This window comes from Aythya ferina, assembly GCF_964211825.1.
Source record: "Aythya ferina genome assembly, chromosome: 24".
Classification (NCBI taxonomy): Eukaryota; Metazoa; Chordata; class Aves; order Anseriformes; family Anatidae; genus Aythya; species Aythya ferina.
In genome coordinates, this window is record NC_140322.1 from 5,612,086 (window position 1) to 6,181,669 (window position 569,584).

General features: G+C 48.0%; 8 protein-coding genes and 4 long non-coding RNA genes across 25 annotated transcripts; 6 read left to right on the forward strand and 6 right to left on the reverse strand.

Annotated features, from left to right (window-relative positions):
• Window positions 1-5,434: 5,434 nt before the first annotated feature.
• On the reverse strand, window positions 5,435-33,926 carry NKAIN1 (sodium/potassium transporting ATPase interacting 1). Of its 2 annotated transcripts, none has more exons than XM_084496822.1 (8): window positions 33,792-33,926; window positions 33,405-33,653; window positions 13,119-13,256; window positions 12,934-13,014; window positions 11,413-11,610; window positions 10,694-10,754; window positions 8,385-8,466; window positions 5,435-6,604 (listed from the first exon to the last, which is right to left on the reverse strand). In XM_084496822.1, the coding sequence occupies exons 2-8, from the start codon at window positions 33,456-33,458 to the stop codon at window positions 6,595-6,597; spliced, it is 624 nt and encodes a 207-aa protein (XP_084352948.1). In that variant the 5' UTR covers window positions 33,459-33,653; window positions 33,792-33,926; the 3' UTR covers window positions 5,435-6,594. The 2 variants fall into 2 exon arrangements, with proteins under 2 accessions (XP_084352948.1, XP_084352949.1); XM_084496823.1 differs by lacking the exons at window positions 33,405-33,653; window positions 33,792-33,926 and adding exons at window positions 14,166-14,229; window positions 15,761-15,822.
• Window positions 33,927-34,109: 183 nt separating this feature from the next.
• On the forward strand, window positions 34,110-35,761 carry LOC311423406. The gene is made up of 3 exons (XR_014685702.1): window positions 34,110-34,230; window positions 34,350-34,618; window positions 34,695-35,761. It is a non-coding gene; the product is annotated as an uncharacterized lncRNA (long non-coding RNA).
• A 7,083-nt stretch (window positions 35,762-42,844) lies between these two features.
• SNRNP40 (small nuclear ribonucleoprotein U5 subunit 40) lies at window positions 42,845-55,779 on the reverse strand. The gene is made up of 10 exons (XM_084497423.1): window positions 55,564-55,779; window positions 54,552-54,681; window positions 53,407-53,500; window positions 51,592-51,757; window positions 50,967-51,089; window positions 49,788-49,908; window positions 48,957-49,039; window positions 48,466-48,527; window positions 45,080-45,183; window positions 42,845-43,297 (listed from the first exon to the last, which is right to left on the reverse strand). The coding sequence occupies exons 1-10, from the start codon at window positions 55,762-55,764 to the stop codon at window positions 43,248-43,250; spliced, it is 1,134 nt and encodes a 377-aa protein (XP_084353549.1). The 5' UTR covers window positions 55,765-55,779; the 3' UTR covers window positions 42,845-43,247.
• Window positions 55,780-55,899: 120 nt separating this feature from the next.
• ZCCHC17 (zinc finger CCHC-type containing 17) lies at window positions 55,900-71,534 on the forward strand. Of its 3 annotated transcripts, none has more exons than XM_084497426.1 (8): window positions 55,900-56,042; window positions 56,180-56,265; window positions 56,979-57,036; window positions 58,079-58,179; window positions 59,852-59,943; window positions 60,356-60,456; window positions 61,604-61,752; window positions 70,633-71,534. In XM_084497426.1, exons 2-8 carry the CDS (start codon window positions 56,224-56,226, stop codon window positions 70,807-70,809), a joined length of 720 nt encoding a protein of 239 aa, XP_084353552.1. In that variant the 5' UTR covers window positions 55,900-56,042; window positions 56,180-56,223; the 3' UTR covers window positions 70,810-71,534. The 3 variants fall into 3 exon arrangements, with proteins under 3 accessions (XP_084353552.1, XP_084353551.1, XP_084353550.1); XM_084497425.1 differs by having other exon boundaries at window positions 55,903-55,998; XM_084497424.1 differs by lacking the exon at window positions 55,900-56,042 and adding an exon at window positions 56,051-56,086.
• LOC311423446 lies at window positions 61,759-311,316 on the reverse strand. The gene is made up of 3 exons (XR_014685713.1): window positions 311,307-311,316; window positions 62,423-71,540; window positions 61,759-62,347 (listed from the first exon to the last, which is right to left on the reverse strand). It is a non-coding gene; the product is annotated as an uncharacterized lncRNA (long non-coding RNA).
• Window positions 72,707-76,095, reverse strand: FABP3 (fatty acid binding protein 3). The gene is made up of 4 exons (XM_084497394.1): window positions 75,937-76,095; window positions 75,049-75,221; window positions 73,105-73,206; window positions 72,707-73,003 (listed from the first exon to the last, which is right to left on the reverse strand). The coding sequence occupies exons 1-4, from the start codon at window positions 76,007-76,009 to the stop codon at window positions 72,950-72,952; spliced, it is 402 nt and encodes a 133-aa protein (XP_084353520.1). The 5' UTR covers window positions 76,010-76,095; the 3' UTR covers window positions 72,707-72,949.
• On the reverse strand, window positions 78,185-87,249 carry LOC311423419 (cAMP-dependent protein kinase inhibitor beta-like). Its single transcript, XM_084497355.1, has 5 exons — window positions 86,877-87,249; window positions 80,009-80,099; window positions 79,163-79,290; window positions 78,805-78,956; window positions 78,185-78,726 (listed from the first exon to the last, which is right to left on the reverse strand). Exons 4-5 carry the CDS (start codon window positions 78,947-78,949, stop codon window positions 78,644-78,646), a joined length of 228 nt encoding a protein of 75 aa, XP_084353481.1. The 5' UTR covers window positions 78,950-78,956; window positions 79,163-79,290; window positions 80,009-80,099; window positions 86,877-87,249; the 3' UTR covers window positions 78,185-78,643.
• Window positions 95,778-103,922, forward strand: SERINC2 (serine incorporator 2). The gene is made up of 10 exons (XM_084496959.1): window positions 95,778-95,865; window positions 99,982-100,143; window positions 100,591-100,778; window positions 101,231-101,310; window positions 101,480-101,617; window positions 101,740-101,909; window positions 101,999-102,089; window positions 102,182-102,317; window positions 102,624-102,839; window positions 103,256-103,922. The coding sequence occupies exons 1-10, from the start codon at window positions 95,827-95,829 to the stop codon at window positions 103,392-103,394; spliced, it is 1,359 nt and encodes a 452-aa protein (XP_084353085.1). The 5' UTR covers window positions 95,778-95,826; the 3' UTR covers window positions 103,395-103,922.
• Window positions 178,406-476,667, forward strand: HIVEP3 (HIVEP zinc finger 3). Of its 11 annotated transcripts, XM_084497409.1 has the most exons (12): window positions 178,406-178,701; window positions 180,027-180,834; window positions 215,687-215,795; window positions 336,341-336,420; window positions 378,688-378,782; window positions 402,651-402,715; window positions 407,489-413,146; window positions 417,268-417,413; window positions 450,556-450,731; window positions 459,522-459,620; window positions 466,694-467,754; window positions 470,333-476,667. In XM_084497409.1, exons 7-12 carry the CDS (start codon window positions 408,032-408,034, stop codon window positions 471,224-471,226), a joined length of 7,491 nt encoding a protein of 2,496 aa, XP_084353535.1. In that variant the 5' UTR covers window positions 178,406-178,701; window positions 180,027-180,834; window positions 215,687-215,795; window positions 336,341-336,420; window positions 378,688-378,782; window positions 402,651-402,715; window positions 407,489-408,031; the 3' UTR covers window positions 471,227-476,667. The 11 variants fall into 11 exon arrangements, with proteins under 11 accessions (XP_084353535.1, XP_084353539.1, XP_084353540.1 ...); XM_084497413.1 differs by lacking the exons at window positions 178,406-178,701; window positions 180,027-180,834 and adding an exon at window positions 212,944-212,971; XM_084497414.1 differs by lacking the exons at window positions 178,406-178,701; window positions 180,027-180,834 and adding an exon at window positions 214,568-214,583.
• A 36,868-nt stretch (window positions 476,668-513,535) lies between these two features.
• Window positions 513,536-517,342, forward strand: EDN2 (endothelin 2). Its single transcript, XM_084496824.1, has 5 exons — window positions 513,536-513,759; window positions 514,007-514,151; window positions 515,322-515,441; window positions 516,184-516,288; window positions 517,035-517,342. The coding sequence occupies exons 1-5, from the start codon at window positions 513,696-513,698 to the stop codon at window positions 517,144-517,146; spliced, it is 546 nt and encodes a 181-aa protein (XP_084352950.1). The 5' UTR covers window positions 513,536-513,695; the 3' UTR covers window positions 517,147-517,342.
• A 21,356-nt stretch (window positions 517,343-538,698) lies between these two features.
• Window positions 538,699-540,485, reverse strand: LOC311423410. The gene is made up of 3 exons (XR_014685705.1): window positions 540,390-540,485; window positions 539,028-539,143; window positions 538,699-538,923 (listed from the first exon to the last, which is right to left on the reverse strand). It is a non-coding gene; the product is annotated as an uncharacterized lncRNA (long non-coding RNA).
• A 21,558-nt stretch (window positions 540,486-562,043) lies between these two features.
• LOC311423466 lies at window positions 562,044-566,992 on the forward strand. The gene is made up of 4 exons (XR_014685724.1): window positions 562,044-562,221; window positions 564,762-565,019; window positions 566,004-566,210; window positions 566,500-566,992. It is a non-coding gene; the product is annotated as an uncharacterized lncRNA (long non-coding RNA).
• The last annotated feature ends 2,592 nt before the right edge of the window (window positions 566,993-569,584 follow it).

A 569,584-nucleotide genomic window follows, 5' to 3' on the forward strand; every position in this document is an offset into this window, starting at 1 on the left:
TGTGCCACTGCTTTAAGGCAAACACGGGGCTGTTTTTTTGTTTGTTTGTTCATTTTGTTTTGTTTTGTTTTCTTGGGAAAGGCAGAAATAGGCTCAGTGTTTGACCATAAGTTTCACAAGGGCAGTTGTTTGCAAACGCAGCACCCCAGCAATGGGGTAGGTGCGCTGGTGGTGGCACCCGGGCGATCCCCAGCCTGGGGTGAGTCACAGGGGAATTGCTGGGATGGGGATTGCAGGAGGGGTTTTCGGGCCAGCATCTCCTCCCACGCTGCCCAAGGACCACCGGTGCCAGGCCGGGGCTTGGGGGCCTGGCACCAGGTCTGGGTGCTGCAGGGCTGGGAACAGCAGGAATGATCCTGTTTGCTCAGCGTGGCTCTTTACTTGCAAATAAATAAATAAATAAATAAAAATTAAAAATAAAAAAATAATTAAAAAAAAGGATTGGTTGGGAAATGCACCCCACTGCACTGAAATGCACGCAGAAAAGCAGTGATTCCCACCCATTTTGCACGGGATGCCCAGGGCTGGATTTGGCAGAGCAGGAATGTGGGTGGGGGACGGAAGCACAAGCTCTGCTTCCACACCTGACCACAGCCTCCCAGGTGCCTTTCAGCTCTGAGACGTTCAGGATCCCTCTCATTTCCCCACATTCCCCTTTCTCTTGAACCCCTCCCAGAGAGCCGATAGCTGCTCAGGGGCTGCGGCTCCCAGCGATGGATGCCGAACCCACTTGTTCCAGCTCCGAGCAGCCGCAATGCTCACCTGCACCCCGAGACAAAGCCTGAGCATCCCCAGGGACCCACACCAGGATCCCCGTCAGGGTTTCCCACCCCCCAAGGTCCATATCAACGGGATGTACCAGAAAATATCCAGATGCCTGCAGCAATGCTTGGATATCACACTCAGCTTAGAGCAACGCCCTCTTCAGTGCCAATTTTCCTGCACTTCAGCCTCTTTTATTTCCCCTGGAAATGCAATGGAGATGTGATTGAAAACCTTTCTGTGTTGGCTGAGCATTCCCAGCGAGCTGGGAGCTGTGCCATCACCCCAGCTGAGCAGCTTGCTTGGCCCAGCACACAGCAGGGTGATGCACACCTCAAACAGCGCTGGGGGAAAAGCACCTGCAAGGGGAACAGAAGGGCGTGAGCTGGCCAGGAATGGGTCCAGGGTGGAAATCAGGAAGGTTTTGGCACTGACAGGTGGCCAAGATCAGATCTGGCAGGGTGATAACATCCTCACCCTCTGAGGCTGGGGATGGGGACGGTGCTGAACATCCCAGAGGGACCCCATGGAGCTGCTGTCACTGGCTGTGCCTCTGGGATGTGCTGCAGAGGGGCTGCAAGAAGAGAAACCAAATTTTTATTTTGTTTGTTTGTTTGTTTCAAAATTAGGGGAAAGGTGCCACGGGGGTCACCTCAATGCTGCTGCGCCAGCCTGGCTGCTGTTGTGCTGGGGGGAGCGGTGTGGATCCCTGTGTTGGCACCCAAGGTGCCCATCTCTGGACCCAAAATGCCCCTGCAGGTCCCAGCCCTTGCCCCATTGTGGGGGGATCAGTCGGTGCTGGTGGGGTTTGTGGTTTGTGGGGGATTCGTGTGGCTTCCTGGGGACCCATCACAGTGTCCGAGGGGCCCTTGTGCTACGGGGAATTGGAGCCCTCGAATGCTGCAGCCCAAATGTCAGAGCACAGCTGAAGGTTTCCTATTGCTTTCCCTTTACATGAATTTTTGCAGATCAATATTAAGCTAAATCTTGTTTTCATGTCTCCATATCTCTTTGCCTCGGAGGCAGGCGGACAGACCTTCCTCCAAATTTCCAGCTGTGAACAAATGCAATTTATTACCTGTAAAGCAAATTTCACTCCTTGCTTCCCCCTGAAATGTCCTGCTGGCCGAAAGCAAGGAGCAAATGGCCCAAAGCTGCTTGCAAAACTCATTTTCCTGAGCACCCAGGTTGTGAAAATGTTTTAGAAGAGACCTTTCCTAGCTGGGAGTTTTATTTAAAAAGGCTTCTTTGTTAGCAGACATAAAATCTGACTTGTTATAACTCCTGAAAACCCCAGCGCAGTGTTATCCTTTGTCTACAGCCGCAGTTTTTCACTTTCCTCTTTATTACCTTATTTACTATTTTCCACGTAGTGTCAAAAATAACCCCCTAAGACAAAGCAGAGCCCAGGCTGGTGGAACCCTCCCTGTGGCCGTGGCACTGCCAAGAGCCCCTGGAGCTGCCAAAAAGCCGGCGCCTCGGTGCCGCCACCACCGCCTCCCGCTCGCTGCCGAGCCAGCAAAACCATCATCATCCTCACTTGGTGATGGGAGAATTTACCGAGGGGCAGTGCTCAGCCATCCCTGCCTCCGTATTTATTGCGTGCTGGGGAGCGCCAGACCCCAGAGATACAGCTCTGCCCCCAGCCAGCCCGGTCTGGGTGATTTTAAAGCAGCCTTCCAGGAATTGTATTTCTTCTTTTCTGCACTGCAGGGAGGGCTTGGAGCTGCCTGCGGGTGCCAGGAGGCATCTTCCCTGCTGGCCGTGGTGGCCTCTGGGGCTGGCGGCTGCTGTCAATAATCCCCTGCATGGCCCTGGGTCGTGTTAGACTGCAATGAAATAACCCCCATCAAGGCTCCCCATGTTTCCCAGTCCCACCAGGGCCATTAGTTCTCCCCAGCTCCCAGCATGAGGTCCCAGCATGAGGCACCCATGTGGATAAAAGCACACGTGGCTGAGGGTGCCCAAACAAGTTCCTGCAGGAAAATGCACCTAAAGCTGTTAAATTGCAAAGAAATGGCTTAGCTGGGGGGGACGGGGCTGGGGACGCTACTCCAGCCCAGGCCACCCCCAGGCTGCTGCTGCCAGCCAAGGGAAGGAGTCCCAGTTTTTAAAGGGCAAAGGGGACACTGAGGCTCTCAGAGTGGGTTTCGGAACCGATTCCCTCCCTTCTGCCCTGCACGGATGCTCGGGGAACCGAGGTTGTGGGACCAGGGAGTGCAGGGATGCTGACCCACAGCCACCAGGGCTGATGTCTGCTGTCAAATAGGCAGGTCTCATCTTTCTACCCCCTCCACCCCCCCCAAATACCTCCCTTCCCACCTTGCTATCTGCAAGCCTTGGCACAGCTCGTGTTTAATCAGGCTGCACCAAAACACGCATTGTTACCCTAATTATGCCCACCCCAGCCACCTGGTGCTGCATCATGCAGGTGCATTCCTCCACCCTCCTGGGTGACCCCAGAAACCACCTTTTGGGGACCATCATCCTCATCCCCATCCCTCCTTGCAGCCCTGCGTAGCACAGTCTGCTGCACTTCCCCATCCACCCCACCAGCAGCTTCCCCAAAACCCATCCGTTCACAGCAGGGAGGACGAGGTGTCCCTCTGGGCCCCCCAGGTCCCCCAAAGCACCCCAGCTTTTTATCCCCTGCCAGGTTCAGGCTCAGTGTGTGTGTTCCCACTTCTCCACCGCTCAAACCATCCCACCGTGTCGGTCATCCTTGCTGGGAGAGCTGGTGCCTGAGTGTTCAGGTAGCACGGGCAGGAGATGCTCTTGGAGAAGCGTTGCCAAAAAGGAGTTATTTTTTCACAGGTTCAGCTTTGGATGCCCTAGCCAAAGCCCTCTGATAGCAGGACAAGTGGGTGACCCGGTGACACACCTGGAACAGGGACACCCAGGGCCATCGGGGACCAAACCACGGTGGTCCAGCCTGTCCCCACATCAGGGACAGGGCAGGACAAAGGGTCAGTGCCCAGCATTAATCCAATTGCTTTGCTCCCTTCCTTCTCCCATTTTATGGGAAGAGGTGGAAAAGGGGAGAAAATTCAAATGAAGTCTGAACAGAAAATGATAACGATGTCTTTGATTTAAAATTAAAAAAAAAAAAAAAAAAAAGGCTTGGGATATTTTGCATGAAAATATGCTCTGAAGGGAGCTGGTGGGAGAGCTGCCCGCTGCTTCTGGGTTTTGTCATTTGCTTCAAGCCTGGTATTTAATCAAGTTCAAATTGGTACTTCAGTGATGGAGAAGGGATATTCAAGCAAAGAGGAACTCTTCTCTTCTCCCAGGCTGTGATGGGGATGGGAGCTTGTTAAAGTTTCTTATTAACAGGAAGAGTAAATTCTTATTAAGTTCTAAGTATATAGAAAGGAGGAGAAGGAGAAGGAGAAGGAGAAGGAGAAGGAGAAGGAGAAGGAGAAGGAGAAGGAGAAGGAGAAGGAGAAGGAGAAGGAGAAGGAGAAGGAGAAGGAGAAGGAGAAGGAGAAGGAGAAGGAGAAGGAGAAGGAGAAGGAGAAGGAGAAGGAGAAGGAGAAGGAGAAGGAGAAGGAGAAGGAGAAGGAGAAGGAGAAGGAGAAGGAGAAGGAGAAGGAGAAGGAGAAGGAGGAGACAACCCCTGGCCTCCCCATGCACGGGCCCAGGTGGTGGTGCGCCACTGACACGTCCCATCGCTTGACAAGCAGCAGCGTCAGCACCGGGTGCTGCTTTGCTGCTGTTTTTCCACACTCAGGTGTTGGGCACCTAAAAGCTGGGGAAGAGAGCCCATGCTTAGCTCAGAAGCAAGTTGGCAGCATTTTCTAAAGGGGAGAAAAAAAATATGTGAAAACCCCACCGATTTTAATCAATTCAACTGCACAAAATGGAAACACAAAACCAGAGCAGCCTTCGGGTGAAACTCCTTCAACTTTTATAATTACAGAATAGAAAAGAAATCCTCAGTTCACGTTACAAAGACAGTCTTATAAAAAAACAAGCCAACGGAAAGAAGACCGTGGAGCACCGGTGGTGCTGGGTGGGGACCGTCCCCGCCGGGGCTGCTGCTGTCCCCTGGGGTCACCAGCGCTGGGACGTGGCTCTGGGGACAGGTGGCTGGGGCCAGAGGTGGGCTCCAATGCCTGGAAAGTGTTTTTTTTTTTGTCTTGGAGGTGGGGGAAAGGGCTCGGAGTTATTGCCTGCGGAGCTCCCACCCTGGCTGGGGCGAGGTGACAGGGATGGCCGGGATGCGCCCACCCTGAGGATTCAGGCTCAGGCAGCATTTCCCTTCTGCACTTCGTCCTTTGGCACTTTGTGGCTGTTTATATACTTTTTTTTTTGGAAAGGAAAAACTGCTCTGGGGCACAGAAAGAGCTCAGGCCTGTAGGAGAAGCCCTGGGGAGGAAGAAATGGCACAGTCCCATGGCCCCTGCTTGTACCCAAAGGTGCCCGGGCAGTTTGGGGAAAAACCCAGGGGATCTGGGACTGACCTTAACTCACCTCCATGTCACAGGGTAGGAAAAGGAGAGAGAAACCGGAGTGCATTGGTGACCCACAGCATCTTCTTCAACTGAATGTTGTTTGCAGGGTATGCCAGGATTTTTTATTCCCAGCTCTTCTTAATCCTCAATGGAGATGCAACTGCCCCCCTGGAGCCCACACCTTGCCTCCCCCCCAGATCATTCCCCCCCCTCCCAAATCATCTCTCCCCATTTTTTTGCTGCTAAAACAAAAGGTCCCTTTTGGGACAATGCCAGAAAGGACAGATTTGCCCCCAAAAGCCCGACCTGCCAGGGCGGGGGGCAAAGGAGCAGCCGAGGATCCGAGGGGGGCAGTGGGTGCTGCCAGCCTTCGCTGAAGGCACAACGTGGCCTCGGGCTGCGAGGAGGAGGAGGAGGAAGGCGTGAGTATGCTGGGACACGGGTGGTGCTCAACGAAAGTGTACTCAGGCACTTCAAATTAAAAAAAGAAAAAAAAAAACATTCATCTTATTCATTAAAACAGCCTGAAAGGGCCGTGTCGAGAGCAGCGTCGGTATTGCCAAATTCAAGCGTTCGAGTAGCGGGGGCAGGAACCCCGACACGTGGCAGTGTCCGGACGGGCAGGAGGTGGTGGCTGGTGGCAGGGCGCGATGTCCCCCCAGGTCCCAGGGGTGGTGGCACTGCGGGCAGCCCGGCCCCAGCCCCTTGGTGCAGCTACAGGTGCCTTTTGGGAACGAGACCCCAGGTCTGTGCCATCCCAACTCCAAATCCAGTGTTTTAGGAAGTTCTCCATGGGACAAGTGACGGAGCAGCCTCGCTCGTGCCACGCTGCCACCACGCTGCAGTTATCCCCCGCGGGTCCGAGCTGCCCCAAACAGACTGGGTTTTGCCCCAAATCCCCTGTGCTTCGTTCCTGCCCAGCACGCAGGAAGAGGACGCGTTGCTCAAATTAAAAACCAGGTCTGAGAAACAGAAGAAAATGGTGTCCGCTGACCGAGCCCACATCCCCGCTGTGTCCCCATGTCCCCGCCACGTCCCCACCATGCTGGGCCCATCCAGGGGGCTCGGGCACAGCACGAGCTGGGTGCTGCAGCACCGGGGGCTTCCTCGGGTCTTTTGTGGGCGACCCGGAGATGTTGTGGCCTTGCAGACGTCTGCTTGGGGAGCCGACCCGGCGGTGGAGCCCTTGGACATGCTCAAGCCCCCGCTCGGCTCCAGTTTTGGGGTGCGGGGCCCCCCTGGCAGCAGGAGGAGGGCTGGGGGAAGCGGCTCAGTGTGGTCCCCGTCCTCCGGGGCGGTGGTGGTGGCATCGGGCTGGGGACAGGTGGCTCCCAGGGGTCCTGTCCCACGCCGGCCGGGGTGGATTCAGGGCATGGGGTTACCCAGATCTGGGGAGCAAAGGGGAGAGGCGGCGTGAGGGCTGGTGCTCGTGTGTCCCCACGCGTCCCCGTATGGCACTGAGCGAGGGGACACGGAGTCATGGCCACCAGCACCCACCCGTTGCCCATTCCTGAGAACAGAGACCTGCTGGGGTGGCCAATGGCGGTCCTCACCCTTGTTTCACCAGGACCCCCAGCCCCAGCGGTGCAGGGCAAGCACACGATGGGGACATGGTGCCACCGCTGCAGCTCCACAAGACCCGGGATGTGGTGTGGGACATGCACATGCACATCCTCCTTCTTCCTCTGGGTGGAAACCCTCCCACACGGCCGGCTTTAATCCAATTACAGCTAATTGGGAGCTGCCTGAGAGGCTTTAATTTCACAGGCTGTAGGCAGAATGGATTCATCCTGCCTCGAGTGCCCATGGGGACACAAGGGACAGCAGCCTGCAGGTATGGCTCCAGGCACGGGCTGACCCAGAAACAGCATGTTTGTCCCCAAAAAGAAGCACTGTGGGGTCAGATGGTGGAAACCCCCAAAATATCCAGCTCCTGTAGCAAACTTCCAGGCCCTGTGAGTGCTGGTGTCTCACTGGCACGAGCTGTAAGCAGCAGCCAAACATCCAAGCTGCCACCACAGCACTGGGGGCCCAGCTGTGCCCCCCCAGCCTCCCCTGCTCATCCCATTTAAAGCAAAGCCAGGAGGGTTTTGCAACCTTCATGCGAGCCCCTGTCCACGCCTGCAATGGATTTGGGATTCTCAGCCTCAACCCATGCTCATGTCCAGCAGGTCCAGGAGGAATTTGCTCCTTCCAGCTCACTTGTACATCCCTGGGAGGACTGACAGAGTGTGTGGCTGGTGCTGGGCAGGTGGGCACTGGGACCAAACCTTCCCAAACACCTTTCCAAAGCCCTGCCAGCTGCAGCACACTGGGATCATTGCCAGCACCTTCCCTTTTCCAGGGCCCTTCCCTGGTCCCAGCCCTTTCTTTTCCCCGAGTCCAGGTCACCCCAGCCCCGGTGTCAGTCTGCAGTGCTCAGGCCATCTTCTCTCCCCAGTTTCCCCCCAAACAAACCAGTCTGCAATGGAAACCCTATCAAGGTGCTATTTGCCCCACAAAGGCAGATCCAAAAGGTTCCCCCCATGGCAGTGACCGTCCAGGGGACACTGTGTCCCCAGGGGATGGGCTGACCAGGGCAGGGCACCCGAGGACACCCCGGGGTGGTGGGTGCTGGCACAGCTCCCGGTGAGAGCCCAGCGATATCCCAAATGCATTTGTTTCGCCGCAGTCCCCTCTTTGCATATATAATTGCCTGGCATGCCCTTGAATTTGCATATGAGACTTAAAATATAATTAATTGTTGGCAACCAGCAAAGCCCGAACGAGGCTAATCCCTGTAGATTTTGCAGCCTTATCTCATTTGAGCATTTATCTAGTTAAGCTTAATGGGCAGGGGAGAGGAAAGAAGTCGCTGAGTGCTTTGCCCCGGGGGGCCCAGCCTGGCAGAGCCCGCACCCGCTGTACCCCCACCCCAGAGCTCCCATCTGCCACCCAGAGAGGGGCACAAACCCCCCCAAACCATCCAGCCCCCAGCTGTGGCCTGGGCTGATGGAGCTCCCTGTCCAACCCACGACGAAGCAAAGCGGGGCGTGAGCCTTCCAAAATCCACTTTCCATTGCAGTGGAGCACACTGGTGGCCCCAAACCCTTTTTGGGTCACACAGGTGGCCCGAGGGGGCTCTCAGGTCCCCGAGCAGCCCCAAACCTGCCCCCGGTGCGCACTCACGTGTACAGCGGCTGTAGCTGTAGGTGCGACGTCTTCTGGGGCGCCTGGTAGCCGTAGGAGTCAAACCCGCCGATGAAGTCGACTGGGGAGAAGGGGGAGAGCAGCGGGGTGAGCCGGGCAGGGGGCGAGGGGCTCCCCACACCCCCTGGGGCCTCGCTGCACCCTGGGGATGCGCTGCGCCCCGGCCACGGTGCACGGCGCCGGACCAACCCCGGCACAGCAGCCTCGTGCCAAGGGCTGGACAAAGCGGGTGAAATTACCCTGTCATTGTCTGCAGAGTGGGCATTTAAGGGGAATTATGGAGGAATTATGTCTCGTTTAAAGCATGTAATTTAGGAGGATCGCAGACACCAAGACAGCAGCTCTCGTGCCCGCTGTGGTTGCATTGCCAGCCCACTGATTTAATCCTCCTCCAGCGCTGCAAGTGCAGAGGGCAGAGCTCAGGGCCTCACCGGAGGAGATGTGGCACCAAACGCCAGCCCTGGCTGTACGCAGGGCACCTGGGGCCTTCCCCATCCTCACCCCCACTGCTACCCTGGAGATGTAAGGTCCTTGCTGCTGCTGGATCCCACAGGATCATCGGGATCACCCCACAAGGCCGGGCACCGCGGGAGCTGCAGCGCGGCCGCTCGCCCAGGAGCCACCCCACAAATGCCCCCAGAGCAGAAATTCGCGTGTGGGTTCGCCCTCGAGGGAGGCCGCTTGCCCCTTATTTGTCTTTCTGACTTAATATTCAGCCAGCTCTCAATTTTAATGGCACCCATCCATTTCCAAATCTAATAAGATATTCCATTAAAAAGATACATTTGAATCTCGGCTACAGCGGCATTAATATTAAAAGTGTATCGAACGCCTGAGTTTGTTTGAGTGTCGCGCAGCCGCCTGGAATGCAAACAGGCTTCAAAGACAGCGGCGGCAGATAAGCCCCGTGCCAGATCCCCGGATCCATAAGCGAGTTATTACAACAGGCAGGGTCCAATTTCACACGGAGATTTTTTGCCTTTTCGCTACAGCGGTTACAGAGGCAGTGGCAGGGAGAGAGCACCCCGGGGATGCTGAGCCTCATCCTGGGGATGCTGAGCCTGGTCCCAGGCTTCCCACAGCTTCCCCAGGGTTTTTCCCAGTGCTATGATGGGACCCAACACCAGCAAAGGACCTCGCACCTCCATGGCACCCACATGGATGCATTCTTGCTAGGGCACAGGGGACGCCGGGTGCTTCTTGGAGGCTTTGCCGTGCTGGCAGCCGCAGCACACCGCTGCCTCCACCCGGCTGCTGGGGCTGCCAGCTGGCACAAATTAATTAATGGCAGATGAGCATTTAATGGGGCTGGATGGCCACGGCCGTAACTGCCTGTTTAATTGTTGTCAGGGTACTCAGCACTTCCGTACGGGTGGCTGCGGTGATTATTGTCGGAGCGAAATGCACAATGTAGATTATGGAAGAATTAGCCCACTTCTTGGCTTAAATTTCCCTTTCTGCCCCACTCAGAAGCACAACATATCCCACGGGGATGGTGGGGATGATTTGCTCCTGTCTGGCAGCTCTGGCCGTGAGTCTGTCCATGGGGACGCTCACCAGGAGGACACAATTTACCACATTTCCTGGTCCCTGTGTCCCACGGGGCTGTTGGAAGGAGGAGGCAGGGAGAGGCTGCAGCTGGGAGGTGTGAGGATGGCCTCGAACCCACTGCATCTGATGCTGATCTCCTGCACCCTGTGGTTTGGGCTGTGGCACGGTGACACCTTGGTGGGCCAGCGGCAGGATGCTGTGGGACCCCCTGGTGCCAAGTGCAAAGCAGCACCTCCCAAATGGGGCAGAAAACAGCAAAATGGGGATGCTGAAGACCTCTCATGGGGCTGGGCTCACTCTGAGGGAGGAGTTTTGCTGTGGATTTATCAGGGCTCAGAGGCTGCTGCGTGCAGCAGGGGCAACGGCTTGGTGATGCAGGTCCGGGGACCCTCGGGGGGATGCTCTGTCCCAGGGGGGTGGAACCCCACTCTGGGTGGCACTGGTCCCGTTCTGCACCCCAAGATGTGACCGCTGCCATCCCACAGCACCCACAGGAGATGCGGCAGCTCGGGGCTGTGACACAGAACTGGAAGGACTGCTGGTGCGAGGTGGTGGCATGGGTGGCACATCACACCCCAACACAGCACAGCTGACTCCTCAGGTGGGGAGAAAGGGGCAAAATCCCCTAAAACAATCCCTTCACCTGCCCCGAGCCAGAGCTGCCTGCCCCCCACACTATCGGGGATGTTTTTGCAGCGCTGCAGCTCGCCCCTGTGACTAATAGCAAAGGCACTCACAGCTGTCTTCTTCCTCCAGAAACACTTTGCTGACGTAGCAGGCGTAGACGAAGCCAAAGAGCTGCAAAACAAGAGCGGGCAGGGAGAAGCCGGTTATCGGGGCGAGCGGCACCGCGACGAGGGGGATGGTGGGGGGATGGATGGAGCTGCTCCTGGCACCGTGATGATGCTGGGGAGCACCCAGCTGGATGCTGGTTCGGGGCATAGAGGTGGGATGGCTCCGGACCCCAATTCCCTTGCAACCCCCGGAGCTCCCCAGGAGCTTTGCACCCACATAGGACCCCCTCCCCTCTGCCCTTTTGTCCCCAAGGTGAGAGTGCCTCCATTTCAGAAAGGGGGACCCTGTATTTCCAGCACACAGCACATCCCCATGGGCTCAGACTCCCAGCAACATTTTGTCACCGCTGTTCTCCAGCTCACAGCACCCGTGGGAGGCCAGGCGGGGAGAGGAGCAGCACCTTTGTGCCCGCAGTGCCACCAACACATCCCCTGCCTGCTGGTGATGGTCCTGCAGCACCCAGCCCACACCGTGCCGTGTTTTGGGGAATGCAGGCATGGACAGGGACCTCGCATGGGCCCTGTTTGCTCCTCTCTTCCCAAATGCAGCTGAGCCAAAGCCACCCATGAACTATAACTGGGACCGAGGTGTGGCAAGGTGCTGGGACATCTCGCCAGAGCCCAGCAGCTCAGAGCAGAGGAAGGTGCCGGCGGGCCCTTACCGCCAGGAAGATCTGCGCGGCGCTGCTGACCACCTCGATGTACTGGTAGTCCAGCAGGCAGCCGCTGACCGTGATGACGTGGTGGTCCTCGGGGGCCAGCTTGGAGTTCAGCACCGGCGTCACCAGGCAGCCCGGCCCGTTCTCCATCCACCACGAGCGGTGCAGTGAGGTATTGAAGGTCATGATGAAGTCCCGGTCCTGCGGGAGGGGAGCAGAGGCACCACCTTGGGCCCAGGGATCCCGCCTGGGCTCACAGTGGGGGTGGACAGAAAAAGGGCTTTTCCAACCCGAGGATGCTCCATGAGCAAAATCCCCGCTGTGAAGCTGCACGAAGCTCCTGCTGCTCGGAGCCCCCACCGAGGGCAGGTCAGCAACAGCAGATCTTTTAATGAAGTGCACCCAATTAACCTACTCCTCTCCCCATCCCAAGGCTGTCACTCCCAAGGTTTGCTGCCCCTGCTCCGGGTGTGCATGGCACTGAGCTGAAATTCGGTACCAGCAGGGGCTTGGGCTTGCTCCCGGGTTTCAGCTCCTAAAGCCGTGTGCTGCGCGTTCCTTCCATGCAGCCACCTCCACTGCGACGTGTGACGTCTCATCACGACATTAAGTTTTGCTCTTTTGATGTGAGAATTATACTTTAACATCCCAGACTCAGGCTCAGAGCATGCTGGTGGCTGCTGCCCTGCAGTATTTGCAGAAGCCCTGCAGTATTTTCCACCCTGTCCATCCATGTACATCCCTGGAGGTCGGGTTCTCCCTCTGCCCTTGTTGCTGGAGCCATGTGCAGACCCCAGAAACCCTCCCAGAGCCCCAGGAAACCCTGGAAAAGTGGCACCATGCGGCGCAGTGTGCACAGCAGGATGGAGACCCTTCTCTGCTCTACCTCCTCAGCACCACGTTTGGAAGTGGCATCACCCAATATACACCGCCCACAAAGCCAGGCACTGCTCAGAGCGGGCAGGTGATTAATGAGCTCTCTGAAGTTCCCAGCTCATCAGCCTCATTAACTCGATGCCCCCGAGGCCCCTCCTGCACCACGCCACCACATTGCTCTCCCACTGCCCCATTGGTGTCCCCAGCTCAGCCAATCCATCCATCTGTCCGTCCGTCTGTCCCACCAAACCCCCACGGTCAGCGCTGCACCCGGCAGCACCCATCCCCGCGAGGCTCCCCCAGCACTGGGGGTGCTGTGCCAGGGGCAGGGGGCACCCCAGGGGCTGGTCCCAGATGCCCCAAAAAGCAGAGCCAGAGGCATGGGGAGGGAGAGGTGGAAGGGGTGGGATGGGATGGGTTGGGGAGGGATGGGATGGGAAAATTGGGACAGAAGGAATGGGAAAGGAAGATTGGGATGGAAAAGATGGGACAGAAGGGATGGGATGGGAATGTAAGAGAAGGGACGGGATGGAAGGGATGGGAAGATTGGGACGGAAGGGATGGATTGGGACAGAAGGCAGGAGGAAGGTGAGAAGAGGAAGGCCGGGAGGCAGCAGCACCCGATACCACAGACGCCTTGGGGCTTACCTGCGACAAGTGCCCGACCTCCAGGTAGAAGCAGATGATGAAGGCGTTCCAGCCGACCCACAGCACCAGCCACACCGCGTACTGCCGGCACAGAGCAAGGCGGTCAGGGCACGATGCTGCATGGCACCGCGAGCAGCCCCCGCGCCCTCCCGCTGCCCGGCTCCCCCCTGTTGAACGGCACCCACCATGATGAGGTATTTGGATCTGTACTGGATGGTCCCGAAGATGCCCAGGATGACAGCCATGATGTGTAAGAAATTGGCCAGGATGGGCGCCCACTGGTAGCCCAGGAAATCAAAGATCTGCCGCTCCAGCGCCGCTATCTGGGGAAGAACAAAGGAGGGGACAGCGCGGGGAATCAGTCACCGGCGGCAGCTCCACGGACATTAAAGGCAAAGAGCATCGTGTAATTAATGAGAAATCCCATGGACAATTAGTTACAATAGACTGAAACGTCCGCATGATTCATTGGCCGGCGGCAGGCAAATACATCACGGCGGGCGAGGAGTTATTGGGAACGTTCCCCAGCGGGTGCTGGGGAAGGGGCAGGGGGGAGCCGTGAGCCTTCACCCCCCCTCCATAACACCCTGCGTGCCTCAGTTTCCCCACTGCTCAGCCTGTGCAGGGAGTAATTCCCATCGCATATAGGGCACAGCCTCCCCTGATATTTTACAGGACATTTTTCTCCCCTTCCTCGCCGCGTGCCTGCCCCACGTGCGCCGCCCTCCCCATTCAACGCCGCTCCATTTTTATCCCTGTTATCTTCTGTAAGCCACGAACACGGAGCCAGAGCAGCTGTAAATACCACGCAGCTGGCAAAATTAAGGACAGGCACTGCTGTACCCGCCTGTGAGCCCCTTGTTTATTTATGGCTGCGTTTGCCACCAGCTCGGGGTCTGTTACTCCTAATTACAGAATTAGCTTCTGGAGAGGTGGTAACAGAGGTGTGCTGGGAGCCCTGGGGCGTTTGCTGACTGTTTTAAGTTAAAAAGCAGAAATCTGAGCGGTGTGTTGCAGTGGGTTTTTAGGGGGCTTTGGGGTGCATACATCAGACACCCCCATCCTCCAGGAGACAGGGCCACAGCAACACATCTGCAGCAAGATGCATCTCCAGCAGCATTGCCAAAAAAAAACAAACACAAAACCTCTTTACATTTATCTTTCTGACAGCCTGGCCCCGGTTCTCTCAGAGATGCCCCAGATTTACCCAGCAAAGCCAGCGAGCTGCAGACCTGAGTACTCCCTGCAGCAGCCGCCCTCCGCACCGCTCCGTGCCTCAGTTTCTCCACCGTGAACCTGATGGGTGTGGGGGGAAGACACCACAGAGGAAGATTATTGCTAAAAAGGAGCAATTTGGACAAAAATCAACACAGAGCTGCGGCTGGCTTTGCTTGCAGAAGGGCTCTGGATGTTTGCTGGAGGTGCTGGGCTTTCCTGAAGTACCCCCAGGGGATTTACAGCTGGGGCTGCCCCAGGGCCACAGCACTCGCACCCCAAGAGACCCTGCCAGACCCTTCAGCCCCACTTAATCAGTCCTAATTACAGCAGAAATAGATGAGGTGGTGAAAATCCTTCCCGAAGTGCTTTGCCAGCATGAACCGCAGCAAACGCATCTCGTCCTGCCTGGCCACCAAGGTGCCCTCAGCTGTGCCTCAGTTTCCCATCCATGAAGCATCCCTTGTGTTAGTGCTCATTGATCTGGGTTAGTGAGAGCTCTAATTAAGGGACATCTCAGCCAGCAGAGGAAAGCCATCCTGGCTCTGTCACACCCAACACAAAGCTACCACGGAGCCCCCGCAGCCCCTGGGGCCGGGCTGTTTGCATTGAGGCTTAATTCACTCCCGCACTATTTAAACTCTCCGAGGAAACAGTCTTTGGAAATACTCACAACTGGGCTGTAAATCTTTTAAATCGAGGGATGTAAATAATAAATGATACAAGGAGCGTGGTGCTCGGTTTTATAGCCGTCCATCGATCTGGTGGCTGTTGATGAAGCTGCTTAGCGGGAGTGAGACCCAAAGCTGCAAGGTTTTGGGTACCAACAAGCCTCCTACCCAAGGGATGGGGCTGGGAAGAGCCCCCAGGAGCATCCTATGGAGCCAGGGGATGTCTCTGGTGCCACACAGCTCCCTAATCCCAGCCCATCAAGCTGGAACAGGCTGGAGGAGTGAGGATGAGCAGAGAAGAGCCTGATCGAGCCGCCCAGCCCAATACTTCTTCATTACACAGAGAGGCAAAATTAGCAGCAGACACCGTGGTCTCCCCGTGGCTGAGCGAGGGCTGCTAATTGCACTGACAAACGACGCCAGAGCTGCCCCAGCAGGTAAACGCTGCTCTGCGTGCACCCTTGTTTGAGCTCATTCCCTCAGCACTAAGAGCAAATCCTGCATCTTTCAGCCCTGGTGAGTCCTGCTTAAAGCAGAATAAAAGAAGGAGACAAAGAGGAAACGTGGAGATGTTGCAGTGAGCACTCAATGGGCTGCTCCAGCACCCAGAGCATCCTCTCCCCATCCTTCAGGAGCAAACTCCAAGACACCCAGTGCCACATCTCCAGGCAAAGAGGAAGATGTGGTTACACAATTTTGGACAATAATTCAAGAAAGGTGGCCCCAAGCAAGGCGAGGGCAATCAGGAAGCCCATCTGCAGGGCTCTGCATTGCCTTAAAGGCAGGGAGCAGCTCTGCCAGCCCTTGGTGTGCCCTGCGAGAAGCCTCTAAGGAACCTGAGCAGCCTCCAACCCCCAAAACTCAGCACAGCTTCCCCATACTGTCCTCCTTGGGTCCCAGGTACCAATTTCCATGCTAATAACACCCCATTAACCACCCACCCTCGTTAGCACCCTGATCCCCCCCTTATTGCTGCTCCCACATTGCAGGTGATGCTCTTGGGGCTGTGGGGCTGGGCAGCCCTACACTGGCCCACTGCTAATTAAGATAATCCTGCAGCTGATCAATGCAACGAGTTTTAGGGCTCCCTCTTAATTAAACACTCTCTAGTTCATCGATCGGCCCAAAAGTTCCCTTTGCAGCAAATCATACCAATTAGCTGGGCACAGGCGCACGCCAGAGTCCTGCTAATTGAAACGTGGTCCCCACAAAGATTTAATTGTAATCAAGGAGCCAAAGTGGCTGGGCTCGGTTAGAGCTTGGGGAGGTGCCCTGGGGACATTAAGGATAAGGCTTGGCCAGACACAGAGCCCAAGGAGCCAGAGCTGGAGCAAAATGTGATTTTTTAGTGGTCTGACACCAAATTCAAGAGGGAAGGAGCTTCCCATTGCTGCCCTCCCTATATCACCCCTTGGCTGTGGCACCATCGCTCCGCTGTGCCCTGTGACGATACCTGGATGAGTTTTCCCAGCCCTTTGCTCGCAGCCTGCACTAAGTAAACCATGAGGCAAGGGCTCAGAGATGAGCTTTGCTCTGGCAGCATGGGCAGGGCTGCGCGGACCCAACTCACCAAACAATTTGTGCGCACCCGCGCCAGATTTCACAGCCTGGAGGTTTCACAGCTGCAAATCCCCAAATCCCTCCTGCATCCGAGACCTCCCAAACCAGAAACCCTCCTGCCCTGCAGCTGCAATTTTTGTTCTCTTATTGCTTCCACCCCTGTGGGTTCAAGATAAAATAATAATGGCCCTGGTGACAGTGGCCGGGGGGCTGCAGGACTTTGGTGGCTTTTGCAGGGCTGTGGCAGGAGACGTGGGGCTCTTTTCTGCCCGGTGGCACAAGGACCAGGGGCAAATGGAGACGAGCATCGCCCACACATGGTCCTCTTTGAAACACCATGTCTACAGGGTGACAATAGAGCTGGGGGCTGCCCCTTGTCCTGGTGTCACCAGGAGCCACCACAGCCCCAACCCCCCTGCGCAGACCCTGCCTGGGGTTTATGGGGCTGGGGGCAGCAGGATGTGGCAGCCAACCCTCCCATCACAACTGTCACAGCTAATGGCTCTCAGAGCCCTGTCCAAAACCACTTAATTACCACCGAGAGAGGCAGTGGCCAGGGGACTTGGCCGTGGGTGGACACAACGACCCCAGGACCCGCGTGTAGTGAGGACCCCGCAGCGCCTGCCTTATTTCCCCTCGTCCTCCCCCGGGGACGCTGCGTGGCTGCAGACCCCCCCGCGCTCCATCCTCTCGCCTCAGCTGCGATGGGGCTGACACGTTTGCTGACACAGATGCATAAATATATTATCGCAGCCCCCAAAGCCTCAATAATTAACCAGTGGAGAGAGATGGGAGCAAGCTCCCGTGATGGAAAAAAACACGCTGAGGCTGGGGGAGGCTCCCCTCCACCTCCCCATAGCCACAGGGGAGCTGGGGGGGGAACAATCCCTCCAGTCCCTCCCTCCTGCTCGCTCCTGAGCATCCCCATGGGTCAGTGATAAGGATGAGGCCAGACACCCCAAAAATCACCGCAGTTGCTGCCTCTCCCTCGTCCCCCCACAAAGCTGTGGAGCTGTGTGTGGATGCTGGGCACACTGCGGGTGATGATTTCCCAGCCCGTTTTCCTGTGGTGGCTCCTCGGGGTCTGCACAGTGGGGACAGCCCTGACCAGGCCACCACACGTCCTTCCCTGCCCTGGGCTCATCCTGCTCACTCTTTCTTACGTGGGCAGTTTTGCTACAGAACAACAGTTTTAGGTGTTTTTCATAAGCAGAATGCTTTCTGGGGGGGGGGAAATGTCACCTTCCTGAACGAAAACTCTTTGTGTCTTTTCTTGCCCCCCTCTGGGAAATATCAGGCGGAAAACACTCCCTTCACCTGCCAGCATGGCTTTGTTGAAACCCTCTGAAGTGCGACGGGCAGGTTTCCTCCCGGCTCCAAATGTCAGCAGCAGAGCCCAGCAACTTCCCCAGGGAAGCAGCAGCAGGAAAATGGTGATTTTAGTGGTTGGGCAGGGGGAAATCCCCTTTTTTTCCCCATTTTTCCCAGTGTCTACTTCTGGCTGCCTGAATTCCACCCTGGCCCCTTGCAGCAGAGCTGCTTGGTTCTTCTGGAGGCTCCAAATCCCCAAATCTGGAGCAGGACAATGTACACTCGTGCACAGTGCTTGGAGTGGGAGCAACACCTCCCCGCTCCCTGGTCCCCAAATGTCCCCCACGCCTCGATGTCCGCAGTTCCCTTGTTGTGCCACAAATTTCTCATCAAAAGCTGAGCAAGCAGCAGGGGAAAAAGCAGCTGAGAAAGGCGGCCAGCACGGTCCTTCAGTATGGGACAGGACGAGCTGCTGTGGCCTCTGCCTTCAGCCACCTGCTTTTGGGCTGAGCACAGACTGGGAAGCAGCTGGACATCCCAGCATGGCATCCCAGTATGGCACCCAGTACAGCATCCTGGTATGGCATCCCAGTGCAGCGTCCTACTATGGAACCCATTACAGCATCCCAGCTCAGCATCCCAGTATGGCATCCTGTGCCAGCCAGGCACAGTGGGAGACTGGGGAGGGACATCACTGGTGCCTGCTGCTGGCATTTGTCCCCTACAGCACGGCAGCAGTGTCACCAGCCAGGTGATGGGGGCTCCAGCCCCAGTGCTGGGACTGCCAAGGGATGCTGAGCCCCTCCCAGGTGCTGGGCTCCGTGCACTGGCGTTGGACCCCTGGGGACAGCCCATGGGGACCCTCCAGGAGGGCTCAGGTCTGGGTGCTGCCCACGTCCCAGCTCGCCATCCCCAGAGGTCCTGGAGACCCACACAGCCCAGAGCCCATGGGGAGAAACAGGGCAGAGGATGAAACCCCAAACACGAGATGCTGCAGGGGGGATTTTTAACCCCAACTCAGCACCAAGGATCAACGATCCCAACACGATTCTTGGCAAGGCGACAACGTGCAGCTCAGCTGCCGGGGGCTGCAGCGAGGCCAGGGCAGGCAGGGGAGCAGGATGCGGCCCCCGGGCCTCCTGCCGTGCTCAGCGGCACCGAGCTCGATGTCAGCAGCAGCATCTGGGCGCCGGGGCACAAATCCCTGCCGAAAGCCCCGCGCACAATGCAGCGAGCTTAAATCCACCCATCCCGTCCCCGCGGCGTGGCAGGAGCGGAGCGCGGATTCATTGCCCCCCGACGGGCCATTATCCTTCAGCCGGGCTATTTCCTTCTGAACACCATATGCCGGGGGCTCACCAGGGATTTACTTTCATTTAGCTGCATTTGAATAGATTTTTTCCATCGCAGATTCCCTTCTGCCGCGGCCAAAGATGCTGCGAGCGCAGCTCCCTGCTGAGCCCGCGCCGGCCGCGGCTGCTCGCTGCCAGAAACGCCCCGTTTCTGGGAGGTTTTGCAAGAAATCCTGGGGCCCGGTGGGAACCCCTTTGGTCAGAGATGTGGGGCAGGATCCGACCTGGCAGTGGGGTGTCCTGCGGGAAGGGAGATTTGCTGGAGCCCCCGGGAAGGTGGTGGCACTGGGTGTCCCCAGGCGGGTGCTGAGCGGTGCTGGGGTGACCGGAGTGCGTGGGACCGACCCACGGATGGAGCCTGGGCCGGATCCTGCCCAGCACCCTGCGCTGGGCACCCCCAGCACCGCACCCACCCCCAGGAGCCGCACATCTCCACTTAGGGAAATTGGCTGCGATTTAAATTAATGGCAAGCGAGCGAATTGACTATTAACGAGGTGCAAACACCGCTGCGAACCCAGGGACTTCATTTAATGACTTGGAAACAAGTTCTTGACCTACTTCCAACTTGCAAAATCCTTCGTGAAATCGCAGGCGGCGGCGCAGATGAAAATAAATTAAAGGAGCCGGCGCCGGGCCCCCACGCAGCGGGCGGCGATGGGCTGGATGCGGCCCCAGGGCCGAGCTGCAGCCCCACCGCATCACGGGCACAAAGTGGGCACAAAGGGGGCGAAAAAGGTACAAATCGGGTCTTTTGCTGGTGGTTGTGCAGCGAGGTTGAAGAAAGTGGGGTTGTTTTTTTTTTTTTTTTTTTTTTTTTTCCAGACTCTGCAGGTGTTGTTACCCCAGCAAAGCCCCTGCTGGGACCTCTCTGCCCCTAAATCCCAGCACTGCTGGATTCGCATCCCCGATCAATGGGATGAGATAGTGGGGGGACAGGCAGAGCTTTGGGGTCCCCCCCGGGGCTCCCCATCACCTGCCGAGCCCCGGGCGGCCCTGGCTGTCTCTTGCCATTTTTTCCTCCCCGTTATTTCTTTAATTTTTCCGGCCGCCGCATCCGGCCGCGTTGCCATGGGAACGCAGCAGCAGCCCCGGCTGTCTAGACGCCGCGCCCCAGGAGCCCGGCACGTGGGCAGGATGCGACCCCGGCACCCATGGGTGCCCCCACCGCGAGCATCAACCCCGTCCCAGGGCACCCCCCGGCCCCGACCCCCCCGGCCCCTTCCCAAATCTGTCCCCAGCTCTAGCAGCCCGGGGGATGCAGCCCGGTGGCAGCTGGTGGTGCCAGCCCACGGGTGTCCCCCCAAAGTAGTCCAAAAGTCACCAAGTGCTGCACAAGGCAGCTTACAGCCAGCACCCTCCCATTTTTGGGGTTTGGCTCCAGTTTAGGGAAAGGAAACTGAGGCAGAGCATGGAGATGCCTGATGGGGGGACGAGCATCTCAAGCAGCTCACACCAGGGTCCCCAAATCCCTGCCCGGGCTGTGACACCACAGGCAATGGGCTTGGTTCCTCGGGGTAAGCCGAGGTGGGACCCACGGGGCAGGAGACCCCCCCAGGTCCCCAGACCTCCAAGCCAGCAGCACCCCAACAGCCCTGTGCGCCCCCAGACCCACCAGGCTCCTGCTGCCTCCACGCTCGGCGTGCGTCACCCCGCGTCCCCACAGCGGTCCCTGCCGTCACCCTGCCCTGCGCTGCGAGGAGCCCCAGGCGCTCCAGCAAGGGACAAGCAGGCTGAGCATCCTCTCTGCAACCCAAAATCAGGGTGATGGGGTCCCATCGTGTACCAGGGCTCTTCCCAAGCAGCCCCATCCCACCCACGAGGAGCTGTTTGAGCTCTTCTGGAAACCTCCGCGCATCCAATGGTGGCAGCCAGCTCATACGGAGGCTCAGAGCACATTCAAATACTACTTATACTGCGCACAGGCTGGAGATACAATATTGCATCTATTATTTTTACTGTTATATAAATGCTGAACCGGAGCGATAAGGCTGAGATGAGATTTTTTTTTTTTTTTTTTTACTGCCGCTGACAGAAAGACAAGGAAGTCAAAGTGATTCATTCCCACACTTCCCCACCAGAAGTTGCCTCCCAGCTGACACCCTCCTGCAGACAGGCTCCATCTGACAAAGCATTTCATGGGCTGCTTTAATTGTCCCCACAAATGGCTTCAGAATGGTCCCCAGGGTCCCTCCACTGAGGACGACAGGGGGGAAGGATGGGCACAGGGGATGGAGCAGGGACACAGGCAATGGGCCAGACCTGCCCTGGAGCTGCTGCTGTGCCTCAGTTTACCCACCTGGGAAATGGGTTGAGTCCTGCTCTGCTCAGCATCATGTCCAGAAGCATTTGCAGAGGGTGGCTGGGCTTTGCCAAGGAGCACAGTGACAAATGACAATGCCACCATCTCCTTGGGACAGGATGGATGTCCTCACAACCCCATGCCCTGGCCATGCCACTTTGCTCCGGTTGCTGTCCCTTTCTTGAGCCGTGGCAATTGAAGAGCTCCTTTCGTTAACATCCAGCTGATGGGAACAGCGAGCGATGTTTGGTGACAGAGCCTTTGGTGGAGCTGAGCAGCCAGGGCCACCAGCACCGCCAGGAGGGGCTGATTCGTCTCATCCTCACTGCCAGGCTAATGGGGAAACTGAGGCATGGGATGGCAGATGACCAGAAGCCTGGAGAAAGGCAGATACCAGGCTGAGAGCAGCTCCTGGCTGCAAACCCACAGAAGCACTGGGGGGGACGACTGGGTGGCCTGGGAAGGGACTTGGGCTGAACCTTTCTGAATTACTACTTGTAGCCTAAGTTAGATCAAGAGGAGAAATCAAGGGAAGAGAAGACCTGGGCAATGGCCATGGCCATGGCCATCCCACCCTACCCTACCCCGTCCCATCCCATCCCACAAACAAACCCCCCAGCCCCAGTCCAACACAGTTCCCCAGTCCCCAGCTCAGCCTTGGAGGTACCCACAGCTCCCCCAGCCCTGCAGAAGCCCCCAGGGAGATGTCCCCATGTCGCTGTCCCCGCCAGCAGGACACGTGGCAGTGACACCAGACCAAGGCACTGGCACCCAGCTGAGGGCGGCTGCTGGGCCAGGGCACGGAAACGTTGGCAAATGCCTTCCTGCAAATGCCAGCTCCAAACAAACACGCTTTCAGACAAATAAAACTGTGATTAATCAAGCACCTCAATTAGATACAATGAGCCACGGCTGATGATTAAACCGAAGACTCACAGCAGAAAGCACATTAGCAGCATGGACACTTGGAGGCTGAGAATTAATTAAAACATAGCAACACCCCCTAAAAAAAATCCCTAGTAAATGGGGGAGTGCGTGGAGGAGGGGGCTTTCCCCGTGGGTCTGGGGATGCCGAGTGGAGCCGTGTCCCTGTCCCAGCCCAGCTCCTCCATGTCCCCAGCGGTGACACCGGGGACGTGGGCACCTCCGCCAGAGCACGGCTGTCCCAGGGCAGCCCGAGGGATGCACCCTGCACCTGAAGGGCACAGGGGAGCCTGGCAGATTGTTTGTAGAATCAAAATGCTAAATTATATTACAGAATATAGAAAGTTGTGTTCTTGCATTAATGCAATATAGGGGACACCCACGAGGAGGTGACAGCGAGGTGGCTCTGGCCAGAGGTGCTGGTGGCCTCGGGGAGCTCCCGCAGCTTAAATCTGGGGGATGCATGGGGACAGCAAGCGAGGTGGGAAGATAGGAGAGAGACAGGGAACCCAAATCCCTAAATATTAAATTCTGGGGTGAGACCAACCTCCAAAAACTTGCAACCCCCCCGCTCCTGCCCCGGCAGGGACGGGAGGGCTCAGGGTGACGCAGCTCGAGAGCCAAGCCCGGGGCGAGGGCGAGATTTGCTGCTGGCTCCTGGCTCCCAATAAAAGGCACCGTTTGGACAAGGATTAAGCCGCAGGCAATTTCGATGCTAATTCTTCTGGTTAAGTTCTTTAGTCCAACATCTGCAAGAAGCAAGAGGTAATTTCCCCCGGATCTCGAACAGCGACTCAAAGACGCTGCTAATATAATCTGATAGAGGAGAGAGGGGCGAAAAGAGAAAGGGAAAAAAAATCCAATTTACTGACTTATTTAGTGACACCTTTCGTAATCAATTCTCCCAGGAAAGAAATACTGATTAAAGCCAACCGTATTGCTATGGAAACCGGCAGTCCCTCCTCCCACGACCTGCAGGCTGCAAAGAAAATCGGGCGAGGAATCTGCCTGGTAACAACTGCGCTAATGAACCGGGGAGCAAAAATAATCCCCCGGAGCATCGCCGCCGCCAAAGGAGCAGCCGGAGGCAGCCGCTGGGGAGGCGAAGCCGCGCGTGGCTCCCAAATATTGGTTTTAATGGCAGGGCAGAGCCGCCTGCCGGGGGGGATGCTCCCGGAGCCCTTTCCCACATCGGGGATGAGGGGCTGGAGGGATGCGCGGAGGTGGCACCCATGGGTGCGCTGGGTGGAGGGCCCACCCTGACCTAGAAACACTCCCCAAAACCCCATCCATCCTCACTGTCCCATCACGGACAGCACACAGGTGTCCCCCCAGCCCCTCCATCCACCAGCCCCATCCTTCAGCACCCACCCCAGCACCTTTAGGAGCTGCCCTCCCTCTCCTCCCACCTGCTGGGTGCCCAGCCACGCCTTGGCCGCTTGCCCTCGTTTTTCAAGCCTCTAATTCGAGCCACTTAGGACGGGGAGTGACAGCGGTTACGGGTTTCATATGCACATATTAAAGGCGAGTTATTGTCAGCCGGGGAGACGGATGGGCCCGGCAGGGAGACGCGGCGCTGGTGGCTCCATAAATCTTCCCAGGGGCGGAATGAGAAAGCAGCACGCGGTGGGAAGTGGCTGCGGACACGGCAACACGAGGACCAGAGCCAGAGCTCGGCTGCTGGGGGCTCCCCCAAGCAGCCACAAGGCTCTTTTGGGGTGCTTTAAGGAGCAACGGGCTGTGCAGGACATCATTAGCGCTGCCGTTACTATTTAGGAATTTAATAGCAATCCCATTTATTGAAAACCCAACAGCCCAAAACCCATCTTCCCGCGCCGGCAGGAATATCAGTGCTGGAGAGGCACAAAAGCTGGAAACAAATGGGCACGCATGTATGGATGTGCAGCCCTAATAGAACTGAAGCCCTTCATATTTCCAACAATTGCTGCACGTTAGCAAAATAACAATTGCAGTTAAGCATGCTGCCACCTTTCCCATTCATCACGGCGAGGATTTAATAAGGCGCCTTAGCAGAGCGCGCCGTGACCACCAGCACATTATTAAACACAGCGATTAGCAGCTGCAGTGGATGGGAGCTCATTAGAGACTTCTTAAACATCCATAAAAATTGCTTTTATTAATCGGTTATTCCTCTTTTCATGCCCACCGCATTAGGCTGGCACCGAGGTGCTGTGGGTGTTGGGGCTGAACCCGCCCCGAGCACCCCAAACAGCAAGACCTCAGCCACCCACGTCTGATGGGGATACGGGGCTGTCCTCCATGCCAGGCTGAATGCCACTTCAAGAGGCCACAGGGATGGCTTTTTTTTTTCTCCAAAAAAAGAGTTTCTTCCCCCCGAAGCCACCTGGGATGGAGTTGCCAGCTGGGACGTGCATGCTGCCCCAACTTCTGCACCCAAAGCGTGCCTCTGCCCTAAGCCATCGCCCTTTTGGTGCTTCCCCATGAGGATCTCCACGTACAAATTCAGGGGAAAACCCAGCAGGACAGCACAGATGGCCTGACAACAAGACTGGGGTCCCCACAAATGGGAAACGGGGCTGTCCCAGCTCAGCACCCAGCAGCACCCAGCTCCACCTCTTACTCCTTGGGGTCCCCAGCCCCATTAACGACAGCGCTAATTGCAGGGAGGATGCGGCCCATGGATAATTCATGGCGGGGAGGGGATGCGGGCGATGCCCATCGTTAGGGCTTGCTTTGCTTTGTCTGGCGAGTGCCGCCTCCCCAGGGTGCCCCAAGCTCGCCGCCTCTGCGCAGCCTTTTGTTCGGGTGCTCGAATTAAAAATAATTGGGGCCGGGAGCCAGCCAGGGCGGGTGCAAGAGACACAGCCCGAGGAGAGCCGATGGCCCTAGGGATGACGATGAGGGGACAAGGAGGGGATGGGGACGCGCTCCCTCAGGGCTGGAGGGGACCTCACCAGTGGTGAGCTTCAGGGGGAAAAAAAAGAAAAAAAAAAAAAAAAGAAAAAAAAAAAGCCTTTAATAATCAATTGGTATTTATTGAGCGGGCCGTAACAATAACAGCCTCCTGCTGCCAAATTAAATCCGTGTTTGGAGTCACCGAGTCAGGGACGTGCTGCGAATTCCCAGGCGGGTAAAAAGCCCCGGCGCTGATCCCAAACCAACCCCGCTGCTCCCAGGGTGCCCTCGGTCCCTGCCCCGGTGTGGGGGCTCGGTGCCATCCCCATCCCTGCAGCTGCCCTGGGGATGTGCCCCCCGCAGCACTCCCACTGCCCCCCGCTGCTCTGGGGGGGGGAAATTGAGCCAGAAACTGCAAAAATGGGTCAGGATGGACAAAAATGGGCTGGTATGGATAAAAATGGGCCAGGGTGGACAAAAATGGGATGGGAGGGATGGCATCACTGGGGGAGTCAGGTAGGCTGCTGGGGGGTTGGTAACTGCCCAGCAAGGGGCTGGGTGCAGTGGTTTTGGGGGGACAGGAGGGGACAGGAGCAGAGGGGGGTATGGAGACACAGATTGGATGCTGGTGAGCCCCCTCGGGCTGTGGGGAAGGGGTTGGGGCCAGGTTTTGGGCCTAAATGGGGAGAAAGGGAAGAAGGAAAAAGAAAAGGAAAAAAAAAAAAGGAAAAGGGAAGGGCCTTGGTGTCCCCGTGGGACCACAGGAGCGTGCCCAGGGGACGAGGTATCAGGCAGTGCCCCAGCCCCAGGGTGACATGTCCACAGCTCCCTGCAGCCCCCAGCCACAAAAGGGGACGGGGAGACCATGCCCCAGCCCCATCACTTCCCAAATCCCTTCCCCCAAAGCTTTTTGTGTTTCCTTCCCCAGCAGGAGACCAAACCACGGCACCGGCTCCTTTCGGTGTCCCCAGGCTGTGCTCCTGGCTCTGCCCTGCGCACGTGCAGCGGGGAAGGGATGCACTATTGATCGAAGAGACCAGACTGGCCCAGAGCACTAATTAGCCCTAATCAAGGCAATTAGCCTTGAGAGCCAAACAGGAGGTCAGCACTCCGACCTTGGTCCTTGCCCTGCCTCAGGTTGTGTCCCTTGTGCATGACAGTGACCTGGGCCAGGCACAGCGGCTGTGTGCTCTGCTTGGATGAGACACGGGGTGGGCAGTGAGGATGAGGAGGGTGCTGGGACACCGCCCAGTGACAGGAGAAATGGTGACAGAAACTGCCCGAAGCATCTCTGCACAGGAATGACCTTGTGTGGGGTCTCAGCCTGACACCCCTCAAATACCCCTCTGGTTCCTCGGGGCATCAGAGCACCTCTGGCATTCACCCCTCAAAATCCACCCTCCTTCAGCCCTCTCCTGAAGCTCCTGTTTGCTAAAACCCCCTCGGCACCACCGGGATGTGCTGCCCCTGTGTTGGGCACCCCGACACAGCCCCGCATCCCTTGGGGCTCCCAGCATTGGGTCCCTGGTGGAGCACAGGGAAACCTCACCCCAGCAAGATTTGCTGTGCCTGCAGCACCATGCGCCCGCTGGGAAAATATAATAATCCTGAATAATAAGGCAAATCGTGTGGTGTGGGATCCCAAGGGCACCCACAATCACCTAAAGCCGGGGGGCTTTGGGTATCTCTGCAGGGAGTGCTGCGTCCTGCACCGCAGCCTCTGCCCAGGTGCAGGCTGATGGGCAATTGGCCTTTTCTCCCCCAAATCTCCTTCTGCCACAGAGTGAAAAGCGAAAAATGTGTGAAATTTCCCAGCCAACCACATCCAAGTGGTTATTAATCTTATTAATAAAACACTTGGGGTTTAATGTCCTGTTTAAATATGATCGGGCTGCTCTGTGCCAACTTTTCCTTTCCATTTTTTCCAGGCTGTTACATACAGATTTTGAAAATTGAAATGAATAGTCACCTGCAGGACAGGGAGAGAAGATGCCAGCAGTCCCATCCCACACCGTCCTACCTCCAAGCATCCTGCCGGGTTGGGAGGTTTTGTCCCCAGACAACTCAGCCTCTTCCCAGGAGACGCTAAACCCCCGACACATCCCCTCCAGCCAAAACCCACCCCCAGCTCCGTGCTGTGATGGGGACAAGGGTGTCCCCGGCCACCCCAGGGGACAGGGGATGGGGATGCAGCCCATGTCACCAGGATGAGGCCGTCCCTGGTGCCTGCAGCGCTGCCTGGCCGGGCGCCGCAGCGATCAATACGCAATAACCTGCATCTGCCGGCCGGCGCTGGAGGAGCTATCAGACGTGCGGCCGGCACTGATGGGAACGTCACGCTTTTGTGCCTCTTTCCTCTCTGCTGCCTGTTTCTGGTGTTTTTCTCCCCTTTCCATCAAGATGTACCCAGCGATGGCTGCAGCACCCATGTGTGCCCAGCCCTACTCACTGGAGGGAGGCAATGCTGGCAGGATCCTGCTCCCAGGGGTGGCACGCGGTGCCTGTGGGGTCACAGAGCCCTTTTCCAGCCCTGTTTCCCACCATGGACCATTGGCACAAGGCTGGGAGGATGCTGGGTGCTGCTGCCCAAGCCCAGCATCCTCCCAGCGACCACAGCCCGCAGCTCGCTGCTGTGCCAGCACTTGGTGAGGCGGGATGGCAGTGCCATGGGCTCAGCACTGGCTCTGGGTCCTAAATAGGGACCTGAGCCATGGAATGGCCCATGGATAGGATGTGAGTTCACTGGTGGCCGTCCCCTAATTTCCCACTAAGACCCCACAGGCTGTTTTTTACCAGTAGCTTTCCCATCCCATGGTTATGGAGTGCTGGAATTTCATGGCAATGAGTTTTGAAGCGTCTGATCCCCAAATCCTTCTCAATTATTGAGCCCCCACAGTTCCTCCTGTGCAGCAATCCTCTGCTTGTCCGAGAAACCCATGCAGAGGAGCCCCTGCCTCCCTCCCAGGGGAAAACATTGGGGTGCAGCAGTGCCAGAGGGGCACAGGCTGGGGGAGGGAGTCCCCCCCTTCCCCACGGGGACATCGTCCCCCCTGCCCCCTCACCACCCCAACACCAGCCCACCCCACCACCAGGAAGCTTCACTCTCCTGAAACATCTCACCTGGGCAGGGCGAGGCCCCTCTCTGGCACACCAGCGTCTGCTGGAAAATAGGATTTCTAGCCCAAATTACACCAAGTAGGCCCAGACTGAGGTATTACTTCCCCACCCGGTGATTATCTCCCGGCCCGGAGCTCAGCCAGAGGCAGAGTTCAGAGCTTGCAAATAAACAAAGCAGCCAGGAGCCCGGCCAAGATGTTTATTGATCCGGGAGCCTCGGGCTCCCGCTTCGCTCCGTAGCCAGTGAAAGCCCCGGGCATGTGTCACCGCTTCCGCTTGTCACCGCGGGGACGTCCCAGCCAAAGCCACCAGGACAGGTGCACGGAGCCAAGTCCAGAGCAGCCCAATGGAGAGGGGCAGAGTCGCTGCCTCCTCCAGCAGTGCTTTTGTGCCTTCACCCATGGCACCGAAATGGGTGCTGAAGGGTCCCCAGCTCAGCACGCAGCCCCTCCAAGTCAAGCCCCAGCGCACGCTGATGCTTCCCCAGCTTCCATCCCCTGATCCCGGCTGCATTGATTTTTTATAGCGCTAATTTTTTTCTAACGGAAAGCCACGCGGGGCTAAATCAAATCGCTTATTGGCATCTAAGTACCATTATGTCAACGCCGTTACTTTTATCAGCCAAACTCATGAGCTCATTGAGAAACAAGAGCAAGTTTTGTTGGACAAGGCTCATTTTCCGAGACATCAATTACGCCACCGTCTTTTCGGCTTTGCTGATCACATCATGCATCAGCCTCTCCTTCCTGTGCTTTCGCAGGTCTTCACGTCAAGCCAGGCTGCCCACGGCTTTCTGGCTCACCCCAGTCATTTTTTCTCCACCCCAGCCCTCCAAGACATTTTTTTCCAGCCCTCTGAACGGTTCCCATTGCTCCCAGCTTTGTTGCGGATCAGCATTAATGATTTAGAGAGATCTTCCAGCGGTCCCTTTAATACTCTTGGGTGCACATTAGCTAGCCCTGCAAATTTAGACATACTGCGCTTTAATAGCGGTTTTAATTGAGAGCTGTAACACCATTCCTTCCCAAACGCACGCCAATAAACCTTTATAGCAGACTGTCAAGCACAGCTCTTTGTATGAATAATGCAGGCACACGTGTGCACAACAGAGGATGCTCATGCACGCGGACATCTCGCCATGCTGGGAAGCTTCTCCGTGGCCACCCGCACCCATGCTCCCTACCTCGGCTCCCGGGGTGGCTGCACAGGTTGGTGACAAGTTGGGTTGGGGTTTCTGCACCTGCCCGGACACACGCGGACCTCTGACACACGCACATGTCTTCGCCGGATCCCCTCGGTGCTGCCGACCCTGGAACATCCCCATCCCTCCCCTTCAGGTCCTGCTGCCCTGCAGCACCCCCGGCCCTCGCAGCATCCCCTGGGCACGCACCCACCATGCCCGGCCCGTGGTGAAGGGGCGCGGGGAGCCGTGGGGTCCTCCATCCGTGATGCCTCTGTCAGCCCCGAACCCAATTTCCATGGCAACCATGCAAATGTGAAAGCTTTCCATAATCATTAGGGAGCAGAGCTGAGCAGTATAAACAGTGACTGCAGTAGATTACATGCCTATTATGAACAGTCGCGGCTTCTGAGCACTGGTAATTATACCTAATTGTGCATTTAATTGTGTAATTGAAAACCCACATCCAGAGTTCAGCCCGGGCTCCGTTCCCCCCATCCCTGGTGGTGGGGGCAGCTCCAGTCCCGCCGCTCTCGTGCTGGCCCCAAGCACGGGCTCGGGCACGACGGCAACCACGCAAGGACAAAAGATGCCCGTGGCCATCGGAGGCTCTCAGCGGCGATGGAGCTGGTGCCAGCAGTGGGTGTGTGCCTGTGGGGTGCGCGGTGCAGTGGAGACAAGTGGGGACGACCCCACTGAGGGTTGGCTGCGGTGTCCCAAAGGGATGGAACAAGGCAGAGCGGGGGACTGCAGCGGATGGGACCATGAGCTGCCCTCACCCATCCTTCGTTAGGCCGATGCCCTGGGGTCACTCATTAGCTTCTCTCCCAGCTCCTCGTGCAGGCTCGGTTACTGTGGGTTGCATCCTGGAGGTTTGCACATAGGAAAACCCCTCAGTGGGATGGACAGGTGGGATGGGACAGACACGTCCCTGCTCTGCCTGCACCTCTGGCCCCAGGAGGCTGCAGGAGGAAGGAGGCCAGTGCTGGCATGGCACAGCACAGCACGGCATGGCACTGCATGGCACGGCACAGTATGGCACTGCTTGGCATGGCACGGCACGGCATGGCACGGCGTGGCACAGCACCGTCTGGGCAAGCTCCGGCAGGCTCAGCCCGGCGGGAGGCATCAACCGAGCTTTGCTTTCCCAGCCAATTAAAGGAAAAGGAGAGGAACAAAGAACAGAACAAAACACTTCGGAGCGACGCTGAGGGGTGGTGGGAGTGGGGCAAACAACGAGGCGTCCCCCTGCCTCCACACCCGCACCCAAGCAGCCCCGGGAGGAGGGCGACACAGCAGGGCTGCCACCTCCAGCCTCCACCGTTAGGCTTCGGAATGAACCAGAGGAGCAGCTCACAGCTCCCATGTGCTGGCGGTGGCGAAGGGCACGGCAGGTTTGTTTTTCATCTGGCCAGCTCAGCAGCTTTACTGCTCGCATAAAGAAAATATAAATTCCCCCGACAACATCGGGCGTCCCAGGGAACGGCTGGTTTCAGCAGCAGCCGAACCCCCAGCCCCCAGCCCAGCAGAGCCACTTCTGTGTGGCGAGCTGACCTGATGCTAGCAGCATTAAGTGGCCTCTTGTTCCTGGATAGTTGGCGTAAAAAGAGAGTTTTGATTTCATTTCATCTCATAATCATAAATATCTCCAGCCAGCCCCTCTTGAGGCTGAGTCGTTGCGTGTCTGGTAAATGACTCACTGGTTTCTTAGCCTTTTCCTTGGAAAATCGCAAATAGAGGCAAACTATGGCTGGCATTTCTTCTCTCCCAGGAGCGGAAACACCCGGCACTTGCAGCCCTGGCTCACCGTGTGCTTCGAGGCGGCGGTGAAGGAGCGTTTGCGCTATCTGGGTGATCACAGGGGCTGGGATGCACTGCCTGGGGTGCCGCAGCTCATGGCCACGGGGCTGGGCAGAAGCCTGTGGGCAGCAAACCAGTCCCCGGCCTGGTTCGGGTGCCACCACATGGGGCAGCCCACCCGGAGGAGCATCCTCTGCCATGCGTGGCCTCCAGGCTCCTCTCCTCCCCAGGAGACCAGGACTTGTGCCACCGCTGCAAGCCCCAACCCCACATAAACGTGGCCCCACCTTGCTGCCACCCCTCAGCACTGGGTGCTCGGGGGCACCTCCCCATGCCCAGCAGGGCTCAAGCTGCTGCCTTCTGGTAGCCCAGAGCAAGCAACGAGGCTGGCTGGGTGCTGTGGTGGTCACCACCACCTCAAGGAGCTTCAGCTGGAGCATGCACGTGGTCCGCAGCCTGCCCAGAGCCCTGAGCAGCAGCACGCATCCTGCACTGGTGCTGGGATGAGGCAGGGTGGCCTAGTCCCACAGCAGGATGGCGTTTCTGCCCAGGCTCCCTCCTGGAGAGCACTGTGCAGCCTGGGAGAGTTGGGAGAACCCAAGGGTGGAAGGGCCACCAAAAAGAGACAATTTTGGAGCCTGTCCTAGCCGCAGCAGCACTAGGACACACAGGGTGAGGATGGGGTGGAAAGCCCAGCCTCAGGCTGCATCACAAAGTTTCCCCGGTTGCGTGCGGGAGCTGCTCTCCCAGCCTAGGAGCTCGCACGGATTTGTTTCATTTCCGAAAATAAACACATCAAAATCTCCTCTCTTTACAGAGCTGGAGTATTTCCCTGCAGAATAAATGCCAACAAGACTCTTGTTGAGTTGAGCAGTGAAGGAAAAAGTGACCGAAAGCCAGGAAACTCCCGCACACAAGGAAACACCCATCATTTTTATCCTGAATAAGCGGGAACAGAAGCGAGGCGCAAAGCAAGACTTCACCGACCAAACCGCAGCAGCGGGGAAGTTTCAGGGCACGGAAGGCAATTCCTGCAGCATGATGCTCCACTCCCCCAGCACTAATTTGCTTTGAAGCATCCCTTAGCCCCAGGAAAAGCCGCTCCCCACCTTTTGCAAGGTCAGAACAACTCCACTGCCATGGCCTTCTGAAAGATAAAAAATGAATGGGAGCGACGCTGGGAAGAAACTGCCTGTCAGCAGGATGCCACCATCATCTCCAAAGCTCTCCGCAAGAGCAGACACTGAGCCCGTTTCTATCACACACATCACCGCCTCTATCCACAGCGCTCTGCCGCCTGGTCACCCCCCAGTCCATGGGGACATCGTGGGCTGGCCAGGCAACATTTCAGCAATTCCCTCCCTGTTTCCTTTGCAATGCTGAGCCCCCCAACAGTCGCTGAATGGTGACAATGTAATTCCACGGGTGCCACTTGACTACCAGGTTCAACAAACCACCTGCCTGGAAAAGCGCCTGGATAATTAATTGCAACCTCCGTGGTTGCTGGTTTTATCAGAAACCCCCCGAACGCCCCACATGCTCCCTTCGGCTGGCCCTCTGTCACCAGCCTGATGAAGATGGATTCGCGGGCGGTGGAAAGCACGACACACAATTATTGCAAATATCCCCGATCCCATTCAAATGAACCCTGTCTGTCCTCTCTTCCCCCAACGTGCGAGTGTCCCCAGCCCGCAGCAGACCGGTCCCACTCAAAAGCAGGAGTTTGCAAAGTGCCGGCTGTGGCTCCAAGTTTCACTATTGCCAAATCTCAGGCAAGGGACCCGCGCCCCAAGAACCATCCCTGGAGCTGCTGAGCACAGGATGGGAAGCCACCCGCAGCAGCTAACTCGGAGAGAAGAGATTGCAGCTGGAAACAAAGCTCACACCTGCTCAAGACACATCCCCAGGCACTGACAGCACTGGGAACTGTTTCAAATCCATCTCCTCTTCTGCAACTCCAGCAAGCACTGGATTGAAGCAGGGGAGGAGGGTCACATTTCTTTTCTCTTTGCCTTTTTTTTTTTTTTTTTGGGTCGCATTGAAGCATCCCCAAGCTGGTCCCACAGCAAGGTCACCGCCGAGACGGAGCGGGTAGCGGTGACAGCGAGCATTTCGCACAAAGCACAACCCGGCATGCTGATGAGCGCACGGCCCCTCGGCTTACCAGCTGCAGGCAGCAGAATCCAACCAGCGTACATCTCCCATTGCATCTCCCCATGGTTTCCCAGCCGGAGCCTCGGATTTCCCCCACCGTGGCTGCGCGTCGCCTTCCTCCAGCTTCTCACCAGCCTCCCCTTCGCCAGCAGAACCGCCACCCGGCGACCATCAGGGGGGCACCAGCAACATGTCCCGCTCTCCAGCCTCCGGCCAGCCCCGGCACTTTCTTCACAGCAGCCCTGCCGCCTCCCGCACCCTGCCAGGTTAGCACAGAGGCGGGCTGGGCTCAGCAAGGGGCATCGCCCCCCTTCCCCGCCTTCCTCCCCGGACCCCGCTCCCCGTTTCCCCGCTACAACCCCATCCCCCGGCGCAGGGGCCCGGGGGTCGCGCACACCTCGCCATCCATCCCCGGGGCGCGCAGTTTTGCGCGGAGCCCGCCCGGCCCCTCTATTGTCTCTCCCGCACAGCCGCGCTCCGCGCCCCGGGGGCGGGCGGGGAGGAGGCGGCGGCGGCGGCGGGTGGGGTCGTGGGGGGGCGGAGGGAGGGCGCGGCGGGCAGGGCTGGACGCGGCCACCGGAGCGAGGCCCCCCGCGCTCCCAGCGGGGCCCGGCGGGCGGCGCGGCCGGGCGGGGGGCGGTGCGGCCGGGCACGCCGCCCCCGCGCCGAGCCCTTCGCGGCTTCCGTGCGGCCGGGGGCGGTGGGAGCGCGGCCGCCTCCCCGCAGCCGGCGGCGGGCGCGGCTCCTGTTGGAGCCAGGCTGTCGTCAGCGGGCAGGAGTTTGGGGTTTTAATTGCGGGGTTTTGTTGTATTGGTTCCTCCGGGCGGAAGGTTGAGGTGTGTGTGGGGGGGGAGACCTGCAGGGTTAGATCCCGGTTTGGAAATGGAAAGGGATGGAGGATTGGTGATCCGCATCCCCCGGCTCTGCCTCAGCCTGTGTCCCTTGTGGTCTGCAGGGGGGTGGTGCCTGGACACGGAGCACAGGGACCCCACAGCCACCTCCTCTGGGGCCACGCTGGGGTGGCTGTGCCGGGGCAGCGCCTGGGCTTGCAGGGTTGACAGATGCGCAGCCCTGGGAGCAAAGCCCCCGTGAAACCCCCAGCAGAGCCTTGGTCACACATGGCTTCCCAGGGCTGGGAGCGACCTCTGCCTGGACAGACAGCAGCCATCTGGCTTTGTGCCTCTGCTCCCACAGGGCTCAAATCTGGAAGATTTGGGCAAGAAGGTGGGTGCAGGGAGAGCTTGCAGGGTATGGCCCCTAACAGCCATCCACCCTGCTCGTCTTTGTTCTTTCTCCACAGCACACCTTCTGGGGGAGCGGAGACTGCAAATCTGCCGAGAAAAAACTGGGATGGTGCTTTTCCAGCGTGTGAGAAACCTCCCCCAGACATGCCACCCAGCAGAAGGACTTAGGAACACTTCACTGCTTTTCAGTTCCATGCTTTTGTAAACCTCAGCCCTGATTTTTATAGCAAAGCATCTACTAAACCAGCCCTGAGCACGCTTAGACACCAGAGCAGCTCTGTGCTGGATCTGATGGGCCACAGCCTTGCAGGAGCATTTGTGTGTGTGTGTGTGTGTGTGTGTGTGTGTAGGTCTGACCATGGTCTAACCCAACCCATCCAAAGTTTGGAAGGGCCCAGCCAGAGCACGCATCCCCATGCACTGCTGCGACCAGCCTGCTTCTACTCCTGGAGCTTTTTGTCATCCTCTGTGGTGTGAATTTCTCTCTGCCCTGGTGCAGTGTGCTGGCACGTGCTTTCAGGAGCATTCTGGGAGGCTCATTTATGGCCAAAGGATGGGGTAGAAAACACTTGGCTTCTGTGAATGTAAAATACATACTACAAAAATTCGGTGGGCTCACAAAGCAATGCCCTTAGGCAGGGGGCCCAGGAGGGATGTCTGAAAGCAATCTGAGCGGGTGGGTGTTTGAAACACAGGAACTGCTCCTGGATTTAAGCAAAGGAGGAACCTGGGCAGAGGGACCTGTTTCACCCTGTGGATCAAAAATGATGAGGCCCCAACCACCTCGTAGCATCTCGCTGGCAATTGCCAGTCCAGTGTGCTCAGCTCAGCCCTCCCCGTCACTGCGAGGGTGCGAAGGCTCAAGTAAATAAGAGAGAAAGGCAAAACGCACTGATGTAAAATAATGAAAGCGATAAAACCAACACAATGGTGCTGAGATCCTGCCTGGCTCTCGACCAGGTGGAGTTTTGCGAAGAATCAATTTTAGATTAAAAAGGTCAATATACCATGTCAACCTGCTTCCCTAGAAGGCAAGCAGATAACTTAATTTGTGAGCAGTGGGGAAGGGCTCAACATTTTGTCACTTGCTCTGCTCACAACCCGCCACCCTGCCTCTGGACCTGCAGCCCTTTGCTTCTTTTTTTTTTTTTTTTTTTTTTTTTTTCATGGAAAGAAAGAAAACAGATGACACGCAAATTATGGAGGAAATATTAGGAGGAAATTAAATCAGGGTCACATTATTCATTCATGGAGATGGGAGGAAGCTGTGAAGATAAGTGCTTTGATGTACACAAGACACATTGTTCGTGGAAAGCCATTCTTTTTCAATATCGCTGGCTTTTTCAAATGGAAATGCGGCACTCGGGAGACGACAGCCTGCGCTCAGCTGCCCGCTCATTAGGGGCGCAGCAGCCCCACGCTAACGCAGCCCGGGTCTGCAGGCTCTTGGCTCTGCTGCAGGGGGTGCCCGGCCAGACCTGCACCGGCCGCTGGGTTTGCAGAAGGGCCTGGGAATGCACCCTTTGGGTTGCAAGGAGGGAATAAAGAGGTATTAGGAGGCTCTTGGGTAAACTTGGGCAGGACTGGGTGCTGGATTTGGGTTCCTGTTTACACCTGGAGGACACCAGGGTGCTTTAGCATCCCTGTGCCTGCTGGAGCCAGGCTTGCACTGATGCTGCCCGTGGCTCAGCCGGCAGCTCGTGCTGCTGCTTTTCTCCCTGTCCTTGCCCTCAAAGCTGGCTGCGGGGGTCCCAGCCCCACGTCACAGCCCTTTGGGATACCCAGTGCAGTGGTGGGGATCCAGCACGGGGGCTCCCTGCAGACCTCATGGGGTGCTCAGCTGCGGGATGCAATTGAGAACATGACTGAGAGGTGTGGAAATGGAAACCAGCAGCAGCAGCAGAACCACTACCCCAGGTGCTGTTTGTCTTTTCTTTATATTCTCCATTTATTATACAACCCCAACCTGCCTAAAGGACAGCTTATAACGCCAGTGCAGGGAAGAAAACATGAGCAGCTCTGCCCTGCCAGCACAGTCATTTCGAGGGTGACCAGGACCCCAAGACACCCACAGGGTCGTTGTCTCCTTCGGTGCATCCCTGTTGTGGCAGGAGCTGGCTGCGGGGCAGAATCCAGCCTGGCCAAGTTCTCCCTCCCCAGGCTATGAGGAGCCAGGTGGGATGAAATCCCACATGAAATCATGAAATCTTCGCCGTCAACCAAAGTGGGATGTTTTCAGTAAAAACCACCTGTATCCTCCGCAGCCCTTCTGCTAGAGAGAGATATATCTGCTAGGGATCTAAGCAGAGCACACAGAAATGTTAGATATTTAACTGGTATTTTTACTAAAAATTTCTATTTTTAGTTCAAGAAAACCAACAGAGGACGTGTTGGTTTTCTTTCTCCCAAAAAAAATCTGGAACAGAAAGAAACCACAACACTGGCAGCTTTTGCTTTCCTATCCCAGCTGGGATGCCGGTGCTGCAGCCAGGGCTGCTCGGTGGCTGCAGGAAATGCTGCGGGGAGCCTCAGGACCAGGATTTGAGGCAATCATGTCCAGCATGAGAGTTGTTCAATATTTCCAAGCTCAGCCAAAAAATAGCCCCTGGGAACAGAGGCAGCAGCACTTGCGGTCGAGCAGACCAGCAAATATTTAGGGGAAAAAAACATCAAATCCATGCCCAGGGCTTGGGATCGTCCCCAGGAGAGGGGCTGTGGCAGCCCCGAGGACCTGGCAGCTGAGCCAAAGGCGAGCGGTGCCCATGAGCATCTTTTAGCAACTTGGGCAGGAATTTACGGCGCCGAGCAGTCTCTGGGAACAAGCCGAAATGATCGTTTTGGTGTGTTTATTGGCAAACAAATCTTCCAAGAGGACCCATCTATCTGGGTTACGGTGACGGGGAGAGGATATTTATTTCCATCCATTATGCAAATCAGTGCAGGGTGAGCACGTGCAAATCTCTGTGCTGCTGCTGTGCAGGCAGAGGTCACACACAATTAAACAGGGTGGGTGACTGGGGCTCCCGCAGGCACCCCCCCTGCCTGGCTGCTCCCAGCAGAGCTGGACTGTGGGTCAGGGTTGGAGCCAGCGCGGGCAGTGATGGAACACCCCAAAACCACAATCTGGTGCCTTTAACAGGGGCTGCGTTTGCCCTTGCCACTTCGCTCAGGCTAAATCCCTCCCATGGCTGGTGGGCAGCTCAAATTTGGTGGAGCAGCCATGATACATACACTCAAGGGCTGAAGGTCTCCTGGATCCATGCTAATCAGCCCCTAATTAACCAGAGGATGGAGAGGCAGAGCAGCCCTGCAGGTGTGACACAGGTGGTGGCTTTGTGTGAAACTGGGTCCCAGATGGGTGCTGGGACAGAGCCAGGGATCGTGGATATTCCAGCCAAGGGGTCAGGGATGTTCCAGCCATGGGATTGGAGATGTTCCAGCCCCAGGATCAGGGATGTCCCAGTCGTGGGATGGATCAGGGATGCTCCAGCACCAGGGGCCGGGATGCTGCCTGTGTTGGAGAGCCCAAATCTGGGCATCGAGCTCAGGATGCTGCACCTCCAGCACAGATACCAGCACAGCAGCTGGCGTAGACCCTGAACCACTCCCTCTTCGTTTCACCCTGCCCCAAATCCCGATGTGGCGCCCCAGGGGACACCGGGCATTGGTGAAGAAGCACATCCCCCACCCTGCCTGGGGCAAAGGGAAGGGACAAGATGGGGCAAAGGGAAGGGACACGATGGGGCAAACCCAAGGGAAGCTCAGCACATGGGGCACTGCAGCTTCCCCAGCCTCCTCCAGGAGTAAACGCACATCTATTTAACCACTGTTTCCCCAGTTTTAACATAATTACCCGTCAGCCTGCCAGTCAACATCAGCTCCTGCAGATCACCATTAACGGATCATTGTTCAGCCGGCTGTTATTGAATCGATATAGAAATTAAAATGCATTCTTCCCATTCTTTCTCAGTTGTCATCTTATCTCAGTGTCTAGCTAAAAGCACGGCAGATTACAGAATCCATCATCATTTAGCCTTTGTAGCTTGCAATATTCATAATTAACAAAAAAATTCTATTCAGTTTCTCATGTAATTTAATTAGTTTTCCATTAAATAGAGACTAAATATCATCTAATCCCCCAACAGAGCAAATAATTGTTTTCCATTCTTTTAGAAATTATCACTTGCGTATTGTAACTATCAAAATTCATTATGAGCCTCTGAGCAGCAATGGGAAAAGGTGTGAAAAGCACTGGTGGAAAGACAGGGCGGCAATTAGTGAGGCAGGTGGGGATGGAGAGGGGGCGGCAGGCTCGGGGCTGCCCGCGGCTCCATGCCACTGCTGCTCCGGGACCTGCTGGGGGTGCCCAGGTCGTGCCCAATGCAGGGCTCAGCAGCACCCGGTGCAGGATCCGGCCCCGTGTCCCAATCTGGGACATGTTGTGGTGCTCCAGATGCCCCATCTGTCTCTGTCCAGGAGTGCCTGTGCAGGAGGACACGGGATGGGGACAGGGTTGGGGAGAGCCATGCCGTGCAAAGGCAGGCAGCAGGGCTCGCAGCCGTTTATCTGGATCATGGGACAGATTTAATTTATAGAGGAAATCTCTCAAGCAAATACGTCCCTCGGAGGAATAAACCTGTTTAAGAAAACAATTTTCTCCGTGCCCGGATTACGCCTTTAATGGCTTTCTGCTGTAGTGCCCCGCAGCTCATGATGCTCTGGTGTGGAGAAACCATCTGCGAGTGCCCGTATGTGTGTGCATGGGCATGCATGGCTGGGTGTGCACGCACATGTGTGCCTGCATGAGTGTGCATGCCTGCACACGCAGGGCTCAGCCAGCTGCAAGCCCTTTGCACGGGAGGGATTTGCCATGGTTGTGTCCCAGCCAGCCCCACGTGAAGTTCCAGCCCCATGGGTCCCCAGGGGCCAGCACCAAGCCTTGGGGCTGCACCTCCACGGAGGTGGCGCGGGGCCGTGGCTGTGCTCGCTGGTGCAGGGATTTGGCTCTGCAGAGTGTGAAAGCTGCTCGGCTCCAAGTGCCCCTCTGGGGGCTGTTAGCAGCGAGAACCCCCATTAACTCGCCACCCTTCCAACCCCCTCAGCAAATTAGATTAAATCCACAAATTGTTAGGACGGGGCCATAGTCATGGCTCGCTGAGCGTGTGTCCCATTACCAGCAGGTGGGTGCCGCTCCTAAATCAACTCTCAGCTCTCTCCGGGGGCCAGGGTATGGGCAAACGCTCCGATTCATCTCCCACCTCCCTGACGCAGGGAACTGGGCCCTAATTGCAGATGGTAATTGGCAGCAGTAATTCAGATCTGCGGCTGCCTGTGTCTCCCTCTTCACCCTCTGTTGGCGTCGGCTGTTTAGTTGACCAGCAAGGCCCCCAGCACTGCACAGATTTATCATGCAGCACTCGGATGGGCACAGGGACCCCCCAGGGGTTGCAGGAGAGGGGCACTCACTTGTGCAGTGAATTTGCTCGTGCTCAGGTGGCACCGCTGGGCTCTCCCGGTCTGTTTTTAGGAAAACAGATGCCCTAAGAGCAAACTGGCCCCACTGCAGAGCTTGCTCTGCCCTGGCTGCCCCCTTGGGGCAGGGGGATTAGTGTTAATCCAGATCATTTCCCTGATCTGGGTCACGGCTGCAGAGTGGATCCATCCACCATCAGCTGCTTTCCTCTTCCCTTTCCTCTCCTCAGGCAGAGCTGGAGCCAGCAGCGAGCCTTGGCAGCGTTGCTCATCCTGGAGGCCGAGGTGGGTGGAAGCAGCCGGCCGCATCCAGGCACGAGGTGGGCACGAGGCAGGGATGCGGGAGGAGGCGGCAGGGCTCCCCCTCCCAGCACAGCGTCACTGGGAGGCCCCACCAACACAACAAAACCAGGGACTTGGGGCAGGGGGAAAGAGATGCCCCCTCCTTGGCTTCACTGCAGGTTCCTGGGTTGCTAATTAGGAAAAAAAAAAAAAAAAAACAAAAAAAAAAACACAGCACTCCACTCTTCCTTTATTTTTTTTAAACAAACACGAGCCAGGAAAAAAAGCAGTTATTATCTTGTCACCACCAGCTAAGCCCCAAGAGTCTCTCTTCCCTCTGACACTTGGGCATACGTTCAAATAAAGCAAGAAACCCTCTGAGGATTGTAATAAGGTCTATTAAGCACTAACTGCCAGTGCCTGCACCTCCTGCCTGGGCAGCCCCAGCCAGGGGACGGAGGCGCGGTGTCGCTGCGGTGTCGCTGCCCGGGTGGCTCTGGGAAGGGCTGGCCTGAGCCCCCGCGCTCCCAGCTCGATCCCCAGCTCTCATTTACATGCGTTTCAGGGCATGTTATTTAATACTCCGCAGAGTTAAAAATAAATCTTCCCCTGCCTCCAGCTCTCTCCGCCTGGCTCTTCAGCTGGAGGGTGATTTGTTCGTGTTCACACGCAGTCACTCACCACCACCGGCGACAGGTCCTCCCCTGGCTGCACCGTCCCCTCCCCAGCCCTGGCCTCTGCCGGGTCCCCCCGCGGGGACAGACCGCGGTCGGGGCAGCAGCAGCTTTGCAAGGACACCCGCAGGGTCCTGGGGTGCAGCAGAGCCGGGTCCAGACCCGGGTCCTGTGGCCAGCAAGGTTTGGCCGGGCTGAGTCGTCCCTGCTGGGAGTCAGGGGAGCGTTGGGAGGTGGAGGCTGAAAACGGAGCAGGATCAGACCAATTCGGTCTTGGGAGGTGATGGGAAGTGAATCTGGAGTTCTGCTGAGTCTGGACCTGATGCTTGAATCCTTCAACCCAGCTGCAGAGAGGGCCACTGAAGGGGACACAGTCACAGATGGTTTCCTGTGTTCCCGAGGGCTGTGGGCAGCCGGCAGCAGCCAGCTGAAGGACACAACACCAGGACAGGAACTGCTCCAGGTGGTGGGGCTAGGGGAGTATCACACACCCAAACACCCCACAGCAGGGGACAGGCTCACCTTGCCTTCTGGGAGCTGCAGCCACGTTTCCAATCCTCCTTAAAAGTTGCTCCGTCCGTTCTGGCCCCAAGCATGCCAACCTCCAGCCTTTCTCCTCTCCCCACAGTGGGGAGAGTAGGGGCAAGAAATGCTCAGAACGTGTTTGCGGTTCTTCCCTTTTTGCTGTGCAAAACACACCAATTTTCCTCCTCCGAAATATCTGGTGGCTGCAAAAAAGGCCTCCTCCTGATCACACTGAGACTGCAGGGGCCAGTCCTACAGCTGGCATGGAAGCAGCATGTGTTCGCTCTTCCTCATCCCACCCGAACTGCAGCCCTCCCCTGGGACAAGGCAGAAAGCCAGTGAGATGTGAGCAACATCTGAGCCACGGCAGCACAAGGAGGAAAAATGAAGGGGGAAAAGGATGAGAAGTCTAACAGCTGGAAGCTGAGATGGACACGTGCAGAACAGGACGGCAGCATGTACTCAAGGCCAGTTAATTAACATCAGAAAACCCCCTGCAGCACGGGGAACCTCTCCCTGCTGGGAGTGCTCACAGAGACCCTGCGGCTGTGTTCAGTGGCACGAAGGGCAAGATGCGGCAGAGGCAGCCCCAAAAGCTCCTCTTGAGCTGATGCAAGCTGTGCTCAGCCCACATTGTCCCAGCAATCAGCCACGGGTATCAAGGCTGGAGATGTTTGTGCCTGTTATTGTGTGCCTGATATTGTGCAGGCCCTGCAGGTCCCTTCCAGGGAGGCTGAGCCTTTGGAAACGTGCAGACTACATGGGACACCCAGCTGACCACTGAAGGATGGGGACAAACCAGTGGGGAATGGACTTAAATTTCTGGAAGGGAAATTGTCTTCTCCCATAGCAAGTCCTGATGTCCACCATGGTAAATACGTAACATACATCAAACCTGCCTGAGGGCCTGCTACCGTCCCTGCTGCTCAGCCAGGGCAAAGAGAAAGGCGACCAGGCTGGTTCCTCCGCTGCTGAGCCCTGAATACACGGTGCGTGCCATAGAACTCCCTCCTTTTACGTTTATTTATAGCAGAAGGCTGGTTCTGCTCAAAACAAGAAAATAGGATTCAGCAGTAGCCTGATAATTATTTCCAGTGTGGTCATTTTTATTGCCATGAATAAAAAATAAAGCTGCTCTTCTGAAGTTAAAGTATATGGCTTCCCTGGGTTATATATGAGTGTGGGCCTTGATTTAGCACTGTACAATAGAAAAGTAAAACAGAACAATAAATACCATCCACACAGTTCTTGTAAAAAGCTGTCTATTTCAGTTTTGACCATATAAAAACAACCAAGAGAAACTGGACAGGGAATATACAAGCCACAGATGGAATTTAAACAAATTGTACAAATTTCAGGTGATCTGAGTAAGGTTTAGTAGTCTGTTGTACAGCCAAAATCAAAATCTCTTCAATTCTAAATTTTCCTGCTTCCCAAAGAAGGGAAAAAAAAAAACAAAAACAAAAGCCAACAAGCTGTACAGCAGGACCACGCAGACATCGCAGCCTGCAGAGAGGGCTGCTTGGCTCATCAAGCTGCTTCAACATTTTCCCATTACCGCAAGTGTGAGAGGGGGCTGGCACCGGTGAGAAGCAAGTCAATCCTACTTCTGTAAACCAAAGACTTCAAGGGCACGAATCACACCATTTCTCAGCTTCACTGGATCTCCCCCATATACAGCCGTTTGTCACTGGATGCAGAGAGTACTGCGAGAGAGAGGAGGAAGGGAAGAGACGAATACAAAAATTAAACAGAACAGCCTGAGAACTGCACTAATGGCACACCATTTGGATTTAACTACTCATTTCTCTCACTGTGAGCTATCTGTAAAGCCAAATTTCATTTGCTCCCCAAAAATGCTTCATTGGATTAGTACTCTGACACCTAACCACACGCTGCACGTTCTGGCTGCCGTTCCCCTCTCCCAAGACAGACATAAAGGCATGCCGCCTGTAATGTCTACGCATTAAAACAGTAAAGAGAGGCACATCAACACACTGTTAATGCTCTCAAATATCTTGCAGTGTTATTTTCTCTGCAAGGAGTGTTCAGATTGCGACTCAGGCGCGGCCAGCAGGACCACACGCCACTAGAGGGCACAGGCTCGCTGGGAAAGCTCGGTCGGGTTGCTATTATTTATCAGAAGGGCGGCAAACTGCAGTTGGCTCTCTGCTGTAACGAGACACTGAGCAGCCCTAATTCAGAAAAGGCTGTTGAGCAGATTCAACACCCAAGCGTCGAGGTAATGACAACGCCATCAGAGAAGTGCTGTTCTCGACACTGACAACTGTTTCATTCAAGTCCATGCAAGACCTGGGGGGGTTTGCGTGAAGCTCGCAGACTGGTGTCTGTAATCGTGCTCTCTGGGCGTCCTTCCACGCAGTTGAGTGTTGTGGGGTGGGTGGAGCGACTTACAGGATTAATGGCCCCAGATGTTAACAGGAATCAGCTGCTGAACTCGCGTGCAATGAGTGGATGGGTTTTTAATTTTTTACTTTAAGATGAGTGATTGATTCACAAAAAGGAGCTCAGTGGAATACAATTACAAACAATCCGCTCCAAACTGAAGAGCAGAGATTGCTCTGCTCTTCCAGCACCGTCTCTGATCTGAAGACAGAGCAATGAATAACCAAGGAACAAGCCCATAATTCACTGCCCTGAATCCCCACCCCCAGGCTGCTGCAGAGACTGTCATCCTCGGCACCACTGAGCTCTTGGCTTCGCTTCAGGGCTGACTTGTGTCAATTTTTGGCCGAAGCAGTGTGGTGACCTGGCGGATGGTGCAAGTGTTTCTATAGAAACAAACAGTGCCCCACGGTCCTGCCCAGGCCACAAACTGCGCTGAGGAACCGGTACCAAGGCTGGTCTCAGCTAATGCTCCGTGATTGAAAGAACTCCAAAAATGCCACTGAGAGCATCTCCTCATCCACCCGTGGTACGTAGTGCCACACCTTCACCCTGGAGCAGGATGTTTATGGAATGGCGATAAAAAGGGCTGCACAAAGAGCCTTGTTTGCTTCTTACACCTTCTGTGAAAGTTAGAGACCCTGGGCTGAACACATACTTCCAGGTTTCTATAACTGTCACGATGAGATCAGTAGATTTATGGTTATAACAAACCCTAGTACCAAAAGTATTTTTCCATGGCCTCTGCGAAGTCCTGGACTGTGGCAGTAGCTGATGTCACCCTCAGCTCATGAACAGGCCATACCACCACAGGCCAGAGCTGCACAGCTGCTCACCCAGGTCTCCATCTGGGCAGGACACACGGGTAGAGCCTCCTCACCCAGCCCAGGTCCCCAGGGCCCAGCTCCAATGGATGCCTGCAATGGATTCCCTTTGTAGCCCTGAGCTATGGATAACACCTTCCCCCAGGTCTGTCTCTGACACTCAGGGCTCTCAGCCAGTTTTTGAGCTGTTTTCTGGAGGACCAGTTCAGCCAGCCCTGGAACTATTTCCCCAGGTGACTTGATTTGGGAACGACTTACTGATAGGCTCCTCTGGATGGAAAGCCAGTTCGTTCACCGACCCAGCGTGGCCTGGCAGCTTGTACAAAATCCTCCTGGATGTGGTGTCCCACACGTAGACGAACCTACAAGAGAGTCATTATGAGAGCAGGCATTCGTAAAGGGAGAGCAGCCGCCTCCCACACCAACGGCTGCTTCCTGCAACGGTTCACCACCCAGGCTGTAATAACCACAGCTGTTAGCGTGGATAAACAAGGAGCCTGTCAGGAGCAAAACGCTGCACTGCTGAATTCAGAAGAGCAAAGGTCTGAGCAGGTAGGAGCTAACATGCCAGCTCTGTGCTAAAAGCCTCTGCTGTCACAGCACTGCGGCACCATCTTATCCATTGCGGCACGGAGATGGATGAGGCCACAGAGACCCTCGGCACCGCAGCCATAGAGCAGGCTAAGGGACAAAAAGAAGCATCAGGAGAGGGGAGGACACCTCTTACTCTTGCAAATACCTGCCTGCAAGCCCAGGGGTGCTCCCAGTTCAGGCAGACAAGTGCTTAGGAGGAGCCTGGGTGCTCCCCCCCAGTCCCCACTACAATGCGACCCCTCCCAGCCAACAACCTGTATATATGGATTTCTTCCTGCTGGGCCATTAAAGTCATAATTCACTTCCCAGCATTTATTAGGGGGCTGATCAGATTGCATCGAGCCCTTTGATTGATCTCCTCCGGGTCCCTGTGCCACACCGCAGCCGGGTGCTGCCCGCGTGCCTCACCTTGGCTGAAGGACAGCGCCGAGACACCGGCGCTCCTCACGCAGCGGGTCAGAAATAAACTGCTGGCACCAGGCACCACGCAGCTCTCAGACTGTTCTTATCAGTGGTCTCCGAGGGGGGAAAACAGCACCTTTCTGCTAGCCACAGAACACAGCCTGTCCCCCGTGGGTGTCCGTCACTGCCTGCATGGTGCAGCGGCCACCTGGCAGCCAGCACTCGTTCCACCAGGGAACAAAGCGATGCTCTGACCCATTATGGAGAGCTTCCGTAGGAGTGAGAGGCTTTTTTTATAAATCAGAATGGGAAGAGCTCTGAGAAATGCACTACAGCCAGGCGAGGTGACGCTGTATTCCACCCGCACAGCCTCCTTTCCAAACTTAACAGCTTCACCACACGAAATGTCATTTGTTACAAGGTTCACAGCTCTTCAGAAAAATCAGCGGCTTGGGAAAGCTGCCAGTGCGGGATTACACTCATACTGCCTTCTCGCTTTGCTCTTTAGGTAGGTGACTGGCATCTAAAACAAAACCTGTCAGGGGGCAGAAGAAGAGAGGGGCAGAGCAGTAATTGGCCGGCTCAGCGCTGTGAGCAGCTCTGCTGCCCTCACGCTCCAGAGGCATCGCTGTCCTCGCTTACAGGGGACACTGCAGAGGGTGAGGGCACAAGGGACAACCAGGCGAGAGTAAAACGTGTAAAAGCAATCTATAACGTTACATTTCCTTCAAAGGCAGGTTGCTGCAAACGCCACTGTGCATCACCACGCCTCTGCCGCCTGGATTCAAACGTGCTTGGGATCAGCGGCCCTCTACCGGCCCCGCACGTAACCCAAGCTCTGAGTGCCAAGCTGGGACCAGTGCCACCAGCAGGGAGTGCCTCCACTTCACCTCTCCCGCTCCTTCGCTTTGACAGGGCGTTGCAGATCTTACGAAGGACAAGATTTGTTTTTACAATTAGGCCTCTCTTCTGGTTGGAACAAAAGTCTGCTTCATCGCTGCCCAAAAACAGCACTGAATCCCTCACAGCACTTGCTGGTAAGGCAGAGAGGACACCGACAGCAACACAGAGCAGAGCCGCTTTGTTAGAGGCTTTCATTTTCAGGCTGGTGCTATTCTTTGGATTTTCTTGAAACATGTGAAAAGGAAAAATGAAACCACCCCACTTATGTCGTGAACATCATTTAAAGCAGCATTTCTGCAAGCACAACTATTTAATCTAGCAGGTAAGAGCTGTACTTGATGCCTTCTCAAAGCATTCTGCTCTAAGGTATTTTCTATGGTATGGCAGAGCAGGAAAGCACTTGAAGTAGCTGATTTTACAATAAACCTTCTGAATGGCTCAGAGAAAAAAAAAAATCAGATAATTGTCCCTCCAACACAAACACACGCACTCTGCAGAGAAACAGAGTAACTATTGGGGAATTACTTTTTACCCGGACACATGAAATGTTTAATCTTGCTTTGCCTTTCCAGCAGATGCTCCTCCAAGAAAAACTAAAAACTCGGAGATAGCAGAAAGATTTGGAGTGGCCTCATCTAACCTGCCCTGGGACCTGCCTGTGTGCTCTTCACAATGAAATTTCACAACAAAGTTGCTGTCAGACCACAGAGCTACAGCAGCATCTGCAGGACTAACCTAATGGCCCAATATTTCATGCCGCACTTCAGCGTGTCAGGTTGCCCGCCCTGGGACCTGCCACAGCATCGGCGCATTAACAAGCAGGTATTCATCACCACGTGCACTGCTGCTGCAGCCCAGCAGGACTGGAAAGAAGGGTCACATCTCAGCCACCCGCTGTGACAGCCGGCCCCACTATATCTGGACAGTAAGAACTCAAGTTCTTCCTATCCTCCATCAGAAACTCATTAATTTGCTGATTACTGCTGCTCCATGCCTTGGACTCTGGCCTGCAGGAATTCCTGTCTCGATGTCACTGAGAGTGCATCTGGATTTGCTCCAGTGGGGGTTGTATCCTTCACTGTGACCTTCAGTGTCTGGCACAGCCCCTGTTGGCTTCCTCCCTCTACCCAGTTTAATCCTTGGTAACCTCAGTTTACAGAATCTCTGATTTAAAAGTCCAATACATGCTAATTTAGCCAGATCTATTTCCTCACGCTTGTTAATTAAAGTAAGGATTACAAATGATCCTCGGAACACCACCGGTGCTCCCTGCTAGCTGCCACGCAGCACTCAGACTGGTATTTGCGGTCAGCACAACCCCAGCACCACGCACCACGTCTCTACACTCCTGCTTCTAGAAGAGTCTCACACGAGTTGGGTGGTACGACTGCAAGAGACCCCATCTCCTGCCAGCTCTGCTCCTGTCAGCTGCTTGTCCATCTGTTGGACGCAGAGACTGAACATAAGCAGTACTGGAGCTCTCTAGAAGGCTTCTGACAATAAGAAGAAGGATTTTACAACCATATAGCGCTCCTCCACTGACGCAAAGGCAGTACAAACACATCAGTACTACAATCGCTGCAGATAATGCTTGCAGAAGACTGCAGGGAGTTGTTTGGGTCTTCGCACCTCTCTGCGCAGTTCTGGCTCTTCATAGTAATTTTAGAGATGATCCAGCTCATTTCAGGTGTGATTGCAAAACAGTTTGGGACTGATGGTAACAGAGAAACACAGCGATAACTCACCTGTCAGCAGATCCCCCTGCTATTTTACTTCCATCTGGGGACCACGAGCACCTCAGAAGATTCTAAAATAAAAAAAATGTGCACAGATCCATTTCCAAAAGAAGGTTTAGCTTTTCCCTTCTGCTTGAAATAAAATCACCAAGAGACTTTAAATATCACGAGCACCTCTATAATGATCTCCCTTTGGAAGATAAGAAGGTAATTACAGATTTTATTTTATTGCTGAAAACATCCAGTGTCTTGTTATTTTACACAATGTAGATAGTAAAATGTAGAAAATACTTAATTTACAGCTAATTATAGCTGAACTGAGCTAAGAAATTGTGTTACTGCGGCTTTAATTAGAATCCAACTTTGTGCATTAATCTTTCTTTGAATCCCTATTAAAGTCTTTCTGGTTTAAACTTGAATTTAAAAACAATTTACAGAAAACTTAATAGGCAGGGGCAGCATTTTATAAACAATACTCTCTCAATCTGTAGTACACTCACCTTTTCAAAATTATGCACGTTCCCCTGGAAAATCTTCACACATCTCTCTTTAGGGGCAAATGGTCGCACATCCCAGATGCGAACTGCAACAGAGAGCTCACAGTAATTAGCTGGATGGCAGAGGGATGGGGGCAAGGTCAGCTTCTAATGATCAGAGACCCGGTCACATTCCTTGCTCTCTTCATAAATAGGTTTCCCCAGAAGCAAAAGGAAGGTAGCAGCTTTCCTCTTGCAGGAAGCTTTGATATGAGAGGTAAAATGCAGAAGTTTATAATGATATCAAGACCATTGCCAATGAGAAGGGAAAAATCCCCAACAACTATTACACAAATGAACCATCGTCTCCTTACACGAGCATTTGCTTTATGATAATATGCTTTGTGATCACAGTTCTAAGAGATCTGCTTCACTGAGCAGCCATACACAGGAGACAGTTTGGAAACAGCACCGCCATTCCCTGCTGCGAGGAAGCAGCCGAACCAACCTGACAAAACCAAGACCAAAATTACATTCAACTGCCTGTGCAAATAATTTGTGCCACAGCTCAAATTCTTCTTGCCCGTTGGAAGACATGACAAACCTCTGATACAGCTGCTCCCTCTCTGCAAAGGATGTAACTGTCATCACTGCAACAACAGGAATTCAAACTTCATCTGCGGAGCTCATCTCCCCTGAGCCATCCCCATGTCTGACTCTTTTATTCTTCTACACTGAACAATTCAAGCTGTTCCTTCCAAAATGCCATAAATGCGGCTATCCAAAGGCTAGCAGGAGAGGGCAGGGGCTGTCAGCTGTCTGCACAGCTGTGCTGTCACAGTCAGTAGGATGTACCTGTGTTGTCCATTGCGTTAGAGAGCAGGTAAGAGCCTTCTGAACTCAGACTGAGGCCTGTCACCGAGTCTGCGTGTCCTCTCATCGTGTACGTGAGCTTGTTCTGGCGAAGGTCCCACACCTTTCAGACAGCAGACACAAAATGTCAGCTCAAAAGGATAGCCAAGACCATCAGAAATACCGTTTCCAAACCATTTCATACGGTTTCCAAACCATTTCATACAAGTACTGATCAGTCATCTGATGAAATCACCTCTCAATTTCAGTTGGGTGGGGTCTCACTGGCTAAAACATACGGCTATAATTTTATGTGTTGTAGGAAAAAAAGGATTTGCCCTTTAGAAGGCTTTTTACTTAACATGTCCAACTGCGTTAGCAGCAAGGAGCTAAATTACAGCTGCCCCATGCACGCAGGAATCCCTTTCAATCTGGCTACAGCTCTCCCAGCTCCCAAATTTCACTGACCATGGCACAGCGCAGCAGTTGTCAAACCCCCAAAATTTCACGCTGTTCTTTCCCCAAGAGTTACTGCCGTTCATGGGGCAGTCAGAACAGATGTCCTTTCAGTGCTACACTTAGCGATGGCCCTCTGACAAGAACATGCTCCCCATGCCTAGGTAAGACTGGAGCCTGAGGCTAAGAAGACAGCAAGACTGACTGAGCTGTGCAGCTATCAGGAGAATCTCAGCTACCAAATGAATGAAACACTGAGCGTGCTCTTAAATAAGAACTTTCCACAGTAGCAGGTGACAAAGTAAATTACAACAGCATACTGGAGCAGAGGGCAGGGAGTTGGATGTGTCACCAGATTTTCTTTAGCCTACCTCATATATGGCTCTAGAGCTTCTGGGAGAGGCACCGACTGCCAGAAGAGCTCACATACCATGTCAGCTCCAGTGTGACAGCAGCGCTAAGATGTGTGGCCAGGAATGCCAGGGCTGCCCAGCCAGTCACATGGCAAACAACCCTGGAAGAACTCCCTTAGAGTTTCTTGGCCTTAGATCAAGAGAGGTTGGACGCAGGAGGCTGGCACAGTTCTTGTGACTGTAAAATCAACCAACGGCCTTCCACATTTGTCCTTGACCACCACGACATTTTGCACGCTGCTGCAAGCGATTTCTGATGGGATGGAAAAGGTGAGCACGGCTGGAAAGGCACAGGAGGACGCAAACATCATACCTTAATGTCGTTGTCAATGCCCCCTGATATGATCTGATCGCTGGTGTCATTGAAGGTTACAGCCAAGACCTGGTACGTGTTCTGAAACGTCTGGACAGCTGCTTTTTTCCTGATATCCCACAGCTAAAGAGACACGGTGGTTATAAAAATTATGTACAGATATTTAACAATAAAATTACAGAAAGTTGCACACATATGTATTTCGCAGAGACTCAAACGACTCTGCTAAAATTCACTTTTAGATCTCAAAAGATCTCTATAAAAAAAAACACAGTAGAAGGCTGGTGTGATTAAAGCATGTGACTTTCCTGATTTGAAGCAAGAATAGGAGGAAAGAAGGCGGTTGAATAAAAGATTTCAGTAACTGCTTGCCTTTCTCACGTTTTGTTAACACGATTTAGTAGAAAAAGTACCACTGAGTAGATCAATCTTGTTAATCCCCATCCAAAAAAATTACAGAAGGAACAAGCAAATTTCATTTTTAAATCAAAGTTTTTCGATCACAAAACTGTAAGAGCAACCAAAGTGTGAATTTAGCCAACTTAAACGGGAAGAATACGAACAACTCTTTCAGAGATCCCACCTAATTTTCACTCTAGACTATCTCCACGTACAACACACTGACCTTCACTGTCCCATCGTCACTGCCCGTACAGACAAGCTGGGGTCCTCGCCTTGCTGGGTAGCAGGAGTTAACGAACGAGGTATGGCCCTTCAGCCTCTTCACTCTCTCTCCAGTCTCGCTGTCCCACACAGCCACCGTCTTGTCTGTGGATGCTGAGAAGAGCATGCTGTGGAGAAGAATCCCCGTGAGCTTCAGTTTCAGAAGCATTTCTCCCATCCCAACTTTGTTACTCTCTAGTCCTGAGATCAAAGCTTGAGATACCAAGTGGGAATGCGTCGTTGAATTATAGAAACACTTAGGTTGGAAAAGATTTAAGATCAGCAAGTCCAACCATCACCTGACCAAGTCCATCACCAAACCACGTCCCTTAGTGCACACCCACACATCTCAAATACCTCCAAGGATGGGGACTCTGCCACCTCCCTGGGCAGCCTGTCCCAGTGCCTAACCACTCTTTCTGTGTAGAAATTCTTTCTGATATCCAAGCTAAAACTCTCCTGGAGCAACTTTAGACTGTTTCCTCATGTCCTAATACTTTCCACCTGAGAAAAGAGACCAACACCCTCCTTACAGCGACCTCCTTGATAGTTGTAGAGTGATGAAGTCTCCACTCCACTTCCTTCTCTCCAGCCTAAACCCCCCCAATTCTCCCAGCTACTCCTTGCACGTCTTTTCTAGTCCCTTCACCAGCTTCACTGCTCATCTCTGCAGTGAGGGACCACAACTGAACACGGTGCTTGAGGTGTGCTCCTACCAGCACCAAGGACAGAGGGACAACCACTTCCCTGGTCCTGCTGGCCCCGGGACTATTTCTGATGCGGGTCAGGGTGGCGTTGGCCTTCTTGGCCGCCTGGGCATGATGCTGGCACCCCCAGGTCCTTTTTGGATGGAAAACTTCCCAGCCACTCTTCTCTAAGCTTATACTGCTGCTGCGTGGGGTTCTGGTGACCCAAGTGCAGCACCTGGCACTTGGCCTTGTTGGACATGAGATCAGCCTCTGCCCATCAGCCCAGCCTGTCCAGCTCCCTCTGCAGAGCCTTCCCACCCCAAAACAGACCAACACTGCCACCCAACTGCTGTCTGCAAACTCACTGAGGGTGCACCTGATCCCCTCACCAAGACTGGTGATACAAACATTAAACGAAACTGGTCCCAAGACTACTGAAAAGTTCTAAGGAAGTAAAAGGAAAAGTTCTCAAAGTAAAAGGAAAGCTTGGCCATCTCTTTCTTCAGACGCAGTAGCAGAAGAGCCTTCCAAAGGACAAAACTGCCTTAAGCTGAGGCAGGGGAGGTTTAGGCTGGGCATCAGGAAGAGGTTCTTCACCGAGAGGGTGGTTGCACACTGGAACAAGCTCCCCAGGGACGTAGTCACTGCACTGAGCCTGTCTGAATTTAAGAAGCGTTTGGACTGTGCACTTAGTCACATGGTCTAAACTTTTGGGCAGACCTGTGCGGTGCCAGGAGTTGGACTTGATGATCCTTCTGGGTCCCTTCCAGCTCGGGATAATCGATGATTCTGAATTACTCAGGTGTTTTCCTTCCCTCCCCAAAGCACCGCTGTTTCCCACACAGCCAACACAAATATTCAAGTTTCTATGGACTGAGATCAATGGCACTCGTGTGTCGAAGGTGGTTGCAGGGCCTCTGCTCAGCCTCGAGCAGACACCACTCCTAACCCAGCAAAGCCACAGCATGAGCGTTTGCTGTGAGGGCAGTGCTGAGCAGAGGGGCTGTGAAGGGCTGCGGCCAGCAGAGAAAAACCTTCCCTCAGAAACAGCGGGGGCTGAGGCAGGAACGTGCTGGCGAGCCACCCACCTGCCGTCCGTGTTGTAGTGCAGCTCCATGACCGCCCCGCTGTGCCCCTTCAGGGTGGCGTAGTTATCGCAGTCCCCGTAGACGTTCCACAGCACTATGAGAAAAAGGAGAGGGCTCAGGGGGTTGGAACCGGATGGTTTTTAAGGCCTTTTCCAACCCAAACCATTCTATGAAAGTGCATGACGCGTGTAGACATGCACAGAGTGATTCTCCAGAGCTCCCACATGACCACAGCTGCCACCACCTCAAAGCCAGGGTGATGCACAGCAGTAGAGAAGCACCACTTGAGCCCCAGAAGAAGAGACTCCGCTTTGAGCTGACTTACAACTTTAGATCAACTTGACTTTACTAATAAGTCACCGGATCTTCACCTCAGCAAGCCAAAGCATCAATAACTGTGTCTGCAGGGTGCTGCTGTCCAGCACAGACCCACGGCGACCTCTGCGAGGGCCTTGGGAGGACTGCGGTGAGCTGGGCAGGTGAGGGATGCGATGAGTTCAGCAGGGTCCGCAGCACTGCCCCTGTACCCTTCGCACTCAGGACCCCAGCTGATGCCTGAAAGGAAGCCACCCGCAGGGCTGGAGAGGCCAGCCCCCCCACAAGCTGAAAGCCCCCGGGGCCTGGTCCAGTATCACAATCCCAGCATGACCAAGGTTGGCAGGGACCTCTGGAGATCAGCCAGTCCAGCCCCTCTGCTGAGCAGGATCACCCCGAGCACCTTGCACAGGATGGCATCCAGGTGGGCTTCGGGTATCTCCAGAGAAGGAGACTGCACAACCTCTCTGGGCAGCCTGTCCCAGGGCTCTGTCACCTCCCAGTAAAGAAATGTCCCCTCGCATTGAGCCAGAACCTCCTGGGCTTCAGTTTGTGCCTCTTATCCTGTCGTTAGGCACAACTGAAAGGAGACCGGCTCCATCCCCTCCACACCTCCCCTCAGACATTTACACACACTGATGAGCTCTCCCCTCTGCCTTCTCTTTCCCAGGCCAACCAGGCCCAGCTCCCAGCCCACCCCCCCACAACAGGAGCCCCAGTCCTCCCATCATCTCCGCAGCTCTCCTCTGGCCTGGCTCCAGCAGCCCCACATCCCTCTTGTTCCTGGGAGCCCCGGGCTGAGCACCGCACCCCGGACCTGCCGTACTCACGGATGAGCCTGTCGAAGCCGGCGGAGGCCAGGGTGTTGCCGCCGGGGTGGAACTTGCAGCAGTACACCTCCCCCTCGTGCCCCGACAGCAGCATGATGGGCGCCTGCAGCGAGGAGCAGCGCGGCGGGCCCTGCGGGGGGACAACAGCAATGCCTGAGGGGACAGCTCTGAGGAACAAGAGGCCCAGCACCCCCTGACCCCCCAATGCCCCCTGAGCTCCCCCGACCCCTCTAAGCCCCCCCAGCCCCCTTCTTTGACCCTGCTGAGCATCCCAGCCCTCCTTCCCCCGGTCCCCCCCGACCCCCTGGGCACCTCCAGCTGCTCTGATCCCTTCCCCAGTCCCCACCGCCACCCCGAGCCCCTCAGACCGCCCCGGCTGCCTTTCCTCCAGCCCTCCCAAGCCCCCTCAGCCCCTTTGATCCCCTCCCGCTCCCCCTTCCCCTTCCCCCCCGATCCCCCCAGCTCCCCTGATCCCTCCCATCCCCCTGTGCCCCCCTTCCCCTTGCTCCCCCCATTCCCCCTGACCTCCTGAGCACCCCCAGCTCCCCCCAACCCCTTCCCCAGCCCCCCCACCACCCCGATTCCCCCAGCCCCCCTTCCCCTGTACCCCCAGATCCCTCCAGCTCCCCGGATCCCTCCCAGCCCCCTGAGCCCCCCAACCCTCCCAACCCCCCCAGCTACCCCTGAACCCCCCCCATCCCCTTGAAACCCCTTCCCCCAGACCCCCCGGTCCCCCCCAGCCCCCTTTCCTCCAGCCCCCTCCAGCCCCCCCATCCCCTCTTCCCCTTCCCCTGTCCCCCCCGATCCCTCCCAGCCCCGAGCCCCCCCCACAGCCCCCAGAAGCCCCCCAACCCCCCCTCAGCTTCCCCTCAGCCCCTCCAGCCCCTTGAGCCCCCTTCCCCCAGCCCCCCCAGACCCCGATCTCCCTTCCTCCCCCCCCCCCCAGCCCCCCTCAGACTCCCCTCAGACCCCCCCAGGCCCCCCTCATCCCCTCCCCCCCCCCAGCCCGTACCGCCTGCAGCAGCGCCCCAGGGGCCGCCTGCCCGCCCCCCCCAGCGCCCCCCCCGGCGGCGGGCGCCTCATGGCGGGGCCGCTTGGCGGGGGCGGGGCCGGGCACGAGCGGGAGGTCGGGGCCGGGGCCGGGCCCGGGGCCGGGAGCGGGGCCCGGAGCGGGGCCTGGCGCGGGGCCCTTCCGCTTCTGCTGCTCCAGCATCGCCGCCCGCCGCGCGCGCCCGCCCGGCCCCCCATTGGCCAGCCCCGCCGCCTCCCGCGGCGCCCATTGGCCGAGAGCCGCGGGAAGGCCCGCCCTCCTCCTCCTGACGTCTCCTCCGGCGCGCGGCGGTGACGCCAAAGCGGCGCCGGGCCGCCCGGCGCTGTTTCTTTTTCGCGGATTGGTGGCGCTGCGGAAGACGGGTGGATCCCGTTGGGCAGCGCTCGGCGCCTGCTAGTATGGAGCTCAGCGATTGGCTGGGCGGAAGGGAGGGCCTGCGGGTGAGGGCGGAGCGGGGGCAGCGAAATGGCGGCGGGCGGGGGCGGTGAGCGGGGGGGGCGATCTCGCTCCTTAATTAATTAACGAGCCAGCTAATGAACTAACGAGCTCGTTAACTCATCACCTGCTTCTCTTCAAGGTGCTGCTGGCGTGCGGTGAGGCGAGGCTGCAGCGGGCGGAGGGATGGAGGCGCTGCCAGAGCTGTACGCAGTGCTGCAGGGAGAGGTGAGGGGCCCTGAGGGGGCCTTGGGGGGGGGGCCTTGGGGGGGGGCCTTGGGGGGGGGCCTTGGGGGGGGGCCGGGGTTAGGGGGAGCCTCGGGGGGCGGTTTGCATAACGCTTTACATCATTTTATTATAACCATTACAACGACCTTAAAGCTTAAAGGCAGGAAGGTAACAGAGCTTTTGTAAGTCAGGTTATTGTTGATGGAGGTTAAGTTATGCGTTACTGGGTTCAGGGCCGCTTTGCGGTTCCCGCTGTGTCTCATGTTTCGGCTTTATCGGCCTGAGCTGATGGTTGGGCAGTCACAGGGAGGTGTGGAGCTGGTGCCCAGCTCTTTGTTCGTTCCAGGAGGCTGCGTTACCTTGCCTGTAAAATTGTGAATTGTGCAAAAAATTGTGTAAATTGGGTCGCAGAGAAAATGTAAGTAGTGCTAAATTTTCTCTGAAATATTTCCTGCTTCTGTAGCTCACCTAACATCGCTAAGGTTAAAGAAAATCAACCCTCTTGTTTTAAAACGTATGTTCCTGTGTGTTTACACACACATAAAACACCTGCTGTGCTTTCCTGCCCTGGAGCTCCCAAGTGCTGCTCTCTAACCTCTGATGATTCAACTGAAGGAAGACTGGGAACCACTTGGGGTTTTTGTGCATGTGCTCTGAAAGGAGGTGTTTTGGGAAGGGCTTTCCTTTAAATGGGGCGTTGCTTTTCTCCACAGGTGGCGTCTGTGACAGAATATGGGGCATTTATAAAAATCCCAGGCTGCAGGAGGCAAGGTTTGTTTCTTTTATTCACACTTGGTTTCACATTGATGTGTGGAAGCCAAACAGTCAGCTTCAGAATTAAGACTTCTCATTTCCTAAAAAGCTCAGAAAAAGCGTATTTAAATAAGGAAGAAATTGAGGTTCTCAGAACTTGAGAATTTAGGTGGTATCCTTGCATGAAGAAGGAAATGACTCAGTGCTCTTTAAATGTGTTTTTTTGGTAACTTTGGTATACTTCAGAGAATCATTTCAAGGTCTTGGGATAGGCACTAGAGAATTTCTACAGCTTCATGGTTCGTACCACTTGTTTCCTTAATCGCCAATTTGAATGAGTTTAATGAAAACTAAAACAAAGCTCAAATGAGGCAGCTGTTCTGATTTATGTTTTAAAGCTCTGCTCATGCTTGTGGGAAACTTGCAGAGTAAAAGAAACTAATTTTACAGAAGGAGCAGCTTAAGCTTGGTGTTCTGTTATTTGCTGGAGGCCCACAAGTAGCCCCTTCCCTGCTGTCATCCTGACATGCCCAGTTACTTTTAGTGCCAGTTCTAATAAAAGGTTTTAGACAGAAGTGTGGCTGCTGGGGGAAGTTGCTTTGAGGTGCAGACAGGCCTTGAGTTATGAGCCAAAGCAGCAAGGTGCTTCCATATTTATCAATTTTTTGGTAACCCTGTGGCCCACGTGGGTTATTTGTGCAGATCAGAAATGAAGTGTTCTGGCTGTGTGACCTCGCAAGCACGACAGAAGATCAGGGCAGCCATGGTTTTTAATGCTTCTGACACTGCCAGCAGCGTTGTGTCGCTGGGGCGTGAAATGTCCTCTTTGTTCTGTTGATCGTGCACATCTAGCCATAAAAAAATTCTTGAGCGTGCACCCTCAACATACGTATGTTGACTTATAAATGATGTGTGTTGTATTACTCCTGTACATCATAAAATGTGAACAAAAGCAGAAATTCAGAGGAGATGAGCTGAAGATGAAATAAGCACTGTTACATTTTTATTTGTTAATGGTGCAAAAATTCATTCTTTTTTTTTCCTCCCAAATTCTGCCCAGGCCTAGTTCATAAGACTCACATGTCTTCCTGCCGGGTGGATAAGCCCTCGGAGATGGTGGATGTTGGAGACAAAGTGTGGGTAAAGGTTATTGGAAAAGAGGTAACATTAATTCCTGCTTCTTTGGTGCTGTGTAGATAAAATGCAAGAACAATAAACTATGAATGTCTGCGTGCAGTGGCCATGTGTTCTCGTCACTTTGTCAGGGTACAACGTACTGATTTTTACCAGGGGCTGAGTTCTGCCTTCATGTGTGGCTTTGGGAACTGGGTTTCTGTGACTCACAATAATGGAGTTCAGGAAGAGGGACTTCATAAAAGCTTTTGACTTGCAAGCAACAAAATTCTTCCCTTTCTGTCTCCATTCACCCATTCTCAGCCATCGCTGTGTGATTTGGTAGCTAAATGAGCAATTAGGGAGAATCCCAAGATAAAAGCTGGTAAACAGGGTTCAATAACTTCTGAGAGACAGGCCTGTTCTTAGAAGCTGCGACTTTTTTGTTGTTGTTCTTTTCAGGAGGGCATCACTGGCAATGGATTAGGCCCAAGAGGAGGGGATTTTGTCTTTTTTGAGAGACATTATTAAATACATATCTGTATGTGAATTTATTTCCTACAACCTTCACTGCATTTTATTACATAGATGTGACAATAGGCACGTCCTTTCTATTTAGAGCTTTCTATTTAGAGATTACTTGGAACAAAGACTAAAGTCTCTTGCTTTGGTGAGCTGTGAAAGCAAAGGAAGATGACTACTTAGGAGCATGGTGGAAGCATTCAGTTCAGAGCCACACAGCTCTTTGTGTCTTTGGAGTTTGTTTTTTTTTGTTTTTTTTTTTTTTTTTTTTTTGAAAGATGATGATGGGGTTGATGTACAAAACCAGTACCTAATTTTGTGTGAGGTAAGGGAAGAGCATTGAGAACATTTTAGTCTCCTTTACAGTAAAGAAGGGATGCATGAAAGGCTTTACAGATCCTTTGTAGCCATCTGCAGTGTACATTTCTTTTTAATGCTGTTTGTATAAATTTCTATCAAACAGCTGTTTTCTGTCTGAAACAGTTGTTGGGTTCCTGGCCTCTTTGTTGTAGAGGAAGAAGCATGTTGGAGAGGTGAACAACAGAAGAGTTTGTTGTTTGATTGCCTGCAAATAACTGCATAGAACTCACACATGAACAAAACAAAAACCTTTAATTGCAGTGTTGGTAAAAATGCAGGAAGTTGTGAGAGAAGCTTAAAATGTACACTTTGCACTTGCTTCTAAAGCAGTGCTGTAGTGATCAAGGGCATATTAAGATTCAGAAGATGCTAGCTTCTAAAACAGGTACTTAGAATGTTTCCCATCTCATAGATATGGGAAAAGGGATGGATATATGTATACACATACATAGCTTCACATATATAGCTTCATTTTTCAGGATGTGAGTCAGCCAGACTGCCAGATCCCTTGCAGCTGATTTATTTGAGAATTGTAGCAAAGCTTCCAAACTTGCACAGGTTTGGTTGTATGGAAAGCAGAATGTTAATCTGAAGGGATTTATAATTTGATTTTATCCCACTTATGACGCTGTTAATGAGACTACTCTGATGTTAATGTATCTATAGCATGAAAGAACAAAATCACTTTCATATAGTATCCTTTTTATATCCTAAAGAAATGTTATATATCTAGATGTCTTTCTATATCTGACAACTTCATTCCTTCTCTATAGGCCTCCAGATGGATTGTATTAATGAACATCATTGTCACTAACTCTTCTTGTTCCGTATCTTCCAGATGAAGGATGACAAACTGAAGCTTTCCCTCTCCATGAAGGTTGTTAACCAAGGCACAGGAAAAGACCTTGATCCGAACAATGTTGCCCTTGAGTAGGTAAATCTACTGAGTACAGGGTAGTGGGTCGGGCAGGTTGCTGCTACCTGCTTTTCCTGGCCTTCATTCCTGGCCCTCCTGCCATACTGAACTGCGTCCTCCCTTCCTGGGAGGGTGAGGGGGGTTGCTCCTGAGCCCCTGGGGGATGCCCTGGCTGGGAGGAGGGCTGTGTAAAGGAACCCCCTTGGTTGTGCTGCTTAGAGGCTGGCAGAGCTGCAGCAGATGACACTAACGTGCTCTTAATGATGTGGTTTATTCTAATGTATAGTTGGTTGGCTTCATTCTTTGATTTAGCTCAGAGGTGCTCTTACAGCAACATTGGGAGGGGGAAAAAGTCTTTAGAGTGTCTACATAAACACAGGACCAGGTGAGGATGGATTGCAATTGGAACTTTCCTTCTCTCTCCAGTCAGGATGAGAGGAAAAAACGCATGTTTAGAGACTACACTAGCCAGAAGATCACACTTGAAGCTGTCTTGAACACTGTGTGTAAGAAATGCGGCTGCAAAGGTATGTTTTTGTAGGGTTTTGTTCTTTTGTCTTGCCACATAAGGACTGAATTTTGCTTTGCAGTGCCTTTCTTAGAAGAGAGCTACATTTTCCATCACTTGTTATGCAAAGGAAAGAGCTAAAACTCCTTAAAGACTTCTGTTTCTTGAAGTTGTGTCCCTGGCATTTCTATAAGGAACAGTTCTGAGTACAGGCTGTTCTTCCTGTGTTAAAGCCTCTCGTCGCTGAGGCTCCATTCCAGTTGTGCATGTTAAGAAATACACGTATGCCTTCACCAGGCCATTTAACGATGGTAAAAAAGGTCAGTGGAAACAACTTTACATCGCGTTCCCAACTAACCAGCAAGCTTGTGAGCAGCTGTCTTAGGGCTCAAATTAAGCATTTTTACCAGATAAGTTCTGTATTTTGCCTCGTACAGGAATGAGAAGTTGACTTATGTGGTACTTCTACAAGTTGCTGGGGTGTAAGGCAGTCTCTTATACGTGGAGTTCTTGCTGCACCATACTTCTTATCATAAAGTGGTGGAGCTGGAGCTGATGCTATTTTGGTGGAGGTTTATAAGGGTGGTTGTTAAACACCAGTGTGGGGCTGTGCAGTGGTAGATAACTGTCTTTGAAGTACCATTTTAAAGAAACCCCAACACTTTAAGCTAGATTCTGCATATTTCTAGTTTGCTTTTTAATGATGTCTGCTCCGAACAGGCAGGCAGATGCTGGCTATCTGCGTTTTCTGCCACCACTATTTCAGCTTTGAAGTCTTGAGTAAAAAGTCCAGAACTAGAATGAGCTGACTTCTTTGGTGTTTGTGGCTTTCATCTCACCTGCTGGATGTCTGTCCCAGCAGCTGACTCCCTTCCCCGTGTGCTTTAGTGTTCTGCATAAGCCCTCACCCAGATTTCCCTGTTCAGACAAGTGCCTTAGCTTTGCCTGGTGAATCTCTCCAGAATTGTGTGTTGTACTTGCTCTCTTGTCTTGTTTAATTAGGGCATGTTAAAGTAGTGGAAACGCTTGGACAAAAGCTCTACAGTGTGGATTTCTTTAAGGTGACCAGTAATAAGGTGGTTGTTGGCACTTCAGGTGTCCGAAATGCAGCTGCACAAAAAAAGCATGTGGGAGGAGGGGTTGCAGCTTCAAATGCTGTTTTGCAGGTCACTTTGCCAAGGAGTGTTTCATGCAGCCTGGAGGAACCAAATATAGCCTGATTCCAGAAGAGGAGGAAGAGGAGGTGACAGCAGCAGCAGGTGAAAGACACAAAAAGAGCAGCTTGACTGATGATTCTTCAAAGAAAAGGAAAAAGGTACGAGGTGCCCTGCTGCTGACCTGCAACAGTGAGCTGGATTGTTCTGTTGAGATTCGCTGTGGTAAATCACAGATGTCACAGTTCGGAGCGGGCAGTTCTGGGCTGAGAAAGTGGCTCAGGTCTGTGCATGTGCAGTAGCAAAACAGGAACCTCTTCTACAGGCTCTAGTAGTAATTCCTACACATCCTCTTTTTATTCTTGTTAAACAGTCCCTAAGATGGCTTTGTGCTATTATACATGTATAATAATGCACAGCTTTCAAAAGAGTTTCTTTATAATGAGAGGGGAATTTTTTTCCTTGTGTTGGTGAGGCTCAATAGAACTTCTGTGGGTTTCCTGAATTTCTGTGATTCTTGTCAATAGCCCTCTCCTGTCTCTTTGCTCTTGTCCTATCAACTTCCTTGAGTCTGAACCAAGCACCCACTGCTGCCTTGCTGCAGCGCGTTCTGACCCAGGCTGTGTGCCATGAACTGGGCATGTGTGTGTGTGCTGGGCTAAAATCAGGGTTTGTGTTTGCCCAGGGAGCGTGCTCCATTTCCAGGCCATAAAGCTATAAAGTTCCAGGGTAAGAGAACTTTTCTGTTTTGCCTCTCTGAGGGTGTTTGAATTCTGGCTTCAGAGTGTGTTGGTTTTAATGTTTAAAAAAAGAAAGTAGGGGAGCCCTGACTCCCAAACAGGAGTGCCTGGTCTCTGTCTCATTATACAGAGGCGAGCATTCCAATTACAGACTCTCAGCCACTTTCACAGCTGGAGTCCTGCTCTCAATTACACTTCCAGAGCTTTTCAATTTTCTTTCCTTCCTCAGCTCTGTGGCCTGTCCCCTTTTCTGGAGAGGGGCAGCAGCCAGGAAAGGTGGTGGGATTTCCAACATTTAGAAACAGGTTAGGCTGAAGAAGGGGAAAACGGCAGAGGTAATGAAGTGTTGCATGCGTTCTACCAACAGAAGTAGTAGCTCCCTTTTCACAAGAGAGGCACAAGGACTGTGCCAGCAATTCCCTGGCAAGAATGAACGTCTGAGGGCTTATTTCTTACAGGCTTACTGTACTGGTGGGGGAGACTGCAAATGCTGCCTACAGGGAAAGGAGTCGTCAGTGTATTTTGATGGCAGCACTCGGATCGTGACTTCCAGTCATGTTTTTCACTGACCATTTGGTTTCTGGCACTTTAGTACACCCTTGAGAGAGGAGTAACCGGTACTGCTTGTGGGACTGTAAGTTGTGACCGCACCAGAACAGGAGCTGGGTGTGTGGTGGCTTTCCTTGCCTTAGCCTCTGGCCTTTGGCACACCTGCTTGTCCTAGAGTCAGTGCAAAACGAAGCTGGTGTTAATCTGGTGCTTACTCTGCAGCCCTTGATTGCCCAGTAGTGCTCTGAAGAGCTGATCTGGTCATGAATGGGGTCTCACTTGGTCGTGGCACCTGGTTCAATCCTGAGATGTTCTTTGTGTCCCTGGTGCGTAGGCTTTTACTCAGGAATGTCTCGGGCTTGTCTGTGGAGTGTTGTTGCTCTGCAATGTAGAGTACACGTTTTCCTTTCTGTTCTGATCTCAGAAGCAGGCAATTGAACTGAGCTGGCTCTCAGACCCCAACCTAACCGTGACCTTTTGGGACTCCGGGGGTTGGTTCTGTCCTGCCATGGTGTGGTGTAAGAGCAGGGTGCTGGTAACACCTCTGCAGGGCTGGCTTCTTCTGCCTCGGGTTCTTCTCCATCTAGGAATAATGATGGTTTATCTGGTATTGGCTCACTTTGCCTTGCAGTGTAACTGCTACTTAAATGGTACAGGGAAAAGCTGTGCTGGGAGGTGCACAAATAGTGCTTGATTGTATCAGTGTCTGTCCACCGGGGCAGGGATTCCCTGTGGATTCTTGCCCTACTGACACTACAGGATATGTGGGTCACTGTCCTAAACTTGTTACTATTTTTTTTTGTCTGTGGATTAACAGCCTTCCCTTAAATGTTGCTTCTTCCTTTGATCTTCTCCCTTCTCAAGGAGGAGATCAAACATTTTCAGATGTTTTCCAGCACTGGAAAACAAAACTTGTGAGCTTTCTGGAGGCAGGATGTGGGATCCTTGAAATGAATAGCTCCCTTGTTGTCTTGGCTGCCTGCTGTGATCTTGTCTGGGAGCCACCGTGTGCTTCCCTGCTTGTCTGGAGCACCAGGAGGGTTTGCACAGGACAGGAGTAGCTGAATCTACCTAGTGACAGCTGCCTTGCTGACCCCATCCCATCTGAGGTTGGTAACACAGATGTAGAAATTATATCTTTAAATGAGGAAACCACTATCTCCTATCTAACAAGGATCTGTTTAGTGTCATAATAACAGTACCAACACTTCTGGTAGTTCATTATCAGCATTTTCTGTGTCCTTGCAGTTCCTGGGTGCCCTCCCCTCTCCCCAGAGATCCCTCTCCTCATGGAGATGCTCTGTGGTCCTGGCTCTCCCTGTTCTGTCTGCTTGCCATCCCCATAGTCACCATCATTGGTAGCTTAAGCCTGGTCACTGTGTGGCTGCCCAGCGCTGGCATTGGACCGGTCCTGTCTGGAGACATCTGGTTTGCTGCTATGGACAGAGTTTGTAAGACTCCCAGGGAAATAATCTTTAAGACCCAAAGAGTTTTCGTACCAGTGGAATCTCTTCCATGCCACGATGGAGATGCAAAGTTCTTCAGTTCCCTGCTTTTCTCCTGTCTGGGCCTCTAAGGGACAGCTGGAACAGGCGCCTGGCACGACAGTGGGTGCAAATCCTTCTCCTTACAGGTGACCACGTTAGTGCTGGGCACGTGGGAGCGCTGTCCTGCCTCCAGTAGTCAGTGAGAAGGCAGGGGCTGGCAGCAGAAGCCGAGCTGCCGCTGTGACAGCGCTGTGCGGAAGTACAGAGAGCATCTGAGGAGCCTTTGACAGCTGTGCAGGCACGTTGCTGCGTCCCTTCCGCTTTTACTCCGTGGGTCACTGGGTGAAGGAGCTCCTATGGGAACGCGGCGGTGTGCCTGTGCTGGGCTTGCGTAGGAGGGAGGCGTGCTGAGAGAAAATAAATCCTTCGGATCCTGCTCTCCTGTCTTCTGAGAACAGGGCTGCTGCTTCAGCACCAGGAGTAGCGCCTCTTACTTGCCCCTTGCAGAAAGTGCCCTGTCTGCTCAGTGATTAAGCTGGCCCCGCTGTAGCTCTGGGATGGTCCTTGGAGTTGTGTGGTAAATGTGACCTGTGACAGCTTGTCTGCAGCCTCTGCTGCTCTTTCTCCCATGTGAAAGATTTCCATGAAATCTTGCATGTGTTTTTTTCCCCACTTAAAGCCACACCTCGTGGAGTGTTTGTTCAGTGACCTGTGGCTCATCCAGTCTTAATCCATCCTCCCCTGCAGCTAGTACTTGTTTTACTAGTTCTTCAGTGGCACTGGCTTAGGGCACGGCAGAGTCATGCTCATGCTCTTCACACAATATGCTCTTCCCTTTAATGTCCTTATCTGTCTCTGACCTTTGCTGCATTTATTTAATGGCCATAGCCTGGATTCTTCTCATCAGATTAATTCAAACTCAAATGGAATAATACAGTTGGGTTTACATAATTAATCTTTTTTGTTATTAAGCTGAGAGGTGGATTTTTTTGTTGCTGTTTTTATTGCTTGTTTTTTGAATGAACCTAGAAGGAATGCTGGCGTCTCTCTGGAGATGCAGGTGGACATGTATCTGGAAATTTATTCTCCTTTTTTACAAGGACAGATGTAAAGCCTCTAAATAAAACCATAACCCTGTGAAGTGCTAGTGGAAAATACTTCTTGGAGAGCTCTGGACACTCCCCTCTTATCTCAAAATCGAATACTTCTAGCATGAATGAGCTGCTGTAACATTCTTAGAATGCAGCCCTGAGCAACTTTCCTTACAAAGGGCAGGAAACAGCCTGCTGGGCTGATGTGGGCCCTCTTGGTAGGGGCTGCTTCAAAATACCTACAGCAGTAGGCAAGCGTTATCGGGCTGTAGCTCAGCTCTCAGCACAGCTCTGGTATCTGAGGGATCTCAGAATAGCTGGTGCTCTATTTTGGTAGAATTGTAGTTGTTAACCACACTGAGCAGGACCTGCAAAGAACTGTGATTGTCTTCGTGCTCGGTTTGTCCCCCTCTGAGTGTCACTTTTTTTTTTTTCTTTCCACTTGGAGTCTGCCTGGGCAGAACTCTCTCAGGATGTTCACACAGATGCAGTGTTTGCAGTGCTGGGGGAGTGGCTGGGTGTGCCTGAGAACTGAGCTGAGCCTGGCTCCGTCCCTCAGCACCAATCCCTCCTGGAGACCTGGCCCCAGCTCTGGGTGTGGGGAGGCTTTGCTGGTGCTGAAGGCAGAATTTGGGCTTGAACTTTGGCACTGAGGTAGAACCCAGAGAAGGGCTCCCACCTCCACACCAGTGTTTCCTGGAGAGCTGTGGCCGCCCAGCAGGTGCAGGAAGGCAGCTGATGCCTGCCCGGCGGTGCTGGGATGCCAGCACTTAGAGAAGCCTGTAGCCTAAGGTCTTTTCCTGTGTTGGTGGGAGTGTTTTGGCTGAAAAGCATCCCCAAAACATCCACGTGTGCACTGCTCCCTGTAGTCCTGAAGGGCCTGATGTGACATCCTGTCTTATCTTCAGCCTTCACATGCTGAGAAAGTTTCCCAAGCTCTGGAATGATGCTCTCTTAGCCTGAGGTCTGCTCAGACTTTCTCACCATGTGCACAGACTGCAAAAGCTTGAGAAAATTCTCCTTGCTGCATCCTTTTCCCTGGAAGGTTTAACTCTTCACAGTCTTTAGGAGATGATAGCAGTGCTTTGCTTCTAACCTTGCTGCATGGGCAGGGAACTTTGCAGTGAGCTTGCTTTTGTCCCACAGAAAAACTTCGTTGTTGTAACACTGTTGTGGGGCTGCAGAAACTGACACCTGCCCGAAGGCTGCCAGGTGTGTAGGCAGCTCAGCCTCTGCTCTCTTCCCTGGGCCCCAGAGGCTCAGTGCCCAGCTCCACGCCGTGCCTTGTCTTTGCTAGTCTGTCTCCCTGAAAGAGTCATTCTGCTCGATATTAAATAAGCCACCAGCTCTCCTCCTTCTTTGTCCTCGACTGGCAGCGTGTAGCTGGTGCTGCGCCACGCAGCCCATGTGAAATTGATGTCTTCAGCTGGGCTGCTTGTGTCCCGCTGTAATAGGAGAGCGTGTGGGTTTTAAATGAAACACATACAGACTTCTGTCTTCCTGTAAGCCAGTAAATTAATCTTCATATGGAAACTGCTCTTGCCTGGAAGTGGCTGAAGCTAATGGAAGAAATGTCTCATGGGGAGGAGGGGGAGAACCCTGCTTTCTCTGCGCTCTCTGCGTTGGGGCACTTTTTTCCCCAAGCAGCCATAAGATGACTTGTGTGTTGTGGTGTGGCACTGGAGGGCTACCAGCAACCGAGAGAAATACCCCATAAAAGCACCCCTAAATGCAGGGTGGGCTCGGCTCTGACCTCACCTGCCTTGGTGAGGTACCTTCAAGCCAGCAGCAGCTGCAGCAGGGTTGGGATGTAGAAATCATCGCAGGGGATTTGCTCCCCATCTTTGCCTCACTTTTTGTGCTGCGCTCAGCAGCTGCTCCTGGCAGCTGTTTCTGACGGGTGAGTGCTGGTTTGAGCTCGCAGCATGTGGGTGAGTGAGCACTCAGCGCCTTTCCCAGGCTTCCTCCAGTGAAGCAAGTTGTCTTTAGGTGAATGGTTTCCAGTTTTCAGCTGAGGTGGGTGTTTTCCCCTGGGTGGGGTGGGTATGTAGCAAGCCTTGGGCAGCGCTGCAGGCACCCGAGGGAGGTGCAGTGACTCAGGACGAGCACAGGACCGGTGTCAGTGCTGGGTTCAGCCCTTCAGTGCCCAGCTGGGTGCCTGGTTCTGTTGGAGCAGGTGGAAATGCCCGCCCATGTGAGTCACTCTGGCTTTGTACAAGTACCTGGGGCTGATTGCTGCTGTTCCCTTCACCTCACTGTGAATTCCTGCTCTCTCCCTTGGCTTTCTGCTGGGTTGGCTGGGGCTGTACGGTGCTGCTGGCTGAGGGGGAGGCCTCCCAGAGGACTCATTCTGCCTGTTGTCCTGGGGCTTGCACAACTGTGCCTTTGGGCTTGCTGCTGCTTTTGGTTTCCTCATGGAATGGCACAATCGGCCCTGCCAAGGCGGGGTGACTTACAGCAAGCCTCTTCCAGTAAAACTCTGCAAGCCCGAGGATGACCTTGAAGTCACTGGGAACACTTGGCAAAGAACAGCAGCAGAGCTGGTGGCTTAGGGGCTCCAGGCTTCTCCTGTTACCCTCCTTTCCCCAGCGGAATGTAAAACATGTTCTATATGACAAAGGCTGAGTGTGTTGTGTTTGGGGCTGTCTGACAGCTGTCCATCTCCCCAAAGCCTGGGCAGTGCTGTGCTCCCAAAACGGCATCGTTCAGCCTCTTTAAATTAGAGGTGGTGAGGGGGGAACACAGCTTATTGTCTGGCTCACCAAGGCTCCTTTTTCTGGTCCAGAAGTGAGGTGAGTGCCCTGGGCTTTTCCCACCTGCTGGCAGAGGCTCAGCACACTCGCTGCTGACAGCTCAGCCTTCCGGAGGCAGTGCCCAGCTCTGGCAGTGGCTCCTTGCTCACGCTCCGTGGTGAGGCTGTTTCCATGAGCTCACTTTCACTCCAGCTGTGTTTATACAAACCCACGCTGCAGCTCGGTACTTCCAGGGGAGGCCGTTCCTCAGGGGCCCAAGCGTGGAGAATACAGGACTTGTTAAATGAGGCAGTGACAGGAGTCTAAATAGCGTTCAGGGAGTAAAGGTAAAGTGTGAGTATAGAGACAGGAGCCAGAAAACATCCCGTACAGCTACGTGTGTCACTTGGACCTGGCTGCACAGCTATTGTAGCAGAGAACAGGGTGCTGGTTTGCAGCACGTTTGGGAAAACAGGGCCCAGACCTATGTGTGCAGGTCCAGAGCAGTTAGTGCACACACGTAGCTCACTGCAAGCAAAGCACCAGTGCACGGCGCAGAGCAGGAGCTTTGCTTGCTGGGCTGTGTTCCTTGCTGGTGTTGTCTAAGCCCATCGCAGCCACTTGCAGTGCTGTGGGTTGCTGCACTCGCCCTTCCCAGCTCCATGAAACCCTAGGTTGCTTCTTTCTTCGTGTCCTTTTTACGTCCTTGAACTATAATAATAATTCATTGTACCCATCTGCTGGGGAAGGCTTCTATTCACTGCTGATGTGGCTGTGGAAGAAATGAGTGGGTCCTTGCTGGAGGCCAGTATTGCTGGAACCTTTATGGCTCTTGGCAGACTCGCTGCACTTCCCAAAATGTTACATCATGGGCACGCTCCTCTGCGTGCTGCTTTAGTTTATTTCTCAGAATCAAGGGATGTTAGAGAAAACACCTTTATTTTTCAAGATGATCATGTATTTTTCAAACCATCTTCCTAAAATATGCCTGAAGACAACTTGCATCTTGCTCCAGGAGCTGGTTTACGTGCCAGTGTTGTGGCTATTCAGGGAAACAGAACGGTGAGTTGACCTGTGCTCAGTTCTGGATATTTGCTGGTCGATGCCCGAAGGCAGACTGTGCCAGCTGCTGCCTTCTGAGCAATTTGTTTCCCCATTTAATGCAACCTCCTGGAAATGGGTGTCCCTCCCTGTGCCAGGATGGGAGAGCTGATGTCTCCTGCTCAGGCCTGGTGTCACGCAGCACTCACAGCAGTGCCCCTGTGCTTCTCTGCTCCCCGCTGGTGCCGGGACCGTTTGGTTTCTGCTGGTGCCTGGGCTGTGTGTGTGCTCTGTGCAGCTGGATCAGGTCCCTCCCCTCAGTACTGCTGTCTAATTACACGGATATAAATTGCCATCCTGTGCTGTTAAAGTCTGTCTGCCTTGGTGAGATTTCAGGAGATGGCTGCAATACTGATTTCAGAGCAATCTGTGCCTGGTGGCATTGCAAGGTGCCTCAAAATTGAGAGTTGGGATCTGGATCCCTTTCAAAGCTCCGTACAAGGTTTATTCCAGCGCCACGTGTTCTTCTTGCACACATGGGTAGGTCTCTCCAGCTCTGTGCAGCTTTTGCTTCAGGGTTTCACAGAAACACAGCCTGGGCGTTTGGTGATGCCCCGACCCCTGCCCGCACGTGGATGCGTGCAACTTGTTTTGAGATTGTGCAAAGGGGCTGCTTGCTAAAGGGCACTTTCCTCATCCCAGCCTTCCTCTAGGGAGGGCTGAGGGAAACTGGGTGTTGGAAAAAGCAGTTTCATGCCCTGGGGGCGGGAGGGCTGGTGTCCATGGCTGCTCTCAGGCTGAGGGGCCCTGTGGAGCTGTCCCTGCCCTCTCTCAGAGGATCCCAGGTGTGAATGGGGTGGTTTAAGGTTTCCAGACCATTCCTCTTGGGTTTTCTGCTGTGCTTGGTCTTTGCAGTGAGAAGGCCGTGCTGTTAGTGCTCCAGAGCATTAGCACTGCACTTCCTGGCAGTCTGGGCTGCTGCTGCTGCTGTGGGGAAGCGGGGACAGCGCTCGCTTCCAGCTGGCTGGGTTAGAAACCTGGCAAAGGGCCTCACCCTGCCAGCCTCTATAAAAAGGAGCAGCCTTAAATAATGGAGGACGCCCTGACTCTGGAGGCAGAGTCAGACTGAAGGGCGCTCTCCTTGTGACTTGACCCTGCTGTGCTCAGGTTGGGGTTTGCATTTTGGGACCCCCACCCCTGCTGTGTGGTGCCTGCTGCAGCTGGGGGCTCCCACAGGTGCTTACGTCCAGGCCAGCCGGGGCAGAGGCTGCGGGCGTTGTCCTGTGTCAGAACAGGCTCAGCTCTGTCACAGCTTTTCAGGCTCTCATGAAGGCATTCATCTCGGTGAGCACAAGTGATGGTTTTCCCACGTGTAAGGCTTTGTTCTGCTTCGTTCCGTAGGAGAAGAAGAAGAAAAAGAAGCACAAGAGCAAGCAGTCCTCCGAGTCTGACTCGGACAGCTCTGACTCGGACAGCGATGGGGCTCAGCCAGCCAGCAAGAGGGCCAAGCACTCAGGGAAGACCAGCAAGGCTCAGAAGAAGAAGAAAAAGAAGCATAAGAAGAAGGCCAAGGAGTGACCGGGCAGACGGGCACTGGTAGTGTGAATCCCTGGAACGCGCTGTTGGGAGCAAGCGGGACTGAATCGGTGTGCTCCTCACACCAAGTCAAGGAGATTCCTTCTTCCCAAAGTCACTCAGCCTGTGCTGCTGAAGTTGTTGATGTTGCTGTAAGTTTTTCTGTTACCATAGACGTGGGCTGCCACTTCTCCCATCAAGGCCAGCGGCCATGCCTGCCCCAGGAGGCTGGCTGCACCCCTCCATCAGCAGCTCTCCTGTCCTGTAGCCTCCTGTCTGGCTGGGTGAGCTCCTTACACAGCGTCAGGCGGCTGCCCCGAGCCTGTGTGCCATCAGTCCCGATCCCACTGCCTGTATGAGGTGGAGCTGTGCTGCCTGGCTGTGCTCCCAGCCCTGCTGCACACGCGCTGCTGGCTCAGAGCAGTGCAGGGACCGATCGCAGCCCTGACCAACACCGTCCCTGCAGAGCAGCTCTGAGAAAGGGCCCTGCTATCTCTGCACTTGCCCCTTTCCCAGCTCGAGGTGTTGTTAACCCTGCTTGGAGGGGGTTGATTCATGATTTGGTTTTGGTACACAAACCCTCCCCCCGCCGCGTTCATTTTGTCTGTAAATATTGAGAGTGGGAGAGTAAGGAGCAAATTGGTGAGTGGAGATATTTTAAGTAAACATTAACTGTGGGGTATTTGCTGCCTTTGTAAAAGATGGAAAATAAATCTCTCAAATCTCCAGTTGTACTTTGTACTGTTTTTTTTCTCTTTTGTACACCCCACACTTCATCTTGAGCAGTAGATGAAAGGGCAGGCTCCAAGCTGAATGCTGCCTGCATCAGAGGGGACATGACTTGTGTTAAGAGGAGGTTAAGAGCCTGCAGAGGTTCCCTGGGGGTGCTGTGAGGATGTGATTTTCCCCCCCCAGGAAGCCTCATACAGAGGTGCTGGGGCTCATGGTGCCTTTTGGCTATGACCTGGAGGCGTGACCACGGTGTCAGCCTCGTAACTGGAGCTGCGGCTCAGGGGAAGGCAGCCCGGAGGGCTGGGCAGCCCCGCTGTGCTCTGCAGCCCCTCACTCCAGCCTGGTGACCTCAGAGGGAGCCCGGAGGGTGCAACTCATCCCTTCCTGGGGCGGGTGCTTGAAATTGAGAAGGGGGGTGGCTGAATCACTGGCCTCTGGCTCTGAGGGAAGTGAGAGTGGCACTGGGAGCGTGCCCTCGCACCCCTTAGCAGCAGCTAACGCAGTGCTAAGACAGCAGGAGGGCTCAGCCACACCACGTCCCTGTGCTCTGCTAAAACCAGGCCACTTCCAGTGCTGCTCGCCCAAATCCCCACGTGTCAGGACTGGGCTGGGTGTGGTGGTTTGGCCCCTGAACCCCCCCAGCCCAGCCTGCCTTGGGGCTGCTCCCGTCCCACACCAGGACCCGGTGTGCTCTTGACCTTGACTCCCTGGCTGCCCTGCGGTCAGGCACGGCACGTCAGCTGATGCTTTGGCAGACAGCACCCGGCCGGGTGAGTGCTGGAAAGATCACTCCTGTTGGCATGGCGTGTGCTCGTATCCTGAATGATTTATAGCAGAGCTGCCACGGGAGTTACCTAATGTTCCCCCAAAAAAGCCAGGCTGTGTGTCCATCTGGCACTGCTGCCGTGGTGGCAGAGACCCCAGGTGTGTAGCACAGCGGGGGCTGCAGTTCTCATCCCAAAGTGGGCTCGTGTGGGTCCTGTCTGTTGGGCAGTGGCTGACGCTGGGCTTTTCCCCCACGATGGTTGAGCTGTGGGTGAGGTGTTTGCAAGACCGATGGATGCCCTGGGAGAAGGCAGCACACGCTGCACAGGGGTAAAGGGGACAGCGATACGGGTTTGTGTGCCAAAAAGCCTTTTTTTTTTTTTCCCCAACTACACGGTCACAGTGCTGTAACAACGTTGTTTTTATTTTTCCACGTGTATTCTTCCATTAAAAAAAAAAAAAATAAATCCAAGAAACACAACACCCCAACCCCAACCAGCCCCGAGACCGCAGCATCGGGGCGACGCGGCCCCGAGGGGTTCGGAGGGCTCCGGCCCCGCGGCGAGCCGTGCGCCGCGCGGGGGGACAGAGGCAATTCGGTGATGGATCCGGCACCGGGTGACGGGCAGGGAGCTGGGCTTGGCGCCTATGTCGCCTTCTCGTAGGTGCGGGTGGAGACGACGCTGCCCATGGTGAGAGTCTGGGGGCAAAGACGGAGCGGGGAGATGAGCACTGGGGGCTGCACCACGTGCAGGGGGGGCTCGTGCAGCCCCGGGTCTAAAATCCTTTCTATTTCCTTACCAGAATCAACTTCCCGTCCTTCAGCTCCCGCACTAGCGATGTCTCCTTCCCCTCCCACTTCTGCACATGGACCAGTTTGCCTCCATCCAGCGTGACCACAGACTGCGGAGAGAGAGCAAAACCGCCGTGACCCTCGTGTCCGTGGCTCTGCCGCTCCCAGCTGCCCCATCCCTGCAGCCGGAGGAGTGCTGGGGTTCCTCTGGGCGCTGGCTGATAGCTCGGGGTCCTGATAGCCCTGGGTCCTGCCCTGGTGCTGGCACCCACCTGGTTTTGACAGCGCGGGCCGCATCCTGCCCTGGCCTCCAGCTGGGTCGTGGCCCCGGCTGCCCCCAGCGCAGCGGAGGGCACCAAGAGCCCCAGCACGGGCACCGAGCGGTGACCCTGCCCTCCCTGCCCTCCCTGCCCTCCCTGCCCAGGGCCACATCCTGCTCTGGATCTGGGGCACCAGGACCTGTTCCCAGCCACTCCCGCGCTGGTTCCGCTGCCGGAGGCGATCAAAGGGGCGGCGCAGGGACCCGTGCGGCTGTGGGTGCTTTGAACCGGAGCCCTGCCTCCCCCCCAGGCTGGCGAGGGCTTTTGGGGGGGGCCGAGCTGGCGAACAAGCCCCTGCTCATCCGGGCTGCTGTTTGCACAGCCGCTGCTGTTGACTCAGCCCCAAGAGCCCGGCCGGTGCCAAGGTTAGCGTGACAGCGGGCTCGGCTGTGCCACGGGGCAGCTCGGCACGGGCGGTGGCAGCGGCTGCCTGGCCCCGTCCCACCCTGTCCCCCTTCCCCGCGGTGCTGCCCCGGTGCTCGGTGGCACTGCGGGGCTTCTGGTGGCATTTCCCAGCTCCAGCCCAGGGGACTGCACGTCCCCAGCTGCCCCAGCCCCTGCAGCCTCTCGTTCCCTTGCGAACGCTATTGGGCGCCCAGGGACTGAGCTTGGCTTGTCCCATGGCTCGTGTCCCCATGCTGCACGGGGCCCCCTACACCTCGCTGTCCCCCATGGCTCGGGTCCCTGCAGCCCATGGCGTGGATTCTTACGTGGGTTGGGGCCCCAAGTACCTTGGGTAACCCCATGGTTCATCTCCCCGTGGTTTGGGTGACCCCACAGTTTGGGTCTCCCCATGGTTTGGGTGCCCCCACTGCATAGATGATCCAGTAGCTCGGGTGCCCCACAGCCCAGGTGTGCCCCACAGCCCCGCACCCCACACCTCTTGGGACCCCCCCAGCTTGGTTGCTCCTGGCCTCGGGGCACCCCACGGCACATCAGCTCCCTGCTCAGCTGCCCGGGGGCTGCCAGCCCCAGCCCCCCCCGCTATTGTTTGCCCTCTGGCCGCCGGCCGAGGGGCATCTGAAGGGCACGTCCCTGGCTGCTACACCCGTCCCTGCCACACAGCAGCAGCCAAAGTGCTTTTAGCATAGTTTCCACCAGCCCGAGCAGAGCGGCCGTACGCTCGCTGCGGAGCCGTCACGAGACGGAGCAGGTAGGGCGGTTGTAAACAGTCGAAGCCGTGCGTGGAAACAGCTCCCAGGGGCCAGACCTACACTCTGCTGCTGCCCTGGTCCCCCCCCAGGAGGGGCAGCCCTGGGGGGGCTGAGCGGAGCAGCAAGGCGGAGGGCAGGGGCGTGCAGCCGGCTGTCTGCCCGGCACTACCGCCTTGCTCGCACTCGCCCCATTTCACACCGTCCTCCCCCTGCACCCAGCCCTCGCGCCTTCCTCCCCGCGGCCCCCGGCTCAGGAAGGCGTTCTGCATCCAACGAGCCCCATGGGGGCCCCCGAATCTCTTTTGCAACACCGCCACCCGTCTTGGCAGCTCTGGGTGCCGGTTGCGGCATCGCCTTCCGCAAAAACCCCGGCTGCACGCGGGGCTGAGGGCAGGGCCCTGGGGGCCACGGCTCCAATGGGGAAAAAAAAGAGGGAGGGAAGGAGACCCCCGGGCTGGAGGCAGCGCGCAGCCCTCACCTTGACGTGCCTGTCGTCGGCTGTGGTCTCGTCAAACTCCTCGCCCAGCTTGAAGCTGATCTCCGTGTTCTTGAAGGTGCTCTGGGTCTTCACCGTCACCTTGTCGCCCGCCACCTCGATGATGGTGGTGGGTTTGGTCAGCCCGGCCATCTGCCTGGTGGCGAAGCCCACGCCTGGGGGGGGTAAATGATGCAAAAGGGGGGGTGAGGCGTTGGGGCAGGGTGCTGCCGTGTGAGCCCCAGAGCCCCAGAGCCTCTCTGGGCTGCTCGCTCCTGGGAGGGGGCACGGGGCTGCTGCCCACCGCACCCCCAGGGGGACCTGCTGGGGGGGAGGACAGGAGGGGGGGTTCTGGGGGTGCTGGCATCGCTCGGGGCCTCATCCTGCACCAGGAGCTGGCAACGCTGGTGCTGAGCAGGGCGGGGGGCAGCTGCTGTGTCCCCCCCCGGACCGCTCCGGGGCTGCGGGCTCACCCTGCCCGGGGCTGGGGGCACCCCCTGCACCCTCCGGGGACACCCCCTGCACCCCCGCTGGAGGATGGGGGCTGCCCGGGGGGGTCCTCACCCGCTCCCATCCCCCCTCCCCCGCGCGGCACCGGGCTGGGCTCTCCCATTTGTATTTTGATTTATTTTGATTTTATTTTTTTATTTCCCCCCATTACAGCCCTGCAGAAGGCAGCGAGCCCCTCGGCCACACCCCGGTGGGGAGGCTGGTGCAAGCGAGCAAAAAAATCGATAATAAAAAAAATAAAATAAAATAAAAAAGTGGGAAAAAAAAAAAAAAAAGAAAAAAAAAAGGGGGGGGGGGGGAAGGGGGAAAAAAGGGAAAAAAAGGGGGAAAAAAAAAAAAAAGCTATTTCCGGGCTGCCGAGCCGCGCAGCCCCCCACTCACCCAGCGCCTTCATGTACTCATCGAAATTGGCCGTGTCCACCAGCTTCCAGGTGCCCACGAAAGCCTCCACCATGGCGAGGTCGCGCGTGTCCCCGTGTCCCCGTGTCCCTGGCCCTGGCCCCGGCCCCGTCCGCGCCGCCGCGCCCGCAGCTGCCGCCCAGCGCCGCCGGCTCCTTAAATACCGTCCCCATCACATGATGGGGAAGAGGCCACGGGCTCCAGAAATACCCCGGCGGGGAAGGGCACCGCTGCCAGCCGCCACCCCTCGCACCCCCCCGGCCCCCCCCGGCCCCCCCCGGGCACGGCGCCCCCCTGCACGCTGCGGTCGCGAACGCGCGTGGGGCTGCGGGGGGCGCCGGGGTGCTGAGGGTGGTGGGAGCCCCCAGTGGGGAAACTGAGGCACGGGGAATGGGGCCGGGTGTCCGTGGGGGCACCGTGCCCCCGGCCCTGCTCTGTGCCCGCGTGGGGAGGATGCGGGTGATCGCCGCGGGGCTCTGTGGGGGGACACTGGGGATGAGAAGAGCCACGTCGCTTCCCCCCCACCTCCTATTTAACGCCTTTTGGACCCCCAAATCTGCCCCAGCCCCGATGGGGTCATGCCTATATTTCTACAGCCCCGTGGGTGCTGCCCCCCAGGACAGGGTCCCCACTCGTGCCTCGCTGTTCCCACGGGGCCGGTGACATCCGTGGCACGCCCCACCGCGCCCCCCTGCCTCAGGCTCCGGTTGCAGCGTGCCAGGGATCGCTGTGGCAGTGGGATTTTGTGTCCCCTGCCCCACTGGGCGCCCGGCCGAGCTCGGCTGTCACAGCTCACGGGGGGACGAGCCTCCTGTGCCACCCTGTCCCTGCCAGCGGTGCCCTGAGGTGACAGCCCCGGGGGTCCTGGGGTCAAAGTGTCCCCAGCCCAGAGCCAAACCCCTGCTGGGTCTCCCCACGTGGGGGTGGCTGACACCTCGGGGACACATCAAGGGTGAAGGCAGAGCCTGGGGGGGTCAGGCACCTCCTGCCCAATTTCTGCCCACGGGGTTTGGGGTCTGGGTGGGAGATGCTGGGTGTCCCCAAGCCCCTGCACTGCGCAGCGATGGGCATCAGGGGCAAAGCGACCAGGTCTGGGTGAGACCCAGGGACACTTGGTCCCTTTCCCCGGCCCCAAGGTGTCACTGCAGACACCCAAAAATAGCCGGGGGCTCAAGTTCAGCCTCCTCCCAAGGGCCCCGGGGAGGGCTGTGAATGGGAGCCCCTGCCCTCGGGAGCCCCTGTCCCCTGGGGAGGACAGACAGCAGCCCCCGTGGGGAGGGAGAACACACAGCACGTGGCTACAAGGGATAATGCGCACAGTTTATTACCCAAACCAGTCCTCGGGGAGTCGACCAGCCGCCCCCCATGGGGCTCAGCGCTCTCTGAACACCCCGCTCCTGGTGCCACAGGATGGGGACAGGCCTGGAGGGGACAAACAGAGCAGGGGGCTGTCCCTGCTCCACCCCTCTCAATGCTGTCCCTGGGCACCAGTGTGCCAAATCCGCACTGCCCTGGGCTCCTCATGTGCACCCAGCCTTCCCTCGAGGCAGTGGGATCGTGAGACGTGGATGTGCACACACGGGCAGCCACCCAGAGAGGCCCCCATGCCTTATTGCACACTGACACCCACGCCCATACCCACACCCACACATGGGTGCACAAAGGTGCCCACACACGCTGGTGCCCGTGCCCCCAGGCACCCACCCATGCCCACAGACACCCAGGGTGGCTCTGGGTGCCACCCACCCTGCACAACCCTTGCCCACCCTGGCTCTGGGCAGGTCTGGGCTTTGGGTTTTATTTGCTGGTCCCACAGCAACAGCTTTGGGTGCCTGTCCTGGCTGTGCCACCAGCCCTGGGGACAGGCTGCATGGCCCCTGTGCTGCGGGTGGCCCTGGCAGGAGGGACGGGGCGATGAGCGGGGCTGGGGATGCCCAAAACAGCATCACTGTGCTCACACCCTCCAAAATCACCCACATCCCATGGCAGGGGTGTCACCTTCCCAGAGCATGGCTTTGTGAGGGGCTCCCAGTGCCCGGGACTTGCGGAAGCAGCTGAGGAACCGAGGTCCCATCTCCCCCTGGGCAAGGAGCACCCTGGGGTGCCCAGCTCCACGGGGGACCCCTTGGCGAGGTGCTGGCTGCTGGGGGGCTGTGTTCTCCAGCCCATTGATGCCCCCCCTCTGTATCCTCAATTAAAAAAAGTAAAAAAACAAAAACAAAACAAAACAAAAAACAAACAAAAAACCAGATCTTGGATCACTGGAAAAAGGACAGGACATGGACGTGGTACCCAAAACATCACAGTGAACAACACACTCAGACAAACCCCCCCCGGGCTGCTCGTCACGCTCCTGGCGTAGCCCCCCTGGCACGGCTGCTGCCGAGAGGAGGAGAAAATCCCCCCCAGCGCAACCCCTCTGCGTGCTTCAGCACGTGCCATGGCAGAAAACTGTCCTCCCGCAGGGCAAACGTCCCCGTCCTCGCCCGGCGTGGGTGTGAAGCTTCCCTTGGTCCCCACAGGTCCCCGCGTGGCTCCTCTCCCGTGGGGCTCGGGCGATGCGGTGGCCGCATGGTGCCCAGGGAGGGCCACCAGGCTCCGGCCGTGCCAGGAAAGCTGGGCTGGTGCTCCAGGTGGTGCTCCACGGCCTCCCTTCTCCTGGCGGTCAGAAACGCGGCCCCGAGCGGGGTTAGGACGTGTCCTTCAGCTCGGGGCTTTGGGGCTGCGGCGGGGGCACCTCCGTGGAAGGTGACTGCATCTCCTGGGAGCTGCCTGCGGTGGGTGGAAGGAGGGCGGTGAGCGGCTCTGCTGCGTCCCCCCCACGTCACCCCCAGCCCTGCCGGCACCCACCTGCGCTCAGGGACATCTCGGCCAGCTTGAGGGGCAGGTCAGAGGGGCTGACGCCCACCGGCGAGCCCAGGATGTCGGGCAGGGCATTGCGCCGCCCGGTCCTCCCGGAGGATGCGAAGTCCAGCACTGGCTCCACCTCGGTCATGCTAGCCCTGGAGAGACACCGTCCCCTCCGCTCAGCGTCCCCGTGGGGTGGTGGGGACCCAGCGAGCCCTTCCCCATTGGGCTGCCCCATCCCCAGTGCCCAGCTGGCAGATTTGGGCACGGGAAGCCCCCCTGGTTGCAGCATCACGGGGGAAGGGGATGCTCAGGGGTCCGGGACCCTCCACCCCACCACGTCCCCATCCAGCATCCTCACCGGGCGCCCTCCAGCCTGGCCCGGCTGTGTCTCCGCGGTGCCCTGGGTGCTGCTCTGAGCCACGGCCTGCGGCTCCCAGGGGCTGCACAGGGATGGGGGCTGTGGGCTGGGTCCCCCCCTGCTCCAACCTGTGGGAGGCAGAGGAAAGGGTGAGCGAGAGCCCCTGGCTCGGGGGGGGAGGCTGTGTGGCACCCAGCACCCTCCTCTTGCAGGTCTCACAGGGACCAAAGCAAGATGGGGAGTAAAGGGCAGGGAGACCTCGGTGGCAGGCAGAGAGGTATGGAGGGAGGGAGGGAGGGAGGGATGGGGAACAGAGCTGGGGACAGGGAGGTGGCACCTGGCTGGGAGGTGCAACCACAATGGAGGCAGAGAGGGCACCGAGGGACCGGCTGCTCAGCCAGGAGCGAAGGGCGCGCTGTCCCCAGCCTGGTCACGCACAAAACGAACCCCCCAGTGTTCCCCGGGGAGCAGCTCTTGCTGCAGACAGCCCCTCTGAACCCCCCCGAGGTGGCTAGCTGGGGGACATCAGCTCTGGCCGGCCTGGCACACATCGCTGCCAGGCCCTCTGGGGAGGTTTGCTCAGCACCGAGGAGTATTTGGGGCTTTTGCACAAGGGTTTCTGCAGGCTGGGGCTGCAGACGAGCACTGGGGACAGGAGGTGACCTTGTGGGCATGGTCCCCCTCCCCGCAGCTCCTCCACCAGTCCATGTTCCCCTTGGGTGTTGCATCATGGGGTGAGTTCAGGATTTCCCTCCCCCTGGAATCAGTGTTGTGCCAGGGGGGAGCAGACGATGCCCAGGAGCCCTGCTGCTGTCCCCCAGCCCTGCTGCCCCGGGGAAAACTCACCGCTGTGCCCCTCAGAGCGGCTCTGGGGCGGGCGGCGAGTCACGGTCCCCTCGTCCGTGGGAGCAAGCGGGATGAGTGACCCCAGCTCGGGCTGCGGGCGAGGAGAAGGTGAATGATTAACCCGGGCTGTGAGTCACGGGGCAGGATCCAGCCCCGCGCTGCCTCAGGGACAGACGAGAAACCCCGGGCCCTTTCAAATGGGGAAACCGAGGCACGGGAGCAAGGTGCACGTGTGATAAAGGCAGGGGCTGGGGCTGCAAATGGGCACGACCGATGGCACCTTGTGGCTGCGTGTGTCTAAGTGTGTGTGTGTGTGTGTGTGTGTGCGCTCAGGCTGTGCTGCTGGATGTGAGTGCATGTATGTATGCATACACACGGATGTACACGTCCATATGGATCTGAGCTGGATCTCTGTACACATGGAACCCTCTGGCACATAAATGTGCATGCACAGAGCACTGTGCCACATGTATGTGCATGCCTGGCACACATGTGTGCATGAGTGGTGCCCCATGGACCACGTATGTGCATGCATGGTGCACCCTGGCACCCATGTGCACCCCTCCATCAGCACCAAGGCTGCTGCCAGAAGCTGTTAGCACCAGAGAAGTGTCACCTCTGGCTCACAGCACTTCTCATCCCACCACACGTGGCCAAATTCCCCTCTTTCACCCCACACCAAGCATCCCACAGCTCCGTGCCCTGCCTGGCAGGAGCCGCCAGCCCAGCAGCGCCCTGCTCCAGCCCCGGCACACGGCTGCAGCATCCGAGCTGGTGCAGGAGCATCCCTGGCAGTGCGGGAGCACCCGCTGTGTCGCCCTGGCAACCATTTGGGAACAGGGCCTGGCTGCTCACGTCCCGGCCAGCGGGGCGGTGTGAGCGTGAGGGTGTGCACAAGCATGCACACGCACGCACAAACGCATGCACACAAACGCAGTGCACACACGGAGATGTATGTACACCTGCACACCCATGCAGAGATGCATGCAGGCATGCACACCATGCAGAGATGCATGCACACACACGAGTGCACGTGCCCTCATGCTGCTCACACACACACACACACACACATGCACACGCAGCAGCTCTCTCTGCCCAGCCAGGCACATCCCATCAGACAGGAGCCCTGCAGGGCTGGATCAAAGCTGCTTCCCGGCAGCCCCCGCGGCTCTCGCTGGCTCCAGCGCTGCAGAAACGTGCCGTGACATCCCTCAGGACCCGGCTGGATCCTGCCCGGCCCTGTGCTGTGTCTCCTGCAGGAGCAAGGTCCAAGGTGCCAACGGCTGCCCCGTGCCCAAAGCTTCCCCCAGCCCCACAGGAAGGGAATTAACCCCACTGCAGGGCAAATAACGTTGCATAAACCCCAGCCTCCGCCCTGCAGTGGGATTTCCCCTCTGAGCAGGGATGTTTCTGTGAGGCTTAGTGTGGCCTCTATTTTAAAAGGCTTCGGGAGTCACATGGGAGGTCCTGGGGCTGCTGGTTCACGCTGTAATGCCCCTAATGGGATAGAGGAGGGTGGTGCAGAAATAGGTTTTAATCCCCCTGAGAGATGGGCTGCAACTGAGGATGCTTGGGTGGGGTGGAGGGAGGACACGGCACGGGGACACAACACCTTGAGCATCCCTGGCAGTGCTGGAGTTTTATGAGAAGCACCAAGGATCATAAAACTCACAGGGAAACAGAGAGGATGGGCAAATCCTATCCAGGCTGTGTCGCTGCCAAACACAACCCCCCCCCCCACAGGGCACACAAAATAAATGATCCGGGGTGTCCAGGGCATCACAGCCTTGGCTGTGGAGTTTTGCCCTTAAGAGGGATTCATTTAATCACAGGCATAAGGATTTTCCTTTTTAAGTTCTAAGTGGTTAACGGATCATTTACTAAGCTGGAAGTGTGGGTTTGGGCCATGTAAGGTTTTTGGGTTGCCTTTTGAGGAGGTTTTTTCACACTCTTTAGCTCCAAAGGAAAGGGTCAGCGTTGTGTCCTCTGGTGGACGGAAGGCTGGAAAAGCTGCAGCCCACCAGGAGCCTCCAAAAATCCACCACAACCCCACGATGTTGAGATTATTAGGAGATGATGAGCACAATTAAAAATGGGAAGGGTTCATTAACCATAACATTGAACACCAGTGAGGGCTGCAAGCTGAGAAGCACAGAGCTGCCCTGTATCAGAAGAGAACGGGAGCATCGGCCAGGAAAATCAGTGGGAGGCAAAACCCAACGGGGCTGATCTGAGCCCACCCAGCAGCCCCTGGAGCCTGGAACAGCAGCTGGCCATAATTAAACACTGGAGGCAATTTGGAGAGCTGGAGGTCTCCCACAGCAAGTTGGTCCCGGGGTTCTGGGGAGGTGATCTGGTGCCTTTGCCCCAGTGTGGCCCCAAAGCATCAAGCCACGGCCCCGTGAGCTTACCCCAACTGCTGCCCAGCCTGAGAATTAGAAAAATGAGAGAAATAGCTGCCCGGCTATTTTACACCCATCCTTGCAGCGTGACCCGTTCTCCTTTATCTCCAGGGCTCCTGCTTGTGCTTGAATTTGGGGGATTTGCCTCCCCCACCAGTTCTGGGCACGCCAAAGTGTCTCTGCTTCACCTGGGGGAACCCTCTCCTTCCTTCCCCCTCCCTTCCCGCAGGCAGGCAGGACCACATCTAGGGGATCTTCCTCTCCAGACCCCTTGCATGCTCCCTCCCATCCCTGCTAATTCAGCAGTCCTGAATTACTCCACCCCAACCACACTCTGGTTACGTGGGCATCTTCCACCTTCCTCCGCGTGCACCTGCCAGCTGGAGGCTGCTGGAGTATTGGCACCTGGAACCGGTACGGGGCCATCAGGGAGAATGAGGGGCCCCGAGATGGGAGGCTGATCATCCTGATCCTCTGCCACCCCTGGGTGCCACCCCGGAGGTGAGCACAGGCGGTGATGTGCTGCCGAAATCCACCGGGTCCCGCGGAGCAGCGAGCGCTGTGGTGCTGCTCCGTGGCTCCGTCCCAGGATCTGTGCTCGGGGCTGACAGCGAAGCTCGGCTCTATTTAATGCCCTCATTAAAGCCAGGAAAAATCCAACCTGAGTCTCTCCAGACAGGATTCCAGGCTGTTTGCATAAACTGTCACTTTTGCTTATAATGCTGAAAACACAAATCAGAGCAAGTCCTGCTCGAGGGGAACAGTGAGACCAGCTCGTGCGCTCGCCGACATCCCAACTCAAAGCTTCCCTGAGCATCTGAAGGGCAAACCCAGATGCTGCCAACATGAATCTGGGTGCCTTCATGAGACAGAGGCATCCCCCAGCCCTGCAGACCCCGATACGTTCATGTCTGTGCCCTACACTATGGGGCAGTACCACCCCCAAAGGCTGCAGAAATTCCCTGCAGACCCGGGCTGGACCAGGCTGGGGCAGGAAAAGTGCCTGGGGGGAACTCAGCAGCTTAATCCCAACAGAGCCCTGCTGAGCACCTGTGAGCCAGGATTTCCTAGAAGTTCATAAATTGATAAAATTGAGTCATCTCCCGCAGGAGCAGCAGCCCCTGCGAGATGAAGGGTGCCTGCGCTGGCCTGGAAACACCGGGGATCCCGAATGAGAGATGCTCCCTGGTTCCTCCTCAGAAGTGCTCTTCTTAATAATTTCTAACTATTGATAGGACAGGGCACGGCTCTGTCTGGGTGTGTCCCAGTCGGGCACCCAGGGATGCAGTCACAGAGGACGCACACACACACCCCAGCACGTGAGCCCCCGGCCCCATGGCACAAAGCAGAGCCCAGGACTCTGAGTGCTGTCCCCCACCAAGCCCCATCTCTCGGGAGCTGGGGATGGGGACCTCAAAAGGTTTTTGGCTCAGTGGGCTTATGCTGGCTGAAATCATTGCCCCCAGCCTCCAGGCACGATGCTGACCCCATCCCTTATCAGGACTGGCACCACATCCCTGCATCGATGAATTCTGATGGTGCCAAGTGGCCTCCTTGCCCCTGGGCATCATGTTTATTCATCAGACTGCAGCACCCCTGGTTCCCCCTGTCCTCTGCGGGTTCCCCCCCACCTGCACAAAAGCAGGAGGGCCAGGAGTGGCCATTCCCAAATCTCCTGGGCTCTGAAAGCATCTGGGGATGTCCTCACCCCAGGGAAGGATGGATGCTGCTCCCGGGACACCCTGGGCTTTGCCAGCCCCTGACGTCTTTCAGGGCTTGAGACCAGCCCTGCCTACACCCCCACCAGCTAATGACCTCTAATTGCTGGCACAGCCGTGTGTCTGGAGGAGGACAGAGCGTGAGGACAAGAATTTCTTCCTGTAGCTTCCCTTCCACCACGTCTCAGTTGCAAAGAAGGTGATCTAATGGGAGGTAATTACATTGATTGAGCCCTCAGTAATACAGCTCCCACTGTAACCTTTAGTTAGCTGCTCTGACGACGGTACAAACTATAATTTTACATAATAAACGTGTCACCCGCATCTAAATTGGTTTCATTCTTTAGCAGTTTCAGGCTCCCTCCTTGGCAAATGGCTCTTCAGCAGCTGCTCCTGCCAGAGCCAATGGACCCGATCCAAGGGGACGGGGACACACGGAGCCTCTCCCAGTGCAAACCCCCTTTCTCCATCCCCACTCCTGCAGCCCGATGCTGCTTTCACTCACAGCCTCTCCTCCTGGTTCCCATGCTCATTGTAACCCAGATGTTGGGTGCTTTGCAGCCTGGTTTTGTTCCCTGCCAGCACCCACTGGGCTGGCAGCTGCTGGGTCCTCCCCAGGGAGCTGTGCTGGACACCCCTGGCCACGGGCTGTGGTCACCAGGAGGGGACTGTGCTCCCAGTCCCGGAGCTGGGGACCATTCCCTGCTCCCTGCAGCCGGGTTGGGGTGAGCACACCCAGCAGTGATGCACCGTGCCTCCATCCCCAAGCACCACGCTGACACTTGCACCACATCCAGGGAGCACGTGGGGCTCCCCGCCTTGCTGCCTCCATCCCAGCCCCACACAGGTCTCCCCGCCCCGCAGGATCCCCTTCCTTCAGATCCCCAGATCTGCTGAATCCAGAGACACTTTTGGGGACCCTGCTTCCAAAAACACTCCAGCTCCCGGCCCAGCTGGGCTGATCACCCCATGGGGAGCCCCGCTCAGCCCACGGGTGCTGCTGCTCAGCTGGGTGCTTTGGGAACTGGGAGCGGGCTCCTCGGCTGTGCCAAAGCAGCAGAGCACGTGCAGGAGCCTGGATTTGGGGCACTTTGGGGAGCACAGCCAGCTGACGGCTTGTGGGGCCGCGGGCTGCAGCTGGGACCTGTGGCTTCCTGGGGACCCCATTGTGCGTGTCAGCCCTGTGGCTGTGCGCCCACCCGCTCCCCGGCAGCTGGCAGGATTTCTCCTTCCCAACACAACTCACCCAAGAAGGAAGGTAGAAACCATCCCAGGGGTCCTATGTGTCACGTTCCTGGGCAGCATCCCCTCGGGGGGACGGATTTGGCTTCTTTTGGGTGGGAAGGGAGAGGAAGACATCACACGGAGGTGGGCTGAGCCTGTGGATGCTTCCCCCTACGTGGGTGCAGGGAGCATCTCTGGGATTCCCCGCTGCATGAGCCATCCCCAGCGCTGCCTGCCCGGCCCCGGGAGCTGGCAGGGAAGGGATTGAAAGCCAGGGAGGGGAGAGATCTGGGATCAAAGGCATGGTTTGAAATCCTCAGCCCCATGCTGTCAGCGGTGATGGAGCGGAGCCGGAGCAGCTGTGACTTGGCTGAGCCCGAGCCACCTGCCTGAGGGACACGGGCACCAGGAGCCAAGGTCAGAGCGGGTGGTGGACCCTGTCCCCGTCCCAGTGACACCATGGGACGTCCTTCACCGTGTGTGTGGAGGCAGGGCAGCACCAAGGGCAGCACCCCACAGCCCAAAGTGCCCTGTCCTGCAGTGGTGGCTGCGGCCATGGGTACCAGGACATTGGGCTCCTGCAGCAGGGGATGTGCTGCCACCTCCCACCGCTCCCCTGAGCATCCCCGTGTCCCTGCCACCTCCCGAGGACCCCAAATTGGGGCAGGGAGGGCACCCCTGTGACAGCAAGGGCTGAGGTGTCGCTCAGCGGACAGCCCCAAGGTCACAGGCTGTGAGTCCTTGGTGGGGCAGGGGACAGCCAAAGCAGCCATCCTGCCCCTGCCGCCCCCTCGGTGGCACTGCCACCAGCCAAGGGACAGGAGCCAGCTCCGGGGGCCAAAGGGACCCGATCCAAGCAGTCACGGGGGCAACCTGCCAAAGTGCTGCCCTGAAGGCAGCAAGGAGGGGTTGTCCCTGGGGAAACCCCTCGGTCCCGAGGGGATGCCTTGATGGCCAGGGGAAGGTGTGGGATGAGCAGGGGAGCGGTGCTCAGCCCGTGCCTGCTGTCCCAGCACTCCCGCTGCCTGCGCTCCCCCAGCTCCCCATCCCCGAGGGGGGAACCTGCTCTCAGCCTGGGTGCAGGGGTGCTTGGAAGGGGCTTGGAGGTACCTGAGGTGAGGATGGAGCGGGGTGGAGGGGATGGCAGTGAGCCCGGGACCTGCCAAGGAGGAGGGAGCTGGGGGTGATGGGGCCACGATGGGCCCGAGGTGCTGCCCCGGGATGGATGAACCGTGCTCAGCGCCTGACCGTGGCTCACCCAGAGCCACCCCAGAGCCACCAGCCTCCGGGCAGGATGGGGGACACCACCGGACCCCTGAGTGACACCACCAAGCCCTGTTCAGCACCACAGCCTGCTGCCAACTTTCATCCCCCCAACCCCTAGAGCACCACCATGCCCTGAGCACCCCCCTCTCCTTCCTCTCAGGGCCCTGCTCTGCTGCCACGGAGGGGCCAGCACCCAGCCTGGGCTCGGGGCCTCCTTGCACCCACAGCACCCACACCCAGCACCCATCTGCTGCTCACCTGGGCCGTGCAGGATCCGGCAGCGGTGTCGGTACTGGTGTTGGGGTTGATACTGGTGGTGATGGTGATGCTGGTGCAGGTGGTGATACTGGTGCTGATGGTGATACTGGTGCTGATGGTGATACTGGTGCTGATGCTGGTGCTGCCGGTGATGCCGGTGTTAATACTGATGCTGATGGTGATGCCGGTGCTGATCTAGGTGCTGACGCCGGTGTCGATGCTGATGCTGGTACCGGTGTGGCTGCTGGTGCCGGTGCTGATGCTGCTGTCAGGACTGGTTCCGATGGCGGTGCCGGTACCGGTGTGGGTCCTGCTGCTTGGAGCTGCTCCCGGTGCTGCTCCCGGTGCTGGACACCGCTGCCGGTGCTGCTGCCGGTGCCGGTGCCGGTGCCGAGGGGCCGCCCCAGCCCCCCCGGGGCGCAGGGCGCGGAGCCGCCCGCACAATGCCGCGGGTCCCCGCCGCCGCCGCCGCCTCCCGCACGGCCCACGCGCGGCACGGGGGGGCCGCCACGCACCGGGCCCCCCCCGCCGCCCCGCCCTCCCCCCGCCGCCCCCCCCCCGCCTCCTCCCCGCGGCTGCCGCGGCCCCGCCGGGACCCCCCCGGCCTCGGGCAGGCTCGGAGGAGGGGTTGGAGGGGACGGGGCCCCCCCCCTCGAGCCGGGGCCCCCCCGAAGCCCACCCCCGGCTGGCCCCGCGCTTGGTCGCTGCCCTCCCGGGGATGCCGGCGCCGGCGCTGGGCGCATCCTGCTCTGCACCCCCGGGAAGGGAAGGGGTCGGGTGCCAGCCCCCCCTTGTCCCCCCCGGGCACCCCGCTGGGAAAAAAAGGGGTGAAAGCCCCATTATGCCTGAAGCGGGTGCTTGGCGGCAGCGCTGGGGACAAAAGAGGTCGCCTCGACCCCGGGTCAAGGCGGGGGGGGGGCAAGGAAGGCGCTGATGCCCCCGTCCCCTGCCTCTCGGTGCTTTCCTTTCAGCCCAGACCCGTTTCCAGGAGCAGAACCTTTGTGAGGACGGGCAGTGAGGCGGCTGCACCTCCCTGGGGTGTGGGGCCAGGTTTGGGGACAGTGGGTCCAGCCGCTGAACCCTCCTGGGGCACCCGCGTGGGGCTGGGGAGCAGCAGGGCTGCGGGGGGGGGCGGCGATGTGGGCTCCCCACCCGGCCCCCCCATCTGGGCCAGAGGGGTGAGGGAGGAGAGAGGGTTCAAAGAAATCCGCATTTGCAGGTAGGAGCAGCAAAACGCCTCCCCGGGCCCCAAATGTCCCCTCCGGGCTCTTGGGGAACCCCCAGAGCTGGGGAGCTCAGTCCTGAGCGGGGCTCACAACCCTGGGGCTCAGCAGGGCCCGGCTGCAGGAGCACGGGGTGCTCACCAGTGATGCTTTCCCAGGCTCTGCAGCCACCAGCAAGGCAAATTTGCTGTGCCCCGCGGTGCTGGGGTCGCCCAGGGACACCCTGCCCTGCCACTCGGGCACGGTGACGGGCGACGCACGGCTCCCGCGCTGCCAGCAGGGAGGGAGCCTTCGCCAGCCGCTGTTTTTAGCTATTTTTAGCTGCTCACGCTCTGCTTTCTCCTTGACTGTCTCCCCTTGCTGGAACAGTCTCGGGCCAGGCATCGGCGGGAGGCGATGTTTATCCTGGCACCTGATGGCTGTGACAGCGGCTGTCGCAGGGAGAGGGGGGCGGCTGCCACCCCCCTGCCCCGGGAAACCAGTCGGAGCGGGGAGGGGGCACTGAGGGGACTGGGAGGGGACACTGGGGGAAGCCTCCTATCTGGGGAGGGCTGGAAGGGAGCTGCGCTGGGGCGTGAGCAGGGGGATATGGTCCTGTCTCCCACTCCAGCTCTCTGCATGCTCAGGAACTCCTGTTTTGGAGAGGTTCGCAGGCCCCACTGGAGCACCCAAGGGTGGCTTTCCCTTCTGGGTGCCCCCAAGGGATGCTCTGCCCTGGAGCTGGGGGAGAGCTACAGCGCTGCCCCCATTTCCACCCCCCTGCCACTGCGGGCCCCTGAGGATGGCCAGGCCAAGGGATCTGGGTAAACTGAGGCAGTGCAGAGGTAAAGGGACAGCAGGGATAGAAGTGGGGTGAGGGCGCAGTTGGGTCCTGTGGTGAGCAGCAAGACCTCCAGCTCAGAGCCCTACAGGCAGGGTGAGCATCACTGGTGGGGGTACCTGAAACACAACACTGATGCCCCCGAGAGACCCTTCTTTGTCCATCAGGGGAGCGAAGCCAGCGAGGATGGGGTCAGACAGTTCCCCATCTGCCACCCACCCTAAATTATATTTGCTCCCAAGGAGAAAGGCCCAGAAGAGGGTGGAAATGGGCTCAGGAGTGTTTGATCTGAGCCATCACCCCTCTGCTGGTCCCCCCTGGGGAGGGATGGAGGTAACAAGGCAGAGGCAGGCAGGGAAGCAGTGGGTTTGTTTTCCTGCAGGTCTGATCTGGGCCAAAAGTCACCTCGGAGGGAGAGCAGCACTTTGCTATTCCTCTGTCAGACCTCTCCTCGTATTTTCCAGCCCTGTTTAGGCCCTGATTTCTTGCAGGGTACATGGGCGATGTAGAGGAAAGGTTATTCCTGAGCTGAGCTCACCCCTGGGCTGAGTCAGTCGCTCCGCTGAGGCTGCCCAGGTTTCGCTCTAGGAGGGCAGCCCAGGGCAGCAAGGAGAGTCTGGGGAAAAAAAAAAAAAAAAAGGTGTGCATGAGTTAACAGAGCATAAATGAAGCATCTGAAAAGATGTCTTAATGGGCAAAAAGAGCTAAAGTCTGTTGTTCGTGCTCTAGTAACTTCCAGTTACTGGAACTGCCAGGTCAGCAAACCGGCCGAAATCACCGGAATTGCCGAGCATGGGAACAGCGAGTGGCCATCGCGGAGTGCCACCTGTGTGGGGCATGGTGCTTCCTCCTCCTCCTCCTCTTCTTCCTCTTCCTCTCCTCCTCCTCCTCCTCTTCCCACTGCGGCAGGGATTTGTGCAAAGCTCCCAGAGCCCGGCTTGGGCTTTTTTTATCCCTGGCTGCTCTTCCATTGACATTCCTAGCTGTGCCACCGGCTTCAGCGCTGCTCGCTAACCCCTTTTACAGGGAGCTAAATATAGCCCAGGCAGCAAGGAAAATCTGCTCGGCTGGGCACGTGGGGCTCGGCAGCGCTTCTGCAGCCTCAGCTGGTGCCGGGAGTGTGCGGGGTCTGGGTGGTGGCAGTGCTCACCTTGTCTTCTTGTCCCCTGTCCCCATAAATGGTGAGCATCATGGCACTGCTTGCTTTGATGGATGTCGTGGGGTCTCACAGCTCTCCTTGTCCCAGCATCACCATTTCTGTCCTGCTCGGTGTCTCCTGGGGTACACCCATCAACACTGGGGCATTTTAGGATGGGGAGTGGCTGGAGTTTGTCATCAGCCCTGCTCCTGCCAGCAGAACCACAGCACAAAGCCCCAGCTCACTGCTGTGCTTAGAAAAAACCCCATGTGGCTCTGGGCATGCATGTGGGTGCTGTGCAAAACGCACGGTGCAGGCAGTGAAGCCAAGCTCTGTGGCACCCATGGGTTCGCTGATGTCCTGTGCCATGGAAAGAAGATGTGGGGATGTTGTGGGGCCTGCAGAGGGGTGGATGTGGGGTGGAGCAGCCCCTCAGCACCCTTGTGCGTGGGTGCAGCCTGGTTTCTGCCTCTGCTGCCAGACAGCTGCTTCCACCGGAGCCACGGACTCGTTAAGAAGACACTGATCTAATTGTCTCCACGTTGGTGCTGCTGTTTTTTTTTTTTTTTTTTCTTTTTTCTTTTTCCTTCTTCTTCCTTTAAACAGAAAGGAATGAGGCAAAATGCTGACTAGAGAAATCTAATTGGATCCCCATGGCTCATTAGACATTTCTCCAAAAGGAATAATCATTAAATCTGAAAATGAGCAGGGTAGGAAATAGCTCATGGCGTGCACAGCTTTTCACAGGCTTCTGCACACCCCCTGCATGCCCTGTCTGGGCCACGTTTGCTGGGACTCCTGGTGGCACTGGGGACACCCCATTGCCTGTGGGACCAGCCTGTCGTGGTGCACACAGCCCCATGTGCTGGGGTGGGAAATGCACATGGAGAGCTGGGGGGATCTGTTCCAGATTTTGGGAAGACATCCTGGGAAAGCAATGCTCGGACCTGGATGTGGGGTGAGCTGGGGCTGGCAGGAGCTGAAAATGTCTCAAAAATGGAGTTATAGCTGCAAAAAAAGAACCACGTCCTCCTGCCAGGTGGAGCACGGGCACCTCCAGGTTGCGCCCTCACCCCACTGCCTGCTCCCCCACCTCCCTGCCCCTCTACCTCTATCGATTTGGATCCTGGGGACTTGGAGATGCAATTTAGCTGATTGTGGAGCATAACTTCCCAAAATTTTCCACCCCGTGGGAGAGCCAGCAGTCGCTGTGACAGTGCAGAAGCTCCTACACGATGCTCCCATCCATCACCGGCCCCGCATCTGGCCACTGCAGTGAGGACAAACGGCCTCCGTCCCGACTTGGCAGGGAAATGCGAAGGAAGCTGGGAGCCCTGCCTGCGAGCACGAGCTGAATCAAGCCTCAAGGGCAGAGGGTGGCCAGAAACTCTTGGTTCTTTGCTTTCCTGGCTGGGAGAAGCTTTGGGGAGAGGATCGCAGCCCGTTGGATGATGAGCACTAGGCTTGGTGGTGGTCTGGGGCTTTTCTTATGGAAAGCAGCAGCCGTGGCAGCCCCGCTGGCCCTTATGGCATCCCAAATTGGCAGAAGGGCCTCAAGGAGGGTCCAGGCTGCTGAAGGTGTGCTTGGCTGCGGGTTTCTGTTGAGGGCTGTGGGCTGCAGGATGGGAGGGTCATGGTCAACACAAGAGAGAAAGCAGGAGCTCAGGTGCAGAAGGCTTTGCAGCTTGGCGGTGGCCACCCCAAAATCATTCCTGATGAGAGCCATCTCCCAGCAAACAGCCCCGCTGCCCAACCCTTCCTTTTTTATCCACTGGGTTTGAATCCCTGCTCCCGTGACGCTGAGCACGCTGCCTCTGCCCGTAATTAAAGGCCCTGCAATCACCCATCCCCAGTCCCGTGTCTGTTCATTACAGAAGAGCTTAGCACAAAACTAATTCCCCGATTCAACAGTGTCCTTAGGCAAGGGGGGAGATGCTTCAATCTCAGGACTTTGGCATTTATCCTTTCCCATCCCAGGCTGGCTTTGTGCTTGTCCCCTCCTGGAAGCCACCAAGAGGGGCAGCAGGAACGAGACACCTCACTGGGGGGGCAAGGGGCAGCCTCGTTCTTCTCCTCCTTGCCTGGCCCCAGGAAGGGCAGGGGGGATCTGGGAACCCCTTCACCTCCCCATGTGGATGAGCAGCACCCTGAGGTCTCGAGCACTTCCCTGAAACACCCAAACTATGAGGCTGTGATGTGCTTGGTGGTGACCTGAGGGGTCTGGGGAAGGGTTCTGGGTGCCCCAAAACCTCATCAAGGAGTGGGGCCAGCTCCCAGGGAGCCCCAGGGACATGGGCATCAACCCCTGTCTCCCCAAAATGACCCTGCTTGTGTCACACCTCTGCTAGACAATGCTCTGGAGGGAAGGTGTTTGATGGGTTGAGCTTTTTGTTCCAAATACGGACTCGATTATTAATTATTATTAATTACTGTAATGTAGGTTTATCCGTGAATAGCATCGCTCAGGCTCAGCAGGAACCCTTCTGGCTGCGCCCACGGCTAAGCTGGTATTGTCCCAGTTACTGTCACATGAGGACATTTGTTTTCCACCCGGGTCCCCCCCCCCGGAGGATATCCCTGGAGCAGAGCCCGGTCCCTCTGCGGCTGCTCTGGTGCCACCCCCAGCCCCTAAATCCCCCCGTGCAGGTGGAAAATCACCCCCTGAGCCTGGTGCCTCGAGTGCTGGGGAGGAAGGAGGGGAATTTGTTCGGGGCCAGGCTGCTCCCAGCCCTGCTGAGCACCGGGAGTGGTCTGGGGGTTTCTGGCACAGGGGGGCTGGCAGCACCCCAAGCATCCCTGGCAGCATCCCTGTCCCGTGGGACAAGAAGCAAGGGGGCCCTTTGGGGATGGGGACAGCAAGAGGCAGGTGGCACCGGGCTGGTGGCGGTGCCATGGGGAAGCCCCCTCGGTGCTGTGACACGCGTGGGGAGCGCTGCCTGTCCACGCAGCCGGGGGCTGAGACCTCCTGGTGCTGGGGGTGGTGGCAGGGACATGGGGACATTGGGGACATCCCCTCGGGGCCGGCGGGGCCGGGAGCTGAGCGCACCCAGCTCATCTCGGCACTGCCATCTGGCGGCACCGGCCGAGGGGACGGAGGGGACACTGGGGACAGTGGGGACAGTGGGGACAGTGGGGACAGGGACAGGGCACGGGTGGGATTTCTGCTGCACGCCGGCATCGCGCTGGCAGCTCCTGGGGACCCCGGGGGGCTCGGGCAAGCTCCGGCTGCGGGCAGAGGCCGAGCCCGAGCCCCGCAGCGCTGCCCGCAGGCTCCCGACGCCCTCCTCTTCCTCAAGGACACCGAGGGCACGGCGGGTGCCTGGCCCTGATCCTGCTGCAGGGAGGATCCTACCTCCGGCACTGCCTGAATTTGGGGCCTGGAAGTGGGCTGGTGCAGCCAGCTTGGTCCCAGCCTCTGAATTACGGATGCCAGGAGCAGCTCCCAAAGGGCATCGGCATCACCCCGGCTGCTGCTCCTGGTGTCCCGGCTCTGCCAAGCCCCTCACACCTCACCCCCAGCCCTTTGAGAAGCTCCTGCTCAGGTCACAGCCCTCTTTACAATGAATTTCGTCTTGAAAATTGAATTTCACCCCCCAGCCCTGTTGGCACGTCCACGTTTCCCAGCTCCCTGCACCTGGGCGCTGTTTCTGTCCCACTGAAGCTGGGAGGCAGGGGGAGAAGAGGGAGATGGGGAGTGGACAGCTCCTGCAGGACGGATTAGCGAGCATGCAGACTGATCCTCCTCTGAGCAGGGAAAGCAGGGAAAAGTGTGCTGGAGCTGGGGGCTGTGCTGGGGCTGGGACGTGTGATGGAGCAGCAGTTGCCGACCCCGTGTCTTCTATTGGCAGCTCGTGGCAGGGGCACATCTCACTGCACAGGAGACACCCCACAGTTAAAAATCACGGGGTGTCATTAATTTCCCTCCTGAAGCCATACATCAGGAAACCCCAGGCGCTCCCCGGCAGCACCAGCTGCTCCAGAGACAAGACGTGGGTGGGACCTGACTTGGAGCTTCCAGTGTGCCCCAATTCACAGCAAATAAACTCAAAATACCTCCTGGTTAGGGTATGCGTGGAGGAAAAGCTCCTGGTTCAGAGCTGTGTCTGAGGACCTGAGCCCTTCCCCATGAGCTGCATTACCCTGGGCCCTGGGGTGAGCACCATGATGTAAAAAGGATTTTAAGTTACCTGACCGTGTTCAGAGGAGGGCAACAAAGCTGGCTGGAGGGCTGGAGGGCATGTCCTGCGAGGAGAGGCTGAGGACACTGGGTAGGTCTGGTTTGGAGAGCTGGAGGTTGAGGGGTGCCCTCACTGCTCCCTACAGAGGGGAAGCAGCGAGGGGAGGCGCTCACCTTCCCCGGGGGATGCTCGGACCAGGCGGCAGTGTGGTGGTTTTACTGTGGTAGGCAGCTGAACACCACCACTATTGCACTCACTGCCCCTCCTCAGGAGAGGAGGGGAAGAAGAAAAGGAAAGAAACAACTCACAGGTTGAGATAAGGACAATTTAATTAAAGTAAAAATAATTATCAAGGGAAAAATATTATTAATTAAATAATTTAACGAAAGGGAAAAGGAAAGTGGAAAAAGGGGAAAAAAAGAAAGAAAAACAAAGGCCATGTGGAAACACAGAGGAAAGAAATTTCTCTGTTTCCCACCAACGACTGATGCTTGACCACATCCTCGAAGCAGGGCCCCAAGGCACGTAGCCGTTGTTCGGGAGGACAGATGTTTTCACAAGAGCCCTCCCCTCCCCTCTGCTTCCTTTTTCCACCTCTTACTGCTGAGTGTGACCCCACATGGTATGGAACATCCCTTTGGTGGGTTTAGGGCAGCTGTCCTGCTGATGTTCCTTCCTCCCCTCTTGCCCACCCCCAGCCTGCTGCCTCTGGGGGGTCGCAGGGCGTCCTGCTGCGGTGCCAGCACTGCTCAGCATCAGGCACAACACCGCTGTGATACCAGCGCTGCTCCAGCTACCCGTGCAGAGCACAGCGCTCGGGGGGCTGCTGCAGGGAAAGGTGACTGCATCCCAGCCAGACCCAGCACAGTTGGGGAAAACTTTCCTGGCTGTCAGACACAGGAACAGGCCTCCTAGAGAGGGGGCTGTGCTTCAGCTTCGGCAGTAGGCTGGCAGTGGGACTTGATCCCTTCCAACCAGAACTATTCTATTCTATTCTATTCTATTCTATTCTATTCTATTCTATTCTATTCTATTCTATTCTATTCTATTCTATTCTATTCTATTCTATTCTATTCTATTCTATTCTATTCTATTCTATTCTATTCTATTCTATTCTATCCTATCCTATCCTATCCTATCCTATCCTATCCTATCCTCTATTCTAATTCTACCCCACCCCACCCCACCCCACCCCACCCCACCCCACCCCACCCCACCCCATCCCACCCCATCCCATCCCATCCCATCCCATCCCATCCCATCCCGTCCCATCCCATCCCATCCCATCCCATCCCATCCCATCCCATCCCCACACTCCCCCCTCCACACCCCCATTCCCATCCCACCCCCGGGGCCGGGACCTCCTCCAGCAGCCCCATCTCCCCCACCCCTTACTCTCCAGCTCCCCCCCTGCACCCCCCACCCTACCGACCCGGGTTCCTCACTCCTCGCCGTGCCGGGGGGACCCTCCCGTTCCCCCCCCCGTTCCCTTGCCCCCCCCCCGGGCCCGCCCCGCCGCTGCCCCCGCCCCGCAGCCTCGGGCCCGCCCCGGGGAGGTGCCGCGCCGGGCCCGGGGAGCCGGGGGCGCACGATGGGGGCCTGCCTGGGGGTCTGCTCCCTGCTGAGCTGCGTGAGTGCCGGGGCAGCGGGTGGGCACCGCGGGGGGAACCGGAGCCGAACCGGTTCCGAGCCGCAGCAGCACCGGGTTCGGCTCCGGGACGGGACCGGAGGGGGCTCTGGGCGCACCCAGGGTGGGTCTGGGGGCACCCGGGGGAATCGCCCCGGTGCGGTTCTGGGGGGGACAGGGGCGAGCCGGGCCCGCTGCAGCCGGGGGGGGCGCAGGAGGCACCGGACGGGGGAGGGGAAGCGGGGGGGTGCGGCCCGGTGAAGCCGGGGGGGCGCAGGGGACCCCCGGGGGAATGCGCGGGACCCCCCCAGAGGGTGCCCCCCTCTGTACCCGGGGGGTCATAGGGGACCCCCGCGGGCTTGTAGGGGACACCCGCCTGGTGCGCCCCTCTGTACCCCGGGGGAGTCAGGGGACACCCATGGCAGGGGGGCTCACTGCACCCGGGGGTGTCCAAGGGAGCCCCGTGGGGTTCGCCCAAGGGAGATGTGGAGCTCATGAATGTCGTGCTCAGGGGGATCCCATAGCATCAGGGCACCCCCCGGGGGTGTGTCCCATGCACTTGGGGGGGCTGTGGGGAGCTGGGGCACTCTTCCTACAGCACTGAGGGAAAGCAGGGTCCTGCCTCCACCCAGCTCTGGGGAGGGCTTGGGGTATCCTGGGCTCCCAGGGCATCCCAGGAGGGGGGCTCACCCCCTGCCCCGATACACCGGGGGTGGAAGCAGGGGCTGACACTCCCCTGTGCCATCCCAGCATCCTGGCTGTGAACGAGGGGCTGGGAGGGGGGCTCTGTGTGGGTGCCGTGCCCGGTGCTGTGCCCGGTGACACAGATGGGTGCTGCCGGTGCCGTGCCCCATGACACGCACCCGGCGCTGCCTTCCTGGGCATGGGCTGGGGCAGGTCCCCGAAACCTCCCCACCTGGCTGGGAACGGGGACGGGAACAGGGATGGGGACGGGGCTGCTTTCGCAACTCAGCCTCAAAGTTCTGAGAGTTTCACTTGGACCCGTTGGCAGTATCGGAAATGCCAGGAGTTACTCCAGTGCAGGGCTGTGGAGGGTGTTGACACAATTCTGGATGGTTTCCCCCCCAGAAAACATTTTGGCCCATGATAGAGTCACTCACTTGTAGGTTCTGTGTAGGGTCAGGCCCCTGCATTTTGCCTGGCTGTGGGGCGATGCTGGGACCTGGTGCCCAGGGGTTCCCACCTCCCCAGCCTGCACTGACCTCGTTGCCTTTGGTACTGATTAATTTGCCAGCTCATTAGATGATGACTGGCTGCTTGGCATTGCTTTTGGTTGACTCAGTCTCTGCATCCTCGGGGGTGTGGGGGCGAGGGCAGCCTGCAGGAGGGGGTGGTGCTGGGTTTGGGCTGTGTAAACGGTGCCCGTCCTGCACGGACTGCTCCCCCAGCTGCAGTTCTGGCAGCGAGCTGTATTTTGTGAGGATGTTGATAGTGAAACTGGCGGGATTAAACTTTAATCTGCGGCAGCTGAAACCTGACGCTTCCTCGTCAGTCCACCACGTTTGTGGGTCACTTCCCTTCGTTTGTTTTTTCTGTCCTGCTGGATCCACCTTTGTACTCGTGGGCATTCCTGAAAGCCCACTGGGGAGGTGCAATGGGGCACTTCCAGTGCTGTATTCCTACAGAAGGCTTCTTTAGCCTTTTTTCCACTCACTTGTTCAAGAGAAACAAAGGAAAAAGCTGAAATCAAGAGCTGCCTCTTCCCTTGCAAAGGTGTTTGAGAAGGGCAGTTTGTAGGCAGGTCCCCAGTGACGAAGGGCCTGCTGGTGACGTGGGACTCTCAGGTTACTGCCCTACCCCATTATGCTGGGTGGTGCCTCCCTGTGCTTGCAGGAGGCCATAAAAACTGAAATGAGGCCACAGAGCTTGTCCTCGAAGAGCCTACCCTAAAGTCCAGCTCTGGTTGGACCTGATGATCTTAGAGGTCTTTTCCAAGTTCAATGGTTCTACAATTATGGAAAGCTCCAGGGGGACATGGGCTCCCCAAAACCTTGTACCTGCAGCATGGTGATGTACCTATCCCAGGGAAAATGGGGTGCCCGGGGTTGTGTCTCCTGCAGGGTTTTGCAGATGCTCGAGCGTGGGGTGCCGTGCAGGAGCATTCCCAAGTATAAGCACATCTCCTGGCCATGCTCAGCCCGTGCCTCTCTCCCTTTTGTCTGACTCTAACCAAGCCCTTGTTGCTTCATTTCTCTTTTAAACAGAAAGCTGTGGGTGCTGGGGACGAGGTTCTGCTCAGGCTGTGGGTTGTGCTGTGATGCCTTTGCACATCTTGCCATGCGTGCCGTGGTCACCCTGCAACCACAAAGCCTGAGCAGCCTCAACGGTGGGATGTGACAGCAGCAGAGGGCTGAACCCCCAAATTCAGCCACAAATGACAAACCTCACGATTTTTCAGGCTGTTTTCAGTGCCCTTTTTCTTTTCTTTTTCTTTTCTTTTTCTTTTCTTTTCTTTTCTTTTCTTTTCTGTTCTGTTCTGTTCTGTTCTGTTCTGTTCTGTTCTGTTCTTTTCTGTTCTGTTCTGTTCTGTTCTGTTCTTTTCTGTTCTTTTCTGTTCTTTTCTGTTCTTTTCTGTTCTTTTCTGTTCTTTTCTGTTCTTTTCTGTTCTTTTCTGTTCTTTTCTGTTCTGTTCTTTTCTTTTCTGTTCTTTTCATTTGAAGGTTACATATGGTAACACCAACACATTTTAAATGCATTCTTGTGCAAACAGTGCACTTAATGAGGAAGTAATCTTGAACTGAAGGCTGCTTTTTCATGTTCTCAAGTCAAAAGCATGAAGTGATGTCTCTTGAGTAGCTCCTTCATGGTCCCTGAGGAAAGGTGGGCTCCTCTTGCCTGCTCAGCACAGCCTCTGGCTGGGCTGGATGCTGTATACATCAGGGAGGAGCTGATTTTGCTTGAGCAGTGATGTGCTGAGGTTTCCAAAATAACTTCAAAGCTTCCTCTAGTGATTTTGGGGAGTCACAGTGAGTGCTGTGAACCTCCACACTCCTGCATCTGAGGAGGAAGCTGCACGTTTGATGTCCCTGCACAGCCACCTGAAAAGCTGCATTTCTTTTCTGCCATCTCCATTTCCCCCCCACTAATTTTAGGATAGAGGAATGTGCATTTTAGTTGATATGGACAGATATTTAATTACCATCGATTGCTGGGCATAATTAAGGAAGTGTGTAGCCTTTTCTGGGTAATAATGAACATACAACGTGCACATCCCCATTATGGGAGAGAGCTGAGCCCTTCCAGTGTCTGTGGGCCTGTGGCTGGCTGAGGCCCCTCAAGTGCAGGGCAGAAAAAGCTGCTTGAGGGGAAGAAGAAAAGCGTCAGAAGCAAAATAAATTGATGAAGTTACTTGCAGATAGAGGGAGAGCAGTTTGGTGAGGACCAGCAAGTGGGACACATATTTAACACGGGACCTTTTGCTCATATGACCTACGAGTGGGTTAAAAGTTCAGAAATGTTTCTTGAACCGTTTCTAACGTTGTTTATTCTCTAACTCTATGCCCTTCTGGGAAATGGGGGTTTTGGATGTGGCCCAATAGATGTGTGGGTCCATGGAGGTGATGAAGAGGCTGAAAATTGTCCCTGTCCTGCTCAGTCACATCCAGACCAGGACGTGGTGGCCAGGGCTGGCTGCTGGCCGTATCCTGCCCTCCTGCCCCCTAGCCAGCATTAAACCCGATTTCATGCAAAACCCCTCGGTTGTGCTTCCTTGAAGGGCAATGATTGTTGCTCAGGGTAATCCAAAACCTTGTAGGCGTTAAATAAGCAGGTGAATATCCAGTGGGAACAACATTTCAAGGAGCAGCAAAGTCAAACTTGTTGAAGGCCAACTGCAGGGATGCGAACAGCATCTCCCAAATGCTTCTGTCACCACGGTTTGTTGGAGCTGGGGATTTGGACCACCAGAAACCACCGTGGACTTCTGAGGATGCTGCGCCTCAGTTTTCCCACCTATAAAATGGGTTTAGCAGCACGGCCTGCAGGGAGAGCTGGCAGAACTAGCTGGCTTCCCCATGATGCTGGTATGGGTTTTTTCCCCATCCCCTACTAGGTCGAAAAGGTGATCCCCTTCCCACGCCCCCCCTGCTCTCATTGCAGGTGTCCTGCCTGTGCGGCCCCGCATCATGCCTGCTCTGCGGCTGCTGCCCCTCAGCCAGGAACTCCACCGTGTCCCGCCTCCTCTTCACCTTCTTCCTCTTCCTCTGCACCCTCGTCTCCATCATCATGATCATCCCCGGTGTGGAGAAGGAGCTGTACAAGGTGACTCCTGCTGCCCTCGCGGAGGTTGCCGGACTCGATCACGCTGGGGAAGAGGTTTAGCTTGGGATGGGTACATGAGGCTGTATTAAAAACGTGATTTTTTGGGGGCGTGATGTTGCTTCTGATGCTTTTTTTCAAGCATCTCGCCAGGAGAGGGTGTCATTGACCCTGGCTTTCCATGGAGATGACAATGCAGTGGGATAAATTCCTGCAATATCAGATATCAGTTTCTCCCAGCTGTCTATCCAAAAGGTTTCCTACATCCCATTTTGGGACCTTTTGGGAAATGCTGGTTTCAGCCCAGCTACCCAGTGCCCCGCAGGGTGGCTTTGGCTGGGTCACCCCACCGATGTCCCCAGTTGTGCCACCCTCTTGCAGGCCGGCTGAGAGTGCGGGGTGCTCGGGGAGCAGCCGGGGCACTCACTCCCCATCTTCTCACCCCTACAGCTCCCTGGCTTCTGCAAGGGCAGCGGCTCGGTGCTGGGGGTCCAAGTCCACGCTGACTGCAGCGGCTTCCTGGGCCACAAGGCCGTGTACCGCATGGGCTTCGCCGCGGCCTCCTTCTTCTTCCTCTTCGCCGTGATCATGGTGTGTGTGCGCAGCAGCAAGGACCCGCGAGCGGCTGTGCAGAACGGGTGAGCAAGACCCCACGCTTAGCTTGAAGCATGTTTGGGGGGAGCCCGTTTCCTTTTTTTTTTTTTTTTTTCTTCCCTTTTTGTCCCCATTCTGTTCACGGAGAACTGGGGGATAAAGCAGAAGAGCAGTTTGAGCCCACTCTCAAGTTTTGGGTTGAATGCAATACTTCTGGGGATGTCCAGCTTGTTGTACCCCCCAGTGCTGCACGTACCAGGTGGTGCAACATGCTGGGAAATTTGGGATCCCCCCAGCACCACTCCTGTCTGGGGGATGCCTGGACCCAGGCTCCTGAACAAGGAGCCGAGCAGCCCCTGAGCATGTTTCCCTGGGGACACTGGTTTGGGAGGGGGGCAGCAGAGCCCCTGCCCCAGTGTTTTGGGAGCCTTCGGGGGTTCACTCCCAGCGGCGATGGTTCCCGTTTGCTGACCCTGCCTCCTCTTCCCTCCTGCAGCTTCTGGTTCTTGAAGTTCTTGGTGCTGGTGGGGCTCACGGTGGGGGCCTTCTACATCCCTGACGGCTCCTTCACCTCAGGTGAGGGGCTGCAGGCGGGCAGTGGGGTGGCCACAGGGTTTGCAGCACGCCAGGGGCACCATCCTGCCCTGTGTGTCCGTGTGTCCTGGCGCTGGGTGCTGCCCCAATGCACCCAGCACTGTCACATTCCCATTGCTAACGGCTTCTTCTCTTCCTCCCACCACCCAAGTCTGGTTCTACTTCGGCGTGGTCGGCTCCTTCCTCTTCATCCTCATCCAGCTCATCCTCCTCATCGACTTTGCCCACTCCTGGAGCCAGCTGTGGCTGCGCAACGCGGGCGAGGGCAGTGCCAAGGGCTGGTACGCAGGTTGGTGTGGCTGTGCCTTGAGCCCTGCTGCCCCAGGAACCTCGTCCTGGGGCCGGGCACTGCCCTGCAGTGGTGCCCGGGGCTCTGCTCCAGCCCCCTTCCTTTTTTCCTTCCTCTCCCAGCCCTTTGCGCTGTCACCTTCATCTTCTACGCTGCCTCCATTGTGGCCATCGTGCTGCTCTATGTTTACTACACCAAGCCCCAGGGCTGCACGGAGGGCAAGGTCCTCATCAGCATCAACCTCATCCTCTGCGTCATCGTCTCGACCATGTCCATCCTGCCCAAAATCCAGGTGAGGTGGCGGGGGGACCGGGAGGCTGATGGCCCTGCCACCTCCCCCTGTGCCGGGATGAGCCCTGAGTGTCCCCGTTGTGTTTGCAGGATGCCCAGCCGCACTCGGGGCTGCTGCAGGCCTCCCTCATCACCCTCTACACTGTCTTCATCACCTGGTCCGCCCTGGCCAACGTCCCCAGTAAGCACAGCACATCCTCAGGCTCGCTGCCTGCTGCTCGGGGGGGGCGTGAGGCTGGGGACAGATGCTGACCCCACTGTGTGCCCCCCCAGACCAGGACTGTAACCCCACGCTGCTGCTCAGGAACAGCACGGGCTCAGCAGAGGCTGCCCAGCCGCTGACAACGTGGTGGGATGCCCCGAGCATCGTGGGGCTGGTGATCTTCATCCTCTGCACCCTCTTCATCAGGTGAGGATGTGGCGCGTGGCCCCTGGGACCGCATGGTCCCTCTGCTTGCCCAGAGGCACCAGGAGGATTTTAGGGGAATCGGTGCAGCAGCTTGTTCTGGGGTGTTGGCACCAAGTGCTGCCTGCAGAGCCATCCCGTCCCCAGGTCTGGGCACCCCGCGGGGTTCTGCTCACAGCTTTTAGAGTGTCAGGGGGTTTCAGCATGAGCCATGTCCCCCAGACTGCCCTGCCACCCTAGGGACACCCCTGTGGGGTGTCCCCATGCTGAGGCACAGTCACCCTGATCTGTCTGTCCGTCTGTCTGCAGCATCCGCTCCTCGGACCACGCGCAGGTCAACAAGATGATGCTGACAGAGGAGAGCGGGGCCGGGCCAAGCGCTGGGGATGCAGCGGCGGCAGAGAGCGGAGTGCACCACGCCTATGACAACGAGCAGGACGGCGTCACCTACAGCTACAGCTTCTTCCACCTCTGCCTCGTCCTCGCTGCCCTCTACATCATGATGACGCTCACCAACTGGTACAGGTGGGCAGCAACCCCGAGGGCATCCCCCTTCTCTGCTCCCCCCTTCTGTGGGGTCCTCCTTGTACTTGGGCTGGGCACGCCTGCTGGGGATGGATCCATGTGTGAGCAAACTTCACGGGCATCCCAATTAGGGTTGATTATTTGGGGGTGGCTGAGCGCCCTATGGATGTGCTCTGGGTGTGAGTTTGTTGGGTACCCACTTGCAGCACCCCCTCCCGGTCCTTGCAACATCCCCCCTATCCTTTCAGCATCCTCCCCGTCCTTGCAGCATCCTCCCCTGCACCCTGGGAACGTGGGGGAGCAGGGACCCAGCACCGGGGCTGCATCCCCCATTACGTGGCTGGGGACCTCAGGGCTGCAGGGTGCCACCGTGCCAGCATGGCGTGGTGACAAGTGCCCCCTTCGTGCCCTTTCAGGCCCGACGAGAGCCTTCGGGTGCTGAGCAGCCCCTGGACAGCCGTGTGGGTGAAGATCTGCTCCAGCTGGGCCGGGCTCCTGCTCTACGCCTGGACGCTGGTGGCTCCGCTGGTGCTGCCGGACCGGGACTTCAGCTGAGGTGGCCGCGGGCATCCCCCCATCAGGGGCAGCCCCAGCTCTTCCTTGGCCCCAGCCTCAAGTTTTGCACGTGGGTTGTGCCTTCTAGCAGGCTTTCAGTCTTAATTTACAAGGGATAAAGTGCCAAGCAGGGACAGTCAGCGAGAGGGCTGGGACTTCCCTAAGGACGTCTGTACCGCAGTTAACACTGCCCGTGCTTGCCTCTTGCCTTCAGCGGTGCCTCCAGCTGCCCTCCTCTTGGCCTTTGGAGGGTTGCATTTGCCCGAGTTGCTCTCCTCTTGCTTAGTGCCCCGGGACCGCAGTGCCTTCTGCAGGGCCTTTGGGGACCAGCTGTGACAAGGAGACAGGACCTGGCCACCAGTCTCTGCTGCTTCCCCAGCCAGCCTGGAGGGAAGCCAAGCTGGGGGCTGTGTGTCGCCTGTGACCCCTTCCAGCCTTGGAGGGTCGGCTGACTCCCCCAGGGCTCTCCCTTCCTCCTCAATAAAGTCTTGTTTGGAAAAAAAAAAAAGAAAAAAAAAAATAAAAAGGCATCTTTGTCCTTCTGGGGTCTTCTGTGGGGCTTTCTGGGGCATGTATGGTATGGACCTAGTGCTGGGGTGAGGGCACAGTGTGTGTGCAAGCAGGGGAGCAGTGTTTTGGGGCACGGTGACTTGTGGTAGGGAGGCCCAGCGAGCCCTGATCAGAGCACCTGACAGTGGGGGCACTCTGGGATGGGGTGGGCATGCTGCATGGTGTGGGGAGCAGTGGGGTGCAGCCTGCGTTGTGCTTCTATGTGCTACAGCCTTCATCCTGCACCCTGCACCCCATATCCTTCATCCTGCACCCTGCATCCTCTGGGAGACTGGGGCTTGGGGGGTGCGAGCAGATTTGGGGTGCACAGCAGGAGGGGGTTGCACCACGGTGGGGTGCACGCCGTGCCGGGGTTGCAGCACGATGGGGACCCTCGGTTCAGGGGTGCACCCGGGGGGGGCCGTGCCCCGCGGTGAGCGCACGCCGCGCAGGGGGGCCCTGGGGACGGGGGGTGGGGACCTGTGCCCCGGGGCCGCTCCCGGCTTCTTCCCTCGTCAGCTCCGGGGCCGAACCGGGCCGGGGGGGGGGCAGAGGGAGCGGTAGGGACCGGGGGGCTTTTGGGGAGGCGGGGGGGGGCCGGGCCGTGCGGCTCAGGCGGGCCCCGACGGCAGCCACGAGGTGGTGCTGGCGGCACGCGCTGCAGGGCGCGTCCTGCACAGCGCATCATGGCCTGGTGTGTGAGTCCTGCATCGTGTGTCCTCCTCCACCCTGCGTGCTGTGTCCCGAATCCTCTGTCCTGTGTGGTGTTGGTGTGTCCTGTCCTCTCCTGTCCTGTGTCCTGTGCCCTTCGTGGTGCATCCTGCATCGAGTGTCCTGTCCTGCGTGCTGTGTCCTGCATGGCGTATCCTGTCCTACACCGTGTGTCCTGCCTGGTGTGTCCTGCCCTGTGAGCTTTGCCCTTCTCCTTACACCCTGCGCCTCACAACCTGAGTCCTGTGCCTGCTCCTTTCACCCTGCATGCTGCAACCTAAGTCCTGCACGCTGCACCCTTCATTTTACATCCTGCATCGTGCACCCCGTACCATCCGTCTTACATCTTCATTCATCCTGCAACGTGCATCCTATACTCTATATCCCATGTCCTTTAACCTGCATCATGTCTTGTGCACGCTGCACCTTGCATCCTGCACCTTGCACCATGCACCCTGCACCCTTCAATCTGCATCCTGCATCCTGCACACCTCAGTCTGCATCATGTACCCTGCACCCTACATCATCCATCCTCCCTCCTGCACCCTGCACTTTGTCGTGCAGCCTTCACCCTCCACCACCATTCACTTTGCACCCTGTACCTTGCAGTCTGGACCCTGCAACCTTCCTGCAGCCCCCTCTGGGAGAGCTGGTGTGTGTCTGTGAACAGAGGAGCTCTGCAGCTGCAGCCAGGCTGTGCAGCACTGTGACTTGCCTTGGAGTGGCCAGCACCTGCCTAGGTCCCCAACACACCATAGGCAAGTGACACTTGCCCACACAACATGGTCCCCATGGCCTGCAGGGCCCTTCTCAGCCCTTTCCCATATGGGTTTGCTGCCTGCATCTCCCATCGTGCAGGAGAGCCAAACCCGCTGCAGCTGGAGGTGACGCAGGGACAGGCTGCCTGTGCCAGCCCCTGGCCAGCAGCACGTCTCCAGCTACAGCCAGAATGCCTCGTCCCTGGGATTTTCTCTGAAACAGGAAATCCTTGTTCGTTCGTTCTTTCTTTCTTTCTTTCTTTCTTTCTTTCTTTCTTTCTTTCTTTCTTTCTTTCTTTCTTTCTTTCTTTCTTTCTTTCTTTCTTTCTTTTCCCAGCTCTCCAACTGGATCCAAACAGCTCTAGTGTAAAGCTGCGGGAATAACCCGATGGTTTGTTGGTCATTCCCATGAATCCTCTTAGAAAGGTCTGAGCTGCACGAGGTGCTGCTGCGAGATTTGTTTCATTTCACCCCTATCCAGTATTGATCAGAATATGGATGGTTTCAGCTCCTTGATTTCTTTATGGGGTATTTCAGACCTGTAGCAAATGCTCCCCAGTGCAATTATCATTGCACACCCAAAACATCTGAGGACACTGGGGCAGGTGAGTAGGGGGCACAAGGGCACGAGCCCCAGCAGCACTGCAGGCTGCCTCCAGCATCCCAGCATCCTTCTCATTTATCATCTGGCTACAGGGCACCTTCAGAGGAAGGTCAGTCCATGGGGGAGCCTGGCTGTATAAGTTAATACAATACACACACACACACAAAAGACCCTGTAGCTCAGGACAGCCCAAATTATGCTTTGCTTCATGGCTCTGATGGAAAAGGGGTGCCCAGAGGAGAGCTTGCACACATGCAGTATGCACAGCCATGGTACAGAGGCAGTGATCTTCTAAAAAAGACTTTTTGTGGTGACTGTCACTTCCAAAGGGAAAGGTCCCAGCGCTGTGCACGTGCCCTGCATGCACTCCGCGAGCAGAGTGGCCGTTTGGCTCTTTACATTCAAATTTTCTGGGTGAATATTTTGAACAAGCATCTGCATCAACATATTTTTGAACAAACACCTGCCACCCTTCGCTCAGCAGAAAGTGCCCAGGTCAGGCCCCCCCATCCTACCCTGCTCTTGAGCCCCATGCTGAGCAGGATCAGGCCCTGCATCAGCCCATTGGGCTGGGACCGTCCCCAGCCCCCCAGCTGTTATTGCTCCAATTCACTCTCCTTGGGGGGGAATCGGGAGGGGGCGGGGGAAGGCGGGGAGAACTCAGAATTATGGATCTCGGGAGGAATTAGAGCAAAGTAGGAAATTGAGGAAAAGCTCAGCAGCTTGCTTTACAAAATGTAATTGTGGTGGCTGCCTTCCCAAATAAAATGGAATTAAATAAAACAGAGGTGGGTGTAGGCTAAATCCCACAGGGGATGTCACCCTTCTGGAGCCCTGTGGGACACTGAGGGGTCCAGGATCTTGGTGGCATCTCCTGCAGTCCTCAGGTGGCTGGCAGAGGGGAACACCAGGCCCAGGGCTGGGGGTCCCAAGCAGAGCCCCCCCACATCAGTTTATTCTCTTTAATGCACGCTCTCTCCTGTTTTTATTTTATTCATGGGATTAACACATCAGGCAGCAGCCGGACTGGCTTTTGCTCAGAAGAGGAGGGGAAAGCGTTTACATAATTCATTTAAATGAGGCACCCGGGGAAATCCAAATTGGACTTCCAGCGTGTTTACAGTGCCACGCAGAGCCCCATGATCCGCATCTGGAGCCATTAATGCCTCCCAGACGGACCACAGAGCATGTATAATTAATTGTGGAGCAGAGCCATTGCCCAGCCTCCTAACAAACGCTCTCCCTCCCACTCAGAGGCAGCTTCATCAGCCCTGCACCCCCAGGATGGGGATTTATTTCAGGGCATCTTTCCTGTCTCCCAAGGACCCCAACCAAACTGACCCAACCGAGCAGCCAGGGAAGTGTGGGGTGAAGGCAGCAGGAGGAGGGACCCAGGGAGTTGTTAAATCACAGCTCCTTTGGTGGCCTTGGGGATGAGAAGTGGTGGTGAGGATGATGGGGTTTGCATTCCATAGCAGAGCCCATTTTTTCTATGGCATCAGATTTTTTTTCCATGCAGAAAGCAGAGAGTTTGGACCCAACAGCAGCCCACGTGCTTCTGGGGCTGCTCAGGTTGCATTTGCCCCCAGACATCCCCGTGCTGCTGTCTCCACCTTCAGCACTGCTGAAGAGCGGAGGAGGGATGAGAAGGAAGACAGAGAGGGAAAAAAAAAATTGCGCTTGAACCCTGCTGCTAGAGAAACATCTATACCTATAAATACCCACGATGTGAGCGGGAGCAGGCTGTGTCTCCTGCAGCTCCCTAAGGCAGCAGAGCCACCTTGCCCCAGCTAACCTTGTTCCAGCACAGGCTCCTGTAATGCACACAAGTTGCTGCAGCTTTGCAGGTGATTTTGGAGGAAAAAGGGAAAAACAAAACAAAACAAACAAACAAACAAAAAACACCCCCCCAAAAAAATATCCCAAGCAACCAGAAAAGAAAAGAAATCATCAGGAGCCCCAAGGGACCCACTGGCATGTCCTGGCCACTTGCTGTTTCCAGCTCATGGTTTTCCAAAAGCTCCCAGGCTGGTGACACTGGGACACGATGTCCCTCTGCAGGCCCGCAGCCCATAGCCACCCCTTTCAGTGAGGCTGGGCTGAGCTTCTCCATCCCAGCAGCCTGTCTCACTGGTGCCTGGACAATCCCACACCAAGTGCTGTGCTTACACCCTGCTGGTGCCTTTGCTGGTGCTGGGGCTGCACTGGTGCAGACAATGCCAGGGTGAGGCTTTCCAGATCCCAAACTCAAATTAACTCCAGGTCTAGAGACATGCGGTCAGCCCTGGACGAACTCAAATCCCTTCTCAGACAGCACAGAAGCAGCAAGGGGGTGATGAGCTTGCTGGGACTCTGCAGCTCCTCATTGCCCATGCAGCAGTTGGGTGGGGGGGCACATATGGGACACCCTCCAGGTAGCACCCTGGAGTCACCCCACATTGCTCATCACACAGCACTCATCCTTCATCCCTTCTTGGTGGCAGGAGGCAGCAGAAACTAGCACTGCAAGAGCTAATAGGACATTTGCTTTCCCTGTCCCGGGGCTCCCTGTCTCTCTCCGATGCTCCTTTTGGGATTTCTTTCCTCCAAGCTGCACAGCACCACTGTTGTTCTTTTCTTTCTAGTATGATCTATGTTATCTGTGTTTGGATGGGGGCCACGAGCATCCCCTCCAGCCCGGGGCTGAGCACAGCATCATTTGGCTCAAGCAAGAGGGGCTGAGGCCCCCAGGCTCCAAAGATTCCAGTGGGGCTGAGCAATGAGTGGAAACATTTGCTCTGATAGACGCTTGCACCTTTGCCTCTATCTTTCAGCTGGGTCCCATTTGCAGGTTTTTTTTTTTTTCCTTCTTTCTTTTTGGCTTCCTGCCACCCAAAATGCCGTCGAGGCAAGGCGTCACGTCCCAGCCTAGCAAAGCCTGGGCTGGTTCCAGGCCCCGGAGAAAGCCCAGCCCTGGGAGCATCCCCTGCCGCCCGGCACGTAGGGCTGCTCCAGATGTCCGTGCTGGGAGCCCTGGGTGCTGCTGCACGTGTCCATGCTGACGGGAGCTGGGGAAGGACAGACAGACAGCCGACGTCACCCTCCTCCATGGGGTTTTCTTGGGTGCACTGGGGGAAGATTTGGGGCTTTTTTTTTTTTTTTTTTTTTTTTTAACTCCTTGTTACAAGCAGGGTTTTTTGGAAGCCATCTCCCTTCTCTTTTGCTCTCTGACTCATCCCCTTCTTCTCCTGTGCAGCTCCCCACATCCCCAGGGGCTCAACAGCCTCCCCAGGGCCACCCCCCAGTAACGCTGCAATCTCAGGGCCATTGGTGCTGTGGAGACAATGCCACAAAGCGAACGCTTTCCTCTCTTCTGCACTACTTATAGCAGTGAATTCTAATGTAAGACACAAGTTGTTCACCATGGTATTGAGCAAGCAACACTGCCCCCCCCCCACCCTGGCTGCTGAGGGGTCTCTAACAGCACCTTGGTGCAGCCGGGCGATGCGTCAGCACGAGCACCAGGAACCCTGCCCTGGGCTGCAGATTTTCTGCTCCACACTCCCTGGGAATTATCCCGTGACACCTGTAGCATCCCTACCGGGGTCCCACTGAAGGCTGGGGTAGGTGTTGGTTGCATTTTGGGGAGCCCAGCAGTCCCTGGGCTGTCGGTACCCACACGATGGAGATGCCATTTAGTGGGCGCAGCGGTGGGGATGCATTGAGCTGGCTCCCTGCTTCGAACACCCATGGGACCATCCCAGCACTTCAGCCTCATCCAGGCTTCCAAATGCAGGTGGGCCGCTAATAATCAGCACGATTTGGGTCAGTAATAAATAACCACCCAGCAGGGCTCTCGCTGGAGCACCCGCGGCCAACAGGCAGCACGCGGCGCGCTGGGAGAACATCTGCAGAGCCACTTCTGTGTGCTGCTGCAAACAGCTTTTGTGCTGGAAATCAGAGTCAAAGGGAATTGTTGCAGTTTCGCTGACTTGGAGGAAATCTGATTAAAACACAAACAAGCTGAAGGGAATTGCACTGTACACAGAGCTGCCTGCCAGCCCAGCCTCCCTCTGTCCTCGTGGATGGAGAGAAGGGACCGAGCGCAGGCTGGTCCCACCCCATCCCTCTGCTCTCCACCACCACATGGAGCAGGAGCCCCCCAGGCTGCTCAGTGCTGCTCACACTTGCAGTCAGACACAACCTGAGCACACACTTCTTTGGCACAATTCCCTGCTTGTGCTGAGCAAGGCAATGCTGCTAAGCCACGAGAAGGAGCAGCTGGGCACACACAGCCGCTTGCATCCGCCTTCTCCCAAAGCTCTCTGTGTCACCTGCAGGGCAAAACCCCAGGGATTTTGCAGTGGGGCTGCTCAAACAGAGGGAGATGGGCAGCTGCTGTGTGCTGGGGCTACTGGTGTGTGGTGGAGCTGGGTGGCTGCTGTGCGACAGCAGCATGCTAGGACCACGAGGAAGGGATGCCCAGAGGTGGGAACCAGTTTTTGCTCAGCTTTGTGTATTTTCTATGATTTGTGCAGTTTTCAGGAGGCTGGACAGGGGAATGTGCAGGAGTCAAAAGGGAGGAATTGAAATAAGTCGGTTTGGAGGCTTGCATAAAAGCACGGAGGTGTCCTAGTGCCAGGCAGTGACACTAAATGTGCTTTGGAGCTAACGTAGTAGGGTATTGCAGGAACCTTGCAGCTCAGTCCCTGCACATTTGTGCTAATAAATGGCTTAGTATGCACTGAAAAGTCTCTGCTGGTGCTCCGGAGAGGAGAAGCTTCAGGCTGTACTCTGGGGTCTGCAGTGGGGTCTGGCACACGGCAGTGCCCGCTCCTACAAGTCTGCAGCCTGGATTTGCAGAAGGATTTAAGGGCTTAGCTCCTGCTGCTCAGGCACCCAAGTGCCTTTGAGGGTCTGGGCAGGAGGATTTACGTGCAATTTGGCAGTGTCATTTTGTTGCTTCCAGTGGAAACAGCTGGGACGTGAGGACAGAGGAGGGTTCCCCTTGCAGCCATGCCCTGAGCTCTGCTCTCCAAACGTGCGCTGCAGCTGCAGTGATGCCTGTGGTCCTTCTGGATGCTGCAAGAGGACTCCAGACCTGGCTGCTGGTGGCTTTGCATTGCTCTTTCTTGGTGCCAGGTAGCTTTGACTTCTCTCTATATTCTTGGGGTGAGAGCAAAGTCCCTAAAGTCCAATAAACATACATTTGGGTTCTGGAGACCACAAAAGCCCCCAGATCTCTGCTGCAGGTGCCCAGCTGGCAGCATGGGGCTCTTCCTGGAGCTGTTGTCTGAGGAAATGATCAGCCAGGCTTGGGACAGCCCTGGGGACCTGAGCAGGGAAATCTGCAGAAAGAGCCTCCCCGCCGTGCCCCGGTGCCTGTCCCCACGTCTCCCCAGGGACAGCAGCTGCTTGGGCTGCCTCTCCCTTTCTCACAGTCTTGTGCCGTGCTCGTCACGAGGATATCAAAAATAAACGAGCGGCTCTGGCCCTTGCCTGGGGAGTTGTAGCCTCCAGGGCTGGATGCGGCTGCAGAGCTCCGGGCTGTATCTGTAAACCTGCATGAGCCCATGAAAACCCTAAATACATCATTCTCAACAGATGTTTCTTGATCTGTGCCTTAAATCATTGGAGAAAAGTTAAATCCCTGTGGGACGCATCCTGCTGCATCCCCTCCATGCAAACCCCTTGGGGCTGCCCAGGCTGGAGCCGTTCCCAACTCTCTGCTCTCTGCTCCTGTTCCCTCATCCCCACGCTGTTTTGGGGTGAGGTTGACTCATGCTGGGCTTGTGACCGGCTCTAAGCCCCGCTCACCTCCTTGCCCAGCTCCCACCAGCTGCTCGTCCCACCCTGAAGTTGTTTTGTGGAGCAGCTCAGCTTGCAGGGGCTTGTGCTTGCTCCTCTGGAAGGGATTTTTCACATCAGCCACACTGAATGTCTCACTGGCCTTCTGCTAGCAGGATGGTTTAGGTGCAAGTTGGAAAATGATGATTTTTGTTCTCCTCTCAGAGCCCGGCCTCACACAGGGATGCTGAGTGGCACCGCCAGGATCAGGTCCTGATGGCTTCAGAACCTGGCCTCTGTGCCTTGCTTATGACAGCAGCAACGTAGCCAGTGCCAAAAGCTTTGCTTAGCAGAGATATTGGACTTCTGCTGTATTTCCCTTGCCATTATTTACAGATGGAGATGCTGGGGCTCGATGAATTTCTGAAAGACATCAAGGAGGCCCACTTAGAGCAGAAAATAGGATTTTTGGCACCAGATTGCTGCTCTTCCCCTCTCGCGTGAGAGAGGTCCAGGGTGTGTGTTAGTTTTCATGAATTGAACAGCTTGATCTGTGCCGAATGGGAGCTTCTGGTTTTCCTAAGCAGGGCTCCTTGAAGAAAGGGTTTCACTGCCAATGTCAGGGAAAAAGACCATGAAGATCCCACTTAGAAAAACTTTGTGAAGGCCAAGTGCTGTTAAATGAGCTGAGGTGATGTAACAATCATCGCTTCTTACAAAAATAAAGGGGGTTTCCATCACCAGGGTGCAACTGAATGTACCAGGTTTCTTATTGGCAATTGAGAGGTCTAGCTCAGGTTTCAATTAAAAAAAAATCACTTTTTTTTTTTTTAATTCCTAGGAAATCTGTCTCAAAGTTCTCCTTTGTTCACAAAGTATTTTCATGTTCTAAAGCACTTTGAATGTAAAATTTGAGGGTGAATCATATTTTCGCTTTAAATAAAACTCCTTCCATACTTAAGAATGTGTTTGTCATCGATTGTGTGACTTGTGTGATTGAGCGGTGGTTAGAAGAAATAAGGCAGCCAATAATTATCCCGAGGCTTCACCAAGGTGTGCTTTATTGAGGAAGACATGATGAAAGAGGCAATGTTTGTGGGAAGAAAACAGATTTTTTTATTAGAGCAAATGATATAGCTGGAAGATAAGGACCAGCTTTTAACCACGGACAAGACAATGTCCATGGATAACAGCAAGTGTGTCCTTTTTTCCCTCCACATGCTATTTACCCTGCTGATGGCGGTGACTCACCCTGCAGACCTGCCTTGCTTCCATCCTCACGCAGGCAGAGCTGTCACCGCGCTGTTACACCAGGACAATAAAAGTCATGTTCTCATCTGCCAGGTGGATGAATTCGTTAAGGGATTTTTTGGAGCAGGTCTAGACACAGGGAAATGTTACATTTCCGTGCTGCAGGTCCCACCTTGCTCTGGTGGTTTTTCTGCTAACTGAGGAGCCCAGGGAGGTGCCGCTGGTCCTGGCAGCCAGCAGCTGCCTCGCACTTTGGTGGCCTTTCCTCTACTAAATGTCACAATACTTTTTTAAGTGACAAAGGCCACTTTGGAGAGCTGGCCATAGAAGCTGGACAGCCTCCTGCAGCGTTTGCCTGTCGGATGCAAGCTCAGCATTGCTCAGCCCAGTGAGAAGCAGCCACTGAGGACCACGTGCACAGGGGCCCCATCCACACAGTGCTGTGATGGGCAGAGCCCCGTTTTCTGTTCATCTTCCCATTTTATCTTATGTGCTCCCTTTTTTGAGGTGACCCACCTGCACTGGGGCCATGCCTGCCCTTTCTGCTCCATGGGTCTGTGGAGGAGGAGGAAAGCAGGCAGGGAAGGAGGGTTTTGGTGACACGGCTTGTGAGCAGTTTTGGGACATCCTCCTAGATGGGGGGGGGGGAGGGAGTCATGGTCCTCAGCAAAACCTGAGTCAGAAAGGGTTTAAAGCACTTTATAACCATGAAAGCCAATGTCTCTGCTCCTGACTCCCTGGCACCACGCACACTGGATCCACGGTTACTTCAGGCTCTGTGCTGGAAAGGAGAAAAGTGGAAAAAAAAAAAAAAAAAAGAAAATATGGAGAAATGGCCAAATGTGCCTTGCCATCCAGGGATGTTCCAACCCTAAGCTTCACGTCTCTCCCTGACTTCCATCTTCCACTGGCTGTTTCTGGGGCCATGGGTGCTGTGGGCAGCTGGGGACGTGCTGGGGACACGCAGCACCTGGCTCTCCTCCCAGCACTCGTTGCTGGCTGATGTGAGCCCTCCCAGGAACATGGATGCATCCTGCATCCCCTGCAAGCAGTTGGTCATGCAGAGCCCCATTGAGCCCAGGCACATCCGTGGTGCTCCACTTTGGGAAACTGAGGCACGCTCATGGGCATCCATTGCACCCTCATGCACCCAAACTGCACCCTGCAGACCTTGGCATCAGCCGGGTGGCTGGTGGGGCAAATATTGCAGCCCACCACAGCCTGAAGAGCTCTAAGACCTGGAGTAATTGAATAACTACCATGTCCTTTCCCTTACATCCTACAACACACCCCTAGTTTGCCCCTGCTGTGTTGAAGCTCAAGCCCAGAGGACGCACAGCCATGGATGTTTAGCAGAGCCAAGAAAATGACTGAAGTGTCTTTGAAAACTGACTGCAATATGAACCGAAATTGCAGCAACGTACGAGGTGTAAGCCTGGTGGTCAGCAGCCTTCAGAGAGCAGGGATTTACCATGGACACCTGCTGGGGAGCAGGGAAGGAGCAGCCCAGAGATCTCCCAGCATCTCGGATGGATGGACAGACAGAAGATGCTCTGCATGGGCCAGGCCCCCTTTGCATGACTGCCACTTGGGACAAGTTAAAAACAACCCCAAAGAAATCTGGGCTTGCAAAGTGAGGGAACACAGAGTTTGTATTGGAAACATCTGGAGCAGCAAACAATGTCTGCGCTCCCCAGGGGCAGGGGGTGGCAGACCAAATCCGTGCAAGTCTGTGCTATGTTCCTCAACAGGAGAGGTCATGGGGACCCTCTGGAGTCAGAGATCATCCCTGAAAAAAGAGAGCGACAGCAAACATTTGGGAGCCTGCTGAGGTTTGGCAGCTCCCCATTGTAGCTTATTTTGCCTCGTGAAGAGAAGGTCAAGGCAGGACCTAACAGCAGCCTCCAGCTCTTTGCAGGGCACATGGATGGATGGTGGGGCAGATGGGTCGTGGTGATGGCAGATGGGAAAACAAGGAGCAGGGGACACAGGCTGAGGTTTGGGAGGTCCTTCACAGGGATGCTGCAGCCCTGGGATGGACTGGTAGGAACAGCTCCATCCCTGGAGGTTTTCAAGGCTTGCCTTGGCAAAGCCATGGGAAACCTGCTCTAATGATGGTGACAGTGCTGCTCCACAGGGAGAAGGGGCTGGGGGTCTCCAAAGTCCCTCTCAACCAAGAATTGTGTGATGCTACTGGAGGGAAATGCAAGGACCTGAACATTACCAGCAGCAGTGCTGAAGAGACACTCTGGTGCCTCCTTCTGTGAGGCTTGGACACAAACTAGGGCAGAAGTTGCTTGAGTCATCCAATGTGAGCTAAGCCCATTAGAAGTGGGACACCTGGACCCAGGAGTAGGGGAGGACACTGACGCCTGGCACAGCAGGGGACGCCAGAGGGGCTGCAGGGACTGAGAAGGGCTGGAGGGGGCTGGAGGGAACACCCCAGGGATAAAGCTGTGCATGAGCCTTCCTCTGCTCTCCTGGAATGAGCTGCTCTGAGCTTTTCAAAGCAAAGATCGTAGGCTTGCATTTAAAGAAAAAAAAAGGTTTTTTTTTTTTTGTTTTTTTTGTTTTTTTTTTTTTTTTGGCAAGTTTAAAAGCCTTTCAGTCACTTTGGGGAGCTCTTGATAGGAAATGGTCTAGACAGTTCCCTTGTGAAGACTTCCCCTTCCCACTGTGGAGGAAGGGCTGGAAGGAGAGGGAAGGAAACGGCTCCCACCTGGGGGTGTCGCTGGGTGGCCGCAGGTCCCCAGCCTGGCTCCTGGCTTTCCTCTGGTCATGTGTGTTCAACGAGTGAGGGCTGCGCAAAGAAGGAAGTGTGAAGAGGGCTCTTTGGGCCACAGCCACCAAAAGCAGGGGGGAAGGAGGTGCAGGACCTCTGGGTACCCCATACCCTGGGGAGATGTTTGCTCCACCAGAGCTGGTGGAGCACAGGGAACTGCACAGCCCTGCGTTGTCTTCTGGGTGGGCAATGTCCATTTGAACCTTCTAAGATGTGGGCAGATCTTTTCCGGGCAGAAGGACGAGGAGCTGTGCCATGGGGAGCTGTGCAGCCACTGTACAAACACATTCCCCAAAACACATACACACAGCCCTTTATGTGAGCATACACATAGATGGGTATGTGTAGAGATGGATGCAAAGCAAATGGCACACTCAGCACATGCTTCATCAGGAGCTTTCTTCAGGCAGCCTCAAACCTGGAAACCCTCTGGGGCTGAGTGACCTGTCCCCATGTCCCCTCTCCAGCGGGGGTGATGGACTTTGGGAAGGACATGCAGGCGGGGAGGGGGCACAAGGAGATCTCCTTTTCACCCACCCCCCAATCCTCATGGCCCCCAGGTTCTCCAGACACCCCAGATCTCATGATTCCCTCGGCAGCTCGCCAGCTTTCTGGCCAGGGTGACACCCGGGTTGTTCCAGCCGTGGCACAGCTGGATCTGAGGACAGGACGAACAAACCCAGTGCTTGTCTACAAACCAGCAAAAATGAACCCATTGTTTCTCAAACAATTTTGGGAAGCAGTTCTGGAGTCGCCGCGGCTCTTCAGTGGTGGGAAAAGGCTTGGGATGCTCAGGGAAGGTGGGGGGCACAAGGCTGGAGATCGCCTGCAACCAGATGGAGAAGTCTTCTCTTCCCTGCTTGTCTCCAGGCTTGGGGAGAGAGCTTTTCCTGAGCAAAATCTTCCTGACCACAGAGGGGAGGTGTCCCCACTGCTGGTCCTGCTGGCTGTGCCTCCCATCGCAGTGTGACGCAGGTGTCCCCCCCGTGCCTCCCAGGAGGCTGCCGTGCCCCACGCGGTGCCTAATTACTCCCTGCAAATGGCATCCTAATTTCCCTCCAGTTTGCTCTGTTTTTTGTCACTGACATGTTTTCGAGCTATTAATGACTCCCATTTGGGGTTATTCTTGGCTCTTCTGGAGGAAGCTGGGCTGCCAGCGAGCGGCCAGACCTCAGAGGCAGCTGTGCCAGCACCACGCCATCGCCAGGGAGGAAATCAAGCAGAACCCACTGGTTTTAACAAGTTATTTGAAAAGCAGTTGCTTTTGCCCATAATACTCTTCTTCCTGCTTTTCCTGCCCTGTAAGACACCATTCTGTCTAGCTGTAGGGCAGCTGCCAGCCTGGGGAAGGCAGCGGCAGGACTGGGGACAGCCCAAGTCCCTCACCTCCCTGGCCATACCTGGGAACAAACACCTCACCCAGAAAAACCCTTTTTGCAGCAAGTTTTAAGTTACAGAGCCACCCAGTACCTCTGTAAGCACTTCATTTTTGCACCCCAAGGCAGGGAAAATCCTTCTAATTACGTATCGTTCTCCTGAGGTCAGCAGGAGAGCGTGGGTGGGTGGGAATGGCTCCTGCTGCTACGGCTCCAAGCTAAGAGCTCTCTGCCAGGCACTGCTTCTGGGGAGAAATAATGCATTTGAGTGACTTTCTAGACCTCTGCATTCCCTGTTACCAGCCCTACAATAGCAGCTTTCCATGTGGCAGAAAACACCCCGGGGGATGCATGGAACAGGAGGGGACTTTATATATATATAGATATAGATACAGTTCCTATGACATGATTTTGCTCTGGCACCTGTCACTCTGGTCTGAATTTACCCTTGAAGGGGACAGTGAAGAACATGCACAGCTGTTTTGCCAAAAGATGAACCAAAAGCAGGATGCATCCATCTCCACACATATCTTTTTCTCCCAAGACAGATCTACCCACATGCAATCTGCCACTCTGCAAGTTCTCTAGTCTTCCATGAAGTCCCCAGGGTGTTGGTGAGGAGCTGCTCTAGTTTATGAGCATGCCTAGAGTCTTTTCTATAGCTGGGTTAAAATCTTTGTTCTTTTTCCCTTCCCCATTCCCCACATTCTCCAGGGAGATTGGGGAACATTTCCAGCCAGTGAGGAATTTTCCACCTAAACACTTTTCTGACCTAAAATTACTTATCATTTCTGCAGAAAACACTTAGAAAACAACTGCTCACTCAACAAACAAAAACTGTGGTTTTGCAGCTTCCAAAGAAAAGGAACTTTATCCTGTTCGGTGGGCACCAATAAATATTTTTTAATCAAAAGCCTTTGCTGCAAATAAGCATCCCCATTATCTGTCCTGAGGGGCCCATCCCCAGAGTTTCCAGCCCCCCCCAGATGAGGGCTGCGAGCCAGCAGCACATCAGCTTCCTGCAGAGCTGCTCAACTTCTTAAAACCACCAACACTCGGAAGGAAAGCCAAGGAACCCATCAGGCCCAGCCAGCAGGACTTGGCTGCCAGAGATGGTTGAATGCTGAACGCACTTCTGACGATGCTGTTGGCAGCTGTGCTTCCCTGGGCTTTGTGGACCCATCCTTGGAAGTGCTGCTGCTGCTTAATAGCAAACACGTGGGCATCTCGGCCCCTTCCCCTTCCAGCACCAGGGTGTGGAGCGGAGGTAGAGGGCAGTGATGCTTCGTCTCTCCCCCTGGTGCAGCAGCTCATCCCAGCAGGCAGGACCTGCCTGAGCTCAGGGCTTGGCTGCAAATCCTGGGCTGGCCTCGGTGCTGAGCTGGCAGCTAAATGGGCTCCTCCAGGCCAGATGAAGGGAGGGTCAGCGTCTTGCTGCAGGGCTGAGGGCTGCCACCAGTGAGGGGATGAACCTCCTCAGCCTTCCGTTTGCTTTTTGTCCCCTGATTTACCCTCTTCAGATGCCTCCTGAGTTCTCGGCCACCTGGGGTCTCCTGGGGCTGGGAGCATCTGGAGGGGGTTCCCTGACAGCTGGACTTCTGCTCCTTCAGTGCTTGCATTGCTTCAGTGCTGCCCACAGTCACAAGGACTGGAAGATTTCCAGGAAGACTGCTCCCACCCCAAGTGGTTTCCATCAGGAACGTGATGAGCTGCAGCAGGGCTCACATGGTACCTGGAGCCATACAAGGCATGAAACCTGCCCACAGGTTTCACCACACAGGTTCTGGCTGCGTTCACAGGCTCCTTTTCTTGGGTGAGTCAGGGAAGTCCCCGTCACCAAAACTTTCTGTCGGGGCATGACAGCAAGGGTAGTTCCGAACACCTTTTGCCCTGTCCTTTCCCCTCCCTGTCCCCCACCTTGGCTGCTAAACCCCAGCACAGGCACAGCAATGCTGAGGCTGCACATTTCTGGGAGCCTTTTCAGGTCCTCCAGACCCAAACCCTGATGAGGTCTGTGACCTGCTGCCACCATCAGGGACAGCACGGGGATTTCTGCTCACTCTGGCAGGTTCTTCAAAGGTAATCTGAGCCCTCAGCCCTACATCCTTCCACACAAACCTTGCCATCTGTGGTTGTTCAGACTTCAGAAGTGCCTGCTCAGTTTCCTTCTCACCCGGGCAGCCTTCCTGTCCTAGCATACCACCTGCACTGCATGTACGTGATGGATGCATTTACCAGCAGTGTTTGAGGGAGCAAAGCTGTGGCCAAGTCCCAGAGATGAATTTGCAAAGAAGATTCTTAATTCAGGAATGGGGGAGACAAGTGCACCCCACAGATGGGTGTCTGGGTACATGGGTATCTGGGTATAAGGATATCTGGGTATAGGGGTATAAGGGTACGTGGGTACTTGGGTATATGGGTACATGGGTACATGGACACAAGCATGTCTCTGAGATGCATGCCAGCACATTGAGTCAGTCAGGAGAGGGACGTGGTGGCCGTGCTCCCTCTGTCAGTGTTGGCCTATCCCTGCCTCTGCCACGCTGGGGTGAGCTCAGCATGGAGACAAGGAGCTGCAGTCCCACTTCTGGAGAGGGACCTGAGCTTTCTCCAGTTCAGTTTTTACTCAGAAAGAAGCTTGGGCAAAAAGCAGAGGTGTCCCAAGCTCAGCTGGGAGCTGTAGTGGAGCAGGGAGTGCAGATCTTAGCCCTGCTGGCCAGCCAGCCTGTGCACCAGCTGCTCCTTGTGCCTTAGCTCTGCTCTGTGCAGGGCAAGGAGCTGGCAGAGGCTTTTCCAAGACAGAAATCCACATCTGAGAGCATTTGGAAAAAATGCCTGCTCTTAACTGCCCCATTCCATAGGAATTGAGCTCAGTTTCCACAGTATCACAACACTCAAATTCCTGGGTTATCCCTTTTCCCCAGGTAGTGCCTGGGAGGGGAATAAATCTGGGCTGGGAGTGCAGAACGACTGGGGCTTGGTGAAACACACAGAGTATGTAGCTTTGCTCCTGCAGGATGCAAAGAGGATGGGAAATTGCCAGCAGGCAGGCAGCAGGACAAAGCGCTACAAGGGGATGCGTCCCTGGGGTTCTGGGGAGGCGAGATGGACGGTGACCATCAGCAGGGCGAGCATGGGCATGGGGTTACAGGGACCTGAACAATGCCTGCGTGGAAGCACGAGGCTTCCCCCAAGCAGGAGGCTTTGGTGGCTTCCCTTTGTACACACAAACCACAGAAGGCCTTTTGGAGCACAATGAAGAATGTTGTTTCACAATAATTTATCTCCGCTGAGATACAAGGATTCTTGAGAGGGGTCTCAGCTCTCCTCTGAGCACTTGCAGGCACCTGGGGGGAGTCCCCTACCCACATCAGGGCGCATACCCTCATTCAGTGGCCCTGCAAAAAGAGCACCAGAAACCCCTCCTAGGACCACATCAGGTGCCTGAGGGCTCTTTGTCATTTCATCCTTAAAAACTTCCAGTGCAATGCATGAATGCGCTGCAGTCCTGGCATCCCAAGCTTGAATCACACCCTGGGACATGGGACAACAGTAATCCTATGATCACAGCAGTCTATATGTTAGCAAAGACAGCTATGCTCATGTTCAGAAACAGCTGTAGAACATGCTGACTATGCCTTATAGGAATATAATGTGGGATTGATTATTTGATTGGAAGCATAGAGATAATATATTTAAAGGGTTGTAAAATCCAACCCGAATTGCTTTTTGATTATTATTGTAAGCGGATTTAAGCTTGGAGTTGCTGATATAAAAACATAAGTAACATAATTAGCAACAAACATCCGTGTGGTGAGGTTTCTTTTATTACTTCATAATTTGAAACAGAAACTGTTTGTGGTATCTTCTGGGAAAAAAAAATGTACAGAACGTCTGCTCCAGACAGTTTGAGACGAATATGCTGGATTCAATGAAAATGAAGGAACAGACTCCAAGGCCTGAAATCTGTTGATTTCTCTGCTGCTGTTATTTCCAGTTAAAGTGTCATCTCACTTGAATTTTCTATCAAAACTTTTTAAGACAGATTTGGAAATGTGTGAACCTCAGTCCCATCAGGATGTGTCTCGCACAGCATGTTCCATGTAAGGTAGCAAAACCCAGCAGTGTGAGAGCTTGTCTCACAGCTTTTCCTGAGACAGCTGTTGGTGGTGGGGGTTTTTCACCATCTTTTTTACTGAGAAAGAGCCCACCAGCAACGCCACACTGTCCCAAACCCAATACTTGCTCCTCCAGATGACCCCCACCGTCTGCTGATCACATCTGGCTGGTCACTGCGCTGGGATTCATTTGAAACAATCCCAAATCCTTAAAGGAAGAACAGGGATTCCCATATGCCATGACATCTGCAGGGAGAGTCATTTGCCTGAATGCAGCATCTAAAAATTAGACTACCAAAGGTTAACCAGTCCCCTTGGCTTCCCTGAAGGCAGCGGAGCATCTCTTAAGGGCAATTCATCTCCTCGCGATGGGCTTCGCAGGCAGGGCAGATGACTCCCCATCTGGAGGTGCCTCTTGGTGTCTGCAGGCTACCAGGGAGCTTGAGGTGCCATTTAAAGCTTCAAGCTATGTCAGATAGCTCTTACTCCTAGAATTTATAAGTTACAGGTTTTAGAACAAGAGTTCTGTGTTATCCAGCCTCTGTTGTATCAGTGACCCAACAGAGGGGAGGAGGAGCAGGGAGCAGTCACTCGCCTGTCCTTGCCAGAGTGTCCTGAGAAACATCCATATCGGGGAGCAAAAACATCTCTAAAGAAGATACTGAAGCTGATGAGCTAATTGTTGGCTCTGTCAAAGGATATAGAAAATTTAGTGCCAGTGCCTCCACCACGGACAGATGTGGGGAGGATGTGAACAGCGGTTTCTTGGAGGACTTTTTTAAGGAGAGGCACAGGGGCTGTAAAGCTCACTGGGACCAGCCTGGCAGATGCTTCTGGAGAGCCAAGGGAATAAGGGCCTGTAATAGATATATAAAGATATATATCTATACCTATATATGTAATAGATATATAAAAAGTTCTCAGCCAGGCTGAATGTGTCTGGGATACTTCCCAGGGGTCAAACCAGTGAAGGAATTCATACCTGCACAAAGCCTGTGCAGCAGGAGGTAGCAGGGAGCTAACAGAGGGTGCAGCACAAGGGGGAGCCAGTGTTGGACAGAGTCATCAGAGCAAAACTCACCTGTGAAATTCCAGGAAATGAGTGTATTCCAGTAGTGAGAGCTGAAGATAGTCCCCATGAAGATGTGAAAGACCTTGGCCAACTGCTACAGGCAAAAGCTCCAAGAATTGGAGGTGGTGGGGACTGGATGCTGGAAACGGTCACCAGCAGGAGGAAACCTTTGTGGAGTTTTGAGCTCTGAACAGTTCTGCAACTTAGCAAAAGTACTCGGTATCTGCGAGTCACATCAGGACAGCAGCGAGGATTACAGATACAGATGTATCTGCAGGTCTAACAGGGCACTTTCACTTCGGTGATGTTGATTTCTCTGCTGCTCACCAGCACCCAGAGGACATAATGTGTCAAACTGGAGGTGTTTGCAGATGAGAGATAACAACTGTTGAAAAATTAAATTAAGTGTCTTTAGAAAGTGTGAGCTGAGGTGCAGAAAAAAAACAGCTGTAGCTGCAGCACCTGGGAAGCGGAGTGAGAGCTCGGGGAATGCAGGAGGGTGATAACATCTCGCTGTTTCACCCAGCAACAGGTCCTAGAGGTAAATTGTCACTGGGCCAGGGAGAGGGAAGCGGCCCTTGGAGCCATGAGAAAGCATGCGGGCAGGTTTCAAGAGGCGCATGTGGTCCTGCCAGTCCTTTTATCTGTGCTTTCAGTGCATGTGCTAACATTTATGTTCCCAGGGCCAGTTATGGCTTCATTTAACCCTTCTGTTTGACTCACGTGCTGGCAGCCTATCTGCCCGCTCAGGCAGGGAGAACACAATGGGGTGCTGGGGGGGGAAATCCTCTGTGCTTGGAGCAGCACTGCTGGCATCCCCTGGTCAGGTTGGGGGAAGCTGCCCTTCATACACAAGCAAACGTTTGCAAAAAATGCGTATCATTTCCCTGGAGTGCCTGGAGAACCGCAGGACACTCTGCTCTTACTTCTGAGCTCACAGCTGCCTGGAGGAAAGGAGGTGCAGTTTGGTGGCAGGGGATGCTGTGGTTGGCAAGTGCTGTGACTCAGGTCATGCTGTGTCCACACAGGGCCCAGACACAGGGGACAATGGGACATCTCTTGGTTACAGTGCCTCTGAGGACGTCCCAGGCCATAAAGCAAACACGTGGCTTGAACTGGGGCTGTGGCAGTGACTGGAGGGACAAACAGGTCAAGTGAGCAGAGCTCCTTCAGCAGTCCAGGGTTTACCCTCCCCAGTCACACTGCAGGTCTGCCCTCCTGCTGAAAACACCAGCAAATTTTCACCTCTCTGGTGCCAAATTCCTGCCTGTCCAAAGGCAACTGACACAGCAGACCCAGACAGGGTCATTTACCTTTTTCTCTCAAATGGAAGCAGAAGGACAAATGTTCTTTCACTTTTTCCAGGCAGCCCAAATCAGGCTGCTACAGCAATTTCAAGACAGCTTTCCTCCCAAGTGGTTCTCAGTCTCAGTCCTGGCCAAAGGGCCATAGCAACCTCTACCAACAGCAGATAAAGGTGCTGTTGAGGGAACTCGCACAAGCACAAAGTGCTGGTAGACAGAAAAACTAACAGCAGTTTTTAAATCTGTGTTAAACCTTCAGCTCCACAAGGAAACCTTATGGACTGCTTTGATAAACAGCAAAGAACAAACCTGCAAATATGGCATGTGAGGTCTGTGATGAAACCTCATGAGCAATACAAGGGTTTGCATGGATGAGAGAGCAGTGGTGGATCCTGTCTATAACTAGAGTCTTTCAAGCAATGTGAAGCTAGCCTTAGCTGAAATTCCAAAGCCTGCTATTGCTGGAGAAGTGGAGGCCCATGATGTCCCGGCTTGGGATGTCTAGTCCCAGCTTGCTCAAGTGTTATGAGATTGATGTAATAAATGTGAGTGTTGTTTGCAGAGCACAGAATTGGAAAGGAAATCTTGGAAAAGCTAAATCCAAGACTGTCAAGAGAGATGTGGTTTCCTTTCCCTTTTTCTATCCATCACACCTGCCAAACACTAAGGGCAACCCCAGGAGAACATCCCACTTTCACTAATGGAAAAAAGAGTTTCAGGTTTGTAAGGGCTCACCACTTGCTGCCAGAGGAAACAAAGCAAGAGAGCTTTCTACTTCACAGATGTACAAAAGGTAGGGCATGCTGCACCTTAAATCTGGCCAGGTCAGAGAGCTGTAACCAAAGGATATCTCAGGCTTCTACCATGCAGGTGCTGAGCACTGCGGGAAGCAGCCTGCTGCAGCCGCTGGACACTTCGAGAGCCAGCCCTGAGCTCTTGGAGATGGATGGACTGCAACTGGGCTGTGTCTCATGTGGTCCATGCAAAGAGCAGAAAACCAGCAGAATCCCAGTCTTCCATACCTCTGAGCATGCCCTGGCCCATTCCCAACTTCACACCTTTGTGCAGCTGTGCCCGTGTCTGCTTCTGTCGGTGGGCTGCCCTTGGTCCGTGCTTTGCTGTGCTGTGGCTTTCAGGGAAGTGAATTTCTCTTTTCCTCCTTCCACCCTTTGACTCTTGCCTACAGAGCCTGCAGGTCCACCAGGAGGGAGCACCTCTCACTGTGCCCACCGTACCCCATCAGGATGGAGCTGGGGCCTCAGGATGTTCTGGGGACTCGAGCAGCTCTTAAAACCAGGGAGCAGCGTGTGTTGGTGCCACGGCGCAGCGCTCCTGTGGGAGAGATATTTTATGGACAGTGTTTTCTGTCTGAGGCCACAAGAGATGAGCTTATGGTCCTCGCTGGCCCTGAATTCCCACCTCCAGGGTGGTGCCACGCACAGCATACAGCCCTGAACAAGTCTGGATGTGATCGTCCCGTGTTATGCATCTGGAGAAAAATGTTGCCTTTTCCTTAGCGTATAATCAGAGTGGGTAACACTGGACATTGCCTTGGCCAGCCCCTTCTAAATCAGTGGTGTTTCCACTGGTTTAAATCCCTGGTTTCCCCTGACAATGAATTTCAAAGGCTGAATCCATGCTGGGTGCAGAATTATTTCTGGAAATTTACTCAAACCCCACTGCCTGCCATTGCCAGAGAAGGGGATAAGGGAAGTAGGGAAGAGCTCTTCAAGGAAGATCCCTTTGCACTTAGTGTATAAATGCCCAAGCAGAGACCCCCCAGTGGACATCTGCCCCCAGGGTGGACACACAGAGCACCACTGCTCTCCAGACCCTGCCACCTGGCTTTATCTCTAAGAACCCAAATCAGCCCTACCAAAATCACCATTTTTGTGGGGTCACACTACGGTGAGGAAGGCATGGACCAGGTCCTGCATCAGCAGAAGTCAGTTCTTTACCTTTGCAACTCTACCCCTGCCATTCCCTCCTCCCTCCTTCCTCCTCCTCCCAGTTTACTCCTGGGACAACCCCACTGGCATCTTTCCCCCAGCAGCTCCTCCTGCCGAGGAGCAGAATCACCCCAAATGAATCAACCCTTGTGGCCCTACCACCAGCTCCCTGCCTCCAACATAAAACAGGCTGGGACGCTGGCACTTTCCATCTCATGAGCAAGAGGGAGAAACGAGCCCTTAGGTTTTGTAAACATGAATTTAACAGAAATATGTCTTTCCTTCAAATGTTTATTTGCATGACCTGGTCGGTCAATCGGCCTGCAAGTACAGAGATGTTTTCTCAGTAGGCTTCGATACGAAGCAGTCCAAGAATGCCGGGAATCTTCCACGGTGTCAAGTTCGATGTCTCGGGCCCGGGCTAACAATGCAGGACGCAGCTGAAGATCTGCGTGAAACATCCACCCTCCACATCTGTTTGGTTTTAATCGGAGATTTATTATGAACAAAGGCAGCTCTTGGAAGAGATACTCTTCTCTGACATGCCTGCCTGGCCTGCTGGACCAGATGGACAGAAATAGTTTTGCATATTAGTCAAATTCTGGACGGCTATTCACCATAAACTACAGGCAGGCATGAGCAGAATGGACATTATATTGTCATTGATTTATAGAAGACCACAGAAAATAAATTCTAGCCTTGTATGGGGATGTTAGCCACTTAAGTTTTGGTATTGATCTCAAAGCCAAGAGGCTGCAACTCCAGGTTTTTGTAGCCCCAAAGCCAGTAGCAGTAAAAGTTTATATTATCCCTGGTGAATTTGTTCTGCACATTGAATTGGAAAACTGATCTGAGAAGCAGAATAGCAAATTAAATTGTTACACTGAAAACCTGGGGACGTATTTCCTAGGCTGCAGTTCCAGAACCTTGCTTCTTACTACCTGCCTTGGAAAAATAAATATTTAACAAGGCGAACGTATCCTCCTGCACTTGTAATTAAGGGGAGATAAATTGCATTCCTAATTATTCCCAACAAAAGGAAAAGCAATTTCCTCCAAGATCAGTGAGAATTCCCATATCTCCTCAGTGAAATAAGAGTGTAATGAATTGGGTGAGGAGCTGATCGAAACCAAGAAAGGACGTTTCGCATCTGATGGGGAATGAAAGGCAGCGCACATCCCTGCTGCGTGGCCCTGGGTCCAAGGAAGGGCTCTCTGGGCTCTTGCTAATGGATATGGGAAAGTCCCTGTCCTGGGCCTCAGTCTCCCATTTCTAATGTGGGGGTAATATTGGCTAGCGCTCACAGGGATTTGGTTGCTGGAACATTTTTTTTCTTAATGCCAAGATACGAATTGCAACATCTCATGGAAAAATGCTTTTAAAGCATATTTGTTGTTGGAAAATATTCCTATTTGAGCTTAGAATTTTCAAATATTGCTTCATATTTTATGAGAATGTTTTCCCATGGTTATTTTTATTAATTTCAAGGGTTTTTCTTAACATGTCCCAACTGTTAACAAAGTGATTTATCATCATGCCATAGCTCATATCAAATAAAATAAAATGCAGCCTAAGAGATACACAGTCCCAGAGCCCCAGAAGGAGTGTTCAGAGGATGAATCCCAACAGCCCCATGATGGAGGAGCCCAGCACAAGGGAGGTGGGCAGGGACACACAGCCAGGAAAAGGTCTCCCTCTGCCACAGCATCTCACCCATTCATTTTATTAAACAAAACCACACCAAGCTGCTTTGCTGAACCAAGCCCTTGCTGCATTTTTTTTTTCTTCACACTGTTATAACCTGGACTTTCTAGGTAGCAACAAATTGCACAGTCTTAACCCCAAATGCACCCTGCGGCCACCTATTGCAACACTTGGGGAAGTCACTACTTTCTGAACAAAAAGTGGCCAGAATTAGCAGGCTGGGGAAAACAATGTTTTACTTTTGTTGTTGTTGTTGTTGTTGTTGTTGTTGTTTTGTGTTTTTTTTTTTTTTTTTTTTTTTTTTGCTTTCCTCCCTCTAACTTTGCTCTTAGAAACTGCTGAGTTGTTTTGGCTGAAGTTCACTCCCTTCCCTCCCCTTGCCCCTTAAAAAGAAAATCAGCCTGAGGTGGATGCTCCATTACAGAAAATTTCAGCACAAATGATTTAAATTAAAATTATAACTCCAAGCAGAGTCTTACAAGGGGAGTTTCAGACAGCCTTAATAGGCAATGATGCTATAGATGGGGCTAGTGAATCACTCCTTTTAACTGGATAATATTAATAGTCTCTTTGCACAATTATATCCAGAAACAGCAATTAAAATAAAAATCAGAGAGGGTATAAACTCTGGGCCAGATCCTCAGCCAGTGCTAATTGGTGCAGCACACAGAAACCAACTGACCTCAGCAGATTTGCACCGGTTTAGAACCTGCTCGCAGGAACTGGAGGTTTCCTGCCTCCCTCCTTGTACATGGATCTTTTTTTTCTCTATTACAGCCAAAGGCATGATTAATTTAACCCTAACACTGGAAAGAAAAGGAACCTCTTCCCAAAGAAAATGAAAAATAAGGCTGCTTAGGAATAATTGTTGATTACTTCCAGTCCGATAGGCTTTTTCTTTCGTCTTTTTTTTTTTTTTTTTTAATTGTATGTATATATATTTTAATTGTGAGGGTTAAATATAGCATCCTCCAGGACTTTTCTCTCCATTATATCATTTGATGAAGAGAAAGAGGGTAATATGGGACAGTTCTTTGTTTCAGCCTAAACGCAGGTGCAGTATCTGTTGCTCTGGGAACCAAAGGACTTAATTGGCTTTACCTGTAGAGAGAGGATTAATGCATGTGAGAAGTGTCCTGTTGAAAAAACAAGATTTCACTGTGTATTAGGGATGGTACCTGCTTATCTCCAAACCCTGAACACATACAAGCAGAGAGAAGAGAAAATCAAGCAGGTATGGATGGGTTTTCTCCTATTTTGCTTCCTCTTAGTTCAAAATCTACATCTGTATTTAATCTGTTTCCAGCAGACAAACAATTTGGGAATTTCACTTCTCTATCAAGGTTTTTTTTCTTATTTTATGCCACTTTTATAGAAGGTGGTAGATAACATCATGTCATTGGCAAATTTATATAGCATTCTTGGCAACTGAGAAGCTAAATGGCCCCCAAAGTACCTTAATATTTTTTTTTTCTATAAAAAATGGGATTACATAAAAAGAGCTTTTTTTTTTTTTTTTTTTCCCATCCTTTCAAAAAGGTAACAAACAGGAACTAGGGAAATGAAAAGGAAGGAAGTTTTAAAATACGTATGTTGAAGTCAACATCTGGATTTGGAGATCCAGGAGATGTCACCTTCGTCTAGCTACAGACCCCTGAGGAAAGCCTGTCTCACCCTGCACATGAAGACCAGCACCAGGAACAGCCCTGCTACATCTCGGAATCCAGGACAAGGCGCAGGAGGCATAGAAATGATGCTGAGATGCCTGGTGGGGTTTTCCTGCCTGCACTGCCTTGTAGCAGAGCTCATCACGTCCCTGTCTCCATTTGCAAATGGAGGGCTGGCCTCCCGAGGAGCCACCCGAGCTCACATGCTTTACCAAATTGTGAAACAGGCAGGAGGACACCATGGGGCCAAGGACCTGGATCCTCGTGGGACAGCTCTGGCTTGATGTCCCAGCCCAAATGGATCCTCTGCCCCTGCTCAGCGGGATGGCAGGGTGGGGAGATGTCAGAGCTCACGGGCCTGAAAATTGAGTTGAGCGGTAGGGAAGGTTGCCCTGGTGTCACCATCACTTGGGATATCTGCTCATGCTGGTCAGTGTGAGGGATTTTGGGTCTTCTCTGTAAAAGGCTGCTTTGTACCCGGGGTCCTGCCTCCTTTCTGCTCTAGCAAGGACTAAAGCAGCCCCTGCAAGAAGCTGTCAGGGAGGGAAGAAATCCACACGAGCCTCCTCGTCAAAGGAAAGGCAGTGAGAGACCCCCATCCACGCAGCCCCAGCCTTGACTATCCCCAGCTCATGCAGTGACGGTGCTGCCATCACCCAAGAAGCCACAGCCTGTGCCCCTGCTCCTCCTCACCCTGTGCAGGCTCTGCTGGGTCAATCCAACAGGCACAAGGCTGGGAGCAGAGCCCTGTGGGTGACAGATCCAGTTTGATCCCCCAGGCCCAATTAACGGGTGACCCATGATCACCGTGCCACAGAGGTGCCCAGGCACTGCCGCCTCCAGCCAGCACCAGTCGCTTCTGCCTGCTGGATGTCCGGATCCTCATTCAATGCACAGCTGGAAAGAAATGCCATGGAGAGGGATGGGCTTCATGGCTTTTATTTCCTTGTTGTATAAATGATTAAATACAAATTGAGACAGGGTTTCCACCTCCATTGCACTAGTTCCCAGCATGGAAAGGGACAACTGTGATGGGCAGGAGCGAGGATAACCACAAACCTTGCTGCTTTCTGCTAAGAGCAAGAGGTGAAAACAGCACAGGCTTCAAATCAGATGGAGAAAAGATTCAATCTCAGATTTTCCAGTCCCGCTGGGTTTGCTTTCCCCAGGGGGTGAACAGCTCAGCTCCGTCTACGCAGATGTTTTTTAGAAGGAATGCTCTGGTTTGGAAAGGGGCCACGTTTTCTGGACCAGCTGGGAGGACAGCATGGGTATGCCCCATTGCAGGACTTCTGCATGCATTTAGGACAGTGAGATGAGCTCCCCAGGAGCTGCTGATACCCACGTGGCCTGAAGGCACCCAAACTGGTGCTTTGTGAGCAGCAGCAGTGCCAATTACTGCATTTGATGCCCTCCAAGGTGCTGAAGTGCGTTGCTTGGAGCAGCCTTGGAGGAGTCACAAACGTGTGCAGGGTGCAATGAGCACAGTAAGGGCTCTGGGAAGTGGGCAGGCAATAGCAGCCTCCAGATCACTGCAGCCATCCTTAAACCAGTGCCTGGAAAAAGTACTTGGGCAAGCCCCAGGGTGCCTTTTCCTGCCCACACCATCTGGGTTTCAGGGTGTACTTTGATGGCCAACCTCCAGAGATGTGTGTGATCCAGGAAGCCTGCAGCCACCCAAGGCTGGGGGTGGCATCTCTGGTGTCCTGAAGACACCCATAAAAGCAGTGCAACAGGACAACAAGCCCTGCAGGGTGGGTTTGCTACAGGACAGCAGGGCCAGGGTCTGCTCCACGGCAAGGCTGGCAATCGCAAGCTGGGCATCATCACCTCCTTTTCCTCCCAGCACATGACATCCTCATGAAATACAATGCTTGGCTCTCCTGCTGTCTTTCTTAATGTCCTCTTCAAAGCTTCAAAGTATTTAACCCTGTAGTAAATTCGCACCAGGAGAGAAGCTATGAATATTATCTTCTTGCCTGTTTGAGGCAGAAGGAAGCAAAAAATCATTATTTTTTTATAATGCCAAAAATTCAGCAGTAATGAGCGAGGCACCCCTTCCTCCCTAAATATAGTAGGATCAAATTAAAAGTCAAGATCTTTGTTGCTGTTAAAAATAGCTAATGAAGTGACAGCATTTGCTCAGGAGCTGGCTCTCCCATGTGAGCACGCTGCCAGCCTCTGCCAAGCCGCAGATCATCAGCAAGTTTAGAAGTGACATGCACAATGGCAGCAACCAAGTTTTGTAAGCACAGTCTGGGGAGAAAACAGTGATTATGCAAGAAAATATGGCAAAAACAACCATCTGCTTTATTTTCTCCATTTGTTTGCCCATTGGGTTTTGAGTCTGTAGGGCTCAAGTTTTTTCTACGTTTTCTCCAAAACAAATAATTGGCTTTTTTTTTTTTTTTTTTTTTTTTTTTTTTTTTTTCCCAAGGAAGCCTGAGATTATCACATAATCACCTGCTGCCCAGAGGCGAGGTGGGGAGGCAATGCCATGATCCCCAGCAGGGCCAGAAAGCCCAGCAGGACTTGGGAGCGAGGTGTGCCTGGACACACGGACGGGAAGCAACACTCCGGCCTCCCGCTTCCAGAAGTGTGTGAGAACCAGTGAACCCTTCCCCTCTCCCCCGAGACTTGTGATTGCAGAGACTTGCCATATAGGCTTGTAATTAATGTAGCGGATCCAGAGAAATAAAAAGCCTCTGGAAAAAAAATAATAAAAAAAATAAAAAAAATAGTGTTTTCCCTTTGCATGCCAAAACATATGCCTTTCATTACACCTCTGGCTTGTGCGTCTCCCATGTGCTGCGGGAGGGGAAACAAACTCCAGTGATTTCACTGCTGCTCCCTGGTCATGCTCCTGTTCATATTTGAGGAGTTATCTCCCAACAGATAATGCTGGCTTGGAAAGCATCATCTATGCCTGAAAGCCGCATGGTGAGAAAGGGGGAAAAACCCCGGCCTTGCTGTTCGCTGGTAGTAAATCCTCCTTTCTGGGAGATGCCGGCATTCCTGGGTGCTGTCTGCCTTCGAGGCGAGGGTTTTGCTCCTTTCATCGCAGAGGTGCTGGGAGCAGCAAGCAGCAGGAGTCCCCTTTATCAGGCACAGCTGCAGGGAGATTCCTCGGCTTCATTTTCCTATAACTCATATTTAAAGACCAACAAATCATCCCGCACACATAAACACACACAGAGCGAATCAGAGAGTGGAAAAAGGAGCTGCATTAAGAAACACGCAGCTTGGGGCAGCTTTTGGAGATTCACCATTAAACAGATCCTGAGGACCCCAAAGATGGTTTTTTTACCCACTCCACAGAAGGGCAGTGAGCTGATGTGTGCCCAGAAATGTGGGTGTCCTTCTAGTGACACATCAGGCTATTCAGTCAAGTCTTCAGTGCTACAGGGCCGAAGCTTTCACCCAGCTATTTTTATTATGAGCCTAGTAAACTGCATTTAAAAGGGTCACCTTCGTGTAAGCCTGTTCTGAGGGAAGGGGTGGCACTGCACATCAGCCCCTGTCCTTGCATCAGCAGAGCAGGGGCTTGCCAGTAACTGAGTGCCCACATTGAAGCTGACCATGGGGCAGCTTCTTACCGGCATCCTTCCCCTGCAGGTGAGGGTGTGAGGAGGGGAGGCACAGGTGGTGACTGACCCCGAGTGAGCCATGTTTTAGCTACAAACCCAGCCCAACCTCTTCAGGTTGCTGCTGGCAGCCTGGGAGCCAGGGATGGTGGGGAATAGAGGTCTTGCGGATGAACCGATCCCATCCCTGCCCACTGCAGAGCCCCAAGCCTGTCAGCAGCCACTGAAAAGCAGAAGCAAGAGTCAAGATGTCAAGAAGATGACTAAATAAAGATTTAGCCTCACGTCTGCTACTGGTGTGAATCAGCCCAAGTCCGTGGACGTCAGCAGAGCTGAGCCCACCTGGGTGCCCAGCCTTCCCTGTCCTCACTGCCACCACTCCTCCGTGCCCTCTGCGTCATGTTTCTGTGCTCACAAAGCTGATGTGTCATGGTTGCAGATTAAATCAAGGGATGGAGCACGCGGGACAATGGCTGCATGCTCATGAGCACCAGTACCACGAGCGTGTTGATGTAATTAGCCCTGTGAAGCATGGCTAGGCCACCTGTGTCAGTGTCCCTCCCACCAGACAGTCGTGCTGTGATGGGACGTGAATGGTGACAGTGGAGGGTCTGCAGGCTGGTGGTCCCCAGCAGGACACCTCAGTGTCTGAGGTCCATTTCTGCAGAAGATGGGGGTGAGATCTGAGCACTGCCCACACCACCCCAGGTGGGTGCAACATGTCCCAAAGATGATGCAACATGTCCCAAAGATCTACAGCTGTGGGACCAGGGGCGTTGTGCAGAACACGGCACATGCCAAAGTTCAGCAGGTGCAGGCTGGCTCTACCCAGGGCCAGCCTCGAGCATGCATGAAGGTGTAAGAAGGGGCAATGGCATGGGAGGAAATCTGGGATGGGAACCAGGAGAGCCAAAGCTGTGACTGCTGCCCACTTCACTCCTTCAAAAGTGCATTTTCCAGCACAAAGAGCACCTGTGCGAGAGCTGAGACCCAGTCTGAGCCCCTCCACAATTGTCTGCATGGTGGAGACAGGGGAGAGAGACCCCAGGTTTTGGCACATTCACAGCCCTAGGGGTGCTGGGTGGAGGTGGGGAGGTGACAGTAGCAAGGCTCGTGTCCAAGCATTGTCCCATCTCTTTATTCAAGGAATGAAAAGGAGTTTAGGAGGCTACTCTAATTATTCCCCCCTCCCCCCCCCTAATTAAAATGTAGACTTTATTCCTTCTTCCACTGAGCCTCATGCAGAGAATTAAACACAAGATTAACGAGGTGTCTAATGGTTTGTGTGGTCCCACTCAGAAGTAAAGCAACTGTTTGCTCCATGTGCAACTGGGTGTCTGGGAGCAGCCAGTTTCCCTCCCGATGATGTGCACTGCTACCAATGACAACAGCAGAAGAATGTTGATGCTGCATGCCAAGCTGTTGGGAAAAGCACTGTCACAGATCTGAAAGCAAAGCACTCAAACTTGCTGCTTCGGATCAGGGATCTGAGGACAACAGCTCTGGGAAGGAGCAATACCCGGGGTTTGGGAGCACGGCGTGGCTGCACTCAGGACTGCTCGAGGTTGCTGTAATGGCAGGGTCACTGCCATCCTGCTGGGACACCAGCTCTTGTCCAGAGGTGGCACAAAGCTGCTGGTGGCTCAGCACATGGTGTCATCCAGAGCCACAGCCCCGTGGGTGGCCGTGAGAAGCAGCGTGAGCCCCGTGCAGGTCGGCCTGCATCCCTGGTGGGCCATGCAAGTGTCAGCTCTACACCCATGGCGTGTGCTGGAGGCCTTATCTCTTACTCGTCCTCCTTCTTTTCTCAAGGACCACCCAGCTGAAATTCTCACTTCCAAAATACTTGGCCTCTGTGCCAAAACCACATGGGCTCTGCTCTCCTGCTCCAGACACCCGGGCTTCTCCCTGCCATGACTGGGACCGAGAACAGCAGGCAGGGATCTGAAATGCCTCCTGTTCCAAGAGGCGCAGACTCGTGCCTCTACATCCACACGGAGCAGGAGCTCAGGGATCCAGGGTGGCCTGGTGTGTGCAGGCATCACTGCTGCGTTCACCACCCAGCTCTACCTTTGGAACCACAGGTTGAAGGGTTTTCCTTCCAGACCACAGAGCAGGAAGGACCCCAGGAGGCTGCGTGAGCCATCCCCTGCCAGATAGTGCCACCCCATGTCCCGGGTGGGCACCTGCCTGGCCAGACACCTAAACCACTGCTGAGACCCCAAACCTCTTCTGCAGCCAAACCAAGGACTTCTTCACTCTCCCATCAGGATGACATTCCCAAATCTCTCTTCCCTGGCACCAAGCAGCCCCCCGGCTGCCTGCCCTGCTCCCAGCAGCGGGGCGAGCATCGATTCCCTTCTATTTGCAGCAACCTCTCGCATAGCTGAGAGCTGTTATCACATCTCCCCTCCTTCTAGACTAAACAAGCGCTGTTCTCGCAGCCTCTCCCTGTAGGTCGTGTTTTCAGGACCGCTGATCACGTCCGCTGATCACTTCTGGACGCTGTCCCACTGGTCATCGTCCCTCTTTAAATGCGGTGCCCAATCTGGATGCGCTTCCCCGGCTCCATCCTTCCCAGTCACTGGCGGAGAACGAGGATTATCTCTCATTTCTTGTGGACAGCATTTGGATTTATACCTCCCAGGGGAGTGGAGAGGGGAGAAAGCCAACCCCTCCTTAACATCTCCACTAATCACCAATTTGTAACGCTGCCTCCCACTCAGGCTCTCGCTATCTAAATCACAACTCATGGTGCTTCAGGAACCCCTGACCTGACCCATCCTCACGTTCCCTGCACCTGGAAAGGGTGGAAGCTCATGATCTGCCCCAACACACCGTGCTGAGAGGTTACGAATGGGTAGACAATAGAGCTAGTCAGAAAAAAAATCCAGCTCCCAGCCCCAAGGGGAGGATCAGGAGAAGCTTAATGTTTTTCTCATAGAAAATCAAAATTCTGAGAATTCTGGGCTGAAAACCAATATTTGATTTTGTTTTTTCCTTTTTTTCCTTTTTTATTCCAGAAATGTCCTGCATTGTCTCGTGCATCTCTCTGGACCTTGGACTTAGTTCTCCGGCCAAGTCTCATCCCCCAGGACACTCCACTGCCTGCTTACCACTCAGTTACACTGTGGAGGAGTCTCCATCTACTCTGAGCCATCAGAGATGTCATTCTTTGGCAAAAGTCATCCTGTTTTAGATAGACAAAGCAATTAGTGCAATCCAAAAAACCCACAGTGTCCCAAAGGTGTCAACAAACCCAACGCAGAAGATGTCAGCACCAAATCGCTGGATGCGATGAGAACTTGCAGTAGGTCTCGCAGCGTTTTGCCGAGGGAAGGACATGCTGATCTCCTCGCTGAAAGCACCAGGAGGTCCTGGTTTTGCAAAGTGGGGAGCAGGGTGCTGCTCTCCAGCATCCCCATCCAGGCCCTTGTCCTCAGCAAACAGCGTGAGCTGGATGAGCTGCTGCTTGGCCCCAGGCTTGGGAACTTCAGATGATGCAAGAACTGGGGGGGCTCAGCTTTGGCTTTTGTAGAAAGAGATTTGGGAAAGGTAGGCAGGGCAGGACTGGGCACAAGCTTAGATGGAAACACATCTCCCAGTATGAACCAGCTTCCCGTCTGGTCCCTCCTCCCAAAGTGGAGCCGAACAGGACACGGGCTGGCCGAGCTCATGCTGTAAATCCACGAGACGCTGCATTTCCTAACCGAGGGGCTTTTACAGCCCTTACAGTAAGTAATAAAACTTCAGGAGGATTTTCCTGTGGTTAAACACTGAGGCCTGTTTTGGCCAGGCAAAGAGGGCTCTGCTCTGTCCTCCGGATGGAGTGGAGCAGGATTTATTGTTATTTATGTTTCAGTTTAAGCATTACTCAGAAGGTAGCATTAGTCATAAAGCTGATTCCCCGTGCGGCAACCCTTGTTTTCCTTGTGTTTCTCTTCCTGCCTTTAGCTGAATTCCCTTTGACACCAGCCATCAAACATTAAACTGGACATAGATCACATATTGTCAGGGGCTGGCAGGGTTTGGGGTTTGGCCTGTCTCCGCTCTACAGCTGTTTGGAGAGCTTGCTTTGCTGGAAGGAGGGTGGTCTGTGTCTTCTGCTCTTTGAAGTACAAGGAGCCCCCAGACACGTGCTCAGGCTCTGATGAGCTCTCAGCTCTTCCACATTCAAATGTCAGCTGCAGAACCATCTCAGACCTCCTGGGCTTGGGCGTCTAAAACCAAGAGCACACCGTGCTCCTCGCCACGTGTCTCCATCTCCTACACCCCCCCATCGTCCTGCCCATGGCTCCTACATGCGGACAACTGCACCTGGAATCGATGCAGTGCCGGGTTGTTCCTCTCCTGTTGTCGGCCTTGCTAACCTTCACCCTCCAATTCACTCTCTCACCACCGCCACACTCCCAGGTCCCCCCGTGTGAGTGTGACATCTCTCTTCTGGCACTGCCACCATCTCTCCTGGTGGATATGGCTTTGTCTCTTCATCAGCCACGGGTTTGCTACTGTGTGAAGGACAAGGCAGCATTGGTGGAGGAGATCCTGAGCTTTGCTCTGCAGGCCAAAAACGCTCCATCTGCTCTGCCCACCACTGCTCCCATCAGACACAGCCCCTGGGCAGGTCCATGAGGGCTGCAAGCCACAGACAGGGGATCCCATGGGGCCACCCAAGGTCTCCATCCCCAGCAACTCCCCCAGTCCTGGACCTCCTCAGAGCAGCTCTTGGTGCCCATGCCCACGTGCCCAGCCAATGCTCTCCGCTTTCCTCCCGCAGCCTCCACACTAGGCAGTGTCTCCAAACACATTTTCCAAAACAGATTAATATTTACTTACCCAAGGCAAAGGAAAATATTCAAACAACAGGCAGCCTCCTGCATCGTGCTTACCCAACCCCTGGCGTTTTCCTCTCCGGGTGCTGTAATTCAGGACGGGGAAGGCAGACAGCCTTGATGTGGTTTTCTCCTTCTCCCAGAGCTTCTCCAGCACAGTCATCCCCTCCTCCCCATGCCAAATAGCTGCTCGCCTTCTTCTCCCAGCCAGGGCTTAATCGTCCTCCAATATTAGGAAGTTAATGAAGAAAGAGTGTGCCCAACCACTTGGAGCTGGGGAAACAGACTTCTAATTAAGAGTCCCAAACATGTGCCCTGCCCGATAGACTGCTCTGTGCTTCACCATCACTGCTGGAGGTTTTGGAGGGGTTAAACCTGCAATTTGTTAGGGGCTTTTCACACAGCACCTGCAGCACTGCCCATGTCCTCAGGGTGTGTGTGATGGCAGTGAACTGCACGGGATCAGGAGGGAATCCTGCTTTACTATCTCATTCCCCAGCTAGCTAAAAGGCCTCATTCAAAATACCAGAGAAACCCCAGCCTATGCTATTATTAGTTTTCAATTTTAAGTTAGCAGATTACAGAATTCAATCTCCTTTTTTATAACAGGCCAGAGCAGTGCCCTGCCTCTACAGAGATGTTAATATGTGATCCAAGATGTGAGAGCAATGGGGTGAGTGCAGGGAAACACACAGGGAGAGACCATGGCCCATCGGGGGTTGCAGGGGTGGAGGTCATCATCTCTGGGTTTTCTGCTGAAAGCATTGGCTCCTTCGGCTCCGTCAGCAGGGGCAGGCGTCCATCTGGGGCTGAGGTCTCTCCGCCTCTCAGAGGGTCCCCATGCAAACCTCCTTGGCTCCTCTTCAGGAGGAGCAGGATCCATCGAGGCAGAGACTCTGCTTCAGACACCTGCTTGTGAGAGAAATGCAATTCTGTGTCCACCCACGGTTGTTATAATTGCTGATATCAACTATAAATAAGCACACCCCATAATTATTTTCATGGATTCTCCTCTTAGAATCACAGCAGACTTTTGGTTCAAAGCTTTGTGGAGAATAAATCAATCAGGGAAGGAGACTGGACAGGCTAAGGTCCATGCTCCTGTGGCTGAGCCCACAAAACCCCAGAGGTGGATGCTGAGAGGGACATTCCTCTCACTCACCCCTGCATGGGGCATCTTGCACCTTGCAGAACAAGCTGGATCTGGCCCATGGTTTCCCTGAGTCTTGCCCCAAAATGCAAGCAAGCCTCAGCAGATCCAGAAATAGTGTCCAAGCCATTAACAATCCTGGTGCAGCCTTTCTGCCCATTGCTGGGGCTCACCATGCGTGGCAGAGAGGATCAACGGGAACAGGGGATGTGGGGACATGGGGCTGGGTCCCAGCAGCTCCAGAGATTTGGTGCACGGGTTTAACACTCCCACAGCTGGGGCTCCAAAGCATTGGGAGCTGCTCCAAGACCTGTGCAGGGGATGTGAGGAGGGGGATTTCCCCTCTGCGTCTCATGGGGTCTGCTACCCTGAGGTAGGGCCGTGCCTTCAGGGATAATGGTCTTCCTTATTCTGTACCAGAGCTGGGAAGTTCCTGGAAGAGAGAGGTAGGGATGGCTTTTTAGTGCTGCTAATGCAGAACGATCCCTGCCTGACCCTCACATCGCATGAGTCTTGACATGGCAGTGCTGGCTGTGCTTTGCAGGGCAAAGCCTGTTAAGGGCTAAGAGGGGAGCCTGAAGTTTATTGCCCTGCTTGAATTCCACATACCTCCAGTTGAAAAACAAGCCACTTAAAATGATAAAGGGCCTGCTTTTTATTTACTGGAGTGGCAACAAAACTCTCCTGGATACATTTCGCTTGCAGGCTGCATTCATGCAGATGAGGTGCTGCCAGGCACCGACTGTCCTGACACCGCGCCACGGGCAGCTTGCAGGAAAGACACGAAGGGTGCTGCAGCGATGCCTGCCTGGGGCTGAGATTCCCCCTTCCTTGAGTCCTTCCCTGCCACCCGCCTGCCATGCCAGTGTCCCTGTGCTGTGCAGGAAGGAGGCTGGATGGGGGGGAAGGGGTGAAATCAGTGGTGGCTGTCCCAGAGGAGCAGCCAGGAGGGAGAGGGAAGGGGATAGGAAGTTTGGAAAGGGAGGCAAGGTGCACTGCAAAGAGTCAGACTGGTATCCTAAAGGGGTGGAGAGGGTCTGAGGAAGGGAATGACTCCAAAATATTGAGGAAGATGAAGGTAGAGAAGGGGAGGAAGGAATAGTGTGGACCTTTCTTGCAGAGGGGAGAAGAAGAATGTCAGGGAGTGGACACCAAAGCCACTGTGAAGGAGGAAAAGCCTCCTTCACCCCATTAGTGACAGTGGGACAGGAGACAGGGGCTGAAGCAGCTCCTGGGGCATGCATCATGAGGGCAAATGCTGCTAGCAGGGTTGAGCCAAACCGTGGTTTAAGAATTTAAGAAACCAGCTTGCCAAACATGAGACCCTGCTTCAGCTTTGTTGAGTTGCAAAGAGCCCCGTTTTTAACAGTTTTCCGGCTCCCAAATCCTCCAGATTTCAGTGCGTTGCAGACAGACTGTGACACCCGCAGTCCCCTGGGGACAAGGGGCTGCAGAAGCAGGAGGGGTGGCTTTGTCTGAGCAATCAGCACTTTGCCAGGCTGCTCACCCCCTGCCATCCCCGCACGTGTTGGCAGGATGCAGATGCAGATGTCTCTGTCTGCCCGTGCGCTCTCTACAGCATTACATCACTGCAGTGAAGCCGCACCAGGTAGCAATGCAGCATACTGCAATGTGAGGGCCGGGGCAGGCTCTTCTGCTTCTCCCTCCAAAATAAACCACGGAGGCTCTGGGTGGGGAACGGGGAAGCTTTTGAATGGCAAATGGTGCTCTGAGCAGCCCAGTCGCCCAGGTGCCTGTTGCATAGCTGTTGAAGGACAAGTCCAGCAGGTGAAGGTACCTGGGCAGACACACAGTAGGATGTGAGCCAGCAGTGATTTCTGCCACTGTGATTTAGAGGTTAAGGCAGAAAAAAAAAGGCTCCAGTCCACGTGCCACCCTTGGATGGAGAGGCTGTCACAGCAACCATGTCGGTGTCATCCCAGCTTCAGGATGCAGGGTCCGGAGCTCAGGGTGTCACCCATGGAGGTGGAGGGGCTGGGGGCTTGCACCCAGACCCCGGGCACAGGCTGTCCCCATCGGACGTGGCAGTGAGAGGATGCTCACCTCCAGGGCCTGCAAACGAAGGTGGCCACATAAGAGATTAATTGCACCCCATCCTTGTCCACATGTAAAGCATATGGGAGGGGACCTCTGGCTGGGCTGAAGCTTAGAGCAGGAGGAGTGACACTAGTGTCTGAATGGGAGAGATAGCCCTGGCGTTCGGGCCAGAGCTCTGAGCTGCAGCGTCTGTGCTGCTTCACAAACCACACTGCTTGTGGGTCTGTTTACAGACACTTCATTATCGAAGTGATGCCGATAAATTGGAGCGGGTGCCTCTGGGGATTTTTTGAGGCACAGCTTTGCAAAGGAGGCTAAAAGGGCTGAATGTGCTCAGGGTTTACAGAAGGTCTCTGCTGAATGACAGCATGCTGTCTGCTGGGTAGAAATGCTAACTGTTTTAAAAGGGGAACAACAGGTCGGATGCTTGCAGTGGTAGAACCTGGGATGAACCTAGGCAAATGAAAATTTAGGCAGAGTCTTGGGAAGTCTAAAAGGATGAATTAGAAAAAAAAAACTGCTTTTTTTTTTTTTTTTTTTCGTTTTGTTGTTGTGGAAATGGAGGATAAAAAAGTGACTCTTGAAGGCAATAAAAAGGCTGAGCTGTTTTTATATGAGTTATTTAGCTATCACCATATATTTTCTTTCTGTGATCCTTAAGGCAGCTATAGTTACTGATGTGCCGGATGAAGGGCTTGGCCATTATTCCAGATCATCATCACTGTTCCACGTGTATTTTTACCCCTATGAATTTTAGTCAGGCAAATAATCTGCTACGTGCAGCTTACTAGAGAATCAAAAGCCTTTTTTCCTGTTTCTGTACAGTGAACACAGAGCAGTTTGTGTGACTTTCTTCCCTCTTCCTGTGTTTGCTGAGTGTTTTGTGCAAACAAAACTTGGTTCTTGTGTCACCCGCAAAATTTTTCCGTGATTATTCACAAGGTGTGTGTCAGGCAAGGTGCATAACCGGTTTGCTAAACTCAATGACAGTTTCTGATTTTTGGCCAGCATCCCAAAAGTAGCTATACAGGCATTTTTAGCATGACAATCTGTCATGCTTACACAAGTATTTGCTTTTTGCAAGGGGCAGCCATAGCTCTACAAATAAAAAACCACAAAACTGCTTCCACGGATGCACACATACAATGAATCGCAAGTATCAGTGGGATCTTCAAAGAGAATTGACTTTAGAAATCGTTGAAAGATTTATGGCTCTGTACTGTTTGCCTGAGCATCTGCTTGCAACCTGGGAGCAGGAACGCTGCCATACTGTGCTCAAGACATGGTCCTTTCAAGTGTGTGATAGTATTACAGCTATGGGCCATGCTTGCTTGAACAGGTTAACGTGACCAGCATGACAGAGGAGCACGTTCACTGAGTCTTGGAGATGACACCCCCGGGAGAAACTGCAAGCATGCTGGAACATGGGATTTGGACTCAAAATGATCTTGGTAAATTGGAGGAATGGCCTGAAAAAACAGACCTCGATTCAGCAGGGATGGGTGCCAGGTTCTGTAGATACACAAATAAGGCATAGGAAGAGCAGTTTGGGCGGCAACAAGAAGAAGTGGGAGTTGGTGGATTGTAAGCTGGGTGTGAGTTATAACAGTGGCATATTCCTGCTAAACTTGGTGACTCTTTTGGGTATGTAACCATAGTTCCAGCTTTGCTAGAGCTAGCTGTCCAGGTCTAGGCAGTGTGGTTCAAGAGAAAACCAAAACAAACAGAGGAGGCGAATAATGGGAAGAAGCAGAAGTGCAGAGAACGTGAGCTGTGGGGAAGGGATGGGGGCTGCTGCTGCTCCAGTGCAGCCGGGGTACACAGCAGAATTTGGGCACATCAAGAGGCTGCTGAGGGTGTCGAAGCTGCAAGCAGGCAAAGCAGTTAGGAAAGGCAATGCACTCTCAGCTGCAGCAAATTCTTCCCTGGATAAATCCGGCAGCAGGCTCAGAGTTTCCACTGCTGGCTAATCCGTGCCCAGCCTGCTCTGGGTACAGCTGCCACTCTGAGATTAGCTCCAGGATCATGCCCTGACCTTTACATCTCCTCCGCAGCCATTTATGTGTTTGCTTGCTGAAATGCTTGAAAATATCTACACTTTTGAGGACCTTAATGCATGGAGAGTCCGTGAGTACCTGTTGAGTAGCACCCATAGCCATGACTGCAGCTGTGGCGATTGCATAAGCTGCCATCAATGGCTCAACAACCTCAACAGAAGGTGAAAACAGGTGTCCCCCTCAAAAAAAAATCTGCACTGCACAGGGCATGAGCCAGTCATGCTTGTCAAAATTTTCCTGTCTACTTGCAAGGTGTGAGTAATTTGTTTTGATAGGGCAGCAAATATTACATCTTGTCTTTATTTTCTATTTTTTTTTAAGAGTATAATTATGCTGATGAGCTCCTATTTCCCTTCATCAAGAGACACAATGCAGTTTTTTAGATGAGGTAAAAAGAAAAAAAAAAAAAAAAGACAGGAGCACACAGGGTTAAGCCTCTGGAAAAATGTGTGCAGCACCCTGGGAAAGCAGCTCACCGGCCTGACAAGGGACCTTTTTGGTTTTCATGTCCTGTGCCTTATTCTCAGGGGGAGAGGTGGTGTATGGTTCTCTCCAGAAAAGGATTACAGTCCATCTTAATACTGGTTTATTTTTTATTTCCTCCTGCTTGCCTTAAGTTGAGACTATTTCTGCTCTTTTTTTTTTTTTTCTTCTATTTTTTTTTTTTTTTCTTCTAAGAATGGCCTCAAATTGAAGCTTCATTTTTTTTTTTTTCAGGGAAAGCTTATAGTGTCCATAACTGCCTGCTAGCATCACTGGGAATATTTACCATTCCTTACCTCACAGTCTTCCCAGCTGGCTTCCCCACTCCCCTGCCCCATGGAAAGTTTGGGGATGAAATGCCCTGGGTGCTCAGGGATCATGGGCTCAGCATGCCCCAAATTTGGTGATGCAGTGACAAGGCCGTGACACTGACAAGGCGGTGACAGCAGCCATCACGCTCTCCTTGTGCAGAGAGAAGGCTTGGGGACGTTGTACTCATCAAGGCTTTTTGCTCCTGCAGCATGTCCAGTTGCTGAGTTTTCAGGGTTATTTCCAGCTTCCTTGAAGCTCTGTTATTCCCACCAACATCTGTGATCCTCCTCTTGTGGGACTGGGGAGGACCTGTGTTAGTGCACACAAGAAATACCAAGACCTCCCCTCCTTATCAGACATTATGAAGGTCAGTCAGGTAGTATAAGATAAATTTCTTAAATATTAGGACCTAAAAGCTTTTTGTGAATGAAGACAGAGAGATATCTACCCCTATATAAGTGCTACTCATCATTCACAAGCTTCAGGGCAACAGAGTGTGTTTGGAGCCCAAGCTGTCACATCTGCAGAGGGTTTTGCAAGCTGGAAGTTTACCCAACAAGTTCATTTTGAAAAACCACCTCTGGCATTTCAGCTTGCTGCTGCAAGTCCCGAACCTGGCTGGTGAGCACCCAGACCACGTGCCTGCACTGCCTGGCCAGGTGGGAGATCCTGCAGATCAATAGCATTTTCCTAGCAGGGTTTCCTAGTGGGTTTGTCCTTCCCTTGGGTCTCCTTAGCAGAGTAAAGTGACAGCTTCTGACCCCAAACTATGGCTGAATCTTAACAGGAAGACTAACGCTCTGTGCAAGAGCAAGCAGCAAGCCATGAATGTTCAAGCCTGCCTTACCTGGGAGCTTCCTAAACTCTCAAAGGTCTAATTTCTTCAGCCACACGAGTGGGTTTCTGGCTGTGCCAACTGGAACAGCTTCACAGCAGCAACTGCCCTGAAGTTGCTGCTTTTTCTTTCCCTTGCATTCCCCTTCAAGGAAGAAACAGCCGCTTCTCATGCAGCCAGAACTCTTTGTTCGCCTGGGCTTTCTGGCTCGGCAGCCCATCTGGTGGGCTCCAAGCAGGGTGCCTGTAGGCCAAGGGATTTCCCATTGTCCTGCAGTAACCACCAAGCTCTGCTGCAGGGCATCTTATCATTTTTCCACCCTCCCTCTTTGTTTCCCAGCTTGGATATACAATAAACACCCTAGCAATCAGGGCAGCACACTGTATTCATAAGGCAGGGTAGCAACTCCAGGCTCACTCTGTTGCAGAAGGGGGCAATACTAGGGGTATGGGCTGCACCAGAACCCTTGACACATGGTACTGCTGCCCTATTCTGTCACCAGTGCACACAAGTCACCGAAATGATGATTCAAGTGCTGCGATATATCCATGGTACCACTCTTGTTCCATACCCTGACCCACTGTGCTGGTCCAGCCAACACTGTTTTGTCCTGTTTGTCCCTATTACATCTTCCCCCTTGCCCCATTCCCAGATCAGGAGCTGGCAGGTATCACAGGAATGAGACCAGCACAGCCAGTGAGGGCAGGGCTGCAAGGGGAGAGAATGGGTGAGGAAGGATGCATCGAGAAGGACGGACTGGAGACATCACCTTTGTGATGCATGAAGGAGACCCCCTGTGCTGAAGCAACCCCCAGCCCCACTGGCATGGAAACACCAACCACATAGCACAGGGATCCTGCCTGGACTGGGAGGTGGCCCAGGTGGAGCAGCGAGGTGCTGAGCTGGGTCTCACCACCCCCAGGTTGTTTCCCTGCACCGTGCATCTTCCCACGCAGGCAGCGCCGGTGACACAGAGAGGTTGCAGCAGGGGCCAGCCTGCCCGGCGGGCCATGGTGTGACGTCCCTGTCCCCTTCACAGGACATATTTTCCAAGCGATCTGCAAGCGCCGTCTGCGGTGTTTCACATGCATAACGTCTGCAGGCAGGAGCACAGCGGAGCTGAATTTAGTCACACAGCTCTCCCCGCGTGTCACCACAGAAAGGTCACCGCGTCTCTCCTTACCCCGCTGGCACGGCGCCCAAGGGAGCAGGCAGCATTACATAACGTGGTCTACTCAGGCTCCCTCTGTGCTTTGCAGACGTACCTCCAGTTATTATTTCCTGCAGGCAAATCACCCCAAGTGCTTTGCAGTGTCCAGGAGCCTCAGAATCCCTCAGAGCTGCTACTCAGTTGCTCTCCGTCCTCTCCACAGCTTGGCTGCAACCATCATGCTCCTGCAAACCCAGCCCTGTGTGCTGCACGTTGCTCTTTTGAGAGCTGTTGGTATCAAACCTTGAACCTGGAGAGCTGTGAAAAGAGCAGTGTCCATGTGTGTTCCTCCAAAGCTCGTGGCCAGCAGCGCAGCCAGGGGAATAGCCTATGGAGGGGACTTGATGTGCTGAGCTGGGTGCCCAGTGCTCGCCCGGGTGACAGGGACAGAGGTGGGCGCAAGTCTTGCCATGGGATGTGGCTCTGTGTGATATGCTGCTATCCCACCAGGTGTGTTCATTGCAATGTCACACGTGCCTTCAGCCTCTTCTTGGTCTTCCCAAGCTCCCCGGGCTGATCTCACTGCCCACCTCATAGCAGAGTCTTTCCCCTCTAAGCTCCCAAAAAAGACACTTCTACCCAGCCCGTGAACAAAATCTGGGGGGGGCAGGGGCTGAATTTATGCCCGAAGTAATTTTGTTCATTTACACCGTTGAGGATTTTGCCCTAGAGGGATCTACTGGTTCCTTCCCATGAAAGCAGCAGAGCTCTTTGAGGGTCCAAACCCCAGATGAACTGGATAGGTTGGAGACTACGAATATTCCCAGAGGAACCAGAGCAAGCACGGCAGGGAAATGGGAACCATTTCAGACGTTCTCCATGGCTGGTCCTCAGCCCTGCCCTTCTCCCTCTGCCTCCAGCAGGACCTTGGCCACCGATGTTGAGCGTGGGCCAGGAGGGTCCAACCTGGGGTCCAGCTGCAAGCACTATCTGAGCCCGCGGTGTCCCTGGGCTCCCGTTTCCCATCTCAACTTGCCCAGTGATGCAACCACTGCAGGGACACTCCCGTTCCCAAAACCCCAAGTGTGAGACCAGACCTGCCCCTGGGGAGGAGAACGCCCGCTCAGTGCAAGCCCTCGGATCGCTTTGTTCAGAGCAAGAAAAACAAACATTTAACTTCTTAATTAACATCCTTCAACCCTCAAACAAGCCAAGCAATTATTCCTTCTATATGCCACTCACTCTAATGACTAGTTAATAATAAAAGCCATGCTGGTCTGCAGTCTTCAAAGCCAGGAAGCAGATTTTAGAGTTAATCTCCTTTCACAACAAGCTTCAAAACATGTCTGTGTTTATTCTGGGACAAAACCATTGGGAATGAATAAGCCTGAACAGGGCAAGCGATTTTTTTTTTTTCCTGTATGTGATGTTTTTAATATATTGTTATTAAGAAAAGGGAATAACAGAGGAAAGTGCTTTGAAAGGATGCCTGGAAGGCGGCAGCAGGTAGGCTTTGAGCAAGTGAGCCTGTGCTGTCTCAGAAGGCAAAAACCTTCCAGGTGCAAAGTGCTGGTGGAGGCAGTGCCACTGGGAACTGGCACGAGGCTCTCCTGCCACCATCACCCTTCCACCATCCCCTTGTTTTCTTTCAGACCAAGCTTCCAGCCCATCAGGCTTTCCCACAAAACGACCCTCATGCCAAAGCCTCCCTGAGCAGTGCTTGAGGTGGTTCCTCACTGTGCTGGGGTGGTTGGGCATGAGCAGCGCCGAGCTTCTGCCAGGCTCCCAGCTGTCTGCCTCACTGCTGTGCCCCCCAGGATGGGAGTCCTCCAAGCTACAGCCCTAAGCATGATCCTCGGGTGGGCTGAGCATCTCCTGGAGACCCGTCCCATCCTTTTCCCACATCTGGACAGCCCAGGCTGCCCGAGGCTGCAGCTCCTCCTGGCCCCGGGAGCTGCGGGAGGGGGGGCAAGGGGGACGTGTCCCAGTCCTGTCCTAGCAAGTGTGCAGGATGTGGGCAGCTGAGCATCCGGAGCCAGGAGCTGGGCAGCTGCCCGGTGTGGACAGCAGCAAGCATCAAAGTGCTCTGATTCACCCCGGGAGAGGCCTCTCTCCCATAATTGTGTTTTCTTTTTTCTTCTTTTTTCTTTCTTTTTTTTTTTTTTTCAAGGACTCCTACGTTCCTTTCCCAGATCTTTGCATCCTTATGCCTGAAGGAAGGCAACTCTTTCCCAGAAACCTAGCCCAAAGCACCAGAGGCATCAAAGTGAGGGAGCTCTGTAATTCACGATCTCTCTGCTGGTCTGGGGAGAACAAGAAAAATTCCTTGTCCAGAAAGATGTGGCAATGTGAGCAACAAGAGGGGAGGAGCAATTTGGAGAGACATGGGATACTTACTAAACATCTGCCATTCCAAGCGAGGAATCAGATGTTCAAAGACCGCAAATTGTTTGAAAAAGAGCAGGAAGTGACTAGAAAGCAAAAAAGAAGCAGTTTCACTGAGCAAGAGGTCAGGTCTGGACATGCTGCTGCTGAAAGCTGGGGGGAAGGATGGAGAAGCCCAAGCCAGCTGACGGGAGATGGTTTCCCACCACCTGGAGATGAGTCGAGGCTCCAGCCCTAGCCCAGGCTCCCTATGGAGGTGCCATACCTCTGGCTCTTTGTCACTTTAGTGTGTAAATCCATTCTTTTAAGCCTAAGAAGCCTTCTCAATTCGGCATTTAGTCTTCCTAGGTTTAGCATCTCTGCTAAGGATTTCTGCCTCCATCCCTTACGGGGGTGTTGAGGACGGAGACTTTCCACATTGGGATGTCTGAGTACTGTGCTGACAGCCTTACAGGGAGGGCTGCAAGAGGCTTAATGTCACTCCCAGGTGACAAATTTCCCATTTCTGAGACATGTCTGAGCTAGGGACAGCTTTCACCGTCTGCATGTGGAGCGGCTGCCAGGAGAACAAAAACGACCACGAAAATATCAGCGCAGGTGTCACTGTCTCTTGCGAGAAATGTGTCCCGCTTCTTAGACTTTTTTTTTTTTTCTTCAGGAATTAATTGAAAATAAATTTGTGGGTTTTGTTGTAACGGGAGTTGCCATGACAACTGCTACAGCTCCCAGGAAAAAAAATAGGAGGGGCTCACACTGTCACCGGGGCCATCTGTCCCTTCCACGGCGGGTCATTATAAAGCCATGTACAAACCTCCCTGAGCCAAGTCTTCATTTAAGCCCATGGTGATAAAAGTCCTTGGTACAATTTATCAAAAAGCTCCTCTCCTGAATCACTGTTTCTTTTCTCCACACTGACATGATAATTTCCTCTCTATCGGTGCAAATTAAATTCTAATGAGGAAGCTTCGCATTTCAATGTGATGGAGAGCTTTTCTTCCCTGAGATGCGCGGGGGCATCGTGCTCGCTGTGGAGGGAGGAGAAGGGCAAAGGGGGAGGCAAGCGGGTGCTTCCCTGCTGGGAAGCAGGGGCTGCCCTCTGAGTATTTTGGGGACGTGTGGCACTGCAGTCCTCACTGGCCCCGTGCCTCCAGGTCCCACAAGTCCCACCTCCATGGGTGCAATTTGATCTGGAGGATATTTTCATCTGTGCTTTCTCCGTGACACTGCAGAGAGGGCACCCCCGTGTCCCAGTAGCCTGGGTGGTCCTTTCAGCTCTCTCATCCCCATCCCACAAGGAGAAGAAAATCATGCTCCTCATGCATGGTGAGAAAATCATCTTCTCCTCATGCCCGTAATAGATAAACACGGGGGAACCTTGAGGGAGCCCCCAGCTGAAGATCAGCAGTGGGATGGCTTTTTGTTTGGGTGCCCTCTGGGGCAGGAGGACTTTGCTTGAGGCAAGACAGGCTGCGTGGCTCCAAACAGCTCCTTCCGGGGAGCACCACAAGCTTTTGGTGCCACAAATTCCCCATCAGAAAGGAAACAAAGTGGCCCAGGGCTTCACAAGCAGGCAGAAGGGGGAGTCAGGGAGGTTAAACCTCCAAACCCTTGCAGAGCCCATGCCCAGGGGTCATTGGGACCCTGCCCCCTGCCCAGTACGGTCTGCCTGAGTTTGACATTCAGCCTGAAGTCAGCAGCAGGCTGCACCAGCCCAGACCGCACTGGTATTAGCTTGACCCCTGTAACGTGAATCTGCTGTGCCTGCGTGACGCCGTGCATCAGAATAATCTGACATCTGCGGTGATCCAGGGCCAGCGCCACCCTCAGTGGAAACAGCAGGGCTTTATTTGACTCACTGGCCTTTCTTCCAGGGTTGCTTCCAGTCAGGGGAACACACGTTGCTGCCTCCACAGGGTGATTTACTGGATTCCTGTCTGTGGCTGTAGCGGCGCTTTTTTGGACGGTGACTTACAGCCAGGGCTTTGGAAGCTGCTTGTGCTCAGACTTCATGTCGAAACTCCAGCCAAAAGATATGGGGCAGAAAGGAAAAGGTTAGACGTCCTAGAAGAAGGAGGGAAATCACAGCTATTGTTGTTCTAGGACTGCTATTTCCAAGTAATCTCAACTGTAAACAAAGTTTGCAGCAATCACCAAATTTAAAAAAAAAGAAACAAAGAAAAAAGAAAAGCATGTAATTGAACTCTGTCCCTCCTTGTAGAAGTGCAGCTTCTGGGTTGTCCCTGCAATCTTTTACTGGAAGCAAATAGAGACTTGTTCTGGAGAAATTGCTTGGAAGACCTGGATCTGAGAGTACCTTGCCCTGGTGCTGGGCAGGGTGATGTGCCTGTGTCTGTGCAAGGAGCACCAGAGCCAGGGGGTGCGGAGCCCAGGCCCTTCTGTGTGCATATGTTGTGCTTGTCTCCGTACAGCAGGAACCGTCTGGCTTCTGTGAGACTAACCAGCCCTTCGTGCAGCCAGCATGGTGCACAAAACACCAGACTAAGTTTCTGGAGTGAGACAAAGTGGAGCTGTGCTGCTCCCTGTGTGCCCTACCTGCAGGGGCTGCAGGTGACGTGGGCATGGGACCACCCTGGGGTAATCCTGGGGGGCACAGAAAGCCAAATACCACTGAATTGAGGTGACATGGTTAGAATGAAGCAGGCAGGACAGGTCAATTTAAGAAGTACTGAGCTTCTGTATAATGTCCCCGATGAGGATCCAATTCACAGAAAAAACACTCAGACCAGTCCACGTGCCCAAAGAATGGGAATGGAGAAGGACATGATCAGGGGAACAGCAAGGAATGAAATCAGTGCATGTGCCCTTGGGCCCTGAAAGGAGCCTGAAGGGACTGGTGGAGGACACTTAGAGGACCCAATAAGAGTCAAGCCTGATTCTCTTTGGTTTATCTTTTGGGGTAAAGATCTCTCCCAGACTGCAAATAGATACTTGCTGGGGCATCAAGAGACATTTTTTTTTTTTTTTTTTTTTTTCCTGAAACCCAAACTTCTCTTCTGTTGGGTGCAGAGAGGTGGAAGGATTTCCCATTCACTTTCCCCCAGTGACTGTGATTCCCAGGGAAGAAAACAGAGTCAGGAGCTCCAGGTATGTTGGCTCTCATGTACATCATGGTGCAAATTCCCAGCACAAGAACATACAAAGAGCTACTTGTTTCTCCTGATGTGCTCAGTCCTAGGAGGGTATTTACCTGGCTGGGGAGATGCTGACATTTATCTGGGTCCCGACTTTCCCTGATTTTGGAACTGGGCAGACTAGGGATGTATTTTTTCACGCTCAACCTCTAACTTGGGAAAAGAAAATGTGCTTTGGCACTCCCCTTGGAAAAGCTTTGGACACATGCTTCAGGAACTGAGCTCTGCATAAACATGCTCCCTGTGTTCCCGGCGGCAAGCTGCACGTACCTGTGTGAGCGACCCTTGTAGGGGCAGAGAAACACACATACATATTTTTTATGTATTTTTTTTATTTTTATTTTGTTATTTATTTATTTATTTTTCACAGGAGGACTAAGTGAAGGTGCTGGGCTTGTTTCCTGTGACACGGACCCAAAGCAATACCTTGGCTGGATAAGGACTTTCCTTATGTGAGGCCAGACTCAGTGCTTGTGTAAAACAGAATAGCTCCTGTGAAGGGCTAGCATTTGTGAATATGCTGAGGGCTGTTGTAAGGAAAACTCTGGCTTTCCATATCCCTGGATCTGCAACAGAGCTTCATCCAACAGGATGAATGATTTATCTTCTAAAATAGAGAATGATGTAATTTTTATGCTTACCTTCCCCAAACAAGGACCTGAGCTGCTGGCTGCTTGATTCCTGACCTGTATTTGCTAGCAGCCTGTTTTGACAGAGTTTTGCAAAGCTGCTAAGTTAGCCTCTCAGGATAAATGAAAAAATTAAGCAAATGACCTTTTTAGAATCACTCTGCCCAGTGTGATCTGCCCAGAGCTTTGCCTCTTTTTGTCCTGGTCCATCAAAACTTTACTGCCTGGCCTGGTGAGTGTATAGAGAAACAGATCTACTGTCCCATTGCTGAACTAGGGAGACATGAATAAAATTAGAACAGTTGTCCATGTTAATGGGAATTAATGTTCCTGTTCCTTTTTTTTTTTTTTTTTTTTCTTTATTTCTTCTGTTGTTTACTTTTCTGATCTTGCCAGCACCATGCCTTATGTGTCCTACATTACCCTACATGTACGTTTGGGGTTTGACCACCTACATTAGGTGATCACCTGGGCTATAATTCATAAGTTGTGTATGTTAATTGAGTGTCCTTTAGGGCTTGCAGGACTTTGTCCCATCCCGTTCCCCTTCCTCTTCCTCATGTCCCTGTAGCTCCTTTCTCGCTGCTGTTTTGAGATCTTCCTCACATACAACCTTCACTGTATGGGTCAACCTCTCTCTGACTTTCCATCTCACTCACCAGTTTGCCTTTCTGAATCTCTGAAAAATTTCTTCCTTGCCGCACCTCTTAATTTATCTGCTGACATCGTAATCGGCAATTTAACTCTGAAAACCTGCCAGAGTGGTGGTTATGGGAAGGATTGGCTCAGGAAAGAGCCAGACACGAGGCAGTATATTCACTTGAGAGAAAGTACCTCTACGAGAACTTGGCTCTCCATCTCCTCTGCAGTTTTCCTGCAGTCCCTTAGAGATATTTTTAAGCCATGAATGTATTTGACTGAATTTAATATGGCAATGCTGAGGATGCAAGAAAGTTTCAAAATTCAGCTCTTTTCATTCTTAGGAATATGAGAGTTCAGAAAGCTGATCCCTATGATATTTTTCTAAGGATGATTTTTTTTTTGTTTTTCCAATATGAAGAAGAGCTGTGGAGACATGGATGCTTGACTACTAACTCTGTCCTCAGAGCCAGGAAATATCTGCCTGACATGCCCCAGACAGGCATACCTGCAGCAAATGAAAGATTGGGTTCCCAAGAAGATTGAACTCTAGTTCAGGCAAATGAAAAATTGTAAGATCTTAAATATGAGATTTGCAACTTGAATGTTATTGCTATGCTCGGTGAAGATCCCCAAGCCTTCAGTCACTAAAGCTAAATCTGCCTGCAGTGTCTTGTATGAATGATTCTAGGACATGAAAGAGAGCTTGACAGCTAGCACGGCAACATCTTCATGCTATCTATGACTGGTCTGAAAAAGACATTTACTAATGACATGTAAACTTCAGATTATCTGGAGACAATTAATGATACTGGGAATGTATGGAAATTTCAAGGTTATTGTCATCATTGTCCAACCTGTAAACAATCTGTGATGTATGTAAACCCAGTTCTGAACAATAGTTCAAGATGTCCGTGGCCAAAAGGCTGTCCTGTGAGAAGAAACCAGAGCTTCCAAACACCACACTGTTGGGTTGATGTGGATGGAGATTTAGTTTTACCAATATTTGCAGTGAATCCTCCGTCATGTAGGAAGAGTACTCAAAATGAGTGAACAAAGACTTCCTTTCTCATTACACTAGACCACAACTTTTGCATTTAAAGAAAAAAAAAAAAAAAAAAAGAAAAATCTTTGGGCAGTATTTTGACACTGAACCTCTGGAAGTGGAAATCAAGGATCGCCACCTCTATCCCCAATACGAAGCTTTCTAGTGTTACAACTCCTTTGAACTGCCAAGGAAAAGATGAATAAACACCCAACTTTCAAGGTCTTTTATGTTCATTTTATGCAAAGTCTTGGCAGAAATTCTTTGCCAACATGCCAAAAACTCAACATAGCTTCCTTTATGAAGGTTGCTTATTCAAATTAACATCTTCTGCTTACTGGTTTTAAATGGCCACCAGAAGTTTCTGGTAAGTATCTTACTTGCCTGAATACATGTATAAATAAATCCCATTAGGCAATAAATAAATAAATAAATAGATAAATAAATGGTGCAGTACAGCTTCACCGAGAATCAAACCAAACAAGTCCTTCCTACATAGATTAATTTTTTTAATTTGTGAAAAATTCTTGAGCTATGTGAATCATATAAACACCTATCCCAGGTAGGAACATAAAAAGAATTAGAGGATTTCAAAATGTTCATACTCTGATGATAAGAATGTATTTTTGGAACATTTACATTTCCAGATAAGGAAAATGCTAATAACAGAAATTTGTGAATTAGCTGCTGTTCTCCTAAAAAGAACAGAAAACTCTCTTTTGTCCATTTCTTTTTCAATCTCTTTGTTCCACAGGGGAAGCATAGCAATTAGCACTGATTGTATGACTGGTAAATTATCAACTACTAACTTTCAATCTACAACGTACTTGAAAGACAGCTTTGATTGTAGAGACTAAGATCATGATTCAGGATGTCTCGGGTCCAAGGGTCTGAACAAGGCCCCTCTGCACATGGACAAATCTCTAGCTTTCCGTGATATTTGCTAATTTTCTGGATAATAAACACTGTGTGATGTTACTGAAATTAAGTGTGTAGACATTAACCTTTGTTGTTGTGTTACTGCCAGTCTGGTAAGGAAGGATCGTCCTGAGATGTATGGTGAGTCACAGCTGTCATAAATTTGTTTAGATCATACAAAGCTGATCTAATTTCCTCTTCAACAGAGCAAGAGACAGTAAGGAGATAAGGTGGAACAGTTAAAAATAATTTGTCTTAATTATAGGAAGGCTTTTATATTGACTCATGGAATTTTCTTAAGTCAGCTGTGGAAATAAGGTCTAAAGATAAGTACTGAAAGGTGCAAAAATGGTTTGGAAAACTGTATTTGGAGAGAGAGATTCATGGTTTGCTGCCAGATTGGTATTACTGGCACTCTACATGCAGTAGCTCAACACTGTTGGCTGTATCCTGAGACTGGCAGTTAAATGTTAGGTAAAATATCCAATGGTATAGAGTTCTGGACATGAGGATTGCCTAGGGTGGTTTGTGGAATCCATTACCAAGGATTATGGAGGACAGCACGGACAAAGATCTTTCACAAACAAGTAGCTACAGACAAGCCCTCCTCTGACAGAGGGATGAAAGCAATGTCATTCTGAGATCTTCATCAGGCTTATTTTCTTTGGTCATCCGTTAATCTCTGCGTTTGGCAAAACTCAAAGAACATAGTTAATAATAGCACTGGAGAGAATTGTTTATTATTTTGCCTTATTTGGTGGATAACAGCAAACCTTTCCTTGTGACAAGAAAGAAACACTGTCTGGGAACACAAGGGAGTCAGGCCCTGGTTCTCCGTGTCCTCCATTTCATCCCCATGAGCCAGGGTATCTCTTGCTGTGCAAAGAGGGAGATCCACCAGCATGGATCTCACGTTGGAAATTCATATTTTTAAGAACATTGAGTAGCAGATGCTTTTTCACCCCCAAAAGCCCCCACACCTCCAGCAGCACATGCCAAACTTAGGACCTTGGGTTCAAAAAGCCTCAAAATGCAATTTACACAAAGAAGCAATCAAGAGTGACAAAAAAATGCTATCAGTGCCTAGATATTTCATCTATCTTCATTGGTGGAACAGATCCACAGGAGTGCTCTACAGCTTCAGGAAAGGCTATATATATAAAATTAAATTTCCAAGGCCTGATCAGAGTCTCAGTGATATCAGTGTAAATCAGGGCTATGGAGTTATAGAGGCATGAAATGAGATCAGAACGAGCCCTGGAGCTCTCTTCCATGCCCAAGACCTATCATTGGTTCCTTGTCAAACTCCAAGTGAGATCTTGCTTGCAGACCTTGCTCCCGTTGGCATAATGCCACCATTGGACTTTCTGCAGGAATCAGCCTTCCACTAAGTCATTACCTCCAAATCATCAAATTATTTTTCTCTAATACAATTAGTCACGTAAGTGCAGGACGATCCATTCTGCTTTTTCCTACTGGACATTTAAGCGGGCAGCTTTGTGTTCACTTCCTGCTGGCAGACAGCCTGCGTAGGTAAATGCAGGTGGACAGCAAGTCGTCGATGGCACGGGATGTTTCAGGGTCTGCCGCAACGTGCAGAGTGCTTAAGACTCAGCCATTTTTAGTCATTTCCATGCTTTCTCCATTTCTAAGTGTGATGGAAGGGCAGGGGGCACAGCGTGGGGGCTGCCCAGGGGTCAGGCAGGCTGCCGTGCTGCAGCAGCACCTCTGCCATGCCAGAAGTTTCTTGTTGTGCCTCGCAGCTGCTCCAGGGAGCTCCCACCTGAGATAAATCCCAGCACTGGAGGCGCAAAAGAGGCAGGAGAAGCTATGTTTTCCTCTATCTAAATTCTAATTTTGGACACTACACAGGGCTTTCTTGCCTCTCCCATCAGATCCCATGCGCAAGATCCAGATGTCTCCCCTTGCTAGTGGGTTTAGTGCTTTCTGTCTCATTTGTACCAGACACTTCTCATTTTACTGCCTCGTTCCCTCAGCAGCAGCTCAAAGAGGACCCTTCAGGTGATGGCAGCAGAGGGAATGGGCATGAACGGCTCCTGAGCAAGGAGCTCCTGGAACAGCTCCAAGCACAACTGGTATGCTGCGAGTGCTGGAAGCTTATGAGGTTCAGAAGGCAACTGGAAAATTTCACAAAAAGAAATGCATTTAGGGTTGCTAACCACAAAAAGTCCACCTCCAAGTCAGCAAACCCCAGAGGTGCAAAGTGGTGGGGAAAGCAATTAGGGAAACCATCTCCCCGCTCCTCCTGCTCACAACCCCCAGCTGCAGGGCTCCCTGCTCCGTCCCCACGTTGCTTTTCCTGTTCTCAGGGAGAGCTCTAACCATCACCGTTTTTAAGGAGCCAGAGCTGTTCTCAGTAGCTGCAAGGCTGGTGTATAACGAGCTTTCAGCTTGCTGTTACTAAGTGGGAAGGCACAATTACAACCCATTAGCCTCCACGATATCACTAGCTCTGAGGAAATGCTTGGTGTTGGGCAGGAAGGGGGCAGGATGGTCCCACCAGTATCTGCAACACCTGGGGAAATGCTGGGAGATTTCTATTCATGCAAAGAGGTCACCCTTTCCAACCTAACTCACTGTTTTTCACAAATTTGCTCTTTGGTTTACAGTGTTGCTCTGTCCGCAAGCTACCAGAGTGTTTTTGTTTGTTTGCTTGTTTGTTTGTTTTTTTACATTTCAGAGCTGTTGGGGTATTTAAGAGGTCTGAAATGATGCCTGCTGCCTGGGGCTGGGCTGGCATCACGGGGCAATGCCACAGCCCTCACAGGTGCAATGGGCACGTGCACGAGGCTCCTTTGCAGGAGCTGGGGGTTGCCATAAGAAACCACATGAGTTTGGGCTGATCCTTTTCACGGCTCCATGCCACTTTTTGAGTACATTTGCACCAAGGAGGTGCTCTCTTGGGTCACTAGGAGCTGCTGTCTTGGGTCACCAGGGTGTCCTTTATATTTCAAGCTGATTTTTTGCAGCTGTGAAAGTTTTCCCTCCCTCCCTCCCTCCCTCCCTCCCTCCCTCCCTCCCTCCCTCCCTCCCTCCCTCCCTCCCTCCCTCCCTCCCTCCCTCCCTTCCTTCCTTCCTTCCTTCCTTCCTTCCTTCCTTCCTTCCTTCCTTCCTTCCTTCCTTCCTTCCTTCCTTCCTTCCTTCCTTCCCAAGGAGAAGTTGGACCCCCCTGAGCAGCTCTGTCTCCTGCCTGCAGGGGAATGGCACAGAGGCAGGAGATTATCCTAGCAGCTGGGGAGGTTTTCTTCCCCACCATGGAAAGATGATACAAGTTTTACAATCCAGCAATGCTCTGGGCTGAGGACAGCAAGCCAAGCCCCGCATAAATCAAAAGGAGTTCCCTCTCATGTTCACAGGGGCCAGGATTTCACCCCACAAAGCCTTGCAGTTGCTTCCCTGCTGCGGATATAAAGGTTTATGGGTTTTCTTTAGACTCCCAGGAGATTTGCAGCTTACCCCGGGCTGAAAACAAGCTCTTCTCTCTGCCATTGAGTCTCTGGGCTCCGGAGGCACGTCTGCTCCCCAGGGCAGAAGTGCAGCAATTTTTTTGCAGCAAGAGAATAGCTGCTTGCCTGGGTCTCCTCCTGATGCACTCAGTGCAGGGCTGGAGATGTGACCCTGCCAGCTCTTGTTCCTAAAGTTAGTTAAGCATGTTGCCCTGCTTAAGTAATTAACTATACTCTCAGTTGCTAGAGGAGGGCCTCAGAAATGTTGTGTGGGGTTCCTAGTTCGTATGAGACAGTATGAACCTGCAGGAATTACATAGGTGGGAAGGAGATTGCACTGATCTCTAGGATGAGGAGTGTGGGATCCCTGATGAGTGTTTCTCTTCCTCTCCCCCCAGTGCTGTTGGCCACATGTGCCTCCCGCTGCGTGAGCGGAGCTGGTTGGTGTGACATGGGAGATGCCACCAGCCGAGCAGGGCAGAGGAATCTCATCCAGCCCTTCCCATGCCATCGGCTCCGGGCTGCGAAATGCCTCTTGCTCATGAAGAATTCCTAAGATCCCATTCATCACAGAGAAACTTTTCATTGTCAGCCTTCACAGAGCCATGTGGATTTTGCACAGGCAAATAGAGTTTGCCTGTGAAAAAAAAACTCCTCTAGTCTACATACAACCCTTCTTGCCATAGAGGCTGAGCCATGCACAGCAAACATGGAGACAGAGGATGCATTAAAACAAAATCTGTCCTGCTGCAAAGGGATCATTGCAATCCGAGATGTCATTTGCATTTATGGGAAGGCGTTCAGTGACTCTGGTATGAGTGAGTCTCTGTTGGGCCATGAAGACCATTCATCTTCAAAAGTAAAAAACAAACAAAACAAAACAAAAAATCCAACAAAACAAACTAGATTCCATAAAATCAAATTCTTACCATATGCATGAAGCACAAAATTAGAAAACCACACTTCTTGGAAAGCCGAAAGGAAGGTCAACTTTCCCCGGGAAAGGAATCCTGTTACACATGAGTGAAATCAGAAGGAAATGGAGTTATCTGATAGGAAAGCAAGCTCTGGAAAAGCAAAGGTTGTTAATAAGCGTGCAGGAACGGCGGGATGTTTGCCTCCCCAGCCCTGCTTTGGGTGACCTGGACATGCTGTTTCACTTTTCTCCTGCCTTTCAGCATCCTTGTATCTTGAATCACCCCTGAGGTGTGTTGGCCTCACATCTTCTGGGCTGGGGCCAGCTGTAGAACATATTGCACTGCATGCCCTGCAACACCCTGAGCCCAGGCACCTTCTGGCATTGGGCCTGACACCCTCATCTCCTTGGTGCCCCCCATGTAGCTGGCATTTCTTTGTACAAGCAGAGCTAAGACAAAGAAGCAGAGTAGGATGTGTGAGTGGAGGCCTGGAAGTAAAGTGGGGTGAGCCAACACAGATAAAAAATACACCCCTCAGTTAATGCATGCTTTAAATACAGCAAACATGTCCAAATCCCCTAACTGAGGACCTCTCACCAATATCCCAGTGGCCTCCTGTGGATCCTGCAGCCCTTCTTGCTGTGCTGGGGGTCCTACATCCTCCTGAGACCTTGGTTTTCAAGTGATACAAATATCCACTGAGCATCAGGCTGCTCAGATTCAAGGGCTATTTTGTATTAAGTCCTGCTTTTAACTGGGTTACAAGGAGTTAATGGCTAAAAGATGTTCTGACCACATTACAGACGTGTCTGTGTTGGACATGTTTTATATGCTCATCTAGGAACAGCATTAGAGAACCTTTATAGGGACTTTTTGCCCTGTTGGATTCTATCAGAAACACTAACAAATAATTATCCCTGTTTATTAACACTTTGTAAATTTATTAACACTTTGTAAAATGTCTATAAATGGAACCTTCACATATAACATGGCCAGGAGCAACCATCTAAATAAAAAAGCATTGAAAGCCCAGGCGCTGTGGGGCAGGCTGGCAGCAGTGCTTGCAGCCCGTGGCGTGGGGCCAGGCACTGTCAGGGCAGCTCTGGGGTTTCTCCCACGTGTAGCACGTGGCTTGATGAATGCTGCTTTCTTTCTGAATCTGAAAATATTTGGGTTTTGCCAGGAAGGGTTTGTAAACCTAGGTTTTCTTCTTCCATGCAGAAAGAAGAAGGTAAAATAGCAAAAGCTGCGTTTGCTCAAAGCCGCTGGGTTTGAATGCACGCGCTGTCTTTAATGCCTTAACTCGGGGCTTTGCCCCACACAGGGTAAATTCTCCTGCTGCTGACGCAGGAGCCCTGCCCAAGCTGTGGCCACAGGATTTAGCTCAAAGTTGATTACTGAAAATACGAGAGCCCTGTAAGAGCTCTGTAAGCCGAGCCCAAGTTATGCAACCCCTGAACCGCGCGTCAGCCTTCAGCTCTTGCAGTTGGCATTTCCTTCACGGCCAGGCTCAAGCTTGCAGTGGTCTGAGTGCAGGTTTTATGGAGCTGTGGCAATGAGCAGCTCTGTAGAGGCCCAATCCTTCATAATGAAATCCCAGCTGGGATCTTGTGTGAGTGGGCAGCACCTAGCCGAGCTGTGTGCGGCTCCATAGAGGCTGATCTCGTCCCAAACCACTGTGAATTTAAATGGCTGTTCCTCCATAAAAGGCTGATCCTCGTGAGGAGAAGGATCATCTCGTTGGCAAATGATGTGCCAGATGCTGATCTCTGAACAAGTTCAAACTCCTTTTGTTTTTCTTTGTCTTTCTTAGTTGAGTTTTGTCCATCTCCTGATAATTCAGCCTCACTATTTCCATGCATTCAGTGCTGGGTTTCCTTAAAAAAAAAAAGTCTAGGAGATTGATAAGATCAGACTACACACAGAAAAGCATCCAGTGATTATCTAAAGATACAGCATTTTCTTCTTCCAATGTGAAAAAGGGAATTGCTTCTATTTATAGAGAAAACAGTGCACTGAACAGTGTTTCGCAAATTTCCATTCTCATGGTGTCTCCTTTTCTGTAAGCATTTCACTTGTATACACCACTATAATTTAGAAACCCAGTGACCCTACACATTTTATTTTCCTTTGCCATCAGTTTGCCCTCTTGTTCCGAGAGAAGGAATTTCCTGCCAGCGCCTGCAGAGCAGAGCCAGCAACGAGCACTTGTGATTTTTTTTTTTTTAATTTTTTGCACAGAAACTGCCTTTTCAGAGCCCACTTCTCTCCTGATCTCAGCCATTTCCCGCATCCCTTCCTTACACAGCACGCACCGCTACATTAACAATTAATAACAGGGCAGCAGTAAGGAAGCAACCTGACAATAAATTTGCTTTAATTGGACAGGAATGTTGCCAGGTAACCTCCTTCCCATTTTTTATCTGAGCTCTTTGTTACTGGTGAGCCCCCGCCTCACTGAGGCAGCCCTGTTTCCATCAGCCTTTGCAGGGGCTCATCTTGGAGGCTCACTGCACCAAGGCTTTGGGTGTCACCTCCGCTTTGGCTCAAAGCTGAACCTGCACATGCACCTGACAAAGCTCTGGAGCACAGAAGTGAAGCACGGAGAAGGGTTTTATTATTATGGTAATGAAATAAATAAATAAATAAATTATTAAAAAAAAAAAAAAAAAGAAAGAAAAAGAAAAAGAAAAGCATCTGGAAACCTTGAAAGAAGCCCATAGCAGGCTATGGTTACTGTAGCAGGAAGCGTTATGGGCTGGGAACCAGCAGATGGTCCATCATCCTGACAGCAGCAGCTCTGCGGCCTGCAGCCGGAGAGCCCTGTAACCCTGCGAGATGCTGAAAGCTCCCTGAGCGAAGCAGAGCGTCCTGACTCCCCACTGGCTTCAGCAAGCAGTGCCGGGTCCATCCCTGAAAATGCTCCCTCTGTGATTTTCTGTGCAGGAGTTAGGTCACCACCTTCAGCATGACAGTTGGGCATGGCCGTGGTATATACAGTCTTATTCCAGGCATGACTGGAATCCAAATGTTCCAGCACTATATACACACAAAAAAATCCCATTTCATCAGTGGATACTGAAACAGAACCTCCACCGCCAACAATCTGTGTCCAAACCACTTGTGTTGCTTAAAAATTTCATCATGGAACTGGCTCCGACCGCCCAGGGCAATGGGATGTCAGCAAGGGGGTTAAACAGGGCAGGTTTGCTCCTCAGATCCTGCCCCTTCAGATCTGGCCCCTTCTTTTCTCACTTCAGTGATTCTGTCCCTGACGTAGGAGCAACTGAGCATAACTAGTGTGAGGTGGCAGTTGTGGTCACCAAGGCAATCATTAGCACTCGTTTTGGATGGGAATACAGCCTGAGCAGCTTCTAGAAACAAACTTCACCCATCTCCTGCCTGGTTCCTTTTCCCACATTTCATATGTCAGGTTATTGACATCAAAGGAACAGGGTAGTTATGCCCTGGGTACCTGGGCAAGGAGGAATTCAGCACCAAGCGACTCTGTGGGGCAACGGGCCAGAGCAAGGTGTTGAACAGCAAGTGGGTCATTAGGACTAGGCTTCATCAACTTCCCCTTTACACCCTGTTGTCAAAAAAGGACCCTTTTCTTCAATAGAAGGGAAAAGAAAAAATGTGGCTCCAGCAATGTAGCTCTCAGCAGTGAAAAAAGGGAGGAAGGAAAACAGAAGGCATTTCTTGGAAATCTCTTATTTTACTGATACCCATAATTGCCCACTGCAGAATTGCAGGGTTTTTCTTTCTAGCTAGGCATTTTCCCTGGGTTATAAATACGTCATAAAAGTGCAAGATCATAAAGTTTACAAGTTATGTGAGGGCTGACTTACTGTATAATTACCTTTTTTTGCTCTCAGGCTTTGCTGTCTTCAACTGTTATTCTGCAAGATCTAGCGGGCAGCAGGACCAGCCAGAAAAATAAAAATAAATGCAAGAAAGAGGAGCTGTCCTGGTATTCGGTGGCTCGGATCCGACATAAACACTGCTGGGATAAGGCAGACGTGCTGGAACGCTGCGGGATTCAGGGTCAGAGTGAAAATCCCCTGGTTTTCACATTCATACACCCCAAACCACAAAAGTACAAGTTTCCCATCTTCAACTTGAAACCTCAGAGCTCTTGTAGCCAAAAATGAGACAATTGACAAATAGGAACTCCAACCAAGAAGCACTGCAGAAAGATTGGCCAGGAAAGAAAAAGTGAAACATTTCCAAATACAGAAATGTGCAAAAGCTTTGCTGCTGAAGACAAGGATAATATTTGCTATGTTATCCTAACCAAATATGCCACTCAGCACTCTCTCCTTTATCGCAGTTATTTTAGCGGTGTTGAGCAGGGTCAAAACTAAGTCAAAATCCACAGTTTTGCTTTCCAGACAAGCCTGCTTTCCCAATGAAAATACAGACTTCACTAAATGTGTCCCAACTGCAGAGACATCATTAGACATAGCATTTGCTGCCCACTGTCTTCTTAGTAATTGCTGTGCATAATTAGCTCTTTTTAAATAAATAAATAAATGGAATCCCATCTCCCAGCACAAAATCCCATCGGACGTTTCAGGCAGAACAGCTATATTTTGGTGAAGCTATTACAGGCAGAGCTTCATGATGAGGAGCTCTGAGCAAGTTTAGCCGTGAGGATGCCACCGGCTGTTGCTAATAAATTGTGTGAGGCTGGGCTTTAGCACAGTGTTTCTGTGCAATGTGATGGGTTGTGCCTATAGGAAAAGCAGCACTGCACAGAGAAGCATAAGAGATCTCCACAGTGCTATTAAGTACCAAAATGACCATGAAATCAGAATCAAGCACAGCATGCCAGAGCCTGATGCAACACCTATTAAAACCAAGAGAAACTCTTAATTAAGGGGAGTGTTTGGGGACACTGATCGTGCAGCTCGGCTCAGCCACGCACTGAGGAACTGCTTAATTTTATGAACAGGTTTAAGTGCCGTTGGCTTCAGCGGGATGGTGGCATGTGTTTAAGTGTCTCTGCAGCCGACAAATGGATGTAAGCATGGGCTGAAGTCTTCTGCTAAGCTAGGGGCTTGGAATGATGTTTCGGGGAGAAAGAAGTATGTTGGTCTTGCAAAACAGCAGGATCCTTTTGATGTTTCTAAGTCCTCCAAAGGCACCCCATGGAGGAGAGCTCCTATTAGGTCTGACATGTTAGAGCTGTTATGGGGCTGAAGAAGCTTGGTTTTGGTCTTAATGAGACCTTTTAAATGAAAAGCAAATGCTCAGTTTCACATTTTATGTCACAGAACTGCTTGGAGGTTGGAAAGGGAACCATGAATCATAATTTTAAGTTGCAGAATAGGATTTCTTACATCCCAACTAGAGTTTTAGAGCTCTCCAGTGTAAGAAAATACCGCTATTTTTATTTACACTTTAAAATTATAGCGAGGCTTTTGGGAATGAAGACATTTTTCAATAACATTTTTAGAGCCCTCTTCGCAAATGCGCAGCTTCTATGAATAAATTTTGCAGCCTCCATCCTGCAGTGCAGATCCTAAAGGGAGGCACAAAAAGCGTCTCCTTTGATCCATGTTTGAACAAACATTACCAGAGATCTGGGGCCCTCCCCTAGCTCTGCTAACACATTTTGTGTCCGTAAACGTTTTAAGATCGTGGAAGCTCTTTCATTAGGCATTTTGGCTTTGCATCCCTCTTCTTCCTGATTTGGGCTGGTGTGTAAGGGAGGAATGGCACACGGAGTCCATCCAATTGCTGGGCTAAATAAAGCTCTCGTGGAGCTGCTGTGGTCCTAAACACGTAAGCAAGAACAGCAGAGAGGATTTGCACCGAACAGGAGGAGTCCTGCACGGACAAAACTGCCCCTCTGCAACCATGAGAAACAAGCACTGGTGTCTGGGCAAACTGGGAGCATGGACTTGGAGAACGCCCTTGAGCTGATTGCCAGGGGTTTTGTCGATTTGTCTTTTTCTGTTGGTTGGCCATTTAATTTTTCAGGCAGAAAAGCACCAAGAGGGCAATGATTGAGGGAACCGGAGGGGAGAGCATGGGTGTCTTCTGGATCTGGCTTCCTCCATTGAGCTGGCAGCACGTTTTCCAAGCAGGTCAAAGTCCTTGGAAGTGAAGGGCTGGGATTTGGGACAGGCCTTGGCAATGAGAAGCATGAAGGTAGAGGCCAGGATGGGGCATTGTCCCCTCAGCCATCACCTCAAGCTTCCTAGTGCCTCGAAAGCAACCTTTGGAGATACTGAGATGGCTTCTTCAGGAGGGAAATATAAAAAATGTTTGAATGCTTAGGTCAACCCAAACCAGAAAAGATTTCACTTAAGTTCCACAAGCAGAACAAAATAGGGCAGTATTCAAAATAACAAAGAGATTAAATAAATACCACGTAACCTATTAATATCTAAGTTATAGCCCTGCTGCTTCTTCACTTAACAACAAACACCTCGTTCTCTCCACCAGATGGATCCACAGAAACAAAGAAGTTGATTTATATTGTTCAGAATTGGACTTATGACTCTAACTGCTGCAGGATGCTGTAGGGAATAGTCTCTTGACTGTGTATGCATTTTCATCTAGGGGGAATAATAACCCAGTCTCTGGTAAATGTCCAAATGAATGGGAATTCTGCTAGAAGATTTAAGATGTTATAGGCTTTTTTTTTTTTTTTTTCAACTTGTAAATAGAGACATCTTAAAGTGCTCTTAAAGCTGCTTTATAACAATTAAGAAAGAGATTTTAAGAGACCACAGTTCCAGGATGTCAGCCTTAGCACTTTAAATAAAATTAATAAGTCTCACAATACAGATGTCTTCCTGCCTGAAAAGCAAGCGAGAGCCACTCATCATCCTGAAACCCATTAGCAGAGACGATTAAGGGCTTTTTCATCCCGGCTCAGCGGGGCAGCAGCACCCTAGTTCAGATATTTAAAGTTTACATCCTCGGTGGCTCTGCAGGATTATTCAGAGCTGCCCTCCCAATTAACTCTAGATGATCTTGATCAAGAACCGTGCTGATCTGCCAGTCTGTGTGTGTCCTTACAGGTCAAGGTACCGCTTCAGCCTGAAACATCCCTTGCATCATGTTAAAGGTACAAGATAGGGGAGTGAGGTTGGGGCTTCATGAGATGGGGCAGGGCTCACAAGCTGAGGAGAGGCAGGTTTGAGTTGAGGGAGCAGCCAGAGTGAGCTGAGAGACCCCAGAAACCCCATGAGGGTGATGGGGTCACCTCCACCTGGCACCAGAGGGCTCAGGCTGGGGGACTGAGACCTGTCACAGCTCGGGACACTGGTCATCCTGGGGCACATTGTCCAAAGGGTTCAGCCTCTGTCTCTGAGACCCTTGGGGAGGAAGTGAGACGTGAAATTACATGAAAGCTGTGTGTTCTGTAAAATTTTTGTAGGGAGGAAAGACCCTAAGTTCAGACTGAGAGATGTTTTTGTGCAGACTTTGACTTCTTTTGACTAACCTGAAATAGAAATAAACAGATTAATGGCTCAGATGACATCATTTCCCATCATATATGATCTGTTGTGGGTTAAAGTATTCATTAAATAGATAATTCAGGCACTCTGACAGTGCCATTTTAGGAGAAAAAACTTTTTGGTTCCTGTGTTGTTCATACTTACGCAAGTGAAATAAATGCAAAACTTCACATCATAAATTAATACCACAACATTTATGTCTGAATCTCTTCTTCCAAGAAGGTCGATGGATCACAAAACATACATTTTTAATACACTCCGTGGTTGTGTGTTTGCACAGCGTGCTTATAGTACAGGAGGGCAACTGTTATGAAGACGTACGCTTTCCCTCCCTCAACTCTACAGCTTACAATATTAAACTGTGATTGCATTCTATATAGGCTAAAAATATGGCAAAATTATTCTTATTAAAGATAATGCACTAGCTGGGAGGAGGCACAGCAAATGTACCTTAGAGAGATCTTGAAAACCTCCAGCGCAGAGGAGGCTGGGCACATCCTCATTGTGCTGAACACTTGGAGAGCACTTAGCAGGCTGAGCCACCAGCCCTCCCCGAGCCCAGCATGGACACAGCAGCAGGCCAAATTTTCAGGGAATAGCTCGGTTCTTCTCTCGCTTACATCCTCAGGTCACCAATAATCATGGGGGATTGCTATTGATTTTCAGCAGCGGGGAGGATTAGAGTTAGTCCTGTAAAAGCGAGATGGGAGGTGAGTGCTCTGCAGGGCAAGAACAGGATGCAAAGTGCTTAAGCTCATGGCTGAGTTGGGCTTGCTCAACCCTGGTGACTCCAGGGAGCTGGGCAAAGTTGCCTTAAAAAAAAATTAGGTTTATTCTGCACAATTGGAAAACATTTCCATTTAGTCATGCTAGTGTAAATGTGGCATTTCCTTTGGGAAATGATGTCTTCCTCCATTTCAGGGGCTCTGCAAATACAATCCAGCATGTAACTTCACAACACCAAGTGAATGCCAGCATGTAAAATAGCAGGGGAAATGTTTGTGTGTGCAATACTGGTTCCACAGATTTCCCCTCCACCCAGTGATTATCCCATAGCAAGGACTTTTGGCCTTGCAATATTTTGATGTAACAACACTGACCTTTCTTAATGTATGGATTATGTGTAAACCATATTCTAATCAGAGAAAATGCACGGCTGCCTAAAGGTGCACGTGGGATGCAGGAGCTTCCATGGCTTCAGAGCACCATGGAGAAGACTTGTGGTGGGAAGGGCTGCTGGGAGGTCCAAGGCAAAGCTTCAGGTGAATGATCCTGCTGCATGTGGGAGCTCCAGCCTGAATTCCCAGTGGCTCAGTGAGCCTTGCTTTCTTCCAGAGGAAGAGAATACCACAGGATGTGCTGCACAGTGGTAAGTCCCTGAGATTTTGGGGCCACGGTAGAGCAGTGAGGACAGATCCAGCAAAGATGAACCTTCAGTCCATGAAGGAGAAGGAAAGTGAATGAAGAAGAAATGTGACAATGGAGCCAGAGCCCATAGCCATGAGTTTGTCCCTTTGCCGAGTTTCGTGATAAGTACAATCAAATTTGGATGGCATCCCTGGGGCTTGAACCAGGTGGAGGATGTGAGGTCTGGACTAATATGTTAGAAATATTGTCTAACCAGATCAATTATTGCCATCTTAAAACTGAACTTTTTGTGGGGTATTTCCTAAAATACTTATCTTCCTACCTAACTTTTATGCTTGAACAAATATATGTTAACATATATGAGATGCCACTGGGATTTTGTGCAATCATCAGCTGTAACTGGAGAGGGGTGTGAAGCTGCAAACTTTAATGAAGGGAGCCACAGGGAATTCCCCTGCTTGCAATGAAACCTGCACTGAGGAAAAAAAGGAGGATCCCTGGGCTAGAGTCCGGCAGGGCTAACAAATGTGGAAGACATGAAATAGAAATGGCTGTTGTCCATTTTCTGCTCCTGCTCCCACAGACCTTGTCATAGTGACTCCTGGTGGTACCTTCCACACACAGTTTTGGGCAAGTATCTCTGCTGGGGCACTTCCTCAGGGTCAGTGGTGCTCTTTGAACAACAATGTGTTAGTGTAAAAGCAGCATGTGATAAAACCACTTCAAGGGTTGCATGCCAAGCCCAAGGAAGCAATGGCAAGGTGCTCCACCGAAAGCGAGAAAAGGCATGAGAAAAACTGCTGCAGCTGCTTGGCCAGGGTCTGATGAACCTGGAGGTTCTTCTCCTTCTGAGAATGGAGAAGGAGGGTTTCAGGTCAGCTTTGGATTTGCCTGGTCTCCCTCTATCCTTATACCTCAGCTCTTCCCCTGAAGGATCTCAGAGGATTTAGCCCAAAGTCTGTCCAGCCTTAGCCAGTGGTTATCTACGTCTGTCGCTCTCAGGGGAGCAGGAGCTCAGCCCACGCTCCCTGCACAGCCTCTTCCCACGAGATGGAGGAACGGGGTCATCCTCACTCCACCCAACCACCAAATCCTCAGGGCCGAGCCCTGGCAGATCTCCCGGCCGGTCCACGTGTGGCCAGGACAGCACAAACGCACAGCCACTGGCCGCGTCGCTCCGTTGCGACGTGGTGTTGCACACGATTGCTGCCATTTGCTCAACATCTGCTGGGGCAGGGGACGACAAGGGAAGACGGCTCCTTTAATGTTCAGGGTTACGTTGCAGTGGGTAATTGTTTGCGTTTAATAACTGTTTTTTAATTATTTGCCCCGTTTGCTGCTGAATAGATAGTATCCCTGACAAAAATTCAGTAAAACTTTGTAAGATTACATGTATTCCATAAACATAAAGAAACGCTATTTCATAAAATCTTGGCACGGCCCCTCAGAGGAGCATACCAAACCCATGTTTTGCAAAATCTGTGCACAGACTAATGAAATCCTGTTGCAGTGCACAACAAAATCGTATTTCATCTGCAGCATTAGCAGGAGTATGGGGTGACCCTGCCCTGGTGACTCCCAGGCCTAGTGCCTTGCAGCAGTTGCAAGAGTGCTTTCCCTCCCTGTCCCTAGTATTCCCCATGTCTCTTGAGAGTATAGCAGCTATTGTTATATTTTCGTTATTTACAATAATTATTGCAAAATAATTTTCTTTGGAAGTGATGTTCTAACAGAAATGCTCAAGACCTTTGCCTACAGATATTTATTGTGAGGGGTCTTTCACCTTATTTTATCACCTAGCAGTTGTTTCAAGGAATAAGACATCATTGCATCCATTCCTCTAAAAATGAAAAAAAAAAAAAAAATTTTTTTGCCTTTCTGTTCATCTTTGGTCTTGAGGATTTACTGTGGCATTTGCAACACCATCACGAATTTATAAGGCAGCCTAAAATTGTAAAATAATCCAGAATAAGTTCATCTTTGAATGGGTTTCAGACCACAAGAATTTTGAAGTCTCACTGTGCTAGCAGCTATCAGAGATTTTTTTAAAGCTTGCTCAAAATTAAAGGCATTTTTATGCCAATTTAAATAGGGACTTCAAGATAAAATTCCAGCCAAAATATGCTACGTCTCTGTACTCCCCAAAATAGGTTCATTATTCCAACTGAAAAGACTACGTGTTGAGCAAGATAGACTTGTATAGAGAATACATTTTCCCTGTCCCAGACTAAACATTTAAACGCAGGGAAGCCAGTTCTTTATAAATTCCTGGTAAAGACTAATGTTAAACGAAAAGTTAATCTTATTGTGCACGAGACGGTAAGATGCAATCTGAAGGTAACTGCTGCAAGGAAGAATGTATTGGGGTTATTATTTGGAGGTGTATCTTCATACAATGTTATTTTGTTTAAGAGACAATTTTCCAGAGCTATTGAAAAACTTACCAGGAGTTGCATCACTTCAGAATAATTGGACTAAAAGATCATTGAGGGTCCATTCTAAGTGAAATATTCTATATTTTATATTCCACATTCCATATTCCATATTCCATACTCTATTCTAAATACACGAGCCATGTGTTCAACAGAGTTCAATTAAGGATTTTTCCCCCTGATTTATATTCAGATAACAGCATTTGAGGAAATGGAGCAAATGAACACCTTGGAGAAAAGTTGCAGAGGTAGGGGAAACTGAAACACTTGTAGCTAAGTATGAAAAAAAAAAAAAGTAAATCTTATTGTTCTGGTTTTCTACATGGTCCTCTATGGGCTGTGGTCTGAATTGTGCCCATTGCTTTGGTTTGGGAGCAAACCCAGCCCAGTCCCAGTGTGAAGCAGGACCTACAAAACCCCGTGCCTTTGCTGGACAAGGGAGGAGGCATCTGCTGGGGCTGCCCCAGCTCCTGCAGCTCCTGCCCGGGGCCAAGGGGCCGTTTCAGGATGAGTCAGAGGAGCTATAAAAGCCGAGCGTGGGCTGCCGGGGCCGTAAGCAAATGCACAGGTGCTTCTCACTCCTGGGCTCTTCCTGGAAATGTGCAGTGCTTTGCTTTGCATCCTCACCCTCGGTAGGTGCTCACACCGATGTGGCTGTGCCTTTGGAACCCTCCTTGCCCAAACCTGGTCCCAGCAAGGAAAACCAGCCTTGTTCCCAGCGGGATGCTAAGAGGGAGGTGCTGCTGCCCATTGCTGCTGGCCGGGTGAGGAGGACTTTGCTGCTGTGCTCCTGTCTCAGCCTCTCCTGCTTTGCTTAGCCCTCTGCTCAAAGGTTCGGATGATGCCGAGAAGCTGGTGTAGACATGAGTTTGACCCCAGCGTTGCAGCTGAAAAGGCCTGGTGTTGTGGAGGTTGGGGATGCTTTGCAGTCTGGGCAGTGAGGGGGTCAGGGTCCCCTGCAGGAATGGCTTTGCTCTCGTCCTGCCTAGCTTCAGGTGTCCCAGTAATCCAAATGTTTGCATTTTCCTCTTGGACGAAATGTTGTGAGGGTGTTTCACAATGGCTATCTCTGAAAACTAGCTTTCGGTCTGTCCTCTCCCCTCAAGGGAGGTGTTCATCATGCAGCTGAGATGAGCTGAGGAGACCTTTCTGCGTGTCTTGTGAAGTCAGAGGTGTTTGCAAGGGTTCATCATGATCATTGTGGTTCTGGAGCTCTTGGAGCCAGGGGAGTGTTTTCTGCCAGCCAAACTTTTTTTTTTTTTCTTTTTCCTTTCTAAACAACATTCCCCCCATAAAATACATTAATAAACAAGCCAACTGTGGGGCGGGTCAAGATGCAGCTTTCAAGTGATATTTGTTCCTTGTTTTCCTCACACTCAGGAAAAAAATGGAGACTTTATATTTAGATTGTGGTACAAACACTGAGCTCCAACAGGAACAAAACTTTAACTCTTTTCAATGGGTTGATTCAAATGTTAACTCTTGTGAGGTTACCCTCTCTGTACAAGCACAAATAGGAAAGGGGATATTTCTAAAACAGTACAAACAATAATGAAACCTATTTGGCTGCTGTTGCCAATGTTAAAGGCTATTTGACAGTAGAGGACATGTTAAATATTTCTAATAATCAGTAGTGTTGTCTTAATCATGCTCTTTTTTAAATTACCTGATCTCACTTTTACCCAGTAGATATTACTTCAACTGAAAACCCTGCATGTGAAAAATGGGAAGCTACTTGTGTATGAAACACTTAGAGTTAATCAAGCTCAACTTTTGCACTTTTTGCCTTGTTACTATTCTTGTTATGTGACCTTAATGTTTCATTAACACTTATTCTTTGCATGTTGCCCTTTACAGCGGTTGTTAGGATGGAAGTGCAATGGAAGTGTTAAAACCTGATTCTTGGGAACACCGTGTGTTATTTCATTCCAGTAATACCACAAGCAGAAAGTGTTTTGGCAATGTGTGAGCCCAGGACTTCTCTGCCTGTTTAGAGCTGGGGTTCTCACATGTATTAAATCACACGTGCCCTTCTCTGGGTGCATGAGCGTGTGCTCCCCGACCCACCCGTGCCAGCCATGCCTCCTTCGTTGCCATCCTCCTTGGCTCCAAGCTCAGTCTTTCTGCTTCGGAGTAGTTGCAGAGGTTGGGAGGCAGCGGCTGTAGGAGGGTTTTCTTCTCCTGGGATTCAAGTTATGGTGTGTGCTCCCCATGCAAGCTGGAGGACTGGAGCCCAGATGTCTTGTGACGGGTTGGACACTGGAATTTGGTGACTTTAAATAAGGACTTCAACTCAGCAGCCATCACCAGACAAGAACACACAGTCTTTAACGGTTAAGAAGGATTTTGTCTCTAGAAAACAAGCACATGTGGTTTAGGACATCCTAATATCACCCTGAATTGCAGGTCTGCTGCTGCTGCAAGGGCACCTGGTCTTGTGAGATTCAGTCAGAGATTCAGAATCACCAGGGAGATCTTCTGCAGCTTCCTCTTCAGCCAGCCCCTTGTCTCCTTGCCCCACCCCAGCAGCCCAATACAATCCTGGCTGTGTCACAGCATCAGAGCTGTGGATGCATTTCTCGGGTGGGCACCAGATGATCAGGTATGGTGTGCTGCTCCCCGCGTGGCTTTGAGATGCCTTTTGGCCTGATTTGGTGCTTTCATGGCCCTGAGTTCCCTTTCCCTACCTGGTCAAGGCCATTTGCTTTTGAATATGCATCATATGTCATCCTGAACGAAGATATGAAGAACCTCAAGTAACTCTTAAAATGTCTCAGGACAAATGTCTTTATGGACATTGCTTCAGCCTGTCCCAGGGATGCAACAGGAATGTCCCAGGTTTGATTTAGGGATGTAGGAAGTGGTTTCACAGGGAGTGCAGCTGATGTCAGTGTTAAGATGGGAAGTGTTCCTGTGCCTGCTTGAAGCAGAAGAGCGTGGTGTTGGTGTGTCTGGCGACCTGGAGAGGTGCACAGTTTTTGCAGGGTTTCTTCCCATGCCATCCTGATCCTCCTGCACAGGAAGGGCAGCATTGCTCTATGCGGAGATGAGGGCTGAACCCCAGTGTCTGCAGCAGTGCTGGACTGGAGTCTTGCACTCAGTGGGGCATTACTGCAGCAGCCGTCGGGCTCTGCTTTGCTCCTGTGCCTGGGAATTTGCAAGATCCCTTCAAAGTCCCTTGCCCTCCGCCCATCACAAACTTGAGCTAAGGGAAGAGTGAAAACCACCTTTCTTGAGCACATGACTAAACTAAAAATACTTGCTAAAAATAAAATTCCTTTTCTCCATATGTCCCAAGATCTCCTCTTGTCATCACTCTTTACGTATAAGGGTAACTTTTTAATGCCATCGGTCGTGCTTTTTGCTTTCTGTTCATGTCTGTTTAAATTCGACTGAACTCATCTCTTATGAAGTCAAACAAGTTGACATGTGTTTATTCCTTCTCCTTCTCCCCTCCGACCCGTCCTCCTCCGTGGGATTGCAGTGCTTGGCTGGGAGCCACAGCCTCGTCCCATGGTGCTGGGAGGCTGAGACTGTTATCGCAATTCACTCTCTGCAATTCAGCTTTGCAAAGCTTTTTCCTTCATTCAGTGGAGTATGGCAGCTGCAAATGCACTTCCCTTTAGGTCACTGGCTACCATTTGAGGAGTAAATGCTGAGGAGTAAGGGTTGCTAAGTATTCAGCTCCTTTTTTTTTTTTTTTTCCTCCTATTGCAATATAAACTCAAATTACATTTTTCCTGCCATGAAATAATCTATTAATTTTAAAGGCTCTTTCATTCTTTTATCAAAATAGTAATTTTTGAGTAATCAGACTTCAACCATTTGATTCTTCAAGTTTCAGTGGGGGATGGCTAGCCCTGGATATTGAAATAATACATGACCATCAGAAGCAGCAATTTTGAGCTGCTTCTCCCTGATGCATTCCAGGCCTTAGCAGAAAATATCAATACCATCAAATAAAATGTCATTTTTTCATGACCCAACCACTTTTTTTCTGGTGAGCTTGCTGTGTGTTGGGGTGGAAAATAAACAGCTGTCATCCTGGCGGCCACGCAAGGGCATCAGACCTGCTTGCACCGCCCAGCAAACAGCATCTGTTGCAATGACTTTTAGTCACTGGGTCTGATGTGCCCTCAAACCTAGAAATGCAAGGCTCTTCAGCTAGTTCCCTAGGAGGTAGATCTTGCTTTTTCTCTATATTTATTGAATCTGTTCTCTGGCTGAGAAGCTGAATGAGTCTCTGGTTTTGTTTCACCACTTTGCAAATCTACAAGAGCTTGTGCTGAGCTGGACCAGCTGCCCAAGGGACACCAACTTTACCCAGGGAATACCAGGCTGTAATTTATCACTGTCTTTACATTAATCATGTTTTAGGAGGGTTCCCAGCAAAGATATTTCCTTTTGGTTCAAGCTTGCGCATACTTGGAAGAAGTCTTCCCCTGTAAAGAAACAGTGTGTGCCTCTAGGGAGAAGAGTGAACGTGCACAGTGGTATTCACTAGGCAAACAGAATATTACAGAGTAAAGATGTATTACAGAGTAAAAAATCCTGCTTCAGTGTGAGCTTATCCTCCTTCTCAAATAAAGGAGATCAGAAATGTTACAGGAGTGGGCAGCAGACTTCTTAATATACTCCTAGAAGCCAGCGAGGTGACAACACAGCATATGCCTAAGTATCGAAGCATGCTGTGGTTCAGATTTCATCATTTTCTCTGCAGAGATACAGAAGTTGCACATATCCCTTACCTCAAACGACCTTTGCAGGAGGCTGAATCATTTGCATTTTGATGCACTGGCATTTTCTAAGCCGAAGAGACATAAGAATTTTTATCACCTTCAACAACTGCGTTGCCAGGGGCAACGTGCATAAATCTGCTCACCAGCATCAGTCTCAGCATGCAGCAGAGGGCGGTGTTTGTGTGTGAAAAATGCATATTTATACCAAAATTATAAAATCTTGTTTGAACCTTGGGCAAAATTCAGGGTCTGAGTTTTGTTGCTTATTGCTAATAGCCATGGCAACGGTATCAATCCAAAGCACATGTGAATCTGTTTGTAAGTTCCATGGCATCTGACCATGTGTTACTGGGAAAATGCTGGGACTGTGTTTTAACTCATACTGGATAATCCCTGTCCCAAAGGACCGAGATTTAAAAATATACCTCCTGATGCATTGCTGCTGTCTTCCTCGATAACGCAGCCTTCCCCGGCCCAGTGAGGCCAGCGGGCATGGAGGCAACTCACTGGATGCTCCTCACCCAGACGCTGCCTCCAGCCTGGGGAGGCAGTCAGAAGCCAGACGATTCAGTGCTACGTGTCTGGATTTAGGAGGAAACTCTCTGACAAATCAGACAAGAAAATGACATGTTGCAAGAAATAGTGAAGCCGCTAGTAGGCTGATGGCGTCCCCATTTAACTTCTTAGCAGCTAGGCATAATTTTTTCTTTTTGGCTGGGCTTTTGTGAGAGGGAAAGGTGTTGTCCTACCTCTCTCAGGGGGGGCTGGCAGGAGGAAGCATCCCAAGCATCCTGCAGACCGATGCCCTGTGTGAAGCCCCTTGTCACACTGCCACGGCAGGCAGTGTTCTGGAGCCTTAATTGTATGGCATCTCGTACAGAGAAGAAAGGCTCAGCCTCCACCTGCTGTCTTGCTGTGCTTCAGTTGGGGAGCTGACACGACCAGTGCAGATAGTGTTTGTGGCATCATTTCGGCACAAATCCTGCCTCTGTTACAGACCTGGATTGATGCTGTGGATCTCTGAGCAACAGGACCAGAGCACAGAGAGAGAGGTTTTGCCTTGTGGCTACGTGCCGTAGGCTTGGTAGTTAGCTGTAGCTGACAAGAGCAAGGTGAGCTCACTATCTATTTTTTGTTGAGTAAACATCTTGAATAACTCCATTATGTTAAATAGGAAGCCTTACAGTTATGTGGTGTTTTGGTTTTAAATAAGCTTTCTTGAATGGAAGGGTGGGAGGTGGTAAGGCGATAAAAAGGCTGCCAGGAAAACCAAAACCTTCTTAGAATAAGGAGGGGAAAAACCATAACAGAGAAAGGAGAATAAAACCTGTAGCTAAAGCACTGAATGGACTATAAATGGCAATAAAGTCAGACTGGGGAGTCAAGCACCAAATGGACTTTCACTGCCTCTGACAATTAACCTCTTGCAGCATCCCTGGCTATGGTAGGAACTTCATGCTACCCCAAGCAAGCTCCTCTCCAGCTATAAATACATGCAGACCGACAGGCTGCAGTGTCCCAAACTGTGTGGTCTGGCCGTCTGGCCATCAGGTGCCAGTGCTGTTTACAAGGGAGATTCTGTGCTTTTTATTCTGGGACCATCTGGGCTCTGAAGAGGGGAGAGCTGTCGGTTCCACTGGCACCAGAGCCAGCAGATCTCAGCGGGTCTTGATTCAGCAAGAGCTGCTGGAATCAAAGGCAGACCCCTGAGTCTTTTTTTTTTTTTTTTTCCTCCCCAGAAAGGTCTGCAAATGTAGGTACATGACGAGAGGGTCTGGTTTTCATCCTGGACTGAATTTTATGTTGTTTTGTAGAGATAGAAATGCAATTCAGCTGCTTCTCTGAAGGAACAGATAATTCTGATTTAGATCCAGACTCTTGCACAGGGAAGCCAGTGTGCAAGGGACAACAAAAGAGTGAGACCCAAACTATTCTTGGTAATAAGAGCTCCTTTTTCACTGTGTAGCATCTGCTGTTACAACCCCTTGAAGGTGCTTGCTCAGAGACACTTCCTGGGCCTAGGCTCAGAGGTCCTTCCAGCATCAGACAGCCACGGGAAGCACCTGCTCTGCCCTACCACCCATCAGCACTGCAGCTAGAACAGACTTTGCACTTCGATATGCTTTTGTCACTTTTTTTTTTTTTTTTAATAACTGCACCTGCAAAGAAGTTATTTTACTCATTCAGCCCTGAGCTGCCATCAACTGCAGTGATTTACTCCCAGGGCACAGCGACTGCAGGATTGGGCCACTGGCTGTGTTCAGGTCTCGGCTGAAGGCTGGCGAGATGCGCTCTTTCCCTGATGTGTTCTCAGCTCCTCATGTTCAAAACATGACTTTTGGGACACCGCACCAATTGAAGGCAATAGTCCCTATAGGCCTGGCCCCAGAGGAGAGGTGTCTTTGACCTTTTCCCTATCACCTTTTCTTCTTTCAGGACACATCTGCCATGAAATGATCAAGGAGGCGCCAGCTGACATCAGTGAATTTTGGTGCTACATACCAGAGGTGCCTGTATTCCCTAAGGGGCCCTCATCTTCCTTGCCAGAAAAAAATAAAAACCAAAAATCCTGAGGGATTGTTGCTGTCTGTAACAACAAACCTGTGCTGAGTGCTCTTAAAGGAAGAGAAGCCCCATTCCCTCTCCCCTTTCCCCTCAGCCATGAAGCTCAGAATAGGGATGCAGGTGTGGGGGGTGACCTGATTCATAGCTGGCTATGAATGTCGCCACAATGCTCACAGGTGTTGGCTTGTCTCCTTCAATCGTTGACTTCTTCTTTCTAAAATGCTTTTGAATAATTGAGGAAGTGATAAATGCCGTTTTCATTTATTTTCTTACAGTGATGTAGACTTCCACTAAGGTACTGAAGTCCTCAAAGATTCTTTATTTTATTTTATTTTATTTTATTTTATTTTATTTTATTTTATTTTATTTTATTTTATTTTATTTTATTTTATTTTATTTTATTTTATTTTATTTTATTATGTTATTTTATGTTACTTTATGTTATTTTATTTCAAAGTGTAAATTCATTTTAGTTAACTGTAGCTACGTACAGAAACTTAGGGCAAAATCATATGACAGCATAGTGTGCGTATTGAAAAAGGATATGATGTGTTATTGGAAACTCCCAGGGAAAAAACCTGAGTTAATTTTACAAGTCACAGGTGGCGTATTTTAATAATGGATGTCATAATCTCTGAATAACTCATAGCAAATCTAAAACAATTGTTACACTTCACAGCTGCTTAGAGCACTGTTTATAATTTCTCCTTCCTTGCCAGCGTGTGATTAGGAAGGGGCATTTCAGAAACTACTGAACACTGTTGGTGCAAACCAGCTGAGGTTTTGGCGAGACTCTTCCACTATACATGCAGGGTCATCAGTTCATGTAAATCAAGCTGAAAATCATTTTGCACACATACTTTGGGCTTCTTTTTTTTCTTATTGAATGACCACAACAGAATAGTAACTTAATTTTCAGGCTGATCTTCCTGAAGCTTAGAGCAGAATCCCTCCTAAGAGGAGGGGCAGGCTGAGCAGGCTCTGTCCCATGAATAGTGAGCCGCTGGAGCAGGAAGCTCTGTTTCCTGTGATTTGCAGGAATATATTTCTAAACCACCTGACTTTTTAATGGACTCTAGCTGCTTTCGAATGCTTTGCTCCAAGAAAGCTCAGAAGAACGCAGAGCCCAGGGCTTGGCCACGCTGCCAGGTGAGCTGGGTCCTGCTGGAGGCACGGTGGAGGCAGTGCCTGGCTGCGTCCCACATGAACCTGGTGGGACACGAGCTCGCTCCTTTCTTGTACAAGGTCTGTCCCCAGGTCCTCACCTGTTTTGCGTTGGATGAGGAGGAACACAACCCCCTTTACCTCCCATCATCTTTTCTTGAGTCACTGGATGATGTAAATCTGCAAGGAGGGCAGGCAAACGACCAGGACAGCTCGTCCTGCCTCTGCATGCTGCTCCCCTAGGAAACATCTCCTGCCATGATGCTGAAATACGGCTAGCACACAAAAGTCACAGAGGTGCAAGGCAGAGATGATTTTAATGCTACTTTTATCACCAGTATGTAAGCCTTGTTTTTACTTATTTTTTTAAGAGGGGTTATAGTTAACTTTATCAGTTTAAGATGTGGTCTGTGTAAGAAGTGATATTTGCCCTAATATACATTACATAAAGATTATGTATATATATATATATGTATAAAATATGTTCTGACTGGCAGCCTCTGAAAGGGGCTCAGATGAGCACTGAGATGCGGTAAGAGAAGATATCTTGAGCTTTAGTTCATGTCACACCCTTACAAGTCAGTGAGGAACCTCTGATTTTATTACCAGTGGGATCAAATTGCCAAATGTTATCACTACAGTCACTTGACGTTCTTTTATTTTAAAATGTGCCACTGATTTATTGAATGCACATTACCTAAGGTCTTAGTAGTGCTTCAAAATCAAACATCTGCTAATTTGTTCCTGCTCTCTTGTAGATCTTGCTTACAAACTTGCCCCTTTCCTGTTCTTCTGGGTACCATTTTATTACCCTAGGTCAGCATCGCTGCAAGAAGTTAATAAATCTCTCTTAACAGGCACTAACGTCCTCCTGATTGATTTCTGAATGAAGCACTACATGCATATAGCATGTTAACCTTGAAGTCCAGCATTAACACCTCATTATTTTCAGCCTCTTGAACAGTTTTCAGGGGTTCCCTGTATCTGAAAAGCCTCACTATTTTGTTCTGAAAAGGAAAAATGTGAACCTGCTGAAGCTAATAAGTTAATTAATTAAAAGGGCAGGTAAAGAGAACGTTGTATGCTATTATAAATTAAAATAATAATAAATAATAATAACGATAAATAAAGACCTGAAGATTTTAATGCTCACTCCACAGTTTTGTGGTCTGTTTCATTATCTTGGAGGTCTTGGAGCTGGCTGTATGGAGATGTTTTTCTTTTTTTTAAATAACAAGGGTCAGAACATAATTCTAGTGCATTTTATTTTATTTTATTTTATTTTATTTTATTTTATTTTATTTTATTTTATTTTATTTTATTTTATTTTATTTTATTTTATTTTATTTTATTTATGTTATTTTATTTTATTTTATTTTTAATGAACTAATCCTGCAAACCATGAGGGCATGAAGGTGGCTTAGAAAACACACAACAAATTCAAACAAAAACATCTTTTACATGACCTTTGGGTTTTCAAGTGTCAGGGCTCACTATGAGTAGTCTTTTCCTAAAACTATATCCATGTCTTATTCCACTGCATAAGCAGGACAGAGGTGCACACGCATCCTTGTGGGGATGTGAAATCTAAGAAACTGGCTTCTGAAAACTAGGAAAGCCTTTTATCATTTCTATTATTTTTAATAGTGTTTTTTTTCACAGGTTATTCCAAAGGATAGGACTTCGAAAAATACACAAGACTTGGTTTTCCAAACCTTTCAATGAGAGTTGGTCACTGGGAGACTGAGCAGTGGAGATAGCGTGGTGCAGGAAACCTTCTGGTTCTCAGCACAGCTGGAAGGATTTGCATATTTTGGTGAACGGGCACTTGACTCTTTATAAACTGCTTTTTCTTGGGTGATGTTTTGTCTGCACCAATTCAGTCAGCTTGCTCTTCTTCAGCTGCTGCTGTACCAACCCCAGCATCACTTTTTTCCTGGGAGTTGATAAGAAGCAGGGTCTACTAACAAAACACAACTTGCTGTAGAAGTTACCTCCACACCAGGAACACATGGTCACCCTCTCAGTGTGGGAAACCAAACACGTTTTACTCTCTGGATTCCACATCTCCAAGACCAAGATGTGTGCTGCTAAACCTGCATCTTTTTGCATCCAAAGCAGTAAAGAATTATGACTGCAGTCCTTTGCACAGCTCACTGATTTCAGCTTCTCACCTGTGCCTTGGAAGATGATAACAAATAACTTCTGGAGGTTTGGGAACCTTTTCTGTAAACTTTGCCCAAATCTTTCAAGTGTGAGGGATACAGAGGGCGTCCCAGGTCATGACTGCATGACTGAAGATTTCATTCGTCCATTTTATTTATTTATTTATTTATTTTGTGATTTTGTCGAGCCCTGATCATTGCCATTGTTTTTTGGGTTCTTCAACTGCTCCAAGCCATCTTACATAAGAAACATGGAAAAACATCCTTTTACCAAAGGGCTCCAGCACCCAGTTAGATACCATCAGGTTTGTTTTACTGCCATGCAAGTAATGCTACCTGTGTTTCTTCTGGTCATGTTTTCTCTGGACGTTTGCGAAAGTTTTGAAAATGATTAAATGTGGAAGACTGCCACAAACTCTATTTGTTTTCAGCTAAAGTTGTATTAAATTAAAGCCAGGTCTAACTCTAAGAGGTCAAAAATCAACTTTGGGTAGGAAATTGGATTTATTTATTTTTTTAATTAAATATCATTAATGAGGTTGCAGAGTGATCATCTAAGAGAGGAGCAAGGGAAGGGAGAAGCCTATGGCTGCAGCTGTAGCTGCCTGGGATAGCAGTGTGAGACCTCCCAGCCCTGGAAAGTCCCCTCATGTTTGTAGTCAGAAAGAAACCATGCTCCTGAAAGGGAGGCTTTTCTTGGCAGCCTTGTAGAAGCAGTGAATGTATTGAGAAAATCCTGAGTGATTTATTTCTCTCATAGTACTATTACTCGCTGTTTGAATCAAGAGAACAGTCTTCCTGCTGCTTGAGCTGCAATCCAGCATCATTAATAAATAGCATTGGTAAGAAAGAGAAGTGGCTAAATTGTCAGCTTCCATTTGGAAGCTGCCCTGATTAGAATATCCATTAGTATAAATTGTATTTTTATGGTTAACCCACTGTGCTAAATATGAAACTGCATTAAGCTATTATACTCTTTGTAGCCACTAAATTGAATTACCTGGTGCATCTGTTTAGTAAACTGTAAAACCTGAAGAGTTTGGCAATCATTATTATTTATTTTGTGCATTTTAACTCTTTCTTTTGACTAATGTGTAGGCACTGTGGGGCTTTGGTTCACAGCAATACGCCCCTCTGCACTTAAACGTAGTTGCAGAGAGCTGAAAATTGGATTTTAAGAAAATTGCCTTTTTATCTTTTCCATGTACAGTGCCACATCATTTATTTATTTATTTGTTTTTACCCTGTATGCTCCAATGCCAGATGAATTGGAGCACTTTTTGTTTATATGAAAGCTGATACATTTAAAGTGACCAAAAAAACCCTGTTTCAAATCTTCCTGCCTGTTCAGATCAATGTTGACGGCTCAGCTTATGATGAATGATTGAATGCTTTCCTCCACCTGCTAACCAAGAGATGAGTTGACCCTAAAACACCTGTCCACACTGAAAAAGCCTCTTCTGGCTCAGTGGAAAGCAGGTTTCTCCCCACAGCAGGAGCTCTGTGCCTGCAGGAGGGCAGTGGGAGCTGCTTTTGCCTGCAGCTGCAGCCCTGGGAGTGTCATGCCCCTTGTTCTGTAGGTGCTGGGCAGTGTGTACTGTGTTCACGAGGTGTCTGGGCTCAGTGACTGTGCCTGATCCTAGCACCAAGGGACTGCGATCTGTCCTGTGCTTTCTGCCTCCTCTTGCTGTGTGCTCCTGCCTGCTTCCCAGGCACAGCACCAATCCTTGTGCCTCCTCTGAGACTTGTACACCTTGTGAAATTCCCAGCCCTGTGAGCATGTGAGTGCAGGGGCTGTCTGCTGGCAGAGAAGGTGCTTGGGTTTCCCCTCTGACCCTGAGGGGAAAAGGTTGTGACCTGGCATTGGTTACCCCCAGGGCTCAGGAGCTGAGGGAAAAGATGCAAGATGCTTTTAGGTCCTGTGTATCTGTGAACGTTTGGATCTGGCAGTGCCACAGCATCCTTCCTACCCTGGTCTCCTCTCTGTGCTTCTCCTTATGCTGTCCTTGCTCCCTTCCCAGCTCAGTGGAGTGTCCAAAGACCCATGAGGCTGGTGGGAGAGGGCATCCTCTTTTTCCCTGTTTTGTGCCATCTTTCACGTAGAACAGCAGTGAGCTTATAAGAATGGGTGGATTCTGTCTTAGATTGAGTGAATAATGCTGTCTGTGGGTTAGAGGATAGGGGACTGGGAGCAGCCAGAACGAGAGCCGGCGTCTTGCGTCTGACTGTGCTATAGCAGGAAGCAAAAACAGCAGCGTCGGCTCTGTCCCAGCCTGAAATCCCCAGATGCCAGCAACTTCTTGAGATACTCACAATTCCTAAACTTGCACCAAACACAAACAAAAATGCTGACAGAGCCTGCTGATTTCACTGCTTAAAGCACAGTTTTACTTTCTTTTTTTCCTCCCTTCTCCTAAAGAGCTAATGCTTGATGCAGAGAGCTGGATCTGTCTCCGCTCCTAATTCATCAGTAGTATTGTTGCCTACCCCAGCTGCAGGATGCCTTGCTGTTGATGATCCTGTGCCAGTTTATACCCTCCTCTTGGAGACTGGAATGGAGAGCAAGCAAGTCTTTTTACCCTGCAGATAGACAATTCTGCACAGTGTGTGAAGACTTGAATTCTTTCTGCTTTTAATTGGGCATCTCCTTGGAGCACAACCACACTTCAGCTTTCTGTTCAGCCTTTTTTGTTGTAGCTTTAGAGAAGGCAGGGGCAGGCTCACTTTCTGGTGCAGCTGAATGCTGTGAGAAGTCGGGGCGGACTGTGAGCAATGGCTGAGCTGGCTCCTCTGGGTGATGCTGAACACGTGGCGTAGTTCCGTGTCGCTTGGTGATGCTGCTTGTGTATGTCCTAAGTGTAGAAGTTATACAGGGCAGTAATTAGTACTTGAAGGTTCAAACTGAAACAGGTGAAGTCACTTTAAACCATAGGTCCAAGCCCTGCTGAGGCAAAGAACAAGAAAGTTGAGTGCAAACCTACTGGTGCGTAGAAAGCCCTTTGATGCATCTTCAAGAGCAGAGTGATGTTTTCTTCTGAGGAGGTTTTTTTAGCTATGTTTTGTGGAGTAGAAACGTTTAGTATCCCATGCTGGAGAGGCCTTCGTTCTCTCTTACTTGTTGATCTGCTGGGACACCGTACCTCAGATGGATAACCAACCCATGGCACAGGCACTGGAGGAGAAGAGTAGGAGAGCAGGCATGAGAGGTAACACGTGCTTAGGTGGCTGTGCTGTATTTAATAGGGGAAACAAGACAACAACAAAAATTTAACCAGTAAATATCAATTTTGTGCTGCATCTGCCTTTCCAGAAAAGGATCAGCTGTAGTCCAGTGACTACCACAATTAATAAAAATTACTGGAAGATACAGTATTTGGCTTGAATAGAGAACAAACAGTCTTGAGTACTAGATACATGTTTTCAGTTACCTGGTAGCTCAGTGCACTTAAATACAAAAAATGCAGCTCAAGCAATCTCACTTGCTGGTGGTTGTAGATGTGCTGTAGACAGTTGCTGGATACCAAGTTTTGCAGGCTGGGGAAAAGTGGTAGATGGGATGTACCAGGGGTTTTCAATTCTAATGTGGCTGCAGGTGCACGTGGGAATGTTGCAGAAGACAGCGTTCATAACTTAGTGTATCAAGAGAAAGCAATTACAAGATCGGTCTAAAGCTGATTAGACAGCCATATCTGTGGAATAATTATCATCTCCTGTCAAAGTGGAAGTGTGTATGGAGGGGGGCTCTATGAGGTGGTATCTACTATTTTAATTAATCGGAGCATGTTTATTAAATCTGCAGATGGCACAAAGCTGAGATGGGCTGTAAGGACATTAGAGGAAAGGATTAGAATTTAAAACAACAATGGCAAAATGGAAAAAATCAGGAAGTAATTCAATAAGGGCAAAAATAAACTTCTAAACTTAGGAACGGGCACCCGCAGGAAGGATGGCTGGGGTGCACCAGGGCCAGCAGCTGGGGTGCGGAGGCACTGGTGCTGGGCTGCGTGCATGGTGCAGCATGAGACTGTGAGATGCAGGGAGCTGATGTGCTCTGCTCATCATCAGGAGGAGGTTTTGATGCCTTGAACTTAGCAATATGAGGAGCAGGTGGAGAGAGCTTGGAAGAAAGATTGCAGACATGATTAGAGGGGTGGGAAACTGGACTTGCAAGGAAAGAAGGGGAATGTTTGATCTACTAAAAAAAAAAAAAAAAAGAAAAGACTTTTTTTGTACTTAACATCTTTCATGTAAGAAGATTGATGCCATTTTGAAGGGCAAGGATAAGCTAGGTATGATTTGACTCTTACAGCAGGTCTTGAGGTGATGGGAAATGGTGGCTAGGCATTGGGAATATAAAGTTTCAGTAACTCCTGTTGTAAAAATAAGGGCACCTAATATGAGAATTGGGTGTCAAAGAAGGAAAAGTAGTATCCTGCTTATTTCTATACTTATTTGATTTGGAGAACTTGATTTAAAAAACAGTCTTAGTGTAGTTCTGAAAGAATCACATAATGTGCTTTTCTGTTGGATGGGATTTCTGCTTCATCCTGGCTGTAACCTGCAGCTCTCCATGTGTTCCTTTGACCTCTTGCAAGCACACTGCAGTCTTGCACGTGTGAGAGATCTGCTGCTTCCTTCCAAATTGGTGAACAAATTCACTATTTAGTCTGTGGGCCAGCATTTCCCGTCTGGAAAATGGAGATGATAACAGAAGGAAAAGAACAGAAATCCATTAATATTTTATAAAGCATTCAAACGACTACAGCAATGAGTGCCATAGAAAAGCCTCTGAGGAAATAAACAGATTTCTGTCTTCAGAGCAGATGTTGAAATAATTATAGTAAATAAGGCACAAGGCCACACACTGAACAGCGAGAACAGAATGGGCTGCTGAATTGCTGCCTGTGCAGCAGTGCTTCTACACACCAAGGGAGGCAGAGGGCCCACGCAAAGCAGTGATCTCAGGAAAGGTTGCAGCAAAATTCATGGATATAACAAGGTTAAGTCTGGGCAGGAGAGTGTGTTTTTCATATTTCTGAACTTCAGAGTGCTTGACTTTGTGATCCTGGTAACCACGTAATGTACATCATAAAGTAAACTCCAGTACAGGGGAAAAACAGACTGTAAAGCTGGAGTGAAAAATCTGTTTTAAAGAAAATATCACCTTTAGAAAGCAAGATGAGATGCATTTTAACAAAGATGGTGTATATGTTCAGAATAGACTCTTAACTGATAGTAATTTTTGTGCCCTCTGTAGTCCTGCTAGAACGCTTACACCAATATTACGGTGCTCATAGGAAGTCTGGAGCATCAAGACAGCATAAAGTAATTGTTGAATGATAGAAGTTCATCTTCGTTATGTTTGTGACTCCAGGAACAGTTGTTCAAATATTGGATGTTTCTACCACTTCCTTGACCCGCCAAAACTTTGCACAAGCTCTGTCTTAATGCATAACAACTACGTGCCTGTGCTTTAGCAAAATTTCAAGGTCTATTCTGTAGTGAATCACTATCACTTCTGCATTCTAAATCTGAAGCTGAAAAAGGAAAGCAAACCTATATGAGTTTATTAATATCTTGCTTGTTTAAATACAATGGAAGCCATTTGATCTTTACATCTAAAGGCATTAGCAAATTATTTTCTTGAAGGTCTGGTGTGAAGTCACTTAGCCCAGTTCTGTGCAGTCCATATGAACACAGAATTCAGACATGGAAAATCCACGCTGAGCCTTGCTCAGCCAGAAGCTCAGTTTTTCAGCAGAAACACTTTAAAGTTTTAAGCTTACAATGTGGGGTCAGCAGCAAGTGTGGCATCAAAGACTGGTAGAGATGGCTATTTCAAATGGTGACTAAATTAATACTTTAGCAACTGAATTTCTAAGGAATAAATTGCAAACTCGTATATCAAAATTCACAGAGTTGCTTAAATTTCTCTCTTCCTTTTTCTTCCAATTTTTCCCCCCATCCTCAAGTAGTAATTCATGTTGTGGAGGTGCATCATGATTCTGGTGGGCTCACGAGAAAAGCTGAAGGTACAAGTTTCTGACATTGGTGGCCTTGCTCTGTGCTGCTTTTGTCACATGAAGGTTGTCCTGGAAATTGAGAGGCTTTGCTCTTCTAGGGGCAACAAACAGCCCAGATGAGGTGTGGTTTCCTATGGGTTTGCATCCTTTGGATGCTAAATAATTCACGATGTTCCTGTTGCAGTGGCCCTGGCTGTGTCCCTTGAGGTGCTATGTGCTGGGGTGACCTGCAGCCTCGCACTCAGTCTGTGTGGTTGGCTCGTGCTGATGGGCTCTGCTTGGTTGCCATCACTAGGCCAACGGCATCTTGCAGACTTCTTGCTGTGTGGAGGAATTTGTCTACCTACATCTACACTAAAACTGCTTTCCCCAGCTTTCATGGTTCACCTTCATAGGGTCACAATTCTGATGCTCATACTCATGCTTTGAATTTTGTTGCAATTAGAATGCACAGAAGCGGTTGCATAAACCTTGTTTCCACAGGAAACTTTGCTACAAAATATGTCAGTGCAGAGCAGTCTGAAAAGCCACCAGGAACACGAACCCACAGTTCAATTCTGCATTTCCCTGTTGTTGGAGGGACTCGCTCAGGTTCTGCAATGCACACCCACGTGTTGGGGCATGATCATGCCTTGGGCTCCCAGGTTCTGTAGTGCCAAGTAATAACGAATAGAAGAAATGCAAGGACTTTGAGATTTGCCTCCTGGGTACATATACTACATAAACAAAAATGCAGACAATAAAAAAAAAAAAAAAAAAAAAAAAGGCCAGAAGCTCTATAATTAAAATGGTACTAGTGCTTGCTTACCTCTTGGACTTGGACCTGGCTTTGTTTTGCTGCCATTAGGGATGTATATATGCATATGTATACTGCTAGCAGCTCTTTTTCCTTTTTCAGCACCTGTCTCCTTTCTGCTTCAGCCACCCCAGTGCAAGTGTGCTGCAGACATGCTCAGCTGGTGCACGGAAGGGACAAGGTTCTTGGTTCATGCCCCAGCTGTCCTTGTGTTAACCTCAGCAGCTTCTCATTATTCTGGTGTGCTGAACCAAAATGCAGTGTTACTTCCTTTTTCCACATGTGGACTTACTTTCCCTGTTAGTCTGGAAAAGAGCGGAGTGGGCTGAGGGCTGTCCCAGCTGCATACCACCTCCTCCTGTTTTAGACCTAGGCTGACACCACTGTGGTCAGGAAAACTTGTGGTTCAGCAATGCAAAGCCTTCCTCTGATCTCTGGAGTGTCTCGGGCTTTGGAAAATGTCTCCCCAGTTCTCTGGCTTTAGCTACATCAGCCTGCTCCCAATGCTGTCCCCAGCCTGGGGGTGGTTACACTTCCCTGCAGCCCCTCCACTAGTACTCAAAGGACCCTTCAGTAAGCTAATAGGCTGGCAGCACAGAACATGCAATATTTTTCCTGATAATTTATCCAATTCAGATTTCTCTATACTTAGGGGTATTGAATACAAGTACCCAGATTTTGAATATCATCATCCTCTATTTTAACTTCCAAAAAATGAACCTAATAAGAGTGATAGTAGCATTATTGAGATCTCTGGTATTACGTAGGGCTTTGTGCATTGTCTTTGTTAGATATAATTAGCACTTTGTGCACACATCAGATGGTGGTTGAATAGAAGTACTCGTTTAACCCTTCAGCTTCCACATCACATCTTTCTGCGTGCCTTGGAATGACAATATTGGAAACAGGCAGAGTTCCTGGTTTCAATCAAAAGCACCAAGTGCAGGCTCTGCTTTTGATGTGTAAAGTAGGCTGTAGTGAGGCTGATGCTTGCTTAATGGTTTTGTATTGATTCCAGCGCTGGGTCTAGTCTATCTCTTCTGTCTTTGTACTGCACCGAGCAACTATGCTGTGAGCTTAAACGTCCCCAGCAATACACAGAGTGCTTCAATTGAGTTTTTTAAAGTAGATCAGTTGGGGTATATGCAGGAAGATGGTACCTTGGAGAGAAGCTGACACTCTTCTGCAAAATGCAAGCTTGCTTTTTTTTCTTTTCTTTTCTTTTTTTTTTTTTTTAAAAAAAAAAAAAAAAAAAGTAGGAAAAGCCCTCCTGATGTTCCAGGCACTTTGTTTTCTCTTCAGAGAGGAGGATTTTAGGGTTGAGAATCAATCTATAAACATGAGCTTCAGACTGAGCAAAGCACAGTCTGAATGAGCAGGATGGGGCTGGGCATGGTACTACTCCTCCACCCCATCCATCATGATGTGCCCAGGTGAGATTTTGGCCATGAACATGTCTGGCATCCTTTGCTTACCTGAAGGGCTTTCCCAGAGGAAAACCCAGTGGAGTGGCAAAGCTGGGGTTGGAGAAACCAAAGAAGATGCTCAAACCTGAGCAACTTTTTGTTGGCTCATCCTTGCAATAGGCTTCTGAGAAAGTGTATTCAGTGCAGCAATAGTGGCAGCGATGCCAAGAGCTAGAACACTTCTGTTTCTTGTTCCTGCCTTGGCTTAGCCTCAGCACAGGGGCGCTTTGCTTCTCCTGGACCTACTGACAGCAGGAGAAAACCCTGCCTGGGTTGTGAAGGGCATGGTGTGCATCAGGCAGCTCTCTCATGCAGATGCACGATGTGCCTGGTGAGGTGAGCCAAGACTCGTGCTGTCCTTTCCAACAGGCTTATGACAAAATGGAAAGTGAAATTTTGTTTTCCTCCATTGCCTGGCTCAAATCTTAAAAGGGGTGTTTTTGTATGAAATTAAAAACCAATTTGCATACTTCATTTTCTTTACTCTCACAAGTCCAAACAGATCCTTCCCCCCCACCCTCTCTCTCTAGACATCTGTTACTGGATTTCTCCTTTTGTCCTTACTAAATCTTCAGCCTGCTGCATGAGTTTCTGCAGCCTGTGGGGTGTTCCCAGCAGAGCATGGGGATCCCAGGCATCCGGGTGCACGACCCCATCCCACCAGCATCTGCTCTGGCTGGGATCGCAGCCCTGCACCCTTCGAAGGGCCCTGACTTTCTGCTGCTCCTTTTGATCTCTGTTAATAATGGCTGAAAATAGCACCAAGGGGCCCTCCCCCTTCCTCCTGCTTTGTTCATCTCATTGCTATTAAAGAAAGTTGAGACTCTTATTGGAATATGTCACGGGTTTATCTTTTATTTATTCATTGCATGCATCTTTGCATAGGAGGAGGTGGCACTGTGCTTTTAAAAAAAGAAAGCAGGAGCTATGCATGCTCTGCCCCAGGTTTTATGCAAATATGTATATTTTTATGCCAATTTTCAGTCAACTGTCTGTCTTGCTAGAGAAAAGTGGCGAGCCTGGCTGTGAGCCAGTCCTTCTGCCTGCCGTGTGCATGGAAGGGGCTCCCATGGGTGCTGTGCCAGTGCTGGAGCATCGCTGGTGCAGGTGCTCAGGGTTGGGGCTGCTGGCCCATCAGATGGGAGGGTCGGTGAAGCCCCAGGCAGGGAATTATTTCCTCCTTGCATATTCCCCTCTGCCTGCTGCTGGGGTTTGTCTTGGCTCGATTGCTCTGCACCAAGATGTTCTGTGCTCGCGGCTTGGTTGCAATTCCATCCCCTGGCTGTCCCCAGCCCCAAAAGGCAGCAATAGCCGGAACAGAAGGGAGATGGGGATCTACCCCTTGCAGCCCCCCTCTAGTGCCAATTTCTCCCTTTATCAGCATTTTGTACCTCTGAGCCTTGCTAAAGCAATTGGTAAGAGGAGCCGCCAAGAAATCTGAGGCACGCGGGGCTGAGCTGCTGCAGGAAGCACTGAATTATGTGCGAGGCTGGAAGCCTTGCAGCTGTCCTCGACATGGGAAAAACTTTCCATAAACATTTCTGGATGTGTTGGGCTTTTAAAATGAGATTTATTTAAAAAAAAAAAAAAAAAAAAAAAAAAAAAAAAAAAGATAAATTAGAGCTGGGGGATGCCCATTTAACTGGAAATGCTGATAATCTGTGTCAAGTTATAGTTTACATCAAGTATTTAAAATAGCTACTGTGAAGAAATCTGAATGCGATGTCTTTTAGTTTTAAAACATTAAAAATATTTCTCAAGTGATAAGAGTTATCGTAAGTGTTGGAAGCCAGCTCAAGCTTACTGCATATGTACTTTCATATTTATTAAATCTGCGGTGCTGGGGGTTAACGTCTGCTAATGAGTACTGGGGGAAGTTCTGACGAGTTTTTTTTCAAATTCCGTGCTGCAAACCTTTCACTCTTGCCACTTTTGTTTTCAATTTAGCTTGAATACTTGGGAAGGTTTTCTGTTTTATTTGGATTTCTTCACGCAAAACTGAGCAAATGGCTAGGAATTACAAAAAACAAGCAAGTGCGTTCCAGTCCACAATTGAAAACACATAGGGAAGGATGCACAGCTACCTCCCCAGACGTTGAGTCAGGCTCTCAAAGTCCTTTTCTTGTCTAAAGGTCTTTGAAAATTTCCAAAAACACTTGTGCAGGCTGGGAATTTCAACTCCTTCTCAATTCAATGGAATTTCATTTCACTATTTATGTTTTTAGATACTTTTTTTTTTTTTTTTGAAACTCCTGGTAGGTGCTTTATGAGCATCTGAGGGCACATAAATATATTTGAAAATCATATATTAGCCTGGAAGTCCACTTACCAACTACTGTTAATCTTTACCTTGTAGAATTTGCTTGGTTTTGTATGCAAGATATTTGGATAATTCTTTCCAGCATATTTTAAATTTGATTTTAATTAAATGACAAGCAAATAATATTGTTTTTGTTTTCAACTGAATTCCAGTTTCAACTTAGTTTGACAAAAATTACTGAATTGTAAATATGTCATTCTGTATTTCCTAGAATAAAAAAGCATGCAAAAAATTAGGACTTTAAATATAGGTTCAGACTACAAGAATGTGGGCTATAATTATGTGACAATACTTAAAGAATATTTTGTGTTCCCTAGGTAGCAAAATACCAAATTAAACATGAAGGCTAAATTACTGTATTCTCATTGCTACGGCAGTCAACAGGCATCTGTCCATCTTCAGCAAAATAGTTAAAACCAGATAAAAATCAACTTTTAAAATTAAAGTTTCTTGTGGTTTTAAATTCTGTTTGAAATCGTTGTGTTAATTATGGCTACTCTGAGCTTGGTGTAAATTACAGGGCAGGAAAAGTGATTTGCCTGAATTCTGGAACTGTTACAAAATACTTGTGTTATGCTAACAAAGCACAACACTTGGGCAAGACCAGAGCATCAGGTAAACAAATGTAATGCGATGGCTGCTGTGGTGATGGAAGTTAATTTCTGCGTTTTGGAGGAGGCTTAACCTTGTCTGATGTCAGTCTGTGGGTAAAAGAGAAGCCCAGGGTTGAACATAACCGATGTGGGTAAGGGAAAATTTGCAGGAAGAAGTTCTGAAGTCAGTTGCAAGGCAGCAGCAGAAGTGCCCAGTGAGGATGCTGCTTCCAGCCTGCACACCTGCATTGCTTGCCAAGAGGAGTTGCAATATTACATGGTAACAATGAAGTTCGAGCTATTTTTCCATCTTTCTTTACACTTAATAATAGTAATAAAACCTAGGGTACTTCTTATGGACTTAGAGACAAGAAACTATTCGTTGAGACCCTTCAATATTCCTCTCAGACCCTTCAGTAACCTGTTCTCACCACCAAGAGCACTATTAGTCAAGAATGAAGACCGGCAGGACGTCAGTGCTGCTCTGCTGCATTGCAGCTACTTAGGGTGGGGTGGGTGAGCCATGAAACATTGCGTGATAAGCCTGCAGGCCCCAAGGTGCTGGCACCAGTGTGCTCTTCCAGCTCCAGTGATCGTGCTCTGGATCCAATGGGAACCGGGGGAAGCCCATGGAGGGAAATTCCTTCTCTGCAAGCAAACCCAACAGGATGCCACAGACAGAAAATCCCCAAGGCTGAAGAAACAGATGTCACAGCCAGTGTGACATCTCCTGACATGGTTAATGGTGGACTAGAGCTAGGTTAAAGGTTGGACTGGATGGTTTCAGAGGCCTTTTCCAACCTGAACAATTCTGTGATCTTCCAGCACAAGCAGTCCTTGCCGTGCTACATCCAACCTCTCCTCCAACCCAGGTGGGTGCAGAGCATCTCTGCCTGGTGCCTCCTGCGGGCAGGAAAGCCTCAGAGCCTCCTTGCTGCTCTTCTGGCTGGCAGCAGCTGGTTCCTCTCTGCTCCGGTGATATCTTCCCTCCAGCCACTACAGAGCTTTGGAAAGTGGAGGTCAGGAGATGCTAGGTTGCTTTTATTTATTTAGGGGTTTAAATTAAATGCAGGTTTTGTCCTTTTCTGTGCCTTGCACAGAAAGGAAAATTACATTTCTTTGCCTTCGTCTAAATCCTGCCCTGTTGAAAATTGCCTTTTAGGCATGGCTAGAATACAGTTTTCTGTGAATATTTGGATGTACTGCAGAGATGGGCTCAGAAGCTGACTAGTCTACATTAAAATAAAGCCACCCACCAGGAACCTTGCACTTTTGCCAGACACTTGGATTGGTCCACGCAGGACAACTTTGGGATGATATTTCTGCATGTTATAAAACCTTGTTAATGCTGACATTGAACTATCCCTTCCTCTTATTATTTCTGAGTATTTCACTTGTATTAAAGGTTATGTGAATGTGATATGGAGGGGGAAAAAAATCCAGTGGGGAAAAGGAGGAAACCGACTCGCATCCTGCCTGGGCTGTAAGTGAAAATTAAACTAACGTTTCCCCAGGTGAAAGGCCAGCAGGGTGCCTGCACAGCTGAGCATGGCTGGGCTCTTTTCCTCATAACACAGCTGCTACCTGAGGTCAGGGCAAGGAAGGAGAACTGGAGTTTCCTTTTTTGTAGGTACACCCATGTCTGCCTAGATGTTTTTATTGCTGTTTTGGTGTTGACTAACTGCTGGAGTATGAATAAGACTTGGATGGTTGGTGCAAGGAAGGGAAAAGGAAAAAATCAGACAGTAGCTGTAATGTTCATAAAACTCCAGTGTTATTTTAAATGCTGGTAAAGGTATCAGGTGGGCAGCAAAGTCCTGTGTGTACCCTCCAATGAACGTGCCTCAACTCTGCTTTGGAAGAGCATGTGTGTCTCAGAGAGGTCTCATCCGGCAGAAACCCTTGGGTTTGCCCCATACCTGGTCTGTGTGGGGCATTTAGCAGCAGTCCTGGCTCCTGAGACTACTGAGGACCACAAATCACTGGTCAAGCTGGCAGCCACCAGAAGTATAACCCTCCTGCAAGAAATCAGCCCAAGCTGTAGACATTGATTGAGGTTTTCTGGGCTGCCTTTCTAACTGCAAGCACAGTTGAACACAATGTAGAAATATTTCTGGAGCTCATTAATAAAACAGTGGAGAGATCATTAATAGGATCTCCTCTAAGAAAGGTGCTTTAATTTTGGGGACATAGCATACAGAGGGTATGCTGTGTTTCTTCCTTCACACCTCCTGGTAAATTAATATTTCAGAGCCCTGCAGACTTCATGGCTTCTGGGAGCAAAAACAAGCTAAAATTGTTGTTTCAGGTTAGGAGAAATGCTGTATGTTGGAAATTAAAATACTTCCTCTGTGGTTTGCATATAATATATAGCTTGTTTCTTCCTGACATCCATGAAAACAAAGGCTCTAGTCACTATATTTAAATAGCATTATTTAACTGAATTAGATGGACAGCTCATTTCTCTTGGAAAGTGCCAGATCGATAGCAGTCTTCAGTGGCTTTGGACCTCCCTGGGCAGGTTCTGTACCTCTTGCGTTGCTTTGGGAGATCTTGCCCTTGTTTTGGGGTCTGAGGAAGCAGTGCTTCAGACCCATGCCCATGGCACTGTTCTTCAGCTTAGGAACTGTAGATAAGCTTTTTTTGTCATCACACATTGAACTGTGCCCGGTGCTCTTCACATGTGTATTTTTAAAGGAGTTGAGGATTTCTTCTAGGATACTAGTAGTATATCTATTAATGGTTGGTTATTCTGTAAATGTCTGCCCTCCACCTAATCCTCCTGCACAAGCTTCTCTATTTCAGCATTTTCCAAACACTTGATAAATCATTTAACTACCATGCCAGAATGCACAACTCAGAGAAGGATCACTACTGAAATCACACATACAGAAGTTTGCTTAAAAAAATAATAAACATATTAAAAAATTAAATAATAAATAAACACTGTCTGTTAGTACAATGGATTAGGTACTAAACTACGTTTCTGGAGGCTTTGCTTTGTCTGACTTGAAGCATTCTCTGTGGTAAGGAGCCATCACATCTGTGTGGAGAAAGAGGGCGGGTAGCAAGACATGATGAACCAAGCTATTGATCCTGGTTTCTCTTCTGGCCTGAGAAGGGGTGAGCAGGGCTCAGCAACCCATCTGCAGGTACCCCAGGCCCAACCCTTCTTAAATCTGTTAGGTACTGGTGTTGCACAAAGGGGTGTCACTGGGTGATGGCCAGCCCAAGGTTTGGTACCAAAGCCCATCTCAGATCTGGGTGCTGTAGCCTGAGTGTCTTGGCAAGGCTGGGCCTGAAGCTGTAACACATTGCATAATGTATTTATAACATGTGCATTGACAGCTATGAACAGCCTGCTATTTCTCACTTTCTTGTGGCACACTCATTTCAGCCTGGATCAGATACCTGATCAATACAGAGCACTTGTGGGAGAGCAAACAGACTTCTTCCCTTCCCTTTTTTCTACGGTACATTGTTATCTGTTATGAGTGAGATTTCAGTTGGCAAAATGTTTGCAATGATGACACCCTGGAGAATAGATGTATCAAAGAAAAGAAAGTTCAGGAATAATCTTCCTGTTCCAGACTGGTCTGCAACACCGAGAAGTTAACGAAACCAAACTTGGGAATTGCTAATTCCACATTTTCTGTGGAATTAGTGAGGAAGAAGCCCAAGAGGTCAATTGAGTAGAAATGCGAGTTAAGACAAAACAGCTCTAAATTAGTAGCTGTCAGGAGAGAGCTAGTTTGGCAGAAAATGTTAAACTGGAAGGAGTCTTAGCCAAGAAAGACTTGCTAGTAGTCTTATTAGCACATGAGGAGAGGTTTTCATTACAGGCATTTTTTAACAAGGGGAAGGGTTAATAATCTGTTCTCAAATTGAGGAGTTTCAGGGTCAGATTTCTGTCCCAGACTAGGGGACATCTCAAAACTCAAATGAAACACAAAAAAATCATGTGGAACATCCATAAATGAGTGGTTTTGGAGGCTGAGGTTTAAAAAAGAAGCCAAGATGGGTAAAGTTGTGCTTTAAATGACTGCAGAAGAATATACAGAATTGGAGCATAGTCATCAGATCTACTCTCCAGAATACCTGACTCCTTTTGGAGTCTGCATTAATATTCATTGGCAGCACCTTTAATTGCAATAGGAAATCAGGTTAGTGATGATATTGCTGGGAGACACAGCGGGCTTCTTGTCTTGACTTGCACACATGCTGCCAGTCATAACTTTTGCAAAATGGGTGCAAAATGCAATTTACGAGCATATCAGTGTTCTCATTCACTTCTTGCATACTCGGGTGCTGTCCAAGTATGTGAAGAAGAGGGCCTGTGAGGAGAAACAAGGTTTTTCAGGGGAGCTAGGGCCAGACCACAAATTCTTGTGGTGCCTGGTAGTGAAGGCAAGGAGGTGCGTGCTGGGGAACTGAGAGATCGTGGAGTGAGAGATTGAGTACCAAGGCTTCATTGAGGCCATTAAATCTTCCAGTCTGATGTCCAGTGGATGACAGGCTGTTATGGGGCACTTGAATGCTTTGCCTCTAGGTCAAAGACTTTAATTTCACAGAAGGTGATACAGCTGTCTTCTGTCCTCCTGTTCCCTGAGCTGTAGTGCTGTCAACTATCGATGCTTGTACAGGAACAGCCACACAAGAACTTGCTTCCATGAGATGTTTTTGCAAAAAAAACCTTTTCCCCCCTCAGCTTAGTAGCCACATTACAAACCGATGCTACCCCCAAGAAGAAGCCCCTTGCATGGCCAGGGTAGGGAGCGAGGCTGCCCTGCCCAGTTCAGATGTGCAGACATAAATCAGTTCAGACCGGTTGGGATGCTGCAGCCTCAGATGCATGTCACTTGATGAGGTGACAAATAGCTGGCTTATCCCAGCAAAGGCCAGCCAGGCTATGTGTGCTCATGGTCAGATGGGCTGCAAAAGTATATATTTGTTTCACATGGTCTTGAAAATATACGTCTGAGAAGCCCAAAAGGCAAATCAAGGCAAGTGAAGCTTGGCATCCATATGAGACTGTTGCTTCTGGGTATGGTGGCATGTGGGGTTGGGAGCAGCAAGCCTACTGCAATGGCCTCCTGCTTTGAGCTTTTTTACTGAAAAGCTCGAGTTACATATATGAGTGTGTCTATATATACATACTTGAGTGTGCATGTAGGACTGCCTGTGCTGAAAACCATGTTGTAATGAAACAACTGTTGAGGGGCTATATGTTGAAGAAGCAGTGGGGGCATCATAGGGACATATCAGGCAGTGCCCAGGCTGCTCTTGTGAGCAGCAGCTGAAGGACCAGCAGCAGCTGAAGGAGAAAGAAACTCAAATTTCTGCCACCCAAGGATGGCCTGAGGTGGAGAACGGCATCTTTTTTTTTTTTGTACTGAGTGTCCATGCGGTGTTTGTGAAAATGTGCCAAAGCTCTCCTGGGAGAGAAGTGGCTGAAAGAGGAGTGGGAGCAGACCTGGCCTGTGCAGATGGAGACAGAAATAAATTAAAAACTTTTGAATGGGTGTGTTGCTAGAGTAAAGTGGCATTTTAATCATTTAAGTCGACATTTTTCCTTGTATCAGACAGATGCAACCATTGGTTTTTTGCTAGTGGACCAGGAGTAGAAGGAGAGGAGTGAGGCATGCTTCTGAAGTTTGTGTCTAAAATGTCATTTGGTGTGATGTTTTGGTCATTTCTATTTGGGGTTGGTGGCATTCCCCAGGAGGCAATGCTGGCAGCATCAGGCTGCTCCCTGGAACAAATGGAGTGTCCTCAGTTGCCTCCTGGGAGCAGCAGCAGGTCTGGGTTTTGTATGAGGATGTTTGTGCAGCAGGTGCTGGAGCAAGATGTTGAGATTATTGGAATCTTGAGGTTGTAACGGATTTCCCTCTGTGATAGATGTTCATCACATAATAGGAAGCATTTATTATATATTGTATTATTGTATATTAGGGAATTGGATGTAGATGTTTTAAAAACATCCATATCTTAAATATCCATACATACGATGTGCTGAGGGTGCACTGCACTTTTAATCTGCTTTGAGATTCCCTTTCTTGCAGAGCACAGAAACTCTCTGAAGCACCTTAAAAAATCAGGAGGAGATGTTTTCCAATTTCACTGCTCCAGACTGCTGGAGAATGGCTCATGAGCTGCTCTGGGAGGGATTACAGGGGCACAGGAGGGGAAAGGTGGGTGCTGCCCTGCTGATGGCTCTGGTGGGCACAGATCTCAGCTTAAAATACCATCTGCAGAGTACAGAGTAAAACTGTTCTGGGAATATAAGATGCAAGATGCAACCCCTTTTCCTGGGGTTGGCTGTGACTCTGTGCTGTGGTTTTAGTAAAGCACCACTTTTTGCAAGATTATGGTTAAAATTTGAAGCTGTGTATCTGTTGGTATGTTCAGATGGCTTCCCACCCTTTGTCATGTCCACACTTAGGCTGACGCTGATTTAGTTGCCGAAAGCACATAAGCCTCTAGCGTTGTGATTTTTCTGTGGGGATGGACATTTTGAAAAATATATCTAACTGATCTTTGACTCCTTTCTGCTTTGTGAGTTAAGAAAAATCTTAAATGTGTATGTGATAGCAACAGTTTCCTGCTTTAGGAGATGGGCTTGTCTTTAGCTGTTCAAGCAAAAAAAAAATTAAAAAAAAATAAAAAAAAACAACGAGGTGCAGCTGAAGATAACGATCCATCAGTGCGATCTGGGCTTACTGCCCCAAGCCAAACTTCATGTGTTAACACACTGCTTGCAGTAATGGTGTTTTGAGGGTCTCCTCATCTGCCTCTAGCAGAGGATGACAAAGCAAAGTTGATTTCTGATTTCTTTACTGTTTCAAGTAACAAACTTTTTTGGGGGAGATGCTTTGAAAATACATTCTCAAACTGGGGCTTTACCAACTTTTTTCCCCATAAATGGTGGAAGTTTTTGCAATGGGGTAGGTGGGACATGGGTAGCTGACACCCTCATAGTATAAACTGAGTAACGCAGAGTTGGTGCAGATTTTAGCTGGAGGGAGAGGTGTGAAACCTTTCATCTTGTAATGAATTTTTCTCTCATCCCACCCCACCACCCACCAGCAGAAAGTTTTGGGTCTTGCCACTGGTATAAAATGATTGGGGGGGGGGTTCAAACAAAAAATCTGTATTTTTCAAGTTTGAATATTATGCTTGCTTTCACACGTGAAGAAGAGGTGAGTAGTTTCACCTCTGGAAGGAGAGCTTCCTCCAGCCTCTGCAGGACCCAGCATTTGGGCACGGTGTCAGGGCTCTGCCCTCAGGCTGGTTGAAGGCCCCCAGCCAGCCTCAGCCTGGCTTTTTCCCATCTCCACATCATAGACAGACGTACTCCTGCTGGAAAGAGACATGGACATCTACCAGCACATGGAGACCCCCAGGTGGAGGACACAGATCAGCTGCAAGGCTCCAGTTATCAATAACTTCAGGTTGCTATTAATACACCTGGGGTGGCAGCAAGCCATATTATGGCTACATGTGACACCACACAAAATTTAAGCAGCTTAAATTAATTGCAACATTCAGAAGTAACTCGGATTCAATGATGCCATTAAAAAACAGGGAGACCCGTGAGGGCAGCACCCCAGGGGGTGCTGCCAGGCCTCCTCCAGCCCCTCTTCCTCCCAGTTGCTGTTCCCATCTCATGGAGGCAAAGAGCTTCGCTTCCCAAAGCCAAACATGCAGCTTCAGGTGCTCAGAGCCCAGAGCTGCTGCCTAATTAAAGGTTTCTGGTGTGTGTGAGTGGTATTTGGAGAGCAGCAAACCACCACTGCGGCTGTGCAAGCAGTAGAAAGGATGAAAATCGAAGAGCGGAGAAAAAATGAGTATTTTAATGTGTGCACTGGAGCCTGTGCACAGGGAGTCAGGCTTTGAAGTGCCTTGTCACCGAGCTCTTGTGACTTTAAAGCTTGTTTATATTTTGTTTGCCAGTGGCGGATCTACAGCAAAGTGGTTTGAGCTGGGGAGGGGGATGGCATCTGAACACCCTGTGCACAGGACCCTCGATGTGCAGATGTGAGGGTGCTGTAACAGGTAGTTTAAAGAGCTGTCTGTCAGGCTGTCCTGTGGGCTGGCTTTCACCCAGTCATACAGAAACCAGAATTGAACCCCCTGAAGCTAGTGCGTATTGCAAAACCTATTTTTCATGTTTCTGGATCCAATTTACTTTGATAAAATGCACAAGATACCTGTCAAACCGTTGCCTCTGTTTTTTTACACTCACTTGTCACTTGCTAACAGGCATTTACATGGGGAAGTGTATTGATGAGATAAATGGCATGGCAGCACCCAACCCCTTCCCTTGTTTTATTTAGGGAACTGTTAAAAGTTTCCTTTCTATTAAAAAAAAAAAAAAAAAAAAAAAAGGCAATAAAAAACAACCAAACAAAAACCCAACACTCCCCGAGGTGTTTTTCCCTTTTTGCAGAAGGTCACTAAATGCAATTCAGTTTCTCTTGTATTGATGATGCTCTAGGGAAGTTTATGCAATTAAAAAGAAAAGCTAAACACTATTGTTACTAGCGTTGAGAAAGGAAAGGTGTGACAGTAACCTGCAGGGACTTGCATTTCAAGCTGGGCAAAGTCTTGTTTTATCCTTATTACTTGGGGAGATCCATTGCATCACTGGGTGTTATTTCGCTGGGATTGCCTCTGCCAAGCCCATCTGTGGCTGCATGCAGGCTGCTGTCTTGAAACCTTCTCATTCTCAGGACTCAATATTGCAAATCATTGTGCGAGTTAGTTCTTTCGGAAATCCTGCTGAGATGCCTCGTCCAGCAGCTGTGAGGCTGGCTTGGGTGTTTGCACGCCTGAGTTTCAGTTTCCAATTCTCCTGGCTGTCAGTGTAAAACTGCTTCCTCTGTCTCCAGCCTTTTGGGATGTTCTAGGGTTATTTGCAGGCTGGACCAGCACAGAGACAGGTTTCTGGTGGGAAATGACCACTGAAACCTTGGTGTTAGAGCAGCAGGGGGGCTGACATGAGGCTCTTTGCTGGAGGTAAAGATTACTGGAGGTAATTATCCATTGCTTCTTGTTACTCTTTACCATTTAACAGTGGATCTGGAATTAAGAACCCTCAGTTCTCACTCCAGAGAAATTTGACTTCCAGATTCAGTTGTGCTTTTATTTTTTTAATTAATCCAAGCTGGGAAAGATAGGATGACAAATATGTGCAGAGACTGCACGGGAGAATTTAAATTTATTCTTGGAGAGAGCCTCCCCTTTCAAGAGGGCTTAGTCCTAACCTAAAGCATCTGCTCCTGAACTTTCAGAAGGGAGCAAAATGAATGAAAACCTCCTGCCTTGGAAGGTCAGAGGCTAGGGTAGATGGTGTCAGTGCACTTTCATTGACTACAAGTTTCCTTGGCTGCTCTCTCCTTGGATTTTAGAGTCAGAATATGGTCAATAGAAAAACATCTATGGGAATCTCCAATACAAGATAGACAAATTTAATGAGAGACAATACAAACAAGTGGCTAGTTATGACTTTAAATGCAAAGGAGTGGATAGGGTGGAACTTGTACAGTCATATTGCAAAGAAAAATAATTAAAAAATATGAAATCTGATTACTAAATCATGACAGTGCACCAAATGCTGCATACAGAGATAGCACTTGTAGGCTCCATGAGCAGCTTTCCTGCTGACCGTGGCTGTCTGTGCAGCTGATTGCAGCTCAGCTGAGGCTTCCAGTTCAAATGACCCTATGCAACTAGATTTTTCAGACTGCTTCTTCATTGATATATATGCACGGTTAGATAAAACTGTGATGATATGTGAGGAGCCTTTAGTTTCCCCAGCTGTTGGAGGGAGAGTGGTGGTGAGTGGGGGCACACAGCTGGAGGCACCGACCTGTGAGGTCCAGCTGGAGCAGGACTTTCTCCTAAGCCTTGGCTCCACAGTACCTCTGCCTAAATGATATCCCCTCAGAAAAAAACACAAGGGTCTTCTCCTGCTTTGATGATTGGCTTCCTTTTCTTGTTTTAGTGGGCTTCCTTTTCCTTTTCTTCTTCTGAAGTAGAGGGATCCAAAGCACCAGTCTGAATGTCTCTCTTTAACTGATTTGAGCTCTTCTCTGACGAACAGCATTGTATAAATATTACTTGGCAAATGAACCAAAAAAAATGGTCTATGTTTTAAGAGTGGTTTACAGAAAGGACTCTTACAAAGTCCGTATCTATATACAGTGTATTTCAAAATGACACACAAAGGATTGCTGCAGGCAAGAGTGCTTCTGTGGAGATGTGCACAGGGAGAGCACAAAGTGCTGCAGCCCCCAGCACCTCTGCAAAGCGACACAGCCCCTGGACAAGCAGTAGGGCCACAGTTCCTCATGTGAGAGGTAGGCACCAGGCTGCAACCTCTCTGCTTCTCCTTTTCCGCTCTTCTAAATGACCCTGACCTGTAGGAAGTTCTCTTCAAGTGTGCAAATGTCATAGAAGAAACAGGAACATTTTTACATCTTAGTTACAGTAATAGCATTAGCTTGATTTCCCCCTTCCCAACGCCCCCCCCCAACACACACACTTTCCCCCTGTAATAACCCTTCCTAAGGATTATTACAGAAACCCAAGAAAGAGTTCAGATTTTGTTGGCTCTCTCCTGTTCATGTTCTTTCTCATGTTCTCAAGTTTTGTTGGCTTTCTCATCACAGAAATGTCCATTATTTTGACAGCAATTTACTCAGCAGAGAGGACCCAAGCTGTGACCCTGAACATTTACTTTCTAAGAGATGCAAAAGTTTTCTTTATAGACATGTGAATTATATCCACAAATCATGTTTGTTGGACTATTTTTGTCAGTAAATCTCAATTCTGTCAGAGGTACTTGGATAAGTTTTATAGCTGGATACATTTGAAAATACTTAACACTTTTATTCCTAACACTGCTTTATGGCTAAGAGAGGATTGTTTTCCTCTCATTTCAAATGTAATTCTTGTAAATATCCCATGCAAACGAAATGGAATGAATACAGCATTCACGAGTAAAACTCTCCTGCCAAAACTGAGGTTATGGTGCAGTCTGCAAATTCATTTTCATGCACGAGTTGCAATAGGACTCTTGCTGCAGAAATTACACAGGACAGTTGGCTGGCTAGTTTCTCTGTATTTTATCTTATTCGTTGTTTATACCCCCTTGTCATCACCCATCATTTGTTGTTTATTGTTCAAAACCCATTCTGACAGAAGGATTATTAATTTATTTATAAACTTCTCTAGGGCTGAGGATCAGCAATGCGTTAGTCCAGGGATCTGAGATAGCATTGCTGTTGCTGTTGCCCTGAGTTGATAAAATTGAGCGAAGAGCAATGTCAATAACAAATGCCCAGCCTGTGGGGATTTTTTATGACCTGGTGCTTTAGAGAAGAAGCAAACACAGCTGCCATGCACTTCAGCCAGAGCCTGCACTTGGGCAAAGGCATTTTAGCCTGGGACCTCAGAAATTAGAGAGCACTCTTGGAGGGCCAGAAGTGAAAAACTTGGCTTCAGCAACTTCTAATTCTGAATTCAGGCCTTCAGGGTGAAATCCAATTCCCAACCTCATAAAATAGCTTTTTTTTTTTTTTTTTTTTTTTTTCCTTTTGTCTCCGAAATTATACTGCTAGCTCCACCCCTAATAGGACTAGTGCAACACTTGCAAGCTAATATTTAATTTTCCATCAGCCACAGCTGGGCTCACCTGGATTAGGGTCAACAGGAGGAAGCATAGATTTTCCATGCTGTGATGTTATTTTTGACTCTCAGATGTGCTTTGCTGTAACAGCAGGAAATGTCATACTCTGTTCAAGCCACATGCACCCAGCCTGTTCTGGGGCAGATCCCTGTTTGAAGGGGCTGTGCTGGTTTGCTAGCCTATGGGCTGGGGCTGCTGGCCATCAGATTCAATTAAAGTGACTTTCACAGTGAACAGAGTTTGACTAGATGGGAAGCTGAAAAATGTTATCAGAACTCGAGGTAAGAGGAAAAAAAAATTTGTAAACCACAAGTTGGTTTGCTTTTTCCAATGGTCAAGCTGCAATAAATGTCAAGCTCAGTATTGTGCAAATATTAATCTCAAGATGAATAGTGGGATGCTTGATGCAGTTTTGATTCTAATTAGAAAAAATTCTTGATCTGAGCAGGATGTTATTTTGAATAAGAAGTGTTGGACAAAGGAAAATGTGTGAATTCTCACCTTAAAAATTTAACAGTAGTGCTATTTTGTTCCTTCTGAATCAAACAAACCAGTGGGACTGTTTATCTTTGAGCCATGCAAAAGAAAAGCGAATGCTAAATATGGTTTAAATCTTCTACTTACACCAAGAATCTGTCCTCTAAAATATACTTGCTGAAGAAAACAAAGACTTTTAGCCCAGTTCCAGATCAGTGCAATCTAATTGTTTTGTCTTAGCTGCAGGTTTGCATTTGGTTTTGGCTTGGTTTGACTTTGGCTCTCTCAGCAGGCCAGCTTCTTCCTGCACCGCAGTTGATGTTTATCCTTGACAATCTTGTTGAATTTTTCGTGTTTCCTCCTTGTTCCATTGTGCGTTTTTTAATATTTTTCACCTGTATTGTTATGCATGGCTAACCTACACCGTTCACTACAAACACGGTTTATGAAGCCATGGAGGAACCACACTCTTGCTCCTGCTTTGAGGATGGTTGGGATATCATTGTGCCAGCAGACAACCACGGCATGTGGTGGGACTTTGCTGTGAGCCCAAACCCTGGTGTGTGCAGATGGGCCAAGCAGCACCTGCTCTGACCTAGAGCCAAGACTTTACTACAGGTTTCTTGCAAACGGACCAGGTTTTCTCTTGTAGCTTTTTGCCTTTGCTCTTGTGAGAGAAACATTGAAGGCTATGCCAGACTTCCAGACTAAATTCAATCCTTGGCTGTGCTATCTCTATTTGATCTTGTGCCAATATTGTCCTTGAAACAGCTCTTCTCCTCTCAGCTTGTATCTTGCTAGGTCAAACAAACTGGTCTTCTGTTAGTCTTCCATTGCAATGTATGTTCTCTGTCGCTTGATTGATTATTGCTATAGTTCTTGGCATCTTTGCAGAAATCATTTCTGCGACGTGGTTAAAAAGATCTTGGGTGAGGTCATACCAGGGACTTATATAGCAGCATGGATGTCTTCTGACATCTGCTTCTGAAGAAACACATCTTGCTGAATGTTTTAAAATGAAATTTTCATTTTCTGTTTCCTGTTGGTTACCATCACCCTTTTGCGCACTCAAGTCTCTTTCCAAAGCCTCTTTCCAAAGCCTCTTTTTCTAACCAAAGAACTCCTAGCTAGCAGCAGAATGCTTTTTCCTTCTTTTGCTCATGAGCTTGCTCATCATCCGCACCATGAGGCTCCATCCTGGTGTTATTGCTCTGGTCTCCTCAGTCATTCCACTTGCCCTGTGTGATATTTCATTGATGACGTTTCTCAGCATCATATCAGGCATTTTACTTAATCATCCTGGTTTGCATTCTAAAAATCACGTGAAATTGGTTTGAAGTCCAACTCTTGGAGTGATTCTATTTGTAATCCCACTTCTACACTTACACCTGGTAACCTTTGAGAGAGATTTACTTATCCAGTTATTCTGGAGCTTTTCTTCATGATTCCTCTGCCCTGTTGCTTTGTACAGGATGCAAACTCCTACTAATCTTTGCACCCACTAGCTAAAGAAACTCCAGTCACTGTTTCTGTTCCCCTGCCTAAGCTTATCACAAATGATTTTGCTAAGTTGCCTTCATTTATTAGAGCTTTTCCTTTTGAAAAATATCAAAAATTTAAATTACATTTTTATTAATTGTATCATTGCAATTAACTTGATAAGTTTATCTAAGTTTTGCTATTCACACTCAGTTCCATTAGGCATTTGGGACTAGAAATGCCACTAGGTTCAAGATGTTCCTGAATGTATTTTATACAGTGAAACATGTACATGCATTAATGTGCAAGTAGCTAATTCTGTAAATATGTTTTAGCTCCTATGCAGGACTAAAACTTAATTACTAGCTGCTAAGGGTCAGCAAAACAGCGCTGATTCATAGGAGTATCACTCCTAAACTGCCAGCTAAACAAACCAGAATCACTTCTGCATATGTTGGCCCTAATTTCTAATGTCCAGCTCTTGCTGTTGTATGCCCCAGGCCCTCTTAGGTGCTGAGCCTCTCCACACTGCCCTGGTCATGGCTTGGTAGTAGAACATTCTGCAGTAAAACAATAAATAACTCGGACGTGGGTTTCAGCCAGGAGACGGTCACTCATTTCTCACTTGCCACGGCTGGCAGCGTGTGAGGCGAAGCAGAAAAATCTGCATGTAGCACTGCAAAATCTGATTGACTAGGAGCCTGGGGTTGGCGTTTGGGGGCAGAAAGGGCAGGGTGACCTCTCCAGGCTGGGACAGAAGGGACCTCCTACACCAGCCCTTTGGGACTGAACCAGGCCAGCATATGCCATTTCCCTTGAGTGTGATGATGTGAGTTATTTAATGTAAACTTAATTGTTTCAGCGATGGATGTTTTCACTAATTTCTTCTCAGTGATGGCTTCTACAGGCAGTCTTGGTTGTTTAGCTGGAAGTAAAGGAGTTATGCTAAAGATAGAGGTAATGCTTATAAAGTTGGTAATAGGCTTTCTGAAAACCCAAATATGGATGCTTTGTACATGTTAATGAGGTGGTATTTTGCTGTCGCCATGCTAGTCTAAGGTATTGAAGCAGTTTATAAGGACTGGCCATATCTTTCAGTGGACCAGCTGGTAAGACTGATAAAAACAGGCAAGGGCTTAGGCATGCTGGTCCATTTATTTCAGTTCCAGTCAGTTTAGTTAGTTTAATAAAAAGATATGACTTCTTACACGCTTGAATTCTCTTGTATGCTGGTTGCTTCTTGGTATTAACGTAAAACTCATATTTCTTTATGTGAATAACCAACTTTACCGGCCTATCTCTGACTGGTAAAATCTACCAAGCCAGTGTTTACTCAGCCTTCTAAAATACATTTCTGAGTTCTTACCATCTACTACCATCCCTTGCTTGTTGCTGAACTCATTTTCTCTAGGGTTAATCGAGAGCAAATCCTTTGAACTCTGGTTATTTCTGCCTGATCTGGTGCAGGGCTCTCTCTAAACCCCTTTAGTGTAATGGGTTATATAAATTATCAAGGGTTAGGCTATGAAAAAGTTTAATTAGAAATTTAAAAATTGGCTTTCAGCCAAAATATATTTTTCTTTCTGTAAGCCCAATTTGAAACAAAGTTTTGCTGCAGATCTTAACCTAAAAATTCCAAAGTATTTTTTTTGTCTCTGACTTTCTACTGTTTAAAACACTCCAATGAGTGTAATGCACAGAAGTATTTCAATAAGCAACTCAAACATAACAAAAGTTTTCAGTGCCTGGTTTTGAATCCCATTGTGTAGGTGTTTTCTACTCAGGATTACCTAGTTTGAATGGAAGGGCTCTCCCTAATGTGTGCACACAAGAAACTGCACCCAGAAAGAATGGCAGGAGTGAAACCTAAGCTGCAGCATTTACCATGATGAGCAACTGCAAACCATGAAAACTAGGAGGAAACACCACATTTGTCATTTAACATTTGCAGACTTGTGCTTTTAATTCTGAATGTTCATACTTTAAATTCAAACACCAGGTCTCCGCTGCACTTGATGTTTAAATTCAACCATGGACCCCATTATATGGGAGGTGTCACTGGCAGTGTTGCTTGCTGGGTGCACTCAGGTCAATGTCATTTTAAAAGCAAAATAGTCATCGTGGCCACAGCAGAGGGCTGCCTTTGGTTGTTACATTTGGTGAGGTGAGTTAGCTCAGGGTGGATGCAAACCTCCTAATCCTTCAGGGGGCTGCAGTATCTGTTCTGCTTCCTTGCTCCTAGAGTGGTTCTGGTCTGGATGAGGTCTCCTGCCACTCATGCTTGGGCTGAGTTCAGAGGACAGCCTGAGACAAGGACCATCCTCAGGTTGTAGTTTAGACCTGCAGCTTGGGCTGCCCCATTTTCCAAACTTTCTGGCTTTGGGGTTATGAGCAACCCAGCATTCTTTGACCATCCTTCCTCATGGCCGAATGTTGTGTATGTTGTGTCTCCACAAGACCAGGATTCAGCCACTGCTATTTTTTAATCTTCTAAGATGTTGCAGCTCCAAACTGGAAGAACATCTATACTTGGGTAACTGTGAAGTGACGGGTGCAGGGAAAGGCACTAAGTCCAGTTTTCCAAATCTGATTAGGAAGGAAGCACTTTGCTGTGTTAGAAATATGGTTACCTCTGAAGCACAGCAGAGTTTTTATCTAGATCCACAAAATGTAGTTTTCATAGTGGCTGGGTCTGGTTTTCTCTAAATGAAGCCTCTGCCCTATGGTTTTTCTGCTTGGCAAGACTTCCTCTGCACAGCACTGTGCTGGCACAAGCCTGGAGGCTGCACCGCGTGTCCTCTATTACAGCAGCAGGACCAGAAGGCAAAGGCTGCACAGTTCGCAGGTTTGTGGGCCCCTGACTCCTGCTCTAGTGCAGCAACAGAATATAAACATGCTCCTGCTGGCATCTAAAATAATGATAATTAAAACAACTAAAATGACATAAAGGCCAAACACTTCCAGAATTTTTAAAAGTTAATCCACCTGGGTGATAGGTCTGTGATAATGGTAACTCCAGATCTAACCAAGTGGGCTGTCCAGCCCAGTCCCTGTAGCAGAGCTCACAGTCAAAACCCACAGACTTTCCCTGCTAGTTCAAAATAAAGCTCTCTCCACCACTTATCCTCTCTGTCCCTCTCTGTGCATATCTTTGAACAGATGATTCTGTGATAAACCAGCAAGGTATCATTAACATCTGCAGTGTTTTGATATCCTTGGGGGAAAATGCTACCAAAGTGCACAATGTTTTTGCATTTTTTTTAATAACTGCTGTGTTGGATCCCCGATGAGGGACTGGTATTCCTGAAGATACAAGACATTAAGCGGGGGGATAGTTGTAGACCCCCAGGTATGTACCGCAAGGGCAGCTGCCTTCTGTCATGCTCAAAACCCCTTTGGAACAGGAAAGCAATACACTCCCTATTCCACCTAAATGATTTTATCACCACCCCAAGCCTTTGTTTTATTCTTCTGCCCATTCACTATTTTAATTATGATTTTATTTATTTATTTATTTATTTTTATTTTATCTCTCTGGGCACTGAAACCTCTTGGATTCTGCCTTTTGGTTCACTTATTTCGGGAACTCATTAAATGCCTGAGACACGTGTTCATTATTAGAAAGTGAAAACAAGTCCCTAGCTGTGCCATGGGAGAGACTTCATGGTGAATTACCGTAGTTAAGTAGTGGCTTAACAGCTTGAGACTCTTCTAACATTAGGCAGGGTTTTTTTAGACCTTTAATGCATGGCAGATTATGATGCTTCCTGTACTGAATGGTATGAGGTTATTGTCTGTGGTTGGTTTAATATGGATCTTTGTAGAGGGATAACACACAATCCTGTACATGTTGTAGAGGAATTTGATAATGTTCTCTGTTTGACGAGAACAAGGAATGATTTAAATGGAGAGGGAGTGGGGGGGCAGAACCACAATAATAAGCAAAACCCATCTTACTACTTAGCTATTCTTACAGACTTTTCTAATGCAATTCAGGCTAGAAGTGAAGTTGAATGATGATGTGATTCATTAAACTTCAAACTTTACCGGAGTGCCATACTTAGACAAAATGATTTCTTCTGAAGAAGCTCATTCGTCTCATCCCTCTACTCCTGGCAGTTGAGATCATTGAAACCTCTTGTGCCATTGGGACATTAAAAAGTCCCACAAGGTGCTCTGAGAAGAATCACAGACAGTAGCAAGGGAGCAGAAAGGAGAAATTTTGTGGGGATCAGTGGGGAGGTGATGCTCCTATCCCTGTGTTACTTATCCCTGTGTCACTTTGACTGATGGATGCTGAGGTGAGATATTGCTGTTTAGTGACCAAAACAAAAACATGAGATCAAGACTATTCACTCATAAGCTTTTACGGCTGTCTTTTCTGTTCTTTTGCATTCTTCATCACATGATGGTAGATTTTTATACCAGTTGCTTAGTTGAGAAAAAAACATGTCTGATCTGGGGAGTATTAGGTTGTGAAGCTCAGTGAAAATTGAGAGGAAAAACTCTCCTTGAATATCAACCAGTTCTCTAATCTGAAACTTGAATCTTTTGGGATTCACACGTCATTTGGTATCGGATGGCAATTTCAGATCACAGAACTAGCTAGAAGTAATAATCCAAAAATTTGCAAACTTCTGTTCTTTAATCAGTCATAGCTATTATGTGCTCATTCTGGGCATACAGACAGGTATGCATGTTTAGAGATTTGTATTCTAAAATGAGGACAGATGATGTAATGGGAATCCAAGGCAAATGTATGCATACTCCAAAATGCATTGATAAATTTTGTTGTAGCAGGGAATTACCACCCTTCCAAAGGGGAAAATGCAGCCTTCTCCCCTCCAAAACCAAACATAAACCAATCCAGAACAGCCACACAAATCATTTCCATTATAAACAGAGGTCGATAATAGGCTCATGACCATCCCTGAGACACCCATTCAGAGTTCAGGGCAGGTGATGTTACCTCTGGTTGTCATAGCCATGTCCCATTGCACCAGTGGTTTCCATAAGCCCCAGAGGTGGATTGGGAACCTCCACCTCCATGGTGGGATTCAGCCCCATTGGGAACAAACTTTAGCCCTTCTGTGGGGCAGTGATGGGGAAATGGAGACAGTTGCCCACCCTACCCAAACTCCATAGACACTTGCTACAGGCTCTCATTTTTGTGTAATTGGATTGCTTTTTTATTTTTCAAAAAATTTCAAGAATGAGTTGATGGCACTGTCCATCAAAGGACCAGGCTGCTGGGTTATCCTGCAAGCAGTAACTCTACAAGACAAAAAGCCAGCTATGAACAGCAAAAAGTGGTCCTCCATATCTTCTCCGTCCTGCACTGCTCCATACTATGCTGTTGTGCCAAATCCCCAGCTGCAGCGAGCAATGTGGGTTTAACCAAACCCTCTGGCTTGGTTAAAGCACGAACACTCAGGGCTCTGATGGCACTCACAGCCTTGTGGTCTGTTCCCCTGGTTACAACTCATCCTTTCTTCTGCTACATGCTGTTATCTTCTGCATCTACCTAAACTGCAGTACAATCCAAATGTAATGTGTTGTGTAGTGGCACCAGGAATTCTTTTTGTTTTGCTCTGTTAGGTCCCAGGAAGGCAGTGGTTGCAGAGGACTTGAAATCAAAACCCTGTTTTGCATCTATTTTTATTGCTTATTAAAAAGTGTAAGAATTAAAACAGCAAAAACAGCCACCATACTTTGCCTTTTGGATCCCAGGAGCATTACTGAAGCTAGTAATTAAAAGGAAATACAACTATATGCCTGCAGTTGAACAGGCTTGATATATACCTTTAAGGCAAAAACTATGGAGTTTCACATGCTTCTTAGTCATTTTTCACAAGAGAATGCCTATTTAATGTCAGAACCAAAGTGCTGAACTGAATTCCCATGAAGAGAGCTCAACCTCACCGGCTAAGCAATGCATGCTGTACTGTGCACAACATGCATGCAGCATTAAGGATGTATCCTGTGCAATGTGTGGGGGAATATTTCCTCCTTCAGATAATCCCAGCGGGGTTTGGGACAAGCTCTAACCAAGCTGCTCCCTGTGCCTTTGTTCATCCCCACCTACTCAGGGTTAAAGCATCTTAGGGTTTACAAAAGCATCAACAGGGAAATATCAACTGATTTAGAAGAATTATTATGAATTGTATTAACTTTTTCTGTTATTTTCATGGGAAGAAAAAGGAGGAGGATGGAAATATGGTGAGTTTCTTTGACCTCTCAAATAACACCAGTAGTTGGATATGTTAGCAGCAAGTCCTGCCTAAAAAACACCCAACAACTAACAGCTTTTTCCAGGAGACTGGGCAGTCCTGCAAGTTCTCAGCAAGACTGGGTGCAGCATGGAGCCCAACTAACAAGCCCTGCAGAACTTAATAGCTCAGCTTTTGTGGAGCGTGTCACCTCTAATGAGGGTATACATTGCTGTGTAGGGAGCACCCATAGGGGATGGGGTCTCCCAGGTTTCAGACCTGTTTCTGCCTGCTTAATGCATGAAGACACAGATGACTTGCGATGCAGGTCTTCTCATTGCTATTCAGGAAGTTCTCCCTGCCATTAATGTTGATTTATACCGATTTTTGAACTTGCTCAGAAAGTTTCAGGATAGTGGAGGAAAGCTGAATTTGTATCACTGTTTTAAAAATAAAATATAAAGGCTAACAGCGTGAAGATAATTGGTACAAAGCACTTGCATGTTGTATGCATGCTGTTTTCTGTAAGAAAGGATGATGTAAACTCAACATGGCACACATGAAAAGGATTAAAACCTCATTAAGTAATTGCTTTCAGGATAACTTTGAGTCCTGTTTCTGGGGATGGGGATCAGGTGGTCGTGCTCTCCTGGTGCTGTTGCTGCAACTTCTGTGTTGCCTTCTAGTATCTGGCTTTCTGGAAGGATCTTTTAAAAATCACATGAAATCGGAGGGAAGCTTGAGCCATCATAAAGGAGGAATGTGCATCAAAGCCGAAGAGCTTGTATAGAGAAACTTAACCTTCCCTTATGGAGACAACAGCAGCATGGTAACGGTCTGTAAGAGCAGAGCTGGTAACATGTTGTCTCTTCTATCTCCTGCTCTGTTTTGAAGCTTTTTACTGAAACTTCATGGGGAATAATAACACAACTCTGTGCCTTCCTTGTTTAGCACTCTTAAGAATGGCCAGGTCTCCAAACTGAGAGCTGAAGCCAGGTAAATGCAGGCTGATATGGGGGCTCAAAATTAGCAGTGGAGGTGTATAACCACTGCAGCTTTTAAGCTGATTGTGTATTTTCCTTAATATATATATAAATAAATCTCTTGTTCAAACAGGCTTTCGCCCTGGGCAGTGTGGTGACCTGTTCTCAAGGGCTTGGGCTATTTGCTCCTACCTGCATGAGGCTTTTGAGTAGACTGCTGGGCACTGTGTTAGGAGGTGACGGCTGCTCTGGTTTTGCTATCGGTTGTTTAGGAGTTCAAATGTCAACTTGACACTTCAGTGAACTTTCTTAGCACAGCTATTTTCACATGTGACTTGTGGGTGTGGAAAATGAGGCCCGAGCAGACGAGTCACTTCTCAAGGTCTCTGCGGTGGAGCATGGCGGTATGTGGAGAGCTGGGCCCTTGTGAGGGTGGTGGCCTTGGTGGAGCATGGTGCCAATCTGTTGACACCACGCTGATAACCAAATTGATTCACTCAGGTGCTCTTTTATGGAGCAGTCTGGTGCCAGGAGAATCTTGGCTCATCTCTCATGTATGGCACAGACTAGCTGATGTGCCAAAATGCCTTCTTGTTGAAATCGGGAAAGGGAAGAAAAACATGAAGAGCTGTGTCTGTGTGGACTCGGACAGTGGTCTTTGGCTTAATGGCCTGATTATCTTGCTTTCTTCCCTCTTCCTGCACTTGTTTCAATGCCTACAGTGACACACAGTGGTGATGAGTCTCTGCTGTGCCAAAGCACTTGCCTTGCCACGGGGAGGTGGAGGCCGGCGCAGGCCGCTGGTGGCTGCCCCAGCCTGGAGCTGCCTGCTGGGCCTGGACGTGGCCTTCGGGCTCCTCCTGAGAAGGTCAGATGAGGAAGCTTTGGTTTTCATTCTTCCATTATAACACTTTGTTTACTTCTTCATGATCAGTAGAGAGCTGTGGGTTTCATAAGCTGTTTTGTGCCATAAATGCCACAAATTGTCTTTATTTTTTTTTTTTTTGGCAGAAAAATAAGTTAGCTTTCTGCCTGTCATATTTCCCCTGTTTTTTACACTCCCGTTGTGCTACAGAGGCCAGTATGAAAGCATGGCTTAGCTGCTCCTTAGCAGAAGACTTTCCAGTGTCCTCGATTGCATCCCCCTTCAGTTTCTGGATGCTGTTTGCAGGGGAGGTAGATGCCAGTTTTCACAAGGATTCATTTGCTTCTTGTACTCCATTGCCTCATCTCCCAAAGACTGATTTTTTTCCCCCTGCTCTGAGAACAACCAGAAGATGAGAAGCTTCGGGCTGCCTCCCTGCTTGAGCCGTTGCTGTACATTGGGTAGCTTCAGCCTGAATGTTTGCAAGTCCCACCTCCTCTAGTGAATAAAATAAAGAACCATGCTGATCTGCCTGGTTCTGAAAGGTCTAGAAAGTGAGTGCAAGCTGTAAAAGATCACATCAAGTGTGGAAAACGGTGGAAAAATGAAAATCTGCTTGCCAGGTGTCATCCCTCTGGACAGCTTCGGTACTGGTGGCATGACCACTGCTGGGTGCAGCCTGGTGAGGAGCCACTGGGCTGGGTCTCCGTCATCTGGAAAATGCTCCTTGCCAGTGTGCATGTCAAGGTCAAGTTGCTGGCAGCCTGCGTCCATCTGGAGCGGAGCCAGAGGGTTTTAAAAACCTCTCTTTCTCCGATTTGAGAGGCAGCCCTGTGCCCCCCAGGCTGCGGTTTGCAGGGGGACCCGGGGGGAGTGGGTGGCTGCGGGCGGCACCGATGCTGGGCTGCTCCTGACATTTCCGCCTGCGGGTGCCCAGCCAATTGGCGAGGCTGGAGCAGCAACACATGAAATATGATGATTTTCTGCTGAGGAGGAGGAGGAGTGGAGGTGGGGGGGGGGGGGGAAGGAGGGAGGACTGCTCACTCCCATGGTTTGCGTGCCCGGGGGCTGCGGAGAGGGCTGGCCACTGAGCAGCACCCGGGGATAGCCCCTTGCTTGCTGCTCCCCAGGATAATGAGGCTGGCACCCAGGTGGGCTGGGTGCTCGTGGCCCCAGGGGACACCTCCAGGGGTGCCAGGCCTGGGGCCCTGCTGCTTAGGAGGGCCTGCCCCCCCCTGGAGCCCCAGCTGGCTCCGTGCTGTCCCCAGGAAGCTGTGCCCTGCTCCTGGGTCCTGGGTTTAAATTAATGGGGGGAGGGGGATGAGGGGGGCGGTTTGCTAAAACCGAAATCCCACCTCTTGCAGAATGCTTTCTTGCTGTGCCAGGGCTGCTCAGCTAAAACTTTGCAGCCCGAGCCTCAGTTTGATGGGAAGCACTTAACAGAGCTGCTCGCTGCATGTCATTAACCCTCGCACACCACCGCCTGGGACGGAAACTGTTAATACCAAAAATCAGTGGTAACCAATTCAACCCTGATCAGGAGCGGCCATGCAGCTCCCTGAATCGCATCCAGCAGCTGTTCATTTTTATAATGACTGTGCATTTATCCAAGAGCCGAGTGGCAAGTTCTCTGTTTATTATTATTCCCCCCAGAGGAGGGGGGGGGGAATCCTATTAAAAAAAATCTATAACGATATTAATGTAGAAGGGCTGCTAATGCAAAACACACCTCCCCCTTGCTCCAACTGTGCCACTGCTGCCGCTTTATTAATTTATTTGTGCTGTGGGTGACGGTCCTCCAGAAGTGATAATTGGTGCACTGTATCTTTAAAAGGTTAAAACCCTTTTCAAAAAGGCCCAGACTCATAGTGGGAAAAGACAAGAGAGGCTTTGGCTGGCTTTGGATCCAGAAAACAGCTGCTGATTAGAGTCTGCGTCTTCGGGCTGAATTTATTACATATTTTTCAGCAGCAGGGATTCTAGGAGGAAGCTTCCGTTTGGGTTTCTTGAGCGTGGTTTATTTTTATTCAGAGGAATAACAGAGGAAGGATTTGTTCCGGCTGGAGCATGCTCACAACCTGCAAGATCTCCCATTATTAAACTGCCTACTTTGGGGCTTTAATGTACATGTATTTTTTTTTTTTTTATTAGCGTTATTATTATTTGGCAGCGTGCATCTCTCTATATTTTTAATAATTTATTTTGAAAGGAAGCTGATCTCATAATGAGCTTTCTCCTTCCTCACTTGAAACAGGTGCTAATGAAAGAATGCAAATAGCACCGGCTGAGCCGAACATTTCATAAAGACGGGAACAGCCCCCGACCCCAGCCAGCTCCGGATCCGCTGCCTGCACCCACCAAAGGTAGGCACTGGGGTGATTTTTTGTTTGTTGCGTGCGCGTTTGCAGATGGTCCAGTCCCCCCCGTACTGCGGGTGCACAAGCCAGATTCCATTTTGCCTCTGCTTCCCCCCGAAAGGTGTCAGGTTGCTGCTGTGTGTGTGTATATATATATAATGTGTGTGTGTGTGTACATCCCTGGGTGCCGGATTTGGCCACTGGGCAGGCGATGGGCGAGCTCCCCAGCCGAGGTAACCTCAGCGGTGTCACGGGCGTGCAGCCGCCCCGTAACCCTGTCCTCGCCGCGACTCCGCCGCCCGCTCCGGCTTCCTTTGCTCTCCCTGTCGCATGAATTTATCGTCCGTTGACAGCAACTTCATTTTCTCCCAGTGTGCGTGGGTTGTCAGTATTTCTTGCGGCGTGCAGGTCCGGTGTGGGGCTGCTCCGTGGGGAGCCCCGTCCTCCCGGGGCGATGCTGGGCGGCCCTGCTCCCCTTCCCTTCACCCACATATAGCCAAGCCACTGTTACCTGATGCTACAGCATATATATATACATTTGTATTTATTTTTTAATATTGCAACCTCTATTTTAACATATCCCTGAATACCTTCTTGCCTGCACAAAGCCTTTCTCTTTTCCCTCTGCTTAATTTTATTTGCGTGCGCTCGGTGTTGGCATCCGGGCAGCGCTGGGATGTTCTCCTCAGAGGTTTGTCCTTTGCTGGCAGCTGGAGTTTTTCCCCCGGCCGCAGCAGCCCTGTGCTATACCTGGCCCTGGTTCTCGCTCAGGCTCCGGGTTTTCTGCTGTGGTTTCCCCCAGCTGCAAGCTGGGGCTTGCAGCAGGGACTGCAGTGGCCTCTCCGATGGCCAAATCCTGCCCGCACTGGGATCATCCAGCCCCGTGAACCTCTGAGGGCAGAAATCAGGCCTTTGTCTGGAAGTTTGTGTTTATATCTCGGTGTATTTAAGTGTGTTTGTGAGCAAGGTATTTCTGTTATGTCTGTGTGCAAGATTATTTGCAGGGTTGTTTTTTTTTTTTTTTTGCTTGGCTGTTAAGGAAAGGGTCTGCAGAAAGTTTACCCCTGATTAATTGTGCAAACTGAGAGCGGGCAGCACATAAAATAAAATACTTATTTTATATAAACAACCCCTTGAGGCTTCCTAGAAAGAGAACTTGTGAATATTTAACCTGACAGATATAAAGTAATCAAACCTGAATATGTAGTCTGCTCTCCCCCTCCTCCCTTCTTCTAAAGGCAAATATTTTTAAATTGAGTTTGATGTGGGGTGCAGGCAGGAGAATATGATTTTAAATATGATTAAGATATGCTTTTGACCCAGTGGTAAGGAAACGCTCCTCTAAGCCTGGTTTTTGTCTATATCTGCTCATGAGGACAGGCAGAGGTAGCAGAAAGGTCCCTGGCCCTGGGGTCTTGTCTGATGCCCTGTGTGAGCATCTCCCTCCCTGCCTCATCCTTCCAGGCATCCAGAAATGGCAAATCCAGTGAGAGGGAAGCAGGTATTTAATCCCCCAGATCCTCATGCTCCCTCATGCCGAGCCAGCGATGCTCATCTCTTGCCAATTTTGGTGCTGTACCAACGAACCCAGTGCTGTGCTAGTTTTTCTTCTTTTTGGAGATTTGTTTCTAATCAACTGGATGCAATTCCTCCCAGCTGCAATGAAACACAGGGGGGTTGGTCTTTATTTCTTCCCCTTGGCTAGCCTGCTTGCTCTGTGGGTTTTTTTGTGGGGTGGTGCCATGTAGGAGATCGCTGCTGGTCTCCAGCCCTGAGCTTGCTGAGGTTGGCAGCGGTCATCAGCGCTGGTGGGAAATGGTTTGGATGAGAAGGCTCCTGAGAAAAAGCCCAAACAAGCTGGGGACTCAGGAGGGGGAGGAAGGGGAGGTGGCTCCTTTCCTACTAAATCATCTCCAAACATTGCCTCATCGTGGTGTCAGGCACCAGCTCCTGCTCTGGGGCCACAAAAAGCCTTCGTGCATTGCATTGCCCAACCCTCCCTCCCAGCAGCGTTAGCAGGACACAGCGAATTTTGTCTCCTGCTGCAAAGAGCCCGCGTGCTCCTCTGCAGATCTGGCTGCAGCTGAGCACCACGTGGAGCTGCCCTTTTAGGGAGTCTCTGTAGTACCTTGGGACCGGTGGGAGCTGGTGGCCCTGCGTCAATCCGCCTTGTATTCTTTCATCACCTCCCAAGAAGGGGAAGTGAAACTCAAGGGCAGAGACTGTCACTCCCCGAGGAGCCCCGGTCACCCGCTAGTATCGTGCTCACAAAGGAAGCTGTTAATTATTTTGCTGGAAATAGTTGTAAAACTTCTGTAAATGTAGATGACGTGGAAGGCTGTGGCTTTCAGATGGGTTCTCCAGCATCTTGGCTCATTTCTGGAAAACGTGGCTGGCCTGTTCAGTCGAGTTGTGCGATGGGGATATTGCTGGGAAAGTTGATGGCTGTAGGTGGGCTTCACAGACGCCTCGAGGGCTCCTGGGGTGCACTTTAGTTCTGGATTTCCACCCGGCCCTGGGCTGGCTCAGCAATTACCAAAAATCTTGGTGATCTCTGCTCATGACATGGAACTGGTGAGGAAGGTACCGGTGCCAGGAGATCAGTAACCTAATGCTGACCTAAACCCAGCATTTTCAGTTGGACCAGCTGGGGGACAGCTCCTCTGTCTTGTGCTGGTAGGAACGCAAACCACACTAGGCTTGTTTGTGGCTAAAAGAAATCTCCTTTCTCCATGTAAAGTTAAATATCTGCAGCTGGCTCAGCTGAGGCAGATGTATGATGCTGGCTAGGATGGATGCACCAAGGAACTGTACATCCCAACATGCTGATTTGCTTGATGGCGTAAAGGTGCACATCATTATCTGAGGATCATCAGGTGAGGGTGGGTTGTTATATATCCATGTTTAGCTATATTACTGGTCTTGCTTCAAAAGGGGTGGCACAATTCATAGCTCCGATCTCTTTTAGTTCTTTAAGAAGCTTGGAGAATTTTATTTCAAGAACGGAAATGTACCAGCTCTGTAAGTCATGGATTTGCTCAACTCTGATCTCAGTGGTGAACTGAGGTGGGGGGAAAAAGCAGCATGGCCTTTTTTTGTTCCCATTTAACCTTTCTGTGTCTTACTTTCTCTGCTGTGTGGGAAATGGGGGTGGGGGAGCGGGGATTCATTTGGCCAAGATCTCAGCGTGGGTCCCTGGCAGATTGAAAATACAAGTAATAAGTTGTGACTCTAAGCTCCAACTGCAGACAGCAGCGCTTGCTCGCTTTTGTTTTTTTAGATGAGTATTTGCTGGGCAGGCACTGGTGCCAGAGGAAAATGCACGGGGGGGGGGGGGGGGGGGCGGGAATCATGTCTCTTGCTGTACAGACGCTCCACGTGGTTAGATGTGGTTTGTGCAGATGATGCTGCGAGCAGCAGGAGCAGCCCTGGCTCCTGGGGTTGTGGTGGAGTCTGGGCTGTTGGGAGGTGAATGCGGCGACCAGTCGCTGTTACCAAAAACTTGAATAACTGCATGTGGTGTGGCCAGCTTCGGGGCTCAGCAAGCCATGTGTGAAAGCCCTCGTAGCCAAGGGCTGTGGGATGCTGCTGGTGTCCCCTGAGAGCGGAGGGAGGGGGAGCCCCAGAAATAGCTGCTGGGACGGCTCCTGCTGGGGCTGGATGTGTTGTTGTGGCCCGGGATGCCCTAATGACTCCGACCCTAATGGTCCTGGCGGATGAGCCTCACTCATCCTGCAGCTGGATGATCCCACAGCCCTGCTGCCCCAGGGCTCCCGTGTGGGAATCCCACGGGACTTTGGATGAGTCGAGCACCCTCTCAAACGCCCCAGATGTTTTACAGCTGGGACAAAAACGTGATGGAGAGACTACTTCTTGCTCGCTTCCCCTCCCATGTGCCATCTCGACATTCTGGCAGCTCTTGATGTGGGATGCACGGGCACCTTCTAAAGGAGCTTGGTCAATAAAATCTGGCTGAGGAGACAACCGCGGGTGGCTGGACCATCTCCCACATCCCTGGAGGAAGGGCCCAGGGCTGCTGCTGACTCATGGCCCCCGTTTGGGGGCTGCCGGTAAAAAGGAGTGAGTAAACCCTGATGTAACGAGTAATCTGCTGAAAATAAGTCACCGCAGAATTTATCATTCTGTTAAAGTGCGAACGAGAAAGGCGAGCGCTGCTTGTAATGATGTCAGGGATGATCTCAGAGTCCTTCAAAACACACCTCCGCTATAAACAAAACTTTTAACCCCCCCCCTTTTTTTAGGTGCCTTTTGAGCTTAAGCATATTTTATATACCCCAGCGGGCATTCCTGCTGAATGATGAATTTGAAATCAAAATGTCTAGAAGGTTAGAAATAAGCAAAGGAAAAAATGGCAAGGAGGTGTGGTTGGAGCTTGTGGGGTTTTCTAAATAAATGCTCATGCGTGGAAGGACAGAGCCCTGTGCCTTGCCCAGCTGTGCAGGCAACATCCCCTCCTGCCTCGGTCCCGGTCCCTCTTACCTGCATCCATCCTACATCCTCCGTTTCCAAGCTGTTTGCAATCCTCCAAAGCCAGTTCCCAGTTGCCCATAAGATTTAGTTTCCCAAGCCACACTTGTTAGCCCTCATCGCTCTCCCTGGGGACTCAACCTGATTCCTTGTTGGCTGTCACAGACAGGATCGTAGTCCTGAATGCTGCAGGTGGGTTCCCATGCTGACATCCTGGTTTTGGTTGCTTATAACTCATATCTTTGCCCTGATTTATTTATTTATTTATTTTTGGTCTTGGCACCATAGTGAATTTTAGGGGGGAGTGAAAATTGTCGAGCCAAAAGGCTGTTTTGTTTTTAATGGCTGTACAGAAGCAGTCTGGCCAGGTTTCTCCAGAAAACTCCTCTCTGTATTTGCTAGAAATTAATGCTGCGTGCGACCCGGCACGGCTGGGACGTCTCCAGTAAGCATGGGCAACTTCTGATAGTTACATTTTATTATAACTTGAACTCGTCAGGCAGTAATGATATACGGTGGAAAAAAGCGTGCTGCCTAGCAAAGGAAGGAGAGGTGCTGTGCGCGCCTGGAAGGCTGAAGGAAAATATTTAGGGTGGCTCCCTGCCTCCAAGGAGAGGCGGTGTGGTGCCAGGAGAAGGGCAGCAAGAGCACCCGCTGCAGGGGGGGAGTGAGAACTGCTCTGGGGCCGGATCCAGCAGCGAGCAGAAGGGAGGTGGATGGGGCATACAGCTCACAGGGTGCACAGGGACACTGCTGGCGGAACGTAACCCGCAGACCTTAAATAGATAAATAGGGTCACATATGGAAGGTGTTGCTGTTGTAACGAGTGAGTTGCTTTTTGGAGTGCTGGATGTGGACTTTGGGTATGTGAGAGCGAAGGGCGTGCTTTTCAGTACGGGCAGAAAATGGTTTTACCCTGTTATGCTGTGCAATAAGAATTAATGGGATTTACTTTTTTCCCATGAAGCGCCATGGAAGCCAAAGTCCCATTGCAAGCTGTGCTCCTTGGTTGCGTGGTATCTGAAATTCTTCTTCCTCCTCTTTGCCCTTTCATGTCCACAAAGCCAGGCACATGCGTGTGCCCTCCCCAGGGGCTGAGCGCAGCCTCCAGCGATGGGGATGCTTGCGCTGATGTTTCCCCAACTCCCTTGTGGTTTCCCTGCACTACAGGCAGATTAAGGCAAGCAATTTTGGTTTTTACAGAAATGCATCACGCTGTAAAGCAAAAACATTTTGATGCTGCCTGGGGAGCTGCCCCACCTGTGTGAGGGTAGAGCTGTTTGGGGCTGGATACTGGGAAAATGCAAAGGCCAGTGGTATGGGTGGCTGGGTCAGAGCTGGGGTTAGTATTAGTAGTCCTGGTGCGAGCCCCCTGGCGTGACTTCTAGCCACTCTTCTTTCTTTCTGTACCTTTGTTTTGCACCAGTAAATGGGATAACGTCTGTCTTCGTGTTATGGCCCCTTAGGGAAGGGCTGAGGCTCTTGCTGTCTGTGTCCAGACCCTGGTCCCTTTGTGGGATCCTGGTCTTGGAGATTCCAGGGTGCTTTGTAATACAGAGTAGGTTATAAAAACAAAGGAGATGCCCTTCCATGAATTGTGCAAAAAGTTTATTTTGCAGGGATGGGCTGTGTACATGGGGGTAATGCAGAGAAAAGCTCTGTCCTCACTTCACCTCTGACTGGTACCGTTTGTGTTTCCATGCTCCAGTCTGAACAGCTTTGTCAACTGGCGGGGACTGATGCTCCCAAACGCTGGTAATGTAAATAGCAGCAGAGCTAGAAAGTGTTCTGCAAAACGAATTTGCGTGGGGAATACCAGGAAGGTAGCTAAATCCCCCAAATACTGAATTTTCAAGAAATATAGCTTATTAATGAATACTGAACGAGACAAGTTTATGACAAAAGCTAAGCAAAGGTTCTGATTTTTGTACCTGTGGTTGTCAGGACCTATTTCAATGGCAAGAGGAACATGTCAGGGGGCTATGGGGTAATTTCCCCCCTGGGTAAATCTGCTCATTGGTTCTGGTGCTGCCTTGTGCTTCCCAGCATGGTCTCCTGGTGTGGTGCTATTGCTTGTGAAGATTTTGCAAATCACAGGATGATCCTCAGACAGACAGCTGTCTAAGGATAGGTTTCTGTTGCTGTTTTTGTCAGCATTTATATGTTTCTTAGCCATTTTTGCTCAGAGTTTGCCATTGCAAAAGCTGCTTGGGGTCCAAAGTAATGTAGTCCCAAATTAAAAATGCAGATTGGGATGAATGACTTTATTATGAAAAATCATATTTAGTTCTGCTCGGTTGAAAAACCATAAAATGAACCTGGTGCTCAACAGTTATAGGCAACAGTGGGAGCACGTGGGGAGGATACTCGCATTGATACTGCATGAAGGTTGCAAAGTTAAGCAATCAAAAAAAAAAAAAAAGGAATAAATAAGTATTAGGTTGAATAAGAAATCTTAACTTCCCTTTGTGCGAGTGGTGTTTATCAGATAGAACGCAATCTTGTGTTATTTACAACTTTCAATAAATAAATATCTAAGATAAGCTTGATCGTGTAATTAAAGACTTTTGACACATGGCCAGATGCTCTGCCTTTATGTTTGTGTAAATGAGAGCGGAGGGTGGCTGTGTACCACAGTGCCTGTGCTCAAGTGGCTTTAAAAAAAATATATATACAAGGCTCTTTGTCCCAGTGTGGCTGCATTTTGTGCATCTATATGGTACAGAGGGATGGGACTGTCCCCTCTGTGGGGCAGAAAGGGAAACTGAAAATGGAAAAGATAACATCTGAGTGGCTGAAAGAGACGAGGTCTGGCTTTGCAACTGTTTATGAAAGGTGTGCCCTCAAGCAGGAGCGTTGCCCTGATTTTCCAGGCAGTGTTTCGGGAAGGAAATCGAAGCTCCCCTGGGGACAGGCGGTGACTCCGTCCTTGTGGCTGAGCTCCAGCAGCTGGGGCTCTGCTCTGGGCTTCTGATCGCAGGGGCTGGGGGGCACAGAGCCCGCAGCCCCCGGGGGGTTTAGGGTTGTTTTGAGCCTGGTTGCAAAAACCCAAAAGAGCAGAGTGGGATCTGTGATGGCCTCCTGGAAGAGCTCCAGTGGCTGCATGGGTTCCAGCACCCACTGCAGTCCGGAGGGATTGCTCGAGGCAAGGACCTGCATGGCGAATGGGGTCTTGTCATTGAGCATCCCATGGGCACCTTGGATTTCATAACCCCAAACAGACTGACAGTGGTTGTAATCCTTAGGGAAGTGTGGCAACATTGATACAGAGGTGGGAAAGGGGAGAGGCCAGCTGAGTTTATAGGGATTACATGCTCTCACGTTCTTTGCTTTTTCTTAACAGGGAGGAATTGTTGCCTCAAGTTTCATGAAATTTCCTATGGTACATTTTTTTCCTAAAGATGACAGAGGTCTCGGTGCTTTAACTAGGGTGTGCTGCTCCCAGAACCCAAACTTATGCCAACAGAAATCTTGTGTGAACTCAGTATTTGTAGACTTAGCCCTGACTGACTTTGACTCGGAGTGTTGCAAACAAAATTTTATTCCTGTGTGTATATTTCTATATTTGTACCAGATCCATGAAGTGGTATGACTAGCTCCAGCAAATAACCCCACTTGTTTTTGGGGAACGTTTTTAGCAGTCTAAACCTTTCTAAAACCTTAAAGCTGCATAAGCAGCTTAAACCAATCTAAAGCCTTAGATCGTTTTAAACAGCTTGTGCCAATAGAAAGACTTAGATTATTTTAAATACCTTAAACAGATCTAAAGCTTTAGTGAAAGAATTTGGCCAGTCTCAGATTGGGTTGTTTATTTGATTTGATTTCGTGGGTATGTTGGTCATCCTTGGGCAACTCTGCCCAGCCACAGCTCTGGAAGACTCCCTTTTTTGTCTGTCTTGCGATGTCTGTGTTTTAGGTATTTGAAGAGTTGACAAGTGAACATAAGTAAATCCTGACTCTGTAACCTTAACTCTGCCCTCAGGTTATGATCATCGGTAATTTCTGCATGCTGTTCCAGGTTATTTTGGCTAAATATACGTCTAATTTGCAGGAGAAAAATAAATTCTATTACACCAATTAAGGATCTTCAAAGAATCACGGTGGCCTGAATTGCCCTTTGCAGCCTGGATTCTTATGACTTGCTTATATAGCTTTGAAAATCCCATCTTAAGATGTGGTAGCTTAATTAAACCCCTTTAAAAATGTACATAAATGGAGGAATGAGTCCAGACTGCGACTTCTGTTAATTTGGACATTCTCTAATTATTGCGGGCTTTGTACTACAGCATCCTCATGGTGTTAATGTAGGATCTAATACTTCCTTCACTTTGCAAGGGGAAATTATAAGTAATTCAGGCTCAGAGCTGGGGGCTCTTGCTTTTGTTTTTCATAATTTAAGTGAGGTGGAGTTTCACTCCCACGCCAGCCAGCCCTGAAAGGCCGAGTTGTTTGCTTTCCCTTGGAGCACAATGGCACTGAAGCCTTTCTGCTCCAATCAAGAGGTGAAGCAGCAGCATCGCCAGGAATTATTTCTCTAGAAAATATGAAAATAAAAGTATTAGAGACATAGGAGGATATCATCGGTGGAATGTTCTGCTCGGGCTCCTTAACCAAGAGAAGGAGCTGACGCACTTCTCCCATGCTGCGTGCTCAGATGGGAGGTTGCAGCCTGCACCCCAGAGCAGTTTCTGCTCATTTCAGCACTTTGAGCTGGCACGTTGCTCAAATCCCACTTGCACCCTCGACGCTTTGGCCGTTCAGTGAAATTTATCTTTATCGTGAGCACCGTGGCAAAGTTTGCATTAAACCGTGTGGGTTTTTGTGACGATGCATGCAAGGTAGCATTAACCTAAAGCTCTGTTCTCACTGTATAGAGTGGTGGGATTGGAACAGACCCAAGTAAATTAGAGATGAAAATGTGGCTCATAGAAAAGACTAACCTGGAGCAAACCTGGCACGTCCATGCCTTGTCCTGAAGAGCTCTGCCATGTGCATTATCTGGTTTTTGATCTCCGCTATGTATAATTAAAGCAGACGCATGCAGATCTGACACTGAGGCAGTGTTTTAGGACTTACAGGTATTATAACCGCTTTAACTCGTAAAAAAAAACTTTAGAAAACTAAGAAAAAGTTTGTTTCAGTTTTTTAGATATGGCTGTTTTTTTCAGGCTCAAGTGTTAGATTGCTAGCAGGTTATTCACAGTGCAGCTGCTAATAAGTTCTGTTCTCCTGCATTTTATTCATGTAATAAATTAATATATTTATTATTCATAGAAATAGTGGCTGAGTGCTTACTTGAAGGTGAACTGCTTTTTCTTTCAACTTGCCAAGTTCTGAATTCTCTTGTAGATGCTATCATTCATAATGAAAGCAAGAAGCCTGACTGCTACCCCAGTATCTATGAGAATGTCTGATGGAAAACTCTGGGATTTTATAGAACGCCTATTTTTTAGAGTAAGTTACCAAAAAAAGAAAAGAAAACACCATTAAATGCCTACAGAAATTCCTGGGGGTTGTGCAGTGCTGGAGATCTCACTCCAAGCCTGGCTCGAGCAGCTCACGCTGGGTGCTGCTCTCTAGTACACGATAAATAAAGTTCCTTTCCTCTCTTAGAATATCTGGCCCAAGGAGCTCAGGATGAAGTTTGCTAGAAATGTAAACAGGCTGCAGCTGGGTAAACCACTGCTGAATCAGGGTGGAGAGCAGAGCAGCCTTTTAAATCTAATATTTCCCCCCCCCCTTTTTTTTTTTTTTTTTCCCATCTATAACCTGTTGATGGGGACTGTGTTTGCTTCTGTAGGCTTACAGGAGTGTTGTGGATCTTTGCACCCATGGCCTCAGTGCCTGTGCCTGGCTGGGTGGGATGGGACAAGCTGGTTGCTGTTGGGTTTTCTCCTGCCTGTGCAGGCTAGTTCTGGAGCCAGTGGAAAAACTGTGAAGCCATGTGGATTCCCTGTCCCTGACAGCTTGGAGCAGGGACTGTTTTTTACCCAGCTTAGACACTTTTACCTTTAAAAACAAACAAACAAACAAAAATACAACGAAACCCTCTTGCTTTGCTGCAAGCTCCCAAGTGCTCTCGGCTCTGCTTACCTCTGCCTGGAGGCTCAAAGCAAAGCAGCCAGAGCAGCTACTCCTTAGGGCAGCCTCTTGCTCTAAGCTGCCCGTCCCGTGTTCTGTGCCATTCACAGCAACATGAGAGAGCGGTTCCTAAAGCTGTTTACTGAAAGAAAAACAAGAGAGATCTCCTCTTCTCCCTTGGATGTTTCCCAGCCCCTCTCCCAGTTACTGGGGCAGGCCCCCCCAGCTGCAGAGACCCCCCTGTGTGTGTAACAAGCCTGGGGTCTGGATGGATGCAGGGCAGGGAGCTCTGCAGGACGCTGCAGGACACCCGGGGCTTGCACCTTTCCTATCACCACCTCCTGGTGAGAAAACAGAAATAAACCACTTGCTGCTCCGCTGTCATTCACAGCTGGAGAGGGGAATAGCTGCCAGTTCTGGCTAAAGCAAGAATTAAATGGATTTAATATAAACTGTGGTGAAGAGGCTGTGACCATTTCTTGGAAACATCCCTGGTCGCTGTGTGCCACCCCAGCACACCTGGCAGCCTCCGTGTCCCCTGCTTTGCTTTGGGGCCATTGCCCTGCCAGGTGGGACCCTAAAAGTGGGAATGAATGCAGGTGGACTGGGTTTGGCACAAGTGTTGTTCATTTCTGTGCTGGCCTCATGGGATGCCAAGAGTAATTTGGGGTACATGGGGTCCTAGCAAAGAGCCCAGCTTCCCGGTGGAGGCTGAGCTGTTCCCCAGTTCTCCAGCTCTCCCCAGTTTGCTCCTGCACTCAAACTGCAGCAGCACAAACAAGTCGGTGTTGATTCACTCAGCAACTGCATCTTCCTTGGAAAGGGCCCTGATTTCGGAAAGCATCACCATCCAGGACAGCGTTTAAGCATGTGCCTGCCTGTAAGCATGCATTTAATTGCCATCCCAGAGAATATGGTATTTAATCATCATCCTCAATGTTTTTTCTGATTCGGGGCCAGTGTTGGCATCCTGCAGGTTGCAGCGCGGTGGGAAGAGCCGCCGGGGGTGGGTGCTGCATCTGTCCCGCACGGAGCGGCTGGGTGCTGTGTGAGTTATTGCCGGTGGGGAAATCAGCGGTGTTATTTGCGTAGCAGTGTGTAGGGAAGGGAGCTTGAAGCTTACTGGGAGAGAGAACAGCTGTGTCATTTAACGGGGTGAATTGGTGAACAGGGTGCTCAAACGGGTGGCGTCTGCGGCAGCTTCGTAGCCTCAGTTGGTTTGGGTTGAGGATTAATGAACCTTTGCGGCTCTCAGCAGCTTGCTGAAATTCCTTCTCCTTGCTCACTTGCGATGCAGTCAGCAGCTCGGGGTTTCTTCCAGGCTTCCTAGAAAGCCCCGAAGTGCCACGCGTGCATGCACAGACGCACGGAGCAGCACACACACGTGCACCTTTGGAAGCGCCGTGTGAGGTGCGGAGCTGGGGCTTGCACCTGCGGGGCTGCTGACCACAGAAATCTGTGCAGAGCAGTGGCACGTGGCAGCAGAACACTTCCACTATCAACCCAAACTCCTTTTCCTTCCTAGTAACACCTGGGGACTTGCATGCTCTGTGCCAGGAGCCACAGCAGGGCGTCCTGCAGAGGCAGGGGGAGGTCTGGGCTGCCATCGCCCCTGTGCCCGCAGCCCAGGCATCCTGGCAGGGTGCCCCTCCTTTCCTTCCTGCCCTCGCTGACGGCTTTGCTTTAGGGCCGTTTGCTCTCCAAATGCAGCTCTTTTGCAAGGCCTGCTAGTGCTGCAGTGGCGCTGTGCACTGCACCCCTAGAGAGTCCCTCCTGGCATGGGTTGGTGCCAGCTCCTAAGCACAGGAACCACTCTACCTGTTACCTGTGGGGATGAGGATCTCCCTGTGACATGTCTCCGGGTCCTAGCATGAGTTGCTGCACCCCTCCACTTCACTGGGATGCCCACAGTGACTGTGTGACAGACTTTTTTTAAGCTAAATGAACTCACTAATGCTGCAACAGAGCTGCAAAGCCTGTGATGTGCGGGGCCCGGTGACAACCCTGGTACCCACTCCAGGAGTTGTGAGCTCTGAGAAAATGAGCGTGTGTCAGAGCCTGTTACCTTGTTTTAATCCTTACATGGAGGTGCGTGGTGCATCTTATGGTTAACCACATCTTCTGAAGCCAAATGTTTGGTCAGTGTAGTAGAAAGGCTGTCAAGGACAGGGTCCAAAGCAGGGGAGCAGCCCTACTGGTGTTGGACCATGGGGAATGAGCAGAGCTAAACAAATCCTGGTGTTACTGGGCCAAAGATGAAGACAAGAGCAACTGGGCAAGAATTAATGGAAGGTTTGGGCATGTCAGGAATTTAGGTGGAGTTTTTTACGCAGGGAGTATGGTGTGAACCAAATTGCAGTGGGAACAATTAATATAAATTATTTTAAAAAGTGCTTGGACGTAAGGACAAACTTGAAGATTATGGCTGATAACTTCAAAGAACAAAATCACTCAATTTGCATTTGATGTTCGGGGAGGGGGGAAGTGTTACCTGCTCATTTAACCTGGAAAGGAGTCAACGGGGGAGCAAGCATCTCAAGTCCTGCAGGAGGCTGGCTGGTTCTCTTTAGGCTGCGGCATACGACTGCGACAGAGAGGTCGCTGTCACCAATGGGCAGCACTTCTAGAGCTGGTGTCTTGGTGTCGACCTCAGGCCAGGAGCCTTGCAGGATCAGGGCTGTCCTGCAGATGTTGGTTTTTTTCACTGCAGGATGCTCTTGCTGCTCTCTGGCTGGCTGGACCATGGCACGTCACAGGAGGCTCTGCGTGTTTAGCAGCACGGAGGGGAAGAGCAGAGCTGCCATCTGCCTGGCAGGGAGCTCCTCAGGGATTTACCTGCGCTCGGCTGTGATTTGGAAAAACTTCAGTAAAAATATATATAAAAAGAAACGGAAAAAAAAAAAAAGGAGGGAAGAGGCGAAGGCCATAGAAGCATTATTTAATGATAATAAAATAACACAGCGCATTTGGCTCCTACCTGTTTTAGAACATGTGGCACCTCGGAGTCCCCCTTTGCTCTCCTGAAGCCCTGAAGGAGCTGTGGTGCAGGGATCACAGGAGTGCAGTGCTATGTCTTTCCCCTCACTTTTCCAGGCTTTTTGTCCCTTATACGAGACCCCCTCAACTCCTCATCCCTTCTCATGGGAAGGTGAAGGGAGGGATTGTGTCCATTTTACAGCCAGACAACTGAGACCCCCAAACAGTGGGACAGCAGTGGGGGCTGTGCAGCAGGGAGTGAGCTCACACCCCCAATTTACAACAAGGTTTTTTAACCCAAGGATGCCTTTAACCTTTCCATGGAGGCAGGGCATGAGTTGTCTTCAAAGCTCTGCTCTGGTGCCTCTGACTTTCTCTGCTGTTAGTCTGTAATAGACATAAAATGCTGCTGTTCTGCAAGAGAAAGCAATTGTGGGGGTAACTCCGTGTACATGAAATAAAATGAAATTCTGACTCTTTGGGTACAGTGGAAAGGGCTTGCCTTTCCCCTGCTGCTGTCGTTGTAGGCATGACCCTAAGGAAAGCATGTAATCATTTAATTCTTGACTGCATAACGCAGGGCAGAGTGACATTATTGTCAGTAACACAACACCGGAGGAGCTGCACGACTCTCTAATTTTCCAATAAGCAAAGGGAGCCACGTGCAGAGCTGCGCTCAGCCAGCCCTTTCCCCTGCAGCCTCCCACGCGCCTGCACGGTGCCCGCATCCCTCTCATCGCGTCAGCAATTAAGTCAAGTTTCGTAAACGAAGCTCTCTTCTCCCATGGGTGACCTTGCTATGAAACTGCTTCACCCATAGGGAGAACTCATTCTTCTGGGGCAGCGAGTGGGGCGTGTTTGGTGCCTGTGAGCATGGGCAGCAGGAAGGGGTTTTTGGAGATGCTCTTTGGTGCCTGTTTGCCCATCTTTGAAGCACATAGGCGGGAAAAGTCAGAGAGAAAACAATTCTATTTTTGAATTTTCAGCATGAGATAGAAGCTGTACTGTTCTGGACTGTGTTTGTGTAGGGTTTTCCAGGCAGCGTTGCCTGGAGGCCGGAGCAGGCCCACGGCTTTGCAGCCCATCTGTGTGGTCATGGGCAGCTCCTTGCTTGCAGAAAGTAAAGCCTGAAGCAGGAGCCGTAACAGGCAGAAGGGAAAAACAAGCAGGAAGGTGTAGGGGTTGCAAAGCAACAGAGTTGTTTCATTGAGATTTGTAAGGTATTCTGGTGATAAAAGAGAGATTAGAGTAAAAAATAAAAAAATAAATAACATTGAAATAGGGGTGTTATTGTTATAAGCAAGAGGCATCATAGTCCCAAATTGCGGCTGCAGCACCTCTGGGAAGTGTAGCAAAGGCCAAAAAGAGCTTGTTGGACGTTTAGGGATAAACTGAGTGGAAGAATATTGTCCTCTATGGAAAGGAAAAGAGAAATAGCAATAAAGCCTTTGGGTCTTCCCAGAAAAGTTTGTAAAGAATAGTCAAAAATCTCATTTCCTAAAAACACTGTCTTCTGACTAAAAGATTTTTGCCCTTCTGCAGAGCAGTTTGTGTTTGTACACTTTGAAGTCAGATTTTTATTACAATATTGATGTGGTGTAGCAAACTGTCATAATTTCTGGACAACTTTCTTCTAACCCCACAAGCAGTTAATGCTTGCTTTTTCATCCTTTCTGGCACATCGCCCTATATGACACTAAATATTGCTGCTTATTCTTACAAATGCTGTAGTGTCCCTGGGATCTGAAGCACTTGGCTTCTGCTGTTGTGACACTGATTGCCAGCGGAGTAATTACACTTAATTTAAAAAAAAAAAAAAAGAAAAAAAAATTCTTTTTTCCCCCCTCTTTAAATACCTAATGCTGTCTGTGAGCGCTGTTTCCCACCACACCGTGCTTTGCTCATTGAAACGGTTGCAAAATGAGGTAATAACCTGCCAGAGCAGAGTGGCATATATATTTTTATGCTATTTCTTCCCAAAGTACAGGGCTGGAAGAAAAGAGAGCTAAAACTTTTTTATTTCTTTCATTAACATCCAGAAACTTCCCTGTATTGTTGCGCTGGAGGCACTGGCTGCTCCGAGGAAATAACCACAGCGGGATTGTTGCAAGGGAAACTCAAATTGCCGTGGCGTGCTGAAGGAGTCGTCGTGGCTTACGCTGCATTCAAACCATGCAAAGATACATTCGTTTAAATACAATTACCTGATCCATCCTCCAAATTACCACCACCGCGTGCTCCTGAAGGAGGCCCTAGCAAAAGCTTGTTGCTGAAGGGTGCTTCTGGAAGGAGCACGCTCTTCCTGCCAGGTAGGGCGCGCAGGGCAGCAATTAGGCGCTCTGCCCGCATGCAAATGCGGGGCAGCGGTTACGCCTGCAGACTGCGACTGCCTGCTCCTGCCGGTGGGCATGGAGCTCCTTCCTGGCAAAGTAGGTCTCGAGCATCTGCAGGACTAATAAGCTAGAAAACAGGCCCTGGGGAAAGCCCCTCTCCCTCCCTCTTTTTTTTTTTTTTTTTTTTTTTTTTTTTTTTTTTTTTTTCTCTAGCGCACTGAGCAGAGATTTGCAAGACAAAACCGTTTGCTTTGCATTGTGCATTTTGTGTTGTCTCTGGCTTAGGTGGAAACACACCTGCCTGTGTTACTGTTTCCTGCAGCAGATGCAAATAGAGCATCCTCTCAGGAAAATGTTACATCCCTTAAAATAAACTCTGCTGCTCAGCGGCGCGTATTGCCTCTGCTTTTGTGCTGGAATGCATCTGCAAAAACAGAAAGCCACAGGACAGAAATACAGTTGCCCACCCATAATAAACAGAGGCTGCACTCAGGCTCCTACCTTTTATTAAATTTTAGTGTGGGGTTGTTTGGGAGCAGCTGGGCTTCTGGGGCTTCCCTCCTTCTCCTTCTTCTTCCCCCTCCTGCTCTGCTTCAGGAGCCCCGTGCGCGGCTCTGTGCCTGCGAAGGGCGCTGCAGCAGCGCTGCCTTTGGCTCGCTCTTGGCCATGGGTCTGTCCTGCAGCAGGCAGAGGTCTCCCCAGCTGTCCGGGCTGGGACTGCCTGGATGCGTGTGGCTCCTTTCCTGCAGAAAGCCCTGACAGGAAAGAGTTGACGGGAAAAAAAAAAAAAAAAGTTATTGCTGAACAGGTCAGAATTTCTCTTGCTTTTGGTTTCCTTGCCCCAGAGCCAGCCCATGTCTGGCACGCAGACCTTGAAACCTGCCTGATGCTGGAGTTTCATTCTCAGTTGATCAGATTGCCCTTGAAAGAAACCTTACTCGGTTTTGCAGAAAAACAGAGAGGAGGAGGAGAAGCGACTCCTTCATGTGGCTGCTGCGCTGGTGCAGCTTGGAGGCTGCATTCCTGCACATCCCATCTGCAGGGCCTCCGAGCAGCGGCTGGGCAGGAGAGCAACAGGGCTTGCTTTTAGGGTGTTTGTGGGGTTTTGTGGTCACTCACACTGCTGGCTGTGGCTGGAGCTCCAGTTCGCAGGGTGTAGACGTGAGGAGCTGTGTGCGGATGCTCAGGTTTTCTCACCTGAAAAAGGGCTGGTTGAGTCATTGCCGAAGCTTTGCTATCTTTAAAATCATAGATAGGACTTGCTACCAACCTTGATTCGAGACAGAAAGCTGATAAAGCAGACAAAACTTACCTGGAGGTCCCTGTGGGTCTCTGGAGGTATTGGCTGGGTTTGGTTTTGATTTTAGTCGAGCAACTTTCGACCGTCGAGCGATGAAATGGTTGATAAGGGGCAGACGGATGTGCATGGGGATCAGGGCCAAATGGAAATTTCTTCAGGGGGTAGGTGAGGTCAAGCAGCCAGGCTGGAAATGAGAGGATGAGGGAGGGACCCCATAACCCTGACCCCATAACCCCGGGTGTCCACAGGACCCTGAGCGTGAGTGAGAGCCTGGGGAGCTCTGTGGGTGGGAGGGCACCAAAAAGGAGGTGCTGGGAGAGCCTGCTGGAAAAGGGGCCGAGTAGAACAACCACAATTAATGGAAATAACTGGCTTCAAGAGGCTGCCGACTCCCTGACGGGCAATCTGCCGCAGGGCCCCGCATTTTTGGAAGCACCAGGGCAGGAACCGAGCCTGGGTTATGTTGAAATGCACACGGCATCGCTCGGAGCTGCTCTAGGGGAGCAGGCAGGTGTGACTGTCACAGCACGTGTTTGTCTTGGCTTGGGAGCCTTGGAGAGGGGTACCGGGACGTGCCTGCCCATGCGGGCAAGAATTCCCCTCGAGGCTTGCTGGGTTCAGGTGTCTTTTCCCCAGAATTGCTGTTGGATCACTACAGCTCACTGCTGCCTTTTTTTTTTTTTTTTTTTTCCTCCCTTCTGTCCCTTGCTCTCAGTTGGCCGCGTCCCCTCCTTGCCTGAGCAGCAGCTGCACGAGCAGCCCTGCTCCGGGCACGGCACAAACCCTGCCTTGTTATGCCAGGGCAACTCCTCGGGAACTGCATGGGCTGCTGTGGAGTGACCCTTAGCTTGCACATCGTAAGAAGGAGCCAGATCTGTTTGCGATTACTGGTTTTAATGGGGTGTGCAATCTGCTGAGGCACGGGGAGCTTCTCCTGGCATGGCTGCACACCCTCCATGTCAGCGATGAGCTCTTCTTCCTCCACACAGGAACGGCTTCTCCCTGCCTGCAGCATCTGCCAAGGCTGCGCCTGCCCAGGTGCCCTTCCAGCCCTGCTCTCTGTACACCCAGAGCACAGGACGAGCCCACCGTACCCCTCCTTACAGCCACAGCTGTGAGACAGCACCTCTCATAGCGTTGGCTTTTCCATCTTGTGCCTGCTGGCCACTGGAAAACTCAGCTGGTGAAAGCTCAGGGTGTCCCTGCTGCAGTTTGTATCTTGTTTCCTGAAAGACCTCAGAAAAGGGAAGTACCTGTGTTTTAAATACCCTCTGCCATTTGCTTTATCTTTTTCCTGGTCAGGGAGCTATGGACCCGGTCCTGCAGGTGTCCACATAGAGCACCTCGTAATCAGCTCTCATCTAGACTCCCCAGTTCTGATCCTTTTTGTTGTTGTTGTTGCTTGGTGGAGACTTGCAGCCAGCAGGAAAGCCTGCTTCCATCCTTCCTCTGTCCTCTGCATCTCGGGATCATGCCTGTTGCACGGGAAGGCTGCAGTCCGAGTGCTCGGTGCAGTGCATGGAAGGACAGCCCATGGCTGGCACTGCAGTTGTGCTGTTCTGCACTGAGTACAACTGGCCCCTTTCCTCATGAAGCTGTCCACATCTGGAGCAGCTGAATTTGTTTCCAGATGATATTGACATCTCTCAGTCTCCCAAATCTGTAGTGCCCTACCAGACCAGCTCACTCAAAGCCACGCTGAACACTGAGCAAGAGCAAGCAATGCCGAACTCTCTGCTCAGAGAAGATCTGAGACTTTTTTTAATCATGTGCTTTCCTTACCCTGTGAAAACACCTCTGTGCTACTCTGGCTAATAGCAGGAATCCTAAGAAAGCACAGGGATCTGCAGTAAAGGATCAGGCTGCCATCAGCTTGTCCAGACAGCTCTGTTAGCCCAGCGGAGCAACCCTCTCCAACGGGGCCCCAGTAACCTCAGCTGTCCTCCCAGAGGTGGTTGTGGGCAGATGCATCACCTGGATATGAAGTCACTGTGCTAGGCTACTGCTGATTTGTTAAATGCAAGCGAAGAAGGTTGATGAAATGAGTAGGAGCATTAGCACACAGCGTTATGGACTCGACCGGGGTGACCTATGCAGCCAGCTGGAGGAGAGACCCTTCTGAGCACCGTAGCACTCCCTGTCCTTTCTCAACATGCTGGTTCCTGTTACTGTGAACTACCTGCTTGAGGCTCTAAGGAGGTGCTTGGCGTGGCCCTGCCTGGAGTTTGTTGCCACTTTTTCTTCTCCTTGGTTGTTGGATTCATAAAGAGGTTCCCCCATGGCTTAAACAAGCCTGGGAGCCTTCTCCTGCCTCAATATAGGGTTAGATATGACCGAAGGGGTGCAGCACCACAGCAGATCCCATCCACCATTTTCAAGCTAAGGCTTGAGCATTGCTGTGCTCTGAGATCTGACCAGTATGCTCTCAATGTGTGTAATATCAGCTGGAAGCAGAGCAGGAATTCAGGCTCTGGTCCAGCTCCCACGGTGTTCCATGAGGTAGGGTTGCTAGACATCCGTGTAACATGAGATTTCCTGTATTTCAGACTCAAATCCTGCGAGTTGTATTGAAAACATACGGGATGCTATCCTTCCTGGATTTCCTGTACAGTTTTAATATGGGACGTGAGAAGTCCTTCTATCATCTGCCCTTTCCCTTGCCATATTTCTTAGACTCTGCTTTGTCTTTCTCCTTTTCCCCAAACTTGTGAATATGTCCTTTAACTGGTGAGGACACAGTGGCCATTGGAACGTGTTTCAGGTTTTCACTCGTATCTTGTAATCCATCCGCTGGCTTTTTTAAGACCTTCAGTAGAGACCACCAAACTGACTTGCAGCTTTAGGTTAGATGTTAGGAAGAACTTCTTTACTGAAAGGGTTGTTAGGCATTGGAACAGGCTGCCCAGGGAAGTGGTGGAGTCACCATCCCTGGAAGTCTTCAAAAGACGTTTAGATGTAGAGCTTAGGGATATGGTTTAGTGGGGACTGCTAGCGTTAGGTCAGAGGTTGGACTCGATGATCTTGAGGTCTCTTCCAACCTAGAAATTCTGTGATTCTGTGATTTACTCTGTCACTCACTGTTAAGGCGAAAGTTCAGGTGATCTCCACCAGATGATGATCTTATTTTATTGTATGATTAACTGGGAGATAGAATGCAGTTATCCCAATTGCTTGGTGTCAGAGCTGATTCTGCAGACAAGGTTAGCACTTTGGGTCTTAACTCTCCACATTTCTGCAAGTGTCTGCTGGTGTCACATGGAGAATATAGACAAGAAAATGGAGATCTAGCTCAAGGGGAATTAGCAGGGTAGGAAGGAGTGCCCTGAAGATCAGTCATTGGTTGAGCTTCTCTGTTATATTGCTGTTGGAGCATGTGTAAGGAGTACCCTGAGGAAGACACGAGGAGAGCACGTTAGGTGGGCTCCTGGGAGGATGGGAGAGGAAGCTGGGGAGGACCTCAACGACTCCTCTACAAAGCTCTGGTTCCCCATGACCAGGAAGATGAATTTACATTAGGATAAATGTGACGACTGGCTATTACAGTGATGAGAACAGAACAATTTCCTTACTGAGAGAAGATTAAGGGCGTATCTACATCGTAATGAGAGACAGTCTTGTCTTTGAGTTCATAGTCCAGCGTGAAGCGCAGTAGTGGATTTATAATGATGGAGTTGAATTTGGGACTTGCCAAATTCATTGTACAAATGATCAAATGTACATTAAATAGAAACAATTATGGATAACTTTAGAGCTAGTCAGAATGCAGACCAGTGCCTGTAGTGCGAATGTCTTGGGACGCAGTCCCCACAGGTGCTATTACATGACTTTGGCAAGGAGGCTGCTTTCCCAGAGAGACGTACTTAATCAAGATCTGATCATTTTGGAATTTGTCTCAGCAAACGTCTGTCTCAGCCAGGCTTTTTGTCTGTCGCTCCTCATTCCTAAGCCGGCAGGTATGCACGAGCACTGTCTTTAACGGGGAGGAGGGGAGAGGGAGCTCATAGGGTTGTCTCTGAGCTTCAGAAGGGAGCAGTGTGGGCTTTGCTTCCTTATCCCTGGCTGCAAGAATGAGTTGCTCCTGATGGTTCCGGTCATAATTCATGAACTACTGACTGTGAACTGCTAAATGATGACACGTGGTCACTTCTTTATGGTGAACTTCCGAATTGGAGACGTTCCTGCTGTCCAGGTGGCAGGGAGCTGGGTCTGCTTTTTGGGGAGCTGTGTTCCATTCCTGGCTTTCCCCTGAAACTTTGTAAAGTTCATAAACAGGAGAAGCCTTCCCTGGCTTCCACTGCTCATGTCGTGGGGATGCCCATGCCCCAGCTTATCCTGGGGTCTTTACTGGGGGTATGTCCCCCCTATGCCTTCCTTGTGTTGTGAGAGGTGTTGAAGTCAAAAGTTGAGCTCAGCCTCTTTGCATTTTAACAACCTGCATTAAAAAAAAAATAAATATGTATTGAGTGAGACTGCTTTTTCAGAAGAATGAGAAAAGATGCAGCACTTGCAGAGCTGGGCAGAGCTGTGTGCTGGAGCCAAGAGTATGGAAGCTGGAGTCTTTCTCTTCCAGACTCAGAAGGGTCACGTTATGTTCTCTGTTCAGTAGCTACAGATGTGGCAATGCCAAATATACCGAGCTGCTGGCTTTCTGTGCTGCGCTGCAGAGTAATGTTCTGCCACTGTGCTTTAGGCTAGCCTCAATTACTTGCTTGCTATCAGCATGGAGATCAAAGTACATCATTTAAAGAACAAATACAGTAAATACCTTGAATTTATGTATTGACTTTTTTAGAAAAGTGGATTGTCACAACAAGCTCGGGCTAATCTTCTGCACTTTGCATAAAGAACTGGAAAGAGAGAGGGAGACGTAAGTGTTACCTGAGGTGTCAATTTGCATGATACAGCCTGATTTTGAGGATGCCGCTGCCTGTTGTGCAATTCCTGATTCCATGCCTTGGCATTGCTCTCGGATCTCTGCTTAGTCTCTGAATATCCTCAGGTCTCTGAGTGTTGCAGGCCTTGAGTCGGTCCTCTTTTCATCTTCTAAGAGCTGACTTGGAACTTAGTGATTTATTTTTTCTACCCTGGGTTTATTTTTAGCGTCTCCTGAAAAGTTGCGTGGCTTGAACAGCTAAAGCTATGCAAAGGCACTGCTGGAGTGTCTGCTGGTGAGCTGAGGTTTATCAGACCCTTCCTTTTGAAAGGATTTATTTCACTATGTAGCAACTTCGCTCCATTAAAACGGACTATTTGGAGAAAAAAAAATGTTAAAAATGTTTGGAGAAAAAAATGTTAACAAAGACAGGCAACTTTAGTGCAGTCTGAAACTGGGGAAGAGGTGGAGTGAGCAGAAGAGGAGAGACCTGAGCCTGCCATCCCACCCAGCAGCGAGGCTGCTCCCTTCCCTGATGTGCTTAGGTAGAGTAAGGGTGCGTGCAACCAGGCTGGGGTTCGAGGTGCAGCAGTTGTGAATACAGCACAAGTCCTTTGCTGCTGGATTGTCTGAAATTCCAGAACAGCATCTCGTGTATAAGTTACAGGCTGTCTAATTAAATGTGTTGATGAAATAGTGCAAACTAAAGGCTACACTGACAGGCAGAATGACTACCCAGAGCTGAGCTTCGGAGATTTTGGAGCAATTTGAAAGGTTCTCTCTTAAAACATTTGGTTGTTCTGTAGCCCCGATGTTTTAGTTCTACTGAGAATAATGGACGTACATACGGTAGTGATTCATATTTAGGAGTCTCTACAAAGAGTTTTCTTATCTCCTTCAGTGGAAGTTTGTGAATATGAATGCAACAACCTTTGCATTTGTGCTTCATCGTAGAGTAGGCTTGCTGGAACAGAAACCTCTTTATGAGTTGAAATGATCTGGCTCAGGGATTTCCATGCAGTTTTTGTTGGGAGAACTTTTATGCCTTGATGGACAATAAGCACAACTCCTTGCCAAGTAAAAAAACAGCATTTTTCCATATTTCCATAGTTTTTTTGTTTTTTGTTTTTTTTTTTTAAATCAGTTCTGTAGATGCCCACGGTATTGTTCCATCTCCACTCTAGTGTTTCCATCTTGGATTTTTAAGGTGCACGAGGTGTCTGCAGCCATCAGCAGGTGCCCTCGACCCGCCTGGCTTGGTGACCCACCTGCAGAAGCCGGAGGAGACGGCTCCGTGGTGCTGCTGCAGCCCTTGGCAGCACTTGTGCTCTCAGCCCTCGGGGCTGCCAGGCTGCCGCTGCTCCGCTCCTTCCCAGCAGGATAGAGAGTTGGGCAGTGAATAATTGCTATTTTGAGCTTTCTCCCTTTTCCTGTCCTTTTGTAGCAGATGGAGAGAAAGTGAGAAGCCACGAACTCTTCTGTCACTAGTCTTCTGAGAGCAGCCATTTGCATGCTTTTTATCCCAGATTCTCTGCTATGACAAAGTTACAAAGCCTGCAGAAATCCCAGCTTGAGGAACAGCTGGCTCCAGGTCCAGCAGGTGGAGCTTGAAATGGAGCTGAGCGAAGAGGAAGAGGTTTTGCAGAACTCGTCCTTTGCTGAATTTGTGCACCTTCTGTTCGCAAAAATACCGGGAATCCCCAGCAGTCCCCCTGACATATCCAGAGCTGCCTTTTGCAGTAGGTTGAGCAGTAAAAATTCCTGTTCAGGCACTAGCTTAATTCGAATTGGGTGGCTTCTCCAGTAGAGATTGAAGAAACAAAATATCCTTGTGTTTTTTTTTTCACCAAAAAGATGGGTTGTTTAATTTTTTCTCCATCTAAAAGAAATACCAGGACAAGGCAAAACCTCCAGCTGGTGCTAAGGAAACTCTGCAGGTCTCCCACAGCTTAGTCTGCAAAGGGAATGCCACTTTGTCACCTTCTTTTTGTCCTCAACCGTAAAATGAAGGTCTTGGTGTGGAGCCTTGAAAGCCCACCTCATTGGGAATTGAATCTCTGCTTGTGATTTTTCTAAGCAGCAGAAGCACCGAGGGGCAGTGCAAATCTGAGAGGCGGGAGCTGAGGCTTCACCAAAAACCTCCCAGGCAGATTTAACTCTGCCCAGATCACCCATGTTAAGATGGAAAAACGTCTGTGTATTGAAATAATTCCTCACTATAGTGGAGATGCATAAGAAGAGAGGAAGAATGAGCAGCTCCTTCAGGTGCTCTGTGTGCTGTGCTAATGGTCTTTCCCCAGAAATGCCTGTGTGCAATGGCTGCGGGCCCTGAGACACATTGAGGTGAACAGGAAGATTTTTGTGTTGTTTTCCAGCATGGAGTGCATTTGAACGTTTAGTGCATTAGTACATAAAGCAAATTGTATGTTGATATCATTAATGTTTTAATCCAGAAGCGGATAAAATGCACTTTTTAAAAACAAAACAAAGCACTCTTGTTCTTCTTTCTTAGGTGACAAGGGAAGTTTTAATGCAGTTTCACTAACGTCTGAGAGATTCCTGTCATTTTGTACAGAGCAAAAATTGATCTTGGGAGGTAATAAACACAGCAAGACAGAGCTGGAAAACATCCCTTTTGTTAAACCATTGGAAATAAGGTCCAAGGATACAGCAAGCACTTACCATATTTTTCCATTTCTGCAAATATTTTACAAGAGATTCTGCTCTTTCTGAGTTTCCTCTTAATCTACTTCTGACTTTTTTTTGGAGGAAACTTTGCTGGCTGAAGCTTAATTGCTTTAGAAGTTTTATGCAGAGCCTTGGTGCCAGATGCCGCTCTCCTGCTCAGTGGCTGCATCGGCAAGGCTTGCAGCTTGCCCCTGGCATCACGTCCTCACAGTTTGGCTCGTTTGTCCACCAGCTTGGTTAAATATGCCCTGCCCAATTCTGGTGAAAATGCAAAATCAAATTGCAATAAGGTATCTGAATGCAATCAGTGTGGGGAAGTTGTATGGGCTTTGGCATTAATAAATGGAGCTGTTGCATTTTGGTTGGCCCCTTGGCAAGGATAGGCTCCTTGTTTCTTTATTGCAGAGCACTTAATAGGAAAAAAGTAAGGCGTGTAGTCAGTGCTGCTCCCTCCTTTCTCTCTCTGTCTCAGTGCGGAGAAATCGCCCGCTTGCCTGGGGAGGTGCCGAGCTCAGAAGCGGGGCCGTCTGCAGGCATCTTCCCAAGGCCAGCTCCTGTCCTGCAGCATTGCTGCTGTGCTTCGTGGTGGGACAGACCCTGGGCTGGGCTGCAGCTCAAAACCTGCCCCAGGCAAGGAGCTGGGCTGCAGCAGTCCTCATCTCAAGCCAGGACAGAGCTGGGGGGGTGACTTGGGTGGCATTCTTATGTCACCTCATTTCTATGTCCCTCATCGGGAGGCCAGATGACAGCTAATGGGGGCCTTGTTTGCCTCTCTGCTAATATTTAGCTCTAATCTTGTCAGCTTGAGCTGCTGCTAGAAGTGTATAAATGTCTTCTGGTTTATTTGGGCAGCAGATTTGTTTTTCTTTATTGGCTCAAAAATAAATTGTGCAGTCTATGCTACTTAAGCCACTAGCAAGGCTGCTTGCTCAACTGCTGGAGAGCAGGTCTTCAGGTCTGTATTGTGGGCTCAAACTGTGCTTTAGCTGCTGTGGGTTGCTGTACAGGTCTTAATTTACTATCCCACCCATCCCCTACACACTAATATATTCATTGCTCTGATTTTCAGTTGCTGCTTTCTCTGTCACACAGGTACTCTGTGCTTGCTTAATTTGCCATGGATATTCTTGCCATGGCTATTGCAGTAAGACTTGTTTTATCCTGATGTGTACACAAGTGTTATGTATTTTTCATGAATTAACAAAAAGTTAATAATTGCCCAGCACACGATATAGCTGCTAACTGTACTTGCAGCCCTGGCACAGGGAATTCACCTGATCTGCAGACCAACTTGCATCTTTTTTTTTTTTTTTTTCCTAGTGGAGAAAGAATAAAACACACTCTGTCCCTGTTTCCCACTTGTTTTGGGAATAGCATTTCCCCTTTAATCAGGTGTGTTCCTTTGGTGTGTAGCTTGGTGTCACTCCATTCTGTGGGTGAGGTGGGGAGCTCAGCTGCAGAAAGGCTGCTTGGCCCAAAGCATCTCAGAGGTGACTTCTTGACTTACTCCACCCCTTTTGTCACAGATGCATTTTTGGCAAAACATAGTGGCAAACTATGTCAGTCATTCTGAAGCTGTAATTTTTTCCTATTTTTTTCCCTATTATTATCAGTAATTTTTTCCTACCAAATTGTTTAGTATCTAGCTATTGCCTGGGGATGCTGCTTGGCTCTTGTTGCCTAAAAGATGCTGCTTTTAGGCAAGAGGCTTTACTTCTTGCTCTTGGAGTCAGTGGGGTATGGACCCTGGCGCAGTTCTTACAGAGAACCCTTACTCATCCATACTTCAAACCTAACCAGCAAGCCTTGACTGAGCAGCTAGCTCCACTGTTGGCTTTTCTGTACCTAAATACACCACGAGACTGCTTTAATGGACCAACTTCCCACCACTTCACTCCCTGTAGAACTTCAGGAAAAAAGAACCTGAAGCTCTCCATGCAGTTTCCCTTCTGGTATAATTGCAATAAATTCATGCAAATGTCACTAATAAGTGTTTTGTGCTCCAATAATAGCAGCGTTATGTCAGTGTTGTGCGTTGGCATTATTTATTATCTCGGAGCTAATGGGACGCAATATAAAAAGCGTGGCGTGATTTTGGAAGCTGAAGGCGTGCCCCGTTTCCTGATGACAGTGTGAATGCTTGTGGCTTTTTGAGGCAGCTCGAGATGTGGGATTTGTCCTCTGCAGCATGCTGATGAGGAATCCTTCATTGTTCCTCCAAGCGAGACTCATCGGGCGGTAGGTGCTTTGTATTAGCCTAGGAGGTCACTGGAGAAATTTGAGAAAATAGCTGGTGTAAATTTGTGGTTTCAGCAATATTGAGAAACTGTTGACATGTCGAGAATAGCATTTCAGGGTGTAAATGCATGAGAAAGGCAGTAGGGAGATACTTGAGCTGCAAAAGCATTTTAGCCTTGCAAGTCTAGAGCATCCCGTTGTTCGCTGGAAAAGCATTTTGAATGCAGGAGGAAATTGTGACCATCTGAATTTTCATTCCCTCCCTGTCCCTTCTCCTCCAGCTCTTTCTCAAAGCAGGTCAGCACTCAGGTCGTGAAACAACCTTACTCATACCTGGGCTCTACAGTCTTGTTGCATCTCACAGACTGAGCAGTGCTGGGCTTGGTCTACTCCTTGAACAGGAGGCATCTGAGCATCTTCCAAGGTGAGGGGGAAGTGCTCAGCCCCATGTTGACAGCAAAGGTAACAAGTTTTGGATGCCCTGCAAAGGGCTGTGAACCTGAAGGTCTGCTCTGTTTAACCAGTTGCTGCAATGTTTTGCATTTTTAGCTCAAAAATATTTCGGAAGTGCACAAATGGCTTCATCACATGCCTTGATGTGGATGCTTTTGACTTATGGACTTAATTTTTGAAGCTGCTAGTTCGTGACATTTTTTGTGTCCCTCTACTCTAGGGGCTTCCTTGGCCACAAGCTGGTCCTGAATCCTCTTATGCATTAAATTGGCTTTCAAAAAAGAAAATATGTAATGATATTCTAGAAAATGCAACCTCCTATACTGTAATTTTAGATAATTGAATACATCCATGAACAACTGATTATGCAGACTACAACTATTCGAACATGACAGTCTTATTAAGTATGGATTGTAAGTAGTCTCTCGAGTTTAAACCATCGCATAGTTATTTAAAAAGAAAGAAGAAAGGACCTGTGGCTAACAGAAATATCATGTCGTACATCCTGGCTGACCCGCTGTTGTCTATCAAGGTATGTTTGAGCTTTCAGATATTAGAACTTTTCAAAGGAAAACACATGGATCCCACCTCTTTCGTATTAATATTTCCTGAGTGCTTTTCCTTTCAAGTGTTTCTGTTTTCGGTGGTGTCTTTTTCAAATTAAAAAGGCTTCCCAAGCCTTTAAACACAGCATGTGTCCAAAGTGTGGAAAATTCTCTTTGAAGAGTCACAGTCTTTAAAAAAAGAAAAGGAGGTAAAAAAAAAAAGGGGGGGGGGGAGAGGGAGAGCAAATGCTGGCTGGTGTGGTGTGAAGGGCAGCTCGGGACTTTCAAACAGAGCATTTCTGATTAGACATGGGCTTGGCTTTGCTGGTGTTACACATTATCCAGATAAAGATGAATATGCATGCAAGCATACTTTGAAATAGTTGTGTGATCTATATTAATCTAGTTCGTGTTAACAGGATTATTTGGATGCCCATGCTGTTTGCATCTGAGGTAGGATGTGAAATAGCTGAGATTGGTTTCTCCGGAGGGTTCCACGTGAACATGGTGACATCTGACTTCACTGACATCACGGGAAGAAGGGGGAAATTGACTGACAGAATGAATCATTTAAGTTGGAAAAAGACCTTCAAGATCATCAAGTCCAAATAATACCTATAAAATATATATTTTTTTATTTTTTTTTTGGGGGGGTATAATTGCCTGCACAGCTTCTTAAAACACTGGCTTGTATACAATTTTCAAAGTGATTTTCTGATAAAATGTAATTGTTTATCAGACTTGCATTGACCTGTCCAGTCTCACCTGCCCCCTTGGCTTGCAGGCAGTGGATCGGGGCAGCTCCCGTGACTGCAGCAAACTTTATTTTCAGATTTCTACAGAGTTACTGCAAATGGACAAAGGGTTGGGAAACACTTTGCATTACAGCTTGCCAAAGCTATTTGTCTGCCTGCCTGCTACTGCCCTCTGCAAACACCACTGCAGGGCTCTGCGTGTGTGCACAGGCTCTGGCTGCTGCTGCCTGGAGCATCCCAAGCTGGTGAAGGAGCAGCTTCGAAGCCCGGTGTGCAGCCCCCAAATTGGTGCTGGCCTCTTTAATGGGCAAGGAGCTGTTCTGTCCTTTTTAATCTGTGCAAAACTTTCCAGGAAACCAGATTAGGTGGTTATTTGTAGTCTATCATTATCTGATTATCACAATACTGATTGATGGGCAGATGTGCTACACGCCTGACCCTGAAGCTGCTGCAGAGCCTGGTGCAATGAAAGCCTTTGAAAAGGGCAATTTTTTGTTTCTAGGCTATATTAGCTGGCAGTTAATAATCTCTATGTGACTGAAGCAACTTTAGGATAAAACTGAATATCTGTAGACTTCTTACTGCATTTCTCTGTACATTTTTTCTCTACTTTTTGTTGCTCTGGCTAACTGCAGGGTAAAACCTCCTAGCTGGTGCAGTTTTAAGTTAGCAGGTACACTGCTAAATTGCTGTTCTTCTAGGGCAGCAAAGTTCAGGGCAGGAGTTATGCAGGTGTTGGGAGAACAGAAGAGAATAGGACGTATATTGGGGAAGTGGTTGCTGAGAAAAGACGTCTCATCCACTGGCTGACAACAGGAGGAGGATTCAGAGTTTGATTCCCAATCCCCTCCCTTCTCTGCTGGTTGATGTTTTTTATTCTCCATCTGCTAAGCACAGGAATACAATGATAGTACATAAATTGTCCTTAAACCTAGCCAGATGCTTGATCAAAGGTGGGGAGATAGTACACAGGTTAAAGGCCATGATACGACCTGCAGAAAGCAGATGGGATGCTGAAGTCAAAGGGAGCAGCTTGTTGGCCAACAACCTTTGTAGCTGCAATGCACAGCTGGCAGCAGCAAGTACAGGGAGAAGACTGGATTCCTTCACTGCTTGTCCTTTGAACGTAAGGAAGCAGAGGCAGTATAGTCTGCTTCTTGATTTTTTGGGTTCAGACTTAGAAGTTAAATTGTAGAAGTAGGGACACGCTGGCTCAGATGCACCCAGCAAGCTTAGCTGGCTTCTGGGAATTGCTCTGAGCCTGAACTTGAACTCTGAGGGATGGAGCTGCCGGCCTGGGACAGGCAAATAAAAGGCTCTACTTGGTATATCCTAGCTGGTCTGTGCATTTTTTTTGTCCTCTGAGGCTGTGCTCCTTTGTCTTCCCAGGCTGTTTCCTGGTGCTTAGAGAAAAAAGGCCACCACCGTGCTCTGAGAAGAGATTTGTGCTACAATGAGAATCCCTTGCTTTTATTAGCGCTATTTGCATGGACTCAGAGCATGTGGAAGATAAGAGGCTTAAGCTGTTAAGTGCAGAGAAATGCAAGGTAATAATGAGGTTAGGGAGGAAACCCTCGGTGGTGCTGCTAGGGCTCAACCATCAGCCACGGTGCAGAATGTGGGGCACAGAGAGATGCAGTCAGGGCATTTCCCCATCCTCCAGGATGGGCAGCACTGGGTTTTGCCCAAAATGCTGCTGCTGTCCTGCCTCTTTGCCTCTGCCCTACTCCCACTGCACTTAGAGCATTTGCTCCTAATTTATTCTGTCTGGTGCAGGGCTTACCACCTGTCTGGCTCCCTAAGGCAGTGGGATGATGCCCAGGTCCCTCCGGAAAGCAGCAGCAGGAGCCCTCAGTCTCTGTGCTCGATGCTTCAGCGCGCTGTGGGAGCATGCACGGGCTGGATGTTGCTGGCATGAGACGGACGGCTTTCCTTGTCATGCCATTTGCTTAGGCTTGTTTAGATGCCTGACTGAGCCCTCCAGGGGAACAGACTCCTCCTTGGAATATCTCATTTTGCAAAACCAATACATGCCATATCTTTTTATTTGTGTGTGTATATATATGTGTGTGTATGATTGCCCCACTGATGGAGCATGCTGTAGATTAGCAGGAAATGTAGTTATTAGCTCTTGATAAGCAGCCACTTTTCATCCCAGCTGTTTTTCAATTAAACATAGATGTGAAGTGCAGCTGCTCATTCAAAGGGCACTTTTTACTTCTTTGTAAACTGCAGCATTTTCCAGTATTGAGTCCTGTAGCTCAGTGCAAGAAGAATTCTTTCATATGGTCCTATTTTTGTTTCCATTTAATTTTCTAACAAATCTTTCTGATTACTGCTGAAGGTGAATGTAGTTCAGGAACTATCAGCAAAGTTGAGATATAGTCTTCAGGAGTGGGGGGAGGATTTATTGTTCCCTTCAAAAATATTTTTAGATCCTTGGAGCTTTTGTACTTTTTAAAAAAATAAATATAATTCCATATGTACAGCTGTGACTTGATTTGAGGCCTTCTGAGAGCTCGAAGCCCCAGTAGTTGTACAAAAGTGGTTTTGAGGATCTGGGAGTAAATCACAAATAGCAGCAGGGAAGTTGTGTACTGCAGAACATCTTGGGGCTGTCTTTTCAACAGGGATAAAATGCAGCAGCTGAAGCCCAAATATTACCCTGGTCTGACTCAAAACGACATGAGCTGCCTGCATGGTTGCTCTGCCATCATCCCTGCTGGAAGACGACCAACAGATATTTTGGAGAGTATTTTTATAGGCCACCAGTGGTAATACAAGCAGTTGTTCATTTTTGACTGTTAACTAGCCTGACAGTAAATTTTCACTGTTTTTGTTTTAACACAGCATTGCTGTCTCAGTAAGTTAATTGCCTTCATATTACTTTCTTCTTCTTCTTCCTTACTATCTCTTTTTACTCCTCGAATATTCGGTAGAGACACTAGCGATATCCATGCAGGAATAGAGGCTAAAACAAGCTCTGCAACTGCTGAAAAAGCATGAACAGCCCAGCCGTCTGCTCTCTGCTTGTTGGTGCTGCGTTGCTTGGTTCCTGGGAGCAGAGCATGGATAAGAGCCTGTGCTCTTACAAACAGGGCTGTCAGGGGATGTGGCAAAAAATTATGCTGCTCATTTGTACTGGGATATACTGGGATATGCTGGGATGCCTGGCAGCCCTGAGGAAGATCGTTAAGGTTTCAGATACATGCCTTTCTCTTCAAAAGGAATCGGATGTGCCCCATATGTGTTTTAGTTGTTCGGCTCTAACCATGATTTGCCTGGCTGGTGTGACACTACTTGGGTGCAGAATCTGTCGGGGGTAGCATTAGGGAGTGAGACTGCAGAGCGATTGTAAGTCTCTAAGGGATTCTGGGTTCCTGGTGGGCAATTTGTGAGTGGGTGAGTGCAGTTTTTTAGCATGGTTCCACAATAACAACTTTGGAGGGGGTGCACTTGCGGTGTCTGACTCTTTGTGTGGCTCTCAGTGCTGAACAAAACTTCTGCAGGTCTACATCTTTTGGCCTTGACTCAGGATTTACTGTATTTATTCTCCTAGACAGCTTCAGGTCCTGCCAATGGTCTTTTCCAGTCCTTTGGAGGAGAGCATGGAGTTTAGAGCCGTGCAGGAGCTTGTGCAATAGGTTTTCCAGCACTCCAGGGGCAGAGGGAGAGTGCCAGGTCAGGGAAATTTTCCTCTCCTCTGTGGAGCGAAGGTGGGCTCAGGAGCAATGCCTGCTGCGAGCTACCCGATCCTGCAGGTGTCCCTGAAGCAGAGGACATGTTGTCCAGGCTGTCCAGGACACATCCCTCAGGGCCCTGCCAGCCCTGCCTGGTCTTGCTGTGGGGCCTGGCATTGTCAGGCCCTGAACAGACGCGGCCCGGGCATGGTGCTGATACTGGGCCTCCTGCGTAGCCTGCCCAGCTGCCTATGGGGTCACGAGGGGTGTCCTCATCGGTGGTGACGATAACAGCCAGACCATTGCCTGTCTCACCCTGTGTGGGCATGGACGCCAAAGCCTTCATGGCCCCGCACTGTTGGTGGTTGTATTTCTGTGCCCAAAGAGAGCCAGGGTTTCCTCTGCAATTTAGCAGCGTGTTATTCCCAGTTAACACCAGTATAGGTGATGACACAGGATCAAGGCAGATGAACCCATGCCTTCAGATTCTTCCAGCAGAGGCCCTCTGACTGAAACAGCAACACCAGAGCTCCTTCAGGCCTTGAACTGGTGGCCTAGAGGTGAAAATCCGAGGGCCTTATTGCTAATGCATCAAAGCAGTATTTGTTCCTTGCGGTTAGAAGCACTGAAGGCTGGAGCTGTATGTGTCGGACCTCAGCAGGCTCAACATTGACTTCTTTTTGTCTCTCTTTTTTTTTTTTTTTTTGTACATCTTACATGATAGGAGAAGCTGCAGTCTCAACCTGCACAACTATTTTTGGAAGGAAGCTCAGTTCATTAAACCTGCAGCTCGGTATTTTTTTTAAGGGGTGAGGGAGACGGAGTGGTTTGCTACAGTTTATTTGACCTAGTTAAGAAAAATATCAAGTTGCCTCAGGCAAGTAATTAATTTGTACATACTTCCTCCCGCTTGCGGCGTGCTGTATACAGCCAATATTTTCTGCAGGTGAAGACGATCGGCTTCACAGCTCGCAGGAAGCCTGCCCAGATTTGCAGCTGCTGTGCGGTATGTTAGGTGGGTCCTGCATCTGAAAGGAATGGCAGCAGGTCTGCAAGAGAGCTCCAGATGGTATTTATTCGAGGCCTCAGCAGTTGACTTGGGATGGCATAAAGCTTTCCCTGTTGCTTTCTCTTTAGCAGAAGCTCTGCCTTGCAGTGTTGTTTCCAGAGCAACTGTCAGGGCTGGATTCAAGGGTATTTTTGGTGTTAGCTCGAGAGCCCTGTCTGCAGAGGAGGTGCAAAGCAAGGGCATCTCCTTGCAAGCTCCATCCTTGTTGCTTAGCCCCAGCCACAGGGAGCAGCAGCCTGGGGAGAAAACCAGGCAGCAGATTCCTGTCCCTGCTGCTGGGACAGGTGGTCATGGGCTCCAAGGTGACCCCGACCCCATCGGCTGGTCCTTAGAAATAAATCCTCCCTCTTCTGAATGCCTGCACTGGGTCACTTCATCTTGTTATGCCTGTCCCTCCACCAGCAGTATGTTTTTGCAGCTTAGAAGTGCACCTTGGGCTGGCTTTCAGAAAAGCATCAAATGTTGTGGGCATGGGGCCAAACCACAGTGGCAAGGAGGTGACCGTCTTGCATGCAGTAAAGCTAAACTCAGAATTAAAATAACTTGTTCTCAGGCAAAGAGTCAAAACCCTCGCGGACCCCAGCTGGGAAGAAAAGACAATTTCTTATTATTTGAGCTTCTGCAATAGGAAAATCCCAGTAACTGAAGCAGTGTTGGGCTACGTGGTGCTTCTCACGGATGTGCAAGCCCTCAGTTATCTAAGGGTACTCGTCTGCTCTGTCTTGCCCCATGCCAGCTGCATAATGAGGGATGTTTGGTAAGTAGAATATGGTCCATGAAAGTGGTTTTGACCCTTCCTGGAAAATCTGAACTGGCAGGAAATGGAATCCCAAACTCTCGTCTGCTCTGAGTCCATCCTGGTTTGTAAGGTAGCGTTTAAAAGAAATATAAATTATATTTTGTTGGTAGCTGTGGCAAGCTGTTCAATAGAATATCTAGCATAATGACTTGGTACAGTGATCACCTGGGTAAGTTTTCTTTTTACAGAAAATCTAAGTATTGTGTAATACCTAAAATTTCTAGGAGCAGTTGGCTGTTTTGCAGGAAAGTAGGTACTTGCTGGCATGAGGAGAAAAGTGGAAATAAGCCCAAATTTGGCAAAACACATGCAGAAAGCTTGCTGAAGGGCTGGGCAGTACCAAAGTGAGCTGTCTGGTGGTGGGGAAACCACCCGGGCTGGATGGGCTTGGTGTAGCATCCAGCATGTAAGCTCCCAGGGGTACGTACAGATTTGGGAAATACTGACTGGTTGTCTATAAACGTAACAAGAATGCTGAGAAGCAAAATTTGAAATTTCTTCTGTACATGTACAAATAGTAAATCTTTTTTGACCTGACATAAGGTCGAGTTGTTTTTTTTTTGGCTGTTTTTTCTTGTTGGGGGTATTGGTGGTAGCTGAAAGGTTTTAAAGCTCACACATTTAAGCCATAGGAGCAGGAATAACAGTAATAAAGCAGTAGAAACTGAAAGTAGTGGATTCAAGAAAAAGAACAATAAGGTCATCACACTCCCTTCTGGGACCAGCAATCCTCATGCACATATTCAAGTGCTTTGTCCCATTAAAAGTTACCCAGGTTTCTGCTGTAATCTCATCGATGAGCAGTCATCCAAGAGCTCTTACAACATACCTGATTTTTGTATAAAATATCCTGTTTTATTTTTATTTTTTGTAAAATGGGAGGTGGAGGTTCTGTGAGTGTATGCACTGAGGGTACTTTGCAATGAGTGTGCATGGATGTTAAGCATCCCTTGTGCTTTTTCTTTCTGGTGAAACAATATGGTTCATTTTAAGACCGCAGCACCACTTTTCGTTGGAGAATAACCTGGAATAACCACAGCTCTTTGCTTCATGTGTTCATGAAAGAGAAGCTAATGGACATGGGAGCACGACTTGTATTTGTTTTCAAACACATCTTTTGATCAGTTCAAGTGTTGATGCTGGCAAGCATGAGGCCATTTCTCTGGGCTTTTTCATTTTACTGTGTTTTGGGTAAAAGTATCAATGTTGTTGTTAATTGTTGAAAAAGAAGATGGGTTTGAATGTAATGAAGTATCTGGAAGTGCTCAAGGCCAGGTTAGATGGTGCTTCGGGCAACCTGATCTAGTGGGAGATGTCCCTGCTAGTGGCAGGGGGCTTGAATTAAATGGGCTTTAAGGTCTCTTCCAACCCAAACCATTCTGTGATTCTCTGAAAAGAGTGGGTGAATATCCTGGGGCAGGCAAAGGATGGGGGAATGGTCAGGTGGCTGCAAACCAGCGAGGAGAGGAGGGATGCCCCACCAGGAACCACAGCAAAAAAAGCCTGGAGAGCTTGTTTAAGAAAAGTTAAGTTAAAGTCCTGAGAAACCAGAGCGGTGTTCAGCTTTGGGTGCTTGCTGGCTGAAACAAAGTAAAGTGACAGCCAGAAGGGGACTTCACTCGGGGATGTTCCTGCTGTGATCCCGTACCCACCTGCGGCAGTCGGGAGGGAAATTCCCAGCTGCCTCGCTCCCCAGGAATGGAAATGGAGCCTGCTGGGACAAGCCTTGTTGCTGGAGGTCGTTCGGGCTCTTTCAGGAGGTGATTATTTGCATTTTAGTTCTATTAATTTCCTCTCCTAAAATATGCCCCGTGGGCCCCAGCATTGTTGTGGCTGCTGAGCCTTGGATTTCTGCAGTTCGTTGAAGGCTTCCCAGTATTGGGAGGGAGTTGGAGATTAAATTGCTCTAGTTAGGCATTACGGTATTCGTGCAGCTCGGATTTATGAATCAGCTCTTCTCACTTCAGCTCGTATTGCTGGGGTTTTTCTCTCCTCCCAACGCCCCCTTCCCAACATCTTTCGGTTGCTTCCAAACAGCTGGCTGGCTAGCGGCACCACCAGTTGCTAGCATGGGATGAGACAACACATAAATCAGGGCTACGTAACTCATGGAAATGATTTGTAAGCCAGGAGGTTTTAAGGATAACACAGTTTGAGATTTAGCAGTGATTATTTATTCACATTTTAAAATTTTATCTTGTAGTTTTTGAGGATTTAGGTTGCAAGTTGCTTTTCTGTAGGTTGCTGTTAAAAGAAACTGAAACTCTCGTAGTGCTCCGGGAACTGGGCCTTTAAGGGAAATAATGTCAGGATATTCTGGGTAAAACGCTGAGCTTGCAACGTTCGGATAAATCTCCAGCGAAGCACTTCAGACATCTGAATGTCGGTATCATAATCTGATCTCTTCTGGTGGGATCACATTTCCATGCGTCCTGATCAGAGAGATCCTCCAGAATTTTACCCCTGGCTGAAGGGAATGAAGGGAGCATCAGCCTCGTAGGGAGGAATCATCAAATTCAGCATCTTGCTCTGAACACCTGGCAGGGAAGCCTCTGTAATGGAGAGGAAGCACTGAAATGTGTAGATACGCACGTTTATACGTAGACACGTCTGTGTCTTTGCAGGGATGGGATGCCAAGTAATAATGCACACTGGTTTAAAGTGCTGCCTTTCCAGTCTGGTGCTGTTTATCCCAGTATGGGATATCCCAGTGTGGGTATAAGCACTGACACACAGGGCGATACGCTCCAGCCCGAGGTGCTGTGAGTGCAATGAGGAAGCCCAACGGCGTGGTCCTCCACCAGGTTGGATGCTCCTGCGGGGGCACAGAGCTTTCAGCTTCACGTTGGAAAGGGTTTGTAGGGGACAGTTTGCAAAATGTGTTGGCCCAATTGGGTGCAAGCTCAGACCTGATGCCTTCTGCAGCCTGCAAAGGGTTGAGAGCCCCCTCCCAGCAGGACCCCCCTCTATTCCCCTGGGTCCTGCCTGCCCTGAATGGGGCCTTTCTGGTGCAGAAGTGAGCTGTGCTGCCCTGCCAGCCTCCCGACTGTGCTGTGGGAAGCAGAAATGGACCTCCCCATCCCCTGCTGCAGGGCAGGGCCCGTCCCGATGCCCAAACCAGGGACAAAAATCCCTGCAGAACACCACGGTTTTACTCAGTTTGGTTTCAGTGACAGGTAAAGCAGTTTGGCGGCATTAAAATGAACTCACAGTGAACTGCGTTGCGTAGGCTCAGCTGAATTGCCCGTTTCATTCAAATTATTCAGGCTGAAAAGAAGCATGCTGTGTTCAAGTGTCAAGAGGGGCCAGCGCTGAGCAATTCGTGTCATAGCTCATGGTGAGGGCAGGACTGTGAGCAACACTGGGATGTTGGAAAGTAGGACTGAACTTTTCTAGTAAATCAACAATTTATTTTTTTTTTAAATGTCCTTAGTTTTCCTTGCAGCAGAAAGCAGGGATTTGGTGCTACGTTTTTGAAAAGTACTTAAAATCCTTGGGATGAAATAAGAAAACGTCTGCTTCCATGGGAATTGCCGTGACCCCACACGGGTGGCACAGCTGAAAAGCATCCTGGCCACGTGCTTCGGGCTTGATTTATTCTGACGGCCGCCTGCAGCACCTCCGAGGCTACGGCAGCCGGTGCTCGCGGGCGCAAGCATCTCGGTGAGCTCAGCCGCGCGTGCCAGCCTGACGCACGCTTTCTCCGCACGCATCCTTCCTGCATGCAGTGCTGGGGGGATGGAAGCGTGGCTCTGAGGCAGATTTTTTGCATCTAGCCTCCGCTGGTACCTGTCTGCCGGCCAGGAAACACACTTTGCTGGAAGCTTGAAGTGTGCGAGCGCAGGGCTGAGCACCCCGGGGTGCAGCTCAGTCCAGGCTGGGGAGCCGGCTGGGTGGCAGTGCTGAGAGTTTACTTAGTGCTGGTTAAGCCTTTTGTGAAGAAACATCACAGCCCGCCTTTGAAGCTCAGTAAGAAAATGTTAATTGGCCTAATTAATGCAGGAAAATAAGGCATATAATAAGTAGGACTAATAGCCGAAAAATGGCGTTTAATTCTGAGTACTGCAGTTCTTGTTCTTGCCTGAAACGAGACATGTGAATGCCTGGTTTCTTCAGCTGCTATAAACTTGGGTAATAATAAAAAAGCCATCCAAAATCAGAGGCCATTTAGGAAAATACAAGCCTTAATCTCTGTGCTGCACTTAATCCCCTTGTGCAAGGCAGATACTGCTGCTCACTCCCCCCACCAGCCTGCGACCCGGTGTCTTTTAATCCGGGTTGTTTGTGCGAGCTGTTTTGCAGCAACCACCCCACTTCAAACCCTTGAAAAGCAGAAACACGTGCTGCCGCCCTCCAAACCCACTTCATCCCTAAGCCCTGCTTCTCACTTTTGTGCTGGTGATAACCCGGAGCAGCATCGGGGAAGCCGGGGGATTAACATTAATGCTTGTGTAGTGATTTGAAGCAGATCTCTGCTTGACGGAGGAGCGGCTGTCTCATCTTGCAAAAGAAAATGGATTAACTCCTTTCCTGAAAGCGTGCTAATTTAGCCAAAACAACATCAGATCACCTAAAACTGTTCCGTGGGCTGTGCAGTGAAGTGGTGCGCAAGTGTCTGTGTGAGCTGCTGCTACGCTGGGCATCGATGCCTTCTGCAAGCAAAGGTCTTGCTGGCAGCCTTATGGATGTGGGCATCCAGGCAGGACATGGGATCAGAAGCCACTAGAATATACTTTTGCATTTAAAAATAATAACGATGGAAGAAGTTCAATGGACTTGGTATTCTAAGGACCACTAATTGAGCCCTGAGATGGCATCCTTGGCAAAAATGTTTATCCCCTTCAAATCAACTGCACTGTTCACTGGAAAATCTGTCATAATTTTTTCTCTGACCTTGGAAGGCCTGTGACTTTGGAGCAGGGCTGGTTGATGTTTAAAGTGTAAGAAGTACAGTAATAGTCCACAGAAGTTCGGATTTGAAGTTCTGTGGAGTATTTAGCTTTCTTGGGAAAACTACATCTATTGAGCATTCACTTCCAGCGTCCTTTCCTGACCTCCATACACCACATCATGCCAGCAATATTGCTGCAGAATATTGTTGACATGATTAAGTTCTTACCTCCTTCAAGTTTATCTTTTTCTCCCCCCTCCAAGCCCTGTTATCCTGTGCCCAGGCTGGAGAAAGCTCTGCCTCGGAGCAAGGGCTGGCTCAGCCCATGGGCTTATGCATTGCTGGGTCCCTCCTGGGTTCGCCCAGTGGTGCAGAGCACAGCAGTGTGAAAACCCAAATCTCTTCCCATAATAAGGTCATTTAACATCCGAGGGAAGAGAACAGCTTTTAATCCTTGCTAGATCTAGCTGGGCTGCATTCAGACTAGCTTTAACAAAGCCTCGAGGCATCCAGTTTCATCTGCAATGCTAATTCAGAGGAAGAAGGGGAGATGTATCATGGCCAGGAGGAGTGCTGGAGAAGGGGTATCGTTAAACCCAGTTCAGCAGGAACTGCAAAATTAACTTCTAATTTGCAGTTCATACAATAGATCACACATAAAACACATGCATGGACATATACATGTACGTATGTACATATGCATATATGTATATATGGAATCCAGAGCTGAGCCCTTTGAGCAGAAACGAGGGTTGTCTGTAAGGTCCGTGGTCCCAGGCAGCACCCTCAGGACATGTTTATTTTGAATATCTTCTTACTACGTCTCTAAATCCTGTTTACAGTGGTGTCTTTGCACAGCCTGACACTCTCTTATTTTTAGATTAGGTGCATTACGGTAAGGGCAAGGATTCAAGGTTGCGGCCAAAAAGCAGCGTGCTGAATGGCGCCCAAGTCAGAGCAGAAGGGATGAAATCGAACCCCGTCTTGGCTTTAAAACAAAAAGCGGTGTTGCAGTGCAAAAAAGAAAGATGTTTGCAGGGCCCGGCTCCTATCCAGATGGTGCACCACGGGGTCAGTGCCTCCCCGCGAGGAGCAGTGATTTAAATCAGTGCCTGGCACGTGGTAACTGTAGAAATAAAGTGATTTTAATTTCTGGAATCATTACCATTATGTCATATCAATTCTGTATAGAACAATCAGCATCTGAATCTGATGGGACATTTTGCAGTTGCTATTGGTAACGTTCGCTGTTCCTTCTAAAAACACAGAGTCTGGGGGAAGGATGTTAATGCGGAAAGGCGAGTGGTTAGCAGAGAATTCGTGTTTATTTCCCGAAATGTGTTTTATTTTGGGGTTCATTTAAGGATAACAACAGGCAGTGATTGATTGGGGGCAAAGTGGCTCCATCTGGCTCAGGAATCTGAAGGTTTTGCTCTGCCTTCCCAAGCAGTTTTCCCAGTTACTGTTAAGGAGCTCGATTTTAGCCTTAAATGGAATATTATATTTGTAAAAATGGCTTAAAACCCTCAGTGGTTTCAGCGTGGATACATGTTAGTGATACAGTAACTTCGTTAATTGCAAGCCTCTCCTCTTAACAACCATTTATGCATGCTTTATGTTTTTATGAATCCTTAAAAGACTTCTATACTAACGTCTTATGGCATAAATGACTCATCTCACCTGACACGAAGAGTGAGAAAATCGGAGCCTTCTTTTTTTTTCTTTCTTTCTTTCTTTTTTTTTTTTTTTTTTTTGCCTCCTTTTCTTCTGATTTCAGAATGCATCATTTCTCTGCTGTGGTTAAAGCCAAAGCCTCAACATCCTTTCAATTACTTCATAAGAATGAGAAAAGAAACACAATGTCAGGTGGGGAAGAGCAGGGGGAGGAAAGACTCCACAGTGCTGTGCTAGGTGCAGGAGAGTCCTTTTATTTTTTTGAGTTTATTTGAGGGATTTTAAGCTCAGGTTTTGAGGTATGTTGCATTTAGTGTTTATTGCCTATTTTTTCCTCTAAATCTGAGCATAGGACCACTTGCTTTCCCTGCACATCTTGGTCTACTACTATTTTTCCTCTTTCTGAAACCCATGAGCTGTCAGCACTAAAAGGGTTGCATTTTTTTTTTTACTATTTTCCCTTTAAAAATAGGAAAGGAAAAATCAGATGCCCAAATAACACTGAGGAGTCAGCAAGTTTTGAGTTTCTTTGCCTTCCTCTCGTAAGTGCCTCAGAATTATTCCCAGCATTTCAAATGTTGCCCTTTGCTGACACAGGCTGATTTAGAGGAATTTGGAATTCATTTGGAATATTCAGCGATTCGGCTGCTAACTATTGCTTTCCAGCAGTGCTGTGGGGTCTGCATCCCTTGTGCCACAAAATCCAAGTCTAACTGGGAGAGGCAGAAGGGTTTTTCATATCTCATCGTTCCTCTCTCCTCCCATGCTGCTGTTGTTGCAGCGGTGCGATGACTCCGAGGTAGCCTTCCCTTCCTTCCCTTGCCACGTCCATTTCTTGTCCAAGGAGCGAGCCAACTTGTGAAAGTACCTGTGCTGATGTGCTCCAGGCAAGTGGATGCCGGTGCACATGCACATCCCTGTGAGCAAGTCTTTGAGACAGTCTTTGAGAAACGGCTGCCTGCGATGAGTCCTCTGGGAGCAGGAGGCAGCAGGATGCTGGAGCCTCCATGGGCAGAAGGCTGGATATGTAGAAAGAAGGCTTTCTGCAGAAGGATGATTGTTTTGGCTAATTGCAAAACTTTGAGTGGTTGGGGATGTTAGTGATGGCAGGCTTTTATAAACATTTAAAGCATTGGGTTTGTTTTCCTTAGGACTCTTTCTCTTACTTGTGCCACTCCTGGACACGTCAGGCTGAATTCAGCCTGGCACTGGTGTCGATGCCTTTTCTCTACTAATACTAATACCTGGTAACATGTTTTTCCATGGAAACATGCCAAATCCTGTGCTGGTCAGAGTCCCATGCTTGTCCCTGTGACTTGCACCTATTTGTTTGAAGCATCTTTTGAGTTTATTCGTAAAGCTGCAAAGAGGAGCACTGGGATTTAGTGCCAAAGTTGCAACAGCAAAGGTTTTGAGGCAGACAGAGCGTCTGTATTCTTTCACTAGGTGGAAACTGAGCTCTAAGGAGAAGGACTGTGGCCTCTGTGGTGCTGATAAGTGTTGAGGTTTTGGGAAAATGAATTTTCAACCCCTGAGCTTGACATCTAAGTGCCAGCCATCGTCTGTGCTGTGCGAACGTGCATGTTTCCACTCCCTGCTTGTAAGAAAGGGCTCTCTCACCCTCTCCTGTTTCTCCTTTCAGTCTCACAAGTGAATAGAAACAATGGTGATCTCAGTAGTGGAGTTCCATCTCTACTAGTGGAGAGCAGAAGAACAACTGCTGTGCTTCAGTTGCCCTGGCATCACCTTTGCACTGGTGAAATGCAGTTATTTTGCCTTCAGGTGCTTAATTGGGAGCTGCTTCTCCTCCTGATGCTGAGCCACATGCAGCTTTTAAACTTCAGCACTGGAGATTTGAGAATGCCAATTTATTTCAGGTAAGATGAGGGCACCCGCAGAAGCATTTCCCTCTTCTCCTGTAGTCAAGTTGTTCCCAGCTCAAATGTGTAGCAAATTACTGGCTTGTGTGCTGACTTTCACCAACTTCAGTGCAAATACTACTCTCAGCTAAATGATTTTGTAGGAGTAAATAATGGAGAGGGAAAACAGTCAAGACATTTGCTGACCTCAGGAATGGAAGCAGTCTCACTTCCAGTAGACTTGTGTCTTGTGGTCTGCTGGCTTTCTAACTAAATTACAAGAGGCTTTGGAGTGAGCTCCACCCCTCATTAGGCATCAGAGGCTCTGCATCGGACAGAGCCCTTAGGAATGCCCCGACTTTGCAGGACAAGCTTCGACTGGCCTCCCACACCTATTAGACATCAGAGAAGCTGCATGGGAGGGGACGCTTCGCTGGGGAGTGTGTATCCTCTGCTGTCTAATAATGCCGATTAAAGCTTTTCTGCAGGTGAGGACGTGCAAAATGTTGTTCTCCTCTCGACTTGGCTGCCTAATAAATTCATGCTCTTATTTACTGGGACCTGGTAGGGTCACTCTTTTCTGCCTCTTGGCCTATTTCCATGAAGGCTGTAGGAAAGTAGTGTTTTATGCTGCTGTCTCCTTGTCTGATGTGGTAGAAATGGACTCAGTGGTCTAGGGGGATGTGTGGGCAGGAAGGTGAGTATGTACCCAGTCCTGTAAGCCCTATTCGTGAGCTTTAGGAGACCAGGGGAAGAATCAGAAATCTAAGCAAAGCTGAGCAGTGGATGGAGCCTTTCAGCTGAGCCCTTAAAACAAGCACAAGAAGGCTGTTTGGGGCTGGGAGAGACCTGGAGTGGGAAGTGTGTGCCATGGGGTTTATTTGCCCTAAGGGACAGGGGAGGAAGCAGAGGCTGGACGGAGCTGGGGACCGTCCGGAGCATCCTTCAGCTCAGGCAGTCATGGAGCACACAGTGGGGAGGGGAGCAGGACCCAGAATTGCTTTTTGTGTGAGGGCAGTAGAATAATTGATATACAACTTGGAAGCTTTTGCCAGAGATACATGCATTTGCACTGTTTTACAAAGTATTTTATGGTTAGAAGCTACGGAAAAGCTTAAATTAAAATAATTGAAGTTACCTGTAGGGAGTAAGTCACAACAGAATAAGGAATGCTGTCCATTAAGCACTGAAAGAAAAGCCAAGAGCAATAACTATTAAAGATGCAAATATTAAAATGTCCTTTATCCTCCCATGGCAGGCACTGGCTGTTGTGGGGTGTGTGGAGGAGGGATGAGCAGCGGGTGCACAGCTCTGCATGCATCGGCTCTTGGGTTTTTAACACGGGCAGTAACGAAGGAAGATGATAACAGGGTGCATTAGCAGTTCTAATTGACTCCGACGTAATGAGCAGAGGAGAACATCTTTAGTTTCTCGCTCTCTGGATGGATTAACGTGAGCACGAGGTCCTGCCTGCTAGGAGGGAGGAATCAAGAGCCCGGTGGTTACGGTCCCATCGGGACTGCAGTGATAGCCCGGAGGATTAGGCAGGCTTTGGGGGAGCTGGAGTGAGGCCAGGAAAGCTGCACGTGGCATAAAAGCAGGGGGTGGGCTCGGCAGAGCCTCAGGCTTTTGGGAAGCACGTGGTGTTGCTTGAGTGGTGGGCCTGTGGAGTCAAGAGCAGGTTATCTGCTTGGAGTCCGATTTTGATTTTGTTTTAAAATGGCCTCAGCGTTTAATGAAAACAAAACGTTGCAGACATTCCTTTTTTTTTTTCTTAAGTTTGGCTTCAATGAAATAATCCACTGCTATGAAACTTCTCTGAGTATCATCAAGGGTTTGCCATACTTTAAATGAAATTACCGTTATAAACATTAGATGTGCACAAAGAGGGAGATATGTCCTGGGCTGGAGTAAAACTGCCTGGTCAGCATCCCAGAGGGGCCATGCATGGCCATAGATGACGGAGGCTTCTGCTACAAGATTCTCTTTCTTTTGGCTTCAGAGAAGGAAGATGCCTCATGTTTGTGACCAGGACCTAGGCCCAGGAGAGGCAGGTGTTGGTTTGGGATACTTCTGTGTACTTTGACCAGCAGAGGATGATGCTCCAGAACAGCCAGAGCACTTTGTGCAAGCACAAAGACTCAAGAACTGTACTTACTCTTTTTTTATCTGCTTTTTATATTTTATGAGAAATCTACCTGAACAGGACTGCAGGAAAAAGCTGAAATTGCCACAGAAAAGTGTCATTTTATAACTTTCCATCATTCAGTACTGCAATTAATGTGTCCGTAGGCCATCTGCAGTTGTAAATTCACTACATTTGTTAATTCACTTGGGAGAATTTGAGCATCTGATGCAATTAAAAAGCTCGTGTGCCAAGGTGCTGCTGTCTTTCCAAAGAGTTGCCAGTCCAGGATGTCAGGTCAGTGAGGCAGTGAGAGCGCCAGGCTTCATCAGGCAAAGTTAGCAACTTGTTCTGGACAGTAAAAACTTTTATTTATTTATTTATTTTTTCTTTAATAAAGTACCCACTCTAATTAAAGAAGTGCAACCTGTGTGCTGGAGAAGGAGCAGTTATTATGGGAAGGCTTTTTGGATTGGTACAGCCTCCAAAATGCGATGAAAGGATTTTGCTGGGGCAGAGCGCAGCCGAGCAATACATGCAGGGGGCAGGACAGGCAGCCCCCACGCCTTGGTCTGCACATCATTTAAGAGGCAGCACCAGTGGAGGGTTGCAAACCTCCAGGTGACCGCTGTCCCACAGCTTTTTCCCTGTGTCCTTTGCCCTTTGGGCTGGAAGCCAAGTCCTGTCTCACTGCTGTGCTTTCCAGAGGGGATCATTAATGCATCTCTGTGCGTGCAAGCAAGGGGAAAGCATGGAGAAAGCACCAGAAGAAACATCTCTGCACGGGTGCCTGCACCCATCCCGCATTAGCACGTGCTATGGGATGTGTCGGCAGCACCTGGAGGCTGCCAGCCTCTGGGATGCCCTTGGAAAAAGATGCCGGGGAGCAGGCAGGAGCCGATCCCACAGATCTATTCCAGATTTGTTGCCTGGTTGTGTAGCTGTTACTCTGCCATCCGTCCTCTGCGTTTCCCTGTGGTTATTCCAGATTGTGTCATTTCTTTCACTTTTTTTTTTTTTTTAATTTAATTTTTAAATATATATTCCTTCCTTTTCTTGTGTCAGCAAATTGAATCCTGAGCTCCAAAGGCTCTGGCAGATGTAGGATTCAAGTTTTCTCCCCCTGCTACTCAAATAGGTTAAAATAAAGGGCAGGAAAGAGCGAATTAGGTATTTGGGGTTTCAAAACAGATGCCTCTAGTTTTGACTATCCAAAACCTTTTGCACCGAGGAAACTTATTCCTGATTTTCCAGCTCATCCTGGTGGGGACCTAGCTCGTGATCAGTTTTCCCACTGTCCTGTTCATCCTCTCACATTGTTGAAGCTGGCCCAGGGTGCGCTGCTCTCCCGCATGTGAAATCAGCTCCACAGCTGTCCATCCCCACCGAGAGACCCGATCTGGGTGCCTGGTGTCTCCGAGCCATCCGTCTGTCCTTTTTATCTGGCACTCGCAGCTTTCCGATCGCGTCCCGGGGCCGTCCTGTGCTGCAGCTCAGCAGCTGGGATAATTCAGAGGCTGGAGCCGCCTGCCGCTGCTGCTGCAGAGGGTGAGAGATTTAAAGGCTGTTTAAAGGTTTGTTTCCTACTGAAGTTTATCCAAAAGAACAAACCACCGCCAAGCTGCAAAACAAGCCGAGGAATGCTCTGAGCTGTTTTTCAGCCCTGGCTCCCAAGGGTGACCACAAGCCATCGCCATCCAAGGGCTGGTGATGGGTGCTTCTGGTTTTCCCCTTCCTATGGGGATTGGCTGTGAGCCTCATTCCCCAATTTCCATGCAGGCAAAGACGTGGATTTTCCCACCCTGTGTGTCAGCAGAGGGCTGGGCTGCTCTCGCAGGTGCCACTTTTTTCTCTGGGTTGTTGGAGAGGGGGTTCCTGGTTCGTCCCCAGTGTCCCCGCCTGTGCCTCCCTCCTTGCACGTGCACCTCGTGGATTCATTAAGTGAGCTCTGTTAATTTGCAATATTCAGAATACACACGGCCCCTTTTATAGCTGAAGTCTCTCTTTTTAGCTGATTTTTTCATGGTTTCCAAAGCATCTGGTGCCCACGAGTGCGGTCGCCGTGCCCACACATGGCAGGAGGCAGCTCCTGCTCCCTCCCTGGGCTGGCTCCATCCATTGCTCCCCTCCGTTAAACACAAATTGTGCATCTATTTCCTCCTTTCCCCTCGGAGTGTTTGACAATTATTACTGCGATCCTTCCTTCATTGTTTTTGTTTATCCATCTGTCTGCAATTTTTGTAGAAGCTGCACTGCTTTTAATTAATGAGAAATTGTTGTTGTATTTGCTGTTCAGCAGTCTTTATTTCTTCAAGATCGGGGGGTTTATTCTTCTGTTAGTGAGCAATTTTGAGCTAGCCTTTTCCAGCACAAAACCCACTCAATTCAGAGTAGTAGTAATTTTAGGGGGGGTTAAGCATGAATCCTTGCACAGAGCCCAGGCAACAAACCTCTATTATTTATTTTTATGCTGCTTGTGGTTGTAGGGATGTTCAGCTGTCTGAAAGCAGAAATGTCTCCACACGTTTGCAATAAGCCCCAGGTTTCAGACCCCTCCAGGGGCAGGGTTTGAGCTCAGGGCTCCGTGGATGGATTCTGGTGCCCTTGTCCTTGCTGCATGGATGCTCGCTCCCTATGGGCTTTGAGCCCCGTGAAAACCCTCTGCTCGGCTGCTGTGCTGGTGCACGGGGAAGAGGCCACCCTGTGGTTGTCCTAAAGTCGATGTGGCCCCAGTGTTGGCATTTAATCCATCCCAGAGCTTCCCAGCCTACACCCAGTTTTGTTCCTCAGGGAGGATGAGGACTTTGAACCGAAGGGAGATGCTTCCCACCTGGTGAAATCTGGGATGCCGGCTGCCGTGCCCCAGGGCATAACGAGGCCGGTGTTTAATTAATACCCAACGACTCTGCAGAGGCACCTGTCTGCAGCCTCAGGGTGCTCAGCCCGTGATGCTGTGGGTGCTGACCTGCTCTGCCAAAGGTGAGGGTGCTCAGTGCTTGGCTGGATCAGTCCCAGGCTCTGTAGCAGAAGTGGCCTCAGATTTTTCTGCTCCTGTCCAGGGTCTGACTCATTAATTTCCTCACTTACTGGAAGCATGGCTTATTATTGCAACATTTTAATAAAATCAAAAGCCAAAACCAAATATTGACATCAAATTGTCTCAATACTAAAAGGAAAAAAATGCAGCATGCTGTTAGTGATTAGGTTTGCTGCGCTGTGTTGTCTTTCTTTGCCTAAAAGCTTGCTATATCCTTCTGTATCCCGATTTTAAAGTGATCCCCTGTCACTCCTTTCTTTGGCTTTTGCACGGAGTTTGGCATTGTCTTGTCTTACACTTTCTTTGGAGCATCCTTTAATGGCAACTGTCAGATGTTTGCAAAAAGGAGAGTAGCGGCACCTGTCCTTGTGTTCAGAGAGGGGAGGCTGAGCGCTGTGCTCCCACAGAACCAGGAAAGTCCATTGCTGATGAGGACTCAGACCTGCACTGCTAGATGTTGATTATCCTCATCACTACTGCTTGTTCTTTTTGTATTCAAGTCAGATTTCTGTACTAGCAACTGCAGACTTGGCAGTGGTTTGTTTTGTCAAGTGGAGGTAATTGTATTTAGTGATACGTCTCCTGCAGCCTTTCTGTTTGCCTACCTAATTGAATCTGCTTGTCTGCATCCACCCAACGGGGGCATTAGCAGGTTGTGTCTCTGGGAGCCGCAGTGTGTTTCCACCACCCTCTGAAGCTGATGTGTGTGCGAGCTTTGGGCCTGTTGCTTGCATTGCTCATGGCACAGGGCAGGTGCCTGCAGGGACATCAGCTGAGCTGAGCTGCTGCGGTGCAGCATTGCTGCCTGCACGTGGGGATGCACGGCTTCAGAGGGGCAGACCAGATCCCAAACAGATGTGGGTACCTGGGCAGGTCTGGGACAGATTCAAGGATCAAAGCATGACCGATTTTGATTGCAAGGAATGTACAGGATAAGGAAAGAAATCTCTGGTTCTGCTGTAATTCCCGGCAGATCTGGGCACAGGGGCCAGCAGGGTGGCCACATGTGTTGACTTTGTCACCTGGTAGGTGAGCTGAGTTCATGCAGAGAGAGAGGCAGCAGGAGGACTGCTATGCCGTCACTGAAATAAGATTACCCAAAGTTTTAAGCAACTTTGAGCCAGGAGAGTCAGATGGGTGCTGCTGTTAAGATGCAGTTTCAATATGGGGCCCAGACCACAGAATCACAGAATCGTCTAGGTTGGAAGAGGCCTCCAAGATCACCCAGTCCAACCTCTGACCTAACGCTAACAGTCCCCACTAAACCATATCCCTAAGCTCTACATCTAAACGTCTTTTGAAGACTTCCAGGGATGGTGACTCCATCACTTCCCTGGGCAGCCTGTTCCAATGCCTCACAACCCTTTCAGTGAAGAAGTTCTTCCTAACATCTAACCTAAAACTCCCCTGGCGCAACTTAAGCCCATTCCCCCTCGTCCTGTCACCAGGCACGTGGGAGAACAGACCAACCCCCACCTCGCTACAGCCTCCCTTGAGGTACCTATAGAGAGCGATAAGGTCGCCCCTGAGCCTCCTCTTCTCCAGGCTGAACAAGCCCAGCTCCCTCAGCCGCTCCTCGTAGGACTTGTTCTCCAGGCCCCTCACCAGCTTCGTCGCCCTTCTCTGCACCCGCTCAAGCACCTCGATGTCCTTCTTGTAGCGAGGGGCCCAAAAATGAACACAGTGCTCGAGGTGCGGCCTCACCAGAGCTGAGCACAGGGGGAAGTTCTCAGTACTGAGCTGTACGGGAGCTTCTCAACCACGTGTGACCCTTTTCTCATCTCTGTAGCACAGAACTGCACTGGGAGGGCTGTGCTGTGATCTTTGCTGGTCTCCCTGCCAGTGTTGCTCATCTGTTGGATCCTGGTCCTGCCCAGTGGCATTTAGATGGCACTGGCTTTGTGCCATCCTACGTGAGTGGCGTTGGCTCAGGAGAGAGGAATAAGACCCCACTTAGGACTGAGTGATTAAATACTGCTCATTTCGAGGGGAAAAATGCCAAATCAGAGCTTTCTCTTCACTGAAAGCTCAATGGTCTCCTTCAGCTTCCACCTTTAGAAGTTTCATGAAAAACTGCTCTGAAAGTTATATGTAAACAGGCTTTCCTGTTCAAATTATGGTTGAATTTATGCCGGTAACGTGCTTTTTGGGCAAGTCTTACCTCTTCTGTGCATATAAAGGTTTTAAAATTGGCTTCAGTAGCACAAAAATCCTTATTGCTGTTACACCCTTTGCAGTGGGAGCATGCTGCCTCTGTGGGAGCTGCTGCCCCACGTTATCAGCAGAGCTGTCTGCTCAGGTTTTATCATTTTTAGGCTTTTTGGTTGCCCTGGGGGTGAAGGGAACAGGAACAGAGCTGCAGAGCTGGCTGCTGGTGGTCAGCAATGATGTACAAGATGCAGAGGAGAACCCGGCTCTCCCCTTGGGTGCTGGAGAGAGGCACCCAGCCTTGGAACCACAAGGAAAAACCCTTTATCCATGTAAACTCAGATTAAACGTTTGATCCCAAAGTAAAGAAATGCTGACAGCTTTTGCAGTGCGCCTTTCCGGGTACTTTTTGGAGTAAAAGCATGTTTGGACTTGGACAAAACTTTCCAGTCTTTGCTGTGGTGAGGGGCTTGAGACTCCCCAGCACAGACAGTTCGCTTTCATAGGCTGTCATTCTGGCACTATTTTTTTAGCGCGGAAATTTGGTTTAAAACAGTTTTCGATAACATACAAAGTCTGTGCGTGGTGGTAGAAGTCTGCACTCCTGAGCATTTTTCTTGGAGATGGCCGCTTTCGGGAAGCTGCGCCTGCAGCCCTTGCCTTTCATGCTGAAGAAACCTTTTTCCTGGTAGAGTTGTGTCTTTTATAAGGCTTTGCTGTTTAACTGGGCTTCTTGAAATAACTTCATATGGTGCTTTTGATGTGGGAAAGGCACTTCTATGATGATCCTATTTATATGTATTTATATTTTAGCAACTGGTTGGGGTGATTTGCACAGTTTTTATTTTATTTCTAATAAGTCCAGAGAAATAGCATTGCCACAATCAAATTATTTTTGTATTCCTATAAGTAAATATGAAAAAAATATCTTTATAAAGTCAGATGGGTTTCAGGGGGCACAAAGGGGGATGAGACGAAGTGAGGGGTGAGACTAAAATCTGCACCGAATCCATGTGGATGAAGTGGAAGCGTCAGAAGTTTCTAAAATTTCTGGAGGCCATAAACATGATTTGTATGGCAGGGTTGGTAGAGGGTTTCTTTTTCTTCTTCATTTACAACAGAGTTGCTTTATTTCATTTTTCTTTTTCTGAAATGTCTCGTGTTGTAAGCATTTCACTATATTTATACAGCAACTGCTACAAGATATATATGTGAAATTGTGGAGTTATATATATCACACCTGTGAAATCAACCCTTTCATGAATAATTTATCTCAGGCTGCTTGGCACTTTTTGTACATTATTTTGAACTCACAGAAGGTTTTTCACAAAGACTTATAAATCCAAATTATTATTATTAAAAAAAAAAAAAAAAGCAGTTCAATGCCAGCAGATAAAGCTGTGTGGGAATAACAAGCAACTAGCCATCACATGGCACTCTGGTAGATGTCACCTGCAAAGAAGTGGTGACAACGGTTACCTGTGGAGAGGATAACTCTGTTTTTTCCTCTTTTCCCCCCCTGATCTTGTCCCACCAGTGCAGTGCTGTTCTCCAAGTCTCTGTGCATCATCACCTGAGCACTGCTGCAGTTTCATCGCTTCCCTCCACCAGTTTGACCCAGAGAGCAAGCCTGGGATCAAACACTGCATTTTTAACATCTCTCCACCCTATTGCATGTCTGTTTTCTTTGGAGAACTTCAATGGTGCTAGAAAAGCAGTTTTCATGGGGTCTTGCTTGACTCAGAGTGGTTCGTTGGGGACTACACTCTTACGCTTTGGGAGTGCACTTGCACCAAGGGCTAGGAGTGCCTACAGAAGCCTTTTGCACAGGTCTGGGGACGTTTCCTCTGTGTAAATACCATCTTTGCAGTGCATCAGCAATGCTGCTGTGTGCATTGCAAAATCACTCCAGGCCCATCAGTTTGGATTATTTAGGTTAATTCTCAGGGTCCATCCGTTCAGCCAGAAAAACTGAATAAATGCAGGACCTTTGTTTCCCTGACACAAGTTTTGGAGGTTTTTAGGTGGAGACTCTGCATTGCTTTGAAAGCTGAATAAAATTACCAGTGCTGCTTTGTGACCGGGATAAAGGCAGCCCTGGAGGGAAGATGCTTTCTGAATGCTGCCACGAAGGTGGGGACACGATGGTGGTGCTGAGAGAGGTGGTGGCAGAGGCCCCCCAAAAGCTAGGCTCTTCAGTGCCATGTGAGGAATAATTGATGGCTTCAGAAAAGAAGTATGTAGTTAAAAAATAAAAATAAAAAAATAGGTTGTGCTGCTTGAAGAGAGCAGATCTCAGCACGTATATCAGAGGTGTGATCGTGTCACAGCCGTGTCCTGGTCCAGCCTTGGAGGGACCTCTCCGTAGCAGACAGTCAGCAGTCGGCACCAGCTGCCAGGATGGTCCCAGGAGGTTTTATCAGTTTGGGGTGCTGGGGAAAGTTCTCTTTTAAATCCACACACATGCATAATCCTGTAATATTGTTGGGTCCTTTAGGTCTCTGTTGTGCCAAGCCGGTGACTGTACAAGTTTGTCACGTGTTGGATAAATGACTTTAAAAACGTCCCTTTGGTGGCTTTTGATTTAATTGGTGGTGTTCGCCTCTTCTTCTCGTGCTCAGAAATGATCCAAATTGAACTGGTGCGTACTGTTCTGCTCTTAATTTGCACTCCTGCCCTTGCTCTTTCTCTTCTCTGTAGATTTCAGTGAATGTATCCAACTTTCCAGCTGCTTTTTGCAAACCTTGTGTGTGGGCATTAGAGCTATTTGGAGTGAGGCGCTCTACATCAATCCCTCCTGGAAATGTTGTTTTTTCCCTTCTTTGTGCCAAGTAGGGTGTTTGTGTCTCTGTGGAAAGCTGCCCCCCTAGTAGGACTGCAGGGATGTTGTACCGTGACCCATGTTGCTGAAAATGCTCTCACAGCTCCAACATTTTTTGAGTTATTTGGAATTCCCCAGACCTGAGTACTTGGGGTCTCTGAGCTAGTAAGTGCATTGGCTTGCAGTGACAGTGTCTGGGCCTGTGGACCTATCCCTTGAAGGTGATCTCCATGCATAGTCCCTACTGGCGGTAGAGAATATGTAGAGATAGCGAGCTGAACAGGGGATACAGGCTGCCATTGATCAGGACCTGATAAAATTAGGAAGAGATCTTTTAAATGCTATATTTCCTTAGATATTCCTCCTTCAATAGTCTGTAAGCTATTCCTGCTGATGATCCAACAACATGCAAGCATTAAGCCTCAACCTAGATACTACACAAGATCAAGTTTTATTAAAGGTGAATGAAAATTAAACACAGCTAAAGTTTGGCCATCCTAATTTTGTCTTTACTTTTATTTATTATGTTCCAAAGTTAATGTACAGGAAAGAAAAGTTAAATACTTGGTGAGAAGCAGTGATGTGTGCAACACGGCAGGATTTAAATTCTGTCATACACAGAACTTCATATTGCACTTAGCATTCAAATTTGAATGCAAAGTAATTTAATTAATGAAGTATTTAGTAGCATCATTAATAGGCTGAAAGAAAGGATAAATGGCACATTAGTTTAAGTTCCAAATGAGACAAAGCTAGGAAGTATTACAGATCAAATGAGACAAAGCTAGGAAATGTTACAAACAGCAATAATGGCAGAAAAAAAAATAAAATTAATCACAGAAACCTAGCAATATGAGTTACAAACAGAGAGAAGTTACAAAGTGGAAAAAAATATAAGATAATGTAACTAGAAAAAAAAATCCAACCATATTTGTTGAAAAGGAAAGAAGCACTTGAAAGGCAGCAACACCAAAGACATGAAGAAGCAACAGGCAATAAATAAGACCTCAACTTAGAATGGGAGTGAAAGAATTAAAATAAAAACAATAAAAATTCAGCAAGCAAAATTTGGTTAGCTTTTGCTAATGTCTGGTAAGGGTTGTTGTAATTGTCTGCAGTTATTTGAAGCATATGGATGCAGAGGAGAAAAAGTGTTGTTTCAAGATTAACCAAGCTGTGGTAAGTAGGAATGAGGAGATGAAATGAAACTGTCCTCCTCTCGTCAGCTGACGTCAAAGGGTAAAGTATTTTCCCAGAAAGGAGGGGATGCTCACCCTATTGCTTGCTGTGAGAATACTGGAAGAAAAGTTTTCTGCAATATGTCCAGATGGGCAGAGGAAATAGAGGAGGTTATCTTCAGGTATGTGTGAGCGTGTATGGGTATGCACGTATGTTTATACATCTATATATGCATGCACCTCCATATAAATCTGTCTTTATTTCTGGCTTAAGGCATGAGTTGGTTTCACTTAGGATATATATAAATATATATTTAAAAAAAAATCGAGGTAGAATCTGGGCATGCTCTCTTAATTGGTTTGATCCACCATAGCTACGTTAAGCTGGTGTTTGCAGTCTTCTCTTAACATACCCCAATCTGTCTGTTATGTACTCAAAATCAAAGCCTAGTGTGTTATCTCCCCCTAAAAGACAAACTAAAGTGCTGTCCCACCTCCTCCTGCACCCGTGGCCCTGGGACAAACTGGTACTCCACTGGCTCGCAGTGGAATACTCCTGGCCTTGCTGGCTCTGAAGATGTTAAGGGATTTAGGACTGTTTTCCCTCAGTAAGTCAGTATTTTGCCATCTGCATTCTACATCTACGGAGGTTATTATGTTCTTATTCTTCTCCTTCCTTTCGCAGTCCTCACATTTGATCTTCCTTAGGGGCACAACAGAGCTGATTTTTGCCCACTGCTTGGTTGAGCTGTGGTGGGCTAAGCTGCTCCCTTCAGGTCTTAGTCCTTTTATTAAGCAGGCATAGGAGAGAAGGAATCAGAATCAGAAGTCACACTTTCTGCTTTATTCCTCCTTTTTTTGTTGAGAAGGAAAATAAGCAAAAGAGGGAGTTCAGCAGCAGTGGCCATGACAGCAGCCCCAGCTGCTCCCAGCTAACATTTTCTCCCCTCTCTTCCCCAAGACAAGACTACTTGTAGCTATAATGCTGCCTGAAACAGTATCAGAGTTTTTCCTACAAAAACTCTTCTCAGCTGAAGAGCAAGGGAATAAGAAAGACCGTTAAAATAAAAGCCCTAATGCTTTATAGAGCTTTTTTTTTTTCTTTCTTTTTTTTTTTTTTTTTCATTTCTATATTAAAACATTTACAAATATGTATTTTGTTTCTTCCATGCAACCAGAAGGGTGAGCCCAACTATTAAATGGCTTATAGGAATAGGTTCTCATGAGCTTTGATATGCTGGTTCCTATTTTTTATTAACATTAAAGCCCTTGAAAGAGCTGGGTGGAATTAGAGAGGCAACTTGGTGGACAAAATAAAATAAAATCAGCTTTTCCTCCTGGTTTAAATATTCCCCAACGTGTCCCAAGCCGTGCTGACAGGGGGCATGTCAATGCCAGGCATCAGCAGGGAGCTGCCCCAGAGATGCTCAGGGGCTGTGCTCTGTGCCCCTCTTCCTGCAGCAAGGAGTGGCAGCCCAGACAATCCCCCGAGACGCTCAGAAAGGGATCGGTGAAGCCTGTCATCTTTAAGCCACCTGTAACGTGGATGTTTGGGTTTCCAGGCAGAGCTGCACAATTAAGCCATTGTGCAGCGGCTCCTGCTAAAGACGAGCAGCCATAAAGCTTCAACCGAAAGAATACCGTAGAGCTTTAGAAATGACTGTAATATTCCCAATAAAGGCTTGACAGGTTTGACACTGATCATTTTGCACCTCTTTGTACACGTTTTCCTGGTGCTGCTCCAACCCTGGCTGGAGGAGCCTGGAGAGTAGATGGGGAATAAGTTTTCATCAGCATCGCTGGTAATGTAATGCTCTGGTTTTAGGATAGTCCCCTGCCTGAGTGTTGGCTGGAGGTTATTAGCCATTGGATTGCAAACTGGGCTAAATGTTTATTGCCATCCCAAGGAGGAGGACTGCTAAAGGCTCTCCTTCAGTGAAGCCATCCTGAGCTTTCAAGCTCAGAGATGCGCACAAAAAAAATAGTATTACTGCATCTGTGTTGGGAAGGAAAATAATAATAATAATAATAATAATAATAATAATAATAATAATAATAATAATAATAATAATAATAAAGTTGTTCTGGTTCCCCTTTTCCCATTTGTTGGCATTTTGGCAGGGCCGTGATTTTGCTCCTGAGCTGTGAAAAATGCTCGTGGCAGGTGAAGTGCAGCAGAGGGAAGATTGGAGGGTCGGGGTCTGCATGGGGAACTCTGAAGGGCAGGGAGGGAGAGGACGTGGGGCAGCTTCTCACCAAGAAGTCAGAGCTTCCCCATCTCCGCAGAGGGGGCGGGGACAGCTGATGACCCTGGTGCTCCTAGGCTTGTGGAGCAGAGCTGCAGTGTCCCCCAGCTGTGTCACCATGTGGTGACACTGCCACCCTTTACTGCTGCTTCCCTCTCCCTTCTCTTCCTTAATACTTCCCACGGATGTTGGACAGGAGCATCTTTTAGGGAGACGTGGCTGTTTGGGTCCCACTCAGCCATGTCTAGGACAAAACCAGGTTTGGTAGGTTTTCCCTTTCTCATGTCTAATTTCTTTCTGTTTGCGTTAATTACTTCATGGCTGTGCTCCAAATGCATATGCTTCCACTGAATAATTTTGAGGTCTGTTTGCTGCATGTGGACCAGAGGGAATTGCAAGACCAGGTGAGGGAAGTGGAAAGAACCAGGAGCATGAATTGTAATGCTGGAAATATCTTCATTGAAGCTTCAGCAGAGATCTTCAAATGCCTTCTGAATAGGCCATCTGTCAGCTGAAACATGTACCTGTCCGGGGAGCCACAGCGAGTGGCTAGGGTGGCAGTGAGGGTGTTGATTTGGGTTTATTATTTTCAGACCTTAAATGCCTTCTGGATACTTTCCAGGCTCTGTGATGGTGACTCCACAGCCCAGCTCCAAGGCCAGAGCACAGGGCAAACGATGCTGTAAGCCTTCTTTTCTTCTGCTTCCAAACAAAATAGACCCAGTATAACATTTATTAAAAAAAAAATAAAAATGGAAAGAAGTAGATGTGAGATCTTTAAACCCAGAAGGTGATCCCAGAAGGGAGGGATTACTGTGAATTTTACCCTCTGCAAGAAGATGCCCAGAGGAGCTGGGGTGGTCCTGGTGGATGCCAATGAGTTGTGAGGATCACTTGGGTGCCATTTCACTAATTAGACTCGCCTTCTTTAATGCCATGCAAAATGCCCAGTTATAAATTGAAGAGGAAACTTTGTTCTTTAGGAACCACCCTATGGCATCTGCCCCTTCTTCTGGGAGGAGGCACCGCCCAGGAGATGCAGCCCTTCCCTTAGGAGACTGTTTTAAGTCTAGCCGAGTATGGGAAGAAGACGGCAGGAAGAACAGAGTGTAATTTAGCATATCGCTATCACTTTCCAGTGCTTGCCAGGGGCTGCAGCCTTTGCTGCACCACAGGGAAGTGTCAGTGCCACTTCTGTGCTCCCTCCTGCTCCTTGGCTGCTGCACTCAAGTGTGATGGGCGAGTGCGTGGTCATTAGTGCCTGATAAACGTTGCACCGCAGCTGCTAGCAAACAACACGCAAAGTTTTTCCTCTCCTTTTCTTGCATTTTATTGAGAGGCATACCTCGCACGTTGGCGAGGGGTGGAAAAAATTCCACGGTGTTTATTGCAAAAAGATGCTTTCAAGTAAATTGTAGTTGGGAGGTGAAGGTCTTTGGATTCTTGACCACGTAATAAATCTTTATCGGGTGAGGAATCAGGCCCTCAGAAGTCAGAGGGCTGGTCTGGCAAATATTTCTGTGTGAGATTCTTACACCTGCTAATTGAACAAAGTGAGGTCTCCTGCACTGGAAACACAACGGCTGCTCTAATTTGTGCTGCGTGGTCCTTCCTGAAGGCAGCTCCAATCTCCTGGAGTTCCGTGTACTGATGTTGGCTATGGTGTTGGTAGAATATCTCCAACATCTCCCAGTTGTCTTCCTGTTCATTAGAACTCGAGTTGGATGTGCATAATGCTGGCTTTTAACTATATGCCTGCTTTTTTTTTTTTTTTTTTTTAGTTTAAAGCCATTACACCTTGTACAGTCCTGAAGTTCACATCTCATTCCAGTGGGTTTCCCTGGGGATGTGGGAGAATTTTCCCTCCTCTCCATCCCTCCTTCCATGCCTGCTGTTGGTGCTAAATTGGTGGTGCCTGTTATGTCGACACCTTTCATTTTTGGGACCTGGAGAATGGTACCACTGTGGTCATTGCCTTCTTGCTAGGACTGTTGCTGTCTGCCGATAGAGATTTTGTGTGATAAAGATTATGATTATTCCTCTGGGACAAGTCCTGTGCATAAATACCATTTCTGATACCATATCCTTCTTGAGGAACAAAGTAAGCTAATAAATAAATAGTGGTGCTCTGATGCAGGTACAGAGGGTGTGAGCTGTCCTTCCTCCTTTCTGTTCTCTAATTACGGTTTATTTTTCTCTCAATTTTCTTAGAAGCTGTCAACCTACATAGCAAGACCTTCACTCCTCAGATATGAATTTTTCTTCCTCCCAGCAGCAGAGGTTTTCCTGGCTGGCTATTATGGACCAAAATATACCAAGAAAGCCCAGTGGCTTTCTTGGTATATTTAAGATGCTGAGCTGTTATCAGTGCTTTTTCAGTAAAACTCTCGTTTCTATCACAATGTGATATTTTAAAAATAATACACTTGACATTAATTGTGTCCTGTAAAAAGAGGTTAGTCTGTTGGATGTTTCAGTTCAGATTCATGTTTCAGTTCAGTTCAGTTCATGTTTGTTGCTTTGTTTTAGGCTCACTGCCACGGTTTTGTGAAGAATATCTGGTGTTGGTTTTGCTGTTTTATTAATGTCTGGGCTTTCGGTAGGGCAATTATTAAACAGATTGCAGGAGCTGTCTGGAAATGTGATGTTTGGTGAGAGTAGATTTAATTTTTTTTTTTTCAGCACTTTAATATATATGTATCAAAAGCAGTGTGCAATGAAATTGTTTTCTGCTCCTGTGGATTGGCTTCAAGTTGAATTCTCAGCTCTCCTAATTGCACATAAAGTGGAGTGGAAGCTTCCTCTTAAATGTTAATAAGTAAACAAACAGATCATGAGACAGAAGAGATGTAAGCATAGGTTACTTACTTATAAATCTGATGGCTTTTAAAGCCAGTCTCCCTACTTTTTAAGCCTGTCCACTGAATTTTGCACTCTAAAACTTCTTTACCAAAAGGGTTGTTAGGCATTGGAATGGGCTGCCCAGGGAAGTGATGGAGTCACCATCCCTGGAGGTCCTTAAAAGACGTTTAGATGTAGAGCTTAGGGATATGGTTTAGTGGGGACTGTTAGCGTTAGGTCAGAGGTTGGACTGGGTGATCTTGGAGGCCTCTTCCAACCTAGATGATTCTGTGATTCTGTAAGAATTGGGATCTGAGCTGTACTGGTTCTGCAGCCCTGAAATTGCTCGCCAGCACAAACTAACTGTGCAAAGTGGGACTGATGCTGGTCTCCTTCATATGAGGGATTTGTCACTGAAGTCTGAAGTTTGCCGACATCTCTGCGAGGTTCAGGCTACAGTCAGGGCAAGGCTGGGCTTGGTCACACGATTTTTGTCAACTGCTTTGGTAGCTGATGTCCCACACACCTGGTCTGTCCTGCAGTCCTGTAGAACAAGGCTTAGAGGCTGAACAAGGAGCTGAAGATTTAAGCACAGTTTAAGATTTTATTGTTATTGGTATTCATGCATTCCTATTGCTTTGCTTGCTATTACAACTATAACTTTAGACTCTGTAACCCATGGGAAAAAAGCAGCAGGCAGGCAGTGCATCCCCCGTGCCACGCAGGGGATTCTGTAAATGCACGAGAGCTTTCCTTCCATCACAATAGCTCTCAGCAATACAAAATCCATAGCACAGGCTGTACCTATATCCCTGCCCTACAAGGGAGGGGGGTATTTATTTACATCACAGAATTAGCAAATGAAAGCATCAAATAATCCAGTTCTGCCAAGGTAAAATGAACTCTCGGCTGTAAATTGCTTCAAGGCACTCAAGGTGCTTTATTTGATAAATGAGGTTTTCGAGTGCTTCAATCTCTTCTGGGAGGCTGGTAGCTGGAGGTTTGGCTGCCTCCTGCCTCGAGGTGCATTTTTAGCTGCCGAGTCACCAGCTGTTCCTCTCAAAATGTGGCCCCTGGAGTTTGGGGGCCATTCATGACGATTTTGTTACAGGAATTGCAAGAATGAGAACTCCCAGTGCCAGCACTTGTTGAGCATCTGACGTGAATTCCTTCCTTCCTGTTTTGGGGGATCGTGTAGGGGAAAAGACTTCCACCTGATATTGTGCAGGGCTAAGCAGCCAAAAGAATGGTTATAAAAGTGTTAATGGTAGAGGAGGAAGACTTTTTTTTTTCCCCCTCCGCTGCAGCTTTTAAGGTTTGAAAGCATGTGCCTTGATTTTAATATAAAGTAGCCATTGATGTGAGATGCCACGAATAAAAGGGGCTTTTCTTTTTTTCCTTGGCATCGAGTCATTGTGCAGGGAGTTTCGTGGCGGTGCATTTGTGAATGCATTTTGGGGGGGAGGTTGCAAAGAGGCACTGGCAGCACACAACCCACATAGATTTGTTTAGAAAACATCCCATTTTGATCTATCCATCTTTTTAATGTCTGCTCTGAGTGCCAGTCAAACTTCTATCTTCTTTGTTGTTTTGTTGTGTGTTTTTTTTTTTTTGTTTTGTTTTTGTTTTTTTTACCCTCACATTTCTTCAGTTACACCCATGTGCGTCTGATAGGACACTCTTATGGAGACAGGAGAGAGAGAAAATTCTTGTGTGCTGTTCTATGCTAACAGCATTGCTGAAAGCTGCATTGTTTTAGTTGTACTAGAGAATGTTGTACAATTGCAGCATTTTGTCCCATCACCCTCCTTCATATAAGTACTAACGGTAATTGCCCTTTCCACCTGTTGATGTCAAGGTGATGGGTGAGCATCGTCCTGCACAGTGAAGGATTGAGGACCTGGGGCTGGGGAAGGACTTCTCTTTTGTAGCTCCAAGGACAAGTGATGATGATATGTGAGATGCCCTACCCCAGCTCTGCAGCAAAAAAAAAAATATTTCTGAACAAAAGTATTTCAAAAGTATAACATTTAACTGGAGTTACCATCTCTAAAGCTTCCCAGCAACAAGCTGCTAGGCAAGCAATGCTCAATATAATATTTTAAGCATTTTTTTTTTGGGAAAAAGACATCCTTTCGGGGAAAAGAAGGGAGGACCCATTGACCATCACTTCCCATTCCTTGGGCTTGTCTGTGCCTGTTTTGCACGGCTCTTAACACCCTCGTGCAGGCTGACGGCCGTGTTGTCGCACTGGACTTTGGCTCTCTGCATCTGTTCCCTTGCAGGAGCGTTGTTTGACATCAAGATGTTCGTGTGTCTGCCTGCCTAGCTAATATCTGTTGATCTTTCTGGCTCTCTGCCTTCTGTGGTGGGGAAATATTGAGGCTTAATGGAAGCTTTGCAGCTGACGGCTAAATGGGCTTAATTTTGACACTTACTTTTTTTTTAAGCAGAAATAATGCATTTGGCTGGCAAATGCTATAGCATTTCTTGTTTTAATGCTATCAGCATTTTTTGTGACAATTTCGCTGCTCAAAAATGTCAACATGTTACATTTCAACTCAGTGTGGAGAAATGTGTGTTAAATGCCTAGTGCCTGTGTTGTTCGTTCATCCCTGTAACTGCCCTCCACGAAGCTGTGTGGCCACAGACCACTTCTTGCATATCTAAAACTATTCCTATTAAGTATTAGAAGCAACTGGCAGAAGTTGGAGTGACTTTCCTGGTCTCCCCAGGACAGTGGATTTGTCACCTGCAGTGCCAGCACACCACTTGTCAGTCCGAAATACCTCTGCAAAGCCTGTTTCTGTGCCATCAGTGGATGGCACTACACCGGCGCATGTCTGAAAATTAATGCAGTCAGATGTTTGCTTTGCAAAAATGCAACTTTTCAACACATTTTGGGGCATGTATGGAACTTTGAATCAAAACCCCCTCCAGGATAGTGTTCCTTGCAGCTGTTGGCCAAATGGCTGAGAAGCGCTTTGAGCCTTAAAGACCATTCCCTTTACGGATAACCAGTGAGGAAAGCACATCTGAGCCAAAAATACTTCCATACTTCTAAACCCTGTGACGTGAGTGCTATGGCTTATGGTAGTGATCATAGAAGGGGCAGCGTTTGACCTCAACCTATATCTTTGGAAAAGAAATTCAGCTCCTGCCTTGATCCCTGAGGCCATGAACACCATGTCAGGAGCATTTGCCATATCCCACAGCATTTCCACCTCCTTCCTGGGCTGTCCTGGGAGGTTTCTCAGCTCCTGCTCTTGGCCAGGATTAGAATCCTGTGCGATAGGAGCAAAATGCCTGGGAAGGTTAAAAGTAAGTAAGAGCAGGTAATGTAATAGAGCTTGGTCAAAATATTGAGAAAGTCACCCTAAACTTGGCAACAGACCCTTAATAAACAAACTGAGATAGTAACAGAACGTGCTTGTTTTATTTTCACAAGCAAATAAAATATTTTTTTGAAGAAGTTTGCTGGTTTTAGGCCTCAGTGGAAGGATTCGTAATTGCTGGTTGACTGACTGGGTAAACAGAGCCTTGTGCAGCTCTGCTGTAATTGAGGGTGTGTGGGTCAGGCCGTTTAATTGCTGTCTCCCTGCTTGGAATAGAAACCTCTCCACAGCCACGGACTTGCTCTGTGTCTGATTGAGTAAACAAATTGTCCGTCAGCGAGGTGCCCTGCTCGCCCGGGATGCTCAGGGCGAGGGGAGCAGCCTCGGTCCTCTCCCCAAAACCTAGGTCTGAAGGGACCTAATTAAAGTCCCGAATGAAATTCTGCATAGGCCAATCATGCTCTCACTCAAAGATGAAATTAGAAAGCTGGGAAACTTGAGGCTGGTAGGAATGTGGGAGTCCCTGTCCCATCCTGGGGCTCAGCTCCATCACAGCATCACTTGGAGCACCTGTGGGTCCTCCGGGGCTGCTGTCTGCCTGCTTTGCTGGTGCTCCTCAGGACATGCAGCATTTGCACTATTGTGCTGTAGAAGTCCAATAAGTGTTAATATTTTCCTACCAAGGTTTCCAACAGGATTTTAAAAGAAAACGTAGCTGTCAGCCTGCTTGTGTTGCTGGACTTCACAATTGGATTGTGGCTGACTGCTTACAGGCTCTGTGAGGCTTCTGATGTTGATGTCATCTGGAAAGATGGTTCAGCTAATTCCCAATGTGTAAATAAATAGAAAATAATATATTTTTTTAAAAAAGACATCAGGATGTGTCTGTGCTTACTTTTCCTATCTGTTAAAGACTAATTTCAATAACTGCTTTGTTCTTATCTTCTGCACTGTCACATTTTACGGTGCATCTCCGTGTCCTGCGAGGCATCTCCTGAATTTCTTACTGTTCTCTGAGATCCCCGTTAAAACATGCTTCTCTGGTGTTGTGTGGGAAAAGCAAATTGAAAGAATCTGGAATAATGAAGTCACTGAGCTGCCATGCTGCACGGAGGACATGGAGCAGAACCATCCTTTCCTAATCCCATAACCCGCGTGTAATCCATGCTCTTATTGCCCTTGCTCCCACTGCATCACAGCCAGGTTCACCAGTGTGGTCTGGCTGCTCTGCACATTTGTGATGCGAAGCGATTCCAAGCCTGGCCAGCCTCACAGCTCTGCCATTCCCTGGGATAGCGTGGCGTGGCCAGGGCAGGCTGGTGAAGCTGCTTTTTTGGACTGCATGCTCGTTGGGGGAGAGACAGTGGATTTGTTCAGCGTACACATTTCTGACAGTGACATACGAGATCAGAGAGCGTGGCTGGTTTTCAAGATTCCTTCTAAGTTGTAAGCTGAGAATTCCTGTTTAGAAACGCTATCCAGCAACTGGAAAAAACAATATTTGCAGTATAAAACATTGCAAACCCCGATGAGGTGGTCCGAGGTTCGGCACTGCTCAGCCAGCACTGAGTTAGATTTTGCTGCACAACGTGTTGCTTTTCAAGAAGGTGCTGTTTATCACAGCCTCCGTTCATTTGAATTAAGCAGGGTCTTTGAGAGCAAGCTATTTCCTTGTTTAATATACACACCGAAACTGCAAAATTACTCCAGAGCTCAAACTTGTGGACTTGAAAATGTATCCAGCAGAGAAAGAAAATTTTCCACATGAGGAATAGTGGCTGCTTGGTTTCTCCCCTCCCTTGATGGGTTTGTGTCTGGGCATGATTTCAGTCCTTCCTTCCTATTTAGCGGACCAAATGTTCAAGTGGGTGTGAAACCTGCAAGCAAGAAAAAAAACAAGCAGAGAGCAAAATAAGCACGGCACTGCTTCTGTGACACTGCGTGGTAAATTCTCAGCCTGGCTACCTCCAGGAAGGGCTCCTGGTGGCAGCAGTAGGACACGGAGGAGGAGTGGGAGCATTTCCAAAGGTACCTTGGTGGGTTGGTAGGTCAAGACTTTCAGTCTGTGTGAGGAAACAATAGTAGAGGAGAGCAAATATTCCTGGATGTTCCCTGCCCCAAATTATTCCCTCTTGGGTGTATTTGGCCAGAATTTTGCTAAGGGCTCTGGAATCTTGGGGAGGGAGCAGGAACTGTGCTGCTCTTTGACTAATGGGGTATCTTCGGGACATACATGAAATGCATCTGTTGCAAGGCTGGATGTCCTAACATATGGAAAAACATGTCATTTGGTTGGTTTTGTTTTTGTTTGTTTGTTTGTTTGTTTGGGCTAACCTTAGAGAAGTGCCTTATAAATAGTCTTTTAAATATTAGCTCCCGGTGCAGTGAGAGGGACGAGCCCAGCAGGCTCCAGGTTTCCTCCTCTACCCTTGGGGCTGCTGCAAAACCTCATGAAAAGAGCAAGCAGGAGGAGAGCAAGCCAGAATGTTTTATTGCCAGGGACCCAATAGCAGCTTGGGTTTGGGGAATGAGGAACATGAAGGTCCATCCTTGGTCTCCCTGGCTATGGCTGGTAAATGTTTCTGAAAGGTGTAGGGGATGGTGCTGCAAGCCAAGGAACGCCCTGGAGGGGGTTTCTGCAGTCCAAGGGCATAATACCCTACCTGTAAGTTTAATGGTTTTCATACAGTAGTTGATACACTTTTTAACTTGAAAAAGGAATTAATTTCACCTAATTTAATGGTCTAGGAGTTGGGCACTCGTTCAAAATTCCCAGCAGAGTTGGTGATTAGGAGCAGGAGGTGCTGGAGGGCAAATGAGCCCTTCTGTCTCCAACACGGATCTCAGATGGGAAGGGTCCCTTCATGCTTCTCCATGGGCCGTGCAGGGATGGACACAACTGATCGGCACCTTAGGTTTTGAAATAGCTGAAGTCAGACAAATTGACCTCAAAGGGAAAACAGTCTGCCCTTCCCCAGATTGGTGCAGTGAGCAGAATTACATGCCTTTATGGCACTGAGCAAGGAAAAAAAAAATCCCAGATATTAATGAACACCAGATTTGCCACACGAATGAGCAGGATTTTTGTTGCTTGGTGAGAAGAGGAAGCAACCATGATCTTTTTTTCAGACAAAACCCAAATTTTAACAATGGGGGGGGGCGGGAATGCCATGTGAAGTGCTCAGCTCTTGGGAAACAATTGGGAAAAAAAAATCTGAGCCACTGGGTTTTTCTAGTTTTCATTTTATTTTTTTCTGCTTGTTCTGTTTTTGATCCGGGTTACACAAGTTTCCTGTTTATTGCAAAGCGGGTGGGTGTCTGCATTTCGTACCTGAGCTGTTCTCCAGCCCCATGTGCTCAAGAACAACAGCATTGCATTAGTTCTGCATTGGAATTTCTGCAAGCTATTTAAAAGCAGAGTCAAGATATGTGCTAGCAGGAAGGGGCCAGGCACATTTTATTAAAGGCCACCTGGAGCCAGGACAGACTTACCAATGGCATTCGGCGTGTTCGATGTTGGGTGTTCTGACTTCTTTATTTATTTAGTTTAACTTCACATTTTGATGCTGGCCTAGAGTAAACACGTTATGATCATTTTCTCCTTGTAGTTTTGGTCAAAGCTGCTGAAAGCTGCTTGGCTGAACTTCTGTGACCACCCCTGGAAGAGGCGTTGCTGTAGCTGGGTCTCCGATGCCGTTCTGCCTTGCTGGGAAGGCAGCTGAAGGGAACAGTCCCAGCATAGCTTGGGCTTCTGAATCTGACATAACACGTGGGGCAAGGAGCCCATCCCAGTGTTTGGCAAGACAGTGCTAGACAGATGAAGCTGCTGTCATTGACCCGGGCCACTGGAAGGTGGAAATAAATGTCTGGGCTTCCATTTAAATATTGTTGATTTTCTTCCCCGTGCTGATGTGTCGGATGTGTGGGACACGTGGTGAGCTCCACTCGCCTGCTTAATTCCCAGCTGTCTCGCTGTGCTGCCTGTCGTGTCTTCTGAAATTCAAACCCTTCTCTTTGATTACAGAAACACTTTGAAATTTTGCCCTGTCTGGGAGAGATGCTAAGGTTGACTTGTGTCTGCAGAGGAATGAGGAGAGATTAAGGATTTGTCAGGAAAATGCTTTTGCTTTTGGCTTATTTTTCTTCCTGGGTAAATAAATATCTTACTAGTGTTACCAGCTGGGGATTGCAGAGCAGAAGACTAAAAGCCCAGGAAAAAACATGGATTCTCCTAATCTTTTTATTATGCCATGACAACTTACAGAATACCTACATTGTGCATGCAGCGTGTGTCCTTAAAGAGCCGTTAAAATTGATTTTGCATCGCGGTTAAGCTGTCACTTTGTTTTCTTCTTGATTAAAGCTGTTTGGCCCTGTACTGCTTCCTGGGGGGGCAGCGCGTAAAGCATCAGCTCTAGAGGCAGCGTGGGACATGGACACTGCTGGTTGGTGATGTGTTGATCCTGGGCTCTCAGCACTGGACTTCTTGCTCAGGTGGCCAACCCGCCTTGCATTTCTATCCAGGTGCTCCCTGGTGCCTTTGCAAATCACCTTTTCCTTCTGCCCGCAGTGTCAACTGTGTAACTCCCATCTTTATTGTCATCGAGAAGACCGTGTCCTAGGGGGTTCTCAACTCCCCACTGAAGTGTTTGGCCTCACAGAGTTCTGCTTTCAGAAGCAGACAATGTTCACAGAAGGTTTTGAGAGCAATTTTGGGGGTACCGTTCAATTCCAGATGCTGTCTCTTCTCCCCTCAAAGTTGATGACAGCTCTTCTTGCTGCTGTCGTAGGGCAAGATTTGGACCTTTAAGGAGCTGATGCTAACATGACTGAGTGATGTTTTTTCTGCTTAAAATACTGTTTCTTCAGTCTAAATTTCTCTCCTCTCCATTCTTTTGTCACTAGGAAGTAATTAAACTAAAATAGGGCTTTGTTTCTCAGGAATTTGACACCTCTGCCTGTTCCTATATCCAGCTTTCAACCTTTGTTCAAGGTACAATAATTGGTGTGAATAGGAAACAGCCCAAAGGAATAGGAGGTTAAATTTCATCCTAATATAAATCCTTTTTTTTTTTTCTTTTTTTTTGGTTAAATCAGGACTAAACTGGGACTACTATTTTGTGAGACTCACCATTTCTTCATCAAAGTCTGTGTTTTGGAAAATCCTGAGCGCTCAGGATGGGAAACACCTCTAAAATTCTGCTTATTCATTTCTCATTAAATTTCCACATCCATATTATGGGTGTTTTGCTGATACATCAGAATTGCTATGGCTAGTTTCACAACTCCATCAGATACTTTTTATCATACAGTTCATTATGTTTAATGGAGTTCTGTGGGAAGGCAGGAGATGTAAACTCCAGTAGGCTGCTCAATATCTAAATTAGGTGTGACCGTGTAGTTTCCCTGTCTGTTGATACTTCAAGGTTCCCTGTAAGACAGTTCTCATTTTTTTTCTGAGTAAATCCTAAACAGTTTTTTTCTTTTTTAACAACTGTTAATTATCTGTAATCAAAGGAGTGAACTGGATGGACTAAATTCTACCACAAGATTGATTTTATCCTCTACCAAGAAATCTCCTGCTCTTTACCCATTTCCCAAACACGCGTGTGTTGCTGATTCATAGGTGACAATATTGGTTGTTAAATTACTGACTATTTTCAGGAGTTTTTGACTGTAATCGGTGTAGGTGGTCCAGAAATTCCTTCTCATCATCAGATACTCGGTAACTTTACAGACCTCCTTTACTGTGTGTGCCACAGGAAAAAAAAAAAAAAAAAAAAAAAAAAAAAAAAAAAAAGCTTCACACTGAGTTCAGTAGCTTCTCTCCCATTCTTTGGACTGATCTGGGGCACACATGCTCTTGAAGCAGGTTTGAGTCTTTTTGGAGCGGCTGTGACAGCAGGAGCCCTTCCTTCCTCAACGCTCCACGAGAAGAGCTGCCGATGAGCGTGGTTGTGGGCAGGTCCCTCAAGCATCAGTAAGCAGGAGCACATTTGTTGAGATTCAGACTTCAGCAGATTCCACAGCAGAAGTATCTCATGGGACATACAAAATGAATGCAACAAATACCGTAATTAGTGGTGTTGCTTCGGGCTCTCTGCAAACTCAGACAGCTCTTCCAATTCGTTGGTTTGTGAATTCACTGCCGCAGTGTCAATGGGCTGGGTTTGCCCTACCTGTGTTGTATCATCAGGGCCCTGGAGATCACCATCTTGGGGTGTCTCTTGCTTGTGTATAAGCACTTGGCTGCATCTGTCTCTTCCCACCAGGTGTATTTCTTCTTTGCCAGCAAACTTCTTGGGGGAAGGTGTGATTGTGGGAGCTATCCCGCCTGGGATCTCTGGTGCTTTGATAACATGAGTGTTAATTAATCCTGCAAACACCATCATTAGCTTTTTGTCTGGCTGTTCCAATCTGTCCCTAGCAATAAGCAGAGCGACTGCTCAGTGTTCTCCAGTTTCTTCTCCCAACCTTTCCTTTCTTTCCCCAAGGGTCAGGTAGGTTTATGACTGGCCTGAGTGGCATTTCTTCAGACAGGAATTTATGGACCACACACCTTGAGTCTTCTTTTTTTTCTTTCTTTTTTTTTTCTTTTTCTTTCTTTTTCTTTCTTTTTCTTTCTTTCTTTTTTTTTTTTTTTCTTCTCTCCCCTATGATCCTCCCAGTATCTCAGTCCAGCCCTGAAGGGCTCAGTGTGTTCCGAGGAGGCCAGGCACAGATGGCCTCCTCCTCGGGGCCAATCTCCTGGGGCCCATTGGGTGATGTTCCTGTCCATCTGCTCCATCGCACACAGCTAAACTGTGTGGAGTTTCCCATTGGTGAGGATGATGTAGCCCTTTGTCCTTCTCTATATAACGCTTCTTGGGGGCCACCAGAAAATAAAAACCCACCTAAGGCAGACATCTCCCAACCCAGCATGGGACCTGGCCCTCATGTTCTGCCTTGAGGTCTTCCCATGTTGAGCCCACCACCGTAGTGCCAACACCAGTGTGGAGCTCAGCTGTCTGCACAATGGCATAATGAGGAATATTCTCTCTAAAACACTGTGCAGTTTTGATTTTACTCCTTCAGATCTTTTGGGTGCATCGTGCAAGTTTTGTCGCTCGCCAACTGCGTTACTACGAGTGCCGCGCCTGATCAGCATTTCTGCTGCCTCCTGGGGGCCTCCCTTTGGTTGTGGGATGCACCTTTTGATATTCCCTGATTATCTTATGGAAATGAGTCCTCCTGAAATGGACTGCTACTTTCTCTTGCCATGTTTCCCAGCTGTCTTTCTGGCCAATTTTTATATCCCATTGCCCCTGGGGCTCTTCAAAGGCTTCTTTGGAGTCTGAAATCCCTGCGTGTCCCTGAGCTGAGAAAGCCAGAAGACCGTACCTGGTGGGTCATTATGATTTACTCTGAATTTTGACGCCTGGTGTGTTTTCTCTCATGCTGGCCTTGTGTGTAACACAAGCCGGAGTGCTCTGGGCCAGCACTGTGTTTTTCTTTTCTTTTCCTTTTTCCTTTGTTTGTGTTATGCTTGATTTGATATTCAGACCTCACTCAGTGCTCTTTGGCTGCTCCTTCTGAATAAGAAAAAATGTTTCAAGAAGATTGTGGCTCTGGGTTTTTCAGGTGAATATATTGCTTTCCTCATTTTAAAAGTGTGATTTGAACTTTATCAAACAGAAATCTCCTTTATTTATTTTTAAATGTTAGTAAAGGAAAGGCCTGGTAGTCATGTGAATAATCCAGCTGGCCTTAAAATTATTTGCTTGATAAAGATAAGTGTTGTTGCTTTTGAATGTGCAGTGTTTTTATATCAATAAATTTGTTTTTTTTTTAGAATAATAAATTAAAAGTGAGATGTCTAGTGTATGGTGTCTTCTAGCTGTCAGAAGTAGCTCAGCTGAAAGTCATATTTTTCACTTTAAGGATACTTTAGTAGTTCCTGGGTGTGGACTGTCCCTGGTAAAACTCAATTTAACCCCATAGGTTCCCACCCATGTCTGCTGGCATCATTTTATCCATGACTCTGATGTTCCTTCACAGCCTCTGCTTGGTTTTTAAAGGTGGATTTGTGGAAGAAATATTGTTATTCAGTTTCCAAGATAGCTCAGTTATTGTTGGACAGAACGAGATCCTAGGTCTCCCAGTCTGGAAAACCTTCAATTATCAGTGACATGTTCACTTTTATTTATTTATTTCTTTTTATTATTTTTTTTTAGCCTAGACATAATGTTTTACTTAAATGGGCTTCATTTGCTTGGTTGGTTGATTGGTTGGTCGATTTTTGGTTTGTCTCAGCACACTGACTTGCTTTGCAGAGTGATAAAAGGATAAAAGTAAGGCAAAGTTAAGCAAGCTTTGGGACTTTTGCTTGGATTCACATGCATCAGTGTGCTGGGTTGGAGATGAGAAGGATGTGACGGAGATGTGGCTGGGAGAAGAGGTGGAAGGGCTGGTGTTATTGCAGGGGTTTGGTTGTTGCTTGTGGTCTGTTGGCTTGTGAAAGCCCTGGCAATAGCATGGTATGTGCCTGGAAGTAATGAAGCAGCAGGGCAGCTGACTTGCCTTGTCCTTCCTCTTGTGGGTTTATGTCAAGAATGTTTTGAATAACCAGCAGCTTAGGAGCCAAGCTTTCTTGTGCATTCATTTCCTGGGTTTTCTTAATGGTCTCAATAGGAGGAAGAACTTGGTGAGCAGGACACGAGGTGAACGTGATAAGGTCAGCTACAGAGAGAGAATGTTTCATGTCAAACACTACACGAACTTCTATATGTAACTCACAGGGCACTGTCCCCCTTTGTTACAGAACTAAATAGTTACAGGAAAAGTGTCTCTGTACAGTGCAAATGCCCCATCCCATGAAGCTGTGCTAACCTGGTGTGCAAGCTGACGTGGGTGCGCCCTGCTTCCTCGCTCCCTCTGCCTGGCTCCATTCAATCACTGTTCAACCCAAAGCAGTGGTTTTCACCCAGATATGCATTACTCAGGCTGTTGCACATGCTGCATCTACTCCCAAGCCAAAGGGGAAAAAACCAAACAAACACAAGAAAACACAAAACCAGAAGAGAAGAGGGCAGCCTCCTCCCCAAGCCTGACTCGTCCTACCTGTTCCAGGCAGGGAATCCAGCCCTCTGCACCTCGGTGGCGATTTTCAGCTGATATCACACTGTGGCACAAAGAGGATCGGCGAGGAAAAGCTCTCCTGCTGAATTCAGAGGCTTCTAATTAAAAAGCTTAATAGGAAGCAAATAAAATGAAATAGACAATTCAAAGGGTGTTAAAGAAAGCCCGGGGTGAAATTTGAAATAGCTGGCCTTTCCCCCTGCTTTTGTAGGAAAAAAGCTTTCATGTGTGTCCCTGTTTGAAACCCCTGTTTGATTGCAGAGCTGTGGATTTTCCATTGGGCATCTCCTTACCGGGGCTGAAGATACCAACCTTCTCGGTGGAAGGGGATGAGCAGATCTTCCCAGACACTTAGTCCTGAGGTATACAAGAAGGATTTTTGTTTTGTTTTGTTTGCTATTGTTGTTGTTTGTTTGTTTTAAAACTTTTCTTAAAACAGTAGGCAAACAAGCATCTGCATTTCGTCCAGAATATTATCCATTTGTTTGAAGAATTTGGTACAGCTTAAAGTCCAAGTTTTCTTTGGATCAGGCCTTTAAGATTTGGTTTGATTTATTTCCAGTGACACTGAAATGCAGCTTCCTTTTTCTTTTTTTTTTCCATCTATGCCGACCTGCTAAGTTAAAATAAACTGTAGGTTTTGATGTATTTCTTTATTTATTTTAGTTACCGCAGAGGCAAGAATGCAGAGTGAGAAACTTGGATGAAATTTAGAGAGCAGCCGGATTAGCTAGGACAGGTGCCAGGCGGCTCGGGTGCCCTTGTAGCTTGGGATGTTTGAGTTGTGTTTTTAGGCTAGTTTTTCATGTTCATCTCAGAGTCCTGAGCAAAGTAAGTTTTGTTACGGCCCCTTCTCCGTCCGCACTGCTCGGGCAGGTTTGGCAAGGCCGTGGTGGTGGTGAAATGAGCTGCTGGCACTGCAGTGAACCTAACGCGCTCCTAAGAAAACAGACGGAGAGAGTGATGGCCTCACTGAGCATGGGTATGGTTTTTCTATCAAGCAAGTTGCTAAAACGGGCAGGACCAATGTTTTATAGCATTGCAAAAATCTCATCCGTTCTCAATATTGCTCATTTCTTGCAGGGGCATTTAGGCATTTCTAAACCTCAAAGAGCAGGGTTCCCATGTGGTGCACAGAAACAAGGCAGCCTGGATGCTGCAATTTAAGGAACTTTGCCCAAATTCATGCACAGAATTCGGTTCCTATGCTGGGAATGTCGCCCATCCCACACTCCCAGCCTTTGCAGCAAAGGCGAACAATCATGAGCCTATACATCGCAGCGAACAAAAAGACCCATTTTGTCCCCCAGCTGCCTTTCTGGGCAAATAAATAAGACCCCCCCCCCCAACAATTGCATGCTCCTGAGCTGTGGTGTCCTGGCAGCAAGTGGGGCAGATCCTTCATCTCAGGGGGTGCATGACCCTCCTGCCCGTGGGTCCCCAGGGGATGCTTGTAAGCAGCATGCAGGCAGGTTTGGGGGCACGCTGGCTTGGTGGGCATCCTTGCACCCTACAAGTTACCTGGGTTCTGGTGGCTGCAGCATGCTGGGCGTGCAGGCTGGGGGTGTGCACATGCGGCAGGGCTGGGTTTGATGGTAGCATCAGGACAGCCCAGCGTAGATGTACGTGGATGGACCAGAAAGCTCCCATGGCAGGCGTTAATTGCTGTGAAGTGAATTACCGCGGGTGTTGCCTTTAACCTAAACACCAAGGTTTGCTGGTTTTGGCAGCTGGAGGTGGAATTAGTTGGGAGCTGCAAGTGGCAGCCGGCGTTGCTGCAGATATCGTAGGATCTCTGTGCTGCTCATGACTTGAAGTGTCCAGGTTTGGCTCCGGGCTAGTGCTTCTCCTCTTCCTTTCCTGCTGCAGCCCACATATTGCAATGCAAAGCATGCAGCAAGCTCAGGGGATGGGTGAGGTGGGATAACATAAACCATTTTTGTTATAAATAATGAAATTTTTGATGTTTGTGAGCCAGCCTGTGGTTTCCCCTGCTCTGGTTCTGGAGCAGGCAGGGGGCCTCTGATACGAGTTCTTTGAACTGAATTTGAATAATGCTGTGCCAGTGTGAGGGGCGGAGGCAATTTTGGTGGGGGCATGGGGGGGGGGATACGCTGTGTATATCAATATTTTGCCCTCATTTAGCCTCTTAAATCTATGGATAAAAAATATTTTTCATGCTAATGACTTCACACAGCAGCTTGGAAAGGAGCAGGAAACAAGGCTTTGTGAACAACTGTACGCAGAAATGTTGCATAATGTGGAATGAATGGGGGGTGATGTAATTCACCCAGGCTAGGGATTACAGCAATTTTGCGCATATGCAAAAGGGACTTAAAAAGTTGATTGACTTGCTCAAAACCTCAAAATGCAGAGGGGAGTTTGGGGATGTAGCCCCTGAACTTTGTGCTTAAATTTCTGAAACAGATACGTTTGTATGTTCACCAAGCTGAAGTATCCATGGACACCTGTTAGTTACCTTCCAAATTTAGCCTAGTATAAAGGAGTTAATGCAGATAAAGAAAGGAAATAAATCCAATATAGATTATATGTTGTTTTTTTCTTTTTTTCTTGATTTTCTCAGAAGAGTTCATATATTCAGGGAAGGTCCCTTTACAAACAAAAATCATTAAAAAGGTAACTCAGGTTGCAAGCTGTAGGAGAACTGCAAGCTGTAGAACTGGCTGTGGTTGCAGCCACTCTATTTCTAGCTATGCTTGGTGTTATTCCTTTTTTTGATGTATTTCACTGAGCTGAAGGCTGAGCTGTCTGTAGTAAGGACCTGTGGGTATAGGGCATTTCTCATCTACCTGACATACTTCTCAGATATCCCATTATGCCCTATTTTAGGGTCAACAGAGCTGGGTGGGGAAGGCTTTTTGGGTTGGGGCAGGGTGGGGTTCAATCTCTCACACACTTCTCATGGAACAGTAGCTCTTTCAATGTGAGATTTACCCAAAGTCCTTCCCTACAAGTACAGGGTGCCCCATGCAGCCTGCTGTGGACATCCCTGCAGGAGCAGGAATTGGGGTTTGTGGAGACAAGACTGGCTGTGCTCCGTGTTATCACCTGGCTTTCCCCTGAGACCTGGGCTGAGCCCTGCAGCTGGGAGAGGCAGGAAGTGCTGCTCTAAGCTCATTGTCATCTTTTGGAGTTTTTGGTGATTCTTCTTTCCTAATTTTAAATTTTGCCATCATGACTGGCTTTTCACGTATGTCCAAGCAGATGCGGTCCATCGAGATACATACTTGGTTAAATCAGCCAGGGTTCCCTCCACCCCATCTCTCTTTTCTTTAGGAGAGCAGAGCCCAGGTCTTTTGCAGCTAAGGTGGAGCATGTTAGCAATGGGATATTGCAGATAATTCCTTATGGAAATAGTTTTTAAGATTTTTTTTTTTCCATGTGGAAATTGCCAAAACCTTTTCCTGGAGGAGCAGGTCCCTGTCTGACACAGGTGCCAAACCACTGCCAGGAGGTGGGCTCACCTCCCTTCACCACTTCCCAAGGATGTCTGTGCAGTACCTCAGAGGGTCTTCTGCATCTGCAGAATACAAGATGAAAACAGTTTTATGGGCAGCACAGGACTCATGTGGGTCATATCAATTTTGATTATTAGTGTTGGATTACACCTGTGACACTGTTGGGAAAATAGGTCTTGATAAGGGATTTGCAGAAGAAGTGGGGATTGCCTGATAGCCTTTAAGTTACTGTAAAAAAATCATATTTAATTGTTCATTCTGTGCATGAAAGTGATGTTTTTACATGTGAATGTTTCTTATTATCAGCTTTCTGATGAGAATTATTTGAATTATCACAAAAGATAGGACAGGACTGAATCTGTAATTTGCCTTGGCTGTATTTTACTCAGGTATTTGGACAGAGAAGGTGTTGCTACAGCTTAAGGAAGAAATAATCTTTCTATATATTCTTTCTTCAGGCAACTAATTGATTTTTTTTAGTGTAATTCTCGATGAAACTTGGTATGGTGACAAACACAGTTTGGATCTGTCTCAGAAACACTAACATTTTATAGACACAGGGATTATTTGTACAAGTCCTTTCTAAGATAATTAATTTATTCTTCCCTCCCAAGACCTATTCACAAAGGTTGTTGATGGCTACAAAATGGTTTGGCTTTGCTTTAAGGAAAGACTTGGGAACAGGGTTTGCTCAAACCCCCACAGGCCTATGGCTTCCCTGGGAAGCATTTGATTAGAGATGAAATCAGAGGAATGGTGGTCACTGGCTCGTTTGTTCTGAACCTGTTTGGGGAACCCAGATGTGACAGGTTTGGGGGAAAGACTGGGATTCTCTGTCAAGGGAATATGTTTCCCAGAGATTTTCCTAGAGGATCATATATACGTATTATATACACATATTACATATGTAGGCTTGAAACTAGTATCTGAGTTACAGCCTTACTGTAACATCTTTGACTTCTTGGAAAAAATCAGCTAGTTTTTAAGACTGGAAAATCCTTTAACATGCTGAATGTTTGCATTTTTCTCATCTGCTCTCCTGATTCCTCCCTCGGTCTCTGATGCATGTGCTGCTCCTGCTATTTATCCGCAGCACAGCGGTGCCCTGGAGCCTCAGCCCCAGACCTGCCAAGCCTCCTGCTGTGTTTGGGAGACTGAGTTTATTTTTTTGCCCGTCTCTCGCTCCCGGTGTGGCCCTGGCAGCCGCAGCGGCTCTGGGAGCCCATATGCCAGGCTCAGCTGCTCGGCAGATCCATGGTCCTCCCTGTCCTCTGCACGGGCTGGAGGGAGCAGCCACCCATGGCCCTCAGCCCAGTGCATCATGTGCTTCCTGCTGCCTTTGAAAGGCTTTTAAAATTTTTACTTTAAAAAGTCCCTTTGATAACATACCAAGGGCGCTGAGTGATCGCCCAGTGTGGGGCTCCAAGAGGTTTGTGTTCCTGGTTTGCACGTTGACATCAGTAACCTGTGAAGCCAGACATGTCCTAGATGGGTCTTTTAGAGAGAGATTCAACATCTAACTCACTCAGCAGGTACTTTGAGAATCCCTTTCCATCCTTTTCCTATGTAAATCAATCAAAAATTTACTCTTTATTCTACTCTATATTACTACCCTACTCTTGCTTTTATCAGAGCAAGACCAGGGGCTAAGCCAGTGAGGCATTGTGCTGGAGCCTTGGGTGTTTGTATACTAATTGATTAATATTTAATCTAAACTTCAGGAAAACTTCCTTACTGTGCAGGTGGCACAGCACTGGCTGCCCAGAGAGGCTGTGGGGTTTCCCTGCTTGGAGATCTCCAGAAGCCGATGTGGTCCCACACAGCCTGCTCGGGGCGGCCCCGCTTGAGCGGGGCTTGGAGCAGACGGCCCCAGGGGTCCCTGCTGCCCGTTCCTCTCTGACTTCATCAGCACTTGCAGTGGCCAAGCGAAGGATGGGGGGATGATGGGGGACATCCCTGTCTGCCGACTTTCCTGTTTGCTTCTGGTCCAGAAATTTTGTCTAATCCTGCTTTGAACCTGTTGGCCTCCTGTGGCAGCAGACTCCAGAGGCAGGCTCCCTGCTGTGTCAATAAATATTAACTTTTCTCTATCTGAAACTAACCTCCTGGTTTGGAGAGTTCCTCAGGTTCTCGTATTGCAGGATTTGGTGGCTGACAGCTCAGTGCTGGCCTGAAGTGTTGCCTTAATAGAGCCAACATTGTGGCTTTGGGTGCCTGTGGATATTTTTTCTAGAAATCTCATAACTTCTTTTGTCTAAAGCATATAAAACAGGAGGATTTTGTATTGTTTTCCTGAATTTAGCCCTAAAACCCTCCTACACTGCACTTTAGGTAATTATGTACTATTTTGGATCTCATCTTAATGCCTTTATTGGATCTAACTCTTAACTCCTTTGTGCTAATCACTCTTAGTCAAGAGATACAGGGTGAGAGAAGATGGTTGCTTGGGTATGCTGGGCGTAACAGCCCTGCTGGAGACTGCAGCACTTAGTGCCTCAAACTAGTACTGCAGGTAAGAGAAAAAGAAATTGCTATTATAAATCTGGGTAACAGGTGGTCTGAGAACTGAAGAGGACAGCATCTGTGCAAGGAGGTTTGTTCTGAATTCAGGCGTAAGGTAAAGCTGCTGTCTCAGCTGATCACCCTTGACCCCATCATTGTCACCAGTGGGATGGTGGCACCTCTGGAGGGCAATTTATTCCAAGCAAATGTCGTTCCTGGAGAAAAAATGCTCCTTGGGGTACTGTCTCAGTTAATTATCAAGGGAGCCTGGTGCTTAGACTAGACTAGGCCACTGATTCTGAAACACGAGTATTCAATGGATGTGATGTCATAAAAATAATTGAAAAAAAAAAAAAAGGAAACCGTTTGATCTTCTCATCACTTTGTATTGTGCTGCTTCATGAGACACTTTCCATTGTTTTCTCTTTTCTCTTCTGGACAGGACAGTTACAAAATTTTGCAGCCACAATCAAAGTTTCATGAACTGCATTTCCACATGGGATTATAAAAATACTCACATATTTCAGGTTTTGAGGTTTCCATTGGGGGTCATTTTTACTTTTAATAAGAATTAGTGGTATACAGAATTTTGGCATATCCCTCATTCTTCTAGGACCACTTGTCCTAGAAGGAATTTCCTAAATATTGGACCAACTGAGTGGATTAGGAGCAGTCTAAGAATGCAACTGCTTCTGATGCCCATGTTGTGCCCAGTTTTCAAAATGAATAAAACTGTGCATGCTGTCTTGTTAGGTTCATAATTTAATTAAAAAAATAATAATAATAAAATAGGGAGGTATAGAATTTCTCTTTGCAGATTGTTATGATAAGGCACGGGACATAGAAATGTGAGCATCTAATCTCAAGAGATACATAGGGGCGCCTTTTAGAAATGGTTTTGGAAGGCTTTAAGGAGGATGACTTGCAATGTAAATTAGGCTGACGTTGTTAGACCCCCAAAAGATTAAATGAGAGGGGGAAACACAGGCCTGAGGGACTGTGTTATCCCTGCGAGTCTAAACTCTCATCCCTAAATATCTCTTGTAACCACCAAAGAATCCCCCGGAGGATGTAAACTGGCTATTTCATTCAGAGCAAGTCTTATAAATAGAAGGGGGATAAATAAACACACTGTATTGACACAAGGGCATCTTTGTTGAGTCTTTTTCATGCTGAGTGGCAAACTGCCTACGTTGTGCCAGCTTACAGGCGTCCTGGCGGCAGGCAAGTCCAGCTTCCTACAAGCAGCAGCAGCCACGGTGAGCTTGGAGAAGAAAAGACCCAGTGTGGTGGAGGCAAGGGGCTGCGGTGTCGCTTCTTGCTGTAGCCCAGCGGGCTCCCTGGCACGTGCCTGGGGCACGCTGAGTCCATGCAAGGGGAGCTTGTGCCTCCTGCTCGTCCCTCTGTTTGCTGGGGCTGCCTGTGAACACGAGGACCTGGAAAGAAAGGCTGGACAGAAAGGAAAGTGTTGCTGCAGAAATCCCAAGGTGATACGGGGCTGGTGTGTGTCAGCCAAAGCCTTTCTCCTTGAGGGGCCTGATTTCTGTAGGAGGATTCTTAGTGAAAGAGTTTGGTACTCAACATTAAAGTAGATGTCAGAGGCTGGACCTGGCCATGGCTTAGTAAGACCTTTCCCAATCCCATCAGTTAACTGCTTTTAATGAAAGTTTTATTTCAACGTTATACTTGGTCTCTGGGTTTGTGTTGCATCTCGTTTAAGACAGAGTGTAGCAAATTTAAAGCAATCCTTTACATGAAGTTTCTTTCACTAGTTGAACACCCAGCGAGTGCTTACACTGATTCCTTGTCTTTAAAGCAATGTCTTTCCATCATATTTTATTTTAGCATGATCCCCATGAATTTTCCAATAGAGGTGTGAGTTTTCTGGAGTGACTGTAAGCCTTGACATAAACTTGCTTTTCTTTCACAGCCCGTTGATCCCTCAGAGCTCCCTGACCTGCAGGTTGAAAGTTTTGACTTCAGTCAAGCCAAAATTCCACCAAAAAAAACTAAAACCATCTGAAGTAGCCTAAACGGATATTTGAAGTTTTACAGGAGGCTGTTGGGTTGCAGAGCATCTGAATTATATTTAGCAATATTATCCTTTTTAATGTAAGCAAGCAACAGAGAGTTTGAAGCAAGTTTTAGTTGCTCTGTATGCACATTTTTTTGCTACCGAAGAACAGTGTACTTTTGTGTAGCTTTTGCCAGCATTGTGTCAATTGTGTTCTACCTGCTTTGACTTTAAAATCTAGCTTTGTCTGCCGATACTATTGCAGTTTATTTATAGCACAAAGTACTTTATATGAGTTCAAACATTGGCTGATGTCTACAAGACAACGGCTGTGTTCAGAAACGGGTCTCCCACATTTTCCTTCAGCCTTAGTTTTTCTTTCCATGTCATCCCGCTGTGCTTGATATGCTTAGAAAGGGGCTGGATCCTGTCTGCTGAGGAGTTAAATCTAATTTAACAGGAGACTTCCCTTCCCTTCCCTTCCCTTCCCTTCCCTTCCCTTCCCTTCCCTTCCCTTCCCTTCCCTTCCCTTCCCTTCCCTTCCCTTCCCTTCCCTTCCCTTCCCTTCCCTTCCCTTCCCTTCCCTTCCCTTCCCTTCCCTTCCCTTCCCTTCCCTTCCCTTCCCTTCCCTTCCCTTCCCTTCCCTTCCCTTCCCTTCCCTTCCCTTCCCTTCCCTTCCCTTCCCTTCCCTTCCCTTCCCTTCCCTTCCCTTCCCTTCCCTCCATTGTAAAGAATCTGGTTAATGAAGGATAAAACTCTCCTACTGATTTAGGGGACTGAATGTGGTTTGGGCTTGCTGAGATCCTCTGTATTCAGAGGTGCTGTAAATAACATCTCAACTCAGAGCCACGTTTGTGCCTTCCCCTTACGTAGGACACACTTCCCATCACAGCACATTCATTTCTGCTAGTACTGATTTTGATGTCACAAAGACAGGATTCAGGTCTTAGATGGAGATACATCAAAGGTTTTTTATCTCATACAAATTGTCTTATTAATACAAATATGTGCAAAAGAAAAAATAACAACAAAAAAAAGATGGTCCCTTGGAATGATACACTCAGTTCAGTGAAGCACTGGACCTTTAATCCCTCGACAGTCTGTCCCCTCACCTCACCCCTGCATCCCCATGCTCTTTTTGCACCTGGTCTGGACATAAGGATGTTATTACCTTTTCAATGCAGGAATTTGCTATGCAATGTGGATTCTGGAGAATTCCAAATCTTGTAGAAAAAGACAGCTTGCTTTTTTTTTTTTTTTTTTTTTTTTTTTTAAAAAAAAAAAAAAAGGGGGTAAAATCAATTGTATTGAAAGCTTTAGGAGTTGTTGCAGGGATTTGTCTTTGCTCAGGTTTTTATCCAACATGTCCAGTGCTTATCCCATTGAGAGGATTCTGAATTCTGAAAGAGGATTTTTCGTGGAAAAATGTATACTTTAGCAGTGAAAATCTAAAAAGGTTGGATTACAAAAGTTTGGGTATAAATTCCTTGAAGTTCACCCAGGGTCTCTTTGCCTTTAAAACTCATAAGCTTTGCAATAAAGGGAACAAGGCTTCCCTGAACCCTTTGGTGTCCAAACCCACTTTCTCTGCTGAGCCTGGAAATGTCCCTGTGTTGTTGGTCCTAGGCAGGTTCATTCCCTGGTACGAAGCAATCTGCAACAAGTGCAAGCCATCAATTGTGGTGTGGCTGTAGGTGAGGGATGCATGGGAGCTTCTGCTGCTGTAAGCTCTGATGCAATTTAACTTTTCCTAGGCAATCCCAAAATAGCTTTCCATCCTTGTGTTGCATCATAGGGTATGTGCTGGACTATTAAAAATTAATGCAGAAAAAATTAGAATTCTTGCTTAACCCACTCCAAACCCTAACTAAGACACCAAGCTAACTCAAAAACCTAGAAAATAATCATTAACGGTATCTCATTTTAAAATCTAGCACGTAGCTGTAATTTTTGCATTGAGACAAAATTGTGAGGAAATACTATTTTTGACTCCAGATAGAAAGAACTCAGATTATATCACTGACTGCAAATCAGTTATCTGATTGAAAAATCCCATATTGATGTTAAATTTCCAGGTTTTCTAACCTCTGGATTTTAAAAATCTTTGCATTTTAGGACAGCAGCACACTCAGACTGTGGGAATGTGCCTCTGGTAAAACTTTCTCTATTTTGTTATCCGGATTGTATTAGATAATGGTAAATTCACTGTCCCAGTGACAAGCAATATGCTTCTATTGCATTGCATTTAACACAGAATAAGAATAAATAAAGGAAAATAAAATAAAGTGCTCCATTATTTATTTAGAAGGCAGAGCATTTCAAGCCTTCACAATACATCCTTTCTTGGAGCTGTGACTGTACGATCTTCCTTCAGAGAGCTGGAAGCTGCAGTTCCTGGGTTTCTTTGTCCACAAACAGTTGTGTGGAATCTTTTACCTTGCCTGATCAATTGATCAGATTCTCCAAGTGCATAAAAATATCAAATGCCTTAAATTAGATGAAAGAAGCCCATTTTCAGTTTCTTACTTTCTAAATGGCAGGGGTCATCCTTGGTAATTTAAAGGAAAAAATTGATGTTAGAATGGGCAAAGATTTTGTCTTCCATAACAACATTTCATACTACAGAGAGTGGAAAGGAGATTGGATTAGGCAAGACTCGATGCTTATCTGTGAAATAGATACTCTAATGAGAGTCTTGAAATATTTCTTTTTACCTGCATGCTGGTTTCTTCGGTGTGACAAAAGCAGTGTAACCTCAGAGTTTTTGTTGGCTGAGTGGAAGGCACCATATCTGCAGACTTTTGACACAAGCCAGAAATGAAACCAATGCAGCAAGGAGACAGCAACCCTGCATGATTTATCTCTGTTTCTGCCCTCCCAGCATTCTTCACTGCTCATCAGCAAATATTTACGCATCTCTATTACTTGTTTTTCCAGGTAGCTTAAGGTGAAGCTTGCTAAAGCAATAATAATTAGATTGTGAAGGTCCTGGCCTCTTCCAGATAAATAGTAAAAACTCCAGATGACATTATGCAAGCCACCTGTCATTGCCTGGCATCTGTCTTGGCCTCAAAATTCTGGTATTGGACGATTTAGCCTAGTGCAACATTTCCTCCAAGTCAGATAGGATGGTGGTGAGCTTGTGGCGGAGGAGAGAAGCTTGCATGTCCGCTTTGCAGAGTAGGCAAATACAGCGCGGTAGATACTAGGGGAATTGGTTAATAAATACTAAAAGGAGAGGAAACTTACAGAGTCTACAGGTGAAACCAGTGCTTTGTGTGCCTTGTTTTCCAGCTGGAGAGCTGCAGAAGCCCCAGGCATCACCTGAGCACAGAGCACTGCTCTTCTTTCATGTCAGTTTGAACGGTCAGGAAATTCTGCAAGTTTCACATTTTTGGGGTTTTCATAGACCTGCTGTGAAGAGCGTGCTCATGATCCATTTGTGCGGATCTGTGCAAAAGGAGAGAAAGAAGAACACATCTTCACCAGCAGAACGTGGCATATCTGTGGGTTGCTGGAGGTGGTGGTGGTAGGTTTTTAGTTTCAGTCAGTGGATATCAGTGAAAATGAGGACACCTGTTGCCAAAAAATCTCAGTGTGATCTCTCAGTTTTTATCGTGAAGCATACAGCATACTAAGAGTGAACTTAAAGATGTGTCCTATATGTGACCTTATAATCCAGCAAGCACTTTGTGCAGCTGTGGAAATATTTTTGTGGCTCTGGCTTTCATCGGGACGCCATGGGTAAAAACTAGAGCTCTGGCAGATAGCACAACACATTTTTTAGCTATGAGTGAAATTCAAAGAAAGATCTCTTGAACCTTTGGTTTCCTCTCTAAGAAGACAATTTGCAGTGCTACAAAGGCCAGTGTTTCTTTGTAGTTAAACACAGAACTTTCCATTCAAAGTTTTATGCCGCTCTCCATAGCCTCCACCACTAAATCTCTCCAGAAAGTGGTAGGTACTTAGTGTTTCCTATGTAGGATCTTGATGAAGAGATAATGTTTAGTTGTTGAAGGCTACCTAAAAATAACTAATTCTGTAGCGTGCCTGCTCTATCTTTTTTTTTTTTTTTTTCCCTTGTGTTTTTAAATCATGTCTCACAGATGGCCTGAACTCCATCCCTTTGAAGGAGCAGATTAGAAGAAGCAGAAGGGTGTATATATGTATATATGTGCGTGTATGTGTATTATAATGTGAATCAGTACAAGGGAGATTTCCTCAGATCAGTCCATGAAGTCGAGTTTGACCTTGCGACAGCAAATGAGGGCGAGAGAGGTTGCGTTGGGGTGCTGGGAAGGGCCTTGAAAATAGCTATGAACAGCTCTTGTTTGGTGCTACAAAGAGGGAGGCGATGGAAGGTGAGATGCTCCGAGTGGCGGGCCAGCAGCAGAATACTGAACAGCGAGATTGCATTCGTCAAGGACAAAAGCATACTGTGGTTTTGAGAATCAAGCTGATGAAACGTGACCGTGTGAGTGTGCAGGAAAGGCTGTGCCTTCGGTGGGTTACGTGGAGCAAATGAGCGAGGTTTCATCCTGGTTGGGCATGGGGACTGGGAAGGATCTGTGAGTCTGTGTTGGGGTGACAGCTGTCGGTCCCGGTGTGGGTCATGGTGGTGCTTGTGGGGACATGAGAACACACAACACGAAGTAGGGAGGACTGGGGATGCTGCAGGAAGGTTTCGGTGTCCAGGACCAGCATTCTGGCCTTGCAGGCAGCAGGCTGGAGAGACTGCTGTCCATAATCTGCCCTCCTGCGTGGTGCCTTGAGAGGTCTGCGTGCAGAACTGATCTCATCCCTTTTAATCAAATTATGAATGAGGCTAAGGAGCTGTAAATTCCAGGGCTTTTTTAGTTTTGTTTGACTGCACATCTGAGACCACATAATTATTTTACGTTGGTTGAGACTTTGCCATGGATAGGTCTTTCATGTTATATCTTGCTTTCTGGATGTACACGGGCACAAAAAGGTGGGATGAGATTTGTGATGCAATTGTCAGTACATGAAGTTACAAGTTTAGGCCAAGCTTATCACTTAAGCTCTCTCAATAGCCCCTTGGGAAAAAAAAGATAGGCAGCTCTTAAGAAGTGTTCTGGCACCTCCTAAAATATGGAGTATAAATGGGCAGCTGGCTCAAACGGCATCTGGCCTGCAGGCACCCAGGTCAAATGGCAAGGGTGTTGCCCATCGACACGTGGAGCGGCTCCACATTGCACAGCACTGTTCAAGGCAGTCACCTCCAAGCCTGATCTGCATGAGACTGCCTTGCTGCAGCAGCGTTTGTCCTGAGAGGGTTGCAGAGGCTGTGGTGGTGAAGGGAAAGCTCTGCGGTGCATCCGTTCTCCCTTAGTGCTGGCTGCACTCATGGGATCGCTGCAAATAGTTTTTGGGTGATTTAGAGTATTGGTGAGCTGTGCCTGGCTCATCTGCTGCCTGGGTGGCTGCAGGCCTATCAGCTCCATTCTTGTCCAGAAAATTGAAAAGTTGGTAGTGGAAAGTGTAGACATTTATTCCAGAAAGTATCGATGTGAACAAGTACATTTTTTTTATTAGTGCTTTCTCAGCCAAGCTCATGGATCCACCCCGCTCGTTAATCCCGGCACCAGACATTAAGGAGTGAAGTGTGATGCTTGTCCCTGTGGAGTCACTGCTCTGTACAAAAGGTACTGAGACTTGGGGCATGGCCAGTGCTCTCCCTTCACCCAGCTCCTGGGACTCCTCTTGTCCTCCTTTGTCATTGAATATTTCATACATCACTCAGATGGCCATGGGATGCAATGTGAATGTTTTTCTCCACCAGAAGACATCAGAAAATTGTTTCTCAGGCCTGGCTCCTGCTCAGCACCACTCTAAGTTCATGATGTGTGATAAAATGGGCTAAGGAGTGAATGAGGCTCACTGGTGGGTTCGAACATGAGGCTTCCAGGCAGGTTTTGTCCTGGGATGAAAAAAAAAAAAAAAAAAAAAGGTTTTGGTCCTGGGAAATGCTGATTGCAAAAGGCATGGAAATCAACCATGAAACTTGATGAAACATGGAAATCAGCTGCCAGGCTGAGGGTTAATCAGGGAATGAGGAAGAATAAGGGGAAGAAGATAGGGAGAGGTGTCCCCTTTCCCTCCAGACCAGTGGTCCAGTTGCCCCCAAGGAGCTCTTCCACTATTGCTCAGCATCCGCAAAGTGTGTAATGGGGTTCCCCAGCCTGCCTGAAGGGAGGCGTTGAGCAGAGCCCATGGCTGGGTGACTCCAGGGTCTTGCTATTTCTGCTGAGCAGAGGATGGGTGGGCCTGGCTGGCTCACTTGGCAGCACAGCCCCGGGTGGGCGCGTGGACCTCCCTTCCCAGAGCAGCACGAGGCGTGGGCTCTGTAATGGCTTATTGCTCAATAAACATCAGAACAGCAGACCTGCTCCAGAGCTTTGCTATTGATGCGGCTATTTTTTTTTTTTTTAAAGAATGCCTTTCTTTTCTTCTTCTTTCTTTCTTTCTTTCTCTCTCTCTCTTTTTTTTTTTTTTTGGTGAAACTTGCACTTAAAAAAAAAAAGCATCTGAGTTTCAGATGTGCCTCAAAATGATGTCAGTTAGAGATCACATCTTGTGAACTTCCCTTCGCTCTTACCACATCCTGGTGGGGTTTTCTGTGTCCCATCTCAAGTTAAACACTTCTTACAGGAGGTAAATATAGCTGAGCACCTACTCGTGATGAAATGCGTGGGCCGAGGCAGCCGCCTTTGGGGGCGTAAGCACTTTCTAATTATAGCAGGTCCAGCTTCCTTTTTTCTCCCCTCACGTCATTATGTAAAACTCATTCTTCTCAGTTGTCTTTCCTGAAACAGGACCTCCGTAGATGTGTGTACACAGATTAGAAACGAGTGTCGAAGCTGTGTTCTGGCCCAGTCTCCATTTTGCCCAGTGGGCAAATCGGATCTCAGGGCCAGCCTTTGTTTCATTTTGTCTTGGGCAGCCCCAGAGAGGGAAAAGTGAATGCTGCAGTTATTTCCTGAAGCACTTCAAGTAGTCTCTTTAGAAAGTGGTTAAATAAAGGAAATTTGACTTCTGTAGACTAGAGGTCAAGAACACAAAGCAGGTAGATAGCACTACGAGGAGCTGAAGATTAATCACCAAACTTTCATCTCCCATTTAATTCACTGCTTCAGGTACGTGGCAGCTGTAGTTCAGCCAGTCACAGGCTCTGTTTCTTAAAGGGAGGTGAGAGGGGACCAGCTACAGGCCCCATGGCATTATTTCTGTGCACTGGGGGGGTCACCAAAGCTTGTGTGACTCCTGAGCAGAGAGGAATGGGGTTCAAGTGAGGTGGGCAGCAGGGCTTGATCCACTCTGTGTGATGTGAAGTTTTCTGCTGGAGACCTGAGCAAAGTCTTTTGGTCTGTTCTCCCATGTGCCCGGTGATAGAACGAGGGGGAACGTGCTAAAGTTGCACCAGGGGAGGTTTAGGCTGAATATTAGGAAGAACTTCTTTACTGAAAGGGTTGTTAGGTATTGTGATGGGCTGCCCAGGGAAGTGGTGGAGTCACCATCCCTGGAAGTCTTTAAAAGACGTTTAGATGTAGAGCTTAGGGATATGGTTTAGTGGGGACTGTTAGCGTTAGGTCAGAGGTTGGACTGGATGATCTTGGAGGGCTCTTCCAACCTAGATGATTCTGTCATTCTGTGAAAGTCAGATGTTGAAGGGCCAGGCTTGCTTGGTGACTGAAGGCAGGACTTTTGACTGAAGAGAGTGCAAAAAAGACAGTTTGAGTGGAAAAGCGGCTTCTACCATGCCTTCCAACATATTGACAGAGCTCACCATGGTCCTCCATCATTCAGGCAGTGCAAAGGAGTGGAGGACAGACATCACCACCATGGCTTGCAGTGTTGCAGTGCCATTTGCCCATGCCCTTGCCTGCAGCTGTGGCAGATGTGACGGTGGGAGCAGTGCCGGGAAGTGCTGGAGGGCTGCAGGGTGCAAAAGGAAGAGGGACTGGGCACTGGAAAGCGAATGAATGTGAAAATTGCCAATAAGCAGGCCAACAAACTGCTCAAATGCCAAGTTATTTGATAACTGCTGTCATAGTGTGTACAAGATTATATGGTGATATAGTGAGGCGCTTACGAGATAATTCATCCTGTAACATTGCCTTGTAAGCAGAGAGAATGGCTCTGGCTGAGCAAATAAAGAGGGTGCTCTGTAGCCCTGCAGTGTTCTCTGAGATAATATGCCTGGGTGTACAGGTCCATTGATTTATTCCTTTGTTTTTATGGACTAATGTTTGTGGCAGACAGACGCTGACATACTGATATTGCAGATGGGTGGTGATGTACTGCTCACAGAACCTTTAGCTGCTTTTTATTTTTTATTTTTTTAGTGTTTAAAATGCTTTTTATTGCTGCTCAGCCTTTTATTCTAATTATCTGCCCAGTGTTGTCAGTAGAAAGCAGAGACTTGAGGTTATAAGTATCGTAGACCATGGGGATGGGAGGAAGGAAGGGTGACAGCAAGGACAGAGATGTCCTCCGCAGCCAGAGCGGCCACTGGGAATGAGTCTGAAATAACATCAGCCTTTTGGTGATTAAACTTTGTGATTAAACCTTTGTTTTACTGGCAAAGGAGTGACAATAATGGAGCCCCTGTGGAGTGATAGGAAGAGGAATGTTGGTCAGGGCTTCGGATAATTTCTGAAGTTGTCTTTTACAGGTCCATCCTCCTCTGAATAGGAGTCTGCAGGTAGACATATTCTCCTCCTACTCATGGGTGGTGTGAAATCATAATCCTGTGATTGCTTTTCTTTTCATCACTTTGCTGCCATGGGGTGAAAGGGATTCACAAAAGGCATTGCTGGTGGGAAAAATCCCAAAATGCAGCCTTTTGAGTTTGCTTGGAGCCCAGTCTCTGTAGGATGCACAGCAAAGTTTGCATGAGGGAGCAGAGACCTGACTCATGCTTTCAGTGCAAGGTAGGAGAGAATGAGAAAGGTAGGTAATTACCTTTTTACCTAGTAATGTTCCTTTCTGTGGCTAAGTCTTTTCCTCAGTCCTTCACTGTGAACCAGCTCAGTGTGCGGATTTACAGATCAGTGGAGAGGTTATCACGGAAATGCTGAGCAACTCACTCCTTACGTTGGTCATGGGAAAACCCAAATAACTGGGTTGTTTAGCAAGAAGCCAGAACATTACATGGCATGTGTTTCCTCATAGCTTACATCGTCGAGCTTTTTCTCTGCTGATGTGATGGCAGATCAGATCTATGTTACAGGAACCACGGTGTGCCTTTATGCTTCCCAATCTCCATAGCTGTGCTCAAGCTGTTTCAGAAAGCGCATGCAATTACTGTAATTCGCTGGGCTAATAAAGCCTAAAACCAGTCACTATTTGTTATCTGGTCCTGACCAGACAGTCCGGCCTGTTGACGTTTTGAGTGCTGCTTCCCTGCTGTTTTGGGAAAGTGATACAATGGAAACAGGCAGATCCTTAAAAGACGAAGCCATGTAGAAGAAGCTCCTGAGATGCAATTGCTGGAGCAGCAAGAGCTGATGTCCTCTGGAGTCTGTAGGTCCCTGGAGGGTCTCTGCTGGGGTGCTGGCACTTGTGGAAGGTCTTTGCACCAAGGGCTGCTGGAGAAGACAAGGAAGCGGCTAAATCCCTTGAAGTGTTTGTGTTTCTTAAAAGAGCATTCCCAGAAGACACAGACAGGATTTTTCATGTTCCTTCGTTGATGGAGTCTGCATGGGCAAGCAGGGCATTGTCACCTGATTTCTCTGGGATGGGTGGAAGGACAGCTGTGGAGGTTCCATGGGTGCCATTGCCAACAGGCTCTTGACTGCTTTGGCCTGTTCTTCCACCATTTGGAAGTATTTTGCAAAAATATGGATACCTTCCCCTGTCTTATTGTAGCATTTGGGTGGACTCTGTAAATCCAGAGAAAGAAGTACTGTTACGCATCACGGTTTTGCTTTACAGGCTTCGTGGCTGAAAGCCTCCCCTTCAGCCCGAGGTGGGTAAGCAGGGTTACTCAGTGCTCCGTGTGGAAGCAGGGGATTCTGCTTTGCAGAGCAGATTGTGAAAGATTTTTCTCCGTCCCTCCCTCCAAATCTGATGTAATGAAGTCAGAGATAGAATGATCTCTTCTCTGTCTGTTTCCCTAGTGTAGCATGATATATTTTCTGGGAACAAATGTCTCATGTGCCTCTCTGCAATGGAAATGACCTCATTTTCAGAAAATGTCTGTGGATTGTGTGATTATGACACGGCACAGTGCTGCTGCTCTCCTGTGGAGGTGCAAAACCGTCTTTGGGAGGTAGCCCTGTAGTGAAATTGTCCCGACTCGGCATTTGCAGCCAGTAATATCGATGTATATCTCTTGAGCACGTACCGTTTGATGTCTGCGCTCTCAGTGCCACGAAGGCAAGGCGGTGCAGAGCATGACTGGGAGCAGCCGTGTGCTTTGTGATGCGTGCTGCGAGCGGTCCAAGATGAAGTCACCCAGACCTTCCTCTGCTCTTCTCTGAATCAGATTTGTCTCGTAAATTACTTTCAGCTTCCTCCGTGGAATGCCCAGGGTGTGTGTTAGAGAAATGAACAGCGGTCTCTCCCGCATGTATATTGCAATGATCACAAAACCCCGTAAATAAAACAGTTTATAGCGGGGAACAAAGCTGGCTGCAGACACACCAGTTATTTCTGATGATAATGACAGAAGAATTATTTCTTATTTTATACTGGCATCAAGGTATATCTACAACATCACTCCGTTGAAGTGTTATGAGGGAGCCAACTCACCACAAAATTCTTGATCTGGGGGTTGTAGTGTAAACTCATAAAGTTTGTTCCTCTGTTTAATGAATCACCTGAGCCAGGTATTGATATGAAATGTCGTAGGTCATAATAAACGGATACTAAATGACAAGATTTGTGGGAAAACCCCTCCAAATTTTACCAATGTTAAGTTTTATTCAGCCCTACGGAGGCAGGCTTACTCCTCCAGGTTTCTCTTTGTTAATAATAAAGAGCGGGCACTGTTAGTCAGTGAACCATGGGAAGAGGAAATGTTTAAGCAAAACGATAACTTCAATAGAAATTAGCAGGACAGGGTGATAAGTGACTCTTGAAGTCACTTAAAGTGGGTGCTAGGCTGCTAGCAAAAATGTACAAGCTTGTTGAAATCTGCTTCTCCCCAGAAGTGGAGTATGGCCCAAGCAGTAACTGCAGGAGCTTCAAGGTGATGACAGAGAATTATAGATCAGCAGAAGGGCAACATCCAGCAACCTGGATGAAAGAGCTACAAGACCTGAAGTCTTCCGGTACAGGACTCACGCTGCTTTTCTGCCTTTTAAAAGAATGTTAAGAGAGTCACTGCACTGTACAGGTAGATGGAATTTGTATCAGCTTCCAAAAAGAATCTTTGATGAGGACTCCCAGAGTGACACTGCTAGAGAAATTTGGTTAATTACAGAGGTAATTTCTAAAGGTATACTGTTAGGTGATGAGGTAGCAGCTGAAATTCTCTCTGCACAAGGGTAAGAGTGCAGGCTGGATTAGTGTACATCTGGGCAGGGTTCACAATGGCTCAGACCCTTGCAGAGGAAACTAAAACACCATTTGGACTAGTCAGCCTTGAGTTCTGCTCATTGCTGAAGAAAGCAAAGAAAATACTCAGTGTGCAAAATGTAGGATGGAAATAATCAGTATTGTCTAAGCGTTGGAGAAATATGTCCGTGTTCTCTCTGAGCTTACTGCCATGAACGCTGTCTCAAAGTGTTTCTGTCAATGGCAGATGGGAGGGCTAGGATGCTAAAAAAAGAGTGATTTACCACAGAAGAAAGACTAAAAGTGTTTTAACAAAAGGGGAAAGAAAAAAGGTGATTTGGTAAGATATATTAAGCAACAAGTGGTAAAGAAAAGACCAACTCAAGTTTCCTATTGAGGTTTTGCAGCAGTACAGGAACAGAGACAAAGCCTTTGAGTCTGAAAAAGCAATTTTAAAAAATGTAACTGGCACAATGCTGTTTACTGAATGGCTGCTCAGTGACCTAGGCATGAGATTTTAGTGAAATGGGCTCACAATACTTTAGCTAAGATTAGCTAAATGTTAGCCAACATTAAAGTGTTGTAGGAGTGTTGGTGCTTATGCTTAGGAACATAACTTGAACACCAAACGCTTGGCAGCAGCTTACCCCAGGCATAGTGTTAGATAGTGGGTCATTATGGCCTCTGAAGGAACCTTTTTTTTCTCCTCTATCAGGGACAGACACTTGTATACCCTTTTCTAAGTATTTATGTAGTATTTATGACTTAGTGAACCTTTCAGTTTAGGATTTGTCTCCCACTAGTGATTTCTCTCGCTCCATGAGTGTTTGATTAAATTTGTTTCTCAAAAATCTTGTGCAGAAACCATGAGCTGCTAAGCAGAAGAATGAGAATGTTTCTGGGTTTGTTGGTTCCTCAAACAAAAGAAAATCTTTTTTCATTAGGAAATGGTATTTTTGCAAAATATAAATGTAATGTTTGTTTATAAAGCAAGTCTGCAGATGGTGTTTATGAACAATATCAAAACTGTGGTTTGGGACAGGCTAGATTTCATAAAATCACTGATTGTATTTTGTGCTTGCATTGCAATTACCTAATCTCTTTTTTCTTGTGGATCTCAGAGAGAAACAAATGAACAGCATCTAGCAATGCTTGCACTGAGACAATACTTTTAAACAGTAATCTAAATGGAATATGAGTTAATAATATGCCTGATTCCTGCTGCAGTTCCACTTCAAGTTATACATTTGCACCATAGCAATAGATTTTGTTCAGTGTATTGAGTGTCCGAGGCTGAAAATTCCCTTCTCTTCTGGTTTTGTATGTATTTCCTACTAGTGCTACAGCCCCATGTAAATGGGAATGATTTCCCCTACCTCCCTCCTGCCTTCGCTTCCCTGGGGGCCTATGCCCAGTGCATTGAGTACACCTTGAGAAATGGGGCACTGGCCTTGCTTTTGGCTCTCACATCACTGTTGCAGACCATGGGATGCACCTTGACGAGCGTTTACATCTTCAGTGTGCCTTGGTGGGAGGGTTGGAAAGGGCTGGCTGGAAGCACCAAGCAGCAAGGGCCAAGGAAGTCAGATTTGTCAGAGCTGAGCCCTGCCCGTGAGTACTGTTAGTGCTGAGGGTGCTCCTTATGGAAATAACTTGAATAAATGATTGGAAAAAATTTGAAAATCGGGCTCTAAAGTGCAGCCATACCCAGCAAGTTGAGTACGTTACTGTTCCTAGCTTATGCAAGAAACCTGTTTCTTGTGCCTATCCCAAATCTCACACATCCACCTAAGCACCAGCGAGACGTTTTTGCACATTTTAGCTTAGTTTCTTGAGGAGGCTTTGGCAGTCATGCTGTCTGTCAGTCTTTCCTTAATATCTTCTGCAATTTCAACTGCATTTGGCAGAGAGAGAATCTCAAAGATAATGAGTTCTTGCGAGTTCTGTGAAAACTGGTGCCAGGATAGAGCAGAGAGACCCAAACGGATGCAGCCACCGATGAGAGGACATTTATAGCTCAGCTTCTTGATCACTGCAGCAAGCAATGGCCTTGTGGTCACAAGTGAGTCCTTGGTGGTGGCCCATTTGGGATGCGTGGCTCCGAGCTGGTCACACTCTGCTACGGCCTTGTTGGCTGCTGTGGTTTAACCCTGCAGGCAGCTCAGCGCCACCCAGCTGCTCGCTCCCCCCCAGTGGGGTGGGGGAGAGAATTGGGAAGAAAAGAGTTAAACTTGTGGGTTGAGAGAAAGTTTAGTAGGAAAGGAAGGGGGGGAGAGAATCCACAAAGTAGGTGATGCACAATGCAATTGCTCACCACCCGCTGACCGATGCTCAGCAGCCTCCCCCCTGTCCAACACCCCAGTTTTATTGTCTGAAATGACACCACATGGCATGGGATATCCCTCTGGCCAGGTGGGATCACCTGTGCTGGTTCTGTCCCCTCCCAGCTCCTGGTGCACCTCCAGCCTCCCAGCTAGCAGGGCAGAATGAGAAGCTGAAAAACGCTTGGTTTGGTGTAAGCACTGCTCTGCAACAACTGTTATCAACGTGCTATCAGCATTATTTTTCTCCTAAATCCAAAACAGAGCACCACGCCAGCTGCTAGGAAGATTAACTCTATCCCAGCTGAAACCAGGACAATATCCACCTCTTATTCCATACCATCTATGTCATATTCAGGTCCCGCACTTCCCAATACGTCCTCGTTAATCACCACCACCCTACCTGTTCTTTAATATACGCACACAGATATCATTCCCTTAGTCTATGGGCTATCCCTCTAAAATATCTTCGAGTTCGTTTGGTCCTTTACTTTGGGCTCCATCTACTGCAGTGGTCTCTCAGGGCAGCAGAGGTGCTGTGTGGTGTTGGATCGCTGCATGCTGAGGCCAGCTCTGCTTCCATCACCACTGAAACAAAACGGATTTGGAGGAGGTGTGCTAGGGATGAGGGAGCACAGGAGGCAAATCTATAGGAAACAAGACTTCATATCTGCTTCTCCATACAGAATAGAGGTTTTAGAGTTTGACCCTATGCTTTGGGTCATCTGGGGGAGAGTAAATGGCGTTTCTCACTTGGATCATTTCACGCAGCTCTGTGTTACATGGGTGAGGGTGGGTGCAGGGTGCATAGAGGCATACATGCAAATTTTAAGGAAATCAGGGTTGATCAGGAGATGCTGGGTGTTTTCACTGCGGTGGTAAGAGAGGGCTACAAAGAGCCTGTTGTGACTTTCAGATCCTGAACTGCTTTACAGTTTGGATTGGCTGGTTTTGAAGCCTTGCTTTGGGAAAGACACGAGCGATTACGTACTGCCTCCCATCACTGTGGAGCGAGCTGTGTGAATTTTCCCATCTTTCCATTTCTGTTAGGCTGTGATTTTCTCAATCAGGGAATGAAATGTGGTTGAATAGATATGCAAGTATATGGGCCCCAAGCAAATGGGGCTTTAACCAGAGTTACAGAATTTCAAAGGAGCCTAATGTGGCTTTGGCTGGTCCATCCTTGTGGACTGCCCTGGAGAAGAAGCCCAGGTCACCCCAGCAGACTGGCCTGTGTCTACACTGCTCAGGGAGGGCTGGCTGCACCCACCCTACAAAGATTTTCACCTTCCCTGGGCATTTATGGCACTTCTGTAGCACTGAGGTGTCATTATTGTTTATTTGGGCTTTTTTTCTGGCTCAAATGAGAGAAGAGTGCTGCAACGCTTGTGCCTTGCTTCACAGCTGAGCCTGATGCAGGAATCTGGAAGCTGGAAGGCTTTGCATACCTTGCCCATACCCCAAAATGAGTTTTAAAGAGGCCTTTGTCCCTGTGGTTTGCTGGAGGGACCAAGCAACCTGCTCAATAGAAAGCTCCCTGTAGTTTGCTGTTTCGCAGGCTCTGATGCCTGCGCCTCCCTGTCGTGACATGTTGCTCTCCACCTTTCTGTCGTTAACCCTCTCCATCCCGACTGAAGCCAGGTTTTGGCAGCAGCTGTGCCTCCCGAGGTGGGAGGCTCAGTCACCGGGGCACAACGTGTGTCCGCCGTGCCTCTGCCTGGGCTGTAGCTGCTGCCGCGAGCTCCCACAGCTGGAAAAGCCAGGGAGCTATTTCCTTTCCAATCCCACTGGCATTAATATACAGAGTTAGTCTTGTCCCGGGTTTGACAACCCTCCTTTTTCATAGCCTGGTGGTTCCTTTCTTCCCCTCCCCACCGTCCTTCTGAAACAGCAGAGCTACAGAGGCTCTCCTCTCCTCCCTGCTGCCTTCCCATACCACCTCCAGCCCCTCCTTCCTGCAAAAATACTTTTCTAGACTTATTCTCAGTGATTTTCAGGGTGAGGTGATTTATCTGCAAATATTTCTCTTTTTTTTTTTTTTTTTTTTTTTTTTGACTCTTCCATAAACCAGAGGTACAGTGGTTCCACAGCTGCAACATCTTGCAGGAAAAAAAAAAAAAAAAAAAACAAAAAAAAAAAACTTGGACCCAACAATTCCCACCCTTTCCAGTGTTCTGCAAAGTCGAGGCTCTTTTGGTACCCTCAGAGCTGTTTTTTGTTTGCCCTTTGAAGGAGCTGCACGTGAGCAGGAGATAGCCACAGGCACTGAGTAATTGTGAAACAGTCCCTCGGAAATGGAACCAAGATTTCCACAGATAAACATAAACTTGCTAAAGATAGATGTCACGTATCTGGTTTAGATATATGGAAGACTGAAGAGAAGAGAGAGACTGAAGAGAAATTTTATAAAGTATACTGATGTGCATAGTTAGCCATTGATTAAAAAACAGGCTTGGTTTGGGGTTTGGTTATAACCAGCTTTTCATGGTTTGACTCAAGTCGCTCATCTACTTTATGCTTCCTCTTTCCTGCCTGGAAAATGGGCACAGTGACACTGCCCTTACCAGGAACTGCTGAGAAATGTCAGGAACACACAGAGGGGATGGACTGGGCACTGACACCCGATAGATGCAGTTACCGCTGGCTGGCCTGATCCAGCAGCGTGGATCCTGACAGCTGCTCTTAGCAGAGAGAATTTTGCTGTTTGCTTATACTCCGAGACAAACATATGTAAGTGTATTCAAGCTTGTAATCTTTTCATTACTGAAGCGGCTGAGGGCTTTTCTACCATTGCTGAGTTCAGGCATCCTTCTGGGAAGGGAATTTCAAGGTACCAGTGTGCGGCCGACGATGTGGAGGACTCAGCACCATCCCCACCACCTCTGTTTTATTGATGCGGAGAGCAGAGCGTTGGGATGGTGTTAATTATAGACACGGGATACTGCAAATAAGAGCAGCTGTATGACAGAAGGAAGTACACTGGCATCACTTAGTACTGCTATCCTTTAATTAATAATTAGCCTTTCTGCCTGTAGACGAGGATGTCTCAAAAGTGCCAACAGAGAGTTTCAGCCCTTGGTGAAGCAAGAAGACAAACAAACCAAGGCTGGAGGAGCTAATTAAGGGCATTCTTTATCAGCCCTTGCTTCATCCGTTTATTCCTCTGACTTGAAACATGTGTAAGTGACCTGTCCCTAAAGTCTTAAATTGAATTTCCATCTGCAGAAGAAGAAAATGATTCCACAGGGGTTACTCAAGGGTCTTGGATTTGCACGAAGCCACTTGGCTAAACAGAGTGAACAGGCCAGCCTGCAGTCAGCTGGGGCTTGGAAGGAGGGCAGAAGCTGTGGTTAAAGTTCTTCGAGTTCTCCAAAGAGCCAAAGAGCTAATGGGAGGTTTTTTTTTTTTTTTTTTTTTTTTTTTGTCAAAATCTATCGTATGGGTCATAGAGGAAAAGAATTCCATTTATTGCTTCTCATGGGAAGGGGCTTGGCCATTCCTCTTTCTGCCTTTTTAAGGTACATGGTGCTGTCCCACCATACACTTGCTCAGGATGTCCTTGAGCATGGTCTTGGTCTTGCCAGGTCCACGGCAGAAAGGCTAGAGCAGGTGGGAAATACCAAAGGGACTTTCTCAGAAGGTGTTTTAGAAGCCCTGGTTTTCCCAGGGCAGCTAACTTTCTCCCTTAAAATTCAGAAGTCATCTGCCTCAGTTCCTAGAGATGTTTTGCAGGTTGCATGTCATTGATACTGGCTTTGTAAAGATGTCTCAAAATGTTCCTCCTTCCCCAGTACAAGTACTGCTTGCAGTCCAGCCACGTACACAGCGCCAGAAATTGTCCACTTGTATATGTGTATCAGCGTTAGATTTTTAGAAGCAAAACATGTACAACACATTTAGGATCTCGTTGCTCATGTTGGTGAACCCTTGCTTGTGTGACTGACATAAACAAACATACATGGTACAAAATGAAAAACTAGATGTCCTATTTATGTATGCATTTATGGGTATGTATTCATAGCCCAGTTTACAGAGATGGCAACTAGGAGACCATTATACAAGTTACCATTCAGAATATAAAAACCGATGTCTGTATGGTAAGTGTTAAAAAAAAAATCATGCAAAAGCATGTCTCAAAGGCATTTTCACTGCTGATAGCATTCCCCCTCCTAATGCCTATGGGCTAAATATAAGGTCACTAAAATTTAGCCAGAAGAATATCGTTTTCTGAGAAAAGTTGCTGCCACCAGCACACGAGCTGACTGTGAAACACAGCACGTGTTCAGCCATACGGAGGCACTGGGTAAGTTGCACAAGTGTGTGGTGCTGGGGCTATGCCTGCAGGCATATGAAAACTTGATTTCCTTGATCTGAAGGAGTGACACTTCTGTTACAGTTAAAGTTACACAAGATACTTCATTCTGATAGGATTTTTTTTTTTTTTAATCATTTAGAAAGTGCTACAAAAAGCAAAACGTGGAAACAAAAAGTGCTCTTCTTACTAGTTTGGTATAGATTTGAGCTGATGTACATGGAACAATGCAAAATATAATGGCTACTATTGAAGAAAAGGAGAGAGAGTTTCCTTAGCTGCTCAGCCACTTTTAACCTTGTTCGCTAAGAAAATATATAGGCAACTGGGATCTGGATATTGCCTTTGTCTGTACTTCTGCTAAGCATTATGGCGCAATGCAGAATTAGGTATTGCTTTTTTATTTTCTCTTTTTCTTCCTTTGTACAAGCTTCAGGTTTTAAAGTAAGATTTTCCACTAGCTTCTCATTCCCAGGATGCTGCAGCTTTGGAAGTGTGACCACATGCAGTTGTAGCTGTCATGACTCTGGCTGCTGATGATAATAATTGCAATATTTGATCCTTGTGAAACTTGGGTCGTTATCTATTCCCATAGTGTTTCCTCTGGCACATATCTCAGGAAAATACTTTCTGGCACTGATTTCTATTAGATCGTGGAATAATTTTCCAAAGGAAATGGCGGAAGGCCAATTGTTGATCCAATTAAAACAATGGTTAGAGATTAACCCCTTAACAGTTGCAAATCACATATGTAGTTCATTAAGCACAGAAGAGCAAAGTATTTGAAGACGCAAAGGTTAAAGCAACCTTAAACTATGGGAATCCTTTCTTCAGTAATTCTTAGGGACTTAATATTATTATTTCCCTGATGCTCAGCTGATTTAGTGGCAAAAAGTCTTGTAAGTGCAGAAAATGCTTGCAGTCTGCCTGCCTGTCACATAAGGTACCATCTAACTTTGCATGGAAAGAGGGCTTAATAGAGATCTATTGCTATATATACATTGTTTTTAAAAAAGGAGCTGTCTTTGTGACAATGGGGCTAAGTCTAAGGCCTGATTAGATGTTTTTTGTCTCTTTTTCTCCCCCCTGTATAGGCAGGCTCTGATTACTGGGAGCGATATCTCACCGTGAATGAATGGCATAGAGGGAGCTGCAAAGACAAAGAGCTGGCTTTGTCTGCTGATGAATTAAGATAGCATGTGGGTGGCTGGGTGGCTGGTGAATAGCACAGACTTCCTTCATCCTCCTGTCACTGAGCTTTTCTTGTGTTTTCATTAAAAAAAATGGGCTTAATCCCATGAACAATGAATTGAGAGCAAATTAGGGGGCTTAGAGAGAAAATAATGCTACATCAATATCTTAATGGTGACTAAGGCGCTGTCAAAACTCTTGAAGGAAGCGGGATCTTGGCCTTATGTTACTTTAATAAATGCAGAGAGAAAGATGCTGCTATTATGATCATCATATGCTTTCCTCCGGTTTCTCTCTCTGTCATATCCATGAACACACACGCACACAAAATTCCAGACTTGTGGGTATACTCCAGGAAATGATAAAATTTGTGTTGGATTAGTGATTCACAGCAGTCCTCTCATGTCTTGCTGTGCCTGAGATCTCTCCCTGGGTTTTTCCAGGTGGTCCCTGCCCAATGCCAAGTTTTTACTGCGTCCAGGGTGGCATTTCTTCACCTCCCTACTCGTACGCTGCTAATGGGGTCACAGTGCCCCAGGGCAGCTGGGGACAGATCCAGCACGTGCAGGCTGGGCTGAGGCACTGGGACAGGAGCTGTGGAAAGTGGTGCTCAGATCAAAGAAGATCAGCTCATTCCTTCAAGGTGCAAAATGTTTCCAGTGTGGTGCAAGCAACACAAATGGTCAGCCCAGCTGTACCCCTCTCTTGGCCTGCAGACATCCCACCTCCACCCTGTCTCCTTGCCTTTCCCTTCAGCTGGGATAACTCACCATCCTTCTCGTAGGATGGGTGACCTTCCCGCATCTGCTCTTCCACATTTATTTTGGGAAGAGCCCAGGTGGAAGTTACCCCTTGTGAGCTTTACTCCTTGGAGGCCAAATACTGTCCGCTTTCTCTGTGGTCTTTTTTTTTTAAATCTTCTCCTTTAGGTGCTCTAACAGCTCTGTCTTTGTGTCCCTCAACACGTGGGGATGCATTCATGCAGGCACAGAGCCCACTTGAAGGGGATGATGTAGGCATGCCACGTGTAACCTTCATAAAAGGCATTACAAGAGTTTTCCCACATGATGTCTCCTCTGTTCAGGGCTAAAATTTCTTATTCTTAGTCCAGCAAAGGAACATCTTATTCCATGAGGGGACCTGTGAGACGTGATGTCACAACTTGGCCTGAAACTGGGCTCACCATACTCACATTTTCTGTTTTTCTCAAGATTTCTCAACAGCTGCTTTTATTTGGCCTTAGGCTCTGTGCATCAAATCCTAAGCCTGGATTTTTAGCCTGTTGGTCTCTCAGCTACTTCTAGAGTCGAGGGTTTGATCGGTCATGCGAGTTCGGCCCATGATGTTCGTGTCTGACCTTGTGCTGACGTTGGCTGTGCTGCTGCTGAAAGTTGCAGTGCTCAAGTGCAAAGAGAGATGGCAGAGCGTGTTTAGCCAAGGGGTGGAGGAGAGGTAGCTTTTCATCTACGCGTTTACCTGGTTTTGTTTTTGTCTTGGGCCACTTCTAGTCTGGGATATTGTGGTCTGTGATAAAGACTGTGGTGGTTTGGAAATTTCTGAGATTCTGAGAAATGTGCACATGTGAAGTTAGTCATGGCTTGCCGGAGATTTGTGAAGGAAAGCTTCTAAAAAATAATAAGAAGAAAAATAATCATATTTACCTGTATTTACTAACATTTTTACTTAGCTACATGAAATTTAATGACCAGTGGCACATGCTTTGAGCAGATACCACACCTTCCCTCCTAAGAAGGGAATGAAGTAGTCCAAGCAGACAAATGCCCCTATACCTTGTACGTGAGTTGTCCAGCCCTGCATACCAACGTGCCTCTCTTTTCCCTGTGCCAGCAGCTGTCATATATGGGTGTGCGTTGCACAGACATGGGCAAGACAGAGGTGAGCAGCCTGGTTCCTAGCCTCTGGGTGCTACATCTCCAAAACAGATGCCATTGCAAAAGCCAGCAGAGCCCATCAGACGTGTTGCTCTTGCTGGAAGTCATGCTCAGATTTTGTGGAGGAGAACATGGAAGAGTTCAGATCTGTTTTAAAACCCAGCCAAACCTGGGATTTCTTCCATGTCTTGTCTGGGACCTTTGGGATAAAGCTTGCAACCTGGGTGCTGCTCTGAGCCCATGGCCATACGTGGCTTTGGTCCTTCCTTGCAGCATCTCCTGAAGTTTCTTATTCTCTTACCTGCCACCAGTGCTGTTTTCTCGTTTTCTGTGGGATAAATGGCAGCACGGTACTGCATCCAGCCTCTTTTTTTTTTTTTTTTTTTTTTTTTCCCCATGGAAATAGCTCGTGGTCTTCTAGCAGCAGAACAATGGAGGGCCAAAAGAGAGAGAAGAGAAAAGGAAAATGCTTTGCTCCTTTGGGATGTCGTCCTCTGACCTGGTCTTTGCTCTAAAAGAAAGGCAGGGAATTTAGCCAAAAATCACAAGCTTGAAACAGAGAAACCAACCCTAATGCTTATTTTACGCTTCCTTCTTTTTATTTACCATGAGCTTTGTAACAATATAAGTAATGGGTAATACACATGTAAAGTTGTCTGTGGGGTCCTTTTTTGCATACCTTTACCAACCAGACCAAAACAAAAAACAAATAAAAACAAACAAAAACAAGCAAAAACAAAAACAAAAAATCATTACTGTGAATGTTGTGTGCTCAGTCAGACTGCATTGAGTAATATGCTGCAGTAGACAGCTATTATCTCAGCCATTTATCTGATATAGACGATAATGTGTTCAGAAAAATGATGCTGGAGCTCATGAGAGTTAAGTACAGTAAGGGAAATCATTAGCCTGAGCTCTCAGAGTGGAAAATAAACCTACCAAACCCTCAGATTTCCACCAAAATCTGCGGGAACCTTTCAGTATTGTTGAAGCAGCTTTCTGTCCTGTGCAATGGGATAAGGTCTTTCAGTATCCTCTGTGAAATCCCTTGGGGTTTCATCTCCCTGTTCCCAGTATTAAAGGTCATACCAAAGTCATCCCTGACAATCGCCTACCCTATACCTATCGCTGAAAGGATGGAGTTAAAATCAAGTAGGAACATGAGTTTTGGCCACGATCATGGCAGGAACTTCTTTCATGTCTGGAACTTCAGTTATTTGACTTGTGCAAAAGCAAACGAGAGTTTCGGCAGTGTTTGGGGTGCGCTGGCTGTATTACATACAAATGACAGCTGCAGGCTCAGCGTCGGGGTATGTGCATGCATGTGCTTGCAGTTTTCATATTGCATATTTTTACAGGGGAATTACAGGAATTATTCACCACATTTTCCCTTGTCAGGTTCTCTAGAGAACAAAAAATAAATAAATAAAAATAAAAAAAAAGAAAACAAAAGCTTTTCTCACCCTGCCTTAACTGAATACATGTTGTTTGTATGTTGTTAATAACAGTTCAGTTGAAAAGACTATAAAAAGGTTTCATAGAAAAAGTCTTCTGTGATGCTGAACATGGACCTGCCCTTTGGACTGAAAACACTTAATCTAGAGCTCAGCAGCTCCACACTCGTCTCCAGCAACTGCAGCTTCTGATATTTTATACCCTTTATGTTTGTAAAGCAACGTAGAAGCAAAGTAAGCAATGTTTTTGACAACCCTTCCTGACTAAACCTGAACTTGATTTTATTTTTGATTGTTCTCTAAGCTGAAAATCATTTTTCTCCTCTGCCTAGTTGAAACCACAAGCTAAATGAAGGATTTAGAAATGGTCTTTAATATGAGCTTTATTAAGATGCAAGAAGAAAAAAAAATCAAGCTTAATTTTCATATCTCAGGAGTATGCAGTTAGAATAAAAAAAAAATCTTTTTCTCCTTGCAAACTTTGCAAATTTGCTCGGCAGCCCTCAGCAAAGGGATTTTATTCTCACATCATGAAGCACTCATTATTTTATCTGCTGGATAAAAACGTCTCATCTGCATGTCACTTCTACTGAGCGGCAGCATCTGTCCCTGCCGCTGGAGCCGGCAGACACGTTGTTGAGTCAAAATGTTCTTCTGAGCTGATGCAAGCTTCAAAAGCAGAGCCCGGGCATTTCATTATTTCCCCCGCCGCGGAGCATGCCGCGGCACTTTCCTTTCCCGCAGAACCGCGTCCCGTAACACAACGGGACCAAGTCCTGCGCGTACGCTGGGAGGTGGGGTGGGAATGAGAAGCATTTGATGGAAGCGCGCTGAATTAATGCAGCCGTGAAGCCTGGGGCTTGCTGCCAAGGAATTTTGGGGTGGTTTGAATTTATTCCTGCTGTGCCACAGAGAACGCTTGGCCTTGCTTACGAAGCTCGATTCTTGGCTGCAGCAAAACCCCACAAATGGGTAAAACAGGGTGAGCTGCAGCTGCTTTCATGCTCTTCCAGGTGCATCAGCCCCAAAAGCTGGGCGAGTTTGCTGGTTTCTTGGACTTCCTCGTCTGGTAAAGTCATGTCCTGTTTCTCTCCGGGGTGAAACGGAGTTTGAGCCTGCACTGCAAGTGTAAGGAAAAACATTTGTGGGGGCAGAGCACATGAATTCTCCAGTGTGCTGCTCTTGCATGATGAAAAGAATATCAGGCGATTAACTAGCACATGGGAGCTGATGCACTGTTGGCTAGACAACTGGTGCTGATTCATTAGACTCTAATTACAAGTTATTTTTACCCATCCTCCTATCCCTACAAAGGGCTGCTTGGAAGGCAGCGTTGAAAGTCTTCCTTCATCCAGGCTTTGATAAAAGTCAGATGGAAGCCTGTCTGTCCTTCTTTGTGTTTAGTTTTTGGGAGAAATACAAACCCGGGTTGCACGTGGCGGGGGCACCGCTGCGTTGCTGAGGGCGGCTTGTTGGGCTTCTCGCGCAGGCTGGGCAGGAAGCGCTGCTGGCAGCGTGTGCTCGGCGCGCGTTTCCGAGGGAAAGTCCAAGTTTCCTCGCAGACGAGCGGGGTGTTCATCGGAGCAAATTATGTACTGCACACAGCGTCTCAGCTCTCTGCTTTTTCTTTCAGGACGCTTCACATGTGGCACCTGTACTGATAAAGGAAGGGGTTTATGAGCTGCCTCTCTGTCCCTTTTACTTTATTACCTGTCTCATGCAGCAGGTATAATTAAGAGGGGGTCAGTACCCAGAGTGACACATGGCTGTCCTCTTATAACAGCATGCACTCCGTTCAAGAGGAAGCGTTTAAATTCCTTGTTAGTGTCCTGACTCTCAAGGGCCAGGCTGCTCTCTGAAGCAGACCATTGTATTTTCCTCTGTACATAGTTTAATATTCTTTCACTGCCTGCTGTCTGTAGTGGCAAATTGCCCACGTAAAAAATCTTGACATGCTTGGGTAAAGCCTCACGTTTGGGGATGAAATGGTATCTGGGTAAGCCTGAGATTTCCAGTATGGGAGGAAATGACCTGTGTCCCTTCCACACCTTGGGGTGGCTCTGCCTCTTATCCTTCTAAATCTGACGTGTCCAAAGGCATGGTAGCAGACCAATGTGGTGAACCTGTGTGTATGCAGAACAGATTTTGGTAGGGAAGATGCCTAAACATCAGATTTCCAAAAAAGAGCAAACATTGTTTGCTTTTCTGTGCTTACCCTTTCCTTCTAGACTGAGGTCTGAGGACGATGGGGGGAATTGATCCAGGTCCTGAGAAATACTGGTGCGGGAAGCATGTCCAACATGCTCCCACAGAGCTGCGATGGAAGTATGATGATTTATGGTTGATACCATTCACGATTTCTGGCTCTCATCAGGAGCTCTGAAGTTCAGGTAGGAGCAAAAGGTAGAAAGTATGGCAAGAGCTTATTTTTCTGCCTGAGGAATGGGTCTGTTGGGAAATCTGCCTTGGTGACATGGCTTGGAGGGAGGTATGCAAAGCAGTTGTTGTGAGTGCTTCAAGTCCAGCATCAACCAGAGCAGTGGGGGTTGTTGTGCAGTACAGTGACTCTTTCTTTGCTAACTTCCATGTCTCAAGGTGTCAGAAAACCAGCACGGAGCAGGGAAGAGCTGGCTGCCCTGAAGTGTGACCCCCCGAGCCTGGAGTGACCCAGGTCAGGCAGATGAGGGTGGGCACAACAGTTTCACGTGGTGGAGGAAGCCTCCCGGTCTGGGATGGTTCCCACCCCACAGGCTGTAGTTTATAGGTGATACCTGTGCTCTGCCAAGTTTCCTCAAGCTATTGTTGAAGGCAGGAGGGGTGGGGACAATTTGTAACATCTGTGAACCCCATCTGGAAAGGGCTCTGCCCCCCAATCATTTTTTCCTCTTTTTTTTTCTTTCTCTTTCTGGGGAACTGGAGGGACTGAAACACAAGCGGTGGAGAGCACATGTGAAAGGGCAGTGGAGCTGTGAGCCAGGCGGGTTATGGTGGTGCAACGCAGGGGGAAGGCTGGGGATTTTTGGCTGAGCTGCGGGGGAGGGGGCACATTGGGGAGGAAGATGAGGCTGAGGGGAGGGCAGCCTGAAATGCACCCAGCCGTGGGCAGTGCAGGAGATTTTAGGGGAGAGCTGCGTCTGTGGGTGGAGGGCGGAGCAGGGCTTGGTGGCTTGGACAAAGAGGAAAGCGCAACACATACTGAGAACGTGCACGCTTCTTGCTTGGAGTTGATATGAAATTGAGAGCAAACCTCCCAACCCCATTAAGTAGTTCTGCAGAGGAGGCATGGTGCAGGCTTTTTATTACCTTCTGGAAGAGCACAGCCAGACATTTGGCAAGAGGTTCCAGAAAATCACTAGATAAATGCAAACTGCAGGTACTGTGTTAAAACCCCTCAGTTCTCTGGTTCCCCCAACTTTCAGAAGTTTCAGGAAAGGTCTTTCAGCGCACACAGAGAAAATCACCAATTATTCTGTCCTCTGTACAAGTAATGGGGCTCCCTAGAGTGGCTTCTGCAAGCTTCTGGTGCAGAGAATGTTTCCTTTTGTGTCCATTTGATGCAGTCGACAACTTTTGGTGTGCTGAAGGTTACAAAGGAAAAGGACACCAAGAGCCCTCTCCTGGCACAGACCGAAAGGGCAGCTGGTAAAACAGCACGGGCTGATGGACTCCAGTGGGCAGATGAAAGGAAGAGGTGAACGCCGGAGTGGGGCTGACTGGCAAGCCACGCGCTTTATTTATAGCCTATGTATAAATACACTCCGGGCATAAATCCGGAGAGCGTGTTCTGGGCAGGCCCCGCTGCAGGTGTGGGACGCGGAGGGCGGGTTGGTGCCGCGGCTCCCTGCGGGCTGCCCCTGCCCGGCCACGCATGGGCTGGGGGAACGCGGCCGGCCCCAGCCTGGCATGCTGTCAGGAGACTTGTAGGCATTTGCATGAACAGCTCAGCAAAGAGGAGGTTGTGGAAGGCGGGTTGCGAGGTGCCTTGGCAGCGCTGCTGGACTTCCGTCCAGACGTGAGTGGCAGCTTCGGGGGAGGCACGGTGAGGTTTGTCCTTATCGCCAGACCGCAGCCCCACGGAGACCTGCAAACAGAGCCCAGTTGCTGAACAATTCCCATCTCATAGGTATCAGTACCGAGCAAATGCAGGTGGCAGTGAGCTGGGACTCTGTCCCGCTCTTCTTTTGAACACCTCTTTTAGCATTTTCCTATAGATTCAGGATATCTTGTAAGCTAGTTACAAAGCACAGGGACAAGCTGAGGGCTGTGCTGGTGGGTTTGAGTTGCTGGTAGCACTTCTTATCAGGGCTTTTCACAGAGCTCAGTAACATCTCAGCACTCCTGCTGGGATCCTGCATCTTCCATGGCAACAGTTTGCATGCTGAGTGCTTGTCAAGCCATGCACATGTCGCTTTTGCTCTGGAAGCCCCAAGTTACCGTGGCCTGTCTGTGGTGGGCTCCCACAGCGGGTTGTCCCAAGGATGCTGCATGGCTGTGGTGCTTTCAGCAAGCTGTTGGGACCATCTGGGTCACTGAAGACACTGTCTGAGGCTGAGACCTTGCACGATTGCTGCAGTTCCAGGTTTGGCTAGATTTATGTATCACTCACAGATCCAATACAACTAACCAACAGTTAACCCCTAGGTTTAGATGTGATCCATGTAGTATGAGCTCTGCTCTTCCTTACAGCCTGTGCTGTAACTCTCCTTTAAATGGAAATGGGCACGAAGGTGTTCATAAATTAAGTTTTCCCATTTGGAAAGCAACCCAAGGGCCTTTGCTCGCTCTGTGCTGGGGGACTGTCAGCCTGCCTGACAGTTCTAGCAGGCTTGTGGGTGTGCGGAGCTGGGACAGGAGCAGCAAAAGCCCTTGTCCACCTCCAGGATGGGATGAGCATCTGCAAGCCATCTGTGGGCACCACAGCAGGTCTGGCTATGGGACACAGCCGAGCACCCCTTGCTCTTGGGGCATACAGGAGTGGGGGCAGAGGGTCTGAGCCCATCTCACACCTCCCCTCCTGTTGCCCGAAAGGAAGCTGGAAGGAGAGGTGCACGTGTTGTCTGTGCAGAGCTGGTAGCCTCGGCTGCCTTCTGCAGAGATAAAACCTGACCCCCGGGTCTCCCTTGCTGCTCAAATCTCCGACACGTGCTTGTGCGGGTGCCAGCTCTCCTCCCTCCTCCCTCCCCGGCGATACAGTAGTGTGCAAGCACAGAGGTCCTGGAAAATGTGAGGTAGCGCGAAGGAAAATTAATGTGTTGTCAAAGTAAATAAACAAACAAGGATGGATGCTCTCCTGATGGCCAGGAGGGCTGGGAGAGGGCCAGAGCTGCCCCAGCAAGGACTCCAGCCACATAGTTTGGGTCTGATGTGTTGCATGGGCTCTGGGTTCATGCTGGCACACAGACCGTGTGCTGTGAGTATTAGGTTACAAATTGTCATACAGTTTTGGTGAAGGCCATGCATATTACAGACGTCTGTGTTACATTATTATCCCTCCAGATCCTATAGGCATTCTTCAGTGCTCCTTTGGGGCATCATCTGTGCTGCTAGTTCCCATAACAACTTGTGAATTCATCATTCCAAAGGAAAAAAAAAAAAAAATCAGCCCAAATTCTCTTGTCTTTTGTCAGCTACTGAAGCATTTGGATCCCTGGCAGCCTGCCGCTCCTTTTCTCCTCCTCTTTTTCTTGTTTTTCATGAAAAGAAATCCAGACATATACTTAGAAGGGTCATTACAATTATTTATAAAGGAAAAAGAGTACTACCTATGCAACAGTATTGATGCTGGGCCTTGGTAAACATTTAAAATCGAAACACTGGTAGATTAAAAGATTTTTATGTATCGGGTGCTGATTTAGTTGATGTATTAGTCTCTTTAGCATCTCTCTGACGGGTCTATTTAGAGCTTCCTTTACGTCTGGCCTTCCTCAGGCAATGACACTCATTACTCTCTGCCTGTCAGTCAAAAGGAGTTATAATAGAGCTTAAATGGGTCTCCTGACACGGTGCCCTTGTACCCGTAAGGGAGTGATAAATACAAGGCAGCTCTCCTACCTGCCAGTGCCCTGCAAGGGGCAGGCAGCAGCCACAGGAACCAGTCCTGGAGCCTGCCTGGAGCAGAGGGGGGCTTCCCTGGGTGCTGGGGGTACTGGGGAGGAACTGGAGGCTTTTCAGAGGTTTTGGAGCAAGCTGATCTGGTCAGAGGTGTTCCTGCCCAGGGAGGTCAGAGCCAGATGTTCTGTAAGGTCTCTTCCAACCCAAGCTGTTCTGGAAGACTGATCTTCTCCTAAACACCAAGACAAGGAAAATCACCATTGTGATAAACTAAAATGGGTATGTTGAGAGTGTGGAGCTGAAAAGCAGTAATTGAGCACGGGAGGATCAGATTGACACAGGGCAGGGTAGACAGAGAGAGGTTTTTAGTGTGTGAAACACTCCAGCATCCTCAGGGCAAACGTCACTTTTGTAAGTGAGCATTTATGAACCATCAACGTGGAATAAATATATTTGTTTAACTATTTAGAGATTAATGCAAGTTAATTTCTGCTCCTGTTTACTTTCATAAAGGTTTCTTTGCCCAGCTCTTTATCAGGCTGCAGTGTCTGGACCCAGACAGGTGTTGAATATGAGCTCCCCTGAGTCTGCCTGCTTCCCACAGGAGAAGGCTGGGTGAGGACTGGACACCCACTTTGCCCAGCCTCCCCTGGGACCAGGTAGTTAAAGGCTGGGGTTTCCAGAGCTCCCTTCCTCCAGGTATTTTAGTTTCTTGTTCAGGCCTTCAGGGAAAAAACTGAAGGAAAGGAAAGGGGAGGACTTTGCAGAAGGTTATCTGCACCACTCGTATCACAAGATCAAGGCAAAACCAGAAATACCTGAAGCTCCTCAGGATGGCTTTTACCGTCCTTTGTAAGGGTTTCCTTCCAGGTCCTTCCAGGACAGGGAGCTGCTCCTCCAGCTCTGGTGTCCCTTCTGGGTCACAGCATCCCCTCTCCCTGACCCCAAGCCCCTCTGCCCTCCTGCCTGCTCAGGCAGTGTGCCCCTTTGTGTGCTCCCAGCCTACATGTCTCCATTTTCTAAAGACTAAAATTAACACATCGGGTTTTGTTTCTGTTTTTATCCCTTTTTTACCACCTGCAGAGAAGCCAAAAGGCACTGGTTTTACCTGTATTGTCACCATCATGTCCTGCACTGCTACTTAAGGGTCCTCCTGTTCCAGGTGCACCCCCATTTGCAGCTGCTTTTCTACTTGTTTCAAGAAACAATGTGCAAAAACGTGGTGAAAACCGCTGTAAGTTTAGACATGCAGATGCTTAGTAACATCATAGGTGACTTTGAAGCTATAGATAGACAAATTCTGTAAGTGTCGACACCCAAGTAATAGGACTTATGTCATGCTCTTAGTCACATCTCCGCATCTGCGCTTGCGCAGCCAGGCTGCTACAGAATACGGAGGTTAGGGACAAAATCTGAGCTCTGGGCAGCTGATGATTCTGCTAAATTAGTGGCCATGCTAGACTTTAATGCAATGGTCAGTCTGAAGGGTTAAAGACTTAGCAGGGAAAAAGCCTGACAACCATGTAACAGCGCAGCTGGCGGTCACTGGCGGTCCTCTCCCTGACCAGCCCCGGGTTTGGTGCTTTTAAGGACAATGAACTGTGGCTCGGGAGGAGAACTATTCCCATCTGAATTGGATTATCTGACGATTTAAGTGCAATTGCATGAAGAGAACATTAAGATATTATAGGTAATAGGTCAGCCTTGTCTGATATCACATAGCGCTAGCTTTGGTCTCTTGGCTTGCTCCACCCTGTTCACTGGCCATGCAGGAACACAGCGAGGCAGAAGTCCTGTAAAACTTGCAAAAACTTAATAATAAAAAAGAAAAACAAAAAATAAAAAAGGAAAAATAAAATTAAAAAAAAAAGGTACCTCTTCATCTGAATAAAACCCTGCTCATACACACAATGGAACAAATTAAGCTTGTAGAGCCAGCTGTAATTTTGGCATTTCTCAACTTTGCAAATAAACATTCTTTAATTAAAGCTTGTCTCTCGCTTCCGATGATTTTAAGAAAAAGCAAACAGAAGCAGCGCTGCAGGAGCGGGAACCTGCCCTTTCCTGCTCGCACTAACTGGTTGCACCAGCAGGTCCCCTCCGCGTGAGCTGGTCTTTCTGGGAGCAGTTTACAGGGGAACGCAGGTTAGAGTTGCTAATTAGCTTAAACAGCTCATTCCCAGCACACTGGTTAAAAAAAATAAAAATAAAAAAATCAGGACTCCTTTTGGAGAGGTGGTCCAGCAGGGAGGGTAGCACAACCTGTGACAAGCAGGATGTGTCTGGCTGGGGAGATTTGCCAGACTGAGTCAGTCCTGGGTTCAGTTCCCAGCTGTGCTTATGCAACTTCTCCACTATCTTATTTGTACGAGTTTCAAGTTTTGAATTATATTTGCCTGGCTCTTAAGATCAATAGGAGCCATTGCTCCAGCTTATAAACACCAGAAACCATGGCATTGTCATGGGTCACTAAAATAGCAGGGACTCGAGGGCTGTAGGAGTGCTCCCACAGCCCAGCACGTTCCTTTCCCAAGGGGCTGCTGCGATTCTGGGGAGCAGGGCAGGGGCACCACAACCAGGCATGGGGGCTGCGGAGGGATTTGGAGCCCAGTGTTCAGTGCACGGGAGGGACCAGAGACTTGAGCCCCAAGTAAGTGCAGATGACGATTTTCAGGTGTGTGTAACTTGGCGCAGCAGAGTGAATGTTCATGGGAGCTGTAAAGATCTCCTTCCCGAGTGCAGGACTTGTGCCATGACAAATTTCCAGTTGGAGGGGGGAAAGCTAAGAGGGCTCTTTAGAGAAGCGGTTGGACAGCACAATTATTTTTACATGGAGTAAGGCATTTTATTTTTCATTTGCTTTTTGACACTGCTGCTGAAATTATTATTCCAGTAGGACAGAGTTGATCCGTACTAATTTAAGTGTCTAAAGTAAAGTTACAAATGAGCTGTGTTTCCATGAGTAAGATTTGCAGTCATCATTGCAAGGTTTATTTCATGGCAGTGAAATCATTACCAGTAAGCAACTGGTGTACTTTCAAAACAATGACTGTTTAATGATGATAATGAAATAAAAAGGAGTTTCTCTAGCAGCCAGCGTAGCTGAGTTCAGCACACTAAAAGTTTTGCATTTATTTACATGCTGCAAGTGAAACCTGTTGTTACGATAATAAAACAGTAAGAGTGGACTTTAAAGAGTCTCTCCACTCTCATTTGTTTGATTTATGCAACCAGTTTCCAGTGACTGGACTGGCTCTGATGGGCTGCACCTCTGTAAACCTGCCACAGTTGACTGTGATGTTTTCCTGACTGTTTTTTTCCATTTAAATCAACAGCTTTAACCCCAGTCTTACCCCCTCGGCTCTAATTTAGTCTTGAGGATTGCCTGTGGGAAATTTCAATTTTAGGTTTTCAAAGGTTACCCAAAGTATCAAGTTATTGGATTATATTCAGTGGGCGGATTTGGGGGTAGCGGGGAAGAAGTGTGATCGATATTTGCATCCTCTGGAGCTTTGTGAAGAAACTCTCCCAGGGAATCATTTAACCTCTGATTTTGCAAAGTGTTTGGCACGGCTCAGCACTGGCTGGAAGTGCTCAGCATCTCGTGGATCGCGGCGCTGGATGTGAACTTGGCTCTTTCTCTCTTTTATACGGCATTTTCAATGCTGTATATAACAAAACTGGGCTTCGGCCAGGATTTGTGACTTGGGATAGGGCTACTCCCAGTGCGAGCCAAACATCCCAGACATTACTGTGTTCACGTGCTTTGTTTTTCCTGAAGAATTTATCTCTTCGTTCTTCTCCTGTTACCAACTGGCTTAGCTCAGAGAGGCTCTTCATGGCTCCCAGAGGTTGACTTTGGGGTTGTCGTTAGCTCGAGATGTTATTGGCAGTGGGTTACAGGAGCTGCCGCCAAGAAACATGTTTAGGCATTTGGATTGCTCTTGTAAATTTTAATTAATCACTTTGCTGCTGTATAAGGCAGCACTGTAACACATACTTAATGCTCAAGTATTCAATTTCTTACAGTAACATTGCACTGCGGGTTAAAAAATAAAGCTGTGGGGTAACAAATGTCTGCATTCATGGCAGCTTTACTTGTAAAGAGTCTTTGGAAGTGCTGCCGGTGCCTGGAGGAGCCGTGGTGCTGGGTGCGGGGGGATGCACCCGGCTGCTGGACCTCGGTTAGCAGGGTGGTGGCGGGGCCTCCGAGCAGACCTCCCTCCGCCGGTCCCTCGGGGATGCTGTCATCTCCTGGCACTCCGCAGACAGCTAAAATTACCCGCTCAGCTGTGTGCAATAGTGCTCTGGCTGCTAACGAGAAGCGTGTGGCTGGGGGTGGGGTTAGAGGGTCCAAACTTCTCAGGCGCTGCGCAATGCATTTGGTCTTTGGGCATTTGCTTTTATGGGAGGCTGAGCGTAAGCCCTTAAAAGCAGCAAGTGTCAGGCAGAAATGAGAGCCGGTGTTGTTTTGCTTCTTCGGCCACCCCCGGCATGTCCCAGAATAGCCAGGCATGACCCGTGCTGTAAATCTAAGCCAGACCTGAGCCGGTGCTGCCCCCTCTGACCTGACCCCGTCCCCTGGCTGCTGCACCAGCCGCGGGGAAAGCTGCGCCTTGGCCGTGGCATGGCACTGGCTGGCTGGCTGGATGCATGGCCCCAAATCTGCGAGCAGCCACAGTGAATGTGTGCAACAGTTCCTACAAACAGCTCTGCAGGCACATGTGCAGATGCTTCAGATGTGAACATCCGGGATTTTGGAGTGGGATGCCTGGGCATTCCTTACACACAGGCACCTTTTTTTTTTCTTTTTCTTTTTTTTTTCTTTTTTTTTTTTTTCTTTTTTTTTTTTCTTTTTCTTTTTCTTTCTTTTTTTTTTTTTTTTCTTGGTAAAGACATCTGTCTAAAGCCCATGTGCCTTTTGAATGATGCTGAAACATTGGTAAGAGGAGTTGGGTGGTGTAGAGGATTCCTGGTGCTTTTGCTTTACATAAAGACAAATTTTACAACAAAAAAGGCTTTATGTTCCCAAGTTTGTTAACGCAGCACTTTGCATCAACAATAAATGCAGCAAGTAAATCACAAAAGAGAATGAAATTATTTGGCACTGACATTAATACTTCATACAGCTCTATGGGGTGGTGTAGGACCTTATAGTATAGCAGTAAAGTTGCTAAGCTGCTGCAAGCTGTGTCCCTGGAGAAAGGGGAGAAAAATCCCAAACAGCAGGATAGAGGATATGAACATAATGTCTTTAGGTTTTGTTTGCTGTCGTTGATGACATACATGATGTTCTCGCTAGAAGAGGGATTTGCTGTAGAAGTGAACATGAATGAAGAAATCAGGAGGATTTAAAAACTAAAGGAGTATGCCGGGGATTGGAGTTGCTACAATGCAGACGTGGGAGCAGGAGGAGGCATGCTAGATCGGGTTCGCTCCTTGTCCCAGGAGGCAGTGCTCAGCAAAGCATCACAGAGTGTTTTCCAGGGCTCTGCCCAGCTTCGTGGTGAATGCGCTAATGGGTCTTCCACCACCTTCCTCAGGAGGTGTTCCAGTCCCCACGGTGTCTGTTCTCTCTGGTAGCATGTTTTTGCAGTACTCAGGCTAAGCTCTTCTTTCCATAACCTACTCCATTGGCAAAGTGCCCCTTCTAGATAATTTCTTTCCGATCTGGTGTTTACACCCATCAATTATTTGCAGACTTTTATTCCCTCCCACCTTATTTATTTATTTATTTACACTTAACTGAAATGTAGATTTGTCTTCTTTAGCCTCACTGAAGGCATCAGTGTTCCAGTCACCGTGTTGCTTATTCACAGAATCACGGAATCATCTAGGTTGGAAGAGACCTCCATGATCACGGAGTCCAACCTCTGACCTAACAGTAACAAGTCCTCCACTAAACCATGTCACTAAATACCTGGACAAGCAGTAGTTTGACTGCATTTTGCAGCCTGCATCCCTCATCCAAAATAGGCTTCTGGACCAAACTGTATTTTTTTTGTGTTAAAACCCTGTGCAAAGGATGCTGTGGAAATGCATCACCCTGAGACATTTGGCCAAAGGGATAAACACTTGTGCAAAGGGATGAAGGGGATAATTTTGCTGTTGCCTTGTTTTTGATGTTCTGTTCTGCAATACCAGAGCAGCTAGGTGGTAGCCCAAGACCCAGAAAGACATATTGAATATATACATATATATTTAAAAAAAAACAAAAAACAACAACAACAACAACAGAATAATAACAGAATAATAGGCTCATTACAGAGCCTACCACCAGCACCAGAGGAATTGCAACAATTGTGATTTCCTGAGATTTTCCCCTGCTCTTGTTTCTGCAGTGGCTATTATCACTGCTCTTTCACTATTATTTTTTTGCCTACTTCTGCATGGGAGTTTTCTGGGGAAATCGACAGAGGCTCAGCACATCAGCTGCCTTCCAGGGGTGCAAAACGTTATAAGGGCTGACTCTTGTAGCATGACAAGGCTGTGAAATGTGTGTTGTTATCTATTTTTTTTTCTTAAATCAAAAACCAGACTTTGCAGCCAGCCTCATTACTCACACGCTGTCCTTATGGGACCGTGCAGCCTCGCCTGCGTGGTGCTGCTGTAGCTGCCTGCTCCCGACCACGTCCCCGAGCCTGGCACTCCAACCTATTGATTGACATCTCCGTCTCCAGCTCTGATCTCATGTCTTGACCATCTGCTTCTTCTGGTGGTCTCCGGAGGGTCTGCCAATCAGCAAAGCAGGCTCAAAATGCACAGGCAAATGGGTTAGATTATTTTTGGACCTTCCTTGCAGCCATCTGTTTGGGAGGGAGCCATGAGCTTGTCTTACCCAGCTGGGTTAAGGTGCTATGGCAGCCTGCAAGGGAGGAGGAAGCAAACAGGATAAAGAAAATTACCCTCTTCTTAAGGAGCTGAATCAGCTGCGAGACGGCACTGAGCTCTCAGCCAGCAACTGGCACCGGCAGCGAGATATTGGGACAGCTCCCGGCTCCCGGCCCCGTCGGAGCTGGCTGCGGCGTTCGCATGACACCAGGCAAGGCAGCAAGTTTGGTTCGACTTCGAAGCTGACTCCTGTTGCCCGTGACAACCTGGGTCTGAGTCTATTTTACATGCACACACATCCACACATGCATATGTTGCTATAACAACCAGCCAGGACTTTTAAAAAATGTTGGACTCTGTTTTCCAGGTTGCAAAGCACCGAAGTTTCACTGCAATCCAGGAGGCAAACAGCTGCCTTCGGGTTTATTTATTTATTTAATCTTCCTGAAAAAAAAAAAAAAAAGCTCTAAATCAAGTGTGCTAGGCAAAATGTCTGGGTTAATGATATAAAGAGTCTGTAATACCTCACTAGGAAAAGAGAGGCACACGAGGCTCTGTCTGCTGCTCTGGTGTTTGAAAGAGCCCAGCCAGCCCTGACGTGGCGTGGTGGTAAGGGATCAAAAAACCTGCTGGCTTGGGTGTCCCCAGAGCATCGAAGTTATTTAACGCCACCGGTAAAGCCACTGGTGTCACAGGCAGCAGTAAATCACAGATGAAGATTTTGACCTGCAGCCTCTAACCCAAACTAATGCAGTCAGACACTGCTGAGAGCTGGGGATGTGAGCAGCAAAACCCCATATTGGCCTTGGGAAGCCCTTCCCTGCAGTTGTAGGCTCTAGCTGAGGTACTTGTGATAGCTAGTCAGCGGCGTTTGTCCCCTGTAGCAGGCTGAATACTACTAGTGCTCTCTATTTTCCCCTTTTTCTCTGAGTGATACCCTCAGCAGTGTTGTTGTCCAAAAAAAGAGGGGGTTTCTCCCAGGGAAAGGGGAAAGCAGGAGAAGCACAGCAATCCGCGTGTGTTCTGCAAGACGTGCACGTGTGCGATGGTCCTTGTGTGCTGCTCTTCGGCTGGCCTGTGTTTGAAAGCCTTGCCTATAAAACCAGCCCCGAGGAGGGGAGGGAGCTCTGCTTTCCCCTTGTAGGCAGCGCTCGGTCTTCCTGTGCACTTCGTGACCCAGCCTGCTGCTGGGACCGCATCCTGCCCTGCAGGGGTGCTGGCACTCTTCACCACCACCCCTGCACATCAGGATCTTCTAGGAAGTCCTGTCACTCCTAAAAGTGCCCTGCATTTCTTCATGTTTAGATTTAGTGGGCACAGCTTATGTTGGATTGTCGTGTTCCAAGTTCAAGCCCATGATGTAAGGGAAGCCTTACATCCTTGTGATCCTGCGATTGCCTCAGTGCACACACCTGTGTCTAGGATACCCTAGATCTTTTTTTTCCACCCAGATGCTGTGTTGAGGGAATGGAGGAAGAAAAAAAATCCTTTGACTATTTTTGGTGGATTTCTAGAAATGCAATAGTCCAAAACCCAGCTGTGACTGGATAACTGGAGGTATGGCAGTCCCAGACAAGTAGAGGTGTGGGCACTATGGGTCTGTGCAGTCCGAAAGCACAATGCAAGCTGGATCCATCAAGGTGCTGGACGCCTTGTGGAGGTGCTGCGGCATGGGTATGCCAGTGATGCTGTGCTGAGCATCTTGGACGGAGTGTAGGAACGTGGTGCACATGTTCAAATCAAGTGGCTGGTTTATAGCTCCTGATACCTACCATGGGTTTTGATTATTGTGAGGGATATTCAGTTTTGTCAGCCCTTCTGGTAGGTTTGTGTTGCAAAAAGGGGTCTGTAGACATGGACTGGGATGTTGGCAGTTGTTTCATTGTATTCTGTAGGTGATGGCAATCAGTGATGATTGCATACATGATCACAGACCAGGCGGTAACTGGAGATCCGTGGGGAATCTTTTGCCCCTATTTAGAGATGGGGTTCCAGCAAGGTCAGAATTTGATGTAACCGTGCCCTGTTCCAGTAACTGGTTTTACTTTCCACTCTGCTCCTTTCCCTCTCACGGCTGACTGGAGGCCTCAGCCCCTAACAGAAAATGAGGAGCTTTTTATCCAGAGTTCACCAGCCTGAATCCAACCCAAAACACAAACTGCACCAATCTTGTGGATGGGGTTGGCCCATATCATCAGAAACCATCGTATATTGCTCAAAGTGGTGGATACCAAGGAAAATCCTTGGGATGAGCTGGCTTTGCAGGTGGACCTGCCTTTGAGACCCGGCTGTGTGATACCCAGGTTGTGTGAGGTTGGCCCTGCTCAGCACACTGATAGCTCTTTGCCAGGCCTGGTATTAAATCCGTACACCTCTGCTTTCTAAACTCAGCTTTGACATACAGCTTCTTCTCCAAGGTACGAATTAGCTCATTAAACACTTTGCATAAGATACCCAGGCACTGGCACTGAGGGAGAGGAAATCAAACCTGCTCACGCTTTGTTCACCTGCATTCAGTGTCAGGAAACCTGCCTGAAATGATTCATCCCCAGCCGCAGGCCCCGGAGCCGTGGTTTGACTTCTCTAGAGCTGCTCCACGGCCGGGGACAGGCTGCTGAGCTGAAAGGAAGCTTTTTAGCTGCAAAAATTGTGCAAGCCAGCATGTGCTATTTCTGGAGCGGGCTGTAATGTATGCGTCTAGCCTGGCTCTCTTCAGCAACGGCCAAATGTTTTTCAAGCAGTAAAGAAGGTAAAATAGAGCAACACTGTACCAGAGCCAGATTTTCCGTGCGTTCCCTGAGCAATGCCTGCAGGGACCCACACGTGCACTCATGGACATGCAATTAAGTGCATCGATCACCAGCGGGATGGAGCGGGTACCCGTAACCTCACCAGGGCCGCAAGCTCAGTACAAGCGTGGGTTGAACTGGCTCATTAGGGTGCTGGAAACAATTGGGGCAATGTTAGGTTGTTTCTTTGCCTGGCCTACACATTGCTGCTCCTTGGGAGGGTGAATCTGCCAGGATAGCAGTGCGTGGGCATGGCCCTACAGCCTTTGGGTCTGGGGGAGGCTGACCTGGGGCTGAGTGGTGCAGGGAGCAGTGAGCCCACGGCATGCTTCCTGATGCTGGTATCAAGCACATATCACGGTATCACTGTCCTTTGGGGCAGAGGGACAGTTGCAGGGGACTTTTTGTGGGCAGTGCCACCCTCCTTCCCATCTGAGTGGCCTCTGACACCTGGGTCAGGCAGGTTCTGCTGAGCAGGGGCACTCATCCCTGTAGGGTTGCACCTCCCAGGTGAAGGTGCGCTGGAGGATGGGGCAGTGCACCCTGTCCTCACCCTGCTGCTCCTGGGGACCTCAAGATCCTCATTTGCTTCATCAGATTTACTATGCAATTCCTGCACTTCTGGGGGGTGAGAAAGGGCTGAAACAAAGCAGGGCAGGGAAGAGATGGAGAGATGGACCTGTCTCCTTCCCCTGGAAGATGACTGCACTGTGCCCCTTGCTGGATGCCACTGCTCACAGCACGGAAAAAAGGAAGAAGGAAAGAAAACAGCTGCACAGGGGCTTAAGAAGGGGTATAAATAATGCAGGATGGGGTCTTTTGACAGGCTCTGATTGCACTGGAGCCTGGCAGGGGAGCATCATGGGGAGAGGGGCAGAGATGTCTCCTAGTTTCCCTTCAGGAAGCTGACCGGGATACGGGGCTCTGTAGTATCACTGAGTGCCCATGGGCACGGTGGCACAGCCACCTCTGTGTTCCCTAGCGTGGAGCTTGGGGTGTGTGTGTCAAGAGAGAGCACAGGGGGGGTGTCCTTGCTTCAGATGGGGCAAGCACAGAGCAGGGTAGAAACAGACCTGGGCCTTCAAGGTCCCTGTGAAACCTTAGGTAAATTCAGGTTTGAGAAAGGGACAGCAAAGTCCCTAAACAGAACTTAGAAAAAAAAAAAAAAAAAAAGGATAAAATGGATGTTTGTTTATAGCACGTGCTTTGGGAACTAATTGATCTATGCTCGTGGTGTTGTGTAAAATCAACATTTACTCACCACCTCTATGGGTTCTTAAACTGTTTTTGTAGCACTTTTGCATGCAAGGGTAACTTGCTGAATTTGAACAATTTTGTTTTGCAAGACAGCGGCAAGATATATATATATATAAGATATATATTTTTTTCCTGTCTCTCTTTTCTTTTTTTTTTTTTCTTTGTCTGACATTATTAAGTAGGGTGTTTTTGTTTCACCAGTGCCTTTAGCTTTTTGGTCACAATAATATAACGTATTCTGACTGTCCATATTCAGCCCTGTCCTGCCATGGCATCTGTGTGTGCTTTTGCAACAGCATTGTACAGAGTTTTCTGTGCATCTGCATGCGTGTGCCAACACGTTTTCAGGAGAAGCCACTAATAAGGATGCAGATTTAAAATTATTTAATCTAATTGCTGGCAGCAGAAGGCATGGTGAGGAAGATGTTATAAAGAATTGCTGGATGGGCTAACAGAGTTAGCTCCATTAAATCCTCAGAGTCTTTGGATATTTCCTCCTGCACAACAAGAAAAATGAATTTAATCAGACAGTAGGGCTAAGTTATTCTTTAGGCCTGTAATAAGAGATAAAGAAAAATAAGAGTATCTAAAGAGCAATAAGATTAACTTATTCTTTAGTTCTGTTTTAAGCCAAAACTCAGTTTAGTGATTATATATTTTTTTCCTGAGCATCTACCCATAACCTGCTGTGATTTTTGGATTTCTATTCAGGCTTAGCCCTGCTGGCCCTGGGGTTAGAGGGCAACCAGGGTTCCCGACCATGCCGAGAGCCACTTGCCCTGTCACACGGCTGTGGGTCTGTGCCCACCTGCGTGGTCCAGCTCTGATGGGGTCAGGATGGGGTCTGGTTCCCATTCGGGGTCTTTGGTTTCAGAAGAGCTGCAAAGTCCATCACCAGCTGGCCCCCTGCGCCTTCTCTTTGTACGTTTGGAAATGACTAGTTTCTTGTGTAAAAAAAAAATAAAAAAATCCCTGCAGTGGTATTCTTCAAAAACTATTTCAGATGAAACATTTATGAGCCTGGCTGCACAAGCAGCAGCTCTGCTCTGACCGTGAAGGGCAATGGTGAGCAAGCGAGGAGGGGGTCAGCCTGCTTCGCTGCAGCCCCACTTGGAAATGTGCATCTCCAGAGAAGTTCTTTTGAGGAGAACAAAATGAAGGGCAGCAAAATGAAAAATGCCACCAAAGAGGAGTCCAAAATGGTGACAGAAGGGTTGGAGGAAAGGAGCAAAAGGGCGAGTAGGGAAAAGCCCTAATGTCTCTGTGGGAACAAGTAGAATACCATATGGGTTGCTGTCATAGTTGGAGTGGATGTGTGGCCTGTGGCATGAATGTTTTATTTCAGATCACCACGTTACATCAAGGTCTCCTGTGTTTCTCCCCAGGCTCCCTCTTCCAGGTCACCGCAGGAACACCTGAGCCTCCCCGAAGCTTCGGAGATGAACCTGTAGCAGCTGGCCAGCAGGTAGGAGGCTCAGCCATGGCTTCGGTGCCCACTTCTGTGGTTCGGAAAGCATGGAGAGACCTCAGGGTCTGCAGCCATGTGCTGCAGGGCCCATCGCTGTGGTGTTTGGGGGCTTCAGCTGTCTGCAGGGCTTTCTGCTGGTTTTATGCCCCTTTGATCTGATGCGCTTGCTGGAATTTGTAATTGCAAGAGGAGATGTCCAGTGACTGATCATTCAAAAGGGTGTTCTGAGTGGCAAGGACTGATCCATGCTTTCAGTCCCTTTTTATGTATTTATTTCTGTTTACTGTGTGTCATTGGTCTTGCTTGGAGCTGCCCAGCCAGCCAAAACACCCTGTGCTCCTGTACGGGTGCTTGCTGGAACTGCCTGATCCCAGGAGATGCAGAGGTCACCTCTCCTGCTCCCTGCTGCTGTGGTTTTCTTTCTGGCTCTTTAACCATCAACTTCCTAATATAAAATATTTAGAAGTAGAGGCTGCTTTTTTTTTTTTTTTTTTTTTTGTGCCTTTTTTTTTTTTGGTGCCTCATGGAGCTCTTACAAAACCCTCCAGGAGATGCTAAGCTGCTGGCATAGACACTGACCATCAGCATGTTCATGGTGGCACAACGCAGGGCTTGGGCATGTGTACTGCAAGGGTGTTAAGGCACTGCTGAGAGTCACTGGGCTGATGTGAGAGGGATGGACACAGCAAGAGGAGAATGGTGGGAGGATGCTGTCATGTGGCATAGCCACATCTTTGGTCCCAATGGCCAACACTAATATAAGGGGACAGATTTTGCCCCTCTGGGAGCAGCAGGTAGCCTCACTCCAGTGAGAGCTCAGAGCTCCTCCATCAGAAAAATACTTCTTGCTCCACAGCCGTTATAGCTCATTATCTCACTGACCTTTAATTTTGCAAGTGTTTTCTTCAACTTGGTCCAGCTTCTGACCTCTATTCCTAGAGGCAGCAGGATAATATATTCATCTGCTGTGCTGTCTAGCCACTTTGCATCCCTCCCTCCACCCCTCTGTCTCTGGTCTTTTTGGCAATCTGTCATTTTTTACTTTTGGTATGGGTCCAGGAGCTGAGTAAAAAGTACTTGGGCAGCTGGAGCGAGAAACAATGGGTTTTAAATATGGTTTAACGTGTTTGTAAACAAGTGCACTTTATCAGGGTTCCTGCCCAGTGCACTGACAGCAGGCAAAACTGATGAGACTCTTCTGAGGTCAGAATTAATTACACTGCATAAAGTGGTGCAAAATGGGCAACGAGGCAATAGGAAGTATCTCCTGCCCCACTGTCCACATCTGTCCATGATGCCATACTCATCGCTGTGGTCACTGAGCACCTGAGATTGCTCTTCTCTTAGCTGTGGCAGTGAAGATGGGCAAAGATTGCTAGAAGTGCTGGCAGGATTGTGTTGGCTTTGAGGAGACTCCATGGAGTGTCCGTGGGGATGTCACACTTGTTGGAAATCATCTATCAGGGAAGACCAGTGCAGAGAATAATTCGACTGTCTTGTCAAAATATCTCAAATTCCCTCAAATATCCACAACTTGTTCCTGGTGAAAAAAAAAATAATTTGCCTTTATATATATCTATATTATTGGATAAAGTAATCCTTTGCTGCAGATGACTTGAAGAGGGAAGCAAACTTAGGAACATAGGGAGGGGGCAAAAGATTTGTAGTTGATGCCGATGGACTGATGAAACCAGCTATCCCATTAGCCCAAACTCGCCAATTTTGAAGCCTAAAGACTCAATTTACAGCCAGGGGAATTCTGCTCCATGGCTCAGGGCTGTGCTCCTGGTGCTTAGCGGAGCAGGGCTGGCTTCGTGATACACAGGGGCACAACCAGTCACACTGCAGGAGTTTTTCTCATGGGGAAGTGAAGGAGGAGAAAACCCAAAGTGCTTTAAAACCAACCCCTCTGCCGTGCTGCGGCTCAGCTCCCCAGCCCCTGGCTGCTCGGGGATGGATGCAGCCGCTCTCTGAGCTCCTCTGTGGGCAACAGCGTAATTGCAGAAATTGGCACGGTGGCTTGGAACGAGATCTAATTAATTAATTCAAGACATGCTGGGATTCAATTTTATTAAACCTTGGAGTCAGAGTAGACGGGATGAAATGTAAGCAAAGGTTGGGAAAGGAGGGGTATGTGCAATGCGTGCTGCGCTGCCGCCAGCGTGCCCTTCACCGGCAGGCTTCCGAGGGCACGCTTGGGATGTACGTGTACATACCCACAGAGACATCCAGCAGCAGCCTGCTCCTGGGGGTTTTGCTCCAGCCAGGGCTATCAGGGAGGCTCTGCTTCCCTTATCTACTTCTATTTGCGTGTGCAAGGTGTCTGCCCCATCCCTACGTCCTGCTCCCCAGCAGCATCCAGGAGTGATGAAGAGGCTTCTTTTGCCTCTCCCCTGCTTCTGTGCTGATGAATGTGGCATGCTGCATCCAGACCTGCCTGTTATTTCATAATAAGGGATATCAGCTCTGGATTTACTGCCTGTAAAATGATTTGGTGTCTTCTGGAATGGAAATTCAATACAGTCGTTGCTCACACAGTCACATCTTGAGGCTTACTCTGCTCCCAGAAGCTCAGGCATGTATGTGCTGGCACGGCTTTCCGCTGCTGGACTTTGCAGGAAAAAGTCTTTTTTTTGTTTTGTTTTGATAGGTAAACCAGTGCATATGTGGGGCTTATGCAAACCCATCAGCTCTTTAACAAGAGCTGCAGCAAAGGACCCAGCTGTTTTAGGGATGTTGTTTTGCCTGCCATGTCTATAGCATCCCACACGAGCTGGCTTTCCTCTTGACAGTTTCAGGAATATACTTACTACTAATTTTAGGCCTCTCTCCAAGGTGGATATATCTTTGGGGTTAGGGCACAATGAATGCCCTATTCATAAAACTACAAACACTGTAAAAAGAAGAGAGAGAAAAAAAGCGTGTCCCACCCTAAAATGTTTCTGATCTCCAAACAGCTATAATTTTGGCTTGCTCAGAGAACAAGCTGAGGTAGTGTTCATTTTAACAGCCAGGAAAGGGCTGTCTGTTTATATTTAGGGCCTTGTAGAGTTGCGCAGTGTGTGCAGGTGGCACATTAAAACGTGTGGATGATTTCTTACCAGGATAAGGTTGTGTTTTTACTGGATTGCCTTTAATTTTGTATGAAGGCTGAGCAAGCACCAAAAATTTTGTTGTAATGCTTTCTGGGGTTAAATTTTGTTGCTTCTGGAGCGTTGTTTTGAGCTTAAACCTGGTGATTTCCTCCCTCCCATGAACCTTCCTATGTGGCTCTTCCCTGAACTTACATATTTAGGAACAAGTTGGCATCTCCTGCCACCTGGAGTCTGTAGGGCACTGGTAACCATCATCCACTTCTTACTGGGAGAGTACCACACCACCGCACCAAAACAAGAGGAAGGATAGAGAGCATCTTGAGCATCTCCCAGTAGCGAGGTGGGCAGTGATCTTGGATGCAGTCAGCTTAGGTGTTTGCAGCTCTGACCTGCACCTCCATGTGGGCTCCGGCTGGGAAACCCTTTGTTACTTACCTGATTTTGGATATGTAGGAGAAAGAGCCACGATCACTGCAAAACACGCAAGATAGTAAGAAATGCCTTAGCAGAAGACACGAACAACTTAGCTCTGCCCTTTTTCTAAAAATGAGAAATATATGAAATCAAAGGATAGGTTCATTAATTTGGAGGAGATTTGCTTGATGGGCAAACTTCTTAAACGTGATTGAGAAGGCTGCCTAAACAAGCCTGAACTGCAGATCTTCTTCACATTGGCCCATCTTCAGGAGTTGGGTCCCTTCCAACTCAGGATATTTTATGATTCTATGATTCTAAGGCTGTGTCTCCTGTCCCCAGCCTTGCTGATGATCCCACAGGCTCGAGAAGCTGCGAGAATCCATTCATTGCTTGCCTGGAGCTGTCTTGGTTTCAGTGACTTTTGCTTGGCACATGGAGAACATATGCAAAACAGGCACACGTGCCTTTGGGTCACGGCTTCTGGCATCTGGCTTGTTGCTGCTTGTCCCCCAGTCCTTCAAAGTCCTGCTTCAGATGCATAGAGACAGCTCTCCAGTGCAGCCGAGGCTGCTTCTGCACCCCCAACCAGTGCATTATTATTCTCTGAAGAAGCAGAAATATTAAAAAATAAAAAATACCAAACTTGCATCTGAAAAAAAAAAAAGGAAAAAAAAAAAAAGCACAACACAGCAACTCTCTTGCTGGTGTCTGGGAGTTGAAGCCTCGTCCAGCCACACATCATTCTTCTGCCACCCTTCAGAAATCACTCACTGGCTACTAATCCAGCTCTGATAACAAGTAATGCCTTTCTCATGGAGAATCCAGATGCTTAGCTGGTATTTGTAAAGCCTACCAAGATCCCAGGGCTGAGGAGGCCTGTACAAAGCAGAGTACAGCTATTAATGTGACTTATCTTGGTCTTCTGGAGCATGCCCAGGCTCTGAGACTTGTTCTTGGATCCCAAATTAGAAAGCTGATGGTTGTTCATTCAGTGTTACAGAAGGGCCTGTTGGGCTGAGCCGAAACACTGGGCAGCTGTGAGCAACTGGGGTTTGAGGCGGACACAAGAGGGGGATGGAGAGAAAAGATACTAAACTTTAATTGTAGCTACCTGTGCCATACCGTGGCACAATATGGGCTTGGGAGATGGGGTAGAAAAGAGTGAAACTCAGGTTCTGTTTGCACTGAAATATTTCTGTGCATGTTTGGGCACTTTGCTGTGGTAACCAAAGGGCCTATTTTTAGCACCTTTCCCAAGACTCTCTTTACTACACTGGGTTGCTTGGGAAGCTTGTGTACAAAGTTGTCCCAGGGGTTTGCAAGTTAAAATGAATGTTAATTCAGAAAGATTCCAAAAGATTATATTCTTTAAAATATATCAGATTCTGTGGGAGATCTTCCTGGCTGTGTGTCCTGCTCAGACTTCGTGCTGGTTATCTCCCAGATCCTGAATTCCAGCCTTTAGGCACTTCCAAGGCTGGGAAGGGATGGAAAGGGTCTTCTTTTATTTGGCCAGGTCCTGACTACAGCCCGAAACCAATGATATTGTAATGGCAACTCATTTTAACAGTTAGACAGAGTAATCCCCAAATCTATTTCAGCACAGTATTTTTGGTCCTCAGCCAGCAAAGTGCACCTGAGTCCCGTCTAGCAGAGATCAGCTATCTGTTTTCCTGGGAAGAATTGTCAGGGAGGGGAACAAGCCCTCATGTTTTGTTGTACGTTTGTTTATGACTCTAAGGTGAGACTTTTACCCTATCTTGTTCATTTAAATTCCTTCTAGTTTTACTGGACAAACAAACAGTGGGGTATTTGTGTACTCCAGTTTTCAAGTGGAAGGTATATAGAAAATTCAGGTTGAAACATGTCTTTCTTAGGAAAGTGTTTTCATGCTCCATAAGGCATATATCCAAAAGAACAGAAGCAATCCTATTCAAAGAAGCCACAAACAGTATAAATAGGGAATAGCAACCTTCTTTTTCCAATGTCATTCTTCATACCTTGTTGTCTGTCACGCTTAGCCATGTAAATACACAATATTTGAAAAAATAACAACTGCAACGGCACTTTATCCACAGCACGATCATGAATACATTGTGTTCTGTGATATGTTCTTACTCTGTCGGATTGTTACTGAAGCTTCTCCACAAAATGTTTCCATGTGTATTTTAACAAGACCGTTCTCCATCTATACACAGATTTGTGTAAGAACAATTTGTACTTGCTCAGAAGCTCCATACACCACCAGAATATCCATACACCATCAGATTCAGGAGAAAAGGTATCCTTACGTATATGTTGGTAACATGCAGGTGATCAGACAAGATTGACAGGGGAACTGGGAGAGTTTGTCCTAATGGAAGCCCAGGATTGGCACACAAATTTTGAGTGCGTTTCAATATTTGAGCCTCTTGAAGAAAGGAAACAGCACAGCTTTTAAAATTATCTGTGAGCACTGGGTCATCTTCAGTCAACATGAACAATGTTCTGTTAAGTGTACGGATGACGGATTTGCTTCTATATGATGCATCAAGTACGTGTGTTGAAATAATAGGGGCATTAGAGAGTGAAAATCCCAAAGTGGAAAATGATGCATTGCTGTTGATGTTTGTAACATGGGAGCTCTTGACTGTCAAGGATTTTTACTTTTAACAAGGTATTTCACGACTATGCATCGTCATCTTGAGTCACGTTTCAAATTTATGCTCTGACATATGGCTGCTATGTAGCCATAGGAGCAAATATAATATGTGTTTATTCTTTATTCTTATGTTATTTAGATGAAAAAATATATTTTATCACAAACAAGGAGTTAGTATTTTTAATATTTTGTGTTTCCTTTAATCCCATGTGACCATATTTGTGTGTTTAATTCTGGAATCCAAAGCAACTTATAAACTCAAGAAGATACTTGAGTTTTAAGAGTGATGTTTACCAGCTCAGTTTCATGTTGACACAGATATACAAAATACCCTTATTTTTCCTTTATTGATTTCTTATTTGTTCTCTTATCGTTACACCAAAGAAACAAAACTAAGTAGATGAGTAAACAGCTAATTCCAGCAGTGAGTTGGGTCGGTTCATTTTCTTATTTGGTCTGGGTACAGGAAGAACATGCAGTATCTTGACTGTAAATATCAAAAACTGAAGGCTAGCGTGGACCTCACTATGAACAAGTAGCACTTGGAAGAGCTAATCTGAAACTCGTGCACATACCTGATCTTCATCACTGTTAGATCCAGTCAGCATATCAAGGTGATGGGAAAGTTAATGAGAAAACGTGGGTGCCACAGCATGGGGTAGAGGTTGGCATGAACCCCCCCCCCGCCCTCTTCTTCTGTCCCTTTGCAAAGAGCACAGGCATTATTAAAGCAATTGCATGCGTATTAGCCAGGTCACATAAAGGGGAAACCTTACCTGAAACCTGTTAGCCCTGGCAGTCCTGGTAGGACAGCGTGGTTTATATTACAGCAACCTGCAGGCAGTAGCATTTTGTCATCTGCTTGTTGTAGCAGCAAGAGAGCCAAAATGAAGTACTTATCTGAAGAAAGTCAGTGTATAAATTCATATATTCTTCCCCAAACCATTCAGAGAGCATCACTGAGATGGGTATGGAACAAGAGACATTCTGAGCTTTGTTGGCACTAACAGAGATGGACCTGAAGGATTTCTATAACTCAGTGCAACATCTGGGAAGGTGACTCGCTTGGAGGATGTGTGGCAGTCGCTCCATATCCAATGCACAAAAATTCGGTCAACTCAATAAACATCCCGTTAAGGGTACACAGTAAGGTACATTGGTCTTGTTATTTAACCTGCCCTGCAAATGCAAGAGCACGTGGCCTCTAACAAGATTAAGTGTTACATTTAAAAACACTAAGCCTGTTAACGCAGTGCATAATTAGGCCCTGGAATTCATTGCCAAGGAAAATCTTGGAGTGGACCTTAATAACATTTTAAAAACCAGACAGACACAGCTAATATTAATAAAACGACTCATAGATCCGTTTGGTGAGAGCTACAGAAAAGTAAGGCTGATTAAGAAATACAGCCTCACGTGTTGGAGTGTCAAACAGTGCCTGCCTAGCGAGCAGGCTTTTTTTTTTTTTTTTTTTCATTTTGTGCTAATTATTATGGGCTGTTCTGCACCTGCCTGTGAAGTGCTGGCGCCTGCAGCAGGGGGAGATGTCTGCAGGGGGGTCCATGGGCAGGTCCCACAACTCTGGCCGTGGGATCCGGGAGCTGCTCAGATAAGCAGAGGTCGGCTGAGGCACTTCTGAGAGCACTTGGGCCGTTTCAGGTCACCGTGGCTGTTAGCAGCGTGAAGAAAGGTGTTGAGCCTCCAGTGCTGCAGGGTGGTTTTGCAGTAGGTCGTCTGTGAACAGCCCAGCCTGGGACTCAGGGCATCGCTGCCTCCCTGAGCTTCAGCTGGTTTGCTTTTGAGTTTTTAAAGAAAAGCTGGAGGAGCGAGCAGTCCAATGAAACTGCCTGTGAACAACCTCAGAGGATTCCTGGGCTTTCACAACCCCACTTTATGCTAGAATTAACCCAAATACTAAGAAGAAACATGGGATGAACTTCTAGCAAATGGGTGTCCTGCAGTCCGGCTCTGTGTCCAGACAGAGCTTTACTCCTTGATTCCTTTCTTACCTAATCAGCTTTGTGCCTGTGTAAATCCATGTGGCGATGTGCAGTGAGCTGCTGATGGCTGCTGTTGTGACAGTTCACGATCTGGTGTACATTAAGGTTTAATGCTCATTGAGGTCATACATGGCTGGGTCCCACCCTGTGCTGCATAAGGAGAGGAGCTGTGTTTCGCGGGGAAGCAGATGATGCCAAGGACCCCGGGTCCACACAGCACCTTCTCGTAAGGTGGTGCTGGTGTTTTTTTGTGAGCCGGAGTGGAACAGCCTTGAGACATAATGGACCCAACTTGTACTTCTTGGCTCCGATCTCAAGGTTTTCTATGTCTGGTCCATGACAGCCTCTCCTGGCTCCAGCAGTGGAAGGATGAAGGCTTGTGAAGGCAGGGCAGCACTCACATGGCGAGCGCAGCACCATGGGTATCGCAGTACTGAGATGGACGTATGGGGCCAGGTTTTTTCAATGTCCATGCCAGGTGCTTCATGGTGCTCAGAGCACCCGGTCTGGCAGCTTGTACCAACAAAGCCCTGCAGCCAGGAAGCTGTGGGGCACCGTGGGGTCATACCGCAGTCCTGGGCACCCTGCTGTGGGTGACCCCGCTTGTGCTGGGAGCTGGACCTGGTGGTCCCCGAGGTCTCTTCTCACCTGAACCATGCAGTGAGCCTGTGAGAACGTACCTGTCAGATGTTCCCCTTCGGGCCTGGCACAAAGGGCAAGGCAGGGATTAAAAACAACAGTCCCGTTCTCACTGAACTGACCCTGCTGCTGCTGCGCATCCCCTGGATGAGGAGCTGGGGGTGTCTGCTCCCTGCACGTTTGCTGGGACATGGGACAGGGATGTGGAACACCAAGCTGTATCCCCTTCCCAGCTTGCAGGAGGTACTCCGGGGTGGCAGAGCCTTTGCTTTCCATCTGCCGCTTTCCTTCACTGCCCTGGGGACTGCGTGTTTGATTTCCCTTGTCTCTCATTCCTCTGGGCTTGGCTCTGCTGAGATATCCCACTGGTTGCCGCTGTCTTGGATGATAAACCACGAAAGGGCATTGCATGAGCAGCAGTGAGCAGAAACCTGAGAGGTGTCTGGCTCTCCCTTTCTATCAATGCGGCCCCTGGGAGGTGATGTGCACATTTACCAGCTGGAGAAAAGGAAGTTTTCAGGCTAACCATCTCTTCTCAACCTTTCCTTTGAAGTTTACACTGCTTCCAATAATCCATGCTTAAAAGAGGGGTGCAGGGGTCAGGGAGCCACAAACTCAAGCTGCTGGTCCCAGGTCTCTGGGCTCTTTGAGACCCAGCCCTCTGCAAGGGACGCCTGAGAAAGCCTGCTTCATGCTCACTCCTCCTCCTCTTCCTCCCTGGCTGGGGCAGTCATGGGAATGGCAGGAGTCCAGCAAGCCCTTACACACTGCAGCTCTTTGCACTTTGTCACAGGAAAGTATGTAAGGACATCCTTAAAGTTAATTATGTGTTTCAGCACCCTCCCTAAGTAGGCATGTTTTTTCAATCGGGGACCCGAAGTAGGAGGCGAGAAGAGACGGGCCAGGAACCTCACTGATTTCACCCTGCAGGTTTGAAGTTGATTTTATGCCAAAACATCATTAATTCCTGCCATTTCCGAAATTAAGCTTCTGCTGTCTGTGCTTGATGCTGTTATATGTAGGTCTGCCTGCGTAGCTGTATTAGCTCAATTTACCTTTCTCTTCCACGACAGTTTTAAGCACTAATTGACCAGAATTCAAACCAGCTTTCTCTCCTGGTAATGTGGTTCATTGCTTATAATTGACCTGCTTTTCTGGCAGGGAAGAGAGCTGTACCAGCCAGCATATACTGTGTGACCGTACCCTGTAATTACTTAGATTCAAGCCCTGGAAGGAAAATTTTAGGAGCTTTCTCTGCTGAAATGAAAGTGTAAAATAATATATATATAAAGAAAAAAAAAACAAGCTAGTCATTTAAACATGTAAGCACAGTCAGGGAAGGAAGCTTAGCACTGCTGGTAGCAGAACAGAGCTTTTGGGGGCAGTGGTGGTGGTGGTATGGGTCTCCTGGATGGACAACAAAGTTATCAGTCTCTCACTCTCTCAGGTCTGTTTGGTTACACTTCAGGATGGAGGTGGGAAATACATACACACGCATGGACAATGTGGATCCCTCCAGTAGGTGAGCTTAGACTTGCAGAGCATCCCAGAGCTGGGCCTGGGTCCCCAGTCTCACCAGCTGCCGGTGCTGGCTTGTAGGAGCCCCAGTCCCATCGCTGGCGCACACTCACAGCTCTGGCAGCCCACTTGTCCTGCTGTGTCACCCGGAGGGACACAACACACACCGCTTTCTCCCAGGCCCTCCCCTGCTCACCTACTGATCCCACCTGGCATTTGCTAGTGATAGCGTCCCACCCCTGGTCCCAGCTGTACTCAGACCCTGTGCACACATACATGTGGCAAAGGAGTTCCTCCCCCAGGAAAATTGTTATAAACAGTTTAATGAGAAGATAGGACAGACCGCACTCATCATGTGCAGGGCATGGCTGGAGAAGCGTACTGACCAGCACTGTTTGCACAGGGATGGCCCTTTTTATCTCCTTATCCCTTTATTTTCCCACGTGTTCCTCCCCAAACCACTTGATCCCTCCCTTCCTCAGCTTTGGGTCCTTCCCTAAACACCCTGCTGTAAGCCTTGTGCAATCCCCAGGTGTGCTTCCCCTGCAGCCACCATGGGGCCCATCCCCGCCTCAGTCCGTAATGAGCTCCAGTTGACTCATCTCATGGGTCATCATCGTGGGTTTCACACCTGGACTCTGGGGCTGAGGCTCTCCCGGGACAACCCTGGGAGGAACTGGGCAGGGTGACCCTTCCTCTGAGTCCCTAATTTGGGTCCCCACCTGCTGTTGTGCCTTGTGTTTCTCTGGCCTTGAGAAGATGGGTCAGGGAGGGGCTGAGGGCTGCCGGGATGGGGCTGGGAGTCGGGCAGGGCGTTATTTGGGTCCCTCACATGCCAGGGAATCTCTGTGCTCCTCTGTGGCTGTACAGCAGAGATTTTTATCACAAAACCTGACAGCCCACAGAGGTGGCCAAGACGGTCACCACCATACCCTGCCACCACTCTGCACGGCAATCCCCACTGAAGTGTGATGTCTCCTATCTTTCCCAGAAATTAGGAGGTGTATAAAGGAAACAGCGATCCCCAGTCCAAGATAACATCATAAAACTCATCCTGGTATCAATATTGGGAAGAAGTTGACTGTTCATCAGCAGTTCTAATATTGCAGAGCAGCTCCTGTGCTTCGTGCTGAATTTGGGGGCTGCCTGTACCTAGTGCGTGCAGTTTGAGCGGATGCCTTCCCTTCATCAAGATGTAGATTAGGTGTAAGCAAAGCATCCAGCTCCCAGTTTCTGAGCTCTCCCATTTCCGAGCACGTGTGAGTGCCCAAATGAAAGCATGCAGCAATATTTTAGGTCCCACGTGGCTCCTAGTCAAGTTTAGGCATCTGCAAGGCTAGGCAGTTTGGAGCATGGCATTTCTGGATTGCCCTCCTGAATGTGCACAACACATCAGTTGCCAAAGCCAGTCAAAAATGCCAAAGCAGATGTAGAAACATCTGGACATGACCTAAAGCTCAAAGATTTTCTATATTGTCTGCTGATACCCAGCACAGAGCTTTGGCTGATCTCCAGCAGAAGTCCCTTTCTGTTCTCCTGCCCTGGAGGTAAGCAATAACATAACTTCTGCCATATAGCCATGAGGGAGAGAAGAAAATTGAGGGAGTGGGAAACATACCTCGCTGTTTAAATTAACCTCTCTGGGATTCTTTTCAGAAGATAGGAAAAATGACAATCTGATTTACAACAGGCCTTTTCTGCCTTGAAATTCACTGTGTGCCTGTCCTGTCTCCCTACATCTAGAAATAAATCATCAAGCACTTCAGAAACGCTCTCATAGAAATGTACCCTTTTATTTGGCCACCATATGTGCCTGACAGCTCAAACACGCGTTTTTAGGCAGTGCTGCTTCTCCGTGTTTCTTCTCCAGACCCCCTGAGTTCGAAGCATTGATTTTGCATTTAGGCTTTGTGATTTTTTTTTTTTTCCTTTTGGTTGAAGTCTCTAGGAGGCTGTGGAAGGGGACTGCAGCATAATGCATGTTTCGGGGAGTTATAATGGGAAACTTAACAAGGGTGAGCAGAAGAGTTTTAAAAGCGTCATTCTCCAAAATTAGCAGGATGTGCACAGACTGACAAGTCCTAAGTTCACACAAGCTGGTGTAGCAGCAAATTGTTGAAGCATCAGCCAGCAGCTGTGTGGGACAAGGCTCACTCCATTTCTGCCCAGGGCATGGAAGCTCAGATGCTGAAAATGCTTTTCTCTCTTTCCACTTCACACACACATACAAAAAAAAAAAAAAAAAAAAAAAAAAAAAAAAAAAAAAGCCTAAACTAAACCAAAAACATCAAGGTTTGTTTCTGGACTGTCTCTTCTGTCACATGAAGTAAGGAGAACAAAGAGAGGGGACTACCAAATGTTTATTTCCTCTTTCCTCAACTAATGAAATTAATTGGCAAAATTTATACCTTTGGCACAATGCTGCACTGAAGAATGAATTTTAAGAAAACAAACAAACAAAAAAAAATAAAACTATTCATAAAATAGTAATTATTTTAAAAGTTATCACCATGGTGCCCATTTTGAAAGTTTACATTTTTATACGAGAAGGTGTACATGCTGTGAATGCTGCAGGACCAGTGTGTGCTGCTTATGTAGGAGCCCAGTTAATCTGGACACTAAAGGACACATTTCGGCTTTCAGTGCCATTCTCTAGATTCCCAGAAATCTGCATTTTCATCTCCTAGACCATTGAACATCATCTTTTGCACTGATAAATCCCCAAATCATCAATATGGCCAATTCAAGTTGCTTGTGTGACCCTGAATGCAGGAAAAAGAACTTAGAAATGTAGAACAGCAGAAAAAAAAATAAAAAAAATCAGAGGGTAATACCTTCTCATGCACTGGAAGTTTATCAGTGGCTGTCCTGGTGGTTGTGCAAACGCCCTTTATCCTTAATGAGATGTGTGGCCACCTTGTTTATAGGAAAGCCAGACTAAACAACAACAACAACAAACCAAACCAAAACAACAACAACAACAAAAAACTACAAAGAAATTAAGGTTGCATTAAGTCAGATGGGATCTTGCCTGTGGACTGTTTACTTCAAAGGTGTCCAATCTAAGTTGGAAGGATGTCAGCCAATTCTACCCTCAATTGGGAATGGCCCCACCACTCCGTGGTGCTGCACGGGAGCTGTTGCCCAGTGGGGAGAAGCAGCTCCCACCAACCAGCTGGATCCATCTGAGTGCCAGTACATTACCCAGAGGGGCTTACTGGAGGCTGAACTTCACCTGAAAATGTTCCAGCCCCAGTGAGGTTGTAGCCACATAGGCAGGTATGGGCTTGACTGATGCAAAAGGTTACGTGGCCACATGGGGACGTGTCGGCTGATTGCTGGCTGCATGTAGACTTCCAAATGACCCCAAAGTTTTGCAGCTATTTTGCTCCGTGCAAGCTGTTTGCTGCTCTGGCATTTTATGATGATGCTCATGCAGTTTGATCGACCAACGGAGAGACCTGTCCTTCAGGTCCCTTGCTACATCCTCTTGGGGTGCAGGTTGCTGCCAGGGCCAGGGACCTCCTGGAGAAGGGCGTGGGACTGGATGGCCCTTGACTTGACCAAGAATAGCAGCTCAGGTTCTGGCTAATCTGAAGCCACAAACACAGCAATGACAATTTCATGATTTCCTGCATTCATTTAGGGAGTTAGGGTATTTTGGATATCTTCATTTCATGTTTGCTTCAATTTATTTTCATATGTGACCTGAAGTCTTAATATCCTAAGTTTATAAATTTGAAGTTACCATATCTTATTTGTAAGGGTCTTTTTGATGAAAACTGTCTAAACTGCATGTATTTTTTGTACAGAGTTCATTAGTGAATGATATACCACTGAATATATGAATAATACATAATAAGCGCAGTGCGGGTAGTCAGGTGACACTTCTAATGGTTTGATGAAGTGTGAAATAATGCACACTCATGCACACACATACATCCTGGTAAGAGCACACTTCTGGAGTTTCGGGGCAGTGCAAACAGCAGGGCTGGGACTCTCTCATCTCTCTCCAGTTGAGGAGTCATCCACACTCCCTTTGCAGTCAGTAAAGAGAAAAAAAAAAAGTTCTAGGGCATGATTCACCTGCTACTTTAGATGTGTATCTTGCAATGAAGTGAATCAACTCTAGGACTTCCTCCATAAAAGGAGGTGTGGAGATATTTACTTTGCAGAAATCTGAAGATGAGTGAGAAAAATTCCAGCCAGCAAGCTTACTGCAGAAGAGAGACTTTAATATATTTTTATTAGCAATAGGTTAGGGGCCTGTGCTGCCAAAAATAGCAGATTGGGAAAAGGTGTGCAGGGTTAAAACCCTCAACATTTTTTTCTCTGTTGTAAAGGCTTCCTTTGTGCTATGCAGCAGCATACAAAGATGCCAACCAAAGCAGCTGGGGAGCTTCTCGATCCCAAGTGTCTGCAACAGCCCTGCTTCAGAGATGTATTGAGTAGCTGATGTGGCCCAGGCGACCACATTGGTGTGGTACAATAGTCCTTCATGACTTTGCTTAATTATGTTTTTGCTAGTGCAGTCTACATTTAATATTTGGTGAATTTTAACTTTGCAAAAAGTATTTCAGAGCCAATGTTACTCTACTGGGAGGTCACTTATGGCAGAAACAAGATTGCCACAGAAACTGCTTTTGTACCAGTTCTAGTGTTGTATTCAGTAGGTACAGATTTCTTTACTTAAAGAACAAATGCTGTAAATTTGGAGAAGCTGTGCTGTGTGCATTTTCTTATACATCAAAGAGCTAAATTCCCTGCTTTACAAATGAAAAAAAAAATCAATCAAAATCCTAACTATAAAGTTATGGTTGTTGCCTAAATGATGCTTTTTTATTCCCTTTTTTGGTGTTGTAAGGCTGCTGCCTGCCCTCCCTTGAGCCTCCACCAAAAGTTGCTGAATGTTAGCAGCCAAATGCTCCCCCCAAGTCCTGTTGTATTTAGCCACAGATGCAAAACTTATGATGTTTTCCTACTGAAATTTGTTAAAAGGACACAGTCCACCAATAAAACTATTTTGGTTTCCTATTGCTAATTCTGACTTGAAAGAGGGAATATGAGCTGACAAATTGTTGCTAGTTTCTGTAGCGAGAGGCAGAAATGAGGTAATGCAATTAATGCAATTAATACAAGGAGCAACAGAAGCTTCTGGTAGAGGTTCAGTCATGGTAAATAATTATTCAAAGAAAAATTACTGAAATTACTGATGCATTATTGTCTGGGTTCACTGTATATGGCTATTTGGGGAGTTTAGGTCCAAACACACACTGTTGATATTACTGTGTTAAGAAAAGTTTCTAACTGCTGCTTGATAGGCTGGGTTTGGAGGAACTGTATGGCAAGTTCATAGAATCACAGAATGGCTCAGGTTGGAAGGGACCTGAAAGCCCATCTGGTTCCAGCCCCCTGTCATGGGCAGGGACCCCTCCCACCAGCCCAGGCTGCCCCTCGCCCCATCCAGCCTGGCCTTGGGCACTGCCAGGGATGGGGCACCCACAGCTCCTCTGGGCAGCCTGGGCCAGGGCCTCACCACTGTCATAGTGAAGAATTTCCTCCTTATGTCTAATCTAAACCTACCCTCTTACCCTCTTTTAGTTTGAAGCCATTCCCCTTTGCCACCCCTGACACAGAGTCCCTCCCCAGCTGTCCTGCAGCCCCCTTTAGGCCCGGTTAGGCCGCTGTGAGGTCTCCCCGGGGCCTTCTCTTCTCCAGGGTGAGGAACCCCAACTCCCTCAGCCTGGCTCCATGGCAGAGGTGCTCCAGCCTCTGAGCATCTTGGTGGCCTCTGCACTTGTTCTAACAGCTCCATGTCCTCCTTGTGCTGGGGTCCCAGAGCTGAGCGCAGGCTCCAGGTGGGGTCTCACAGAGCACAGCAGAGGGGCACAATCCCTTCCCTGCCCTGCTGCCCACGCTGCTGTTGGTGCAGCCCAGCACATGGCTGGCTTTCTGGGCTGCAGGCTCACATTGCCAGCTCATGCTGAGCTTCTCATCCACCAACACACCCAGGTCTTTCTCCTCAGGGCTGCTCCCAATCCATTCTCCACCCAGCCTGGATTTGTGCTTCAGATTGTCCCAGCCCAGGTGCAGGACCTTGCACTTGGCCTTGCTGAACCCCATGAGGTTCACACAGGCCCACCTCTCTGGCCTGTCCAGACCCCTCTGGGTGTCATCCATCCCTTCCCTCTGGCATGCTGACCGCATGACACAGCTTGGTGTCATCTGCAAACCTGCTGAGGGTGAACTCACTTTCACTGTCTGTGTCACCAACAAAGATGTTAAATAGTGCTGGTCCCAGAACTGACCCCTGAGGGACACCGCTCATCACTGATCCCCCCTGGACATGGAGTCATTGTGTGTTTATCCTTAGGTCCCAGCAGAGGAAGCAGTTTTAGGGAATGCTTTAATATTTTGTTTTTAGAAGAAGATAAGAGCTGTCATTGTCCAGCTCCATCCGGTCCTTGCACTCATCCATCTCATGATGTAGGACCATTTAGGACTGCACTTCATGATTAATCCATTTTTTCCTGTAATGAGGATGTATTATTCCGTGTTTCTTGTGTCACTGTATTACCTCTTCCTGGACAAGCCCCCAGTCACGTGCATCACAACCTGTCCTGCCTGAGCACCACTGAGAACCTGGGGCCAAATTCAGTCTCAGAATTACTCCATTGAAATTAATGGGCAAATAATCAGAAAATCCTTCCTCTGTACCTGTCTTCTTACAAATAATATTGAAAGAGCACCTATCCAAAGGTCTGGGTGCCTAGAGGAAGTTGGTAAAAGTACCCTGACCCAACCTGCCAGCTCCCCAGGAGCAAACGCAACGCCCTGCACTGAGCTGACCAACCCCCAGTGCCCGGCTGGCCCCCCGCTCACACCCCAGTGTGATGGGTCGGGCTGGGCAGTGTGAGGTGAGAGCTGGCTGCTACAGGAGCAGTGTGCCAGTGAGTGCCAAAGGTCCGGGATGGAGCACGCTGCTGCTGCTGCTTCTGCCACAGGACAGCAGGGTGCTGCCCTGGAAGGGTGGCAGAAGCAGCTGGCTATCGCTTTACATGGGTTTTTCCTCTAAATGCAGGTGATGGCAGCATTTGGGTTCATCTCAGCCATAAGAGTACCAGTGCAGAGGAAATGCAATGCAGCAGTGATCTGCTGAGGTGCACCAAGGCACACAGGCTGCAGCAGCAAAGTGGGGTATCCACGTGTGAGCATGGCTGTGTTGGGATGTGTGGCTTAAATCCTGGAGCTCATCCAGAAACCCAGCCCCCATTGCTCTCCCTGCGCGTAACATTCAAATAAAGTGGCTTGCCCAGCATCATGTGTGCTTCCCAGGGGCTCAAACAGCCCATGCAGCACTGGCTTCACTCTTCATGGACACCCTGGGGCAGGTCGCCTTGGCTGGGGGACGCTGCTTTGGTATGGCCAGGGAGGGAGGATGGGGCAAAACCACCTTTGGGTGTTCCTTACTTCCCCCTTGCACTGGAGTAAATGGAAAGTGAATGGATTGACAGTGGTGGAAGGCCAACCCCTGTTTCCTTTTACTTTCCCTAGGGTGTGTGCTATTTATTTTTTCTCTCTTACCTTCCCTGCCCCTTGAGGATTTCCTATATACTTTTGTTAGTTCTTAAATTCTTTTGCTTAGTTTCCTGTTTGGTGCTCGGAAGCCACATCTCACTGCTCGCCCTCAGGGTGATGTGTGGGGCGTTGCACTTTAGGGGAATTCCACTGAGGCCAGGACATTGCCGTCCCTGCTGGGGGATTCATGGCAAAGGCATCCCTGGCCATACAGCACTTAAGGTAAAACAAATCTAAGCAGGATGTTTGGATGGGTCAGCTGTTGACTTCACAGTCAGAAATGATTGTGTTGCCTTGGAAAATGTCAAGATCAGAATTAGGGAGAAAGAGGTTTTAGCCAGCATTACTGAAATTTTAGATACCAGCTATCTTTTGTCTAAAAAGCTGACAGATACTTGCAGACTATATACATATGGAGCTGCCAAAAAGGAGGTGGCTTGGGGATCAGTGGCTGATTTTACAGCCAGGCATTTAGGAAATTTGAGACGAGCAATTGCTGATGGGACTTGGGAACTTTTCTAGGTGGAATTCAAAAGACCGTAACCAGTAGACAGTATGATGGCGATTTGTGACCATTTAATTTCCGTTCTTAAAAGCAAACCAACCCTTCTATTTTTGCAATATTTTCAGGAGGGAAAATGGCTTCTGTGTATACAGTATAATCCAAACTATATGTTAAAAATGCTTATTTAATTTTCAAATTAATGCTTGTTATGTATAGGCACACATTCTGCAAGATGTGGACCCGCTCTGTAATACCTTGTTTCACAGGTATTGATGTGGTTGTCGGGGTGTTTACTGTATATTGGTCTATGTCAGTGGTTTCCAACCTTTTTTTGATTTGTAAATCTTACATTTTTACAGTGGGGTGCAGTCATTTGCATAGCAAATTTAAGCTTCCAAACACTGGATTTGCTTTTCTTAGTGACAACTCACAAAAACCTTAGAAGTTGCCTCCGGATCCCCAGGGCTCCCCAGGCATGCTGGAAATGACTGGACTAAAATTAACAGGAAGAAAGGAAAAGAAAAAGAGTGCTCGAAAGTAGCTGCATCCCTTCCCCCAGTGCAAACACAACAGGGTTTACATGCTCGAGCTCTGAAGATGGTATCTCCTGTCCCCAGTTACTTTGCAAAACTGGGTTAGGCAAGTGGGAAGATGCTCAAATGCATGTGCAAAAATAAATAAACGAATAAATAAAATAATAGGTAAGATGTACCTCTAAGCCACGCATGTAGTTTATTCTAGCAACAAAATAAGCCCTGCTTGGAGGCTGTTTGATCCCTACAGGTAGTGCTGGTCCCAGCCTGCACCAAAGCAAGGGGCAGGCTGAGCTGTATCCTCGGTAATCCCAGCACAAGGGTACATGGCAGGGACGCGCCTCCCTCTGTGCCACCAGCAGAAGCTGGCAGAAACGGCTGCGAGGCAGGAAGCCCGTCAGCCTGGCTATTTCACTCATTAATTCCTGCTATGCCAAAATGCAGCAGCCTCCCTCCTCGAGCGTGTTTTGCCGCGGCGGAGTGCGTGTGTTCGCTCGGATTACTCATAGTTGGCTGCGATTTCTGTTCGCGACATATTGTTTGACAAATGTCAATTCTGAAGAAAAATAATTTAAATTATTTCTTCGAGACAAAGTTTCAGATTTAACATTGAGCAGATGCTCTGTCTAAAATTAGCATAATGATTCCTCATGCCTGCTACTTACCAGGACATGTGTCTTTAATGTAAGTGTTGGAATAATAATGAAAATTCGCAGTGATTTTTTGGATAATTGTAGATTCTCCCGCATGCTTTTGAAATGTTTAATGAGCACAGGGACCTTTGGAGTTGGGGAAAACTGTTATTCCCATTCTGCAGATGTGGAAAGTGAGACGCAGAGCTCCTGCAGTGCCTGAGGTCCGGAGCGACGCCAGGACCGAGATGAGCGGGGGGGACAGCCTGGGGTCACTGCCCTGCAGTGGGCACGTGGCTCCCGACTGCTGCTGTGAGCATTGGGACGGGATGTGAGCTCCTGGGGTTCAGCTGCTGTAAATGCACGTGCCTTGGGAGAGGTGCCTGGTGGGATTTCCAAAAGTAGGGGAGTTTTCCAAAAGCTGGGCTTGCCGGTGGTGCTGGCTGAGGGGCTACGAGCCTGCGGCTTCTGAAGATCTTGTTTCACTTTTAGGGATTTACAGTTCACATTGTAAAAGGTTGTTAAATATGTCTGAAAAAGTTAAGTTAGATTCATAGGTTTCTGCTGCCGCAAGTTTCCCAAAGGAGGATGACTTGGAAACTATTCCCAATGCCCTCTTCAGTCAGGAGTGTGATTGCTTGTAGTTGGACATAAGAGCTTTAAACAAACAACCAAACAACCTTTGACAGTCCCCAGACCGTTTCCCAGATGGGAAGACTTCACCACAGAAAGGTGAAGTGACTGGGAGGATTAATATGAAAAACCCAGGTTCCCACACTGCAGTTAAAACATTTTTTTGGGGGGGGGGAACCTCCTTTCCCACTCCATTACCCCAACAGCAGCTCCCGCAACTGTAAATATGGAAGAGCTGAAAGCACTGACCCAGCTTTCAGCTCCTGTTAAGGTAATTTAGCTGCAGGAAAGAGAGGGATGAGTTAGGGACGTGCGAGTGGCTGAAGGGCGCAGGGTGCTCCAGGGACCACAGCGCCGGGAGCTCCCATGCTGCAGCAGCGAAGGTGGAAAAACCAGTAACGCTACAAAAAAAAAGAGAGGGAAATGGTTTCAAAGAGGCCTTTTCAGGCAGTGGGTAATTTTTACCTATGCCAGGCCCCAGTGAGGTGAGCAGGGGTGGCTGAAGGATGGGGAGGCAGCAAAACCAGTCTAAACACCCAGGGAAGAAAAAGAGTCTGACCTTTAAGTGCGAGGTGAGATGTGGTTGTTTTGGCCGTGCTCGACCTGAGGACAGTCTCTTGCCTGAGTAAATGCTGGCTTCGAACAAAGGATTTCCACAAAACTGCCCACCGTGGCCTAGGCTTAACCCCGCACGGTCCTGGCCCTGCAGTGGGGAGAGGAGCCCCAGGGGAACCCTTCCCTTCCTTTTCCCATTTAAACGAAACCGCGCTTTTCCACCTAAGAAAAGCCACCGCCACGGGCAAACACCTTTGCGCTAATTGCATTGAATAGCCACGTTTGTACTGGGCAGGGGAAAAATACCTTGACCTTTTAGATGCTGGGGCATGGAGAACAACCTCCATAAGCAGCAAGAGGGAGTTTGGGAGCTTTGTGTGAGAGGCAGGTGCAAATGTGCTGGTTAAAAATAATAAACAGAAAAAAAAAGATAAAAAAATCCACAGCGTTTTCTTTTGAGGAAAATCTTCAATGTGCCTGTGTTCAGTGCTGTGTGGTGCACTTTAAAAGCAGCATCAGCACCTCACTACTATTTCCATGGATCCTGGGGCTGTCTTCCAAGGAAAGAGGGTTTGTTACGGATGAGGTGCTGGAACTATCGCAGTCATGCTGGGTGCCCCTCACCCCTTTGGACTGGGAGGGGATGTTTCAGTAAGTGCTTCTCAGAGCCTGTTCTCAGTTTGTCCCCATGTGCAAAGAAAGGAAGGAGGGAGTTGGGAGGAGGTGATCTGTCTGGCCTAGTCAAATCATTACTATCATGAGGTTTCAGCTGGAATCTGATGTGCTTACACAGAAACTGAGATAAAACCTTTTTTTTTTTTTAATTTATTTTTTTTTATTTTTCCCCCCTCACTCAGGCATGGAGTACATAAGAGGCGCATCTTAAATAAGTAAGTAAGTAAGATAAGTAAATAATAAGAGTAAATAAGAAAGCATCTTTGATGCTTTTGCTTGTGCAAAAAAGTCCTCATGCTCCTGTCCATGTTCCTGTGAGCTATATTTCATTCATTACATGACTGCCCAAACACTAAAGCTCAACTGGATGAAGAAGGGGGATGCCTGGCCATACCTAGGCCCTTCTATTGCCACAGTTGGTCCCCTCAGTCCTCATGATTAGACTGGTTTGCATTTAAGTGACAAACTTCAGTTTTCAGCCCAACAAAGTTGAGTCAGCCAGGGCCGGGACAGGGCTGTGGGTGCGATGTGCTCAGTGTGGCTGGGGGAGCAGCCTCATCCTTGTCATTGCAGGCTGAAAGTGCTAATTCCAGTGTTTGTCAAGTGAGCCTGCAGGGTGGAGGCTGCTCCACGTGCACTTGTTAAGAGTCCTTGTGGGGTCCCTTAGTGTGTCCACTGCCTGCATCTGCACAATTCAATGCAACTGCACCTACTTATGGCAAAGTGACTGGCTGAGAAAGAGCGGGGACACCGTGACAGCATGGGAGCAAAATTAAATAAGACTGCAAAGCATTTCTACGTCACACTGTGATTCTCACTTCTGTCCAGAATGTGAGAAGCCGCATTGGGTGTGAAACTGGACTACCAAGACAACAACAAGCCCATAGAAAGTACATGTATTATATAGTATTTTCTTGTTTTTAGCATCAAAAGCACTTGGTGGAGGCAGTTAACAGGGAGATGGGCTGTGGCTGGTTGGAGACTGGCCAGATGGGTGTTTCGGTAGTGGGTTTCCAATCATTAATTCTTCTGAAAAGCAACATGCTGTTTGCTGAGCAAAATGACAACACTGTTCATGTTCACCCCGAAAAGCACATCCTGCTAGGTTTCTGCCAGAATAATTCTTTCCATTGTAGAGACCTCACAGCGTCGTTATTTCATCCTTAGATGACTTTTTTTTGGCTCAACTCTGACTTTGTGAAGTCTGGAGTCAGATAGGAACATAGGTTTGGCACCAGTTGTGGGGGGTTTTGTTTTTTTAAGCTAATTATATATATATATTTGTGTAGTATATTTGTATATATATATTTGTATATGTATATTTGTGCATTTTGTGTATATATATATACATTCGTGTGTATATATGTCTTTGTGTTGCCTGCATCAGAAAAGGAAGGCTCAGATGCAGGTTTGCTACTTTTGCCAGCTCTACCACTGCTGCTTTCACCGTAGTGCTTTACCAGATACACTATAAAGTGGCAAAGCAAGCATATTGAGCATATACTGATGAACTGAGCAAAATAATGAACCTTGGTAAGAGCTCCCATTTTTCTCAGTAAACCCCTCTCTGTAGAGCTATTTCTAATGACCAGAGGAAGCACAAAACACTTTGCTGAATATACGCACATGTATTTTAGATGTAAACAGCCTGGCATGCGAAGCTACTTGTCCTCCTCCAACCCCCCCAGCCTCAGGACCCGGCGCTGTCGTGCTCTGTCCCGGGAGATCGTCGCCGGGATCTCCCCGGGAGCGGGGGCAGCCCCCCCGGGGCGCTTTTCGCATCCCCCCGTGGAAGCGGGACTCGCCTGGCTGCCGGTGGTGTCCGCCTGCGGCTGTGCCAAGGAGCGCTTTGCCTCCCCCTCCCAGCCCAAGGGCTCAGTTTGTGACGGACAGGGATTAATTAAAACCGAAGGAAAAAAAAAAAAAAAAAAAGGGAAAGGAAAAAGGGAAAGCAGCGTGCATGAGGGCAGCCCACCGGGCAGTTGGATGCTGCGGGGTCCCGCTGTGGCCGTGGAGGCGGCGGGCTGGTCGGTGAGCTCCGAGCGCTTTCCCCTTCTCTGGGAAGCCCCGGGCTGCCCCCGGCACGGCCCCGCGTGGGCAGCCCCGCGTGGGCAGCTCGCTGGGGCCTCCCGGAGGGTGCTCGCGGGGTCCCTCCGGGATAACGCCCCCGGGCTGGCCGTGGCCGTGACCCCATCGTCCTCCCCCTCCAAGCCGCAGCCCGGGGGAAGCAAGGGCAGCCGGCGTGCTCGGCTCGCTCTCGGTTTCCCCGGGCATAGGGGACGAGGAGGAGGGTGTGCAGGGGATGGAGGGATAGGGATGGGAGGATGAAGGGATGGGGATGGAGGGATGGAGGGGCCGGCACTGCGCTCTCCGCCTCCCCGGTGCACAACCGGGCTCCCCCGGCGGCGAGAAGCCTCTTTTGTGATGAAAAAGCTCTGGGCTGTGCGGGAGGGCCGCTTCCTGCCCGGGCTCCAGCCCGGCTGCGTTTTTGCCCCCGCGTGGGCGGCCGAGCAGCCGGCAGGGAGCCGCGGCCGGGGCTAGCAGCGCCCGGAGCAGCGGCCGCAGGCTCGGAGGGGCTGAAGGATTCCCTTGTCTGCTCCGAAAGCCGCAGCAGCCGCTTGACAACAGGAAACAATGTGTAGTGAATGGAAAAAAAAAGAAAAAAAAAAGAAAAAAAAAAAAGAAAAAAAAAAAGGGGGTGGCGCTGCCCGACCAACTTCCCTTTACATCACTGCCCAAATAAGGAGCTTTAAACTAACCTTTTCTATCGCAGCCCGGCAGAAGATCCCCCTGGAGCCCCGGGGTCCCTTCCTCGCCCCGGGCAGAGCCATGGCAGAGCCGCGGCTGCAGGGCGGGGACAGCGCGCAGGTAACCGAGCCGGGCGCTCCCTTCCATGCCGAGCGGGGGGGCTGCAACCTCTCCCTCCAGCCTAGTTTCTTTTAATATATATATATTTATTTTATTTATTTATTTTTTTCTCGGAGCAGCGCCGAGAGGGGAGGCTGGAAGGGGGCAGAGCAGCCGGGAGGGGGGCGGAATGGAGAGCGCTCGGGACCGGCCGGGCACGGCGCGGTGCCGAGGTCACGGCGGGGAGGGACCGGTCGCTGTCCCCCCCCTTTCCCCCCCCAGCACGGCCACCTCGTGTCCGTCGAGCCGCCGCCAGCCCGCCCGGCTGCCTTGCACCGGCATCGGGCTCTTAATTGGCGGCCACCTCTAATTAAGCTCCGGTGCGAGCCGCGCACTCGCGCTGCTGGCAGCACGCGGCGTGGGGGAGCGGGGTGTCCGGCTGTCTGTCTGGCTGGTTGTCTGTCTGGCTGTCTGGGACGGATTTCCTCCTTATCACTCGCACAGGAAAAGCAGCGGGGAGCGGCGGGGCTGCTCCCGGGCGGTGCGGGACGGCTGCGGGGTGTCCCTCGGGAGCCCCCCTGCAGGCGGGGGGACCCCGCAGCCCGCTGCGCGCAGAGGGCCGGGACCCGGCGCTGCCCCTTTGGTTTTTTTCTTCCTCTTCAGCGTTTCTCTTTGGCCGATGAGCACCTGCACCTCGGCTGAAAATGAGACAGCTTTAAAAATGCATTAAGGCTGAGTAAATGAGTGCTAACAATTTAAGCTTCTTAAGCCTCCTCGATGGAAATTAATAACGCTTTGGATGCACCCAGAGGTGTGATCAGAAATGCAGACGTGCGCTGAGCTGCTCTATGCAAATGTGTGGATTGTTATTCCGGAAAAAGGCACCGTACGTTATTATTATGATTATTTTTTTCATCGTTCTTTAGCTAATTGGCTGGCTGTCGTGAAAGCTCTTGGCACTTTTACCCAGTTACACTCTGGCGAGTGGAAATGGCTGGGGCAGCTGACATGGTGATTTATGGTGTGAGCAATACAATCCAAACCCTGCTCTGCTGCTGGAGGATAACCTGTACCTTATAGGCTTTTAGTTTCCCTGGTGTTGAAAGATTGTTAGTGTCAGTGTGCAAAGCCAGGTTTAACCTTCGGTGTCTGGATGCCCGATAGCCCCTTCACCATCCCTCCTGTCTCTTGCTTTACTGGGCTTCCCCTGGTGAGTTGCTTGTGCTTGTTGGGGCTGTCATGTTTTTCTCACAGCATCAGTGCTTCTGAAACTTCGTAGTCTGATTCTCATAGGAAAAAACATGTAGGGTGATGTCAGAGTGTGTATTCACAGTAAGAAAAGGTGGGATTTGTGTAGGATGTTTGGTTCCTAGTTGGCTCACAGGCTCCCAAGCCCGCTACAGCAATCCCCATTGCCCCCATCCCTTCCCCCAGCCCTCCTCGACAGCTTTAGCAGACAGTTCCACTGCAGGGCTCCTGGAAAGCAGTTTTCTTTCATCCCTAGAGAGGCATCCTTCAATGAATGATGGAGAGATTCTGTTGTAGGAGGTGGCTGGGGGTTGATGTGTGCTGTCCTGTCTTGCTTCTGAGAAGAAAAGCCTTCTCCTTCCAAGGCTTGCAGTCTGGCTTCTGAGTCCGGTGAAGAATCCGCTGCAGTCCTTGCTAAGAAAAGGCCAAGCAAAATCTCCAGAGGACTTGCGTGAAGAGTGCATCAAAGAAAAAAATCTTCCAGAAGATACTGGTTAATTAATGAAAGTGTTACTGCCAAGCTGCTTGCAGCACTCCAGGCTTTGTGTCCTCAGGGACACGTTCAGCACCTGCAGAGGTGCGCTGTGTCCCTTAGGGAACGTCTCTGAGGAGCCCTCTCCTCTCCTGGGGAAGCTCTTGCAGTGTAAAAGAAGGGGACTTATTCACTTTGACCGATCATTTTAACCCTAAACCACAATGGGCACATGTAATTTCCCTGTGAGGACCTCAGGCTCTGCTCGTTTTGTTTTCCCGTCCAAGCAAAACCCCATTCTCACAGCCTGGCGGGGCCAGCAAACCCTGCAATGTTTGCAGTTGGCTCTCAAAAAATATCCGGCGGCCGTCAGGAGAACAGGGCAGTGTTCGCTTCGCATGGTTTGCAATGAGCACGAGCACGATTGGATGTGGGGGACTCCGAAGGGGATCCAGTGGGGTGAGTCCCCTGATAAACAGTTTTGAAAATAATATTTATTCTGAAGTTAACGATGAAAGTGCTGTTTATTTGAACCTCTCCTGAGCTGTGGGGATGAGGCATCGCTGCCATGGCTTGGTTTAGCAGGATAGCATGTCCTGGCCAGGGAAATTGCCGTGGCTGACCTGTCTGTAGGGTGGCAGGGCGCCACGGAGGGGCTCCAGGGAACTCCCTGCCCCTCATCACTGCCCGAGTCCCCTGGCCATGTTGGGTGGCTCCTTCTGTGTTAGAGAAGCTGGCCTCGCTCTGGCTTCCTCCGTCTCCCCTCATCGCTGAAGTTCCTGCTGACTCTGAGCTCTGCCGTCATAACTTCTGGCCACATTTGGCTGCACATGTTGAATGCAAAAAGTGTTTCAGCAGACTCGCCGTTTCTATAGCGCTTTAAAGCATTTAGTTTCTTGGCAAAGGGTTCAAACTTAGGAGTTTAAAAACAAAACAAAAAAAACTCTGGAAAGGAAAGCAATTTATTTAAAATATACATTCAACACCATTGTCTCTGACTTTAAAAAGGCTGCTTGTTAGGAGATCTTTATAGCTCTGCTGGGATCTGCAGTCAGTTAGGATGCAGGGGAAATATTTATTCTGTTTTCCACTCTGCCCATTACACTTGTCGAATTCTTCCCACCTTCCCCTTGTTAACCCACGCCTGCAAGTGAGCGATTTCTCACCGGTGCTCCCTCTCCTGGGCTCTGCCGAGACCACCTTGGTGGAGCCGAGTTGTGCTGAGTGCTCCTGCTGCTGCACGACAGGAATTCGAGTCGTGGTCTTTCCCAGGCTGGCTTTGCATGTTCAGCTGGGGTCTCTATAGTTGGTGCAGTAATCAGAACAGGGATTTATTTATTTTTTAATCCTGCCCAGCTCTAATTACACGCCTGCATAAGGTGAACCTTTTAATGAGCATCAAAGGAAGCATTGTGTGTCGGGGAGGGCCTGCGTTAAAGGGACTAGGGGATTACTCAGTCATTTAGAAAACATTCGGTGAAGGTAAATGTGCAATAAATCTTCCTTACCCTCTACCTTGCCTCGTTTTCTTTGCAAAGCCTTGAAGCTAGCTCAGCCCCCACCTCCCCAGTAAACTCAGGCTGGGACCAGCTTGCATGGCACTGGCTTTCGCTCACTGCCCACTGCTCTGAGCTTCCTGAGGAGCTGAGCAGGGCTCTCATGTGGGGCAGGACAAGGTGAGGAAAGTTGCCCTGAAGAGCTGACTGAGGTGAGCATGGAGATCTCTGAGCATTTGCCCCACGGAAATCTGAGAATCCTTCTCCCTAGGAGGGATGATGACAACCAATCCATCTAAATACATCTAGATGGTATTTTTGTAGCTTTTTTTTTTTTTTTTTTTTTTTCAGTCACATGGAAATTTTGGTTTGGGGGCATTTTCTTTCCACTCAGTGATTTTTATTTTTATTTTATTTTTTATTTTATAGTGGGGTTAAGTAAGAGGAAAACATGAGTGAAGTCAAGTTTTCCTACCTTCCCCAAACAGACTTGCTGTGTGCAGGGACAGCTTGTTCCTCACTGCCTTGAGGCCCGGGCAGCTTCTTTCATCAGCACAAAGTGCTGTGGCAAATGGTGCAAACTCTGAGGAGAGCATTTTCAGCATTGTGGGAAGACTTATTGTACAAAGATTACTTTTTTTTTTTTTTGGTGCAAATGAGATTTTCAGTTTCAGCAGGTCCCCAGTCTCCAGATCCGAAGTCATCTTTCCCACACCATTTATCCAGCCCTTGCCTCGTTCTTTCCTCGGGCTGTGGAGGGATGTGTGTTCATTAAACCATTATTTAGGCTTTGCAGCACTGGGAGGCTTTGGGGTTTCTGTTATTTTGCTCTGCTTTACTATTAGACCTGCAGATTTTAGGCAGGAAGGTGAAGCGTGTCAAAAGTTGGCTAGATCCAGCTGAACTCAGATGTGGGATTTGGGTTCCTGCAGCAATATTGCTCTCAGATGTATTGAGACCTGGAGGGGTTTGCTAAGCCCTCATTTGGCGGTACAGTTTAGAGGGGAAACCTCAAGGGACTCCCCCAAAATTGAGCCTGGCCTTCTTCCCAGTTAACCTAGTTTTAAGTGTAGTGGTTCCCTGAAGTCTTTATTGCCGTGCTCCTACCTCTGGGTTAAAATCCAACTGCAGCCTTGGTAAGATGATCTCTCCTGAAGGGCAGATTACTGCTTTGCAAAACCCAAAAGGCACAAAGTAGACACAACCTCGCATTGTGTAACAGCTCGCTGTCAGTTTTCATAGGAACTGCTAGTAGGTTGAAGTCTCACCTAGGCATGGAGCAGCCTCGGTCACCTTAAGATGAGTGATTATTTTTATGTTACCCCCATCTATGGGCAACATCACGTCAGTCTGTGAGGTGGCATTGATGAAGGGACCCAAGAGGTGTCAAGTTGTGAGCTGGTTGTGTCCCCAGCCTGGGGTAGGGTATGGTCTTGGGGTAAAAGGCTGATAAGACACATGCTTGATTGTGCAGGTGCTCCCCAAAAGTACTGTATGAAGGCAAGTTGTGGGGTGAATGATTTAGAGCTCTCTGTCACTGCTGGTGGTGATGGGGTGCAGGCTCCAACCATTTGATCTAGTGAAGGTGCATCAGCAGTTGTTACTTAAGTGGCAGAGTACAGGGCTCACAAAATAGCTTAGGGATTTAGGAGAACCACCCTATATGGCAGCTCCTGCCCCAAGATGCTGGGAGATGCCCAGAAAAGAGGGTCAGGCTCTGCTCACCCCCTGCTGTTCTGGGGGGCAGCGAGGACCCCAAGGGGACAGTGACCCAGAGCCACAGCAGCAGGTTTGCCACTAACTGGAATGTGTCTCAGGGTTTTCCATGAGGCATCGCTGACTCTTTAAATAGCTGCCCATGGGTTTCCTGTGTTTCCTCTTGACCTGTATTCAATTTTCTTAGTTTTCTTCCCTTATATAAAAATAATACATATATATATATATAGAGAGAGAGAGAGAGAGAAAAAAAAAACCTGAATGTGGGGCTGAAATGAGGTGAATAGCAATTAAAAACAAAAAGAAGTTTCATGAAGGTTACAAGCTTTGGAAAGCACTGGGATGCATCCACCACCTGTAAAACAGGAGCAGCTGCAGGCTGCTCTGCTGGGGTGAGCTGTGACTTGGTAACGGGCTGGTAATTTGCAGGTGCCACCCTGTTACCACCAGGCTGTAAATCTGATAAACTCCCTTGGAGGAACACACCAGGTTTTATCAGCTGCAGAGCTGGCTCTTTGCAGAGGATCAGATAGCTTGGACTGAGGGAGGTTGAAGGTAATGCCTGCTCCTTGAGAAGATGCAGCCTCCAGGAGGATGAGCATTGCATGGTGTTAGTAGACTGGTTCTCCTTAGAAGGGCTCTTCTCAGCAATTCATCTTTGCAGAAGTAGTGAAGGGATTTCTTCAGCTGAGATTGAGGTGCCCTGAATCTCAGCCTGAGTACTGGTCTGAACTGGGAGATTTCTCTTGTGGGGGACATCAGGGCTGGGAGGGGCAGGATAAAGCCTTTCTGTTTGTATTTGAACTGATCAAAAACCTGTTGGGTCTTTCTGTGTTTTAAAGAGGGAAATAGTGTTGGTTGTGTTTGAAAAAAAAAACAAATACATTTTGAAGGTGCAAAATGTTTGACTTTGGGACAAAACAGTACAATGATAGGTCAGGATAGAACCAAGTACAAAAATAGTGTTGTAGATATCTACCCAAAAATGTGAAGCTTTTCTGAGTTGGAAGAGAAGTTTAAGCTGGGTGTTTAATTACCTCCCACAAACCTGCCTGTAGTGCTCAGGTATTTCCTTCATGATTTTCTCAGGCTAAAATTAACAAAAACTGTAGAGAAACCACTCTTACCCACCATTTCACCACCATGTTTACGTGAGAAGATTGGCTGGGATGCAACAGTGCGACCACTGTAGCTTGGAAGAAGTGTACATTTCTTCTGGAAGTGAGGATCTCTGCCGGAAGGGGTCCTGCAAGAATTCAGAGGCATTTCTGGCCAATATCGTTTTGTGGAAAAGTGCGTGCCTTGGTTCCCACTTCTGTAAAATGGGGTTAAAAATATTCTCCGTCCCTCCCAGGATCATTGCCACACTCCCTCCGCAGCAGTTTGTAAAACACCACAGAGTTTTTCCACCAGTGTGAAAAATGCTAAATAAAAGTAAATGGGTACTATTTTTAATAATATTCTAAGTGCTTCATGCTACAGTGAATGACTACAAATAACTATGAAAACATATTATGGTAAAGATTCACAGTTACGGTTCACGAGCATGCTAGCCTGAGGAAACTGTTGCTTTTCAGCACTGATGGCCCAGCAGCCACTCAAAAAACCTGCCGAAATGGGTAAAAGAGATCCAAGAATCGCTCCAGATCTTCCTCGCGCCATGCAAGCCGACCCGCCAGCAGCACGGGCTGGATCTTCACATCTGATAGCATCCTACGGTAATGACTCACTGTCTAATGAGTTTACTACCGTGGTTTGTATCATTGCTCAGGCAATCTTTTTTAATTCAAGGAGTGTTTATTAAAACCAAACCCTTGCTGCTTTTGCTAACCTTGTTTTAAATGGCGCTGTTTGCATTCAGAAACAGTACAGCGAGGAAAGCTGAAACCATTACTGCCAAACTGAAGAATTTTTTCGTAACCCTAAGACAGTACTCTGCTTTCTCTCTGCTGAAGAAAATGCCTGCAGTGTTAGTTTTATTATGCATTATGCAGGTTTTAGGTCTTTAAAGAAGTTAAGGGAAAGTCCCAAATGAGATGTTGGTTGCCTTATAGTCCCCAAGGAATATAGTTGCTTTTTGATTCTGCCTGCAATTCATTGCCGTAGACATGGTCTGCTGCCTTCATGTTTTGATCTGTCATCCACCTGTGGGGATTTGCTGCAAAGTTAGAAAATACTTTGTCTTCGTATTTGCATTAATCAGAATTCAGAATTATTCAGCAGATAGGAAATGGTATGCCAAAATGTTAAAGCAGCATTTAAAATTTTCTAAGTAAACTGGTGTAAAAGCAGAAACAAAGGCAATGCAGTATGTGAACATAACAGAAATCCTCAAATCCCGTTCCTTCCGACCTGGAGATGAGTCTTTGCTGGCAGTCAGCGATGTGTCTAGCCTGTCCCAGGAGCTTCTGGTTGTGGATGTGTCAGTTGTGTTGAGCACAAAATGTATCGGAGAAATTCAAAACTGGACACTTTTTTTTTTTTTTAAACTCATTTTTTTTTTGCCATCCTCAATTAGTTTGAGTGCTGTCTATCTTCCTAGGTGAATATGAGTTTGTAACATTCTCTACTTATTTCTAATGCAAATCAAGGTGACAAATGTGATCCTCTTTCACATGGATGAGTTTGTTGAGCTCCTCCCAGGACAACCAAAGCTCCTGGCTGGTGAAGGCTTGAAATCCAGAGCTCTGAAAGGACACAGGGTAGACAGGTGAAGATGTATACAAGGACAGGAACTGGTGTCTTGTTAAGGAGCAAAAAATTGAGGTTTAAATAAATAAAAGAAAAAACTAAATAATGTTTTTCACTTATTGAGAGAAATAAGCCAGTGAAGAGCTTGAAGCTGGTGAGGGTACTTATTGCAGAAAATTGTTTTGGGAAGGTCTTTGCTGAAAAACGTCTCTTTTTGGGAAATAGCAGTAGGAAGCCTGAGATGCCGTGTGGGTCCAGTGGCAGCAGCAGCGGAGCCTTGTCTGGCTGTGCTCAGAGAGCAGGCTTCTCGTACCCAGCACGGGCCAGACGAGTGTGGGAGCCTCCTGAAAATACAGACGCAGTTTCACGTGAATGGAAACTGCAATTTTGCAAGCCTTAGACCTCAAATAACTGAATGAATGTGAGTGTTGAGGGGGGAAAGTTTAGATAAGCTCTGATAATTTGGTACTTTTCTTTCCTGCTTTTGTATCAGATCTGCGTTAAATACTAAAATGCTTTTCACAGGACATGCCATTCAAAACGGTCATTTATGCACATTTTTTAAAAAAATATAATATCTGGGAAGCTGCTTTTAGAATATGGTCATGGATTAAATCACTATTCAAGGGTATGTTGTTGTGTCTGTGTGTGTAGAGTGTACCCGCTGTGCCATCACCAAGACATTTAATTGAAAAGTGATATTTTCAATAACTATTTCCAACTCTGTTTGCCCAGGGTGGGTAGCCAGTTGCCACGAGGAATCATCATCTCTTTGCGCTCGATGGGTGTGTGCTTGAGTGAGAGTGAGCGCAGGGGATGTTTTCCATTTAATAATGTTATTTCTGGCGCTGCTGCTTTTTCTGTAATCACTGTGGAAACTGTTATGCTTGGGGGTTCATCAAGGAAACTCTGTAAGTTCTTCTAGGGAGAAATATATTAAGCAAGTGGCTGTGATACTGGTTTCATAAGGGCTTGCCTTAATTGGGAACAGTGTTTTCAGGAGATTTTTACCCAGCATGCTGGAAAAAGGGCAGCTTGGTGTTTGGAGCCTGGTGGTGAGTTGTCTGATGGTGTCTCAGGAGAAAAAAAAAAAAAGTCAGATTTTCTGTTGAAGAGGAAAAATATCTGAAAATAGATCAGGTCTGCCCACAGACTAGTGATGGTTTGGACCTCGAGTTAGAGAAATGTAAGATGTTACAGATGTGGCTAATTTATTGTGATAGGGGTTTTTAGAGCCATCAGTGGGTGTCCTGCTCTACCATGGCCCCAGCTGGCTCTGTTAGAGCCCCTCGTGTCTTCAATGTGTGGCTGAGACGGATTTGGGATGCCAACCTGCACCTCTGCACGGGGGCACATCTGCAACGTGCACAGCTGAAGGGCATTGGGACCATGGGTGGTGGTGCAGCTCTGCCCCCTTGGTGTGTGTGCTGCAGGCAGGATTTGGGGACTAAGGCATATTTAAGGCATATCTCTCGAGGATCCTCCAAGCCTTGCGATGCATCAACTGTGGGATCAACCTCTTCTGGTCTGAGCATTCATGTTCATCATCATTAACGACGTGTTCACAATCAAAATAACACCATCACATAGATATTGCACATATTGGAAAAACTGGCTTCAGGGAGCTTACCACTGAAGACAAAACTTGGAGGAAGAATGCATAGGCAGGGGGAAGAGAAAGGGTTACCGCAGCTGGGAGATGGGGTGGCTTTGCTAGCTCTCATGTGCAGTGTATTTTATTTGTGGTACTTCAGAGTGCTCTTTTTCATTGTTGTTTGTGGAGAGGCTGATACCGGAAAGAGGAAAGGAGGTTTTGTCTATGCTATACATATTTGATGTTTTGCGAGCATGCATTTTAATAATTACCTTAATAAGTTACTCAAACTTGCATCTCACTTTATTTTGGAGTCTCTGGAGGCATTCTGTTTGCTTAACACTCTTAAAGTCTTTACAGCATTCAGCAAAGATTTATTGCTATTGATTGATATGGCACCCAGAACGAGCTTCATGGCAGCAGTGTGCAGAAATTATGGTTCTTTCAGGACCGCTTCACCCACCATTGAAGCAGAGACTCATCTGATTAACAGGAGAGCAGAGAGCAAGATGGACAGATTCGTACAATTTCACGACCTCAGTGATTAATTATTTATTGAGCTTTTAATTTTGCATTTATCATTCTAGTGCTGTCTTCCCTGACTTCCCAGAGTAGCTGCATGGAGAGGTAAAGCATCTACAGGTACATTTAGAGCAGGGAGGTTTGCAGCTTTGGTTGGAGAGGAGTTGCACTGTGACCCCTGAGACGCCAGAGAGGAGCTAACATCTGCTTTGCCCTGGGATATTTCAAATTCTTCTTAGTTTTAAACCCAAAGAGCTGAGTTTCTCCCAGTACTCTGAGCTAGAGGGCAGATGTGTTAATCTATCCTGGCCCTGGCTGTTGATGATTGTATGTCTCTCTTCTTCCTCCAATTTACTTGGGCTGTGGGCAGAGAGGGGTTGCCACTGTTTTTTTTTTAGCAGTCCCTAATCCCTCACAGTTTGGCATGAAATACTCTGCTTTTGTTCCGCTTTGTGCTTCAGGGCTTCCAAGAAGGTGCCTGCAACATGCTGTAGGTGACCCTGTTTGGCAGGGGGGTTGGACTGGATGATCTCCGGAGGTCCCTTCCAATCTCAACCCTTCTGTGATTCTGTGAGGAGGGCAGTTTTTCTAAACAGACAGGCAGTTAAGGATGTTTTTTCTTATTTATTTATTTATTTTAAGTTTTCTTCCTTGGCTGTGTTGTCTTGCTCATGGATTTGGATATCTTATGGGGTGGGTTTTCTTCTCTTGCAGCAGGGACCACCATGGGGCCTCTGCACCCTTGATCATTCGCAGAGCTTCTCGTATAGTTGAGAGCCTGTGTGTAAGCCCCAGGTCTCCTGAATGCTTGTAGCTACTGGCTTTACAGAAGTCACCAGGGCATGAGAAATGGTGACTTCGTGCTCCTGTCCAGCCTCCAGCTGTGGCTGCACACAGTGGCAGTCCCGGAGCAGCAGTCTGGTGCTGAGCAGCCTGCTCGCTGCTTCATCCACGGGATGCGCTGGTTATGGCTGTCCCCGACGGTTCCTGCTGGTATAATGGAGCAAGAGCGGTCATTTGTCACTTTAAGGCAAAAAAAAACAGAGAGATCAGATGATGCCATTAGGGGGACAGATGCACCCACCAGGTAATCAGGAGGAGAGGCTGGGATTGTTCCTAAGAGGTCTGTGATGTGGGAAATGGAGCTGTCTAGAGGGAGGCTTTTCAAGTAAAAGTTCTTTCCTCTGAAGCTGGCCAGGTGACTGTTGAGTGTGGCTCCTCCATCCCCTGTCACAAAGGCACCATGCGTTATGCCCATGAGTCCATGCAGAAAAACATGGTCCATGAGCCAGGCTCTTCCCGCAGCCAACTTCATGCTGGTTCAGATGAGATGTCAGTACCAGGAACAGCCCCCTGAGGCCCCCGACCAGGGAAAAACCATCAAATTAACCAGACCTCACACTGCACGCTTTTCCCCCCTCTCAGAGCTATGGTATTTTATTGATGAACTGGGCTCGTTGACTCCAAAGATCCACTTTCCTCTTCAGTCCATGTGGTGCTGTGGAGAGAGCTGATCGGAATCACCACAATAAAATTTTAATTAAATGCCAGGCAATAATTTGCAGTGAATAAAATGTGGTACCTGCAGTACACTGTCGACATCTGTTCATGGACCCAGAGGGCCATTAGTGACTTTGAGAACCAGGAGAAAAACACAGGTCCACTTACCTTGTTTTTTATTCTTTCATTCCGGGGCAGAGAGACCTATTATGTTTAATATTTTATGGCAATACACTGCTGCCATCCTTCCTGTGAGTCATTTTTCCACAAGAAACACGTGCTTGCTGCGTTATTTAACCCGTTTAGAGGGTTGAAGGGTGGACTGTAAGTCTTCTACAGAAATGCTGTGTATTACGTGCTGCTACTGCATTGCTGTGCAGTGCCAGGAAGCAAAAACTGCTTCAGTGCACAGCCATCTGCACTCAGGGGAAGGCCAGCAGCATGCTGGAGATGGACACAGATGTCCCAAAATCACCCTGAGGCTCAGGCCTGGGTTTGAAGCTCTGACACACGCTGAGCTCATCTCTCATGGTGGTTTTTCACCCTGCATCTGAGTCCCACAATGCAGACGATCATCAACATCTTGGGACTGGTGCTGTTCAATGTCTTTATCAGTGGCATAGACCATGGGATTGAGGGTACCCTCAGCAAGTTTGCAGATGACACCATGCTGAGTGGTGCAGTTGATACAACAGAAAGAAGGGATGCCATCCAAAGGGACCTGGAGAACTGGGCCCATGTGAACCTAATGAGGTTCAACAAATGCAAGGTGCTGCAGCTGGGTCAGGGCAATCCTGGACATAAGGAGAGACTTCAACAGAGAAGTGGCCAGCAGGTTGAGGGGGGTGATTTTCTCCTCTTCTCTGCCCTTGTGAAGCTCCACTTGGGGTACTTCATCCAGGTCTGGGGCCCCCAGCGCAAGAAGGATGTGAGGCTGTTAGAGCAGGTCCAGAGGAGAGCCACAAAGATGATCAGAGGGCTGGAGCACCCCTCCTATGGACAGGCTGAGATAGCTGGGGTTGTTCAGCCTGGAGAAGAGAAGTCTTTGGGGAGACCTCATTGTGGCTTTCAGTCATATTTTGTAGATGAGAGTCTCTTTACAGGGGTGGATAGCAATAGGATGAAGAGTAATGTCTTTAAACTAAAAGAGGGTAGATTTAGATTAGATATAAGGAAGAAAGTATTCACCGAGAGGGTGATGAGGCCCTGGCCCAGACTGCCCAGAGGAGCTGTGGGTGCCCAATCCCTGGCAGTGCCCAAGGCCAGGCTGGATGGGGCTGGGGGCAGCCTGGGCTGGTGGGAGGGGTCCCTGACCATGGCAGGGGGTTGGAACCAGATGGAGTGTAAGGTCCCTTCCAGCCCAAACCCTTCTATTATAATAATTCATGATAAAATTTGCATCCTGAGAAGAGTGTTTCTAACCCAGTAGTGTGAAGAGTTTGATCCAACCTGGAGATGTTTCAAGTGATGGGATGACTCCTGGTGGAGGGTTTTCCTATTGTTCTTTCCCTCTTCCCTCTCTTGTTCTGTCCAGTTAAGGTCTATGTGCCTGTGCAGGTACCCTTGAACTTCTGCTTTTCATGTTCTTGCAGCCAGTTGTGTCTCCCCATAAAACATCTCCAGTGGCTTTGTTAAATGAGATTTTGAGGTCTTATCAGGCTTTAGTTTAAGAAAATATCTCACAGATGTTTTTGGGGAATTCCTCATGTTTTCTCTAGGTTTCTGACTCAGGAACCTGGAACTGGGCACAATTATATGTTGTGTTACTGACTTTCAGCAGAGCTCCTGCTATGCAGCCTTATAAGTTTGAGGCCAAAAATACATGCAAGTTTCATTTAAATAACTGTAGTGGAAACTTTCTATGGAAAGAAGATACCCAAAAAAGCCCCTGAAAGAACAAAGTAATTGCCTTACAGAAAGACTTCCTTTTGCTGCATTGTTTTCCGTTTGCATCAGCCGTTTGTCTCCTTTGGGTTGTGCAGTTGTGGTTCTTCAGTGTGTCATCCAGCAAAAGTACAGCAGAACTTCTGTGCACAGAAGAAAATTGCTACCTTTTTCTCTGTCATAAGGAGAAAAACAAAAAACAAAAAAACAACAACCCAGCTGTGCTCTGTACAAATAGTCTGTGACATGAGTGGAATTGAAAAATGACTATTAGTCCAGAATGCTGTGCTGAAGGTTACTCTTCTGTGTCGTCCTTCAGATGAGAAGGTTTAACACTGTGAGTGGTGGAAGCACAGAAATTGCTAATACGTGGGAGCTTCTTGACCAGTGATATCAAAATACGGTGGCATTCCAGCATGTGCTGCAAAAACAGATGTGTTTTTGTTGACCACCTTGTGGCAAATTGAGCTCATTTTATTGTAGGGCTGCTTTATCAAGCTACTAAAGCCTAAAACCCCCCAGAAGGTTCTGGTTTCTCTTTTGGACCAGTGTGACTGCACAAGTGTTGCATTGTACTGCATGAGGTGTGATGCTGCTGATGGGGTGGGAAGAATGGTAGGAGCTTTCTTGTGCTTGCTCTTGGGAGGAGCCTGGGGATTTGTATATTAGAGGCTGGAAAGTGATTTTTTTTTTTTTAACCCTCTTTTCTATCACTCATTATGTCTTAAATCTCGTGAACTGCTGGTTCAATCTCAGTTCATAGCCTTGCTCCACTTCCTTTGGTTCAGCAGAGCACTTTTACTCTGCAGAAGTGTGAAAAAGTTAAAGTGCCTACTGCTTCCCTCTGCCTGCGACTCTCTTTGCTTTTCTGTTCGTCCTTTATGATGTCTAAAGGCAATGGTCATGCTTCTTAATGTCTTGAAAAAAATTCTAAAACACCATACTGAAGTAAAATAAAACCAACAAGCACTAGAAATGTGCCACATGAATCACTTTCTTGTTGATAGGGCTGACTGAAGGATGAATGAATAGCAGTAGTAACTGCCATAGACACCATGTCATGCTTGACAGCGGAAGATTTCTTTCAAGAACATTGCATTTTAAATGTGTACACAAGACTTGGGTAAAGAGGGTGTATTGCTGATTTCCCATGGGCCTTAAAGTGAAGACGTAACGGTGTCTGTGATGCTGCAGCTATCTGCTGCATTGTCTGGTCTGGAGAGACAGAGTGGTGCATCCGTGCCAATCGTGCAAGGTTTGAGCTGTTTGTATGTCCCGTATAGGGAGATGACTAAAGGGGCTGTATCCCACCTTTTCATATCACCTTTTCCTTGAACACAATTGATAGGAACTGCAGTAGCCCAGGAGATGGGAATGACAAGACCTGGTGATCTTGGTCCAAGTGCTACCTAGAAGTTCAGTTCAATTGATAACTTCAGAATATATTGTAAAGTTTGAGGTTTATATTTGGAGGGTGATCCAGAGAAATTTTCTTCTCAGCTGCTTATCACTGGTTTCAGAGCTCCATAACCTGCTGGACTTGTTTTTCTTATTTCTTCTCCTCAGTGGCTTGCAATATCTTTTGCTAAAAGTGCACCTCACTCACCTCAGACCACAGCTTCTGGCTTCTGCATGATTTCTTGCTTCCCACCTAGGAATGTGAAAATAAATGCTGATGATGGGTTTGTAAGAGGTGTATGGAAAACAAAGAGCCAACCTAGGGAGATTGTCTGAGTCTCCCCAAAGCAAGAGACTTGTGCTAAGGGGCAGCCTGGTTTCTCCTGAGAGGGGTGAAGAGTGTTGGCCCAAGCTGGCAGTGTGGTCAGCCCATCGTTACGTGGGGCTCAGTTTAATTCCCTATAGGATGGCAAGAAAGACAAGAAAGCAAGTTAGACATGGTCTTAATCTTGATGCTGGTGTTAATTAATCCTGATTCATTGTTATAAGAGTATGAATTCAGGCAGGAAATGAGCAAGAAGCATTACTGGGGGGAAAAAATCTTTGATTTCACACTTCAGGGTGTGGGGAGGGAAAGCTTTGAAGTTGCTATGTTCTTGCTGCAGTGTACCATATTAACATTTTGGGGTTTGGCTCATGAAGTACTCTCTTCCCTCACCCTTAGAAGCATCGGATGTAATTAAGCTCAGAAGCAATGGTCCTTTCCAGCTCTTTCCTGTCAGCAGGGTGAAATAGCACATAGATGGTGGATTTTTTTTTTTTTCTTCATATTGGGGGAATAGTGGCTGCTGAAATTCAGTTACTCAGGGCTCTGTTACCCCCTGAGAACCACAGCTTTGCTAGCATCTGTTCTTTGCCGCTGCATCAAGACCCAAGATGCTTTCAGTTTCTCATTTAATGGGCTGCAACTTGACCTGTGAGTCTGCTCAGGATGCAGCACTGGGGGCAGATGAGAAGAAGCCCTGCCAGCAGCACTGTGGAAACCCACTATTTTGTCAGAAAGCAGAGCTAAATGATATGCAATTGCCCCAAGCCATTGCAAAGGAGACTTACAGACATCTCTGTGCCGGACCAATTGTCTGATTTACAAAGTTATTTTCAACCCCAAATAGAGATTTTCCAGTTAAATGGTTTTGCAAGCTTTTATTCAACATGAAATGGAAAGAAGCGAGGACTTTCCCTGTGTGAAGGCACCTGCCAGGGGGATGGCCGGCCCAGTGACCTACCCAGCATTAATGGCAGTGCCACCATCTTCTAGAAGCATGCAGGGAAAGGTCACGAGAGCCCTGACCCTCCTCTGGCTTAGCAAGGGCAGTTTGGCTGGGATGTGAATTTTTAATTTGTGTTCAAACCACTTTCACAGCATCATTGCCTGGAGATAGAAAGCATGCAGCCTTGTTAGAGAGGGTGATAACAGCTACTTTATCTCAAGTGTCTGGACTGCTGCTTTATTTTTTTTTTTTCCCTTTTCCTTTTAATCTGATATTCTTTGTTCACAACCCAGATGGGGCAGATGCCTTCCAGTTAAGATTGATGTAGCTTATCAGTAGAAGTCTGCCTGCCATTTCATAGGATGCACCCCAACTAAAGTGGGATAAAAGCTGGAGCTTCAGCTTGTCAAAGACAGTGTGAAAGGAAATCTGTTTAAATGTTTATGCATCAGCAAGGCAGCAAGGCCAGCTTTTATTCCCATGGCATTTCAGTGGCTCTTTGTGATTAGAGATGCCCTGAAGATGCCTCAGTGGTGGAGGAGTGACATGACAGCAATACTTAGCTAAAGCCAGGGCAGCTTTGCACTGGCCAGCATCACTGTGTGCTTCTGAAATGCTCTCTTTATTTATTTATTGTTTGACTTCTCTTTTAAGATGCATATTCACCTCTGTTAAAAGCATCTGTAATGCCTGTTCTGGCATTGATTTTTCCTGGCTTGTCTACAGCCAGGTGGCAGTGAGGGCTTGATGCTGCTGGGGGCACAAAGGGAATGCAGCCAGGGGGCAGTGGTGGCTGTAACGAGCCCCTTTTGGTTTCTTGAAATCCTTGGTGAAGAACTCTGCAGAGAACAGAGACTGCCTGTTCACCCTGTGTGCAGAGGGAAGAGTTTGTGGTTCGGTGGTGAGGCGGGACCAAGCTGTCCCCCAGCCACTCAAAGGAAGATGCAGGACCCTTCACCAGACCAGGTCTGCCACCGTCAGCAACATGCCAGATTGCCGGTGACTTATTTTAAATCTGTTTTAACACTTGATGAAAATTGCTAAAAATATTTTCTCTTGCTCATCAGCCGTTGAACTCCTGCCCTCCAGCCCCATCATTATTCCGTGCAGTTACATCTAATGAGAAATTAGTGCTCTGAGCATTCACGTTGCAGTCTTTCACCTGTGAACAAATATTTTGCATGCCGCATGGGAAGGCAGATTTGTTCAAAAATATAAATAGTTTGATTTTGTATTATGCATACACAAGCAGAACATTTGCAAATATTCAGGCAAGGCCTCCGTTGAATGCACTTTAATATTTCCCTAAGTAGAGGGTCTTTTTGAGATTACGCCTCTGGACCAGGCTCTTTTAATGTGGTCATGTGAGTTGGTGTCCCCAAGTCTCTGTTTCTCTCTGTAAGTTCAGTGGGGTAGTCATTGGCGCTGGTGTTATTTTTAACCCTTGAAGCAAGGACAATCAAGACTTCAGGGCAGCCTCAGATACTCCAAACCTTTTCCTGATGGGCAGTGACTTAACTTCCCTGATCCAAGTGTGGGAGAGCCCACGATGGTCCTTGTATTGCTGTCTCGGTGCTTTTCTGTCAGTAGTCAGGAAGCTTTTCCTAGTGTGTAACCTGCTTCCCTTTGTGCTGTTTTAAGGCTCTGACATCTTGTGCTATTCTGGACAGGCCAAGAAGATAGTTTGTCTTTGCCTTGTGGCCCTCTTTATATATTTGGAGACTGTTACGAAGCTTCTCTTTAGTCTTTACTCTTTCATTAGATTAACGTGATTTAAATTATTTATTTAAATATGTTTGCTGTTTTCTCAGTCTATGCTTTCTTGACCTCTCACCATTCTTGCTGTCCATGTTGGGACTTCTTCTACAGCTTTGTTGAAATGCAGTATTCAGTATTGTCTTTAGTAGTGCTACATAAAGGAAAAGTTCCCTCTGTGTATCTGGTGAGCACTATGCCTCTCTGTGCATCTGAGTATGATGCTTGCTTTAGTGCACTGATGTGATGGTGTCCACTTCTTGTTTCATCCATGATCCTTTGTAATCCTGAGATCCTTTTCATTAAAAAAAAAAAAAAGAAAAAAAAATCTTTGCAAACTGATAGTTATTTCCCCTGTGACTGTCATTGATTGTTTCTGCCTTAGTACTGTTCATCCATCATTCCTGAATTGTCTTTTTCTTTTTCTCTCTCTTTTTTTTTTCTTCCAGACCATTTGTACTACTTACCAAGAACATTTTGAATCCTAATCCTGGCTTCCGAAGTACTTGCAGCCCATCCCAGCCCGGTATCAGCAGCAATTTTAGTAAGCATACTATGTTCCATCATTCCAATCACTTTTGAAAATAGCGAATTTTGTTGGACCTAGGACGGACCCTGGGACACCCACATCCTTCCCTGTGACAGCATGCATTGTGGCAGCATCCCACAATGCTGTATATGCCCTGTAAGAGGTACAAAAAGAAATGAGACTCCATGGGACAATGAAATTCGTGTCTCAAAGCAAGAGATTTTATCAGCCCCTTTGAAGTTTTGTAATGAGAAATATGTTTATTTACCATGCCGGTGCCTGAACAATATGGGTTTTGTGCAGGGCCAGGTGTTTGAAAGAGCAGAAGCTCTGCGTTGTTGCAAAATCAGCAAGTTGACTTTCTCCTGTGTATTTGTACATTTTTCTTTTTTTTTTTTTTTTGTTTTCCTGCTTTCTCAATGGAAAACCCACCTTCTGTTCACACCCCATAGATGCCCTTTCGTTCAGCAGACACTTGTTAGTTAAAGAGCCTCAGTGTTTCGAGCTGAGGCCCAGGGGGAAGGAAAGCAAACACGATTTGTTTCATGACTTCACACCAAGGAGGAGGTTCTGAGTGATTGTGGGAGTGTGCTGGACCTGGGGGGCTGCAGCAGGTTTGTGTTGGAGTCAGTGCTCTATGTCCTCTGCTTGGATTTTTGCCCTCTGGCTCAGACACTGCATTTATGTATCAGTGGACTATGACATAAGTTCATTTTGGCGGTGGTGGCGAAGGGTGATATTCCAGGATTTATGAATTTCTATGGGGTCTGACAAATGAAGCTTTATAGACCGAATTTATATTTATAACGCGAAGGGACAGAGCCAGATACTGCCTGCGGAGACCAAAAATATGGTGCACAGCCACTGTTTATGTCCCTGTAGCTGTCAGTGTTTAACAAATAAGAAATGGAAACAAAAATGTTGGAGGGAGCCCGAAGGTAATCGGTTGCAAATGAACTCAGACAAGAAGTAGCTTCTTGTTTCTCTGCAAGAAAGGAGTATAAAGCTAGCTTTTGCTGTTAGCTGCACCTAAATGTACATGTTTGTCAGAATAACTATCAGTTTCAAACTTCATCTCCTCTGTGACATCTGCTGTTTCTGGAAATTCAAGCTGAAACAGGAAAAATGATGTGTGCTTGCCTTTCATCTCTGACTGTGAATGTAGTGGTGAATTAGGATTTCCAGCTCCTGTGTCATCTGGTCAGAAATACTGTTCTCATGCCGCAAAGAGGGAAACTGAGGCACAGAAGACAAGTACTTGCATTAGGCTCATGGAGTGGGCTTGGATGAAGGATGCTGATTTCTTGTCCCCTCTTCCATGATCTCAGTGTTTCCCAAAGTTTTGAGAACTTGAGAAGTAATGAAGTCCTGTGAAGACAGATTTGCAATTTGGTGTTTTCAAGGACTCTAACTACATAAAACTGATTTACTGTGAGAGAAAAAGCCTTAAATATCCCTGTAGAGAGGACATAATGTGAATGATATTGTATTTATTCATTGCATTTCACTGAGTGGATGAAATCTCTCCCAACCGTAATTGAATTATATTTGGATGTGCTATCTAGTCTGGTGGTGTTAAAAGCAGGTGCACAAAAGGGATTTTTTGGAGAGAGGAGAAAAAAGCTTACTGTAGCAGTAAAAGATTCTTACTGCTGTAAAAATCCTAATCAGATTAATTATGATTAATTTATCTGTCTGTTTTTATTTATAAAAGCAGCATTTCTAAAGAGTTTTGCTTAAAACCTTCGAGACTTTTAGTAATATGTTTGACTTCTTTCACATGGTGCAGTGTATAAATCTGTGTCTGGTTGGGCTTTTAGGGAGAATTATATTGCTTTGAGCATTTAGACCTAGCCATTATTTCTCCATCTCCTCTTACACCTTTTTTTGTCAGTAAATCCATCTCCTGTCACCTCTCCTATGTTGCCCATCTGTAGGTGGCCCAGCCACTCTTGTGCTAATGTCTTCCAACAAGTTTCTTGTCTTCTTGCAGATACTTTTTTCTTTTTGTCTCTCTTTTTTTGGACAGTTGTACCATATTTTCCCTTTGGCAGCGGCCTAGTGCTGCTCCTGGCCTTCTTGTAGGACCAAAACTTCTCGTCTTTGTAACATCCTTGCCCCATCTCACACATGGCTTGTTTTCCTCTGAAACAATCCTTCTGTAATTTTCCACTTGTGTGCCTCACCAAAACTCAGATCTTTTCTCACTTGCATATGTCACTTACTTTTCCTGTCTCTCTCTTTCTCTCTCTCTCTTTTTTTTTTTAATGCTTTTTTTCTCTTACTGTTTTTCATTTCTGAAAAGCTGTTTGGATTTTCACAAAACCAAACTGTATGACATTGCATATGTGCTTGCCCATATGTATCTGCTTATTGCAAAAGTGGCAGAACAGTATCGATCAAATGAGGTAATTTTCCATCAGATTCATCCCTCTGTTTCCTTTTCATATTTATTCACTGCTCAGAAGCGAGCCTCCTTGGAAAGCCTCAATCAAAATATTAAGGTGGTTTTGAGTTTTTACAAGCCTGAAAAACCAGAAGGTTTCCTTGTGCTGCGTGGGTGCTCTGACCATTGCTCTCCCCCTCCATCAGTTGAACCGGAAGGTTTGGTGTCATGGAGCAGCAGCCACATGTGCTGATAGAGGCTTCTGCAGAGTCTCTTCCTCATCACTTGCAAGTCTCATGCAACTCCTGTTTTTCCTTTCATTTTTATTCAGCTTTTCTTTTCATGCTTTGCCCCTCAGTGCCATGACCCACTGTTGTTTCTGATGTATAGCCTCTGGGTTTGATCTAGCTGGGATTCAACAGCATCTTCATTGATGAATTTTCCATCGTTGATGAAAGGGTAAAGAGCACAAGAAGGCACAGGGTGGACACAGCTCGGCTTGTGGGCAAGTATTTACTTTTGAAAGAAATTTGATGATCCACAGTGTTTCTTGGTAGGCACCGAAGAAAAGATGCCCCCACTGGGACAGTTCTGTGGGTGGACGTGTGTAGTATTTCCCATTTTTTTTCCTTTGTAGTATTTTCCATTTTTCCCTTTGCCATCACTTTGCTGGTGCAGTGATGTTCCCGGCTCGGGATGCATACTCAAGCTTTTGCATTGAGGCCAGGTTTCATGGCAGTGGCGTTTCAAATGAAGAGGCCACATGGCATCAGAACCCAGTTGACTGGCTGTCGGAAACCAAGTATGAAGTTAACCCTGAAGTTACATATAACCTTTTTCTTTTCACTTTTTAGTGGGAAAAAGCAGGTTTATTTCCAAGATCATCTTTGTTTCATTCCTATATGCTCCTCTCTTCAAGCCCTGGCATCTCGTTGTGTTGGCAGTGAGGTGTTAAGACCAAGCCTGGACTTCCTCCCCTCCTGCTTTTGGTGTCCTCTCAGCTTGGTGGCATGCAGAAGTCCTGGTGCACGGGACAAAGTGCCTCTGCCCAGGAGCCTGTGTCACTACTTTTGTGTCATCCTTTACCAAAACAGAGAGGTGATGTTTTTAACAAGGTAACAACACTCTATTTTAAGCTGCTTCTAAAAATAAATTCCCACACAAGCTGGCATTGTGGCAGCAGTGTTTTATAGTTTAATTGAGACTGTTTTCTTAGGATGATTCATAGAAAGAAGATGAGCTTTACTAGTTTTACCCCAGGGTGAGGTGACGTTGGCAAGTGGTACATGAAGAAGTCTGCACAGCTGCGAGGACTTTTCTGATTAGCTCTATGGTTGTTGGCTTTTCCCCTAGGGCTGGAGTGTCACGTCGAACATTGGACAAGCTCTCTTTGTAGGTGTCTGGTAGCTAATAGAATGCATTCTGTGTGTGCAGAGCATCCTACAGTGCTGTGGAGAGTTGATGCCATTGTCACACTGAATGACAAATAACGGCCACGGGAGGTAATAAGGAAAGAGATGGTTTCTCTGGGAAATAAGGTAGCGATTTAATATTTGTCCCATGCTCAGAGCTGCGGGGAAGAAGTACAAGAGCCAGAGATATTGGGTGAGGGGAGGAAAGCATTGCAGAAATATCCAGAGAGCAGATGACTCTGCCCTCCCACACTGTCATCAACTATCTCAACATCTGGGGTGGGAGCAGCTTCCTCGCTGTAGCTCCCAGCACATGAGGCAGGTTTGTTCTCTTGGTAACATTAAGAAGAATGATTCTTCTCTGTCGAGCTACGTCATGGCTTCTCCTTGCCCAGCCAACCACGTGAACACCTCACAAAGAAAGCTTTTTGCCTCTTGCCCAAGGCAAAGACGTGTCATCTCCTGGGGTTAGTGCTCCCTTATGGATGATTTGGAGATGAGTGTGAGGCAAGGAGAAAGAGCCAAAAGAATCAAAGGAGCAGGAATGTCTCAAGTCCCCTCTGTAGGCTATTCAAGTGACTGTCAATAACTGATTCTCTTGTGTCCATGAGAGTGGCAGGATCTCAGGGCTGTTGTGCTGAGGTCAAGTGTCTCTGAAACCCCAAGTATCTCAAGTCCACGGTCTCCAGTCTATCAGCTTTGGGAAAGCAATACAAATAATGCCCATGCCAAAGGCAATGTCATGATCAGCTGTTCCTGTGGATTCGGAGGAGAGCAGCAGCAGGCTCGTCTGTGTCTGGTCCTGATCCAGTGTCAGCAGGTCTCGTGGGCAGTAGGTGACCCAGTGGCCATGGGATTGGGACCATAGGTCTGGGGGCTCTGAGGATAAAAGGTAAAGTGCTACTTCCTATAGGGAATTCCTGTGCACATGTGATGTGGTGATCTGGGATTATGGAAGGTGTAAGGTTGGCATTGCTCCACTCAAAAACTTGCTCTTGTGTTGCCAGCAATGCATCTGGCACTAACAAGGGATCCCTCTCTGGGCTCCCTGGCTGAATCCAGGTTGTGCACATCTCCTTCGCCTCACAGGAACCAGCCAGTGTGTTCTGTGCTTGCTGGTGCACCTCAGCAAAGGGAAACGTAACTTGAAGGAGGTCTGTTTGTACCTGAGGACCCCAGTCATGGCTCAGGGTCACATTGCACCAAACTTGTACTGGTATCCCAGTGTGCCACGCATGGCCAAAAGGTCCCAGCTGCATGAGATGGGCTTGTCTCTCTGCTAAACAACAAAAAAGCAGGTCACAGAAATCCAAGATTGTGGATCATGTAGGTAAACCCACAACTGAGCCAGCTCTCCTTGAGGTCAAAGCCCTCGGGGTGGCAGAGGAGTGAGTACTGGTGTGTGAACTTCCAGCTCCTCTCCTCGTATGAACTCACCATTCAGAGCCTGACAGTGCCTCCAGGCTTCTTACCACCACACAAAGCTCTAGGAAGCGTTGATCTGCAGCATGTTGCACCAAAGTGGGTGGTGACCCTCTCGCCCTCCTGGAAGAAGTGATACAGCTACATTACATCATTCAAAGGAAAGATCGTCACATGGAAAGTGGCAGGAAAATACCATTGCTTGCATACAGTGCGGTTCTTTAGAATGGAAAGACAGAATCTTATCATGATAAAAGGAGGCAAAACAGGACGTCTGGGCTCAGCTCTGATATCTGCTGGTCATGCAATGCTTCTCCAGGATCCTGTGTTTTCAGTTGTAGTGCTGGAATGATAATTTCTATTTCTGTGAGGTTGTCCAGGATTTGCTGGTGTTGCCCTTGGGACCCTGGGACAGGAGAAGCTGCTCAATGTGTCCATCAAGCTTAGAACAGGCAGTTGGGATAGGAACAGAGGGCTGAAATGGGCCTAATTCTGACCTTATTTGCTATGCATTTCAGGAATGGCTGCCTCAAAGGCAGCAGTCGCCCCAGTGCAAAAAAAACAAACAGTTAAAGCAAATTGGAATTGTCATCAAGGCAAAAGCATGCAAAGTGGGACATTGGATGAGGCTGAGCAGAGGAACAGTGTTTTTATGTACAAGCATGAGGCTTTTTAACCTGGTGCTTCTTTCATTTGTCGTCATTAAGAAAATGACAATGGGAGCGAAAATGAAATACCCTGGGAATATAAAACAAACCAAAACAACTCCAGCCCTCCCCTCAAAACAGCAACCCTTCAATTGTTGATTAGATCTGCCCAATGCTACAGTGCAGCCCTTTCAGGTCGGTTTGTCCTATGCCTTGCCAGGCAAGGAGATCATCTGCAGAGCATTAAAGCTGATGAGCAGGCAAGATGATAAAATCAGTGAAGAAGAGGAAAGAGCCTGATCTCACCTGCACACGATGAAACTAAGGGTTTTGATTAGCTCTCTGGGATGTGGGGGATGTCAATGGCAAGGTTTGTCCTCTGGTGTTGCTTTGTTTGGGGGTTTAAGCAGCGCTGGGACCGGGGAAGTCCCACTGCTGCTGCCAAAGAGTTAATCACAACATAATCGTCTCATTCTCTTTCGGAGAGGAGTTCTCCGTGGCAGCCCGCAGGGCCGTTGGGTAAGACGCGTGATTGTGTGTTCTGGCAACCGCTTTGCAATGTGAAATAAACACCCTTCCGTATAATAGCCTTCATTGAGCATTGTGCCTGGGAACTCATCGTGACACATGGCAGCCCAGGGCTGGGGATGCTTCCTCCTTTTGCAGCTCAGCAAAATATTTACACAGTGTCTTCTAGTAAACTGGTTCCTCCGTGCTGCGGGGCGAAGCGACTCCGGAGCCGGTCTCAGAGCCTGACCCTGCTCTGAGTCCATCCTAAAACAACAAGCGCAGCTTGGCTCTGCTCAATCTGTCAGCCAGGTGGAACAGCTACCGAACGTGCTTCCCTGTTAGGATTACTTTATAAATTGCTGTAATAGCCCTGCAGATTTATTGTTGCTGTAAGTACCTGGAACATTCAAAACAACAGCCCATAGACCCAGCCCTTAAGCCATGCACTGGGGAGCAGGGAGGGAACTGCAGGGGCTGATGGCTGCAGCGTGTTCAATTTGGAGTCTCAGGTACTCTGCGCTCTGCAATTATTAAGCCCTGCAGTTGCTTGATTGCAGTATTTAAGAATAATATTTTTAAAACCTTGGTGCTAGAGAAAAAATAATGAGGATTTTGCTGCTGGCGGAGAGCAAGCTGTGGGTATTGGAATGCCAGCTAGTTTGCAAAGAATAGAAATCTCTTTTTTCCCCTTTGACCTCCAATACCATAAGGTCTCAATGGCCAGAGAAAATTATTATGGTTTCTGGCTCCTGACCGTTGCTGCTCATCAAAAGCTATTCCACAGTGTCACAGTCAGCCTCTGCAGACCACAAAACCAGTTACAGCTAGAAAGTTTGTGTTCGATGTATAGAAGGCTGATTGAAAAGAAGCATGTTTCCAAGAATTCTCTATGTTTTGGTTTGCGAAAGGTCTAAAATTTAAAATATGTTTCTCTTACCCCAAATAGATATCAAACAGTAATTGTAGGTGGGGAATTACAACATACACAGCTGGTTTTAGCTGGCCTGCAAAAATCTGTTCTTGGCTTTGTGATAGTCAGGGTATTTCTCACCGAAGAGCAAAACCAACAGAAAAAATCTATTTAATCGATGCAGTCTTTGGGCAATGAAGCTAGACAAAGTAAGACTAGAAAAAGGGAACAGAATCTTAGCAGAGAAGTCATCGGTCACTGGAACATCTTAACTGAGAACAGCTTCATCTACAGTCATTGGTAGTACTTAAACCAAGCCCGTTTTTGCTTTTTTTGTGAGAGATATTGAAGCTCAAAGAAAAATAATAAATTTTATGCAGAAATGTCAGAGAGATTCTCTGGCTTGTGTTAAGCAAGAGTTTAGATTTAATAATTTTTCTTGCTGTCTTCTGGTCTTAATATTTGGGGACCCAATATTTGGGGATCTCTGAAGACCATGTGAGATCATGGCATCACCTTTTGAAAATCAACCTTTTTTTAATCTTTCTGGAAACGCTTATTCCAAAAACATTAAGGGCCTTGACTGTGATACAATCATTTCCCTAAAATTCTGTGTTTTCTCTATCTAGTTATGAACGTCCCTCTTTCTTGGATAGCTTTTCAAAAAATATTTTTATTTCATTTTCCTCCCCTAGAGCCCTTTTCTTAAACTTCAGGTTTGGTTGTAACAACAACTCTTTACTGCTCCTTCCTACAGCAAAAGTATCTTCCAAACTGACGTCAGCAGTGCAGTCAGATTGCTACTTGTCTGCCCAAGCATCCTCTCCCAATAACGAAATCAGGGCCATTATTTATGGCTGTCCTCCCCCATGGTCTTGATGCTCATGAATGAGCAACAACAACAACAAAACTCAAAGAGGAAAATTTTGCAAGGTAGAGAACCAAGGTCGTAACTTCAGATTTCTCAGAAGAGGGCTCCTACCCAGATGGCAAATGAGTTGCTTGGGCTCCTTCATCTTTGGACCCTGTTGGTTTCAGGTGAGCAGGTCTGGTGGGTGGCAGGGCTCCATCAAGCCTGACGGGTGATTCAGCACCTTCCACCCCAGCTTGGGGCAGGCTGTTGGGTTTACACCATTCTTGCAGCACCACCTTCTGGCCCACAGCCCTGCACGTCGGACCAGCACTGTCTTGGGCGACGTGCGCATCGAGGTCCTCTTTGGTAGCTGCCACCTGGAAGGAGGGGAGCGAACCCCCTGGGTGGCTTGTGGCCAACAAGGAGGTGCCGGGGGAAATCTAAGCAAGCCTTTCTGCAGGGTTTCCGAGCCCTTGGGGTGCTGGTACCACATCCTGCCGCACGGCACGCCCCGTGTGCCCGGAGCTGCCGCTGCAGGCGAAAGGAAACTCGCGGCGAGGAGGTCCCGTCTCACGCAGCGGTCTGCTGAGCACAGAAAGCAGCTGACAAGAGAAGGTCTAGTAGCTACCTGCCTGTTTCTATCATGCTGTGGGGGACTTTTTTTTTTTTTTTACCCCTGCTGCTCCTCATTTTCCCACCCCACCGGCGTGAGAGCCGCTCGTTTCTTTCAACGAGTCGCTCTTGCAGAAGTTGTCGCGTTATCGACCTGCAGCGGGGCTGTTGTGGCTGCAGGCTTGGCTGGGTGTTTCCGACAGTGTCACTCGGTCTATTTAAAGATGTGAACTCTTCCTCCAGACCCGGCCTCGCTGTTCGTTACGTTAACAGGAGATCTCCTTAATGAGATGTGACTGCAGCCGTCTGTGCAGGGGCAAGCAGAAACCTCATCCAACACCTTCTCTTGAACCTGTCCCCCACTGTTTTATACTTGTACTGACATAACTGTCCTGTTCAGCTGCCGAGCAGACAAAAGCCAGCCTCTGCTATCTGCTGCCTAAAGCCAGTTGCAGCGTCTGCAGAGACAGCAGCCGTAAAACAGACCTACACCAGCAACCCAAGGTCTGCTTCATTCCTGTCAAGGCCTGTAGCTATTCTTTGCCGCCTGCTAATGCTCAAGCATAAAGCAGGAATGCTGGCCTCTTAATAGTGTTTTCTTTTTTTTTTTTTTTTTTCAAGAAAAAAAAAGAAGAAAAAACAAAACCTTTCCTAAAGAGGCTGGAGGCAATTTCAGACTTGCCTGGTCTGTGTTGTTGGTGCTTTGAGGGGAAGACAGAGACAGAAGTCTCGTTACAATGCTTGGTGCTTCTGTATGGGATAGTTTTAATCAGTGGTTGTCTGTCCGTGGGCCCAGCAAAACCAACTTTCTTGAATACTTGAAGCTGTCTTTATGTACAGTTGGAGGCAGCTGTGGCTAGCTTTCAGGGGCCCTTGAAACCTGGAGTTGCTGATCAGAGATTTGGTGATGGGCTTTGTAGGTGAAATTTTGCAAGATACCATTGCCGCTCTTGGCAATACTAGGAGAGCCCATCGCAGCCCAGGTGTGAGGATTGCAGCATTTGGGGTGTTAGTCCCAGCACCAGCTTCTCTTGGTATTTCTCATGCGGACATGGCACAGCAGGAAGGACAGAGGAAAAATTGCCTGAAGATCCATTTTCCAGCAGTCATGGCCTTTGCTTCTAAGCTTTTTTTTTTTTTTTTTTTTTTTTAAAGCAGCCACTTTAGATAAAGTTTAGATGTGTAGCTCATTGTGATCTTTGACCAGCAAATTTCTTGCTTACATTAAAATAATGAGGGCTTTTTGTGATCTCTTAGCAGCTTAATTGGTAAGAGATTTCATCTTAGGTAAGTTTTTTTTTTTTGAGGATTTCTTCCTCCAGAAGCTTGACGTTGCAGAAGGCTTTTTGGATTAATAGCTGAGGCAGTCTGGTAATTCCTGGATCTAGAATCTCTGCAGGTTTAAGACCAGTTGTCTTAATTTCTTATAAAAAGGTAACCTGCTGAGAAAAAACAAAACAAACAAAACAGGTTGGAATTGTTAATAAAATACCTTGCACATTTTTTGTTTGCCAAAGACATTTCAATTCCTTTAAAAGTATCATCAAATAAACATTTTGAGGCCTAAGTAGTTTCTGCTGAGCCCTGTGCTAAGCAGGAGGAACGTAATCTCAGATTTTCAGATTTCCTGGATGACTGCACATGGAAGTAGCTACCTTCTTTGTTAGGGATGTCTGAGCAAGCTTTTAAAATATTTATTTGTCTTGAAACTGTAATATTTGACCTTTGTTTCATTTCCTTAATGCCATTCCAGCTCCAAGCCCTGATAAACTCAGCTGAGAAGTGCTAAAAGATACTTTAAAGGTGTCTACGACCACCAGTGTGAGCTCATTTCTAATTAAACAGAAGCCACACTTTATTTCATTAGAAGCATAGTAATAAAATGTACACCTAATTGGCTGATTCTTAATTCATTAGCTATTGAAAGCAAATTCTGTAAAGTCTGTCAGGATTAGAAAGTGGAGCTTTGTGTCACTGAAGGGGTATCATTCTCCTGATGTGCATGAAGATGTCATTTTGCTTATGGCTCTGGAATGTTAGGATAATTTATCTGGTGATATGATAGCAGGTTATGCAGTTTCTATAGAAATGGTGCTGGAAAGCTAGACTGTGCAGAACATCCCTTTCCCTTTGATTTGGGGTAAGTTATGAAACTTTCCAGCTGCTTTCCACAAAAAATGGTGACTCTCACTGCCACCTCTCAACCTACCAGTGCCACCTGCAGCTGCCTTCATCAGACAGATTTCAGTGGCCAATTAAATACTAATAAAATTCACAAAAATTGTGTTTCTTCTCCTGATTACTGAGGTGTACTCGGGAAAACACACAGGCATTGATAATTAACTGCTTTACAAAAAGAAGCAGGTGGATGCAGCAAACACAAATCTCATGCATCAGCCCTTCCTTCAGCACATTCAGGTGGCCCAAAACAAGTAGCACCAAACTCATTCACTGTGATGTGAAATGCAAAAATTTTTTTGCCTGGCTGCTTGGGAGTGGGCAAGGCTGGATGTCTGCTGGAGCAGATTCTGCTGGGGAGGCTTCTCCTGCTCCCTCCAGGTCCACACAGCGTGCACAATGGCTGGAGGAGATGCTGTGGTGGGCTTGTATAGCACTGTGCCCCGGGGCTGCCTCCTGCATTGTGCTCCTGGAGTGTTGTCATAAACCTCTGCAGAGACAGAACTGAGGAAAGTGTAGGGAAGTGCCGTTGTTTGAAGCAGCCTGAAGGCTCAGAGCAAGGAAACAGTGAGTTAGCCAGGCTTTTTGGTCAGTTTTTCTAACACTGCAATCGATCCTCTTGAACCCTTGACACAATTCTGTGTTAAAATTTGTTTTTAAAGCTAGGAATGCCCGTTATATGACACAAGTAGAAGTCTCCAGGTCTTCATTTTGCTTACGGATCATTGTTTGTCCTGTGGCATTGCTTTATGCTCAGTCGATTTGTCCCACCAAAGTGGAGAGTAGCTTCTCTTCCAAACCCACCTCAGCCCTCTGGTCAAGCCCAGCAGTCCTTCGGGAGCGGAGGATGCAGGGCAGATACTGGGTCTAGCTGCAGCCCTGGCTTGGAGTTGCAGGGCAGATGGGGAATTTTTTGGTTGATATTTTATTCTGATGAGATCTGAAAGAATGGAGACTCTGTGGGATGGAGAAGGTCCTGTCTGAGGTGGTGGAAATGGGGAAAATCTGTCTCTGGATGTTTTCTCATTCCCACAGTGAGTGCTGGTGCTGGAGGCTCCTGAGGAACAGGTTTACAATGCAAAAACAGGGATAGGTGGATACAGTGCCACTGGGGTCCCTGTGTAGATGTTTGCATCCATCTACAAGACCTATCTGTTAATAGCAGGCCAATCACCTGGAAATTAACCCAAACCCATTCTGGTTCTCGTTAAATGCTGCTTCGTTTCACTTCTATAAGGTGTATTTCTGTATGTGCATACAAGGGAGTTTTGCGGAGCTTGTGATGACAAGGAAGCAAACACTGTCCAGACTTGATTCTTTTCATCCTACAAAGCTAACAGCATTCCCTCCAAACTCAGTCATGTTTTTTCTTTCTTTCCTGTTAAACAAATGTATATCTTGATTCAAAATTATTTCTGCTTTTTGTGACTTGGCTTGGCCTTTGCTGTCAGTGTGAGAGCTCCAAAACGTGACATTTTCCCCTGAACCTCAGTGCCGCTGGTGTGAAGAACACCAGGGTCTTCCAGCGGTGACGTGTCTTTGCACCCCAACGCTCACGGCAAGTAATTTGGAATGGCTAAAGAACATATAGATGTGTGTGCAGGGCAGCTGCAGTCTACATGTTATTATTTCCAAGCGAGGTTTGAGCCTGTAGCTGGCGAGGAGGAGTTGCACGAGCAGCACCAGCTATTGCTGCTCGTTCTGCGTGCACTGGGAGATCTGCTTCCATCTTCCGAGCTGCCAACCCAGGGCATCTCAGCAGCTCCATGCTGTCTGAGAAAATGTTTATCTCGAGAAAAAGCTGATTAATTAAACTGACTCTTCTACCAATTCCCCTGCCACTTAACAAAAGCAGTGAAGTCTTTATCAAGGCAGGTTTTCAAGATGAGGGTGGCATTAGGGGCAGGCAGGCACTTGCTCTGTGTATGTTACAGGGATTTTTATTTTTTTTTCACCATTTCTGTTTTACAACAAAATATAAATAAATTTCAGTGTATGTTCCTAAAGAGTGAACACTGCTTCTGTAAATAGGAGGTTACCAGCCTGGTGATGGGATCTGAAGCTCTGTTTTTGCCTGTAGGGAATGAAAGGACCATTTTCTTCTTTTCATTGGGGATAGGAAAAACCCCATTGTCTTTGGTCCTGAATCAGTGGGAGAAGTTTCCTTGTTCAATTATTTCCAATGAAATTCCAGGCTTTTTTGTTTTGTTTTGTTTTGTTTTGTTTTTCCACTGCCACTTGAACAGAAATCTTTCAGCATCTCTACTTTGTGCTTGGTCAAATAAGGTACAGACTGGCATAATACAGCATTGTGTGTTGATGCTGTGTCCAGAAAGTAACACACTACTTTGGAAGGGCCCTCTTCTGATTTTATTTTCTTGCCCAGGGGCTATGTACAGAGGCAGTAATTCTCCCATCTGCATGCTTCTTTTGCATCATCCTTACTCAGAGAATTAATGTTGCATTCGGATTTCTGTAGTATTTCCTATCCTTGCTGCATATGAAATCACTTCGGAAGTTGGTTAGCTCAGTGCCTCGCTTCCAGTGCTGGAATATTGCGGATGGAGAGCAGGCAGCTGGGCATGCAGCAACCTTGCACAGTATTGCAGGGCAGCAAGGAAAGGCAAACCAGCCGGCTGTGGGAATTGCAGGCTGTGGTTGCTCAGAAGGGCTTATGGGATCTGTAATGATCGGTCCTTAGATTTCAATCACGAGATTTCATCAACCTCTGGCCTGGGGCTGCGGGCAGGCAGGGCAGCCTGAACGTGCTCTGCCTGGGTTTCCCTGCAGGCTTCCTAGCAAGGGTACCAACTTCTTCCAGCCCTGCTGAAGCCAGTGAGATCTGGTGAAGTCTGAAGCGATGCAACTGTTTCACAACAGCAGGGAATGCCCGCCTGGCATGCTGTGCTCTGGGGAAGCAAGGGGAAAACAGGAGATCACTTTCTGCTGGGTGGAGGAGAGCGCTGCTTTCCGCCTGGTCTGAGTCTTGGCAAACCACAGACCGAGTAGCTCATCCTGGGTAGCAAGGAGGCAGCCTTCTGGATGGTGTGAGGAACGTGGCAGCTCAGATGGAGCTCCCACCAGAGTTATGAAAGTGATAGGAGGCCCCTGCAGCACACAAATGAAATCCTTTGGCTCTGCCTGGCACTCTGTGTGCACGGGGTTGTAACTCAACCCTTTTGCTGGAGGCAGCAGCACACAACCTTAGCTGGGGCCAAGCATCCAGGGGAACTGGCCGACTGCTGGCCACTTCCCATCACCGGGGCACAGGGTGGCATCTCTGCCTGGTGGCACAGGCTCGGTGCAGCCGGGGGGACCTGGCCTGAGAGCACCAGAGCACACAAAGCCAGCTTCCACCTCTCCAAGCCACTGCTGGGGACACCCAGTTCCCTTGGGACTGCAGGGTACAGGTCAGTTTCCTTGCAGAGAGAGCTGCCAGGCTGCTGTGCTGGAGTACCCGGGGAGTAGGGGATGAGATAGGTTTGTTCTCTTTTGCACTGTTTTACTGTGTTTGGGGTGGTTTCTTTATTTTGGCAGTGAGGGTTGGAATTAAGGACGGAGAGGTCCCTTCCCACAAGCCTTGATATTGCAGTTAATTGGGCAGAAGTGGCTGCTTTCTGCTCTCCTCGTGTATGATGAAATTTTCAGGACTTTCCCTCCACTCCCCAGACCCACGCCCTGCTCCCCTCCCTCCCATGGGCTGAGGATAGCAGAGGATAGCTGCGGGACCAAGCCAGCAACGAGCTGCTCAGCATTGGTCCTGGGTTGGCACAATGTTCCTAAAGCCAAAGCAATGGCAAACTTCATGGCAGTGGTACTTGATCAGCCTTATCCCTCTCTTCTTTGCATGGGGAAAAAAAATAAATCAAGCTGAGAGTGCGACGCTTTTCATTTTTATTTTTATTTTTTTTACTTTTTTTTTTGTGTGTGTGTGGAAACTTTCTGCTGAGCATGTGTTAGTTTTGCTGAAGCTGTAGGGGAATGCTGTGGTGAGCAGAGCAGTCGGTCGTCTGCTCTGAGGAGCTCTGGAGATTGTGGCCTGCATGCTTTTGGCTTATTTCAACGTTGTGCATGTCGAATGTGATACTCCAGATTTTCCTGGCTGCCTTTCAAATGCCTCTCACCTTTACCAGTGACTGGCACTTAAACTCTGGAAGGATGCAGGCTTTTGCGTGTTCCGAGAGTTTGCTTAAATGCTGTAAATTTGCTTTGTTTTCTCAGAGAGGGAAATGGCAAAAACTTAGAGATATTTAATGATTTTATGTGTAAACCAGAAAACACTAAAAGGAAAAAACAAAACGAAACAAAACAAAAAACTCCACAAAACAAACAAATGTATATGAGCTAGCCAAAACAAAGTCTGAACATCACAGCTGGGCTGTTAGCATTATGTTGCAGAAAGGAACCTGCCACCTGTGGGTGAATTATAGCAGAGGTCCCCCTGTGCCACCCAGAAAGGATGGGAGCTGCTGCATCTGCTAGCTGCAGAGCTCGGCTTGGGCAGGGGCTGCTCCTGCTTGCAGCTCAGTCCTTGATGCTTTGCTGCCCGTGCCTTGGCCAGAAGTGGTCAGAGCACCTTCAAATGCAAACAGCAACCCATGCAATCATGTCCATCTGCCCTCAGGGCCCTGAAAGTGCATGCACAGTGAGGGTGAGGATGGGTGATGGCTGGATCCCCAGGCATACCACCCCGTTGTCTGCAGTTGTTAGATCTGGGTTTATTTTTTGCAGCCCCCAAGCTGCTCACCTTGCAGGCAGGAGGCTGGGGCACAGAGCATCTACACGGTGCTTTTTGCAGCCCAGTGTTGCTATTCCATGAACATGCAGCTGGAAGGAGAATACTCAGTTTTGCAGACCTGATAGGTGTCCAAGGGGCGATAAATTGAGACTCCTGTTTAACCTTGCACAACTGAATTCACTAGGGAAAAATGCAAAATAGGTCAGTGGCAAAAAGGGCATCGGTTTGGGTGTGTGTATGTGGCAGCACTGAAAGAACAGTGAACCAAAAACAGTGAAACCTCTGCAGTTGTTGCTGATTTTGTCAATTAAAGCAATGCCTTGCTTGAGCTGCATGCTGTTGCCTAGTTTGAGGTATATGTAGATGCACACAGAGGTGCAAATGTATTCAGCAGCGGATGTTTCGTTGGCTGGTTTTGCATAGTCAGCTATGCCTGTGCAAAGAGAGGGAGCCTTATTGTGGGCTTGGCATAGTGTAATTCGGCACAGGGATAAGCAATAATGCAACTCACAGCCACCAGCAAGCTCCCCTCCCAGTGAGAGATGCCATTTGCATAGAGACATTTTTTTTTGTAACATTTCTTTCCCTTGCTTCTGTATTCAAAGCAAACTTGGAAGCATTTTGTGATGTCAGCTTGAAAGATGACTTTGTCATTTCAGCGAGGTTATACAATAATCTTGAAGGCTGTTTTAATTTTATTTTGCTGAAGTTTTATTGCATTTTGCTTAATTGTTTCTGTTTTATTGTTAATGAGACAAAAAAAACAGTTTGTGTAATAGCTTGTAGAGTAAAATTATCAAGGAGCAGAAATGAAATCTGAATGCTAAATGTTTATTTTTATTATTTGCATCATGTTTAAACTCCTTGTTTGGTTTTGTTTGGTCCTGCAAACCTGCTGTGCCCTGAAGGTAGCACCACTGACCTATCTGTGTTCTGCAAGGACGTCCTTAGAGCAAACTCTGGACCATGGCTGCAGGATGGCCTGTGGCCTCACTCTCCCTTGGTCACAGCAGCGTCTTGCTGCTCCATCACCCCTGCAGTCCTTCATTTCTGGTTGCTTCTGCAATCAGCCACAAGCAGCCCACTGTCATAGTTTTGCCAAAATTCCTCATTTTCCCTGTTGTGGAATGGCTTCAACTTCTGCAGTAACCAACTGTCAGAAAACCAAAGGCTGAGTTAAACAATACAGCTAACAAGCCCATGACACTTGTTGCTTTTTTTTTTCCTTTTTTTTTTTTTTTCTTTTTCTTTTTTTTTTTTCTTTTTTTTCCCCTTTTCTTTAATGAAGCCTGAGGGGAAAGCTACTCTCAGGAAGCCGATGAACTGCAAAATAAACTGGAAGGGAAATTAGTTATATTAATTTAGCTGGTGAGCATCATGCAAGAAGCTGGGACATGCAGGCTTCTGGCTGGTGTTACCCCTGCTGTGGAGAGCTGTGCAAGGCTAAACAGTTTATTACTAGCTCCAATCTGAAAAGAGAACATTTGCAACCTTTTCGCAGAGCTTTCTCTGTATTTTTATGAAGCAGAACTGTATATGAGTTACATAGTCTGGCATGGCATTTAAACCATGGGTGGCAAAAATCCGTGCGTTTAAAACACTGGAGAATATCCTGCAAGGAATGGGAATTAATCTTATTATTACACACAGTCATGACTTCCTTGCTGCTGCTGCCTCTTTTGTGTCACTCTGTACTGTGAGCCTCTGTTTTACATAGTGATTAACTGACCAGCTAATTTACATAGCTGCAGGCTTGCCTGCTGGGTAGTCCATTACTTCGTTAATTGTTCTCCCGAAATCAATGAGGGAAGAGGTGCTGATTCCAGTCCTTTATGCACTGCACTGCCCAGATGTGTGAGCAGGAGCCAGGACCTGGGACTCTCTTTGTGTCATTGCAGGGTAAAATGAAATATAAAAACTGTTGGGACGAGCTTGTTTCCATTTTAGTAGTTGATGTGGGGTCCATTTTTTATTTTTTGTGCTGACTGCTAAAATCACTGCTACGTTACTGCAATATTAATTTTGGTTCTCAAATGCAGATGATGCACTCTGTCTCCAGCGTGCATTTGCATAGGACTTTACAAGATGTGTGCAGTGAGCCCAGTCTCCTACGCATGCAAAACGGCAACTTAGTGACCTGGGCTGTAATTGGGCTCCATCTGCCTTGCTGCAGGTCTGCAAACCAACCTGGCTGCAAGGGAGCAGTGGGTCTGGCTGGGCCCCCTCTGTCCTGGGGGCTGCTCACAGCTCCTTACAGGCTGGAGCCCCATGCTATGGGTCACCATTGGGTACAGTGGCTGGAGGCTGGTCCCGTTCTCAGTTTCTTAACCTTTTGGCAGCCTGACCTCCACTAGTGTTCATCTTTGTTCAGTTTCCCGTAGTGCACTTCCTTCTGCCCCTTCCCATCCCTTGAGCTCACCAGGCAGTGCGAGGAATCAGTTCCTTGGGGCAGGGGGAGCTGGGCAATGACCAGCTGCAGATAAAAACTTCACCCTCCAGTTCTGGACCAACAGAGGCTACTGCTCACACCAGTAAATAGACAAAGTGGGGGTCGATATTCTGACCTCAAGACCCAGGGGCACGGGAGGACCTTGCTGCATGTGGGTGTCTAGGCTTTGTGTGCACGCTCTGCAGAAGTGCAAGCTCCATCTTGAAGCTACGTTTTGCTTCTCACATGCTGAAATAATCTGGGACAAGCAATGTATCTGGGTTTTGCTTTCTCTCTCCATTATCCACCAGTCAGTTGGCTTTTGCACAAAGCAAATGGAGAAGTGAGCAGCCAGTGTGCAGCAACTCTTGTGCTCAACAAGGCCGTTCAAATGTGGATACGTGCATCCATGGGAGAAAGGCAAGGCAGTCTGAGGTGAGGTTCATCGATAAGTCAGGGGAGGGTCAAGGGAAACCATTTTCAGCTGATCTCTACAAAGCTTGCTGGCCAGGAGACCAGGGGCTGCGGTATTGACTAAAACCTTGTTCCCCAGTGATTCACCCTGCAATTATGAGATTGAGCAGAAATCGTAAACTCCATCTGAACTGTAGTTGTCCTTTTCTTTTTTTTTCCACTCCTGTGGTTTGAAACTATGTAGAAACGTTTTGGAAGGTTTCTCAATACATGAGTTTAACCATAAGTCTCAGCAGGGGGAACGTATTATCGGAGAAAGGCAATTACTGCTTTAGCTGTATGCAAGACACATTACCTTGGAAAGAATCACCATCTTGCCAATAGCTGGCTTCCCACTCTTGGTTTGGCAGGTCTGGAGCATTCAGTTCACATGAATTTTGAAAGAATCATTACACAGAAGTAGTTTCAAAATATTAGCTAGCTAATGACTTTTTTGCACCAATGACTGAGTGAGAAGTGAAAGCAGGAGAGATTTTTACAATACTCGGTAGGAGACGTGACGGTGATGCACATAATCCCACTTCACAGTCACCAGCGTTGAATGGTTCTTGAGGGTCATCTTAAAAATTGCAAAAGAACTGTTTTTTCTTGAGTTTTGTATGCAAGAAAACAGGATTAATTTCATTTCCAATTAAAAAAAAACAAAAACAAAAACAAAAACAAACAAACAAAAACAAAAACAAAAACAAAAACAAAAAACAACACCTTCTGGAGTGGTGTATTGGCGTTACTTTACTGTCTGCAGAAACACAACTTCAAATCCCAGTTGTTCTTAATGTTGGAAATGACATTACTGAAATCTCTTGCTCCCAAGCGTGTGTTTGTCTGTGGTGCAATGGAGCAGCCTTGAGCTGGTCCAGACAGCACACGAGGCTATGTGCAACTGCTAGGTCTGCCTTAAAACTGTACCGAAGGCTGGTGCTGGATGTGGCAGAGCTGAGTGCTGGCCTTTAAGGTAGGGCAAAAACTGTCCTGTCTTCTGCATTTTGTGAGTGTGACCGGGAGAAAGAGAGCTCTCAGCTGGTGTTTCCCATACCTGGGTTTGTGGGAAGCCTCTCTCCATGGCCATCTCCTGGTGGTGGTTCTCACCAGGCTGCATGGGGCTTACTGCTTTTATTTCTTCTAATTTCAGTGGTGCTGTTTCTTGGAAATTATTTAAATTTAGCTCTAAAAAAATGCAGATTTTGCAATAATTACATTTTTTTTCTTGGAAAAAAAAAAAAAAAAGAAGCTGTTTTAAGTTATGAAAATAAATTAACCATTTGTATGTGCCTTGCTGGCAAAATGAGGTAATTTGTGGTGCAGGTGCCGGTGCCCTTGGCTGCCTGGCTTGGTGAGAAGGGGAATTGCTGAAAGTATGTGGATTATAAGCGAAAGTGAACCAACACAGCATGTGTTTTGTTAACGAGCAGGGAAAGTCTCCTGGATGTCTTCCCATCTCTTTCTAGTTATCTGGATAGTTTATCTCCGTGGGTCTCTCCCTTCCCATAGTATCCGAGGGCCTCGTGGACATGAATGGGTGACTCACAACACATCTGTGAAATGGGGAAGTATCCCTGTTTTAGAAGTGGGGACTAATGCAGGCCTCTGATGATATGACTTGCCTGGTTTCACACAGGAAACGTGCAACTGAAGTGGGAATTGAACCCGAATCACATGAGTTGAGCACTGGATTGCCTTCTCCCCTCGGCAAGTCCAAAGCAGCTTGGCAGATGCTGTGCCTGTGAAACCAGTTTAAAAACCAGGCACATGGTACTACCAGAATCCTGTCTGTGGCTGATTGAGATTGTAGCTTTAATACATAAACTGCTGCTGGGGCAAGGCTGGGTAAGTATGAGGTGGGAAACCCAGAAATCATCCAGCGGCAGGGTTAAAGGGGAGGGGGCTGAGGATGGAGACCAGCCCCCTGAGCAACGTTCCCACTTCATGTGGACACCCTCATTTTATCCCCAAGGAGCACAAAGGGAGCGGTCAGTGTTGCTCTGAGCAGCAGAGGATGTAGGATGTGTTTTTCTTTCTGTCACTATCTGTATGGGCTGCGTACCTGCTTTCAGAGCAGCGTCCTCCTTTCCGCAGAAAAAGCAGATGTTGGAAATGGGAGGGACGTGTCGCATGCTCCAGCCCTCTGAGGAAGAGGAGAGGCAGATGAAAGATCCCCAGAGCTTCTCACCCCCTTCAGCCTGGAAACTGCTGTCATCATTGGCACGATGCCATTGCTGGCAGCGGTTTGGGGAATTTCTTTCCCGTTAAGACATCAGGGGGTGTCCTGATGACTCTGTCCACAGCAGGCACAGTGAACATATACAAACTGTATGTCCACGAGACTGGCAGGGGACGTTAGGAGCTTCTGCAAGGCCCACCAGCATTAACCCATTAACTACTGTCCGTGTCTTTCTGCAGCAGCACCTATGTGCATCTGCCCTACTTTGCTTGCTTCTGAGCGAGCATGTCCCCTCTTTCTTCTTGTAGAGTGTCAGCTGCTCATGGCAGCATTTCTTGTCTGTGATCTGTGGCCCCAAGTGCACCGTTGGGACTCACAGCTGGATGAACTGTGGCTTGTGGATGTAGCTGATTGCTGGATACAAACAGCTCATCTGTCCTGGGTATAAGTGAGCAATATCTGTGTGACTTTGCTCTCTTGCTGCATGGAGTTCAGCACTGAGTCTGTCCAGCTTGTGGCTCTTCAACCATAAAGTACATCTCTGAGTGCTTTTCTGAAGGTAGGAGCAGGACCCAGGGCTTGTTCTTCTCTCCACTGTCACACAGAGCTGTAGGGTGAAGGTCCCATTTGTTTCTCCTCTGTCTCTGACTCATGACTGCAGTACTTTAAAGAATAAATATGCCATGTGGGTGATGGGGCTGACTGGGGATATGGGATGTGGGCTCCAAATCCCAAAGGGGCAAGAGAATTGACTCTTCTGTGAGAAGGACCTGGGAGTATTGGTTGATAGTCAGCTGAATATGAGCCAGCAGTGTGCTCAGGTGGCCAAGAAGGCCAACAGCATCCTGGCTTGCATAAGAAGCAGTGTGGCCAGCAGGGCTAGGGAGGTGATCGTCCCCCTGTACTCGGCTCTGGTGAGGCCGCACCTCGAGTACAGTGTTCAGTTTTGGGTCCCTCACTACAAGAAAGAAAAGGAGGTGATCGAGAGAGTCCAGAGAAGGGCGATGAAGCTGGTGAGGGGCCTGGAGAACAAGTCCTACGAGGAGCGGCTGAGGGAGCTGGGCTTGTTCAGCCTGGAGAAGAGGAGGCTCAGGGGCGACCTTATTGCTCTCTATAGGTACCTCAAGGGAGGCTGTAGCGAGGTGGGGGTTGGTCTGTTCTCCCACGTGCCTGGTGACAGGACGAGGGGGAACAGGCTAAGGTTGCACCAGGGGTGTTTTAGGTTGGATATTAGGAAGAACTTCTTTACCGAAAGGGTTGTGAGGCATTGGAACAGGCTGCCCAGGGAAGTGGTGGAGTCACCATCCCTGGAAGTCTTTAAAAGACGTTTAGATGTAGAGCTTAGGGATATGGTTTAGTGGGGACTGTTAGCGTTAGGTCAGAGGTTGGACTGGGTGATCTTGGAGGGCTCTTCCAACCTAGATGAGTCTGTGATTCTGTGATATGTTGTCACCATATGTCCAAGTGCTTCTTGGTGGTGCAGGGGGCACCTCTCCTCTGGTACATGCTGTGTTCATAACACAGCATGGGAGCACCAGCTGATTTCAGATACCAATGCTATTTAAGTGGTTTGAGTTGTGGTCTGAGACATGGCTGGATTTGAGGATGCAAAGCCCCGGGGAGGTGGAATTTCAGCCCTCTCCCAGCCAAGTGAGTGCTCATTGTGCCATGGTTTGTGGTGGCTGCAGGGTTCATGTGGAGTTTATGACACTACACCAAACTGGTTTCCACTTTGGCCCTGGGATCTGGGAGAAGACAGGGATGTGTTCGGGCACTGCAGTGCCATCCATCCGCTGCTTCACTCTTCCTGAACATACACCTTCTGGGAGTCGGGATGGCAAAATTGAAACGCAAAACTGAGTGGTGAAAAAATGACCTTTTGTCATGGTTGTGGTCAGGCACGCTCCTCAGGGGAAAGGAGACAGCTTGCCTTGGTGCTTTGCTTCCAAACTTATTCTCATCTAGATGTTTGCATGACCCCATCTGTCTGGATTGTATGGTTGCTTCCAGATGGCCAGGGGTTCTGCAGTGTGGAGAAGAGGGCTGGTGAGGTGGCATGTCGCAGCCAGGATGGGACCTTAGGCTTCCCTCTGTGACATTACAGAGCTGGTGCTGGCGTGAGGAGGGGACAGCAGGGCCTGGGTAGGAGTGCAGCACCAGTGCCACATTTTCAGGGCAAGGAAGAGGATGGGACTGTGAATTGCAGCCTCACATAGAGATGTGAATAGCATGGTCAGCTCTGTGGTAGTAGGAAGATGGAGGTATAAGCAAGGCACAATCCAGAGATGGACACAGCATCATAAAAAGGCAAGAAGGCAGCAAGCTGGGGCTGAAGGCAGATTGGAGGATGTGCCAGGAGTGAAGCTCATTTAAAACTTTGGGAATGTTTGACCTAGGGGAACACAAACCATAAAGTGTGTGCTGCAGCAGCCAGTTTTGTACAGAGATGCTGTCTCTGAACATAAAGTCCCCTGAAGCTTTTATGAATTTGTGGCTAAGCTTAAGAGATCTTAAACTGCTTATGAAAATCTTAACCAGGGTTTCTGTGCAATCAGAGTTGCATTCTGGAATTGCTTTAGTAACCCAAATTTGTTACTACCCACTGTTCCTTCAGCATTTCAGAACTGCTTTAACCATATAGATGAGGAAGAGTTTGGTTTAGTTTTGTCTGCCCCCCTGCTGTTACGTTGCAAGCTGAGTTATGGTGGCAGGTCAGAGTCCTTGTGCTGCAGAACAGGTTGTGTGGTGCTGCTGAACCCAGGATTTGGTGACATTGACTTGGAGGAACCATATATTCTTCCATGGAATTGAAATGCATGTCTGTGAAGGAAAAGTCTTCTTCCTTGCATGTCAAGTATACTCAGAGCATGGTCTATACTCAGACCATGAGCACATGGTCTGCAGGAGGAGTACCCCGTGGTGATGTGCTTTCTGCTGGTGTGCACCTCACCTGCCTTCGGGGTGAACTTGCTGAAGGAGGTGAGCGCAGTCACCGAGGGCTTCTCCAGCTGTTGGGGCTGAGTTTGTGTACTGTTTCGGTTACCAAGCAATCCTCCCCATCAGGGCACCTGATGTAAGTCCCGTGTGCTCACTGCTGAGATGGCATTTTAATATACGAACATTGTGATTCCAATGTGCTGTTTCTTTTACAGACTGAATTAAATCGTGGGCAAACGAGAGAGAGACATCGTCAGAATTACAAGCTATCAAGTCCACTGTAAGTAATCTCTGTTTTGTTTTGTTTTGTTTTGTTTTGTTTTTTTCCCTAAAGAATTATCCTGATGTGTGCACTGCCCTTTGCAGTGGACTCAGCCTGGAAACATGAGTTGTTTTGCTGTTTGGCTGGTTTCCTTTGCTCTTTCCTTGGTATATAAGAGAAACTTTTGCCTGGCAAGTCCTGCCAATGCTGCAGCAGCATTTTATAGTATTGAGAGTAGTTACAAGAAGTAATGACAGGAGATCTGCTAGTGCTGCCCACTGTTTGTATTGTGAATCTCTCTCTGTCGTAAATCACTGAAAATCTAAGGTAGCACCTGCCCCATCATCCAAAGCTGCAGCTGAGAGATGTCGTCATGAAGACCATGATCTCCAGGTAGCACAATGCCCTACTGCCCTCTGGCTTGCTCATAACCTTATCTGCTTTTATAAGGCATTACCTTGCACAGTTCTGTAAGAACTGAGGAACTCCACGAGCTACTGAAAAAAGGGGATTTGGTTTCCCTCAGCTGTGTCTCTCCAGAGTAATTCATCTACAGAAATTGGTAAATGCTAAATGTAGCTTTTTTTTTTTTTTTTTTTCCACAGACACAGCAGCTTAGTGGTTACCGGTAAGAAGGGAGCTGTACCGTTTCCTTGTCAGAGCAGAAATAGGACCTTGTATTTTGCTTAGTCCACTCATTTTCACAAGTCTGGTAACATTTTAAATATACTTAAGGTATGTCAGATATGGTAATTGTTGTTTAAATTTGGAAATGGGCCAAATGACTTAAAAGTTATCACAGAGAGAATGACCAGGCGGATTTTCCAGTAGTACAGCAGCTGTTCTGACATAAGCCTGGCATCCTTAAAAACAGGCTAAAATTCAACGTATAGAAGAAAACGTCTATTATGGTTGGAATGTAATGGAAAGGCTGGGTTTCTGTTGGAAATGCTTCCCACTAAGCTCATTGGATCTCGATCTGGCTGAGACAGGACCAAACAACAGAGAAAATCCTTCCACCTGCTTGAGTACTGCAAACAGCAGAGTTTTGCCACCAATAGGGTTTTAAGGAACCACTGTAATGAAACGTTTCAGTGTGCTGGAAACAAGAGGCAAGCAACATAAAGCCAAGCACTGCAGTTTTCCACTTCTCATTTAGAAGGAATGAATTCTGGAGGCCAACCACAATATAGATGAAGGATTCCTTCAAATGTCTTGTCAGTGACGTTCCCACCTGGAGCTCAGATATCAGGTGCAGCCTGCAGCATTTCTCTTCCAACTTCTGGGGGTTCCAACCCCAAATCCATCAGCAAAGAGCTTGTTGTGTATATGTGGTGATGGTCCCAGGACATGGGGTCCATGTACAGCTTGACACTGGTTGACACTTCCTCAAACTCCTTACGAGGACTTCAGGATCTGTTTAGGAATTGGAGAGACAGTGTGCCTGGGCATCTTCACAGGAATTTATTTCAGCCTTAACAAAGCAGCTCAAAATACCAACAAGACTGTCCAAAATAGCATTTCTTAGCATTTTATCTCAAGCTGCATGGTGAAACTCTGATCCAATTCAGACCAGAGGGAATTTTGTCACTGATTTCCTTCATCAGTTTGCCAGGCTTTGTTTCTGTCGATTGCAAACGAAACAGGCATTTCTGTTCAAGTTTGCTCCATTGCACTTAAAGTAAAACCCTAAGAAATGGTGTTCGAATGAAATAATAGCTGGAATCCCCCATTTTAGTGCCTGTACTTTGGATTTGGCCAGAGATGTGCAATGTTAGCAGCTGGAAACCATATGCCATAAAATCCATGTGACTCGTTTCTTAAGGATTTGCTGATGTTGTGCCAATGCCATGCATTGCCATGCTGTGCATTAGCTGCTGTTGTACTGATCTACAGAGAAGGCAGTGCAGAACACAAGCTAAATGAAAGTCAGCACTGATAAGCAAAAATAGTAGAGGCATAACACATGACAGAGAGAAGAGACTACTCAGGTCATGAGGAGGCGGAGATGAAAGTAAAAGCAAAAGATGTGCCTTTTCTGAGAAAAAAAAAAAAAGGGAGAATAATGAAAATAAAGAGGCTGAAGTTTGAAGATAGATTTTGACTGAGAGAAGGAGAAGAGAAACTGAAAAGAAACTGAAAAATAAAGGAAGAATATATTTTCTTGTCTATGCAGTGATTCTCTTTAGCTTCTCCAGGTTGTATCTGAGCTGGGGGCAGAGCAGGGGTAGGCATCTACAACCTGCCCTTTGGAAGCTCTCTTTCTCTTGCTCCAGCATGCCTCCAGGTTTACTGGGGAGAAACCCTCCTACAGTTTTCAGCTGGGTGCACTCGATGTTTCTCTGCTTCTTTACTTTGTACTGCTGAATTTTCCTTGGAGAGGTATCTGTCTGGAGAAACGGTGTCCAGCTAGGAGAATCATCTTTTGCCATCGTCATTCCAGAGGCCATTTCCAGTAATGGAAAAAATATGTAGAAAGTAGCCTGAATTGCCCCAGAATGGTTGTGCTCGCTGCTGTAGGCAGCAGGTGTGCTTGTTTGTTGACCAATTGTTTAAATGTTAACTTTTGTGCAGAGTTCCTGACAAAATCAGCTGCAGCCCATGTGTTCATCAGAAGAGGCTGACGATGGAACATTTGGGATGGTATTGAATCATCTCAGAAAGCTTTTTCATAAACAATTATTTTACATTTAGGAGTGGATATGTAGTCTATAGGAGAAAACAGGGTATTAACATGTTTTTCAGGCGTTCTTTAGTTGGCAGTTCTTAAGTGTGAGTGTTTGAGCTTGTGGGAGGCAGTGTTCAATTTGCGCTTGCTGGAAAAGTCTCATCTTAAATCCTCTTTTACCAAGCTAATGTGCTCTGTGCGTCACAAGTGGGGTAAAGAACAGCATCTTGGGCAAAAATTGATGTGATAAATCAGCTTCACAACTGTCTTTGATCTTGAGTAAGTCCTGTGCTGTAAATACAGTGCTCTAAGTCTAGCCCAGTGTTGGTGTTGGTCAGCATGGAGGAGCCAACACTCTTCAAAACGGGGTTTTAAAATGTAATTAATTACTCTTCATAGCAATGAGCCCATAAACATGAGACACCTTTCTTAGCAAGTCGGAGCAAGTGCAGGACTTGGGAACGTGCAAAGTTCATGCTGGAGGGGATCAGAAAAAGGAAGACAAAGCATTAAGATAGGACTGATTTTTTCATGCATGCATCTAAGACGTGGGTGTTACAGCAGTTCAAGTAAACCACTACTCCAGTCAATAAGAGATGACATCTCAGGGCAGTCAGTCTCACTGAGCTGAGACCTTAATGTGGGTTGCACTTTCTCCATGGGGTTCCTCATTGGCACCTGCACCTCTCAGTGACAGTGTAGGGAGTCCAATGACTTGAACCCTGACTTCTGGCCATCTAAGGTTAGACGAACTTAATCCTATCCAAGGAATAGACAGTTCTTATCCACCCCTGTAAAGTCTAGTTGGTCATGATGTATCGCATGGTGCTACCATATCTTTAGACTCTGCTAAATTAAATTACCTTACACTCCACATCCCTTTATTCTCTTTGAATGTGGAGCATCCCCAGGGTTGTAGGACCGAATAAAGAGTAGTCCTCAGAGAACTTTGTATTGAACACAACTGACCTCTTCTGCTGGCTTTTCACTATTGCTCCCTTGAATGAAGCTGGGCTATTGTGCAGCTAAAATCTCAGGCAGGTGGGGTTAAATCCCCCATGCCTCCCTGTTTTCTGTGGTTTATACTTCAGCCCCATCCATGCACCCTCCGCCTGCATGGGGCAGGATGAAAGCATCAGGGCTTTGAGCAAGTTCCCATTAAACCAATGCCATTCTGTCATTGCAATGCACTATGCCCTATGGCAGAAAATAGTTTCATAAGGAAGGTGTTTTTTTTCTGTCTCATTGTAAATTACACGTATCAATTTGTTTCACTTAAAAAGCACCATCCCTATTTCTTTGGGAGTACTCCACCCATTTTCTGTTCTATCCGCTGGTGATGCTGTCTTATTTCAGTGGAATAGGAGTATTTCCTCCCCAAGTGTCTCGTTAATAGCTGTATTTGCTGACAAGTGTGGTAGGTTTAATAGAGCCTCCCATTCAAATTCATTGTAAGAAGGGTTTGCCTTTATAGACAGCCAATTTCAACATTCTGCCCAAATGAAATGTCCGTGCTATAGAAGTTGGACTCGCATCATTGTCTGGTAGCAAAAGACAGGAAATTAAAGAGGCAAAATTTCAGTAAAAGAGTGTGTATCCTTTCTCTTTACCTGCTATTGTAAACGACACAGAAGATTACTGCAAGCTTAAGAGCAGATTTTATTCAGAAAAGATTTGCTTTTTATTTGTCAGCGAATGTATGTGCTGCGTTAGGCAGTGCTTTGTGTATAGTCAGTTTTACTGTGTAGTCTGTTTGGAAGGGAAATATAATTACAAAAATTGTAAAACCATGTTTGCAGGAGATTAGGAGGAATTCAAGTTTGAAACCATTTAGATACATTTTTCAGAACTGACTGTGTTTCAAGTTACTGTATTTGGTTACTGCTGCAGTGCCAGGTTATGTGTGCATTACACTGAGCATAAGTCCCTGAGGTTTGTCTTAATACGAGTTATGTTTAGATTACCATTACAAGCAATGTCTCGTAAATTGTAGACATTCAGTCAGTTATTCTTTTTGCAAAATATTTACTGTTATTCTCTATAAAAGTAGCAGTGTTTAATTACTTAACTACAAATGCTGAAGTAATCTTTTTCTGTTTGTTTTCTCTTGGATGTAATTACAGAAATGTGGGAAATACTTTTCCAAGGCTTTTGAACTCAAAAGTGGAACAGAAGGAAGACACGGGGGGACATACACCGTTCAGTGTTATTTTCCTTGCACAGGAAAAAAAGATCATTATGAGATGAGCAGCAAAGTCTCAAGTTTTCAAAGGTTTGCATAACAAACAAGAGACACATTGTGGGTTGCATCTTGACTTTGAAGACTTGCCACTGTCAACTGAAATAAAATGGCAAGGTTTAAAGCCTTAACCAAGTTCACAAGGAAAATATTTGGACTAAAAGTTTTGGAAAGTTTTCTCTCTTTGAAGTAGTTTGTCATGTGTTACCAATGTGAACTTTATTGACCTTGAAACATTTTTTTTTTTGAATCAAATAGCAACTAGTGACACTTTAGTAAAATCTTTAATCAACAACCATCTCCTGGCGGCTCCAGCTTTGTAGCAAATGCAGGCAAAACAGGGAATCTACAGAAGAGCCCTTTATTATTTGTAAATGAAGCCTGCCAAAACCTTCCCGAAATAGCATTCAAAGACCCTTTTAAGGTCATGGATCCTGAACAAAGCCAGAAGAGCACAAAAAAGGCTGAGGAAAGTCCAAGAAAGAGGCTTCCCAAAGGAGAGGCTTTCCAAGCCAGTATTTCATCTGCAGCTACGTATCAGGGCAGCTCTGCTTCTTCGCAAGGAACCCCCCTCCGAGATATCATACCGCAGCAGCACTTTTCTGGCTCTTTGCCGATTCCAAGAGAGGAATCTCAGGAGAAGACTGGACATCAGAAGCAACCTAAGCCTTCCTCCTTTGAACATCCTCCCCACATCTCGCAGCTTCAGCAACACACACTGTCACCAGCATTTATGTCTCCTGGGAAACCTGAGCATGTTCTTGAAGGGCCCACGTGGCAGCTAGTTGATCCAGTAAGACCAGGTCCCTCTGGCTCCTTTTCATCACCCGGGCTTCACTCGCATCACGGCCAGCTCCTACCTTCCCATTCACCGATCATTCCTGGAGAGGACATGCCATCCGTTCAAAAGGTCTATATCCCTCGCCCTTCGCAGGTTTCCTTGAAACAAGCTGAGGAAGTGCACAAGAAGGAAAAGAAACCTCAGAAGCCAGGCAAATACATTTGCCAATACTGCAGCAGGCCTTGTGCGAAGCCAAGTGTGCTCCAAAAACATATCAGGTCACACACGGGTGAGAGGCCATACCCTTGCATTCCATGTGGCTTTTCTTTTAAGACTAAGAGCAATTTGTATAAACATAGGAAATCTCATGCTCATCGAATAAAAGCTGGGCTGGCCTCAGGGATCGGAGCAGAGATGTATCCGTCAAGCTTGGAAATGGAAAGGATCGGTGGGGAGGACTTTGAGGAGCCCACGGAAGGAGAAAGCACAGATTCGGAGGAGGAAACAGGTGCAATGTCGGGCCATCCAGCAGAGCTCTCCCCCAGGCAGAAGCACACCCTGTTGTCCAGTAGTTTGCTGAGCACAGGGAGCCAAGGCTCCAGCCACGACCGGTGTTCCTTGTCTCATTCCAGTATGTCCCAGTCGCTTGAGGACAGCAGCCAGTTTGTGGAGCCATCATCAGACCACACTCTGAGCCATAAATCTGAAGATACCCATACTATAAAACAGAAGCTTGCACTCCGCTTAAGCGAACGGAAGAAGGTCATAGATGAACAAGCTTTCCTGAGCCCTGGGAGCAAAGGGAGTACCGAGTCAGGCTACTTCTCAAGATCAGAAAGTGCAGAGCAGCAGATAAGCCCACCAAATACTAATGCAAAATCTTATGCAGAAATTATTTTTGGGAAATGTGGTAGAATTGGGCAAAGGACTGCAATGTTATCTACAAACACAACCCAGGGGTTTCCACACCTCTCTACCGAAGAGAAACCTAGTATGGTACCGTTATCTGTGCCTAGAACACAGGTTATTGAACACATCACTAAGCTAATTACAATTAATGAAGCTGTTGTAGATACCAGTGAAATAGATAGCGTTAAACCTAGAAGAAGCTCTTTATCTAGACGTAGCAGCATCGAATCTCCAAAGTCTGGTGTATATAGAGAACCATTTCAGTTTGATATCAAGTCTGGTTCCAGTAGCCAGTTGGATGCATCGAAAGTGTTGACATCCCACGGTGAAAAAATTAAGCCCGAACAATCATTGTTGTCACTTCAGCAATCCCACAGTGCCACAGAGACAGTGCCTCTCCTAAGAAGCCACTCAATGCCTTCTGCTGCATGCACTATAAGCTCCCCACATACCTTTAGAGGTAGCTATTCATTTGATGATCACATCATGGAGCCTGAAGTCTTAAGTCGCAGCCAAGCATTTTCTTCCCATCCTCGAATGCTAAAACGACAACCAGCTATTGAGCTACCTTTGGGAGTAGAATATGTCTCAGAGGAGGTTAGCTCTGCAAACAAAGAGACTGTTTCCAAACTTCCCGAGGAGCCTGAAACCAAGGAAAGCGATCTTACCAAAAAGTCACGGAAGGGACCGAAAGTTAAAGGGTTCATGTACGAGTGTAACGTATGTGGTGCTCGGTATAAGAAAAGGGATAATTATGAAGCCCATAAGAAATACTACTGTTCAGAACTGCAGCTCTCAAAGCCTCGTTCTTCCACTTCCCATACCTCTTCAGAGACAGAGAAAAGTGTGGATCCTGACACATGGCCCCAGATGATGCATTACAAGCTAGGGAGCAGTTTGGAGCTTACTCCACTCCGAAAAAGACGAAAAGAAAAGAGTCTGGGTGATGATGAGGACCCTCCAGCTTTTGAGATGTCTGACACTCCCTCCTCCAGTACTGGGCCAGGGACTCAGTTTGCAAACCCAGCATCATCTGACGTTGCTTTAAACTTAACCCGTGAATCCATTAAGTCACCAGCAGATCCGGGTAAATCCGCACCTTCTGATGTCAGTGCCAGCTTCCATTCCAGGAATACCAAACCGGCTTCAAGTACAGAGGGCAAAGAGAGAAGAACAACCTCAAAGGAGATCTCCGTCATCCAGCACACGAGTTCCTTTGAGAAGTCTGACTCCATTGAGCAGGTGAGCAGCTTGGAGGGAGAAGAGAAGCCCTTGTCACAGTATTCATCTCAGCCAGCCACGCAGCACAGCCGACCACCCCATTCTTTGCAGCCCAAGCTGGTACGGCAGCCCAACATACAGGTCCCAGAGATTCTGGTCACGGAAGAGCCTGACAGACCAGAAACAGAGCCAGAGCCTCCTCCAAAAGAGCCAGAAAAAACAGAGGAATTTCAGTGGCCGCAAAGAAGCCAAACCCTTTCTCAGCTCCCTGCAGAGAAACTCCCACCAAAAAAGAAGCGGCTGCGGCTGGCAGAAATGGCTCAGTCCTCCGGAGAGTCCAGTTTTGAATCAGTCTCTCTCACCAGAAGTCCAAGTCAGGAAAGCAGCATATCCCATGGCTCCAGCCACTCTGTATCATTTGATCGTGAAGATCACAGCAAGACAGAGTCCACCAGCCAGCCCTCTGAATCCCACCCGAAGCCTCCTGGTGTTGGCTCACATATGTTGATGGTACCAAGCCACCATCATCATTCCAGGGAGATGCGGAGATCTGCCTCTGAGCAGACACCTAATGTGTCCCATCCTTCCCAGATGTCAGAGACCCGCAGCAAATCATTTGACTACGGGAGCTTGTCATCCACCCCTGCCTCCACCCCTGGCCCCTCGACCTCCTCGGCTCCACAGGAGAGACGGAAATGCTTCCTGGTCAGGCAAGCTTCCCTCACTAGACACCCAGAGCATGACCCCGACTCGGCCCCAGCAGGCCGGCCGGAGACAGAAGATCCAATTCCTTCCTCAAGTAAATCTCCTGTGACAAGTCTGCCCCCTCAGCCAGCATCTTCATCCCCTTTGCCCTCTCACAGCACCTACCCAAGTGATAAGAGTCAGCCGAAAGACAGTCCCCAGCCAGCGTATACCCAGCCATACACAGAAGCTCTGCAGGTCTTTCATCCCGTACCCCAGCTAACGCTGCATGAAAAGCAGTACATGTCCCCTCAAGTGTCCATCTTTCCCTACCAGCACCTCCTGCCACAGCCGGGGCAGTCTGCAGAGCTCTTCGCCACACACACGATGTCTGACATTCTCTCTGCTCAGTTCTCCATGCCTCAGATTCCTCCTTCCATTTTTCAGACCCCGCCACTGCCTCTCCAGCAAACGCTCATCCACCCAGGCCAGCTTCATATCGCCCCTCCATTAATGTCTCACCCTGCCGAGGTGCCCTTCAGGCAGCATCCTTCATTCCTGCCGGTGCATTACCCCAGCTCCTCACCGATCCCTTCAGCCTTTTTTCTGCCTCTTCAGTCTCAGTTTGCTCTCCAGTTGCCAGGTGAAACTGGTGGACATTTACCACAGATCAAATCCAGTTTGTTCCCGGCAGCAGGAACCTCCAGCCTTTCCCCATGCACAGAATATGGCTCAGACAGTAGGTTGCATCCTCTGACCCGCACCACAAGCCCTTCGGTGTCCGTATCCACGTCTCAGCTCATTGTTCCTGCACGCTCAGACCCAATGGTGTCGCTTGTTGTCCCTGTTCGCATCCAGACAAATATGCCATCCTACGGGAGCGCGATGTACACAACGCTGTCCCAGATCCTGGTCACTCAGTCCCAGTGCAGTTCCTCTTCTATCGTTCTCCCAAAATTTGATGATCGCCAACCCAAGGGTACCCTGGTCTGTAGCGCTGATGTTCACGGGCTAGGTTTTGATCTGGCACAGATGATCACAGAGGATCAAAGAAGCATTTTACAGAGCCCGTATCTGAGAGTGCCCTTGCCCCTGCCAGAACGAAAAGGCTATATGCCCCTCACTTCCCCATCGGACAGTGTCCTTGGACTAGAAGGGGGCCCGTCGACAGTCGGTGGAAGCAAGAGGATGCTCTCTCCAGCTGGTAGTTTGGAGCTGACAATGGAAACACAACAGCAGAAAAGAGTGAAAGAGGAGGAAGTGTCTGAAGCAGAAGAGAAGTTGGAAGTGGTGAAGCCACCCAGTGCAGTGGAGGAAGGGAAAAAGCAGGATAAATCTCACTTTCTTACAGAAAGTCAAGGCAGGGTTGAGGTTGAAACACCACCTAGTTTGTCCTTAGAGCAGTCAGAGCCAAAGGAAATCCCAAGTACTTTGCAGCAAGCTGTGTCCCATTCAGGTTCTCCGAGTTTTGAGGCACTGGAAGAGTATAAGCAGCCAGCTGGCAAGCAGTTCCTCAGCAAGGCACCTTTACAAACCGTGAAGAAAGAAGACTCCAAAGAGCTGGTGGAGCAGTCTCCACCAACCCCTCCAAGTCCTGCACCTCTATCTGAGGTTGCGCACAGTGCAATGAAGTCTCGAGAAGGTACAGATATGAAGAAGGTACTTCAGTTCCCCAGTCTCCACACAACCACTAATGTCAGTTGGTGCTATTTAAACTACATAAAGCCAAATCACATGCAGCAAGTCGATCGACGGTCTTCAGTGTATGCCAGCTGGTGTATTAGCTTGTATAATCCTAACCTTCCGGGTATATCCACTAAAGCAGCCCTGTCCCTCCTGAGGTCCAAGCAGAAGGTGAGCAGGGAAACCTACACCATGGCTACAGCTCCACGTCCAGAGGCAGGCAGGCTTGTCCCGTCCAGCTCCAGGAAGCCAAAAATGACAGAGGTAATGCAATCCTATATATTTCTCCTCATCTGTTTGGATACATGGGAAGAGGGGGACGAGGGATGGGGAATTGCTACAGTTAGTTTAATAGGAATTTGTTCATCCCCTTTCTCAGTTTGGTAAGCACTTGTTCTCAGTGAAACTTTTAGAGTGAAGAAGCTAAAACCCACTATAATCCAAAAAAAAAAAAAAAAAAAAAAAAAAGGCAAGCCTGCTCCAAGGCAATGTGCCATATTTCTGTTCTCCAGTTTCTACTTGCCTTGTAATCAAAAGAGCATGTAGGAATCACCACCGCACCATGAACCGCCACTGCTCGAGCACAAAGGATTAGACTTGATTTGCATTTTGTGTCTTGATATTTCAAATAGCTTTACAACATTTTTTTTTTTAATTTTTTTTTTAAGAAATGCTGTTATAATTCCCTACATTTTGCATGTTATAAACGAAAAAGGATTACCTTGGGGAAATGGGATTCTGTCTGGTTGTGCATCTACTGATCTCACATTAATGAACATGGAGAGGCGTGCTTAAAAGTATTTAAAAATATTAAAGGGAGATTTGCAAGTGTATTTAGTCTCCCAAAGAAGCATATAAGCATGCAGTGACATTTAGAAAAGTGCCTCAGTAGGTTAGACATGGAGTCTTGTAAAAACAGCCATGTCGTTTAGTCCATTTAGTTAATGTCCTTAGCTGTCTGCCTGCTTTTCTAGATATCTACGGATATTTTATACCTAGTCTTTAGAATTAAGAGGAGCAAGGTAAACGGCTTTGCACAGGCAGAGCTCACCAGAGTCATTGGCCACATAGGTACAGAAGTCTTTAAGATGCTTCTGGTAACTGCCTAGTGTTTTGTATCTCACTTTGAGGCCAAATTTTTTTTCTCTCTTGGTTAATGCTGAACCATACAGATCCCTTTAATCCAGGTCATGTTCATGTAGATTAGCAAACAGAATTGCTCTAAAGATTTTGCAATTTGATATTCATCTCAAGTCAATTTATATTGATGGATTATTCATTTTATTTCTGAATCATGAAATGAACTCTGAATATTAAATTTATTATAATCACTGCTGCAGCTGCTGCTTATAAATATGTCTTAAAATACACAGTAGAGTCACTATGATTCAATAAATCTTTATTTCTATTCAGCATTTCCATCATTCTCCTGCAGAAATCCAAAAGACTGAATTTCTGGGGACCTAGGGGCAGATAATTACCTGTGCAGTGCAATAACCACACTGATGCTTGATATTTATGCACTCTTTTTCAAGGGATTTTAACTGAAGGGTGTTGTACCATCCTTGATTTCATTCTCTATAGAAGTGCCTGTGCTCCTCTGAACTTTGCTCTTTGACATGGTGCTAAAATGCACACGAAGTGTGTATTTCAGAAATACAAGAGACCCTCATACCATGAAGTTAAAGGTTCAGATCTAGACAGGAGTGGCTCAGCCCTTAGTCATCAAAATACTTATTTCACTGCATACATTTACTCAGAAGACTCAAAAAAAAAAAAGGGGGTTACACAAAACCCTATGAACTGACTGGTGGTAAAAGTTACAATTTTCAGGATAGTTTGCAAAAGTTAGAGTTTGTCCTGCAAAATTCACCTAGAAAATGGTGTAGCCAGATTTTAATACTAATACCTGCTGCTGAAAGGAGTGGGTTTTGCAGAAATAACGTTAATTTCAATGGAGACAAATTGACCTCATGCCAAGTAGAGAAATATTTTTAATTAGATGATCAGTGGGAGTGAAATCCTCAGTTTAGTCACTAAAATACGTATGACTGGCACAGATTAGGAAGTAGCATTGCTGGTTACTCAGGAAGATGCGATTACCAGGAGCTGCGTAGCAGTAGCATCAATCGAAGGTTGAAAGTTCAGCCTTCAGTTAACTCTGCTCTAGCTATTTTCCTTAAATATTTTCTTCTTTATGTAACTATAAGTTGTCAGTCAAAACAACAGAAAATGTAAAATGGCTCTTACATTTTGTACAATTATGCATGCAGCAAGCTACCAGCAAGCAGTTGTACTGTGTATACTGTCTACGTACTTGGCTTGATTTCTAAATTACCAGTGGGATTTACTGAGCAGATCAATTCTGAAGTGACTGTAGGCTGCAACATGCATGTAGGGATGGTTAATTACACTGTATTGGGCTTGCACAGTTTGTAAATTAAACAAGATTGTAAAAGGAGGTAGTAGTGACTGTATGATTTTGGCTCTTCATGGTGCCTTTCATCTGTCTATGTTTTGTGCTTTCAAAAGTTGCAATAAATAAACCTCATTCTGCATCTAGAAAGTCAATTGTTTTGTATTCCTCAGTAAATAAGGAAATGAACTGGGAAGGTATTCACTAGCAGTGTTATGAACACACAGCTCCTATCAGGAGGTGGTCACACACTGCTCAGGGTGCTCTGGGTATCTCTTGCCACCGCTTTCCCCCAAGCACAGTACCCTCACTGCCCAAAGACACCCTCATAAGCCCACCTCTGCTGTTAAATTGTCAAAGTGGTCCCTGGCACAGTTCTGGCCTGGGCTGGCAGCCCTCTCCCTTGCAATTCACAGGCACATTTAGAGAGGTAGGACAGGCTGGGGGCCATTCCCAGGAGGTGTCTTGGAAGTGTATGTGGGTCAGATGGTGTGGATGTGGTCTCATCTGTGTGAGCTGATGAGACACGGGATAGTCCCGGGTGCATTTAATGCTCTGAGCTGAGCTCAAGAAATCACTGCACGAATTTGAAATGCTTGACCTCAGTGTTGCAAAGCTACTTTTTAGTCAATCCATCCCTCTTGCCGCTGCAAATCTGGTGGTAGCTTCAGCAGTGTGCTGCCAGGGAGGCTGGGCTGCATCCCTCTAAATTTTGCATGTCTCCCTTTGAGCTAGTCACTCGTGGCTTCCTCTATAACCATGGGAGACAAAGAGGCACCTCTTGGGTGATTCATCCCCCCCTTAAGATGTGTGTCTAAGGCAGGGCAGATGAATCACTGTTCAGAGCTGCCACTGTTTCCAGTGACTGTAAAGAGTCAGGGATGACCAGCTCTGATTTAAACTTCTACCAGTTCATTTGCTACTTTCAGGCCAAAATCCCTCTCACAACCAACCCTGGGTCTCTCAAACACCTTCAGCCTTTTTCCAGAAATAATATATGAAGTGAGAATGTGGGCGATTCAGTTATAGTTCAAAGGTATTACTGCATTTATGTAAAAAGTAACCTGGGTAAAAGGCAGTCTGCTTCCCTCTTTCAAAGCTTCAGAGACCCATTATTTGTAATGTTAGGTTTTAGCAGAGAAATGTCCCAAGGTTTCATTCCAGGTGGGGAGCTCCCCTTGCACTGCATGGAGGTACAGAGGCAAATGTAATATTTAGGCCCCATACACTTTAACAAATAATATTAAATATGTGAGATGAGATGTCCATGCACGACCAAAGCTGGGTCTGAACAAAGGGTGGCAGGTTTAACAGTGAAAAACGCAAAATCATCCTGGGAACACGTGGGGAGGTTGAGGATTATTTTCTCCCATTGTTTTTTGGCTTTCTACATACTGCACCCTTGGCAGCGGGGTTTTGGTGAAAGGAAATCACACAAGAGCTTTGACTGTTATGTGATTTATATCAAGTTCAGATGGCTAGAGTCCAAAACTGTGTGAATGTGTGTGCATGTGTGGAGGGGGAAATCCAAGGGCTGAGGTTAGATGTGCGAATTCTAGAGATGTCTGCTCTCGAGATCTTTGTGGACACGTATTTTAGAGAGGATTATCCAAGGACAGTTTGGGACCAGGGACCCACGGCCCTGCCACATGCTCAGAGTGACCCCAAGCCACCACACTTCTTTGTGCCTCGGTGTTCCAGCTGGCACCGTGCTGCAGGGGGTGGTTTAAGCACGTTCCCTGCTTGTAAGTGGTCACTGTAAATGTAACATATCCAGCTGAGCTGCAAATCCAGACACAGAGGCCCCATTTCTTGAGATGTTTTCCTAATTACTGCACTTAGCTGTCAGGAGCAGCGTGTGTGGTAGGTTGCTGGTTCTTTCTGAGGCAGCCTGCAGTGTTTGGTCTGTGGAGCTTGTAGAGTGATTTTGTATGTAATCAATGATTGTTTTGCTCTTTTGGGGAGATAGGTTCATTTGCCTTCGCTCCTTTCTAATGAAGGTCGAAAAGATATAACTAGAGCTGAGAAGGAAGAGGATAAAAGAGGAAAATCAGAAGAAGAGGCTCTTGTAACCAAAAGAGGGGAGCCGGTCAGGATCAAGATCTTTGAAGGAGGGTAAGTGTCTCGTTTTATTTCTCTTTTCATATCACAGCCAAGTGTATAGGAGTTACTGATGTTGATGATGGCAAGTCAGTGAAGGTGCCATGTGGAGGTGAGCAGAAGGCCAGATGTAGTTGGATTCCAGGTTACTTTCTGCAGCCACCTCAGAAACCTGGCCCTCCAGATTACTAGGTACTTCGGACTGCATTCAGAATCTTTTTTGAGTTGTCTTCAAGTTACAAACCCCATGATCTCTTCTCTGAGCAGGTGGTTGAGTGAAGACAGCTGAAGAACACAAATGCGTCCTGTAGCTCTCTCTGATGTGACAGGGGTATACTCCCCATCTTCTACATCTTTCCAGAGCCTTCCCCTGAAAATGAAGTTCCTAATGGTTCCTACCATTATGATGAGAAACTGGGAAGATCTTTTGTGATGCTTGTGTTTTAGGTGGGGGAGAAAAGAAGTATTGTTATTGATGTGATTTTAATCCCACCCAGCTAAAGCAGCTCAAACCAGAATGGATGCAAGGTCAAAATCTGATGTATATCTTAATTCATAGGTCCAGGTAATTCAGAGTGCTTTTCAGTAATTCAGCACTGGTCTATTATTACAGTTTATCTTTTCAAAAATGAAAAATCAGTTAATGAGTAGCGTGTCTGTGGGATGCAATTATGTTTCATACTTCAAGATCATCCTTCCTGTGTGCTGCAGAAGGGGCGAAAAAGGCTTGAGAAATCCTTAGCAGGATTCATCAGTTCTGCCCTTGCCATTGGGTGGTCTTGGTTTTTGTGCATTAGAAAAAGGCTTTAATTAGTCAGTGGTTGTGGTTTTCTCTCTGCTGTTACCTGTTGAAGTTTGCTTTTATTTTAAAGCGTTTCATTAGCAGATGATCAAACTAGCTAACCAAGAGAGTAAAGTAGTGCTTTGTGAAAGGAAACCTACTTGTTTGCTCAGGACAGCTCACCTCTCACCCAGACACAGGCACTATGCCTGCAGCTCGGGTTTAGATACCTCGGTATGAGTGGTGAGCACAAGGAGCTAAAGGAGGAAAGGAGGAGCCTTTCCCTGTCACATTCACATCAATCTGGACTGGTTGTCACCTAAAGTGATTTAGGGAGGGAGCTGGGGGATGGCAAGAAAGCAACAGACTGGGAAATACAATGGGCTCAGTACATTGCCATCACCCTCCCATTGCAGATAGGGCCCCCGGGACCAACTGAGCACTGGGTTTTATTGACTTAAAAGCCCACAAGGAGCCTACGTTTCCCTCGGCTGGGTTCTCGTGGATGTTTCAGAGGGACTCTTGGACTCCTTCCTAGGTGTGATTAAAAAGGCTGAGTTAACATGAATGAAAATCACCTTGCCCCTTGCAGAGCTGCTCCTCAGAGGTTTTTTGAGGAGAGACACGGAGGTGCTTCGGAAGAGCCACATCTCTGCAGCCCTATGCTCCCGTGGGAAGGCTGTCTGCTGTCCCCAGCTGAGCAAAACGGATGGGGAGTCACATTTTCTAAAAGACAGACACAAAATAAAGCAACTTCTCCAATATGTTCTATATAAGCCAGCACCAGGGAATGTATTAGTCATCCTGAACGTATGCTATGTTTTATTTTAAAGTTCCTGTAGCATTGGCTTAAGGCAGCCGTCCTTCTGGATGCAAGATAGAATATAGTAGCTGTTTAATGCCAAGCACAGGCATGAGCATAACACACCAGTTCGTAGAAATACATTTAATATCAAAATTAGATGGCATACACAGTGTTGAGAGGTCAGGAAGGATAAGATGTTCTCCCGAGATGCTTGGTACAGACCTGGTGGTTCATGCCTAAGTCCCAAAGTTTTCCTACAGTAAACTACAGTAAAGGAACAAGCTTGCAGATGAAACTGTGTGGTGCCTAGGGATTTGCACACAATACTAAACGGATCACATCTATTTCCTGCCATCTCTTCTGTTTTACAGAAAGTACATCCATTCTCAAGATGTTATTTCACCTACTTCCTCCCCACACCTCCAAGATTCCCTCTTTGTCTCATTCCTCTCTTTATTTATCAGTTTCACATGGTCTGCTCCAGGCTAGACCCATCCTTCCAGTGCAATGTAGTTGGTTTCAAATTTGGAGCCAACCCATGCTCTGTTGCCTCAAGCAAGGAGGGAGATTATAAAGAAATTTGAGTGTTCATACACAAGTTGAACTTGCTACAGCTCTTTTAGCTCCCTCTTCCTCTCAGCTTTTGCTTCTTTAGAGCTCATCACTTTCTCGATGCTATTTTCAACATTTGCATTTTCCCTCTGCATGTCCTTCTTCCAATCCTATTGCTGCCTTTCCCCCATTGCTAACAATGCTTATAGCACTGCCAGGACCAGCCCTGCTACTTCCCCTGCTGCTGTCCAGCCTGCTGGCTAGAATTGTATTCCTTGGCTTTCAGAGAAGACCAGGAAAGCCAAATTTCATGCTTCCATCACAGCTACTGCCCATTTGTAAGGATGATCTTGCCAGAGGCTCTAGGAGCTGTGCCCTTTGTGTCGTGGCTCAGGTTTCTTGGGGACTGTGGGAGGAACGTGTGGTTCTGCCTCGGCTTTCGCACAATTAGATGTAGATGGGATCTGCAGAGTTTCATTTGGGCTCCAGTTTAAAGAACAAATTCCTCTTTGAGCAAGTCTTAAGACCATTCCACACGTAATTTCAGTGGTGACTTTCTGCCTACAATCATTAAATTTCATAGTACTGAGTATACCTCCACAGGAGCCAGCACACAGCCCCCAGCACAAGCACTGCCCTGCACTTGACTGCAAAGGAGGTGGGAGTCATTCAGCATCCCTCACGCAGACTGGATGCTGCCCTGCCTCGTTAGGATGTGTCTGGGAGAATCGTGCCATTAGGCAGCCAGCTCAGAGTTTATACTCCTGAAGGAGCAAATAAAAATACCCATTGGCCTTGTCCTGAGGGATATTGTTGTGGTTTTGAACAGTGGAAATGATCTTTGAAGGTCAGGCTGGCCAGCACAGCTTGAGGGGAAGTGCCGTGATTCCTTGGTGGCTCTGTGTCACCTTCATCAACCTGCTCTGGTGGTTTGGAGGCACCAGGCCCATTCTGAAATCTTACATCATGAAACTGTAGATTGGTATCGACCTGATTTGGGAGTGAGGCCTATGATGGTATCACGGTCTTGTCAGGGAAATGTTGCCTGTTTACTGTGCATTAGTGTTTCCATGAGGAAATCTGATAGGAGTGGGGATAGTTACAGTCAATATGTGTTCTTCTGTTTCACAGCCAAACACTCCGTGCTCTTATGATGCCCATCAGTGGGCTTATGGCACTAGCTGATTGCAACTAGTAGGAAAAGCAATACCAGGAAGCAGGGAGGTTAAGAACAACTAACCTTAACTGGCATCCCCAGAGCAGTGATGTGCAAAATGAATACTTCATCAAAGGGATCAAAGGGAAGGCAGAGGTGCTTTTTTTTTCCCCCTGCAGTTAGCAAAAATGTTATGGCTACAACCTTCTGGTTGCATACCTAAGTACCCATTAATTCACACCTTAAAAAACAGCTCCCTGTCACACATGAGTGAGAAGAACCCCTAGTGATGTAATATGAGGTGTCTTTTAACATAGACAGAGATGCACATAGTGCTGTCCTGCCCCAGGCTGCTGTAGGCATCAATTTGGTCTGACCCAGACACGAAGCCGTGTCCTTCACTCCTTGTTCTCAACAATTAGTAACAGAGAGTTGTAGGTTTGTCTGCCACGGGATCACTGCTCCCTTGAGTCTGGGTGAATTCCTGTCCCTCAGCCCCTTCTGCCTAGGGCAGTGGGGGATTGCATGAGGTTTGACCACTGCCTTCCCTAGAGAAGCCTTGGGTTGGAGAGGGAGAGGCTGTAGTCCTCTGTCTCCATGCTGTGGGGTTGCTTATGGGATTTTAGGGAGTTGGGAAGGAGGCAGAACCATACGTCAGCCTCACTTAGCCTGTCTGGTGAGAGACTTTCCCCTGGGTTGAAGGAAAACAGAGAAACCTTGGGACTGTTTTATCAGATGTGAACATGACTGCTAGCTAGTGGATGCACGAGGAAAAAGAAAAATCCCTTTTGGGGACCCCTTAGCAGTACGCAAACATCCCTCCCCCAGCCGTCCTCCTGGTTCGTGCCGCTGTGGACTCACTGCGATCTGTGGCCGGCTTCTCCGGGTGATCTCATTCCATTTCTATGACCGGCCACAGAAACTGCAGCTCCCACCACCCGCTGACACACACCTAATGGAAAATCCCTGGCACAACAATGCGAGAGTTTTATTACCCTCGAGAAAGCCTCTCTGTTAAACAAGCAAAGTTTCTCAGCGTGTAACTCCAAACCCCTGCACCGAACCCAGTTCGTTCAGGGGATTTCCTTCGCTGCTTAGATGAGTTCTAAGAATTCACTGTGTTTATTTTGCAAGAGCTGTTCATCCCAAAGACACTAATTTGAGCACAGACATTAGCAGCGAAGGAGGAATCTGTCCGTAGCACATCCAGCTGTCCTGTACATCAGCACGAGCAATGCCTGGGTGCTCCTTCATTCACCTGCAAGCCTGCTTGTGTCTTAGAGGTGAACTCACCTTGTGGCCCCAGGGTGGTGCCTCAAATGGGTGTAATACTACATTTTACTCTGTATTCTGTTCTAAGGTGAAAGCAAGGAATTTCTGGCATTTTCATTTTAAATAGAAAGTGAAAGGGGTTTTCCTAAGACTGACCGCTTTGGGGAGGAATTGGTATTAAAACTTTCCCATTAGGGCCAGAGGTGCCAGACTGACCACTCACTGTTAATTTGAACATCTTGGGGGGTTTGGTTGCTGGATTTTCCCTGCCTTCAGAAGTGCTGAGCAGGCATTGCCAAGCTCCATTTATGCAGCCCTGAGGTTGCACAGCCCTTCTGAAAACATGGTCCCATCTGTGTCAAGCTGCTCTCTGAAATATGGTTGTAAAGCTTCAAACATCAGCTTGTGCACAGGTATTTGTTCTACTTCTGTAAAGGACCTTTACAAAAAACAAGTTTCTGATATGTGACTTGTCTTGTTTTTCAGATATTTTAATGGAGAGGAGAGCTTTTGTGCCACAGGGTTTGAGACTAGCAGGTACAGCCCTATTGCCTAGACAGATCTGAAAACGCTTAACCAGCTTGGGTTGGACATGCTGGGAAAAGGGAAGAGCATTCCCTGTTTTTGCTAATTGCTTATACAAAAATAAAAGAAATCACGAGAAATGCTGGCAGCTCCCCAGGGATCCTCACCAAGGGAGCCTCCATTTCCCTTGAACAAGCATCCGTTCCCATGGGGTCAGGTATAGCCCAAAGGGTCAGGATGCTCACGCTCTCCAGGGTCTGGCCTCATGGTGCTGGGCGATGTGCCTGGCAGTGTGCCCCACATGGGGGAAGGACAAGCCTCATTTCTCCTGCCCGATAAAGGAACATAAGGTCTCTTTTGAGCACCATACGTTTACACTCTTTTTTTTCTTTTTTTTTTTCATAGCACAAGCAAAGCACATTTTCTGCTTAAAAAGCTAACAATCCGAGGAAGACAAGACACAGGGTGGCAATTTAAGGAAGGACGGGTTTGTGAATTTTACCGATGCTGACAAGATGAAAGGAGAGATTGTTTGAAGAGACAGGTTTGCAGGCAGTGAGAAAGGCTGCTTGAAAGATACATTCAGGAATAGCAGCAGAGAAAAATAGCAACCAGAGAAAAATATTTTCAAAAAGAAATGAATATATACTTTCTGCTTTGAAAATTGTTGCATTCTTACTTTAAAGTATCTTTAAAGCTGTATGGAGAAAAGGTTCCATTCAACTTGAAACAAATGATTTCCCCATCCCACCCCATAATAAGTCTTCAAGAAAATTTAGATTTTTTTTTTCTTTTTATCTCTGGGCTTACTTAAACAACACTGTTGCCTGATAACTCGGCTTGTTGCCAAGAAACTGAAAAATCGGTTGTTTTCAGAGGTTTGCTCAGGAAATCCTTTCTTGGATTAGGAGCAGCAAGGTAGATGGCAGGAAACAGAGTGTGGAAGAAGAGAAAAGTTTGGGAGAGCTGCTAGAGGTGGTGCGGGAGCAGCAAAGCAAAAGTGTCACTTGCTGGACTCCAGCCCTGGAGACCTCAGTCTGTCTGCTCGCCGCCGCCTAGATGTGTTAGATAAGAAGCGGTGCGGCTGGGAGTGTGAGCACATTTCCTTTGGGAGGGAAAGTGTGGGACGGCTCTGTAACATTGCCAGCTCCTGAACCTGCCACTCAGCAGATGGTGCTGCGTGCCAGGAGCTCTTGTATAAGTAACCTTGTATATTACAGAAGTAACCTCGGGTTATTAACTTGAAAACAGGTTATTAATTTCTGTCGGGAGCAGCTTCTGGTTGTATAACCAATACTGAAGCATCATGCAAGATCCCAAATGTGTTTTTGGGACAGAGCCCAGAGCTCGAAGTACCTTCTATTTCCCTTGCTTTTATGACAGTGTTTGTACCCTGTGAGTTGATAGCCACCATAAATGCTCCTCGAGGGTCTGTGCAACATGGATCAGCATCATTCACATTCAGTCTGTTCTTTACTACCTCCTGTGCTTTCCCCTTGTGGATGTGGGTGCAAAAATCATTAAATCCTCTCTATGTTTTGGTCAACTAAACACAGCCCCACTCTCAAGTTATCGTTCTAGCCCAGACGCAGCTGGATGAAGACACACTTGTGAGCACGTGGACCCCCGTGCGGCTCACACTCAGGGTGCGATGCTGGCTGGCTGTCCCATCTCCACCTCCACCTTGGCTCCAAAACGCAGGATGTCCCTGAGTGCCTACAGCTTGGAGCACTGAGGAAGGCTTTCCTCTAATACCAGCTGTGTTTGTGCTGAGCAGTTCCTGAACATGCTGTTCCCTGAGCATATCCTGGAGACGGTGAATGTGGTGGTTGGAGCAGATAAGTGTGACTTGGGGGTGGTGGGTTGTAAACCCGTCCTCTGCTTGTGACTCACCGGGGCTCTTGGATAAGATACTCCCCTCTCTGCGCTTCCATTTCCTTGTTTGTGAGTGGGGACACACCAACTCACCTAGTGCTGAGCTTGATTATATTCTGCCTTTAAAATATCTTAATATTCCTCAATAGGAATTGTTAATGCTTTACCCCATTTCCTGCCCTGAATATCTTGTCACTTCATTTGACAAATTGGATTCATTCTGCAGCTTATGTCTGTTTTCCTAGGAAATTAGACAAACACAGAAGGATTCAGTCTGGGTTGTTGTCTGGTTTTCTTTATTATTTTTCCTAAATTATTTTCTGTACAGCCAGCCCGCTTTCTTGACACGTTTTTCTGGCAGGCGCTTATAATACCGCTTGCTGCTAATTTCCCACAGTCAATTATTAAAAAATACTACCTTCAGTTTCCTGTGTGACCTTGTGTGGGAGGCTCACCTTTCTGCAGGTTTCTCTCTGGAGTAAAGATCCCTGAGAGCATCCATCCAGCCTGCCCAGGGGCTTCCCCAGTGCAATGCAGTTACAGCAGGGCAGAGGCTGAGTGTGGCCCTTCCCTGAGCATTCCCAACAAGTTTTTCCCAGCTTCTTGTACTGGTCACCATGACATTTAACCTTCTTCATGTTACACAAGGACAAGACTTCCTATTTGCTTTCATCTCAAATGAGGAAAAACACAGACTTAAATGATACCAAGCAAGAAAATGTCTTTGGTGCCTTGCGCAGGTGCCTGGTGGGGACCAACCTGCCTTGCTGGCATTGTGCTCTATCTTATCCAGGGAATGAAGAATGTTCCAGCTGCCAGGCTTGTCAGTCTCCTGTTGCAGCACTAAATGACTTAAAAGTCTACTAATAATTACATATATTCTAGCTATTACTTGGCTTATAACCCCTTGTAGATCCAAGGTTCAGTCCAGTTAAGGAAAGAGGAGCAGCCCCCGCTCTGCAGGCTCAGAGACCAGCATGTAAGTGGGTTCCTGAGGTGGGACACAGCACCATTTTCCTTCCTTCTTCATTGGAAAGACAAGTTCAGCTCACTGTAAGCAAAAGATAGGCAGGGAGCTTTGTGTCACTTGGGGCATCTCTTCCTTGCTGTGCCAGAGGCTGGTGACCTTGGAGATCAGCTCACCTTTCCCTGTCTCTGTCCTCTTTTTGCAAAAAAGGAGACAAGGGAGGATGGTGGTAGGGAGTGTGTTCGTTTTAGACCTGATGTTGGAGTCTGTGTAGCATGCTCTAGGTGACCCTGCTTGAGCAGGAGGGTTGGACTAGATGACCACTGGAGGTCCCTTCCAACCTCAGCCATTCTGTCTGGCTAGGCCATTACATGTGTTGAAATGTTGCCTCTATCCTATGTCATCTAAGTTTTGGGAGTGGGATTCACTCATGAAACACTGCACATGCTGTCCTGGAGTCGTTCTGTGTAGTGAGGGCACAAAATGTATGGGCCTTGAGAGAGGCAGAAGATAAACACAGGGAATATGATCCTGTGGACCCACATGGAGAGGTCTGAGGTTGTAACCTGTGCACTGGCTGCATTTGGTATTGCAGAGTTACCAAGAAAAATGGAAAAACAGAATTCAGGGCAGAAAGTGCCAGCAGGTGCTGGCAGGTAAGGGCAGCCAGTGGAAAGGAAGGATGTGAGGTGATCAGTAAATTTTGTCAGCTAAACAGGGGTGGAGAAAGGAAGAAAATGTTTAAAAGAAAAGAGATTGCAGTTATCTGAGCAGGAGAGGGTCGCGCTGGAAGAGCTGAGCACTTGCAACAAAGAGGGAGGGTGTGAGGTGAAGAGAAAAAGGGAACAAGCTGGTGCCAGCAAAGAAATGAAGAGAAAAAAAGGATGAAGGTCAGAGATGATCTCAGGATCTGGAAAATAATGTAGAAATGGATGTATACAAGTACCAAGTTAACATTACTCACATGTGTGCTTTTCCAAGGTTGTACACACTCTCAGTTTTGTAAGAGTAAGCATTTTTTTTGTACTTTCATAAAAGGCAACTGGATGCTTTCCTTACTCGGAGTCTTGAAAATGATAGCATAAAAGAATCCGTGTGAAGTCCCGAAGTGATCACCTGGGCTGTCTTGTATCTCAGATTCAGAGACATGACACAACGTCTTATTCCGAGCTGCTGTTTGATATGGGCCAAATGTCTGGAATAATGAGGTCTCCATGTGAGCAGACTGCTTATGGGTTTGTGACAAACATCAACATTATAGGGTTCGCACTGTATTGATTCAGTGACACAATCTCTACAATTAATTTAGTGGAAAATTTGAGAAGGCAAACGTTTTTACCAGGTTTATTTAGGATTAGCCAGTTCTTAACATCTGCACATCTAGGCAGCCTGGCCTATACAGAAATGTAATTTATAGAAGCCCTTTAATAGATTCCAAGTACTGCGCAATCAATTAGAAACCCGATGTTCAAATAGACAGACCTGGACCTGACTGCCTGTTACTCAATCCATATTCCACAAGGTAAATAGCAGGAAGATGACTCTGAGAACATAATTCTGAACTGGCTTTTTGGGACTTCCTTTTCTGGCCCTTTCTAAGGATGAAAACGTTACTTTTGAGAAGACAGATCTCTTCTCAAGGCAGAATTTAATCTGATTCCTGTTTGTCTTTTTTTTTTTTTTTTCAATGTAGTAGTTGATTTTCAATTCTCTTTAGTATCAAAGACAACCAGAGAATCCTGGTGATGACAGATGGGATGTGAAATTCTTGGGAACATTCTGCATGATGGAAATGGTAGAGGTCTGAGAGTAGCATGTCTAAATCATATTTTCAAATAAATTACATGCACACAAGAGCATGAATTCCATGAAATCCACCCACTGGCTAGTTATTCCACCTAGAGATGGGCCATGTGCCTCACACTGGGGATTAAGGACCACCACCTTCCAATTTAAATTCCAAATTTTGGTTTTGGAAAAGTAATACTTTTTTGTTTAATTTGGAAGTGAGCACACCAGTTGTACTGATAGTAAGAACTGAGTAAAGCCTGTTACATCCTTAAGCAGCGATGTTGTGAAAACCAGACTCTACAGTTAAGAAATGTTTTTCAATTCTTCCTGGTTTGGTGCTGGAAGGAGAGCAGCTTAGCCTGTGTGCTTTGTCCTGATATAGTCCATGATGTAACTGAATTTTTGATGGTTATGAATATCATCGTTCATCTGCACAACTGAGGGAGGTGCGATGCCTTGGAAGGACGGTGAGATCATCCCTCCCCAAGGGACACTGCTGGGCTTGCTCGAGGTGGGAGAGGTTTGAGAGGCTGTGGGACGTGGCAGGAGCAGATGGAAAGAAGACCAGAGGGAATGGGCAGAGCCTGCTGCTGCTCAGAGAGCCAGCGAGCTGCTGGAGGCAAGGATCCAGCTGCAGGGATGTGGTGGGCTGGGCTACATATAAACCTCTTCTTCTCTCTCTCTCTCTCTCTTTCTCTTTCTCTTTTTAATACTACATTTTTTCTCTCTCTCTCTCTCTCTCTCTCTTTCTCTTTTTTTTTCTATTTAAATGTTAATTTTTTTGTTGTTGCATTATGATATAGCCTCCACTTGCTTTTCAGTTGTAGCCTTTTTTTTTGAGGAGCTCACTGGGGATATGGTGCTGGCAGATGCATCTCAAACCTGCAGCTAATCTGAGTCCAATGATCTCTGGATCATGAAGTGCTATAAGGCAGCTGTCAGCCTAGCTCAGGTTCTTCAGGATGGAGGAGTAAGAAAAAGCTGTGATTACTCATTGTGAGTGCTTAAAGTCATTTTCCTGTCCTGAAGGACCTGCTGATGCTCACACATTTACACAAAATCAATTGAGCGAAAAAGGAGGGTAGGATGGGGTGTCACCCTTTAAAACATGTGAGAGCATATGTATTGTAAAACACGAGTCCAGACTGACTATAACTGCATGCTTCTTTGTGAATAGAATCTAAGGCAAAAAGCAACATGACCTAATAAAATATCTTTGCTGCTCTGTTTTGCTGTTTATGCCAGTTTAGAGATAAGACTGAAGAACAGAAAGGTTTGTATAAATTGGAAGCAGCATTACTCCACTGCGTCATAACAAGCAAGGTCTTGGCTAATTCTTCTGATCATGTTCACCTGGGATCTTTGCATGGTGGTTTGACTTCCTGCAAGTCCATGTGTTTCTGGAAGCCTGGGTCCTCTTGTCGCTAAACTTTACTCAGGACTTGGTATGTCAAACACGGGGTGGGATAATCAGATATGTGTAGCCAAGTTTTCATAAACCTTTGTGTTTATTGGGTGCCTTGGCTTCTTGTAGACCCCAGACACGATTGAATGGGTTTGTGTAACTCTTGGTTGGGCTAGCAGCACAGTAGCAGCACTTTCAAAGAACAAATATTTCTTGCAGATGTTTTAGATCAGCAGTTAAGCCAGTGGTTTTCAATGTTTGTGAACATCTTGCCATTCTTATTTAAACAAACTATTTAATTGCAGAATTATGTGCTTTTCAAGGTTGGAGAGCCTGAGTGCTTATGCTGCTCTTCTGAGATTCAACTGTATGTATTTCAGTTCCCTGCAAAGCAATAATCTGAAGAGCATCCTGTGCCTGCAAGCTGGTTTTGATAAAACAAGAACCTGTCCCAAATGTGACCTGAGCAAAGACCTTTAGTACTAAAAATAGAGCCCTCTGCTTGGTAGGAGAGCTGCTGTGGGACCGGAGACCCCAAGGCTGTAGGAGTATGGAGCTGGTCAGTGGGGAGGGATGCTGTATGGCTCGAGGTCCCTGTGTCAGCTGTCATGGGTCATAATGCTGCTAGAAAAGTGTGGCACATAAAATAAAGGTTTGGAGAGCTTAGGGTAAAAATTGATCAGCTTTTCACAGCTCAAAAAGGGCAAGGGATGTTTGTCATAGGCATAATCAGGTGCTGTAGAATGGGGAAAATTATTATTATTTAATTTATAACCTTGGTATATCCTTGGTTTGTGGACATTTTCCTTTTTTTCTGCCCAAAGGCTGTAATGCCGTGAACTGCAGTCAGCTTTCCTGTGTAAGTAGGAATATAGAATCACAGTGCAAATAAAGGATAATTAGTCTATTTGCCCATGCTGTCAATGGCCTTGAGATTAGAGCTGAAGCGTGCTGTTTTTAATGTAAAGTATCATTAATAACAATAATTTATTATGAATTCATCTCTTCACATGTTGAATCTTGAGTTAAATTTGTTGAACTGAAAGCTGAGCTCATCACTTAGGAAAGGATTTAATCTTATGAGGCACTGAGTAATGTGCAGGGCTCGCTGCGGTCACTAAGAACTGCAGGTACTTGTACCTTTGCAGGTAGGACCTTTATGTAGCTGTATAGGCTTAATAAGCTCACTCACAGCATCCAGGAATGAAAACTGTGGCCCTATTGCATGGGCACAATGTTGAAAGTAAGAAAGCGCTAATGTATTGCAAAGGGAACTTGCAGGTGGCAGCAGCCTATGGAAATGTCCTATACTGTGCTCTAGCCATAGGGCCCATGAACCTTTACAATTCGCAGCTTGACTTCTCCAGCAGAGAAAGTCACAGCGATTTCTGCCACTACACCGCCAGTCCCGGGTGCATTGCTGCTGTGCAGCGTTAAAAATCTCCAGGGCAGCTCAGCATAAAGTGCTCTCGAGTCTCTCTGCTGAAGTGTGGGGAGTTTTAATTTCTTGCACTGAAGAGTAGTGATTTAAAATAGCTTCTAACTCGCCCCCCCTCCTTTGGAAGGGGATTTCATGGTCCTTCTTTTCCTGCACAGCCCAGAAAGGCTGGAGAGCAGAGGACGTGTCAGCAGTAATGGCAGCTGGTTATTTTTGCACAGTCTCCGCAGCCTTCCTGCCGTCTCTTAAGAAGCGTGAGTCGTGTCACCAGAACCGCCGAAGCCTCCAGCAGCCAAGGTCACATCTGGAGCAGCGGGTTCGTGAACCATGCCTGGAATCAGATTGCTGCAAGCTCCTCCACAGATGGCCCTGTCAAGGGAAGTCCCAGCTGGATGGTGATCCCACGGGTGCTGGTGGTTGTTGGCAGCTTCCTGCTGCTCAATGTTTATCCAAGAAAGGGGAAGACGAGTGGTTTCGAGGAGGAGTTGCCTCAGATTCTTGTGGGGTTTGGTGTCAGCTCATCTTCAGACAGCAGCACGTCTTCCAGCAGTCTCAGCTGGAAGCAAGCCCATGTGTCCCATACGAAGGCGTGTGGATGAGAGACCCCCAGAAGCCTGTGTGTGTCCCCCGTCTGGCTTGGGAAAAGTGCCACAGTCGTAGAATAAACACGGACAGTTGTTTCTGTAACTTTCTGGAGAGAAATGGGAAAGTATTTTGGTCTCAGCAGAACTGAGCATGATACACTGGCACTTTTGACAGACTCCCTCACAGACATGCAAAATATGTAGAGAAAGAGTTATAGGCAAGGATTTATGTGATGTTTCAATATATATATATATAAAGGGAAGTAGCCTGAAGAGTTAGTGCAGAAAGGGGTTTCCTGAAATATGTGAAAAAAGGCCTTTATTCCATTGGATATAGCACTTTCTGAGTAGGCTGGACCTTGTCTGCAATGAGCCATTGCTGCTGGTCTCATCTCAATACACATCCAGGTGGGAACTCATCCTGAAGGAGACAGTGGAGATCTCTGCCTGCTCCGTGGGCACTATCCTAGCTCCACACACCCCAACCTTTCTGCCTGCTGGGCCAGAGCTTCCCCAGCAGTGGCAGAGAGCTGCGAGCTGCCTGCCCTTGCTGTCCCATGACAGATCCCTCTGTGGGACTTCAGCACAGGGGGGTGAAGCCTATTTCTGTTACTCTGTGAGGAACACCTGCAAAATCAGCAGCCATAAATAGGATGTCACCAGCAGTGTATTCCTGCCTATGGAGTTTCCATTGCACAACTACTTCAGCAGCGTGTAGATGACTGAGATGAGATGAGGGGAATCCTGCCCCAAGAATCAGTTCAAGTTCAAGCTGGAAAAAAACCCACACTGTGCTGCAAGTTCTCCATTTCTCCATCCTCCTTTGCATGATTGCAGTCAACACCAGCACCATCCTGCTGTTATTTGCGGGAGCTCTGTCTAGGCAGGGCTTTTTCCTTGTGCATTCAGACTGCATTTGAATTTTACCAACTCTTCATGCACAATGACTCTGAAGTGCAACCTTTCCCATCTGAATACAGAAGTAAAATTTGTCAGATGCTCCTGCGACTCTTCTGCAATGTCCTGTTCTGCATGCTAGCAGTATCACTCTGCGTCTACCCCTGCCCTTTTTGGAAAAATTGAAAGAAAAACTAATTTCCTTGTGCTTTGTCTGCATAGAGCCCTCTTTGCATCTTTTTGTACTGCAAGCTCGCTGCCTATTATGTCAGACATGAGCTGGTGTAACTAGTGAGGCTTTCAGCAGCCCAGCACCACTCTGCCTGTTGTCTTTTTGTTTACAGAAATGTCCACTGCTGCCTCTGAATGGTGATAACCCTCGCTGCTCCCAATGTATTACTTCTTAAAACTTCCTTCCATGCTGGAGAAAGTGCTCTGAAAACATCACCGACCTTCTTTCTCCTCCATCAACTTATCTCCACTTTGAGAGGTCTACAGAAACGATGACAGCTCACGCTGTCCAGTACTGTCCTGTCATTTCCCATACTACCCACCAGTGTCCATCTGCTGTCTTTTCATATGTCCTTTATATATGGCAGGAACTCGTTAGGGTATAAACTAGCTTTCCACTGTGTTCAGTGCCTGCACAGTGGACTCGTGAGTACCACGTTAAGACAAATACTAGGGTTTCTGTCTTTGAAAATGTTACTAGTTTCCATGTGTGCCAGGCACTGGATCTGCACCACTGGGGAGTGAAGTCACTGTGTGCAGAAGGGATGGCAGGGCTGAAGAAGGCTCATTAGGGAAGCTAACAAGCAGCCACTCTGCAGTGCAGGGACGCGATCCGTAGGAGCTCAGCTGGGCTCACTGGCTTCTTCGTCTTACGAGCTACTGGAAATCTGCTACTGGTGACAGCTCTCAGTTGCTCCTGCTTCAGACTAAATGTTGAACGGGAGTCTCAGAGTGGAAGCCCTTTGATTTCACCATCAGGCTCTCTCAGGGGGCTTTTTTTAAATTTATTTTTTGTCCTTGTTAAATGCTCTCCTCCGCCCCCAAACCTTACAATCTTCTGCTCTTTGCACACGCAACCATTGGCACGTTTTCTCTCTGTGTTATCTCTGCGAGTCTTCCATGGGAAACTTTCCAAGGAGAGCCTGTTTCACAGTCCCTTCCAACCCACAGGGGAGGTGGCCGGGCCCGCAGCATTTTCCATCAGTGACCTGGGAACCGGTCTCCTCCTTCCTCCCACTCCACATTCCCCGGGGAGAAATCCGTGCTGCCGGTGTGTCTCCGTGCCGGAGATGGAGGGACCGCGTCCCTGCCTTACTCATTTCCCAGCTGCTTTGCTGCTTGTGTCTCTGATCTCACCCGTGAATGTGGCAGAGCGGCTGGGAACAGAGAGACCAGCGTGGTCCCGCGGTCCTTGCAGGAATTCACGGGGGGCGCGTTACATCCTGGAGCCACAAGACCCGCATCGGCCGCTGGCGCTCGCTGAGTGACAGTCCCGTGAGAACGCCTCCATCACTGGGGTTTGCAAAAGCATCTGCGTGTTGTAGATCTGTTATCTGCAGTTATAAAGCTGCATCTGTAGGAATGGTTTCTAAAATTAGCAGGTTGTTAGTGAGACTGTCTGTGGCTGAAGAATATTTAGGGACTTCTAAAAGAAATTACCTAGGGTATGCATACATGCTCCTTAAGCTACAGAAGAGTGTGCTCTCGGCATAATTGTATTTTTTTATTATTATTATAATCATTATACACTGAAACTTTCTGTACAGCAGTCATATAATGCACCAGCTAAAAGCAGATGCCTTAGAGAAAAGTGTTTTTTTTTTTTTTTTTTTTTTACAGCTCAATTGCTGAAAAATGACTAGGAAAATAGCATTATGGGTTTTCCAGATTTTTTCCTCAGTAATTGTGGTAACTAATATGTTTTGGTTCCAAGTTAAGAGCTGAGGGTTTTGAACTGTAGGTCCTGCAAGCACAACTTTGGCTCTGCTCACCTCCTCACACATCATCATGGGTAATGAAGGCTCTACTCCTGGTTACCCTTGTGCTGCCCTGTTTTCTTCAATTGCTCTGCAAGGGTGATCGAAGCTGCCTAAATCATTGCGTTGATTATGTGCAAGAGAGAACAGGATCAAGCTCCCTCTCTCTAGGCTTTCTTGTTTTTTGCGGGGATAGCAGGAGAAGAAGGAAATCTCAAATTTTTAAAGTTGCTGAAGTCAGAAATTGTGACTCAGATCATGCCCTGGGGAGGAGCAGTGAGGTGGGAAGGGGCATTTTCAGAATCCTTTGCAGTGAGAGGTCCTGGAAAGCTGTGGGCCATTGCAGAAGACCTCATGGCTGATGGAGAGTGGCCCTCAGGGATGCCAGATTTTGTACAGATGTGGGAAGAGTAATCACTGGAGAAGAGAGCCACCAAGCTAGCAGGAATTCAGTTCCTTGGTCAACAATTTACAAGTTACTGGACCCAGTTTACTACCTCTGAAGGAAGCCTCCCCTTGACCTTGCTATCAGCACACACCCAGGCCCTTGCACTGGCAGGTTAGGTTCCTGCCCATATTTTGGATGTGAAAACACCAAGAGAGCATCTTCCCAACAGGGTCCATCCTGGTGTTCCTAGATTCAGCAGAACCAATGGCTTACTGCCTGTAGCCACTGTTTCACAACACAGATCCTCACTGTGGACCGCAATTCCTTGTCATTATTAGAGACGAGGAGGCTTAAAATTATCTGATCCTGCAAATCCAGATGAGTGTCCAAGAGTTGAGCTGCTTCACTTGAATTCATCTGGAATCTCTTACAGCTCTAGCAATGCTCTGAAATGTTGAAGGACGAAACTTTCTTTTGCAGTTCCTGGTGTTTCTGCTGTCCAGTTGGACTGATGGTATCTCAAGCCTCCCTGGGATTAGTCCTCATTTCCTTGCTCGGCCTTGACAGAAGACAGGAAGCACAGGAAATGAGAAATAATTAAATCATTTTTAAGAAATTGGTTTGTCTTGGATCCAGCTTGAAGGATGGGTAAAGGCTTGGGACAAGTTTGAGGCTCATGTTTCCTTGAAGCATTTCTCTATCTCCTGGAACACTGTACAGAATTTCATTAATAATTACGACCCCTAGGTCTCACAGAGCGGAATGAAGGCTGACATGATGATCTACTTGTAGGTGATAATCTAAGACCAATCCATTAGATCCTCCGGGATGCTGAGATGTCATAATAACCTAAGTGGCTTTGGGTATTTTGTCAGTCATATTTATATCTGGAGGAGAGCGGAAACTCATCAACCATCAATACTCAGTGGTGATAAGGGCAAGAACAAACTGGAAAATGAAACTTATTGAGTACTTTTGTTACAGGGTTATTGTGGTTCTCAGATTGTCTTCACTCTGGCTTTTTGTACTGTTTTGTTGCCTTTGGGAAAGAAAGGACCAGGCAGCTGGACCTGCTTTTATTTACTATGCTCCAATATAGCCAGAGGCTTTTTGGCTTCTATGCTGTAGAAATAAATGTAATCTATTATTATTATTTATTGTTATTACTTATTAAGAGCTTTCACTGGGGAGTTGGACCTCACTTAGGGAAATGTCAGACTTGGTGGAACCGCTATATTCCACTCCCCCTTCCAGCAGCTGGTGGTCGGCGGAGCCAAGGCGCGTAATTCAGAGCAGTCAGCTGGCAGGAAACCCTCAGGATCCTGCTAGTGAGGAGAGGTGTTCTGACATCCTGAGGTCAGCAGTAGGCTAGCCTGGGGAAACGCACACTGCATCGATGCACTTCAAACTGTAAGAAACCTTGAAGGACTCCTCTGATGACTCCTGACCCATCCGTAGCTCTTTCTCGCTTGTGTCTTTCTGAAGGACTTGATACTGCAAAGGGGGACCATTTCTCCTGGAAAAAACACCCTGATGTTTCCAACCATCTCCCTGGCTTCTGCTAGAGCTTCACGTGGGATTGGCAGTGGGGTTGTCTGGGCTTTCTTGTGAAGGCATTTGGAAATCAAGCGTTTGTCTTGAAGAAGTTATTCCATAATGTGCAGCGTATCAGGTTCACTTCCAAGATTCTTTGAAATCAAGGCACTTCCTGTTATTTCAAAGCATAACCAGGCCGCTGCTTGGATGGAGTTTGCATTATTGGTAATGGCAGGCAGTCTTAGGATTTGGTTTTTATTGTGCCAGCAGTTTATGGATGGGTATTCATGTCACTGGTGAAGCGAATGAAATTCAGTACTCCCTGCAGGGCCCTTGCTGGAGCTGCTGGAAGCCTTCTACACTTGGAGGAGCAGTGTTTGGGTTTCTATTGCTAAGTAACAAAAGGACAAGGATCAAAACAGCTCCTGAGCAGCATCCTCCCCCCAAGGCTCCATACACCTACATGGAGGGCTGAGCTCCATAACCACACTATACAAACTAGAGGGGGAGACTGAGTTCCCCAGGGAGAATTTATCCAGTGTGAAATGATCGCAGGGTGGAGGCGGAGGAACTGGAGAGGAAGTTTTATTTTCTTTCACCGTTCCTGTTGTTTTTATAGACTCCTCCTGTGATGCTCCCAAAGTCTGTCACTGACTGAGCAGTGGGAATGAAGATGTAGGAAGTCACTGTAATGGTATCCTTGCTTCAAAAATCTTTCAGAAAACAAGCTTACTTGTAAGGAAGATGGACTGAAGTCCCATGAGACAAGAAGAGGAAAACAGATGTGACAGAGCAGACATCCGTCAATGAATGGGTTTATTCTGAGCCATTTTTCTTGCTCATTTGTATGGAGAAGTTGATCCTTATTTTTGTCTACGCATATCTTAATTATAACATGATCAGCATTACCAAAACTGGCTGATATTAAAAGGAAGCTGGAAGTAACCAGTGATTCCTCTATTACATTGCAACCTTCCTGAGAGAAAGGGGTAACTCTGCTGCTTGCAGGGTGCTTTTGAAGTTTGCCTGAATGAATCAGTTGCATCACACCATACCTTTTCTTTGTCTCATGAAATACATGACAAATTTTACTGGAATAAAAATGGCTGAAAATTTCCTTTATCTCACTTGGAGTACTCGGGGAATTTTAGTAGGTGGCCTGGCCAAGCAATAAGTAAACACAAGAATCCTGTAGGACAGGACATCCATTGCCGTCAGCACCAAGGACATTAGGAATGAACAGGGTTCTTGGCCAGTGAAAGTGTCTTTAAGTTGCTAGTACTATTGAAATACCAGGTTCTGTAGCTCTGACTGCAGTTCATTTCTCATCCACCCTAATACATGCCAAAAGGCTCTTTATCGTTCATTCGAGTGATTAGAAAAGTTCATGATAAAGTGCAGTTATGACTGTTAAATAATAATAATAAAGGTTTTGAAATATAATATCACATCTCTTCCAAAGCTTGTCCACATTAAGAACAAGACTTAAAAAATCAAATCATCACCTAAGTTGTACCCAGATGCGTAAGACTTTTTAAGTGGGCAAAGACTGTTTAAGTGGGCAAACATGTATGTATTGTTTCCTAATTTCAGATTGTTTGAATTTGTGACTTAAAATTTTTGCTGCAAGATATTTTCCATTTGAAATATAGAGATGAATTGCAAAGAGTGATTAAGGCACGGATTCAAGATGCTGTAGTCCTCATGCCAGATTGGTGTGTGGGCATGATAACTGCAGTTATCTCTAAGATCTGTCTAAGCCATGAAATGAAGCCCAGCACAGAGATGCCTGAAGTCCTGAGTGATGAAATCCATTCAGGGCAGGACAGGGCTGGTGGATTACTTGTGCACAGCACTGGTAGTGTGGTTGAACAGCCCTGGCCAGTCCCTTGCAGTGGTGCGGAAATGCTCAGCATCAGGCTGCATTCATCTCGCAGATTGGAATGAAAGGATCACTTGCATAGTTTGGGTGAAAGGTTTGAACTCTGGGCTGAAAAGCTATTGATGTGTGAGTTTGGTCTGTTCAGTTCTTGTTCAGTTCTTTAACTTCTAAGTGAGTGTTTCTTGTTGTTACTGAGATGATCTTTGCCATTTCTTTTGTCTGTTCAAGTTGCAGCTTGCAGCTCTCCAGTAATGTTGGCAAGCAGGTTATTTCTAGTACATGAAATAAGCTGAGGAGCCATGAATTAACAGTGGATGTTGATCTTGGTCTCAGTTTTCTTGCTGTTTCTTGTCCCACTTAGTGAAGCGTAAAGTGGTTTTCAAATACCCCATTCAGATCTGCAGCACTGTCCAACCTTTTGTACTCCCACTGCGGAGGCGTAAATAATCACCCAAGGAATGGGACACAGGGGACCTGGGATCCAAGTGCCTTGCTCCATAGCAGTAGCAGAACAATGCAGCTAAATTTCCCTTGTGTGGTGTTTGTCTTAATTACTGTTTTTTGTTATGTCCAGAAATTTGGCTTTTTTTTTTTTTTTTTTTTTTTTTAACACAACAGTGATTTAGTCTAAAAACGTGCAGTGTGTCTTTTTTCCTTTTTTTTTTCTTCCTTTTTTTTAATGAAAAACCAACCAACCTCATTAAGTATCATCTTTATAAGTCTTAACACAAAAGCAATTAGTATTCAGGCTAAGGATAAAGTTTGATTTGTTGAAGACCTTATGGAGTTGGCTGCTACATTATAGCTTTATTGTAAAAACAAGTAGATGGCATTTTCTTTTCCTGCCTGCCTGTACTTCTGGTGACCGTAGATGGGACACCTTCAGGTGAGTGACAATGATGTCAAAAGTCAGAGGAACTGCAGAGGTTTAAGCAATTATTAGATGAAATTAATGTAAGAAAACATAAATACAATTTTGAACAAAATGCTAGGAAAGAATTCCCAATCCAACCTTCTTTTAAGTGTCAGTTGAATTTGTTTCTCAAGGGATATGATGAAATTCCACTCCACAGTTTAAAAGTAAATGATGTAGCAATGGACTGCATAGAGGGACAGATGTGATTTTTTTGTCTGTGTACCTGTCCCAAAGGCCCCTAGGTGTGTTCCATTGAGGTGTAAGTTGTACATGGGATATTTATTTATTCCTAATAGGCTGGAGAACAAAAAGGCATGTGTCAGATGTGCTGTCAGAAGAGAAGGTGCATTTCTCTAATGTAGTCACTGGAGTAAATTTTTACTTACCGTGTCCCATGGCAGGAATATTAAGAGTTTATCACCTTGACTCATGTTAGGTACCCGGGGCCTATCTGATAACAGCACTCCCCTGTGCTGCATCTTAATGGTATGGTGTCCAGAAAAATCTAAGCCTGGGTCAAAAATGGAGCAAACAAAGCACCATGAACCCCTCAGAATGGACAGGCGCTGCACAGAGAGCTTGAGGAGGAAACAACCATGTCTGGGAGACAGGCAGGTTAACAAGACCTCAAAAACTGAAATCTTCCAGACCAGCCCATGCATCAGGCCCAGAGGTGTTGAGCATCCTCTGCATATCTCGGTTAGATCAGCAGGGGATTGAAAGCCAAAGGAAATTCACCCACAAATGGAAACAACATTGAATCATATGAAAGTGCCACTCAGGAAAAGCAGATTTTTGGGGGGCCAGAAAAAGGCCATTGAGAGACTCCTCTGATTGTTGCATCACAGATCTACTGGTACTGGTATTACTTACCCGTGTAAGAAATAACCATCTGAAAACAAGATTACTGTAAGGAATGGACTTGACTTTGAAAAGGACAGAATTTCTGCCAGGCTACTACAAATTCTGTTTCTCAAGTGGAAAAGTCAGCAATGTTTAAAGAAAAAAAAAAAAAAAGGCTAATTAATGGCATCAAATTTTCAGTAAATGGCACAGAAAAAAATCTGCTTGAAATAAATGTGGAGGTAGCTGCAACGTGATGGTATCCAGTGAACAGTGAGGTGTTGTGTACCCTAAGAGCACATGTTTGTCAAAAGTGGGTGGTTCTTTGTGGAAGCGCACAGAAACGCACCATCCAAATGCTTCCACGTTTGTATATCTCAGAAGTCAAACTCTCACAAAGAATTGTATTTCCTTGAACGCTGGTAACTGTGTTAAGATAAACTCTAGTGTGTGATAACAGCTTCAAAACAGAGACCCTCTCTCAGGATAGGTCCTGAAGCTATTGACTATTCAAGAGTCGTGGATAGAATGCATTAATATAGGCACTTACTTATGTGTCAGTTAAACATACTCTGTGCAGTTTTAAATAATCAATAAGTTTTAATTGGCCTCAATCTAAAACAGTTTCTTCAAGAACTTAATGATCTGTTTAGCACTAACAAGTGTTAGAGAGCCTCACATACTTCTGAAAATACAGACACTGCAATGAGTAGAGTTAGTTCTGAGAAATAAAATACTGGAGTAAGGCCATTTAACACACTCCTTCCTTCTTGACATAAAAAGCGACAGAAGGACAAGAAGGCAGCCTATAATTAAAACAGCAATGGCATCCAGAATCACTCATAGCACTTAAGAAAATAGTTGCATAAAGAACTGTTTTGGGAACAGTGAGTATCTGTGTCAGTCGAGAGTCACTTAGGGTAAGATTGGTTAATGTCAGATTCTCTGGAAATTATTTAATCAATTCTGATGGGGACAGAGGAGACAGAAATGAGATTGAGAGGTCATTTACAGGGATTTCCATGCTAGACTTTCTCTGTGAATATTTTATGAATCAGCGGTGTGAATCTGGCAGTTTTATTTTTATTTTTATTTTTATTTTTATTTTTATTTTTATTTTTATTTTTATTTTTATTTTTATTTTTATTTTTATTTTTATTTTTATTTTTATTTTTTTCTTCATAATTTCTTATTTTATTCTATTTGTATTTGATCTTCAAAAGGGAAAGATGGTGTTGGAGGAGTGCCCCAGGAACAGTGTGTGTGCTTACCCCTGCAGTCTCTCGCATTGTGACCCACCCTGTCTTGCTGGTGCTGGGGAAAAAAAGTCCAGTCTTGCTATTGTGCAGCATTACTTTGTCCTAACAACAAATTAAGAAAAAATTCTTAATTAAGAAACAAGATTTGTTTAAGGAAATCTTCCAGAATGGACATGTAGAAGTGGAACGCAGATGTGTGTTTTGATGCTGCCTCATGTCCTTGTCATTACCCAGCACCTCAGCAGCTAATCCTTCCTTCTTTCTTTTTCTTTCTTTCTTTCTTTTTCTTTCTTTCTTTCTTTTTCTTTCTTTCTTTCTTTCTTTCTTTCTTTCTTTCTTTCTTTCTTTCTTTCTTTCTTTCTTTCTTTCTTTCTTTCTTTCTTTCTTCCTTCCTTCCTTCCTTCCTTCCTTCCTTCCTTCCTTCCTTCCTTCCTTCCTTCCTTCCTTCCTTCCTTCCTTCCTTCCTTCCTTCCTTCCTTCCTTCCTTCCTTCCTTTCTTTCTCTCTCTCTCTCTCTCTCTCTCTCTCTCTCTCTTTCTCTTTCTCTTTCTCTTTCTCTCTTTCTCTCTTCTTCCATTTATGTCATAGTGGTGGTGGGATGAGGTGTTCAGATGCCATGCACTCTGCAATAACTGACTTTTGTGTGGCATCTTCTGAGGATATGGACACATGGCCCAGTCATTACACAAAATGTGAGAGCGTATGGAAGTTTTTGCATTACCTCTCTGCTCTTGCAATTGGGCTTAATGGAAAGGAAGCCCAGAAGGAATTGATTAGCCTGTGCACAAAATCATTGTAATTCCACATTTCTTTATGCTTCGGTGGCTAAAGCTGACCACCTTTGCAATGATGATGCACACACCGTGCAGTGAAATGTTTTCACCTTGCAGTAAATGCACTTTCATTTTTTTGGTCTGCTTTCATCTCTAAATGCATTTTAGTAATCAAAGGCTGGGTTGTCACCTTATATAAAAGTGTAGTATTATTTACATTGATTTTTTTTTTCTGAAATAGATGTGTTTTTAGAGCAGCTTAGAATGACAATTAAGTGATTAGAGCGTAGAGAGGGTGAAGTTGTATAACAGCAGAGAGAGCCATAATGAGTAAAACTGTAATTTTACTTCTAATAGACTAGAAAAGGTCTGATGCCACAACCCAAAATTAAATCAAGCTTTCACTCAAGCATAACATTCAGAGGAGTAATAGCAATCTGCACTGTTTCTGCAGTTTACATCCATATACAATGTTTGCTGGTGTTGTGCTTTCTTTGTGTTGGATTAATTTAATTGAAGGAGGTCCTGTGGTTTGTGCAGGACATACCACCCTGCTTGAGTGCCTGCTCTCCAGGTTAGGGAAGGTCAGATAATACAGCTGATGGTGGAGCTTTCCCCTGGTGCAGACCAGCTGACACCATCACAAATCCTCTTGTCCCTTCTTCCATCAAAATAGGCTCTACTGGCAAAAGGAATTGCTTTCGCTGATGGAAAAATGCATTTAACAGTCGTTCTCTGCCCGGTGTTTTTACGCTCGTAAAAGCTTCTTTTGTGGATTTGGGTTGTTTATGCATAGTTTCTGTATTGCTTTCACTCTGGCTGTTTGTCTAATCTTGGAGACCGCTGTGTGTGTTACAGAGGTGTCAAAATTTGTGTCAGCTCTTCCAGTGAATTTACAGAGAGAAGTGAAAGGTACTTTAAAGCCTGAATACACAGGAGGTGTTATACAGCTTAAATCTATGCCACACTTTTGTGCAGGGTAAACCTACTTGAGGACACTGCCCATACTTTTTAATGTTTAGCCTTAATTTTCTATTCCTTACTTTTAATTTGTAGTTCCTAGGATAACCATCAATACTAAAGAAATATCTTCCCATCATGCCCATTCTGCACATCTTCCCAGATGACTAGCCTGTCCCTGGACCTTTAATCGTCTCTGTTTTGGTATGATGTTTGAACCATTCAGTTTTTGTATGGCTTTCTCCCAATTCATCCTTGCATCCATCCCCTTCAGCAGAGAAATTGCTTCTTTCCTTTTTTTTTTCTGGCTTGCTGGTGTCATTCAAATTCTGAAACACAAAAACCTGGACGTAGTGTTCCAGATGTGGTCAGATTAAGAGAGATTTCTTTTGACTTCGTGTTTCTACACTGACCTCCCCACATCCTGGTGGTCTGGTTGCCTCGTCACAGTGCAGAGCTATAGGAAGCAACTCCTGTGGCTTTTTTCCATGATATATGTTCTCTGCCAGTGTTAATTTTTGTAGGCAAGCTGGAGAATCATTGATCTGCTTTCGGACAGTGCCTCGACCACCCATGGTGCTAGCATCATTTCTGAAGCAGCTGACATGTCCCACACAGCCCCAGTGCCACCGAGGTCGTGCTGACAGAACTGTGATCACAAGGAGTACAGTGTGAGGATACACCCACTTTATTGTTTCCCATTCAAAGAAAAGAAATGTGGAAAATTGCCTTAGGTAAAATCTGAGCTGTGAGGACCCACCAGGGAAGTTCCAAAAAACAGACAGGGTAACTTTAGCTTGAGCTGTCCTGTGTGATTATTATTTTTTTATTATTATTTGCAGTGCCATAAAATTCCTGTTCAACCTATCTATGTTCAAATTTGTGCAGAGAAGAAGCAAATGGCATACATTTATTTCTGAAGTTGTCGTTAGAGTTTCTTGTTGAATCAATGTGTACTTTGCAGTCATGGTGATCAGCATTGCTGGGAAGCTAGATGGGCATTTGGCTCTGAGGGACACCAGCACTGCCAAAGAGTGCTGGTTTCCCTGTGAGCAGATCCTCTCCCTGTGCTTCATGTGTGCCACAACCATGCGAATTGTGTCCCAGTCCTTCAGTCAGCGGCTGACCTCATGGCATAAAACACAGAGGGTTTACATGCCAGAAACCTGATGGTCACGTCTTTTTTCCTAAGCAGGTTAGATGGCCATAAGCAACACCTTCCCCTTTGAAGGCACTGCACTTTGGTGGGACTAAAGATGCTAAGTGCAAAATACTTCAAAGGGCTGCTCTGAAAAAGTATGGCCTTCTTTTGATGTGACTTGATATCCAAATAATAATATTTGGTGGTCATATAGCTACACCTGATCAGTTATCTAAGTAAGATTAGTCAATGTTGGTAGATTTCAGAAACAACAAAATAATTTCCATGACTAGTACACCCCCTGATGTACACAAATGGGGATTCAATCTCCTAATAATGTATTCTTCAGTGCTTTATGACTATTTCATAAAAATGTTTCCCGATAAGTGACGCACAGTTGGTGTGCAGTTCTGAATGTAGTTCCCCCCGTCATGGATGGGATATAAATACAAAATTTCAGCAAGCCTGGAACTGATAACACAGCAAAGGAGATCACAAATGGGTGTCCATGAAGACATTCACACTTTTTGTAGTGAAATTAAATCTCCAAAAATGAATTAATGTCCTATTTTTGTCTATCAATATTCATTGCTTGGTCATAAGATATTTTACAGAGCCTGGGGCCTGAAAAGCAGCTTGGAACAAAAGTTCCTTTTTTTGGGGGGGGGGGCTTGTCAAGGTAGTTTTAATGTACTGCACCACTTGCAAAAAGTGAGGAATGTTGCCTTGCTGCTGTCCCCCGCCATGTCCTGCACTTTTCATCAGTTTCCCCAGACCCTACTGATGGCCTTGCAGTGTGGCAGGGCTGGCGAGGATGGACAGGATGGCACCAGCCAGGGGCAAGTGACAGCTGGGCATGTTGCCTCAGAGCAGATGTGAGATCACTGGCTTTAGCCCAGACTGATTCAGCTTTTTGCCTTCTCTGGGTGTCCCCTGCTCTTCACACCTCCTGCCTGGAGGATGCAGAGTCTAAAGGGAGGTTTTCTCAGTGCCTTACAAGGTGGTTGGAGGCATCCTGCAGTGACCATCATGGCAGAAGGCCACAACCTTTATTTACACCACATCCCTTTCCACACAGATGGTCTCATGGTCTTGTAAGCCCACCAAAGTGACTTGCAGAGTTTCTTGGGACAGTTCTGCAATTGATAGTCCAAACTGAAAGCAGTCCAAGGAGGGAAAACAGTAAATCCTGGCTTTGGTTTGCTTAAGCTGCTGTGTACTTCCTCTGCAAAGAGATGAATTGCACCTGAGGAACACTTTTAATTGCATTTGTTTAGTTAAAGTAGATGGTTGGTAGATACTGTGGGTAAATCTGTAAGTTTTCCTTCTTTGGTGTCAATACCCAGTAACATTGTGAATTTACCCCATGTCTGCTGGGATGGAATGGAAGTTCATCCCAAAATATGGCAAATGCCTAGCTGAGCACCAGCGGTGCTTCCCATTTTAGGCTTGCAGTAGCTGGTGATGCAGATGACTCTTAACTAGTCCAGCTTCCCTGATCTGCATCCAAAGGCATCTCACGTTGTTCCTGTCTCCTCCTTCCTGGTCCGTTGCTTTACCTGCCAGTCCATACTGTTTCTTGCAATTCCTTGCTCTTCATAAACGAATCACATTACTCACATCTTTATTTGAAGGGTATAAACACAAACTCTAGAAGCCATCAGATGACACCATTTCTCAAAGGAGCATGTGGTTGTTTATACTTTACATCTTTCCTCCATACATATGAACAAACTTGGGGACATGGAAACTCAGGGGTGAGATGTGTTGCTTTTTCCATGTGTTTCTAGTCTCTGCTTTTTTGGAAGAGACATAAGCAAAGCTGCAGGTTTTCAACTCCGACACGGAGTGTTTGCAGCCTGCGAGCCTGTCGTGGTGTCTCTTGGTTTTGCCCCTCTGTCATGCAGTTGCTGACCTGAGGTGTGCAAGGAAACTGATGCGAGCAGCACTCCTGAGAGGGAGCTGCATTTGGCATCTTTTAATCCTCTGCCCACTCCGAGCTCAAAGATGGAGACCTCTTGATAGGGCCTATCCGTCCACCTCCTCTGCATGTGCAAAGAGCCCTGTGCACTGGAGACATCATGATCTTTGGGGACAGGAGCAGTCTGGGAGCACCTGGCTGTCCCAGCCACCTTTCCCATGCCAGCAGCACATGGTGCTGTGGTCATGGGCCAGCTCTGCTGTCTCTAAAGCCCTCAGCTCCATCAGAGTGAATGATGCAGATTAAGAGAAGATTTAATACCCTTAAGCCCCTGTGGGATTCCCATGGGTCCAAGCCAGCTATTTGTCTTTGAATTGCTGCTGATTTGTTATCTGAATTAGATTCCACTAAAAATGAGCATCCCGTTGCTTCAGGCACTGTGGTGTATATGTGAAAAGAGATAATCCCCGTCCCAGGGTTTCGCGGAGCAGAAGGGACCCTGAAGGTTTGCTGCCTGTGAGGTGCTCACCTTGGGTAGTTTAACTTAGTGTAACTCTTCTGGTGTTGGACCTTGTCTGAGCTGTGGATACGTAATTCAAGAGCAAGATGATCTTTGCAATTACACCTTCATGCCATGCTTTTTGTGTAAGCCTGGGTGCTGGGGTCTCATTCAGCTCTCACTTGTCTTCATCGGGTTTGCTGGGGATTGGGGAGTGCTGCTTGCCAAAGCTCTGTTGCTTCAGAAAGGGAAGAGGGATTTCTGTGCCAGGGCCTCCCACATCCATACCCAGCTCTCTCGCTGACCTGCTGTATCGCTCTTCAGAAGTTCCTTTGTTTGTCTTGGTGCAATGTTCCTGTCTGGTAAATCAGGATACTAGAAGGTTTATATGATGCTTTTAGAAACCTGGAAATGACATTGTCTAGTCTGGATTTTGTAAAGAAATACTTCTGTTTGTTCTGCTGTATCTTGGCTTGCTTTAAGGGAGATTTCCTAGTAACTGTCTGGCCTTAAGGATGCACCTGTGTGTGTGGTGATGCTTGCAAAGACTGCGGTCTTGTAGGGTCTCCCACCCTGTGTTTCTCTAGGGCACACAGGGTAGGATAAGCACTTCTGCTGCACATGCAGTTTCAAAGAGGGTATTGCTAGCACCACTGGGGAAGAAGAGCTCTAATTGTCTAGTGGGGAGCTATGATAAAGGCAATAAACTCACTAGTAATTAGTGATATTATAATAGCTATGCATTTATCAGCAATCTGTCAAATTTTTCAGGTGGCGTAGGACATAAATTAGATTAGCTAATACCATAACGAACTGTCAGGGACTTCCGAAAGATTTAGCCAAGCCAGATGAGTGTGCAGCCTGATGACAGATAAAATGTGCCATCAATAAAACCAGAAGACTTGCACCAAAGGCAACAACCGGGGCTGCTCAGGTCACTTGACTGTGAACTAATTGCAGTAGCTCAGGAAAGGGATCAGATATCTGATTCCTGTTACTGTGTACCAGAAATCCACATAGCAAACAAGTACATTTAACAAATTTCAAAACCAGTTGAGGAAATACTTGTTCACTCACCGCAAAATTAACCAGGGGCATTCTGTACCATAATGCTCCACTGAGCTTACAGATTTTGGAAACTGGCAAAGTTGGGGTACCTATGTGTAACCGGCAAATAATGTAAGTGCAGCTGCTGTGCTGAGGCTGTGACCTGCAAGGGCACATTGGCAAAGACCTCACTGGACAAGGTAATTTCCTGGCAGCTGTAGGAAGAAGGAGAGAAGGGGTGCTGCAGCCCAGCTGTGTCTCATAGCCAGCACTGAGTCCCCCAGAAACCTGCTCTCCATTCCTGCCTGTGAACCACCAAAGCTTCCTTCCCCCTCTGCTTTCCAAGCTTTTATTGTGTGGTTTTCAGCCACAGGAAGATTTTTGGATGTTGCTCACAGCACTGAGAAAGGAAAAAAAAAAAAGTGTATATGGCTGAAAAGGATAGTCAGATATTTGCCACAGCAAATAGTAAAAATTAAACCTCCTAAAACCTGCAAAAGAGTAAATGCTTCATGGTTTTAGGTTTCAACAATGTTAAAGGGAAAGAGTTAAGACAAAGCTTTCCCCAGGTTCATGTTATTCTGCCTCCTGACAGCGGCAGCCTGCTCTGTGGCCATCAGGTCTCTGAAGCAGGTACTATTCCTGGCAGCCAGCAAATACTGCCAGGGCTCTGCCAGCTCCTCTTGCTCTGAAAGGTATTTGTAGTGGTTGCAGGACGTTCAACAAATGTGCATTTGCTAGTGGAACAGAGCAAATAAACCTTAAGAAAATGCATCAGATAACAGAATTTTTATCCTTTTATGTGTCTGTTTGAAAGAACAATTTTCCAAATTAGTCTCTGAGCTCGTAATGGCCAGTTAGCCTCCCGGGTTTCAAATCATCTCAGTATTAGATTGGAGCCATGACACCATAGGAGGTTTAAGTTGCTAACTACAGGATTATGAATTCCACAATGCTCTGGAAGAGAGGTGCAGACTTGCTGACACAAACTCCAACTGTGGCTATTAGAGGAATCTGGTTACAGCAACCACTACAGAGCAGGAAGGTTCCTCATCCAGGGTAAATCTTCACGTGAAATGAGCTGTCATTGATTTGTCTTTCTGATGCAAATCATATGAGCATATTAGATTCACAGAGAAACCCACTTCATATTGAGGTAATTATCTCCACAAACATATTACAGCCTTCCATGTAGACAGATGCCATTTGCAGCAGCCTTCTCCTGTGTTGTGGCAATATCACCTACCTTGCATTCTCCTTGTTTGGGTTCATATTTCTTTAGGTCACCTCTCCTTTTCTGTTTCCCTGCTCTCCCTGCATGCTTTGTGAGATGTAGAAAAATATCTGTATTGAAGGATGGCTTAGTCTCACAGAGTGTCAGATAAACTGCAATGCCTAATTTCAGATTAAATCACGTGTCACTTTTTATCCAGAAAAAGCCGGCCCTGATAGCTTTAATGAGGCCGACAGAGGGACCGTGGGACACAAAGGACTTACTTAGAGGTTTCCATGTGAGAGTGTAATTAAGGGTAGTGCAAGTACAAGACTGATAAAGTAGCAATTTCATTTTTTAAATGGCAAGGTGATTACCAGCATAACGACAGAAAGAAAGGAGGGGCAGAAGGAAGCCTGAAATATGAATTGGAACAGGAGAAGGGGGATCAGGATTCCTGAGTTCCTTTTGTTGCTTTCCTATTTGATTTAATAGGACTGACCAAAGAAGGGACACTGGCCAGTCTAACCATTAATTATGGGTACCCTGGAACTGGTATCTGTAAGGTTAAATGGAGGTCATTGGACATCCTGGGATGGAGGCTGGCAGTCAGTGTGTGCTCTTCACACACCAGCTCAGTCCCCTCTGGCCAAATAATGACAGCCTTGTCATTTTTATTTTTATTTATTTATTTATTTATTTATTTATTTATTTTGTGTGTGTGTATGTAGATGGCATTGCTGTGGCATCAGTTGCAGGAGATAGAGTGCATGGGAGTATCTGGGCTGCCAGATGACCCTGGCTATGGTCTGGAGAACTTGTGACGCAAAAGGACAGAAACACAAGCTGTTCCCCCACATGCAGCTGTTGGCACCAAGACCTGGTTATGCTGGTGATGCAGCCAGCATTCCAGGTTTGAATGGGGCTATCTATACACCCATTTTTCCCCTGTTCTCTAGCTTGTATCTGAACCTGCTTAGAAAATCTGCAACTTAATCACCTTCATGTGTGAGCAACTCATCATCTTGTAAGCATCTGTTCACATCTCTCTGAAGCAGAGATGTGGCCATGACCCCTCTTTACAGATGGGAGTCTGAGTCAGAGAGACTAGGATCTGGCTGGAGAGAAAAGGTTTAGTCCAGACCTTATGTTTACCAGGTGGCACCCAGGAAAATTGTGAATTTCACGTGAAGTAGGTGCCCTGAACACCCACATGGAATTTAAATTACTTGTACGCTTCCTAAATGAATGAAATGAAATGGAGCCAAGACCGTGTGCTTTCTGCATGGGTAGGAGATGAAAGGGTTCATGCAGTTTGTTTTCTCCGCTTTTAAATCCCCACTTTGAGTAACTGGGATGTGATTTTCTTGGATGTGTCCTGTGCAGACCGTGTCACTATCGTCATCTCAGTTCAGGGCCAGATTCGTGATCTTTATGTATAGTTTACTCAGTTTTATTATTATTATTTTTTTACATTATAAGTACATTTTTTATTTTTAAAGCATTTACTATACCTTCACATATTTAAGCACTCAAGCTACACTTCTTAGTTTGTACTGCTGTTCCTATTCAGTTTATCTTCAGACTGGCTGCTGTTTTTCCCCATTCTGGTTTGGAATAGGATTTATTGGGCAGATACTAGAGGGTGACTGATGATGCTGTGTGTCTTCGGGTTCACTATTAAGATGCTCTAGAAAGCCTTACTTTCAAGTGTGGATGTTCAGAGCTTTTGGAAGACCAGACAGATTTCATAATGGATAGAAAAATAAGTTACAAGCAGTACCACACTTCAACAATTTGGCCTCTTTAAAAATCTGAGGGGGGCGATTTTGTGTTACCTTATTCTTCTTTTGCTGCAAGTACAGGAAATTACAGACTCCATTTGCTAAGCTGCAGGAGGCTAAATGATTTGTCTCACCTAAAAATATTTTTCAAACCTGCACCATAGAGCCTTCCCTATGTGCTAATGCATGGACAGAAAACAAATGAATATATAATGTGAAGGAAGGATGACCGATCTTATTCTCTAGGGTGAACCTGTTATGATATTGTGCCAAAGATGAAAGAGCCTTGAGTTTATGGTCATTGCATTTAGTGCTAGAAAAATATTTTTAAAAAAGGATGTTTTCTTGTTTTGTGTCCATTCTGGGTGTTTCTCGCTCTGGCAGGAGTCTGCGCAGGGACCCCAGCTCGCAGCGCAGCATCGTGGTCCTTTCAGATGGCTTTTCTGTTGCCCCAGTGGGTGCGGAAGGTCATGTCACAAGAGATTTATCTGGGATGTATTTTCTCAGTACTTCACACAGTACAGTGACAGACTGTGCATATTTTAAAACGCAGCACAGGCTGCGAGATGATTCAGGCCACCGGGCTGGACTGTGACATATATTACTCAGACTGTTATGAGTGTCTCAGTTCGTGTTTGAGGATGGGGAAAATGAGGACATTTGGGTGACCCTGTGACTTGACCTCAGACTTTGGGCTATTTGTCTGTACAGAGAGGCAGATGTAAGACATTAAAAATAAATAAATAAATAAAATAGAAGAGGAAGAAGGCCTCTGGGCAAAAGCTTTTCAAGATATATTGAATTTAGCCTAATTACCCACAGATAGTAAATGCTAAATGAGACTGGTGGTGTCAATAACATGCTGAATGAATCCAGGAAAATTGTGTCTACTTTTGAGGTGGGAATCTTCTTTTTTTTTTTTTTTTTTTTTTTTTTTATCATGACACCTGTTGCTCATAGGTACAAATCAAACGAAGAGTATGTGTATGTGCGAGGCCGTGGAAGAGGGAAGTATGTTTGTGAGGAGTGTGGAATTCGCTGCAAGAAACCCAGCATGCTGAAGAAACACATTCGCACGCACACAGACGTCAGGCCATATGTCTGCAAGTACTGTAACTTTGCTTTTAAAACCAAAGGTAAGAGACAGTCAGCTCCTAGCTCCTCTGCTCAGTATATTGACTTACAGGCCTTCCTGGGGGCGCTTGCAAAGGGGAAGGGAAGGCCTTCCCAGGGTCTGGAAAACCCCCAGAGCCAGAGGGAGGGGGACAAGGGAGTCTTAAATGGGCTGAAATTTTCCGAAGAGGAGCAGCCCTGCCATAAGCTGATGTGCGTCCTACTGAGCCATGGCACAGAGCACTGGCTGCCCCTGCCAGCCTGCAACGTGTCTGCTCCATCCTCTTGGTGTTTCTTAAAGGGAAAAATCCTGAAATAAAGCTTCACTGGTAGGGGTTTGTGAGCAAAACCACCCCAGAATGAAAGCAGAGATCTCCTGGGTGCAGGCAAACATCCCTGACCAAACACCTGCAGACAGTCTTTGGGTGGCTTTTTATGCTCATGCTCTCAAGATCAGTATTTGCGCTGCACATTTTCATCCTTCGCAGTTGCATGTAGCTTCAACATTTTCTATTTCATATCAGTAGACTTTTTCTCTAAAGGCCTCCATCTCAGGACATCTAGTCATTAATGATCCACAATCTCACCACTGCCAGCTGTTCTTCACAAGCACCCTCTATCATTGCTTCAACCCAAAAGTGAACTTGTGTGAGTAGACTCTATCAAGAAGATGGAAAAAAAAGGCCAAAAATATAAATATATATATATACTGTGGATAAAGTTGTCAAGAGTGCCAGAAGTGCCCAGGTCCTTTGATTTCTCATGAGTCTGGCACTGTGGGTTTCACAGTTCTCCTCTCCATCTTTGGCTGCATCAGGTCTCACGACAAAGATGCTGAGTTTGGTGTCTTAATTATAGTTTGACATACATATAAAAAGTCCATCATCTATAGCTCCATCATTGCAAATCTCAGAAAATAACATAGCTGGGAGAGTTAATTTCTCAAGAATACTGTCATTCCCCCAAAACCACTCTTACCCAAGAAAGAGGCACAGCATGGACGTGGGAGGAAGCATGAGGTGCTACGTGGACCATAGCACGCCTGCATCTGCACCTCGGTGCTAGAAAAGTGCCCCTGAGGCTGGATGAATCAGGGTGGGCAGCACCCAGAGCTGACAGCTTGTTGGTTAAGCTGGCGGGTCATTTCTGGGTAACAGTGTGTTGGTAATCAGCAAGCGTTTGGGAGCATGGGGAAGTGATACTGTATTTGAGGTCAAATTCTCATCAGACACATGCAGCAGATCCAAGTGACAGTTCTTCTTCTCCCTCCCGGCCTGGAGCTGGACCTGATCCATTACTTTCTCTTTCCCTCTTGCTTCTGTTTGTTCCGAGGTTTTCCTTTTAGAGGTGAATCCATTCAGCCTCTTCCGTCACCTCACTTTGCTCTCCATCATGCTTCTCTTAGCCTTTTGTTCAGGATGCTGAGATCAAACCATCCTTCTCACCATCTCTCCGGCTGCTTTGCTCTCCATCTCTGCTCCCTTGAAGCACACAAACTGTCAGCACCGACTGTGCTGATTGCACGCTGCAAATAGATGCTTGCCTCCAAAGGACTTCCCTTCTTCAGCTTTGCAGGAAACTTGTGAGGAAGGTAGCATGGAAATGCTTCCTTCCAAAAAAAAAAAAAAAAAAAAAAATCACTCTGGGATTTTAATGCAAAACTGTTTGCATATGGATGCATGAGGGGGCAGAACTTCCCTGGACTTCCCTGGATTAGCAATTTTAAGACAAATAGTTGCATGATGGTAACTTGGAATTGCATGAAAAAGGCTCTCTGCTGGAGGGGGGGAAAGGGGGATCACAGTCAGAGCCCTGGCTGTGTCCTGCAGGCATGCTTATACCCCACATAACTTTGCAGCACGTGGATAAAATCTGTTTGCTTTGCTGATGGAAGCACCTTTGAAACTGTTGCTGAAAAGCAAGAAAAAAAATCAGCCTTGTGTGCTGATAACATTGTCAGTTAAAGCCCAGCTGCAGCACAGTTGCAGTCAGTGATGGAGTCCGAAGTGGAGGTCCAGGAGGTTTGCAGAACTAGAGGTTTCACAGCTTATTTTGCAGACGTCTGGGAGAAGTTTGTTTGGGCCCTGATTCATTCGGGTCCCCCTTCCTGGTGAGCTGTTTTGCAACCACAGTTAACTGCAGAATGGAGAAGCTGGAGCTCTTGCTACTGGACTGCACTTGCGAAAGTATTAGCTGAGCTGAAGCTCTTTTAGAAATCAGCTTTCCAAGGTTAATTTTAGCCTTCAGCATAAACTCGAGGGGGATATCTATGGAGTTGTCTTCATTTTGGCTGTGGTAGATCTCTCCAGCATGATCTAATGCTGTAAACTCTCAAGTAGGCTGGAAGCAGTTTAATGTTTTTTTCTTATTATTTTTAATGAGGATCTTTATCTGGTTACCCCTCTCCCCTCTGTATCTGTGTTCCAAAAGCAGGGGAAACTTTTGCAAAAGAAAGAGATTTAAGTATTTTCCCCTTTTCACTAATTATGCTATTTATAGGCATTTTGTGCGTTTTTTTTTTTCGTTATTACATTGAAGCCAATCTATGAGATGATTTTATTTATTTATTTATTTGTGTGTGATCACTTAGTTGATGGAAATAGCAGCTTTGGAAATTTTGTTGGTAAAGATTTATTTGATTTTACATTTCTGGACCAGATATAAACGTGCTTTTTACTGTGTTCTCTACCTCCACTGTAGCAGCACACTCCCCGAAGGTTTGTTACTACAGCCTGAAAGAGGTTTTTAAAGAAGTTCAGCTTTTTCATTGTTTTCTTACCAGGAAGGAAATGGAAAAGTTGCAGTCTAACAGTTTTCCCCCTCAGGAAGGTCAGGGAGAGCTTTTTCCTTGACCTGCTTCCCACGGGGGACTCAGGAGCTAAGATCCATCCCTCCTTGTGCCTTGCCTCCAGACCCTTTTTTGTGCTCCTCCCCTGGGTGACCCAGGGATGGGGACAGTGCTGGCCCTTGAATCCCTCCCTGCAGGCATTATCCTCCCAAAGAGCTATTTTCTACTCTCATTCAGACTCACATCACGTCTGGATTGCTTGAGATTTCTTAAAATTTCTGGAAAAACCACACAGAGCAGCACGCTGTGTCCATGCTGCTGCCTTGCTCAGAGGTCAGAGGGACAGGGAGCTTCATATTAATTTAAGAGGTGCTTGTGTGAAGGACATCGGTGCCTGTTGGCTGAAGATATCCATTTGATAGTCTAGTCCACTCACAGTTTCCAGACACCAGACTTCTCCATGTCCTCAGCCATAGTCTTCCTTTAATAAATTAGTTTGCAGTTCCTTAAATCAGCACATGGCAGGCACTGAGGTTATTGAACATGTTAATATATTAAATGCGTTACCCCCTCAGCCCTTAAAGGCAAGGTTATGGCTGCACAGTTTATTATTATTACTGCTCTAGCAGACTCAGCGCTCTGCTAAGCCTCCTCTGGAAACTACAGAGCAGGTCCAACTGGCGGAAAGCTCTGCAAGAATTAACTGCTGTTAGAGCAGAGCAGATTGATATATAGATTGCAAAAATGTCCCTGCACCCTGTGCGTGCTGGGACCCTTCTTGACCAGCTAGGGAGAGGGAAAGGGTGCAAGTATCCTGTGCTGGGAGTCCCCTCTGCTCCTAGGGATGCCACCCAGCTCCGAGGAGGGGATGAGGGAGGATTAGCTGCAGGAATTTGCTGCCTTACGCAATGTGGCGTGAGACATGTGGTCCAGACAGGAGGAGAAACACAGTGAGCAAAAGGGCTCTTTAACTTACTATGGAAATGAGGAAAAAAAAAAAAAAAAAAAAAAGAGGGCTGAAAGTCAGAGACTGGCAAATTCAAGTGAAATACTAGGTTTTTTTGTTTTTTGTTTTTTGTTTTTTAATGCAGCTATTAAGCCTTAGCACAAGCCTCAATGGGAAATGTGCTAATTCTCTCTATTTTGAAATCTGCAAATCCAGCCTGGGTACCTTTGTGGAAGATTAGTTTTCAGCTAACACAAGCTGATGGGCTTGATCCAGAAGATGGTTGTATTTTATAGCCTGTATCAATGCAGACAGGCGGGCTAGATGTTCAAACTCTCTCCTTTAATCAGTAAGTCAATACATATAAAAGATAATAACAAAATTTTGAAAAAATGAATTATTTTGCCCAATAAATTATCTAAATTAAAGCTTTCCTTCTTCAGGAGTCTCAATAGGGGACATTATCTCCAGGCAGAGACCTAAATCAAGGCCTGTGCATTATTTAAGTCACACGTAACACCTAATTCAAGGGTTTATCTGGGACGAAGAGTATTGACCTATTGCTTATTCTCCATGTGTGAATGCATCTCACAGCAAAATAGGAGTCTGCTGGTGATAGAGTAGCTGTTGCTCTCCTTGCATGCTACCTGAAAAGAAGGATATGAGAAAAGCTAAAGTCCTGGAAAGTAAAGAATATTTGTATCACAATGTCGCCTTGGATGTTGAGATCCTGCAGTTGTTTTTTTTTGGATTTTATTGTTGTTGCTAAATTATTCACATTTCATAGGACAAATAGAAAGTATAGTGTATGCCCAATATAGGCAAGATAATTTTTCCAGGAATCTTAATGTTTTTATCCCCTACTTTTCATTTTAACTCCACCACATTTAAAATATTATAGTGAATGTTCTGAAAATTTAATTTGCCTCTTTGAATTTAAATGGCAAATCACTTCTAGTCCCGCTTAAACTGCTTTTGGAACATGGGAGTTTCAGCTTTCTCAAAACAACACAAGAATTTAAGCTGCTTTAAGTCCAGAATAAGACCTCGCAGCAGAGTTCAAGCAGCCAGCAATACACAGTTATAAGCAGGCGTAAGAGAGAACCCATCTCTGTGCTGGCGCTGCGTGTGCTGTTCCAGAGCAGCAGAGGGTGGAGTGAGGGGGGGGTCACCATTTCCAACAGTTTAGATATAATCTGTTGATTTTTCAATCTGGGAACTTCTTACTGAACCTTGGGAAGGACCGCTTACCTGCCTAGGATTCAGTGTGACTGTTCTATTTAATTCTGCCTTCCCACCTGCTGCTATTGCTCCTTCAAATATGATTTTTACTGTTTCCAAGGAAGCAATGTTGTTGTTATATATTATTGTTATTATTATTATTTAGGTTAGGAACCAGAACTCAGCAAGGAAACAAGTAGCTGTGAGTCCATCCTTATAGGATTCCTTACCAGTTAGGTAAAATAATTTTGATTTTACTGGAAATTTGCTGAAGGACTTCAGCATTTAATCCTGCCTGCATTAATTAAGGGGTCTTAAAACACAAACTGTAAAAAGAACCCTGATAAGATAAATATTATCCTCCTCCAAGTTGCTCCCAAGATGATAATTCAACTTCTCAGTTGACTTTTATCTTCCTTGAAATGATGCAAACTTAGCTCTGATGAGAATCTGGCCCCTTGAGCCTCCATTCCCAGAAAAGCTAGTGTTATTCCCAATTTTGTCTGACTTTGTGTGCGTGCAGGATGCTCTGTGTGGATATACCCTGTACCAGAGGGATCTCACAGATACTGTTGCAGCCTCACCTCATTCATCGGCATGTGGGTATTGCCTCGTTTAACCCACCAAGGATGAAAATGGATGGGAAGCAGAATAGAAAAAAAAAAAAAAGTAGAAGAGGAAAGACATCAACACTTGCTATGAATTGGTCTTTGGTATTTGTCATAAATTCATTTGCACAAGGATTTTTAGCATTGTCTGCATGATGCCTGCCAGCTCATGTCTGTGCAGGTAGCATGGATGGGGAAGGAAGAGGAGAAGCTACGGCCTTCCCTTGCACAGGAGCAGTTACCTCGAATGCAAGAAAATAAAAAAGGAAGCGACACTGATAGCTTCTGGCAGAGCTTGTCAACCCGAACCTTTGCTTGGAGTGGAACTGAATCAAAGGCAGAGGTGAAAGGAAGTGATGGGATGAGAGCTTCAGGCTGCTAAAGCAGCTGGCTGGGGCCCCCGTGTCTGCAAAGATCCCACTGCAGCAAGAGAGGAGTGTTTGCTGTGGACAGCACTGATGCTAGGGCAGCGTCAGGGACCTGTGTGTATCACCAGCCTTCGGACAGCTGGAGTGGCTTCTTTGTGCCTCTGAGGACTGGAGTCCTTCCCTTGTCACAGTTTTACTTAAAACGTTGCATTCACCAGCCCCCAATAATTCATGCTATGCCGTCCTGGGTAAGCCAAAGCCAGGTGAAAAGCACAGTGGATTTATGAGCTCCTTTGGGGGACATGGTAGCACCAAGATGCTTGGTGGACCTCTCCTCCCATGCTTCCCAACATGGGGATCACAGCGGGATTCTTGGGGTGCCACAGAGCAGAGTTTAAATGGTTCCTGCAGCTCACATCTAGCGTTTGCTTGAGTTTATTTGCTGTGGGTACCATCAGCAGAGGAAATCCAGTTAGGGATTTTTCTGTGGTAACTGAACAAAAATGGGTCATTTTTGGCAGCTTACTTGTGGAGCATTGTGATGGGCAGACGGCAGCAGTAGGGTTTGATTTCAGAAGACTGAGTCAGTTTGCCTTTTTGGTAGTTAGGTCCAAAATTAAATTCCACTTCCATGAAGTCAAAATCTGAACTCATTGGATGCTTTCTGGCATAACAGCTTTTCATTTACAAAAAATGGTGATTCACTGGAACCAGAGGTGTCCATGAGAACATGCTTTTGTCCAACTGGGTTTCTCTGGGTCTACAACAAAACTTCTGGTCCAAGTTGGAGAAAGAGAGGTCTGATTTGGAGCAAGGACCTGAGCCAAGGTGGCCTCATCCTCATACCTGAGTGTCCTAACCACAGAGCTAAGGGTATGTTGGCATGAAGTTAAAAAATAATAAATCTCTCTTACTGGAGCTGTTATGCTGGATCTAAATTATTAAATATCCTTTGGAGAGAAAACTCGTATCCACATCCTAGATGGGTGCCAGGGATATATAGTCAGCTTTTGTCTCTCTTTCTTGGTCTTTCCTGTTGGAGCTATTCCATTTTGTACAAAATGGGCTAAATAAATAATTCATGGACTAAAGAGAGATGGATTTGGTAGCTAGATGGTTATGGCACTTTTCTGAGCTGTGAGGGCATCACGGGTAATTCTCTACTCTGGTGAATAATTGCCTATTTATTTATACTCACCAGACCAGCAGCAGAAGGGGGTGATAGAAGCTCTCTCTGCTTCCACCCAGCTCAGGGATCCGGGGACTCTGGATTGCAGGAGACAGCTGAGGGACCTCAGTCCTCAGCTGAGGGCTATAATAAAATGTGAAAAGTCTATTATATAGTTTTTTTTTATTTTCCTTTTTTTTTTTTTTTTTTGAGAACAAAACAAGCCTCGTGTTCAACACGATTTAGCTAACAGGAGGGCTGGTGCCACATGGCATTGCTGCAGTGAATTTGGAGCCCTCCGCTAGCTCCTGGGCTGTTCTGGGAAACCAAGCAGCCCTTGAGTGAGCTTCAGCCAGGGCCTGGATTTCTTCTCATCATCAGCTCAGCCCATGAAGAGGCACAAGAAAGGGAAAGGAAAAACAGGACATTTTTCCTTTATTTCTCCAAACCTCTATTTTTTCTCTCTTTTCCACCTGTCTGTGTTTTCCCCTCAACAAAGTTTCCCCTTTTCCCACTGTTTCCCTCATGGATAAGTAGGGTTAATAACTGTCTAATTAACTGGCCTGCAACGTGGGAGTTAGAATTAGTGGGATGAGAGCCAGCCAGGCCCTGTGAGGCTGTTGTACCCACAGGTTATCCCACTGCAGGGTCTCAGAGCAGCAGTGAACATCCCTGCGTCCCAGACCCCACCTTGCAGGGGCTGCTCTTCCCACCCTAGCCTGAGGAAGCCTCATTAGCTTTCTGCAGGCTTTATCATGATGCTAAAACCTGGTGTGCAGTACTCCAGGGGTACCTGTGGCTCCTCCTTCTCCCTGGTGCTTCATTGCATGGCCAGCTCATTGGAGCCGTGCTGCTGGGGGTGGGGGCGGGTGTAGGTGCACATCTGCATTGCTCCACTCCAGGCAGCTTCATGTGCACACAGTCCTGAGTAAGTACTAGTGTGGGTTAAAACATGAGCGTTTTCCAGTGAAAGAAATGCTGGTTCTTCAAGAGTGTCCCAAGTCTCTCAAAGGCACCAGTGAAGCCAGGTGGGATGCAGACTGGGCTGCCCAGTCCCTTGCCAGTTCCCAGGGCTGCCCCAGCTGCCCACCAGCCTCCCGGGGTGCCCGGTCCCCAGCCCAACAAAGTGCTGCTCAGGGTGGAAATTACATTTCCCAGCCAGCTCCTCTAAATACTTTTATCTACAGTTGTACCCAGCTGTTCAGGAAGAGGCAGCCAAGGCCCACTTCATTATTTTTTTTTTCCTTTTTCTTTTTTTCCCCCCACTGCTGGCATCTGGAGTACTCATACCTGGAGGCAGGTGGCCTCATGTGCTGGGATGAGGTGGGAGGTGTTGCCAGACTGTGTTGAACTGGGAAGCATCTTTCTCTTTCCTACCATCTCTCCCGGCTGCACCATCACAGCTGAAGGCGATCCAGGATTTTTTTCCCTGCATGAGCCCCAGTGCATATCCAAGATGGATTTTCAGGTTGCACAACAGTCTTGTACCCTGCCTGAACCTCCATTTCTCCACCCCAGTGCAGCAGCAAAGGAACGAAGGGAAGATGTAGCCTTGCACCATGGGGTATCTGCAATGGATAGTGATCTGGGGAGAGTCAGAGGCCTCCTTCATCCGGTTCAGAACCAAATTATTAATTTTCTACTGCTAAGCTTGCAAAATAAAATAATAATAATAAGCCATATTGACCAAAATATGTTTTCTGCTTCCTTTCAGGGAATCTGACTAAACATATGAAGTCAAAAGCCCACAGCAAAAAATGTCAGGAGATGGGCGTGTTGGTATCTTCACTGGTGGATCTGGAAGCCGAAGAAGGTAAAATTCTTCAACTTTATAAACTTGCTATTGCTTCTGAAAAAAAGTCAGTATGTATTCAAGCAAAAGACGTGGGGTGGTTTTGATCACCCAAGGCTCCTTCCAGCACCCAAGAGTGAATTTCTCCTTGCACTGGGTGAGTTGCAGAACCATCCTGGGGGACTTCATCGATGGGATGGTCTATGTATGAGCCCGTGCCTTCCTGCTGGGGCTTTGTGCCTGTTTGTCTGAAATATTTTGGCTGGCTGCAAACAGAAGAGTAAGCAGACAGATAGGGAGCATCCTGCGTTTGTGCTCCGCATGTGGGCTATATACATAATAATAAATAAGGGATCTGTGGCGTGAGAAGGTGCTCTTTGGTATTTGGGCTATGTCTAGAGAGAATTTCAGTGCAGGAGCCTTATGGCTATGCTCCAGCAGAGCCTGTGTGTCTCGTGGTTGTAGAGGGAGTCCCAAAGCAGCAAAGTGAGACCCACAAGAAGCCTTGCATGAGGCTGTAACCTCGCCCTCTTTGCTGCTGCAAGCACAGTCATGTGGGTGACGGACAAAAAGTCACTCCTGGCACCCATGGTAAGGGTCTGCAGCTGAAGTGCTGAGCATTAGCAGATGCTCACGCTGCTGCCCTGATGTTCTTGCAAAGGAGATGCACTCCTGTGACATGGAAGGAGCACCAGGGAAGGACATTTCCATGAAAATCATGTTCTAGGGACCTGCCCTGAATGTCTAGGCTGATCATGGAAGACTCTGAATTACAAATGTCAACCTAGGAAGACTCTAAATTACTGGAGCAACCATGGGCTATGTCTGGAGGGACTGGTGCAGACATGAGCAGAAAGATCCAGCCTGCACCCTGCCCCACTGCTGGGAGCCTCAGCAAAGCAGGACGGGGGCAGCTGCTTTCTTCATCCCTCACTCTCCCAGGTCTGTTCTGTCTGTAGGATGAAGGTGAACCACTCAGGTCTGTAGTGACCTGGAATGTTTCTCAGCAGGGAAAGAGCCATCAAAACCAAAATAACATGGTGCTTTAACATTTAATGGCATTATTCTGAGTGCTTTACAAGAAGATACATTTGCCCTGACTCACCTGCTCATTTCTTTCATCTGCTTATGAGCAAACACAAAGTCTGTCCAAGGGTCTGTAAATTCAGGAGTCTGTCTGTGCTATGAGAAGTACACATGACTCTCATTTATTAATTTCTGCCCTGATTTATAGTAGTATCTGCAGCTGAATTTCCCTGAAGTCATCCCAAAAAGCAGACCTACTCCTGGGGAGGTTGGGCAGCATCAGGCAGGACTGTGGTGACCATGAGAATTTTGGCCGCCTGTCTCCATCAGAAATGTTGAGCGAAGGGTGAGGAAGATCTCCAAAGGAGCATGTGGAAGTCTCTTGTATACTTAGCTGTCTGAGCTAGGAAAAGATATTTTACCCAAATTGTTGGGAGGCTGTGGTCTGACAGCTGGGAAGGGTTAGGTTATGAGTCTCCAGGGACCAGTTAGATGTTTTTATGATTGTTATTCTGTTTCCTTTAGCAAGACCCCGGGTATTTGGGGTTGGAGCCGCAATGCGGGATGACTGAGAAGAAGCCTTAGAGGTAGTGGACCTCAGGTCCTCATGAAATTTATCTTACCTGCATTTGCATTCGGCAGGGTGTTTGTGTTTATAGGAAGCACAGCGCATACCAGAGATAGTAGGTGGAGAGGTGCTGGGGGCACAGGTCCATCTCTGTCATTGTGTTTACTCCTGGAAGCATTTAGTGCTGCAGAGCAGGCTGGTGTTTTCTGTTTGCATTGTGTTGCAGGCTAGGCATGACACCGTTGACCATTCCTGGCTGCTGCCCCAGAAATCCCAGTAAGAAAGCAGCTCTTATGGCTGCATTTAGCATTGTTCTTTCCCATTTCCTATTTCACTCCCCTGTCTCACCCCAAACCATTTCGATTCCCCGGTCCCTGGGATTCATTCTGCCGCAGCCCGCAAGGGTTTGTTGACAATGGGTTAACGCGAGCTTCATAAAACACATGGCGCCACGGTTATTTTTATAAAGTGAACATCAGCTGAGCAAGTTCTGGAGACGGTGCTGTGAGCCAGGGAATGTTAATTCGGCAGGAACAACAAACAGCGCTTATCACCCTGGTCCCCTGCTGAGGTCAAGTCCATCAGAGGCTTTATTGGGATAGGGGCTGGTTCCCGGGCCATGGGCACTGTCACATGCTTCCTGCTTTATAGGTAATTGAAAATCATTAAGTGAGTTTCCATACAAGCCCATAATGGGAATGGAGTTTGCCTGTGTGCTGTGTCCTCAGGGTATAGCCACACTGGCTAGTTAAACACTCGTGGGGACATCTGCAGGCATTGGCATGCCGCTGTCCTGACTTAAACTGCAGGAGCGGTCCCCTGGTCATGTCTGGTCCAGGCCATCTACCACACTTCCAAAAAACTATTGAGCACAGTTTAGGATTTATCATGGGCCCAGGACCACTCCTGAGCGGGAGGTTGGATGTGGCCATCCTGTGCTGGAGGTGATCGGTGCCAGCTGGCTGTGGAGCTCCTGCCACCATCCTGGAACAGACGTGGTCTGAAGGCAGATGTGACGGTTCTTGGCCTGAGCAGACCATGGCTCAGCTTGCTAGTGGTGGGGCTGGAGGAGCCACCTGAGGAGGTTAGCCAGCCCAACCCTCCATGACCTTGCGGTGCAGCAGCACCAAGCCCTGTCAGGCCTGGGCTCAGGCTCAGGCCAGGTGTAGTCACCTGGGCACACAGGGGACAAGGACATGGGAGAAATAAAGAGCCCTGCCACACTTCCACTGCTGTTACTAGACAGCTGTGCCTGTTTTCACAGGGACACACACATCTACTTTGCTTCTGAGTTAATCTCTTAAAACCTTCTCATTTCAACGAGCCTTTTCTGTGTACCCAGTGGTGTGCTCAAGTTGTTATGTTAGGAAATCTTTTGCAAGTTGCAAAATGCACTGAGCTCCACAGCGGAGGCGAAGACGGATGGACCAAGAGTGCAAATACTCCAATGCTGAGGTGCCTCTCTGCCACAAGGGATTGTTCTTTTCCTTTTAAATGTATTGGACCTCCTGGCTTTTTTCTAGCTCTTCAGAGCAACCTTTTGGCCAGGTATAGACATGCTGTACTTGGCTGGGACCATTCCACAGGAGGGCACGGCTGAAAGAACCTGGTCAGGGATTTTGCAGTTGCTGCCCCAAGGGAGAAGTGCTGGCATGGCAGCAGCAGAGAAAGGCTGCTCCATGTGGGATTGCTGGAAGACTCCTTCAGTCCAGGAACAGACTTAAATAATTGACTAGATCACAGCCTCCAAAAATCAGTCCCTGCTGTTATACCACCTACAGGTGATGCTTCTGCAGGTTAAAGGTAGATAGGGAAAGAGGAAAGTGGCTCCTGAAATGTTGGTTATGTGACTCTGAAAAAACAAGCATTATTTTGAACCTGTCCATTATAGTCAATTAGAACTAATGAATCAATTAATTGAGTGTCACTTTTGAAAAGCTGCAGATCAGGAGCCCTATTTACGTTACACATAATTGCAGGCTTCTGAGGACAGAACCACAAGGGCCCACTTAGTGGGTCGGGGGGAATGCTTGCATTCATCGTTTCGTTCAGTCGTGCGTCCCAGGCTCACACATGGTTAATAGCAGTGCATGGAGCAGTGCAAAAGCCAGACCAGGCTGTGAGCCAACAGGAGCTTGTGAAAACAGAGGGCTGGCAGGTGAGGAGGATGAGCTGGTCCCAGCCTTTGGCCTCGCTGCGAGGGGAGGACTAAAGGTACAGCCCAGGTACGGTCAGCTGTGTGGCTGCGGGTCGGCTGGGAGGGTGCTCAGCAGAAATGTTGGGACTGTCAGCTGGGGGACTTCTGTTTGGCCATTGTTAAATCACTGCTCGCTAATTGTGGCTGAGCATGTGGTTGTTGGACACCTGCTAAGCCCACTGAGGGAAGGTCCTGCGGAGGCTGCAGAAGGATGGGAGCCCACGAGCTTTCAGAGAGGACTTCTCTCGCCGTGTTGCTGTTGGCTGTGCGGCAGCTTGCTGGAATGCGTTGCGCTGTCTGGACTGTATTGCATTATGCAAGCAACCCATGTAATTTTAGAATTACGAAAAATATACAGTCCCCATTTCCTCCCATTGATGAAGACCATTTGTGTTTGTGTAAAGGGGACAGTCTGCCAGGAAGGAATGCAGAAAGGTGAAATTGGGAAGGCACAGTGTCAGAGGAGCATTTCCTTTCTCTTCCATTTTCTTTTTCACCTGGTTAAAGCTAACACTGGACTTCTGCTGAAATTTCATATATTCTGCCTCATGAGTCAGGAGGCCTGTTGCTCATAAATGTCAAGTAAATACTAAATAAAACAGCCAACGGGAAGGTCAGAAGATTGTATTTGGTACTGTAATAGTTGAGGGTATGTAGATGGATGAGAAAAGAATGCAGAAATGGTGCATGAGAAATCAGAGTTCGCAGCTGTGTTGCGCATCCCCTGCTCTCAGTGTAGTGGGTTGGAAATAGCCTCCCCTGTGTAAACACACACTATCGTCTCTCTTCTTCCTGAAGAGGCTCAGAACAGAGCCTAGCAATGAGTAGTTTAATTAAAAAAGCAAAGAAAAAAAAAAAAAAAAAAGAGGCTATTTACATGTGCGGGAATACTGCTGCACTCTCCTTCGGGGGCAGGCAGGGAGGGAGCAGCAGTTCCTAAAGCTCCCTGGATTATTTTAAACTCAAGCTGTATTTCACTTGATTGTTTTGATTTCTATTTAAGGGGCAGGGGAAAGAAAGGGGTGTTACTATAAAAGGAGATTGGAGCATAATTCTTCACTGTTGCACTGGTTTTGCTTGGTGTGACTGTACCAGTTTGGTGGAATACCACAAGGATAACACAAACTTAATGAGATGGTGTGCAGAAGCCCTCAAAGGCATTATTGGGGCATGTTTTGCCTCTGTCCCTCTCCCCACCACCAACCCCTGTCTTCTCCTGCCATGTCCTTCCTCTCCCCATCAGCTCAGCAAAATGCTCCTGTGTTGCAAGTTGCCAGGGCTGCTGGTTCAGGCCTGAGCTCTCTGCCCAAATGGAGCATGTTAGGAGGCCAAAGCAAAGTCCCTTTGGGATGTCTCGGGACTCACCAAGCCCTTCCCTCTGTGGGAAATGCAAACAGTGTCCCAATGCGCAACCGGCTTCACGTTTCCCTCACTCTGTCCTTCTGACCTTGCTGTCTGTCCTGGCCAGCGCCTGTCTGTACTGTGACTGGGGCCAAAAAAAAGGAGACCACACAGGAGAAGGCTCTCCAGGCCTGACACCATGCAGCAGGGGCTGAGGCTGGAGCTGTCTGTCCATCCGTACGCCCACAGATATCAGCCCCCCAAGCCAGAGGCAGGGACTAGCTCGTAGCTCTGGTGGTGAGATACATTCCCTTTCCAGGCAAGAAATGTGCACAGTTCACCCCAGAGCCGGGAGAATGAGTCTTTTGGAATAATATTTGTTCTGAAGTCAGTTCCTTTGGGAGTTTGCAAATAACCCGCTGCTGGATCCTGGGTCCAGCAAACACCATCATTATACAAGCATTGCACAATGCAAGCCAGCCTCTTGGTGGAGAGCTGCTAAATACATGCCTTGTTCCACTAGGGTCAGAGGGTAGCCAAATAGTTCGTGAACATTTACAGGTAAGGCCCCGTTATTCAAAGTAAACTGAATTAGGCATTTATCCACAGATCACAGGGACTTCTCCCTGTGTGGCCATGTTGCCTTCTGAAAGCCACCCTGCCTGCTGCAAGCAGGTGTGGTCCAGCCTCTGCATTAACTCTGCTGAGTTTCCCTTCTGGCTCGTCTTGCTGATGGCAGCCCTACATGGAAAACTGTGTCAGTGTCCATTGGAGGAGGAGCAGCGTCCTAGGATGAACTGATGGGGAGGAGAAGCCAGCAGTGCTGCAGTTAGCTGCCTGGCTCCGTGCAGGTGTCAAAGCAGCAGCTAGGCTCTCCCCTTGCAAAGCAGGGAGCAAGCATGTCCCATCAGTATGGCACCCATCGCCTTGGTGCTCGGCTCATGCAGAGTTCGAGAAATTGGTGTTTTCTTAGCCCCTCCAGAGCAGTGGAAACTTGAGAAAAGCCTCCTGACAGCACAATTTTGTTGAGCTACAGTGACATCCAGTGGCTGTTCCCGATGGACCTCTTCAGGCTGAGCTTTCATTTTTCTAGCATCCACTGCACATCTGGCATGGGAAAATGCAGGTTTTCTCTGCGCAGAGCAGAGGGTGAGCCAGCAGCAATCTGCTTGCAAGCTTGGTGCTCATCTCAGAAAGCTTCTGCTGGTTCTTCAAGTAGAAGAGAGATACTGTATTTTATACATACAGGCAGATAAGTTTCAAATTCTTTGGAATTTGCTTTCTATATACTCCACTCTGTTTACAGACTCTAATTATCAAAGCATCACGATGTGAGGCTTTCCATAGACATGTCTGCATCACAATTGGGAAAAACCACGGAGGTTCTTTCAGCACTGTTGTTTGCATTTTTAATAAAAACCTGTCTTGCTAATCTTTAAATGTCATGTTATCTAGATAGGACAAGGCCCAACACATGGAAGATGGGAGCTGTCATCCCAGCAGCCTTCCTGTGCTTTAGCAGCTGTAGACATTTTGTGGGCACCATTACAACAAATAGCTGTAAAAAGAATATCAAAGGATGATAGTGCTGCTGTTCTCCTAATCTAGCCAGAACTTGTTTTTTGTTCCTGGAGAAAGGTAGCCAGGCTGTGTGATGGTGTATGGCAGAAGCAGGGGCCTATGGCAGAGCAACGGCTGAAGCCAAAATTTGGGCAGAGGAGATGGTCCCAGTGGTGAGATTCACTGAGCTCAAAGCAGTGAAGGTGCTGGGACTATCAGGAGCAGAACTGGAAGAGAGGGCAAGGCTGCAGGCTCTGAAGTATGAGATAACTAGATCTAGGAAATAACTGGGTCCTGCCTGCTCTTGTCCCATTAGAACTTTTGAGCGGATTCAGCACAAAACCAGCCTGTGTCTGTTTGTGTGTCTTATATTCTGTGTTTTGTGTCTGCCCATCTCTGCAGGAACCAGTGAAGACCTATTCCAGGACTCTGAGGGGCGGGAGGGATCTGAGCCTATCGAGGAACATCAGTTTTCAGACCTAGAGGAATCTGACGATGATGATGACAATGAAGATGATGAAGATGAGGAGGAAGAGGAGAGCCAAGATGAGCCACCTTTAAAGTTGCCAGAAGGCAAACATACTGGCCCACCAATGCACTCTTTAGGTGGCTCTCCATCTTCTCAAGAGGAAGGCACTGAAACAGCATTGTCCTTAGCCCAAGAAACTGTTTCCAGCAGCCAAAAAGTAGGTGAAGGCCAGCAGGCCTCCTCCTCTGGGCTGGAAACCAAGTGGTCAGCAGACAGCAGTGACATTGCTGTGTGCCACAGCTTCTTGAGTCTCCACAGACCAGCTTTGACTTCCACTGAACAATTGGCTTCTGCTGAAAGGGAGTCTGTCACAAGGCCGCAGATGTCCTTAGCTATGGACCTGTCAACCTCAAAAGACACCTCTCCGAGAAAAAGGTGGTCTCCAAGCCAAGACTCTGGCAGAGGTGGTGGCAGCAGCAGACCAATGCTAGCCAGAAAGCACCTGTTAACCAAAAATGAAACTTCACCGAAACAGTTCTCACCAACAGGAGAACTGTCTTCTCTAAGGTGCCTGTCTCCAGGGAGAGGGTTGTCTCCTTGCCAGCGCGTCTCTCCCAGGAGGGATGCATCTCCCCTGAGATGTGTGTCACCAAGACTTGAGCTGTCACCCAGCAGGCATCTTTCCCCCAGAAGAGAGTTGTCCCCAAGAACATACCTTCCACCAGAAGGGGATGTCTTCCCTGTGAGGCACTCGTCTCCGAGCAGAGAGATGTCATCAGTCAGATATTTATCGCTGAAGAAAAGCATGCCCCCAGGCTGTTCAGAGTCACCTAGGTATCCATCCCCTGGGAAAGAGGACTTGCCTGGTACGAGCAAATTAGCAGCAGATGACAAAGTTCAAAGCTCATATCAAGCCCAGCATGGAATATTATCTTCAATGCCTCTACCTCACAGGTTCTTTGGCAAAAATGTACAGCTCTATGAGTCCAAGCTGGTAAGTTCAAGCCCCTCTTGCCCTCTAATACGTTCTCTGGTATGTTTTTTACTGAACCTTGCAATGCAGAAGTGCATAGTGTCTGTAACTGTGATGTCGCAGATAACCCAGGGAAGAGTGGCAGTGGACCACAACATGTTCTGCACATGCTGCTCTGGTCCCCTTAGAAGGGACAAATAAAGTTTTCCCTTTTCCAAGGGGCTTTCTACTCTCCCTGAACCAAGCTGTTCTTGCTTTTCCTCCCAAAGCAAGCAGTAAGGATGTCCACTTAAAAATGTCTGAAATCGTCACAAAGAGACTTTTTCCCTGGGAATTTCAGACCTATTTCTTAGATTTCACCAGTTTGGGTGAAGCTCTACCCACTTTTCCGTGGTCAGTGACCTGAACCAGATTTGGGCTAGCCAAGGGTCTTACGCCCTGTTGCAGACTCCTGGGCTATGTGGATGTCTAGCCACCTCTGTTAGATTAACTGCTGATAAATGTTTGTTTGGACATCTCTGATTTCATCTCACTTCTCTCTTCAGCACAGAGAGGTGCTTCCCACTGGGTCCAGAAAATCATTTAATCTCTCTGCTGGACATATCAAATCCTATGGGTAAAGGAAAATTACATGTTCCTCCCACTGCTACAGGCAAATTAGACGTCGGGTTTGGTGGAACGTTAAGAGATCTCCCATTTCTGCTGATGTGCCTGGCTCTCCTGTAATTTATGCTGATGAACATGAGATCCAGTTGCTGGAGTTGCTCTGCTGTGAAACTGGTGTGAGGAGACACTCGAGCCCTTAGGGCCTGCCCTGGGAAGAGAGAGGCCTTTATCCAGCCCTCGGAGGACCGGTCATGGCAGATGCTGACCCAGGTCTTCCCCAGAAAAGCCACGCAGCCCAGTGTGCGTTTCTCCTGTGTCTTTGACAACGTTCCCTCTTTTGGTGCTGCCTTCCTTGTGCTTTCCACTATGAGTGCTTGCCTTACCTTCCTAGAGGCCATCAGATGTTTTAGGCTAAAGCTTTTGCCTACTTTAATGCTGTTTCCCTTCCCTTTTGATTAACTGTCTGGTGAATCTCAGGGCTGTGGAAACCCCAGTTCTTCAGCTATAAACCATCTCTGTCAGGAAAACTGCCCACCGCTACTGGTTGTAGCAAATCCTCTAACCTCTCTAGTCCACATTGGGAGAATGCAGTACCTACCCCTGCTTATCTGCCCCTTCCCATCTTGTTACTTATGCTCTCACCCACATACCTATTCCTCCATTGTCCTGCTCCTCTTACACACCCAAACACACCTTTGTTGCTTCTTTCCATAGCAATTATAAAGACACAAATGGGAAACTTTCCTCTCATTGCTGATATGGACAGCTAGGCTTTCATTGCAAAATTACATTCCTGTTAAGGCCACAAGAGGCGGAAAGATCAGAGCTGGATTTGTTGGATACCCACAAGGAGCTCAGTGTCCTTTATGGTAATGGTGTCCATCACTTGGAAACTTAAAGATGAACTGAGCTTAGCTTGAGTGTAAGGCTTTTGTCCACGTCTGCGCATCAGGTCTCACCATGGCCATGTCTTTTCCCACTGGCTCCTACTGCAGGTAGCCCCACCTCCTGATGGCTGTTTCACCAGTGAGAGGATTTGGTTTGGGTTTCCCAGCACCCTTACAGTGATTCTGCCAAGACCGTGTGGATAAGTGACATTTAGGAAGCATTTGGTTTTGTAACTGCTGGCCAAGTAATCTCTATCTTCTGTGGCTCTTGCTTTCTCTCTCCATCTCTCTTTTGCTGCCTTCCTCTGCCACCTCTTCATAGAGGTCCAGCTCTAAGGGTCTGTCAATTCTCCACAGTTCCATAGATTTGCCCTCTGGTGAATCCTCAAATCATATAACCCCATCTTAATGGACAGTTTATTTCAGTTTCTGTTGCTTCTTCTTCTTGGGAGTCCTGTTTAGGGGTTTAGTTATAAGCTCATCACTAATTAATCCATTTCTGTTTAGCCACATATCTCTCCATGATGTACATTAGGAAACTATGTGAAGCACCGGGAGAGAAAGAGGAAAAGGTAAATTGGTAGGGTCTTAACCCTTGATTTCTACAGACCACACCATGAGGGTGGTGGTGGGGACCACACTGTTGGGTGTGCTTTTTGTTCATGCTCTCTCCCTCAGTCCAAAGCGTCCTTGCAATTAGCAGCTGTAAGGATGTAATGTTGCTTTAGTAAAATGCAATAAAAACTGTTAATATTGTTCTGGATGCTGAGAAAATCCATGTACCAAAAGGGATCCGAGGATGCTGGGAATGCTGGCATCCTCTGCTGGGGTTTCAGAGGCCACTCTGATAAAGAGCCAAGCCTGAACCAAAGCCCTCGGTCTGTGCCCTAACAGACTGTGCATTCGTGTACCCAGAAGGCAAATGCCACGGGCTCTCTTGCTCCTTAAGGGTTTGGAGTCCTGAGCCTCCCTCAGTTGATCGATCTCCCTCCAAATTAAAATTAAATGTTAACCAAATCTATCCTTATAATGACCATTAATGATGCTAGTGCTGTAACATGTTCATTGCACTGATTTGGCTGTTTCTTCTTCCCTGTCTGGTGCAGAAGATAGAACCGAGAAGCCCAACATGCTCACCTGGCGTCACGCAGCCCGTCTGCTCCAGACCCTTGCAGGCACCTCATGAAATACACGTCCACGCTCCCAGCCGAGGGGAAGAGAATGTCTTCAGCCACCTCCCATTGCATTCACAGCAGCTCGCGAGGACCCCGTACCCCATGATTCCCATTGGGGGCATCCAGATGGTCCAGGCAAGGCCAAGCACCCATCCCAGCTTGGTGCCCAGCTCAGTCGTGTCCTTGCAAGGGGGATACTTTGCATCTGGTGGCAGTGGTTTCGTGGAATTCAGCCAGGCTCCCGAGAGGGACGAGGAACCGCAGGTCCCACAGGAGCCGTCATCGGCATCTGTCTCCCCGGTTGCAAAAGTTTCTAAATACACGCTGTCCCCAGAGCCCACAAGCAGCAGTTACTTGGAAGAGAAAATGAGGACTAGTGAGCTTCAGCAAAAGACAGACCAGGAGGAATACAGGGTAAAAGCATTCGCCGAGTCCAGCCACACTGAGCAGGCGGGCTGCTCGGCATCCCCAGCCAGCCCCAGCACAAACGACGAGCACTCTCCAAAGCCTTCGACGAGTGGGGCCGACCCCTTGAAAAAACCAGGCGAGAAGCAATGTGGCAGCTCAAGCACTTCTTTGGAATCATCCTGCACTTTCATCTCAGATCTCCCTGCCCAGCCGTTGGACCGGAGCAGCAGCACTGGCTGCCTCTCAGAGCCCTCTGCCAGCCATCTGCACGCCCACCCGTTGTCCGTCCGGAGGAGAAACCTCTCCGGAGAGCCCAGCCGCCCAGGGGGAACCTCCAGGAAGAGCAGTCCACACCTAGAGCACGCAGATTTAGGTCAAACTCAAAAAAAGGTGGATGAAAACACGGGAAGTACTTAAGCCTCCACCATCTGTTCCACCTTTAGGCTTCCTATGTAAAATCAACAGACATTTTCAACACTATTTCCTTTAGTATAATCATCGCTATAAGAAGCACTCTAGTGAACGACCAAACCCATGGAAGATTCCTGGTTTTCTTTGTCCCAGTCTGGTATTATCTCCACATGTATGCAGTTACTTGTGCCTTTTTCTATACCTTTTGTTGCTTGAAATGTACAAAAATGTTTGAGGCTGTGAATATTTTTTTAGAGTTTTTTGGAAGGGGGTTTGTTAGACCTTGTCTTTTTTGCCATTTAGGTGTGCGTTATTATGGGCCTGAGAGATGCAGAAAGGAAAGGGTTAAGCATTTTAAGAGGAAGAAGATGCACTGAAAACAAAAACAAAAAAACTTTTTTTATATTGATTAAATGATTAAAAAGAAAACCAAACCCTTGCTCCTGTGTACAGAAGTTTATGATTCATATTTATTATATGCTTTATTTAATTCTCGCAAAGTGCTTGTTTTTTTTTTTTCTTGCATCCCTCTGATTGCCTATGGTTGTGCTTTAAACAATTGAGACTGCTTTACATTTGAAAAATGTGTTTACCCTGAACTTGTAAATGAAACTAGCACTTCCTCGAGGAGGGGGAGGTTTGTTCCCCGTGAGAGAATTTTTCACTCAAAAATAAAAAATAATCGTGAGCATCTCTCCCTCCTGCAGAACCCATCAAAGCACTTTTTAAAAAAGGGACACACACATTTAAAAAAAAAAAAAAAAAAAAGGAAAAAAAAGGAAAAAAGAAAAAAAAAGAAGTTCTTCTTCAAAGATTTTACTGCAAGAACGTAGGAATGTATCGAATGTAACCCCGGTGCCAGGACTGGCCTCCTGCTTGCTTTAATCCTGCCATCCCACACCCGGCATCGCCCGGCATAGTCCTGCGTGTGCCTGAGAGCTCTGTTCTGGGCTCTGGAAGCCCTCTGTAAATGCCCAGCCTTGCTTTAAGGGTGGCAGTAAACGCTCAGCCTTGTGACTGTTTTTCCTCCATAGTTTTTAAGTCATGGACGAACTCCCTCCATCCCATCCCTGCTCAGCCCGGGCTGGTTTTGCTTTGCTGAGCTTTAGGGTTGCCGGAGGTGTTTGTGCTCTGCTCTGTAACTCCTGACTTACTGTGCCCGATTTTATTTGTATTTATTTATTTAAACAGAATATCACAGATGTAGCCCTTATTGCGCAGATGAGCCCTTTTTTGGTGTTTTGGAAGAAAAAGTTACAACACTGAGCGGTTAATGTTTGCAGTTGGCTTGTCCAGCATGCACGGTAACTTTTTCCAGAGCAAATTTTTCACTCTGACCATCTGTGGCAGAGCAATGGCCTCTACTGCCAATAGATGCGATACCAAATACAGAGAGACCCGATGGAGCCATTCCTCTCCGTCACGTCAACATGCTTTTTAAAATACAAATCTTCGATACATGTTTGCCCTAGCAGATAGCAGGCTCTTTACTACTTCAGAGGGTTTTCTGGTCTATGTAATGGAATCTGTACAAACCTTTTATTTTATTTTATTTTAACAAAATAAAAAAAAAAAAAAAAGAAGATGATAAAAATATTTAACCAGTGGACCAGTTCTTTCTTCTTTCAGAGCTGTTCCAGGTTATCGGGTACGTAATACACTTTTTTAAAAAAATTAAAAAAAATAAAATTAAAAAAAAAAATAAATCAAAGAAAACCCTGAATGAGAACATATTTCCTTGACAGACTTGATGAGCTACGAACTGTTCCCGTTTCATGGGCAAATACTATAGTTTTTTTAATAATCTGTGATTTTAATTTTTATTTTTTTTTGCTTTTCTTGTAAAGGGAATTAAGTACAAAAGAAGATATCATGGAAATAACATTAAGGCTGTGACACCGACCAAAACAATGTCCAGAACCCATTTCTACCTTAATTAGCACTTTTATTAAGTTTCCCTTTTTCCCATCTACCCCTCTCTGGCCCCCAGCCTGGAAGCTGGTCCTGCTTTCAAAGCCAGCCAGATCCCAGGGCTATGAGTTCAATTCAGCCCAGCATCTCTGCTCTGAGAAACTCCTAAGCACCAGCTTAAATCCTCCTTGTTTTAATAGCGTTTGAGTGTGTGCTTAGTACTGAGATGCCTTGGAGCAGGCTGCTCAGCCCTGGTTGTGGTGAGCAGCCCTGGTTACCATCTATCCCTCCAAGTCCAGCGCCAGGTTTGAATTTCCTGGCTTCTGCCACTTTTTCCCCACTTTGCCCTTGTCACACTCTTAACATTATTCCAAGGTAGCTTTTTGTATTTAATTTTTTAAAAATATATATACATATATATATAGAGAGAGAGACTGTACATAAAGAAAAACAATGCAGCAATTGTGCACTCAGCATCCTGTTTTCATTAGGTGTATTTGATACGAGCTTTGGGCTAGATCAAATTTGCTCAGTTTCTTTCTGTAACTGTATTGTAATCCTTGACCTGTTGATCCTTGGCACAGGTAGTTTTTTTTTGTGTTTTTCTTTTCTTTTTTATTTTTTTTCCCCCTCCGTCATTTCTGAACAGAGGGGGGAAAAAAAAAAGTCTACCAGAATCCAGAAACCACTCAGTCCATTGCGTTCTTTTTGTGGTTTTATTGTTATTTTATTTTTTATGATTTTTTTAAAGCTTTTCCAGACACTTAAGATGAGTGGAAGCGTTCTGCATCTCAGCTGCAGAGCGTCACAGCTGGCACTGCACAGGGCACAATTGCCTGGCTGCCTTTGCGTGCAGCTGAAAACTGGGGAGAGGAAGGACGACACCGTGCAGCTGTGAGATGCTCCCTGGATCATGCCCCACTCTGATCCTGCACCCACCGATGGCAGCCATGGAGCGGGTGCATGCGGGGACAGCTGAAAACTCAGGAGCAAGGCGAAAAAAAGCCACGCTGAGTCTCAACCTGGTTCAGCTTCCCAGTGCAGCAGCTGCAGGCACGGCGGGGAGGCTCTGGCTGGGGTGAAATGGTGCTTCATGCGATACCTAACAGGCGCAATATGGCCTATTATAGGCAAAAAGAATCATTATATATATATATATATATTGATATTTAAGGGCTAATTATCCCGCTGACAGCTCAGAGCTCCACAGAAAGGGCGTCCTCCTCTGCGCCGGCACCAGCATCTCCGTCTGCGGGCAGGGCGGGCGTCCCTGGGGGCTGCTCCATCCCTGCCGTGCCATCACAGTGTGACCTTGAATTTGGGGATTCCCTCAGCCTCGTACTCAGCCAAGGAGAGCGGCGGTGTGGCTCCGCTTACTTTCATCGAGTTGCACCTTATTTGTGGTGGGGCTGAAGACCCAGCTATCCCTGATGGCTGCATTTCCTACCTGAAGCACCCGCCGGCTTCTCACTTGGTGAAACCTTTCTGCAAGTCACAGCTTTTAATATAATTCTGTGTGTCCGGTCTGTCTGCAAAATAGGGATGACAAATTTGGGTTTCCCTTCCGCAAGGGCTGCAGGGATGGATAAGTTTATATCTGTGCAGGCACTTTGCAGAGGCAGGCAGCAGTATTGTTTTTAAAAGAATCTATTAATCATGCAAATAGGCAAATTAGAAACCAAAGGCCAACCTTTGCCTTTCATCAGCAGGTGGAAATAACATCTCCTGCTTTTCTTCTGGCAGAGCTTCTTAATTTATAGTCAGTGAAGGCACACGGCCACTGCCTGCTCCTCTGTGCCCGGTGGGTCAGCCAAAGCCCTGCTCCAATATTCCCATCCCTGGCAAGCTGCTTGTGAAGTGCCCATGAATGCAAGTACTCAATGGCAAATGGATACTCTGGCATCCAAAAAATCATTTTGCAAGGAGAACTTGGCCTGTGCACTTGTATGTGAGCCTATGTGTTTCAGGAGTTTCAATAATGTATTTTTTCTTAGAGTTAAACATAAATTTAGCTTCTTTTATCAAGATTAAAGAGTGATTTGCAGGACAGAGCAGACCATGGGAGGAGAGGGGGGCAGCTGGTTCCCCGAATGCCCCCGTACCTTGAAGTAGGTCTGTGTCACCTCTAATTAGTCACAGGTTGTTGGCTGGATACCCCGGAACTGCAGCAGGAAACTCTTAAAAGTCATGATGAAGTAGCTCTGACTTTATGGCTTACGACTGGGAAATGTATTCCGTCACCTGCTCCTAATGGGGGACATTTCCAACCCGGGTGTCTATACGGTCTCACTCCTCAGTGGGGCTGGCTGATAAACCCACCCTCCCGTCCCCACCAGTGCTCTCACTTAACCCCATCGAGGCCACGGAGGAGGACAAATTTTGGGTGCCTGACCCCTCCTTGCAGTCAACCAGAGTAAAGCATCCTTCCTCCAAGCATCCTTTGAATTATTGCCTATCAGCTCCATCGGAGCCACTTTAGGCCCACCTGGCCACCTCCCATCACATCTCCTTAACTTCCACCAAAAAGATCTGCAAATCGGTTGGGTTTCCCTTAAGCCAGCTTTCACTTTTGCCTGTTTTTTGTTTCAAATCCACAAAAATAGCATCTGAACAAGCAATATACTTGGTCACACTGAAATCATTAAAATTATTCCATTTTCCATGCAAAATCGTAGACAATTTGATCTAGCCCTTTTCTGGTGTTTTTGCAACAGTTTTTAATTTGCTTACTTGGTTTCATCATGTGTTTTTCTTTTTTTCTTTCTTTTTTTTTTTTTTCTTCCTAGTATTTCCATCTATTGCACAGTATTTACAAATAAAACCATATTGTAAATTATTTACACAAAAAAAGTAAAAAAAAAAAAAATCAGTCCTGATGGCATAAAACCAATCTGTTTTCATTACTGAGATATGATGGCACTTACGATCACTTTAGTAAATGTAATGTAAAAAATAATAATAATAATAATGTGTACGCAAATTTAATATACATGGTTTCATGTAAGATAAATATTTGCCTTTTTTTCTAAAAGGTGTATGTATTCTGTAAGTGGAATAGTCTGTAGAAAGTTTCTATATGTTCTTAAAATGGCAATACATTCCAAAAAAAGGTACTGTAAATATGTACAGCGTACAATGTAATTTGGTAGTTTTGCCTGTAATTTTATTTTAACTCCAGTTTCTACACTTGCATCTTGCAATGTCTGTATGGTTATATCAGTGAAAAAAAAAAAAAAAGAAAAAAGAAAAAAAAAAGGAAAAAAAAGAAAAAAAAACAGGTAAAAGCACAGTCTGATGTAAAAAAAAAAAAAAAAAAGTCAAAAAAATTTAAAAACACAAAAAAAAACAAACAAAAAAAAGAAGAAAAATACTCAGTATTTGATGTTTGTGACCCTTATTGTAAATGACATCTGTACTGTGAATGAGAAGTTTTTACAAGTATAATATTGCCTTTACTACAGCTCAGATTGTCTGCTCAGTCTGAGCATATTTTTAAAAAAATAGCATGTTGGAATAAATTTTAAAATCCCAACATATTACTACTTGCATGACTGGCAGTCTTTAATTTCCATTTTATTTAACCCAGACAGAGACCCAGGCTGTAAAACAACAGAGGCAAATTCGGATAACCCCCTGCTAAGCTCCAGGTCCCGCACCCCAGCCCTCTCCCTGAAACACCCCAGCTGCCCCATCAGAAATACCATAAATGTGTTTTTTAGTATTCCCTCCTTGTGGTGCAGGGCAGTGAAGCAGAGTGATGCAGAGGATGCTCTGCAGAGGCTGGTCCCAACTCAGTGCACAGATGGGCATCAGCAGCACTGGGTTGGATTTTTTTTAAGCAGTGTCCCCCAAACCTGGGATGCTGCACAGCATCTGTGCCTCCTCATCTCCCTCCACCATCCCCTCTCCCCAGGTGTGTCTGTCCTTCTGGAGGCGATTCGCCTCGCTGTGTCCTGCCCGTGTCAAACCCATGGAGGGCCTGATCCGACTGTCCTGGCCCGGCAAGGCTGCGCCCCAGCCCCAGCTCCCAGCCAGGGAGACGTGGGGAGGCTTTGCAAACCCCAGTGATGCTCTGGACTCTGTCCCACCAGGCTGTTGGGGTATGTACAAAATAAAAACCAGGGTGTTTTGGAGCAGGGAGGGAACCTGCTCCTTTCTTCTTCCTCCCTCAGCTGCAGGGAGCAGCTTGGGGGCTGGCAGTACCCCAGCACCCATGTGAACCCCAGCACCCCCACAAACCCCAGCCTTTCTGCTCCTGCTCTCCAGCTGATGCAAGGCTCCATGTATGCCTGAGGCCAGGTCACCTCCAGCACTGCTCCTGAAATGAGCATGTCCATTAAAAAAAAAAAAAAAAAAAAGAAAAAAAAAAAGAAAAAGAAAGAAAAGCCTGTGATTTCCCCCTGCTACTCGTCCTTCTGACAAAGCAGGCAGCCTTCAGCCCATCCACTCCTTTCTGCTCCAGTAAACCCTTACGGGCAGCTTCCCACCGTGCATCCTCACCCCGTCACCTCTTGTGGTCTGACTGGCCTTTGATGGACATCTGCAGATGAGTTCAGAGACAAAAGCAGAGGAACAGTGGGGGGAGGCTTTGCAAAATAGGTCAAGGAAGGCAATCTCAATCTGATTTCTAGCAGTGACCAGGCAGCTGGGGCTGCACCAGCCAGCAGAACCAGCTGCTCTGTGTCCAAACATCAGAGCCTGCAGCCCGAATATTTGGCTCTGCTGGCCCTGTTTTCTGAGCACGGTGGCTGTGCTGGATGAGCAAGATGAGGGAAGGGGTGGGGAAGCTCATCTAGTCCCCATTACGTCTCACAAATGCCACACTTCTGCGTGACTGGGAAGGAGAGGTGGTGGCAGGGGCATCTCCAACCTCTGCCCTCCTCCTCTCCAGCTTTGTAAGTATCACTGCTCTTTCATTTAACTGCCAGCCAGGCAGAATGTACCTGTCCCCTACACTCAGCTTGGGAAGCAGACGACTGCTCTGTGCCTCAGTTTCCCCACTTGCAGATAGCAATAGTCATACAGCTATGAAAACTCCAGTGGTCAAACTGTATGAAGCAGCAAGGGCTAAAGCTGCACAAATTGGGTGACATCTCCCCAGGGGTTTTCTCATGCTGTAAAGGCTGAGGAGGCTTTGGGTGGTGGGTGCTGTGCTCAGCTGTCTGCACAGCTCTCCTTGCTCCAAAAACTGGGGCTGTGCAAGGTGCATGAGGTATGGCTCCAACATTCTTGGTCCATGCATCCAAACAGACTCTGTAGGCTTGGGGAAACGTGTGAAAGTCAGGGCTTGGGGAAGATCAGGACCTTTATTACCCCAATAACACCTTATATTTTCCTTTATGGCAGTTGAAGGCAATGAGCATTAGCTGGCAGCTGCGCGATGGTGATGTTTGTTCCAGATATGCTGCCAGCCCCTCCAGTGTGTGCTTCAGCCACTGAATGGAGGAATCATTTTTCCTTTAAAGAGAAGAGTTTCTCCAATTCTTAAAACCAGAGAGGCTTTAAAGGCAGCCAGAGCTGTCTGGAGAATGCTGCAACTAAACCCTGCTAATCTCTCAAGCCTGGAACAAATTTGGTTTACACAAATCTCCAGAGTGGCTCCAGTTCATCAGGTGTCCCAAGAAATTCCTTCCCCCTGAAAACTCTTTGTTTTCTAGACACAGAGACCAGACATTTCCTCCCTTGTGAAGCCAAGTGTTGCATCAAAATATTAAGAGTCCTTTGGCTGATGTTACAGGTCAGTTCCCACTGCGATGCAGTCGCCCATCACATTCAGAAGGTTGTGACAGTACTGCAGGAAATCAGCACTTCTCTCTGGGAGTCTAAAAATTCCTTGGTTTGGAAATACCTGAGAGCTGCAGTGAAGTGGCCTTCCCTTCTCCCCAGATTCAGACTTCCAGCAGCTTAGGAGCTCAACTTGGAACCTAAAAAAGATTAATTTTTGTTATAACCAGGTCTTTATGAGCATTGCAGACATAAAAGTACCTTCAGAAGCCTGATCCCTTCACTCCTTAACTTCTTGTAGGGGCTCTTGGCTGAAGGAGGCAGAATACTGTGCCGAGGGGCTGAGTTGGAAGATGTGGGTCAGCACCACTGCTGGGAAGAGCTGATGAGTTCATGCAGAGTGGCTGGCTTGAAGAAAACGATCTGTTTACCCACAGTTGTTCTGCATTCTTGCACAGAGCTACACCGCAGGGAGCTGCCACTGTGGGAGGGGTAACCCAAGGAATAACACAGAGGAAAGACATGGGGACAGGGGTGAAGCGATGCCTCCAGGGAGATGCAGCAGGACAGAAGCCAAGATGGGCTGGAGGTGGGCATGGACAAATGTGCACAGGAAGAAGCAGCCAAGCCAGTGAGTTTTTGGTTGGGTTCTAGTTTTGTTTTTGTGCACTAGCATCAGTGCAAAGGTTGTGAATGTTCCCTGAGGGTGGAGCTGGCAGAGCTTTCTGGAAAAGAGCTGAGAAAGAGAAGTTGACAGCCACTGAGAAGAGTGTTGGTCTCTGATCCTGACATTGAAAGTCTGGGCTGAATGCAGCTCACACAAAGTTTATGAGGGATGAAGAAAGAGCACATAAACCTCTTTTTTTTTTTTTTTTTTTTCCTTTTTTTTTCTTTTTCTTTGATTTGTCTTGGTGCTCTGTATCCTATGTGCCTCTGGGTGTAGCAGCATCACCTTGCTGGGCTTGAATGTCTTCCATGAGCTGCTGGTTGCAGGGTGTCAGAAGAAATGCCTTTGAGGACTTGGAGGGTTTTCCCAAGCACAGGATGGGTGCCCAGTTCCCCAGGTGCCTTGAGGGGCAGCTCTGGCTCCATCTGTGCTCCTGGTCCCTCTCAGAGCAGCATGTTACCCGTGGGAGCCTCTGGGACTGGAGCTGTCCCCTTAGCCAGCCCCTTAGAGGAAGGAACTGTAGCTTGTTTCTTTGGGCAGCGTGAGAAGGGCTCATGCCTGGGAACAAGATGTCCTCACATCAGAAGTGGCTTCATGGCTTCTGTGAATCCCTGCAGCTACGTTAGCTATCCCTGCTCCCTGCTGTGTGCTGGGACCCTTGTGGGATCCTGCCCATGCCTGGGGGTGCCACAGAGTGGGGTTGTGCTTTATAGAGTGAAGAGGTACCCAGGGGCTACAAGGGGACAGGGGACCCTTCCCCAGGGATATTGGGGCTCCCCACATCCCACTTCCCCTTGCTGGGGCTCAGACAGACAGAAGGAAGGATGTGGTAGGGGCAGAGGGAGGGGTGGAGGCAGCACACCAATGCACGAGGTGTGTGTGTGTGTCCAACTGAGAGCTGGGAACATGGCAAAACACGTGGCGGGGGGGAGGCAGCCCCTGTCCCTCTGCCTGGGGGAGAGACTTGGTCTCCTCTCCACCGCAGCCAGATGGCTCAGGGATGGAGCTGGTGCTTTGTCCCCCGAGGAGGTGTTTTTGCTGGAAGGTCTGGCACAGCCGCCACGGGCTGATGCTCGTTGTTATGACAACAGGAGGAGGCTGCTGTGTGCGAGTGGAGCAGGGGAGGAAGGGAAGGGAAACGGATGGTGGAGGAGAAGGGCTTAGCCAGCAAGAGGTCAGGCGTGGGGGCAGCAGGCGTAGTGCAGGGATGGAGGACACCCTTGGGGATGTGGACATCACGGGGCACTAGGAGGTTTTGCACCTTTTGTCTCATGACACTGCTGTGCACAGGAAGGGTCTGGGCATGCCTGCGATGCTGCATGCCAGCAGCTGAAACCTTGCTGGCATCACACACGCGGCTGCTGGGACCCATGTGGTGGGCACAGCCTGGGAAAATCATGCCCAGTGCAACAGCCTCTGCTAATTATTGCAACAGATCCCTCATGGGGAGTGCTGGCAGCTGAAGCATGACTTCATTCTCCTTGCAGATATTTCTTGGAATGTTAGCAAGACAAATAAAAAAAAAAAATCACCTAATAACAAAGTTCGTGTCCAGCTGAAGTCATCAGTACCCCCTCAGAGCCTCTCCTGCCTAAAAATGGGGTAGCATAAAATCAAGGGATGGAGGAAGCTGCAGGGGTAAGTCCAGAGTTTCAGCTTGTGCTTTTAATTTTAATCAGGTGTCTCAGAATGTGTGTTTCTTTGTGAAGCTGCAGCTCCTGAACCCAGATGATTAAGTGAAAACTTCGGCTTTCGTCTTCAACAAGATGCAAACAACCATATCCTCTGGGTTATGGAGGAAAATTGGAGTTATGGCCTCTGTTCTTGCTAAGAGGGATTAACCCGTGACATTTGTAACTCTGCCACTGTCTTCCGGTGAGCCCTGGTCACATCCCTCAGCGTTACTCTGACATCTCTACATTTTAACACTCCTAAAGTCTTCAAGACCAGACTGGATTAAGTCCAGAATGACCTGGTCTGATCTTGCAGCTAACCTTGCCATCTGCACCTTTCCAACCTGAATTATTCCACCCTTCTAAGTGTGAACATGAATGTGTAAGAAGGATGAAGGAGTTGGAGGTACTCAGAAGCTACAGCAAGGGCAACACCAGCCTGACTTTGCACTGGGGCTCTGGGAGTCAACTGCATCCTACTGCTGCTACCTGCTCCTAGCTGAGGTGTTGAAAGGACATGGGTAACTTGCCCTTAGGTCCCATCTTTACTCAGGTAACCAGCAGCCAATTTAAACCTCACAAAACGCCTGTGAGATGAGTCAGCTTTATCCTTCCTTGCCTTACAGATCAGCTACAAAAACAACATGGTCTCAGTAACAGTCAGTTGTGGAGGAGAATTTATTCTATGTATTATTTATCTCAGAAGGTCTTCCTGAGCTTCAGCTGGTAGTTGAAAGTCAGCTTAGGCCACAGACATGCCCAGTTGTTTCATTCCTAAAGAAATGAGAGGTTCCAGCTGAAATATCTGGGTTAGGAGGTGAAATACTAAACTCCCAGAGAGATCTGGGTTGGGTTCATGGTCAGAACATTTGGTTAAACCTTTGGTCCTATAAATTGCGTGAGCACTGGGAATTCCCAGGCATGTCTGCCACTGCTAGCACTTTTTTCAGTCTTGCAATGCATTTGACTTACAGCTTCAGTTCCTGTAAATGAGTTACTAACTGAAAATATTACTTTTTAATTTAAACAATAGATTTCTAAAAATCATGGTTGTGGAAAAAAAAAAAAGCAGGAAATCATGATCTTACTGTTCTTAGTATAAGGTAAATATGAAGAATGTAAAATGCATTATTCTTTTAACCTCATAACTTTGAAGACTTCACTTAGGACTTTTCAATAGTCTGTGCCAACAGTGCCATGTCTGAACACTGAGCTTCAGTGGAGATGTCTAGTTTTAAAATATCTGTAACCCATTAGAATACAAAATTCTTAGAGAAGTCAGACTAGGTGAAAATCAGGCTATGTTTTAAGGTAAGGATTATGCTAAAGGCAGGTCTTATCTTTTTTGATAAGCTCTCTATTAGTGTCTTTTGGTCTAGGGCACATATGGCCCAGCTCATGGCTGAGCAATGATGGCATCTGAGCATCCTGGTAGTGTTTTAAGTATTGACTGATCCTCCTCAGGGACAGATGGATCAGAAAGTCTCCTCATAGCTCATTTTCTACTCCTGCCTGACTATTTGTGTTTATACAGTTATCACCTGCTTTCTATCACATTTTTTTATGACATGATACCCTTACGGAATGCATGTGTTGGGGTTCAGGGGTTCGGGTTACAACATTGAAGTATCACAGGTGATTTTGTTCTTTCCTTAAACAGGTATTTATTAGATGATGAAAAACGAGATAACCTCTCTGTCTTGATAGACATGTATGGTTGACAGACAACTCTCAGTGCTGGCCTTCCACTGTAATTTTAAAGACACCATCTTGTCCCATGCCTGAAGCATGTTGCAGCACACCATTACACCCCGGCTCATCCCAGTCTGTGGTTATGTTTGAAGGATTGTCACACTGCTTTAAACAGAGGGAATATATCGTTGGCACTTTGTCTTCTTTTCAAACATCAAATGGCAAATTTTAATACAATTCTTCGCCTAAATAAAGACTCTGAACTCCTTCCTCAGAAACAAACCCCACAATCCCCAAATTCTCATGTGTCACCAGGAGCTGGTGCTTTAAATTCTTCTCTCACAACCGAGCAAACAGCATGAGACCCACAGGCTGCTCACAGCAGAAAAAGTAATGGCTATTGCTAACAGCAAACCTATCTGCCTGGTGCTTTTATATATCTGTCTGGAGACCTAATAAGCACTGAATTGGTGTGTGATTTAACGAGTCAAACTTCAAAGCTGCTGTTTCAACACCTAATTCACTCATCTGGACTAATAACCGAAATGGGTGGCATTTTTTTTTATTTCCTTCTGGCAATTTATTATTTACTCAGTTGTTTTACAGCTCCTAATTTAATAAGTGCAATAACCCAGGGGTACAGCTTCAGGAAGGAGGAGAAACAGAAATCCTGCAGTCTCTCCTACGAACTGCTTTGGTGGACACCAGAAGTCCTATTATAACATTTTAGGTCTTTTGTGCTGTTGGCAAGGAAGAGACTTTGAGTGCTGTGCATCACCAGACAGCCTTCATTTCCAAAATGTGTCATCGAGCTTCTGAAATGGGAGGATGGCAGCACTGGCTCTTCTCCTGTGGATTTGCATCAGCAGTGTTGAGTGTGTCTGGCTGGGCAGTGGAGAGATGCTGCTCTCCTGAACCCCAGGGACAGCCCAAAATTATGTTCTTTAAGCAGCATGGCTCAGTTTTGGGACCTCCTCTCTCTGCTTCCCTTTCCAGGGATGTGTGAGAGAGTGCAACAACCTTGTCTGAATTGTTTCTTTGTGGGTTAAATTTATGTCCACAAAATCCACTCTGTTTTCCAGCAAGGCTGAGGGGTATATTCCTCAGGATGACTCTAAGAGGTGTAGAGGACTTTTTGGTGGTGGATAATCAAGGGCAGAAGTTTCCAGGATCCTTCTAGGGACTTGCGAACAGCTCTAGGCGTAAAGGAGAGAGCCCAAAGCTCACTATGGTTCTGAACCTCTGTCTGCCCAACGAGGAGGATAAATAAGAGATCTTTGTGCCCTTGCATCACACTGACAGCTTCCACACTGTTGCATCATCCAGAATTGCCTGCTTGATCTTTTTGCTGGCTTCATCCCACCTGAAGCATCCTTTAGGTCATGCAGCTAACTGGGTCTCCTTGGATATTTCTCAGTCAGGAGAAATCTGAGCACAGCCATCTCACTGAGATACCCTTCAGGTCGCAGGAATGATTACTCCAAGCTGTTGCACTGAGATACGCTTGGAGCACAATCCGACATATTCACAATAACCGCCGTCCTTCCCCTTCCACATTTCTCATTGCTGGGTTTCAAAGCACTTTTGCAGACATTAAAGAGCTGTTCCCCAGAACCCCAGAGGCTGCGGCTAAACTGAGCTTGCTCTGAAATGTTCCCGCTGTTGCTGTGATACCAGTGAGAGCTCACACCAGCCGCTAGCCTTTTTATTAGAGCCTAAAGTAGCTCAGAGGTTAGGTCATTTTACAGATAAAGGACTCAGCCAGAGATCTTACTGCTAGCCACTGGCAGAACAAGGGATGCTGCTTGGGATTCATCATCTCTTTCAGCAAACCCACGTCCTCCTTTTTGTGCCCACCCGCTTCCCCTCACCTTATTCATCCTTTGGGCACTGGCTGTGCTTTTTGCAAAAATGCAGTGTTGAAAGTGTTATGGTGTTGTGTAGCCTGTCTGCTAATCAGACAGCCCCATAGAAGGGAAAAATCCTTATATACCTGCAGCTTGTTCCCCTGCTGCTAATTAACATGTGATCTATTTTCCTCTGTTTTTAAGTGGGAAAATAGACTCAAACATAGCTTGTGCTCTGAAGAGCCACATTCCTGGCCCATGAGCTATTCCCAAAAGGCTGCTCTGAGAGCATCCAAGGCAAAAAAAAAAAAAAAAAAAAAAAAAAAAAAAAAAAAACCTGCTCAGTTTTCCTAACTGCAGAGCACAATGGAAAGGGTCTGTGTTTCCCATTTTGGACTGCCGATAATTGAAGCCAGCAAAAATCACAGCCAGACCTGATTTTAGAGGTGGGCAGGCAGAGACCTAGCTGGGCTCCAGGCCATGGGACTGGGCTAAAGCAAGGCAGCAAGGCAAGCATCACTGGTCCTGGGGAGCAGGAAGGGGCCCCAGAAGCAAATGGCAGCTTCAGTCACAGGCCTCCCTGCACAGAGATGAAAGGGAGAATCATCCCTGTCTGTCATCCTGCAGGGACATCTGTATCAGTACAGATGGGTGTGCAGGGCTGAGCTGCTGGAGTTACATCTGCATGGGGAAAAACAGCACCACCCAGAGAAGACTCAGCAGCCTATGCTTGGGTATGCAGCATGTGCTGCAGGTCCGGCCGTGGTCTTGCTACACCAGTCCTGAGCTGTGCTTTAGCTAGAGAAACCTGAAACTAATGCATGCATTTTGAAAGCCCTGAGCACAGTGGTGAGTGATGAATTGTAGGCACTGCGATGAGATCAGGGACCACAAGTGGTGATTTGTAAACCCAGGACATCCTAAAAGCTCTCCCGAGTCTGGCCCACAGTTAGAACAGACACAAGGTTGGTTCTTCTTTTCACCCCCTGCATTTCATTTGTGTGCTGCTAAACCATGGAGCAAAGTGTAAAATCCCACAGCCAAAGAACTCCATCTCTCTTTGCCTCCCAAAAGGGCTGGCAGAGAAGGAATGTCCCAGAGGCTGGGCTGAGGCTAAAGGAGATGGAAAGTAGCTAACTGCACTCTCTGTCACCTTGTAGTGGGGTGCAGAGTAGTGCTGATAGCATACCCCGCGTGTGTAGCCACGTCAGGGTGTGTGCCCAGCATGGGGTGTTACATTTGACTGCAGAGACCCAGATGTGTGGCTACAAGGAGCTACGTGTGGCAGCTCTGTATGCATACACAGATAAATCTGCCTCTGGTTATCATCGTCATGGTGTGCACAGGTTTGTCATCTGTATCACTGCAAACCCCATGGTACCAGCACCCTGCCTTGCCCAAGAGACTGGCAATGTCTGACAAATCTCCTGGCCTGTGATGAATGTTCACACCAACAGTTTGCACTGGAGACATCCAGCTGCATCTGCGAGCATTGGGCAGGGAGATGAGCAAGGGTGATGTATCTTTGGCAGGTGGGACACAGCCCTGAGGTAATGGGCCAGGGCAGCGCTCGGGGATCAACCTGTAAATGCAGCAAATGACAATAACTGAGATATTGCTGACTGTTTAGTTAAGCCTGAGCAGCCTTTCTAGGGGAGAACACCTTTGTGCTGCTTGGGAGTCCATCCATGGTTGTGGGGACCTCACTTGCGGGACATTATCAGTCTGGGCTGCTGCTCCCAAAGCTAGTCCCTGCTCTTTCACCTGGTCCTTGGCCATGGCTGTGCTGGCCTCAGGCCTGCCAGGCTGTAGGAGCTGTGCTGGTGGCATTGGTGGCACAGGCTCCAGTTTCCACTGATTCCCCACAAACCAACACAGCCTGTCCTTTGTCAGCTGGCTTTGAGTCACAACAAACATGGTGGGTGGCTTCCTGGCATGATGTGCCATGTCCCCAAACTGCTCTGGCACTCAGAACCTGCAGCTAGGGTACCCATGCTGGGACCCACCTCAGGAACTGAGGTGTCCATCACAGGCTTCCTTAATTTTCTTCCTTCTCCTACTTGCTTGACTGAAGATGGTCATAACCATCCCCAGTCACTGTGGCCACATGCCCCCTAAGTCCCAAACACTTTTGAGGTACCCGGCCCACCAGCAGCCCCTCAGTCAACCCCTGAACAGCACCACCTTAGCACTAAGCCCCACTTCTGCATCAGTCTTGCATGCAGATCTAAAATCAAACCAAGCTTGGCCACTTCCAGTGCCACCAGTGTCCCATCCACCCTTTGCAGTACTGGACATATATGCCCTTGTTTCTACAGCAAGGTGATGGAGCCATTGTCATCTCATTTCATGGGGCCAGATCCTGGTCACAACCATTTCTTGATGGCTTGGCTGGGTTTGCAGCCCACATGGAGGTGGCTGCATGTATCCTCCGGCCCCATCATCACTGCCTGTCTGACGGACGGATGGTCGTACAGTGGTGATAAGAGGGGATCAGATTGCTGACAGATGGTATTAAAATGAGCTTTCAGGAATGAAACATGAAAAGATTGGATTAGCATGGCTGTGGGTGCCCATGCCAATGACTGCTGGAGCGCAGCCCCGCTCCTCACAGTCTCACATCAGGCAGGTGTTATCGGCAAAGATTTTGCTTTAAGAGAAATTAATGATTTTTCTCAAGCACTCTTGTCTCTTTAATTAAATTGCCTGAGGAAGCTGTCAGTCAAGCAGTGGAAGTTACAGCCCTGCTGCCAAACAGCCATTCGGTCAAATGAGCATTTTGTGCTCGTGATGCTCACGAAGGAGTCAGAATCCCTACTATCACCCATGGGAGCAGGACTGCCTGGAGGTGTCCCCATGCATCACCCTGGAGACAAAAAGACTCTCCTGAGCCCAAGCTTCTTCTATAGGTATCCCTGAGCCTGGCATGCATATCTGGTTTGAGGCCAGATGGAAGAAAGGAATGGGTTTTCCTCTAACCCAAGCAGCAGGCTTCCCCAGCAGGGTCTGGTTCTGTCTGCCTTCATCCTCAGCCCTGACACCATGCCACTGAATTGGTGTTGAGCAGCCCACAGACCCTCTCTTCACTGATGCTTATGTTGCCCAAGAACTAAAATGGATCCTTTCCACCTCCCTTTATTCCAGAATTGACCACAGTATGTGCCCCACCTGGTCTTCCTCCAACCAAGTGCCCCATGTGGGTCGTCTCCTCTGAGGGCAGGATGTTGGAAAAGGGAGCAGGAAGAGGAAGACGGGGACCCTGGCAAATTGGGAGAGGTTGGCTGGAACAAGGGCTCCTGGAGAAGGTGCCTCTTTCCCTTCTTTCTGCCCTACAGCCACATCTCACCACTGTGACAGGTCACCTCTATGGTGTGAACTATCAATTGAAGGGGTTTAAACAAAGTTTCTTCTGCCCTAATACATGACTGACGTTGATTACACTACTGGGGGTACAACTGCAATGCCATCCTTCTAGACTGGCTTAAACCTTTTTATTAAAGCACTGGGGCAGGAGTTGAGATTTCAGGGCTTCCACCCTTCATATCAGAAAATTGCTTCCTTGCCTGGGGATTCAGCACCATCAGCTACATAAGGGGAAGCATATCCTTAAATGACTGATACGGATGGGGACAAGCATGTTGTGATGCCAGGCGGGAGGCATGCACAAACCCTTGGTGTCAAGCAGGGATGCTCGGGGTTGGTGGTGCACCAGCTCTCAGCCATTGCATCAGCTCTGCGGCAAGCCTGCCACCAGTGCACACTCGCAGCAGGACCTGCCTGGTTGGGGTGTGAATTATGCATGTCCACCGAGTGCCATCTAGTGGGATTTTATTTTAACATCCATATTCCCTTAAAAAGGAAACCTAATTTTTTTCTTTCCCAGTCCAACCACACAGCATTGTGCATGAGTTCAATGCATGAATGTGTGAGTGTGTCTGAGAATGAGAGAACAAACTAATTAATGCAAATTTTCTGTATCGCGCACTCTCCCAGCAGCTCCTTTCCAATTGCTTTTGTGCATCTCCCTTCCTTGCATAACGTCTGCATTTTCTGGCATGTTATTGATCTTGATTTAGAGTGGAAAGTCCACAAAGAAACTATTTCATGTTTTCACTTGTATTTAAGGGGCCGCATAAGTCAGTGGTATAGAGGGTGAATGAACATTGTATGATCAAGACACCTTTGTGAAAGACCTCCTACAGAAATGACTGTATTGTTCCTAAGCCTAGACATGTACGTCGCTTACTGTACGCAGTTTCAGGCACCACAGTATAAGAAAGATAAAAAACTGTTAGCGAGTGTCCAAAGGAGGGCTATGAAGATGGTGAAGGGTCTAGAGGGCAAAGCGTGTGAGTCGTGGCTGAGGTCTCTTGGTTTGTTCAGCCCAGAGCAGAGCAGGCTGAGGGGAGGCCTCATGGTGGCCTGCAGCTCCCTCACGAGGGGAGCAGAGGGGCAGGCACTGAGCTCTGCTCTCTGGGGACAGCGACAGGACCTGAGGGAATGGTGTAGAGCTGGGACAGGGGAGGGTCAGCAATAGAGATCAACACCAGAGATAAGGGGAGAGCAACAACAGGATCTGGATGTGAGAAGGACCGTTGCTGTGCTGAGGGAAAGTTTTAAAGCTGCAGGAGACTTGGCCATTGAGTGGCCATATTAGCTATGATTAGGATCTCACTGGATTCCGTCTTGCCCCTTACCGTGCTCCCAGCCCTCCTCACCCAGCAGCTGATCTGTTACCAGCTCTTGAACCTGTCAGCTGGAGGCTGCTCATCTCTGCTGGCTGCTGTGGACCAGGGAGATATTCCCTCGCAGAAACACTGGAGAAGTGATGTGGGGGATGCAGCTTACAGGGATCGGCCCCAGACCAGTGGTCAGTGATGGTCCCTGAATCAGACACAAGAGCTAATCACTTCAGCCTGTATTAGGAAGATACGACGTTTTCTTGAAGCAAAATGCAATATAATAGTGGGAGGTGGCCTCATTTGTTGAAAAAATCTTAGACTTGAAAAGTTTTTCTTTTTGAGATAGAGTAAGGAGGGGATGCCGTTGCAGCTATGGTGTATTTATATATTAAATGAAAAGTAGGACTTTGTGGTCTAAGTAATATATATATATATATTTATACATTTATACATATACAAATGTAAGTGGTATATACACACATAATGTATACCACACACACATATACAAAACACACACACATATATAGTTACTGAGATTTTAAAAATATGTAGCAGAATAACTGCTACACTGAATTATTCTGCCTATTCAAGAAGTATGGTGGATGTCTGATACATTCTGGCTGTTGAGAGAATTAAGACTTGTCAGAAAGATATTTGCCTCTTCACGCTTCCCTTGTGCTCATGGTCTGTCTGAAGTCTTAAGAAGTAGAAAACTATTCAGTCTATCAAAAGCCATTGACAATAATTGATCCCAAATTCATATATCTTTTAAAATAAAATGAGACAGCTATAAAGATAGGACTGTCAGAATGGTGCTAGGTCTGCTACCTTTTGTGGGACCATTAAGTTTCTGTCAGGGTCTCAGTCACGGACAGCATTCATCATATTTTCCTCACTCCTTACTCAAAATCTCCACCTGCAAATGACTTGTTCAAGAAAGAGCTGAGTAAAGTCCAGAGGAGATGACAAAGCAAAATGATAGATACTTAGGTATCTCCTTGGCTTTATATGTACACTCATCAACAGGAGATAATAATAATAATAATAATAAAAAAAAAGTCTACATCTGCATCATCACTACAGGCAGGAAAGCCTGCCTGCAAGCATTAGCCCCAAGGTGTGGTAGTGCTTTGGAGGGTTGATCCAGGTTAATAGGAGTGGTCTCCTTTGTGGCTTTTTATTGTTCTGCCTCCTACCCAGTATGCCCCTGTGCAAGAAAGAGAAAAAAAGGATTTAATTGAATCTCAAACCCAGGTGGAGGTTTGGGTACCCAGTTAGCATCATTGGGCCTGGAAACATTTCACTTGGCTCTGGCTTTTGTCTCCGTACTTTTGGCTGCTATCATTATTTGCTGTAATTCATCCTCAGATAGTCCTGGTGCCTGGAGGAGCCTCACTGTGAAAAGGTTCCGTGTTTATTCACTCGAGCAGCCTGCCACTCCACTCAGGTAATTCTTGCTCATGTTTCACTTATAGAGGAAGAAAAGAGCAGTTATTTAACTTATTCCAAGTGAGTTCACCTTCTCAATGAGGTTGATGATAGCGATACCATGGACCGATGCAGATAGGGGAGCACAACCACATACTGTAGGTGTGAGTCACCACCAGCCTATTACCGCCAGTGCTCTGGGACTTGCCAGCAGTGTGTTAAAAGGTCATCACCTGAAATTGTTCTTCCTGTTCTTACAACTGCACCCAAGATCCATTGGATATTGCGATGTCATGATCAAAGGGAAAATATCCTGGCTGCTGAGATTTCTTTTGGAATTAAGGACTTTGTGGTGTGCTCCATCCTTGGTGGGTGCACAGCCATTGTTGTGTCCTACCATTGTTTCTCCAGAAGAGCTGGACTCGCGGGTGGGGTATGCATTTAAGGCTGGCTCGGGCTGCTGGGCACATGCCATAGCCTGACACACTGTTTATCTAAAGCATATTCCAATTTGGACCACTCTGCTCTCAAGAGACTGTGGCCACAGCCAACATGGAAGCAGCAAGGAGGCCCCTTTGGGAATTTGGCCCAAACAGAGTCAAAGCTGTTGGTGGCGATCCAAGAATTTTAATTGATTCTGCCAACACACACACCCTCAGCACTCAGAGGGGCTTAGCGTTGGCCTGCATGTGCAAAATGTTGCCCCAGGGGCCTGCTGACATTGCACACTGCTGGCACGCTCACCACCTGGCACCAGGGCTTGGACGGGACCATGGTGTTCAGGCCCCACTTGGCACCAGCTGCCAACGAGCTCCCATGGGGAGACCATAGATGAAAAAGCAGAGCATCCAGACAGGATCTGCAGAGAGCAATCACAGCAAGGACAGCATGGGTTTGCTACCATGCGAGCAGAGACATGCAACCTTCCCTCACCATCAGGACAACTGGTCGGGGAATGCTGCTATCAAACGTGCTTGGGACAGAGAACAAAATCACCAGAGGTGGCTAATTAACAGCCATGGCCCTTTTACACAAGCATCCGTAGGACCATATTACTTCTCTGGTGTTCTACGCATGCTACTCAGTGTGCAACAGGGATGTGGTGCTCTAATGTGTGTACAACAGGGGCGTGGTGTTCTAAACTCACCTTGGAAGCACTTAGCAGCCTTTTTACGTTGGCATTGGTTTCCCAGGGAAGGATGACCCACCAGACTGCCTGATATTCTCTCCTAATTAGGCAAGGATGGGGGACTGGGACACTGGGCCCAGATTAGCTGTCTCTCGTTAGCTTTCTTGACTCATCCCTACTCACCACACACGGAATGGATGCTGCTGCACTTGATGCCTCTCAGACAGCACAGGAAGAAGTGATGGAAAGCACCTTGATCACGGGTCAGCTTGGTTGAGGGAATGAAGCAGGTTGGACGGGAAATAGCTATTCCTAATCTGAATGAAGCAGGGATGTTTATACTGGGTTAGTAAAAGCAGGCTATTTTTCTTCAGTCTCCCCTCTGAAAGCTGGGATCCAGCGAGCTTGACGGTCCAATCTGAACAGTCTTTGTCATGTTGATTCTGGTGGCAAGCCAGAGTGCAGAGAAATGGAAAAAGACTGAAAAATCAAACAAACTTCTAAAAAAACCTCTATCTGATCACTTTGTGCTTGATGTGGGGGCATAGGCAAAAGTTTCACTGCTTTCCTCCAGTGCAATTTTGCCAGTGTCCCACTGCTTCTTTTCCTGCATGTGCACTACTGCAAGGACAGATGGATGGGGCTGTGGGTGGGCTCAGCTCAGAAATTGGCCAGCTTTCCATGAAGGCCTCACCTAGAGTTCTGCTCCTTGTCCTGAGGCCGCATGACCCTGGATTGCTGAAACTTTTGGTAGCTCCTAACCAGAGCCTGGAGCCTAGACTTCCAGCACAGTGAAGCCATGAAACATTGCAGCTTCTTTTTGCCCGCCTTACATCATCGCACTAGAGCAAGCAAACAAAACGCATGTAATCAAGAGAGGCGAACGTGACAAGAGCGATAACTCACATGCCTCTCTGCTTGCTCACCCAGAGTAAGTTAGGCAGAAGCTATATATAGAAGTGAGATTGCTAATAATTGGCACGGGAAAGCCTTCAGCGTCTCCATTCAGTTCATTTACACCTCCCACAAAGAAGACAAAGACAGCTTCTTTGAAGGGCTGCCAACCTGCTGCCATCTGAGTCAGTCACTCAGCCACGGGCTCTAGTGCAGCCTCTGCTACCCGATGTCATGCACGTCGAGGACCGGATTCACAACTCAGTTGCCTCCAGGTGAACTTCTCTGCCAAGGTCATGCCAGCATTGCTAAAATCAGCATCAGGCCTCTCTGTCCCTGTACCAGTTATTGACACTTCCCCCTCCCCTCCCCCAAATCCTCAGCCTCAGCAAGAAGTGGGCATGTATTGGAGAAAATCATTTGCCTTTGATTTTACACCTCCTTTTCCTGACCAGACATCACAGGCTCCTTGGTAAAGATGATCGACAGTGCGCTAACCCCAGCACTCACTGTTTGTTATTTAAATGCTGAAAAAAATTCCTAATGTCAAGGAAGGTAATGTTTTAAGCATCTGGACATCTTTTGCATGGAAATATTTTAATTGTTTTCTCAAGGTAAATGTTTTGTGTTATAACAGTTTTCTGCAGCTGATTGGTATTAAATGTATGTTTGAGACATAAGAATGAGTACCTGAGTTATACCCATTCTCTGTCCTCCATGGGACCTCTGGCAATGTTGGTGTAAGGCTCAGGCTGAGTATTATGTGAGGTATGGCAGAGGTTTGGCATCTTTCCAAGGCTCTTTGTCGTGTTTTTGACTAGGACAGGAGAGCTCAGCTGAAGATGTACAGCCAGCTTGTGACAGTCACAACGTGCACTGCAGCAGTGGCAGGTAAACCAAGTTGAGATGCACTAATTACAGAGCAACAGTCAAATATTAATACTTTCTTCATCTTTAAGAACATGGCTGGGTTTAAACATGGAGGCATAAAACCATCAAGTCTATCCTGATAGCAAAGTGGCTGCCCTGCCTTGCAAGGTGCAAAGGAGGCAAAAGTGAGATTTTTCATGGTCTTGTGCTTAATAGGATGACAATTAATATTGGAGATGTGATCTGTGCTCGCCACACATGCCCTGGTGTTTCTGGATAAGTCACACAGGACCTGAACTGCATAGGCATTTGGGTGCTTGGGGTCATATCTACCCTGCCGACTTCAGGCATGTAATTTGAGCATTATCTTCCAGAAATTTTACAAGCCTCGCCTCAGGGAGGGTCAGAAAAGGCATCTGGCCTAGAGTAACCATGTCAGTCACAGGAGATGCTGTTGTCTTGGAGAATCTGCAGAAAATGAGCTAAGCAGCCTCAATTAGGTATTCTTCTCTCTTTGGACAGCATATTGCCTAAGTAATTCCAGAAATGTCCACCTCCCCAGAGAGAATACTAGGATGCTACTGGAAATGGCAGTTTTCTTCATCAGCTGGGAGCCAGCCTGGTTCCTGTCTGAAGACGGTGTGCATGAGGGTGGGTGCTGGCCACTTGGTATGTCATCATCTCTCCAATCACACACTTACAAACCTGCTTTTACAGCCCCTCTGTCTGCTTGCTTTTTTTTTTTTTTTTTTTTTTTTTTCATTAAATAAATAAATTATCCAAAGCTAGACTTTATCCAGCTCTGCCCTCATACAGAGGAGTGCTGCAACTGCAGGGCATCCAGAGCCCTCTCCACCTACCCCACCTCTTTCCCTTGCATTCCCAGTCCTTTCTGGACTCTGGCCCCACAGAGGGACTTGGACAGGTTGGATCGATGGGCAGAGGCCAAGGGATGAGGTTCAATATGGCTAAGTGCTGGGTCCTGCACTTTGGCCACAACAACCCCATGCAATTCTACAGGCTTGGGGCAGAGTGGCTGGAAAACTGTGCAGAGGAAAAGGATCTGGGGGTGCTGATGCTCACCTTAACATGAGCCGGCAGTGTGCCCAAGTGGCCAAGAAGGCCAACAGCATCCTGGCTTATGTCAGAAATTGTGCAGCCAGCAGGACCAGGGAGATGATTGTCCTGCTGTACTCAGCTCTGGTGAGGCCACACCTTGGGTGCTGTGTTCAGTCTTGGGCCCCTCACTACAAGAAGGACATCGAGGCCCTGGAGCATGTCCAGAGAAGGGCTGCAAAGCTGGTGAAGGGTCTGGAACACAAATCCTGTGAGGAGCAGCTGAGGAAACTGTGGTTGTTTAGTCTGGTAGAGGCTCAGGGAAGACCTTATTGCTCTCTCCAACTACTTGAAAGGAAGGTGTGGGGAGCTGGGGGTCAGCCTCTTCTTGCAGGTAACCAGTGATAGGACTAGAAGGAATGGCCTGAAGTGGCGCCAAGGGAGGTTCAGAATGGAAATTAGGAGAAATTTATTCTCAGAAAGAGCAGTCAGGCATTGGGACGGGTTGCCCAGGGAAGTAGTGGAGTTACCATCCCTGGGGGTGTTCAAGGAAATGTTGGACATGGTGCTTAGGGACGTGGTTTAGTGGGTGACATTGGTGACATGTGATCACCTGTGACAGGTGATCTTGGAGGTCTTTTCCAACCTTAAGGACTGTGATTCTGTGATTCTATGAACTAATTATGACTTGGATGTGGGGAACACAAACGCAGGACACAGGGTGTCATGGTTCCTGTCCCAACCTGCCTGTTGTTTTCAGTGGGGAAGTAGGTCCTTTGGCAGGAGTTTGAAGCCTAATTGAGTTGGTCTGGACTGTTCTTCATCATATCTTTGCTCCTCTTCTATGAAATGAGGTTATTGGGCCTGACCTTTGTCATGGGTATATGAAGATAAATCCAGCATTGCTTCTCAGATACACAGATGCTTCAGGAGTAATCTAGACAGGTTGGCTATGACCTTCACTATGTTAAATCTCACTAGTATCTGTGGTGTGGCTTTCATTTTGTGCATAAACACCACATGTGAGGGAGAGCTGTGCTTGGAAGGCTGGGCATATGGCAGATGTCATTAAGATCTCCTTGAATCTGTGGTGGTTAATCTGCTCCAAGTAGAGCTTGTTTTCCAGCTCCTACATGGAAAGACAAGACAAGATGATGCAGTCCAATGGCAAGACAAGTCATGGTTTAGCCTCCTGAAAGGCAGTTGCCCATGCTAGCTGAAGCTGAATTAGATGGGTGCAGTGTGCTATGTGTGTAGGAGGTAGAAGACTATTCCACCCTATTTTTTTTCCCTGGTAGTCCATGGCTGGAGTACAACATTTCATCCCCAAGAAGCCACTCTGGCTTCATTTGCAGATGCCAGATGATGGAAAGTTAACCCTTCCCTGCAAAACGGTTCCAGGGATGAATTGAACTCCCTCTAAAAGCTTGCACCTGGTTCACAGACATGGTCCTAACTTCTCTGAGGTGCTAATTTAGGGGATGGCCACAGTACCAGCCCATGCACAGGTGAGAGGAGAAGCTGACAGTAATTGATTGAGGTGATGAGGACATGCTGGAGAGAAGTAAGTGTTGACAGAGACGAAGCTGAAATCCGTCCAGAGCCTAACAAAGGTGTGAGGCGGGAGCCACTCCAAGGAGCGATGGGAGAGGCGACTGAGTTGAATGTTGTTTTCTCTGACCCTTTGCCAATACATTTCCCAGATCGTGGCACATGATTTGGGTTTTTAGTCGCAACATGCAGTTTTTTCCCTCCTGCCTGGTTCCTCACACTTCCACACCTGACTGACCAAGGAGTGCAGTGTGCCGATCGGTATCTTGGCAAGGCAGCTTGCTTTAAGAACAAAGTGTGACCACATTCCAGGGCACGGTGACTGTCCCAACAGCAGACTGCAAACAGGAGCAAAAAAACCTTCGGATATGCATTTATGAGGATCCCAGTATGCTTCTGTCTCCTTAGGCATCCCCTGGGGACTGATATTTATCTTGCTGAGATTCCTTCATCTATAGCTGCTGTTCTTAGCATCTTGTGACCTCAGGCATTAATGAGGCTTGGACTTAAGCAGCTCCCATTTATCAGCCTCCAAAGAATTCCCCCCTACTCTAATTCAATGAGCTGAAGAAAAGTGGTGTAACAAGACAGCATGGCTGGTTCATACCCCATGGTTTGCATTCCAGGGGCCAGAGAACCCTCCTGCAGTGCCCACAGGAGACATGACTACCTGCAGGAGAACTGCTTTCATCTTGGGGTGACTGCTGGGAAGAGGAGATCTGCCATGCCAATAAAGTTTGGCAGCGTCACGGCAGGAGCACAAACCCAGAAATGCTCTCCTCCCCATCCTGGATAGTTATTAGGTATGGAGTTTATCTGCCTGCTCACCTATTTTTGAAAGCTCAGGTGTCTATGTGCAAGCAAATCATCCTTTGCTTGAGTGGCATGCAGGAGACATCTTCAAAGGGTGAAGGCAGATCTGAGGAAAGCCTTTCAGAGGCCCTTAAAGTCCTTTACAGGGATTGACCAAATGTAGCTATCTGGTGGGGATGAGGCCCAATCACTGATCTCTCTTTGGTGCATTACTGATGGTGACTGCTGTTGGACTGAGTACCTGGAAAGCTGCTCTCTCAGGAAGAGTAGGCATGGCAAGGCAAACAGCAAAGATGTTCCCTGCACATGGCATCTTCAACATTAAAGATAAGGGAAAGCCACTGAGAGTAAGAATGAAGTTGAGATTTGCTGCTCCATGCTAGGCTAAAGCTGGACAATGATGATTAAAAAGGTCCCTTCCAACATTAATAACTAGGAATGAAGATCACCTTTCCCTTCCTCCCTCCACTAGGCTTTTGCTGTGCATCAACATGAAAAGTATATTGCTGGTTGCTTTACTTTTGTGCTCAAGGTCCTCATCACCAAGGACCCATAGTAAGACTCTTGTACTCATTTGCACAAAAATGAGCCATCTGCCAAGGAGGTGAAACCTTCAGAAATTGTTCCTTGCCACTATGCACAGGAGCATGCACTGACAGGAGGGTGGTTTTGGCAATTCCAGGCTGTATGAATGGGAGAGGTTTCATGGATAGCTGGGGCATGAGCTGAGAGGTGAGCATCATAATGTCCTTGTTGACTTTGAGGGTGGTTACAAATATTATCAAAGCTCAGTGTAAACAACAGATACAAGCCCCATGTAGCCCCATGACCATCCCTGTGTTGGTTATATTCCATTTTCACATCCTCACCACTCTCCCTTTGCCCTGTGGGAAAGGACAGCACTATGATCTCCTTCTTGAAGCTGGGGAGGTTCCACTCCTCCAGCAGCACCGTGGCAGGCCAGAGAGGTGAAACTCAGTGCTAACACTTCCTGGGCAATCTTTGCCGATGTCGGTAGAGATAATTATACATAAATCCCAGATGGGTACGTTCCCAGACCTAGAAGCTTGTTTTACAGCGATTGCAGAAAACAGACTGTGGGGCAACAGGCATAAGTGATTAATACCCTTTTAGGAAACAAACTGATCTGTTACTCATTCTTTGTGAGAACAGCAAACACAATTTTTAAGTAAGGCTGATAACAATGGTGTCCTTCCTTCCAGCCGCCTTGGCATTCACTGCTGCAGGGACATGACTCTTCATGTCCATGTGTGTTGCCCATCGTACAGCAATGGAGGAAAATCCTTCCCACAGTCACAGGCCCGTGTCTTCCGTGATTCACTGAGAATGCCCTGGCCCTTGCATAGGTATTGTTCCTGACAGTGTATTCACTTTCTCTTTGAAGTGTTTAGGTTAAAATAGCTTCCACGGGCTTCTTGATCTTTGACAGTCTCCACAGCCCAGGATGGGAGGTTCCATGTGCAATGGGGTTGCCTGGCTGAAGCCCACAGAGGATTTGGTTTGTTGTTTTCGAAAACTGCCCTGGAAGGTCATGCCCAGACCAGACGATTTTCCTACACTCAGCAGGCATCTAGGGAGTGATGCGCAGGATTTCATATCCTTGCTCAGCATCTTGGTAGAAGATATGCTCACATAGCAGTCATTCATCTGGTCATTACTATCAGCATTATGTCAGGCAGATGACACAGAAACACTTGTCTATAATTAGTTAAACCAAAGTGAGTCATAAGGTCTTTTCTATCGCTTGTTTGACAGCTCAGTGGTTTAACCTGGCTTCCCATATTGTTGCCAGGTCATATTCCTTCTACTTCCTTGTCACCACACAGGGGTATTTTGGGATCCTGCCTAAGGCAGGTAAATGGTGTGACTTAGTCTTTGTGACCTCTGGGCATTGTAACGGCACACATTTAGGTGGTTGGCTCCTGCCATGGAGCTGAGGGGCTGAGAACTGCTCAGACACAGCCAACTAGGAAAGAGGAAAGTGTGCCTCAAGTCCTCCTGCTCATGACCACAGGATGCAGGAAGGGATGCACAGGGATGCTGTAAGGAAAGTCCCCCTCCCAGAGGCACAGCTCGGCCTTGAAAGTAAGTACATGCACCATTTATTTCAAATATACAGCAAGGACTTGTTTTGGACAGGCCTTTGTGAAGAGCTATTTTCCAGCTTTAGGAAGTAACCGAGAGCTTTGAAGACTCAGTTAAACACTTGGTAAGCAGAAGGGGAATTTACATCTATTTCAACCTTAACAGCAGAGAATAACCTAGGGTGGAAGAAGGATACAAAGTTCCCCACTCCTCCTGCACACTTCCCTTCTGTCAGACTTCGCACCTCAGCAGCCCTTTTGCAGAAGCCCACCTGCAGAGCCAGCCTTCCTCCTCCTCCAAACATGACAGAGGTTCTGAGGATCCCAGATGCCCTTTGCAGTCCTTGCCTCATCACCGGCCCCTGTGCGCTGTCTTTAGTCAGCATGCAGGGGAATCCATGCTGCCATAGGTGAGTGCAACACTGTGGGTAATCAATTATCTCCACTGCACATTGTTTTCATTCCTTGCCTATGTGCATTTCCCAGAGAGCTGATTATGTCACTCATTAACCTTCCAAACCTCTTTATTTTCTTTATGCAAAGAGCCGGCTTTTGTCAGGCCAGCACGTTCATATTTCGACTGAGCTTCAAGAACAAAGAGTCCCCACTAATTCCTTTCTGCTTAGTCATACCCCAGTCACGTAGAAAGCTATTACCAAAATTGGTACAGAAAGGTTGCCAACCGCAAAGCTCCAGCCCAGCTGCGTGTGGTGAGATTTGCATATCAGCGAGCTGGGGAGAAGGCTCAGTGCAGGCAGCACTCACCGCAAAAGATGTTTTTGTTCATTTCTGTGAGTGAATGTTTGTAAAGTCAGAGCCTTTCCCAAAACAATGGAGATAATCCTCCCATCTGGCCTGTCCTCCCAGGAGCTTTTATCCTCTCTCAGCACTTATGTCAAGGCCAAACTAAGCTGGCATCTCAGTGGATTAAAATCAATTATTTTTTAGGCTGACCACATGGAGGTATTTGCTCCTTGGCAGTTGAGGAATGTGGTTCCGTGAAAGCATCCCACGTCCCTTTTCACCCTACGTGCTGCAAAGCATCATGTTGGAATGGTGCTACTGTGCAGGGAGCTCCTCCAGATCTATCGCATGACTGCCTGATTCCAGCCCAGGTGAAGACAGGCAGCAATCATGACAGCAGCCCAGCAGTGGAGTTGCAGGCTGGACATGAATGTCCCCATAATGTCTGCATAATTTACTCCTGTTTCATAATGAATAGAGTGGATTTTTCTGCAGAGGTGATTCCTAAGTAGCATCACTGCAGCAATCTCAGGTGCTCCTCTGGACGATAGTCAGGTCATCAGCTTATACAGGCTGTGTTTCCTGCCCCTTCTCCAGAATCATGGAAGAAGACTATACACATAGTTAGTGTTTTTTGTTTGTTTGTTTTGTTTTGTTTTATTTTGTTTTTCTTGAGTCAGGATTTGTTTTCCAGTTTTACTTTACAGCTACACAAAGAAACCTCCTTTCAGACCATGTGAGCTGAGATTCTCACAGTATCACAAGGATCCTGACCCCGGGGTTTTAAGGACTTTCATAAGATTTGCTATCATACTGATGCATTTCTGAAGCAAGCCAGTATCCCACAAAACAGCACTGTACCTCAGCCCAAGCCCTTTTCTGCTTGCACAGGGTAGCTCTTTTGAGGATCTGAAATACTCCTGGTTACATTTGATGATGACTAGATCCAGAAGATGTTGGTCTAAAACCATGGTGATGTAGGACATTAACAACATAACATCTCCATGGCCACAGAAGTCATGAGCTCAGGGACAGTCGCTCATAACCCTTGGTTTGAAGGGCCACGGGGGGGCACCTTTATGCCCCCTTAGAACTTCTTGCCTTCTTTTCTATCTAGTTTTATCTTGTCATGACATGGCCATGGAGGAAGTACCTTCAAAAGTGACATTGTGCCTGCAGCTTCTGGGTGCAATCACCTTTGGAACAGCCCAGGACACAAAGCACCGTGAAACATTGAAGGGCTGGGTGCAACATGCCCTTCGCAGGCAAGCCCTTGTGCCTGTGTAGGTTTGTGCCTTAGGGTTGCTTTGTGGAGCTGGGTGGAGTACGCTCCCGGTTGCAGTTTCTCTGCCTGCAGGAATGTGTGCTCTCCATGAAATGTCATCTGAATAGTTATTGTTAAAAGTGCATAATGTTAGCTAAGATTTGTGTTACATCATAGCTGTCTGTAGCACATGTACCCCTTCCCTAGGTGGCATCTGTCACCACATAGATAAATAAGATGCCTCCCAGGGCTGCCACGACTCATAATTTTCACACCTCTCTCATTATGTCGTTAACCTAGGGCAGATCATCCTCTTAGTATTTCTGGGCCTGTTCATCCCTCTGACATAGCTAGACCAAGGCTTTGCTATATCATGTCCAGACAACCATAGCACAATGAGGCATCTGCTGCTGCGTGCAATTAGCTGTGCACAGCAGCCTGTCTCACTGGCACTGAATTACAAAGGTTTGAGCCTAAAAACTTTGTGAATTGAACAACTACAAAAGCAGGGCAGAGGATGACTGAGACAGAGCTGTGTCTCCAAGGCACTTAACAGCCCCTCTTTTGGCTCATAACTTATCAGGGTAAACATTAGCAGCAGGACCAAAAACTGTTCTTGATGGGCTCCTTTCCTGCTTCCTTTGCACAAGCAACAGAATTGGGTTCTGCTGAGAGTGTGGTGAGAGCACCCAGAGCTGTGCTCAAAGTTGCATTGCTACCAGTGAAAGGCAAAGTTGACCTTCTGTGCTTATCTTACCAAGTCAGATCAAAGCTGAGTTGGAAAAGCTTTTCTCAAACTTTGCACAATGGACAGATCTTTGAAGGCAACAGACAACTTCAAATGTTTTGATTCTTGCATGGCCAGTACTTCAGAAGGACGTGGGTTTGGAGTGCAATGGCAGACCCCCTCTGATGGCCAGGCACTCTGGATCCCTGACTCTTGACTCTGAACCCAGCGTTAACCAAACTCTTCGGTCATTTTGATGCTGTGGATAGTCTTTTGGGTAAAGTCAGATTGTTCAGATTCTTACGCCCTTCTTGACTTAGGAAACATCTTGGATTCTGAAGCACAGTAATAACACGCATTACTCCTCTCTGTGCTCAACTTTTCCCCATGTTTTCATAGGGCATAAAGCTCTAGCTGACTCCAGGGACAAGGTGTCCTGCACATGCCATTCCAGTGGAGGTCCTTGGCTTTGAATTTCAATACTCTCACCCTCTGGTGGGACTATAAAGGGGAAGGTGTTCCCATCTCTCCTCCAGAAATCAGCTCTAAGGCGTGATAACATCCCGTCACCTTCAGTTTGTTGTCCAACCATGCATGGCCTCCCACGAACACCAACTTCTTCCTACGTACTTTTCTGTGTTTCTCATGCTTCCCTCACAAGCCTGACTTCTCCTTAGTGTCTGACTCTGTGGGGACCAGTTTGTCCCCACAATCACCCAACCTCACAGTACACCTGCAAACACCAGTCCTCTTCTCTTTCAGCTGGAGGCATTTGGAAACAAATGAGTGCTGTCATGTATGGAGCTCTGTATGTGTTATGACTGTTAATGTCTACAGCGATGTTAGATTTCAAATGACTGCTATTTAGAGACACAGGCAGCCAATTTATGTTCACTTCGTTACAGATTATTACAGAGGGAGCGCATGCACGCGCACACACACGCTTCTCTAATGAAAACTACTTTTGTTCTTTCTTGTTTTGTTCTCTTACACAATAAAAAATCCTTCTGGCTCAAAGCACCTTTGCTCACCGCATATAGAGAAACACACATTTTGCCAACAACTCTCCTGAAGAGACACCCTGCAGGGATATCCTGTCTACACTTTTCCTATCATTAAGCAGAGGGTGGAAGTCTGCATTTGGGAAGCTATCAAACACCCACCCTATTTGCCACTCTGCCAGTGTTATCAGTGTTTGTCCCTGTTCTGTTATGTGTCCTTCAGTGTATTGCTGAATTCCTTTCCAAAATGTCATAAAACAACGGGGACAACTCTGTTGTTTTAGGAAAGAGGAGAACAGTCTGAGTATGGTGGAGAATGTTTATGCCATGGGGATGTGCACGTACCTCGTGTAGGATGTCTGCTGTGCAGCAGCAGAAATTTGAGTGTTTAAAGGCCTGGGGTGTAGACAGTTTTGTGTGCACTCCTTTGGAGGAACGTCAGCACCTAGGCACCTAAAGCACCTACAGTGTTAGGTGGCAGCTGAGGTTTTAGGTTTCTCAAGGATGCTTACATGCTAGGCTTGAGCACTTAATCCCCTCTGGATTTAGCTCTTTGGACATGGTGAGCTGCTTGTGCACAAGCCCTAGAGAGACTCTTAAACTAGGCGTTCCCCACTTTCTGTTTTGTTGGCAAGACCTGATCCATTAGGCATTTGCAGAGCCTGCCAAACCCACACAAAAGACAGCAGAGACGAGCCCTCAGACATGTGTGTGTACTAGTAGACTCCAAGCCCAGTGGTTACAGCACTTCCCTGGGCTGTGGGAGAGGCCAAGTGTGAATAACCACTTTACCTATTTTATGCTGTGGCTATTGAGCACAGACCCCTCTTGGTAGGAGACAATGAAGCTACCTGGGATGGGCTTTTTCATATCTTTCCTTCTATTTTGTACAACTAACTTGATAGTGTTTAAAGTAGAGGCTTGAAAGCAAGTGTCTGAACATTGAACTACTGGATATGGTGAGAAGGGAGGGAACCTCTTGAAGGATCTCATCTATCATGAGAAAAGCCTAGTCAGTTCTTCTACTGAACTTTTGTAGACCATTCACAATTAACAATTGTGAGAGCAGCACTTTGCAGATTTGCAGTCTGAGACAAAAGCACTTCTGAACATTCAGTTTATGCTTCTAAATGTTTTTGGTCTTGCCATGCTGACAGAAAAATGTCTAAAATTTTCAAAACTATGTTTTCACATTTCCCAGGGCCCTGGAGGAAGCTTGCAGAAGAAAAATGGTACTCAACACAGTTTTCCAATGTAGAGTTCTTTATAGTCATCAATTTATTGAGCCTAACAGCTTCAGTGTCTGACAGATAAGGATTATTGCAGAGAGGAAAATGAAGGAACTTGGAAATGTAGGTCTGCAGGAGGACAGTGAGAACTGCATCTGCTTTATGGCTGAGCCAAACTGAAAAAGAGCCCTCTGAAGAAAACAACGAGAGTGATTGACCATACAGGAGGCAGAGCTGCTCCTGTGAAAGGGGAAGGGAAAGCAGTGGTGGAAGGACGGGGCTTGCTGAGGCTCTGGTGTGTGGGAGCACAGCCTGGCCAGGTGGAGGGGAGTTCAGAGGAGGTTACTGGGGTTTGTGGACAACCTGTTTGGAGACAAGGCTCAGGACACTTTGCTGCCTTGTTCAATGGTTTCCAGTGAAAGTGATCAGACCATACTTTATTAAAAGCACCCAAAAGTGAGGCAGTGACCACCCCAGGGACCAGCAAATTTCTTGCTACCTCCTCAGGCTACGTCCCTCTGTGGAGGTGGTGGGGGATGCAGGCTGTGCCCAGGGTGGGAGACGGGTTTGGTCTTGCTCACTGGCAGCACAATGGAGACTCAGTGGCTGAAGAGAGGGATTTTCATAGGAGGTTGCCTGGAAGTTCCTACGAAGGTTTTGGGCATCCTTCCTCTCAGCACTGTAAAACCCTCTCATCCCCCAGCCCTTCCTATGCTGAGCTCCTCCATCATCTGGAGAGACCCCATGGCCTCTGGCAATGCTGAGCAGGAGCAGCATGCAGCTCCGCATGATTCACACCAGAGAAAACCACCCTGTAAACACTGCAGAGGCTATTTTAAGGAATCTGAGATAAAAATAGAAACTTCTCCGGGGGAGCTGAATCCTTTCACCTCCTTTGCTGCTCATCTGCCTTGTTTTCCTCTGGACCTTCCATTATCTCCAGTGACAAAGGATATGCCTTGTGGCATCCAAGAGCCAACACATCAGACATAACTAACGCATGGCCTTCATAGCAAAACTGCTCAACGGCAACGCTGCTCCCTGCTCAGCAGCACCCGTTGGAGACCTGGTCTGTGAGCTGGGGTCAGGGAGCTTGGTCCCGTCACAAACAGCCAAGGAGTTTTTAGAATAAATAGACAAAACAATGAGTGGCAAGAAAAAAGGAGATTTCCTTCTTTCTTCACTTCTCCACCATTTTTTCTGTTGGGACATAGAAACAAAGTGAGATTTAGAAATACAGTTATTTTGGATGAATAACAAACACAAACAGTGACCAACACATTGTTAAACATCCTTTACAAATATATTGGTTGTACTGAAACCACCAAATTAACAACAAAACTGACAAAAATTAATCATCATTATGAATTTGCAGTATCTCATTTCTACAGTTTTGAAATGAATTATTTTTCTGTTCTGTTTAAATTTACTTTTCAGACTGATTTTTTTTTTTTTTCAGTATACTAGAATTATTTTTCAGACAAAACAATTGTAAGTATTTGCTCATAATAATACCTTTTGAGACCTGACCTAACATAACTTTTCAAAATTCTGCTTTATATGAAATTCCTCATAGTTTTAACACCTTTTTGTACTGGAATAGAAAATTGCAGAATTCCTAGTGAAGTAGAAAATCAAGTTGCAACCCTTAGCTCTGATCCCTCTGGACTTACAGTCAGATACCAATAGTTATAATATAAACCAGCCTCTAAGAATTGAAGTTTCATGGCAAGCTGGTTAACCAGTAACTGAAATTATGGTTACATCTGTCCAAGGGCAGAGACATACAGCAAAAAGACACTGCTAGCATAGACTGATCCCTTGCCAAGTTTGTGTTGTGATTCCTCAGCACCTAATTATTTCTACTTTAATTAAAATTTCTTGTAAAACTTTCGTTGTTTCCTTCCCTAAATGATCTGCTTCTGCAGACTAGAGTCTCTCATCTCCTACCAAAATTGCAAATGGAGCTGGATGGAAATTATGACCTTCTTAGTTTGCTGGAAATGTTAGTATTTTTTCAATCCAAGCATTTCTTATTTCTTTTAAAAACAAGGTGTCTTAAAAAGTTGCAAGTCTGATAGAAATTTTGCATTTTCACAGGACAAAATGTTTCTGTTACAATATTGAACCCTTTTGAGTAAATAAAATGAAATTATTTCAATCATTTTGAAACAAATTGCAAGACAGAGAGCTGAAATGATTTCACTAAATGTAACAAATTGTCCTATCCAAAAGCTTGATTTATTTTTTTTTTTTTAATTCTGCTCATAGTGTGGAGGGAAAACTCAGATACTCTCAGCATTCAAATTTGTCAGTGTTCCAGCATGTGCTCTTCTCCTTGGAAAATCTCTGCAAACTCTTCAGGTACAGACAAAGGTTTATACATTGTTCAGAACAATGGGATTTGTCCTCCAGGTGGCACAAATCGATACATCAATACATCAATAAACCATATCAATAATTAATAATTAACCACATGTACCTGTGCTGAGGTTTAAAGGGCGTATACTTACATCTTCTCTGTTTTCTTCATTTTTCTTCAACCTATATTTAACTTATGCCTTACTCTCTTATATTAGCTTTTGTCTGTGATTGAGTTTTGCAGCATCAGGAGCAGAAATGCTTACCCCTTTTATCTTCCCAAAAAATGACCTAGAAAGAGAGATGTGGAATGGCTATAAGGTGCTGGCTAAATAGAAACTAGGTGCTTAAGGAGGACTTCAAGCATATGTATCATCTGCTGGTATGGCTCACCACAAGTATTGCTATCTGCAACCTGGAACTCCTTGGCATTTGCAGAAAGCAGCTGTTGCAGAGGAGCAGAAAGGGATCTTTGCACCTCTCCGGGTGGTAGGAACCCCACTGAACTTGTCTCAGCTGGAAGTAGCTATGTTACACAAGCTGTTCTCTTGCACTTGCTGCAAAGGATTGATATCATAAAGCAGTTAGCAATAGAAGACAGCTCTGAGGTGGTGATTAATTGCATTACACCTATTGTAATTATAAATTCCAGGTCACTCATCATTCTGGAAATCTGAAGGAGTTCAACCATCAGGGTGGAGTAAATGCAGACATCCATATTAAAGTGTTCCAATGAACACCCAACATACAAGGAATGTCTCCATGGGCTGTCTAAACATACACTGCACTTTTTTTTTCTTGCCCTTTGGGCAGAGAAAGTATGTAATCAGTAAGGCACACAGGACAGATTTGCAATTGTCATTCGATTTAACTCCATAAAAATTTTTCTTACCTGCAAATATTCCCCTTTGGCACAACTTTTCACTCCACAGAAAAAGGGTGAAGATGCTTTTGCTTCCCAGGCAGTGAGGAAGGAATATGATGGGACCCTATGTTTTTGAAAGAAGGAGTAAACTGCTGAAAAGTACAGAAAATTTCTTGGTGTGGGAGAACTGCAAGTTTTTACTAGCGTATCTCTCTGCAAGAGCACACATAGAAAAGGGTGTCAGCAGCAGCACATTTATTACAACTTTAAAATAACAGTGGTAAAACCAGACTAGATCAGATCTGTGGTCTGTGGCAGAATGAGAAGAAGATGCTGAAGGGGAGGGTGGACAATTCCTGCTGCAAGGAAGAGGGCATCTTCAGCTCCTGCTGTAGGTCTCATCCAAGCCTGATGTACTAGGAGAGTCTCAATATATGAGGTTGAATGTGCTTTCCAAAGCTAATCTCATGTTGCGATATTCACAATATTGCCAATTTAGATAGTCCATTCCAGGAACTGATTCAGACAGGTCCTAGAGGCAATCTTGCCGTTACATTTTCATTAGCAGCTTCCTGAATTGCAGTGCCTCAGGGACCTCCTCTTGCCCAACAGACTTGCCAAGGCAGACCCATCATGGCCATAACCCCAGTGATATCAGATTTGCCCTCTTCAAATGACTCCTGAGACCTTTAGTTAAAGTGGAGAAGTACTGAGGAAAGGCAGCATGTTTTTATTTGATGCCTGCCCCCTCCCTTTGCTATCTCATAAGTAGTCATAACAGCTGTAAATTTAAACTCAGCTGGAAAAGTGGTAGGAAAAGTGGCAGAAAAAAAAAAAAAAAAGTATCAGGAAAGTGCTCCCTGCAGAGCAAAGCTAGTGGCTTTGTCTCCTCTACATGCACGACATGCCTGCGATAATTTCTTCATGCCTGGGGATCAGTACTGCCATAGGGACAGACTTTCTGGGTGATGCTACTCTTCTCCTAGTCCATACAAACCCTGTCCAGCTGCTGCTCCTTGCCCGCTTCGCACCCCACTGGGAAGGATGGAGGCAGCATCTTCCATCCTCCTGGCTGACCTCTCCTCCTCCCTTCACCTTCCTGGGGGGATTTCTGCCTACCTTGTGGTGTGCAGAGTTGGGGGCAGCAGGAAAGATCTCGTGGTTTTCAAAAACAGACCCTCTCAAAACAGACCTTTCAAAAACAGGCTGCCTCTCTCCATGTTTGTGAGGGACAAAGGTTTCTCTGGAAAGTCCAAGGATGGGGAAAACACGCAAATATCTAGAAAATGGGACTGTGGTAAACATCCCCTCATGTTCTATTCAGCCGTTGATAATGTAAACCACTGACATAGAACAGGGACAAATCTGTTAGTAAACCATGCAGGCACTCCAGTCTTAAAGCTTCTTTTCTTTAAGGTTGCCATTTCATGACTGATTTAAACTCATTCAAGTCCTTCTTGCTGTTGAAAAAGTAATCCCATCTCCAGCTCAGCCAGGCAGTCCTTCCTCTCCCTTGTACTCACACCAAAGTTCAAAAAAAAAAAAAAAAAAAAAGTGACACCCTAAAGTTGGTGTGATCCACACAGAAGCTGACCAAGCTCTTGCAGAACAGATTTTGGACATGTGGGAGCTGCCTGGATTTTCGGTAATAGCCAAACAATGACTGAAATTTGTCAGTGCATGCAAGGATTGCTTGGCTACCCCAGTCTCAGCATGGGACTAGTCCCTGTCCAAAGAAAGGAGCCAGGGGGAGTTCAAGAGCTGCTTCAGAAAATGCCTGGGTGCTTGAAGCACATTTCAGGTCACTCTCCATGGATTTGAAGCCAAAATAAAAAAGTGAGGTTAGGATATGGAGGATGTCCTAGTATTGGTCATGCCATTTGATAGCCTTAAACTAGGCTGAAATTCTCCAAAACCCAATGTTTGGAGAGGATGGGGTCACCTAAGTTCCTTGTCAGCACTTTTCAAACTAAAAGGACAAAGCTCTGTAGCAATGCTTTGTAGGGTCAAAGCCCTGGGTAGCAAATGGTGCTTCTGCCCCTTTGCCCTTATAAGTATCCAGACCCTCACGTGCATCCTTCTTCACAGGGTGAAATGCATTGTTCAGACAGCTCAGTCCTCAGCCTCCAAACACCAGTGTTGCTCTAATGAAATTCCTCGTAGTCACCAGAAAGCTGCGATTTATAAGAATTCATGTGTTGATGGGGGGAGGAGGGGACATGACTCTCCCAGAGGAAACCTCACTTGACAATGTCGCCTTCCTATACTTCCTAGCAGAGACTCAGTGGGGGATGACCAACTGTGAAAAAATTTTACTAATGTCCCAGGACACGAATTATGATTATTTGCTGGGCTTTCACCCACCATGGGGAATTCTGGCTTGTGACATCACCCTATTGTTCCCGCTGGTGCCAAAAACACGCTGGGATCCCGTCTTCTCAATGGTTAAAGCGCTTTCCTGTTTGCTCGTTCCTGGTTTCCAAACAGCGCATTTCATGAATGCTGCACGGGACGTCTCTTTTCTTAAGCGTTTTTGTCCCTTTCGTCATGTCTGCCTGGAACTCTTCACAATGAAGTGAACAATGTATTCCTACAGTCAGAAACAAAAGGGAAAAAATAACTGCAGGAGGCAAAGCCCATCTTTGGCATTTAGGACCCTGTGTACAGCTTTGTTCCTTCTTTGGAAGCCTTGTTTGTGTAGCCCAGACCCGTCCCTCTGCTCCAGCCTGTTGTTTTTCTTAGCAATTTTAGTGTGGTGCTAATGCCAGGAGTGTTGGCCCTGGGAAACCATGTCCCCTGCTCTTTGTCAGGGGAGCAGGGACAGTCACAGGAGCAGCTTCTCTGTGGCCAGGGAGAACCACCGCTCTCAGTCCAGGCTGAACCTCCCAGCCCATGGTACAAAGAGGAATTGAATGCTTGGCCTAAAATGAGGAGCTGCTCTTGAAACAATGATAGTTACATACCAGGGTAATAATCTGAGGGGATGGTTGATGCTGAAACAGCTGTTTTGCCTTATGCCTAGAAGGAGTTCTCTGCAAGCCTACAGGCAAATTGCTTTGTAAAAGTCATCGTTTATCATGTGGAAATTCTCTAGTCCTGTACAAAGCTGTCAGAGCACAGTCAGTTCAAAACTCTCCTGGTCAATGCAATCCCAATCCCACCTCTGTAAGACTCCTACATGCCTCTCACAAGCAGAGATCTTTGTCCATAGCTTCACATCCTTTAAGATCTTTGAAGCACTGGTGCCAAACATCTATACATATGCTGGTCAGGTTTGTGCCTGCTCAACACAGTAGGGTATTTCCTGGAGAAAAAAATGAGTTCAAACTCCAGTCAGTAAGCATATATGAACAAGAGGGTGTAACATTTGCTCCATTTTCTGAAGCAGTGTAAATCACTCTTGGGATTTATGAGAGATGAACAAAACAAGGGAGAGATCTTGGATGAAAGGCCTGGTTTGTAAAGTTATTTTTGTACCTGGCATTAAAGGCAGATACCTAGCAGATAACCCAGCACTTGTCTTCTTCTAGTAACACAGTATAAGAGCTTTACAGATACAAGTACCTTCAGGTGCTTCTCGGAAATGTAGGCTAATTGACAAAGCTATGGACACAAAAGGAGTCTGATAAAAGAAATACTTTGAACCCAGATCTCCAAAACCTCAGATTAATTTAGGACTCCCAGAGGAACGAGAAGTTTTCATGCAAAGAAGTCCTCTGCTATCCTTTCAGTAAATGAATCCTGGAAAGGCATATAACCGTGGCTCTGCCTCATGCTTTGTGCAAATGACTGGTAGCTCCCTTTCTAAGAAAGTGCCCCTTCATCAAGCAAAATGATATAATTCATTACCCAGCCTCTGTGTTACCTCTGTGTGGGTAACTACTGCTGCGTTACCTTCCCCACGTCGAGAATATCTTCTTTCATTCTGCAGTGACCAGAGTGTGGATCACAGAAACTGGAGCCAGGGCAGATTTATTAAATCACTGGATTGGCATCTGGAATGTCATCTAGTATCTAAACTCAGACATAAGTCTGAAACTTGGCACAGCTGGAATATGGGCTGTAACAGGTAACACTGCTATTGTACTTCCCTATTGTCTTTAGAATTATTGTTGCATTGGTACAGAGGTCAAAATCTTCCCTCCTTTTGCTTCTGCTTGTTTGCTGCTCACACAAAAGTGTTATTTTATCAGTTACAACGTTGTTTTCTTTCTTTTCTTTTTTTTTTTTTTTTTTTTTTTTTTTGTAAGTTTTCATTATTCCTGATTTTCTCTGCCTAATGTTTCTTATACCTTGTTATTATAGCTGCATCTCTGGCTGTATGTTTTTCATCTTTCTTGGCCTCCTGTGCCCCCTCACTCCATCCCCACTCAATAAATGGAGCTCTCTGCTGTATCTATGCTTTCATGTGCCATCAGGATCAGAGCTGTTTGGTGAATAGAGCAATAATTTCCCCTGAGCGTATTATTCTGATTCCACTATGGACTCTCCCCTGCACACAACTTTTGTGTTCATTTCCATGAATACAGAGAGGGATTCACCCTGCTGCTTGGTCAGGGTGAATGTTAAAACCTCTCGTCATTGCTAGCAGGAATGCAATCGTAACCCATTTTACTGCCATGAGATACAGTGAGCAGGAGCTATTGCTCAGGTGAAATCAGGTTTCCACATCCTGCCTCACTGCATTTTTCTTTCCACTCCTCCACTGTGCATTAGACCTCACACTGAATCACTGTAATTCACATCAGCTTGTATCTTTTCATGACAACAGTGTAATAAAAACCTAAATAGTTCATAGTAAACAGATAAAAATACACTCCCTTTCCTAAGAAGCCTTGAGAAAGTCAAGCATAGTAGTAAGGTTTTTTTGTTGTTTTGTTTTGTTTTTGGCTTTTCTAACCAACTTGTGCTCTTATGCATGGTTCCACTCCCAAGATGTGCTCAGGATCTGTGAGGCCAGGAGCTGTCTCTCTGAGCTGGAGTGGTGGGACGTGCAGTGCCTGGGAGCTGCTCCCATCCCTGCTGTGGCCAGCACCCAGCGCTCTTCTGGAGGACAGTTTCCTACCCCCGCATGAAGCACCTGATGGGCAAGACAAAGCGGCTTTACCTGGCTCCTCATGCACTCCAGGAGTTACCCGGTATATTTTACATTCTTTGAATTCTAAAAATGTGCAGGTAGTGTTGAGTATGCTGTTACTGATGTTGAAGCAAAATCAGGCAGCAGTCAGGCAGTTTTACTGCAGACAATCCTAATTGCTTAACATGGCAAAAGACTTTAAACTGATTTGATGAAAAAAAAAATAGTGAGAAGGAAAGTAGAGACGGTAAATTTCATTTAAGAGATATACCTTGCTAAAAGGAGTAACAATTTAACCTGAAGTTTACTTGGTTTGAATTATGCTTGCTCTACCCGGGTTCAATCAGCCTTCCTGTGTGGAGCAGTTTAGCCTGCTAATTTCTGCCTTCGCACTTAGATTTTGGAGTTTGGGGCATTTTTTTTGCCATGCCCAGAGGAGCAATGCGGAGCTGCAGGAACAAGGGTGACCCTCCCTCTGCGGGGACATGGCCGGGGGCAGCCCCACGCGTGGGGCAGGGAGCAGCGGGCTCCCACGGCGCTGCCTGCACCCCTCCCGCTCCATCTGCCGGCCGCGGCTGCACACTACGGCCTGCCCGTACTGCTGCCGGCAGCGTGGGCAGCAGCAAACCCCACTCGGGGCGCCCCCCACGGAGGGAAAAACCTGCGCACAGACGCCTATACACACCATACCCACGCATCAAGAAGCCCCCGCCGTCTCCCCGCGTGGGAATGTGCCCCACACCGTCCCCATCCCCACGCTGCCCCTCGGGTTGGAGGAGCCCACGCGTGTTTCTGGCAGCTGGGGGGAGCGGCGGGGCTGGCGGCGTGCCGAGGGGGCTGGAGCGGGGTGGGAGGTGGACGAGGGCGGCCCCGGGGGCCGCCACCGCCCCCCACGCGTGCCCGGGTCCCGCTGCATTCCCCCGCGGCCGTTTCACGCGGCGGGGCGGAGCGCGGCCGTGACGCGGCGGCGGCGGGGCTATAAAGCACCTGCCGGGAGCCCGCTGCCTCCAGACGCATCGCGGCGGCTCTGGGTGAAGCACCGTAGGGCAGGAGGAGAGGGAAAAACAGAAAGGGAAAAAAAAAAAAATTGGAGGAAAAAAATAAATTAGAAATCCTCCAAGCCTCTCTCCTGCCAGCTCAGCCCATTCCTGCGAGTCCCGCGGCCATGCCCAGCCACCCCGCCGGTGCCGTGCTGCTGGCGCTCGCCCTCTGCATCCTCCTGGAAGATGGTGAGTCTGGGCTGGGGAGTGGGGGCAGGAGGGTGCCCCATGGGGGGCTTTACGTGGCAGCTCCGCTGTGCCCCAGCTGGGTTATGCAAGTCCTTGGTGAGCCCGAGCAGCCAGGCTGCACCTCTTGCTTGCATATTGAAATCGCCCTAATGCTTGCTGGGGTTGTAATTGCAGAGGTGTAATTGCAACGGGTGCTCCGGCACTCCGCACCGAGCCTGCAACTCATCCCTTCCTCCTTCTGCTGCAGGTATGGGCCAGCCTCCTCTGGAGTCCCACCTCGCTGCGGCTGGCACAGCGCACCTGAGGACCAAGCGATGTTCTTGCAACAGCTGGCTGGATAAAGAGTGCATTTACTTCTGTCACCTGGATATTATCTGGGTCAACACACCTGGGTAAGTGTGCAAATAGTTTTTTTTTGGGGGGTGGCTCTGTGGATGAGTGACGGGGCTTTCTGATCCAGGGTGGGCTTTGGTTGGAGGAGGGTAAGAAAGGGTCCCAGCCCCGTGAGGTTCTTGCAGCACCTGCACCACAGAGCATTGAGAGTTCAGCCCTTCCCAACTTGTGGAAAGGGAAAAACTGTGCTTCTGCTCAGGAGTTTCAGCATAATCCACAGGCGAGGGGGTTGAAAGCACAGGGCGCTGCCTCCCCATGGCTTTATCTTTATTTGAGATTTGTACCTCTGCAAGGCAAAAGCAATACCAAGATGTTATAACTGCAAGACAGATAAGTTACTTTACCCTCTCGCAAACTGTAACCCTGCCTGCTGCCTGCCAGCATTGTTAATGAGACAGTGGTGGGTTGGCACTAAAGTCCCGTGGCTGCCAAGTCCTGCCCTCAAGAATGTTAAAGCAGCTTTCTATGCAGTTTCAGACCAATGGCCAATGCTTTGTAGCAAAACACATGTACTCAGGTGTGGTTATAATCATGCTTGCTAACGTGCAATTACAACTCACTGCTTGCTCGGTGAATAGTTTCAATCACTGCCAATCCTAAACCCTCTGGGAGGGTAGATTGCGATCAGAGATGGAGTGGGAATGCACACATGCTAACAGCTCCAAAAGCATGCTGTGAGCAGAAGAACCTGTTATGTCCCCAAGACATCTTGATTTGTACTATGTCCTGCATATACAAAACTTCTGGGAGAGGGATAGCCTTGACATCTCCATTGAGAAATTGGCTACTCGCTGCCGGAGTGGCTGGTGAGCTGAGGCAGCCGTGCTCCTCGTGCTCCTCATCACCTTAATCATCTGTCAGCTCACCCAGCCCAGCCCGTGCAGCAGCCTTTGTGCAGGCACTCGGGTGCTGCAGCAAGGAGAGAAAATGCCACTTGCAGCCCAGCACATGCTGGCACAGCAATCTCCTTGGGAGGGGTAAGGTAAACAGTAGGTGGGAGAGGAGCTGGAGTTTAAAGGCTTTAAATTATCAGTGGCCTTTTCACCTTATGTCTATAGATGAGTCTTTTATTATCATGGTGTTGGCTTGGCTGCCACCCAAGACTATGTTATAAACCTGTTGGTTAATAAAAAGTTAGTTGCATAGCTGATTTCTCTTGTTTTCAACAGACACACCGCTCCCTATGGCTTGGGAAGCCCGCCAAGGCGGCGCAAGAGGTCGCTCAGCAGGTGCGAGTGCTCGCACTCGAGGGACAGCATCTGTACCAACTTCTGCCAGCCGAAACCTGGGTGAGTTGAGGGGATCCTGGGGGCTGCTTGGCGACGGTGCAAATAGGTGGCTGAAGCTTGGAGCTACAGTAGCTCTCCTGCCTCCCTGCAGCTCTTTGCAAACATCTGGAACTTGTCTAGTGGCTTTCATTCCTCTCCCAAGAAGCCCTGGCAAAGTGTCACCAGGGTGTTTTTGTTGTACAATAGTCTCTTTACTAGCTGATATGAAGCAATGTTACTCCATCCCTCCTGGTGCCAGCAAGCTGAGGAAGTGCTGGGTGTGCTGGTGGGAAGGGAGCTGCTGGCAGCACGCTGGGAGAGGGGTGAGTGGGGGGTGTGAAGCTGCTTTGGGATGCCACTGTCTCCTCCGAGCTGGGACTTGAAGTCAAGTACCTTCTGTAGCATGCTGTGTATCATGCACACTCTCACTGGTCTCATTGCAGCCAGCAGTATAGAGGAGTGCATCCTCTATGGGAGTGGGGGGGGAGGAGCAAAGTTATTGAAGAGATGTCATTAATTTCTTACTAAAGCAATAGTTGAAACCCTCAGTCATTAAATATGACGATGAATTGAGCAAGGTCTGACAAAAGAGGATAGCAGTAAAAGTGAGCTATAGATAACTCAAAGAGCTGCAATTAACCCTTCAAAAATCAGCATTGAGCTGTCTTAGGCTGTCACTGGTGACATTAGAGCAGGATTCCCCTGGTCCCTGCTGTAGCATGGCTGTATGCCCGTGGCTCATGCATCTCTTCTTGCTCCTTAGGTACCGCCAGAGTTTGAAGCTCCCAGCAAGCTCTGGAACATCGATGAAGGCTCCACAGAGTGATGATAGGAAGCCTTCCCCTCATGGCCTGCTGAGAGCTCTCAGGTAAGTGTGCCATTTAAACCCACTCTGAATTTATCTCACAAGTGCTTGAAAATCTGGGATTATGACCACAGTAGTTGCTATTTGGATTAGACCTGGCTTCCCCCCTCCCTTTAAATTAGTGGACTTGACCATTTCTGCTGTGTAGAACTGACAGCTAACAGCTGAGGGAACCTTTTTTATTATTATTTTTTTTGCCTCCTCCCACACTAGAGGAATACTCCATAATATAATTCTTGATTGGAGTGGGAAGTTCCTCTGATAAGGGGTGGGTGATGTATAAGAAGAGAGAGAGGGATGTCATCCCATAGGAAAATGGTTAATTGAGTAGCAGCTTCGGACCAAAGCTCTTCTTACATCCCATCACTGAACTGTGGAACTCTGTGCTGGAAGAGATCATGGATTCCAGAAGTGTAAAGGAATTAAAGGATGCTGGTAAATTCAAGGTGGATTGTTCCATTGGTGGCAGTTAAATCAGATGCAATGGGAACAATATTTGAAAGGCAGATCTGGGAAAGCACCAGCTGGGCCATCCCAGCTGAAAAAGGGGTATTGGGCTGCGGCTTAATACAGCTGCAGCTAGAAATGTCCACTCTTCTTTCCCCCTTCTTCTGACTCACAAAACCAAAAAACAACAAAAAAAACAACAAAAAATACACTGACTGGTTGGCAAAAAGCATAATATAGTCTGTTGCTGAGAATTGGGAAAATGGACTGGAGAATGAACCTCTTGTCTCTTCTGGTCACAGGGATCTTGCTGATTCCAGCCTGCAGTTCAGCAAGCAGCAGCACTATTCTCAGAGGAATGCTCAGCCAACAGTTTTGCCTTGGAAGAAAAGCATCTGGAAGAAGAAGAGATAAGGAACAGGTGCAAACCAAGTTCGCCAGAAGAATCTGGAGTCCTGTGGGTGCCGCTAACTCCGCTGTCGGTAGTTAGAGCTGAAGGAAAGGCCATGAGCAGAGGGGGGAAGAAGTGGAAGTCTCCATGCTGCTGTTGCGTGAACGAGTACTGCATGCACTCCAGAGACTGTCATAAAGAGAAATCAGTGTCTCTCTATACAGTCCTAGATGTGTTGTGGAGCTGAATTGTGCCTTTTTGGATCAGGCAAGGGTCTTACTGGTAGAGTACTTGCTTAACTCTGCACTGGAGTCCTAGGCAGGTGGTCAGCCCACTCTGGGAGGTCAAATCACTTCCAAAACAAACAGCTCTGGGCAATCTGGACCTGGCAGCACTGAACACTCATATCACTGGCCTGGTCTGCCCTGCCTTTGGACCAAATTTGAGCATGGTTCAAGCTTGGCCCCCTTCAGACATAGTCTGGTAGGTGGGCGTAAGCTGCCTCCAGTGTGGCCTGCCTCTGGGCCCACCTTTGCACTTTTTTCTCTTGTCAGACAGTGCAATGTGCAAATGAATGAGACTCCCATGGTAAAACAGCTCCCAGTTTATATAAAAAGTTATATCACCTTGAAGCCTGAAAGCCAACTGAGTGGTCAGTGGCATTCTTTGGCTGAGAAGTTCCCTGAAGGGCCATCCTATAGTGGCTCTTCAGGTGAATGATAGCTTGCTTCCACTGGAGCTTGCACCAAACCCAAGCACGGCCCCTGCCACTGGCAGAGCAGCGTCTGGGGGGGAGGCTCATACAGAGCTGAATTTCATCTGCAGCTTCTGGTCCTGCCATGAAGGAACCCTGTGCATGGAGCCCCCTGGAGCCCTGGGGAGGGAGGGTCTGAGGCAGAGATGAGCTGCTGGTCTGGGTGGGGTCGGTGCTGTGAACCTGGCTCATTCACTGGGATGTACTCTTTGTGGGGCAGAGCTCCTCCAGCTCTTCACCCCATATCCCAGCTTGCTTTCAGCTCTGCCTGAAAGGAAGGGCTAGGGGCAGAGAAGATGGGTGGTGGGAAAATGGCACGCAAAGGCTTGCTTGCTGCTTTGCTTAGATCAGGTTTCTGAGTCAGACCCTATATAACAAATAACCAGTATATGGATAGCATGTCACTATGAGAAGTGTAACCAGAATAGGCAAGGGGCAGCCAGGTGGGATTAACAAGGAAAAAAGGATCAGTAGGAAGAGAAATGTCTGCACAGCTTTAGAAGAAAGGGTTGGACTTAAACCCATGCCAAAATTATGGATGCTTCCCCAGAGCAGCACTGTGATGCTGGCTCAGAGGAGGGAAGGAGTAATTTGGAATTAACACCGAGCCCAGAACCTAGAAACCCATCTTCTAGGCAAACAGACTCAATGATCTGGAACTGTATTGCGAATGCACTTTTGCTTGCCTGGGCAGATTAACTTCTATTATAAATTGTGGCTGCAACTGTCATCTGGTTAGTGCAGATAAATAATTGCTGTCCTGGATCCACTGTTTGGTCCCCCTTGCTGCCCAGTCCAGTATTACAGAAGAGCATTTAAAAAGACTGCTTGAAGTTGGTGATGGACCAAAATCTGTGGTTGTTGCAAGTGTAGTCCCATTGGACATACAAAATACTTCCTTGATTTTGCTTTAAGCCCTAGAGAGGGGGGCAAAATGAGACCAACTGATTGTATTGTAAATGAAACAACAAGCTAATCATTTGGTCCCCAAAGCTGCAGTGAAACTTTTTTCTATTTGACCTTCTGAAGGTTTGAGTCATTTGGAAAAAAAAAACTTTTAAAAAATCCTGAAAGGGTTTGTTCCAAAGGAAACTTTGCACATGGTTTAATGTGAGCCTAGTAATTTAAAATAAAACTACTGCTGTAAAGTACTATGTATATCTCCTTATGTGCATAATGTCTCATCTTTAAGTGACTGATTGCACACATGCCGTATGTAGCATCCTGACATCTGTATATTTATTTAAATCTATTGATTTTTAGATGGTAATTTGCAAAGTTTAATTTGTAATAAATAATGACAAAACTCAATATGATTTTTCTTCCTTATCTGATGGTTGGGTGGTGGTGAATGATAAACAATAACAAAAAAATCACAGATGGACAAAAGCATCATTACAGAGAATGGGACAGCAGAGCTGGGGGAGAAAGGGGATGCTGTGCATTCTTGTGAATGGTCCTGAAATTTTGCTCTCTGCAAGTCCTTTCATCTAACTTAAAAATTCCTTTACTTAAAAGAAATGCCTTGTTCCTTTCCAGATGGGAATATAGATGTGAAATGATCCTGAGCCTGGTGTGCTTAGGGCTGTGGGTGCTGGGAGCAGCTTGAATCCTTATGCTAAAATATCTAGTTAAATGTTTTCTTGTGGTAGAATCCTTTGCCTCAAATCACTTTAGCAGGTCTGGCTGTGGCTGTCAGCATCAGAGGGACAGAGTGATCACACAGCCTCTCTGTCTCACCAACTTTTAGAATTGAATTGTGCGTGTATTTTTTTTTCTTTTTCTTTCTTTCTTTTTTTTTTTTTTAATCTTTTGTCTTTTTAGTGTGTTTGTTTGTTTTTTAAAGTATAGTTAAAAGACCATCATCCCGTTAAAGTTGTGCATGAAGACCACATCATAGATTATTCTGGTGTAGTTAACTCAGTGAATTTCATGGTGCAGCTGTGAGAAGGAAACAAAAAAACAAACAACAACAACAACAACCACAACAAAACCTACAACAACAGCAACAAAACACATTAGCATAATAGCTAACACTGTGCTTGCTGCATACCTACCACTTACACACTTTGTTGGGAGTTTCCATGGTTTTCTGGAAATAGTAGTTTAGAGAGCTGCAGCTCCTGTCCTTTCCTCCTGGCCACCTTCTTTGGTAGGACTGCACATCCCATGGCCAAGTCTCCACCCTGTGACTTGGTGTCAGGGCATGCAAAAATCTGATTCTTTCAGATGTTTCCATGACTTCAAGTGCCATGACATATGGGACAAAAAGGGGAAAAAAGGTACCCTGAAACACAGCAACAGGCCTAAATTTCCTGTGTATAATATCTGAGGTGTGTGTTTGGGATGATTTCCAGAGTGACCTGCTTGGGCTGATTCCAGGTGATATGAATGAGGAAGGTGAGGGCTGCTGGACATTCATTCATTTCCCAGGAAATATTTCCACACCATCTGGAATGTCTACTGAACCAGTCTTGGGCCTAGCCTTTTGTTTGTCTTTCTTAAGACAGGTTTAAGTCACTTATTTTGGTGACCTTAGTTGGCCTGGAAGCATTGGCCTTCCCCTGCTGGTGGAGGACAAAGCCACCCCTGCCCGAGCCCTGACAGCCGCCAGGGAAACAGTGTCAGAGGAGCATTGCATTTGCTGGAGCTGTGACCATGGGATGCTCTCCAGCCCTTCTTGCATCTGGGCTAGAAGCAAGACATCTGAAAAAAGAGTGAGAAAATTTGGACTAATCCATTTAATGCTTTTGATATTGTTGTTTTCCTGCCTAAGGTCAATGAATAGAGAAAAAAATTCACACAGGGCTGAATGATGGAAAGTCTGTCAGGGCAGGCTGTCCACATTCACCTGGGGAAGCTTTGAACTCCCTGGTGAGTTTTCCAGAAGGAAATACGGGGTGTCAACATTTCTGAAAATGCAGAACAGAAGTACCATGGGCCAAGCATCCAGAAGAGTCCCCCAAGGCCCTGATCACAAAACTCAGAAGAGCTCCTGGCTAGGATCTTATATCAGGCCCCTCAAGTGTGCCACTGAGAGTCGAGGGATCATTGGAGCCTGGCAGGAACCCCACAGCATTGCCTGTACCAACCCCAACGTCTGTGCAGAGCCCCATCCTCCAGGTATGGTTTTAATTACAAGAGCTAATTAAATTTCACCCAAAGGCAGAAGTGAGGGAAGACATTTAAAAGTATCTTAATTAGGGTGAAAAGAGAAGAGAGGACTGTTTATTCTGACGTTACTGAATTCAGTGATAAAGATTAGTTGAAGTGTGTTGCAGGAGACATATTTTATAAATTCTCATACAGGAGAGAATAGAATTAAAAAAACAAAACAAAACAAAACAAAACACAAACAACAACAACAACAACAACAACAACAACAACACAAAACTTTATCAAATAGAAAAATCCAGGAAAGCAAGCAACTTCCAAAGCCAGTTTTAAATATAATTAATTGGGTAACTTTCTTAAGACACAGCCTTTCAATTCATAGTTCATCATCTATTTGATAATTCCCATAAAAGAGGAACCCTTGTGCCCTACATGTGACTGGCATTTTTTTTCTGCAGTACGAGTTCCTGAAGAAAAGTCCTTTATAGCATCCTACAGACAGCTGGCTTTTCTTTTGCTTTGTGGAACAGAACCACAGAACCTCATCAGGTTAGGCTTTTTTTTTTTTTTTTTAACTTTTATTTGTATCTCACATTTGTTGAACTGGTAAGTTTTGTTTGGGAGATGGGTTGACATAAAAACAAAAAGATGCTTTGGGTGAAATGTGTTTGGATACATGCCTGTCCAAGGTCTCTGCCAGTCTTTGATGCATACATGGAAAGCAGAGTCTGTCCGTAGCAGGTATCTACTCTACTAGAAGATTTTCCTACCCAGCATTTTTAAACTTTTCCCTGTTTTAGTTTGGATCTCCCTGTAGAAGAGCTGGTCTTATGAAATATGATGCAGGGTAGAACAGGAGGTCAAAAGAGATGATAATTGGTGATGGGTAATGCTTTCCTATGGGCCAAAGGCTGGTTCCCATGTCTTTGTTTTCAGCATCTTTGTCCTGAGCTGCAAGGCCAGTGGCTCTATGGATACTGCAGTATGGCCCAGCAGTATAGACTTCCCAGCAGCCGGGTCACTATCTAAGTGATTTACTCTATTAATCAGGCAATTCTGTATGTGAGTAAAGCCAAAGCTAAGATGCACGGAGGCAGGTATTCTGCTAAGGTTCTTCTCTCTGTGAAACACCTCCAGTGAGCAAATGTGCTGTAATGCCGAACTTAGAATAAGGTAGTTAAATGAAACAGGCTTCTCAGCGTCCTCCTCCACCAAAACTGGTGTTCAGGATCTCCAGCTGGATAGGCCATGGTACATCCCTGTCATCTGGCTTGCACCTTTCAGACTAAGACAAAACATGGCACATGGCACTGGGCAGTTGTGGCCCAGCAAATGCAGGGCTTGATTATGCTTCTGTGTTTAAAGATTCCAGATCTTGTCTCTTGCCCCAGTATCCTTGGTTGTGAAGGTTATTGACTTTACTGGTCATCTTGAGCAGGCTGGGGGAGGAAAAAGCAGATTCACAGTGGTTGTCAGTTCTGTAATTCATGCCTTCTGCCACAGGCTGCTGAATTCTCTGTGGTCAGCTATATCCTGCAGCTTCTTTGGGGGTCTCCCAGCACTATGGGATGAGGAAAGCCATGTGATCTTTTGAACGTGTTGCCTAGGTGTAGATGTCATAGTAACTGACCTTAGCTCTGTGCCCCCAGATGAAGACTTCCCACCACAGAAACAGCAGCAGGAAGAGTCACAGCTTCCAAGATGGTACAAAGCTACAGGTGAAGGGGTTAATTAATGGATTCCACAAGCACAGATTTGCTCTGGTTCAACCTTAACTCAGGCTCAAGGCTGAAAGGGATCCCTCTGGTGGGGTTTCAAGCCTTTGTCTTTTCATATTTAAGTCTTTTCCCCTGACACCTCCAGCTCTCTGTGGCTGAAATTTCCATTGCCCTGTCTTGTCTGATCCAGGCAACAGTGAAGTACAAAACACTGAAATCCCTCCCATTACGTCCCAAATTTAAGCCTTCATCACATCCTCTAGGATGTTGGTAGACAAGCAGGAGGCAGAGAGGCTGAGGCAGGCAGTGCCAGCATGAAACCGTTGAGTTAAGCACACTCCTATCTGTCACACGTTCCTCTGACACTCAGCAGGTACATTTTGCTGCCTCTGAGCCTGTATGAAATCCTTTTCTCCACCTCACACCCGCTCACGGATGAGTAACTGAGTGCCTCTCCCCATCCGACTTCCTCAAGACCTTTGAAGCAACCTTACAGCCACTCCCATGTCAAAAGAAAGCCGTGTGTTCCTCTGCTCAGCGCTGCTCCATCAGGCTGTCCTGCACAGGAGAGATGGTTTCACGGACCCTCCTTGAAGGAGGGTCTTCCTGAAGCTGCTAGGTCAACCTAACAACCTGCAGCAGGGCAACCCAGCACCCCTCCAACCTCACCCTGCGTTGGCACCTCGGCTAGACTGGCTCTGATGCTAGACTAAGCCTTGGAGAGCAAATTGGGCTGGGAGAAATCCAACTCAGAAGAAGCCAGGAAAGAGGTTTCTGCCGGTTTAGTGACCTCAGCTAGGTCAGACAAGTCCAGAGCTGAAAGATGAGGCTCCATGAGCAGCTAAATGTCTGGCTGAGCCTGAAATCTGGGAGATTGCCAGGTCCATTGAGGTTTTGCAGGTGGAGTTTAGCAAAGAAATAACTTCTGGTGATTTTAGTTTCTCATCTTAGGTGAGACCTGGAGTCCTGGGAGAGAGTAGAAGCTGAAGCAGAAAATTTAAATGGGCACAGTCAGATTAAGTAATCACATAGTTTAAAACAGTAGTCGTTAGCTGTAGCGGGTAATGAATACCAGCTCATGCCTCACCCTGCCAATAAGCTCCAGGTAAGTATATCCTTAATCCCACAAGGAGCTTGGTGAAACATGGGAGGTGTGAGCAACCTCAGCAACAGGCTGTGTGAGACAGGAGCTGAAGGCTTCAGGTACAGCCTCCCCAGGAGCATGAGGCCAGCAGCTGCTTTCTGGACTCATGGCTCTGCTCTGACTCCAACGGGTTTGGAAGCAGTACAGTGAAGGGATGTCCTCTCCTTCTCCTCGTGCTGAGATCCCAGCAGGTACACACTGCTGAGACAATGAACACAGAAGAGAAAATTGCTTGTTTTCTGATTAAAACAAATCATTTCTCCAGTTGTGTTTGTGAAGGGGTGAGAAGGATCCCACTGGCTCTCTTGAAGTGTCTCTGCTGGAAATAGTCATTCCTGTAGAGCATCTGGAACACACTGAAAGTACAGCTTAGTGTGTAGTTGGTGCAGCCTGGAGGACAGGATACGAATGCCTTGCTGAGCAGCCTGCCTTTTTGAATCAGTGGGAAAACACCCAAAGTGCTGCATTCCAAAGGCAAGAATGAGAAGGCTGATCTAATAGTCTTTTACAAACTCCAGGATCTCTTGTCTTTGACAAGATTTCCTGGCAATATACCTGGGAGCTATGAGAGTTGACCAGAGACTAGAAAATCATATTCCCTTCCCTCCCAAAGATTAGCTCCCTTCAGCATATCCATGCATTCATATTTTTTTTTTATGACCCTAATACAACATTATTTTCAATATGTGTTAACCAATTCAATAAGTCACCCTGATTTTTTTTTTATTTTTTTTTTTTTTTGGTGGGGGGAGAAAGGGAGGGAGGGCGGATGGTAGTTTACAATACATGATATGAAAATCTCCAAGACTTCATTTCAGGAGGAAGACCATAACAGTTTAGACAAGATCCTAAATGGTGAATAACCCTTTCCCTGGAGATTTGATGGCAAATACGAGGTATGCCTCTGTGACTTTATTATTAAAACAGAATGATCTCCCTCCAGCTCTGTTGGAGGGGGAGGAAGAGAGAGCACACATGGAGCAATTAAGAAAAATGTCTTTGACCTTCAGCAACTTAATCAGCTGCCAGTGTGCTTCCTAATAGTGTGCTAATGGTTAAGTTCTTCTGGATGCCATAAAAAGTGCTATAACTGGAGGCTACAATAAAGTGCTGATCAACCCATCAAGTGAGTCAATCCAAAAGTAATATCTGTCTTCATAATGACTATAATAAAACCTATGCCAGAGCCAGGAGATGACGTGAATAAGAATGCTGCTTAATTATGCTGGGCTGTGATTCTGGGTGAATTCGTCACACTTCTTCAAACTTGCTTTTGGGTGACATTCCCACTCCTGCCTATAAAAGCCACCCTTCATAGCTGTGTGGTCAGTGCTCCAAGGACAGTTGTAGGAGGACTGGGCAGGTGATATCTCCATTCAAGCCAACCAGAGTTTTGGTGCAGAAAAGGCTGTTGAATTTGGGCTGAGGATGTTTTTTTTCCAGCAGTAACTGCACTGACAAAAAGCAGGATGGAAGCATGACTGAAATTCCATTTTTGAGAGGTTGGGGCTGGGCAGAGAAAAGGTGTTTATAGATTTTATGTATCCCCATATTAAAGATAGCCTATTATTTTGAGTCATGGTATTGAAGCAGGGTGAAGGTTCACTGAGCACCCAACACAACACCATGGGACAAGACAATCGAGCCCTATGCTAAAAAGGCACCGATGTAAAGAAGCAGAAGGCATCTCAGGTGGAGAGGCACAGAGATCCTTCTTAGCACGGCGGATGGAGCTGAGGAGCTGACAGAGGTTGAATGCTGTCCTCGAGGATTTAGAAACATAGAATCACAGAAAGGTTTGAGTCGGAAAGGGCTTTAAAGCCCATCTAGTTTCAAAAACCCTGCTGTGAGCAGGGACACCTCCCTCCAGACCAGGTTGTCTAAAGCCCCATCCAGCCTGGCCTTGGGCACTGCCAGAGATGGGGCAACCACAGCTCCTCTGGGCAGCCTGTTCAGTGCCTCATTGCCCTTATAGTAAAGTATTTCTTCTGAATATCTAATCTAAATCTACCTTCTTTTAGTTTAAAACAACTTACCAGTTTCAGTTTAAAACCTTTACCATGAAGAAGGCAATGAGCAAGTGCCCTTCAAAGGTACTTCATGGGATAATAAGAGCACAGGGACTGGAGGGTCCTGCCCTGCATGGTGCTGAGGTCCTACTGCCTGCTTTTGATCTCCCTGAGAGCTGAGGCCACTCAGCTCCCCAGGGAAGCTCTCTGTCTCCAGTAGGATGGAGCACAACAAACCAGACTTCACTTCTCCTGCCTTCTGCAAAGGCCCAGGTGAATAAGGGGGTCAGTGTGAGTGAGCAAACCAAATTTGAGGTATGAAAAGTTCTCTGCTTTGGGAATTAGCCAGTGGTCCACAGACACTGGTGGAATCGGGTGGAATGTGAAGGTCCAGCGGGGGCCAGGAGCACCTGTTGCTGTCAACGGAAGGAGCAGTTGCTCTTTTCCTACAAAACATAGCTGGTGTTTTGGGATGCCTTTGAGCACAAAGCTGCTGTCCAGGATGCTGAGAAGCAGGGATGTAATTCACAAAACCAGCATGGAGCTGGTGGAAAACATGCCGCAGCCTTTCAAGGAATCACAGAGCGGATTCCTCCCCCATCGGTAAAGAAAACAGGATGCAGGCCACATTCCTGCTCGCATAGACAAGGCTCTCCACACCAGCAAAAACACATTTTCTCTGTTCCAATTAAACCCTGGCTTTATATCACCTTGCTGCTGATAAGGGTCTGATTAATGGAAGAATTGTCTTTTTTTTAATAAAGTCTCTGGTGCTAATTGTTTTTTCCCTCTCCCATTTCTTGTTTAAAAGGCGCTTTCGAGGAGGGCTGCTGATTGTGCTGGAAGTTGCATGGGAACACTTAGTCTCTTCCTGGTTTTGTTTTTGGGGCTAACTGCTGCCACCGAGACTAGCAGGTCCAATAGACAAATCACCTCTGCGGATAACCGGCAAAATCCTGCCCTTGTGCCTCCCGATAAACAAGTGCAGATTCATGTGTTTGTTCATGACACAGAAAGCAGCCAGAACAATAATTTGGTGACTTTTTGCCAATGCTGTTTCCTCTGGAGAGCCGATTTCCCTCATGGAGCCTCAGGTGCATAGCAACAACTCAGCAAAACAAAAGCCAACCACTGCAGGGCATTAGAAAAATATTATCCCAGTCCGAAGGGTGGGACCCGTCTTCCCAATGGCACCCTGGTGCCAGGATCAACCCCAGCTCCAAACATTCCCGCGATGCCGCCGCGTGCATACCAGGCTAATTAGTTAACCCTGCTCCCAGGTGACGCTGCCTGAGTGGTTTCGGCTCCAAGTCCACAGGGGACAGTGTGATGATATGCACGTGCGTCATAGGTTAAGCGAAGGGCTGGATGCTTAATTTAAAAATGTTTCTTCGGTCATTGGTGGGCTCTCTGCCCACTGTGGCATAACGTCAGGTGGGAATGGCTCTACCACCAGGTTTGCAGTCCAGCCTCTATACTATGATAAACTTGAGCAGAGTTTAGGTCAGGGAGCCGCACTGCCTCAGTCCTAGCACAGGGAAGAAGCCAGGGTCTGCAGGGCCTGTTTTCTATGAGCTTGCCACCAAGATCTAGCAAGGACACATGGTGCTTGGCCTCTGAAGTGTTCCTGAGCATCTCTCTTGCCTGTGCCCGAGCAGTTCAGCACTGCCTATGTTGTCGCTGTGTCTCTGGGGAAGTGTGCTGGGAGACGGTGTTGAAATGACTGATAGACCAGAAATGGCTGAGACCTTGCACCTCTCTCCTGACTTGTCAGTAGAGGGGAAGCCCAGCCAAGTTGCTTGGAGGGGACAGGATGTGAAGGAGACCAGCAAAATCAGTGGCTGATAAAGCAAATGGAAATTGTGAACAAAGAAGGAATCAGCCAGTCTGGGTCAGTGGGGCTGAAGGAGTCTGAGTTAACAGTGAAAATGTTCTGCTAAAAACTCCTGTCCTGGGGCTGGCAGGCTGCTAACATGCTCTCCAAGCTGGTTTCACCTGTAGGAAACTTTCAGACCTCACTGTGCTACTGTGCCCACCCAGCTCTGCACATCTTCCTGTCTCTTCATCCCACAACTGTGTTTCTGCTCTGCTTCCCCTTCTCCTTTCTGTGTCTTTTCAGCTTTCTGTTTCTTATTTCCATTATTTTCTTTCACCATTTCCCTGCCATTTTTGCTCTTCTACTTTGCTTTTTGTTGTAGATAATTTTTAGATTTAAGTCAAAGAGAGAACATCAGTGCTCAAAAAGGGATGGATGAAAGATGTGAAGAAAGGAAACAGCAATAAAAGAAAGAGAAGCAGTATGAAAGGGCAGCTCTATGGCAGCCCATGCATATGGGGTACACAATTAAATGGATTTGTCACAGTGGCTAGGTCCATATCGCTAAGGACACCCACCCCACAGGCAGATTCTCATCCCCTGGCTCAGTGGTGATGAGCAGCTCACGTCCCACTGCTCGTAGGAGTCCTTCAGGGCACAATGCCTGGGTCCAAACTGCTCTCAGTATGGCTCTCCTCATAGTTTTTCTGAAATATTATTATTTTTGTAGTGGTTTCTCAGGTCACAGTGATGGTTTTGTCACAGCATGATGTTTCTGTAGCACAATGCTGAGGGCATGTGCTGTGTGTTTTGAAACCCAGCGGGAGGGCATGGGGAGGGCTTGTAGGCACCCAGTCTGCTGGGATAGATTTGGACAGAGCACAGCCTCATCCGTGCTGCCTGCGGGGAGCCGTCCCTGGAGCAAGCTGTCCCCAGCACCACATCTGTTTTGCTTCAGCGAGGGTGATGTGATGCATCTGACAGCACAGACGTAGCTGGTATAAACCAGCTGAACATGGCAGCAGAGGGATGAGGAGTGTCGTGGCAGTCAGAGGAAGATGACACCGAGCGGAGCCAAGCATGGTGCACAGGTGGTGCTGTGCATGGGGACCTGAGTGGTGGAAACCTCACCCCGCAGCTACTGGCTGTCTGGGCTGTGGGCAGGAGCCCTGTAGACATGGATTTCTTGTTAAATGTCTGCAGGAGACTGGAGCAAAGTGTTCTTCAGGGAAAGATCTGCGAGAGCCGTGGGTCCAGCACAGGGCACTGAAGGGAGCTGTGACATGGAAGAAACCTAGACCAGACCAGATGTCAAACCAGATGGGTCAGAGGAGTCCTTCCCCATGGAAATCTCTCCTGTATCACCAGAAAGGCAGCTGAGTACTGAGGAGAAATTTGGAGATGAGAGTGAACTGGCAAGCAACCACCCTCTTTGCTCTTGACAGAGAGGCATGAATGAGAAGACTACACTGCAACTGCAGGAGCTCGGGGGCAAATTGAAGGAGCAGCTGCAGAGCCTGGACTGTCATCACGCAGTTTTATCCTGGTTCCTTGGGAAAAGTGACCACAACAAAGCCCTTGACATCCTGTAGAGCCTGAGGACAGGCATGGATTTATCACTGCATCCTCAAAACTGTCATCATCTTCCTCATGGTGTTGGAGGACAGGGAGCTGCAGGCATGAAGCTGACATATTCCCCCCATAGACACTTTCAACGGGAAGCTGCTGCCTTACAGGGGGAACAGCTGATGCTTCACACTGCCTGAAAGATTTATTTTGAGAAGAGGTTTTAATTTTTCCTAGCTGCTGGAGCAATGACTAGAGAAGTTGGGCCTTGTGTGAAAACAGTTGCAAGCAGGGCTTTCAGCTCACACCTGGAGCTGTTGCCAGGCCCAGTTTTCAGAAAAGGATGAGGCCCACTGCCTTCACATCTGTTCTCACTGCCTTGCAAGAGACTGGGGACATTTTTCTGTTTGTCATGTGTATGTGTCATGTGTAGGACACAGGAATATTTGCACACACCTGGTCAAGGGGTTGGACACAGAGATGCAAAAACTCACAGGTCCAAACTCCAAATACAACTCATTCCCTCCACCAATGCACTCCAAACACAGACACACCAAACTTGAATTGTAGCATTCTCACTCCTAATAGAGAAAATCATTTTCTGCAGCTGTTTTCCAGTTCCTAATACTCAGAAAGATGCAAGAATGGGCCTTCAGGTTCACTCAGAGATCTCCTTCACGTGTTTTGTTACCCCTAGCTAGTAACAAGGCTGCAGACATTTGCCAAAAAGCAGCATAAGGAACAAACCAGTTTGGCATTTATCTGCCCTTCACTGCACGGAGCTGTGCAAAGTCCCTTGTACAAAGGAGCTGAGGCATCTGAGGCTGCAGTTTAAAAGCACCTTGAAGGTGAGTCTCAGAGATGGGGCTGAGCAACTTACATTGCCTTTAGGGGAAGCAGAAGTCCCCCTGGATCGCTGCAAGACATGAATCTGGGGAAGGCTCTCACCAGACCTCAGAGATGTTAGGGAGCTGGCCTTGTTCAGCATGCTGCCGCTACAGTTAGTCTGTCTTTCATTCTTTCTACCTAAATAACCTCAGGATTGCATTGCTGTTGCTTCTGTGTGGTTGGATGCTGTTGCTAGGCCTGTAAACAGAGATGTCACAGCTGCTCATCTTGCAGGATCACAGTCAAATGATGAATGCTGGAATAATATCCAGTATGTGATGGTGCATGCTCAGAGATGGGTGTGACAGGCACTTCTGAAATCCCTTGGATAGAGGGGCATGCTTTGTAAGTGAATGGCTGCACACTCAGATTCCTTCCCTTGAAGGCTTGTTTCTTCCCAGCACGTGTAAAAGCCTGAAGTAAAAGGCATGAAACAAACACTGTCCACTCATCAATCTCCTAAATGCAGAGAGGAAATTTCACTTCGTTGAAGCGGGTATATGTGTCAACTCTTAGGCCACACATGGCAGGACAAGTGGGGACAGGCACTGCCAGAAACGTGAAATGTGTGCTGCTTCTTAGGCACCTTGCTTTACTTGGAGAACTTCGTGAGTACAGCACTGTGCTCTGACCATGCTGTTTCCATGTGAAAAGAGGAACTAAAGAGTCAGCCAGAGCTGTCATTCCTTTGCATCATCATCTTTTCTCCTTTCTCCTCAATTGCACCTTACATTGTTACAAACTTTTATCATTTTGGCTTCTGAGACATGAGCTGGAGGGCTGCAGTGGAGGTAACTTGTGAGCTTTGGGGACTGTGACTACAATGCACACAGACATAAAGTTTGAGGAAGGCATGGAAATTGGAAAAAAAAAAAATAAGCAATGCAGTGCTTGAATAAAGGACACTGAGAAAGTTTCAGGTACTAAGAAGCACACAGTTTGGCTACTATTTTATTGGTCATATCCCTAGAGGGGTTGGTAGAGTAGTTTTCACTAAGCTCAGAAAAGTAAAAGATCACAAATCTGTATGAAAATAACTTCAGCATAACACTGACTTAAACATCTGGCTGTATAGAAGAATGTCAGTGTGGGTCTTTTTTAATTGCTTTTTTGATGTTGAGCCAGCAAATGTCATGTCTGAAGTGTGCTTTCAAGCAGAGGAGCTAGGAGAATACTTTAATCTTTGTGAAAATAACTGAGTCTCACATCACACCATGACTCTAGGAGCTGGGGATTTAAGGAAGATGTCAAATACAAGTTGTAACACTGATTGCTACATCCTGGTGGTGGGAAGGGCTTCCACTTTGCCGTTAGGAACCTGGGGCCTTAGTCCAATTGGGCAGCAATTTGTATACACCTTGGAAACAGAAAGACACTTCCTTGGGAGGACCTTCAACCTTGAATGTGTGTCTTCATGTGCTGGAAGCTCATTGCCCTGCTGTCTGAGCTGTGTCAGCTCTGCCATCACAAGATTAGGGGTAGCAGAGAGTGGGAGAGCATGGGCAAGTTGGAACAACAGCTCTACGTCTGATGCTTTATTCAAGGGCTGCTTTCTCTCTGACACCTTTGAATTTTAGCCAATTAGGCACTTGAATGTGATCTAAAAATTGTTTCTGTTGTTCATGTAGAGCGCACGTTTCAATGTTTGCAGCTTGCCTTCAGGCTGGGAACAACCTCAGAAAGGAGAACGAACAGCAGGGCCCAGAGACCTGGCAATGCAGGGTAGGTGTTTGCTACCAACAGAGGTGTCCTGTACTCCCTGATGTCCTGCTTATAGTACTTAAATAACAGCATTGATAATTCTGTAGTTCTTCTTTTGGCAGAACTGCTTGATAATGGTGGTAGCACAAAACATCATCTCATGTACTCTGATATGCGCTTCGAACCTACCCCAAGGTAACCTCTACTAAGAAAAGGGTGCAAGATAGACCCTATTGGTCCTGGTGTCCTCTGCTCTCCTGGCCTGGAGGGAGCTACGTGAGGCCAGCATCAGGAAGGTGACTTCTTTAGATCATTCCACACTATGTACCTCTCACTAAAATGTTTAAATGAGCATTCATACACAGCATATGGGAAAAGCCTTCCATATCTTGACTGGGATGGGAGGGGGGATGCTGGTGGAATTTGTTGTACAAGCAGGTTGAATTACCTGAGTTGTTGTTGGGTCTTGGCACTGGTCTTAGGCATTGTGAAGCTCAGTAGTGCATTGCATAAACAGAAGTAAAAATCCCAAGTGCTGTTTGGCACCTGAGTTCCAAAAAGAGCAAAGGAGAGAGAGGTACCTTGGATGGCACTGATGACACTCAGCAACCCACATGCAGAGTCCAACCTGTAGGCAATGCCCAGGTGGGTCCGGTTTGAGTTTTCTGCATAAGCCAGGCCCAGAGATGCCCATAGTTTCTTCTGGGAGATGACTTTGGACCCTGATGTGTCTGTCTGTGATTCTTTGCCTGGCCTATACTTTTCTCTGCTTAAGAGGGCTACTCCATGTGTCTTCTCCAGCAGCACGAGGCCCTGCTCAGATCACTGACTCACTGGAGGAGATGGGTTCCTTGAAATTCAGACACTACTCCACACAAAGAGGTTTGAACCTTCCTTTCCAAAGGGTTTGACCACCACATCGTGAAGTTTCCTGTGCTGAAATGTTTTCCGCCTCGCTTGCTAAATCTTCTCTGAAGCCCAGACTCTCTCTTACAGTTCAAATACTCCCACAGTGGGTGCACTAACTACTGCAGGTTGACACAGGCTGGAGAACTCAGGGCAGAGAGATCTGTTTTCTGCACCACAAAATAGCCTTAATTGACAGACACAGGAATGCTGTTGTTCATAGGCAGGAAGCACTTTGGGAGCTTTCCACCTGTAACCTTTGCCCTCTAGGATATCTCAAGGGTCTAAGATCAGGTAAAGCTTTCCCAGATCTTGCATTGCATTTACCTATCTATTATTACCACCTGTCAGGTCCTATGGTTGACAGTCCACCAGCATTTGCATTATTTTTTGGATTTCACTTTCTGCCTTTATCCAGGAGAAAGGCTCTGTTTGGACATATTAAATGAGAACTAAACCAGCATCACAGAGAGATGCATCATCAGCTGAAACCAAACCACTCAATTTTGTGCCCAGGTTCCTCCCTTGTCCATGTTCTCAGAGACAAAAGAAGGATGCTGTTGCTGGTAGCACTGGGAAGCTTTGAGTTGCTGTGTTGCAGGCAATTCTGCAGCTTATAGGAAGCAGTTTGAAACCTTGTTCTGCTTTATGGCTGTAATCAGCCAGGAATGAAGTGACAGCAGTGTGTCCTTTTGCTGACCTACCTATGACACTGATAAAGAGAACAGTCTGGTATTTAAAGATGCAATTCCAAAAGAAAGGGATGGTGTTTCAAGGAAATTATTATGCTTTATTAGCAGCTGAGCATTGTAACTCTTGTCCTGCTTTGGGACTGTGAATGATTAACTCAGTTTGCATCACTGTAGCATGAACAAGTTTTATGCATTTTTTAAAAACTACATTTGTAACTGGAAAAGGTAGGTGCCTACTTCTTAGAGTTTAACCACCTTCTTTTGCTGACAGCTAGCTAAATTGGACCTTTAACTTGGTTAGGCTGAGTTTATTGGCTTTTGTATTTACTGAAGATCTGTGTTAGAAGATTATTTGCAACCCATTATGAACTAACCATGCTGGAAAAGAGAACTCAGACACCTTCAAGTCTTGTTCACTCATATACTGCTTGGTTGTGTTAATGTGTGCCTGGTCATGACAGAAGAAGAAGGGAAAACAGAAGAAAATTGAAGTTTGCACCTCTTTATAAAAGCTGAAGAAGCTTTCTGTATAGACCAGAATATTACCATTTGTGACTGGTCCACAACTCAGTAACAAGTGCTTGAGGTGAAGAGCAAATATTTCAGAAGAAGCAGTGTTTATATAAAACATGTGTCTGAGATGCTTTGGGCTTCAATCATTCTCTCTACAGAGCCAGTTGCCGTTCTATCCTTGGGTACAACAAATGGGGAAAAAATGAAGTAAACTTTTTGGGAAGCAGCTAATCAGAGGCAAATATTAATATGACATGGAAGAAATTCCTGATGCTGTCCCATTCTGGTTTTGGCTCACATGAAATCATGCTCTTAAACCAAGAACACTTGATCTGCCTTGAAAGGGTGGGTTTGCAAGGTCTCAAAGGACATAAGAAATATATTCCTAGCATATGGGTTTGTGGGATACTGAACTTCAATCCTGCCCCAGAGTCAGGATGGAAATGTGTCAATCACAAAATAAAGAGAAAAATGACAAGATTCTGGATAGTCCATTTGGAGAGGAGATCTCCTTTGGAATAGATCACTTTGGTAATATGTTATTTTAACTAAGTGAAACCTGCTGGAAGCTGAAATTTAAGGAGCGGTCTGTACAGTGCTAAGGTTACTGCCTGAGGCCAGCAAGGTGGTTTGAGGTGAATTAGAAATATAGCTGTAGTTTTGGGGAGGACCCACTCAAATAGCAGGGATTTGTTTGTAGGAAGGAAATGGGTCTGGCTTTAGAAAAAGGAGTTTTCACTTTGATAATACGAGAACTGAAGAGTTGACTTGGTGCCATCAGCAGGTCCTTGGAGGCAAGGGAAAACTTGATAAGAACATCTCTTCACCCTTGTTGACAAAACATGCTGGCATTCTCTCTTTGGTTTGCATGTCTTAAGACAGAGTGGAGATATGAAATCCCTCCTGCAGGAAACGGGATTTCTTGCTTTGTCTCTGGTAAAACAGTGGTTCTGATCTAATCTCATGTTTCAAGGATGTTCTGTAATTTGATTTTGGCTTGCAGGTTAGGAATTCTGTTTAACCCCCTCTAAAGCAATACAGACAAGAAAGATTTTTGTAGGAAGATGGGACAGAAGCTGTCCAGCACCTCCTTACATGTACAGGTCCCACATTATCACCAGCTGTTGGGTAAGAAAACTTTTCTAAGGTCAGATTGACAGGTTCACAGCTTTCTTTCACTTGCTCTGAGACATAAGGAGTCACATAGCTTTCTGGCATCATCTTTCACCCAACCAATGTCCTGCTGTTAAAGAAGCATTGGAATCTCCAGGCCCTCAGTTTTCTTTGGCTTTTCTGGGTCAGACAGTCAGACACGCTCAGCGCAGATATCTTCCTAGCTGGAGTCCTTGGGTTTGCTAGGTGCTCTTATTTAGGAAGTGTTGATTTAACCCTCTCAGGAATTAGTATTACTCAGGGCAGTGCTGCTTTGAAGTGGTTACCAGCCTCATTAGAAGTAAGTGCTGGGTGTGGTATGTATCTGCAAGGCAAGAGTGTCATTCTGTTTCCTGGGGACTGAACCTTTAATAAAGGGAGTTTCCCTTGTTTCAGGGGGCAGCTGTGAGGCAGCTGCTATTTTGGATAGCCAAGTGAGATGCACAGTTTGGAGAATATGGTAAAATAATACCTTCTGTTAAGGCCACTTCACATTTCTTCAACAGCACAAAGCTAGAGAGAGCCCTGTAATTCCACAGGAGACAACAAAATTGAGTGATATGAGAATAACATGCCTGTTACTATTTAGTTTCAAATCATACCTGCAAACACAATCTTCAGTTCCTGTTTGTATGTAGACTGCAATGATGCTCATCTGTATCTCTAGTGTCTACAAGGGTCCTGTAATGCTAGCTAAACACTTTACCTCTGATGCTTAAACATGCACCAACAGGTCACTGTGGCAATATGCATAACTCCATGAATCAGGGTTTGCACTGGGAATGTAGAAATAGCCCTGATTTGTTTTTCAGTCTTGCCTCACCAGTACTGCATTTGGTAAAAATTCTGCCACCAGAGGTAGAGCTCATTCCTGTAGCAAAATACCATGCTGGTGATGTCTAAGAGATGCTCTCAGTCTGTTCTGGAGGGGTTGCTTACTCATTTTCTTGAGTGCAAAGTTGGTCCCTGGGCATTTGTGTTGGCATAGCAATGCTGTAACACCTTGCCTTTTGGCATTGGTTATGTAAGGATCTAAATATGCTGGCATGACTCACCACATGGTCTGAACAGAGCTGTTCGAACAAGAATAATGCAGCGAGTTACCCCAGTGATGGCTGCAGAGGAATCCCAGCAGAAGCTTCTCCCAGCAGCACTGCCATGGTGGCTGCTTCTGTTGGAGAACCATTTGTTCTGTGTGGGACTTTCTTTTCTTCTCTTTCCCACTGCTATTTGTCAAAGGATGTTAGTCTTCCTCCGATGCATATCAATCATGCCACTGACTCCCTTAACAGTTCGGTTGGATCTTTACTGGGGGACGTCCTAAGCCCTCACATCTCTAGGGAACCTGCATCCTATCTTCCTTTGGTTTATTTTCTCCCTTCTGTTTTCCTGATACTTTTCTAAGGAAAACTTCAGTACAGAAACCCCTGCTGTCAGGGGAGCAAGACCAGATCCAGGTTATTTTCCTGTATTTTTGCATGCAAATTCTCTTACTGTAGCCACTTGTAGACATCATGGTGCTCATCTCTGCTGTCCTGCTCCAGCCAATCTAGTCCTTCACTGATTTATGTTAGAGAGCCTTGTGCCCCTCTATGCAGGAGACTCAGTATCTCATATTAGTTTTTCATATATTTTTTTTCTCCTTCTTTTCCCATATCATGGTGATCTTTCAGATCCATAGTGATCTATCAGATCCTCTACCAAAGAATCAGATTTGTGCCTCTGTTAATATCTGTGAACAATAGCTATTTCTCATCATGCAACTGTGAGCTTTGTACCACTCTTAAGAGAGAAAAAAAAAAAAAAAAAAAAAAAAAAAAAAAAAAAAGGGCATCATTTTCTCATTAAAAAACAAGGTTTTATAATAATATTATCACTGTATATGCCCCAAAGATTTCAGTCTGCCACAAACCTGAACTCCAATTCTGCCGTCTACACAAGCAGAAATAAGTTACGGAGAAGGACTGGTTTTTGCTATGGCATCTTCCTTTCTGAGCGCTCTAGGCACATCAGGGTCCTGACACCCGCACTCCTCATGGCCCCAGGAACACTTTGTTTCTGGGTGCGGGATGCTCATTCCAAAAACGTGGGTGGATGGAGCTCTCACTTTGCGTGTTTTCAGGCCGGGTGGTGGAAATGATTCCATGCTTCAGCTAGCTTGAAATGAGCATAAAACTGCAGATCGGAAGCCTCAGCTCCAGAGGGAGCTCCAAACTCTGCCTGCTGGTGTCAGAGGCAAGTAACCATGGTCCTTCTCCATGCTGGAGAGGAGACAATCAGTTGCCCACCCCTGCTTCATTCCATCTTGACTGGTTTTACAGCACCAGGAGGTCCCCGTCCCTGTCCCAGTCCCTAGCTGCCCTCTTCCAGTGCATCTGTGACAGTGGTGCTCAACACAGCATGGGCATTTCCACTCCTGGGACCAACTTCTGCTTCCCGGCTAAGGATCTCCAGTCCTCTTCTGCGTGTGCAATGGCCACAGAACTGCTCCTGGAGAGAGAGACCCTGATAGAGGTTTTAATCTGTTGACTCCAACCTTGATTTTCTTAGTCAGAAGTAGTCAGTCAAACCTCGGGTAAAATCCATGTTAAAAGTGCAGCAGTGGAGCACAGAGCAGCACACACCACTGGCCACACTGACATTGAAGCTAGGGTGCAGGTGATTTGTACTACAGACCATGTATCCCTGACTTCTCGTGGTTTCAGTAGGTAATGAGTGCCTACATACGTAAGCCTGAGCTTTCACAGTGCTGAACTGGGCAATGTCCAAATACCATGAAATTTGGGCCATAGGACTGGGAATTAGTTTCAGCTTGTCAGGAAGCAAGAAGAAGCACTGTCCACGCTACAGAGGTATGGATTGCTCTCAAGGAAAATATAAAAACCCAACTGAATCACTCAACTGAAGTACTGGTTACAGATTAAAGAGGGAAGGAAGGAGCTTGGAGGAAAGGTCAGGTGCTGTGGAGGGAAAAAAAAAAAAAAGAAAAAAAAAAAGAAAAACACAAAACATCTAAGATGAAAACTTGGAAACTTTCCTGACTGTGGAGGCACTTGAATTACCTCAGAACAAAGGCTGTTGACTTTCCTTATAAGGAAAGAAAGTCTTGTTTAAAAAAAAAAAATCACAACTAAAAGCTTGATAAATAATTGTTTTCTCTGTTATTAATTTGTTGGAAGTTTTAGAAAACTAAAAAGGTTACTTTGGAGTGAGTCAAAGGTTTTGTTCTGTTAAAATGAATATATGAAATTCCAGTTATTTCAACTATTTGAGCTGTTTTGATTTTTTTTTTTTTTGTTAGTCTCCACTACAAAATTTGAAATTGGAGTAACAAAGCACTTTTTTTTTTTTCTCTCCTTTTTTTTTTTTTTTTTCCCTCTTTTTTCCTTTTCATGTTTTGAGACATCCTTCTCCTCATTTCTTTGTAAACAATTTCTGAGGTAGGGATGAAATCACAGCTGTCTCCCAAAGAGCCAGGTCAGTGGGTTTATGCCCACTTCTTGACATAGAAGTAATTAGTGAAGTCTGCTTACTCTTGTGCAGGACATGAGAGGAAGGGATCTAAACAGTCCTTCTGGATTTAAAAGCTGTGGCTCCATGAGTAAATCTCACAAATTTTAATATAACACGCAAACAAAAAGAGAGTATGAATTCAAGCCATTAATAATGGCTTGAAACTGCTGAGGTGCTCAAAGTACTTGGGGTCCTTCAAAGCATGATCATTTAAGGAGACCGTTGAGGGCAATTCAGAGAAAGGTTTATATGCTTGGTCCTGTGAATGCTGCTGGACAAGGGCAGGCACTGTGAGGGACAATCCACAACTGGACCTGGAGGACATAACAGAGACCACTGTTAGCAGGGGAGAGGCACAAGAGGGAAGGTAGGGCAGGATTTCTCTTGGGCAGATCCTGAAGGAGCACATGGATCTTACATCTTATATAGGGTGAGAAGGACAGCAGGAGAGAGGCTAGCCCTACTGCTGTGTAGATAGGCCTCTAAGGGAGAGAGAGGTTTTCTGAATCTTCAGGGCTGCAGATTCCAAAGCTCCTAGGGTTCAAGAGAAAGTACAAAGGAAGGCTAGATTTTGCTGAAAGTAAAAGTTACACCTGCTCACTGTGCTCTGATTTTTGTTTGAACAGTCAACGAGGCATATATACAGCTACCTCTAAATTACTATGCACTAAACCAAGCCCTGGTCTTCTTTATGCTTTCCAAGTTTAAGGTAACAAAAAAAAAAAAATGCCAGGCAGGAACCAGAGGCTATCACTAGCCTACCACTCACTCTCTTGCTAGCTTTTGACTGCATGCCTCAGATCCCCATCAAATTCATGAGAACACGTGTTTGTGTATCTAGAATATCTGCACATCACTTCTCCCACCAGAACCATAATAAATGTGAACACCAGCTTAGGACTCTCTGCAGTGATTTATTAGCTGTTTGAAATTGGGGCAATAAATCACTGGAGACAGAGAGCCAGACTTTTTCCCTAGAGTGGCTGTAGAGCCACTGCATAAGCAATACTAGAACAGCTCTCTGCAAATGTCATCCATCTAACCTGGTACATGTGGTATGGAAAGCAGAACTCATGGTACAGTTCTCCAATGATTAAAATGAGCAGAGGCAAATGCCTTCTACATGCAAAGGCATGTCTGCAAGGAATTGATAACAACAGGAAGGAGATGGGGAGGACCACAGCAACTCTCAATATGCTCAATAGTTTGACCTTATGCAGGACTTTTTGGTACAAAGGACCTCCTGGCTTTTAGTCTGGGTGCTCACAAGCAGTACACGCGCACAGCTTTGTACTGCAGTGTGGGTTACCTGAATGTGGAGGAAAGCCTGCACCTAGCTGAAGCTGCAAGAGTTTTTAGGAGACAGTGAGTGCTTTGTGGACTGGCCCAGGTATGCCCGTCAATGTGTAGGTATTTGCAGAAGGTTGTTTTGCACCCCAAAAAGTTGTCTCCTCTGTGACTTGCACACTAAGCCTCCCTGCTCTGCCAGCTCCACTTCTCCAGCAAGTGTTCACCAGCTCTTTGGGTCATGAACCTGGTATCATTTTTGTATTAATCCAAAGATCTGTCCTTTCTCCCACTACCTATCCAACACCCCTTAATAAATCTCAGGAGAGAGAGTGGGTGTGAAAAAAAAACAACAAAAAGCAAACAAACAAAAAAGCTTCCACATTACCTTGCCCAGAAACCATCCCACAGGATGCCTCGTACAAAGCTAGCTACTGCTAGTTTTGGACTAGGGCAGTCCTGCCAAAGTGGCCTGCATCAAGTCTTAGCTTACCAAGGGATGTTTATGTCCTTGGTCCCCTCCTGTCTTCCTCTCTGTTTCTCTTGTGATTTACTGTGCTTGAGGCTTCAGATGGAGTGGTGGCCAAGGCCAAGCAGGAAGTGCCATTTGATGACTTCCTTGTTGACAGCTGCTTACACTGCCCTGAGTGCTTCTTGCCAACAGCTGACACATTTTCCCAGGCTCAGAGTATGGCCGATCATTTACGCTGAGCTTAAAGCACAGCTGCCTTTGCAAACCACCTGCAATGAGAACGGTCCTTGACCAAGCAGTGGTATTTGCAATTAGAATATCTGTGCATACCCTGGAACTGCCGAGATGGCATAATAGCCTTCCTCCTGTTTCCTGGAGGTCCTGGAGCCTCAGTGAGCGCAAATACACCGTGTACAATGATTTTCTCCATACAGGGTGGGCTCTGGACCAACAAAACTGTCTTCTGGGTCAGCCTGTCTTCATCCCACCCTGCCTGTCCCCCCTGTGCTGTGCTTTGGGCTGCACTGTGAGGTTGGAGAAAGTTCTCTTGGGATTCATCTGCCCCTTTCCAGAAACTCTCAAATAGTTGTTACAATGCATTACAGATGAGTCTGTCTCAAACTGGGGAAATTTAATATCTCCAAAATTCTATGTGGATACACTTTTATAAGTTTGCAATGTTAATATTTATTCTTTCCCTTTCCTAGATTTTCTTTAATATCATAATAATATATTTGCTTGTCACATTTTGTTGGAGGTAATATAAAAGTGTTCTGTCAGCTGATCTGAGTTTCTTTATTCCTGTCAAGAGTATCCAGTCAGAAAGAGAGAACAATGCTGTTTCCATTTTATTGTCACCATTCCCCCACTGCTAAGTCTGTACAGAACCTTTTTTCTTGCTTCCAATGTACCCAGATTTGGACTAGGCTTTTTATGTTAAAGTCACTTTTCCCAGTGGGCCAGCTGGGAGGCCAAGGATGTGATACTGTTTAACTCCAAATTATCATTTTGAAAAATAAAAAATATTTTGATGGTTAAGGGTGGTGAAAGAGACAGTAAAGAGTGCGAGTGTGAACCTGGAATCAGCAGCATACTGCTTTGAGATCACAATATGTGTCCTGGTTTCAGTTAGAACAGAGTTAATTCTCTTCCTAGTAGCCGGTAGAATGCTAGGTTTTGGCTTAGGATGAGAAGAGTGCTGATAACACCCCGATGTTTTAATTGTTGCAGAGCAGTGCTTATACTAAGCCAAGGACATCTCAGCTTCTTGCTCTGTCCTGCCAATGGGCAGGCTGGGGGTGCAGCAAGAGCTGGGAGGGGACAGACCCAGGACAGGTGACCCAAACTAGCCAAAGGGGTATTCCATACCATCTGATGTCATGCTAAACAATATATAGGGGTGGCTAGCCGGGGGAGGGGGGCTGGACTGCTCGGGGTTAGGCTGGGCATCGGTCAGCGGGTGGTGAGCAATTGCATTGTGCATCACTTGTTTGTACACATTATTACTATTAGTACTATTATCACCATTGTATTATTATTGCTATTATTATTATTTTCCTGTCTTATTAAACTGTCTTTATCTCAACTCATGGGCTTCACTTTCCATTTCTCTCCCCCGTCCCAGAGAGGGAGGGGGGAGGGTGAACAAACAGCTGTGTGGTGTTTAGCTGCTGGCCAGGTTAAACCATGACAATATGCAATATATTTGCACACATAATCAAGCTGCAAAATTTTAGAGCCTTTGAGCCTCCAGGTTTGTGAACTGCTCTGGAGTACTGTCAGGAGAACAGAAGTTCCCGAGAGTGGTGGAAGTGGTTCAAGGACATGGTCACAAGGACATCCCTCCACGAATTTGCTGACTCTGACCTTCCATGGTGCTTTGTCACCTCTGTCTTTGTCTGTGCAACACCACTAATGTAGTATTAATGCAACTCCTTTACATGATGATATTCTTTCACATTGAAGGAAAAAAAGTAAACCATTAACCAAAAGACCCCTAGCATAATTGATAAAATGAAGGATAACTATTATATTATTCAAACACATGCTTTTATTTTAAGCTTCCTATGTTGGCTCTATAAGTAGATATAATTTATGTTTTGGGTGAATGCCATTTTGCATTTAACTCGTGAGCCTGACACCATCCTAGGCGGCACTGTGTATGATCTTGAAAAGAAAGTGAACAATGAAAGATTTTCAGATCACACAGAACTATTGAGGTCAGTCAAGACCTCAGAAGAATGGGAAAATATCCAGGTGGACCTGCCAAAGTCAGGTGAATAAGTAGATTGGTGTCAGATGAAAAGTAAGACGAATAACCACCAGATTAGGAGGAATAACTGGAACTTTAATATATGTGGCTGGGCAAGGAAAAGCCACGTGTGGTCAGTAATAATACACCCTAGTTCAAAGCCTGGTGGCAGTCAAAAAGAAAGGATGAATGTGATGATAAGCTTTATAAAGAATGAGACAGAAAAATGATACTGAAAATATGCTAATATTATTAGATAAATCAAAGCTGCTCTCTCACTGCCAATATGCTTTGCAGTTTGTCACCTTATTTAAGGTGTGTGTGTGTGGGGAAGGTAATGATTTCAGAGACAAGCAATGAAGATAAGTGGTCTGAAGAGATATCTGGAAGAGGAACTGTTGAAAACCCCCTTCCCCATATCTCTCTAATATGTACCACGGTCTCTATTTATCTTTTTTTCCTTTGCCTGCAAGTCATTTTATTCTCCTGCTTTCAATTACTTTGATTAAGCACTTCTGGGGGCTGTGATGTATTAAAGACAATATATGAAGTGCACTGGACCAGTGTCGCCCCTTTGGTTCCTGCTTTGCCTTAATTGTATTCTTAGCCTTTTGTTTGGTTCTCCACTTATTTCATTTGTCAGGATGTTGGAAAGTGGCCTTTTCTTTGAATTTTTTTTCTAGCTAATTTTAGTTTGTTTTATTACATGCACATTGTCCAAGAAAGTGATTAATAATGTTGCACTGCCTTCATGGCTTGTTGAAAATATTTGGCTGGAACTTTTTTTTTGACAAAATAATGAGTCTTTGAACACATGAAACCTTTTCCAGAACCAGTAGCTTTCTTTAAAACTTTATTTATTTATTTATTTACTTATTTACTTATTTATTATAATTTTAAAAGTGTGTGAAAACTATAAATTCACTTTTGGAAACAAAAACATTTTCATTTGGAAATACTGTGTTTCTTTAAAAAATAAAAATAAAGAGGTATATTCCTTTTTCCACATTGCTGGTGTCTTATGTGCAAAACTCCACAGAAAGTTTTTTGTACTTTATAAATTCAGGAATCACCACTGATGTTTTAGTCCAAGACATTAGCATCTACTTCCAGATAATGCAGCCATGAAACATCAGGTCTTTAGCAACTACTGCATCCTATGCCAGTGTGAATGGACTTCACATGCTGCAAGTGTTGTAGTAATCATCTTTGTCTACCATATTCACAATGAATGCTCCTTATCCCCAGGGTACTTTCCAAGTGGCCCTACTGAAAACTTTTAACCTTCAACTTTTAACCCTGCTTGATTCCTTACTTAGGTGTGTAATTAAAATGATATGAAGAACTTCAAAGGTTTGCTATCTTTTAAGTCCTAGAAGACAGAAATAATCTAGCCCCAGGTACAATGTGGACATGGGGACCTCTTCCTGTGAGCCCAGCATCAACAGCTATAGTCTGTGGTTGAATGACTGTAGGTCTCTGTTCAGCTGTCCACCTGAGATGCCTTAGGGCAGGTATAACTCCTGGACGGGTCTGGAATGAGACAGGGGGTATGCCAGTCTGCAGCAGCCATTCAAGGACAGGTGTGACAGAGCCGTGTATCTCAATGGCTTCACACATCTGTGTGTGGGAACTGAAATAAACCTGGAAGTGGGATTCAGCTTGCACATTAAAATACGTATCTCCACATGAGCTGGACATCTGTGTTCCCACTTCAGCCAGTGGAGAGCAGATCCATATAGATAGCAGGCACTGGAGAACAATCCCCCTCATCCCATGCAGGGATCTATTGACGGTATGCCGAGCCCTTTTTGAGGTTTCCATCAATTGATTCAGTGACTAGGATGGGAACCAAGGTAGCTGCATACAAACAACGTGCAGCTTGCTTAAATCTGCATTTGAATCTCCTAAGGGAGGTAGAACTTATCATATCTCTGGGGCATTTGATCAGATGCCTGTTTGATCTCAAGAAGGGTTTCTCCTACATTGCAATGTATATGTCTGATTTTCTTTCTTTAGCTCCTTGAGTATTTAGCTGGAGGGTAACATTGTTCTCTCTGTGGTGAATACCTTGTATGAGAGTGGGGAAAAATGTCCAGTACCAACTTGGTTTGTAAACTTTCTACTCAAAAGTATCCTACATTTGCTCCTGATGATTTCTTTTCACTGAAATAATAAGTCTTTTCATTATTTTCCACCACTGAGTAGCCCAAGGTCACAGAGGGTCAGTAGCGGAAACAGCAGGTTTCATGTAGACATGAACTGATACCTTTTTCTATTAAATTTCAGAGGCTCTGAAAACAGGTAACAATATTTGTGATCAAACTCAATAAGAAAAGCAGTTTCAAGTGGTGTTACTTCCCTGGTGAGAATCAAAATAAGAAAACAAAGAATGAGGCTGGTATGTGGCTGGCATAGCACAGATCTGTATTTATTTACGTGTCGCTTAATCTCAGAGGTCAGATTGCTCTCTCTCAGTGTTTCAGTTTGTCTTTCTATATAAATGCAAAGGATGGTGATAGTGGGAAAAAACAATTGTATCATAAATGCTGACCTAGTGTCAGGCACACTGAAAGTGGTGGCAAAGTTCAGTTATTATTTCCCCTTAGGGCAATTTTGATCTTCAGTGATGTTCATGCCTGGTATCTTGAAGAGATGATCTCTCCTGGCCTGGTTTCAGTGTTGCCTACCCTCAGCTTTTGAACTGGCCTTAGATGTTCCTGTGGAAAAGCTACAGACCTGCCTTCAGTGTTGACTGGGACTTGCCTATTGCATATAAGATATGTTGCAGCTGGTTGCTGGCTCAGGGAATGCAAAGTATGTCTCATGCTGTGCCCCGAACTCAACCTGCCCTGGGGATTGTTTCCTTCTCACTTGCCTCAGCTCTGGCCTCTTCAATTCTTTAACATGGAGGGGATGGGTGAGCAGATACGCACACCGCTCTTGCAGGCACAAGGAAAGTCACTTAGAAAAAAATTACAGAAGAATGCTGAGGTCTTTCAGAGGCCATCAGCTCCACGAGACCATCCTGGCTCCCACTGCTCTCCCTCTTACCGCAACAAGAGCATGCTGAGACCCATGCAGCCCAACACCTCATCTCCGACAGCAGACAGCATCAGACTTCAAGAAAGCCTCAGGAACTGCTCAGAAGAGGACAACCATCTCTCCTTGTTCCCATATCTGTGTGAAAGTTCCAAACACCTGAACCTGACAGCAAGTTTCGGCCTTGCATGAGCTGGAAAAAGAAGTCCCCTCATCAGCAAACCCTACCCCAGAAGGAGGATTCTGCATTCCATTAATTTTATTTTTTTTTTACCATCACTGTTTTCTGCCAGCATACAAAGAGTCTTTGTGGTCCTGGCTCCATTGGCTCTGTACAGGTCTCAGGACAGGAAGGTGGCCTGGACGTTACCGAGGGAGCGTAAGCTCTAATGGCAACTCCAGCACAAATGCTCGTGACAAGGTAGGGTTTTCCTGCATTTTTCTTCTAACTCCACCAGATCTGGAATGTGACGAATCCAAGCCTAGCCCTAGCCTCTCAACTCGGCCCAGCACAGTCACACCGGTTTCAAATTGCTCCAAGTTGTTTGCTCCAAGGTCCTGGTGTCCTGGGACACATGCTGCTTGCTTTCAGATGCACTGTTGGAGAAAAAGTAACGCCAATCCAGATTTCATAGCTTCACCTAGACTTGCCTCTAATACCAGACATGCTTAAGGGTGAAAACAAGTTTACTCTGGCAAAACAAGAGTTTAAATTCCTAATTATGAAATATGAAAGAAGATTACAAAAGAGAAAATAAAACACATTTCTAGATCATACTAAACAACAGGATTCCTTCTCAGCTCTGGTATCTCTCACCTGCAGTCTCTTGGGTGTGTTGAAGCTGTTAGCATGACGGGTATGAAGGTGCACATGGCTGAGTGGCTTTGGCTTTTGGAAGGGGATTGGGAGAGACGTGGGTCTAGATTTGAGCTGCCTGACAGCAAAAGCTACAGAGTATTGTGTTTGTTTATTTTTTATTTTTTTTTTAAAGGTAGTTTTTTTTTTGACAGGTTGTCATGTCAGTGGGAAATTTCAACAGGAGCACTGGAGAGGCCAGAGGGGGTATAATGAGTGAAACAGGTGAAATCCAAGTTTGTACAGTGGTGCTGGGAGGAAGGAGGGTAAACAGGAGGAACTTGAAGTCACAGCCAACACTGATTGATTTGACATCAAAGGCAGTGAAAGCCCACAAGTCTGGAGCGGTGGCAGGGAGAACAACGGCTTGTTTGGGAAGGGCAGATGAAGGGGACAGAAGCACTCTTTGGAAGAGTAATAGCCCATAGACTTGTTCAAAACCCAACAGAAGTTAAAGGCAAGTTTGCATAACATCTGGATGGAAATTAGAGGAAAATAACAAATGTGCGGTCATAGGAGCTGGTTTGCAGGAACAGAAGTTAATGAGGGGTTTCAGGATGTCTGTGAAGGTAACAGAAACAGCCCGTGCCCTTGTTAGGGCCCCTCATGCACGAAAAAGCTTCAACTACCCTGAACAGCCTCACCTGGGACCCCAGCCATGTATCCTGGATCAGACCTTGCCTCAGATGCGTTGTAGGATCCCCTGATTTCATCTCTCTCTGGCCTGGTTTCCTGCTGCTCAGACATGACTCCCTGCTTGGGCCCTGGACCTGATTCATCCCTTCACCTCACCTGGGACTATCAGTGGACCCTGTTATCAGCTGGCTGTGTGACAGCCCTGCTCTTGCTGCTCCCAGACACCCTACAGGTCTGTTGGAGAATCAATCCAGCAGCCACAGATCACCCATTCAATTCCAATGACATCTGAGTTGGCCTAGAATATCAAGCAATGTTTTTGGGTGCCACTAGAAACAGAAATTGATGTCTGATGATATCTCCCAGACCCACAAAGAAGTTTTGGATAACTCATGGCATCTTTCTGATGGCCTGTGTGTGGTCAGATGAACTGATCTGTCGGGCTCAGCACTGTACTAAGTGGTAGGACAATGCTGAGAGCTGTCCCCAGGAAGCCAGTCATGCTAACATCAGCCCTTCTTGACTTGTATCCTCCCACTACAAGAGGTGTTCTAGTACTCAGCAGCCCCCGTGCCAGCCCAGACAGTTCTGGCAAATGGCAACTCAGGAGCTATAGGTAGCCTAAATGGGATTAAAGGCAGGCAGAAAGCCCATAGCTTTTGGAAAAAACTGTTTTAGAGACAAAAGACAAAAATCCTGGTGCAGAAGGAAGACAGAAGCAGCAAGATACTTAGTTATCATTATATCATTTATCTCTTTCACAGATGTGAAAGCCAAAATATGTTAAGAGAGACAAATCATTAACAAGGAACGTAAAGCACATGTTGGTAATGACAGAAACCCTTAGGCTGGGGTGATAGACATTTAGCAAAAAGCAAACGGTCTTCTTTCTTGTTTAGTGTCATATCACACTGAGAGAAGAGGTAATTCTGTAGGATTCAATATTCAATGCCTACTTTGCTTCTGCATTCATGAAAGTCCTGCTAACATAATTAATTAGAAGAGGAAAGATGAGTAGATCAAAGTAGGGAAAGAAAAAGCTTGAGAATATCTAGGAAATTGGGTGATTCAGGGCACTGAGACATTGTGAGGTTTAGCATAGAGTGCTGCAGGAGCTAGTCCATGACAGTCTCTGAACCATTTCTCTTCAAGCAGTGATGAAGGATGCTTAAGGGGACTGAAAATGGAAAATGCAAAAGTACTACCTCTTAAAGTAGGAAAGAAGGAACTTGGGAGCTGCACACCAGAATAATCTAACTTGTGCAACAGAAGGATGCAAGAACAAATTATTAAATAATCAGTTTAAATGTGCCAAGAGGATAATAAGGTGATAAAGAAACACAGACATGGATTTATGAAAAATAAATCTTGTCTAACTACTTTAATGCATTTCTTCCCTTTGGTGGATATGGGGAAAGCAATAAATAAAATAAATCTTTTGCAAATCCTTTGAGAGTTTTCTTTGACAGGAGCAGCAGTTTGATAACCATTGTCCAGCTCATAGATCTTGTTATAAAGAAGGCAGTGATGAACTGTTTTTCATCTCCCCTGGGGAAAGCAAAATAGAAATCTGATTAATTTGCAATAAAGAGGATTTAGGTTAGATGCTAAGACAAAGCACCCTGGTTAAAAAAGGATGTGGAGTACCAGAAGAAGCCACACAGGGAGGCTCTGGAGCCTCTATCATCAAAAGGTTCAAGGAATATCTAATGGGGTTGGTCTTTGAATCCCTTAGGCAGCATCACTGTAGGGAGTGGTCTATGGGACTCTTTGGCATCTCTTCCCACCTTCTCCTGTTCACACAAAGGCAAGTGCCTTGTTGCTGCATTGCAGATTGTATTTCATCCTCTGGCTCCCATTTCAGGCGTATTCCACCCTCCCATAGATGGAGTTTCTTCTCTGCAGATACGTACAGGAACAAGAGCTGATCAGAGCAACTTGTGGGACCTGTTGTCTCACCTTTTAGGAGCTTATCCTGATTCATCTCGAAGGGGACCCTATTGATTTGGGAAGATTCCTTGTAAGGCTGTTTCAGTCCTGGAAAGTCTGGTGATGTATACTCAGATGACCCCACTGTCATCCATCATCAAACTCCGTAAATGAGATCAAAATCTCCTGTCTGAGGGCAGGCAGGAGACTTCATGTGCAGGCATTTTTCAGCCATACCTATGGTGTAGCTGGCAGATGAGCTACCATTCATGATACTCTGTGCAACCATTATAAAGACCACCCATAGGGACGGCCGTCAGCACAGCATACTTCACTGGGCATAAATACTGCCACTTGTCTCTATTATTTAATTGTACCCAGAGCAGAAAACAGACTGTTTAAGCAGGTTGTATTTGTATATGTGAAATAGTTGGTATCAAGCTGAGCTGTTTGGATAATATTTTTTGTCAGAACTGTACAAAAACATTCTCACTGACTCAGCAGCCACTGGCTAGGGTCTTGCAGGTATTCAATATGACTGTCATATATGCAAGTATAACTCACACTGCCAAGTATCGAACTGTCTAGGAAAACAGTTTTATTTTCTATGTGTTGCACATTTAAATGCTTAATGGAAATAATATAATTGGAGACCAATCATTCTAAGCTAGCCCCAGTGGGGCTGGTAGTACAGGACATGCAGCTGGTGCACCCTCTCTCCCAGAGGGACATTGCTGTCTTGCATGTTTGTTCCTTTCCTTTGAAATAGGATTTGAAGGTTGCAGGTTGTGCTTCATCCTGAAAAGCATGTTTGTGGTGTGTCTGTATTTTCTTATTCTATCAATCTAGCAAAAAATAGAGCCTCTCTCTGTTACTTTGTCTCTTTTTAGACAGAGAGATGCTGTCTTCCTTCCAAAAATGCCAACATTTGTACTAAACAATAAGTATGAGTCTCAAACCATCCCTCTCTCTAGGACTCACATTTAAAGGTCACATAGTCATATCTTCAGCAAAGAGCTTTGCAACCATCTTTGCAACGTGACCAAAGAAGAGTTAAGACAGGCTGCTTGCCCACTGATGCAATTGCTCTGTTGAGTGTAACTGATGTGGATGTACATCTGTGCTGATCTGTACTTAGTTCTCTCCCAGCAAATACTGGGTCTTCTAGGCAAACTGAGGTGAAATGTTCACTCAGACATACAGTGATTTTTCATGATTGTTTTTACAAATTCTTGATCCTAGCTCTGAAAGGAGAAGATAAGCAGGTAATTCCAGTGGGTGTGTGTAACACAGAGCCAAAAGTGTCCTTCTAATCTTGGAAATAAAGCTGAGATTTTCTTCTAAAGGACTCTAGGAAGACTCCCCCTACCTCCTGTTTTGTCCATGCTTTGTCTTCATCTAGTTATTTTCTTTCATCTTCTTTCATGAAGGCTGTGTTTCTTAATTAGTGTAGGCTCTGTTCTGTAATGAAACTGTTACTTTTCAGGGATGCCAAGAAAAGAATAGGAATAGATTTCACTTGGATTTCTGCATTGAAATATTCTTGTTCCATGTGTTTCAAGGATGCCAATAACATTAATTTCTACCATTTTCCTGAAGAAGGAAGGAGCTGGGGAGGACCTGTGGACCAGCTCTCTTCACAGAGCAGTCCAAGGAGAAGAGCACCCATTCATGGAGACAGGTTCTCTATTTTCCTTCCAGGTACCTTTTTTCCTTTTTTTCCTTTCATTCCTTTTCCTTTCCTTCCTTTTTTTTTTTTTTTTTTTTTTTTTTTTTTTTTTTTTTTTTTTTTTTCCTGCCAGGACTAGGAGGTTCTAGACAATTATATACAACTTTTCATGAATGTTTTATAAAAGACTATTTAACCCGTATCTTGCACCCATGACACAGGAGATGTGGTCATCAACTGAAATTCTGTCAACAGAGACTGAGCTGACTGCTCTGAAGTTGAGCTTTGTGTTAAAATGTGGTGTCTTAACTCTCAGCTGCAGGTCTGAGGCACAGTCAGCTTCATCTCTGCTCCAGCACAGTCCTACTCTGGAAAGCGTAAAGCAGAGCACCTCCTAAATCAGAGTACCTCCAGGGGAAGATGCTCCAATTACAAATGTGCATTTTAAGGCTGTGGGCAAGAGGGATCTGTAACAGGCAATCGGCTCCTATAAAGAGGAATCTACCCCTTTAACTCTCAACTTTCTCAAGCAAGTCTCAGTCCACAGTCACTACAGAGCTGTGAACTTCCCTTGCCACTGGGACAGGGTGGGGGAAGGCAGCAGGGCTGGACTGTGCAGCTGTGCTGAGTGGTCCTGAGCACCCTGCTGTATGCAGGTGTCCTCTTTGCTTTCCTACGTGACATTCGGACTGCACTTTTCCACCAGATCCTCTGTGTGTACATATGACATCCTTAAAAAATGTTAAGAGTACAAGCTATTTCCCTGGTTGGCAATAAAAACAAAGAACTGTTCACTATATCTATTGGCTACTTAAAAACAGGAAATGTTCTTTCCTTAGCACTGCTTTCTAGTAGGGGTTGGTTTGTACTGAGTGCTGTGTCTGTTCTCTTTGCTAACGCAAGTCTTTGTCCTGGCACTTGTTGTCTCATTTGCATGAAGCATGCAGCATGTCTCAAGGTAACTGATGTAAACAAAAAGGGTAAGTACAGTATGGAGATCAGTGCAGTGTTTTGTCTCAGCTGCTGGAAACAATAGCTGCAATGCACAGCTAGTGAATTAGTTCTCATTTTTTGAAGTTCCTCTGCCAGAAAGCATTCCCTTGTGTTCCTCTGCCAGAAAGCATTCCCTTCCTCGGTGAAAGGCAGAAGAAACTCTCTCTGGGTTCTCTTCTCTTTTTTTTACTGCTGGCTTTTGCCTTCCACCTTTAGACAAATCTGCATGCATGGGTTAGCACTTTCTCCTTGATCACATGCAGCTGTATGTGTATGTGTCTGACTCTTTTAATGCAGAAGATTGGAAAAAGAGCCCTTGCAAGGATAGTGCTGGTTTGGAAGCTAGTCAAGGGGGACATTTCAGCAACAGGTAATAGCTTTTCTGAAAGCAGTGGGAGAGGAATCAATGCATAAAGTTTCTTTTTTTTTTTTTTTTTTTTTTTTTTTTAATCATGCTCCTTTTCTATCTTTCCTGGGAGATTTATGAGCCTCTGAATGTTGGACAAACACCAATAATAGTTACACATTTTTAGCATCTGAATGCTTTGCTTTGCCTGGCTTCATACGGAAAGACAAGTCCAGACAAGGTGGTCCTCCAGAAAATGGTTTATTGGGACAGTATTTTGGCCTGCAGCCATGGCACCTTGGGCAGTGATCTTATCAGACCTCCTAAACAGAGCAGGGTTGGGCCTGTTTGTTACTTCAGTGAAGACCTCCGAGGAGAACCTGGGTGTTGCAAGACGTGGTATTGATTGTTCTCAACATGATGCTTTCCCTGGAGAGGAATGAGCCCATACCGTGGGCTACTGTGCTGCTGAAATGGCACCACTTCAGGGAGATGCAAATCCCAGTTGAACCAAAGATGAAAAGCGGAAGAACAACAAAATCAGATCCGTATTCTCAATGGTATTCAGGGAAGTTGGGGAGGAACTGGCCATTGATTTCCAAGGAGATCTCAGTAGCTAAATACTGTCTGTTCCTTTGGGAATCACAGTCCAACTGTGTCTTTGAAGTGTACAACTGATTTGGCAAAGATATAGGCAAGGGTTTGCTTGTTTCTTATTTTAGCCAGCTTTGATATGTATGCTGAACTTTACCTTAACTTACAGTCCTCTGGAAGCGCTCTCATTCCATTTTCTATTGAGTACTGACTTGCCTGGAGGGTTTGATGTGATTTCAGATAACCTTCTACTGAAAACAACCACATCCATAATGATGACACTTTTGGCCTTGACATGACTGTAGCTTTGGACTCCATTAAGGTGCCTAAACATAGACTTCTAGTGCCCTTTGAGACACCTTAAGGAATCTGAGACATCTGCATAGGCTGGCAGATACGACAGTGTATACAGAAGACCCATTCTTTTCTTAGCTGGAAGCTGGTGGACAGGTGGGCTGTTCCTAATCTTTTGAGTGGGGCTAGATTCCTGTGCATAGGTTACTGGACTGAACTGCCCTTGCCCATAGTTTGTGTGGCCAGAAGGCAATAACAGAGCTTGAAGTTGAAATTCAGCTCCTAAAGAAGACTACTAAATGTAGGTGTCTGCATCTAAGATTCTGTAGGTGAGCTAGGAGTGTATGGTGTGATTATAGCCAACAGAGCTACTCAGTAAATGAGCTGAGTTCAGTGATGCAGTACACCCTAAAAAGACACCAGATGATCAGATGGTTTGCTCTTTAGGCTCCACTGACTAAGAGCTCAACTCATTTGCTTGCACATAAGTGGCCAGTGTCATGTCAAATGATCTGTATATCCCATCCAGTCTCCAGCTCTCATTGTAGAAGAGCATGGTTACTCAAGGCTCTTATGGCATGCAGCTCCTTGTGGATGCTTGAGATATCTTCAGATGTCTCCTGTCAAATCTGGTGTCTATGTACAGGAGACTGAGCTGCACTCTGCATGTCAACTGGTTTTAATATAAGCTTAGAGATAGAATGCACATGGGCTCACTGGCTTTTAGGTATCAGAATTGCAGACTGCATCCTACTCCTTCTGGCCTCCTGCATAATCCAGAACAAACCTCTTTTACTTATGAATCCTGCATTAGTTTTTATAATTTTTGGAACAAGACAAGGCTTTTATAATTTTGGTGTTATTCACAACAGACTATTCTATTGCTACAACACAAACTATTAACATTAATGCATCTGTATAGACCATCTCCTGGATGAAATGTTAGACAAAAAAATAAGAAGGAAATGAAGCTTATTAGAATGATGTCCAATGTGAATGATCCTATAAGACACAGATGTTTTTCCTTACTGTTTTCTTATTTTTTTTTCTTATTATTTTTTTCCTATTTTGAATGGAAAGATTTTGGGGTGAGGGCTTTTCTTACCATGTGAATACACAGGTTTCATTAGCTTGATACGGCCTCAATTGCTGTCATGCAACTAGCAAATACTAATCTTTGCTGTGTGTTTTCCAGCTCACTACATAAAAGACTCAATTGTTGGTTCTTTCTACCACTTCCCTTAGGAGACTACTGCATATTCTGTTTACTCTCATTTGATGTATAATTCTGGCTGATTATTCTTGATGGTGTTGCGTGACTAATTACCAGTATCATAACTTGTTTTCTAGCATCATAACATTTTTTTTCTATTTCTGTCTTTGCATCTGATAACAAGCCATTATCACCCTAAGAAATTATGCTATCATTAGAGTATGATATAGTAGGACACAGAAGAAGTTTTTGCTAGCTGGTGGTAACATTAGATTTTTTTTTTCTCTCACTAAGCACTTCGTCTAAAGCCCATTGTTTTTAACTGGCATCTTTCCATTGGCTTCAGTGAGCTTTACACTGGGCTTACATCCAAGACTATCAAAAATATTTAGGGATTTAAGTCCCCTTGATTTCAGTGGAACTTATTTACAGACCTGGCCCTAGCTTCTTAAGTACAAGTCATGGGGAAAAAAAAAAGCAAGGAGAAAAACATGGGAGATGTAAATACTAATCTTCAGTATCCTGTTTCTGGGTTCCTTCATCTTCATTCCCGATTTGGGAAGTATCTATCCATGTTTCTTCCTGAGTTTCTTGCAGCATCCTTCTGAGACCTGGGATAAATAGGAGCAAAAGAGGAATTGAATTTTAAAGTAGCGATTGTCATACAGACAACATACCTTTTGTAGCCTGCTATCTTTAGCTTGGACACTTTGTATTTTATATATTGCTACAGATTATAAGGTTTAATTTTGTGAATCCTATCAAAAATCAATGCTTGTGAGCCTGTGGTAAGCATAACCAGACTGGGATAAAGATGTTTTGTTGAAGGGGAATTTGTATAAAGTGTATTTTCATGAATATGATTTTTTTTTTTTTTACATTCAGAATGTAACCAACTAATAAGTTTGAAGAAAACAAAACAAAACAAAACAAACAAACAAGCAAAAACCATAAAATATTAAAATATATTAAAATATTTAAAAAATGATAGATTAACAAATGGATTGGGTAATAAGCTAGTCACTAACAATATTTGGCTGATACAAGACATCTCAAGCTATTGGTGCTCAACATCCACATTTTGTGGGTGGATTGGTAAGACCTAGAGTGCACAGTGAGTTTTCCCAGATCATCAAATGAAATAAAAGGAAGGATATGCCTAGAAACTATCTGTAAGCTCATTGTACTAAGTCTTTCCAGCTTGTGAAGTTTACCACATAGTAAATTAAAACTTATAGTATCTGATGTGTACTACAGTATTTCTTTGTGGCAATTCTGTTTATTTACAAGGAAGAGGAATACCATTTAACTTCCTAGAAGGCATTTGGAACATATGCTGTGTATGTCTGTATTTCCAGTTAATTTCACTTATCAAAGAGTTCCCTTATTCCTACTTCCATTCAAGGCCATATTTCTAATTGCATCTATTTTCTGTTTATTTTTCTGCCTTTTATTTTGTTTTGTTTTGTTTTTGACATTTCTCTGTGTATAGATGACTGGGCAAATAATTTCCAGCTCCTGCATTTTCCAACTGCTTGCAGAAATGTTAGTGATGTTCATATTCCATCATGCAGTCAACTGTTGTGGTTGGCTTTCTCTCCATCTCCATGGATTGATCTCAATGAGAAGAGGGGCTGATGAGGCCACTGACTTAACTCTATCTTTGACTGATGATATCAGAGTCATCTTCTGGCCCATCAGGGTGTAAATATGAAAATAAATGAGATAATTTTCTGTGGATTCTAAGCTATGATCACTAATGTCCAAGTCTCTGCTATCAGGACTCCTGCTTAGAGCCATTGAGGTAATGCTAGACCTTAAAGACAGACAAAAAATATTCTCTGGAAGTTCGGAAGCAGTAATAATATGAGACTCTGGGATGAGAGGGTATTTTTTATGTCTTTATATCAAGGCAGATATGAGCATCTTTTACGTTGTCCTTAAAATAACCCTTTATCATGAAGATGCAGCTAGAATAATCATCATGAAAAATGGGGCCACCCTGGGCAGAATTGTGCATTGTATCCTGTGTATTCTGAAGGGATATTTATCTCCTTTACTGCAGGGTCACAAGAAAGTTCAGAACATTTTCCTTATAAAGCAGAAAGCCTTGGTGAAAGCAATTTGGTGATGTGCATTTAAGGGTCAGCAGAGTCCAGTTTTGTGACTTGTGTGGTCACTCTCCTTTCTTACAAGCACTCCATCCTTTTCTTAGTACAAAGTGTTCTGATCTTCTGGGTGTGGAGAGTTGTGTAAATACATGCCCACGAGTGGGTCTTGAACACTCAGTTATCTCTGTAAACTTCTTTGAAGACTTCTGGTCCCCAAAGAATGACCAAATCGCTATGGAAGTATCACCTGGCTTTCAGCTCCTTTATGGTGGTATTTCTTTTTCTTTTTATTTTTTTTTTTTAATTCTCCTCCTTTGCTGATGCTCAGAGCTGCCCTGAAAAACCTTGTTCAGATATTCTATGACGAATTGTATTTTAATAAGTATCCTAATAAACAAGTGAATATAAGAAGATAGATATGTGTAAAATGCTATTAGCTTTGCTGGTACTGAAAGTAATGCTGGTTTTGGGTTTGCAGAGCTCCTGTGAACAGGATAGTCTTTGTTCTCAAACACATCTTAAAAATATGGCATTTTCCAGAGCTGAGAACACTGTTTACACAGAGTCCTTGGAGCCATGTTCTTCGACTCATTCTTGGCCTTTTTACTCTGGAAAGGAAGTTCCCCACTGTTCTTCTCAGAGTGGGTGATGAATTGTCTTAGAGCAGGCAGAGAGAGCTACAGGGCTGAAACAGAGATGCTGACTGTGAATGCAGAATGAACAGCTGACAGAGACCAAGCTGTGATAAGGTCATATGCAGGGACTAGAGGCCAGAAAAAGGTGTGTCAGAAGTGCCTAGGGATGGCCTGTTTGGGACTCTTTGATAAAGTCATGGATACATTTAATAGTGAGACATAGGGAGGAGAAGCAGAATTTGTCCAAAGAGTAGTGTTTAACTGAAAAGGAAAGTTTCCTATCTTATCTGGGATTAGACTACGGAATTTACACATCCTTGGGCTAAGGAATGCATTCCCACTCTGTACCTTACTCTGATAGGGGCGTTCTAAATAGAGACCAGTTTCATTTTGCTGGCATTCAGACCTGGAGGGCTTTCTGTGGGAACACAAGGCAACAGGGATAGGTATTTTGCAGTGGTGGTTTGAGCATGCTGGTCTAACTTGTTCTGAGTGTGAAAACCACAGGGCCTGAATGAACGTGGGAGTAAGTTGTTCATGACCAGAAAGATCCTCAGAGAAAGGTCTGGTAGGGAAAGGTTAATTTGCACCCCAGAGCCAGGCTGCATGGGGATCCCCAGACATCCTGGGGGTCCTGTCCTTCCCAAGCATCTGGCTGCTCTGGATAGCTGGGGGATGTCCCCACTGGGCCAGTGTGACAGGGTGCCACTGCGTTAAGGATGGAGAGGGAAAACACACATTTGGAATAGAGCAGCTCTCTTATTCTTTAGGCGTGGTGTCCCACTGTCACAGCTGGGTGGCTGAGGTGTGCATCCAGACCTCTTTCACCTTGTCTTTTCTTGCACTCTCCCTTTCCCCTTCATTTGGAGGGGGCAGATAACGTAGGGACCCTTACCATAGGACAGGAAGCATTAGAGTCTTTTCCATACATGGGGGCATTGGAGCAGGGAGCTCAGAATAAGGAGGTTCCTGGGAACTTACTCCTTTTAGTTCCTTTCTTGAGGGACAGTCAAAATATAAGAGGTGGAAATGCTGCCAGGCTTAGGGTAGTTTGTTATTTGGGCTTTCCTTCTTCAGAGGCTTTGAACTAGCTAGCTAGGGAAGAAGTGTGTGGGTAAAGAGGTGATAATTAGCAGAGATAGGCACATAGTGCCAAAGCTGAACTGATGGATGTATTTTCAGGATGCAGAAGGCAAACAAAACATTAGGGAATTGCAGCTTCACAGGATCAAAAATATGCTAATAGGAAAGTTGGTTTGTACTTCTAAAAGCCATGGTTAGGAAATTAATGAATTACTGAGGGTTTAACTGGGTCAGTGGGGAAAATAGGCCTGATAAGGAACTCTTCATGCAGGATTGTTTTGATGTTTGGATACCTCTGTTTATTTTCATCAGCAGTATAGATAAGATAACTTCAGGCTGTATTGTAAAGCAGGTTAAAACAGTTTAGTAAACATAGTTATTTATATGCATGAACATACTTGCAAAGAAACATACATATGGTAACACATATATTAGCATATACTTCAGCTCAGGAGATTTTTCAATCCATGATTAAAGTCCTTCTCATTAGAGAGGTCTGTTTTCCTTGAAAGACAAATTTTCCAGACAAATCACTGTAATTATATCTGTGAGATAAAATAGTGTTTTTGGCCAAAGCCCTCTGTCTCACTGCTTTGGGGGAGTCCAGGCGACCTGCTGAGAACATGAGAAGGCTAAAAAGGAATAGGTTGTGAAACCTGATTACTCATCTCTGTGCTGCAGCCCTGTACAGGAGGCAGTAGTGACCCCAAAGCTGCAGCAAGGGCTGTCAGGTGGCAGTGTCCCATGCAAGGACAGCAATGGAGCAGGGAGATCACACAACCCACCACCACCACTTGTAGTCCTGTCTAGGCAGAGCATGACTGCAGGACAGAGACTGAATGTGGAGAAACAGAGAAATGAATGTTCATGTGGTCACGTCCCTTTTATCCATAGGGAGAGAAAACACTTCCATATGAGAACAGCCCACAGTAACAGAGCCACATGGCCAGGGGAAGCTAAATCCCATGGGCCAGGCATGGTTGTGGGTGGCAAGCAGCACCTTTCCCATCACCTGAGCTGCTTAGTCCTGCCCAGACAGTATGTACACTTGGGAGATCCCACATTGCCACCCTGTAAGGGCCCTTGTTGGACCTTCCAGCTAGGTTAGTCCTGGTGCCCACCACCTGTTTCATCATCTTCTGTCCCCCACTTTAGAATCACTTTTTGCTGTTTCCCTGCAAAGGCAAAGGATCCTGAGAAAAAGCCAAGAGATGCAAAAATGCTTGGGCACAAGGTATGTGGGGGACATGTGTGGGAACATGGAGAGGGTACAAGCACACATACAGAACAGGGAATTCTTACAGTCCTGAAGCTTAGGAAGAGAGCAACGAGAAGCTCTCTTTGGTCCAAATAGAGAATCAAGTCCTAATATGCACAGTGGAGAGCATTCAAGGTGCACTGTCCTCCATGCAACAAGATGCACAGATGTGTCTGGATGCCTGTCTGGCCTGGAAAAGGAGGGTGTGGGTTCCCATAGTGTCAGACTAACTTCCCAGACAAAGCTAACAGCCTACAATAGCCAAATGAATGCATTTATTATCTGTGTGACTCTTGTGGTAAAATCCTTCTTTGTTCATTGGTATCCAAGAGCTGAGAAAAAGGTCAGAGCGCTGTGTCGAGGAGCACTCCAGCATTTCATCACTGATCGTCCGGAGCAATGTGGCTGCCAAAGGGACAAAATGACTGAGCTTAGGCCTGGCCTCTTCTGGGGTGCCCATTCCTTGGGTGTCCCTAGCAGAGTCGGTCCCATGTGAGGAGCTCACTGCCAGTGAGGCCAGAAAAAGTGCTTATGTTCAGAGGGAATTCCCTGTGTTTTAATTTGCGCCTCTTGTCCTGTACCTGGGCACTGCTGAAAAAAAGTCCAGCTTCTGCATCATAATTCCCTCCCATTAGGTCTTTAAAACCACCATTAAAGCTCCCTGAGTCTTCTCATTTCCAGGCTAAGCAGTCACAGCTCCCTCAGCCGCTCCTGTGAGGAAAGATGCTCCAGTCCATTCATCATCATTGCAGCCCTTTCCCTGACACTGGCACATGTCACTGTACTCATGTACAACCCAATTAGCTGATTCCTGGGTTTCTCAGAAGCCTTTGCTCCCTGGTGCATCAACATCAGTGTCATCACAGCTTTGGCAGGGTTTGGGGGATCTCCTGCTGAGCTCCTCATGACTCAGAGAATGGAGAAGCTGGTAAGGGGACCATCTCTATGTCTGCACTGCGTGAAGAGGCACTCTCACATCTTCCATATTTCTTGTGGCTCAGAGGATTTGGCTTTGAGTCCTCTCTACAGCTATGCTTCTTAAGAAACAACCTCGGCAAAGTGGGTCCAGCTCCCACTCCTGGAGAGGTGGCAACAGGAGGATTTGCTGAGAAAGCAAAGGGGCTGTGCTGAGCCCGCAGCTGCAGTAGCTCCTTCCACCTCTTCTGTTCTTCCCTGGGGAAGGCAGGCACATGGAGGAGAATGACCTGCCATACCCTGCCAGTCCTTCCTGCTCCTCTCCAGGTGAGGAGACAGATGCAGCTCTGCCAGAAGATGCCCTCACTGCTTTTGTTCGAGGAGACTCTTGGAGATTGTGGGAAGGCTGGGTGCTGAAAGCCTGGGGTCTTCAGCAGAAGCGAAAGGCCAGTTTCATTAGTAAAAATGGGTCTGAGAAGATGGCTGTCTCTGAGAGTGGGGAGAGGAAAGGGATACAGGGAGAGAGTCTGGAATTCAGAGTCAAACCAGAGCAGCTGCAGAGTACTAAAGGCACACTGTATGCCAAGCTGAGCTCTACTGCTCTGCAAATGCACGAGTTCCCCAGAGGAATGTGTTTGCTTGGTAACTGTTAAAGCAGAGGAAAATGGCAGATTTACATGTGAACCAAACAAAACCAGAAGCTGAAGTTCCCTGTACCACCAGTCATAGGGAGAGGGGTGGGTAACTCCATGGGGATTCATAGCATCAAAGTCAAATATCTGCAAAAACAGCAAATAGCTAAGATGAATACCCTGAACACGCCACTAAGAAAAAAAAAAAAAAAAAAAAAAAAAAGAAAGGAGGCTTGTAGCTGCATCATGTTTTTCACTGCACAGATTGCCCCTGATGTTTTTCTCAGCTTGCAAGTGTAGCAGCTCCAGCCTATGATCTTACCTCTGCTCCATGCCAGGGTGTTAGATGAACTAGGGGAGAATCCAGACCCTGCAGAGACAATCATTCATATGTATGAATGTGATAAATATGGGTACTTCCTTTTCAGACTGAAGACTTCTTAAGCTCTGGAATCCTTCTGACTGCATTTCTCAGGATACACCTGACCTTCTTTTCTGACGCCTACCTGGGCAGCCTGCTCTGAGGAACCTTTGGCGGGGGGTTGGACTTGATGGTCTTTTGAGGTCCCTTCCAACCCCTACAGTTCTATGATTCTGTGTGATTCTGTGATTCTTTTCCTGTGTTAGAAAACCAAGAAAAAATCACTTGAGGTTTATGAAGAGTTCTGCCTGAAATCTGAGGTGAGTTTTGAATTGAAGTCTACAGCAAAATGAGGAACAGGGTTTTGAGGAGGAGGAGAGTTTATATCAACAGAAATTGTGGGCACAATCCTGTGTGTGTCACTTCCATGTTATGTGGAGGACTGCTGATTTCCCACCTTCTTTCCAAAGCTGTTTCATGGCTCATTGCAAGCTTATCTGAAGCTCTGTGTGTTTGTATCATTATTTACTAATTGATTTTAGCATTGATGGTCCAATCTCAGTCGTTTTCTTTCCCTTATACATTTCACTGTCACCTCTTAGAAATCTTTCCAACTAATTTTCTCTTAACTAAGTAAAATCAGCACAGAGCCCTTGGTCTTGCAGGCACTCTTGAGAGTAGGAGAGAAAGGTACTGTCCAGTACACCCCAACCACGTGTTTCCTGACAGCAGATCAGGAACCAGAAGGTCTTAAAAGCAGAGCACAAAACAGTTGCCCTCAACCTTGTGCATTATGCTGCCAAATCTCTGTCTCCCATGTAAAGGTGTAGGTCTGTGTGTATGGGTAGAAAGCCAGGATCCGCTCCAAGCATGGCAGAGTGCATGTGACGAGGGTGCAGGCTGGGATGGGCACGTAAGCATCAGCGGGCAGCACACTTCCAGATCACGCCAGCTCTTACGGAGGTGGGGTTTGATGGCCGCACTGCCCTGCACTTCATGACCCTCCACGTTTCCCTCCTGCCTCACAGCAGCCAGGTACGTTAGATGTGTGCAGGTGAGCTTTCTAGATCAGTGCTTCGCAGTCCACGCTTCGCTGCAGGCATTGTAGGACTGTTTGCTTGCTGCCCTGATAGCAACTTCCCAGGGTCTGGGCTGGGGTGTGGGAGAAGGACTGCCTCGTGCTCACCTACCAGTACATGCTGTGGGTTACTGAGGGCATTTCATGGTGGTAGGTTTTTTGTTTGTTTGTTTTTTCCATCTCCTTTTTCTCGCAAGCTTCATCTTTGAGTACCATTAGCCTCATGCCTTAGGGCAAAAGGGAAATGACAGCTGTCACCAAAAGACACTGCACGCTCCTTGGCAGAGCTCGAAGGCCAACAACACTGTCAGTGCCAGGAACTTTAAGGAACACACGTATTTTCCTGGACACAGAATTCAGGTACTGGGGGGAAAGAGGGAGCCTGTTCTGGCCCATTCCAACAGAACATCTTGTTCCTCCTTCTCCATCTTACACAAGAGTAAGCTGAAGGTTGAGCAGCTTTGCCCAGTGCCATCGCTCTGCTGAAGCAAAGCAGAGCTGAGGACCTTCCTTTCTTCCCCAGACATTGTGCCCTGGACTACAACAGTTAACAGTCCGCCGGTGCTTTCAAAGGCTTCCTTCATTTCCTGCCTGTCAGACACGGGGGAGGAACTTGGTCTGTGAGTGAAGGAGAAAGATGTTTTCCTACAGTGCTTCGATCCAGCTCCATCCACACCCTTTGCTCAGAAGGACAATTGTTTCCAAGAGCAATATGAAAACACAGCATTCACATGAAAATAAGGAAAGAAAACAGACTTATTTCCCCATTTCTTTCCACCAGCAACTCAGTGAAGAAACTGCTGTGTTGCACTCCAGAAGACAAACCTGAGGCAAGGCTTGGCACAGGCAGAGATTTCCACTGGAGGGGTCATCTTAGGGGTCATTTTTAGCATTACTGCAGAGTCTATTGGTCAGCAAAACATTTCTATTGCCACAGTGCTGAGCTCAAGATTACTTTCCCTAGAGAGAGGTAAAAGGAGGAGTTAATCCTCCTTAGCTGCCCTCCAGCAAGCCATCTGGCTCTGTTCAGGAAGAAGGTTGGAGTAGATGGGTCTCCTTCAGCTTCCCCAGAGCCAGAACCACAGTAGGTCACAAACCAGCAGTCAGGCAGTGCTCAGCCAAAACTAGCATGCAGCCCACCTTTGCACCACAGCCTCCAAAGCAGGTGCCATAGTAGCTGTCTGTAGCATTTGCTTTCCATTACAAAGGGCTACCTGCTGCCCACTGAGGCTTCCAGAGGGTTTCACTCACATCTCTTTTAATCTGCAATTGCTGGAAATGGATAATAGCTAAAATTAACTTGGGAACAGAATATTAGGAGGAGACACAGCTCTAAATGCTGCTGGTCCTTAGGAGTCCTGAGTAGCAGCAGAGATCAGTGAGTTGTAAGAGATTCAGATGCTGACTTCTTTGCCCTAGTTAGCTGCTTTGCCCTCTCTATTAACAAAGACCTGTTATCTTTAAGAGCCCACAAAGATTTATTGTTGCTCATCACCTAGGAACACATCCTGCTTCGTCCCCAGAGTGAATATCAGGCTGCTGTCAGAGTCAAGGCCAGCTTGTCTGCCATCACCTGATATGGGCTGAGAGCCACTGGGAGGGTGCAGAGCTCCCACCAAGAGCTTTGGCACCATGAAAGCACATGTTCAGGGGTTTGCTGAAATACAGAGAACCTATGCTCAGCCTAGCTAACTCCAAGCCTCACTAGCACTGATCAGATCCCAGATACAGCCTGCCTTGCTCAAGGCCTTGCAGTGGTCAGTCACTGTGCTGATTGGAAGTGACTAGAAGGATGTGCAGGCAACGTCTGTATTAGCACTTTCCATAGGTAAGTAAGAAAAGAAGAGTCCTGGGACTTTCCTTCACATTTTGCAAGCTTGACTGGAATCTGCTTCTTAAAGTTCATGAATTCAAGTGTGTGATAATGCCTGGGGGCAGACGCTTCAAATTCCTAGGAGCAGGGCCTTGGGAAGCTGTGGTGTAATGCAGCCAGATGCTGCTTGCCACAAGCCTCTTGGCCAGCTGCCTCGGACACTGCGGCAAGCAACATGTCCATCCCTGCCAGAGAACGTAAGCTTTGTGTGCTTGTGCTTTGTACACATGACCCAGGAGCAACATTCACACTGCCAGACTACCAGTCAGGAGCCTTTTTTTTTTTTTTTTTTTTTTTAAATCAAAAAAACAATAGCCTTATGTTTTCTTTGGAATTTCTAACCATGCAGTACAGTTAGCAGCACAAGCCATGGCTGGCAGCGAATGCTGCCCGCTCACCCTCCTCTCGCTCCCCAGCAACAGCCTGAGTCATGGCTGTGGTCACAGACAGTGACACAATGCCATTGTCATCCAAAGAATGTAGTGTTTTCCTGCTCTGCACAAATATTTTGTACAGTGCATTTTCTATGCTCTCCAGAGGAGACACTGTCCGGATTCTTGCTGTAAGTGCCCCCAGGAGCGCTGCTGACTAATACTCCCATTTCTCTCTTCATGTTCCCTCAAGGTCCCAGACTTATTTATACTCTGCACAAAGAGCTTGGAGTCAAGGTTGGTGAAATGGATTTCCTCAGAACAGCACATGCACTGAAGAGTGAGGAAACTGAATTTAATCTCTGGAGGTGCAATTCATAGAAGTCGCGTCACTAGAGCCAGCTCATGGTTAAGAGTCTGGCACAGAGCGCTCATCTTGGACATATATAGGCAATAGCACAACATCAATTTCCAGACAATTTGCCCCCCCCCTTCTCCCCCTCAACTTCAGGTATGGCCTTGGGGTGGCATCTGGAGGTACCTCTCTCACTATTGCTCCCTGAAGTTATGAGACCTAGCTCAGATGAAAGCCATGCTGCAGGGACACTGACCCTTGCAAGAGCCTCCTTTAATCACCAGCCATGTTCCTGCCCTCTCTGCTCACTTGTGGGACTGCAGCCCTGTAACCTCCACAGTCCTGTCTGCTCTACATAGCTTGAAAATTAAATTGCAATTACTTACTTACACTTCAGTCCTCTTGCCTTACTTATGTTGCACAGCAGGCAGAGAAGGAACACAGGGTTAACATGATTACTTGTTCTTTGACAGGCATTTACAGGGAAAATTAAAATTAAATCGCTTAGGAATGTGTAGGGCAAATAAATCCAACTGTAAATCTCAGGAACTGGACAAGGCCTAGTTCTCCCATGCGTGTTTGCTTTATTTTACTAAAGGACAGGTGATAAGGCTCCAAAAAGGCTGATCACCTTGGTGAGTTCTGCCACTTATTGATTAGCACTGAGGGCTGGTGTAGTGCTGGTGAGTGTGTAACTATACACTCCAAAGGGAAAAGCATGTCTGTAATGTGACAGCACACAAAGCATTGCTGGAGTAGGGCTGTGTGATGCTTAGCCATGGTTTTTCTGCACATTTTGGGATGCAGAGCAGTTTTGGAAGGATCAATGTGTGGAGTATCTGATAAGCTATGAAGCATGGTCATTTCCCCCATGTCTCTCTCCATGTAGGACAGAAGGCTGTGGCTATGACATAGTGGTTACGGTGGTTTCTCCCTATTAAGTAATAATAAACTTGCTATTTGTCTTTGTGGGAGGTGTGTTTGTGTGACAAAATGTTGAAAAATGGGGTGGTTCATTTTGCAGAAATGTGCTGGCTGGATTTATGGTTTCCTCAACCATGCTTAAACCAGGTTAAAAAAGGAGAGCCAGAATTATTCAGCTCATAATAATTTGTAGAAGTGTATTTCCTCCCCAAATAGAACATTTGTATGCATCACAAACAGTGCTGTAGGATATGCCAGGCCGGATCTGACCAGCCATCCTGGTACAAGCAACAGGTGAAGGGTGCTGAACTGCAGCCTTCAGCGGACGGTGAAAATCCTGCACATTCCCTTAGCCAGTTGTGAAATAGCGGATGTTTTGGAGCAGATAGGTGATGCAGAAGACTTCCTTCCTCAACTCAGAAGGCAAGTAATTTGTATCCTGATTACAAATTATGAGGGTTTGTAGATTGTAAGGTCAGAAGGGACCCCTGTAATTATGTCATCTGACCTTCCCAAACAGCGCAGTCTTGGAATGTCACTTGGTGATCCCCACCCCGAGGAAAACACTTTGTGGCTGACCTGCTGTGGGTCTTGCTTGAAGACTCTCAGACACAGTTATCTGCTACTGACTGTGCCACTGACTCGGTTCATTTCCAGTCTGTTTTTCACCTAGATGTCTTTTTTTTTTTTTTTTTTTTTTTTTTTTCTACAGAAGTCATCTCAGATTTATAATCACTTGCTCTATCTATCAAGCAAGCAGGAGGAGGAGTGTGCCATGTCCCCATTTCCATGACACCTCTCTCCATCTCACTACCAGTAGCCTGGCATGAAAAGAAGAGGAGAGGCTGTAGAGAAAAGCCAGGGAAGCTTGAGGACACAGGATATCATGCTGCCACCAGGACTGCACAGGTGTCATACAGGAAGGCCACTTGTGAGCCAAAACCTGAGACTTTGACCTCTGTGGGATATAAACACATCTGAAACTTGTATCCCATTCTCCCCACTGTTTAAATACAAAATCTCTCTGGAGGCTGCAGACCACAGAGATCTGTATCAGTACAAAGTATGCCGACCCCCAGTATAACTGCGACACATCCTGCTCTGTGATTGCGATGGCTGGGCTTTGGCAGCCACACTTCCTGGCTGATACAAATAACTCAGAACAGTTTTTGCAAACACTAATAAAGCCACTCACCACCCCAGGAGACAGATATGTGTCACTGGTAGTTATCCTGCCTGTCATTTATACCGTGGAAGGAGCCAAAGGCCCCTAGTCAGGCATGCAGGCCTCACTGGACGGTCACTTGTAACCCGGAAACAATCGCTCCCTGAAGGGCCTCGGTCCGAGGAGATGACCAGTTTCTCATCCATTTACAGTTCTGGAAACAGGTGCACATAGGAAGCAAGTTCGTGGTCAAACTTTTGTGCAGAATACAGCCTCAAGACCCTGGCCCTGTGTGTCCCAGCTGTGGTGGCACCTCGTCCTTGCCTCTGTGTCTCAGCTGCTTTGGACTGCAGGAAAGGAGGCACGTTTTCCATTCACAATTAATACTTTTGAGGCCATTCTCTGTGCCTGTAAAGCAGGAAGCTAGCTTCCTGTCTCACAGGTGTGCAGTGTGTTTTACCCCACACAGTGGGACTTGCAAGTTAGGAACTCGACTGGAAGGAGCTGGAGACCTTCCAAGTGCTGTTATTACATTAACGTGCCACAGTCATAAGACAGCCTATCTGCCACCCCCCGAGGTATTTGGCATACCTGGCTGAGAGTGGGGCTAATGGGCTCTTCCGAAGTCAGACAGCAGACGGTTGGCAGAGCCAGGGACACCACGAAGGCAGCCCACAAGGGTGGCTCATGTACACCAGCTGAGCCTGCAACAGAAGCAGGGGGCTTTGCTGTAGGAGGGCAGACACGTGCAAGGCAGAGAAGAGTCTGCTCTGGATTTATATAGCATGTCCAGGTATTTTGAGGCATGGCTTATGCTTTGGCTTGTCTTGGGAGAATGCATGTAGTCCTGTTTTGTCCAGGGAGGAAGGAGCAGAGTGTCAGCCCCTTCCCCACCACTGTTCCTGCATAAGGCTCTGAGTGCGTTGCAGCGCAGGGTGATTTTGCAGGCTTGAGTACAGGCCGGGCACGCTGGATGTGATTTGTATGGCCAAGCTTATGTGATGTCTCACCCTGCAGAAACCAGCAGAATTAGCCCTGCTGACTTAAGCAATATTTCACCATGAGAGCAGTCCTGCTTGAAGAGACAAAACTGAGCAAACACTGGGGTTGAGCTAGTGAGCAGTAGTGAGGAGGTAGAGAAGGGACAAGGGCAGGGACAAGCACACAGGAGGATCTGCTCCATCCCTGCCACGTGTCCCCTGGTGCTGCCTACAGCCCTATTGCATCACCAGGCTCCACGGGTGCATCCACCCCAGGACATGCCGTTACATTTGCGTGCATCCTCCAGTCCCCAACACCGCTGCCCCATAGGTTCAGCCCATGGTTCCTCCCCACGCTGGGGGCACACAGGCTGGCAGGCAGCAGCTCTGGCACCTCTTCAGTGCAGGACACAATGAGGATTAATCACAGTCCGTCAGAGAGGCCACTGTATTTTTCCTCCATTCTTATTTGCGTGCTAGCACCTCGAAAACAGGATGGCGGTGTTTTCCTGCCGCGCATTCATGGAGACTAAACAAAGGAGGTCGTATTTCCAGCCTCCCCCCCCCCCCCCCCCCCTCCCCGGCTCTCTGATAACTGCGGAGCTTTCAGGAATTGCTTGGGGAGAGCGGTGCTCAAGGGGGGGCTTGTTCAAGGATCTGCCCCTCAGGCTGGCTGCAGCAGGAGGGGGTGGCCATGGTCTGAGCAGGAAACCTCTGAGATGTATGGTGAGGGTGTAAGGTTTCCATCTCACCACTGGGGAAAAATGCAGTTCCCTGAGAAAGGAAATGCTTCAGTGGTCTTGTGTGCACAGCCCGCCTGGCTTGCAGCGGCTGTGCTGGTTTGCTCTCATTAAGATTTATTACTCATAATTTGTTAAAATCTCAATAGATTCAAGGCCAAATGTGCTAGGCGCTTTACATTATAGTGCAAATGAGAAACTCAGCCTTTATGGTCTAAAGAGGGAAGAAGAGTTTATTTCTAACAGTGTGACTATCAGTACCACCCAGGCATGAGTTACATACTAGATCCTTATGCCAACATCTAAAATGGGAGCTGAGCACAACACTGAATTAAACTGTGCCCTTGTGTACCTTAAAAGCCCAGGCCTTCCCTTTGCCTGTTACAATGCCTTTCCCTCACCCCAATTTCAAGAAGATGTACAGTTTTCAACTTTTTACCTGCTGTTTTATGGATTTAAATGGCTGCTTTCTCCAACCTCAGATGACCTTCACAGAGCAATCAGTAATTGATGTTTCTGTTGCTTGAGTGGAACTTTTGAAAGGTCTTAAAGTCTTCCATTAAATCTTATGGGAATATTAATGGTGGAAATCCTAATTCTGAACAGATCTTGGAAACTTAACCCTATGTACACAATTTCTGCATGAACAGTGGTTCCATACATACATTTGGTGGGTTCAATCCCATTGCCAGGAGCAAAAAAACAAACATGGAAGGGACTTTTGCAAGAATGGGAACCAGGCAAAAAGAGAGGAGTTGAAGGGAAAAAAAACCTGTGTTAGATGCTTTGAAGAGAGTCTTGAGGTTCTGTGTAGCTGTGGAGATTTTCACACTGAAAATACCTCAATTTCAATGTAATCTTCACAGTAAAAGATTTTCCAGCTCTAAGACAGATCAGCCTTCTTTTGTACTC

Excerpts from the sequence above, each read along its gene's own strand:
- NKAIN1 (XM_084496822.1), bottom strand. The coding sequence starts at position 33,458 with ATGGGGAGATGCAATGGGAGATGTACGCTGGTTGGATTCTGCTGCCTG. Across the intron at positions 13,015-13,118 it reads GATCCAAATACCTCATCATG|TACGCGGTGTGGCTGGTGCT; the intron begins GTGGGTGCCGTT and ends CTGTGCCGGCAG. Across the intron at positions 8,467-10,693 it reads TCTGGAGGAAGAAGACAGCT|TCGACTTCATCGGCGGGTTT; the intron begins GTGAGTGCCTTT and ends CCTTCTCCCCAG.
- SNRNP40 (XM_084497423.1), bottom strand. The coding sequence starts at position 55,764 with ATGCTGGAGCAGCAGAAGCGGAAGGGCCCCGCGCCAGGCCCCGCTCCG. Across the intron at positions 49,040-49,787 it reads TAACGCAATGGACAACACAG|TTCGCATCTGGGATGTGCGA; the intron begins GTACATCCTACT and ends TCTCTGTTGCAG. Across the intron at positions 48,528-48,956 it reads ACGTGCATAATTTTGAAAAG|AATCTTCTGAGGTGCTCGTG; the intron begins GTGAGTGTACTA and ends TTTTTATTTTAG.
- ZCCHC17 (XM_084497426.1), top strand. The coding sequence starts at position 56,224 with ATGGAGGCGCTGCCAGAGCTGTACGCAGTGCTGCAGGGAGAG. Across the intron at positions 56,266-56,978 it reads ACGCAGTGCTGCAGGGAGAG|GTGGCGTCTGTGACAGAATA; the intron begins GTGAGGGGCCCT and ends TTTTCTCCACAG. Across the intron at positions 60,457-61,603 it reads TAAGAAATGCGGCTGCAAAG|GTCACTTTGCCAAGGAGTGT; the intron begins GTATGTTTTTGT and ends GCTGTTTTGCAG.
- FABP3 (XM_084497394.1), bottom strand. The coding sequence starts at position 76,009 with ATGGTGGAGGCTTTCGTGGGCACCTGGAAGCTGGTGGACACGGCCAAT. Across the intron at positions 75,222-75,936 it reads TGAGTACATGAAGGCGCTGG|GCGTGGGCTTCGCCACCAGG; the intron begins GTGAGTGGGGGG and ends TACCCCCCCCAG. Across the intron at positions 73,207-75,048 it reads CCGACGACAGGCACGTCAAG|TCTGTGGTCACGCTGGATGG; the intron begins GTGAGGGCTGCG and ends CTCTCTCCGCAG.
- LOC311423419 (XM_084497355.1), bottom strand. The coding sequence starts at position 78,949 with ATGACCGAGGTGGAGCCAGTGCTGGACTTCGCATCCTCCGGGAGGACC. Across the intron at positions 78,727-78,804 it reads CGAGATGTCCCTGAGCGCAG|GCAGCTCCCAGGAGATGCAG; the intron begins GTGGGTGCCGGC and ends CACCCACCGCAG.
- SERINC2 (XM_084496959.1), top strand. The coding sequence starts at position 95,827 with ATGGGGGCCTGCCTGGGGGTCTGCTCCCTGCTGAGCTGC. Across the intron at positions 100,779-101,230 it reads CGAGCGGCTGTGCAGAACGG|CTTCTGGTTCTTGAAGTTCT; the intron begins GTGAGCAAGACC and ends TCCCTCCTGCAG. Across the intron at positions 102,090-102,181 it reads CGCCCTGGCCAACGTCCCCA|ACCAGGACTGTAACCCCACG; the intron begins GTAAGCACAGCA and ends GTGCCCCCCCAG.
- HIVEP3 (XM_084497409.1), top strand. The coding sequence starts at position 408,032 with ATGGATCCTGAACAAAGCCAGAAGAGCACAAAAAAGGCTGAGGAAAGT. Across the intron at positions 450,732-459,521 it reads CTTTGCTTTTAAAACCAAAG|GGAATCTGACTAAACATATG; the intron begins GTAAGAGACAGT and ends GCTTCCTTTCAG. Across the intron at positions 459,621-466,693 it reads GGATCTGGAAGCCGAAGAAG|GAACCAGTGAAGACCTATTC; the intron begins GTAAAATTCTTC and ends CCATCTCTGCAG.
- EDN2 (XM_084496824.1), top strand. The coding sequence starts at position 513,696 with ATGCCCAGCCACCCCGCCGGTGCCGTGCTGCTGGCGCTCGCCCTCTGC. Across the intron at positions 513,760-514,006 it reads CTGCATCCTCCTGGAAGATG|GTATGGGCCAGCCTCCTCTG; the intron begins GTGAGTCTGGGC and ends CTTCTGCTGCAG. Across the intron at positions 514,152-515,321 it reads ATCTGGGTCAACACACCTGG|ACACACCGCTCCCTATGGCT; the intron begins GTAAGTGTGCAA and ends TGTTTTCAACAG.